At 33.2% G+C, this 512,002-nt stretch overlaps 11 protein-coding genes, 5 long non-coding RNA genes and 3 other non-coding genes across 23 annotated transcripts; 7 read left to right on the top strand and 12 right to left on the bottom strand.

Moving 5' to 3' along the window:
• The first annotated feature begins 22,802 nt into the window (after positions 1–22,802).
• On the top strand, positions 22,803–30,724 carry LOC142231322 (uncharacterized). The gene is made up of 2 exons (XM_075301935.1): positions 22,803–23,232; positions 30,027–30,724. The coding sequence occupies exon 2, from the start codon at positions 30,029–30,031 to the stop codon at positions 30,722–30,724; it is 696 nt and encodes a 231-aa protein (XP_075158050.1). The 5' UTR covers positions 22,803–23,232; positions 30,027–30,028.
• LOC142231323 (uncharacterized) lies at positions 24,764–29,929 on the top strand. The gene has a single exon (XM_075301936.1). The coding sequence runs from the start codon at positions 24,764–24,766 to the stop codon at positions 29,927–29,929; it is 5,166 nt and encodes a 1,721-aa protein (XP_075158051.1).
• A 29,215-nt stretch (positions 30,725–59,939) lies between the features above and the next one.
• Positions 59,940–60,486, bottom strand: LOC142231720 (uncharacterized). The gene is made up of 3 exons (XR_012720883.1): positions 60,295–60,486; positions 60,111–60,209; positions 59,940–60,028 (listed from the first exon to the last, which is right to left on the bottom strand). It is a non-coding gene; the product is annotated as an uncharacterized LOC142231720 (long non-coding RNA).
• A 48,173-nt stretch (positions 60,487–108,659) lies between these two features.
• On the bottom strand, positions 108,660–115,491 carry LOC142231504 (uncharacterized). 3 transcript variants are annotated; one of them, XM_075302109.1, is made up of 2 exons: positions 114,947–115,491; positions 108,660–109,591 (listed from the first exon to the last, which is right to left on the bottom strand). In XM_075302109.1, the coding sequence occupies exons 1-2, from the start codon at positions 114,955–114,957 to the stop codon at positions 108,685–108,687; spliced, it is 918 nt and encodes a 305-aa protein (XP_075158224.1). In that variant the 5' UTR covers positions 114,958–115,491; the 3' UTR covers positions 108,660–108,684. The 3 variants fall into 3 exon arrangements, with proteins under 3 accessions (XP_075158224.1, XP_075158225.1, XP_075158226.1); XM_075302110.1 differs by lacking the exon at positions 114,947–115,491 and adding an exon at positions 112,988–113,500; XM_075302111.1 differs by lacking the exon at positions 114,947–115,491 and adding an exon at positions 113,016–113,500.
• A 12,010-nt stretch (positions 115,492–127,501) lies between these two features.
• LOC142231320 (uncharacterized) lies at positions 127,502–132,844 on the bottom strand. Its single transcript, XM_075301934.1, has 2 exons — positions 130,326–132,844; positions 127,502–130,265 (listed from the first exon to the last, which is right to left on the bottom strand). The coding sequence occupies exons 1-2, from the start codon at positions 132,842–132,844 to the stop codon at positions 127,502–127,504; spliced, it is 5,283 nt and encodes a 1,760-aa protein (XP_075158049.1).
• Positions 132,845–177,752: 44,908 nt separating this feature from the next.
• LOC142229636 (mitochondrial import receptor subunit TOM40 homolog 1-like) lies at positions 177,753–184,130 on the bottom strand. The gene is made up of 4 exons (XM_075300214.1): positions 183,795–184,130; positions 183,370–183,632; positions 182,885–183,302; positions 177,753–177,966 (listed from the first exon to the last, which is right to left on the bottom strand). The coding sequence occupies exons 1-4, from the start codon at positions 183,985–183,987 to the stop codon at positions 177,827–177,829; spliced, it is 1,014 nt and encodes a 337-aa protein (XP_075156329.1). The 5' UTR covers positions 183,988–184,130; the 3' UTR covers positions 177,753–177,826.
• A 591-nt stretch (positions 184,131–184,721) lies between these two features.
• LOC142229482 (uncharacterized) lies at positions 184,722–186,401 on the top strand. The gene is made up of 4 exons (XR_012720414.1): positions 184,722–185,119; positions 185,189–185,399; positions 185,465–185,826; positions 185,891–186,401. It is a non-coding gene; the product is annotated as an uncharacterized LOC142229482 (long non-coding RNA).
• A 1,054-nt stretch (positions 186,402–187,455) lies between these two features.
• LOC142232186 (uncharacterized) lies at positions 187,456–187,959 on the bottom strand. Its single transcript, XR_012721053.1, has 2 exons — positions 187,731–187,959; positions 187,456–187,673 (listed from the first exon to the last, which is right to left on the bottom strand). It is a non-coding gene; the product is annotated as an uncharacterized LOC142232186 (long non-coding RNA).
• Positions 187,960–191,604: 3,645 nt separating this feature from the next.
• On the bottom strand, positions 191,605–193,294 carry LOC142229624 (uncharacterized). The gene is made up of 4 exons (XM_075300199.1): positions 193,060–193,294; positions 192,582–192,999; positions 192,393–192,514; positions 191,605–191,953 (listed from the first exon to the last, which is right to left on the bottom strand). The coding sequence occupies exons 1-4, from the start codon at positions 193,145–193,147 to the stop codon at positions 191,733–191,735; spliced, it is 849 nt and encodes a 282-aa protein (XP_075156314.1). The 5' UTR covers positions 193,148–193,294; the 3' UTR covers positions 191,605–191,732.
• Positions 193,295–194,616: 1,322 nt separating this feature from the next.
• Positions 194,617–195,120, bottom strand: LOC142232226 (uncharacterized). Its single transcript, XR_012721063.1, has 2 exons — positions 194,892–195,120; positions 194,617–194,834 (listed from the first exon to the last, which is right to left on the bottom strand). It is a non-coding gene; the product is annotated as an uncharacterized LOC142232226 (long non-coding RNA).
• Positions 195,121–196,224: 1,104 nt separating this feature from the next.
• LOC142229621 (selenoprotein BthD-like) lies at positions 196,225–197,189 on the top strand. The gene is made up of 2 exons (XM_075300197.1): positions 196,225–196,380; positions 196,436–197,189. Exons 1-2 carry the CDS (start codon positions 196,345–196,347, stop codon positions 196,964–196,966), a joined length of 567 nt encoding a protein of 188 aa, XP_075156312.1. The 5' UTR covers positions 196,225–196,344; the 3' UTR covers positions 196,967–197,189.
• Positions 197,190–198,449: 1,260 nt separating this feature from the next.
• Positions 198,450–199,468, bottom strand: Spase25 (Signal peptidase complex subunit Spase25). The gene is made up of 2 exons (XM_075300196.1): positions 199,302–199,468; positions 198,450–199,172 (listed from the first exon to the last, which is right to left on the bottom strand). Exons 1-2 carry the CDS (start codon positions 199,338–199,340, stop codon positions 198,633–198,635), a joined length of 579 nt encoding a protein of 192 aa, XP_075156311.1. The 5' UTR covers positions 199,341–199,468; the 3' UTR covers positions 198,450–198,632.
• Positions 199,469–201,645: 2,177 nt separating this feature from the next.
• On the top strand, positions 201,646–203,219 carry Uba5 (Ubiquitin-like activating enzyme 5). The gene is made up of 2 exons (XM_075300195.1): positions 201,646–202,986; positions 203,025–203,219. Exon 1 carries the CDS (start codon positions 201,787–201,789, stop codon positions 202,966–202,968), a length of 1,182 nt encoding a protein of 393 aa, XP_075156310.1. The 5' UTR covers positions 201,646–201,786; the 3' UTR covers positions 202,969–202,986; positions 203,025–203,219.
• A 4,094-nt stretch (positions 203,220–207,313) lies between these two features.
• Positions 207,314–239,018, bottom strand: Cyp4g15 (Cytochrome P450 4g15). The gene is made up of 5 exons (XM_075300190.1): positions 238,441–239,018; positions 234,668–234,865; positions 226,011–226,193; positions 209,110–210,060; positions 207,314–207,911 (listed from the first exon to the last, which is right to left on the bottom strand). The coding sequence occupies exons 1-5, from the start codon at positions 238,640–238,642 to the stop codon at positions 207,685–207,687; spliced, it is 1,761 nt and encodes a 586-aa protein (XP_075156305.1). The 5' UTR covers positions 238,643–239,018; the 3' UTR covers positions 207,314–207,684.
• A 12,007-nt stretch (positions 239,019–251,025) lies between these two features.
• Positions 251,026–495,480, bottom strand: LOC142230484 (TWiK family of potassium channels protein 7). Of its 3 annotated transcripts, none has more exons than XM_075301127.1 (8): positions 495,025–495,480; positions 478,103–478,533; positions 268,737–268,898; positions 262,169–262,442; positions 261,897–262,088; positions 259,812–259,927; positions 259,560–259,652; positions 251,029–251,269 (listed from the first exon to the last, which is right to left on the bottom strand). In XM_075301127.1, the coding sequence occupies exons 2-8, from the start codon at positions 478,301–478,303 to the stop codon at positions 251,111–251,113; spliced, it is 1,197 nt and encodes a 398-aa protein (XP_075157242.1). In that variant the 5' UTR covers positions 478,304–478,533; positions 495,025–495,480; the 3' UTR covers positions 251,029–251,110. The 3 variants fall into 3 exon arrangements, with proteins under 3 accessions (XP_075157241.1, XP_075157242.1, XP_075157243.1); XM_075301128.1 differs by having other exon boundaries at positions 495,263–495,480; XM_075301126.1 differs by lacking the exons at positions 478,103–478,533; positions 495,025–495,480 and adding an exon at positions 382,876–383,117 and having other exon boundaries at positions 251,026–251,269.
• Positions 267,993–268,064, top strand: TRNAG-UCC (transfer RNA glycine (anticodon UCC)). The gene has a single exon. It is a non-coding gene; the product is annotated as a tRNA-Gly (tRNA).
• Positions 283,637–284,181, bottom strand: LOC142228779 (uncharacterized). The gene is made up of 2 exons (XR_012720266.1): positions 284,082–284,181; positions 283,637–283,950 (listed from the first exon to the last, which is right to left on the bottom strand). It is a non-coding gene; the product is annotated as an uncharacterized LOC142228779 (long non-coding RNA).
• Positions 285,603–285,674, bottom strand: TRNAM-CAU (transfer RNA methionine (anticodon CAU)). Its single transcript has one exon. It is a non-coding gene; the product is annotated as a tRNA-Met (tRNA).
• A 15,412-nt stretch (positions 495,481–510,892) lies between the features above and the next one.
• On the top strand, positions 510,893–510,964 carry TRNAD-GUC (transfer RNA aspartic acid (anticodon GUC)). Its single transcript has one exon. It is a non-coding gene; the product is annotated as a tRNA-Asp (tRNA).
• The last annotated feature ends 1,038 nt before the right edge of the window (positions 510,965–512,002 follow it).

Here is a 512,002-nt window from a genome sequence, read left to right as displayed (position 1 = left end):
GTATAAAATGTTAATAATTTTATCTGTTTGTAAAGAGAATTTCTTTCTGGAATATGAGTGGGAACACAACGAAATCGATAAAGTTTTTGGAGAGACGCCAAAACTATGTTCTAAAAACTACGCAAGAGAACTACATTTCCAATGAAATATTAAGACACAACAAGATCCACCCCAATAAAGCCACAAAGCCTCCAATATGCTCATGTGGTCCAATAATACATCCTCAAGCTGATTGCTATCTCAGTTATCAACTAAGCACTTTCAACGAATTGTTCTACCATACAGAGTACTAACACAAGACACACTACCACGGTATGTGTGTTTGTGACAGTATGTGTGAAATTATAGCATGCATGTGCATAATTTACTTCATTCACTGGCCTATTGTATTAAAGAGTTCATAAACTATCACAGTGAAATACTCAACGCTTCATGTATGGTTTATGTTGGTATTGCTCTTAGTACAACACATACATACATAGCCATAGTCAACGCAAACACACACGCAACTATCTATATGAGAATATGTATAGACACATGGCCAAGTCTTTTAGCCATTTGACATGTTAATCGGGCATAAAATTAATTTGTGCCGCAGTGCCATATTAAACATTAATTACGCACATCACACTCAGTTGCTAACACACATACACATCTACATGACACGCATTTCTACTCACACCCCTCTAAGAATCACCATTTCTTGTCACACCATCCTTTTCCTCTCCCCCCATCCATTGCTAAGCCATGTTAGAAGAACTCATTCATGTGTGTTTGTTGCTCATTAGAATTGGTATAGGAATGTTATGCCATGAATGCGTATGTGTGTGTGTCTGTGAGTTTTGGTGTGCTCTTCTGTTTGTATTGTCTCTTCCAGATGCGAGTCTTAGAAACATCTTTAGTGGTTTAGTGTTAAGAGTGTTATAAAGTCCATTTGTTATTGGTCATTATGTGTTGTTGTACTTCTTGTATTGTCCGGTATGGGAGAAGCATTCCTTGTTTGTTTGTTGCCTTGCTTTGCTTTACACAAAAGGTCAAATGAATTCTAATGCATGTTATTCCACTGAGATCATTGACTGAGCACATATTGATTCAACCAACACAATATTTATTATCCTATATCCATTGTATGCCGGAGTATTGGAGTGAACATCATTTAACTTGACTTTATTTCCGTCAAGTTAGACTAGCCTAATAAAGCCACATGTGTCCATAAAGCAGACATAATTATCAATTAATTTACTATAGATGAAAATATAAACAAATAGCTCTATGTCTTGTACTATACATAGAAAAAACAATAATCGTCTAGTGTTACGATGTTGTCCCTAAAATTTCCACACAACATGGAGGGAGATTTTAAGATAATATAACCCGTCAAATGTCGTTCCGGAACGAAATATTTAGAAGTTCTTCTCATCACTTTAAAAGTACATCCAGTCATCACTTTAAAAGTACATCCAAAACTGACGAAAACTGAAGACCATTTCTAGAAGCTTAATTATCACTTCACAAGAAGTTCTTCTGAGGCGATATATAAAAATCCTTCGTTTAACGCAAATTTAAAAATAAATGAAATTTTTTCTGAATTATACTAGGGGTCACTTAAACACGAAAGACAAATAAAATAACAGAAATTTCCAAAAAAAAAATAAATAAAATATATGAATAGTGTACCACTCACGGTTACCGCAGTTGGTATAATTCTACCAAAAATGTTTAGATTGTTTACTGTTTGGTAAAAAATGAAACTTTGACAAAATTTTCTATAGGAATAAAATTTTGACAAAATTTTCTATAGGTATAAAATGTTGACAAAATTTTTTATAGAATCAAAATTTTCATAAAAGTTTCTGCAGAACAAAATTTAGACAAACTTTTCTATACAAATAAAATTTTAACAAAATTTTCTATAGGAATAAAATTTTGACAAAATTCTTTATAGAAATAAAATTTTGACACAATTTTTAGATTGTTTACTGTTTGGTAAAAAATGAAACTTTGACAAAATTTTCTATAGGAATAAAATTTTGACAAAATTTTCTATAGGTATAAAATGTTGACAAAATTTTTTATAGAATCAAAATTTTCATAAAAGTTTCTGCAGAACAAAATTTAGACAAACTTTTCTATACAAATAAAATTTTAACAAAATTTTCTATAGGAATAAAATTTTGACAAAATTCTTTATAGAAATAAAATTTTGACAAAATTTTACTATAGAAATAAAATTTTCACAAAAGTTTCTACAGAACAAAATTTAGACAAACTTTTCTATAAAAATAAAACTTTAACAAAATTTTCCATAGAAATAAAATTTTGACAAAATTTTCTATAAAAATTAAATTTTGACAAAATTTTTTACAAAGATAAAATTTTGACAAGTTTTTCTATAGAAATAAAATTTTCACAAAATTTCTTATAGAAATAAAATATTAAAAAAAAATTCTATAGACGATCGGTTGGTAAAAAAGTGCAACGTGACCCCATTTGTCGAAATCGGGCGATACATATATATGGGAGCTATATCTAAATTTGATCCGATTTCTTCCAAATTCAATAGCGTTCGTCCTTGTGCCCAAAAAACACCCTGTACCAAATTTCATCGAAATCGGTTAATAATTGCGACCGGAATCCTGTGAACAACAAATACATGGACAGACGGACGGACGGACACCAAGCGCTAGATCGACTCAGGAGGTGATTCTGAGTCGATCGGTATATATTTTATGGGGTCTAAAATCAATATATCTGGTAGGCACATTCTTTGGCCGATCAAACATATTATACCCTGACCACTATGTGGTTTAGGGTATAACAAGTGAGTAAAGTAGAAAGTCGGGCGGGGCCGACTATATCATACCCTAAACCACCCCCAGTGAATTAGTAAATATAAGTTTTTGGAGTTGAACCGCACTTCCTTATTTATGAAAATTAAGGAGTACATGTTTATTGCAATTTTATCACAATCTAAACAGAAATGTCTAATATTAGGAACTATAGTTGGTTTTAAACCTACAGAATTATGTTAAGTATAGTGACAGCCCGATATATCAGGCTCATTAGACTATTCAGTCCATTGTGATGCCACAGTGGTGAACTTCTCTCTTATCACTGAGCGCTGCCCTATTCCTTATATTAACCTCAATGTCAAGGGACCTCCTTTTTAATGCAGAGTCCGAACGGAGTTCCAAATTGCAGTGAAACACTCACAAATTTCAACAGCATTACTGAGGTGAGAAAATACACCACTGAAAAACTTTTTTGGCGTTTGGTAGAAACTGGGTTTGTACCCACGACCCGGTGTATGCAAGGTGGGCATGCTAACTATTGTACCACGTTGGCTCCCACCTGCAGAGTTAGTAGGCCAATAATGTTGAGTTCATTATTAAACAAGTAAGTAAAGTAGAAAGTCGGGCGGGGCCGACTATATCATACCCTAAACCACCCTTACTGAATTAGTAATCATAAGCATTTGTGGGGTAACATTAATATAGGTATGGGAGATGAACCGCAGTTGCATATTTAAGAAAATTATGTTTATGGGTGCTTTGTCTCAATCTGACTATAGCTTATAGTCAGTGCTGCCAGGGAAAATGTTCGGTTTACCCTACAACGACAAGAAAAGTTCCCTACTTTCCCATACATTCCCAAACAATTTTCCCTACAATATTCTTCGTTAAATTTAAACTAATTTTACAAAACAAAACTGGTTCTAAGTACTTTATTATCTTAAAACATGAATATGCATTATATATAACTTAGAATATAAATTTGTATCACCACCACGGTTGCCACAGTTGGTAGAATTCAACCAAAAATAGTAATTTTATTTGTTAAATCTCTATAGAAATAAAATTTTGGAAAAAGTTTCTATAAACAAAATTTTTTTGAGAAATTTTTCTATAACATAGAAATAAAATTTTGACAATAAATTCTATAGAAATAAAATTTTGAGAAAAAATTTCATAAAAATAAAATTTTGAGAACATTTTTATAGAAATAATATTTTGAAAAAAAAAATCTATAGAAATACAATTTTGACAAAATGTTACCACACATTGTTAAAGATCAAGCCTTGCCGGCTTCTAATTTCCTCCTCTAGAGCTACCAAAATGTAAAATTATTGCAAATTGTGTTGAGTGAAAATGTCCTATATTGTGTAGGTAATTTCCCCTACTTCTAGCAACACTGGCTGTGTTGATATTGCACCTATGGAGTTAATACGCCACTAATATTGAGCCCATTATTAAAAAAGAGAAAATGGTTAAATTAGTGTGGGTAATAATTACAAATTTGTAAAAATCGAGCAATATTCTTATGTAAGAGCTACAAGTACGTATAAGTACGATCGGCTAGTACATCAAAATTTGAAATTTGAGTAACGTTGGTTAATAAATAAGAGTACTATGGCCAAATTTGGGAAAATCGAGCGATGCATATATATGGAAGCTATATCTAAATCTGAACCAATTTGCATAATGTTTTGCGGTTTTGATAAATACCACAAAAGGTTACCTTGTGCAAGATTTGAGTAAAATCAGTTAAGAAATGAAGCCTGTATTGTCAAACATAAAGTTATTAGGGGCGAATTTTTCAAAATCGGGTGATACATGTATAGGAGCTGTATCTACATCTGAACCGATTTCGATGAAATTTTGCACATATAGTTAGTACTATAGAGGACTGGATCTAGCCAATTTTTAGTAAGATCGGTTAATAAATAAGGGTTCTATGGCCAAATTTGGGAAAATCGGGCTATACATATATATGAGATTTATATCTAAATCTGAACCGATTTCGATGATATTTCGCACATATAGTTAGTGCTATAGAAGATTACATTTAGCAAACTTTGAGTAAGATCGGTTCATAAATAAGGGTTTTATGGCCAAATTTAGAAAAATCGGGCGGTACACATATATGGGAGCTATAGCTAAATCTGGGAAAATCGGGCGATACATATATATGAGAGCTATATCTAAATCTGAACCGATTTGGATGAAATTTTGCAGACTTGAAGGGCCTTTTGCCAAATTTGGCGACGATCCGTTTGAAAAAAAGCACAGCGTGACCCCATTTGCCGAAATCGGGCGATACATATATATGGGAGCTATATCTAAATTTGATCCGATTTCTTCCAAATTCAATAGCGTTTGTCCTTGTGTCCATAAACCTCCCTGTACCAAATTCCATTAAAATCGGTTAATAATTGCGACCGGAATGGTGTGAACAACAAATACATAGACAGACGGACGGACGGAGGGACGGACGGACACCAAGAGCTAGATCGGCTCAGGAGATGATTCTGAGTCGATCGGTATATATTTGATGGGGTCAAAAATCAATATTTCTGGTAGGCACATTTTTTGGCCGATCAAACTTATTATACACTGACCACTATGTGGTTTAGGGTATAAAAACGATGTTTATTTAGTTTAAAAGATATTTTTTACATCAAATTTTGATGTACTAGCCGATCGTATTTATACGTACTTGTAGCTCTTACATAAGAATATTTGGATTTATTAACCACACTAATTGAGCGATTTTCTCTTTTTTTAATAATGGGCTCAATACGAGTATTTGTGGCCGACAAGGCTTGATCATTAACAATGTGTGGTAACAACAGTTACCACTCGTGCCAAAAAAAAAATCTAACAAAATTTGAAGATTACCACAAATTACCACAAATCTACTAAACAACTATTTGTATAGAAATTTGTGTCTAAACTTTATTCCTGTTGAAAATTTTGTCAACATTTTATTTCTATAGAAAATTTGGCAAAATTGTATTTTTTTTTTTCAAAATATTATTTCTATAAAAATGTTCTCAAAATTTTATTTTTATGAAATTTTTTCTCAAAATTTTATTTCTATAGAATTTATTGTCAAAATTTTATTTCTATGTTATAGAAAAATTTCTCAAAAAAATTTTGTTTATAGAAACTTTTTCCAAAATTTTATTTCTATAGAGATTTAACAAATAAAATTACTATTTTTGGTTGAATTCTACCAACTGTGGCAACCGTGGTGGTGATACAAATTTATATTCTAAGTTATATATAATGCATATTCATGTTTTAAGATAATAAAGTACTTAGAACCAGTTTTGTTTTGTAAAATTAGTTTAAATTTAACGAAGAATATTGTAGGGAAAATTGTTTGGGAATGTATGGGAAAGTAGGGAACTTTTCTTGTCGTTGTAGGGTAAACCGAACATTTTCCCTGGCAGCACTGACTATAAGCTATAGTCAGATTGAGACAAAGCACCCATAAACATAATTTTCTTAAATATGCAACTGCGGTTCATCTCCCATACCTATATTAATGTTACCCCACAAATGCTTATGATTACTAATTCAGTAAGGGTGGTTTAGGGTATGATATAGTCGGCCCCGCCCGACTTTCTACTTTACTTACTTGTTTAATAATGAACTCAACATTATTGGCCTACTAACTCTGCAGGTGGGAGCCAACGTGGTACAATAGTTAGCATGCCCACCTTGCATACACCGGGTCGTGGGTACAACCCCAGTTTCTACCAAACGCCAAAAAAGTTTTTCAGTGGTGTATTTTCTCACCTCAGTAATGCTGTTGAAATTTGTGAGTGTTTCACTGCAATTTGGAACTCCGTTCGGACTCTGCATTAAAAAGGAGGTCCCTTGACATTGAGGTTAATATAAGGAATAGGGCAGCGCTCAGTGATAAGAGAGAAGTTCACCACTGTGGCATCACAATGGACTGAATAGTCTAATGAGCCTGATATATCGGGCTGTCACTATACTTAACATAATTCTGTAGGTGTAAAACCAACTATAGTTCCTAATATTAGACATTTCTGTTCAGATTGTGATAAAATTGCAATAAACATGTACTCCTTAATTTTCATAAATAAGGAAGTGCGGTTCAACTCCAAAAACTTATGTTTACTAATTCACTGGGGGAGGTTTAGGGTATGATATAGTCGGCCCCGCCCGACTTTCTACTTTACTCACTTGTTATACCCTAAACCACATAGTGGTCAGGGTATAATATGTTTGATCGGCCAAAGAATGTGCCTACCAGATATATTGATTTTAGACCCCATAAAATATATACCGATCGACTCAGAATCACCTCCTGAGTCGATCTAGCGCTTGGTGTCCGTCCGTCCGTCTGTCCATGTATTTGTTGTTCACAGGATTCCGGTCGCAATTATTAACCGATTTCGATGAAATTTGGTACAGGGTGTTTTTTGGGCACAAGGACGAACGCTATTGAATTTGGAAGAAATCGGATCAAATTTAGATATAGCTCCCATATATATGTATCGCCCGATTTTGACAAATGGAGTCACGTTGCGCTTTTTTACAAAACCGATCGTCAACAAATTTTGCACAAAGTAAACTTTTTCATCATAAGTCTGCAAAATTTCATCGATATATCTATCGATTTAGATATAGCTCCCATATATATGTATCGCCCGATTTTCCCAAAATTTGGCCATAAAAACCTTATTTATCAACCGATAGTACTCAAAGTTGGCTAAGGATAATCTTCTATACTTCTAACTGTATGTGCGCAATTTCATCGAAATCGGTTCAGATTTAGATATAGCTCCCATATATATGTATCGCCCGATTAGGTCAAATTTGGCCGTAAAACCCTTATTTATTAACCGATCGTACTCAAAGTTGGCTAAATGTAATCTTCTATAGCTCTAACTGTATATGCGAAATTTCATCGAAATCGGTTCAGATTTAGATATAGCTCCCCTATATATATATCGCCCGATTTTGCCAAATTTGGCCGTAAAACCCTTATTTATCAACCGATCGTAACCAAGGTTGGCTAAATGTAATCTTCTATAGCACTAACTGTATGTGCAAAATTTCATCGAAATCGGTTCAAATTTAGATATAGCTCCCATATATATGTATCGCCCGATTTTGATAAAATTGCCCCTAATAACCTTATTTTTGACCATAGGGGCCTCATTTATTAACTGATCGTACTCAAATTTTACACAAAGTGACATAAACATGTGCCCACCTTTATGTTCTCCAAGACCTATACCAATGATACCCCACAAATGCTTATGTTTACTAATTCACTGGGGGTGGTTTAGGGTATGATATAGTCGGCCCCGCCCGACTTTCTACTTTACTCATTTTTATTGTATTTATTTCACAGCAAGTAAGAATATAAATACTTTGTGGGAACTTAGATAAATATTTCAATTTCGCTAGAAATAGAAAGACAGAGTAATTTAACCTCTAGCCTAGGGTGGACGGTATACAAATGAAATTAACATTTGGTATAAAATATAAGATTTCTTAAATTGAAAGTAATTTTAAATCTGATCACATGAAAATATTCTTACTAATATTGCTTCCCAAAAACTAATTAAATGTATTTTTGTTTTATGACATACCGTATTTGTCTCCAATTAGACCTTTTGCAATCCATAAAAATTCTCGCTAATATTAATAAGATTTTACAAGTTATACCTGCTGCGATGGAAATTTAATATTTCGCCAATATAAAATAACTGATTATACCATTCTTTGGCGCATATACATATATATTAGGCAATTCATTGTAAATCATATTCATTTGTATGTATGCCTACACACACACATATATTTGAGGAATGCAATTTTGATTTTCATTGAAGGCAAACGTGACTGAGTCCACCGGAACGTATACCTTACAGATTCCATATTCTTCATACGCCACCATGTACAGACAGACAATCATTCCACCCAGTCATGGCAACCAGTACATGCATTCATGCATACATGCTAATACACATAACATACTACGATTTTTCAATCGAAGAAGGAAATAAAGGACATACCAGATATCTGTAGACGAAAGTACTATAAGGCCTTTGAAATCATTTCATAATCAGCCATCAAAATTTATGGTAAATAAAGAAACTTCATATTATAAGCACAACATTTAATTTGATATCGACCACCATTTAAAATAGTGGTACAGAGGCCATTTTTCTGGTTTTCTTAAATTTTAAAATATTTATGTTTTTTTCATCTTCGTTATTATTATGTGCGTGACAGTAATAGACACAGTTCAGCTAAATTTGTGGCAATCATACAAAATAATGTATAGTAAAAACATTACACATTCGATGTGTAGGAACAATAGACGAAGGCTATATTTTATACTTCGGGATTGGGAAACCACCGATTCAGTGTTTATCGATGGTATGGTGAATTCACCGAGGTTTTAGGTCACTCCAAGACCAAGTTCGTGAACGTCGTCCATTTTCTGGAACCCATTACCTCAATCACAAGAGGGTGTAGTACACTGCCTAAAAAACTATTTGGTGTTATGTCGAATTTAAGATTGACCCCATGAATATTTCCTTGGAAGGTGGGTATGGTAAACTTTGCACTGCAGTAGCTCTGAACATGGTTGTCATAAAATTGCGTCAGAAAACTATACGAGTAAGCATTATTAGCAATCACAACGTTTTTCCATATTCTACTCTGTATTTAAATCTGAAACAAAACAAATTGCATATTTCAGCATTGAATCACAAGACCTTACAAACTTTATGTGTGCTTAAAATTTATTTACGTCATATTTGGTATTTGGCCCTTACATTTATACAAGGCCCCTAACATATAATATCCCCCTACCCAACTTTTTTAAAGAAATTTTTAAATATATATTCATAGACACAAAACTTTAGGGATGTTGCCTATATTTCCATTTATTTCCCGTTCATATATATCCATATATTACAGCTGTTACAACCACGGTTGCCACTAGTACCAAAAATAATCTATCAAAAATTGAAAAATATTTTACCACAAATCGACCAAATTAAACAAATTCTAAATAAATTTGACAAGCATTTTTTCCTCTATTGGTTAAGCTACTCCTGTAGCTAAGTCAGCGCATAGTTTTAAGATAAACTCAAAACAACAATAACAAATTTATTTCTAACACTAAATAACTAACACAAAGAAAATATTATCGAAATTTTATTTAACAAAAATTTATTTTTCAAAATTTTATTTCTATAGCACATTTTGCCAAAAATGTTATTTCTATTAAAATTATTTTCACAATTTTATTTCTATACAAAATTTTGTCACAATTTTATTTCTATAGAAAATGGTGTCTATATTTTATTTCTGTAGAAAATTTTGTCAAAATTTTATTTCTATAGAAAATTTTTTCAAAACTTTTTATATCTATAGAAAATTTTGTCACAATTTTATTTCTATAGAAAATTGTGTCTATATTTTATTTCTGTGGAAAATTTTATCAAAATATTTTTGCTATACAATATTTTGTCAGGATTTTATATCTATAGAAAATTTTGTCAAAATTTTAATCTGAGATCAAAACAACAAACATGATTGCAGAACAAACCAACAATAAAAAAAAAACAAAACAAAATTTTATTTCTATAGAAAATTGTGTCAAAATTTTATTTCTATAGCAAATTTTGTCAAAAATTTTTTTCACATTTTTTTATTGTATAGAAATATTGGTCAAAATTTTATTTTTATTTTTGCCAAACTTTTATTTCTATTGAAAATATTGTCAAAAAACTATAATTCTATTAAAATTTTTGCCAAAATATTATTTCTAAAAACAACTTTGTCAAAAAATCTATTTCTATAGAAATGTTTGTCGAAATTTTATTTCTATACAACATTTGATTCAAATTTTATTTCTATAGAAAATTTTATTAAAATTTTAATTCTATAGAAAAGTTTTTCAAAATTTTATTTCTATAGAACATTTTATTAAAATTTTAATTCTACAGAAAAGTTTTTCAAAATTTTATTCCTATAGAAAATGTTATCACAATTTTATTTCTTTAGAAAATATTGTCAAAATTATATTTCTATAGAAGATTTTATCAAAATTTTATTTTGTATAGAACATGTTGTCAGAATTTTATTTCTACAGGAAATTTTGTCATCATTTTATTTCTATAGCAAATTTTGTCAAAAAAATATAATTCTATAAAAAATTTTGCCAACATTTTATTTCTATAGAACATTTTGTCAAAATTTTATTCCTATAAAAAATTTTGTCAAAATCTTATTTGTCAAAATTTTATTTCTATAAAAAATTGTGTCAAAATTTTATTTCTATAGAAAATTTCATCACAATTTTATTTCTTTAGAAATTTTTATCACACTTTTATTTCTTTAGAAAATTTTATCACACTTTTATTTCTTTAGAAAATTGTGTCCAAATTTTATTTCTACACAAAATTTTGCCAAAATTTTATTTCTACAGAAAATTTTGTCAAAATTTTATTTCTATAGAAAATTTTGTCAAAATTTTATTTCTATAGCAAATTTTGTCAAAATTTTTTTTCTATAGAAAATTTTGTCAAAATTTCATTTCTATAGAAAAATCTGTCAAAATTTTATTTCTATAGAAAAATTAGTCAAAATTTTATTCCTATAGAAAATTTTGTCAAAATTTTATTTGTCAAAATTTTATTTCTATAAAAAATGTTGTCAAAATTTTATTTCTATACAAAATTTTGCAAAAATTTTATTTCTATAGAAAATTTTGTCAAAATTTTATTTCTACAGAAAATGTTGTCAAAATTTTATTCCTATAGAAAATTTCATCACAATTTTATTTCTTTAGAAAATTTTATCACACTTTTATTTCTTTAGAAAATTTTATCACACTTTTATTTCTTTAGAAAATTGTGTCCAAATTTTATTTCTACACAAAATTTTGCCAAAATTTTATTTCCACAGAAAATTTTGTCAAAATTTTATTTCTATAGAAAATTTTGTCAAAATTTTATTTCTATGTCCTTCGTTTTATTTCTTTTATTTCTATAGAAAATTTTGTCAAAATTTTATTTCTATAGAAAATTTTGTCAAAATTTTATTTCTATAGAAAATTTTGTCAAAATTTCATTTCTATAGAAAAATCTGTCAAAATTTTATTTCTATAGAAAAATTAGTCAAAATTTTATTTCTACAGAAAATTTTTTCAAAATTTTATTTCTACAGAAAGTTTTGTCAAAATTTTTTTTCTACAGGCAATTTTGTCAAAATTTTATTTCTATAGAAAATTTGGTCAAAATTTTATTTCTACAGAACATTTTGTCAAAATTTTATTTCTATAGAAAATTTTACTTCTTTAGAAATTTTTGTCAAAAAACTATAATTCTATAAAAAATATTGCCAAAATTTTAGTTCTATATAAAATTTTGTCAAAATTTTATTTCTATAGAAAATTTTGTCAAAATTTTATTCCTATTTTTCCAAAACGTTATTTTTATAAAAAATTTTGTCAAAATTTTATTTCTACAGAAAATTTTGTCAAAATTTTATTTCTATAGAAAATTATGTCAAAATTTTATTTCTATAGGAAATTTTGTCAAAATTTTATTTCTATAGAAAATTTTGTCAAAATTTTATTTCTATAGAAAATTTTGTCAAAATTTTATTTCTATAGAGAATTTTTTCAAAATTTTATTTCTATAGAAAATTTTGTCAACATTTTATTTCTATAGAAAATTTTGTCAAAAAACTGCAATGCTATACAAAATATTGCCAAAATTTTATTTCTATAGAAAATTTTCCCAAAATGTTCTTCCTATAGAAAATTTTGTCAAAATTTTGTTTCTATATATTATTTTGTCAAAATTTCATTTCTATAGAAAATTTGGTCAAAATTTTATTGCTGTTGGGCTTAACATGGAATCGGGCAGCACTCAGTGATAAGAGAGAAGTTCACCAATGTGGTATCACAATGGACTGAATAGTCTAAGTGAGCCTAATACATCGGGCTGCCACCTAATCTAACCTAACCTAACTTATTGCTGGTGACATTTCTGAGGGTTTCAAAGCTAAGTGGTTTCACTGCAATGTGGAACGCCGTTCGGACTCGGCTATAAAAAGGAGGTCTCTTGTCATTGAGGTTAACATGGAATTGGGCAGCACTCAGTGACAAGAGAGAAGTTCACCAATGTGGTATCACAACGTACTGAATAGACAGTGAGCTTGATACATCGGGCTGCCACCTAATCTAACCTATTCCTACAGAAAATGTTGTCAACAGTTTATTTCTATAGGCAATTTTGTCAAAATTTTATATCTATAGAAAATTTTATCAAAATTTTATTTCTATAGAAAATGAATGAAAAAAGAGGAAGCACGCTCGAAATAAACCCAACTAACTGCACTCAAATCGATGATTTGAGTGTGGCAAAGGAAAAGAGATATGTTTGTTCGAATTTATTTCGGCATAAGCCGGCTATCATGTAAAACCTTTTTTCGGAAGGTTCAAGTATGGTTCATTGTTGGGTTTAATGAACTGCCTGAATTTATTCTGATAATTGGTTGATAGTTTTGCTGCAAGTAGAGGATGCTGATGAGGAATGTGGTAATTCCGAAACGTGCGTCCATCCAACCATCTTGCAGTCTTTAGGACTTTGCCCAAATAAATTTGACAAACATTATTTTCCTCTGTTGGTTAAGGTACACTTGTAGTTTAGTCAATGCATGGTTTTAAGCTGAAATTAAAAACAACAAAAATTTTGTATATATTTGATTTCTGTGGAAAATTTCATCAAAATACTTTTTTCTATAGAATATGTTGTCAAAACTATATTTCTATAGAAAAATTTGTCAAAACTTTAAGATGAGATCAAAACAATAAATGTGGTTGAAGAACAAACTAATAATAAAAAAACAAAAGAAAATTTTGTCAAAATTTTATTTCTATAGAAAATTATGTCAAAATTTTATTTCTAAAGAAAATTTTGTCAAAATTTTATTTCTAAAGAAAATTTTGCCAAATTTTATTTCTATAGAAAATTTTGTTAAATTTTTTGCCAACTGTGGCAACCGTGGTTAAAACATTCAATATCCTCCTACATACAAACATACACACATACACAACATACAAACATACACACATACACAACAAAAATTCTGCCTCGGACGTATTCTTTCGAATGCAATGAATTTTCCCCAAGATATATCGTAAAGCGAAGGCGGATGTTGTAGCTGTTGCACACAATGCATCATCGTTACTTTTGCAGCAGACATTTTGATGAATTTATGTCTTATTGTTTACAGCAATTACTCAAAAACTGCAGGATGTTGGTTGACTAGATGGTTGCTTCTTCGTTGGTTGGTAGCAACAAAGGCCACAATCCCATTTGAAATTACGAAATTTATAATAATCATCAAGAAGAAATCTACCAAAAATGAAATGTATTTGTAGGCACTCGAGCGAGAGATTTTTCAATAGTTGTTAAGGTTATTTTATCATTAAAATATGAAAATAATTGGAAAGCAACAAAACTCGAAATCATTTGCAAGCAAACTAAAACAGAAATTTATTTTTATGTGGTCTATACTCTTTTGATTTTATAAAAAAAATGTGTTTATTTTTTAAACCAAGAAAAATATTTAAAATTCCATAAATTAGAAATAAATGTGGTTGGGAAGTATTTTTTTTTTAGAAAAAAACGCACACACACACATTTTATATAAAAAAATATGTAAACTGTGATGAGTTCGTTTGGGTGAAAGTCTATGTTTTCTTTTTTCAATCTACAATCAATATGCTGAGTAATAGAAAAACAATTTAACAATTTAAAGATTAAAACATGTACAATATATCATGGACGTTTTTCAGGTTTGTATAATATCAAAAGTTCAAGTAAACATTCATAACTATATTTTCTTTTATATAGTGTATTGCAATGATCAAAAATGCTAATCAATTAAACATTTAACTGATACAATTAAATTGTTAATCAAATAAAACAAAAATTAAGTCAGTTAAAAAAATGGTTGAACATTTTTCGGGTTTTAATTAAAATATACCAATTAACAGTTTACCTCCAATTACAAATAAACTTTTGAAAAATTTTGATCGGTGAATAATACTTGTTCCAGAATTTTAATTAACAAAAACTAGATCCCAAAGAAATAAAAAAAAATTGTATGAATTTCCTTGCAATGAATCTTGGGATGATTACTGTAGCAGTGTTGAGAATATGTCAGAGGCTTCCAGACTACGGAAGGTACTAGCATCCACTAACACCGCTCCAGGTTTCATTAAAACATCGGAGGGAAATTGGACAACGTCCAGTGAGGAGACGTTGGAGGTACTTTTGGACACACACTTCCCTGGAAATCAGATGGTTGAACCATGTTCCGGCGGTGTAACAGAGGCTCAGCGATCGTTTCCTATCGAGAAAATTGTATCGGAATCTAGAATAAGATGGGCTTTAAATAGCTTTGGACCATTCAAATCCCCCGGACCTGATGGAATTACTCCGGCGGAGTTACAGGCAGTGGCTGAAAGAATTATCCCCTGGTTGACGGTGATATATAAACAATGTGTAAACTTAGCATATATTCCAGAAAAGTGAAGAAAAGTGAAACAAAAGTCGTCTTCATACCTAAAGCAGGAAAAGCCTCTCACTCGAGTGCGAAGGATTTCCGACCAATCAGCTTATCCTCATTCCTACTTAAGACCCTGGAGAGGATGATAGACATGTATCTTAGAACTAGCGTGGATTCAAGTTTGCTCTCGAAACGACAGCATGCATACTCGAAGGGCAGGTCTACTGAGACCGCATTGAATGAACTGGTCAGCTTTATTGAAAGCTCACTATCTGTCAAAGAATACACAATCGTGGCGTTTCTAGACATCGAAGGGGCGTTCAATAATGTCCATCCGAGCTCGATATTAAATGGACTGACAACTCTGAATGTTGATCCAGGTATACTTAGGCTGTTAGACGAACTTCTAATAAAGAGAAGTATTTCAGCCACACTAGGGCAAGCAAACATACAAAGGTATGTGAACAGAGGCACTCCCCAAGGAGGAGTTCTATCACCTCTTCTTTGAAATGTTGCCATAAACAACCTTCTGGTTTCTCTAGAAAAAGAAAGGATAAAAGTGGTGGCATACGCAGATGATGTGGCGCTAGCAGTCAGGGGAAAATTCCCATCCACAATCAGAGATATTATACAGAGAGCTCTCCGGATGACTGAGGAATGGGCAAAAGATAATGGTCTTGGTGTAAATCCAGCAAAGACAGAAATAGTCATGTACTGCAAAGATCGCAAAACTCCCAAGGTTAGGCCCATTTCCTTAGGGGGTACTGAAATTCCCTTTGGTGAGTGTGCAAAATACCTTGGCGTTATTTTGGACAGGAAGCTGAATTTTAGGCTTAATATTAAAGAGAGGGCGAGAAAAGCCACGGTAGCTTTGTACTCGTGCAAAGAGGAAATAGGGAAAAAGTGGGGACTAAGACCAAAAATTGTGCATTGGCTATACACGCCAGTGGTTAGACCTATAATGCTATATGGTGTTGTAGTCTGGTGGCCGGCACTTCAGAAACCGACTTGTTTAGATAAAGTTCAGCGTATGGCGAGCTTATGTATTTCAGGCGCATTTAGTAAGACAGGAACAGACTCCCTTAATGTCATGCTACATCTATTGCCTTTAGACATTTTGGCTAAACAGTCAGCTGCAACAACGGCTGTACGGTTGCGCGAGCTATCGCTGTGGTCGGAAAAAATGTACGGTCATAGTTCGGTCCTCAAAGTAATGCCAGATGTGCCTAACGTAGTGGATTACACCCTGGCAAAACCACTTTTCGACAAAAAGTTTGAAACTCTAATTCCCAACAGTGAGGCGTGGTGTACACAGACCCCGGGGAATAAAAGATATATAGATTTCTATACTGATGGCTCCAAATTGAATGGACAAGTGGGGTTCGGAGTATATTCTAAAGATCTGGAAATTCGAATAGCGAAAAGATTACCTAATCACTGTAGTGTTTTTCAGGCTGAAATATTGGCAATAAGAGAGGTGGTGAATTGGCTGAGAAATAATGTTCCAACAAATATTGGCATTAATATATACTCAGACAGTCAACCTGCAATAAAATCCTTGGACTCTGTGTTCCTTAACTCAAAAACGGCCATAGACTGCCGCAAATCTCTCAACGAGATGGCTGAGCAGTACAATATTCACCTAATATGGGTGCCTGGCCATAGGAACATACCGGGGAACTATGAAGCAGATGTGTTAGCAAGGCTAGGAACTACCTTACATATTCCAGGGGAACTAGAATCTGTTGGTATGCCTCTGGCCACCTGCAAGCTCTTACTGCGTGAGAAGGCTGTTATGATGGCCAATATTCGATGGGAAAATTGCAAGGGTTGTAACGACACCAAGCAAATATGGCCCCATTTAAACTTAAACCGCACACAAGATATGCTAGTGTTCTCAAGGCGTCAGATAGCACTCCTAATATCTGCTATAACGGGTCGCTGCCTGATAGGCGAATTTGCAAAAACTATAGGTGCGAAGTATAATGACTATTGTATAAGCTGTCATGACGTGGAGGAAAAGGAATCAATTAAACACCTCTTGTGTGAGTGTCCTGCTTTTTGTGTAAGGCGTAAGCGAATTTTATGAGCATATAGCTTTAGATTACTGGCTGACCTGGAAAACTTAAGCAGTTTGTTAATGTTTTTGGAGCAATCTGGTTGGTTCCACAAAAGTAAATAATAGAGAAGGTTCAGTGGTTAAGACTAGAAGTGCCCATATGTAATAGGTACTTTTAGTTAAATGTGGTATCACAATGGACTGAATAGTCTAAGTGAGCCTGAAATTTAATCGGGCTGCCACTTAAACCTAACCTAACCTAACCTTGCAATGAATCATGCGAAGCTTTATACATTATGTCGAGATCTGTTGAGTGATTGTGCGTGAGTACAATAGTACTCACGTGTACACCTCTAATATAAACCCATCAAAAACTAAAGAGGCTTATATAGGTATTTAGTTTTTTTTTCTCGTAGAAGCGCCGTCTTGAAATGATCGACACTCTGCTAACTTTCCACTCTAAAATGCTCTAGAAAAATAAGGCAAGTGACATCCTTTTTATGTCATTCTTTGTTCACGCATGCTGGGTGTGGTGCTGCTGTGTCCTGTTGGAATTTCCATGGCCTGGAGCTGAAATGTTTGCCTGTCCAGGGCTTCAACATTTTCTTTAGGATATTTTCCCGATAATATTCCGAAGTTACGGCGATCCTCACCATTACAATAGTTGGCGCTTAAGTTCTGGTGCAAATTGGATTCCGAAATTTTATTCCTATATCAATTTTTTTCACAATTTTATTCCATTAGAAAATTTAGTCAAAATTTTATTTCATAAGAATATTCAGTCAAAATTTTATTTCTATAGAAAATTTTGTCACAACTTTATTTGTATAGAAAATTTTGTCAAAATTTTATTTCTATATAAAATTTTGTCAAAATTTTATTTCTATAGAAAATCTCTCCAAAATTTTATTCCTTTATAGAATTTATAGAAAATTTGGTCAAAATTTTATTTCTATAGAAAACTTTGTCAAAGTTGTATTTCAATAGAAAATTTTGTCAAAAATTTTATTTCTATAGAAAATTTTGTCAAAATTTTATTTTACAGCAAATTTGTCAAAATTTTATTTTTATAGAAAAATTTTATTTCTATATAAAATTTTATTTCTATAGAAAATCTCTTCAAAATTTTATTCCTTTTTTTAAATTTTATTCCTATGAAAATTTTTTCCACAATTTTATTTTTATAGAAAATTTGGTCAAAATTTTTTCTCTATAGAAAACTTTGTCAAAATTGTATTTCAATAGAAAATTTTTTCAAAAATTTTATTTCTATAGAAAATTTTGTCAAAACTTTATTTCTATAGAAAAGTTTGACAAAATTTTATTTCTATACAAAATTTTGTCAAAATTTTATTTCTGTAGAAAATTTTGTCAAAATTTTATTTCTATATAAAATCTCTCTAAAATTGTATTCCTATGGAAATTTTTTCACAATTTTATTTTTATAGAAAATTTGGTCAAAAAAAATTGGTCAAAATTTTATTTCTATAAAAAATTTTGTCAAAATTTTATTTCTATTGAAAATGTTGTCAAAACGTTATTTCTATTGAAAATCTTTCCAAAATTTTATTCATATGGAAATTTTTTCCACAATTTTATTTTTATAGAAAATTTGGTCAAAATTTTATTTCTATATAAAACATTGTCAAAATTGTATTTCAATAGAAAATTTTGTCAAAAATTTTATTTCTATAGAAAATTTTGTCAAAATTTTATTTTACAGCAAATTTGTCCAAATTTTATTTTATAGCAAATTTGTCAAAATTTTATTTCTATAGAAAAATTTTATTTCTATATAAAATTTTATTTCTATAGAAAATCTCTCCAAAATTTTATTCCTATTTTATTCCTTTTTTTTAAATTTTATACCTATGAAAATTTTTTCCACACTTTTATTTTTATAGCAAATTTGTCAAAATTTTATTGCTATAGAAAATTTTGTCAAAACTTTATTTCTATAGAAAAGTTTGTCAAAATTTTATTTCTATAGAAAATTTTGTCAAAATTTTATTTCTATCGAAAATTTTGTCAAAATTTTATTTCTATAGCAAATTTTGTCAAAATTTTATTTCTATAGAAAATCTCTCCAAAATTGTATTCCTATGGAAATTTTTCCCACAATTTTATTTTTATAGAAAATTTGGTAAAAAAAAAATTGGTCAAAATTTTATTTCTATAAAAAATTTTGTCTAAATTTTATTTCTATTGAAAATTTTGTCAAAACTTTATTTCTATAGAAAATCTCTCCAAAATTTTATTCCTATGGAAATTTTTTCCACAATTTTTTTTTTTTTATAGAAAATTTGGTCAAAATTTCATTTCTATAGAAAACTTTGTCAAAATTGTATTTCAATAAAAAATTTTGTCAAAAATTGTATTTCTATAGAAAAGTTTGTCAAAATTCAGTTCTGGTGGAAATTGGATTTGATGGTGCACATTTTCAGCAGACTTCTATGACAAGTAATACCGATCATTTTATTTGTTCATAAACTATTTAATTTGGAATGAATTTTCATTGGAGAAAACCGAATTTTATAAATGGCTATTGTCGTGCAAGCGTACACACAAAGAAAATGTCATTAAAAGTCAGCCAACGAAAACTTTTCATTGATATAACGAAACATTTTCATTAATACAATGAAAATATTCGTTAATAGTACGAAACGTTACGTTAATTATCAGAAAATTCGTTATAATAACGAAAAATTTCGTTGTATTAACGAATTTGTTTCGTTGGCTGACTTTTAACGACACATTTCGTTAATATAACGAAACTTTTTCTATTAGTGAAGCAACTCCTTGTCTCTTGTGCTTTTTGGAGCATAGTTGTCGTTAGTCCAGCTTAGTTTTCAATAGATGTTACATCCGTTCTCCCGTTATATACAGCTCACGAGCAAGTTTATTGCCACTGCCGAGTGGATTTCAATCAAATCTGGACTTAATTTTTCGGATCACTTCTGATGTTGTAACCATTTTGTTCGTCCATTTTTTAACGCGATACAACACTGTCACTATCACGGTAGCGAGCAATAGTAAGAAAACCTTAAGATTCGTTTGCTAGAGGCCTCAAAAATACCCAATTGGGGATTTCCACCCAAATATAAAGAAATCACACGAACAACTTTATTTCTAAGTGCAATAGATCTAAATGCTTTTGTAATTTTGTAAAAAAATAAACTGTTACTGAATGTGGAATGAGTTAGCTGTTAGAGGCACTTTAGAAATTATATCAACCTGAAGTTGGTTTCAATATATACCAGCCTCCTGTAGTTACGAAATAAAATTTTAACAAAATTTTCTATAAATTAAAATTTTGAAAAAATTTGTATAGAAAAGTAAATTTTATTACTATAGAAATTAAATTTGGGAAAATTTTTTATAAAAATAAAATTTTGATAATTTTTTTTATAAAAATAAAATTTTGATAATTTTTTTATAGAAATAAAATTTTGACAATATTTTCTATAGAAAAAAAATGTTCACAAAAATTTTTATAGAAAAAATGTTGAATATATTTTCTATGGAAACAAAATTTTGACAAAATTCACAAAATTTTTTATAGAAAAAATGTTGACAAAATTTTTTATAGAAATAAAATTTTGACAATATTTTCATTAGAAATAAAATTTTGACAAATATTCCTATAGCGCTCGTATGTCAAATTTTCTGAGTGTGTATAACCCCAAAAATGACAAAGTTTACGATATAGCTGTTAGTTAGCAAATTGCAATATTAGGGTTGCCCAGTCCCACTATGCTCATTTATATCCATCAAACTCCTACTCATCTTATGAAATTTCTTGATCTAACTATTTCTATTGATTTCATCTAATCACCCATAAATCTACATCAATCCTTTCTCATCCTTACAATTACAACTAGTTCTAATCATAATAATTCATCTAAGAAGTTTGCAAATTAACAGCTCTCAAAGGTGTATATCAGTATCATTAAATTCAACACAAACTTCCATTAGGGACAATAGGCAAACAAAAAAACCACTTTCCCTAATCAAAGTCTAAGTTGGCCACAAAGTCAAAAAGTTTCTTAATTAGCTGTTGATGATTACCTTTGCGGTCATAGAAAGGAAGTCACAAATTAAAACATGCCACATGACCAAATAACTCTTTTTTTCCTCCCATTCTCGGCCATTGTTATTGGAAAAACAAATAGGACCAGTCAAGAGAAGTTCATTCTCATTTCGTTGACTCAAGTCAAAAAGGCTATGAACTGAAAATTAGTTGGGATTTGTTTTTTTTTTCGAATTTGTCTAAGAGATGGTTATGTCGTGAATGGTGGTGGTAGTTGTCAATGGTACAATATTAAAGTTATTTATTTAGTTGCTCCGATTGTCATTTGGTAGAAACTAATTGCAATAGTTTCTACTTTCTGCACTCCTTGGATTAGAATGGTAAAGTTACGTATGTGTGTGTGTGTATGTGGAGTATGGGCGCTAGGACACTAGGATTTTCACACACAAAAAAAGAAGAGAACACATTTTGTTTCAAACGATACTCATTCACTGCACTTCAGTGATAATAATAATAGCAGTAAAGAACCCCCAACTCGCAATTGAACCAACCAACTAACCAAACTAATACCCATTTAAACACTCTCACTCTGACCACAACTGCCAAAGCCAAAGGAATGTGTAAACATCGAGTGGATAATTTTACGATGGATGCATGATAATTTTTATAAGGGATTTACTGCTACAAGCAGTGTTACCGTTGGAAATTTTGAAAAAGTCGCACAAAAAGTCGCATACTCAAAAAAAGGTCGCACAAAAAGTAGCATAATGATAAAAAAAGTCGCATACATTTGTGAAGTATTTTTATTACAAAAAATCTTCTATAAATCTACACAAAAACAATAAACACTCCCTTTAACATAAAGAGATATTTTAGCAACTTATTGTATCATAAAATCCAGTACACCGTGTAGGGTAGGTATCGTAGGTTAGGTGTCCATTGTGATACTATACGTGATTTACTTCTCTCTTAGTTATGAGTGCTTCTATGTTTAGCTCAATGACAACTTGTCATTGAAAAGTGAACTCTTTTTTATAGCCGAGTTCTGGCGTCTCACATTGTTGTGGAGAAGCTTTGAAACATTCAGCATCCACCGTAGAAATACATTTTGCTCTTTGGTCGAAACTGGGTTTGAATCCATGACCCTTTGTATAGAAGGCGGGCCATTGCGGTGGCTCCGCGTAAGGCGCACGGCGATGAATTCACACTTATAAAAATTGCTTAAAATTTAAGCACTTCCCTTTTGTGCCACTTTAGTCGCATGCGTGCGACTAAAGTCGCACATTTTGCATATTGTTCACGTAAGCATTTGACCCACTGTGTGGAGTGGTACTACGTGAACAGATCGCCTCCGCTCTCTGCCGTTTGCCTCTCTCATTTCGTTGAATTCTTTTTCGTCAAGTTTGACATTGAAGTAGCAAAAGGGACATTCAATCATTCCCATTTTTCTATGACACAGTTGGTTTTTACATACTCAAGAGGCAAGCGGCAGAAGCAACGTGAACTGTAAACCTAAGTTAAAAAAAGAAGAAAGACGAAAACTCAAAGTGTAAAATAAACCAAAATCGTTGAATTAAAGAAAGTTAATTTGTGTAAAAACAAAAGGAAAGAACTGAAGTGTAAACTTAACTGATTGAACTACAAGAAAACCCAATAAATATAAACAACTAAACAAACCAAAAAAGAAAAGTGTGTGTGTGTTGCGGAAAGTGTACAACAGGTTACAGGGTAACTAATCATTGGTCCTATCGATCCTCCAATTGGAATCAGCAAAGGTACGTACATTTGGATTTGTACATAATCACAATATTGGCTCGATGCAGATAAATAATTTTTTTATGGCTCGGCTTATATGTGAATGTCTCGATTATTGACAACATAACCACTCCACTGAGTTTTACATTTGGCTCCCTTTTTATTGTCTGCAATTTCTTAGTTGAAGAAATTGAGAGAGGAATACTCCGAAAATTCATTTGTCTCGGGTGTCCGTTAACTTTTTTTAAAATCTTTTTACACTGCTATTCTTGTGTTTGCAAATTTCTTACATTTGTTTTTCGGCACCATATACGAAAGTCGGCAGTAGTTGGCTGTCGTCGTTGTCATAATAGTTGATGTTGATGCGCTGTTCGACAGTAGTTGGCTGTCGTTATCGTCATAGTAGGTGACGTTGGAGCGCTGCTTTCGTACATTGGCTGTCATACGTTTGCCTCGTTGTTCGTTGCATCGTGTGTGTGTGCATGTTGGTACGCACAACTTAAAGAGAAAAGCATTAGCTGAAGTCGATCATATAGAGTGACGTCATAGATTTGTCACTTTGTAAATAAAATATTTTTGTTGTTGTACATCAAGTGCAAAGTAATATACGAATATTTTATTGTGGTTGCCACATAAGAGAGCGCATGAAAGCTTCTCTTAATTTATTGTCTCTTAAGCCAACTGATTCGTTTTTGTTTTCAACCCCCATTTGCAAATACTATTGAGTGTGGATTTTTTTTTGTCTCACCTCGCTCGCTGCTTTGGTTGCCCATATCAAGAAGAAGCATATTGTTGGAATTTTTGTTTTGATTAAAGTATTCTTATATGGTATGGAGTTTTATTGGCTCGACAAATTGTAAATATTTAAAATACATCGAAACAAACTTAAAACAATAATTTTGATAGTATATGAACAAAACAAAAATTTTACGAATATATTTGGCTCAAATATACGTATACATTACGAATTGGAAAATCTTGTGGGTATTATATTTTTTGTGCAACTTCATAGCAAAAAGGGAATTGTTAATATACACTATTTACACATTGAACTTGTCCCTGCAAATATTCTGAGTGGAAAACAGTTGACTTAATCTGTTTACGCGTATTGAAATTTTTATTTATATGGTTTTGGATATATGCATACTATTGAAAATTTTATTGCCTCTATTGAGTGATCGGATTTTGTAATAATTATTTCAAATTTATATCAAAGCTATATCTGATAATTATTTGGTGAATAAATTTGCATGATTTTTTGGCTCGTTGAGAAAATTATACTACAATCAGAAATCGAAACACAAGTTCCAAATAAAAGCCGATATATTTCGTGAATTCTGATAAATTTGAGTAATTTTCTGTTCGGTCTCGATTAATTTATTCTTAGAGCAGATAATATTCCATACACTGAGTATTTCATAAGAATAAAATTAAACGGATTTTATTGAAATTTTGGCCCGTTGCTGTCAGTAAATTTTCGTTACTGGTTTACAAACTTTTGGTTCAAAGCAAAATTCAACCTTGAATTTTCTGCCATCATTTGCGGTAAACATGGGTTTAGTCGAAGAATTTTTATGTCTTTGCGAAGACTTTGAGGCTCATGCTGAGCGAATGAAAGAAACCGATGCGAGTAGTTATAATGAATCGGCGATAGAGGCAGAGAAAAGTGAATTAAATGAGTTGTGGGCAGAGCTTAAAGAACAATATAAAAAATGCAATTCTGACCCAGAGTGTTTGAAAACGAATAAGGCCACTATTAGAAAGAGGAAAGGTGAAGTACATACGGTTTACATGAAATGCATGACAATTGTTGGGAATTGGAAAAATAAATCTGTTGTCTCGTCAGTGAGTCCGAAGACATCTTCATCTTCTGTTAGTGTTCCACCGTGTGACACAGAAGTGTTTTACGGTGATTATGTTTCATGGCCCAGCTTCCGCGATCTTTTCACGGCAATTTATATAAATAATAAGAAACTTAGCCCAGTAGAGAAATTGTACCACTTGTTTCAAAAAACAAGTGGAGAGGCTAGAGAAATTAATCGGGGAGTACAATTGACATCAGAAGGCTTCGATATAGCGTGGTCCAATTTAAAATCTCAGTATGAAAATAAGAGAATTTTAATAAACAATCAACTGAGAATTTTATTTAATTTGCCTCATTGCTCTCAGGAGTCATCTAGTTGTCTCAAAAAGTTGCATAGAGATATTTCAAACTGTATCTCAGTGCTGAAATTGTATAAAATTGATGTCGGGTCATGGGATCCAATTTTTGTGTTCCAATGCTCTTCAAAGTTACCCAAGCTCACGTTGTCGCTATGGGAACAATCGATTGGGGAGAAAACGGAACTCCCAAAATGGGAAGATTTGAGTAAATTTTTAATAGAAAGATTTCAAACCATAGAAAGCGTATCTGATATGATGAATACGCAAGAATCTGGCCCACGACATAAGAAGACTGGCAATTTTGATAATTCGAAGCAATCAAAGGTTCACCACACGAAGGTTAATACGGTGAAGTGTGTGTTGTGTAAGGAAGTGCATGAATTGAAATTTTGTCCCAAATTTCTTAATATGAACCCGAAGCAAAGAATAGCTGCAGTTAGAAGAGATAGAAGCTGCTTGAATTGTCTAGCCCGTGGTCATGGGGCAGCAAAATGTAATAGTAAGGCTACATGTACAAAATGTGGCGCTAAGCATCATACTATGTTGCATATAGTAAGAGACGAGCAACAAAGTAATCCTGGTGTAGGTAATATGTCAGGTGATTTACAGACAACACAGAATATACAGTCCGCTCCAACGCCATCCACATCTCACAATGTGAGGGCATACCATATGTCCGTCTGTAATAAAACAATGTTAGCTACGGCTTGGATTAATATTTTGAAAGATGGTTTGGCTCACAAAGTCAGAGCTTTAATTGACCCGTGTTCTGATGACACATTTATTTCAAAGAAAATACAAAGATTATTGAATTTGCCAACTAAGCCCATCTCGGCCGAAGTAACAGGTTTGGGGGGTGGTGCTGTAACGCGATGTTCTCATATAGCGTTTTTGACAATTGGCTCAATTCTTAATAACAATTTCACTGCGGAAATTGATGCACTAGTTGTGTGCGATGTTACAGGCGATGTGCCTACTCACTCATTTGATAATTCTCTGGTTGATCAACTTCCAAATTTGGAATATGCTGATCCAAATTTCTTCCATACTGGCCCGATAGATATCCTCATTGGAGGTAATTTATACCCGTTGATTTTACGAGAAGGAGTAAAACACGGAATTCTTGGCTCGTTGGTAGCTCAGCAAACAGTATTTGGCTGGATTGTTACTGGCCCAGCGAATGATAGAGATTCAGGACGTGTGGTTCGAGTCTCTCACTGTACTAGGGTATCAATTGATGAGCAATTGACTAAGTTTTGGGAAATAGAAGAAGTTGGTAAAGACATAACTATGTCTAAAGATGATTGGCTCTGTGAAAATATTTATAGAAATACCACAAAACGAATGGCCAATGGTAGATATATGGTAGATTTACCTTTTAAGGCAGAGAATCCATTGTGTGCTTCAAAAAATTCCAATCGATATATTGCACTTTGTCAATTTTTGAGGAATGAAAAATCTTTGTCTCGAAAGCCTCAGTTGAAAGAGATGTACGATGAAGTCATCAAAGAATATTTGTCACTAGGACATATGGAGAAAGTTGAAACTCCAAATATTGAAGCCTGCGATTATTTTTATTTGCCTCATCATGGCGTTTTTAAACCAGACAGTACCACGACCAAATTGCGTGTGGTATTTAACGCATCTTGCCCATCGGTAAATGGGAAAAGTCTTAATGACGCACTATATGTTGGCCCAGTGTTACAAAAAGACATCATTTCGTTGATATTAAATTGGCGCTTTTACAGATTCGTGTTTAACGCAGATATCACGAAGATGTATAGACAGATACTTGTCAATCCGAAACATGTCCCATACCAGCGAATTTTATATCGTGACTCTCCTGACGACGAGATTCAAGACTACCAACTTAAAACGGTAACGTTTGGCGTCAACTGCGCCCCGTTTTTGGCTCTTCGAACTTTGCTTCAGTTGGCTGAAGATGAGAAAGAAAGGTTTCCGATAGGGTCAAAAATTTTAAAAGAGAACATGTATGTTGATGATTCTTTAGTGGGAGCTCATTCCGTTTCGGAGGCATTAGAAGCTCGAAACCAATTAATTGCGATTTTGGAATCTGCAGGCTTCCAACTAAGAAAATGGACCTCTAATAGAAGAGAAATTTTAGAAGATTTGCCTCGGGACCATTTACTCAATGAACAATTTTTGGATTTTGATGACAAGAGTTCGGTTAAGACTCTTGGCATAAGGTGGGATGCTGTCTCAGACGAATTTTATTTCGTAACGGAAAAATTGGCCAATAAAGAGACATATACAAAAAGAGAGGTGCTCTCAGTCATAGCGAGACTTTTTGATCCATTAGGTTGGCTCTCACCGGTAGTGATAAATGCTAAAATACTAATGCAAATGATGTGGCTCGATGATATTGGATGGGATGATCCAATAAAACCATTAACATTGCTCAAATGGAAAGCGTTTGTTTCAAACTATAGAGAAATTGATCAGATTAGAATAGATCGATGGTTGAATTATTCTCCAGAGTGTCGGATAGAGTATCACGGGTTTTGTGACTCATCTGAGCTTGCATATGCCGCCGTATTGTACGTTCGGGTGGAGGTAGGAGACATGGCTCATTCTAAATTACTTGTAGCCAAGTCAAAGGTAGCACCTATAAAGAAAATGTCTGTCCCAAGGCTTGAGCTTTGCGGTGCTCTGCTTATGGCAAAATTGGCAGATTTTGTATTGCCTCAATTGCATGTGCAACCATACACTTTGTTTCTTTGGTCGGATTCTATGATAGTCTTATCTTGGCTCAAAAAACCATCACATAGTTGGACTACATTTGTAGCCAACAGGGTTGCAATTATTCATGAGAAGGTCGGGGATAATTGGAGACATGTAGGTACATCGGAAAATCCCGCAGACCTAGCAACCCGGGGGCTGACCCCTTTAGAACTAAAGGGGAGTGATTTATGGTGGCATGGGCCATCTTGGTTACGCAAAGATAGAAGATTTTGGCCCTCAACACCAAACATTGCGGATACATCTTTAGAATCAAAACCTATGCAAGCTCTTGTTGCTAGGTCGGAGAAAATGGAAGACATTTTAGATAGGTTTTCTTGTCTCTCAAGGGCACTACGCGTATTATCATACGTTTTACGTTTTGTGGCGCATACTCATCGTTCTTTGAAGCGAATTTGCGTTCATGGCTCTCTTGAATTATCGTCCGAAGAATTGACTCAAACGAAATTTAAACTTATTACTTTGTCGCAAAAGATGTATTTTCCTGCCGAATTCAATTGTCTCAGTCGTAAACAAAAACTGCCGTCGAACAGTCCTCTTCTCACTCTTACCCCGTTTTTAGATAAATACGATATTATTCGCGCTAATGGGCGCCTTGGATCTACATTGGCCCTTTCTTACGAAGAAAGGCACCCTTTTGTCCTCGCTTATAAAAGCAGATTGTCTCTACTTTATGTTGAGTTCATACACCGTCAAACTCTACACGGTGGCATCCAGTTAACTCTAGCGACTATAAGATTGGAGTGCTGGATAATTCGTGCGAAGAATCTAATTAAGGCCCGAATAAATCGATGCAAAGAGTGTACAATTTCGCGTCAGCAGCGACAGGGACAGATAATGGCTCCTCTGCCAGTAGAACGAACCACTTTTGGCAGACCCTTTGCTACTGCTGGGGTTGACTACGCTGGCCCGTTCGACATTAAGAATTTCCACGGTCGAGGTTGTCGAATAACTAAAGGTTATATTTGTCTCTTTATTTGTTTTGTTACTAAAGCGGTTCACTTGGAACCAGTTGGCGACCTTTCGACACCAGCTTTCCTAGCTGCCTTCTCTCGTTTTGTCTCACGAAGGGGATGTCCACGAAAAATGTATTCGGACAACGGGAGAAACTTTGTTGGCGCTGCCAGAGATCTAGATGCAAATCTCAAAAAAGTTATCTCTCAGCTGGGTGATGAAATTGTCTCACGATATGGTTTCCAGCAAGTAGAATGGCATTTTATTCCGGCCGCAGCTCCTCATATGGGAGGGCTGTGGGAGGCCGGGGTAAAAAGTTGTAAAACACATTTGAAAAAGGTTTCTGGTCAAATCCGACACACTTTCGAAGAGTTCGCAACTATACTTAGCTCAATCGAATGCTGCATGAATTCTAGGCCTTTGTCTCCGCTTTCTGATAAGCAAGATGATATTGCTGCACTTACACCAGCACATTTTTTGGTTGGCTCTTCACTTCTTTCGCCCGCACAAACTGAGGAAATTCCTACAAAAACTTCGCTTCTGAATAGATGGCGAAAAATCAAAATTATCCAACAAGAATTTTGTCGCCGTTGGAAGTCAGAGTATTTGACTGAGCTACATAAGCGATTTAGGTGGAAGTCGCCTAGAGAAAATTTGGCTCTAAATGATCTTGTTGTCTTGCGGAATGAAAATGTTTGTCCCACCGATTGGCGACTTGGCCGCATTGTTCAGCTGCATGCGGGGAAAGATGGTCAGGTGAGGGTAGTTGACGTACGAACACAAGCGGGTATCATAACTCGCCCTGTCCATAAACTCGTGCTTCTTCCCCAAGAAAAATAACTGAAATACTAAAATGTGTCTGCATTGGTCCAATATTGCTCAACCCACTATCAACATTTGGCTCTCTCATTGTTCAATTTGTCTCTTTATTCTACAGCTATGGAATTCAACGACGACTACTTGTGTCCCCTGTGCATTTCGAGGCATTCTCTACGCACATGTCGACGATTTCTGGCTCTTCCCCCGCTCGAGAAACGCGCATTTATCAGAGACAAGGACGGCTGCACCAATTGTCTCGCATTGTCTCACGGGTTCGCTCAGTGCACATGTAAGGCCGTTTGCTGGGAGTGCGCTAAGCACCATCACACATTTCTTCACCCAGTCGAATCAGACAGCGCATGGGTCCAAATGACCGCATGGGTTGTCATGTGGACGCCACGAGCGCCTCAGGAGCATTTGAACGTCAGAGCAATGCTCGATCCTAATGTAATGACGAGCTACTATACTCCTACGCCTACGTTTCCTTTGGCCTGGGAAAAATGCGACGATATTCTGCCAGTCCGTTTATGGGGAATGCACAACGACGTCCGTACTGTCTCGGTGGATCTTGTTCGCAGAGTGCAACCAGCTGTACGAATGCCTGCCATGCCATTGCTTCCATATCCGATTCGGGCCAAATACGGGACAAAGAACTTGGCAGACCACGGGTTTCATATCCCTTACCCTTGCTCGGTGGTATTAGGCGCTGACGTCGCTGCAGTAGCATATCTGGGTTTACCGCGGAGAGAAAAGGGCTTACCCTTTACACAAGATACCATCTTTGGAAGAGCGTTTTTTTGGATCAATGAAGATTGACGTCGATTTGGACAAACAAATTATTTAGACCTAAATTCGAACCTTACGCAGTGTGCAAGTTTTATCTTTTCTTTCCTTGATAAATTTATTATTTAAATTTCAATTATATTGTTTAAACGCTGGCTCACTGTAATTTGGATCTTTTTAAAATTAACATGAATTCTTAATTATGAATTATTCTCTTATTTTATATTCATTTATATCATTAGATCCCATTAGTATTTAGTTTAGTTTGCACAGTGGGTGCAAGGGGGGCGGTATGTTCACGTAAGCATTTGACCCACTGTGTGGAGTGGTACTACGTGAACAGATCGCCTCCGCTCTCTGCCGTTTGCCTCTCTCATTTCGTTGAATTCTTTTTCGTCAAGTTTGACATTGAAGTAGCAAAAGGGACATTCAATCATTCCCATTTTTCTATGACACAGTTGGTTTTTACATACTCAAGAGGCAAGCGGCAGAAGCAACGTGAACTGTAAACCTAAGTTAAAAAAAGAAGAAAGACGAAAACTCAAAGTGTAAAATAAACCAAAATCGTTGAATTAAAGAAAGTTAATTTGTGTAAAAACAAAAGGAAAGAACTGAAGTGTAAACTTAACTGATTGAACTACAAGAAAACCCAATAAATATAAACAACTAAACAAACCAAAAAAGAAAAGTGTGTGTGTGTTGCGGAAAGTGTACAACAGGTTACAGGGTAACTAACATTTGTGAAGTAACATTTGTGAAGTATTTTTATTACAAAAAATCTTCTATAAATCTACACAAAAACAATAAACACTCCCTTTAACATAAAGAGATATTTTAGCAACTTATTGTATCATAAAATCCAGTACACCGTGTAGGGTAGGTATCGTAGGTTAGGTGTCCATTGTGATACTATACGTGATTTACTTCTCTCTTAGTTATGAGTGCTTCTATGTTTAGCTCAATGACAACTTGTCATTGAAAAGTGAACTCTTTTTTATAGCCGAGTTCTGGCGTCTCACATTGTTGTGGAGAAGCTTTGAAACATTCAGCATCCACCGTAGAAATACATTTTGCTCTTTGGTCGAAACTGGGTTTGAATCCATGACCCTTTGTATAGAAGGCGGGCCATTGCGGTGGCTCCGCGTAAGGCGCACGGCGATGAATTCACACTTATAAAAATTGCTTAAAATTTAAGCACTTCCCTTTTGTGCCACTTTAGTCGCATGCGTGCGACTAAAGTCGCACATTTTGCATATTTTAAAAAAGTCGCACAAAAAGTCGCATGACGTCAAAAAGGTTGCAAAATGCGACTAAAGTCGCACAACGGTAACACTGGCTACAAGCTTTCGAACCTACGAAAGAAAGGGTTAGGTTAGGTTAGGTGGCAGCCCGATGTATCAGGCTCACTTAGACTATTCAGTCCATTGTGATACCACATTGGTCAACTTCTCTCTTATAACTGAGTGCTGCCCGATTCCATGTTAAGCTCAATGACAAGGGACCTCCTTTTTATAGCCGAGTCCGAACGGCGTTCCACATTGCAGTGAAACCACTTAGAGAAGCTTTGAAACCCTCAGAAATGTCACCGGCAGTATTGAGGTGGGATAATCCACCGCTAGAAAACTTTTTGGGGTTCGGTCGAAGCAGGAATCGAACCCACCATCTTGTGTATGCAAGGCGGGCATACTAACCATTGCACCACGGTGGCTCCCAAATGCATCCTAAGTGCAATTATCTACTTCTCTTGCTCTGAATAAGTACGCAATAAACGGCGTTTTTTAGTGTATCTCTGTGCTCAATCACAGACGGGACTCCACCCACATCTTTCGACGACCCACGATTGAACGTAATCACATGAATAATGGATTGACCACTTTTCTCGCGACAGTGTAGCATTCCTCCTTTGCGTAGTAAGAATATAATATTTTTGAGGAACTGTGTAAATTTCTCAAAATTAAGCTAAATTTCTCGACTGCATACCATCATCAAAGCATAGGCACAGTAGAGCGAAACCATCGCGTATTCAAAGATAATCTAACTGATTGGGATACATATTTGAAATATTTCACTTTCTATCATAACACTACACCTAACATCGTGTTTGATTGTAAATTCACACCATTTGAACTTGTTTTTGGTAAAACGGTACGTATGCCTTATGAAACAAAATCAAGTTTAGATCCACTTTACAACTTGGAAAATTACAGTAACGAAGTGAAATTTAGATTGCAAAAAACTCACTCTATTGCAAAAAGTTTAATTGAGGTACATAAAAACAGAAACAAACAATATCATGATAAACTGTCTAACCCTTTGAATGTAAATATTAATGACAATGTTTTATTACAAAAAGAACCATACGATAAACATGGAAATGTATATGAAGGACATTTCATTGTAAAACATATCGATGGAGTTAATGTAACAATTTATAATAACTTAACACGAAAAGAAAAATGTGTTCATAAAAATAGGATAAGAAAATTTTAACAATTTTTATAATTAATTATAATTAATAAATTATAAAGAACTTTTGAAATTTAAAATGTAAATATATATGAAGCTTTAGTACGAATCCTTAGTTTATTAAGTTTGATCACCTTAATTCTATATATTAAGTTTTCTTTGTAAATGGGAGGTATATATATAAGATATTATTTTATATATTACACACTAGTTTAACTTTAAAATATTTAGTTTTAAATTTCTTATATAAAAAGGAGGTATAGCGCCATCTCTAAATCATATCATTTTAACTGTCATTGATACCAATAGATATGTTCAATAATCACTCTCTTGTAAATTACCTACGTATAATGTTTCTTTAATAAATGAATTCAGTCTTCACTCATCATCGGACTCGTTCGTTTCATTTGACTACTCTAACTTAGTGAGTGACACTACATTACTCATGATGGCATTTTGGGTATCAGCTTTAGTTCGCGGTAAGCTCCAAGAAAATCTCCTGAGATATTGGACTTGTCCCTCCTAAAACTGGATACATCACGCCTTAAAGGTAGACATACTAAATCTTGATTTATATTGATGTAGTTTGGTGGAAAATTTTCCGAATTGATTTAGCTCAGATTTTGATAAAACTACATTGTCGGAACCAAGCGGTTTAAGACTTTTCGTAATTAATAAGAACAAGTAAGGAAAGTCTAAAGTCGGTCGGGGCCGACTATATTATACCCCGCACCACTTTGTAGATCTAAATTTTCGATACCATATCACATCCGTCAAATGTGTTGGGGGCTATATATAAAGGTTTGTCCCAAAAAAATACATTTAAATATCACTCGATCTGGACAGAATTTGATAGACTTCTACAAATCTATAGACTCAAAATTTAAGTTGGCTAATGCGCTAGGGTGGAACACAATGTTAGTAAAAAAAATATGGGAAACATTTAAATCTGAAACAATCTTAAGGAAACTTCGCAAAAGTTTATTTATGATTTATCGCTCGATATATATGTATTAGAAGTTTAAGAAAATTAGAGTAATTTTTTCAACTATTCGACTAAGCAGTGGCGATTTTACAAGGAAAATGTTGCTATTTTGACCATTTTTGTCGAAATCAGAAAAACATATATATGGGAGCTATATCTAAATCTGAACCGATTTCAACCAACGCATAGCAACAATGCTAATTCTACTCCCTGTGCAAAATTTCAACTAAATCGGAGCAAAAAATTAGCCTCTGTGGTCATATGAGTGTAAATCGGGCGAAAGCTATATATGGGAGCTATATCTAAATCTGAACCGATTTCAACCAAATTTGGCACACATAGCTACAATGCTCATTCTACTCGCTGTGCAAAATTTCAATTAAATCGGAGTAAAAGATTGGCCTCTGTGGTCATATGAGTGTAAATCGGGCGAAAACTATATATGGGAGCTATATCTAAATCTGAACCGATTTCCACCAAATTTGACACGCATAGCTACAATGCTAATTCTACTCCCTGTGCAAAATTTCAACAAAATCTGAGGAAAAAATTGGCCTCTATGGTCATATGAGTGTAAATCGAGCGAAAGCTATATATGGGAGCTATATCTAAATCTGAACCGATTTCAACCAAATTTGGCACGCATAGCTACAATACTAATTCTACTCCCTTTGCAAAATTTCAACTAAATCGCAGTTAAAAATTGGCCTCTGTGGTCATATGAGTGTAAATCGGGCGAAAACTATATATGGGAGCTATATCTAAATCTGAACCGATTTCCACCAAATTTGACACGCATAGCTACAATGCTAATTCTACTCCCTGTGCAAAATTTCAACTAAATCGGAGGAAAAAATTGGCCTCTATGGTCATATGAGTGTAAATCGAGCGAAAGCTATATATGGGAGCTATATCTAAATCTGAACCGATTTCAACCAAATTTGGCACGCATAGCTACAATACTAATTCTACTCCCTTTGCAAAATTTCAACTAAATCGCAGTTAAAAATTGGCCTCTGTGGTCATATGAGTGTAAATCGAGCGAAAGCTATATATGGGAGATATATCTAAATCTGAACCGATTTCAACCAAATTTGGCACGCATAGCTATAATGCTAATTCTACTCCCCGTGCAAAATTTCAATTAAATCGGAGCAAAAAATTGGCCTCTATGGTCATATGAGTGTAAATCGGCCGAAAGCTATATATGGGAGCTATATCTAAATCTGAACCGATTTCAACCAAATTAGGCACGCATAGCTACAATGCTAATTCTACTCCCTGTGCAAAATTTCAATTAAATCGGAGTAAAAGATTGGCCACTGTGGTCATATGAGTGTAAATCGGGCGAACGATAGGTATGGGACCTATATCTAAATCTGAACCGATTTCAATAAAATTTGGCACACTTGACTACACTACTAATTGTACTCCTAGTGCAAAATTTCAACCAAATTGGGGAAAACTCTGGCTTCTGGAACCGTATTAGTCCATATCGGGCGAAAGATATATATGGGAGCTATATCTAAATCTGAACCGATTTCAATAAAATTTGGCACACTTGACTATAGTACTAATTGTTCTTCTTGTGCAAAATTTTAAGCAAATTAAGGTAAAACTCTGGCTTCTGGGGCCATATAAGTCCATACCGGGCGAAATATATATATATATATATATATATATATATATATATATATATATATATATATATATATATATATATATATATATATATATATATATATATATATATATATATATATATATATATATATATATATATATATATATATATATATATATATATATATGGGAGCTATATCTAAATCTGAACCGATTTCTTCCAAAATCAATAGGGATCTATTCTGAGCCAAAACACATACTTGTGCCAAATTTGAAGTCGATTGGACTAAAACTGCGACCTAGACTTTGATTACAAAAATGTGTTCACAGACAGACGGACATCGCTATATCGACTCAAGAGAATGTGGTAACTCCGTTAAATTTTTTGTAGAAATAAAATTTTGGAAATTTTTTTTAGAAATGAAATTTTGACACATTTTTTTTAAAGAATTGAGGTTTTGACAAAATTTTCAAAAGAAACAACATTTTGAGAAATTTTTCTATAAATTCAATATTTGTAATAATTTTAATTTTCGTATTAGATCCTTCTATCAAAGTCCATTGTAAGTAAGTTCTCATTTTGTGGAATTAAACTTCGACACATTTGCAATTAAAGGTATACACCCGAATAATTGTAGCTAGTAGGAGAAATTATTATATATAATATTGCAAATTACAGGTGTGCGCACATTCACGAAGCAAACTGTCTATTCACACACGATACGTGTGGTAGTCACTCACGCACATTCACGAAATGAAAACCAGTACTCACGCACGATTCACGACAATTCACGTATCTCACGACAAATTCACGAGACTCACGACATTTTCCAACCGGGAATGAGCAAAGATAACAAAAATGCATAAATAGAATATAGTTCGACAGCTAAATTAATTTCAGTTAAAATACGAGTAAGAATTAAATCTTGAATTTTTTCGTGAGCGTGATTTTGCAGAAATTTTATTCACGCACATTCACGAACCAATTTTATTTCTCACACACGCTCACGCACGACACATTTGTTTCAGTCCCATTCACGCACATTCACGAGAGTTGCTTCAGATTTTGTTCAGACTCACGTGATTCACGCGCACACGTATATTGCAAATACTGAAACACACTTCTAAAATCAAATCTTAAACATTTCATCGGAAGAAAAAACATTTTTATACCCTCCACCATAGGATGGGGGTATATTAACTTTGTCATTCCGTTTGTAACACATCGAAATAATGCTCTACGACCCCATAAAGTATATATATTCTGGGTCGTGATGAAATCCTGAGTCGATTTGAGCATCTCCGTCCGTACGACCGTCTGTTGAAATCACGTTAACTTCCGAACGAAAGAAGCTGTCGACTTGAAACTTGGCACAAGTAGTTGTTATTGATGTAGGTCGGATGGTATTGCACATGGGCCATGTCGGTCCACTTTTACGTGTAGCCCCCATATAAACGGACCCTCAAATTTTGCTTGCGGATCCTCTAAGAGAAGCAAATTCCAACCGATCAGGCTGAAATTTGGTACATGGTGCAAAATCGGTCCATAATTATATATAGCCTCCATATAATCCGACCCCCCGATTTGGCTTGCGGTGCCTCTAAGAGAAGCAAATTCCATCCGATCCGGCTGAAATTTGGTACATGGTATTAGTATGTGGTCTCTAATGATCATGCAAAAATTGGTCGACATCGGTCCATAATTATATATAGAGCCCATATAAACCGATCACCAGATTTGACCTCCGGAGCCTCTTGGAAGACCAAAATTCACCTGATTCAGTTGAAATTTGGTACGTGGTGTTAATATATGATCTCAAACACCCATACAAAAATTGGTCGAAATAGGACCATAATTATATATAGGCCCCATATCAACCGATCCCCAGATTTGACCTCCGGAGCCCCTGTGAGGAGCAAAATTCATCCTATTCGGTTGAAATTTGGTACGTGATGTTAGTATATGGTATCCAACAATCATGCAGGAATTAGTTCATATCAGTCCATAATTATATATAGCTCCCATGTACACCGATCCCCAGATTTGATCTCCGGTGCCTTTTGGAGAAGCAAAATTCATCGGATCTGGTTGAAATTTGGTACGTGGTGGTAGTATATGATGTTTAACAACCATGCCAAAAGTGGTCCATATCAGACCATAATCATGTAGAGCCCCCATATAAACCGATCCCGAGATTTGGTTTTGGAGCCACTTGGAGGAGCAAATTTAATCCGAGTCAGTTGACATTTGGTACATTGTGCTAGTATATGGCCGTTAACAACCATGCCTAACTAGGTCCATATCGGTCTATAGTTATATATAGCCCTCAGATAAATCGATCCCCAATCGCACAAAAATTGGTCGATATCAAGTTCATAATTGTATATAGCCCACATATAAGCGACCTCCATATTTCAATTCTGGCTCTCTACGTATCGTGCAAAAAGTCCATATCGATTCCTAATTATTTGTAGACTTACCTATACATAACTTTTTGTCTAATATATACCACGTAAGGACTATGTTAACTCACAATTTAGAAAACGATGTTAAGAAGTTTTAAGATACCACAACCCAAGTAATTCGATTGTGGATGACAGTCTTTCGTAGAAGTTTCTACGCAATCCATGGTGAAGGGTACATAAGATTCGGCCTGGCCGAACTTACGGCCGTATATACTTGTTTTTATCTAATCCCAAAATTTTGATAAAAAACATTTAGATTTTTAGTAAAATTTTCTTAAAATTTTGGTAGTTTATTTTTGGTATGAGTGGAAACAGTGCATGGAAGATGCAATTTTTATCTGTTTTTCATCAAATTGGAAATATTGTGGTATTCTATGTTCATAAAGAATTGTCCAAAATTTTTTATATATCGGTCCATGTTTTGAGGAAACCCCCACATAGACCGATCCGTCGATTCGACTACTTGAGGGCATGGTCGAAGTTGAAATTTTTATCCGATTTGCTTGAAATTTTAAACCAAAAGGCATTTTTTATATAGTTCCCATACAAAGGGTGATTTTTTAGCAACTATCTTTTTGGCAACACTGGTTTAAAGGTTCAATATGGTGTAATTTGATCCACATTTTTATATAGCACATAAATAAGAGGTTGGCTGATAAGTACCCGGTCTGACACATAGATGGCGTCGCTAGTATTAAATGCATATTATTTTTATACAGTACCAACCTTCAAATGATTCGTGTCAAAATTTGACGTCTGTAATTCAATTAGTTTGTGAGATAGAGCGTCTTTTGTGAAGCAACTTTTGTTATTGTGAAAAAAATGGAAAAAAAGGAATTTCGTGTTTTGATAAAATACTTTTGAGGTCTGAGAACTAGAAAAAGTCGCTGGGGTCCAGATCTGGAGAATACGTTGGGTGGGGAAGCAATTCGAAGCCCAATTCATGAATTTTTGCCATCGTTCTCAATGACTTGTGGCACGGTGCGTTGTCTTGGTGGAACAACACTTTTTATACCCTGCTCCACACTGTGGAACAGGGTATTATAAGTTAGTGCATATGTTTGCAACACCCAGAAGGAGACGAGATAGACACATGGTGTCTTTGGCAAAAATGCTCAGGGTGGGTTCCTGAGTCGATATAGCGATGTCCGTCTGTCCGTCTGTCCGTCTGTCCGTCTGTCCGTGAACACATTTTTGTAATCAAAGTCTAGGTCGCAGTTTTAGTCCAATCGACTTCAAATTTGGCACAAGTATGTGTTTTGGCTCAGAATAGATCCCTATTGATTTTGGAAGAAATCGGTTCAGATTTAGATATAGCTCCCATATATATATTTCGCCCGATATGGACTTATATGGCCCCAGAAGCCAGATTTTTACCCTAATTTGCTTAAAATTTTGCACAAGAAGAACAATTAGTACTTTAGTCAAGTGTGCCAAATTTTATTGAAATCGGTTCAGATTTAGATATAGCTCCCATATATATCTTTCGCCCGATATGGACTAATATGGTCCTAAAAGCTAAAGTTTTGACCCAATTTGGTTGAAATTTTGCACAGGGAGTAGATTTAGCATTCTAGCTATGCGTGCCAAATTTCATTGAAATCGGTTCAGATTTATATATAGCTCCCATATATAGCTTTCGCCCGATTTACACTCATATGACCACAGAGGCCAATTTTTTGCTCCGATTTAGTTGAAATTTTGCACAAGGAGTAGATTTAGCATTGTAGCTATGTGTGCCAAATTTGGTTGAAATCGGTTCAGATTTAGATATAGCTCCCATATATATCTTTCGCCCGATATGCACTTATATGGACCCAGAAGACATAGTTTTATCCCGATTAGCTTGAAATTTTGCACAAGGAGCACAATTGGTAGTATAGTCATGTGTGCCAAATTTGATTGAAATCGGTTCAGATTTAGATATAGCTTCCATATATATTTTTCGCCCGATATGGACTTATATGGCCCAGAAGCCTGAGTTTTGGCCCAATTTGGTTGAAATTTTGCACAGGGAGTAGATTTAGCATTCTAGCTCTGCGTGCCAAATTTGGTTGAAATCGGTTAAGATTTAGATATAGCTCCCATATATATGTTTTTCTGATTTCGACAAAAATGGTCAAAATACCAACATTTTCCTTGTAAAATCGCCACTGCTTAGTCGAAAAGTTGTAAAACTCACTCTAATTTTCCTAAACTTGTAATACATATATATCGAGCGATAAATCATAAATAAACTTTTGCGAAGTTTCCTTAAAATTGCTTCAGATTTAAATGTTTCCCATATTTTTTTTACTAAAATTGTGTTCCACCCTAGTGCATTAGCCAACTTAAATTTTGAGTCTATAGATTTTGTAAAAGTCTATCAAATTCTGTCCAAATCAAGTGATATTTAAATGTATGTATTTGGGGCGAACCTTTATATAGCACCCAACACATTTGACGGATGTGATATGGTATCGAAAATTTAGATCTACAAAGTGGTTCAGGGTATAATATAGTCGGCACCGCCCGACTTTAGACTTTCTTACTTGTTTCTTCTTCATATTGGACCGTTTTGCCGCGATTTCGACCTTCAAACGCTCCAATAACGCCATATAATAGTCACTGTTGATGGTTTTTCCCTTCTCAAGATAATCGATAAAAATTATTCAATGCGCATCCCAAAAAACAGAGGCCACTACTTTGTCAGCGGACTTTTAAGTCTTTCCACGCTTCGGAGACGATTCACCGGTCGCTGTCCACTCAGCCGACTGTCGATTAGACACAGGAGTGTAGTGATGGAGCCATGTTTCATCCATTGTCACATATCGACGGAAAAACTCGGGTGTATTACGAGTTAACAGCTGCAAACACCGCACAGAATCATCAACACGTTGTTGTTTTTGGTCAAATGTGAGCTCGCGCGGCACCCATTTTGCACAGAGCTTCCGCATATCCAAATATTGATGTATGATATGACCAACATGTTCCTTTGATATCTTTAAGGCCTCTGCTATCTCGATCAACTTCATTTTACGGTCATTCAAAATCATTTTGTGGTTTTTTTTTGATATTTTCGTCGGTAACCACCTCTTTCGGGCGTCCACTGCGTTCACCGTCCTCCGAGCTCATTTCACCACGCTTGAATTTTGCATACCAGTCTATTATTGTTGATTTCTCTGGGGCAGAGTCCGCAAACTCATTATCAAGCCAAGTTTTTGCTTCCACCGTATTTTTCCCCTTCAGAAAACTGTATTTTATCAAAGCACGAAATTCCTTTTTTCCATTTTTTTTTCACAATAACAAAAGTTGCTTCACAAAATACGCTCTATCTCACAAACTAATTGACTTACAAACGTCAAATTTTGACACGAATCATTTGAAGGTTGGTACTATGTAAAAATAATATGCATTTAATACTAGCGATCTATGCGTCAGACCGGGGACTTATCAGCCAACCTGTTAAAAAAGTTTCGGCCAAACTGTCGACCGTATGTACTTGTTAATTAAATTAGTGAACTCTGGCTGATATCACTCAGAGGCTGATATCACTCGGGCTGATATCACTCTGTAAAATGAAATGTCAGTGATACAATTTACTAGAACTCTACTAACACACCCAAATTGTATACCGATCTGCATAGATCGCAATTTACCACAATTCTTTAACCACCAGTCTATCGTTCGTTTTGGTCTATATTGGTACAGTTTTTGTGTTAATGAAAAAGTTTTGTCAATTATTTGTAAGCTTTTAGTTTTTATATTTGTTTGCGAACGAGTATTAGTTTTTGTAGCAAATTTTGTTGGTGTTTTCATTGTTGTTGTTGTTTTTTTTTTTTTTTTTTTTTTTTCCTGTTGATGTCTCTTTGTTCCACTGAAAGAATTCCAATGAATGACATAGGGCTCTTGTTGCCAATGGTGTTGCTGTAATGTTGTGTACGATTCAGTTAGCAATCACTTGATGATGATGATGATGTTGGTCAAAAACTACAAAGTCCAACTTTTTCACCCAACTTTTTTAAGCATGTAACTGTATAGATAGATATACAATATAAAATACTATAGCTTTATCCTAGCAAGTTTATTTGTATGTGTGTGTACATTCGATATTGCGATAGTATAAGGCTATTGTAGTTATATTTGGTTGTTGGTATTGTTGTTTTAGTCATTATTTCGAAAATAAACGTGCAGCTGATGAATTTTTTCTCTTCTATAAAGGTACGAGAACAATCACACAACTGCACTGACACACACACACACAAATGCCAATATTGAACTGTAACCCAATATGTATTTGTGTGTATTTGTTTGTTTGTCGAATTAGTATTTTGAGTGATTGTGTATGCCTGTTAGTTTGTTTTATTAATTTGCACTTTACAAAAGTTTTGCTCAAATGTAACGAAAAAGAAACAAAAACTACCAACTGATTAATCGTTTTTGCCAATTCGGTCGCACACTAATTAAACCCGACTGTGACCTTAAAGCAATGATTTTTGCTAAGATTTAACGGCTACAGAGGAGAAATTCATTGCGAATATTAAATATAGATTTTGTGTTTCTGAATATTGGATTTTCGATGATTTGCAACTTTGTATTTATGAAATTCAATTGAGTAAAAATTTATAATAAACGTATTGGAAAGATGATGTCCCTTTTAATAACCCAGTAAAAAATTTTGGAAGTTCTTCCACAGCCCCAACTTTAAAAGCACTTCCAGAAGATGCACTCCAAATGATGTTCTTTATTTTAACTACCCAGGAAGTTCTTTTGATTCAATTTTTTATAACTTGGTTTTTTTTTCATACTTTTAATGGGTAATTTTAACTTTTTTTGTTTCAAATAGGTTAAAAACAGAGTAAGAATTCATAAAATGGTACAAATCATTAAAATTTTGTAGAAAAACATGCTAAATCCAATCTGAAAAAATTGTGAATTTTTGAAAATATTTGAGGTCAAACGTTTGCGACAAGCGTTAGAATCCATTAAAAAGAATAAAAAACTATAAAAATTATTTATTTGACAAAATATAACAGAATTTATTAATTTACATCCAAAACATTGAATTCGGATCACACCCAAAGAAATGATGCAAATTCAGTGCAACTGCTGTAGAAATGGAGGACTTCCATCCTATGACAAGCCCATGTTAAATTCATCGCTTCTGCGCCAATTTTCCACCACTTCCGGATCCAAAAAGAACATTTTCATTACTTTTTTGGCAACACTTTTTTTGCTGGGAAGCTTCTATTAGACGGAAATTGAAAATTTACTAAGAGCGAAATGCCTCATATTACTCCACAAAATAATTTATACGAAGCAGCCGTCTAATCTATACAGCTACATCCGATTTGCAAGATCGAACCGAGGCCTGAAAATAATTCAACCTAGGATTAAATACCTTGTATCTGAAAAACAATTTCTAGTACACAGTTACCGTCTTTGGAACTCATTACCACCTCGGATACAAACTATTAGCAATGCTAAAATATTTAAAAACGAAATTTTCACATTTCTATCTTAATATTATTTTGATATATGTCCTTGAATTAATTAATTATTTTTTTATTACATTATTAAAATACTTTGTATTAGAATATTATTTTCTGATGTTAATATTGAATTGATTTATCAAAATTAAGCTAGTACTATAAATTATAAGATATAAAATCTTGTTGTACTAGCGCCACAAAACAAGCAATAAATAAAATAAACTCCCAAATTAATCTTTCAACTGCACCAATTTCCTTTGTGGAAAATTTTTACTCACCCTCTTATCAACTAAAATGAAGAAATAATGAATTTAGTTCATAATTTGTCATTATTGTTTTTACGAAATAAATCCCCAAAATATTTGGGATATATTTCGTTTTGAGCTTTAGAGATTTATTTTAATTTTTGGGGTACACTGCAAAAAAAAAGCATGCCCGGTTCCAAAGATTTTGTCTTTACTTTAAAAATTTTGGTATTATTTCCAAGCCAAAGAAGCGGATAATACAAATAAGGATACTTTCAAGACACAATTCTCTTTTAAATTTGGGTTTTGTGTACTTGCTTCTAGGAAGCAAATTTTAATTTTTCGCTTTTTCAACTTTGTTTCTTCATATGCTATCAAAGTCCTTTAAAAACGAGTTAACTAAAACTTTATTTTCCAAATTAAGACTCGACTTCCAGTAGAAATTATTGTATGTTTCAAGTAAAAAACATCTTTAAAACAAGTATATACGGCCGTAAGTTCGGCCAGGCCGAATCTTATGTACCCTCCACCATGGATAACGTAGATACTTCTACGAAAGACTGTCATCCACAATTGAAGTACTTGGGTTGTGCTACTCCTTAAACTCCTTAACATAGTTTTCTAAATTGCTAGTTAGTCCACACGTTGTATATATTAGACAAAAAGGTATGTATAGGTAAGTCTACAAATAATTACGAATCGATATGGACTTTTGCACAGTACGTAGAGAGCCAGAATAGAAATATGGGGGTCGCTTATATGGGGGCTATATACAATTATGAACTTGATATGGACCAATTTTTTGTTATTGGGGATCGATTTATCTGAGGGCTATGTATAACTATAGACCGATATGGACCTAGTTAGGCATGGTTGTTAACGGCCATATATTAGCACAATGTCCCAAATTTCAACTGACTCGGATGAATTTTGCTTCTCCAAAAGGCACCGGAGGACAAATCTGGGGATCGCTTTATATGGGGGCTATATATAATTATGAACCGATGTGGACCAATTTTTGCATGGTTGTTAGAGATCATATGCTGACACCATGTAGCAAATTTCAGCCGGATCGGATGAAATTTTCTTCTCTTAGAGACTCCGCAAGCCAAATCTGGGGATCGGTTTATATGGGGGCTATATATAATTATGAACCGACGTATACCAATTTTTGCATGGTTGTTAGAGATCATATGATTACATCATGTATCAAATTTCAGCCGAATCGGATGAAATTTGCTTCTCTTAGAGGATCGGCAACCAAATTTGGGGGTCCGTTTATATGGGGGCTATACGTAAAAGTGGACCGATATGGCCCATTTTAAATACCATCCGACCTACATCAATAACAACTACTTGTGCCAAGTTTCAAGTCGACCGCTTGTTTCGTTCGGAAGTTAGCGTGATTTCAACAGACGGACGGACATGCTCAGATCGACTCAGAATTTCGCATGGTGTTAGTATATGGTCTATAACAACCATGCAAAAATTGGTCCACATCGGTCCATAATTATATATAGCCCCCATATAAACCGATCCCCAAATTTGAAAGCCAAATTGGGGGATCGGAACCTCTAAGAGAAACAAATTTCATCCGATCCGGCTGAAATTCGGTACATGATATTAGTATATGCAATTTAATAACCATACAAAAATTGGTCCACATCGGTCCATAATTATATATAGCCCCCATATATACCGATCCCCAGATTTGGCTTGCGGAGCCTCTAAGAGAATAAAATTTCACCAGATTTGACCTCCGGAGCCTCTTGGAAGACCAAAATTCATCTGATTCAGTTAATATTTGGTACGTGGTATTAATATATGGCCACAAACAAAAATTTTGAATACATTTTTTATAGCAGTGAGTATCAGTGAGCATCAGTAAGAAAACAAATTTTGAGAAAATTTGCTATATAAATAAAATTTGGCAATTTTTTCTTATAGAAATAAAATTTTGAAAAAATTATCAATAACAAGTATATACGGCCGTAAGTTCGGCCAGGCCGAAGCTTATTTACCCTCCATCATGGATTGCGTAGAAACTTCATCTAAACACTGCCATCCAAAATCGAATTACTTAAGTTGCGGTAACGCTTGCCGATGGCAAGTTATCTTAAAACCTCCTAGCACCATCTTCTAAATTGTATGTAAGTCCATACGTGGTATATATTAAATCAAAAAAGATCGATTAAATACGTATATAATTCAGTTGGACAAAGTAGACATAAAATTTTGACAAAATTTTCTACAGAAATAAAATTTTAACAAAATTTTCTATAGAAATGAACCGATATGGACCAATTTTTGTGTGATTGGGCCAATTTTGGTATGGTTGTTAGCGACCTTATACTAACACCACGTGCCTAATTTGAACCGGATTGGATGAATTGTGCTCCTCCAAGAGGCTCCGGAGATCAAATCTGGAGAATATTTTATATGGGGGCTATATATAATTATGGACCGATATGGACCAATTCTGGCACGGTTGTTAAAGATCATATACTAACACCATGTTCCAAATTACAACCGGATTGGATGAAATTTGCTTCTCTTTGAGGCTCCGCAACCCAAATCTGGGGATCGGTTTATATGGACGCCATATATAATTAAGGACCGATGTGGACCCATTTTTGCACGGTTGTTAGAGACCATATACCAATACCATGTACCAAATTTCAGCCGGATCGGATGCAATTTGCTCCTCTTTGAGGCTTCGCAAGTCAAATCTGGAGATCGGTTTATATGGGGTCTATATATAATTATGGACCGATGTGGACCAATTTTTGCATGGTTGTTAGAGACCATATACCAACATCATGTACCAAATTTCAGCCGGATCGGATGAAATTTGCTTCTCTTTGAGGCTCTGCAAGCCAAATCTGGGGATCGGTTTATATGGGGGCTATATATAAAATTGGACCGATGTGGACCAATTTGTGCATGATTGTTAGAGACCATATACCAACACCATATACCAAATTTCAGCCGGATCGGATGAAATATGCTTCTCTTAGAGGCTCCACAAGCCAAATCTGGGGATCGGTTTATATGGGAACTATATATAATTAAGGACCGATATGGACCAATTTCTGCATGGTTATTAGAGACCATATACCAACATCATGTACCAAATTTCAGCTGGATTGGATGAAATTTGCTTCTATAATGGAGGTTATAAAAATACAATTTTAGACAAATTTTTGTGTAGTAAATAAAATTCTGCAAAATATTCTACAGAAACACAATTTTGACTAAATTTTCTATAGAAATAAAATTTTGACAAAATTTTCTATAGAAGTAAAATTTTGACCAAATTTTCCTATTAAAAAAATCAATTACTATAAAATTTTGGCAAAAATTTTCTATAGAATTAAAAATTGACCAAATTTTCTAATAAACAAGTATATACAGCAGTATGTTCGGCCGGGCCGAATCTTAAATACCCACCACCATGAACCAAATATTACGGTTTCCTTTGAAATTTCAGGAGGGCTTGAGGACACTTCCCGAAGATAAATTTAAAGATTTCACCTATGAGGACTATATCAGATTCTGGATTTATAAGAACCATTTTTGTTTGAGTTGTAGAGGAATCATTCACATCTCTTGTAAGTGTGCAAGAAAATTATAAAATAACGTCTTGATTTGAAATCTTAAATCTGTAGAAGTAAAATCTGGAAATTTTACATTGAGTTTCAAGCAATTTTCATGATCAGTGCGCCTTCTATACCCTCAAGAAGTGAAGTCGGTCTATATGGAGGCATTACCAAATGGACCGATAAAAACTTAATCCGATACACATTTTTGTGAGTCTAAAATACCAGAATATTTACAATTTCAGGCAAATCGGATAAAAACTACGGTTTCTAGAAACCCAAGGAGTTAAATCGGGAGATCTTTCTTAGGTGGCTTTACTAAAATATGGACCGATACTCACCGTTTTCGGCACACTTCTTTATGGCCCGAAAATACCTCTAGATTTCCAATTTCCAAATTGGATAAAAACTTCAGATTCTAGAAGCCCAAGAAGTAAAATCGGGATATCGGTCTATATGGGGGTTATACCAAAACATGGACCGATACTCACCATTTGTGGCACACCTCTTTTTATAGTCCTAAAATACCTATAAATTTCCAATTTCAGGCAAATTGTATATAAACTACGGATTCTAGAAGCCCAAGAAGTAAAATCGGGAAATCGGTCTATATGGGGGCTATACCAAAATATGGACCGATAATCACCATTTTCGGCACACCTCTTTATGGTCATAAAATACTTCTAGATTTCAAATTTCAGGCAAATTGGAGAAAAACTACGATTTCGACATCGTTATATCGTCTTAGAATTTCTCCCTGATCAAGAATATATATACTTTATATAGTCGGAAATCGATATTTCGATGTGTTACAAACGGAATGACAAACTTATTATACCCCCGTCACCATTCTATGGTGGTGGGTATAAAAAAGTATTACTATAAAATTTTGGCAAAATTTTCTATAGAAATAAAATGGAAACTAATTTGCGTAAAAACTTGCTTAGTTACAAAAATGTGAAGTGTTTTAAAAACTTTGGGTTAGCCGGAGTCGGAGTCAAGTAAAATTTTTACCACTCCGACTCCAGCAAAATCTTCAGACTCCGACTCCAAGACTCCGGCTCCACAGCCCTGGTGGAGGGTACATAAAATTCGGCCTGGCCGAACTTACGGCCATATATACTTGTTTGCTTTGTAGACAACAAATTTAAAGACAATTTCATTAAATTTAAAAAATTTTTCTGAATTATTAAAGTCAAGTTGACCTTAGCCAAACATGTTTTCTTTCATGTTACGATACCCATTTTTAAATGAAATCACTTAATTATATGGACTATATGACGTCATTGAAAAACTTTATATTAGAGAAATGCGTTTTCTATGCTAAGCAAAATTTGCATTCGTTTTTTCAAGACACGAAATCTTTGACCTCACGACAATATTTTTTGTTTTTTTTTTTTTCAGTGCATAATTTCATAAAATATTGTGGGGATCTATTTCACAATGAAACAAGTCCCCAATTTTGGGAACTTATTTCATGAAGCCAAGAATTTGTACCCAATGTACGGTTGCCACACTTGGTATACAGACAAAAATTTCCATAGTTAAACTAACGCTAAATTTAACTTATTTTTATTGGAAAAAAATTATTTGCTTGTAGTTAAATTTTATTATTTTTATCGATTTTTTCCACAGCTTAATGAAATCTTACTTTGTTAAAGTATGTCTCATACATTTTATGAACTAAACGTGGATATAAAGTTCAATGACCGTACACATAAGTTCAATATGAACTAAAACAAATGAAAATTTTCGTACGATTCCCAAAAATAGTAAGAATGAACTACTGTATGGTTAAAATGGTAATGATTTGGCGCCAATGATTTTCTTCTTTACTTTTAGTTAATTTTTTCTTCTATGAGATGATGCAATTTCGTGAACTGCAGTGAAAGAGTACTACAGGGCATTAAAATTTCCTGGTTTTAACAACGCTTTGTGGAAATCTCAAAGTGTGGAGTAAAATTTAGTTCAATTTTCGTTCGTGGTAGTTCATTCTTCCTATAAAACAGTTCACTTTTTTTTCGGTGTAGAATTCTACCAAAAATGGCAAATTTCTTACTGTTTGATAGATTGGTAGAACTCTTGATGTTTTGGTAGATGTTGCAAAATATTCCTCTCCAACATTTTTCTATAGAAATAAAATTTTGAGAAAATTTTCAATAGAAATAAAATATTGAGAAAATTTTCTACAGAAATAAAATCTTGACAAAATTTCCGATAGAAATAAAATTTTGAGAAAATTTTCTATAGAAATAAAATTTTCTACAGAAATAAAATTTTGACAAAATTTCCGATAGAAATAAAATTTTGAGAAAATTTGGGATAGAAATAAAATTTTGACAAAATATCCGATAGAAATAAAATTTTGAGAAAATTTTCTATAGAAATAAATTTTTGAGACAATTTTCTATAGAAATAAAATTTTGAGAAAATTTTCTATAGAAATAAATTTTGAGAAAATTTTCGACAGAAATAAAATTTTGAAAAAATTTTCAATAGAAATAAAATTTTGAGAAAATTTTTTATAGAAATAAAATTTTGAGAAAATTTTCTATAGAAATAATATATTGAGAAAATTTGGGATAGAAATAAAATTTTGACAAAATTTTCGATAGAAATAAAATTTTGAGAAAATTTTCGACAGAAATAAAATTTTGAAAAAATTTTCTATAGAAATAACATTTTGAGAAAATTTTCTATAGAAATAAATTTTTGAGAAAATTTTCTATAGAAATAAAAATTTGACAAAATTTCCTATAGAAATAAAATTTTGACAAAATTTCCGATAAAAATAACATTTTGAGATAATTTTCTATAGAATAAAAGAAGAATATAAAAAAATTTTTTGTTTGGTGTTTTTTTTTTTTTTGCAGAATTTTCTCCACATTTTGGTAAATTATCATTGGCTTGATTGGCAACCATGATCCAATGTCAAAGGATATCAGGCTGATAGCATATCATAGGGATTGGACATATTGAGGATATATTTCAAATTGAATTTTAGACGTTTTCATTAATTTTTGGGATATAATTATATAAAATATTTTGGGGATTTATTTCATAATAATATAAGTCCTCAATTTTGAAATCTTATTTCATTTGTGGTTTTGCAGACTTCTTTCTTGGGCACCTTCTTTATAGAGCCGTACATATATACATTTTAATTTCAAGAAAAACTAAATTTCCGCAAATAAATACAATATCTGTTTTGATGGTTGAAATAAATGTGTTTCATATTTTATATAATCTTGTAATAAGCATCAATATTTAAAATTAATTTAAATTTCCATATTTTGTTTCTCCTTCCTCTCATTTTTTATCTTATTTTTTATATCTTCATAATGACTTTGTTGCTAACAGTTGTGTTGTTGGTGTTGCAATGTTTTACATTTACATTGAAGTCTCTACGTTGGTTCGTTCGTTGTTCTTCGTTTCCTTCTTAGATTTCTGCTAATATGTATTCTACGTGACTTTGGGTATCTTTGGTAGCATAATTCATGTTTTGCCACTTTCCCACGCTCCATCCTGCACCTGTCTTCAGGGTTTTTCTTCAGTGTTTTTTTTTTTTTGTTTGGCGATGGAACCAAAGGCAAATGGAGGAGGCTCATCTCGTGCTTCATCTTCTTCAATTTGCAAATATTTTCAAGCAACAAACAACTAATGTGTTCGAGTGTTGTTGTTGTTGTCTTATCATGTCGTTACGACATCCTCCTGCTCCCGAGTCAAATCACGTTTCCGTTAGCTATGTGTTTTTCTCTTTCAGTGTTTTTTTTTCCTCACTCACTGGTAACATCCTTCCGTGATATAAGATGTATACGAGATGCGAATGCACATGGCTAAAACCTACTTACACCTGACAGCGAAATTTTCACGTTTTAACAAAAACAAAAAAATATTCCAGAAGACAAGTGTCGAAGGTAGAGATAAAGTAGCATCAACTGAAATGGAGAAATTGTCCGAAAAGATGAATAATATGCACCCTACAACCGTGCTCAATAACTAAATAGCTATCGTGGTATCTACAATTATCGTACAACACCTCTCGTTAGGAATACAAAACTCCAACCGACTTATCCGGTTAACGGCTCAAAACGAATAACGAATTGTTTGAAATCATCTAAACGGTCATAAAGGGCCGTTAGACAAAATCGACATTTTATGTTGAACAACATAAAAATGATTCGGTTTTGTTTAATCGGGTTTGTCGTTGGCAATTCGTTGATATGGCGCTGACGACAGTTCCGTAGAGATGTTTCGGATTAGTCGTTGACTATTCAGCTTTGGTAATTTGAGTCATTGTTTTAGCTTGGTCGCCTTTGTAGATTCGTTAACTTAGCTGGTTCGGCTTAGGTTAGTTGACGTTAGGTTAGGTGGCAGTCCGATGTATCAGGCTCACTTAGACTATTCAGTCCATTGTGATACCACATTGGTGAACTTTTCTCTTATCACTGAGTGCTGTCCGATTCCATGTTAAGCTCAATGACAAGGGACCTCCTTTTTATAGCCGAGCCCGAACGGCGTTCCACATTGCAGTGAAACCACTTAGAGAAGCTTTGAAGCCCTCAGAAATGTCGAAGCAGGAATCGAACCCACGACCTTGTGTGTACAAGGCGGGCATGCTAACAATTACACCACGGTGGTTTGGCTTATTCACCTGGTTTGGGCTCGGTGGATTCGGGTGGGTTGGTAGGCCTTAACTAGATGCCGAAGTGGAAACAATTAGTACGGATGCAACCTTAAAACCGAAGCGATTAGAGCGGAAGAAGCTTATTGCCAAAACAATTAGTGCAGAAGCACATTAGTTGACGAAGCTACTAGTGCGGAAGCAAACTAAATTCCCGAACAAATAGTGCGAAACAAGCTAATTGCCAAAGTTACTAGGGCGGAAGCCACCTAAATGCCTAAACAATTAGTACGGAAGCAAGCTAAAGCCTGAAACAGTTAGTACGGAATCAAGGTTAGGTTAGGTTAGACTATTCAGTCCATTGTGATACCACTGTGGTGAACTTCTCTCTTATCACAGAATGCTGCCCGATTCCATGTTAAGCTCAATGTCAAGGGACCTCCTTTTTATAGCCGAGTCCGAACGGCGTTCCACATTCCAGTGAAACCACTTAGAGAAGCTTTGAAACCCTCAGAAATGTCACCAGCATTACTGAGGTGGGATAATCCACCGCTGAAAAACTTTTTGGTGTTTGGTCGTAGCAGGAATCGAACCCACAACCTTGTGTATGCAAGGTGGGCATGCTAACCATTGCACCACGGTGGCTCCCGGAATCAAGCTTATTGTCGAAACAATTAGTACGGTAGCAAGCCAAAAGTCGAAGTGATCAGTGCGGAACAAACTAATTACCGAAACAATTATTGCAAATGCAAGCTAGTTTCCGAAACAACTGCTGCGAAAGCAACCTAACTGCCGAAACAATAAGAGCGGAAACAAGCCTATTGCCGAAACAATTATTGCCGGAGCAAGTAAAATGCGGAAACAATTAGTGCGGAAGTAAGCCCATTACCGAAGCAATTAGTGCGGATGCTATCTAGTTGCCGAAGCTACTAGAGCGGATACAAGCTAATTGCCGAAACACTTAGTGCGGAAGCAAGCTATATGCAGAAACAATTACTGCGGAAACAAGTTAGTTTCCGAAGCTACTGGTGCGGAACTAAGCTAATTTACAAAACAACTAGTGCGGAAGGAACTTAACTGCCGCAGCTACTAGGGCGGAAGAAAGCTAAATGCCGAAACAATTAGTGCGGAAAGGAAGCTAATTGCTTTATCTAATAATGCGGATAAAACCTAACTGGCGGAGGCAAGCTAGTTACCGAAGCTACTAGTGCGGAAGGAAGCTAAATGCCGAAAGTATTAGTCCGGATGCAAGCTTATTTTCTAAAAACATATTGCGGATACAAGCTAAATACCAAAACACTTAGTGCGGATGCAAGATAAGTTTCGAAACAATTAGTGAGGAAGCAAGCTCGTTTCCGAAGCTACTACTTGAAGAAACAATAAGTGCGGAAGCAAGCTAGTTTCCGAAGCTACTACACGGTTGAAAAAGACTGTTTTTCATATGTTTGGCTATAAACATTATATGTTTGGAACACAAATTTTTAAACACAATATTTTTGAGTGCATAAACTAGCATAACATGTTTGGGACATATATGTTAATATGTTAGAACATATTATGTTTGGGACATAAAATGTTTGTAAATATAATATGCTTGGATGCAAACATATATAAACATATATGTGTTTAGTAGCTTGGAGCGCTATTTAACAGGGAGCGATATTGAATTAAGTTGGTGGTTGTGGCTTGTTATTACAAAATTAACATTTTATTTTTCTTTGGGCAATTGATCAGCTACTTCTTTGATCCTTACAAACTGTGTGGTCCGCTGTTCGAATCCCCGTCCGGCAAAAAGTAAAATTAAAAAAAATTATAAAATATAACAATTTCTTCTACAATGTTTGCATTACAGAAAAAGGTGCTAAGAACTAAAAAATCTCGTGGAAGTGAGAAAGATGTGGAGGAATATACAATTAGGCAGAAACAACATTTTGAGCATTCAGATCGAAAACCTATGTTGTTAGCACCTATATTACCTGTTTATTTTCATAATTCATTATGATTGTAAATATATTTATATATAAATAAATAAATAAATAAAATTTTGAGCACAATATTGTTTGGGAGAAATTTTTTAAGCATATAATATTTTTGGGTGCAAAATGCTACCAAACATATTATATGTTCACATAATAACATATTGTTTTTTGGAAGACAACATTATTGAATTTGGATGCAAAAATACAAAATGTTTGGAACTTAGACTACCCAAACATATACTGTTTAGACCAATATGCTTTCAAACATATTATATATTGGAAGAGATCAAACAAATAAATGTTTGGGCAATACCCAAAAATGTATATGCTTGAAGCAAAATATGTTTGGGAGTATATGTTACAGAAGCGATTTTTTGTGAGCGTGTAGTGCGGATACAAGCTAAATGCCAAAATACTTAGTGCGGAAGCAAGATAACTTTCAAAGTGTTACCGATGTGCCTCTTCAGTGACATCTTTGCGACTTTGTTCAAGCGGCGATTCTTTTGTGGGATTTTTGTTTCTTATGCCACTAAACCTGATACGTTTTACATTATTGTGCCACCTTTATAGAAAAAAATGAAATTATTATTGAATTTCAAGAAATGACTTTAAATGAAATGGAGATAAAACGATTGTTAGGCTAGGGAGGGTCTAAATTAAAAAAAAGTTATTTCAGAATTCTATATTAAATAATGATATAAATGCGTGAGCCATTTTTTTAAAATGAAATTCTCAACGCTGGTTAGGTCTCACCACTATGACTTCAAAAACTCGAATTTATATTAACATATGAATGAGAATTATATTCCTAATGCATAAATGTTATCAAAACTTCCATTGCTACTGCATGTGCTCATAACCACATTGCGTCGTTGCCCGATAGTGTGGTATGCATTGAGTGTTTAGTGAGTATAAATACAGTGGTCACACAAAGTACGCATGCGATGGCAATATTATTGAACGTATGCAATTCATATAAAAACAAGTAAGTAAAGTAGAAAGTCGGGCGGGGCCGACTATATCATACCCTAAACCACCATTACAGAATTAGTAATCATAAGCATTTGTGGGGTAACATATAGGTCTGGGAGATAAACCGCAGTTGCATATTTAAGAAAATTAAGGGGTACATGTCTATGGGTGCTTTGTGTCAATCTGACTATAGCTCATAGTCAATGTTGCCACGGAAAATGTTCGGTTTACCCTACATGGACAAAAAAGTTCCCTACTTTCCCATACATTTCCAAACAATTTTCCCTACAATCTTTTTCGTTAAATTTAAAAAATTTTACAAAACAAAAATGGTTCTAAGTACTTTATTATCTTAAAACATGAATATGCAACGTATATAACTTAGAATATAAATTTGTATTACCACCACGGTTGCCACAGTTGGTAGAATTCCACCAAAAATAGTAATTTTTTGTTAAATCTCTATAAAAATAAAATTTTGGAAAAAGTTTCTATAAACAAATTTTTGTGAGAAATATTTCTATAGAAATAAAATTTTGACAATAAATTCTATAGAAATAAAATTTTGAGAAAAAATTCCACAGAAATAAAATTTTGAGAAAATTTTTTATAGAAATAATATTTTGACAAAAATTTCTATAAAAATACAATTTTGACAACATGTTCTATAGAAATAAAATGTTGACAAAATTCTCTACAGGAATAAAGTTTACCACACATTGTTAAAGATCAAGCCTTGCCGGCTTCTAATTTCCTCCTCTAGAGCCACCAAAATGTAAAAATTATTACAAATTGTGTTGTGTGAAAATGTCCTACATTGTGGCCTCACGTCCCTACAAGACGCTAAATATTAAAAAAACCCTACATATAGGGAATTTCCCCTACTTCTAGCAACACTGGCTGTGTTGATATTGCGCCTACGGAGTTAGTATGCCACTAATATTGAGCCCATTATTAAAAAAGAGAAAATTGTTAAATTAGTGTGGGTAATAAATACAAATTTGTAAAAATCGAGCAATATTCTTATGTAAGAGCTACAAGTACGTATAAGTACATCAAAATTTGAAATTTGAGTAACATTGGTTAATAAATAAGAGTACTATGGCCAAATTTGGGAAAATCGAGCGATGCATATATATGGAAGCTATATCTAAATCTGAACCAATTTGCATAATATTTTGCGGGTTTGATTAATACCACAAAAGGTCACCTTGTGCAAGATTTGAGTAAGATCAGTTAAGAAATGAGGCCTCTATGGTCAAACATAAGGTTATTAGGGGCGAATTTTTCAAAATCGGGTGATACATATATGGGAGCTATATCTACATCTGAACCGATTTCGATGAAATTTTGCACATATAGTAAGTACTATAGAGAACTGGATCTAGCCAACTTTTATTAAGATCGGTTAATAAATAAGGGTTCTATGGCCAAATTTGGGAAAATCGGGCTATACATATATATGGAAGCTATATCTAAATCTGAATCGATTTCGATGATTTTTTGCACATATAGTTAGTGCTATAGAAGACTACATTTAGCCAAATTTGGGTAAGATCGGTTGATAAATAAGGGTTTTATGGCCAAATTTAGAAAAATCGGGCGGTACATATATATGGGAGCTATAACTAAATCTGAACCGATTTCAATGATTTTTTGCACATATAGTTAGTGCTATAGAAGATTATATTTAGCCAACTTTGAGTAAGATCGGTTGATAAATAAAGGTTTTGTGGCTAAAATTGGGAAAATCGGGCGATACATATATATGAGAGCTATATCTAAATCTGAACCGATTTGGATGAAATTTTGCAGACTTGAAGGGCGATGGAAAAGATTACCTTTTGCCAAATTTGGTGACGATCCGTTTGAAAAAACGCGCAACGTGACCCCATTTGTCGAAATCGGGCGATACATATATATGGGAGCTATATCTAAATTTGATCCGATTTCTTCCAAATTCAATAGCGTTCGTCCTTGTGCCCAAAAAACACCCTGTACCAAATTTCATCAAAATCGGTTAATAATTGCGACCGGAATCCTGTGAACAACAAATACATGGACAGACGGACGGACACCAAGCGCTAGATCGACTCAGGAGGTGATTCTGAGTCGATCGGTATATATTTTATGGGGTCTAAAATCAATATTTCTGGTAGGCACATTTTTTGGCCGATCAAACTTATTATACCCTGACCACACCCAGAGAAGGAATATGATCACCTCAAACATGTTTTAAGAGCAAAATGTTATTTTTGGGTGGTGACCATGTAACATGGTTTTCGCAACTATGTTATTTTCTCGGAAATCATGTATCTGATTTCGGCAAGCAGTTTATATTTGACGAGAAAATAACATTTTAGTGACAAACATGTTACATAGTCACCATACAAAAATAACATTTTGCTCTTGAAACATGTTTGAGGTGATCATATTCCTTCTCTGCGTGCACTATGTGGTTTAGGGTATAAAGAATTGAATGATTATGTGTAAGGACGAATACATTTTGTTCCACACTGGGGTAATTCAAAATAACACAGATTTTAACCCATGACTCTTTGTATGCAACCATTGCACCACGGTGGCTCCCTAACAACAGTTTAATAATGCATTGTGGAAATCTCAAAAAATGGAATACAAATTAGGTAAATTTTCGCAAAAGTATTTCATCCTTCCCATAAAACAGAGTAGTGATGAAAATTTGGGGAATTTATCTTAGAAATATATAAAACTATATTAAAACAAAATAAACTTTGTTTACAATAAAAATAAATTAATTTTAGCATCAGTTTAACAATGGCCCTTGTTTTCTGCGTATATTCCCATTGCGCATCCTTGACTTGATGTCATTCTTGATGCAAACTCTCTAGCTACTCATATCCACATTGTGTGGTAGTGACACGTAAAATTGTGTTAACATGCCCGCGGGATTAAAGTCAAAAAATACCAGCAAAGTGATTCTATGACAACTCAACATTTTTCCACTATGCAAACGACGCCCTCAAAGTCCAAAGGCCCCAAAAACAAACTGAAAGCAGGGCAGGCATCTCAAAACCTTAAAGCCTAGTTATCTGCCATGAAAACAAAAACAGCAGTAAAAGCAATGAGCTATCACTCAAATTTGGCCAAAAAAACTGAAATGAAACGAAAAAGTGCAAAAGACAAGAGGAGCAACTACATACATCTACATTCTCAGATCCATTCAAGCAGTTAAGTTCAATGTGGGAGGTTGTGTGGAGGCTGGCATGCGAAAAAAGCTGATTATACCTAACAGTCTAACATGTCAACATGTAATTATGCATCCGAGCAGTTTAGTTCACATTCTTGTTTTTCTGTTTGCTGCCGCGTCTTTCTTGGCCCCCTTTTTACGTGTTTGCTGTTTGCTCAAATAAATTCTTGTGTTTGTCAAGAACTTATTTTAGTTCGCCCCTAAAATATATGGATATGATGAAGGGCATAGCATTACAGTGATCTAAGATGAATCAATTTAAATCAAAAAAATATAGACACAAATTTATTTAATAAGCTTGAAAGTAACGAATTACGGGTGAGTCAAGTACTATGCAACTTATGGCCTTAATATCCTTATTAATTAAATCTAATTCAGATTTCGATATCTAAATCTAATTCAGATTTCGATATAGTCACTACACATGTGGGAGTCATTGTGGTACAGTGATTAGCATGTCCACCTCGCAAATATTGGATTGATCTTCACCGTCTAGAGGTGATATACAGCGTTGCAAAAAAGAGTCTCTAGAACTGCAACCCGACAGGCCTGAACAGGATTCGTGACTGAAGCGGTGAGACTCCGACTTCCGCCCATAGCACGGGACGTAAGAGGCCTCCCGCGGCAGATCCGAGTAGTATTGGCCAAACTAAGATCAGGAAAGTGCAGCCGCCTAAATTCTTACCTATAAGCGATTGATAGAAGCTTAGCTGACGTGTGTCCTATGTGTAACCACGCGCCATATGACACACGTCACATTTTTATATTCTCAGCTAAACCTACCCGATTCATCACTTAGAGAAGCATTTACATACTATGGTAGGTTAGGTAAGGTGTAGTGGTAGCCTCATATTTAAGTCTCACTTAAACTATTCAGTCCATTCTGATACCACAGTGGTGAACTTCTCCCTTATCATGTGATACCACAGTGGTGAACTTCTCTCTTATCATACGGGCAGCACACCCGATTCCATATTTATCTCAATTACAAGGGACCTCTTTTTTATACACCGAAAAAAAAGTTTACTATTTTTTATGAAAAATGAACTAACCCATAGTAAGAATGACCATGATTTGGCGCCAAAGATTTTTTTCATCTAGATAAGTTCATGATTTTCTTATAAATTAGTTCATGTATTACATCGTATTTTAGTTCATTATTACTATGCTGTGGGAAGAATATAGTTAAACTCATTCAAAATATTCCTGCTATACGGAAAAATTAACAATTTTTTGGGAAACCTGTATTAAGAAATTGGTTTGAAATAAACTATTTGTCGGTATAATTTTCAAAAAAGTAGAGAAATTGAGGAATCAAAGGTACAACAAGCCTGTATACAACTAAGAAATTTTTCGTACAAAACAAGTCAATTTTCTATAACCACCAGTATTTTATTTCAAAAAATTATTATTATATTACACAAAACTATGGCTTATGATATACAATAAAGGAAATATTTTTATTAGTACGTTGGACGCATTTACTTGTCGGTAGTTAGTAATTGCTTCTTCAAAAGAGTAATATTCTATGTTATTAGGACTAAACTAATTAATTTAAATTTCCATGTTTTCTATCCATATGAAATATATATGTGGCATAAGTTGCTATATTCAATTGAATTGTCCAATTTCATCGATTTTGGCTAACTTTTGTTGGGCGGATTTGGCTTATAAGCATCTGAAATTGCAAAGTTATACAAAATATAAGAAAAATATTATTAATTAATTAATTCTATCGTTCATATTGATCTTTAACTTACGGTTTTCAAGAGTATTTCCTAGAGCCAATAAGGATATCAGCTTAATTAGTATTAAACAGTAAGAATATTCAAAAAATTACCATTACGAGACCTGTCTACCTGCAAGGGAAAAAAATAATTTTTAATAAATTGAAATTTTGGTTTTATTAAAAACGGACAAAATACCGTTTATAGAAAAACTTACCACATTGAAAAATCCATCCAGTAGGTACATTATTGGAATCATATCCATGGACAAATGGGACGTTATTGAAATTATTCTCAGAATATATTTGAAATAAAAAATATTATAAAATTAGACATAATTTCCACTTGTCAGTATAGCATTTAGTATTTAAGATGGATATTAAGTTCGAGTTTAGCGGCTAAAATTGCAATTTCCATGATAAGTTTTCTTTAATAATCCATTATAAAAAATAATCTTTATAGAAAACTTGATTTGGGCTATTCTCCATCAAGTTATATTTAAATTTGTATCGAAGACGTATAATTTTATACTTTGCGGCTAAACTCGAACTTAGTACTCACCTGTAGGAATTGCTGTAACATAAAAAATATAGATTCAAAAAAATGGTTGCTTCTCAACCTGTGATCCAGATGTAGAATAAATATAAATCATTCTATTACCACTCATGTTGTATATTTTTTATGTAAATCAATTTAAAATCCGCACTAATTTTAAACTAACATATTAACAGAAATATACAGTTCCTTAATCTGTTATTTGTTTTTTATCAATAAAAAGCGTTTTTGATTCCTCTAACATCACATCATTCACTTCTCAGTTTCTAAAATGTTTCGAAATAAATGTATTTTCATTAATAAACACCAATAACGCACGTACAATTTTGCAAAATTAAATCCACGTGTGCACTTCATAAATGCATCAACATAACTGAATGCAACAATAAAACTCAAAGACACAAATAGTCATAAGGGATACATACCTGCCGTAAAGAAAAACAACTCCACACACACACACGATCCCTTTCTGATCTTGCTATTGCAAAAAAACAACTCTCACCACAAAAGATACCAACAACACACAAGGAACATTCCATTGTCTCTAGAATCAAAACAACCAACAACAGCATAAATGACGCAATAACAAACACAAACAATCATACGAGATATACACAAAATGTCTCTAAAAACTCCCTCACATGATGCACTCACATTTTCCAGTAGCACGTTTATTGATTAGTTGGAATTCTATCTATAAGTTAAGGTAAAATATATACCAAATCTATGAGGAATCTATAAGAAATTATATACACCTGTCAAGGATTATATTAACTAATTTTTATTCTATTTTAACTAAAATGTTCAATGTGAATAAAAACACTCCAACATATAATAAAAAGGGAAATAATCTGTAGGTAGCCATCGTACGAATCGGTAATGTCGTTAAGTTAATTTTTACTACAAAAATTTGTTTCCATACAAAATTTTTTCTTAGTAAATTGTCCACATTTCGTAGTAAGATTTTTATATTGCCCATGTATTTTTATAATAGAATCAACGATGCATTAACTACTGTGTTGGAAATTTATTTAAAGAAAAATCCTTCCCATTTCGTAGTTAGTGAACTAAAAAACATTTACTGAATTTTTATAAGTTTTGCTTTAGCTAAGTTAATTTTCGTTGTGGTTACGAAAAATGAACTATATTACAGTAAATTTGTTGAACTATGTGGAAGTCAAAATGGTCCTTAAATTTACAAGACACTTTTTTTTCTGTGTACCCGAGTCTGAACGGCGTTTCACATTGTAGTGAAACCACCTCGAAAAACACTCGGAAATGTTACCAGCATTACTGAGAGCGGATAATCCACCGCTGTTCAGTCGAAACTGCGGTTGACTCCACCACCACATATATGCAGGGCGAGTATGCTGACCATTACACCACGGTAGCTCCCAACAACACCAGAAATTATCCGAAAACTGAAGGCCAGATTTGATAGAAATGCACGCAGCAGTGGTAGAAAACTTCAGCTGAACATATTGCGAGAACGAATGCAAACCATATTGAAAAATGAGCTTGGACTTAAGCCAGTGAACTTCCAAAAAGTTCAAGAGCACACCAAGTTAAACTACAATGAGCGGAGGAGTTCATTTGCTTACACAAAAAGTGGCCAGAATTTTGTTTCTCCGATGAGAAGCCATTCAAAATTGAACAAACAAAATAAAACTCTATTAACTCTTGTCCAAAGAGGTAATCTGAAAAGTTGCACCTTTGATTGGCCACCAGAACTCAAACGCCATCGATGGTAATGCTGTGGGCCACCGTAACGGTCTATGGTCGCTTCCAGGCCGTAATCATCGACCTGACCCCAAATAAATACCGAATATTATCGGTAAAAGGCAGTATGGAAGCCCTAGGCAGCAAAAACATTCCGGCGTCAGAACATCGACATTCCGACAGAACTCAGCAGCATCGCACTCAGCATGCGTCAACCAGAACGGCTTAAAAAAGGGGTTCCTCGCTTCATTTCTACCAGACAATCTACGGATCTCAATCCGTTAGGCCTTTGCGTCTGAATTTTGGAGAGTAAGGTTGGTACTAAAAAATACCAAAATGTCAATCATTTCAAGACGGCTTTTCGCCGGGAATGGTCCAGAATACCGCTGAGCCACTTTCGTGCAGCGTGTGATGGCTTTATTGACTGTTTGAAGGCTATAATTTGTGCCACTTCGAGAAAAATCTAAAATTTTTTGACATTTCCGACATGTTTTTCTTTTGTTAAAAAAAGTTAAAAACAAGTATATACGGCCGTAAGTTCGGCCAGGCCGAATCTTATGTAACCTCCACCATGGATTGCGTAGAAACTTCTACGAAAGACTGTCATCTACAATCGAATTACTTGGGTTGTGGTAATACTTACCGATGGCAAGGTATCTTAAAACTTCTTAACATCGTTTTCTAAATTGTGAGTTAGTCCATACGTGGTATATATTAGACAAAGAGGTATATGGACGATATGGACTTTTGCACGGTACGTAGAGAGCCATAATTGAAATATGGGGGTCGCTTATATGGGGGCTATATGCAATTATGAACTTGATAGGGACCAATTTTTGTGTGATTGGGGATTATCTGAGGGCTATATTAACTATAGACCGATATGGACCTATTTAGGCATGGTTGTTAACGGTCATATACTAGCACAATGTACCGAATTTCAACTGACTCGAGGTCAAACCTGGGGATCAGTTTATATGGGGGTTATACATAATTATGGACTGATATGTACCAATTCCTGCATGGTTGTTGGATACCATATACTAATATCATGTACCAAATTTCAACCGAATCGGATGAATTTTGCTCCGGAGGTCAAATCTGGGGATCGGTTTATATGGGGCATATATATAATTATGGGCCGATTTCAACCAATTTTTGCATGGGTGTTTGATACCATATATTAACACCACGTACCAAATATCAACTGAATCAGATGAATTTTGGTCTTCCAAGAGGCTCCGGAAATCAAATCTGGTGATCGGTTTATATGGGGGCTATATATAATTATGTACCGATGTGGACCAATTTTTGCATGGTTATTAGAGACCATATACTAACACCATGTACCAAATTTCAGCCGGATCGGATGAATTTTGCTTCTCTTAGAGGCTCCGCAAGCCAAATCGGGGAATCGGTTTATATGGGGGCTATATATAATTATTGACTGATGTGGACCAATTTTTTCATAGTTTTTAGAGACCATATATTAACACCATGTACCAAATTTCAGCCGGATCGGATGAATTTTGCTTCTCTTAGAGGCTCCGCAAGCCAAATCTGGGGATAGGTTTATATGGGGGCTATATATAATTATGGACCGATGTGGACCAATTTTTGCATGGTTGTTAAAGACCATATATTAACACCATGTACCAAATTTCAGCCGGATCGGATGAAATTTCCTTCTCTTAGAGGCTCCGCAAGCCAAATCTGGGGATCGGTTTATATGGGGGCTATATATAATTATGGACCGATGTGGACCAATTTTTGCATGGTTGTTAAAGACCATATACTAACACCATGTACCAAATTTCAGACGGATCGGATGAAATTTGCTTGTCTTAGAGGGTCTGCAAGCCAAAATTGGGGGTCCGTTTATATGGGGGCTATACGTAAAAGTGGACCGATATGGCCCATTTGCAATAACATCCGACCTACATCAATAACAACTATTTGTGCCATGTTTCAAGTCGATAGTTTGTTTCGTTCGAAAGTTAGCTTGATTTCAACAGACGGACGGACATGCTCAGATCGACTCAGAATTTCACCACGACCCAGAATATATATACTTTATGGGGTCTTAGAGCAATATTTTGATGTGTTACAAACGGAATGGCAAAGTTAATATACCCCCATCCTATGGTGGAGGGTATAAAAAGGAAAGACTCAAATCGGGCTGGGCCGACTATTATACCCTACACCTCTTTATAGATCAAATTTGGCATGTATTGCTAGAATGTTAAATCGGGCAAAAGAAAGATATGGGCGTTATATCTAAATCTGAACCGATATCAATAAATGTTAAGCAAACCAAATTCTACTACAGTTGATAGAATTCTACCAAAAATGGTAGATGTTGTTACTGTTTGGCAGATTGGTAGAATTTATTATGTTTTGGTAGATTTTGTAAAATATTTCTCCCCAACTACGAGCTACTTAAATTTTCTATAGAAATAAAATTTTGACAAAATTTTCAATAGAAATAAAATTTTGACAACATTGTGTTGATGCAAATTGTCCCTAATAGGAGTGATCATAACATATATATTTTTGCAAATACTGAAACAAAATTTCTCAAATAAAATAATAAGACACTAAAACATATATTTGATCAAAAACTTCAAAATAAGATTTTTGTAAATTTGGTAAATTTTTGGTAAAACTTTCTTAAAATTTTCGTAGATTATTTTTTGGCAACCGTAGTTTTATTCCAACCCTAACAACATATCTGTGCAAAATCTGAATTTGAACCCAAACAGCGACCTAGACTTTGATTACCAAAATATGTTCACAGACAGACTGGCATGGTTAGATTGACTCAGGGGCCGGCCCTACGCAATATTTCTAAGGATACAATGTGTCTATTTCGTGTCCTTCAGGGTGTTGCAAATTTATGCACTAGCTTATAGTACCTTGTTCTAGACCTGATTTATTTACTGAGATTTTGGTCCCAAAAAACCATCAATTAAATAAAAATTTTACATCAAATTTCCAAGTCCCCAACTCAATGTTCTTCCCTCCCATCAAAAATATCCTAAATTTAGAGCAAAATTCCCAATACTGGCAACACTACCTTCAGGAAGGTACCTAGAGGACTGTATTGAAACATAAAACCAAATTTAAGCACGACTGCTTCATTATTGTGAAAGCTATAGCGTGTTTACAACAGACATACGGAGATTTTTATGTGGCCATAAAATTAAACATTTCAAATAAAAATGCTAAACTATTTAACCACTGTGCGACCAATATTATATATGAAATAAGGAAATGTTGTCTAACTACTTCAACTTCATATCCTGCAATTTTGATGATGCCTCCTGTATTTTGTTTGAAACACAAACTATCTTTGCAAAACACCCATATCTACACGTCTTTGTCATTGTGCCCACCCTGAGTTACCCCATTCTCACAGAATATGAAGATAACCCATGCAACATTGAAATTTACCAAACATCAATGAAAATCTAGCTTGCAGTAATTCGAATGGTTGCCGCTGCTCTTGCTACCGATTCCAGTTCAGCTCCTGCCAAAATATCAAAGTCTATTTGCTGCACAAAATCAATTTCCCATTTCGATTCATAGATGTGAATGCCATCAAGACATCCGCACTATTCTTATATACTTCTGCGAGTTAGACATGTGATTGCCAAATTCTCCCTCCCTCTCCCTCTTTCCAGTAGCAATGGTGTAGTGTATGTTGGAGTTCTTATACAGAGTGACTGATGTGCAATGCAACAAGGTATATTTTTCATTTTTTATTTCATGTTGTTCCACATTTTTAATTTTTCGTTGTTCAACAGCAAAAAATATGGGAAATACCATCATTTTTTGGAATCAGATTAAATTTGTTCGAATTGGCTTCCTTTAGGCACGAATTATGACCATCAAATGGCCGACAAAGACATCACACGCTGTACGAAAGAGACTCTGCGGTATTTTGGCTCATTCCTGGTCACGGCCGTCTTAAGATGATCGAGCTTTTGGTTAGTTCCATCCTTACTCTCTAAATTACCTCAATCGCAAAAGACCAACGGATTGAGATCGTGAGATTTTGGGGTGGATTGCTCGGGGGAAATCAAGTGAAGAACCTCCGTTTTTTCTCGGTGAACGACCGTCTTGATACGGTCATTCTTACTCTCCAAAATGACCCATGGAACAAAATTTCAACGGCTTGAGATCCGAAGATTTTTCAGGCCATTGTGAGGTAAAAATTAAGCAAGGTACATCCTTTTAAGCTCTTCTTGCTGGATATGATAGTGCTTCAGAATGTCTATAGTCTATTGGCTTCAGAACATTTTCCCCATAATCTTCGGAATTTCTATTTACCCCAAGGTCGATGGTCACTATTTTGAGTTCGTACATACTAAAAAAAATTATAATAAATATTATTTTAAGACCGAAAATAAGGGAATTTCTATCTCATACAGTTTTTGAGAAATTCCACAAAAAAAAACTTTGAACTTTTTTCCTGTAAAATTCACTTTTTATACCCTGCGCCACACTGTGGAACAGGGTATTATAAGTTAGTGCATATGTTTGTAACACCCAGAAGGAGACGAGATAGACGCAGGGTGTCTTTGGCAATAATGCTCAGGGTGGGGCCCTGAGTCGATATAACCATGTCCGTCTGTCCGTCCGTCTGTCTGTGAACACATTTTTGTGATCAAAGTCTAGGTCACAATTTAAGTCCAATCGCCTTCAAATTTGGCAGATGTTCCTATTTTGGGTCAGAAAGAAGCCTATTGATTTTGGAAGAAATCGGTTCAGATTTAGATATAGCTCCCATATATATCTTTCGCCCGATATGCACTAATATGGACCCAGCAGCCAGTGTTTTATACCGATTTTCTTGACGTTTTGTACGAACATAACACTTAGTCGTATAGTTAAGTGTGCAAAATTTGATTGAAATCGGTTCAGATTTAGATATAGCTCCCATATATATATTTCGCCCGATATGGACTAATATGGTACTAATAGCCAGAGTTTTGGCCCAATTTGGTTGAAATTTTGGACAGGGAGTAGATTTCGCATTGTAGCTATGCGTGCCAAATTTGATTGAAATCGGTTCAGATTTATATATAGCACCCATATATAGCTTTCGCTCGATTTACACTCATATGACCACAGAGGCCAATTTTTATACCCTTCGCCAAGAAGGAGTAATCATAGACCAAGCTTTTAGTATACGGATCGGCTTAGAATTAAATTCTGAGACGATTTAGCGATGTCCGTCTGTCTGTCTGTCTGTTGGTGTATTTTTGTGTACAAAGTACAGCTCGCAGTTTTAGTCCGATTGTCCTAAAATTTGGTATGGGGTCCTCTTTCGGCTCAAAGACGATCCCTATTGATTTTGGAAAAAATCGGTTCAAATTTAGATATAGCTGCCATATATATTTTTCACCGATCTTGTCATAATTGGCGTGTGTATCAACCGATCTTCCTCAAATTCCGTACATCCGAATATTTTATGAGTCTCGAAAAACTTGCAAAATATCAGCCAAATCAGTTCAGATTTAGATATAGCTCCCATATATAGCTTTCGCCCGATTTGCACTCATATGACCACAGAGGCCAATTTTTAACTCCGATTTAATTAAAATTTTGCACAGGGAGTAGAATTAGCATTATAACTATACGTGCCAAATTTGGTTGAAATCGGTTCAGATTTAGATATATCTCCCATATATAGATTTCGCCCGATTTACACTCATATGACAACTGATGCCAATTTTTTGCTCCGATTTAGTTGAAATTTTGCACAGGGAGTAGAATTAGCATTGTAGCTATGCGTGCCAAATTTGGTTGAAATCGGTTCAGATTTGGATATATCTCCCATATATAGCTTTCGCCCGATTTACACTCATATGACCACAGAGGCCAATTTTTAACTCCGATTTATTTGAAATTTTGCACAGGGAGTAAAATTAGCATTGTAGCTATGCGTGCCAAATTTGGTTGAAATCGGTTCAGATTTAGATATAGCTCCATATATATCTTTTTGTGATTTCGACAAAAATGGCCAAAATACCAACATTTTCCTTGTAAACTCGCCACTGCTTAGTCGAAAAGTTGTCAAAAATGACTCTAATTTTCCTAAACTTCTAATACATATGTATCGAGCGATAAATCATAAATAAACTTTTCCGAAGTTTCCTTAAAATTGCTTCAGATTTAAATGTTTCCCATATTTATACCCTTCACCACTACTGTGGTACAGGGTATAATAAGTTTGTGCATTTGTATGTAACGCCAAGAAGGAGTAATCATAGACCAACCTTTTAGTATACGGATCGGCTTAGAATTAAATTCTGAGTCGATTTAGCGATATCCGTCTGTCTGTCTGTCCGTCTGTCTGTCCGTCTGTCTGTCTGTCTGTTGATGTATTTTTGTGTGCAAAGTACAGCTCGCAGTTTTAGTCCGATTGTCCTAAAATTTGGTATAGGGTCCTGTTTCGGCTCAAAGACGATCCCTATTGATTTTGGAAAAAATCGGTTCAGATTTAGATATAGCTGCCATATATATTTGTCGCCGATCTGCTCATAATTGGCGTGTATATCAACCGATCTTCCTCAAATTCCGTACATCCGAATATTTTATGGGTCTCGAAAAACTTGCAAAATACCAGCCAAATCGGTCCAGATTTAGATATAGCTCTCATATATAGCTTTCGCCCGATTTACACTCATTTGGTTGAAATTTTGCACAGGGAGTAGAATTAGCATTGAAACTATGCGTGCCAAATTTGGTTGAAATCGGTTCAGATTTGGATATATCTCCCATATATAGCTTTCGCCCGATTTACACTCATATGACCACAGAGGCCAATTTTTAACTCCGATTTAGTTGAAATTTTGCACAGGGAGTAGAATTAGCATTGAAACTATGCGTGCCAAATTTGGTTGAAATCGGTTCAAATTTGGATATATCTCCCATATATAGCTTTCGCCCGATTTACACTCATATGACCACAGAGGCCAATTTTTTGCTCCGATTTAGTTGAAATTTTGCACAGGGAGTAGAATTAGCATTGTAGCTATGCGTGCCAAATTTGGTTGATATCGGTTCAGATTTAGATATATCTCCCATATATATGTTTTTCTGATTTCGACAAAAATGGTCAAAATACCAATAATTTCCTTGTAAAATCGCCACTGCTTAGTCGCAAAGTTGTAAAAATGACTCTAATTTTCCTAAACTTCTAATACATATATATCGAGCGATAAATCATAAATAAACTTTTGCAAAGTTTCCTTAAAATTGCTTCAGATTTAAATGTTTCCCATATTTTTTTACTAACATTGTGTTCCACCCTAGTGCATTAGCCGACTTAAATTTTGAGTCTATAGATTTTGTAGAAGTCTATCAAATTCTTCCAGATCGAGTGATATTTAAATGTATGTATTTGGGACAAACCTTTATATAGCCCCCAACACATTTGACGGATGTGATATGGTATCGAAAATTTAGATCTACAAAGTGGTGCAGGGTATAATATAGTCGGCCCCGCCCGACTTTAGACTTTCCTTACTGGTTTTTTACTAACATTGTGCTCCACCCTAGTGCATTAGCCGACATAAATTTTGAGTCTATAGATTTTGTAGAAGTCTATCAAATTCTGTCCAGATCGAGTGATATTTAAATGTATGTATTTGGGACAAACCTTTATATATAGCCCCCAACACATTTGATGGATGTGATATGGTATCGAAAATTTAGATCTACAAAGTGGTGCAGGGTATAATATAGTCGGCCCCGCCCTACTTTAGACTTTCTTACTTGTTAGACTTAGCGTACTTTGTAATGAAGACATCGATATGAAAATGCAACGTATATTACGTAAAAATAAATTTGTATTACCACCACGGTTACCACAGTTGGTAGAATTCTACCAAAAATAATAGATTTCTTCTGTTTGGTAGATTGGTAGAATTCTTGATGTTTTGGTAGATAAAATCTCTATAGAAATAAACTTTTGAGAAAATTTTCTATAGAAATAAAATTTTGACAAAATTTTCTATAGAAATACAATTGTGACAAAATTTTCCTTAGAAATAAAATTGTGACAAAATTTTCTTTAGAAAAAAAAATTTTGACAAAATTTTCTATAGAAATAAAATTGTTACCAAATTTTCTCTAGAAATAAAATTTTGACAAAATTTTCTATAGAAATACAATTTTGACAAAATTTTCTATAGAAATACAATTTTGACAAAATTTTCTATAGAAATCAAATTTTGATAAAATTTTCTATAGAAATAAAATTTTGATAAAATTTTCTATAGAAATAAAATTTTGACAATATGTTCTATAGAAATAAAATTTTGACAAAATTTTCTATAGAAATAAAATTTTGATAAAATTTTCTATAGAAATAGAATTTTGACAAAATTTTCTTTTAAAATAAAATTTTGATAAAATTTTCTATAGAAATAAAATTTTGACAAAATTTTCTATAGAAATAAAATTTTGACAAAATGTTATATAGAAATAAAATGTCGACAACATATTCTATAGAAATAAAATATTGAGAAAATTTTCTATAGAAATAACATTTTGACAACATTTTCTATAGAAATAACATTTTGACAAAATTTCCTATAGAAATAAAATTTTGATAAAATTTTCTATAGAAATAAAATTTTGAAAAAATTTTCTATAGAAATAAAATGTTGACAAAATTTTCTATAGAAATAAAATTTTGATAAAATTTTCTATAGAAATAAAATTTTGACAAAATTTTCTATATTGAATTTATTCTGATAACACTAGGCAACAAATAACAAACTTTTCTCTGTGAATTGTTTCTAGCATATTTTTTCTTATTGATTATGACCTACTAAACACGAAAATGATTTTTAAAAAATTTTCTGTCGATTGGTTTTCGAGACACAATTTTTTTTAAATTTTTGGAGGTACACTTCCAATTTTGAGCATATCTTTCGTTTTCTTTAACCTTTTTGATCTTAATACTACTCAAATTAAAGAAAATTGAGCCGCCTACAACTCATTCTCAGAAAATTTTCAAATCGGGTAAGTAGTTTGGATGTTGGCGGCTTAAAAAGGTTAAAAAACGGCGTTTTTTTAGTAAAAATGTGGCAGAAAAAACCATATAAAGATTCATATAAAATATTAACAGCAATTTTGGGTGAAATTTTTACAAAGAAAATAAGCCGTTACTAATTTCCTCTTCTAGAGCTAAAATTTGTAATACCAAATTTAAAAAGTATTAAAAATTGTGTTGAGTGAAAAGTCCCTACATTGTGCCTCTACGTCTCTACAAGACGCGAAATATTAGAAAAAAACTACATTTAGGGAATTTCCCCTACTTCTGGCAACACTGCAGTCCATGGAACGCCATCACACTTTGCGAAAGTGGCTCTTTGGTACTTTGGCTTGTTCCCGGCGAAAGCGCATTCTTGAAATAATCTACACTTTGGTTTTTTTTAGTGCAAATCGTATTCTCCAAAATTTCCCAGACACAACACATTGAGATCCGGAGCTTTGGAGGCCATTGTGTTTCGAAAATAATCGGCATTTATTTTGACTTCATGATCGATGAATATTAGCGGGGAGCGACAATTAGCCATTGCGGCAGTCCATATCATTACAATCGGCGGCGCTTGAGCTTGACTTCTGGTGGACAATGAAGGCGTAAATTTCCGGCTGACCTCTTTGGCAAGTAAACTCGGTCATTTTTTGTTCACCAAATATTCAATCTGATAGCTAATTAAAGGCCTAAATTTTCAGCTGACCTCTTTGGCAAGTAAACCACATTTTTTGTTTGTTCACAAACTGATCACTTTGGAATGACTTCTCATTAAGAAAACCAAATTCGATAACTGGACACTCTGCTGCAAACGAAACAATACATTGGCTCTTTCCAATCTAACGTTTTTTATGTATCGTTAAGTCCTTGCTTCAATTCAATCGTCAAGAACAATTTTCAATATTTCAATCAAATCTGGTCTTCACAGTTGCAATAATTTCTGGAGTAGTTATCGACTTTTTTGTCCACTTTTTGGACGTCATGCAACAATGTCAGTGTCACCATAGCGAGTAAAAACTAATAATTTATTCACAAGTAGGTCTAACAATAGCCACTTTGTGGTTCCCTGCCAAATATATAGGAAAACAATACTATCACGCTTGAACTTTATTTTTGCATGTAATAGATCAAAATACTCACTGGAATATATATGTCAAACGAGCATTTTGGAAGTGATAACAACCTGAAGTTGGTTACAATAAATATCAGCCACCCCGTATATGTAGAGATCTAAATATTTGGCTTGTCTTAGGCTTTTAGACTTTATTTTCTTCTCCTTTTCTCCATCAATGAATCGCAACGAATTGAATCGTTGTGAAATGTCTCGTCTTATCCTGGGGATAAAAGCGTTTATTTGATGATGGTGATGGGGCGTAGTTTCCATGAAGATGGCTTTAATATAAATTTGACTTAAGGCCATATGTATTCTAGAATCTGGGAAAATGCCTCCTATTTATACCCTTCACCACTACTGTGGTACAGGGTATAATAAGTTTGTGCATTTGTATGTAACGCCAAGAAGGAAAAGTCTGAGACCCATCGTTTAGTATACCGATCGTCTTAGAATTAAATTCTGAGTCGATTTAGCGATGTCCGTCTGTCTGTCTGTCTGTCTGTCTGTCTGTCTGTCTGTCTGTCTGTCTGTCCGTCTGTCTGTCTGTCTGTCTGTTGATGTATTTTTGTGTGCAAAGTACAGCTCGCAGTTTTGGTCCGATTGTCCTAAAATTTGGTACAGGGTCCTGTTTCGGCTCAAAGACGATCCCTATTGATTTTGGAAAAAATCGGTTCAGATTTAGATATAGCTGTCATATATATTTTTCACCGATCTGGTCATAATTGGCGTGTATATCAACCGATCTTCCTCAAATTCCGTACATCCGAATATTTTATGAGTCTCGAAAAACTTGCAAAATATCAGCCAAATCGGTTCAGATTTAGATATAGCTCCCATATATAGCTTTCGCCCGATTTACACTCATTTGCCCACAGAGGCCAATTTTTTGCTCCGATTTAGTTGAAATTTTGCACAGGGAGTAGAATTAGCATTGTAGCTATGCGTGTCAAATTTGGTTGAAATCGGTTCAGATTTAGATATAGCTCCCATATATAGCTTTCGCCCGATTTACACTCAATGACCACAGAGGCCAATTTTTGCTCCGATTTAGTTGAAATTTTGCACAGGGAGTAGAATTAGCATTGTAGCTATGTGTGCCAAATTTGGTTGAAATCGGTTCAGATTTAGATATAGCTCCCATATATAGCTTTCGCGCGATTTACACTCATATGACCACAGAGGCCAATTTTTTGCTCCGATTTAGTTGAAATTTTGCACAGGGAGTAGAATTAGCATTGTAGCTATGCGTGCCAAATTTGGTTGAAATCGGTTCAGATTTAGATATATCTCCCATATATAGCTTTCGCCCGATTTACACTCATATGACCACAGAGGCCAATTTTTTGCTCCGATTTAGTTGAAATTTTGCACAGGGAGTAGAATTAGCATTGTAGCTATGCGTGCCAAATTTGGTTAAAATCGGTTCAGATTTAGATATATCTCCCATATATAGCTTTCGCCCGATTTACACTCATATGACCGTAGAGGCCAATTTTTAACTCCGATTTAGTTGAAATTTTACATAGGGAGTAGAATTAGCATTGTAGCTATGCGTGCCAAATTTGGTTGAAATCGGTTCAGATTTACATATAGCTCCCATATATATGTTTTTCTGATTTCGACAAAAATGGTCAAAATACCAACATTTTCCTTGTAAAATCGCCACTGCTTAGTCGAAAAGTTGTAAAAATGACTCTAATTTTCCTAAACATATAATGCATATATATCGAGCGATAAATCATAAAAAAACTTTTGCGAAGTTTTCTTAAAATTGCTCCAGATTTAAATGTTTCCCATATTTTTTTACTAACATTGTGTTCCACCCTAGTGCATTAGCCGACTTAAAATTTTGAGTCTATAGATTTTGTAGAAGTCTATCAAATTCTTCCAGATCGAGTGATATTTAAATGTATGTATTTGGGACAAACCTTTATATATAGCCCCAAACACATTTGACGGATGTGATATGGTATCGAAAATTTAGATCTACAAAGTGGTGCAGGGTATAATATAGTCGGCCCCGCCCGACTTTAGACTTTCCTTACTGGTTTTTTTTTATATTTTTTGGATGCCAAAAACAGTGGAAATGCCATTCGTTTTATCCTTTCCCATGTTTGCATTTAAGGATTATATAAAAAAAAACTCTGGATAAATCTTAGAAGGATCCTCTTCCAGGTCTATGCCTCCTTGTAGAGTGGAATTGTGCCAAATACAAAAAAAAAAAAAACAAAAATAGATGCATTCAACAAATATTTGTTGTCTTGTACGCGATGAGCCAATGGCGGTAGTGGCAAAAGAAGTCCTCATAGTACTTTTCTTCATTTCCTGCCATTGTTTGTCTTCTTCCCCATGTGTATTGCTCTAACTTAGAGAATTATTTGGATGATGCATGCAACCACTGTATGAAAGAAAAACTTTTCTTGTATATGCAGCATTAGGGTGGAGTAAAGAAATAACATAATTATGTATATATCTCCCAATATCCCACGAAAGGGGTTTAATAAGAATTGTGTAATTCTGTTTATTGCAACATGAAAATATCGATTTCCAATCACGGTCAAAATTCGTTCTTCAAAATAATGCGAAATGTGCCAAGCGTAGTAGATCATGGACTTTTGTAACTTTTCGGCAAGAAATTTCAAACACTAAATCCCAACAGAGAGGTGTGGTGTACACAGACCCCAGGCAATAAAAGCTATGTTGATTCCTTTACCGATGATTCCAAATTGATAGACAAGTAGATACATTTAAAAATGGTTGAACTAAAAATCACAGAAATATTGCCCAAGCACTGTAGTAGTTTATGGCTGAAATATTAGCAATAAAAAAGGTGGCAAATTGGTATATACTCGTACAATCAACCTGCAATAAAATGAAAAAAATCTCTCTAACGAAATGGCTGAGCAGTACAATATTTACCTAATATGCACAGAAAAAAAAGTGTCTCGTAAATTTAAGAAGATTTTTACAATAATTTATTACAAGAATTTTCCAGAATTTTAGTTCATTTTTCGTATCTTCAACGAAAATTAACTACTCGAAAGGAAATTTTACAAATTCTAAGTAGCAATCGTTTAGTTCGTGGCCTACAAAATACGATGGAAATTTCCTTAAAAAATTTCTTAACTGGTAGTTAAAAATTCGTTTGTCATGCTATAAAACTACTTGTGAAATGTAAAGTATTTTCTAAATAATAAGTGCAATTTACTATAAGATTTTTTTGTATGAGAAAATATTTTTTTACGAAAAATGAACTTGAAAGTGGATAGGAATTTCTTACTGACAATTCCTATAGTTAATAATTGTTGGTAAAAAATTACCCAATGAAATATTTTTAGTTCACATGTAATTAAATTTATAGACATTTTCGTCAAAAATGGTAGATAACATTTCATGAAAATTTTGCAAATTTTAAGTTAAACGTTTCATCGTTCATAAACTGGTGTGCCTTTACGAATATTATTCTTAGAGTAAATTGTCAGCAGATGCGATGAACTAATGCATAGTACAGAGATCTTTATCGGAATAGTGGAATGTGATTAATGTAAAGATGATGTTACTTGAGTTTTGTTGTGTATACATGAGCGTGGGGTTGTTTTTATTTTTGTCCATTTAGTGGTTTGTGTGTGTGTGTTTGTTATTCGCGGATGGCTTATTTGGCTGGATGAGGTGTTGTTTTCAATAAAGGCACATGTGTTTTTGTTGTTGTAGGAATGTTTTGGCTTTGCTTGGTTTTGTTTGGCATGCTTCAGTTGTATAGTTGGCGTTGGCGTGGGCTGTTGCATCTTTTTAGCTGGTATGCAACAAGGGAATATAAAGACGTGGAATATTTTGGATTTTTGAGACATATATTTGTGTTTGATAATTAAACCTTTTAAATGAAAGTTATTAATATTTATTTAAAATATATATTAATATTTATTTAATATTTATTTAAAAGTTATTAAGAATATTTAGGAAAATATGTTGAAAGTGTATTGAAATTTTTATTATTCTATGTAAAAAAATAATATTCAATTCCAGATGAATTTGGAAAATTTTTGTTATATCTCAGCGTATAGTTTATTCATAAATTGGTAAGTATTTTTTTAAGACTTTCTTTTAAAAAGAATATTTTTTATGTATATTATTATTTGTTAATTAATTTTTTTGGAAATCAGTTTAATGTTTTTCTTTGTTGTAAAAACAATATTTAATTTCAGAGCAACTCCAGATGGATTCGTACAAATTTAAAAAATAGAGAATTGGTAAGTTTTCTTTTAAAAATTGCCTTTTTTCGACTAGAATATTTACGTTTTTATTACCTTTTTATCATCAAAATTACAGTTTTTTAATACCTTATTTTAGTATTTCTTTAATAAAATTTTTTGGAAACCAATGTAATATTTTTAATGTAAAAACAAATATTTAATTTCAGAATAACCCCTTAAAAATTTGGACAAATTTTTAGTACTCCTTTGCCTGTAATTTAATAGTGAATTGGTAAGTATTCTTTAACCCTGGACAGTCGTCCTTATTTTTTGTACATTAACGTCATCCTTCGTCATTTTGACTACGGCTGATTTCAAGACGCTATAATTTTCATCGTGAGCGAAAAGTGAACCAAACTTGAATTTATTTTCTTACTAAATTTGGTTTTAAGTAGTATAAAACAAAAATTCATATAACGGTCGAATTAGTATAACTTAAATTTACCATTTCCCAATAGACTAAAATGCATTTTAAATCGAAAATGAAATTACGTGTCGTCATTTTGACGAATGATGACTGTCTAGGGATATCAAGAATATTTGGTTTTTTATGCATATTATTATTTTTTTCATTAGATTTTTGAAAACCTATTTAATAATTTTATTTAATGTAAAAAATAAATATATAATTTCAGAGTAACCCAAATAAATTTGGACAACTTTTTATATTTCCCCTCAGCGTACAATTTAATACAGAATTGGTAAGTTTTATATTAAAACTTTGGCTTACTTTCAACTAGAATATTTATTTTATTATACATTTCACATCGATAACAACACAGTTTTATGAGTTTATTTAGAATACTTCATTATTTCTCTAATTGTTTCAGGTACAAATTTTATGAGATACGTTTTCCAAAGAAAAGTTACATGGTGTTAATTTTTAACAATTTTCATTAAAAATTACCTACGATGAATAAAAAAGGATAAGTCAAAATGTCCAAACAGCGAGTTCAAATGAACTACTCTCTGTTCCACGTGGTCATAATTTTTATTCACAAAAAACATTGTATTAAGAACTTTCATCATAAGTTTTTATAATAAAGTACTTTTGCTTAAAGAAAGTTTAATTTTAATGTATGAAAATTTTCATAATAGTAAAACGGTTTGTTGTTCCTTTAATTATTTAATTTCTCTGTACTGTGGAATGATTGATTTAAAAATAGTTTAGTCGTCGACATTTTAAAGAGACTGTTAACCAATTTTTATTATCGGGTTTCTCACAAAATAACCAAGTAAACCAAAATAATACTGACTTTTTAACTTGGTAGGGGTATATAAATCTTATGGTGTTGTAAAAATGAACTAAACTACAATGTTATAAATGAACTAAAATTCAAGAAAATTATAAACTAGACAAGTTGAAAAAAATCTTAAGGGCTAAATCATGGTCAATATTACTACAGTTTAGTTCATTTTGCAATGGAAAAGGGTTCACTGTTTTTTCAGTGTGGGTGCCTGAGCATAGGAACTGCGAAGGCTAGGAACTAACTCACATATTCCACAGTTTGGTTCAGGGTATAATGATCAGGCTCACTTACCAAAGGAATCATTTGAAAATTTACAATCGAAGGTCACCAGAACTCAATAGCCACCGACGATCGCTCGTGGGGTTGAAATAAATGCCGAATATTATAGAGAAAATGTCCAAAAGGCAGTATTAAAGCCCAGGGCAGACAAACATTTAGGCAGCAGATTATGGACATTCCAAAAGGATGTCTGTAAAGAATGACTGTAAACGGAGGTGCCTCAATTTGTGCGGTAGAATAATGGCCATCAAAATCTTCGTTTATGAATCCGTCGGACTTGGTCATTTTAAAGAGTAAGCTTTGCACTATAAAAAATATCAAAGGGCCGACCATCTCAAGCCGACGTTTCGCCGGGAATGGGACAACATACCACAGAGCCACTTTCTTACAGGCGTTATCGGTCTTTTCTATATAAGCTATGTTATATACCCCTACCAAGTTAAAAAGTCAGTATTATTTTGTTTTACTTGCTTATTTTGTGGGAAACCCGATAATAAAAATTGGTTAACATTCTCTTTAAAATGTCGACGATTAAACTATTTTTAAATCAATCATTCCACAGTACAGAGAAATTAAATAATTAAAGGAACAACAAACCGTTTTACTATTATGAAAATGTTCATACATTAAAATTAAACTTTCTTTAAGCAAAAGTACTTTATTATAAAAACTTATGATGAAAGTTCTTAATACAATGTTTTTTGTGAATAAAAATTATGGCCACGTGGAACAGAGAGTAGTTCATTTGAACCCGCTGTTTGGACATTTTGACTTATCCTTTTTTTATTCATCGCAGGTAATTTTTTCACATATCTTGCTGGAAAAAATGGAAACAATAATGAAAATTGTTAAAAATTAACACCATGTTATGAAATATACTTTTAATTCTTCATTTTAGCTTGTAACTTACCATATTTGGGGGCATTTTATCGAATGGTGTAAGGAATTCAACTTTTCTTTGGAAAACGTATCTTATAAAATTGGTACCTGAAACATATTGAGAAATAATGAAGTATTCTATATAAACTCATAAAACTGTGTTGTTATCGATGTGAAGGATATAATAAAATAAATATTCTAGTTGAAAGAAAGCCAGAGTTTTAATATAAAACTTACCAATTCTCTATTAAATTGTACGCTGAGGGGAAATATAAAAAGTTGTCCAAATTTATTTGGGCTATTCTGAAATTAAATATTTATTTTTTACATTAAATAAAATTATTAAATAGGTTTCCAAAAAATCTAATGAAAAAAATAATATTATGCATAAAAAAACATATATTCTGGTTAAAAGAAAGTTAAAGAATCCTTACCAATTCACTATTAAATTACAAGCAAAGGAGTACTAACATTTTTTTCAATTTCCAAAAAAATTAATTAAAGAAATACTAAAATAAGGTATTAAAAACCTGAGTTGTTGCTCTGAAATTAAATATGCTCTGAAATAAAATATGAGTGGAGTTGCTCTGAAATTAAATATTGCTTTTACAACAAAGAAAAACATTAAACTGGTTTCCAAAAAAAAAAAAAATAATTAACAAATAATAATATACATAAAAAATATTATTTTTAAAAGAAAGCCATATTAAAAAAACAATACTTACCAATTTATGGCTAAACTATACGCTGAGATATAACAAAAATTTTCCAAATTCATCTGGAATTGAATATTAATTTTTTACATTGAATAATAAAAATTTCAATACACTTTCAATTTCAACATATTTTCCTAAATATTCTTAATAACTTTTCTCGAAACTACCGATAAAATATTAATAACTTTCATTTAAAACGTTTAATAAACAAACACCAATATATGTCTCAAAATTCCAAAATATTCCATGCCTTTATATTCCCTTGTTGCATATTAAAAGATGCAACAGCCCACGCCAACGCCAACTATACAACTGAAGTAGAGGTGTGCACGTGAGTAATATTTTGCTCACGCTCACGCACACTCACGACGGAGAAATCTTATTCACGCACACTCACGCACGATATTTTTAGGTATGACTCACGCTCACGCACGTTCACGAAAAGAAAATTTGTACTCACGAACACGCACGCACGAAAATCTTTTAAATGTCGTGACTCACGAAAGATATCGTGACTCACGAAAAATGTCGAGACTCACGAAAAACCTCGTGACTCACGAATAATTTTATGAGTAATTTACCTATAGAACCTGACTAAAAACATGAGGATGATTAAAAACGAGAGCATTATAAAACTCTTAACACCTAGGATGTCACTAAAATTATAAATGAACTCAACTCGTAAGCACTTTATGTTCGTAAGCGGGATTATTTTCGTGAGCGTGTTTTTCCGAAATTTGGTACTCACGCACACTCACGACGATACCATTTTCGTGACTCACGCTCACGCACGACATTTGATTGGTTAATCACGCTCACGCACACTCACGCCGTTGCCTTCAGCGTGACTCACGACTCACGCGTGAGTCACGAAAATTTTCGTGAGTCACGACAATTTCGTGTCACGTGCACACCTCTAAACTGAAGCATGCCAAACAAATCCAAGCAAAGCCAAAACATTCCTACAACAACAAAAACACATGCGCCTTTATTGAAAACAACACCCCATCCAGCCAATAAACCATCCAAGAATAACAAACACACACACAAACCACTAAATGAACAAAAATAAAAACAACCCCACGCTCATGTATACACAACAAAACTCAAGTAACATCATCTTTACATTAATCACATTCCACTATGCCGATAAAGATCTCTGTACTATGCATTAGTTCATCGCATCTGCTGACAATTTACTCTAAGAATAATATTCGTAAAGGCACACCAGTTTACGAACAATGAAACGTTTAACTTAAAATTTGCAAAATTTTCAAGAAATGTTGTCTACCATTTTTGACGAAAATGTCTATAAATTTAATTACATGTGAACTAAAAATATTTCATTGGGTAATTTTTTACCAACAATTATTAACTATAGGAATTGTCAGTAAGAAATTGCTATCCACTTTCAAGTTCATTTTTCGTAAAAAAATATTTTCTCATACAAAAAAATCTTATAGTAAATTGCACTTATTATTTAGAAAATACTTTACATTTCACAAGTAGTTTTATAGCATGGCAAACGAATTTTTAACTACCAGTTAAGAAATTTTTTAAGGAAATTTCCATCGTATTTTTTTGGCCATGAACTAAACGATTGCTACTTAGAATTTGTAAAATTTCCTTTCCAGTAGTTAATTTTCGTTGAAGATACGAAAAATGAACTAAAATTCTGGAAAATTCTTGTAATAAATTATTGTAAAAATCTTCTTAAATTTACGAGACACTTTTTTTTCTGTGTATAGAGCTTAGGTTTCTCTGTTTCTCGTTCCGGTCTTAGGATATAGGGCCCAGAAAAATAAGGCCCAAAGGGCCCCGCAAGTGGGGCGACGCTTCATAATGAACACGTCCCCAACAAAATGTAACTGAAGCATAAAACCGACCCGCGAGCAGAACTAAAGCTCATTATCACTTTATATTTAAAAGACTGTGTTAATATGAACCGTAATTGATGCAAAATGAAAAAGGTTTTACTGAGTATGAAAACAATATTAATTTTTGTTACGTCATTGTATGTTGTATTCACTTAGCCTTATTAAAATGAAACCAAATATGTAAGTCAGTTTATATTCGCTATAGCCCACTTTGAATTCTGTCCAAAGGAGAAAGTTTTAAGCCCCGGACAAAGGCTAACCACTTTAGAATAGCGTTAACCCATTATAGACTGCGCCAAACAAACTACCAAAATTTGAAGAAAATTTTAGCAAAAATTTACCAAATTTAAACCAAAAATCTTGTTTTGAAGTTTTTTTTTTTTTTTTTTTTTTAATTTGTGGCAATATCCCATATTATGATCCCTCCTATTAGTGAAAATTTTTGGGGTGTATAAATATCCCTCGAATTGTAATTTCAAATGCTTCAACGATTTAGCAGCTTGCACTAACCAGGGAAAGTTATTTCTTCTTTAAAAAAGATAACATACTCACAATGGCCTTTGGCGAAATGAACCAACAAATTTAGAGATATTAAATATATTGAAAAATTTGTAAAAGTTTTATTTTTCTACAGCAATTTTTTTCAAAATTTTATTTCTATAGCAAATTTTTTTTCTACAAAAATTTTGTCAACATTTTATTTACATAGAAAATTTTGTCAAAATTTTACTTCTATAGAAAATTTTGTCAAAATTTTATTTCTGTACAAAATTTTGTTAAAATTTTATTTCTATAAAAAATGTTGTCAACATTTTATTTCTATAGAAAATTTTGTCAATATTTTATTTCTATAGAAAAAATAATTGTCAAATTTGTTTTCTATAGAAAATTTTCTCAAAATTGTTTTCTATAAAAAATTTTGTCACAATTTTATTTCTATAGAAAATTTTGTCAAAATTTTATTTCTATAGAAAATTTTGTCAAAATTTCATTTCTATAGAAAATTTTGTGAAAATTTTATTTCTATAAAAAATTTTGTCTAAATTTTATTTCTATCGAAAATTTTGTCAAAATTTTATTTCTATAGAAAATTTTGTCAAAATTTTATTACTATAGAAAAAATAATTGTCAAAATTTTATTTCTATAAAAAAATGTTGTCAAAATTTTATTTGTACAGAAAATTTTGTCACAATTTTATCTCTATACGAAATTTTGTCAAAAATTTATTTCTATAGAAAGTTTTGTCAAAATTTTATTTCTAGGGAAAATTTTGTCAAAATTTTATTCCTATAGACAATTTTGTCAAAATTTTATTTCTATAGAAAATTTTGTCAAAATTTTATTTCTATAGAAAATTTTGTCAAAATTTTATTTCTACAGAAAATTTTGTCAAAATTTATTTCTATAGAAAATTTTGTCAAAATTTTATTTCTATAGACAATTTTGTCAAATTTTTATTCCTATAGAAAATTTTGTTAAAATTTTATTTCTATAGAAAATTTTGTCAAAATTTTATTTCTATAGAAAAAATAATTGTCAAATTTTTATTTCTATAAAAAAAAAATTTGTCAAAATTTTATTTGTACAGAAAATTTTGTCACAATTTTATCTCTATACGAAATTTTGTCAAAAATTTATTTCTATAGAAAGTTTTGTCAAAATTTTATTTCTAGGGAAAATTTTGTCAAAATTTTATTTCTATAGAAAATTTTGTCAAAATTTTATTTCTATAGAAAATTTTGTCAAAATTTTATTTCTACAGAAAATTTTGTCAAAATTTATTTCTATAGAAAATTTTGTCAAAATTGTATTTCTATAGACAATTTTGTCAAAATTTTATTTCAATAGAAAATTTTGTCAAAATTTTATTTCTATAGAAAATTTTGTCAAAATTTTATTTCTACAGAAAATTTTGTCAAAATTTATTTCTATAGAAAATTTTGTCAAAATTTTATTTCTATAGAAAATTTTGTCAAAATTATGTTTCTTTAGAAAATTTTATAAAAGTTTTATTTCTATAGAAAATTTTGTCAAAATTGTATTACTATAGAAAATTTAAATACCTCTTAGTTGGAGAGGAATACTTTAAAAAAAAATCTACCAAAACATCAAGAATTGTACCAATGTATCAAACAATAAAAAATCTGTCACAGTAATCGTGATAGCCCACCTAGAACGAAAGTAGGCTCCACTTTAAAACCAAACAATAAAAAATCTTTCATTTTTGGTGGAATTCTACCATCTGTGGCAACAGTGATCGTGATAGCCCACCTTGAACGAAAATAGGCCCCACTTCAAAACGAAGTACAATCTCAAAGATGCATTTTATTGTCATAACGCAAATGGGTCCCAAAAATAAAGTGAAATTAGACCCCAAAACTGCATACAAATTTAGTGTTGTTCTTTTCCATATAATTTTGGGGATGCGACACCGTTTAGGTTTTGAGGTCCATATTCATAGCGCTAGTGTACTAAGAATGACCGATGTAGCATACCCGATATTGTTCATTCTCACTTGGTATTCAGGTTTATGAAAAATTTCGTATTTATGCGGAACCTTTTCTTCATTCAAGGTCCACCCTAATATACAATATGAGCACAACGTATACCATTATTTTCATTTTAGTTTTTATTATTGACTCACGTATTGTGATTTTAAATTCATTACGATTATTACGACAATTGTTTGTTGAGGGACGAGAAAAATAAACTCTGACACAAACTCGACGAACGAAACAACAAAAAAATAAAACAAAAAACCATGGAATCCAATAAGGGACTAATACAACGAATACAAATAACATTTTCAAAACATTATTCTTTACATTCATAGTTTTATGGAAATTAAATAAAATTTTCGCACAATTGAAAAAGCAAACAAGTTTCCGTTTTATATTTCCGGCAAACACCTGGCCGAAAGGCTAATCGACATTTGTTTTTACATTTATGACCATTAAATTTTATTAAACCATGTCGATAACAATATTAAATAAAAATAAATTTCAAAACATCTGTTTTTTATCAACAAAATACACCAACGGCAAAAAAAAGATTTGTTTAATGTCTTTAAAAATTAAAATAATTTTTCCCTACAGCAAATGATAGAAAAAAATATGGAAAAATAAGACCATCAAAATTGTGGAAATACAAACCAAGGAATTGGCACGCATACTACAATGCCCCCATACAAAAGCGAACAAGCATCCGTTGCCTGAGGCAAAAAATTCAAAATCAACCTGCGTATTCTGCACTTTGTATCTTTTTTCCTTTTTTTGAAACGTAGCCGAAAAAATGACATACCAACTTTTTTACTTTTACATCTGTCAAAGAGAACCCATACACCTACTTTTGGAACCTTCCCCCTTACTCAGCCTATTAAGCCATATTTTTTTATCCAATTTTATAATATTTATTGAAAAAGTTTTTTTTCCTGTTTCCTGCGGTTGTTGGGATTCACCCCTCGTAAAGGACTTATCCATTACCTCCTTTTTCCCCCTACAAAAAACCTGCACAGACAACACTTTTTGTTGTTGGCTGGTTTTTTTGGAGGTTTAACTTTATGATGTTCGTCTTTTTGTATTTTTTTGTTTGAAAGATATTTTGTTGAGGGGTTAATATAATTTATTGACATCAAAATAAATGCAAATTGATATTTTCATGAATAATTTGTCATTTTGGTTTCATGTCTATGTGTGCAGAGGGGAGAGGAAAACCAAGGTCGCTCTACCCAACTAAGGATTGTAGGTTTTTTTATGAATTTTCTCCCTCCTCTTCTTTAAGTTGGCAGAAATAAAACAAGTTTTGAATTTAAAATTAGCTGTGATAAACATAACCATAACAAATGAAAGATTATCTAAAAGAGAACATTTTTTATGGAAATCGAGATGTATCCAATAACACTGTGAGCTGACATTGAAGTGTCATGAATGCAAATTGAATTTAGGGGATATTTTTTAAATTTTATTTTAGTTTTGTTTCTTTTTATTTATGATATGAAAATATTGGTTCAATACTTTGTTTGAGGATTTTGACAAAAATGTTTATAGTAATAAAATGTTAACAATTCTATAGGAATAAAATTTTGACAAAAGATTTATAAAAATAAAATTTTAACAAACTCTCATAAAGGAATATGATTTTGGCAAATTTTTCTATACAATTAAATTTTGACAACATTTGCTATAGAAATAAAATCTTGACAACATAATCTATGGAAATAGAGTTTCGCCTAAATTATCTATTCAAATAGAATTTTGGCAAAATTTTCTAAAGAAGTAAAATGTTGACAAAATTTTCTATAGAAATAAAATCTTGACTATGTTCTATGGAAATAGAATTTCGACTAAATTATCTACTAAAATAGAATTTTGACAAAATTTTCTAAAGAAATAAAATGTTGACAAAATTTTCTATAGAAATAAAATTGTGACAAAATTTTCTACAGAAATAAAATTTTGACAACATTGTCTATAGAAATAAAACTTTGACAACATTGTCTATAGAAATAAAAATTTGACAAAATTTTCTATAGAATTAAAATTTTAACAAAATTTGCTATAGAAATAAAATTTTGACAAAATTTTCTATAGAAATAACATTTTGAAAAATTTTTCTATAGAAATAAAATTTTGACAAAATTTTCTATAGAAATAAAATGTTGGTAAAATTTTCTATAGAAATAACATTTTGAAAAATTTTCTATAGAAATAACATTTTGAAAAATTTTTCTATAGAAATAAAATTTTGACAAAATTTTCTATGTAAATAAAAGTTTTCTATATAAAAACAAATTTTAACTAAATTTTCTATAGAAATAAAATCTTGACAACATAATCTATGGAAATAGAATTTCGCCTAAATTATCTATTCAAATAGAATTTTGACAAAATTTTTTTAAAAAAGTAAAATGTTGACAAAATTTTCTATAGAAATAAAATCTTGACAACATAGTCTATGGAAATAGAATTTCGACTAAATTATCTACTAAAATAGAATTTTGACAAAATTTTCTAAAGAAATAAAATGTTTACCAAATTTTCTATAGAAATAAAATTGTGACAAAATTTTCTATAGAAATAAAATTTTGACAAAATTTTCTACAGAAATAAAATTTTGACAACATTGTCTATAGAAATAAAAATTTGACAAAATTTTCTATAGAAACAAAATTTTGACAAAATTTTCTATAGAATTAAAATTTTAACAAAATTTGCTATAGAAATAAAATTTTGACAAAATTTTCTATAGAAATAACATTTTGAAAAATTTTTCTATAGAAATAAAATTTTGACAAAATTTTCTATAGAAATAAAATGTTGGCAAAATTTTCTATAGAAATAAAATGTTGGCAACATTTTCTATAGAAATAAAATTTGGACAAAACTTTCTATAGAAATAAAATGTTGGCAAAATTTTCTATAGAAATAAAATGTTGGCAAAATTTTCTATAGAAATAAAATTTTGACAAAATTTTTTATAGAAATAAAATTTTGACAAAATTTTCTATAGAAATAACATTTTGAAAAAAAATTTTTTTTAAATAAAATTTTGACAAAATTTTCTATCTAAATTAAATTTTGACAAAATTTTCTATAGAAATACAATTTTGGCAAAACTTTTCATGGAAATAAAATTTTGACAAATTATCTTTTGAAATAAAATTTTGTCAAAATTTTCTATAGAATTAAAAATTTTTTTTCTATAGAAATAAAATTTTGACAACATTTTCTATAGAAATAAAAGTTTGACAAAATTTTCTATAGAAATTAAATTTTGACAACATTTTCTATAGAAATAAAAATTTGACAAAATTTTACTATAGAAATAAAATTTTGACAAAATTTTCTATAAAATAAAATTTTGAAAAATTTTTCTATAGAAATATAATTTTGACAAAATTTTCTATGTAAATAAAATTTTGACAAATTATCTGCTGAAATGAAATTTTGTCAAAATTTTCTATAGAATTAAATTTTTTTCTACAGAAATAAAATTTTGACAAAGTTTTCTATAGAAATAAAATTTTGGCAAAATTTTCTATAGAATTAAAATTTTAACAAAATTTTCTATAGAAATAAAATTTTGACAAACTTTTTTATAGAAATAAAATTTTGACAACATTTTCTATAGAATTAAAATTTTTTCTATAGAAATAAAATTTTGACAAAATTTTCTATAGAAATCAAATTTTGACAAAATTTTCTATAGAAATAAAAGTTTGACAAAATTTTCTATAGAAATAAAATTTTGACAAAATTTTCTATAGAAATAAAATTTTGGCAAATTATCTGATGAAATAAAATTTTGAAAATATTTTCTATAGAAATTGTTTATAGAAACTGTTTATATGAATTGTTTATAGAAATAAAACTTTTAGTAAAACTTTCAATAGGAATAAAATTTTGAAAAAAATTTTTATTGAAAAAAATTTGAACAATATTTTCAATAAAAATAAATTTTTAACAAAATATTTGTTAAAATAAAATTTTGACAACAATTTCTATAAAAATCAAATTTTGACAAATTTTGAAAAAAAATTGCTATAGAAATATAATGTTGACAAAATTTTCTATAAAAAAAAACAATTTTTTACCAATTTTTCTATAGAAATAAAATGTTTACCAAATTTTGTTATAGATATTCAATTTTGACAAAATTTTCTATAAAAAAAAATTTTGTCACACTTTTCTGTAGAAATAAATTTTTGACAACATTTTCTCTAGAAATAAAATTTTGACAAAATTTTCTCTAGAAATAAAATTTTGACAAAATTTTCTATAGAAATAAACTTTTGACAAAATTTTCTATAGAAATAAAATTTTGACAAAATTTTCTATAGAAATAAAATTTTGACAAAATTTTCTATAGAAATAAAATTTTGACAAAATTTTCTAGTAAATAAAATTTTGACAAAATTTTCTATAGAAATAAAATTTGTGCAAAATTTTTCATGGAAATAATATTTTGACAAATTATCTGTTGAAATAAAATTTTGTCAAAATTTTTAATATAGAATTAAAATTTGTTTTCTATAGAAATAAAATTTTGACAAAATTTTCTATAGAATTAAAGTTTGACAAAATTTTCTATAGAAATAAAATTTTGACAAAATTTTCTATAGAAATAAAATTTTGACAAAATTTTCTATAGAAATAAAATTTTGACAAAATTTTCTATAGAAATAAAATTTTGGCAAATTATCTGTTGAAATAAAATTTTGAAAATATTTTCTATAGAAATTGTTTATAGAAACTGTTTATATGAATTGTTTATAGAAATAAAACTTTTAGTAAAACTTTCAATAGGAATAAAATTTTCACAAAATTTTTTATTGAAAAAAAATTTGAACAACATTTTCAATAAAAAATAAATTTTTAACAAAATATCTGTTAAAATAAAATTTTGACAACAATTTCTATAAAAATCAAATTTCGACAAATTTTGAAAAAAATTGCTATAGAAATATAATGTTGACAAAATTTTCTATAAAAAACAAAAACAATTTTTTACCAAATTTTCTATAGAAATAAAATGTTTACCAAATTTTTTATAGAAATTAAATTTTGACAAAATTTTCTATAAAAAAAATTTTGTCACAATTTTCTTTAGAAATACAATTTTGACAAAATTTTCTATAGAAATAAATTTTTGACAAAATTGTTCATAAAATAAACTTTTTACCAAATATTCTATAGAAATAAAATTTTGAGAAAACTTTCCATAAAAATAAATTTGCTAGAGAAATAAAATTTGTACCAAATTTTCTATAGAAATAAAAGTTTAACAAAATTTTCTATAGAAATAAAATTTTGACAATATTTTGTATAGAAACACATTTTTGATAAAATTTTTTAAAAGAAGAGTTGTTAACATTTTCCTTTAGAAATGTTGACAAAATTTTTTATAGAATGTAGGAAATTAGCCAAATTCGAGGATAATTGGACTTAAAAAACGAACTCCATTGAACACAAATTACATGTACAGAGAGACGTTGCTAAATTTTCTTCTGCGACGATTGGTATGAAGACACAACTTTAAGAGCACTTCTAAAAATGTCCTCCCAAAGATGTTCTTTATTTTAACTACAAAGGAAATTCTTTTAAATCATTTTTTTTTTATAACTGGCTTGTTAAATTCATCTCTTCTGCGCAAATTTTACACGACTTCCGGATCCAAAAATAACATTTTCACTACTTTTTGGCGACTCTTTTTTTGCTGGGTGGTATGACGGGTTCGTTATAACAAATTTTTATTAAATTTAAATTCTTTTTTTCATCCTTCTGAATGTACGAGCTTAGTACTTTACTTTCCGCAATCTCTGTTAGCAAGCATGCATTAATCATACTCTAAATTCTTAAAATCCATGATTACCAAAATCTAAAAGAACATTCCAAACATATTCCTCATCAACAAAAGGACTTTTTAATAAATTACATTTGTAAAACAATCATTTATTTTCAGGTCTTACGAAAATCTGAAAAAAATAAAACTACTCACAACAAAAGAAATAGTCGAAAACAACTATTTAATCCGCTTTTATTTAAGCCATTTATTTCATCTATTTAATGGATAGCATCTTAGAGAGATGCAAAAAAAAAACAAGCAGCGCTTAAAATCCTAAAGCGTCCACCCTTATCTCAAACTCAAACCAAGTAAAAGAAAACACTTAACATGAAACTATCGCAAAAGTCCTAACAAAACCGCCGAAAACCCACTCATACGGCTAACATGTTCCCATTTCATCAACTCCATGGCAAAGATGGTGGATTGGAGTATGTGCTACAACTTTGGGAAGAAAACCCAAAAAAATTTGCCATGTCCGCAAAATGTAATTGAAAAAATTCTCTTGTAATCCTAGATGTTCAACGTTCTGTTTTTGTTTTCACGATTCATTTTTGTTACAAAACATTCGGGTTAATTTAAATGATATATTAACTTGGTTATATCATTTGTCACACTCTGCCATATTTACCGTGCACTAGGTGGAGTTAGTGGAAGTCCGTTATTTGAAAAATCTTTCTATAGAAATACAATTTTGAAAAAATTTTCTATAGAAATAAAATTTTGACAAAATTTTCTACAAAAAAAATTGACAAAATTTTCTATAGAAATAAAATTTTGACAAAATTTTCTATAGAAATAAAATTTTGACAAAATTTTCTATAGAAATAAAATTTTGACAAAATTTTCTATAGAAATAAAATTTTGACAAAATTTTCTACAGAAATAAAATTGCGACAAAATGTTCTAGAAAAATAAAATTTTGGCAAAATTTTCTATAGAAACAAAATTTTGACAAAATTTTCTAGAGAAATAAAATTTTGACAAAATTTTCTATAAAAATAAAATTTTGACAAAATTTTCTATAGAAATAAAATTTTGACAAAATTTTCTACAGAAATAAAATTTTGACCATATTTTCTATAGAAATAAAATTTTGACAAAATTTTCTACAGAAATAAAATTGCGACAAAATGTTCTAGAGAAATAAAATTTTGACAAAATTTTGCATAGAAATAAAATTTTGACAAAATTTTCTATAAAAATAAAATTTTGACAAAAATAAAATTTTAACAAAATTTTCTACAGAAATAAAATTTTGAAAAAAAGAAATAAAATAAATAAAAAAATTGACACAATTTTCTACAGAAATAAAATAAACATTTTATAACATTTTTTGTAGGAATAAAATTTGGCAACATTTTTTATAGGAATAAAATTTTGACAAAATGTTCTATAGAAATAAAATGTTAGCATTTATGTTAATGTTAAAATTTTGGGACAATTTTCTAAAAAAAAATTGGTAAAATTTTCTATAAAAAATAAAATTTTTATAAAATTTTCTATAGAAATAAAATAAACATTTTATAACATTTTGGTAGGAATAAAATTTGGCAACATTTTTTTATAGAAATAAAATTTTTACCAAAAATTTTCCAAAAAAATTTTTCGAAAGAAATACAATTTTAACAAAATTATCTATAGAAATAAAATTTTCACAAAATTTTCTATAGAAATAAAATTTTGCTACAATTTACTATAGAAATAAAATGTTGACAAAAATTGTATGGTTAGGTTAACTATAGTGGCAGCCCTTTATTCTGAGGCTCTCTTAAATACATACAATCCATTGTGATACAACAAGTGTTGAACTTTTCTCTTACTGGACCTTCTTTTTTATAACCGACCTCTTTTTATAACTTATAATGAATGAGAAAGGATAATCCACCGCTGAAAAAAGTTGTTGGTGATCGGTCGAAATTGAAACTGAATTGGATTGAACCCAGGATTCTTTGTCTGCAATTTTTTATTCATCGATTCCCTCTTTGTTTTACATATTATTTAGGGTACACAAACGAGTCGTCTTCAACGACATTTAAAACGTTATTGTGATTTTATTTGCTTTTGTTTTCCAATTGTCCCCGGGTTTCTGGAAGGATGATTGCTATATAGCAATTCTCCCATTCGCAGATATTACCCCCTTTTGTGTTCATACACCAATGAACAAACAAACGAATTGGATGAATGAATATCACGAACATACCCATGGATGGAAGAAGGAACATTGTCTTATTGTTGTTATTGTTTGAGATAACATGAAATTTGTGCTCATCTCCTTTTTTTCCGCTTCCGATTTCATGTTAGTTATGCATGTCAGTATGTAGCATGATGGTACACAGGATAGTGATAGCAATGCCATAGGAATGGAGCATGTATGTATGTGTTTACATATATGAAAAAGATACAAAAACTTATCATAAATGGAACAAGATTGTAATAAGATTTTTAAGCCCCTTTTATGTAATATCTAAAGTACAAAAGTATAGCATTGGAAGGAGAACAAAAAATACAAGAGAAGTAGAAAAGATAGCGACCAAACACATATATTGTAGTTATCCCAGAGAAGGAGTGTGTGTTGGTTTTGTTTTTGGACTCTGGTTGTTTATTCTCTTATCCTTATCGAGGATTTCTATAAAATAGCTGTTCGCATTGGTTGTCGAGCATGTGTTACCACGAATATCTACTGTTTTAGATGTATAATTTCAAATAACCGTCCAAACAAATCGCCATTCATTTTCAAGCATTTAATGGTTCCTTTTTTTAGAGTTTTTAAATTGCACATAAATTACTTGCATTGAATGGATATGCGAAATAAATGATGATTTTGTCTGAGTTTCTCTCTTTGTTTTCTCAATCACATTTATAATGTGGCTTAATGACTTTCGAAGACAGTTAGAAGCTTATACTAACAAAACGGCTATTGAGGCATTTTCAATTTTATCAGTTGAGCATTACAGAGCTTGCCTTAAAGCAATTACGTATTGGTTTTAACTATCCCAGCAAAAAAACAAGTAAGGAAAGTCTAAACTCGGGCGGGGCCGACTATATTATACCCTGCACCACCTTGTAGCTCTTAATAATATCACATCTGTCAAATGTGTTGCGTGTTATATATAAAGGTTTGTCCCAAATACATACATTTAAATACCACTCGATCTGGACAGAATTTGATAGACTTCTACAAAATCTATAGACTCAAAATTTAAGTCGGCTAATGCACTAGGGTGGAACACAATGTTAGTAAAAACAAGTAAGGAAAGTCTAAAGTCGGGCGGGGCCGACTATATTATACCCTGCACCACTTTGTAGATCAAAATTTTCGATACCATATCACATCCGTCAAATGTGTTGGGGGCCATATATAAAGGTTTGTCCCAAATACATACATTTAAATATCACTCGATCTGGACAGAATTTGATAGACTTCTACAAAATCTATAGACTCAAAATTTAAGCTAATGCACTAGGGTGGAACACAATATACCCTGTTCCACAGTGTGGCGCAGGGTATAAATATGGGAAATATTTAAATCTGAAACAATTTTAAGGAAACTTTGCAAAAGTTTATTTATGATTTATCGCTCGATATATATGTATTAGAAGTTTAGGAAAATTAGAGTCATTTTTACAACTTTTCGACTAAGCAGTTGCGATTTTACAAGGAAAATGTTTATATTTTGACCAGTTTTGTCGAAATCAGAAAAACATATATATGGGAGCTATATCTAAATCTGAACCGATTTCAATCAAATGTGGCACACATGACTATATTACTAATTGTACTCCTAGTGCAAAATTTCAACCAACTTGGGCCAAAACTCTGGCTTCTGGGGCCATATAAGTGCATATCGGGCGAAAGATATATATGGGAGCTATATATAAATCTGAATCGATTTCAACCAAATTTTGCACACATAGCTACAATACCAAATCTACTCCCTGTGCAAAATTTCAACCAAATTGGGCCAAAACTCTGGCTTTTAGGACCATATTAGTCCATATCGGGCGAAAGATATATATGGGAGCTATATCTAAATCTGAACCGATTTCAATCAAATTTTGCACACTTGACTATACTACTACTTGTACTCCTAGTGCAAAATTTCAACCAAATTCGGCCAAAAATGTGGCTTCTGGGGCCATATAAGTCAATATCGGGCGAAAGATATATATGGGAGCTATATCTAAATATGAACCGATTTCAATCAAATTTTGCACACTTGACTATACGACTAAGTGTTATGTTTGTACAAAATTTCAAGCAAATCGGTATAAAACTCTGGCTGCTGGGTCCATATTAGTCCATATCGGGCGAAAGATATATATGGGAGCTATATCTAAATCTGAACCGATTTCTTCCAAAATCAAAAGGGTTCTATTCTGACCCAAATTAGGAACATGTGCTAAATTTGAAGGCGATTAGACTTAAATTGCGACCTAGACTTTGATCACAAAAATGTGTTCACAGACAGACGGACATACGGACATACGGACAGACGGACATGGTTATATCTCTCGTCTCCTTCTGGGTGTTACAAACATATGCACTAACTTATAATACCCTGTTCCACAGTGTAGCGCAGGGTATAAAAATATGGGAAACATTTACATTTGAAGCAATTTTTAGAGTCATTTTTACAACTTTTCGACTAAGCAGTGGTGATTTTACAAGGAAAATGTTAGTATTTTTACCATTTTTGTCGAAATCAGAAAAACATATATATGGGAGCTATATCTAAATCTGGACCGATTTCAATCAAATTTGGCACACATGACTATACTATCAATTGTACTCCATGTGCAAAGTCTCAAGCTAATCGGGATAAAACTCTGGCTTCTAGGTACATATAAGTGCATATCGGGCGAAAGATATATATGGGAGCTATATGTAAATCTGAACCGATTTCTTCCAAAATCAATAGGGTTCTATTCTCACCCAAATTAGGAACATGTGCCAAATTTGAAGGTGATTGGACTTAAATTGCGACCTAGACTTTGATCACAAAAATGTGTTCACAGACAGACGGACGGACGGACAGACGGACATGGTTATATCGACTCAGGGAACCACCCTGAGCATTATTGCCAAAGACACCATATGTCTACCTCGTCTCATTCTGGGTGTTACAAACATATGCACTAACTTATAATACCCTGTTCCACAGTGGCGCAGAGTATAAAAATTGGAAGTCGTTCCAAAAACCCCTTACTTTACAGCGCTTCCCGGAATCTCCCATCAAGTTTTCCCACGGCCGATGCAGCCCTTTTGGACAAGTCCACAAATATTTCTTTTAAAGCTCATCCTGGAATCCCCCATTAAGTTTTTTCCACTTGCGATGGAGTCCTTTGGATGCTATACCCCATCGATTTTTTTTCACTCCCGATGCAATCCGTTTAGACAAGTCTTAGAAAGTACGGAATTATGCCATTTTAAGTGAAAATGTATGTTCTGGACAATTAAAATTCGCAAAAAGAATAGAATCAATAAAAAAGTAAAAAAAAAATAAAAAATAACAAGTATAAACGGCCGTAAGTTCGGCCAGGCCGAATCTTATGTACCCTCCACCATGGATTGCGTAGAAACTTCTACGAAAGACTGTCATCCACAATCGAATTACTTGGGTTGTGGTATCTTAACTCGTTTTCTAAATTGAGTTAGTCCATACGTGGTATATATTAGACAAAAAAGATATGTGTAGGTAAGTCTACAAATAATTACGAATCGATATGGACTTTTGCACGGTACGTAGAGAGCCAGAATTGAAATATGGGGGTCGCTTATATGGGGGCTATATATAATTATGGACTGATATGAATCAATTCCTGCATGGTTGTTGGATACCATATACTAACATCACGTACCAAATTTCAACCGAATCGGATGAATTTTGCTCTTCCAAGGGGCTCCGGAGGTCAAATCTGGGGATCGGTTTATATGGGGGCTATATATAATTATGGACCGATTTCGACCAATTTTTGCATGACCATTAGAGAACATATACTAACACCATGTACCAAATTTCAACCGGATGGGATGAAATTTGCTTCTCTTAGAGGCTCCGCAAGCCAAATCGGGGGATTGGTTTATATGGGGGCTATATATAATTATAGACCGATATGGACCAATTCCTGCATGATTGTTAGAGACCATATACTAACACCACGTACCAAATTTCAACCGAATCGGATGAATTTTGCTCTTCCAAGGCGCTCCGGAGGTCAAATCTATAGATCGATTTATATGGGGCTTATATAATTATGGACCGATTTCGACCAAATTTTATATGGGTGTTTAAGGCCATATATTAACACCACGTACCAAATTTCAACTGAATCAGATGCATTTTGCTCTTCCATGAGGCTCCGAAGGCCAAATCTGGGGATCGGTTTATATGGGGGCTATATATAATTATGGACCGATATGGACCAATTTTTGCATAGTTGTTAGAGACCGCATACTTACACCATGTACCAAATTTCAGCCGGATCGGATGAAATATGCTTCTCTTAGAGGCTCCGCAAGCCAAATCTGGGGATCGGTTTATATGGGGGCTTTATATAATTATGGACCGATGAGGACAAATTTCTGCATGGTTATTAGAGACCATATACCAACACCATGTACCAAATTTCAGCCAGATCGGATGAAATATGCTTCTCTTAGAGGCTCCGCAAGCCAAACCTGGGGGTCCGTTTATATGGGGTCTATACGTAAAAGTGGACCGATATAGCCCATTTGCAATACCATCCGACCTACATCAATAACAACTACTTGTGCAAAGTTTCAAGTCGATAGATTGTTTCGTTCGGAAGTTAGCGTGATTTCAACAGACGGACGGACGGACATGCTTAGATCGACTCAGAATTGCACCACGACCCAGAATATATATACTTTATGGGGTCTTATAGCAATATTTCGATGTGTTACATATGGAATGACAAAGTTAATATACCCCCCATGGTGGAGGGTATAAAAACGATGTATAACATAAAAACAAAAAATATTTTTTTAGAAAAATATTTAATAAAAAATGTGAGAGTTCTTTATGTTTTCATTCATAATAATAAAGAACATCTCCGGAAGTAGTTAGAATGTCATGCCGTGGTGTCATATTAGGTTCATGTCTCAAACATTTGAGTAGACCTTTTGATGCATCATGTTCAATTGCATTTGTGGCTGAGTGTGCTAAGGCGTTATGCTATTATGCCAACAGACCCAGGTTCAACCCACGATGGAAGCGAAGAAGTTTTTCAATTTGTAAAAGTTAGATAATAAGAAAATACAAAAAATTCTGATAAAAATGAAAAGTGAAAAGTGAAATTTTGTTTTCCTTTTTAGTATTTTAAATTTCTTCATCCAAATGAACTTCCAAAGCACAACTTCTAAAGCAATACAAAGGATCCAAAAAAAGGAGTACTTCCATCCTATGACAAGCCCATGTAAAATTCATTGGACCGGATCACAGATTGGGGATACAAACTACTTTTTGGAAGCTATTGTTTTGCTGGGTGGTGTATGTCCGTCCCACTATATATGTTATAACCTAACCTAACCTAACCTAGATTATTCAGCCCGTTGTGATAGATATATGCTAGAAAGCGACTTTTTAAACATCGAAATTTTATCACCTCATCTTGGGAAATGAAACTGAAAACAACGGTATATTTAATTCGAATTAAGAAGAAAATACATTAAACATTTAAAGTCCGTTATACAGAAATAGCATCTTCCGAATCGGTAGATCATAAAAGCTTTATCCAAACAAGTAAGTAAAGTCTAAAGTCGGGCGGGGCCGACTATATTATACCCTTCACCATTATATAGACCAAAATTTGTGTTAGCATCTCACCTCCTTCAAATTTGTTGGGAGTTATTATCAAGGTTTATATTCCCATATACAAATATTTATATCTGAAACGATTTGGAGAAAATTTTTTGTACTTCTACAAAATCGCTAGAATTAAAAATTAAATCGGCTAACACCCTGGGATGAAACACAATGTTAGTAAAAAAACAAGTAAGTAAAGTCTAAAGTCGGGCGGGGCCGACTATATTATACCCTTCACCTCTATATACACCAAAATGTGTGTTACCATCTCAACTACTTCACATTTGCTGAAAGCTATATAAAGGAAACAATTTTTTTACTTCTACAAAATCTCTAGAATTAAAATTTAAATCGGCTAACGCTATCCAGTTAATTGGAGGAAACTTCCATTGAAAATGGGTCTAAAATGTGTAACAGTCTACCATATTTCCCCAACTTTGGTGTACGTATATATGGGCGCTATATATAATCTGAACCGATTTTGACTAAATTTGACATATATAGTTAGAATAACAATTCTGCTATCTATGCAAAATTTCACGTAAATGGGAGAATAACTTTTGCCTGGTGCAAATCGGACGGAAGATATATGGGAGCTATATCTAAATCTGAACCGATATCAACCAAATTTGGCACAATTACCGATACTACTAAACGTACTCCTTGTGCGAAATTTGAAGCAAATCACGGCAAAACCCTGGATTTTGAGGCCATATAAGTTCAAATCGGACGAAAGATATATATGGGAGCTATATCTAAATCTGAATCGATTTTGACCATATTTGGCACATATACTGAAAAAAAGCATACTCGGTTCCAAAGATTTTGTCTTTACTTTAAAAAATTTGGTATTGATTACGAGCCAAAGAAGCGGAGAATACAAGTAAGGATACTTTTAAGACACAATTCTCTGTTAAATTTAGGTTTTGTGTACTTGCTTCTAGGAAGCAAATTTTAATTTTTCGCTTTCTCAGCTTTTTTTCTTCATATGCTATCAAAGTCCTTTAAAAACGAGTTAATGGCAACTTTATTTTCCAAATTAAGACTCGACTTCCATTAGAAATTATGCTATGTTTGAAGTAAAAAACTTCTTTAAAATAAAGTTTTGAAAAACATGTCCTATATTTGAACGATTTTTTGCTTTGTAGTCAAGATGCAAAAAGACAACAAATTTAAAGACAATTTCATTAAATTTAAAGAATTTTTCTGAATTATTAAAGTCAAGTTGACCTTAGCCTATAAATTTTTTCTTTCATGTTAAGATACCCATTTTTAAGTCAAATCACTTAATTATAAGGACAATACGACTTCATTGAAAAGTTTATCGACTTTTGGACAAGGAAAATAACTTTATTTTAGAGAAATGCGTCTTCTATGCTAAGCAAAATTTGTATTCGTATTTTAAAGACATGAAATCTTTGACCTCACGACAATATTTTTTTCAGTGTACAATAGTATCGTTAAAAGTACCGCTTGTGCAAAATTTGAAGTAAGTCAGTGCAAAACTTTGGCTTTTGAGACCATATAAGTCCAAATCGGGCGAAATATATATATATATATATATATATGTGAGCTATATCTAAATTTGAACCGATTTTAACAAAATTTGACACACTTAACGATACTATTAAACGTACCCCTTGTGCAAAATTTGAAGCAAATCACGGCAAAACTCAGGCTTTTGTGGCCATATAAGTTCAAATTGGACGAAAGATATATATAGTAGCTATATCTAAATTTGAACCGATTTCAATCAAATTTACCAAGCATTGGTAGAATGTCAATTCTGCCCTCTGTGCAAAATTTCATGAGTCTAAATCGGACGAAAGATATATATGGGAGCTATATCTAAATCTTAACCGATTTGGCTGATATTTTGCAAGATTTTCGAGATTCATAAAATATTTGGACGTACGGTATTTCAAGAAAATCGGTTGATAAACACGCGAACTATGACCAAATCGGGGATATTTTTATATGGCAGCTATATATAAATCTGAACCAAAACCAATAGCGATTGTCTCTGTCCCAAGAAATGGCCCTATGCCAAATTTGAGGACGATCGGACTTAAACTGCGAGCTGTACTTTGTGCACTAAATTACATATACAGACAGACGGACGGACAGGCAGACAGACAGACAGGCGGACATCGCTAAATCGACTCAGAATTTAATTCTAAGCCGATCGGTATACTAAAAGATGGGTCTATGACCACTATTTCTTGGCGTTACATACAAATGTACAAACTTATTATACCCTGTACCACAGTAGTGGTGAAGGGTATAAATATGGGAAATATAAAGCTAGAGCAATTTTGATGCAATTCTACAAAAGAGCATTTATGATTTATCGGGCGATACATATTTATGTATTCGAGATATAGGACAATTTGAGTAATATTTATAATTTTTGCTACTCAGCAGTGGCGATTTTACAACGATATTGGTTAAATCTCGCCAAGATATGTGCCAATTGTGGGTTGTGATATATTATTTTGGCCATATTAGATAAAGATGGCACACTTAAATAGCATATTAAATGTATTCTCTGTGGAAACTATCGAGTCAATTGGAGGAAACTCCCATTGGTCTAAAATATGAAACATTCTACTATATTTCCCCTACTCTGGCGTACATATATATGGGAGCTGTTTATGCCAAACAGGACAACTCTACAATTTTCCCCCCAGAATCAGATCCCTAAAATATTAATGAAAATATCCAGATACTCGCACTAAAAAAAGTACGATATGTTTGACATTTATTAACGAGAAGTTGTTTAATTCTCCACTAAACCATACCATGTCAAATAGCAATTTCCGCTAATCTGTCTCATTCAATTTGTTAGGTTCTTACTGGTAAGAATCAATCCGAAAATAAATCTTGAATTCCAAAACCAAATCTGACTCCCTTGTTTTTCCTTCTTATTTCTCGGTTCATATGTTTATTGGGAACATATTCTCCTCGAATTCTTTTGGAGGTGCAAAGCCTACCGTCATTTGTGACTTTCTGCTCTTTGCATCATCCACCACTTCCCCCGTGCATCAACATAAGCTATATGTTAATATGAACCGATTTTTACCAAATTTGACATGCATAGTTAGAATAATAATCCTGCTATCTCAGCAAAAAACGTGAATGGGAGAATATATACATAAATGGGAGCTATATCTATGGGATCAAAAGCTGAACCGATTTGAACCAAATTTGGCACGCTTAACGATACCATTAAACGTACTCCTTGTGCAAAATTTGAAGCAAATCAGGGCAAAACTATGGCTTTTTTGCCATATAAGTTCACATCGGACGAAAGATATATATGGGAGCTATATCAAAATTTGAACCGATTTGAACCAAATTTGGCACGCTTAACGATACTATTAAACGTACACCTTGTGCAAAATTTGAAGCAAATCAGGGCAAACCTCTGGCTTTGGAGGCCATATTAGTCGAAATCGGACGAAAGATATATGGGAGCTATATCTAAATCTGAACCGATTTGGCTGGTATTTTGCATATCTTACGAAAGCCCCAAAATATTTGGCTGCCCGAATTTTGAGAAAATACGTTAATAAATACGTCAATTATGACCAGATCGGTGATAAATATATTTATATGGCAGCTATATCTAAATCTGAACCGATTTTTCCAAAATCAATAGCGATTGTCTTTCAGCCAATGTAAAACTCTGTGCCAAATTTGAGGACGATCGGACTTAAACTGCGAGCTGTACTTTGAACACAAAATTACATATACAGACAGACGGACGGTATAATAAACGATGGGACTCAGACTTTTCCTTCTTGGCGTTACATACAAATGCACAAATTTATTATACCCTGTACCACAGTAGTGGTGAAGGGTATAAAAATGGACAAATAAAACCCATCATCGGCTTTCAAAAGTCACTTAACTTTAACAATTCAGGGCCTATATAATATCATGCCCATTGACATGACACAGATCTGATGGACATTTTATGTAAAGCTAAATTAACCAGATAGATAAGGAAATTAAATTAATTAATTTGTGTGAAAATATTTTTTTATTAAAGTGACAAAAATATGAGGAAATAATCTAAATTCTCTTTTCTCTTTTTTGGAAGCCACCGTGGTGCAATGGTTAGCATGCCCGCCTTGTATACACAAGGTCGTGGGTTCGATTTCTGCTTCGACCGAACACCAAAAATTTTTCAGCGGTGGATTATCCCACCTCAGTAATGTTGGTGACGGCGTTCTGCAATGTTGAACGCCGTTCGGTCTCGGCTATAAAAAGGAGGACCCGTATCATTGAGCTTAACATGGAATCGGGCAGCACTCAGTGATAAGAGAGAAGTTCACCAATGTGGTATCACAATGGACTGAATAGTCTAAGTGAGCCTGATACATCGGGCAGCCACCTAGCCTAACCTAACCCTAAATTCTATTTTGCTGATTATCCTTTGGATTAACTATTTATCTGAGGAGGCCAAAAAAATATAGACAAATGGACATCGCTAAATCGACTCAAAATTTTAATTTGAGACGAAAGGTATTCTAAACAATGAGTCTCAGTCTGCTCCTTCTGATTGTTATGTACAAATACATAAACGTATTCAACCTTTTAGAACACCATAGGGGAAGTGTAAAAAAACGTCAATTATCCTTGAAACTTTATCTTATATGTCATTACTATATATGTGAGCCTTATACAATATCACTAACCTTAATAACCTTAATCCTCATTTGATAGTAATTCTTTTCGTACTCGTTAAATGCAGACCAAGAAAATTTTTCTGACATCTCAAACATGTAATTATACCAATTACAAAGAATTCCTATGCACTTGAAAATAAATTATACTCCAAAAATTGCCTGCCACTAACAAAGAAACTCGCGATTGTAAGACATTAAGCAATTATGCTAACTGCCGCATATAGAATTAGTTACAATTTTATACCAACACTAAAAACATGTCCTAGTTTCTACCACAGCAGAGGGGTGGATGAAGAAATGCCCAAAATTATCAATGTAATTATGTGCATATGTTAACACAAGAACGGATGCATGCATCAGAATAACTATGAAATGCTATGTAGGAAAAATCCAAACTAAAATTATGGATGACAGAGGCAGAAATGTCCAAAAACTTTTAGTATAGTAGTATATCCATTGATGTGTAATAGTACATTAGGGTGTTCCGAAGATGAAGAAGTTATGTTTGAATGATAGGGTGTCCAAAACCGACACCGGTTAACCGATTAACCGGATTCAATTACACAAACCGAAACTGGATAATGAAAAAATTGGCATTTTCGGATAACCGCGAAAACCGGGGTTTGACTATCGCTTAACCGGTTTTCTGCATTTCAACGAAATTTCTTTATATTTTTCATATAGTTCTTGCAAAAGTGGAACTTTTTGCAGACATATACTAAATGTGAGAAACAAATGACTACCCTTAGTGCAAATTGCCACTAATGGACCCATTACAGGACTGGTACTAATGCTCCAGCCTATCAATATTTTTAATTGTCATATAATTTATTGATTTTTATACACACTTGATATTAAAATCTTTTTGAATCCACACTTTTACTACAATCAGAATTATGTATTGTTCAACATATTCCCTTCTGGTCATGCGCTACGGATGGAAACAGGGTCCTAAAAGTTTGTACCAGACGGTTTCAGTTGTCTATGGGGGTAGTCCTACTAAGTAGTTCCAGGACGTGTCCTTTGGGATGAGTCCAAGTCGTGTAATAAAGGGTGATACGGTAAAAATTTGGTCAATGGAAAACGCGTGTAAATCGGTGAAATCGTTTGTTTAAAAAATCAAATTGAATTTCTTTTTCAAGTTCAATTAGTATACAATTCCGGAAAAATATTCTGTTAGGCTTTCGCTTTTCCAAATCCGAATTGCCGGGCCTCACGCTTGACACCTGCCATCAGATTTTGTACAGCCACCTTGTCCACCTTCTTCGCCGCAGAAAGCCAGTTTGCCTTGAACTGCTTAGCAGTTTTTTTGGTCTTCTTTAGGTTCCGCTTGACAATAGCCCAGTATTTCTCAATTGGACGGAGCTCTGGCGTGTTGGGAGGGTTCTTGTCCTTGGGTAGTTTCAAGCGAAACCCTAACCTCTCTCTCCGAGATGCCGCAAATAAGCTGGGTGTATCGTCTACAACCGTTCATCGAGCCAAAAAACGAGCCGGACTATCGACTTACAAGAAGGTAGTGACTCTAAATTGCGATGATAAACAAAATACGACGGCCGAAGCGCGATCCCGGAGGCTGTACACGACGATGCTGACGAAGTTTGACTGCGTGGTAATGGACGAAATATTTGGTTTGGCAAGCCATATGTACCTGTGGCTTGAAAAGCAGCATTTTCATAGCTTCCGGGACTGTCAACCAAGAAATTTACGTGAAAGAGTGTTTGAATAAACGTCTGCTGCCTTTCCTGAAAAAACACGGTTGTTCCGTACTGTTTTGGCCGGATTTGGCATCTTGCCATTACGGTAAAAAGGCCATGGAGTGGTACGCCGCCAACAACGTGCAGGTGGTTCCCAAGGACAAGAACCCTCCCAACACGCCAGAGCTCCGCCCAATTGAAAAATACTGGGCTATTGTCAAGCGGAACCTAAAGAAGACCAAAAAAACTGCTAAGGACGAGCAGCAGTTCAAGGCAAACTGGCTTTCTGTGGCGAAGAAGGTGGACAAGGTGGCTGTACAAAATCTGATGGCAGGTGTCAAGCGTGAGGCCCGGCAATTCGAATTTGGAAAAGCGAAAGCCTAACTGAATATTTTTCCTGAATTTTATACTAATTGAACTTGAAAAAGAAATTTAATTTGATTTTTTAAATAAACGATTTCACCGATTTACACGCGATTTCCCTTGACTTTTTAATCGTATCACCCTTTAACTTTTTAATCAAATTCAAAAATAAAGCCAAACAAAAATAATTGAAAATTTTTTTTGTAATTTTTAATTAAAATATTATCCCAATTAACATTTTAATTTAATAAAAAAAATATTTTGAAAGAAAGAAAAAAAGTAAGCTTCTATTTGGTAATAATTTGTATCATTGGGTCAGAGTTTTTTTTCTGTATATGGACCACTCTTGGGTAAACAAACTGTGCACATGACACAAAATTGTCAGTCGGGATTCACGCTGATGACAAAACGGTGTGAGGGTGCGTGAGTCAGGAAAATAATTTCTTCGTGAGTGTGCGTGAGTAAAGAGTTTCGAAAAAATACACTCACGAAAATTAAGAGTTGAATTCGCTTACAATTTTAGTTACACCTACAGTGGTAAACTTCGTTAAAATTGTGCCAATGAAACAAATTCGTGATTATAAAGAATTTTTTTTGTTATTGTAATGAAATTTCCGTTCACCAACGAAAAGTTCCGTACCATTTACGAATATTTTTATTGTCTTAATAAAAATGTGCTGTTATATCAATGAAACATTTCCTTTGCTTAATTTTATTGACATTTTCGTTGTGTGAATGATGTTAAGAGTGTAACAACAATAAAATTTTGCCCAATGTGAGCAAATGTTCGTTATTTGAATAATTGTTTGCTTACTTTAATGACGTGATCTAAAAATAAGACAAAATGTATACAAACGACGTGCACAATTTTAGTAAAACATAAAATAGGTCATATTTTCCTAAAATGGGAGAATTTTGAAATTTAGTTCATAAGTCTCTCAAATGAGTGAATTTTACTAAACTTGTACCTGTCTTGTACTTTGTACAGCGCTAAAGACATTTTAACAATGTTTAAATACAATTCTTCAAAATATGAATTTTTCTTAAACAATAGAAAAAAATATTATTTTTAAAGAATTTTCTTCAATTTGACTAAAAGTATTAACTTATTTGTAACATGCTGCAACTACACGCAAAAAAATAATTCTTTCCTCCCAAACGAAATTTTAGACAAACAAAGTTCGTTTCTCATTTGCTTTTCGCTGTAAGGAAGTGTATTTGGAAGAAAAGTATATACTTTTTGTGATAAACGTTTATTCTTTTCCAGGATGTAAGAACAATTTCATAAAGACTAGCTCAAAAAAAAATTATTTTCTTGCTAATTGCATTCTCCCTCACATCTTTCTCACTTCCACGAGGATTTTTAGTTCTTAACACCTTTTCCTGTAATACCAACAATGTAGAAGAAATTATACGATTTTATAAATTTTTAAAATTTTTTTTACCTTTCGCCTGGACGGAGAATCGAACCGCGGACCATGCACATTGTAAGCCAACACACTAACCACTGAGCTATGTACCTGTTATGGTCATCAATAGATAAATATCCATATAAGTTATATTTATATAGCATAGCTTGCGGCGCCCACGAACCGAATAAACAAAGTTTATTTAACAGAAACAAACATTTAGTTTGGCACCGTGGAGCAGTGGTAGCTACGTCCGACTCTCATGCCAAGGGTCGTGGGTTCGATCCCTGCTTCGGCCAAAGTTTTTTTTCTTTTGTTTTTTTTTTTTTACATATATTCCAGATATATTCGGAATATTCCGAAAAAATGTTCAACATTACATTGTACTATATTAAATTTTGAACTGTAAAATGTGTCTTATTAAAGACCTAAAGTCAGAAAAGAACAATGTTTGATATAAACGAAATGGACTGTGTTGTTATTTCAAAAATAACTTTTTTTATTGAAAAAATAAAAATTTTGTAACAAACGAATTTTTTTGGTGATAAAAGTTTAAAATTTTCGAAGCAATTCAAAAAACTCTAACAAAAGAAAAACGTTTTCGGTACACGTTTTCCAAACGTTTTTTTTCTTTGCGTGTAGAAAACTGAGCCGGTTTTTTTACTGTTTCGCTGAAAAAAAGCATGCCCCGTTCCAAAGATTTTGTCTTTACTTTAAAAATGTTGGTATTGGTTCCGAGCCAAAGAAGCGCAGAATACAAGTAAGGATACTTTTAAGACACAATTCTCTTTTATAAATTTAAGTTTTGTGTACTTGCTTCTAGGAAGCAAATTAAAATTTTTCGTTTTTCAGCTTTTTTTCTTCATCCCTTTAAAAACGAGTTAACGACAACTTTATTTTCTAAATTAAGACTCGACTTCCAGTAGAAATTATGCTATGTTTTAAGTAAAAACGTCTTTAAAATAAAGTGTTGAAAACACGTCCTATATTTGAAGGATTTTTTGCTTTGTAGTCAAGGTGCAAAAAGACAACAAATTTAAAGACTTTCATTAAATTTAAAGAATTATCTGAATTATTAAAGTCAAGTTGACCTTAGCCCAAACATTTTTTCTTTCATGTTATGATACCCATTTTTAAATGAAATCACTTAATTATAAGGATAATACGACTTTATTGAAAAGTTTATCGACTTTTCGACAATGAAACAAACTTTATATTAGAGAAATGCGACTTCAATGCTAAGCAAAATTTGCATTCGTATTTTAAAGAAATGAAATCTTTGACTTCACGACAATATTTTTTCAGTGTTTGTAGATTGGTAGAATTCTTGATTTTCTTATAGAATTAAAATCGGATAAAATTCTGACAACATTTTCTATGGAAATGAAATTTTGACAAAATTTTCTATAGAAATAAAAATTTCCTATAGAAATAAATTGTTGATAAAATTTTCCATAAAAATAAATAATAGAAATAAAATTTTGACAAAATTTCTTATAGAATTAAATTTGGACAAATTTTTCTATAGAAATAAAATTTTTAAAAAATTCGCAGAATAAAAAATTTTTACAAATAACATTTTTATAAAATTTTCTATAGAAATAAAATTCCGACAAAATTTCCTATAGAAACACAATTTTGACAAAATTTTCTATAAAAATAAAATTTTTACAAAATGTTGACAAAATTTGCTACAGAAATACAATTTTCTTTAGAAATAAAACTTTGACAACATTTTCTATAGAAGTAAAATTTTAACAAAATTTTCTATAGAAATAAAAATTTCCTATAGAAATAAATTGTTGATAAAATTTTCCATAAAAATAAGTAATAGAAATAAAATTTTGACAAAATTTTTTATAGAATTAAAATTGGACAAAATTGTTGACAAAATTTTCTATAGAAATAAAATTTTTACAAATTTTGACAAAATTTGCTACAGCAATACAATTTTCTTTAGAAATAAAATTTTGACAAAATTTTTTATAGAAATAAAATTTTTACAAAATTTTCGATAGAAATAAAAATTTCCTATAGAAATAAATTTTTGATACAATTATCCATAAAAATAAATAATAGAAATAAAATGTTGACAAAATTTCTTATAGAATTTGTACAATTCCTGATCGACCGTCTGGAAGTGGACTGTATTTATTTTTAGTGCAGCTCAGGAATCGTAAAATTATGCCAAGTAAAAATAAAAGAAATAAGAAAAAGAACAGGTTTCAGATTTCAAATGTTGTAACAGTTTATTGGTGTGTTGAGCTTCTTACCGGCTGGAGGACAGAATTCAAAGTGACCGAGTATAATAATGTAAGCTGACAATTGACCATTAGAGAGAGTATTTAAAAAAAAGGAGTTAAAAAGAAAGTTGAAGCGAGACAACTAGGCTTATAGTACTAATAGATAAAAGCTTTTCTTTGCTTATAGCGTTGCCAATAATAATGAATTCAATGTTAATATTAATAGATACGTTAAGCTTAAAATTATTAATTCAGATTTATACAAGTGTATTTCAAATAATTAATTCATGAAATTCCAAATATATATATAAAAAAAAAAAACACAACTGTTAAACTAGGTTTAACATGCCGCCCGCCTTGCAGGATTGCAATGTTGGTAGCGACATGATCCGGAGACAGTCCAACCAAAAATACTACTTTGAAGAATTGGCATATGTGATGACGTTTGAATCATTCCAGCTCTTAATATCCCAGACAGCTGATCGTTTGCGACGATTAGTTCAATATTAGTTGGATTGAAAAAGTGAGGGTCAGCAAGATCGGTAATATGATCGAAAATTGTCCTCAATGAAGGCTCCGACGTGGGTTTTGGTAAAGTTGTGTTGAACTGAGGTTTAACCAAGGCGGTGATCTGGATTTTTACTTGCGGATCGTGGTAAGATTCCAAGTTGATCGTACAATACTCTCTATGATCTCGAACTGAAGTACTGAGATTTAAACGGTCAACAAATTTTTGCAAGACGACAGTCTGGGTCTCTCCGCTGCTCATAAGAAAACGAACTTTCGTTGGTCCTGTGGATGTTACCACGCGAGCGAGTGCCGTAGGTACAAATACATGAGAGGATAGACGGCGGCTCAGTCTTTCATTAAGGTACTTTTGACGTTGATGAGGTACACTGGAACTTCTACGTGGACGAGTCCTGTTATTAGTACATCTGCGACTCATAGTTCTGTTTTGAGCATTTCTCAAGGGCCGTGATCGGGAAACATTAGAAGAATTTTGAGAATTCGGTTGCTGAATATTATCCACATGAACCATAGTATGGTGATTTTTGTTGCAAACTAAACATTTGTTCCGGGATGGACAAAAGTTCCTTTGATGGGCTGTGCACAGACAGTTAAAACAGAAACCTTTTTCTCGAATAATATTCCGGCGTTCAACAGCAGACATCCTTTGAAAATGTGGGCAGTGTTTGATAAAGTGACGCTTCTTACAAATGCGGCACATTGGTGTACTAGAGTTTAAGCTGAAATGGTAAGATTTATTTAGATATGCGAACGGTTGTGTTGAAGATTAATCTTGAGCAATTGGGAGAATGCATAACTTCACTAAAGGGCGAACAAGTATTCCATTCTGGGTACGTATTTCAGCAACACGCACGTTCGAATCTTGGCCCTTGTAAACCTTCAGTATTCGTCCTAAACACCATTCGTGTGGAGGGAGATTATCCTCCTTAACGACAACAAAATCATTTACTTTCAGGTTTTGCTGTACAGATTTCCATTTGTATCTCCTTTGGAGATCATAAATGTACTCAGTTTTCCAGCGCTTTGCAAATTGGATTTGTAATGCTTTAAGTCTTTGCCATCGACTTATCAGACTTAGATTATCCGAATAGTCCTCCGGGATGGCGATTAACGGCGCTCCTCTTAGTAAATGGCCAGGAGTCAGTGGGACAATATCAGCAGGATTCTCACTCATTGGAGAAAGTGGTCTAGAATTCAGTATACTTTCAATCCGCACAAGCAGTGTTGAGAACTCCTCATATGTAAATTTGAGATTGGAGGCGACTTTGCGCAAATGAGTTTTCATACTCTTCACTGCTGCCTCCCAGATTCCACCCATGTGGGGAGCATGAGGTGGAATGAAATGCCACGAGAAACCATGCAGATTATACTTTTCGGATACAGATATTTGTGCGGTTTTCAAAAACGTTTTGTATTCTGACGCTAATACTCTGCTTGCGCCAACAAAATTGGTTCCGTTATCGGAAAAGACTTTTTTTGGAAAACCTCTACGTCCCACAAAACGATTAAAGGTGGATAGAAAGGCTTCAGTCGTAAGCTCCGAGCAGACCTCTAAATGAACAGCCCGAGTGGATAAACACACAAAAATGGCAACATATCCTTTTTGCAGTTTGGCATTTCTAAGTTTCGATGTCTTCAATTCGAATGGCCCCGCGAAGTCGATACCAGTATGGGTAAAAGGCAACGAAAAGGTACATCGCTCAGATGGAAGAGAAGACATTATTTGATTCCGAATACGATTTTTGTATATGGTACAGTTTACACAATTCCTTATACATTTTCTAATGGCACTTTTCAATCGTATAATGTAAAACTCTTGGCGTATCGCGCGTAACATCACTTGATGTTCAGAATGTAACAACATATTATGCGTGAATTCAATAAATAATTTACAGAATCGCGATTTCTCAGGTAGAATTATTGGGTGCCGTTCGTTATAACTAAGGTCCGAATTAGATAATCGGCCATTCACCCGTAACAGTTTATTCTCGTCAAGAGTAGGATTCAGTGGTAATAGTCGGCTCTTTGCGTCAATGGGTAATTTATTTTCTAGTGATCGATATTCAGACGAATAGTATTTCAGTTGCGCCATGCGTATAAGATTGTACTTAACCAGCAGTATTTCTTCGTTTGTAATAAATTCAGTTTGTATATTGGGATCAGTTTCTCCTTTGCATTTTCTGACAAAGCGATATACGAAACATAATACACGCAAAGCTCGGTTAAAGGACGAAAATCGATCTAATATATCATCAAGTTGTGTGTCAGTATGAAAGTTTAATAATTTTCGTTCCAATACTGGTTCTTTGAATGTTGGAGATTGTGTCCAGAATTTAGCGGATTTTGACAGCCATTCAGGGCCATACCACCAAAGTGAATTTGTACTCAATTCGGAAGCTGTACATCCCCGAGTACCCAGATCGGCAGGATTTTCACTTGTTGGGACATGCCTCCAAGTTGCATTCGCAATGTTATCCAGAATTTCGGAAATTTTATTGGCGACAAAAGTTTTCCAGTAAAATGGTGGCTTTTCTAACCATGCCAATGTAATAGTCGAGTCAGACCAGAGATATATGTCTGAATCACGTAAGCTCATATTTTGACAAACAGATTTAAGCAGTTTTGATAAAAGAGCAGCCGCGCATAATTCAAGCCTGGGTAAACTCACAGTTTTTAACGGGGCAACTTTGCTCTTCGAAGCCAGCAAATGAGTTGTTCTGGTATTTTCGGAAGAAATGGTACAGATATATAAGCAGGCACAGTATGCTTTCTCGGAAGCATCACAGAATCCGTGCATTTCAACTTGTCTGTCGGGTGAATAATTGAGCCATCGTGGAATTTTAATTGACTCAATGTCAGGAAAATTGAGAATAAAACAGTTCCATTTTTCGAACGAATGGGTTTTGATCTCCTCGTCCCAGTCAGTCCCGTCGATCCATAATTGTTGAAGCAACATTTTCGCTGTAACAATCATTGGTGATAACCAACCTGCCGGATCGAAAATTTTTGCGACTATTGACAATATCTTTCTTTTAGTTAGCGGACCAGGAGGAATAGTAATATTCGATACCTTATAGTAAAACGAATCAGTCATTGCATTCCATCGAATGCCCAATGTTTTGGTATCACTTGTGTCCTCTAGTTTTAGAAAATCTTCGTTTAGAAGATCCTCGGGGGCCATGTGTTGCAGAATATCAGGGCTATTTGCCGTAATCTTTTTGAGAGGAAACCCAGCTGAATTCAGTAAATCGATCAGTTGTAACAAGTAATATTTTGTTTCAGCGATTGAATGACCACCAGAAAGAACATCGTCGACATATATCTGGTGTTGCAATATGGATGAAGCAGTTGGATGAGTATCTTTAGCGTCTTCGCTCAATTGAAGGAGCGTTCTAATCGCTAAATATGGAGCACAGTTTACTCCAAAGGTTACAGTTTTCAAACAGTAATCGTTTATGGTTTCAGTCGACAAATTTCTAAACAATATTCGCTGAAATTGTCTATCATCAGGATGAACGTATATTTGGCGATACATCTTCTGGATGTCACCATTAAAAACGTATCTAAAAAAACGCCATCGTAAAACAACATTCATCAGATCGTTTTGAAGAATGGGTCCAGTATGCAGGATATCGTTCAAAGAAACTCCAGTAGTTGTTTTCTTTGACGCATTAAATACCACTCTAACTTTAGTGGACGCTCGCTCAGGTTTCACTACAGCATGGTGTGGTAAATAAAATGAAAAATACTTTGAATTCTGTCCTCCAGCCGGTAAGAAGCTCAACACACCAATAAACTGTTACAACATTTGAAATCTGAAACCTGTTCTTTTTCTTATTTCTTTTATTTTTACTTGGCATAATTTTACGATTCCTGAGCTGCACTAAAAATAAATACAGTCCACTTCCAGACGGTCGATCAGGAATTGTACATGGTATATCAAATTTAAACAATATATAATCCGTGTACAAATGTAAACAACAGTACTTATTAGATGTATAAATAATTATTCTGACAGAAAATATCAAAAAATAAGAGTTACAATTTAGCATTTTTTTCTCATGACTAGCGTAGGTAACACTCATGTATGACTACCACATATCTTCTCCACTCACCACTCTAAAATCAGTGAATATTCCTCACCTCCTACGACCACCTCTCCACCATCAAGCTCAATGTGTCCACGGAACGCAACCACCGTTATGTATGTATACTTCGACTCCACCAATTTGCGAAGATATGCCAAATTTAGTGACCAACAAGATTATATACAGCCGTAAATGAGTTTTGTACAAACAATGATTTTCCTTTCGTAATTTTTAATTTCTATGTTCAACTAAACAACTTGCTGTCCGTCTTCCAATTTTGATTTTGTTTACTTTTCCAATTACACAAAATTTTCAGTTCGTATTCCTTATTTACTTCTTAATATTTGCCTTTTTCAACTCTTCAATTCACTTCTACTTTCTGTAAGTTCATATTTCATTCTTCCGTCATTTGTTCTTTTTCATGTTCACAGCTTGAAATGTAAATTCAAATGAATTAGTTTGTTGATCAACAGACCTCTTTCAGCAATGCACATATATGTATGCCATGCTGCGGAGAGAGACATATGCCTTCTTGCATTTACGTGTCTAATGTTGCCATATCACTCGACATCACTCTGGGATCGACCATCGACATCACTCTGGGATCGACAATCGGTACCAAAGTAAAGTAACAATCGACGACTTCACTTTAGACTATGTATAGTTTGGTAGGTAACCAATGAATATGATGGAACAATGTGTAAATATCAGTTATCTTGCCTCTAAATAAGTCACTGATATGAATTTACTCGTGTATTGTTTGGCAAACCAGCCCGTTTTATGGCAAACGTATGGCAACGTACATAAAGTGCAAAAACGCACATACACCACCAAGAGTGAAACACAAGAGAATCGAATGAGTACGAAAGCCCTTGGGCTGCGCTGCTAGCTAACCACCCAGAGAGTCTGACAAGCTGCCAATTCAGCTTAGCAATTCGCGTAACATAGAGTGGTTTAACAGCTGAGATTGTGTAAAGAGAATAAAACTCTTATTTCCGAGTTAAGTTACGGGGCGAGAAGAGAAACTGAATACAGAATGGAAGCTGTTGAACATTTAGTTATACCAAGTTAAAACATATATGGATACAATTGACGGTGGTTGATGTAAGCTTTTAACATTATTTCTTTCTCTTCTTGAAATTTGGTCAATGTTAAGAAATATGTGGAGGGGTTGTGTGGTGATGGACAGATTGTACAAAGTGGTCAATGTAGACGTATGAGGAGAAGTATATGTGTAAGGCAGCAAACGCTAGGGGAAAAAATTAAATGTTTCTGATCATAGCATACATGCTAACAGTCATGTTCATCAAGGGCATACCAGATCTCATTTATGAGTCTGCATCAACTTGGCTGTTAGCAACAGGTATCTGTTTTTGAGGTGTTAATGACAACATAAATAAAAATTTTGTTCGATGTTTGTGTTAAGCAGAGGTTAGAAATATGTAATTAGTTTTCTCTGTAATTTGATTGAAGTTAACCAGGACCCAAGTTAATTATGGTTATGACGAAAATATAATCAAATATAAAATAAAGACCAGTTATGTCTTCTTAATTTATGAACACAGCTTGAGAATTTGTTGTGCGCGCTACAAAACGAAGTTTTGAAGCTAAGAGTTCTTTTATGCAATTATGTATAGCACGAAATGTGGCAACAAATTTAATCCGTTAGAAAAAAAAGAGAATTTAGGAAAGAGTAAAGAGCTTGCAAATGTCGCAAGAATGTAAAGAACAAAGCTATTTTTGGACTTTGTACTTGAGGTATAAATTGTATTTCGTAAAAATACAACAGAGCAATCTTTTACTTCGCTTTCGTAAAAAGCTGTCTGAAGCAAGAAATTTGATTTTGGGAGATTCTTTTTTTTTTCAGGAGATAAATTTGCACACTTTGACTTTCAATTCTCAACCAGTATTTGGAAATTTATAAGCATATTTTAGGCTTCAACACAACCTTTTTGACCATTCACATACAAAATAAATCTCACCTACCTTTGATCCATTTTCCTTGTAAATGATTGGAGTGATAGAAATTTTGTAACAGTGGACGTAATCCAAATAGTTGTTAACCTTTTTTCCCAGTTCTTTTGCCGGTTAAAGAAGGACCATGTACAATTCCTGATCGACCGTCTGGAAGTGGACTGTATTTATTTTTAGTGCAGCTCAGGAATCGTAAAATTATGCCAAGTAAAAATAAAAGAAATAAGAAAAAGAACAGGTTTCAGATTTCAAATGTTGTAACAGTTTATTGGTGTGTTGAGCTTCTTACCGGCTGGAGGACAGAATTCAAAGTGACCGAGTATAATAATGTAAGCTGACAATTGACCATTAGAGAGAGTATTTAAAAAAAAGGAGTTAAAAAGAAAGTTGAAGCGAGACAACTAGGCTTATAGTACTAATAGATAAAAGCTTTTCTTTGCTTATAGCGTTGCCAATAATAATGAATTCAATGTTAATATTAATAGATACGTTAAGCTTAAAATTATTAATTCAGATTTATACAAGTGTATTTCAAGTAATTAATTCATGAAATTCCAAATATATATATAAAAAAAAAACACAACTGTTAAACTAGGTTTAACAGAATTAAAACTGGACAAAATTGTTGACAAAATTTTCTACAGAAATAAAATTTTTACAAAATTCGCAGAATAAAAGATTTTTACAAATAACATGTTTATAAAATTTTCTATAGAAATAAAATGTTGACAAAATTTTCTATAGAAATAAAATTTTTACAAAATTTGCTACAGAAATAAAATTTTCTTTAGAAATACAATTTTGACAACATTTTTTATAGAAATAAAATTTTGACAAAATTTTGTATAGAAATAAAATTTTTACAAAATTTTCGATAGAAATAAAAATTTCCTATAGAAATAAATTGTTGATAAAATTTTCCATAAAAATAAATAATAGAAATAAAATTTTTACAAAATTTCTTATAGAATTAAAATTGGACAAAATTTTTGACAAAATTTTCTATAGAAATAAAATTTTTAAAAAATTCGCAGAATAAAAGATTTTTACAAATAACATTTTTATAAAATTTTCTATAGAAATAAAATTTTGACAAAATTTTATACAAAAATAAAATTTTAACAAACAAAAACAAATTTAACAAAAATAAAATTTTAACAAAATTTTCTATAGAAATAAAATTTTTACAAAATTTTGATAAAATTTGCTACAGAAATACAACTTTCTTTAGAAATAAAACTTGGACAACATTTTCTATAGAAGTAAAATTTTAACACAATTTTCTATAGAAAAAAATTGTTGATAAAATTTTCCATAAAAATGAGTAATAGAAATAAAATTTTGACAAAATTTCTTATAAAATTAAAATTGGACAAAATTGTTGACAAAATTTTCTATAGAAATAAAATTTTTACAAAATTCGCAGAATAAAAAATTTTTACAAATAACATTTTTATAAAATGTTCTATAGAAATAAAATTTTGACAAAATTTCCTATAGAAACACAATTTTGACAAAATTTCCTATAGAAACACAATTTTGACAAAATTTTCTACAGAAATAAAATTTTCTTTAGAAATAAAATTTTGACAAAATTTTTTATAGAAATAAAATTTTTACAAAATTTTCGATAGAAATAAAATTTTGACAAAATTTTCGATAGAAATAAAATTTTCTTTAGAAATAAAATTTTGACAAAATTTTCTATTGACAAAATTCTCTATAGAAATAAAATTTTGATAAAATTCTCGTTAGAAATAAAATTTTGACAAAATTTTCTATGGAAATAAAATTTTGATAACATTTTTTGTAGAAATAAAATTTTTACAAAATTTTCTGCAGAAATAAATATTTTACAATATTTTGATAAAATTTCCTATAGAAATAAAATTTTTAACAAATTTTTCTATAGAAATAAAATTTTTCCGGAAATAAGATTTTTACAAAATTTTCTGCAGAAATAAAATTTTGACGAAATTATCTATAGAAATAAAATTTTGCAAAATATTTTTTTTTTGGAAATTTTAAAAAATTTTCCAAATCGGTCTAGATTTAAATATAACATACGTATACTTTTACAATTGTCTTTAAATTTCTTGAAATTTTTCTGTGGTTAGTGCTCAAAATACCGCTTTGATATAGTGACGAGTAAGATGGACATTAAGACCAATATACAAAAAACGGGCGAGGAAAGTATTGTAGTTGGTCGGCGTTACTTCAGTAATCGATTACGCCAAGGATTTATGGTTATACATTCTCTTAAAACACTTTAAATTAAATAACCAAACCTTTTTTGTATAACTACGTAGATGCAATAACGTATTACTTTATATAAAGGGTGATTTGTTAAGAGCTTGATAACTTTTTTAAAAAAAAAAAAACGCATAAAATTTGCAAAATCTCATCGGTTCTTTATTTGAAACGTTAGATTGGTCCATGACATTTACTTTTTGAAGATAATTTCATTTAAATGTTGACCGCGGCTGCGTCTTAGGTGGTCCATTCGGAAAGTCCAATTTTGGGCAACTTTTTCGAGCATTTCGGCCGGAATAGCCCGAATTTCTTCGGAAATGTTGTCTTCCAAAGCTGGAATAGTTGCTGGCTTATTTCTGTAGACTTTAGACTTGACGTAGCCCCACAAAAAATAGTCTAAAGGCGTCAAATCGCATGATCTTGGTGGCCAACTTACCGGTCCATTTCTTGAGATGAATTGTTCTCCGAAGTTTTCCCTCAAAATGGCCATAGAATCGCGAGCTGTGTGGCATGTAGCGCCATCTTGTTGAAACCACATGTCAACCAAGTTCAGTTCTTCCATTTTTGGCAACAAAAAGTTTGTTAGCATCGAACGATAGCGATCGCCATTCACCGTAACGTTGCGTCCAACAGCATCTTTGAAAAAATACGGTCCAATGATTCCACCAGCGTACAAACCACACCAAACAGTGCATTTTTCGGGATGCATGGGCAGTTCTTGAACGGCTTCTGGTTGCTCTTCACTCCAAATGCGGCAATTTTGCTTATTTACGTAGCCATTCAACCAGAAATGAGCCTCATCGCTGAACAAAATTTGTCGATAAAAAAGCGGATTTTCTGCCAACTTTTCTAGGGCCCATTCACTGAAAATTCGACGTTGTGGCTCGTTAGTAAGTCTATTCATGATGAAATGTCAAAGCATACTGAGCATCTTTCTCTTTGACACCATGTCTGAAATCCCACGTGATCTGTCAAATACTAATGCATGAAAATCCTAACCTCAAAAGAATCACCCTTTATTAGACATTCCTATATGGTTTTTAATTAATAGTTAATAATTTCAAATGTATTTACAAAAAGATTTTCAATAAAATTCCAATACACCCTAACGTATGTGATATATAATGAAGGCTACATTTTAATATAACATTTTCTTTTTCCATTGCTCGATTTAAATAAAGAATTAAGAAAAAGCAATGCCTAGCACGGATATTATTCTACATGTACACTCGAAAAAAAATAAAATGAAAACTCGTAAATTATGAAAATAGTGGGTTAGGCTAATATTGTATGGAACATTTTACATAAACAGTCGACTTTCAACTGCAAAAATGCCAACTGAGACGATTGGCTACATTAGGTTAGGTTAGGTGGCAGTCCGATGTATCAGGCTCACTTAGTGATACCGCATTGGTGAACTTCTCTCTTATCACTGAGTGCTGCCCGATTCCATGTTAAGCTCAATGACAAGGGACCTCCTTTTTATAGCCGAGTCCGAACGGCGTTCCACATTACAGTGAAACCACATAGAGAAGCTTTGAAACCCTCAGAAATGTCACCAGCATTACTGAGGTGGGATAATCCACCGCTGAAAAACTTTTTGGTGTTCGGTCGAAGCAGGAATCGAACTCACGACCTTGTGTATGCAAGGCGGGCATGCTATCGCATTGGCTACATTGCTGCTTGTGTTGATATAACGTCCATATAAATCGACCCTCTCATTTGATTTGAAATTATAACACTAAAGTGGTTTAAGGTCCCCATATACGACTTCCGAATATGTTGTGTATAGAGGTCAGAGTTTTGGTATAGCACTTTAGAGATCGATTTCACATTTTGGCTTCTTGGACATTTTTATACGATTTACCTGAAATTAGAAGCCAAAAGATAGTTTAGGTCCAAAAAGGCCTGGGACAGATTTGATTTGTATAAGTTCATGGGCGTCCACTTCTGAGACGTTTCACTGTAATTTCTAAATTTTGTAATTTCTCTAAATATTATCCACATTTGGAAGGTGTTCATTTATAAGAGGTTAATTTTAGTATGTTAATATAGCAAACGTCTCCAGACAAAAGTCCACTTTAGGAAGGTGTCCATGTTTGAGAGGTTTCCATGGTGGTGGGTATTAAAGATTACGCCCGGTCGAACTTCTTGACGTATAGACTTGTTATCTTTTGTGTTTTGTTTTTTTTTTTTCGGTGTTCACTTACTTATAAGTCTGATTGCGAAGAGAATAAGGAGAAAAAATATTTGACATTTCATACGTCAACAACATTCTTATCTTGTTGTATGCCATAAAAGGATATGCGAACTGTTATGGTTTTTGTGTATATATATATATATATTTATCATACATTTCTTACATCTACACATCGAATTGCCCATGTACACACATATTAACAAAATACCATGAACTAACACATTCATAGCTTAGACTTACTTGCAGTCTATTTAAATGCACAGTAAACAGATTAATAGAATAAGCAGAAAAAATTAAAACAAATTTTAAGAATTGTAAAACAGATCATTCAAGCAAAAAAAATTGGAAGTTCTTCTCAAGGCACAACTTCCAAAGGCACAAAAAAAAACTTCAAAAAATGCCCTCCAAAAGATGTGCTTTATTTTAACTGCACAGGAAGTTCATTTGAGTCAATTTTTTTATAACTCGCTGTTTTCATATTTTTAATAGATTAAAAACAAATTAAGAATTAATAAAAAGTTACAAATTATTTAAATTTAGCCGAAAATTAGAAAAATTGCAAATTTTTCAAAATATTTGATGACAAACGTTCCAGACAAGCGTTATAATGCATTAAAAATCATAAGAAATTTTAAAAATTATTTATTTGTCAAAATAGTACATAATTTTTTAATTCAGATCCAAAAACACCGTCTTCACCTCACTCCTTAAGAAGTAATGCAAATACAGTGCAGCGGCTTTTGAATAGGTGGACATCCGTCCTATGACAAGCCCATGTTAAATTAATCGCTTCTGCGTAAATTTGGCACCACTTCTGGATCCAAAAAGAACATTTTCACTACCTTTTTGGCGATGTTTTTTTTTTGCTGGGATAACCATTAATTTGAAATATTTAGAACAATCGATTTCATTTTTTTAATTTTATTTTAAACCATATACCTACCTATCTATATACATATGTCAAATATTGGCAGAAATCTTTTTTCAAAAATTTGTTTCTATAGAAAATTTTGTCAAAATTGTATATCTATAAAAATTCTTGTCAAAATTTTATTTCTATAGACAATTTTGTAAAAAATTTATTTCTGTAGAGAATTTTGTCCAAATATTATTTCTGTAGAAAATTTTGTCAAAATTTTATTTCTATAGAGAATTTTGTCAAAATTTTATTTCTATAGAAAATTTTGTCAAAATTTTATTTCTACAGAAAATTTTGTAAAAATTTTATTTATATAGAAAATTTTGCCAAAATTTTATTTCTATAAAAAATTTTGTCAACATTTTATTTCTATAGAAAATTTTTTCAAAATTGTTTTTTATAGAAAATTTTGCAAAAATTTTTATTTCTTTGGGAAATTTTGCAAAATGTTTTTCTATAGAACATTTTTCAAAATTTTTATTCTATAGAAAATTTTGTAAAAATTTTATTTCTATAGAAAATTATGCAAAATTTTATGTCTATAGGAAATTTTACAAAATTGTATACCTATAGAAAATTTTGTCAAAATTTTATTTGTATAAAAAAATTTGTCAAAATTTTATTTCTATAGAAAATTTTGCAAAATTTTACGTCTTGCAAAATTTTACTTCTATAGAAAATTTTGTAAAAACTTTATTTCTATAAAAAACAAGTAAGTAAAGTCTAAAATCGGGCGGGGCCGACTATATTATACCCTCCACCCCTATGTAGGCCAAAATTTGAGTTACCATTTCAACTACTTCACATTTGCTGGAAGCTATATAAAGGAGACAATTTTTTACTTCTACAAAATCTCTAGAATAAAAATTTAAATCGGCTAGCGCTATCCAGTTAATTGGATAAAATTTCCATTGAAAATGGGTCTAAAATGTGTAACAGTCTACCATATTTCCCCAACTCTGTTGTACGTATATATGGGAGCTATATATAATCTGAACCGATTTTGACTAAATTTGACATGTATAGTTAGAATAATAATTCTTCTATCTATGCGAAATTTCATGTAAATGAGAGTATAACTTTGGCCCCCCTGGTCATATGAGTGCAAATCGGACGGAAGATATATATGGGAGCCATATCTAAATCTGAACCGATTTCAACCAAGCACAATTACCGATACTACTAAACGTACTCCTTGTGCGAAATTTGAAGCAAATCACGGCAAAACCCTGGATTTTGAGGCCATATAAGTTCAAATCTAAATCTGAATCGATTTTGACCATATTTGCACATACAATAGTATCGCTAAAAGTACCGCTTGTACAAAATTTGAAGTAAGTCAAGGCAAAACTCTGGCTTTTGAGACCATATAAGTCCAAATCGGGCGAAAGATATATATGTGAGCTATATCTAAATCTGAACCGATTTTAACAAAATTTGACACACTTAACGATACTAGTAAACGTACCCCTTAAGCAAAATTTGAAGCAAATCACGGCAAAACTCTGGCTTTTGTGGCCATATAAGTTCAAATCGGACGAATGATGTATATATATCTAAATTTTAACCGATTTCAATCAAATTTACCAAGCATTGGTAGAATGTCAATTCTACCCTCTGTGCAAAATTTCACGAAGATCGGTAGTAAACTTTGGCCTCTGTGGTCATATGAGTCTAAATCGGACGAAAAATATATATGGGAGCTATATCTAAATCAGAACCGATTTGGCTGATATTTTGCAAGATTCATAATTTTTCGAGATTCATAAAATATTTGGATGTACGATATTTCAAGAAAATCGGTTGATAAACACGCTAACTATGACTAAATCGGAGATAAATATATATGGCAACTATATCTAAATCTGAACCGATTTTTTCCAAAACCAATAGCGATTGTCTCTGTCCCAATAAACGGCCCTATGCCAAATTTGAGGACGATCGGACTTAAATTGTGAGCTGTACTTTGTGCACAAAATTACATATACAGACAGACGGACGGACAGACAGTCAGATAGACAGACGGACATCGCTAAATCGACTCAGAATTTAATTCTAAGCCGATCGGTATACTAAAAGATGGGTCCATGAACACTATTTCTTGGCGTTACATACAAATGCACAAACTTATTATACCCTGTACCACAGTAGTGGTGAAGGGTATAAAAATGTCAAAATTTTATTTATATAGAAAATGTTGCCAAAATTATATTTCTATAAAAAATTTTGTCAAAATTTTATTTCTATAAAAAATGTTGTCATAGAAAATTTTTTCAATAGAAAATTTTTTCAAAATTGTTTTCTATAGAAAACTTTGCAAAATTTTTATTTCTATGGAAAATTTTTCAAAATTGTATGTATATAGAAAATTTTGCAAAATTTTATTTCTATTCATAATTTTTTCAAAAATTTAATTCTATAGAAAATTTTGTCTAAATTGTATTTCTATAGAAAATTTTGTTCAAATATTATTTCTGTAAAAAATGTTGTCAACATTTTATTTCTATGGAAATTTTTTGTCAAAATTTTATTTGTATAAAAAAATTTGTCAAAATTTTATTTCTATAGAAAATTTGCAAAATTTTACGTCTTGCAAAATTTTATTTCTATAGAACATTTTGTGAAAACTTTATTTCTATAAAAAAATTCAAAATTTTATTTATATAGAAAATGTTGCCAAAATTATATTTCTATAAACAATGTTGTCAAAATTTTATTTCTTTAAAAAATGTTGTCATAGAAAATTTTTTCAATAGAAAATTTTTTCAAAATTGTTTTCTATAGAAAATTTTGCAAAATTTTTACTTCTATGGAAAATTTTTCAAAATTTTATGTCTATAGAAAATTTTGCAAAATTTTATGTCTATAGAAAATTTTGTCAAAATTTTATTTCTATAGAAAATTTTGTCAAAATTTTTTTTCTATTCATAATTTTTTCAAAAATTTAATTCTATAGAACATTTTGTCAAAATTTTATTTCTATAGAAAATTTTGTTCAAATATTATTTCTGTAAAAAATTTTGTCAACATTTTATTTCTATGGAAAATTTTTTCAAAATTGTATTTCTATAGAAAATTTTGCAAAATTTTATTTCTATAGAATATGCTGCAAAATTTTTATTTCCATAGAAAATTTTTCAAAATTTTATGTCTATAGGAAATTTTGCAAAATTTTATTGCTATTCATAATTTTTTCAAAAATTTATTTCTATTGAAAATATTGTCAAAATTTGATTGCTATAGAAAATTTTGTCAAAATTTTGTTTCTGTAAAATAATTTGTCAACATTTTATTTTATAGATATTTTGGTCAAAATTTTATTTCTATAGAAAATTCTCTCAAAATTGTATTTCTATAGCAAATTTTCTCAAAATTTGAAATATTTGAGATTTTATCGAAATGTAGATCTAAATGCACAGTTATGCAGAGTATATTATAGTCGGCCTGCCCGACTTCTGACTTTCCTTAGTTGTTTTTTACTAAAATTGTGTTTCGTCCCATAATGTTAGATTTTAATTTTAAGTACATAGATTTTGTAGAAGTGTATACAAGTTTGTCTAAATCGGTTCCGATTTAAATTCATGCAACAAATTTAAAGTATTAGAGATGGTATCATTAATTTTGGTCCACAGTGTGTTGAAAGGTAAAATACAAGCAGCCCCGCCCGAATTTTAACTTTCTTTACTTGTCTATAAATATATATACTGAATACTGTTGGTATCTGCCCATATTGTGATGGGTATTTTTATCATTATTTTATTTATTAAACATTGGACCGACATTGCCTTAAATTTTGAATATAAAGTTCAATTGGCATCAAATTTGAAATTAAGATATTTTTTGCACACATAAATAAATACGATAATTTATATCGATCCATTTACGGTACCCCCCACTATAGAACTACAAATTAGTGGTATTAAAATGAGATTTAATTATATTACCCGTAGTCGGAGTCGAGGCTGATGAAAAATGCTGGAGTCGGATTCGAGCAAAATTGGCTCGACTCCACAGCCCTGGTCGGGACTATATGATTCACGAATCTGAGACCTATATTTCTGAACGCAGAGAAGGACAATGATCACCCCAAACATGCATCAAGAGCAAAATTTTATTTTTGGACGGTGAACATCCCGACCCGACCACATAACATAGATGATATTGGGACACTGTTACATTCCCATCCAAGTCTATTACTCCCTTTATCATTTTCCAAGACGTTGCGATAGCATGCAAATGTGAATGCTACAAACGGCAAACAAAGAATGGAAAATGTGTACGCAAACTGTCTGTTTTTGTCTACTTACAATTTTTGCTTACTTATGTTAAGAATTTGTGGCATGTGCAACTTGTTTGAATTGCAAGTGTTATATATTTGGAGTTTGTTTCTCTAGAACAAGAAGGAAAAAGAAACCAAAATACCGAAGACGGCGAGCTACCAACTGGGCTGTAGCTATGGCAATGGTGACGTGAGAAAAATAAAAACAAACTAAAAGAAGACGACAAAAAAAAGAGCTTACTGTGAAAAGGAAACGACTTGAAGTAAAAATAACTTTTTGCAGAATTTTCCAAAGACTGAATTACATTTATATTTATTTTGTTTTGTGAAGGGTCACAAAAAAAAACTTCAACTTTACAATAGAAAAACCAGTGCAATTCACATGTACACTCGCAAGCACATATCACATATATACATATGTATGAGTGCATGCAATATTTTAATCCTGGCTATCCTTCATAAACAAAACTCAACTCAAATGTATTCATTGGCTGAACGTGAGTGAGTGAGTATGTTTTTCTCTGGCAAGATGAATTTTATTTTCTCTGCTGTTTTTTCGTCTTTAAGAAATGATGTAAATAAGGAGTTGTTGTTGATTTCTTTTATTTGAATAAATTCAATGTGTATAATATATATTTTTGGAAAAAGTTAACATTTGAATAGCCCAGTAAAAACAGGGTCGCAAAAAAAGTAGTGAAAATGTTCTTTTTGGATCCGGAAGTGGTGCAAAATTGTCGAAGAAGCGATGAGTTTAACATGGACTTGTCATGGGAAGGAATTTGCATCACATCTTAAAGTGTGATCTAAAATCAGTGTTTTGGTTGTGAATTAAAAAATTTAATAAAATTTTGTCATATAAATAAATTTTACAACTTTTTATGATTTTTATTTCATCCTAGCGCTTGTGTGAATGGTTTGACCTCTAATATTTTCAAAAATTCGAAAGTTTTTAGAACGGATTTACTTTAAATAATTTGTACCATTTTATTAATTCTTACTCTGTTTTTTACATATTCGAAACAAAACAAGTATATACGGCACTAAGTTCGGCCGGGCCGAAGTTTAAATACCCACCACCATGAACCAAATATTAGGGTTTCCTTTGAAATTTCAGGAGGGCTTGAGGACTTGAGGACACTTCCCGAAGATAAATTTAAAGATTTCACCTATGAGGACTGAATGCGTAGCACCGAGAAATAAAATAAATAAAACACAAGGATTTAGTTTTTCTTTTCAATAATGTTTCAATAAAACGTAATTTTATTGAATTTTTTGGGAGATTAATTTACCTTTTACAAAACAATCGTTGGACGGACGTAATCCAGTAACGAATAATAACAAAAGCTTAGATGCCGCAAGACAGTGATGGCGCGACTCGTTAGAAAAATGTAACGAATTGTGCTGAAAGCACAGAGCTGCATCCAGAGCTTAGGGTACATTTTCTAACGAGGGGGAAATTGTCATTTTACAATATTCTAAGTCCCCATCTAACGAATAAATTTTGACCTTACGAATTTGAACTTAAACATTCCGCCCGCCTTGCAACATCCAGCTATGTTGTAATTGAAATTCATTAATACATAGACATTACATACAATATTTTAATATCAAAATAAATATAAAATGCGATGTCAGTTTCATTTTCAAATTGAGCAATTTTTTTTTTTTTATTAGTTCATGTATTCATCTTTTCCAACTTCATTCTTTCTTAACTAAATGCTCGTAGAGCCGTTGACCCGGAGGGTCTGCAGTGTCTGGGTTATTGGCCAGGATGACCTACGACACTTATGGTTGGCATTGACCTGACACTATCCAGCCAAACATCGTTAGCTGCGCCAATGGGAATCCAGGACTCGAAAATATTTGTGTCTTTAGAACCCGTGCGTAGACATCGGGCCCTAGAACCAACCCCACCCCGGAAGGACGGTAAAACCTTGGGTCGGCCAGCTGGAGACACTCGAAATGTTCCCGTATCGTATCTGGAGCCGACGACGATGGGGTGACAACACGGGTCAGGTCTGTTACCCGGGCAGAAAAAACCAATTTACTTTCTGCATTGTGTCGGGAGACAGCAACAAACGGACAAAATGCGTCATGCGACGTCATCGCTGAGATAAGCCGTAGGCTGAGAGCTAAACTGCTACAAATCATACTGTACCCCGCACACGGGTCGAGGACAGCTCGGACAGGAATTCGACGATCGGACAAGACAAGCAAGAGGACTATAGTGGGACCAAGCGTGACGGTTGGTTGTAGAACCAACATCGGATCAGATAGGGGAGCGGTATTCGTGATACAGTACGCGGACGAGTTAACGGACGAACTTGACTTGGACTTTCTCTTCGACAAGGTTTGAGCGGAAGGACGTTGTTGCTGGTCAAATGAATGTAGCAGCGTATGGTGGCTATCTCCACATTCGCGGCACCTCTCGCGACTATTGCAGGTCGATCGCATGTGAGACCTGCCCAGACAGTTTGAACATACCCGATGCAACACTACAGTGCGCAATCGTTGCTCCAAACGCATGTTCAAAAATTTGCGACACGACCGTAGATTGTGACTTCGCATACACAACACACAGACATTCGAGTGCCCTCTTTTATTCACACCTGAATTCTTTTGGGCAGTCCCCGTAGGGGATGACGATGGTTTGGCTACGTTGGTTGCGGATACGTCAGCAGGAGCCGTATCAGCCCCCGACGGAGGGACAACTTTCTGCGTCGGTACTACCCCTTGTGAAGAGGCGACGACTGGGGTCATCCCGACGTCAGGGACCTGCTCGATGGCTGGTAACGGCTCGCGGAGAACCGGTGCAACATTATTTTCTAAAATCTCTTTTTCCTCATCGGACATCGGGACGTCATCGGGACGTACTGCGAAAAGAAAGATGACGCTTACTATATGAACGATCGAAAACTATTCGGTCAGTATGACCAATTTTACCACCGGTCGTCTTACAACACCGTTTGCCGTTCTCACGTCTGCAACTCTAACGCGACCGTCAGATCCTGGGTGGACGTCATCCACACGACCTAATTTCCACGATGTAGGAGGCAATTGCTCATCACGAATTACTACCAAGTCCCCTACTTCGATATCACGCTGCGGAAATTTCCATTTATACCTTTTCTGTAAGCCTTTCAAATATTCCTCTTTCCACCGTAAGCAGAACTGTTGCGACAGCGCCTTCATTTTCCTAAATCGATGCACCAAATGAAGTGGTGATTCCTCCTCTAACTGTTCAGGAGGCGCCAAGATCGGAGATCCTACCAAAAAATGGCCAGGCGTAAGTGCCACCAACTCTTGAGAACTTTCACTCATCGGGCACAACGGCCTAGAATTTAAACAAGCCTCAATTCTCGAAAGAACAGTCGAAAACTCTTCAAATGTATATTTGAATCCAGATGCATGTTTCCTAAAATGCGTCTTGAAGCTTTTGACAGCAGCTTCCCAGAGACCACCCATATGTGGCGCCCCGGCAGGGATAAACTGCCAGGAAAGCTGCTGAAACTGGTATGCGGAACACACCTTATCACGTCCTTCTTTAAAAACACATCTCAAATCCTTTTCCATTTCGCGTGAAGCGCCTACAAAATTTGTACCATTATCCGAAAAAATGGTCTTGGGACAACCGCGTCGAGATATAAATCTGTGAAAAGCGGCCAGAAACGTTGTCGTAGACAAGTCTGATGTGGCTTCCAAGTGTATGGCCTTCGTCGAAAAGCATACAAACACGCAAACATAACCCTTTGTTATCTTACATGCGCGCCCTATAAATGACTTAATTTCGAAAGGCCCCGCAAAATCAACGCCAGTCGTAGTAAACGGTCTGGTAAGTACAGTTCTCTCCGGTGGGAGAGCCGCCATGATCTGCGTACAAGACTTCTTCCTATCCAACAGACACCGTTTACACCGGTTAATAGTCGATCTAATCAAAGATGTTAAACGAGGAATCCAATACTCAATCCGAATAAGACGTAGAACTAACTGGTTCCCTCCGTGAATAGATATGTCGTGAACATATTTCACTAGTAACCTAGCGAATCTACTATTATACGGCACTATAATTGGATGTCGCTCACTATACGACAGGGTAGGACACCTACTCAAACGACCATTCAACCTCATAACCCCCTCCTCATCCAGGAATGGATTCAATGACAACAGCGAGCTCCAGGAACCTAACGGTTTCTTTTCCATCAAAAAACGGCACTCATCCGGATAATGAGCCCTTTGAGAAAGAACAGCTAGACGTAATCTCACTGCCTTTAATTCGGTTGCCGTCAACGTCGTGTCGTGATACACATTTCGACTAGCATGTGAATAATGGGTCCTGTGATAAAACCTAAATATATATGCGATGACTCGTAGAGCCCTATCTAACGAAGAAAATCTCTCTAAAATGTCCTCATAGTTCGTAAAAAACGATGCGTGAGTCTTGACCGCCCGTACCTCAACGTCAGTCTCAAGAGGGGTGAAATCATTTATATCCCACTGAGAACTATCTGAGCAGAGCCACTCTGGTCCATGCCACCAAAGCGACGAAACCGCCAACTCTGCAGGCGACACTCCGCGACTTCCCAAGTCGGCCGGATTGTCCTCAGAGCGAACATGGTACCAATTCTGTCCCCCAGTATTCTCCTGAATCCTACATACGCGATTCGCAACGAAAGTAGACCACGTAGATGGCGTCTTTCGAAGCCAAGAGCGGACGATCGTAGAATCCGTCCAACAATAAACACGTCGAAATTCAATATCTAACTCCCTGGCTATAGACTTGTAAAGTTCTGAGGCTAAAACTGCCCCACAAAGCTCCAAACGTGGCAAAGATATAGATTTGATGGGGGCTACCTTAGTCTTACAAGATAGCAAATGGGTGAAGATATGTCCCTGCGGCGTAACCACACGAACATATACTACCCCCGCGTATGCTTTTTCCGAGGCGTCGGAAAAAACATGCAATTCTACCTCACAGTCTGTGGAGTAATTGACCCATCGTCGAATACGAACGTGATTCACATCCTGATAGGTCTCGACAAACTTTCGCCATTGTCGCTCAGTTTGTAACAGAAGTGACTCGTCCCATCCTATCTTATCCAACCAAACCTGTTGCATAATTATCTTCGCCACTATAATAACTGGCCCCAGCCAGCCAACAGGGTCAAATAGCCTAGCTATAGCCGATAAAACCTCTCTCTTCGTAAACCGAGATTTTCGCTCAATCGGTTTCATCTCAAAATAAAATAAGTCCAACTGCGCATTCCACCTAATACCCAACGGCTTCGAACTACTAGCCTCAACAAACTCCAGTAATTTGGCGTCAACCAAATGGTCAGCCGAAAGCGATTCTAAAATGGCTAGCTCATTAGAAGTCCACTTCCTCAGTTCGAACTTTGCCGATGATAGTACTCTAATCAATTGGTCCCTAGATTCAACAGCAGTATCCACGTCATGGTACCCTGTCAAAACATCATCCACGTACATGCACCTTCGTAGAATATGTGCCGCGTGGGGATAGTCATCTTCGGAGTCATCGGCCAATTGCAATAACGTCCGTATGGCTAAATAGGGAGCACAATTCACTCCAAATGTCACGGTCTGCAGCTCATAGTCTTGTACATCTTTTTGTGGGGAGTCCCTAAAGACAATTCGCTGCAGAGAAGTATGGGCCGAATTTACCCTAATTTGGCGGTACATCTGTGTGATGTCGCAATTAAAAACATATTTGAAAAATCTCCACCTCAAAATCAAATGAACCAATTCCAATTGTAATGTGGGTCCCACATAAAGAATGTCGTTCAGACTTTTACCATTTGAGGTCTTATGCGAAGCATTAAAGACAACTCGAAGTTTGGACGTCAATTTGTCCGGATTGATTACCGGGTGGTGTGGCAAATAACACACAGTTTGATCTGCAGGAGAAGTCGACGACACTGGTCTCATATGTTGCAAGTCCAAATATTCTTTAATCACCCCGTCATACATTAATTTTGTTTCAGGCTTTCGTAAAAGCGAAGCCTCACCACGAATAAACTGCTTCAAACAACTTGTCCGCGAATGTCCAAGCAAGACTTGTCCCTTTAATTCGGGTTTTATCGGAAGAGTCACTACGTATCTTCCATCGGAATCCCTATATGTGGTATTCTTAAAATTTTCCTCACAAAATTTATCTGCGGGAGAACAAATTGCCCGTCTTGGTAAGTCCTCTAATTCCCAAAAGCGAAGAAGAGTCTTGTCAAGACCATCTTCCTCCATAAATTCTACAGTCGTTGAAAAAACTGTCACACTGGAAGTGGGAATTGAACCAGTAATGAGCCAACCGAAGACTGTCTGTTGAGCAATCAACGAACCTAAAATGCCGGAGCGAACCCCCTGTAATATAATTCTGGGATACACGTCTGCCCCCAACAATAAATCAACCGGACGGCTATCGAACAGATTAGGATCAGCCAAACGCAAATTTGGCAAACGTGACATATAATTCCGACTCACTTGGAAAGACGGTAAATTCCCAGAAATCTTAGGCAGGACCAACGCAGTCGCCTCTACCAAGACCGATCCATCTATGGGTGACCCTATACTCAGAGGGCAAATACCGCGAGAAGTTATCGAAACCGATTGATTCACGCCCGATATCGAAGACGTCGCACTCGTTATCGAAATCCTAAGCAACTTTTGCATTTTTTCGGTAATAAAGGAGGCTTCCGATGCTGGGTCAATAAGAGCCCGAGCTGGGTACGTCATACCCTGATGAACGATGTTCACCATAGCCGTCCCTAATAGTACCGACCTGTTCTGGGAAACATGAAACACTTGCCTGGCCGAAGTACCAGACACGATTCCAGACGAAGTGGAAGGCTGCGGGTCAATCAAACCGCTAGAATCCGTAGGACGAGCGGCCGAAACTGTCGAGGACATAGTCGCCACATTCGTAGAATGGCAAGAATCTCGATGAAGCAAAGTATGATGCCTTCCTTGACACTTCTCACAACTGCGAGATGTAGCACAGTTGTTAACGTCATGTCTACGAGATAGACAATTGAAACAACAGCGGTACCGTTTCACAGCAGTCAACCGATCACTCACAGAAAGATTCCTAAATTTCGGACAAACACGAAGATGATGGCTTTGTCGTGGACAAAGAACACACATCTTATCGACGGAATCTCTAGAAGAATGAGAAGTGCATTGCGAATTACGCGACCTAGATGGCGAAGATTTCGGAGCTGCATTCGTAAAATGCGTTCGCAGCTTCCTGCCATCAGTTTTCTTCGAAGCATCGATACCCTTCAAATTGCGGAGACACGTGAGTGTCTGAATCCTTTCCGTAAGAAAACGATCCATGTCCACCCAAGACGACAACGCAGACTTATCACTTATACCCTGTTCCCACAAAGTAACACTAATCTTCGGTAGACGTTGCACACATAAATATATCAAAATCGGATCCCAATCGTTCGTAGGAACGTTATTCACAGCCATCGCCGAAATACATGCGTTTATACCACGCTGCAAGTTCTTCAACCCAGAACTTGTCTCAGTGTCTAAGACCGGAAGGTCAAAAAGTAGTTTCAACTGATTGCTGACTAAAATTCTCAAGTTGTCATAAGTTTCCTTTAACGTCCTCCAAGCTAACTCGAAACTCCTATCAGTGAGAGGAAATCTTCTTACAACTTCACGGGCGTCGCCACTAGTCTTTTTGAGCAAATGACACAAGCGCTCAATATCACTCAGACGGGAATTTTTTACATAAACAGCAGTAAACAAATCCCTAAATGTTGGCCAAGACTGAAAGTCACCATCGAAAACCTCAATATCGCATGGTGGTAAAGCCAAACTATGGACCGCACCATGGTCAACACCTAACAAAAGAGAATTTCCCGATACATCCACATTACCAGAACGAGCAGAAATATCCGCCACATCGGCCTGCTGTATAGGAGTTGACGCCCTAGGAACGGCTTTTAGACCGTCTATCTTCCTTTCGATAGAGGAAACAATACGAATATAGGCATCATAAGTTGCCTCATACTTGCCGTCAGCAGATTCTACCTTTCCCTTATCTGAATCCTCCTGAAGATCGTCTAAACACTCCTCATACCTCTCTTTCACTCTCTCCCAGAGTGATTTCGCCTCTTCGACCTGAGCCCTTAGAGAATAAACATCTAAATTCTCCTCCTTCAAAGAGCTAACCCGTGTCCCAAACTTCACAACCGCATCAGCGGCTCTAATGAATCGCGCGAATGTATTAACTGGCATATTGAAAATAATTTAGCGTCACAAAAATTCACAAAAACTCGTAAAGTATGTGAACACGCACTTATCGACAGCGAAAACTGGCCGAAAAATCAATAAATTTGCACAAAATGCCCAAAAATGCAAAAACAAAAATTTACAAAATTTTTCTTTCAGTGTATCAAATTCTCACACTGCACCGAAATTACCACAAAATTTCTTGAAGTGTAAACAATTGTTCGTAAAACAACCACTTCAAAACTTAAAATCAAAAATTTCAAACAATTTGTAAACTATTGGACTATTTTTCTCTCAGTGTAGAAACAATTAATTTTCGTTCAGTGTACCGAATCACAACATATTTTCCCCTTGTACAAAAAATAGGCAAATTATTCAAGTTGAATTCAAAAAATCTCAAAATTCTACTAAAATCTTCGAACTAATTCTCTCAGTGTATGAATGAATTTACGAAAATTACGCTCAGTGTATCGAAGAATACTGCCGCTGTATCAAAACTTCACACACGAAATCCAGATGATCAAAAAATTCAACAAATTATAAGAAATTATAAAAAAATGTCTGTAAGACCAAATGTAGGGTGCACGGACTGTAAAATACACCTCTACACTTCCACGCCAGATAATCTCCCCAAAAAAAAATCAAAATCACAAATAATAAAAAATATAGAAATAAAAATATATATACGTAATATATACGATAAAATAAAAATTATACGATCGTACCGGACCGCCTGTAGGGTGCACAGTGACCAAAACGATAATTTTTACTAATGCGCGTAACGCTAATGGGTCATACAACACGATAACCCAAAAAACTCAATTTCAAAAATTTTTATAATTTTCTTCAAAATATTTACGACTCGCGGCCCCGTGAGGGTTAACAAATAAACCAAAGAAACACAGCTCAAAAAAAATATGTATGTATATACGTGTGTGTATCACTGATCATACGTAGGTATGTAATTCAAACGTTGACTGCAGTGACGATTGATGTTTGTTTACAATAGTAATACGACCAACAGAGCCTTTGGAGTCTGCGTGTATTTTGTTATTGTTTTATTTACTTCAAGTTAAAGGCAACGTAATTGCAAATAATGTTTTGAAGTAAATAAGCACTGTCAACGTTTAAATTCACCACACAACACCAATATATACAATAGATTTTTCACTTTTTATTTTGATTATTCTTTCACTTGAATATCATTTAACAAAACGAAATTAAACAAACGAAAGAAATGTACGTACGTATGTAGCAACGAATGTGTGTTTTTTGAAATGCAATTTGCCGTCGGCAAAACGAAATAATTGTATCGATGTTGTAAAACGACCGCGGTTTAAATTTAAAAACACTCGCGATTTGCTCAATTATTTTAATAAAACACTGACATACGCACCTGTGTGTTGATAAATAATTATTTAAATAATTTTTCAAATGAAATCTTCCACAAATATGGCTGCAAAGTGGCTGCTTTTTTGTTGTTGCTTCACAATATCAGCACTTTCCTTTGAAAAAAAGACAAAACAAAATCCTTTATTAATTGCTGTAAGCAAGTATCCGGTTCGAAGGACCAATGAATGCGTAGCACCGAGAAATAAAATAAATAAAACACAAGGATTTAGTTTTTCTTTTCAATAATGTTTCAATAAAACGTAATTTTATTGAATTTTTTGGGAGATTAATTTACCTTTTACAAAACAATCGTTGGACGGACGTAATCCAGTAACGAATAATAACAAAAGCTTAGATGCCGCAAGACAGTGATGGCGCGACTCGTTAGAAAAATGTAACGAATTGTGCTGAAAGCACAGAGCTGCATCCAGAGCTTAGGGTACATTTTCTAACGAGGGGGAAATTGTCATTTTACAATATTCTAAGTCCCCATCTAACGAATAAATTTTGACCTTACGAATTTGAACTTAAACAAGGACTATATCAGATTCTGGATTTATAAGAACTATTTTTGTTTGAGTTTTAGAGGAATTATTAACATCTCTTGTAAGTGTGCAAGAAAATTATAAAATAACGTCTTGATTTGAAATCTTAAATCTGTAGAAGTAAAATCTGGAAATTTTACATTGAGTTTCAAGCAATTTTCATGATCAGTGCGCCTTCTACGCCCTCAAGAAGTGAAGTCGGTCTATATGGAGGCATTACCAAATGGACCGATAAAAACTTAATTCGATACACGTTTTTGTGAGCCTAAAATACCCGAATATTTACAATTTCAGGCAAATCATATAAAAACTACGGTTTCTAGAAACCCAAGGAGTTAAATCGGGAGATCGTTCTTATGGGGGCTATACTAAAATATGGACCGATACTCACCGTTTTCGGCACACATCTTTATGACCCGAAAATACCTCTAGTTTTCCAATTTCAGGCAAATAGGATAAAAACTTCGGATTCTAGAAGCCCAAGAAGTAAATCGGGAAAGCGGGCTATACCAAAACATGGACCGATACTCCCATTTTTGGCACACCTCTTTATGGTCATAATATACCTCTAGATTTCAAATTTCAGGCAAATTGGATAAAAACTTCGATTTCTATAAGCCCAAGACCCCAAATCGGGAGGTCGGTTTATATGGGGACTATATCAAAACCTGGACCGATATAGCCCATCTTCGAATTTGACTTGCCTGCAGACAAAAGACAAGTTTGTGCAAAATTTCAGCACGATTGCTTTATTATTGAAGACTGTAGCGTGATTACAACAGACAGACAGACGTACAGACGGACATCGTTATATCGTCTTAGAATTTCTCCCTGATCAAGAATATATATACTTTATATAGTCGGAAATCGATATTTCGATGTGTTACAAACGGAATGACAAACTTATTATACCCCCGTCACCATTCTATGGTGGTAGGTATAAAAATTAAAATTACTCATCAAAAATATGAAAAAAGCGAGTCATAAAAAAATTAATTAATGAAAATTCCTGTGTAATTAAAATAAAAAACATCTTTGGGCGGACATTTTTGGAAGGGCTTTTAAAGTTGTGCTTTTAAAAGAACTTCCAATTTTTTTTGCTGGAAGGGTAGTGGTCTTACACATACCACTAAATACTATGTGGACAGGATATAATAATTTAGTCCTGTATAAAAATTCGCCTGTTGCAAACGGTTCAGATCAGATAGATTTTATTTTTTATAATATTTAAATGAAATCAATTCATTCATATTTATTTGACTTTAAATAAAATTATCGAAGGAGGGTCTTATCACATTATTAAAGAGTCTCTACACTCAAAAAAAGTTTACTTGAATCCATAGATTTTTACATTCCCTTAAGGATTTCGGTATTAATTCCGAACCAAAGATGCTGTTTCTTTAAGTTAAAATGTAGGCTCTATAAAATTTAAATTTATAGCATTTATCGAATTTTCATTCACTCTTTGCGATACATTAATAAATTATTTACAACAGATACTTCCAAGGAAAAAATGTTTTCTTAATTTCAAAAAACTTTTAACCAAAGATGCACAATCTTTAATATAAGTCTTAGCCTAAAGATAAAGGGTGATACGGTCAAAATTTGGTCAAGGAAAAACGCGTGTAAATCGGTGAAATCATTTATTTAAAAAATCAAATTAAATTTCTTTTTCAAGTTCAATTAGTATAAAATTCAGGAAAAATATTCAGTTAGGCTTTCGCTTTTCCAAATCCGAATTGCCGGGCCTCACGCTTGACACCTGCCATCAGATTTTGTACAGTCACCTTGTCCACCTTCTTCGCCACAGAAAGCCAGTTTGCCTTGAACTGCTGCTCGTCCTTAGCAGTTTTTTTGGTCTTCTTTAGGTTCCGCTCGACAATAGCCCAGTATTTCTCAATTGGGCGGAGCTCTGGCGTGTTGGGAGGGTTCTTGTCCTTGGGAACCAACTGCACGTTGTTGGCGGCGTACCACTCCATGGCCTTTTTACCGTAATGGCAAGATGCCAAATCCGGCCAAAACAGTACGGAACAACCGTGTTTCTTCAGGACACTCTTCACGTAAATTTCTTGGTTGACAGTCCCGGAAGCTATGCAAATGCTGCTTTTCAAGCCACAGGTACAGATGGCTTGCGAAACCAGATATTTCTTTGCGAACTTTGACAGTTTTATGTGCTTGAAAATATCTGCTACCTTTCCCCTTCCTTTTGCCGTATAAAACTCCTGTCCCGGAAGCTGCTTGTAGTCGGCTTTGACGTAGGTTTCGTCGTCCATTACCACGCAGTCAAACTTCGTCAGCATCGTCGTGTACAGCCTCCGGGATCGCGCTTTGGCCGTCGTATTTTGTTTATGATCGCGATTTGGAGTCACTACCTTCTTGTAAGTCGATAGTCCGGCTCGTTTTTTGGCTCTATGCACGGTTGTAGACGATGGTTAGGTTAGGTTAGGTTAGGTGGCAGCCCGATGTATCAGGCTCACTTAGACTATTAAGTCCATTGTGATACCACATTGGTGAACTTCTCTCTTATCACTGAGTGCTGGCCGATTCCATGTTAAGCTCAATGACAAGGGACCTACTTTTTATAGCCGAGTCCGAACGGCGTTCCACATTGCAGTGAAACCACTTAGAGAAGCTTTGAAACCCTTAGAAATGTCACCAGCATTACTGAGGTGGGATAATCCACCGCTGAAAAACTTTTTGGTGTTTGGTCGAAGCAGGAATCGAACCCATGACCTTGTGTATGCAAGGCGGGCATGCTAACCATTGCACCACGGTGGTTGTAGACGATACACCCAGCTTATTTACGGCATCTCGGAGAGAGAGGTTAAGGTTTCGCTTGAAACTACCGGCAACTCTCTTTGTCGTCTCAGCGGCTTCCGGTTTTCGATTTCCCCCCGATCCAGACTTCCTGGCTGTCGACAAACGTTCCCCAAACACTTTAATTACATTTGTAACGGTTGATTTGACAACTTTTAGCGATTTTGCCAGATTTGCGTGCGAGTAGCTCGGATTTTCGCGATGCGCGAGCAAACTTTTGATACGCTGCTCTTCTTGCTTGGACGGCATTTTGACAACTGAAGAGTGAATTCCAAAATCAAAATAGTAGCAACATTCTACACACACACACCTTCAAAATGAGGGCTGTTCAGGTTTTTTAAATGCAAAATTGAAAGAAATACGTTTATATTGACCAAATTTTAACCGTATCACCCTTTACTTTAAGCTTTTTATACCCACCACCAAAGGGTGGACCACTTTTACGTATAGCCCCCATATAAACCGACGATAAGATTTGGTTTGTGGAGCCTCTTGGAGGAGCAAAATTCATCCGATCCGGCTCAAATTTGGTACATGGTGTTAGTATATGGTCTGTAACAACCATGCAAAAATTTGTCCACATTGGTCCATAATTATATATAGTACGTGAGTACCTTTATTAATAAACCTCGAAAAGAGAATGAAAATTTGACAAATGAGATCTGTATCCTAATTTTAATTTTATTGGTCCTAAATTTAAAGTCAGATAGGTCGCTAAAAATGTCTTTATTTTAAAGACGCTGCATCTTTGGCTCAGAATCAACACCACAATCCTTAAAGGAAGGTCACAATCTTTGGATCCAAGTAAATTTTTTTTTGAGTGTACTTATACAAAAAGGAAGAAACAGGCAGACTTTGATAGTATGACCTAAAACAAAAATTTATTTTTTTAAAGATATTGACTTAATATAGGCTTTATATAAAATTTAACCAACATTTTATTTGTATAGACATTTTTATACCCTAAACCACATAGTGGTCAGGGTATAATAAGTTTGATCGGCCAAAAAATGTGCCTACCAGAAATATTGATTTTAGACCCCATAAAATATATACCGATCGACTAAGAATCACCTCCTGAGTCGATCTAGCGCTTGGTGTCCGTCCGTCCGTCTGTCCATGTATTTGTTGTTCACAGGATTCCGGTCGCAATTATTAACCGATTTTGATGAAATTTGGAACAGGGAGTTTTTTGGGCACAAGGACGAACGCTATTGAATTTGAAAGAAATCGGATCAAATTTAGATATAGCTCCCATATATATGTATCGCCCGATTTCGAAGAATGGGGTCACGTTGCGCGTTTTTTCAAACGGATCGTCAAGAAACTTGGCAAAAGGTAATCTTTTCCATCGCCCTTCAAGTCTGCAAAATTTCATCCAAATCGGTTCAGATTTAGATATAGCTCTCATATATATGTAACGCCCGATTTTCCCAAATTTGGCCACAAAACCTTTATTTATCAACCGATCTTACTCAAAGTTGGCTAAATATAATCTTCTATAGCACTAACTATATGTGCAAAAAATCATCGAAATCGGTTCAGATTTAGCTATAGCTCCCATATATATGTACCGCCCGATTTTTCTAAATTTGGCCATAAAACCCTTATTTATCAACCGATCTTACCCAAATTTGGCTAAATGTAGTCTTCTATAGCACTAACTATATGTGCAAAAAATCATCGAAATCGGTTCAGATTTAGATATACACTGAAAAAAATATTGTCGTGAGGTCAAAGATTTCATGTCTTTAAAATACGAATGCAATTTTTCTTAGCATAGAAGACGCATTTCTCTAATATAAAGTTTTTTTCCTTGTCCAAAAGTCGAAAAACTTTTCAATGAAGTCGTATTGTCCTTATAATTAAGTGATTTGACTTAAAAATGGGTATCATAACATGAAAGAAAAAATGTTTGGACTAAGGTCAACTTGACTTTAATAATTCAGAAAAATGAAATTGTCTTTAAATTTGTTGTCTTTTTGCATCTTGACTACAAAGCAAAAAATCGTTCAAATATAGGACATGTTTTTCAACACTTTATTTTAAAGACGTTTTTTACTTGAAACATAGCATAATTACTACTGGAAGTCAAGTCTTAATTTGGAAAATAAAGTTGTCGTTAACTCGTTTTTAAAGGACTTTGATAGCATATGAAGAAAAATAGCTGAAAAAGCGAAAAATTAAAATTTGCTTCCTAGAAGCAAGTACAAAAAACCCAAATTTAAAAGAGAATTGTGTCTTCAAAGTATCCTTACTTGTACTCTCCGCTTCTTTGGCTCGGAATCAATACCAAATTTTTTAAAGTAAAGACAAAATGCTTTTTTTTCAGTGTAGCTCATATATATATGTATAGCCTGATTATCGCAAATTTGGCCATAGAACCCTTATTTATTAACCGATCTTGGCTAGACCAGTCCTCTATAGTACTAATTATATGTGCAAAATTTCATCGAAATCGGTTCAGATGTAGATATAGCTCCCATATATGTATCACCCGATTTTGAAAAATTCGCCCCTAATAACCTTACGTTTGACCATACAGGCCTCATTTCTTAACTGATCTTACTCAAATCTTATGCAATTGGTTCAGATTTAGATATAGCTTCCATATATATGAATCGCTCCATTTTCCCAAAATTTGGTCACAGTACTCTTATTTATTAACCAATGTTACTCAAATTTCAAATTTTGATGTACTAGCCGATCGTACTTATACGTACTTGTATCTCTTACATAAGAATATTGCTCGATTTTTACAAATTTGTATTTATTACCCACACTAATTTAACGATTTTCTCTTTTTTAATAATGGGCTCAATATTAGTGGCATACTAACTCCGTAGGCGCAATATCAACACAGCCAGTGTTGCTAGAAGTAGGGGAAATTCCCTATATGTAGGGTTTTTCTAATATTTAGCGTCGTAGGGACGTAGGGCCACAATGTAGGACATTTTCACTCAACACAATTTGTAATAATTTTTACATTTTGGTGGGTCTAGAGGAGGAAATTAGAAGCCGGCAAGGCTTGATCTTCAACAATGTGTGGTAAACTTTATTCCAGTAGAGAATTTTGTCAACATTTTATTTCTATAGAACATTTTGTCAAAATTGTATTTCTATAGAAATTTTTTTCAAAATATTATTTCTATAAAAAATTTTCTCAAAATTTTATCTCTGTGGAATTTTTTCTCAAAATTTTATTTCTATAGAATTTATTGTCAAAATTTTATTTCTATAGAAAAATTTCTCACAAAAATTTGTTTATAGAAACTTTTTCCAAAATTTTATTTTTATAGAGATTTAACACAAAAGATTACTAATTTGGGTAGAATTCTACCAACTGTGGCAACCGTGGTGGTAATACAAATTTATATTCTATGTTATATACGTTGCATATTCATGTTTTAAGATAATAAAGTATTTAGAACCCTTTTTGTTTTGTAAAATTTTTTAAATTTAACGAAAAATATCGTATGGAAAATTGTTTGGGAATGTATGGGAAAGTAGGGAACTTTTTTTGTCCTTGTAGGGTAAACCGAATATTTTCCCTGGCAACATTGACTATGAGCTATAGCCAGATTGACACAAAGCACCCATAGACATGTACCCCTTAATTTTCTTAAATATGCAACTGCGGTTTATCTCCCAGACCTATATGTTACCCCACAAATGCTTATGATTACTAATTCTGTAATGGTGGTTTAGGGTATGATATAGTCGGCCCCGCCCGACTTTCTACGTTACTTACTTGTTTTTTTTTTTTTTTAATTTTATTTCTATAGAAATTTTTCTATTCTACAAAAAACTTTTCAAAACTTTCATAAATGTAAAAATTTTATGGAAGTTTTATTACTGTAGACAATTTTATCAAAATTTTATTTCTTTTGAAATTTTTTCGAAAATCTATTTCTAGAGGAAATTTGTGAAGTCCCTCTTAGTTGGAGAGGAACATTTTGCAAAATCTACCAAAACGGCGAAAAAACGTTACAACCGATATTCGTTAGTTTGGGAGAAAGCTTTTCTTTTGTATTTATCTATATAAAACCTATCCTAATTGAATTTTTGCATAATTGTAAAAAAAAATTAATCACCATTACAATCTCCAAACATCGGCATAATGTCATAAATGTAAATCTCATGAGAAAATTCTAAGGGCATTCATAACGGATTTCAACACAAACACATACATACATACACGCATCCTTCATACCCAGTAGTCGTTTCTACTTCATGTTGGATAACAAAATCTAACAGGGTTCAAATTGGGTTAACCATAAGATTGTCTTCCATAATGTTATGTGATGATGTTTTATATGATTTTAGCCCTTAGCAAAAAATTTTCTGGAATTACTATAGCAATTTTGTTAATTGGACGAAAAATTGTATCCAGAAACATGTAATGACCAGAAATCTATGTTTGTTTCGAATGGAATTGCTTTAATTTCATGTAAATTTTGTTTCTACACAAAAAGCGAACTAAATATGTATGTCGTACATGGTAAACATTTCTTATCCGATATGGAAAAAAATCCAATAAGATTGTGAAGTTCATTAAGTTAACAAGAACAAAATCAAATACCTAACAAAATTGTATTTGGAATACCATACTGCAGTAAGAATGAAAAAAATATATTAGGTTTGTTACATTCAAATATGTATAGTATGTCTATTATTTGAAAGCACTAACATCAGCATGTCCATCCTAAGGCTTTTATTAAATAACAAAATTTAAAAATTCTTAGTATAAAATATTTCAAAAATCTGAATATAAATAGGTTATAAACTGAAAAAAGTCTACACTAAGATTATTTGAAAAATAAGTATTTTTATACCCTCCATCATAGGATGGGGGTATATTAACTTTGTCATTCCGTTTGTAACACATCGAAATATTGCTCTAAGACCCCATAAAGTATATATATTCTGGGTCGTGGTGAAATTCTGAGTCGATCTAAGCATGTCCGTCCGTCCGTCCGTCCGTCTGTTGAAATCACGCTAACTTCCGAACGAAACAAGCTATCGACTTGAAACTTGGCACAAGTAGTTGCTATCGATGTAGGTCGGATGGTATTGAAAATGGGCCATATCGGTCCACTTTTACGTATAGCCCCCATATAAAGGGACCCTCAGATTTGGCTTGTGGAGCCTCTAACAGAAGCATATTTCATCCGATCCGGCTGAAATTTGGTACATGGTGTTGGTATATGGTCTCTAACAACCATGCCAAAATTGGTCCACATCGGTCCATAATTATATATAGCCCCCATATAAACCGATCCCCCGATTTGGCTTGCGGAGCCTAAAAGAGAAGCAAATTTCATCCGATCCGGCTGAAATTTGGTACATGGTGTTGGTATATGGTCTCTAATAACCATGCAAAAATTGGTCCACATCGGTCCGTAATTATATATAGCCCCCATATAAACCGATCCCCAGATTTGGCTTGCGGAGCCTCAAAGGGAAGAAAATTTCATCCGATCCGGCTGAAATTTAGTACATGATGTTGGTATATGGTGTCCAACAACCATGCAAAAATTGGTTAATATCGGTCCATAATTATATATAGCCCCTATATAAACCGATCCCCAGATTTGGCTTGTGGAGCCTCTAACAGAAGCATATTTCATCCGATCCGGCTGAAATTTGGTACATGGTATTGGTATATAATATCTAACAACCGTGCAAAAATTGGTCCACATCGGTCCATAATTATATATAGCCCCCATATAAACCGATCCCCAGATTTGGCTTGTGGAGCCTCTAACAGAAGCATATTTCATCCGATCCGGCTGAAATTTGGTAAATGGTGTTGGTATATGGTCTCTAATAACCATGCCAAAATTGGTCCACATCGGTCCATAATTATATATAGCCCCCATATAAACCGATCCCCAGATTTGGCTTGCGGAGCCTCAAGGGGAAGAACATTTTATCCGATCCGGCTGAAATTTGGTACATGATGTTGGTATATGGTCTCCAACAACCATGCAAAAATTGGTTAATATCGGTCCATAATTATATATAGCCCCTATATAAACCGATCCCCAGATTTGGCTTGTGGAGCCTCTAACAGAAGCATATTTCATCCGATCCGGCTGAAATTTGGTACATGGTATTGGTATATAGTATCTAACAACCGTGCAAAAATTGGTCCACATCGGTCCATAATTATATATAGCCCCCATATAAACCGATCCCCAGATTTGGCTTGTGGAGCCTCTAACAGAAGCATATTTCATCCGATCCGGCTGAAATTTGGTACATGGTGTTGGTATATGGTCTCTAATAACCATGCAAAAATTGGTCCACATCGGTCCATAATTATATATAGCCCCCATATAAACCGATCCCCAGATTTGGCTTGTGGAGCCTCTAACAGAAGCATATTTCATCCGATCCGGCTGAAATTTGGTACAGGGTATTGTTATATGGTCTCTAATAACCGTGCCACAATTGGTCCATATCGGTCCATAATTATATATAGCCCCCATATAAAACGTTCTCCAGATTTGACCTCCGGAGCCTCTTGGAGGAGCAAAATTCATCCGATCCGGTTAAAATTAGGAACGTGGTGTTAGTATATGGTCGCTAAAAACCATACCAAAATTGGTCCAATCACACGAAAATTGGTCCATATCGGTTCATAATCATGGTTGCCACTAGAGCCAAAAATAATCTACCAAAATTTTATTTGTATAGAAAATTTTGTCAAAATTTTATTTCTATAGAAAATTTTGTCAAAATTTTATTTCTAGAGAAAATTTTGTTAAAATTTTATTCGGTTCATAATAAAATTTTCATCATTGTCAAAATTTTATTTCTATAGAAAATTTTGTCAAAATTTTGTTTCTATAGAAAATTTTGTTCAAATTTTATTCGGTTCATAATCATGGTTGCCACTCGAGCCAAAAATAATCTACCAAGATTTTATTTCTATAGAAAATTTTGTCAAATGTTTATTTCTATAGAAAATTTTGTTAAAATTTTATTTCTGTAGAAATTTTTGTCAAAATTTTCTTTCTATAGAAAATTTTGTCAACATTTTTATTTCTATAGAAAATTTAGTGAAAATTTTATTTCTATAGAAAATTTTGTTAAAATTTTATTTCTGTAGAAAATTTTGTCAAAATTTTATGTCTACTTTGTCAAACTGAATTATATACGTATTGGATCGATCTTTTTTGATTTAATATATACCACGTATGGACTTACATACAATTTAGAAGATGGTGTTAGGAGGTTTTAAGATACCTTGCCATCGGCAAGCGTTACCGCAACTTAAGTAATTCGATTGTGGATGACAGTGTTTAGAAGAAGTTTCTACGCAATCCATGATGGAGGGTACATAAGCTTCGGCCTGGCCGAACTTACGGCCGTATATACTTGTTTACCCTAAATCACTACACACAAAAAAAATTTTCTGATTCAATCACGAAATTAATTGATCCAATTAATTTTTAATTGAAATGTCTTCAATCACAGAAATGATAGTATCAATTAAAAAATTAATTGAAGGTCAATTAAAAAGTTAATTGATCCAATTAAAAAATTAATTGATACTATTATTTTTGTGATTGATTTTTGTTTCAATTAAAAAAATTGTTGAATCAATTAAATTTTTAATTGAATATTTTTTAAAACTCAATTAAAATTTTAATTGGAAAAAATTTCGCGAAATTTTTTTGTGTGTATAGAGACAATGAATGTACAGAAAAAAAAACAAGTAAGGAAAGTCTAAAGTCAGGCGGGGCCGACTATATTATACCCTGCACCACTTTGTAGATCTAAATTTTCGATACCATGTCACATCCGTCAAATGTGTTGGGGGCTATATAAAGGTTGGTTAAATTGTAAGGGCCGATGATGAATGTGAACCACACCTAAACGCCAAGTTTTTTTCCGAATTTTATTGGACATTTCTCTATTTCAGACTTACTCAATTTGAACCATGGAGAGATACACAACCCAACAACGTGTTAAATGGTTCCAAGAAATGGCAACAATGGATGATCAATTTTCGAAGGAAATCATCTTCAGTGATGAGGCACATTTTCACCTCAGTGGATTCGTCAATAAACAGAATTGCCGCAGTTGGGCGAATGAGAATCCAAGAGTGATTGTCGAAAAACCAATGCACCCACAAAGAGTGACTGTTTGGTGCGGTTTATGGGCTGGCGGCATCATCGGGCCGTATTTTTTCCAAAATGAGGCCGATCTGGCAGTTACTGTGAATGGTGTTCGCTATCGTGAGATGATAACGAACTTTTTATGTCCCGAATTGAAAGATATGGATGTGGACGATATGTGGTTTCAGCAGGACGATGCCACTTGCCACACAGCTTACGAAACAATGGCTCTTTTGCACAACAAATTCAATGGCCGTGTTATCTCACGTAATGGCGATGTCAATTGGCCGCCAAGATCATGTGATTTGACACCGTTGGACTTTTTTCTTTGGGGTTATTTGAAAGAAAAGGTGTACGTCGATAATCCAGCAACAATTCAAGAGCTAAAGGATGAGATAATTCGGTACATTAACGGCATAGAACCTTCATTATGCCTCAGCGTCATCGAAAATTTGGACCATCGGATGAAGGTGTGCCATCGAGGTCGCGGCGCCCATTTGGCCGATGTTTCGTTCCATAAATAATTGAGTAATACCAATATATCATAATAAATTAAAATTACAATAATTTCCTAAATAGTTTGTGTTTTATTCAAAATCAACATCGGCCCTTGAAATTTTAACCACCCTTTATAAAGGTTTGTCCCAAATACATACATTTTAATATCACTCGATTTGGACATAATTTGATAGACTTCTACAAAATCTATAGACTCAAAATTTAAATCGGCTAATGCACTAGGGTGGAACACAATGTAAAAAAGTATGGGAAACATTTAAATCTGAAGTAATTTTAAGGAAACTTTGCAAAAGTTTATTTATGATTTATCGCTCAATATATATGTATTAGAAGTTTAGTAAAATTAGAGACATTTTTACAACTTTTCGACTAAGCAGTGGCGATTTTACAAGGAAAATGTTGGTATTTTGACCATTTTTGTCGATATCAGAAAAACATATATATGGGAGCTATATCTAAATCTGAACCGATTTCAACCAAATTTTGCACGCATAGCTACAATGCTAATTATACTCCCTGTGCAAAATTTCAACCAAATTGTGGTAAAACTCAGGCTTCTGGGACCGTATTAGTCCATATCGGGCGAAAGATATATATGGGAGCCATATCTAACTCTGAACCGATTCCAATAAAATTTGGCACACTTGACTATAGTACTAATCGTTCTTCTTGTGCAAATTTTTAAGCAAATTATGGTTAAACTCTGGCTTCTGAGGCCATATAAGTCCATATCGGGCGAAATATATATATATATATATATATATATATATATATATATATATATATATATATATATATATATATATATATATATATATATATATATATATATATATATATATATATATATATATATATATATATATATATATATATATATATATATATATATATATATATATATATGGGAGCTATATCTAAATCTGAACCGATTTCCTCCAAAATCATTAGGGTTCTATTCTGAACCAAAACACATACTTGTGCTAAATTTGAAGTCGATTGGACAAAAACTGCGACCTAGACTTTGATTACAAAAATGTGTTCACGGACAGACGGACATGGCTATATCGACTCAGGAGCCAACCCTGAGCATGTTTGCCAAAGACACTATGTGTCTTTCTCGTCTCCTTCTGGGTGTTGCAAACATATGCACTAACTTATAATACCCTGTTCCACAGTATGACGCAGGGTATTAAAAAAAACATTCATGTCATGTATTTTGTCCCTGTGTTTTCCATAATAACACCTCGAATGTCAGAGATAAGGGTCAACTTTAAGTTGAAAGCGGTCAGTCGTACCTTAATCCACTGGTAAATGTCAAAAACATAAACAAGTAAAGTTTTGGAATTTTCTTTTTTTTTTTTTTTGTCATAGATTTTTTTCACACGGCCTGAGTAATTTAGTATGGCTGAGTAATTTATTTGATTACCCAATTGCTTTCACAAAATTATATGGGTCGACATTTGATGGGGATGAACAATGTTGTTATTCAAATAAACTATAATGAAATCAAATTAAATGTCAATATAAAGTACAAGAAATATATCGATCTAAAATTGGTTGAATTCGATTAACAATTGCTACCCCGTCAATCACATTCTTCTTACATGACCCAGTGCCACGTCGTTTTGTATCCGTTTTGTATCAAATTAAAATAAAAACCAGTAAGGAAAGTCTAAAGTCGGGCGGGGCCGACTATATTATACCCTGCACCACTTTGTAGATCTAAATTTTCGATACCATATCACATCCGTCAAATGTGTTGGGGGCTATATATAAAGGTTTGTCCCAAATACATACAATTAAATATCACTCGATCTGGACAGAATTTGATAGACTTCTACAAAATCTATAGACTCAAAATTTAAGTCGGCTAATGCACTAGGGTGGAACACAATGTTATTAAAAAATATGGGAAACGTTTAAATCTGAAGCAATTTTAAGGAAACTTCGAAAAAGTTTATTTATGATTTATCGCTCGATATATATGTATTAGAAGTTTAGGAAAATTAGAGTCAGTTTTACAACTTTTGGACTAAGCAGTGGCGATTTTACAAGGAAAATGTTGGTATTTTGACCATTTTTGTCGAAATCAGAAAAACATATATATGGGAGCTATACCTAAATCTGAACCGATTTCAACCAAATTCGGCACGCATAGCTACAATGCTAATTCTACTCCCTGTGTAAAATTTCAACTAAATCGGAGTTACAAATTGGCCTCTGTGGTCATATGAGTGTAAATCGGGCGAAAGCTATATATGGGAGATATATCTAAATCTGAACCGATTTCAACCAAATTCGGCACGCATAGCTACAATGCTAATTCTACTCCCTGTGTAAAATTTCAACTAAATCGGAGTTAAAAATTGGCCTCTGTGGTCATATGAGTGTAAATCGGGCGAAAGCTATATATGGGAGATATATCTAAATCTGAACCGATTTCAACCAAATTTGGCGCGCATAGCTACAATGCTAATTCTACTCCCTGTGCAAAATTTCAACTAAATCGGAGCAAAATATTGGCCTCTGTGGGCAAATGAGTGTAAATCGGGCGAAAGCTATATATGGGAGCTATATCTAAATCTGAACCGATTTGGCTGATATTTTGCAAATTTTTCGAGACTCATAAAATATTCGGATGTACGGAATTTGAGGAAGATCGGTTAATATACACGCCAATTATGACCAGATCGGTGAAAAATATATATGACAGCTATATCTAAATCTGAACCGATTTTTCCAAAATCAATAGGGATCGTCTTTGAGCCGAAACAGGACCCTATACCAAATTTTAGGACAATCGGACTAAAACTGCGAGCTGTACTTTGCACACAAAAATACATCAACAGACAGACAGACGGACAGACAGACAGACAGACAGACAGGCAGACAGACAGACAGACGGACATCGCTAAATCGACTCAGAATTTAATTCTAAGACGATCGGTATACTAAACGATGGGTCTCAGACTTTTCCTTCTTGGCGTTACATACAAATGCACAAACTTATTATACCCTGTACCACAGTAGTGGTGAAGGGTATAAAGACACACACACACAAATATCAGGCTAATCGTCGCCACCATGGATATGTATTTTGGGGTCCTCGAACAAAAGTATTTTTTTATACCCAAAATCACTTAGTGGTCAGGATAAAATAACTTTGATCTGCAAAAAACTTTGCCTACGAGAAATATTGATTTTAGACCCCATAAAATATATAACGAACGACTCAGAATCACCTCCTGAGTTGTGTCCGTCCATCTGCCCATGTATTTGTTTGTTCGAAATATAAAAGCAACCCTCGTATCCTAACCTCACACAGTGCAGTTAATTATTTTATATTATTATCGTATAATAATATTAAAAATATTTATTATTAACTGGAATCAATTTTATTCAAAAGAAAGGACCTTCAAAAATTCAATTTTGATAAGTTTACAGTGTTCATTATTCGGTACTTGCACAATAACATATCACATTTTTATACCCATCACCATAAAATGGTGATGGGGGTATAATAAGTTTGTCATTCCGTTTGTAACACATCGATTTCCGACTATATAAAGTTTATATATTCTTGATCAGGGAGAAATTCTAAGACGATATAAGCATGTCCGTCTGTCTGTCTGTCTTTTGTAATCACGCTACAGCCTTCAATAATGGCGCTATCGTCCTGAAATTTGGCACAGATTCGTGTTTTGTTTGCAGGCAAGTCAAGTTCGAAGATGGGCCACATCGGTCCAAGTTTTGATATAGTCCCCATTCAAACCGATCTCCTGATTTAGGGTCTTGGGCTTTTAAACCCGTAGTTTTTATCCAATTGGAAATCTAGAGGTGTTTTAGGACGATCAAAGACTGTGCCGAAAATGGTGTCTATCGGTCCATGTTTTGGTATAGACCCCATATAGACCGATTTCCGGATTTTGCTTCTTGGGCGTCTAGAAACTGTATTTTTTATCCGATTTGCTTGCAATTGAAAGTCTAGAGGTAATTTAGGACCAAAAATTGGTGTGTCGAAAATGGTATGGTAGTAATGGTAGTTACAGTTTACTCACGCTCACGCACACTCACGACTGAAAAATCATACTCACGCACAATAACATATTTTTTGGTAGGCCTCACGCTCACGCACACTCACGAAAAGAAAATTTGTACTCACGCACACTCACGCACGAAAACGTCGTGACTCACGAATAATTTTATGATTAATTTGCCTTACCGAAGTGTCTGAAAACATGAGCGTTATTAAAATCGAGAGTGTTATTAAACTCTTAACATCTCAGGTGTCACTAAAATTGTAATTGAATTTAACTCTTAAGCGTTTTATGTTGGTGATCAGGAATATTTTCGTGAGTGTAATTCGTTACTCGTTCGTGACTCACGCACGACATTTTGGTTTGTTAATCACGCTTACGCACACTCACGTTGTTGTCATGAGCGTGACTCACGACAATTTCGTGTCACGTGCACACCTCTAGTATAGACCCCATATAGACCGATCTCCCGATTTTACTTCTTGGGCGCCTAGATACTGTATTTTCTATTCGATTTGTCTGAAATTGGAATTTCTAGAGGTATTTTGGGACCATAAAGAGGTGTGTCGAAAATGGTCCGTATTGGTCCATGTTTTCGTACAGCCCCCATATAGACCGATCTCCAGATTTTATTTCTTGGGCTTCTAGAAACTATATTTACTATCCGATTTGCCTGAAATTTGAAATTCAGAGGTATTTTATGGCCAGAAATATGTGTGCCGAAAATGGGATGTATCGGTCCATGTTTTGGTATAGCCCTCATATAGACCGATCTCCCGATTTTACTTCTTGGGCGTCTAGATACTGTATTTTCTATCCGATTTGTCTGAAATTGACAATATAGAAGTATTTTAGGACCACAAATATGTGTGTCGAAAGTAGTGTGTATCGATCCATGTTTTGGTATAACCCCCTTATAGACCGATCTCCCGATTTTATTTCTTGGGCTTCTAGAAACCTTAGTTTTTATCCGATTTGTGTATCGGGCCAAGTTTTGGTATAGCCCCCATATAGACCGATCTCCTAATTTGACTTCTTGCGCTTCTGGACACCGCAATTTTTATCCAATTTACCAGAAATTAAAAATCTAGAGGTATTTAGGGTGCATAAAAAGGTGTGCCAAATATGGTGTATATCGGTCCAAGGTTTAGTTTAGCCTCCATATAGCCCTATCTTGAGCGTCTAGAATAGAGCGTCTAGAATCGAGAGGTATTGTAGGTTCATAAATAAGTGTGCTGATTATGGTGTGTTTCGATCCACGGTTTGGTATAGCTCCCATATAACCGGCTCTCCCGATTTGACTTCTTGGGACACAGCAATTTTTTATGCGATTTACCTAAAATTCAAAATGTGGTTATATTTTGGGTCTACGCATAAGTACGGCGATTATGGTGTGTATCGGTTCATGTTTTCGTAGTTACCTCATATACACCGATCTCCAGATTTGACCTCTTAAGTGTGTAGACATCCCAATTTTTATGAGTTTCGCCGGAAATGTAGAGGTATTTTCGGTGTAGCGAATATGATGTGGATCGGTACATGCTTTGGTATAGCTGCCATGTATTAAGTCTCCCAATTTCTGTGTTGGTACATATGTTTGCTTGGCAGAGTATCTGCAATCAAATCCACCTGAAGTTCTATATAGGCAACATGTATTTTCAAGTAATCTGACGATGGGGAAACAATTATAATTTTTGATTCATGGTGGTGGGTATTTAAGATTCGGCCCGGCCGAACTTAAGTCCGTATATACTTGTTAGTTATCATTTGGCCTTTATAATGTGTCCTCTAAATCCAGTTTCCATTTCATGATTTCTGTTGCACATTACCTAGTTACTACACTCAAAATCATCTACCAATTCAGATACACATAATCAAAATCATGCAACAAATAAATTTTGACCTTTAAATATATCGATTGAATAAATTCATTAGTAATTGTTTAATACTAAGTAATTTATTATTTTTCCATAATCGTGCAAATATGTATTCTAAATTCTAATTTTACGAATTTCGTACTCTTGTTGGAGGGAAAAATTCCACAAATACATGCACATATTAAAATTTTCAAATTTCAACACCGCCCTCTGCCCAAGGCGAGGGCAAAAATTTAATTTTGCTCTCTGTGCGAGAATAATAGACCATCGAAGGCCAAATGCAATAAACAACAACAACAAAAGAATACAAACACTAACAACAACAACAACGAGGAACAGCAACAAAATCAACATTTTATTTGCTTAATTGAAAATTTATGTTGCACATGAAATTAAACACATTACATGCTTCCAATTGACTTGAATACACGCACACACATACTCGTATTTATAGAGCGACATCTATATACAACTTGCATAGAGTGTGGTATTCCATGATAAATCACGTGGGGTAGTGACGAAAAGTAAGTGCTCTACTACACACAAAAAATTTTTTTCTGATTCAATCACGAAATTAATTGATCCAATTAATTTTTAATTGAAATGTCTTCAATCACAGAAATGATAGTATCAATTAAAAAATTAATTGAAGGTCAATTAAAAAGTTAATTGATCCAATTAAAAAAATAATTGATACTATTATTTTTGTGATTGATTTTTGTTTCAATTAAAAAATTTGTTGAATCTATAAAATTTTTAATTGAATATTTTTAAAAACTCAATTAAAATTTTAATTGGAAAAATTTTCGTGAAATTTTTTTGTGTGTATGGAAGAAAATCAAATGGAAGGATAACAAGTAGGACAGTTAAATAAAATAATTCGTGATAGAGTTGTTCGGCAGGGAAGAGGGGCCTCCCCTTGCCCAGCTGTTTAAAAATTGGGCTTATAATTTGCTTGAGATTTTCTGGGACGTCTACACAATATACGCTACATCATTTTTCGATATTGGGACGGGGAGTGAGATCTCCTCTAATACTGAAAAAAAAAATTGAATTCTCGAGTTTACTTGAAATTTACAAAGACCGTAGGGGAAGGTTATGATTAATATGGTGTATTTGATTTTTGGGTATTTTGGATGGGAACCTTCACCTTGCCCCACACTATGAAACTTGAAGAAAAATTTACAGATTTTCTTGGAATTTGCAAAGAAAGTGACACGTCCCTTTACAAAAAATAGAGCAAAGTCTAATCTTCTCCGATTTACTTGAAATTGGGAGAAGATGATTAAATTTATACAGGGTACATGATTTTTCGATGTCTGGTGGGGGAAGGGGAATATTGAAGTTGGGTAGTTTGTGAAATTAATATAGGGTACGTGAATTTATGATATCTGGGCCGGGGAGGAGCGAAGGAGGGGTGTTTCCCTTTTACCCGACTTTTTTAAAATAGAAAGTAGGGGATTTTCGATAAATGGGAACTCGGTACATAATTTTATGATTTCTCCACAGGCTTCTGCAAGACTTTTTCAAGTAAAAACCTTTAGTAAAAATTTATATGAAGTTCAGAGGCATGTTGACCGTGTCAGCCATAAATGTTAATATGGTAAAGTTTTAAGTACTTTTACGTTTTCCGATTTATTGGAAGGTATGTTGAAGAGAAGTATACCTCCCCTTGAAAAACCACGCATAAAATTCACAGGAAATGTAGAAGATTGTCCAATGATTTGAATACAGAAGAATTAAAAAACAAAAAATTGGTTGAAAGGGAAAATCCCCTACCCGACGTTTGTTAAACCGGTCCGTTTTATATCTGCATAACCGCCGTATTTCTGTATATAAACGAAAAAGCACGTAGTCCGTTTTTATACCCTTCACCATAGGATGGGGGGTATATTAACTTTGTCATTCCGTTTGTAACACATCGAAATATTGCTCTAAGACCCCATAAAGTATATATACTGGGTCGTGGTGAAATTCTGAGTAGATCTGAGCATGTCCGTCCGTCGGTTGAAATCACGCTAACTTCCGAACGAAACGAGCTATCGTCTTGAAACTTGGTACAAGTAGTTGTTATTATTGTAGGTCGGATGGTATTGCAAATGGGCCATATCGGTCCACTTTTACGTATAGCCCCCATATAAACGGACCCGCAAATTTGGTACATGGTGTTAGTATATGGTCTCTAACAATCATGCAAAAATTGGTTTACATCGGTCCATAATTATATATAGCCCCCATCATAAGCGTAGGAAGGCCTCTGGGGAGGGGGCTTAGACCCCCCCAGAAAAATTTTAGCCCCCCCCCCAGAATTTGAAACTCTATTTATGATTTTCCATTTTTCAATAAATGTCAATAGTTTTTTTAATTTTGATAAAAATTAAACAAGTATATACAATCGCACAAATTTCAGCTAAAGACTTTCATGAACAATCGAATTACTTGGGTTGTGGTAGCAGTTGCCGATGGCAATGTTTGAAGTCAGATATTTATGAAATAAAGCTGTGGTTGAACTTATGATTGATTTAGTTTAGTCAATTTATGATTGATTTAGTTTAGTCAATTTAATTAAAAAAATAGTAATTGATATTAAAACTATTCTTTCATAAATTAATATCTTAATAATGCTGCGAAAAAGCGTTGCCAAAAAAGTAGTGAAAATGTTCTTTTTTGGTCTAGAAGTGGTGCAAAATTGGCGGAGAAGCAATGAATGTAATATGAGCTTGTCATAGGACAAATGTCCACCGTTTCAACAGCCGTTGCAATGAATTTGCATCACTTCTTAAGGTGAGATCCGAATTCAGTGTTTTGAATGTGAATTAATGATTTTTAATGCATTCTGACGCTTGTTTGAAACGTTTTTCCTGGAATAATTTCCAAAATTATCGATTTTTATTTCGATTTAGCAGTTTTGTTGCAAAATTTGAATAATTTGTACCAATTTATTTATTCTTACTCTTTTTTTAAACTATTTGAAAAAAAAGAAAACAAAAAATTACACTTCCTGTGTAGTTAAAATAATTGACGACATTTTTGGAAGTACTTTTAAAGTTGTTCCTTTAGAACAACTCACAATTTTTTTGCTGGGAAAAGTGTGGAACTACTTTTAGTTGCTTTATTATAAATTTTATTATAAATTTTTTATTCAATTTTATGAAATAAAACAATAATTGAACCTATAAGTTCAGTCTATAAATTTTAGCTAGGGGGGCTATAGCCCCCCCTAGGAAAATTGTCTAGCTACGCTAATGGTCCCCATATAAACCGATCCCCCGATTTAGCTTGCGGAGCCTCTAAGAGAAACAAATATCATCCGACCCGGCTGAAATTTGGTACATGGTGTTAGTCTATGGTCTCTAATGGCCATGCAAAAATTGGTCCACATCGGTTCATAATTATATATAGCCCCCATATAAACCGATCACCAGATTTGACCTCCGGAGCATCTTGAAAGAACAAAATTCATCTGATTCAGTTGAAATTTGCTACGTGGTGTTGATATATGGCCTCGAACACCCATGCAAAAATTGGTCGAAATCGGTCCATAATTATATAGGCCCCATATAAAGCGATCCCCAGATTTAACCTCCGGAGCCCCTTGGAAGAGCAAAATTCATTCGATTCGGTTGAAATTTGGTACGTGGTGTTAATATATGGCCTCAAACACCCATGCAGGAATTGGTTCATATCAGTCCATAATTATATATAGCCCCCATATAAACCGATCCCCTGATTTGACCTCCGGTGCTTTTTGGAGAAGCAAACTTCGTCCGATCTTGTTGAAATTTGGTACGTGGTGGTAGAATATGATATGCCAAAACTGGTCCATATCAGTCCATAATCATATATAGCTCCCATATAAACCGATTCCGAGATTTGGTTTTGGAGCCTTATGGAGGAACAAATTTCATTCGAGTCAGTTGAAATTTGGTACATTGTGCTAGTATATGGCCGTTAACAAACATGCCTAACTAGGTCCATATCGGCCTATAGTTATATATAGCCCTCAAATAAATCGATCCCCAATCACACAAAAATTGGTCCATATAAAGTTCATAATTGTATATAGCCCCGATTGTGGATGACAGTCTTTAGTAAAAGTTTCTATGCAATGCATGGTGGAGGGTGCATAAGATTACGGCCGTATATACTTGTTTTTTTTTTTAATGTACGACACATGTGTGTGGAAACCATGGAGTGATTAATCAGTACTTCAGTTTTTGTGCCAGACTTCCCCTAACCCTACTCTTTAAAAGAGTTCAAATCTTTTCGAATTTGTTTTGAGATCGGAGGATACTAAGTTAACGAAAATATGATTCGGGAGGCGCAGCAAAGCGGGCCGAGTTACGCTAGTATAGCTTATATTAAACCGATCCCCACATTTGACCTCCAGAGCCTGTTGGAGGAGCAAAATTTTTTCCGACCCATGTGGAAATTTTGTACATGGTGTTAGTTTGTGGTCTCTAATAGCCTTTTTAAAATTGGTCCAAATCGGTCCATAATTATATGGTGTATAGCCCCCAGTATATAACCGATCCTCAGGTTTTGGAGCCTCTTGGAGAAGCAAATTTCATCCGATTCGGTTGAAATTTGGTACATTGTGTTAGTATGTGGCCGCTAACAACCATGCCAAACTTAGTCCATATCGGTCTATAGTTATATATAACCCTCAGATAAACCGATCCCCAATCACATATCGCACATATCCATATCGGTTCATAAATGTATATAGCCCCCATATAAAGCGACCCCCATTTTTCAATTCTAGCTCACTAATTATTCACAGAAGTTCATATCGGCTCCCGATTTGGGGTCTTGGGCTTATGGAAACCGTAGTTTTTATCTAATTTACCTGAAATTGGAAATCTAGAGGTATTGTAGGACCATAAAGAGGTGTGCCGAAAATGGTGAGTATCGATCCATGTTTTGGTATAGCCCCCATATATACCGATCTCCCGATTTTACTTCTTGGGCTTCTAGAATCCGCAGTTTTTATCCAATTTACCTGAAATTGGAAATCTAGAGGTATTTTAGAACCATAAAGAGGAGTGCCAAAAATGGTGAGCATCGGTCCATGTTTTGGTGTAGCCCCCATGTAGACCGATTTCCCGATTTTACTTCTTGGCCTTCTAGAAACCGAAGTTTTTATCCAATTTACCTGAAATTGGAAATCTAGAGGTATTTTAGGACCATAAAGAGGTGTGCCGAAAATGGTGAGTATCGGTCCATGTTTTGGTGTAGCCCCCATATAGACCGATTTCCCGATTTTACTTCTTGGAAGTTTTTATCCAATTTATCTGAAATTGGAAATCTATAGGGTATCTAGAAACCGTAGTTTTTATCCGATTTGCTTGAAATTGTAAATATTCTGGTATTTTAGGCTCACAAAAACGTGTATCGGATTAAGTTTTATCGGTCCATTTGGTAATGTCTCTATATAGACCGATATCACTTCTTGAGGGTATAGATGGCGCACTGATCATAAAAATTGCTTGAAACTCAATTTTTTTACTTCTCGGGTGAAAATGTACAGATTTAAGATTTCAAATCAAGACGTTATTTTATAATTTTCTTGCACACTTACAAGAGATGTTAATGATTCTTCTAAAACTCAAACGAAAATGGTTCTTATAAATCCAGAATCGGATATAGTCTTCATAGGTAAAATCTTTAAATTTATCTTCTTGAAGTGTACTGGTTGAACTGGTCTGCTTGATCTGTCCTCAAACCCTCTAATATTTGATTCATGGTGGTGGTTATTTAAGATTCGGGCCGGCCAAACTTACTACTGTATATACTTGTTTTATTTAATAAATTTAACTTTAAAATGTCCCTATATACAATGGAGTAACCCATATGTGTGATGTATGTGATCAAACTGCATTTGTATACATCATGAAATCACAAACAACCTTACCATATATGGTAGTTTTCCAAATACGAATAGAAGCATAAGAAGTCCTTAGCAGTACGCAACACAACAAAATAAGTAACATTTTGTGTTTCCATCTTCGTAGATATGTGCATGTGTTGGTCATCATATCCGGATATTTAAAGAGTTCACTGTAGAACATTCGAAGACACACAGAAGCTTACGTATTACTTTGGTCCTTTGTGTGTTTATGCCTGTTTGAAAGCAAGGATGTAGAAGAATATTTTCGTAATCAATGACGATACAATTAGTTGCACCATTACACCGACAAGAGAACAACAAGACCATCATCGTCATCATCATGAACAACAGTAAGATCAGTGACAGCATTAGCAAATGTTGCAGACAAGACGTCATTACAGAATCCTTAGAAGAATGTAAATTTTGATGAAACATGAAAACAGCAAAAATTGGATAAATTGGTCAAATGCCAACTACATGAACTTTGTCAAATAATGAATGATTATTTATTATTATTATTTTATTTTTTTTTTTTTCAAAATATGATGGGGATTATGAATTTAAAATATTTGGACTCAAATAGAAATATAGTACTCAAAAAAACGTTTGAAAGAATTAAAATTTGTTAGCAGATTTTATGTAATATAGACATAGTGCATTCCACAAACCCATACGCAACATAATTAGAAAGTCAAAAGAAAATGTTTGCAATGTAGATTCTAATATAAAAATGGGTTACGTATTTTTGCAATGTGTGTGGGGAAGGGAAGTTGGAGAGTTTCTTCGCAACAAAACTGCAGTGTCTTAATATTATATTGCGAAGGCGAATGTGCAGGGTACACGCAACAAAATAATTCATTTACACACATGATTTATTTACTCAAATGCTCACAAAAATTTTTCAATTTTCTTGTATTGCACGGCTACGAATAAATACATAATATTTATAAAATATAAATAAATGAAATGTAATATGTACTTTTACATATATCTTACGAAAAGCATCATTGCATGAAACTTTCTTTTTATACCCTCCACCATAGGATGGGGGTATATTAACTTTGCCATTCCGTTTGTAACACATCGAAATATTGCTCTAAGACCCCATAAAGTATATATATTCTGGGTCGTGGTGAAATTCTGAGTCGATCTGAGCATGTCCGTCCGTCCGTCTGTTTAAATCACGCTAACTTCCGTACGAAACAAGCTATCGACTTGAAACTTGGCACAAGTAGTTGTTATTGAACATGGATGGTATTGTACATGGGCCATATCGGTCCATATAAAGGGACCCTCAGATTTGGCTTGTGGAGCCTCTAAGAGAAGCAAATTTCATCCGATCCGGCTTAAATTTGGTACATGGTATTAGTATATGGTCTCTGACAACCATGCAAAAATTGGTCCACATCGGTCCATAATTATATATAGCCCCCATATACACCGATCCCCAGATTTGGCTTGCGGAGCCTCTAAGAGAAGCAAATTTCATCCGATCCGGTTGAAAGTTGGTACATGATATCAGCATATGATCTCCAACAACCGAGAAAAAATTGGGCCACATCGGTCAATAATTATATATAGCCCCCATATAAACCGATCCCCCGATTTGGCTTTCGGAGCCTCTAAGAGAAGCAAATTTCAACCGATCCGGCTGAAATTTGGTACGTGGTGTTAGTATATGATATTTAACAACCATGTCAAAAGTGGTCCATATCAGTCCATAATCATATATAGCCCCCATATAAACAGATCCCGAGATTTGGTTTTGGAGCCTCTTGGAGGAGCAAATTTCATCCGAGTCAGTTGAAATTTGGTACATTGTGCTAGTATATGGCCGTTAACAACCATGCCTAACCAGGGCTGTGGAGTCGAGTCAATTTTGCTCGACTCCGGCTCCGACTCTAGCATTTCTTGTTATCCTCGACTCCGACTCCGGAGTCGACTCCAAGTGGTGTACCTAAATCTCATTTTAACAGTATTCCAATTGTAATTTTAAGGTGTAGTGTTCCAAAAATAGACCGATATTCTATTTTGCCATATGTGTTTATATGTCCAAAAGAACTCTACATTTTAATTTCAGGCCAAGAAATTAAAATACGACACAAGGCTATATACACTGAAAAAAATATTTACGTTGTATTAAAGATTACGTAACTTAAATTTTAGAATGCGAAATTTACAAAATATTAAGGACAAATTTCTTTAAAATAATAAAATTTCAATTAAAATAAAATTTATAATCTTTGCTTCAAAAATTTTTTTCATTAAATTTAGGACACAAATTTTGTAAATTTGCATCCCTCCGTTAAAATCACATGTCTTTGAACTAAGGCTAATTTTCTTTAAAGTAAAGAAACACATTTTTGATTTAAAGAAATTGTCCTTAATGAAAATTTGAGAATGAATGAACATTTGATAAGTGAGATCTGTATCCTAATTTTAATTTTATTGGTCCTAGACTTAAAGCCAGATAGGTCGCTAAAAATTTCTTTATTTTAAAGAAGCCGCATCTTTGGCTCGGAATCAATACCAAAATCCTTAAGGGAAGGTCAAAATCTTTGGATCCAAGTAATTTTTTTTTTTTGAGTGTAGAGACCACATTAAAATAGTGACCACGTCAAAAATCAAAATGTCGGGCTAATCAGATGGAAAGTTTAGATGTTAAACAAACTTTCTCCCAAAAGTCCGCCTCAGATGGCACGATGGCAGAGGTCTAATTTAAAATTACAGCTTCCAAGGACATCGGGTATATATGGAGATTTCTCAAATAATTATCTCCATATACAAAATCTGGGCCGACGGGAAATTTCCGCATTTTCAAAATAGCTGGCAAATCTTATGAAAATTTTAGACTGGTAAAAATTTCTTAAAACAAATCGGAGAAGTGTTTATATGTAGGTGCTATATCACAAAATTGTTCGGTATGACCCATCTTCGAACTCAACATGCCTGCCAAAAATTCAGAACGTTAGGTTCTACTGCTATATTGTCTTAAAATTGTACCTTTATCAAGAGTATATATAGGCTTAAAAATCGATAGTTTAATATGTTAAAAATGTACTATACAATTGATCAATTCAGCCCATATTCTAGTAAATCCTACTCTTTATATCACCGTGAAATTTCACCCATATAAACACACTTTGAGTGGTCTGAAATCCAGTACTTGGTTTTTCGCTGTTCGATTAAAAACCCCAATCGAATCTAATTTGTATAAATATTTCTTTTGTTAAAAGATTGTTTCGCCGGAGTCGGAGTCGAGCAAAATTTATACGACTCCGGCTCCGACAAAATCTTCAGACTCCGACTCCAAGACTCCGACTCCACAGCTCTGTGCCTAACTAGGTCCATATCGGTCTATAGTTATTTAAAGCCCTCAGATAAATCGATCCCCAATCACACAAAAATTGGTCCATATCACGTTCATAATTGTATATAGCCCCCATATAAGCGACCCCCATATTTCAATTCTGGCTCTCTACGTACCGTGCATATCGATTCGTAATTATTTGTAGACTTACCTATACATACCTTTTTTTTCTAATATATACCACGTATGGACTAACTCACAATTTAGAAAACGAGATTAGGAAGTCTGACAGTCTTTCGTAGAAGTTTCTACGCAATCCATGGTGGAGGGTACATAAGATTCGGCCTGGCCGAACTTACGGCCGTATATACTTGTTTTTTTTTTCTTTTCCGCTCTAATATTTAATTATGCATACATAAAAGTTCAACATTTTGTGAAGAGACCCAGTAAAAAAAGCGTCGCCAAAAAATTAGTGAAAATGTGTTTTTTGGATCCGGAAGTGGTGCCAAATTGGCGTAGAAGAGATGAATTTAACATGGGCTTGTCATAGTCCGGATGCCCACCGTTTCCACAGCCGTTGCACAGAATTTGCTTCATTTCTTAAGGTGAGATCCGAATTCAGTGTTTTGAATGTAAATTAAACAAATTTGTGATATTTTGAGAAATAAATATTTTTTTTTTATAATTTTTTATGATTTTAAAGCATTCTAACCTTTATTCGAAACTTTTGACCTCAAATTTTTCTAAAAATTCGTAATTTTTCTAGAATGGATTTAGCTTTTTTTGACTTAATTTAATTTTTTTGTACCATTTTATTAATCCTTACTTTGTTTTTAACCTATTTGAAACAAAAAAAGTTAAAATTACCCTTTGAAAATATGAAAAAAGCGAGTTATAAAAAATTGAATTAAAAGAACTTCCTGAGTAGTTAAAATAAGGAACATCTTTGGAGGAAATTTTTTGGAATTGCTTTTAAAGTTGTGGGCATAGAAGTACTTCCTTTTTTTTGCTGGGGATTTATTAAAAAAAAATGAAGTAAAATGTTATTGATTTATATACCCTTTTACCCGTCCGTCTGTGGAAATCACACTAACTTCCGAGCGAAACAAGCTATCGACTTAAAACCTGGCAAAACTAGTTGTTATTGATGTAGGTCGCATGGTAATGCAAATGGACCATATCGGACCACTTTTCCGTATAGGCCCATATAAACCGACCCCCAGATTTGGCTTGCGGAGCCTCTTAGAGAACAAATTTTATCCGATCTGGTTGACATTTTATACGTGGACAAATTGGTCCATATATGTGCATAATTACACGGTTGAAAAAGACTGTTTTTCATATGTTTGGCTATAAACATTATATGTTTGGAACACAAATTTTTAAACACAATATTTTTGAGTGCAAGCATATAATGTTCATAAACTAGCATAACATGTTTGGGACATATATGTTAATATGTTAGAACATATTATGTTTGGGACATAAAATGTTTGTAAATATAATATGCTTGAATGCAAACATATATTAATTTAGAAATAGCCTATAAACATATATATATGTTTAGTAGCTTGGAGCGCTATTTAACAGGGAGCGATATTGAATTAAGTTGGTGGTTGTTGCTTGTTATTACAAAATTAACATTTTATTTTTCCTTGGGCAATTGATCAGCTACTTCTTTGATCCTTACAAACTGTGTGGTCCGCTGTTCGAATCCCCGTCCGGCAAAAGGTAAAATTAAAATAAAAAAATCATAAAATTGAATAATTTCTTCTACAATGTTTGTATTACAGAAAAAGGTGCTAAGAACTAAAAAATCTCGTGGAAGTGAGAAAGATGTCGGGGAATATGCAATTGGGCAGAAACAAAATTTTGAGCATTCAGGTCGAAAACCTATGTTGTTAGCACCTATATTACCTGTTTATTTTCATAATTCATTATGATTGTAAATATATAAATAAATAAATAAAATGTTGAGCACAATATTGTTTGGGAGAATTTTTTTTAAGCATATAATATTTTTGGGTGCAAAATGCTTCCAAACATATTATATGGTCACATAATAACATATTGTTTTTTGGAAGACAACATTATTGAATTTGGATGCAAAAATACAAAATGTTTGGAACTTAGACTACCCAAACATATATTGTTTAGACCAATATGCTTTCAAACATATTATATATTGGTAGAGATCAAACATATAAATGTTTGGGCAATACCCAAAAATGTATATGCTTGAAGCAAAATATGTTTGGGAGTATATGTTACAGAAGCGATTTTTTGTGAGCGTGTATATATAGTCCCAATATAATCCGATCCTCAGATTTGACCTCCGAAGCCCAGATTCTGTTGAATTTGAGGAAGCGAAAGTAGTTTTTTCGTTGTGATATCCATATGTTGCCGGAATTATGCGAGAAAGTAGTGGCTTGCGATGAACTGCTTCGATTGATCATTATCAGTTTGTTACAATTTTCGTTGGAATTTTTGTAAAAATTCCATATTTATACCCTTCACCACTACTGTGGTACAGGGTATAATAAGTTTGTGCATTTGTATGTAACGCCAAGAAGGAGTAATCATAGACCAACCTTTTAGTATACGGATCGGCTTATAATTAAATTCTGAGTCGATTTAGCGATGTCCGTCTGTCTGTCTGTCCGTCTGTCTGTCTGTCTGTTGATGTATTTTTGTGTGGAAAGTACAGCTCGCAGTTTTAGTCCGATTGTCCTAAAATTTGGTATAGGGTCCTGTTTCGGCTCAAAGACGATCCCTATTGATTTTGGAAAAAATCGGTTCAGATTTAGATATAGCTGCCATATATATTTTTCTCCGATCTGGTCATAATTGGCGTGTATATCCACCGATCTTCCTCAAATTCCGTACATCCGAATATTTTATGGGTCTCAAAAAACTTGCAAAATACCAGCCAAATCGGTTCAGATTTAGATATAACTCTCATATATAGCTTTCGCCCGATTTACACTCATTTGCCCAAAGAGGCCAATTTTTAACTCCGATTTGGTTGAAATTTTGCACAGGGAGTAGAATTAGCATTGTAACTATGCGTGCCAAATTTGGTTGAAATCGGTTCAGATTTGGATATATCTCCCATATATAGCTTTCGCCCGATTTACACTCATATGACCACAGAGGTCAATTTTTAACTCCGATTTAGTTGAAATTTTGCACAGGGAGTAGAATTAGCATTGAAACTATGCGTGCCAAATTTGGTTGAAATCGGTTCAGATTTGGATATATCTCCCATATATAGCTTTCGCCCGATTTACACTCATATGACCACAGAGGCCAATTTTTAACTCCGATTTAGTTGAAATTTTGCACAGAGAGTAGAATTAGCATTGTTGCTATGCGTGCCAAATTTGGTTGAAATCGGTTCAGATTTAGATATAGCTCCCATATATATGTTTTTCTGATTTCGACAAAAATGGTCAAAATACCAACAATTTCCTTGTAAAATCACCGCTGTTTAGTCGAAAAGTTGTAAAAATGACTCTAATTTTCCTAAACTTCTAATACATATATATCGAGCGATAAATCATAAATAAACTTTTGCAAAGTTTCCTTAAAATTGCTTCAGATTTAAATGTTTCACATATTTTTTACTAACATTGTGCTCCACCCTAGTGCATTAGCCGACTTAAATTTTGAGTCTATAGATTTTGTAGAAGTCTATCTAATTCGGTCCAGATCGAGTGATATTTAAATGTATATATTTGGGACAAACCTTTATATATAGCCCCAACACATTTGACGGATGTGATATGGTATCGAAAATTTAGATCTACAAAGTGGTGCAGGGTATAATATAGTCGGCCCCGCCCGACTTTAGACTTTCCTTACTTGTTTTAATTTGTAGTATATATATAAAATTTATATACTTATAATAAAATAGGTTTCTAATAACAAATCAGTTTAACAATGAATTCGTTTTTCTGTGTGTACACACATAGTTCAATGTTATGCCATCATCACAAATGAGTCAAACATTTTATGGCAATATAATCACTTTGTATGCCTTGCAAAATAGATGACAAACTAAATAATTTTCTACATTTTACTTACTAGGAAAATGTAAACTATTTCCTTTTCCTTTGCCATACAAAAGCCACCGGAGTTGCAATAACTGTAGCAGCAGCAGTAGCAGTACAAACAAAGAGAACTTTTATGTAACGGAAACAGCTTACATTCTTACAAAAACCACAAATCCCTGAATACCTGCTTGTTGTAGAGTTGTAGAGGGACTTTTTAGTTCACACTCACATGGTTGTTGGAATACCTACACACCATCACTCATAAATGAACATAAACACATGTACTTTGTGTGTGTCCTTTTGTTGTCTCTTTTCTAAGTAGTAAGAACTGACAAATTTCTGTGATAGAATTTTTTGTTTGTTGGCTTGTGTGTGTGAGTATGTGTGATGAGTCATAACAAAGCGGAAAGTTACCTTAAAACAAAAGCGTTTATGTGGCTTTCAAGCCATTTATGTAAAACAGTTTGAACTTTTTCTCTTAAAGTTCAGCTCAAAAGAATATGAAGACGTTGGTGATGTACTCTATTGTACACATATGGGTAATATAATACTAACACACATATCTCTAAACACTTGCTCCAAGGCACTAACTACGATTTGTTGAATAAAGCATATGTATGCAGAAACAGCAGCAACAACAATAAATAGAATAACAAAAAACAATTCATAATCGAGAATGCATAAAATGCAGGAAACGGAAATAAAAGGAAAACGAATAGAATATAGAGTACATTTTATTCATAATATTACATTCATAATAACAAGAGAATATTTGACAAGGAAAACGCGATATTTTAAGTACATGCTACATCAAAAACCCGACAATTTCAGTTTACTTTAATTCGTTGAATATTGTATGTTAGAGTTTTTTCCGGACTTTTTCCATACCCGAGAAAGTGGGATTTTTTACGAATTTCCCAGGATGCCGGGATCTCGCTTAACCCTTAAATCTACAAGATCCCCTCATCTTACGAAAATATATATAAAATGCCGAATGGTAAATAAAGGTCATCTGCATACCACATTAACTTATATGTTTTTTTTGTTTTTTTTTTAATAATTGTTGTAACTTAAAAAAAGTTTTATTGACAAATCAACAATTTGATTTTAGCAACGAATAGAGATATTTTTACAGTACACTGAAAAAACAGTGAACGCACCAGGAAGAAAACTTTTGGTTAATTTTAGAAAATTTAGATTATTTTTAGAAAATTTTAACTGAACAGTACTTCAAACGCTGGCATCACGACGATTACACAAAAATAAGTAAATATTTTCGACAAATTCAAGAAAACTTATTAGACATAATTATTTTTTATACCCTCCACCATCGGGGAGGGTATTCCGTTTGTAACCCATCGAAACATTGCTCTAAGACCCCATAAAGTATATATATTCTGGGTCGTGGTGAAATTCTGAGTCGATCTAAGCATGTCCATCCGCCCGTCTGTTGAAATCACGCTAACTTCCGAACGAAACATGGCACACGTAGTTGTTATTGATGTAGGTCGGATGGTATTGCAATGGGCAATATCGGACCACTTTTACGTATAGCCCCCATATAAACCGACCCCAAGATTTGGCTTGCGGAGCCTCTTGGAGGAGCAAAATTGATTTGATCCGGTTGATTTGGTACGTGGTGTAAGTATATGGTATCTAATACCATGGAAAAATTGGTCCATATCGGTCCATAATTATATATAGCTCCCATATAAACCGATCCCCAGATTTCACTTCCGGACACTCTTAGAAGAGAAAAATTCATCTGATCCGGTTGAAATTTGGTACGTGGTGTTTGTATATGGTCTCTAACAACCATGCAAAAATTTGTCTACTTCGGTCCATTATTATAAATAGCCGATCGCCAGATTTGACCTCCAGAGCCTCTAAGAGAAGCAAATTTCACCTAATCCGGCTGAAATTTAGTACATGGTATTAGTATATGGTTTCTAACAACCATGCAAAAATTGGTCCACATCGGTCCATAATTATATATAGCCCTCATATAAGCCGATCCCCAGATTTGGCTTGAGGAGCCTCTAAGAGAAGCAAATTTCATCCGATTCGGTTGAAATTTGGTACGTGGTGTTAGTATATGGTCTCTAACAACCATACAGGAATTGGTCCATATCGGTCCATAATTATATATAGCCCCCATATAAACCGATCCTCACATTTGATTTCCGGAGCCTCTTAGAAGAGCAAAATTCATCCCATTCAGTTGAATTATCACAATGGACTGAATAGTCTAAGTGAGCCTGAATCTTAATCGGGCGGCCACTTTAACCTTTAAGGGGCTCCGGAGGTCAAATCTGGGGATCGGTTTATATGGGAGCTATATATAATTATAGACCGATTTCGACCAATTTTTGCATGGGTGTTTAAGGACATATATAAACACCACGTACCAAATTTCAACCGAATCGGTTGAATTTTGCTCTTCCACGAGGATCCGGAGGTCAAATCTGGGGATCGGTTTATATGGGGGCTATACATAATTATGGACCGACGTGGACCAATTTTTGCATGGTTGTTAGAGACCATATACTAACACCATGTACCAAATATCAGCCGAATCGGATGAAATTTGCTTCTCGTAGTGGATCGGCAAGCCAAATTTGATGGTCCGTTTATATGGGGGCTATACGTAAGAGTGGCCCATTTGGAATACCATCCGACCTACATCAATAACAACTACTTGTGCCAAGTTTCAAGTCGATAGCTTGTTTCGTTCGGAAGTTAGCGTGATTTCAACAGACGGACGGACGGACATGCTCAGATCGACTCAGAATTTCACCACGACCCAGAATATATATACTTTATGGGGTCTTCGAGCAATATTTCGATGTGTTACAAACGGAATGACAAAGTTAGTATACCCCCATCCTATGGTGCAGGGTATAAAAATGGAGTTCAAAATTGCAAGAATGTCTTTAGTGCCATACGAAGTTCAAGATTATCGCATTTGTAGTAAAATTTACAAATTTAAAGAAATAGTGAACAATTTTATGAGAAATACGAATTTAGTAAATCTTTATGCTTTATTTGTATATAATTTTTCCCGTTTTTTTTTTGTTTCTTTTGACAGACGTACACAAAAATTTATTAGAGTAAAGGAAATTTTTTCAAAACATAATAATTCCATGAACTAAAATAAATTTAAATTGGCTTTTGTGAAATAGAGGGGGTAATTTTTTCTGAGAGTACGCATTTTCCAAAGTGTTTTTCTTTGGTGGCTTAATACATATTGAACCAATGGATCTTCATCGCAGTAGCACATTTTATATCCTACTGCACGCAGAGAAGGAATTAGGTGAAAATATTGCTTTCACTCACGGATTCAACTCTAATCCTTAAATGGTTTTTGAACTACAACTCGATCAAGAATATTTATACTATTAACCCTTATACTACGTTGGGGTCATTTGATGACCCATATCATACTTTTCAACACCGCATATCTTACTGTTCGAATATAATTAATAATTTCTATCACTCAGTGTATTAATTGGTAACATATGCTGAATTCATGCTGAGTAGTAAGAACTTTTAATTATAATCCAAAATTAAGAAATTCGGTGATGAAAAATACGACCAAATATGTTGGGTAGTATAAGGGTTAATAAAATAGCCCAAAACCGATATTTCAATATGTTACAAAGTAAATGACTCACTTGTTATAACCCCTATCCTAATGGTAGAAGTTATAAGAGAGATAATGCTAAAACAAAATAAAAAGAAAATCTTTATTAAAAAAAGACGGAAAACCACAAGAATAGCATGACGCAACTAAGCAAAGTAATTAACATGTTAAGTAGCTAAAGTTAAGGATTTTATACTTAAGAAAAGTAATTACTAACTACCAGTGCTTTATGGATGAATGAGATAGAGGTTAGTTGGCGAAAGGCATTGCAGGCGGTGAAAGTGCGGCCGCCACTCTAAAACTCATTAAATTTAGAAGAACACACTAAAAGTCCATCTTCAAGTCGATGGGGTGTGGGAGCTTTATCCGTTTGTCTGTCTCTTGGCAGCGGTTTAAAATGGCGAATAAGTAGTGATTTTCTTCAAGTGGATAAATATTGCAGACTATTACGAAATACTAACGAGAGTGCTTAAGAAATGTGCTTGAGCAAAAAAAAAACAAAAAGAGAAACGATGATGTTTCTTTTCTATGAGAACATTAAAGCACTTAACACAACGCCTTCACTAATTGGTGAATTACAAATAAGTGGATAATATTTAAGGATAGCATAGATAATTATATTGATTACATCGACCAAATTCATTAAATACAAATGTCGGTGTGGTTCATGAAATCGAAAGGATGAAAGTAAAAACTGTAATAATTATTGACATTATCAATTTTTGCACCCAACAAACACAAGGATGAGAATTTTTCATAGATAACACCATATCAATTTGATAGTGAATCCCATCTTCAACATTAATTCAAATGGCCTTGCAAATTGCTTACCTTCAACAAATTTTCCAATAGGTTTGATGCATTAAAATGAAATTTAGTTTGAAATGTTGTTACTATGTTGAGAAATTGTTGCTAACGTGTTGAATTCTACTGTTGAGGGTAATGTCTGTTTTTTTGTTGAGAGCGCGATTTTCACAACAATTTTTCAAATTCAATTCTAAGCTAATTCTGTGAAAATGTGTTTGAAAGCGTATTGAATATAAGCATTTCTGAAATGCTTGTGTTTATTGGGCATGGTTGTTAGAGATCATATACTAACACCATGTACAAAAATTCAACCGTATCGGATGAAATTTGCTTCTCTAAGAGTCTCAGCAAGCCAAATCTAGGCGTCGGATATGGGGGTTATACGTAAAAGTGGTCCAATATGGCCTATTTGCAATACCATCCGACCTACATCAATAACAACTACTCATACCAAGTTTCAAGTCGATAGTTGTTTTCGAAGTTTGTGTGATTTAAACAGACGGACGGACGGGCATGCTTAGATCGACTCAGAACTTTACCACGACCCAGAATATATACATTTTATGGGGTCTTAGACCAATATTTCGATGTGTTACAAACGGAATGACAAAGTTAATATACCCCCATCCTATGGTGGAGGTAGAGTAGTTCTTTTTCCGAAATACTGTTGACACGAGTTTCTTTTATATCGCCAGACAAATTAAGCGTACAAAAATTAACGGACATTTACTTTGTAATAAAATTTTTTGAAAAGATTCAAATATTTTTGAGAAATATTTGACCTAACGCCCCTTAGAAGAAATTTAAAAATTTCTTAAACGTATCCTAATTAAGTGATATAAACGAAATACGATTATTTTCCCTTTTGAAATAGTTTTATTTACTTTTTGTTTGAGAAATTATTTTAAATCAATTCCAATCGTTCAATACAGGGTAGTTAATGTATTGAACAGGGTGTATATATAAACGTTTATCTAATACACAAACCTTAGGTATTCATAATCACCCTGTGTTAGAGACCAATCAAAGGAAATAAAATCTCTAATAGGATGACTAGATGAGAAATACCAAAAATCGTACCAAACTATGAATTTTGTGTTTTTAGTTCACTTAACTAAAATAATCAAAAATTATTAAATTATAGAGCCATAGTGCCAAAAATGGCTAGGGTGGGCGTGACTCGGTACTTTATCATAGAGAGTGAGAGTACTTTTTTTTGCTAATGATGCAATTCAGTTTTGATCTTCGCCAGGAAGTAGATGTTGATAACAGCTTGTGAATTCCAAAAAAAACGAAGACCCATCACCACGTCGCGCTGTGGGAAAGTCTTCTTTTGTATTTGCTCAAAAATCTCAATGTTTCTCAATTTAAGGTATAACATCAAACAAAATGTTTACTCATCATAATTAAGAGCTTTTGGGAGGACAGAAAAAAAAAACAAGTGAGTAAAATAGAAAGTCGGACGGGCCGACTAATACCCAAAACCATTCCTACTAAATTAGTATTACGGGGTATTATTAAAAAACTTTGGCAGATAACCCTATTTATTCATGGCAGTTTTATCTAAATCTGAGCCGATAAAACTGATATTTTTCAAATTCAAGATATGTTGCAAAATTGAACGATGGTGTCATATATAAATTCCGAGTTAAAATTTCAAATTTCATCGAAATCAGTTAATAATTGCGACCATAATCTTACGAACAACAAATAAATGGACAGACACCAAGGGCTAGATTGTGAGGAGGTGATTCTTAGTCCATCTGTATATATTTTATTGGGTCTAAAATCCATATTTAAGGTAGGCAATGTACACCACACAACACACATTCATAACACCTCTCAAACCTCTAGTTGTTCTGGCTCTCACGTGAGAACACTTTTTGGGACTTCTGATCCGAAAAATGTAAACAGCAGATTTTTTCTGCAAATGCATTTTATTTACAGACAAAAACTATAAATCTTTTCTACCTCTAAGCTTAGGTTAAAATGGCAGCCCGATTAAATTTCAGGCTCACTTAGACTATTCATTCCATTGTGATACATCGAAGCTTACTGTATAATAGAATAAACAGTAAAAACAATCCCTAAACATATACACCGGGAGCCACCGTGGTGCAATGGTTAGCATGCCCGCCTTGCATACACAATGTCGTGGGTTCGATTCCTGCTTCGACCGAACAACAAAAAGTTTTCCAGCGGTGGATTATCCCACCTCAGTAATGCTGATGACATTTCTGAGTGTTTCAAAGCTTCTCTAAGTGGTTTCACTGCAATGTGGAACGCCGTTCGGACTCGGCTATAAAAAGGAGGACCCTTGTCATTGAGCTTAACATGGAATCGGGCAGCACTTAGTGATAAGAGAGAAGTTCACCACTGTGGTATCACAATGGACTGAATAGTCTAAGTGAGCCTGATACATCGGGCTGCCACATAACCTAACCTAACCTAACCTACACCGGCTCAGAAGAAGATTTTGTTAACATTTTAGATGTTTATTTTAAAATAGTATTTTGTGGCATATGCAAATATTTTTGTTCAATAAAAGGTGCAAAAAATATTTAAACAAAAAAATATTAAAGTTTTGAAATCTTTTATTTATTTAGTTAAAAATCTTCTAACTTTGCTTGCATACGATATTCGAACACTTGGCCCACAGAGAAAAAATGTTCGTGTTCATTTTTCAGGCCTGTGAGGTCGGGAATACCTCTTTAGCGTGAACCTCACGAAAGCAATACATGTGTGTACAGAAACAGGCACTACCCCTTCAGTTTATTGGTGGAAATTGATCCCTATTTCCAAGCAATTAGATTTTTATACCGGTTGCCGGTTGGTAGCCACTTCATGCATTTGTCCTTAGAACACAATGAATCTATCCCCTAACCGGTTTAAATGTATCTATGTGTTCAATGGCGTTCGCTGAGTATGTTAAGGCATTCTGTTATGGTACCAGTAAACCCAAGTTCAACCCCTGGTCGGAGCGACAAAGTTTTTCAAATTGTAAAAATTAGATAATAAGAAAATAAAAATAAACAAGTATATACGGCCGTAAGTTCGGCCAGGCCAAATCTTATGTACCCTCCACCATGGATTGCGTAGAAACTTCTACGAAAGACTGTCATCCACAATCGAATTACTTGGGTTGTGGTTTCTTAAAACTTCTTAACATCGTTTTCTAAATTGTGAGTTAGTCCATACGTGGTATATATTAGACAAAAAAGTTATGTATAGGTAAGTCTACAAATAATTACGAATCGATATGGACTTTTTGCACGGTACGTAGAGAGCCAGAATTGAAATATGGGGGTCGCTTATATGGGGGCTATATACAATTATGAACTTGATATGGACCAATTTTTATGTGATTGGAAACCGATTTATCTGAGGGATATATATAACTATAGACCGATATGGACCTAGTTAGGCATGGTTGTTAACGACCACATACTAGCACAATGTACCAAATTTCAACTCACTCGGATGAAATTTGCTCCTCCAAGAGGCTCCGCAACGAAATCTCGGGATCGGTTTATATGGGGCTATATATGATTATGGACTGATATGGACCACTTTTGGCATGGTTGTTAAATATCATATACGATCACCACGTACCAAATTTCAAGCAGATCGGATGAATTTTGCTTCTACAAAAGGTACCCGAGGTCAAATCTGGGGATCGATTTATATGGGAGCTATATATAATTATGGGCTGATAGGAACCAATTCCTGCATGGTTGCTGGATACCATATACTAACATCACGTAACAAATATATACCGAATGGGAAGAATTTTGCTCTTCCAAGGGGCTCTGGAGGTCAAATCTGGGGATCGGTTTATATGTTTATATAATTATGGACCGATGTGGACCAATTTTTGCATGGTTGTTAGAGACCATATACTAACACCATGTACCAAATTTCAGCCGGATCGGATGAAATTTGCTTCTCTTAGAGGCCTCGCAAGCCAAATCAGGGGATCGGTTTATATGGGGGCTATATATAATTATGGACCGATGTGGACCAATTTTTGCATGGTTGTTAGAGACCATATACTAACACCATGTATTGGATTGGAGATTGGAGAAAATTTGCTTCTCTTAGAGGCCTCGCAAGCCAAATTTGGGGGTCCGTTTATATTGGGGCTATACGTAAAAGTGGACCGATATGGCCCATTTGTAATACCATCCGACCTGCATCAATAACAACTACTTGTGCCAAGTTTCAAGTCGATAGCTTGTTTCGTTCGGAAGTTAGCGTGATTTCAACAGACGGACGGACGGACGGACGGACATGCTCAGATCGACTCAGAATTTCACCACGACCCAGAATATATATACTTTATGGGGTCTTCGAGCAATATTTCGATGTGTTACAAACGGAATGACAAAGTTAATATACCCCTCATCCTATAGTGGAGGGTATAAAAACATTGATAACAATAAGAAGTAAAATTGGTGGAAAATTTGTTTTTTTTTAGATTTCTTCATTCAGAAGAAGAACTGTCTCTCTAACATGTCTATTTGAACTGGTTAATTGATGGGTTGAAAACAACCGGACAAAGGATTGGTTTGTAGGTATCTATGTAGGGGTCAATGACAACTCCATGTTAATTTCACCGGTGACCTAACCGATTAAATGACCTGTACCGGTTATAAAGGACAAGTGAAACGACCAATTTGGGACCAGTTCCACGAACTGAAGGGCATGTGAAAATACCTTTGGTACAATTTTAAAACTTTTACGAATTGTTGTTCACTGGACCATGAATTATAAAAATATAACAGCAGCAGACTGCGACTGCAAATTGAACAAGTGAAATTTTCGACTTTTTCAATTATTGATGAGCTGTAGCATAAAAGTCTAAAACACATCCTCTTTCAATACGATTTTTTTTGATTTTATTGTCTTCGGGTTTTTATTTGCAAGGACAATTAGACAAAAAATCAACTTTCTTTGTCTAACTACGAGGGCGGTTCGGAAACTTCTTAGCCTATCAATGAAAGAGAATAGTTAGTTTTTCAAAAATATTTTTATTTTTCAATATAATCTCCTGAAACTTCAATACACTTAGGTTAGGTGGCAGCCCGATATATCAGGCTCACTTAGACTATTCATTCCATTGTGATACCATAGTGGTGAACTTCTCTCTTATCACTGAGTGCTGCCCGATTCCATGTTAAGCTCAATGACAAGGGTCCTCCTTTTTATAGCCGAGTCCAAACGGCGTTGCACATTGCAGTGAAACCACTTAGAGAAGCTTTGAAACCCTCAGAAATGTCACCAGCATTACTGAGGTGGGATAATCCACCGCTGAAAAACTTTGTGGTGTTCGGTCGAAGCAGGAATCGAACCCACGACCTTGTGTATGCAAGGCGGGCATGCTAACCATTGCACCACGGTGGCTCCCTTCAATACACTTAGTCCAACGCTTTTCTAGCAATTCTATCCCTTGATTAAAATAGTTTTCCTCAAGGTCTTCAAAATAGTGGTTTACCACTGTAATTGCGTGTTCATTAGAGGTAAAACGCCATCAAGGAATTTTTTTAGATTTGGGAACAAGTAAGTCACTGGGAGCTAAATCAGGAGAATAAGTTGGGTGGTCAAGCAACTCGTACTTTATTTCGTTAATTTTAGTCATTGTTAAAACACTCTTGTGCGCTGGTGCTTTGTCTTGATGAAAAATTATTTTTTTTTTGTGTTGTAAGCCAGGACGTTTTTCTCGAATTTGTACATTTAATTGATCCAAAAGGTTGCAATAGTACTCTGAATTTATTGTTTTACCATTTTGCAGATAGTCAATCAATAAAATACCTTTGAAGTCCCAAAAAACCGTTGCCATAACCTTACCAGCCAATTGAATTGTTTTTGCCTTCTTTGGGACACTTCCTCCAGCTTCAGTCCATTGTTTGGATTGTTCTTTTGTCTCTGGTGTATAGTGGTGGATCCATGTCTCATCAGCAGTTATGAAACGTCACTTATCTTATGCGATACAAACAAGCTTGAGAAATGTTCATTCTTATGCGTTTTTCATCGACTGTTATCAAATGCGGCACCCATCTTGCAGAAAGCTTTTTCATCAGTAGTTCTTCATGCAAAATTAAATGGACTCGATCATTTGAGATGCCCATGATATTAGCAATTTCACGCACTTTTATTCGTCGATCATTTAATACCATATCTTGCACTTTGGCTACAATTTATGTTGGTGTCGCTGTTTTTGGACGTCCACTACGTGGTTCATCTTCAATGCTTGTACGACCACGTTTAAATTATAGGTTGCATATGAAGAAGCACTTTCACCTAACACATTCACCATATCATTATGAATTTCTTGTCCCAATAAACCTTTTTTATGTAAATATTTAATAACTGCACGCATTTCTAATTTTTCCATTGTAAAAAAATTGCGGATGCGTCTTTTTTGAACACCTGCTTCTATATGAAGGAATTGCCAGATCGAAACAAAATTGAACTTAACTTTTTTCTGTTTATACCGTGCTTTTTGTGCTAGACTAAGAAGCTTCCGAACTGCCCTCGTATATGCCTTATATATACCCCGAAAAATCTGATAATACACACAATTCCAAGAGGCTATAAAGACACGTAGGTTCGGTTCCTTTCAGTAATTTACTTTCTACTTTTTTTAACAATATAAAGTCAAAAGTCAACTTTGTATACGAAAAACTAATCGATTGTAAGAAAACAATTTCTTGGTCAACAAAACTCTTTATTTTGGGTTTTAAATGTTCATTTATAATTAATATTGAATTAAAACTACTTCCGATTGATGTAACTATGTTATAATAATAACTTAATAACTATAAATGAAATAATTAAAATTTCTGTAGTACAGCAGCAAACGATAAAGAAAACTTGAAATGTTTATATAGAAAACCTAAATTAAGAATTTTGTGATATTTAGTACCATAATTAAAAAAAAAATGGAACAGTTAATTCTGTGGAATCTATAAACAATTTTTAAAAAGTTCCTTTTTTCGATATCGAATCAATTCACTTTTAAAGGGTCAAAGTTAATTTATAATATTTATGAAATCAAATTTCAATTCTTTGTTTCTGTAATTAGGGTTTGGTGGTATGGTGAGAGTGTGGGAGTTTAAAATTATATTTTTAATTTGTTCTTGGCATGGAAACCTATATATGTATAAAGAACAAATATTCAGTAAACTAATAAAAACAAAAATTAAGGAACCATTAAAGCTTTTACGGATTAGTAATTCATTATAGAAAACCAACAATTAATAATGGATAACAAAATTTCCATAAAAAGCAAAAAAGAAGTTTCAATGATGAATAAATCATTGCAGAAAGCCTTTTGCAATGTTAAATAGATTTTATTCAGCGAAGGTTTTGCGGACCACCTAAAAAAACGTTAAACCTAAACAAATGCAATGTCATATATGCATAAAATATATATGTATATAACATTTACTTGACAGTTCTTATGAAATGGAACTCATAAGTTCCTCAAATATGATCCTACAATTTATAAAAGAAATAAAAAAATTAATAAAAAAAATATATTGGCGGTGTTGATGGCTGAACATAGTTAGATGCGTTATTTCGTTTTCCAAACAGCAAAAGTCATACATGGAAAGTATGTGGCTAGTATCTAAAGGAAACGGAATAGATGTAGCATTAGGTATACTAAGTGGAAAGAAAATGGCGAAATAATCCCTTTTTTTGTATGTGTATTTCTTTCCCATAAAGATTTCTGCCAAAATTATTATTTCTATTGATCTTAATTACGTTTGTTTTTTTTTTGTCAGATTTTGTTTACTTTTTGTGTTCTTTTGGGAAGCAATGTCATTTATTTGTTTTTGTTATCTAAATGTTTATGTTTCCTTTGAATTAATTACTGTTTCACATCAGTTTTTGTGTTGGTTTGTTTAGTTTTATTAAAATTTTAACCATAATCCCTATTGGTTTGTTTGTTCTCAGGTAGTTTAACCAATAATAAGTCCACAGCCTAATCTAAATTGATTTTTGGTATGATTCAAACGTCCACTTAATGCAAATGAAAATGGCAATGGTTGCAATCGCTTCTCTAATACACCACACACATTCCAATTGGTGTCAAACGAACCTGAAAATTAATAAAAATTAAAATTATATGTAATGTGTATACTGTTAAACAATTTGAAAATATTCTAAAATTAATCTAATCTAAAACAAGTAAGGAAAGTCTAAAGTCGGGCGGGGCCGACTATATTATACCCTTCACCACTATGTATATCAATATTTTTGGTATTATCTTAACACCTTCAAATTTGTTAGTAACTATATAAAGGTTTATATTCCCATATACAAATATTTAAATATGGACCGATTTGGACAACATTTTGTTTAAACTTTCACAAAATGTATAGACTCAAAATTTAAATTGGTTGATGACCGGGATCGACTACAATGTTAGTAAAAAAATATTGAAAATATTTAAATTGCCTAAAATTTCGCAAATCTTCGTTTTCGATTTATAGGTCGATAACAGGTTGGCTGATAAAGTCCCCGGTCTGACAAAGAAAAACACATTTTTTGTCAAAATTCCTTTTTATTATTCAACATAGTTCCCTTCAAGAGCGATACAACGATTATAACGACCTTCCAATTTTTTGATGCCATTTTGGAAGTCCTCCTTCCGTTTTGCCTCAAAATAGGCCTCAGTTTCGGCGATCCTTTTGAGGTCTGAGAACAAGAAAAGGTCGCTGGGGGCCAGATCTGGAGAATACGGTGGGTGGAGAAGCAATTCGAAGCCCAATTCATGAATTTTTGCCATCGTTCTCAATGACTTGTGGCACGGTGCGTTGTCTTGGTGGAACAACACTTTTTTCTTCTTCATATGGGGCCGTTTTGTCGCGATTTCGACCTTCAAACGCTCCAATAACGCCATATAATAGTCACTGTTGATGGTTTTTCCCTTCTCAAGATAATCGATAAAAATTATTCCAAGCGCATCCCAAAAAACAGAGGCCATTACTTTGCCAGCGGACTTTTGAGTCTTTCCACGCTTCGGAGACGGTTCACCGGTCGCTATCCACTCAGCCGATTGTCGATTGGACTTAGGATTGTAGTGATGGAGCCATGTTTCATCCATTGTCACATATCGACGGAAAAACTCGGGTGTATTACGAGTTAACAGCTGCAATCATCAACACGTTGTTTTTTCAAATGTGAGCTCGCGCGGCACCCATTTTACACAGAGCTGCCGCATATCCAAATATTGATGAATGATATGACCAACACGTTCCTTTGATATCTTTAAGGCCTCTGCTATCTCAATCAACTTCATTTTACGGTCTTTCAAAATCATTTTGTGAATTTTTTTGATGTTTTCGTCGGTAACCACCTCTTTCGGGCGTCCACTGCGTTCACCGTCCTCCGTGCTCATTTCACCACGCTTGAATTTTGCATACCAATCAATTATTGTTGATTTCCCTGGGGCAGAGTCCTGAAACTCATTATCAAGCCAAGTTTTTGCTTCCACCGTATTTTTTTTTCCTTCAGAAAACAGTATTTTATCAAAACACGAAATTCCTTTTTTCCATTTTTTTTCACAATAACAAAAGTTGCTTCACAAAAGACGCTCTATCTCACAAACTAATTGACTTACAGACGTCAAATTTTTACACGAATCATTTGAAGGTTGGCACTATATAAAAATAATATGCATTTAATACTAGCGACGCCATCCATGTGTCAGACCGGGGTCTTATCAGGCAACCTGTTATAGACTCAAAATTTAAATTGGTTGATGACCGGACCGACCACAAGTTAGTAAAAAAATATTGGAAATATTTAAATTGCATAAAATTTCGCAAATCTTCGTTTTCGATTTATAGGTCGATATATACGACTTAGAGTATGGGTATATTTGAATAATTTTTGCGACTTATCGACAAACAGGTAGGTATTTTGGCCATATTTGCTAAAATCGGAAAAACATATATGGAGGCTTTGTCTAATTCCGAGCCGATTTTGATAACATTTGGCACACATGGCTAAAATTGTAATTGAACTCTCAGTGCAACACATCAAAATTTTCGAAATGAAAATTTGGCCTTCATTGTCATATGAATCTAAATCGGGCGAAAGATATATATGGGAGTTATTTCTAAATTTGAACCGATTTTAACCAAATTTGGCATGTGCTGCATGAATGTTAGTCTACTCTGGGAGCCACCGTGGTTCAATGGTTAGCATGCCCGCCTTGCATACACAAGGTAGTGTATGCATCGATCGAACACCAAAAAAGTTTTTCAGCGGTGGATTATCACACCTCAGTAATGCTGGTGACATTTCTGAGGGTTTTCAAAACTTCTCTAAGTGGTTTCACTGCAATGTGGAACGCCGTTCGGACTCGTCTATAAAAAGGAGGACCCTTGTCATTGAGCTTAACATGGAATCGGGCAGCACTCAGTGATAAGAGAGAAGTTCACCAATGTGGTATCACAATGGACTGAATAGTCTAAGTGAGCCTGATACATCGGGCTGCCACCTAACCTAACCTAGTCCTACTCTCTGTGCAAAACTTTAAGTAAATCGGCGTGAAATTTTGACCTCTGGGGCCATATAAGTTCGTATCGGATGAAAGATATATATGGCATCAATATCTAAATCTGAACCAATCTCAACTAAATTTGGCATGCATAGTAAAAATGTTATTTCCATTTTCTGTGCACAATTTTAAGTAAATCGGAGGAAAATTTTTATCTACCGTGGTCATATCTGTAAATCGGACGACAGATATATATGAGAGCTATATTTGAATCTGAACCGATTGGACTAATATTTTGCAAAATTTACGAGATTCACAAAATATTCGATTATACTAAATTGGAAGAAGATCGGTTGATAAATACGTCATTTATGAACAGAATCGGTTATAATAAGCTATATCAAAATCTGAACCGAATCAATAGGGATCGTCTTTGAGCCGAAAAAGGACCCTATGCCAAATTTGAGGACGATCGGGCTAATGCCCAAGCCCGGCCTTCATTTTGTAAGGAAGCTTTGTAAAACACACCTTAAGACAAAAAAATGGGTAAAATAAAAAGAAAACTTAGTTGAAACTGTTCAAGAGGCTTTGCAGCATATACTGAATTTTACCGTATAAATGTTTCTTGTTTACTTTTCTTGCTTTCGTGTCGTTAACTTTGAAAATTTAATCAGCTGGCCAAAAATTGGGGCATTAGAGGGTTAATTATTTGTAATAATGTTATTGGCCTTGAAGGCTTTATATTACAATAAAGGAATAAATAAATATGAAATAAATAAATAAACTGCGAGCTGGCCTTTGCACACAAAAATACATCAACAGACAGACAGACGGACATCGCTAAATCGACTCAGAATTTAATTCTAAGCCGATCGGTATACTAAAAGATGGGTCTATGATTACTCCTTCTTGGCGTTACATACAAATGCATAAACTTATAATTAACATAGATTTATAAATTTTTCGAACGCCCCTTCCGACAGTTAGGGCCTCGTCCCCGTAACGTAGCGACAGCGTACACACCATGATCCGATTTACGATTTATTGTAAATTTTATTAAGGCATTTAAATAACTTTAGATATTAATTTGGTGATACAAGGCGTTGAAATTTGTTTAAAAAAAAAATAAAAATATTAAAAAAGAAAAAAATAAAAAACAAATCTTTTGTCATTTTTTGGTCAATATTTTCATTATTTACCTATTTTCCTTTTAATTTTAAGTCGTTATGTTATTCATAAAATATTTATATTATATTTTTTGTAGTTTTATTGTAATCTATCAGCCTTACGGCTTCAAATTACAAAATTGAGCAAATAAATGAAATGAAATCCGACCATTATTTAAATTGCTAATCTAAATATGGAATGTTCGTACTCTTAAATAACACATAAGTTTGGCTGTGGCTTTGTGGTTAACAGGAGGCTAAATTATTTTGAATCTAGGATCAATCCTATGGGCGGAAACGGAACATTTTCAAGGACCTTATATGTACACATACCCCAAAACCCTTGAAAAAATCATTACTGGAAAAATCAAGAATGAACCGACGGATCAACTTGAAAGGCATATCGATATTGAAGACATATCGGTTTTAAAAACGATTTCGATTAACTATTAATTATTAGGTATTAATAATTATTATGAAATTACTAGATATTAGTAATAAGGACTATTTTAATAAATTTATTTTAGATATTAAGTCGACACTTGATTTCCTGCGAACCAAGTAAATTCGGAGAGATATGAAGTCCTGCATGTTTGCATACAAAATAGTGTCATTATAATATAAGAGAAATAAATGAATAGAAATGAATGGAAAAATCCGGGTTGTGGACAGCGACGGAGAAAAGGACTCACCAGCCGGTTATAAAGATCTTTACTAGGCATTTGGATATGTTATTTTTCTACGTTTAATAACATAATAGGCAATAGAGTGGATTTGAGTTGTTTAATCTACTCACTAAGGTAAATTGAGCAAACAATTTCGTATTGAAATAACTAAAATTGAATTGTTTCTGATACTTACACATTTGGTACTGTAAGTTAAGATCAAAGACAATAAACTTTAGAAGATGGGAAATTGGATTGTGTCATACCAAATGTTGCATTGACGACACTAGGTCCATACACGTGTATGTACTTTACAAGTAGTTTTTAATCAAATTGTTCTCAGTAGTTCTATACAATATCTTTAGATTTTCGAAATTTCCATAGACATTAGGTTATACCACAATTGTCTAAATTTCTAGCCTAAAAGATTTGGCTTCTCTGCTCTGAAGTGTCGACTTTTGGAAAATTCAAAAGTCGATTTTCCAAAATTGTAAAGGCTCGATGGACAACGTTTCTGTTAACTAATCATTGTGATGTTCCTTCACACAATATTATTGATGTGAATATATCAGAAAATATCGTGATTTCAGATTACAAGGAATTATTTCAAAAGATATTCCATGATAGGCACACTTCTATTTAATAAACTTTGACAGTAAATTTTCTGCCTTAACTCACCTCTGAAAACGAGATCAGCTTTTGGTAAATCCACTTGATAACCTAATGTAGCAACAGACTCTTGCATTCTCAAACTTGTTTCGACTTCAACGCCAAGTTGTAATTGTTCACTAGCTTTTTGATAATAGCACAGGTGTACACCACCTGGACCTAGAGTACCAGACCATACCGAATCACCATCAGTATAACGACCCACAGCGGAGAGTACAGCAATTTGACCACCGGGAACATTTGGACCATACTGATACGCCAGTTCAGCACCCAAAGCGATGCTTTTGGTTACCGATTGCAAGTAATGACCCACAAAGACACCAGAATTATTGAAAATATTGGGATTGCCAACAGTTAAAGAGGCAGTGAAATCATCGCCACGATAATCTGTAGTCAACTGGGCGGCTGTAATTTTTGATTCTTGAACCTAGAGTAAAACAGCAAATATGAGGATTAGGGATATGTAAGGATTTAAGTAGCACAATCCAACCAACCTGTGAGGCAAATTTACAACGAACGCGAGGTGAGAATTGATGTATGACATTGGCATTTAAATTACCCGAAGGATCTATATCGCCCAGTAATACGGGAAAAGCTTCTGAGGGGCTGTATTGTTTGGTTCCCACATAAGTAGCACCAAAACGATAGCCACTTGGCTGTGTGCTGCATAGGTTGAGTGTGTGCGAAACCTGGAAGTGATTACTTAGACCCTTGTTTAACATTACCTTTGCCCCCTCAAAGGTCATTGCTTGGATATCTGCAAGATATTTGTGTTAAACCATAAAATTACATAAAACTCCAAATGTTTCATTCACTTTTCCTTTCACGAAATTCGTTTTCCGCACATGTTGTAGGTTATGTCATCAGCAGAATCAATAACCCCCATCGTGCGATTCTAATCGGCAGCATATTTACATACCTTTACATTTTTTATGCAACTCCTCCACAGTGCCGGGATTATCCAATTTAACATCTGCAAGTGGTGCAGGTGTGTCCACAGCGCCAAATCCAGCTGGAGCTGATGGTGGGGCAGGAATACCCGATTTAGCCGCTTTATCCAGAGCAGTTGCTGCGCTGCTCGGCGCCGACGATGCTGCCATAACATTACCCATTTCGATGTGCACGATTTCTTCGTTCTATGCTATATTTACACACACTCACAACACAACTGATGGCTTACTCCAATTATCAGTCACAAATATTTTCCGACGTGGAGTTTTATTTTCAATGTTTTGACTGAAAGGTATTTCTATTTCCTTTATTAGCTATTTACAGAAAATTTTTTCGTTATGTTGTTTTCTCTCCGATAGGGAAAATAGGAAACCTTTCATAAAAATGGTTCAGTTTGACAGGCGCAATGTGACATACATGGAATTGCCAATCGCATTTAAAAAGAAATTTTTATTAGGACGTTACCAAAAAGGGGACGTACAACTTCACACATGGCCCGCTCATATGATATTTTCATTTGTAAGATTTTTGCACAAGGCATATTAATTAAAGGTTTAATATGCCTTGATTTTTGCACAAGGCATATTAATTAAAGGTAAAGTCACGGGCAAACGTGTGTACACCCCATGATATTTAGAAAGTCAAACTAAAATGGCAGGTCACTTAAGTTGACATTTTGTGTATGTGTAGTTTTGTTGTATTGTAATATTTATGTACATAAAGAATGTAAACAAACCTACTAAACGTAAACAAAGCCTTCGACAAGATGAATGTCGATATTAGTCACTTGATTGCATGACTTTACCTCTTTAATATGCCTTGATTTTTGCATGGCTGAACAGGAAGGTTAAATCCATGGCTGAACAAGAAGGTTAAATCATGGGGCCATATGATTACAAGTTTTTTATTTCGACCAAATTTTAAGATGTCAAAATCATATGTTTATGGTGATTGCAGCTCTCCAAATGACACTGCATAGCAAATGCATCTCAAACAAACTCGCGCATTCATAGCTGGAGAATTGTTCAAAGATGACTTGAGTATCTTGATAACATATTCCAGACCCAAAATACCACGCACATCAGTTTTTAAACTGCATCATAAACTGTTTTTGTTAATAGATGGCGAATATCCATTTGACTGACTTCCATTATTAACTTTGGTCTCATATCGGCGTTCCTCGGATGAATTATCCACTTCACAATAACTCATAGTTGACGCAATTAAATTTGAACCTTTCCCAATAAACACAGGATTAGCGTTTTTCAAATGCAACAACTTTTCAGTTTGAGGGTAAATATAATTTTCAACATAAATTCAACTTGACTTGAAATAGCTCATCTTCAATACATCTTCAAATAGTTTGCGAATTACTTCCAATTTGCCAAAATGTTGACGAAATCTTTAAAAAGGTGTTGAAGATAATATGAGAAAACTTTGACAAAACACTACCCTGAAATGCAACGAAAAAACCACATGGTTTTCAATACTACTTTGGACAACTAAGTTCGTGGAAGAAATACAAAAATGTGGAAATTTTTTAATAATCAATTGAAATTGCTTATAATAATTGGTAAGTAAAATTAAAACACGAAATGAAAACTTTAAGGAAGTCACTAAAATCAAATCTCTTTACAGACAACTAAAATATTTGGATGCTGATTCTTGGACACATTAAGAGGCTGGCCGATGAAAAATGACAGTGGCTTATCGAGAAGAGAAAGTTTCCATAAATCAAAGTGCAACCAAAAAAACTTGGTATTTATGCTTTTCCATATCAACAACTACTGGATGATAATTCGCATCACATCGATAGTTTAATTTACATCGCATCATCGGTTTAATTTGTTATTTTGTGAATTGAAATTGCTGCAAATTTATTCCAATTATCTGGTCATCAAGTTCCTGAAAATTGCCAGTATTTTAATAACAACAATTTTGTAACACCAACGTTCTTGAGGAAATCACGAAGTACAGTCAGTTGGAAGAAATACAAATTGGTAAGTCAAAATAAAAAGTGAAATGAAAACATAATGGAAATCACAAAACTCGATTGTTTTGCAGAAAACTAAAATCATTGGATGGTATATTCTTGGAAGATGTTGGCCGATGAAAAACCGATGAAGGGAACAACAAAGAAAAGTTTTCAGAAAACTTACAAAGTGCAACCAATTAAAACAAAGTGCAACAATTCCTATATCAAGAACTTCTGGATGAAAATGTGCATTACATCAATTTACATCCCGTCATCAGTTTGATATTTTGTGATTTACTCTTGCTGGAATCTATTCTAACACACAAGCCAGCAAGTTCCTCGATAGTAATTATTTCAAATTGCCAGGATATTAATTAATAGTTATTTGACACCAACATTATGGAGGAAATGGAATTATACATGTAAAAATGTTTAAGATATTTAAAGTTGTATTCATAGTTTTATTTATTAATACGTTTAATAAGATAATTACATTTTGATTGGTATTATATTATTATTTTTATATATTATTAATGTTATTTTTAAGATTATTATATTTGTTAACGAAAAAAATAATAAAATTTACAAAATCTCTAGAAATTTAGTATTGACTTTCAGTTAGAAGTAGGATTGACTTTCATACAAATTGTGGTTTGAAAGTATTCGCAACAATGCTAATTTTTTATTTTTATCACATTGAAAACTGTTTGAGAAATTATTGAGTAGCGATGCATTTCAATTTGAGGATTACAATTGAGAAATTATTGCTATTGTGTTGAATTTTACTGTTGAGGGTAATGTCTGTTTTTTGTTGAGAACGCGATTTTCTCAACAATTTCTCAACTTGAATATTACCCTAATCCTTTGAAAAAATGTTTGAAAAATTATTGAATTTTAGTATTTTTCAAACGTTTGTGTTTATTGGGACAGTTCTTTTAAATAACGACAATCTACAATTTATTTACTATGACTTCTCACTTTACAATTCGTTCACACTGAAGTTATTCGTTTGACGCTTTAATTAAGACTGACTCGTTAGCAGCATGCGAGCGCTTTTATATATGGCGGTGTGGCAATACGAGAACATTCTGGTAGCACTACAATATTCTGGCAACGCTAGAACATTCTTAGACAATGCTAGAAGGATCTACGACCATTAAGTTGTTCATCTGGTGGCTGCCAAACACATACACACTCACATAGATATATGCTCGCATTACTACAACAACAACAATAATGACAATAGACAATGAGATGAAATGAAATGAAATGCAGAATAACAAAGCAAAGGGGTTGCTATTCTATGAGAGAGAGTAAGAACTAACATTACGGTAAGCAAACAAAAGAACATAAATGAAATTCAGGAAAATACTAGAAAATGAATAGATGATTCCAACAACCCTGCCAACATTTTTTGAATTTGGGGACTCTTTTGAGAATCCCCACTACGTCGAAAACAATCATATACGACATCAAAAACTCGTCGGAAAAGCGCCGTCACTATTGAGAAGTTGTACCACGCCAAGTTACTACAAAAATGTTTCGCATGAGTGCAATTATTAGGTGCCTTTATAGATCAATTTAGAACGACGCCAATAAGGGACCCTCCAAACAATCAGAAAAATTGCATTTTAAGATAGTTGTAAAAGAATCATTGTGGTCGAGTAAAACACGTTTGTTTAGATATTTATTAATTTGATTAAACATTTACAAATTCTTAAAAATATAACATTTATAAATACCACTATCACATTACATTTAACATAATTTTTGGCATTAATGATGATGTTGAGTTACAAGTAGCGAGTTACATGTTGCTGCGTCTATCAACCAGTGTTTTTATTCCATGGAGGCAGCGTGTCTGTAAAATATCTGAAAAACAATCACTTTATTCCATTTGGAAAATCACCAAATTGTTCACCAATATACCTTTCACAATTTTAAGCGTATAATCTATGTTTTCAGAACTTTATTTTCGTTTTTATTTAATTAAAATATAACAAGCTGGTTGCGCTTGGCGTTTCACAAAAAAATGGCTTTTTTAACAGTAGGGATGGCAAATTACTTGCATGTACTTTTTGATGTACCTTTTCATGATGGTTGAAGTGACATTTACGAGTCTGTGGTAACGATGAGGTTGAAATGGAACTTTGAAATGCTGGCAGGGAAGTGATAGCGAAATTTGATCGTTACAATTTGAAACTTTAAATTAACGGAAACTAATTTAAATAAACTTATATCTATAATTATCAAATTCGTAACAATATTTTTGAGAGGTTAATTAAAACGATGAATTATAAAAGAAAATTCTTAAAATCTTTTATTGGGTACGAATGCAATATGAAATAGTTTTTAATTTAGTTTTGTGTTTAGTTTTTGTTAAATAGCTATTTGAGGCAGCTTTTTAATTTACTGTTATGTTCTTTTCAAAATATTTAAAGAATCCCGAAAAAATTCCGGTATTTTCAAATCCTGAATCCCGAAATTTATAAAACTCGATCCAAAAATCGTCGCAAATGCGCCGTCACTATTGAGAAGTTGTACCACGCCAAGTTACTACATTAAAGCAACGCATGAGTGAAATTATTAGCTGCCTTTAGGCCGGTATGCACCTCTAGCGAAAAATTTCATTCCCATAAGAAATGCATTGCTATTTATGCTAACGAAATTTTCGGTAGCGTTCAATTTCGTAAGCTGGTACGCACCTCTAATGAAAATAACAGGGTTGTCAAAAGCATATTTTGGCAGCAAACATTTAATTTATTACAATCATTGTGTGCGTAAAAGTTTTAAAAGGTCTGTAAATAATAAACAATTTATTTGAGGAATATTTGGAACATATATTAACAATTTTTAAAAGCGATTAGCTGGTTTAAAATTTGTGTACACAGCCCTGTTTTTTTTTTTTTTTTGTTGTAGACTTAAATAAATTTTTGCTACCGAAAATTTCGCTAGAGGTGCATACCGGCCTTTTTTATATAAATTTAGAACGACACTATACAGTGATAAAATCGAACATTGAAATGGTGACATGGTCTACACCTTGACATTTGTTCTCTTATTTGTAGAACTTATTTTTAGACAGTATCTCATTAACTAGATTGTCTTTGTTAATTTTATGCAAACCATCGTTGCCAACGTTTAATATAAAATTCCCAAAAAGTCGACCAATAAAGAGTACAGTGTGAACGGTGCTTTAAAGCTGGATTTCGAGCCAAATGTGAACGTACGATAAAAAAAGGTATTATTGTTTATTGGGGCATCTTATATGAACAGCTGATGATTAATTCCGACACTGAAATCATGTTTGCGCGCGTAATTAGCTCCGTTCGAGAACCCCATAATTTTTGATAATTATCACAAATTTTTACTGGAAGTCGTTCGTTTACATCAAAAAGCCAGCAAAAGAGAGTCAGAGAGAGAAAAAAAATGACAGTTCTAGCTTAAATATTTTGCAAGTTTTTGCTAGAGATTTTTTCTCCAGTAAAATCTTGCAAAACCTACCATTTGTAAGAATCAGCTGTTCATTTTGTAAACAAGTTATTTAAAGATACACTCTTTTTGCTGTGGTCAATGTAAGTTTTAACAAAACTTGTAAGTACCAGTTATAAAACCCCGGACAAATGGAAATTACTACAGAACATTCGATTGGGGATGGTACCCACTCCATAGAAATGCAAGGTAAATACATTAGCTTTTTGAGTTATTACAAAGATAATTATACAAAATAATTAAAGGACCTGCAACTGCTGTGTTAGCCACCGTAATGCTTTTAATGGAATCATCATCATCGGAGAGTGAGGATGAGGAGAATGAAATTATTATACACATGTTAAGAAGGGAAAGCAACATCTTCCATAAAGGCATGGCTATATTCCAAGAAAAAAATAGGAGAAATTCAATCAAATCATATATAGAAGAAACAGTTCCAAAATATAATAACGTCGAATTTCGTTCCCACTTTCGAGTTTCACGAGAAATTTATGAATCGCTGACAAATCTCTTTTCCAAATGGCCCCACTATGAAATGCTTCGTTCCGATAAACGAATTCCAGCAAATGTTCAAGTTTTATGTTTTTTATGGTTTGAATCTTGCAGTTTTCGAGATCTGTCTGATCGATTCAATATGTCCCTTTCAACAATAAGCGCTATAATAAATAGGGTGTCTTTGTTTTTTAGCAGTTTGAGTCCAGAAATTATACGATGGCCGTCAGATGAAAAGAAGGAGGAATCATCTAAATACTTTGCAGAGAAATGTATGATACCAAAAGCTATAGGTAGAACTTTGTACAGTTTTGTTTTTAAATTATTAATCCAATGTTTCCAATTACAGGTTGTATTGATGGTACCCATGTAGTCATTGACCCACCAAAATCTGGAAAAGATGAATATATTGATAGAAAAGGGAACGTAACAGTTTGCTTACAGGGAATATGTGATGAACGCAATAATTTCATAAATGTATTTGTCGGATATCCTGGATCATGCCACGATAGTTGGGTTCTGAAGAATTCACCAATATATAACAAGTTACCGTCATATTGTGGAGGTTGGACATGTCTACAAGTTTAGACTTTCCTTAATTCTTTATTTTCAGATTATTATTTACTAGGTGATTCAGCATATCCTTGCAATAAATACATCGTTACACCTTACAAGGACAACGGGCATCTTAGAAAGGCTCAAAAAGAGTTCAATATGAAACTGAGTACTGGTAGAATTAAAATTGAACACTCATTTGGAATACTAAAGCAACGATTCCGGCAGTTATACTACTGCAAATTGCGAGGAATGAGAAAACTTTGCCATTTTATAAGAGCCTGCTGTGTTCTTCATAACATTGCTAACGAAGATGGTATGCATTTTGAGCCAACTGCATTCCAGGAAGAGGAAGAAGATTTTATGGATGATTATCCAGATAACGACAACATTTCGCGTGGAGATGACGTGCGAAACGCAATATCAAAATCAATACAAGATGTACTTACTACAAAGAATTAATTTTAATTTATTTAACTTTTAATTATAGTTCTACATTTAAAAATATAGTAAGGTAATCATATCGACTAGAGAATACAGCAATCCCTCGATTTACGTCGCCTCGGTTTACGTTGTTTCGATTTACGTCGTTAAATTTTTTGTTTTATCTACCTTATATGAATATTGTTTTTAAGAACTCTGAATCCAAATCTGCATTTGTTTTTTTTTCTATCAGCTCGATTTTTCGAGATATACCGTTATGTTCAAAATTAAGACACTTCCGCTATATAAATTGGAATAACTTGAAAACAGTTCAACATATTAAATTAAAAAAAATCAGAAAATCCCTAGCAATATTCTCTTTTAGCCGTCTTTACATTGTTTTTCAATTTTTCAAGTAGTTTTGGAGATATCGTTCAAGGAAAGACGGCTAAAAGAGAACATTGTTAGGGATTTTCTGATTTTTTAATTTAATATGTTGAACTGTTTTCAAGTTATTCCAATTTATGTAGCGAAAGTGCCTTAATTTTGGCCATAACGGTATATCTCGAAAAATCGAGCTGATAGAAAAAAATAAATGCAGATTTGGATTCAGGGACCTCAAATTACTAAAAATTCACTATAAATTTCAATAAAACGAGGGATTACTGTATTTATTTCACATAGAGTAATACTATTTATTTTTATAAAAAGAAACATTTTTTGCACTGTTAATTATTTTTTGTGAATATTTCTATTACAAAGACGAAATAGAAAAAAATAAAAAAATTCATTTACACTGAAAATTATTTTAAAACTATTTCATTTCACTAAATAAAACATATTTTGTAATTTTCATGTTGTATTTTAAATTTTAGAAATATGGTGAAAATACCAAATGTTCATTTTGGTTAACTAAACTGTAAGTTAGAAATTGATAAATTAAATATCTTGGAAGTATTGATAAACAAATTATTTTTTCAATATGTTCACTAGGGTTTCAAGCAAATCCACTTTCTTCTTCTCCAGAGCTTCTTTTCGTTCGGCACGTTCTTCTCTTTGTTTCATACTTTGTTCTAATGTTTGTTGTAGAATTGCATCACTCTCTTCTCTTTTTTTTGCATGTTCTTCAGACATGTCTATGAATTGTTGAAGGGCTGTTTTCCGTTTTCTTGATGATGAACTACATGGATCTTCGAAAAATATAAAAAATATTATAACATGAAAAACCTGGTTAAGTGGACCCAAGACTCAAGTCCGTATTGCTACGGGCTTGCTGGCATTGTGATCTATAAATCTACATCTAAATTGAGAAACAAATTAGTCCTGGACGGTATCGTTTTACTACCAATAAATATTACAATAGAATGATGACGCATGCAAAGAATATGTATCGACATTGAAATTTGTTATAGGATCACATTACACTCAAAATCTACATTTCAGATTTGAAATCTACTTTTTATAAGGCAAATGACAGTTGAATCTAGTAAAAGTGGATTTTGAAATTGTAATGTGAATGAGGTATTAGAATAAATAATAACAAAACGTCATTAACCGAATTATTTTCGAAATAGGACGATTTTTTCCGTGTAAGGCGTGCCCTTAAAATTCCAAACGAAATTTTTGTACCTGTTTCAGATAAATTTGGGCCTTCGATGAGTTTTAAATCCGCCGAAGACACTTCCGCTTCACTGTCGAGTACAAAATCTGGATTTATAGACTTTTTTTCCTGCAAAAGATCGTCCAATTCGCTGCAAAACGAAAGGACATAATGCTATTAGATTCTTAACAAACATGTGCATGCATTTTTTAATTTACCTTTGATAAGGGCACGTCTGCCTATTCCGACCAGTCTTAGAGTTGTAAAGTTGTGTGCGTTTGTATTTCCGTTCCAAACTGAAATACTTGGTTTCCACTTGTTGAGAATTGAAATTGTATCCAAGTGAACACAATTCTTCTGAAATCTTTATCCACATTTGTTTTTTATTTTTTAGGCTGGCCGATTTTCCCACTTTTGGCCGTAATTCTTTCACTTTGGATATCAAAAATTTTACTGCTGGCTCAATCCACACGGACTTCCCGGTTCCTTCATCGTCGTTGGTGCAAGTGATGACTTCATTTTCAACGTGGAACTCTTGGTGGGGGTAAAGAAAGTCATCTTCACTCTGGGTGAAAACTACTTCCTCAAAACTATCACCAGCAATTTCGTCCACCACATTTTGCTGGTATTCCTCATCTGTAAAATGTCCGAAAGTTACATTTTCTTGAATTTATTTATTTCTTGTATCATACTTACCGAAAGAAATTCTTTTGTATGTTCCCGGTGAGCAAATTACGTCCAATTTTCTTTTATTCATTTTTCTTGGTTTACGTATTTGAAACATAAAATACAATCATCTGATCTGTTTTATTTGCAAGTTTTTACTGGATGGCGTTCGCGTACTTTTTGTGGCAAGAGAGCAAAAACAAAGCAAAGAGAGTAAAAACGGTTTTTACTCTCTTGCTGGTTTTTACTGGATATTTTTTACTGGAAAAGTACGCGAACAAATTATTTCAAATTGCCAGGATATTAATTAATAGTTATTTGACACCAACATTATGGAGGAAATGGAATTATACATGTAAAAATGTTTAAGATATTTAAAGTTGTATTCATAGTTTTATTTATTAATACGTTTAATAAGATAATTACATTTTGATTGGTATTATATTATTATTTTTATATATTATTAATGTTATTTTTAAGATTATTATATTTGTTAACGAAAAAAATAATAAAATTTACAAAATCTCTAGAAATTTAGTATTGACTTTCAGTTAGAAGTAGGATTGACTTTCATACAAATTGTGGTTTGAAAGTATTCGCAACAATGCTAATTTTTTATTTTTATCACATTGAAAACTGTTTGAGAAATTATTGAGTAGCGATGCATTTCAATTTGAGGATTACAATTGAGAAATTATTGCTATTGTGTTGAATTTTACTGTTGAGGGTAATGTCTGTTTTTTGTTGAGAACGCGATTTTCTCAACAATTTCTCAACTTGAATATTACCCTAATCCTTTGAAAAAATGTTTGAAAAATTATTGAATTTTAGTATTTTTCAAACGTTTGTGTTTATTGGGACAGTTCTTTTAAATAACGACAATCTACAATTTATTTACTATGACTTCTCACTTTACAATTCGTTCACACTGAAGTTATTCGTTTGACGCTTTAATTAAGACTGACTCGTTAGCAGCATGCGAGCGCTTTTATATATGGCGGTGTGGCAATACGAGAACATTCTGGTAGCACTACAATATTCTGGCAACGCTAGAACATTCTTAGACAATGCTAGAAGGATCTACGACCATTAAGTTGTTCATCTGGTGGCTGCCAAACACATACACACTCACATAGATATATGCTCGCATTACTACAACAACAACAATAATGACAATAGACAATGAGATGAAATGAAATGAAATGCAGAATAACAAAGCAAAGGGGTTGCTATTCTATGAGAGAGAGTAAGAACTAACATTACGGTAAGCAAACAAAAGAACATAAATGAAATTCAGGAAAATACTAGAAAATGAATAGATGATTCCAACAACCCTGCCAACATTTTTTGAATTTGGGGACTCTTTTGAGAATCCCCACTACGTCGAAAACAATCATATACGACATCAAAAACTCGTCGGAAAAGCGCCGTCACTATTGAGAAGTTGTACCACGCCAAGTTACTACAAAAATGTTTCGCATGAGTGCAATTATTAGGTGCCTTTATAGATCAATTTAGAACGACGCCAATAAGGGACCCTCCAAACAATCAGAAAAATTGCATTTTAAGATAGTTGTAAAAGAATCATTGTGGTCGAGTAAAACACGTTTGTTTAGATATTTATTAATTTGATTAAACATTTACAAATTCTTAAAAATATAACATTTATAAATACCACTATCACATTACATTTAACATAATTTTTGGCATTAATGATGATGTTGAGTTACAAGTAGCGAGTTACATGTTGCTGCGTCTATCAACCAGTGTTTTTATTCCATGGAGGCAGCGTGTCTGTAAAATATCTGAAAAACAATCACTTTATTCCATTTGGAAAATCACCAAATTGTTCACCAATATACCTTTCACAATTTTAAGCGTATAATCTATGTTTTCAGAACTTTATTTTCGTTTTTATTTAATTAAAATATAACAAGCTGGTTGCGCTTGGCGTTTCACAAAAAAATGGCTTTTTTAACAGTAGGGATGGCAAATTACTTGCATGTACTTTTTGATGTACCTTTTCATGATGGTTGAAGTGACATTTACGAGTCTGTGGTAACGATGAGGTTGAAATGGAACTTTGAAATGCTGGCAGGGAAGTGATAGCGAAATTTGATCGTTACAATTTGAAACTTTAAATTAACGGAAACTAATTTAAATAAACTTATATCTATAATTATCAAATTCGTAACAATATTTTTGAGAGGTTAATTAAAACGATGAATTATAAAAGAAAATTCTTAAAATCTTTTATTGGGTACGAATGCAATATGAAATAGTTTTTAATTTAGTTTTGTGTTTAGTTTTTGTTAAATAGCTATTTGAGGCAGCTTTTTAATTTACTGTTATGTTCTTTTCAAAATATTTAAAGAATCCCGAAAAAATTCCGGTATTTTCAAATCCTGAATCCCGAAATTTATAAAACTCGATCCAAAAATCGTCGCAAATGCGCCGTCACTATTGAGAAGTTGTACCACGCCAAGTTACTACATTAAAGCAACGCATGAGTGAAATTATTAGCTGCCTTTAGGCCGGTATGCACCTCTAGCGAAAAATTTCATTCCCATAAGAAATGCATTGCTATTTATGCTAACGAAATTTTCGGTAGCGTTCAATTTCGTAAGCTGGTACGCACCTCTAATGAAAATAACAGGGTTGTCAAAAGCATATTTTGGCAGCAAACATTTAATTTATTACAATCATTGTGTGCGTAAAAGTTTTAAAAGGTCTGTAAATAATAAACAATTTATTTGAGGAATATTTGGAACATATATTAACAATTTTTAAAAGCGATTAGCTGGTTTAAAATTTGTGTACACAGCCCTGTTTTTTTTTTTTTTTTGTTGTAGACTTAAATAAATTTTTGCTACCGAAAATTTCGCTAGAGGTGCATACCGGCCTTTTTTATATAAATTTAGAACGACACTATACAGTGATAAAATCGAACATTGAAATGGTGACATGGTCTACACCTTGACATTTGTTCTCTTATTTGTAGAACTTATTTTTAGACAGTATCTCATTAACTAGATTGTCTTTGTTAATTTTATGCAAACCATCGTTGCCAACGTTTAATATAAAATTCCCAAAAAGTCGACCAATAAAGAGTACAGTGTGAACGGTGCTTTAAAGCTGGATTTCGAGCCAAATGTGAACGTACGATAAAAAAAGGTATTATTGTTTATTGGGGCATCTTATATGAACAGCTGATGATTAATTCCGACACTGAAATCATGTTTGCGCGCGTAATTGTTTCATTCAATAGCTTGTTTTTGAATTCTTCGTCATTCTATCTTTGGCAATTGATGTAGTATGCCTCCAAAAAGGAAGAGAGGTTCTTCAGCTGTTGTAAGTACTTATTTTGGTGAAATTTTTTATGCAAAAACTAAACTTATAATTACAGGACTCTTCGTCATCGGCCAAGAAAGCTAAGCCAAACGAGTCTGAGAAATTGAATGAGAATTGTCCCGTTCTTTATGTTGAATGTTGCCGTTCTTGATCCGTGTTTCGTAGACGGGCAGAAGCACTGCACCGTGAAATAAACAATTTGTTAACTCCTTTAAAACCTAACTTAGAATTACAATTAGCTATTAATGCCGATGGTCCTCCAAGAAGGGGTGCTTTTGAAGTAGCAATTGCTATGACACCTTCCGATAATGTTGATGAACGCAATCTTATTTGGACGGGTGTAAAACTCACCCCACGAGCACAAAAATTTCCAGGTGCAGAAGATATGGCTGAAGTAATAAAGAAATATCTTGATATAAAACCATCCGAAAAAGTCCTCAAGAAACAAGCCTCCTCAAGCGAAGAAAGCCCGTCTCAAGATAAGGCAGATGTTAAGCCCATTGCTAGTGATGAGGATGAGAAGCCACAAATATCTTCTAAATCTGAGTCCTCAAAAGGTAAGCGTGGAAGACGCAAGAAGAAATAATTACTTGCAAAGGAACGGACCATCTCCATCGTAGTACTTAGGCTCTCAGTCGTTTGTATTTTACTTTTTGTCATGTATTGCACTTATGACTTTGTTAGTGGTAAAACCTTTTGGAGCCCTTTCAAACGAAACTTTCGCAAGTGATGAATAGTGATGCAAAAACTGAGAAATTTGTATACGTTGGGAAAACTGTTCATTAATAAAATGTTATATCATATTACAAGTTTATATGTTTAATTGATAGGGACGTTGATAACAGTTTGTACAATTTTTCTCCATTCGGCTACACGTTTATCTGAGCTTTCTTATGGTCTTGGATTTGAATAAGATTCCAAACATTTTCCATTACGTATTAATGAGTGCACTCATTATTTCAATGATAATGGACTGTCCTAGGTCCAATGCTATCCCTCATTGAATGAGATAACATTAAAATAATAAAATTTTTAATAATTTAGTGGCGTCGAGGTTTTTCTCTATGGGCCTTATTGTGATTGCTTTTCTTCTTGATTTGATGATATTCACCCACTGTTTGATTTAGCCTCTCAGCGAATACTGCTAACATATTTGGCCAGTCCTTTTTACTTAAATTTTTTTGGGAGTCCTCTCAATATTCGACATTTGTGAAAGTGGAAAGCATTCATGAGATGTTTGATATCTTATTACATTAAAATTAGCCTCTTAAGTGCACAGAAAATGTGGAAAACTTTTAGTCGTCCAAATTTCATTTAAATATATGAATTAAAAACCATTTCAAACCCGATTTATACTATTGTACAATTTTTCTCCATTCGGCTACACATTTATAAGAGCTTTATTATGGTTTAGATTTGGAAATTGGGAATTCCAATCATATTTTCCATTACGTATTAATGAGTGCACTCATTATTTCATTGATAATGGACCATCCAATGCTATCCCTCATTTCTCTATGGGTCTTATTGGAAGCAATTGCTTTTAGTTCTTGATTTGATATTCAGCCACTGTTGGCTTTAGCCTCTCAGCGAATACCGCTAACATACTTGGCCACTGCCTTTAACTTAAAAGTTTCTTGGTGGTTCTCTCAATGTTCGACGTTTATAAAAGTGGAAAACATTCGTGATATATTAAACTTAAGTGCACAGAAAATGGGTAAAACTTTTAGGCGTCCAAATTTCAATTAAAAATATGAATAAAAAACCAACATTTCAAACCCAATTTATACTATTGTCAAATAGAAGCAAAATTTCACAAGAAAATACAAAAATATGTTCAGATTTTGACACAGCTCTCGTATGAAACTACATAGAAAAGTTTCGAGTTGAAAAAATTAAAGGTATGCGAGCCTTTTGGCGTTCGACTGACACTAGTATAAAACCTGCAAAATTTTAATGATACATTCACTATGAGCCAAATTTAATTTAAGTTGTCGACAATTATTATTAATTTGTATGCAAGGCCTGTATCTCACTGGAACTTTTGGCAGTCTAATAAGAAGTCGCCCTTACCCTCTGCTGTAAATTGAACTATATTTATTATTTTCTTTTTTAAATTGGAATTATTTTTCATATTTATTTATAGTGTCTCTGATCATTCAAACACGTAATATATCTGTACTTGTCTCCAACAGTATATGATTTTCATTACATTTGGAAATATTCTCTTCCACCTCATTTCCATCCACAAGCTATTTCTCCTTCTTCTCCGCCGATAAAGAATTAAATAAGCGATTAACTTCATTGGCCACCTGCTTGTCGACGACAAAACCATTAGCATCAATGAATTGTGCACAAGATTTTACACTAGTTGCTTCTCTCAATGATTTTGAATCTTTAACAGAAAGTACCAAGGTATATTTATCATCGTATTTTTGCATATCAGAGCTAGCTTCCCAAGTTCTCTGAGATCCATTGGAAGTTTTTTCAACGGCCACGGCAAATGTACCTTTTTCACGGAATGTTGTGTGCAATGTGAGAATTCCCATTAAGGCGAAATAGGCAATAACGCATAGCATTAGTACCGGTTTAGATTCTGGAAATGGATGTGTGAAATCCCAGCAGTGGGCCAAGACTGCAACGCCTACAGCTAATGTACAGAAAATCAAGCGAGTGTTGATCAAACCAAATTGTTCTTTCAATTGTGGACGGGTACAAAATAGGGCATTTTTAACAGCATCATCGAGGGCATGTTTCACGGCAGTGGCATCCCATTTGTTGATTTTAACCTCCTAAAAAAAAAACATTATTTTGTTTGACATTTGTGGTCATAAAAAGAATTTGCAAAACCCATGACGTGGTGTCTTAAACATTGTTTGTTTTGCGACCATCCACCGTTTACGATGCACTTTGCAGCATACCTCTTCAACAAACTGCACTTTTTCATTGGTTTTTGACATCGCTTCTTTTTATTTAATATCTATTTTAATATCTATTATAATGCCGATGAAAAATGACAACGCGACACTTGGATATTTTGACAATATTTTTGAAGTAATTGAAGAAGAAGAAGTAAAGAAGCATACTCCGCATACACTCATACAATATTGACAATATTTTTGAAGTTCAAAGCCAGTAGATGTAAACGGCGAGCAAGCCGTCTCACAATATATAGCATCTATCTTGAAGCCGATAATGCGGTGTTCTTGTGACTTCTATATTGCGTCTTACACACAATAAGCTTTTCCGGACGAAATGTCTGTGTTTGTAAAGAATCTTACAGTGTGTCCAATCGATACGACAATTCGTTGATGACTAAATAATCAGTAAATGTGTTATCGATCCCATAAACATGCAGCAGTATCGATTATGCCTTCACAATTTATTAAGTTTTTGTCTCTCTTGTTTCAAAAATTTCAAAAAATTTTTTCAAAAATTTGACTTAGCACTTTTACACATCAAGCTAACGATATGACATTTGTTTATATCTGAAGCACGGTATGCCAAAATTCCCGTTGAATGACATTAGTAGAATTTTGTCTTGTATTTTTTATGGTAGAAAAATGTAAACCATCAATAACAACGCCTCACAGAATGTCGGTAGCAAAACCACCAATGTACATCTTGATAAAATATTTCGTAATCAATACATTGGATCTTTTTCATCCATAATTTCACTAGAATTGATAAAAAACAACAACGCATTTCTTGGGGGTAGCACAAATGTCGATAAATTTCGGAGATGTCTGCCATCGCATTGGGAATGACAATATATTTCTTATTGGTCGATCGGTAAGCAGCTCTTACGAAAATTCATATTGCATGCCAATAATACAGTTTTGTCATGCATTTCTTATGGGAGTAAAATCCCTGCCAACATTTTTTGAATTTGACGGCGCTTCTGAGAATCCCCACCATATCGAAAACAATCGTATACGATATCCAAAACACGTCGGAAAAGCGCCGTCACTATTGAGAAGTTGTACCACGCCAAGTTACTACAAAAAAGGCATCGCATGAGTGCAATTATTAGGTGCCTTTATATATACATTTAAAACGACGCCAACAAGAGCCCCATCAAACTATTAGAAAAAGTGTATTTTAAGAAAGTTGTAAAAGAATCATTGTGTTCAAATAAAATACGATTGTTTAGATGTTTATTTATTTGATTAAATATTTATAAATTCTTATAAATATAACATTTATACGAATATCACTTCACATTTAACACAATTTTTTGCATTAATAAAAGAATGATGTTGAGTTTTAAGTAGCAAGTTACATATTGCAGCGTCTATCGGCCAGTTTGTTTATTTTCGATGGAGACAGCGTGCCTGGAAAAATATTTTAAAAACGATCACTTTATTCGATTTGGAAAGTCGAAAATTATTCACCATATACCTTTCACAATTTTAAGCGTAATATCTATGTTTTCAGAACTTGTTTTTCGTATTTATTTAAATAAAATATAACAAGCTGGTTGCGCTTGGCGTTTCACAAAAAATAAAATGGCTCTTCTAACAGTAGTGATAGCAAAATACTTTCATGTACATTTTGTACTTTTTGATATGCTTCCCCCATCACAGTTCGCGATGGTTGTGGTGACATTTACGAGTCTGTGGTAGCGATGAGGATGAAATGGAACTTTGAAATGCTGGCAGGGAAGTAGCAAGTTACATGTTGCAGCGTCTATCAGCCAGTTTGTTTATTCTCGATGGAGGCAGCGTGTCCGAAATTGTTTTCAGCACTTCATTTTCGTGTTTATTTAAATAAATTACAATAAGCTAGTTGCGCTTGGCGTTTCACAAAATATAAAATGGCTTTTGTAACAATAGTGATGGCGAAATACCTTCATGTACATTTTGTACTTTCTGATACGCTTCCCCCCATCACAGTTGGCGATTGTTTTAGTGTCACTTACGAGTCTGTGGTAGCGATGAGAATGAAACGGAACTTTGAAATGCTCGTAGGGATGTAAACAATGGATAACAACGGCTCACGAAATTTTCGGTAGCAAAAATACCATTTTATTTTGGGTAGCGGAAGTTTGGTTAGGGGTACATACCGGCCTGGTAGCGGAAACATCATTATTTCTTTTGTTGTGAGTTATTATCGATTGTGTACATTTTGCTGCCATAATAAATACATGAAAGACTGTGTTATTGGCACGAAAACGACATTTCCGCTAGACGTGCATAACGGGTTTTATTATCAGCTGTTTTTTTTCGGCTCTCCCTAAACTGTTTCCCATCACTGGTGCAAGAAGAAGATTTACACTTTGTTGTTTTGAAAGTGACACGAAGACAAATATTTTAGATTTTTATTTATTTAAATAAATATTGTTTAATAGTAAGACGTCGGAGTCTTCAAAAAAAAAAAAAAAAAACAAGAAAACAACTTTCCAAAATGTCAGCCATCGAAGAACTACAGGCTAAATTAGCCGAATTGAAACAAGAACTTGAACAACAACGTAGTGAAAACCAGAAGGCTCGTCAGAGAATTGAAAAAATGTCTGCAGAGGTTGTGGACTCGAATCCCTACAGCCGATTAATGGCACTTCAGCGTATGGGAATTGTCAAGGAATACGAAAGAATACGTGACAAAGCTGTAGCAGTGGTGGGTGTGGGTGGTGTTGGTAGTGTCACAGCCGATATGCTAACCCGTTGTGGTGTTGGCAAATTGATTTTGTTCGATTATGACAAAGTTGAATTGGCCAACATGAATCGTTTATTTTTCACACCTGATCAAGCTGGACTATCAAAGGTGGAAGCGGCTGCCAAGACCTTAACATTTATTAATCCTGATGTATCGATTGAGACGCACAACTACAATATAACAACCGTGGAATCATTCGATAAGTTCCTAGACACCATAGCTCATGGAGGTTTGCAGGCAGGACAACCTGTTGATTTGGTATTGAGTTGTGTTGATAACTTTGAGGCTAGAATGGCTATTAACACAGCCTGCAATGAGCTCGCTTTGAATTGGTTCGAATCAGGAGTCTCAGAAAATGCAGTTTCCGGTCATATACAGTTTATCCGTCCAGGTGAAACGGCGTGTTTTGCCTGTGCACCACCCCTCGTTGTTGCAGAAAATATTGATGAGAAAACATTGAAACGCGAAGGTGTATGTGCTGCCTCTTTACCCACAACAATGGGTATAACAGCGGGAATGTTGGTTCAAAATACCCTGAAATATTTACTTAACTTTGGCGAGGTATCAGATTATTTGGGTTATAATGCCATGAATGATTTCTTCCCTAAAATGACTTTAAAACCAAATCCCCAATGTGATGACAGACATTGCCTGGCAAGACAAAAAGAATTTGCAGCTAAGCCTAAACCTGTTAAGGAAGAAGTTGTGGAGGAATCCAATCAACAATTACACGATGACAATGAATGGGGTATTGAATTAGTTGATGATTCACAGCCTACAGAAGTTCCTGCCAAAAACCAATCATCAAATGTTTCGGAGGGTTTACGGTTAGCCTATGAAGCCCCGGTACAGGATTCGACAACAAATGAAAATACAGTTTCAGCTGCAGATGTCAGTTTGGATGAATTGATGGCTCAAATGAAATCGATGTGAAAACTGGTTGTTGTGTGCCTTTGTAAGAGAGAGAATGTATCTTTTCTATTTGCTACTATTCCATTTTTGTAAAAACATTCATTATTTATAGCTAATTGTTCAAAGTTTCGTATTTTTGTGGCGTTTCGTATTTTTTTTTACAAATAAAACATTTAAAGTTTATAGAAGAAAGACAAAAACCATCTCTCAATCTTCAATGCCAACCTTCTTATTAGTTGTGAATAAATACGAAAATGGTATATCATTTTAAATTTGCTTTATCTTTTTTACAAGGACTTGGCTGTTTTGTGATGTGGGAAACTTTCGACTTTTCAAAATTTGAAAAAGTCCACTTTTCGATTATTGCAAAAAATCGACTTTTCGACTTTTTCCAAATTTGAAAAACTGCATTTTTGAAAGTTTTTCTTTGTATGTTTCAATATACTCGACTCTGGTCGGTATTAAATAAATTGTTCCAAAAATCTTATACTATAGCAATTCTTATTTTATTAGAAACTAAGTATTTTACAAAGGTTTACGACGTTTGTAACGTATGGTAAAATTTTCGACATTTAAAAAACAGAAACATGAAAATTCGACATCTCAAGTTTTCAAAATTATTTTTTAAGCAATTCAAAGCCTTTAAAAGACCGAGTTAGGGAATTACTATGAACTACTCCAAATTAAACAAGTAAGAAAAGTCTAAAGTCGGGCGGGGCCGACTATATTATACCCTGCACCACTTTGTAGATCTACATTTTCGATACCATATCACATCCGTCAAATGTATTGGGGGCTATATATAAAGGTTTGTCTCAAATATCATTTAAATATCACTCGATCTGGACAGAATTTGATAGACTTCTACAAAATCTATAGACTCAAAATTTAAGTCGGCTAATGCACTAGGGTGGAACACAATGTTAGTAAAAAAATATGGGAAACATTGAAATCTGAAGCAATTTTAAGGAAAATTTGCAAAAGTTTATTTATGATTTATCGCTCGATATATATGTATTAGAAGTTTAGGAAAATTAGAGTCATTTTTACAAATTTTCGACTAAAGGTAGGTACTATGTTCGGTTTCCGCAGCGAAATCCCATACAAAACCAAAAATGCGAAAAACTACCGAAATATTTTTTCATTTGTGGTACTTTGTTTTTTTTCGAGTTGAAAAACTGACGTAAAGCGCACAGTCCCTAATTAGATCGTGTTAAATCATTCCATATGTTGAGATTAGTTAGTTTCAAAACATGGCGCCATTTGCAATGTGAATTAAGAAATAATTTATTTATTCAAATGATTTGTGTGAAATTACAATACAAATGTGGTTCGCATTGTTATTTAAAAATGCAATAATATCGATTGGCAAAATAAAAATAACTTGGAGTGGTGTTTTCGTAATAAAGCCACCATCTAGCGACTCCCTACTACATGATAGAATAGAAATAATGTACATAACATGAAATTTATAGAAAAGTGCTAACAAAATAAAGTTCTATTTAGTGAATTTCATTTTACAATCGTTTCTTTTTACTTGGTATAGGGATAATAAACACAAATGCTGGCCGTGCATCATAATTATAAAGAAGGCAGTGCGATTGATGTTGCAGTACTATAGTAGCTACGAATGGAATCACAAGAATAAATTGCTATGTTCCAAAAATAAAATGCAAAACTTAATTATGCATATATCTTGCATTTTATCGATTCAAAACAGTGGTTGAATTTTATAAGGTGACTGAAATAGTTATAAAATTATACATTGGGAGAGTATAACAAGAAACATTCTTCAGTAAACCAGCCACTTTGCATCTCAATGTATTAATTTCAGTCAACGAAGAGTTCCTGGTATTGAACACTAACACCCCTTTGTGACGAATTATCTTGCGAAATATAAGTCGGGAACAGTGACTTTTGCTTAGGAACTACCCTTGAACGTGAGTTATAGGCTTATGTTGATTGAACAAAAAGTTTCACTTTGACTATAGCTATTGTATGGTGTACGTGTTTTAACTGGTCACCCCATGGTGTTGTTCCCCCCGAGGTAACAACATTGGCAAATGAAATGGCGTTATTATCCTTTGTGGGAACCGTGGTGATGACCACTGGATTTGAAATTGCTAGTGAGGCGGCAACAGTATGGGCATAAGTACACTCATGTCCGCTGATATTGCAATGCGATTGTGTAGATATTGTGGACACCAACGAATTAAGTTTGTTGATGAATGAGTCCATTGCTGCGCATGATGTAAAAGTTAGCATAACACCGGAATTATATGTTTGTTAGATGGGCGTTACAAATTGACGGTATCCATTTGGAAAAGCTGAAAAAGACGACAATGTACCACATGTCGTTAAAGCTGTTGCCGAATGTGGTAAGACACCAGGAGTAGAGCGGCTGGCGTTTTATTCTTAACAATTATTAGTGTCCAGTGCTGTGTGAGGTTTGGTTGCAAAACAATTTAAAAACTGGTAGAATAAACTTTTCAAAACAATTATCATGAATGCGTGTGTGTAAACAATCTAATCAGCTGCTGCGTATACATATGTAATAATTTGATGACATTTGACGATGCTGTCAATTAAATTTCGGAGAAATAAACGCGAAATATTTCCAAAATGGCTGTTTTCTTCCTTCGAAATCTATTGTCAACACTCTCATTTTTCAACGCGAAAGAATGATTTAGGGACTTTTTTTCGTGCCAATAAACATAGTACCTACCTTAAGCAGTGGTGATTTTACAAGAAAAATGTTGGTATTTTGACCATTTTTGTCGAAATCAGAAAAACAGATATATGGGAGCTATATCTAAATCTGAACCGATTTCAACCAAATTTGGCACGCATAGCTACAATGCTAATTGTACTCCCTGTGTAAAAATTCAACTAAATCGGAGTTAAAAATTGGCCTCTGTGGTCATATGAGTGTAAGTCGGGCGAAAGCTATATATGGGAGATCTATATATCTAAATCTGAACCGATTTCAACCAAATTTGGCACGCATAGCTACAATGCTAATTCTACTCCCTGTGCAAAATTTCAATTAAATCGGAGTTAGAGATTGGCCACTGTGGTCATATGAGTGTAAATCGGGCGAACGATATATACGGGAGCTATATCTAAATCTGAACCGGTTTCAATAAAATTTGACTATAGTACTAATTGTACTCCTAGTGCAAAATTTTAAGCCAATTAGGGTAAAACTCTGGCTTCTGGGGCCATATAAATCCATATCGGGCGAAATATATATATGAGAGCTATATTTAAATCTGAACCGATTTCTTCCAAAATCAATAGGGTTCTATTCTGAGCCAAAACATACTTGTGCCAAATTTGAAGTCGATTGGACTAAAACTGGGACCTAGACTTTGATTACAAAAATGTGTTCACGGACAGACGGACATGGCTATATCGACTCAGGAGCCCACCCTGAGCATTTTTGCCAAAGACACCATGTGTCTATCTCGTTTCCTTCTGGGTGTTGCAAACATATGCACTAACTTATAATGCCCTGTTCCACAGTGTGGCGCTGGGTATAAAAATGGAAAAGTTAATTTTTGAAGTTGTTGCTACGCAGATGGCTACACTCATAGAAAAATGTTTGGACGTCTAGCGGACAACAATTCGTAAAATATTAAGATTCTAAAACGTTCCTCAAAATAGAAATACATGGCAAAATTTAATAATAATCATGAAAACGAAATATTCCCATAGCGAGATGTAAAGAATCGATAATAACGTATGCACTTCTAACGAAAATTTTTCCAATAAAGCCCGGAATGTAAATTTCGTTAGTACCATGTTATCAATTTGTCACACTTTAAGGCCGCTATGGAGCTCCAACGAAATTTCCGCTACAGCCCGGTATGTTATCGATTCTTTACATTTTACTCCAATAAGAAATACATGGCAAAACTGTGTTATTGGCCGGTCTTTAAGAAAAAAATATTCATAACATAACAGAAGAAGGCTCTTGAATGGAATTATCAAGCAACACGGAATTGAGAACAGTTGTATGCGACAGCTCTTGCGAAAAGGTCGGTCACTTGCCGACAATGCAGTTTTGTCATGTATTTCTTACGCGTCTTATGCGATAACAACATCTTCGAAATTTTCGTTAGCAAATATAGCAATGCATATCTTATAGGTAGCGGAAATTTCGTTAGGTGTAGCCTTTAGTGAAAATTCCCTGAGTTGTTGTAATAGCGTGGCAAAACTGCATTACGTACCTATTACGATATGTATAGGATTGATAATAGCGTATGTACTTGTACGAAATATCCGCAATATGCACATTGAACCTTAGGAGCTAAATTTAAGTTAAACAATAATATTTTTCATCAGTAAAGAAAACCTTAAAATATACCGTTTTAATACTTTATTTCATAAATTTCCGTTGGCTTATAACCTTTCAAAACAATATAATATTTTCTATTTATTCGTTCATATCTATTTACTGTTATGTGGTATTAGTTTCCAATCACAATTAAATTCGGTGAAATACATAAACTATAATGACATTTAAATATTTTTTACCCACACATCTTGAAAATGATTCGTTTGTTTTTTTTCTTAATTAAATGCATAACTACAAAATTGAAACAAAAAAAAGTAATTAAGTAAAACTAAAAAATATGTTTGTTTTAATAGTAATATTTATAAAAATACACAAGAAAGGAAGTTTTTTTTTATGTTATATTAAAAAGTCTAATTAACTGCAAATACTAATTCGCTTCAAGAAATAGTAGGTGTAGTAGTTGATGACTGCTGTTGTTGCTGGGTTGATTGCATTGATGATTGCGGCTTGCGGGGTTTGAGACGCACACGGAAACCTTCTTCCCGTTTTAGAATAATATCAGCCTGTAATCGGAAATCTTTTTCAGTAAGATCAGAGTATACTCGATAGTTGCGGAGAATTGTCGAGAGTAGAATTTTCAATTTCAACATGGCATATTTGCGACCTGAAAAGGAAGGCAGGGAGAGGTTATTAAGAGATTTTTTTTAATATTAAAAAATAATAATAATTATAATTTTAATATTAATTTTTTTAATGTTATAATTATTATTGCTGTACTAATTTGATTTGTTTAAAATTTCTGCTATTATTAAGTCTAATATTCACTACCGGCAAAACTGTTACGTCTTTATCGACTATTTAAATTTTCTTCCACCCATTTTCAACTTTAAAGCCCGCGGGCAATGCTGTTTGCTGGGTAGACTAATAATTAAAAAGCTATAGCCCGATGTGCACCTCTAGCATATCGGGCTATAGCTCGTCTGCGTGCCAATAACACAGTTTTGCAATGTATTTCTTATGGGAGAAAAATGTAAACAATCGATAATAATAAAATAATAATATTTAGCAATGTATTTCTTATGGGTAGCGGAAATTTCGGCTGGAGATGCATATCGGCCTTAAAATAAACATGAATTTTTATGGGTAGAGAAAATGCGCCTTCAAAAAGTTTTCTACTCATACAAAATGCATGGATATGTATGCACTTCCAACGAAATTTACGCTTCCAATAAGAAATACATTGCTGTATTTGATAAAGAAAATTCCGTGAGCATTGTTCTCGATCGTTTACAGTTTGCTTCCCTAATGCGTCGTCCAGGCTATAAGTTTATCCGGACAGAATGTCTGTGTTTGAAAAGAATCTTGCAGTGTGGCCAATTGATACAAATTGTCGGCGACGTCTAAATATTCGATACCATTAACCGAAATATTCGATACCATTAACAAGCAGCAATATCCCCCCTCGTTGCAGTCGGGTCTACGGCCCGGGGCGGACACAGGTTTTTCAACCCTGTCCAATGACTGACTGCAAACCCCCATTTGGAGTATGCTTATTTCCCGAAAAACTCGAAAATACCAACTCCAAAGGGCTAGAACAACAACAACAGCAGCAATATCGATTATGCCGTCAGACTTAACTTATGGTGTGGCCAATATCTGGGATATGTTCGAACACTGTCGTCCAGATAAAATTATAATCGGGACGGCGCCATTATCGACATGCAATAATAATTTTTCCCAGGGCTGTATACCGGCCTTTAAGAAATACAAGCTATCACTGCATTATCGATATGCAGAAAATTATACCTAACATTTCTTAGGAAAAAATTCTCTAGACACCCTCTATGAGCCAATCAACTTACCAACACAACTTCTTGGCCCTGCCGAGAAGGGAACAAAGGCATAATAATGACGATTTGCTTGACGTTCGGGTAAAAAGTTATCGGGATCAAAAACATTGGGATTCTTGTAGACCAAAGGATTACGATGTAATTTTATGGTTGTCACTGTAATGGTAGCACCCTTTGGTATCACATGATCTGTTGAGGCCAATTTCAAATCTTCTTGTAATTCTCTGGCGATCAATGGTACCGGTGGATACATTCTCAATGTTTCCATCAAACATCTTTCCAAATATTTCATTTCTAATGTATCCTGGAATGTACAATTTCTATCGGATCCTTGGAAAATTTCATCTAATTCCTCAATAACACGATCTTGTATATTCTGATGAATACCCATCAATGAGAGGAAGAACGAGGAACCAGCAGCCGTTGTATCGTGACCTTCAAACATTATGGTATCGACTTGCTCTTTAATTTCTGTATCGGTGATGGTTGCTCCATTTTGGGCACTTTCCAAAAGTAAATCCAAAAATGCCAAACGTTTCTTTTCACCCACATTATTGTCCTCAACATCCAAGTCATCTTTCAAACCCTCAGCTTGACCAAATGATAAACCCTCCACAGTAGTTACTTTCTCGTCTTTTTCCTCCTTTTGGGCATTGCCATTAGCACTAAGACTTTCCGTTATTAGTTCACCATTTTCAGTCCATTCGTATTTGGCCAATGAACCTCTCGTTCCCATTTTGAAGGCTTCTTTCTTGTATTTAATAACTTTCTTTGTAAGACCATGAATTATGTCTAGAAGTCTTCCTTGTTCCTGATAGTATTTCGAAAGGGTAAAGATAAATTCACTTCGTAGAAATAGACTGCGATGTCTCAAGTGAAGTATGTCACACATTTTCATTACAGCTAAAGCATATTCATAACCGGATTTGTCTTGGGTTTTTCTTGATACACCCATAGCGGTTTCTGTAATAGAAAGAAAAATGATATATGCATTAGTCAACCTTGATTTAGAATAAGCTTTTTAGATCTAGATCTCTTTGATGTACAAGTAGAAAAAAGGCGGCAAGGACAGACATTTGAAATTTGGGCAAGCTATTTTTTATACAGGATATATTACCTTCCCAACATCTCTATTTTATTTACAGTGTATTTTAAAATATTAAATAATTTAAGCATGCTTTGGATTTGATGAAAGTGTTGTCATTTTTTTAAATAAAAATTTTGTTTGGTTTTGAAATTGTGAGAAATTCGAAATACATTACTTTTATTTAAATTGTAGAAAATACCTACAATTTGGTGAAACGAAATTTCCGCTATTAGCTAAATGCAATATATTTGCTCACGGAAATTCCATGAGACGTTATTATCGATTGTTAAATTGTTAAATTATTATCGATTGTTAAATTTTTGCTCCCATAAAACATACATTGCAAAACTCTTCTTGACATGCAAACGAAATTTCCGCTAGAGGTGGATACTGTCGTTAAAGTTCGATATGCAGCTCCTTTCTTATGGCATGGGAGCAATGTAAACACTCGGTAACAACACCTCGCGGAATTTCCGATGGCAAAAATATCAATGCAATTTTTATGGGTACCTGAAATTTCTTTAATGGTGCATAAAGAATAAATGTACATGTTGTTTAAATCTTAAAGTAATTTTAAACATTTTTAACTCCTTCAAAATATAAAATTTTGTTATACCTCATTCACATTACACTTCCAAAATCTACGTTAACTAGATTTCAACTGTCATTTGCCTTTTAAAAAAGGGATTTCAAATCTACTTTTAGTAGATTTCGAGCCTAATGTGAATGAGCTATTAAACAACAGAACAAAATAACAAAATAAATAAAAATTTGACAAAAAGTTTAACTCATTTGTATCATGGTGTAATTTCCAAAATAATTCTGTTCGAAACCGAAACTTTCTTCCAAAACTTCATAGATGGTAAGAGTAGATTACAACAAAAAATTTTTTTCCTGGCTACCAGCCAGTTATTCGGTTCTATAGTCTAAGTAAATAATCGTTCATAAAACCGGTTTTGATGAACCGATTACTTTGAATGAAATACACATCCCTAGCAAGCTAATGATAACCCCTTTCAAATTACGCATAAATCGATCTATTCGATATATCCGTTCCGAATATACAGATGAAAATGTGTTTTTTGGATACCAGTTTTTTTTACAAAACATCTCAAAACTCAAAAACTACTCGACATAAAGGTGCTAATTAACTGATTCCATTTTGTAGCTTACATTTCTACCCATCCGTCATAGTTAAATTTAGGTGGATATTACCACTAAAACCGTAGATTTTAACCGGTAACAGGTTGGCTGATAAGTCCCCGGTCTAACAAAGAAAAACACATTTTTTTGTCAAAATTCTTTTTTATTATTCAAGAGCGATACAACGATTATAACGACCTTCCAATTTTTTGATACCATTTTGGTAGTACTCCTTCGGTTTTGCCTCAAAATATGCCTCAGTTTCGGCGATCACCTCTCATTGCCACCAAATTTTTTCCCTGTGAGCATCCTTTTGAGGTCTGAGAACAAGGGGCCAGATCTGGAGAGTAAGGTGGGTGGGGAAGCAATTCGAAGCCCAATTCATGAATTTTTGCCATCGTTCTCAATGACTTGTGGCACGGTGCGTTGTCTTGGTGGAACAACACTTTTTTCATCTTCATATGGGGCCGTTTTGCCACGATTTTGATCTTCAAACGCTCCAATAACGCCATATAATAGTCACTGTTGATGGTTTTTCCCTTCTCAAGATAATCGATAAAAATTATTCCATGCGCATCCCAAAAAACAGAGACTTTGCCAGCGGACTTTTGAGTCTTTCCACGCTTCGGAGACGGTTCACCGGTCGCTGTCCACTGAGCCGACTGTCGATTGAACTCAGGAGTGTAGTGATGGAGTCATGTTTCATCTATTGTAACATATCGACGGAAAAACTCGGGTGTATTTCGAGTTAACAGCTGCAAACACCGCTCAGAATCATCAACACGTTGTTGTTTTTGGTCAAATCTGAGCTCGCGCGGCAGCCATTTTGCACAGAGCTTCCGCATAACAGCTGAAAACACCGCTCAGAATCATCAGCACATTGTTGTTTTTGGTTAAATGTGAGCTCGCGCGGCACCCATTTTGCACAGAGCTTCCCCTTCCAAATATTGATGAATGATATGACCAACACGTTCCCTTGATATCTTTAAGGCCTCTGCTATCTCGATCAACTTCATTTTACGGTCATTCAAAATCATTTTGTGGATTTTTTTTATGTTTTCGTCGCTAACCACCTATTTCGGACGTCCACTGCGTTCACCATCCTCCGTGCTCATTTCACCACGCTTGAATTTTGCATACCAATCAATTATTGTTGAGTCCGGAAACTCATTATCAAGTGAAGTTTTTCCTTCCACCGTATTTGTTCCCTTCAGAAAACAGTATTTTATTAAAACACGAAATTCCTTTTTTTCCATTTTTTTCACAATAACAAAAGTTGCTTCACAAAAGACGCTCTATCTCACAAACTAATTGACTTACAGACGTCAAATTTTGACACGAATCATTTGAAGGTTGGTACTATATAAAAATAATATGCATTTAATACTAGCGACGCCATCTATGTGTCAGACCGGGGACTTATCAGCTAACCTGTTATATATTCATATCCGGTTTACAAAGAAAATTGACAATTTTTCGCCGGCGGCGCTTTTTACAGTCAAATCGTAGTTATAACTGCTTCTTTCATTTAATTACTTCATAAAACCGAAGATTATGAATATAATTAGGTTTGCAAAGAAAATGAAAATTTTTTTTTTCAAAAAAATCGCCCGATTTTGTCGACATTTTATTTCTATAGAACATTTTGTCAAAATTTTATTTCTATAGAACATTTTGTCAACATTTTATTTCTATAGAACATTTTGTCAACATTTTATTTCTATAGAAAATTTTGTCTACATTTCATTTCTATAGAAAATTTTGTTAAAATTTTATTTCTATAGAACATTTTGTCAACATTTTATTTCTATAGAAAAATTTGTCAACATTTTATTTCTATAGGAAATTTTGTCCAAATTTTATTTTATAGAAAATTTTGTTAAAATTTTATTTTATAGAAAATGTTTTCATAATTTTAATTCTATAGAAAATTGAAGTACCCCTTAGTTGGAGAGGGATATTTTGAAAAATCTACCAAAATATCAAGAATTCTACCAGTCTACCAAAAAGTACAAAATATAAAATTTGTTGTAGAATTCTACCAACTGTGGCAACCGTGGGCAAAACGCAAACAATCGATAATAACGCCCCACAGAGATTTTCGTTAACAAACGTTAGTTACATGTGATACGAATTTAGAAGAAACATATCAATTGCCAATAGGAAATACAATAACAATATTATCGTTGTTGACCTACTAATTTAATCAAAATATATAAGCGGAAATTAAAATATTTGCAAATATAAATTTTGGGCACGTAATAATTTTTGGCTCCAAAGTTTGAGAATTAATTCCTATTTCATTTATGTTTTAACAGTTATATCAATCTGTAATTTGATCTTATTGGAAATGATACACGCAAAGAAAAAAAAACGTTTGGAAAACGTGTGCCGAAAACGTTTTTCTTTCGTTAGAGTTTTTTGAATTGCTTCGAAAATTTTAAACTTTTATCACCAAAAAAAATTCGTTTGTTACAAAATTTTTATTTTTTCAATAAAAAAAGTTATTTTTGAAACAACAACACAGTCCATTTCGTTTATATCAAACACTGTTCTTTTCTGACTTTAGGTCTTTAATAAGACACATTTTACAGTTCAAAATTTAATATACTACAATGTAATGTTGAACATTTTTTCGGAATCTTCCGAACATATCTGGAATATATGTAAAAAAAAAAAAAAAACAAAAACAAAAAAAAATTTGGTCGAAGCAGGGATCGAACCCACGACCCTTGGCATGGAAGTCGGACGTAGCAACCACTGCTCCACGGTGCCAAACTAAATGTTTGTTTCTGTTAAATAAACTTTGTTTATTCGGTTCGTGGGCGCCGCAAGCTATGCTATATAAATATAACTTATATGGATATTTATCTATTGATGACCATAACAGGTACATAGCTCAGTGGTTAGTGTGTTGGTCCGCGGTTCGATTCTCCGTCCAGCCGAAAGGTAAAAAAAATTTAAAATTTATAAAATTGTATAATTTCTTCTACATTGTTGGTATTACAGGAAAAGGTGTAAAGAACTAAAAAATCTCGTGGATGTGAGAAAGATGTGAGGGAAAATGCAATTAGCAAGAAAACAATGTGTTTTTTTTTTTTGAGTTTGTCTTTATGAAATTGTTTTTACATCCTGGAAAAGAATAAACGTTTATCACAAAAAGTATATACTTTTCTTCCAAATACACTTCCTTACAGCGAAAAGCAAATGAGAAACGAACTTTGTTTGTCTAAAATTTCGTTTGAGAGGAAAGAATTATTTTTTTGCGTGTAGATTTTATTGTTTTATTACTAATAAAAATCGATGTTCATGACATTGTCCGAATGTTTTTTTTTGCAAGCTTTTTTCACTTTTATTCGATTTTCTTGGAACTATGCCATATTTAATATATGATATTTAAGTATGTTTTTGTGGTTATTCTTTAAGTTTATGGGTTTGAACAAGTAGAAAATGGAAACAATATGCATTTATCTACATCGATTAGTGTGAATTAACAATTAATTAATTATTTCTGATATGCATAAGAGGCCCATAGTAGTTATATAGCTGAAACTACATAAACAACAACAACACTATATTACAATAAAAATTCGGTTAAATATAGTGTTTTTATAACTTCCCAATAAACACAGGACAAGTCTATTCAAATGTACTACCTTCTAAAATTTGCTATAAAAAAAGACTTCCTGCTTGTGCTAGTTAAGCGAAAGCCTTTTTTTAGACAAAATGTCGATTAGCCGAAATGTCAGTTTTTGACTTTTGCATCCCTACACTGAAAAAAAGCATGCCCGGTTCCAAAGATTTTGTCTTTAATTTCAAAATTTTGGTATTGATTCCGAGCCAAAGAAGCGGAGAATACAAGTAAGGATACTTTTAAGACACAATTCTCTTTTAAAGTTGGGTTTCGTGTACTTGCTTCTAGGAAGCAAATTTTAATTTTTGGTTTTTCCATTTTTTATACCCACCACCATAGAATGGTGACGGGGGTATAATAAGTTTGTCATTCCGTTTGTAACACATCGAAATATCGATTTCCGACTATATAAAGTATATATATTCTTGATCAGGGAGAAATTCTAAGACGATATAACGATGTCCGTCTGTCCGTCTGTCTGTCTGTCTGTCTGTTGTAATCACGCTACAGCCTTCAATAATGAAGCAATCGTGCTGAAATTTTGCACAAACTCGTCTTTTGTCTGCAGGCAGGTCAAGTTCGAAGATGGGCTATATCGGTCCAGGTTTTTATATAGTTCCCATATAAACCGACCTCCCGATTTGGGGTCTTGGGCTTATAGAAATCGTAGTTTTTATCCAATTTGCCTGAAATTTGAAAATTTATAGGTATTTTATGACCATAAAGAGGTGTGCTGAAAATGGTGAGTATCGGTCCATGTTTTGGTATAGCCTTCATATAGACCGATCTCCCGATTTTACTTCTTTGGCTTATAGAAACCGCAGTTTTTATTCAATTTACCTGAAATTGGAAATCTAGAGGTATTGTAGGACCACAAATACGTGTACCAAAAATTATGAGTATCGGTCCATGTTTTGGTATGGCTCCCATATAAAACGACCTCCCGATTTGGGGTCTTGGGCTTATAGAAACCGTAGTTTTTATCCAATTTGTCTGAAATTGGAAATCTAGAGGTATTTTAGGACCATAAAGAGGTGTGCCGAAAATGGTGAGTATCGGTCCATATTTTGGTATAGCCTTCATATAGACCGATTTCCCGATTTTATTTCTTGGGCTTCTAGAATCCGAAGTTTTTATCCTATTTGCCTGAAATTGGAAATCTAGAGGTATTTTCGGGTCATAAAGAGGTGTGCCAAAAACGGTGAGTATCGTTCCATATTTTAGTACAGCCCCCACAAGAACGATCTCCCGATTTAACTCCTTGGGTTTCTAGAAACCGTAGCTTTTATCTGATTTGCCTGAAATTGTAAATATTCTGGTATTTTAGGCTCACAAAAACGTGTATCGGATTACGTTTTTATCGGTCCATTTGGTAATGCCTCCATATAGACCGACTTCACTTCTTGAGGGTGTAGAAGGCGCACTGATCTGAAAATTGCTTGAAACTCAATGTAAAATTTCCAGATTTTACTTCTACAGTTTTAAGATTTCGAATCAAGACGTTATTGTATAATTGTCTTGCACACTTACAAGAGATGTTAATGATTCCTCTAAAACTCAAACAAAAATGGTTCTTATAAATCCAGAATCTGATATAGTCCTCATAGGTGAAATCTTTAAATTTATCTTCGGAAAGTGTCCTCAAGTCCTCAAGCTCTCCTGAAATTTCAAAGGAAACCCTAATATTTGGTTCATGGTGGTGGGTATTTAAGATTCGGCCCGGCCGAACTTACTGCTGTATATACTTGTTTTTTCTTCATATGATATCAAAGTCCTTTACAAACGTGTTAACGACAACTTTATTTTCCAAATACAGACTCGAATTTCAGTAGAAATTGTGATATGTTTCAAATAAAAAACGTCTTTGAAATAAAGTGTTGAAAAACATGTCCTATATTTTAACGATTTTTTGCCTTGTAGTCAAGATGCAAAAAGACAACAAATTTAAAGACAATTTCATTAAATTTAAAGAATTTTTCAGAATTATTAAAGTCAAGTTGACCTTAGCCCAAAAATTTTTTTCTTTCATATTATGATACCCATTTTTAAGTGAAATCACTTAATTATAAGGGCAATACGACTTCATTGAAAAGTTTAGCGACTTTTGGACAAGGAAAAAAACTTTATATTAGAGAAATGCGTCTTCTATGCTAAGCAAAATTTGCATTCGTATTTTAAAGACATGAAATCTTTGACCTCACAACAATATTTTTTTCGGTGTACCACGGTTTCCACAGTTGGTAGAATTCTAACACAAATGGTAGATTTTTTACTGTTTGTTAGAATTCCTTATATTTTGGTAGATTTTGCAAAATATTCCTCATAAAAAAATTACAAAATTTTCTATAAATTTTTTTTTTTTTTACATTTTCTATAAAAATAAAATTTTGACAAAATTTTCTATAGAAATATAGCTACATGCGAATTTTTTCCTACATACATCTCTTTTGTGTTTTCTTAATGGATTCTCCAAGGAAAAAGCCTTACCACAATCATCACATACAAAATCGTTGGACAAATGTACCTTTTGATAATGTTGCCGTTGACAAAATTTTCTATAGAAATAAAATTTTGACAAAATTTTCTATAGAAATGAAATATTGACAAAATTTTCTATACAAACAAATTTTTGACAACATTTTCTATAGAAGTAAAATTTTGACAAAATTTTCTATAGAAATAAAATGTTGACAAAACTTTCTGTAGAAATAAAATTTTGACAAAGTTTTCTATAGAAATAAAATTTTGACATTTTCTATAGAAATTAATTTTTTGTTGTTTCGATCTCAGCTTTAAAACCATTGCGTTGACTAAACTACAAGAGTAACAGGTCGGCTGATAAGTCCTCTGTCTGACACATAGATGGCGTCGCAAGTATTAAATGCATACTATTTTTATATAGTACCAACCTTCAAATGATTCGTTTCAAAATTTGACGTCTGTGAGATAGAGCGTCTTTTGTGAAGCAACTTTTGTTATTGTAAAAAAAATGGAAAAAAGGAATTTCGTGTTTTGATAAAACACTGTGGAAGCAAAAATACGGTGGAAGCAAAAACTTGGCTTGATAATGAGTTTCCGGACTCTGCCCCAGGGAAATCAACAATAATTGATTGGTATGCAAAATTCAAGCGTGGTGAAATGAGCACGGAGGACGGTGAACGCAGTGGACGCCCGAAAGAGGTGGTTACCGACGAAAATATCACAAAAATCCACAAAATGATTTTGAATGACCGTAAAATGAAGTTGATCGAGATATCAGAGGCCTTAAAGATATCAAAGGAACGTGTTGGTCATATCATTCATCAATATTTGGATATGCGGAAGCTCTGTGCAAAATGGGTGCCGCGCGAGCTCACATTTGACCAAAAACAACAACGTGTTGATGATTCTGAGCGGTGTTTGCAGCTGTTAACTCGTAATACACCCGAGTTTTTCCGTCGATATGTGACAATGGATGAAACATGGCTCCATCACTACACGCCCGAGTCCAATCGACAGTCGGCTGAGTGGACAGCGACCGGTGAACCGTCTCCGCAGCGTGGAAAGACTCAAAAGTCCGCTGGCAAAGTAATGGCCTCTGTTTTTTGGGATGCGCATGGAATAATTTTTATCGATTATCTTGAGAAGGGAAAAACCATCAACAGTGACTATTATATGGCGTTATTGGAGCGTTTGAAGGTCGAAATCGCGGCAAAACGGCCCCATATGAAGAAGAAAAAAGTGTTGTTCCACCAAGACAACGCACCGTGCCACAAGTCATTGAGAACCATGACAAAAATTCATGAATTGGGCTTCGCATTGCTTCCCCACCCACCGTATTCTCCAAATCTGTCCCCCAGCGACTCTTTCTTGTTCTCAGACCTCAAAAGGATGCTCGCAGGGGAAAAAATTGGCTGCAATGAAGAGGTGATCGCCGAAACTGAGGCCTATTTTGAGGCAAAACCGAAGGAGTACTACCAAAATAGTTTAAAAAAATTGGAAGGTCGTTGTAATCGTTGTATTGCTCTTGAAGGGAACTTGAATAATAAAAACAAATTTTGACAAAAACAAGTATATACAGCACTAACAAGTATATACAGCACTAAGTTCGGCCGGGCCGAATCTTAAATAAATGAGGACTTGAGGACACTTCCCGAAGATAAATTTAAAGATTTCACCTATGAGGACTATATCAGATTCTGGATTTATAAGAACCATTTTTGTCTCAGTTTTAGAGGAATCATTAACATCTCTTGTAAGTGTGCAAGGAAATAACGTCTTGATTTGAAATCTTAAATCTGTAGAAGTAAAATCTGGAAATTTTACATTGAGTTTCAAGCAATTTTCATGATCAGTGCGCCTTCTACACCCTCAAGAAGTGAAGTCGGTCTATATGGAGGCATTACCAAATGGACCGATAAAAACTTAATCCGATACACGTTTTTGTGAACCTAACATACCAGAATATTTACAATTTCAGGCAAATCAGATAAAAACTACGGTTTCTAGAAACCCAAGGAGTTAAATCGGGAGATCGTTCTTATGGGGGCTACACTAAAATATGGACCGATACTCACAGTTTTCGGCACACCTCTTTATGACCCGAAAATACCTCTAGATTTCCAATTTCAGGCAAATAGGATAAAAACTTCGGATTCCAGAAGCCCAAGAAGTAAAATCGGGAAATCGGTCTATATGGGGGCTATACGAAAATATGGACCGATACTCACCATTTTCGGCACACCTCTTTATGGTTCTAAAATACCTCTAGATTTCCAATTTCAGGCAAATAGGATAAAAACTACGGTTTCTATAAGCCCAAGACCCCAAATCGGGAGGTCATTTTATATGGGGACCATACCAAAACATGGACCGATATTAACAATTTTTGGCACACGTATTTGTGGTCCTACAATACCTCTAGATTTCCAATTTCAGGTAAATTGAATAAAAGCTGCGGTTTCTATAAGCCCAAGAAGTAAAATCGGGAGATCGGTCTATATGGGGGCTATACCAAAACATGGACCGATGCTCACCATTTTTGGCACACCTCTTTATGGTCATAAAATACTTCTAGATTTCAAACTACGATGTCTATAAGCCCAAGACCCCAAATCGGGAGGTCGGTTTATATGGGGACTATATCAAAACCTGGACCGATATAGCCCATCTTCGAACTTGACCTGCCTGCAGACAAAAGACGAGTTTGTGCAAAATTTCAGCACGATTGCTTCATTATTGAAGACTGTAGCGTGATTACAACAGACAGACATACGGACATCGTTATACCGTCTTAGAATTTCTCCCTGATCAAGAATATATATACTTTATATAGTCGGAAATCAATATTTCGACGTGTTACAAACGGAATGACAAACTTATTATACCCACGTCACCATTCTATGGTGGTGGGTATAAAAAATGTGTTTTTCATTGTTAGACCGGGGACTTATCAGCCAACCTGTTATCTTAACCAACAGAGGAAAAGAATTTTTGCCAATTTTATTTGGTCAAAGCCCTATAGACTGCAAGATGGTTGGATGGACGCACGTTTCGGAATTACCACATTCCTCATCAGCATCCTCTACTTGCAGCAAACTATGAACCATTTATCAGAATAAATTCGTGTAGTTCACTAAAACCAAAGTGAAACACACTCGAACCCTCCTTTTTGGCAAAATTTTCTATAGAAATACAATTTTGACAACATTTTCTATAGAAATAAATTTTTGACAACATTTTCTATAGAAATAAAATATGGACAAAGTTTTGCTTTTAAAGAAACAACATTTTGACAAAATAAGATATTTTTATTTAGTAGTTTTTTTTGTAAATTGTGATCCAAATTTTGGTAGATTATTTTTATCCCGTCATCCCTACCCCTCTAAGATCGATCTTCGGATCTTACATCTTTTTCATAAAAGTTTCCGAAATGGAATTCTGTACACTCAAAATTTTACTAATTTTTTTAGAAAATATTTAAATATTTTTATGATATCGGCATTATAGTTAAAATTTTCTAAAATTAGTCTGAATTGTCTTGTGTTTTTTTATTGAACTCTTTTAGGACTCAAATTGATGATTTTATTGATAGGAGACATTCATACCGATTTCTCCATTTTATCTACAATTAATATTGAGTAATATTTGTGTATAGTTTCCATTGGAAATTATTTGAATACTTTAAATTATACCAAATTGGTAAATATAGTACAATTGTACTTTTGGCAGGCATCATCTACCAAATTTAGGACAATTGTACCAACTTTAGCATCCCTGAATTATATTAACAACCTCTCAATAGTGAACACATACGTGACAATTATCAAATGTCTCACGGACAAATGTCCTCTTTTCAGAGTGTCCATGATTGAGTGGTTGCGCCGCATTTATTGTATAGCATGTAACATTTTTTAGTCCTACAGGAAAAACGTGATTTTCCCAAGCACATTTCACAATCTAAATTTTTTTGTATACCTGTGCACAGACATGCGATTATTCAGGTTTTAACCCAAAAATTGCATTAACTTACATGTAAAGCGCACCTAACTAAAGTTGTGTCATTATAACACCAGAGACCAGCAATTGATCGTTTCTATTCCTCCTCTTCTTTTACCTAATGGCCCCATATGATCGTTACCCGATTTTGCCTATCGGTGAAGCTTTTCTTATGGCTCCGGCATATCAATGCGAAACAAGTGACCACAACTTTTATTGTCCGCCAATATTACACAATATGGGAGTATGGTTTAACCAAGCAGCTGGATTGAGGCTAGCTAGATGAAAAAAAAAAACACAAGACTCTCATTTTCATTCGCATTGATAGTTTTCCTAGGCTAGCGTAATAACAGAGGTTTGGTAAGAAAAAATATTTTCACTTCGCCTGGGTCGACGAACCAAAATATTTTCCATTTCTATTTGTATTGGACTTTGCTTTTGCAAGATTCGCATGGAAAATTCAAAGAAACTATTATTATCTGGACAGACAAGGAAGAGTCATAGAGACAGATAGTTGCTTGGTTGCACTTATGTCCCAATGACTGACTAAATAATTTGTTGGTTGGATCTACTTGTACCTGTGGCGAGGCGGTTGGATGTACGCCTTGAATGTAATCTTTGGATATTTGAAACTGGTAGGTTGTTTGGTTAGCCAGCCACTTTATTTATGTGTGCCAAAGAAATGAACGTCGATATAACCACCACACGTAACTGGGACATCAGGTTAAATAGATATTGCATGTGTTAATGCGATCGATGCACTATTATATAATATGCACTTGTGTCCATCGAGCATCGCGATGAAAATTTAAATATTATTTATCCCAAAAGTTTTGATATTATTGTAAGAAACATAATTTTGTTATTTACATTGTCGTGAGTACAAATATATATTGTACTTAAAATACAAATCTCGCATTTGGCTTAGTATAGAAAACACACTTTTCAAAGTTTTTATCCTTCATCAAAAGTCAATAAAATTCTGGATGAAGCCGTTTTGCCCTTAGAATTAAGAGATTCTATTTCATTGAATGTGAATTTACCTCAAAATTATTTGAAGATCATCTTTAAATTAGGTGTTTTTGTGTAACTTGACTTCAGCTATATAGTCAGAAAAATAGGGTTTTCATTCATTTTAAAGAATATTGACTTCAAACAAATTATAGTTTGTGTGAATTTGATAATTAAATGACCCTAGAAATAAGTTTAATGTAACTATTGCCCAAAATAGTACTACTGGAAGGCAAGTCTGGTCTTGATTTGGCGCCAATATTTGTTTTTGCTCTACCACTATGGAATTGTAATGGAGATACACTGAAAGAAAAAAAAATTACCTAATATGAATGATATGCAACCTTAATTTTAGGACACGCAATTTACACAACATTTATAGCAAATTTCTTAAAAAAAATAATTACATTATAGTTAAAAAAAAAGTTCATAATATTTGTTCCAAAAATTTATTCATTAAATATATAGAGAAAAAAATTACACGAAAAATTTTCCAATGAAACAATATTAAATTTTCAATGTTCAATATTCAATTCAATTTTAAACAATATTCAATTAAAAATTTAATTGATTCAACAAATGTTTTAATTGAAACAAAAATCTATCACAAAAATTAATAGTATCAATTAATGTTTTAATTCATACTATCATATCTGTGATTGAAGACATTTCAATTAAAAATTAATTGGATAATTTAATTTCGTCATTGAAGACAAAAACAAGTATATACGGCCGTAAGTTCGGCCAGGCCGAATCTTATGTACCCTCCACCATAGATTGCGTACACTGAAGTCGTATTGTCCTTATAATTAAGTGATTTCACTTAAAAATGGGTATCATAAAATGAAAGAAAAAATGTTTGGGCTAAGGTCAACTTGACTTTAATAATTCAGAAAAATTCTTTAAATTTAATGAAATTGTCTTTAAATTTGGTGTCGTTTTGCATCTTGACTACAAAGCAAAAAATCGTTCAAATATAGGACATGTTTTTCAACACTTTATTTTAAAGACGTTTTTTACTTGAAACATAGCATAATTTCTACTGAAAGTCGAGTCTTAATTTGGAAAATAAAGTTGTCGTCAACTCGTTTTTAAAGGACTTTGATAGCATAGATGAAAAACGAAAAATTAACATATGCTTCCTAGAAGCAAGAGCACGAAACCTAAATTTAAAAGAGAATTGTGTATCCTTACTTGCATTCTCCGCTTCTTTGGCTCGGAATCAATACCAAAATTTTTAAAGTAAAGACAAAAACTTTGGAACCGGGCATGCTTATTTTTTAGTGTAGAAACTTCTACGAAAGACTGTCATCCACAAATTTCAACTCACATGGTTGTTAAATATCATATACTACCACCACATACCAAATTTCAACCAGATCGGATGAATTTTGATTCTCGAAAAGGCACCGGAGGTCAAATCTGGGGATCGGTTTATATGAGAGCTGTATATAATTATGGACTGATAGGAACCAATTCCTGCATGGTTGTTGGATACCATATACTAACATCACGTACCAAATTTCAACCGAATGTGAAGAATTTTGCTCTTCCAAGGTGCTCCGGAGGTCAAATCTGGGGATCGGTTTATATGGGGCCTATATATAATTATGGACCGATATCGACCAATTTTTGCATGGGTGTTTGAGGCCATATTATAACATCACGTACCAACTTTCAACTGAATCAGATGAATTTTGGTCTTCCAAGTGGCTCCGGAGGTCAAATCTGGGGATCGGTTTATATGGGGCCTATATATAATTATGGACCGATATTGACCAATTTTTGCATTGTTGGTAGAGACCATATACTAACACCATGTACCAAATTTCAGCCGGATCGGATGAAAATTGTTTCTCTTATAGGCCTCGCAAGCCAAATTTGGGGGTCCGTTTATATGGGGGCTATACGTAAAAGTGGACCGATATGGCCCATTTGCAATACCGTCCGACCTACATCAATAACAACTACTTGTGCCAAGTTTGAAGTCGATAGCTTGTTTCGTTCGGAAGTTAGCGTGATTTCAACAGACGGACGGACGGACATGCTCAGATCGACTCAGAATTTCACCGCGACCCAGAATATATATATACTTTATGGGGTCTTAGAGCAATATTTCGATGCGTTACAAACGGAATGACAAAGTTAATATACCCCCCATCCTATGGTGGAGGGTATAAAAAATGTGTGTAGGACACGAATCATGGAAACTTGGGTCTCTCCGTTAAAGCCGTATGTCTTTGAACTAGGGACATTTTTCTTTAAAGTAAAGGAAACCATTTTTTTGGATGTGAAGATAAACTCACTCATCGATAAACTCAATATTAAGATTTTAGATCAAACCGCTTCAAATATATTCTAATATTTATTTTGGTCTTCAAAAAAAGCATTGGTTTAAAGGTTTTTTGGAATGAAGAAAATATTTTTTACTTTGAAATATCTGTTATAATGTGGATTTTTAAACTGGCAGGTGTTTGTACGTGAACAGCGTTATTAATGTATCGCAAAAAGGGAATGAAAATTCGATCATGTAAGATATGTATCCCAATTTTAATTTTATTGATTATAGATTTAAAGCCTAAAAATGTCTTTATTTTAAAGAAGCAATATCTTTGACTTCATCATCTTCTTTGAGATCAATACCAAAATCCTTAAGGGAAGGTTAAATTCTTTGAATCCAAGTAAACTTTTTTTTTGAGTGTATAGTAAGTTTGCCGTTCCGTTTGTAACACATGGAAATATTGATTTCCGAGTAGATATAGAGTTCTGGCGATATAACCATGTCCGACTATCCGTTTGTCTGTCTGTTGTAATAACTTTACAACCTTCGATAATGACACAATCGTGCTGAAATTGCGAGAGATTTGTTTTTGTCTGCAAGCAAGTCAAGTTCGTAGATGAACTATATCGCCTCCCTTTGGTATCTTGAGCATCTAGACACCCAGTTTTACCCGATTTGAAATCTAGAGATATTATAGGTCCATATATGTGCCGAATATGGTGTGAATTGGACCATGTTTTGATAAACCCCATATAGACCCATCTCCCGGCTTGACTTCTTGGGCTTCTAGAAACCGCAATTTTTATCCGATTTGGCTTATTTAAAACAGTGTAACAGGTTTTATTTTCTTTGTTTTAATAACGCATTGTGGAATTCTCAAAAAGAGTAAAATTTAGCTCAATTTTTCCACGTTCGCTTTTCCTTTAAAGGTCCCGTATACAAAAGAAACCAGTCGATAACGTAGTATTCAAGAAATCTACGATATCACATAAAACATTTTTCTTTACATGTCATGGATATACCATTTCGAATTTTATACAATTTTAGTTTTAAAATTTTTTCTTTGCAAATTGCTTCTCGGTCCACATAGTGTTAAAATGCAAATGACAGTTGGAAATAATTGTCGCAATAACCCATAAAATATGAGTTTTCTTTGTCCCATCAATAAAAACTATAACAATAGATATAATTTACCAAACGAACTATATAATTTCTACTATCTAGCTATCTATCTATCCATCCATTCAACCAAGAATATCGTGTGAGGTGGTACTACTTACCCAATAAAATCTCAACGGTGGCCTCACTCATATAATCGTGACAGTCGAACGTTTTGCCACCCTCTGACTGTAGTTTACGCACCACATTGCGGGAATTTTCATTGAATAGATCAATGAAACTCTTCAGAACATTTAAATGGAATGTGGGTGCAATCAACTTGCGATGTGAACGCCATTTATGACCTGTTATCAAATTAGATAAAAGATTGAAAATTATTAGTAAAAATACAAAAAAAAAGAAATAATCTCAAATTTTTATTTTATTAATAAATACATGTTAAATAGATATTTAAAATGGTGAAGTCATATGAAATTTTCAAAGTTTTAACAAAATTCTTCCTTAAAGTCCGGTATGTCGCGGAGGCTAATATTGTAATTCCATGAGGCATCGTTAACCGACAGTAAGGTTGAATTACACACCATGCGTCAATCCGTGCGTTGATGGAAGGGTTGATTTTTTTCTGTTTGCGACAGACTATTCGAGCTTTTGATTTCAAAGAGTAATTTCAACTCTTCAATCATCGGACGCATTGAACGTATGGTATGTAATTCTACCTTTAAAGATAGATTTTTACCTCAAGCTATATTTCAGTGAGCCGTAAAGGCTCGGTATGTATTTTTGGTGAAGCTCGATATGTGAAAATTTCGTTTGCGCGCCGATTATACAGTTTTGCCATGTATTATATGGGAGCAAAATGTACACAGTCAATAACAATGACTCACGAAGTTTTTGTTAGAAAAAACAAAGTATTTCTTATAGGTAACAAAAATTTCGTTCTAGGTGCATATCGGCCTTAGTGATGAATTAAAACAAGTATATACGACCGCAAGTTCGGCCAGGCCGAATCTTATGTACCCACCACCATGGATTGCGTAGAAACTTCTACGAAAGACTGTCATCCACAATCGAATTACTTGGGTTGTGGTATCTTAAAACTTCTTATTCCTGCATGGTTGTTGGATACCATATACTAACATCACGTACCAAATTTCAACCGAATGGGAAGTATTTTGCTCTTCCAAGGGGCTCTGGAGGTCAAATCTGGGGATCGGTTTATATGGGGCCTATATATAATTATGGACCGATATCGACCAATTTTTGCATGGGAGTTTGAGGCCATATATTAACACCACGTACCAAATTTCAACTGAATCAGATGAATTTTGGTCTTCCAAGAGGTTCCGGAGGTCAAATCTGGTGATCGGTTTATATGGGGGCTATATATAATTATGGACCGATGTGGACCAATTTTTGCATGGTTGTTAGAGACCATATACTTACACCATGTACCAAATTTCAGCCGGATCGGATGAAATTTGCTTCTCTTAGAGGCCTCGCAAGCCAAATCGGGGGATCGGTTTATATGGGAGCTATATATAATTATGGACCGATGTGGACCAATTTTTGCATGGTTGTTAGAGACCATATACTGACACCATGTACCAAATTTCAGCCGGATCGGATGAAATTTGCTTCTCTTAGGGGCCTCGCAAGCCAAATCGGGGGATCGGTTTCTATGGGGGCTATATATAATTATGGACCGATGTGGACCAATTTTTGCATGCTTGTTAGAGACCATATACTAACACCATGTACCAAGTTTCAGCCGGATCGGATGAAATTTGCTTCTCTTAGGGGCCTCGCAAGCCAAATTTGGGGGTCCGTATATATGGGGGCTATACGTAAAAGTGGACCGATATGGCCCATTTGCAATACCATCCGACCTACATCAATAACAACTACTTGTGCCAAGTTTCAAGTCGATAGCTTATTTCGTTCGGAAGTTAGCGTGATTTCAACAGACGGACATGCTCAGATCGGCTCAGAATTTCACCACGACCCAGAATATATATACTTTATGGGGTCTTAGAGCAATATTTCGATGTGTTACAAACGGAATGACAAAGTTAATATACCCCCCATCCTATGGTGGTGGGTATAAAAATTTGATAAGCAACACTATGTCAATTTTAGCCAAGGATATATAATAGTTACTAGTTCAGCGACACGCCGCTAGCCGTCACGATATTTCGTCGCGAATTTTGGTCTTCCCACAAGAAATACACGTTAACAGAAATGTTCGTTATAACGCTGTTATCGGCATTTTATATTATTTCTCATAAATGCCGGTATGCATTTCTTGAGAAACTGTCTGTTGCATGTTTGTTATACAGGTTGAGATGTATTTGTGATGAGAACAAAACATAAACCATCGATAATATCGCGGAATTTTCTTTAGCAATACTCTCTATGCCCATAAAAAAATACAAAGTACAAAATCGAAAGCATGTATCCCAATGTGAGAAAATTGGTTTAATTTCAATTATTTTTTTCTTGCTCCTACGACATAATTCAAAATAAGAAAAAGTTAAATATACAAAAAATTATATACAGAATTCTACTAAATTGTAATTTCTCACAAATTTCTAAAATGAGTAAATTTCACCTATATTGTGTCCGTCTTGCACTTTGTATGAAAATAAGGACATTTTTATGAATGTTAACTCCACTTATAACATTTCCATAAAGAAACCTACATTTTCTTTCATGATGGGTTCACTGCACCTAAAATACCTATAAATTTCCAATTTCAGGCAAATTGTATATAAACTACGAATTCTATAAACCCAAGATGTAAAATCGGGAGATCGGTCTATATGGGGGCTATACCAAAACATGGAACGATACGGACCATTTTCGGCACACCTTTTGATGGTCCTCAAGTACCTCTAGATTTTCAATTTCAGGCAAATTGGATACAAATTACGATTTCTATAAGCCCAATACCCCAAATCGGGAGGTCGGTTTATATGGGGACCATACCAAAACATGGACCGATGCTCACCATTTTTGGCACACCTCTTAACGGTTCTAAAGTACCTCTAGATTTCCAATCTCCGGCAAATTGGATAAAAACTGCGGTTTATATAAGCCCAAGAAGTAGAATCGGGAGATCGGTCTTTATGGGGAATATACCAAAATATGGACCGATACTCACAATTTTTGGTACACGTATTTGTGGTCCTACAATACCTCTAGATTTCCAATTTCAGGTAAATTGAATAAAAACTGCGGTTTCTAGAAGCCCAAGAAGTAAAATCGGGAGATCGGTCTATACGGGGGCTATACCAAAACATGGACCGATACTCACCATTTTTGGCACACGTATTTGTGGTCCTACAATACCTCTAGATTTCAAATTTCAGGCAAACTACGATTTCTATAAGCCCAAGACCCCAAATCGGGAGGTCAGTTTATATGGGGACTATATCAAAACCTGGACCGATATAGCCCATCTTCGAACTTGACCTGCCTGCAGGCAAAAGACGAGTTTGTGCAAAAATTCAACACGATTGCGTGATTACAACAGACAGCCAACGTGATTACAGGACGGACGGACATCGTTATATCGTCTTAGAATCTCTCCCTGATCGAGAATATATATATATATATATATATATATATATATATATATATATATATATATATATATATATATATATATATATATATATATATATATATATATATATATATATATATATATATATATATATATATATATATATACTTTATATAGTCGGAAATCGATATTTCGATGTGTTACAAACGGAATGACAAACTTATTATACCCCCGTCACCATTCTATGGTGGTGGGTATAAAAATCACTAGCAAATATGCATTTGCAATTCTGACCTATATATGGAAAATTGTTAGAGAAATTTTAAAGCTGGACCTTTTTTCCGTGCGTTTTTTTTCTATTAGAGAAATCCATGTGTTTCTTATAGGCAGCCGAAATAAGGTCATGTCGGGCTTAATCTAGTGCTGCATACCGGGCCTTCTGGTGAAAATTTTGCTGTTCATACGGCTATTTTGCTGTTCATGCATGGCTATTTAATAGACGAAAATTTTCGTAAGGACTAGTTATCGATTGTTTACATTTTTTCGGTCTTTAAGTTTGATATTAACTTATATATGTAAACAGTCGATAAGAACGCCCACCGAAATTTCCAACAATTTCCATAGATTTCTTATTAATAACAATGGATTGGTGTAGTGTAATACATAGTCGGCCCTACTATAGCTATTCCCCACTCGTTTTAAGTGAATCCACCCACACTGCAGTGGATTTGTTAATGGTGCATATCACAAATTTGAATCTTCGTGCTATTACATTTTCTTTCTTTTTTGGATTTTAACCACTGTGAATTATATAGAATTTCCTCTTATTAAAAGCCTTCCTTGATAGCTTGTGATCTCATTGAAATTTAGCAAAAAATAAATCCGTTGCGTCTTTCAATTCATTATGACTACAACTCATACTATGATTATCCATTTCTTAATTTGACTACGGCTAATGTTCAAATTTGTTTGTTTTTGGTTCTTGATTAGAGAAAGAATATTTCTTTGCATAACACTTGTACACTTATTTTATAATAAATATTAATTATTGTCATAAATGTCATAGAGTAAGGTCGATTGGAAACAACCTCTAACATTAATTAATGTGTATCTGTTTTAACTGTAGTACTTACACTACGACTGATGGCAATTTGAGACATGAATAATAATAAATTAGCTTTTATAAATAAATAAAAATTATTTGATTGTTTTTCTTCCGGCCGTCTGATCTTAAAAAAATTGCAAGAAAACATAGTATATCCCTGGGCTATTTTGTGGGAGGAAAAGGGAATTTTTCAAGTTAAGTTTTTCCATACCCTACATTCAGTTATTGTTTTCATTGGATTTTCATAAGAAAAAATTTGCAGGATTATTTTATGGTGAAAAATATAATTATGTTTGATATTTTTTAAAATTTAAATAATTTACAATCTAAGCCCGTTTGAATATCGTTTTGGTATTTTGGTCTGGAATTGAACACGGCTCTTCAGGGTGCAATATGACCATACCATACAATGCATCACAATGACTCAAACATTTTCTAACTGCTTAATAGGGTTGCCATTTTGGTCCGATCGGACCAAAAAAAATTTAATTTTTAAATTTGGTCCGATGGTCGGGCCAAATGGAATTTGGTTGATTTTGGTCCATTTTCGTCAAATCGATAACTTTTTCAAAATTTTCTATTGAAATAAAATTTTGTCAACATTTTGTACAGAAATAATCTTTAAAAAATAACTTTATATAGATACAAAATTATGCAAAAATGTTATATAGGAAGAAAATTTTGTAAAATTTTTATACACAAATAAAATTTTTTGGTAACTTTCTATAGAAATAAAAGTTTGACAAATTTACTATAGAAATAAAATTTTGACAAGATTTTCTATAGAAATAAAATTTTGGCTAAATTACATAAAGAAATACAATTTTGACAAAATTTTCTGTAGAAATAAAATTTTGACAAAATTTTCTATAGAAATAAAATTTTTACAAAATTTTCTATGGAAATAAAATTTTGACAAAAATTTGTATAGAAATAAAATTTTGCCAAAATTTTCTATAAAAATAAAATTTTGGCCAAATTTTCTATAGAAATAAAATTTTGACAAGATTTTCTATAGAAATAAAATTTTGACAATATTTTCTCTAGAAATAAAATTTTGACAAAATTTTCTATAGAAATAAAATTTTGACAAAATTTTCTATAGAAATAAAATTTTGACAAAATTTTCTATAGAAATAAAATTTTGACAAAATTTTCTATAGAAATAAAATGTTGACAAAATGTTCTATAGAAATAAAATTTTGACAAAATTTTCTCTAGAAATAAAATTTTGACAGAATTTTCTCTAGAAATAAAATTTTGACAAAATTTTCTATAGAAATAAAATTTTGACAAGATTTTCTATAGAAATAAAATTTTGACAAAATTTTCTATAGAAATAAAATTTTGACAAAATTTTCTATAGAAATAAAATTTTGACAAAATTTTCTATAGAAATAAAATTTTGACAAAATTTTCTATCAAAATAAAATTTTGACAAAATTTTCTGTAGAATAAAACTTTGTCAAAATTTTCCATAGAAATAAAATGTTGACGAAATCTTCTATAGAAATAAAATTTTAACAACATTTTCTGTAGAAATAAAATTTTGACAAAATTTTCTATAGAAATAAAATTTTGACAAAATTTTCTATAGAAATAAAATTTTGACAAAATTTTCTATAGAAATAAAATTTTGACAAAATTTTCTATAGAAATAAAATTTTGACAAAAATTTGTATAGAAATAAAATTTTGACAAAATTTTCTATAAAAATAAAATTTTGACAAAAATTTGTATAGAAATAAAATTTTGACAAGATTTTCTATAGAAATAAAATTTTGACAAAATTTTCTCTAGAAATAAAATTTTGACAAAATTTTCTATAGAAATAAAATTTTGACAAGATTTTCTATAGAAATAAAATTTTGACAAAATTTTCTATAGAAATAAAATTTTGACAAAATTTTCTATAGAAATAAAATTTTGACAAAATGTTCTATAGAAATAAAATTTTGACAAAATTTTCTCTAGAAATAAAATTTTGACAAAATTTTCTCTAGAAATAAAATTTTGACAAAATTTTCTATAGAAATAAAATTTTGACAAAATTTTCTATAGAAATAAAATTTTGACAAAATTTTCTATAGCCCTTTCCGACCGTGTACGCACAATTGTGCGGGTAACTTTAAGTCTCTATAATTTCTTTAATATATGATGTACTGCGATAAGAGCAGCAAAAAAATAATTGTGTATGCTCTCTCTTTGTCTAAGAATGTGAAGAACCGTTATAAATATTTGCTTTTCATATTAATTTTGTAGTTTCAGCAACGTACTTTCGGCATTTGTAAAAATGAGTGGAAGATGTAAGTTTGCAAATATATTAAAATTATTTAAATTGTGGAATATTTCATCAAATAAGTGTTTTCAATAAGAGAACATTTTAAATATTGTATGCAAACAGTAACTACGTGATTATTTTGTGTTTTTAGATATTTTTACGTCCGGACTTTTACCGGAATTTACCGGACCGCAACAATTGTACGTATCCTGAAAAAAACAGGATACAGGATCAAACTGAACAAACTTAATAATTTAAATTGTTCTATGTACACATAAATAACAGAATTCAAAAATTTAGGAAAATCTATCACGTGGATCGGCTATAGGTCGGAAAGGGATAGAAATAAAATTTTGACAAAATTTTCTATCAAAATAAAATTTTGACAAAATTTTCTGTAGAATAAAACTTTGTCAAAATTTTCTATAGAAATAAAATGTTGACGAAATCTTCTATAGAAATAAAATTTTAACAACATTTTCTGTAGAAATAAAATTTTGACAAAATTTTCTATAGAAATAAAATTTTGACAAAATTTTCTATAGAAATAAAATTTTGGTTAAATTTTCTATAGAAATAAAATTTTGGTTAAATTTTCTATAGAAATAAAATTTTGACAAAATTTTCTATAGAAATAAAATTTTGACAAAATTTTCTATAGAAATAAAATTTTGACAAAATTTTCTATCAAAATAAAATTTTGACAAAATTTTCTGTAGAATAAAACTTTGTCAAAATTTTCTATAGAAATAAAATGTTGACGAAATCTTCTATAGAAATAAAATTTTAACAACATTTTCTGTAGAAATAAAATTTTGACAAAATTTTCTATAGAAATAAAATTTTGACAAAATTTTCTATAGAAATAAAATTTTGGTTAAATTTTCTATAGAAATAAAATTTTGACAAAATTTTCTATAGAAATAAAATTTTGACAAAATTTTCTATAGAAATAAAATTTTGACAAAATTTTCTATAAAAATAAAATTTGGCCAAATTTTCTATACAAATAAAATGTTGACAAAATTTTCTATAAAAATAAAATTTGGCCAAATTTTCTATACAAATAAAATGTTGACAAAATGTTCTATAGAAATTAATTAATTAATTAATTTTTTTTTTGTTCGACGTTTTTAAAAAAATATAATGAAATGATTAATCAAGCTCGAGGTCGATTAATCATTTCATTAAATTTTTTTTAAAAAGGTCGAACAAAAAGAAAATTAATAAATTGAAATGAAATTTTGTCAAAATTTTCTACGAAAAAAAAATGTTTAATAGAAATAAAAATTTGATAAAATTTTTTATGGAAATAAAATTTTGGAAAAATTTAACTTTTAAATTATATTAATTTTAAATTAAATCCGCTGGCACGAATTTTGGAAAAATTTTGAACCAAAATAAAAATTCATTGTGGCAACGCGGCAGCTTAACCCTAGACTGCTTATATACGTCTGAGAGACGTATGCTTTTTTTAGTTTTTCGCTCTCCCTCTTGAAAAGGAGTACCTAAATGTGATTTTTTTGTTAGACAATAAATAAAAGTTTAGCTAAAAATGTGTTTAAATGATAAGGATTTGTAATAGAATCGGTGTAAGTACAAAAATTTAAAACAAAAATCCACAAATTTTGTCCACATGATACGTCCCACAGATGTATGTTTAGCTTATCCGTGATTTTCAGTAGATTAAGCTTTCTAGGGTTAATTCCTTCTCAAGACATTGGAATGACGGACATGCTCTGTTTTACTCAGAAATTTATGAATCAAATTTCGAATATCCTCGAGGTCACCCGACTTTTATTACAGGTTTTGAACTTAAAAATTTTGTAATTGATTTTTCATAGTGTAATTTTGAGAACCAACTTACCTGTACTTATAAGAAGACCATCGCCAAGCCAGGGTTTAAAGAATTTATATTCTGATGCTTTATCAATGTACACCTGACTGCTGAGTAATATTTCCACATCTTTGGGATCATAGATGAACACCAACAGTTTGGGACCAATCCACATTTTGCATACGTGTGGAAATTCGGCACTTTTACGAATAACCGTACTGAAAACAGCTATGTTAAAAATACTTGTGAATACGTATTTATTTTGTAAACTATTTTATGTTTTATGAGTGTGTATACGATACGCTTGATTTTGGGTAAATTGAAGAAGAATTGAAGAATAGACGTACTACGATAACAGTACATGATTATACCGATTTAGATTTAATTTAATAAAAATATCTCAGTACTTCCTGACGAACTCACGAAGAGCTGAGAAAAATATCCTGTACTCAAAATAAAAAATAAACAAGTATATACGGCCGCAAGTTCGGCCAGGCCGAATCTTATGTACCCACCACCATGGATTGCGTAGAAACTTCTACGAAAGACTGTCATCCACAATCGAATTACTTGGGTTGTGGTATCTTAAAACTTCTTATTCCTGCATGGTTGTTGGATACCATATATGTTAGTATACGTACACGTACCAAATTTCAACCGAATCGGAAATATTTTGCTCTTCCAAGGGGCTCTGGAGGTCAAATCTGGGGATCGGTTTATATGGGGCCTATATATAATTATGGACCGATATCGACCAATTTTTGCATGGGAGTTTGAGGCCATATATTAACACCACGTACCAAATTTCAACTGAATCAGATGAATTTTGGTCTTCCATGAGGTTCCGGAGGTCAAATCTGGTGATCGGTTTATATGGGGGCTATATATAATTATGAGCCGATGTGGACCAATTTTTGCATGGTTGTTAGAGACCATATACTAACATCACGTACCAAATTTCAGCCATATCGGATGAAATTTGCTTCTCTTAGAGGCCTCGCAAGCCAAATCGGGGGATCGGTTTATATGGGGGCTATATATAATTATGGACCGATGTGGACCAATTTTTGCATGGTTGTTCGAGACCATATACTGACACCATGTACCAAATTTCAGCCGGATCGGATGAAATTTGCTTCTCTTAGGGGCCTCGCAAGCCAAATCGGGGGATCGGTTTATATGGGGGCTATATATAATTATGGACCGATGTGGACCAATTTTTGCATGGTTGTTAGAGACCATATACTAACACCATGTACCAAATTTCAGCCGGATCGGATGAAATTTGCTTCTCTTAGGGGCCTCGCAAGCCAAGTCGGGGGATCGGTTTATATGGGGACTATATATAATTATGGACCGATGTGGACCAATTTTTGCATGGTTGTTAGAGGCCATATACTAACACCATGTACCAAATTTCAGCCGGATCGGATGAAATTTGCTTCTCTTAGAGGCCTCACAAGCCAAATTTTGGGGTCCGTTTATATGGGGGGCTATACGTAAAAGTGGACCGATATGGCCCATTTGCAATACCATCCGACCTACATCAATAACAACTACTTGTGCCAAGTTTCAAGTCGATAGCTTGTTTCGTTCGGAAGTTAGCGTGATTTCAACAGACGGACGGACGGACGGACGGACATGCTCAGATCGACTCAGAATTTCACCACGACCCATAATATATATACTTTATGGGGTCTTAGAGCAATATTTCGATGTGTTACAAACGGAATGACAAAGTTAATATACCCCCCATCCTATGGTGGTGGGTATAAAAATCAAAGATAAGATCAATTTGCTACTTCACACTTATAGTGGGACATATTAGAAAACTGTTTATGTTGCTTTAATATGCTTTGCTCCTGTTTTTCGACAGCCTGTAGATTGCTAAGAATACATTCGGAAAGTTTTTTCCACGTTTATTCCAATCATCCCAAAGTAAAAACGAAATTTTACACAAACCAAATTGCCCTTTCTTATAAAGTATTCTCTTTGAGAGCAATTAAATACGAGTTTACGATAAACTATTCAACGATAGCGTCAAAAGTCTAAAATGATGTTCTTCGGAAAAGAAAACTCTTTTTTCAGGGTGCAGAACATTTTTTACCTAGTGGTTCATCCCAATTAATCCCCTAAATGCTGATTTTTTTTTCAAATTTCTAAATAGTCCAAAAATTTATGTTTACTAAATTCGAAAATGGATTTGCAAAAAAATTAAAGTGTGCAAATTTCGACTTTTTGTTCTGCTTTAAATCTCTAGTTGAAATTAACTTCTCACCAGGGACTCGGAGCGGGCGATTGTTTTGCGCTCCTTCCCACCAGAAAAATGGAAGTAGCTTTACAAACACTTCATTTTAAGTACATCAAGGGATTCTCCATCACGATTGCCACAGTTAGTAGGTTAGATTAGTATAGTGGTAGCCCGATATTTCAGACTCACTTAGACTATTCAGTCCATTGTGATACCACAGTGGTGAACTACTCTCTTATCACTGAATGTTGCCCGATTCTATGTTTTGCTCAATGACAAGGTACCTCCTTTTTATAGCCGAGACCGAACGGCGTTACACATTGCGGTAACAAACGAATTTTTTTGGTGATAAAAGTTTAAAATTTTCGAAAAACAAAACAAAAAACTCTGACAAAAGAAAAACGTTTTCGGTTTTCTTTGCGTGTATGATCATAGGCACTATCAGAAATTTTGCTATTTTATTTTGTATGCTTTGAACATCATCCTTTTATAATCATCATCAATATCTTTCGTTTTATTTTTATAAAATTTTTATTTCAATTGGTGCAGTTTCCAAATCTGCTAGCTACCTTATATGGTAGTTCCCGATCTACATACAAAGTCCGTATCATTACATAAAATAAAAGAGATTTCGGGTAATGAGGTCAATGATTGATTGGGATTTACAGCGGTTTATTTATTTTATATAACCAACGCCTGATTTTAGTTTTTTATAAACCGTTCTTGCAAATTGTTTGAAATTTGGAATATGCAATTTATAATAACACATTCTACAATAATAAATTTAAATATTCAAGACAATTTTTAATATCAGGAACGAATATGCTGAGAGGATCACGACAGCCATTTAATGCTTAGTTTTAATACATTTTTGTGTGTTTATAATATATTTTTGTGTTCGTGAAAAAAGTTTACTGAGAAAAACTATGATCTCAATGTTTGTTTTGAATTGATGGCACTTTTTATCGTCCTTTGTACGGTGTAGATGTTTTTGGCACAAAATATATATACTTAATAATTTTTATAAAATTCTCTTTATAGCCACAATATAGTTAAATTAATTTTTCTTAATACATATTTACATAGGTTTCAAAGTCACCGGAATTTTTTAAAAATGTTTTTCAAATTTGATGATTTATTTTAAATCAATCGTGTTTATTTTTCATTTGTACATTGGACACAATTATGAAAACACGATTTCTTAGAAAACTCTTTAACTCTGTTTTATTTTCGCGTTAGTGTTTCATATGAAATTTTTAAAATTTATTTTTATGAATATTTCCATTTTGTAATGTTTTTATATTTTATTTCTTTTTGGGGTTTTAAAGACTTTCATTTCTTCTTTAATTCAGTTTAACATCCATACTTTTGTAACTTTGTTTAAATGAAAATGATTCGTTACTGATATCCTTTTGTTTATTTTTAATAATATTTTTCTTCCATTTTATGCCACATCAAAGTTTCAATTTATTATCCAATCTTATGTTTTGCTTCAAGGCATATCTCACACACACACATAAATGCACAAAAATATAAAGGAAACGACACATACATGATGCTGGTCCAAGCACATCAAATAAATGACCCACTATGGGTAATCCTTTGGGTCCAGGCAATTTATCAGCCAACTCGTAGAGATGTCGTCGAGACATACGCCAATAGATGTACCATAACGATAGCAGCGGAAGCAACAGGAAGTAAAAGACACTTGCCGGTGATATCAATTGGGGATCTTTTAAAACTTCCAAAGTCATTTTAATTTATGTTTGCACGGTTACCGTTGTAATAATGAAAAAAATTGATTCAATGTTTCACCAACAATTAGATAAGTGTCCGGGCACAGATTTAGTTAAAGTGGCAAAGGAAATGGATTTCGAAACGTTGTTTTATTTTAGTTTGTTGCTCAATTTTAAATTTTATTTCATTAATTAGAGTAGAAAATTAATTATGAAATAGATATGTTATTATCTACTCTCTCGGATAGTTATTTTTTCCACTTTGTCACTTTTTCATCATTTGTGTGTTCTTTGCGATTTTTTTTGTAGGGAATTTTTTCTTTTTGAAAATTCTCTCCCGTAACCGTCCGTTAAAGTTGAAAAAGCGCGTCCGCGGTAAACTATGAACATGCCGCAAAGTGCAGCTTACTTATATAGCCACTGCCTTGGTTAAGATATCTAATCACAGTTCGGTTCGTTTTGCCTACTCTAATCCATAGGCTCATATATACTCTTATAAAACACCATACATCCAGGTTTGTATTCGTCTGGCAATCGGGTTTTCAACGCATAGCTCAAAGCAGCACATTGGGTCAATTTTGTTTTTGTCGATATGTGATAAAGAAATTATATTGGTGATGATACAACTTGTCGATATATTGTATAAATGTCAGCTAATGCATAGATTCTAAAATTTATTTTGTGTGTACATACACTTAATTAATCACTAATTATTTAGATTAATTAAGTATGTGTTTATTTTGTACACTCGAAAAAAATTTACTTGGAGCCAAAAATGTTAACATTCCTTTAAAAATTCTGGAGTTAATTCCGAACCAAAGATACGATACGACTTCTTTAAACTAAAGACATTTTTAGCGACTTATCTGGCTTTTAAACTGGGTTCAATAAAATTAAAATTAGGATACAGGTCTCATTTATTGAAGTTTCATTCTCATTTCGCGGTATATTAATATTCACGTACAAAAAAAAAAATTATAATGGATACTTCAAAATAAAACAAGAATATACGGCCGTAAGTTCGGCCACGCCGAAGCTTATGTACCCTCCACCATGGATTGCGTAGAAACTTCTTCTCAACACTGCCATCCACAATCGAATTACTTGAGTTGTGGTAACGCTTGCCGATGGCAAGGTATCTTAGAACCTCCTAACACCGTCTTCTAAATTGTAAGGAAGTCCATACGTGGTGTATATTAAATCAAAAAGGACCGATTAAATACGTATATAATTCAGTTTGACAAAAATTTCTATAGAAATAAAGTTTTGACAAAACTTTCTATAGAAAAGAAATTTTAACAAAATTTTCTATAGAAATAAAATTTTGACAACATTTTCTATAGAAATAAAATTTTGATAAAATTTTCTATAGAAATAAAATTTTGACAAAATTTTCTATACAAATAAAATTTTGGTAGATTATTTTTTTTCCTCGAGTGGCAACCATGATTATGAACCGATATGGACCAATTTTTGTGTGATTGGAGATCGGCTAAATATAACTATAGACCGATGTGGACCAATTTTGGTATGGTTGTTAGTGGCCAAATACCAACACCATGGACCAAATTTCAGCAAGATCGGATGAAATTTGCTTCTCTTTGAGGCTCCTCAAGCCAAATCTGGGGATCGGTTTATATGGGGGCTATATATAATTATGGACCGATGTGGACCAATTTTTGCATGATTGGTAGATATCATATATCAACACCATGTACCAAATTTCAGCCGGATCGGATGAAATATGTTTCTGTTAGAGGCTCCGCAAGCCAAATCTGAGGGTCCGTTTATATGGGGGCTATGCGTAAAAGTGGACCGATATGGCCCATTTGCAATACCATCCGACCTACATCAATAACAACTACTTGTGCCAAGTTTCAAGACGGACGGACATGCTCAGATCGACTCAGAATTTCACCACGACTCAGAATATATATACTTTATGGGGTCTTAGAGCAATAACAGGTTGGCTGATAAGTCCACGGTCTAACAAAGAAAAACACATTTTTTTGTCAAAATTCGTTTTTATTATTCAACATAGTTCCCTTCAAGAGCGATACAACGATTATAATGACCTTCCAATTTTTTGATACCATTTTGGTAGTACTCCTTCGGTTTTGCCTCAAAATAGGCCTCAGTTTCGGCGATCACATCTTCATTGCAGCCAAATTTTTTCCCTGCGAGCATTCTTTTGAGCTTTGAGAACAAGAAAAAGTCGCTGGGGCCAGATCTGGAGAATACGATGGGTGGGGAAGCAATTTGAAGCCCAATTCATGAATTTTTGCCATCGTTCTCAATGACTTGTGGCACGGTGCGTTGTCTTGGTGGAGCAACTCTTTTTTCATCTTCATATGGGCCGTTTTGCCGCGATTTCGACCTTCAAACGCTCCAATAACGCCATATAATAGTCACTGTTGATGGTTTTTCCCTTCTCAAGATAATCGATAAAAATTATTCCATGCGCATCCCAAAAAACAAAGGCCATTACTTTGCCAGAGGACTTTTGAATCGGAGACGGTTCACCGGTCGCTGTCCACTCAGCCGACTGTCGCTTGGACTCAGGAGTGTTGTGATGGAGCCATGTTTCATCCATTGTCACATATCGACGGAAAAACTCGGGTGTATTACGAGTTAACAGCTGCAAACACCGCTCAGAATCATCAACACGTTGTTGTTTTTGGTCAAATGTTAGCTCGCGCGGCACCCATTTTGCACAGAGCTTCCGCATATCCAAATATTGATGAATGATATGACCAACACGTTCCTTTGATATCTTTAAGGCCTTTGATATCTCGATCAACTTCATTTTACGGTCATTCAAAATCATTTTGTGGATTTTTTTTTATGTTTTCGTCGGTAACCAACTCTTTCGGGCGTCCACTGCGTTCACCGTCCTCCGTGGTGCTCATTTCACCATTGGTATGAATTTTGCATACCAATCAATTATTGTTGATTTCCCTGGGCCAGAGTCCGGAAACTCATTAAGTTTTTGCTTCCACCGTATTTTTTACCTTCAGAAAACAGTATTTTATCAAAACACGAAATTCCTTTTTTTTCATGTTTTTCACAATAACAACAGTTGCTTCACAAAAGACGCTTTATCTCACAAACTAATTGACTTACAGACGTCAAATTTTGACACGAATCATTTGAAGGTTAGTACTATATAAAAATAATATGCACTTAATACTAGCGACGCCATCTATGTGTCAGACCGGGGACTTATAAGCCAACCTGTTAAGTGCCAACCTCGTTTTTTCTTTACCGAGCGTTGTTACCAAAAACAATAGATGATGAAGACGGGAGAATGGGCAACGTCATACCAAAAGTTGCATTTACGGTGTTCGATACATACACGTTCGTTCATTTTTAATTTGCAATATTTTTTGTTAAAAACTCACAAATGATGTTAAATTTTGTGTAAATAATAATGAGAAACTTTTGACCGATTGTTCTACGTCATTCCCTGATATAAATTTCTTTTTATTCTTAGTTTAATTTGTGGAACAAAAAATCATAAACGACACGTTTGCATCGAACGCCGTCAATGGTTTGATACCCTCTGCTGCCATTTTCCCATCTTCATCTTCCATTGTTTTTGGTTGTTACGATCAAAGACAATAAACTGTAGGAAGATAGGAAATTGGCTTTCGTCATACCAAATGTTGCATTTACCAAAGATTATAGAAGAGGAAGATGGGAGATTGGCTACTGAGCACATCAAACCATTTACCACATTAGTTTAATTTACCACATTAGTTTAATAGCATTAAATTGCAAATAAAATGAAATTAAGTGCACGAAATAAACTTCCTTAAACGAGAAAATGTAGTTTTTTTGTTGTTGCCTAAAATTTAACATTATTTCATTAAGAAAATTAAGTTTTTCATTTAAAAAATAAAAACGAAAAACAAATGAAAAAATTGCGAACATGTATGAAACTAACATGGTAAATGCAACATTTGGTATGACGCAAGCCAATTTCCTATCTTCCTCAGGTTTATTGTCTTTGGCATTTACCATGTTAGTTCCATACATGTTTGTAATTTTTTTTTATTTGCTTTTTTTCGTTTTTATTTTTTAAATGAAAAACCTAATGAAACAATGTTAAATTTTAGGCAACAACACCAAAATTACATTTTCCCCTTTATGGAAATTTATTTCGTGCACTTAATTTCTTTTTATTTGCATTTTAATGCTATGTCAATACTTGTCGTATACGCGTTTGGTTCGAGTATGAAACTAGCACGGTAAATGGTTTGATCTCCTCAGTAGCCAATTTCCTATCTTCGTAGTCGATTTGTTTAAGATTGCAAGACACTGCATACGAACAGTGTTATATACTATGGTAATTGGTGTCTTACTCACTGCCACCGACATTTTGTGGGTAAGATTGCAATACGAAAAAAAGCCACCGGTTGCAGTTCTCTGATAGGTATACTAAACGATGGATCTCAGATTTTTCCTCCTTGGCGTTACATACAAATGCACAAACTTATTATACCCTGTACCACAGTAGTGGTGAAGGGTATAAAAAATATTTGAAAAGTGTACCGAATCATTTCTCGTCAGTTGTGAAATTTGGGATAATATTATTCAAAACGTCTTTACATAGAAATAAAAATCGAAAAAATTAAGAAATTTTTATAAAGTTTTTTTTTTTAATGAAATCGGAAATAATGAAATAGCATAACATCTAGAGAACTGGTGTGAAAAATGAATGAATTGAATGCTTAAAAATATGACTTCTGTTCTATGACAAATCCATGTAAAATTAATCGCCTCTAAGCCAATTTTCCCTTTCGGATTTTGCACCACTTTTCCGCTGGGAAGTTATTACTTCTTTCTAATTTTCGGTTAAAATCTAAAAATATACGTTAGCCATATTGGTGTATGTTAAGATGTTTGGTTAGGATTTTGTTTTTATTTTCAAAAAAGGCATGCAGTACTTGTATTCGGACCCCACTGTGCGATATCCACTTTTCGAATATAATACATAACCATCTACCTATGTTGGTTATTACTATTTTATTTGTGTATTATATATTTTATTTGTTACTTGAATCTGCGTTTGCTGCACTTATGTACATATTCACCACGATGCTGTCAGTGCGTCTTGGAGAAATGTGTATGTGTTGGATGATAAATTCACGAGAACTTCTTAACCGTTTCCTGATAGAAAACACACCCCAAAATTTGTTTATTAATTTTAGAAAATGTTTTATGTTATATAAAATGTTGTCAATGTTTTTGGTCAAACATTGACGAGAAATTTCAATCACAACAAAAAAAATATTTGTATATTTGCCAAAAACAAAAAATAACTACAACATCAATGCATCTCTAGACAGGGTCTCTGATTTAGATTTATATCTCATCATTTTTGATTGTCACAATAATCAAACTTGTCATTGTTATGTGAGGCATGTTGGCAAACTATCAACGGCGCATAGAGCAGATGCGCGAGTATGATACGTTGTGAGTACAACGTATGTCTGTAGATAACGTAGTTGCGCTGTCTCGACCAATGGAGGACAGAATTTGAGATTTTTTTCATTTCCATTCATGTTGTTTTGATTTTCACCTTAGGGGTCATATGCTTGTTACAATTCAACACTTCCTTTTATGTCGTCTTAATTATTAATTAACTGAATGAATTAATTACCTAAATAATTTGTTATGGTTTATTAAAATATTTTTTGTTGTCGTTGTTTTTTTATTTCTAAATTCCAAGCACGTGAATGATGCACAACTGGAGGATGGTATTTTCCATAAGTTTAAATCTCAAGTGTCTATGGTGGAGAATTTTTATGGAATTTTGTAAAACATTTAGGCCGAATTCAGAGGAAAGTATTGTCATTATGGTTACAACAAACATGCTCATGGTCTTTAAGCACAACAAATATGTTCTATGTTTATATATCGACTATTTATATATCGAATAGATGGATACATAAAAACAAACTTATCTTCTCCGAAAGACTTTTATTCTAGAATTTCACCACTGTGACACCACAGTGGTGAACTTCTTTCTTGTCACTAAGTCCTGAACGATTTTATGTTTAGCTCAATGACAAGGGGCCTCCTTTCTATAGTCGATTCCGAATGGAGTTTTACATTTCATAATCCCACTGGCGAATACCGTAGGTTAGGTTAGGTTAGGTTAGTGGCAGCCCGATGTATCAGGCTCACTTAGACTATTCAGTCCATTGTGATACCACATTGGTGAACTTCTCTCTTATCACTGAGTGCTGCCCGATTCCATGTTAAGCTCAATGACAAGGGACCTCCTTTTTATAGCCGAGTCCGAACGGCGTTCCACATTGCAGTGAAACCACTTAGAGAAGCTTTGAAACCCACAGAAATGTCACCAGCATTACTGAGGTGGGATAATCCACCGCTGAAAAACTTTTTGATGCTCGGTCGAAGCAGGAATCGAACCCACGACCGTGTGTATGCAAGGCGGGCATGCTAACCATTGCACCACGGTGGCTCTCATGTTTCAATATAACCCCCATATAGACCGATCTCCCGATTTTACTTCTTGGGCTTCTAGAATCCGTAGTTTTTATCCAATTTGCCTGAAATTGGAAATGTAGAGGTATTTTAGGAAAATATTGAGATGTGCTGAAAATGGTGATTATCTGACCATGTTTCGATATAGCCCCCATATAGACCGATCTCCCGATTTTATTTCTGGGACTTCTAGAATCCGTAGTTTTTATTCAATTTGCCTGAAATTGAAAATTTAGAGGTATTCTAGGAAAATAAAAGGATGTGCCGAAAATGGTGATTATCGGACCATGTTTTGATATAGCTCCCACACGCAGAGAAGGCATATGATCACCTCAAACATGTTTCAAGAGCAAAATGTTATTTTTGTATGGTGACCATGTAACATGTTTGTCACTAAAATGTTATTTTCTCGTCAAATATAACCTGCTTGCCGAAATCAGATACATGATTTCCGAGAAAATAACATGGTTGCGAAAACCATGTTACATGGTCTCCACCCAAAAATAAAATTTTGCTCTTAAAACATGTTTGAGGTGATCATATTCCTTCTCTGGGTGCATATAAACCGATCTTCCGATTTTACTCTTGAGCTTCTAGAATCCGTAGTTTTTATCCAATTTGCCTGAAATTGGAAATGTAGAGGTATTGTAGGAAAATATTGAGATGTGCCGAATATATTGTGTATCGTTACAGTTTTTGATATAGCTCCTTTATAAACCGGCCTCCCGATTTGGGGTCTAGATTCTAGAACTACAATTAAATGTGTTGAATACTGCGTGTATCTTTCCATGTTTTGGTATAGCCTCCATTACACCGAACTCCCGATTTAACTTCTAGGGTTTCTAGAAATTGTAGTTCGATATAGCCCCCATATAGACCGATCTCCCGATTTTATTTCTGGGACTTCTAGAATCCGTAGTTTTTATCCAATTTGCCTGAAATTGGAAATCTAGAGGTATTCTAGGACCATAAAGATGTATGTCGAATATATTGTGTATCGTTACAGTTTTTGATATAGCTCCTTTATAAACCGGCCTCCCGATTTGGGGTCTAGATTCTAGAACTACAATTAAATGTGTTGAATACTGTGTGTATCTTTCCATGGTATAGCCTCCACCGAACTCCCGATTTAACTCCTAGAGTTTCTAGAAATTGTAGTTTTTATCCGATTTTCCACACGCAGAGAAGAAACATGATTGCCACAATCATTTTCGAAGAGCAAAATAATATGATAGCAGCTATTTTTGCGGCGACCATGTAACATTTTAACCTGCAACAATGTTGGCTCAGTGAACATGGTTCTAAGAAAAATACAATTGTCCTCATCTAAAATGTTATTATATTGATAAAAAGAATTTTGTTTCCATTAAAAGACAATGGTCACGATCTAAAATGTTATGTTATTCGTCAAAAATGTTTTTCTTCTAGTTAAAAGAACATGGTCACAACCTAAAATGTTTTGATTTTTATGAAAAAACTTTTTTCGTCGTCGAAAAAAGGACGCCACTTGAGAAAAGAAAACACAAAATCAACTTTATTTATTTGTTTTTATTTATTTATAAACTAATTCATTGTTTATTTGTATTTATAATGTCGTGCAAGCAAACACCACATATTTTTACACACTCTATTTTGGTTCAATTTCAACAATATGTAATCATTCCATATTTACGTTGTGCCGATCAAATGTACAAACGCAGGCATCATGTAACTGCAAATAAAAATAAATTATACCATAAGCAAAATGCATAACAAAAATCAGGTAAATTTTTTTTCAATTACACTTTCCTTTACATAAAACATAAAACCACGTGCCACTTCTGAATAAATAAATTAACACAACAAGTATACACGGCCGAAAGTTCGGCCCGGCCGAAGCTTATGTACCCTCCACCATGGATTGCGTAGAAACTTCTACTGAAGCCGATGGCAAGGTATCTTAAAACTTCCTAACACCGTAATATATACCACATAGTCCATACGTGGTATATATTAAACTAAAAAAGGCCGATTAAATACGTATATAATTAAATTTAAAGTTTCTATAGAAATAAAATTTTGACAAAACAAAAATTTGACAACATTTTCTATAGTAAGTAAAATTTTGAAAAAATTTTCTATAGAAATAAAATTTGGACAAAATTTTCTAAAGAAATAAAATTTTGACAAAATTTCTATAGAAATAACATTTTGACAAAATTTTCTAAAGAAATAAAATTTTGAGAAAATTTCTATAGAAATAACATTTTGACAATGTTTTCTATAAAAATAAATTTTTGGTAGATTATTTTTGGCTCGAATGGCAACCATGATTATGAACCGATATGGACCAATTTTTGTGTGATTGGGGATCGGCTATATATAACTACAGACCGATATGGACCAATTTTGGGATGGTTATTAGCGGCCTTATACTAACACCACGTTGCAAATTTCAACCGGATAGGATGAATTTTGCTCCTCCAAGAGGCTCCGGAGATCAAATCTGGGGAACGGTTTATATGGGGGCTATATATAATTATGGACCGATATGGACCAATTCTTGCGTGTTTGTTAGAGACCACATACTAACCAAATTTCAACCGGATCGGATGAATTTTGCTCCTCTAAGAGGCTCCGGAGGTCAAATCTGGTGATCGGTTTATATGGGGGCTATATATAATTATGGACCGGTGTGGACCAATTTTTGCATGGTTGTTAGAGACCATATACTAACACTATGTACCAAATTTCACCCGGATCGGATGAAATTTGCTTCTCTTAGAGGCCTCGCAAGCCAAAACGGGGGATCGGTTTATATGGGGGCTATATATAATTATGGACCGATGTGGACCAATTTTTGCATGGTTGTTAGAGACCATATACCAACACCATGTAGCAAATTTCAGCCGGATCGGATGAAATTTTCTTCTCTTAGAGGCCTCGAAAGCCAAATTTGGGGGTCCGTTTATATGGGGGCTATACGTAAAAGTGGACCGATATGGCCCATTTGCAATACCATCCGACCTACATCAATAACAACTACTTGTGCCAAGTTTCAAGTCGATAGCTTGTTTCGTTCGGAAGTTAGCGTGATTTCAACAGACGGACGGACGGACATGCTCAGATCGACTCAGAATTTCACCACGACCCAGAATATATATACTTTATGGGGTCTTAGAGCAATATTTCGATGTGCTACAAACGGAATGACAAAGTTAATATACCCTCCATCCTATGGTATATAGGGTATAATAATTCCGTATTCTCCGTCCATTCCAAGAAACAATCAACACACGACTGACGCGCAAAATGAAAATCGTGTGTATCTGCTCAATGTTTTTATAAAATTCTTGTCGCTGCAAAAAAATTAAACAATTAAATGGTCACGAAAACAATGTACATGGTCTTTATGGCCATGTAATGGTTGTAGACATGTCTATACGTAAACTATAAAAATACTTTTTTCTCTGCAAAAAAGTGAAAAAAATTTAATGGTCAGGTACATGATTTTCCTGACCATATAATGGTCTAAATAATAGATTTAAATAATAGAACATGTTTGCGGCATTTGAGAACCATTTAAATGCTTATTGCCAACATATATTTTTCTCCGCTCGAAAATTATTTTTACAAAGACAAAATACATGGTTTTCGCGACAATTACATACTCTAAATAAGCATTAAATGGATGCGGCAACCATGTCCAAACATGTTTTTTTCTGTGCGTGCACAAATTGAAAATATACTGGCATTTTAGACCCATAATAAAGTGTATATGATTTAGTTTTATCGGTGCATATAGACCGATTTCACTTATTGAGGATATAGAAGGCGCAGTGATCATGAAAATTAATTGAAACTGAATGCAAAATTTCCAGATTTTACTTCTCGTAATCATTTAAATAATTGGGATGAAAATCTACAGATTTTAGATTTCAAATCAAGGCGGTATTTAATCATTTTCTTGCACAATTACAAGAGATGTTTATGATTCCTCTAAAACTCAAACAAAAAATGATTCTTATAACTTCTGATTTAGTCTTCATAAGAAAAATCTTTACATTTATCTGTGGGAAGCGTACTGATTGAACTGATCTGCTTGGGAAAATATCTGTCATCAAACCCCCCTGAAATTTTCAAAGGAAACCATTATATTTGATTCATGGTGGTGGGTATTTAATATTCGGCCCGGCCGAACTTACTACTGTATATACTTGTTTTTTTCTTAATTTGATTACAAATTTAATTGTATCACATATTTTTTTAATAGGTTACGTTTTCAATTTTAATCAAATTTGGTATTGGAAATATTTTGGTGATAAAATGTCTTTCTCCGTATAGCTTGGTCATACTCAATCTTAGGTTGCTCAGTGTTTTCTTCATTATTTTCCTCACAGTCTAACAAACTTAATGAATGAATCCTTAAATTAATTTTTGTTTACTACAATGATGTTGAACATTGTATAAATACCCTGTGTAATATTACACTCATTATATGACAACACTTCCAGTCTTCTAAAATTATTCATGCAAATGCAAATTTGTCGTCATTTGCCATAGTTTTTAATGGAAAAGTTTGTCTTATAACTGGACAACAGTAAGTAATTGTAATTTAGTTTTCTAGCAACAAAAAATGCAATGAACATTCAGGAGAAGATGCTCAGTGATTTCGCGGAACCAAAAGAGGAGCTAAGATCGAGCGGTGAGGAAGGAATTTTTCAGATTTTCATGCTCATATGAATAAAGTAAAGAAACGAACCAACCAACCAACCAACGATCGTACTCAAGTCTTCAAATGCTTAGTTTGTGACCATCCTGGCAGTCATACTGTCATACTGAGTCGTACCACATTTGAATGAGAATAATAATCACAATTAAAACGCCATCAATTTCTGTCTCGTAAATTAACTTACAATAAGTCTTTTTATTTATACACATAATTTACAAAAATGAAAACGAATGAGAAAAAAGTACACAAACTAAATCAAATGAAAAGAATAGAATAGAGAAGAGATGAATAAATACAAAAAAAATGCAAATGGTAATATAAGAGAAATTTCTTATAATATATATAAAAATAACTACAAATAGAGAAAAATTATAATAATAATAGTAAATTGAGATACTCTACTTAGTGACTATTAGATTCATTTTTTTTTTTTGATTTTATAACAATAGAACTTGATGCAATATTTCCCCGTTCTTCTGCGGAATAGTATGGGGAAAAGTTAATATATGCGTGAGAAATTTTAGTCTAATTTTTTGTGGGATTTTTCTTCTTTAAATTATGATAACATTAGTAGTTTATCCACATTTTCCTTATGGGTATATATTGTTCTAATTTAATTTATATTTTTTATTTACTTCTGAAGACATTTTAGGTTGTTTTTATACAAATTCTAATGTCTTAAGATTTATATGCGAGTGAATGTTTTTGTTTAGCTTTTAATAAAAATTAGATAATTTAATATGTCTACTTACATAAAGGCAGGCTTTGTAGGCATTTTTTCGTTTATCATTTTTTTTAAATATTTCATGTGAAAGATATTTTTTTTATCAATTTTACATTTGCTTATTATTAAATTATTATGCAGTAATATCGATTCTTAATACATATATAATTGATTTTTTTAGGATATATTTCTTTGATATTTATTCTTAATTTAACTATTAATTTAATTAGATTAAATTGTATGTATACAAATAATTTATTTTTATTTTCTTATTTGGAACACTAAAGTGTGCGTTAACTATAACTCTTTATGTAAAAATAATAAAAATACAAAAATACATAAAAATAAATCCTATAACAAAATGTATTAAAAAAAAAACTATGTTAAAGAAAATAATTGTTATTAACTACCTAATATTTCATTTATTTTGGTTAATACAAAACTAATTAAATAGAAGACATTTCTAATGTTTAATTTATTTTCTTAATTTAATTTTTATAATTAATATTATTTATAGTAAATAAATTTTGTTAAACTACACTGATGATTCGTAGATAACAATTTGTAACACTTTTGGTTTATTACATTGTGCCTCTTTGACTTCCTTTAGAATGGCATTGGTTATAGCCTCCAAGGCAGCAATATCTGCATTATTATGATCTTTCCGTGACGTATTCCATTTAGGCATAGAAACCTTAAAGATAAAGAAAATAGTATATGTTTTAAATTTAAAATTAAAAATCAAAATGTAGTGAGAATATTTTGTATACAGAAAAAATTTTATATTTTTTAGTTTCAATCACGAAATTATCACGAAATGTTTTACAATAACTCTTTGCCGCCAGAAAAGTTTAAACCATTGAAAAGAAAAATTGTTTCTCTTCATGTTCGTAAAGATGATACTTTAACGTAAGAAGTAAGACCGACTAGAAGAAAATCGACCCGAAAATGACAAAATTATAAGCAATTGGGTGAATAAATCCGATGCCAAATTATACAAATATGAGCCACTCACCCATACAAAAATGCGTTATTGTGTGGCCGACTGGCATTTTTGTGTGGGGTAGTGGCTCATATTTGTTTGATTTGGCATCGGATTTATTCACTCTATTGCTTACAACTTTGTAATTTTTCGGTCGATTTTCTTTTTTCAATAGTTTGTAAAACACGATTTTTTTTTTGGAAAATATGCCTTATTTTCATCGATATATTTTGAACGACTTAACTTTACACAGATCCAAATATTTTGTTCGTCATCTCAATACCTTGTATTCAAGTATTCTACCTTGAGATATGATTTGTTTAATGAAAAAAAGGACGAAAAACTAAAAATAACAAGATATCTCATAAACAAATTTTAACTTTAATTTTAATTAAAGTCACAGTGTAAACTAGTGTAATTTAATGATTCATTGATTTTTTTCTCAAAATCAATAATTATTTTAATTGAAAAAATATTAGTGATATTTCCTGAGTCAAGAATAGATGTCTACGAAAGTGACAAGCACTTACTTTAAAAGAGACCCATTCTCCGATTTACTTGAAATTTTCAGGTAATAAATAATGTGGATACGTGGCGAAAATTCGGTACTTAATATTTTCATATTTGTCCGGAGAGATGGATCTCCTACTTGTCCAAGTTTTTTAGGTATGGAAAGCTAAAATACACCATCTATGCGTTCTTCCCAATTTACAGTGGTCATGTGACAGAAACTATGAGCTATGTTTAATGGGAGGAGGGGGTTTATGAAGTAAACGAGGATATAAAACTACAAAACTGAAATAGTTTTCTTCTAAACCAATCGTCTTGGATGGGTAACCTATCTGAAAATAAATTTACGTTTTATGGAGGCCTGTAAAAAAGGACTTCGCAGTATCTATAACCACCCCTCACTAAACGAGAATTTGAGCGAAATGCTCAGCTCGTGATATTTTTTTTGTAAATTAAAAGATGTCGCTCTACGGAAAATCATGAGAACACGGTAATGAAGGGCAGTAATTCATTGCCGTAATTCAGTCCACTATTTCCCCTGTCACTTGAACTATTCGTATCTCCACTTGGACTTAAACTTTGATGTCAAACGCAAAAAAATTGCCGAAACGTTCAAAGTTACACGCCCAGCCATTTCCCATAGGCTGAAACTATTGGGAACAGTGTTAACGTTGTGCCACTTTCAGGCAGATGTGATTGGTACCTACAAATAAAATCGAACTAATGCATCCGATACTATGTTTTTGAGCAATTGTGACGCCTGAAAATATGCAAACAAATTTTTCTGTTGTATGTACAGCAGGTGAACTGTTAATTGCAAGGATTGATTTTCGTTGAAAAAAGATGATTTTTGGGTTCATTAAGATCTATGTTTCAAATTTTATAAAAGAAATGTGTCACTTTTTGTGCCACTTTTTAAAATATAGTGTGTCACCTTATATTACAAGTGACAAATTTTTTGCAAATGTTTACAATTTCTCAACGGTAACGCTGATTGGGAATGATTGCAAAGCATGAAAATTGGGTACCCTACGAGTTGACGCTGAGAGACGTCGCACGGTTGCCACAGTTGGTAGAATTCTAACAAAAATGGTATATTTTTTATTATTTGGTAGAATTCTGGATGGTATGGTAGATTTTGCAAAATGTCCCTTTCCAATTCAATTTTTTAAAAAAATAAAATTTCGACAAAATTTTCTATAAAAATAAAATTATGACAAAATTTTCTATAGAAATAAAATTTTGACAAAATTTTCTATAGAAATAAAATTTTGATAAATTTTCTATAGAATTAAAATTTTGACAAAATTTTCTATAGAAATAAAATTTTGACAGCATTTTCTATAGAAATAAAGTTTTGACAAAATTTTCTATATGAATAAAGTTTTGACAAAATTTTTTATAGAAATAAAATTTTGACAAAATTTTGTATAGGAATAACATTTTGACAAAATTCTGTATAGAAATAAAATCTTGACAAAATTTTCTATAGAAACAAAATTTAGACAAAATTTTCTATAGAAATAAAATTTAGACAAAATTTTCTATAGAAATAAAATTTTGACAAAATTTTGTATAGAAATAAAATTTTGACAAAGTTTTCTGTAGAAATAAAATTTTGACAAAATTTTCTATAGAAATAAAATTTTGCAAAAAATTCGTATAGAAATAAAATTTTGCAAAAATTTTCTATATGAATAAAGTTTTGACAAAATTTTGTATAGGAATAAAATTTTGACAAAATTCTGTATAGAAATAAAATCTTGACAAAATTTTCTATAGAAACAAAATTTAGACAAAATTTTCTATAGAAATAAAATTTATACAAAATTTTCTATAGAAATAAAATTTTGACAAAATTTTCTATAGAAATAAAATATTGACAAAATTTTCTATAGAAATAAAATTTTGACAAAATTTTCTATAGAAATAAAATTTTGATAAAATTTTCTATAGAAATAAAATTTTGATAAATTTTCTATAGAATTCAAATTTTGACAAAATTTTCTATAGAAATAAAATTTTGACAACATTTTCTATAGAAATAAAGTTTTGACAAAATTTTCTATAGCAATAAAATTTTGACAAAATTTTCTATAGAAATAAAATTTTGACAAAATTTTCTATAGATATAAAATTTTGAAAAAAAAAATCTATAGAAATAAAATTTTGCAAAAATTCCTATTCTTCTATATAAATAAAAGTTTGTATAAAAATAAAATTTTGAAACAAATTTCTATAGAAATAAAATTTTGCAAACATTTTTACATAAATAAAGTTTTGCAAAACTTTTTTATAGAAATAAAATTTTGACAAAACTTTGTATAGAAATAAAATTTTGACAAAGTTTTCTGTAGAAATAAAATTTTTGAAAAAATTTTCTATAGAAATAAAATTTTGCAAAAAATTCGTATAGAAATAAAATTTTGCAAAAATTTTCTATATGAATAAAGTTTTGACAAAATTTTTTATAGAAATAAAATTTTGACAAAATTTTGTATAGGAATAAAATTTTGACAAACTTCTGTATAAAAATAAAATCTTGACAAAATTTTCTATAGAAACAAAATTTAGACAAAATTTTCTATAGAAATAAAATTTAGACAAAATTTTCTATAGAAATAAAATTTTGACAAAATTTTCTATAGAATAAAATTTTGACAAAATTTTCTATAGAAATATGATATTGACAAAATTTTCTATAGAAATAAAATTTTGCAAAAATTTTTTATATAAATAAAGTTTTGTAATTTTTTTTTTATAAACAAAGTTTTTTATAAAAATAAATTTTTGACAAAATTTTGTATAGAAATAAAATTTTGACAAAATATTCCATAGAATTAAATTTTGATAAAATTTTCTTGACAAAGTTTTCTGTAGAAATAAAATTTTGACAAAATTTTCTATAGAAATAAAATTTTAACAACATTTTCTATAGAGATTAATTTTTGACAAAATTTTCTATAGAAATAAAATGTTGACAAAATTTTTTATGAAATAAAATTTTGACAAAATTTTCTATAGAAATAAAATTTTGACAAAATTTTCTATAGAAATGAAATTTTGACAAAATTTTCTATAGAAATGAAATTTTGATAAAATATTCTATAGAAATGAAATTTTGATAAAATTTTCTATAGAAATAAAATTTTGACAAAATTTTCTATAGAAATAAAATTTTGACAAAATTTTCTATAGAAATAAAATTTTGATAAAATTTTCTATAGAAATAAAATTTTGATAAATTTTCTATAGAATTCAAATTTTGACAAAATTTTCTATAGAAATAAAATTTTGACAACATTTTATTTATTTATTTATTTATTTATTTATTTATTCATTTCGTCTATGGAATAGTACATCCTTTCAGACTACTGGCTAAAAATAAATAACATCTAAAATATTTTTAAATCTTTGTAAATTATAACTAAAATCGAGATCACAGATCAAATTAATTCTATTAAATTCTCTTAAGGCCTTTAAAATTGGTTCATTCATACAATAATTGTTTCTATGCATCGGTATGTTAAACATTTCAACTCTTCTTAAACGTCTACATGGTACATTGAAACTTATTAGATTAAGAATATAAGAACAATCTATAATTCCACAAATAACTTTATAAACAAATAACATAGCCTGAATATGCCTGCGATTAATGAGTGTAGGTAGATGAATAAGCTTACATCTCGATTCGTATGACGGCAAAGGTAAACAGAAGTTCAAAGAAATAAGAGCAAATTTTACGAATTTACGCTGTAATTTCTCAATTCTATTCACTTGTGAGCACATAGAAGGATTCCAAATCAAGTGCGCATATTCTAACTTTGATCTAACGAAGCAAGATTATAATATTTTTCGCACGTAAGGGTCACTAAATTCCCGGCTGTTACGCTTAACAAAAGCTAGTGATGAATACGCTTGAGGCATTATATAATCTATATGTCTATTGAATGACAATTTGGAGTCAAAAAATACGCCTAGATCCAATTTCTCATCAACTTCTTTAACCAGTTTATTATTAATATAATACTCCATAAATATAGGACATCTCAGTCTAGAAAAACATAAGTAATAACTCTTTTCTGAGCTCAAATGTAAATCATTCAACGAGCACCAACGTTCAATAGATTTGAGATCTAACTGCAATAAAGTTGCATCTAAATGAGATCTCACGCTCTTAAAAATTTTCATATCATCTGCATATAGCAGGCAATGGGAGTATGAGATAAACGAAGAAATGTCATTAATAAACAAATTAAAGAGAAGCGGACCAAGAATACTGCCCTGTGGCATACCCGATATAGCTGTATATGGCATTGACTTACAACCATTAATCGATACAACACACTTTCTTCCATAAAGATACGAAATAATCCACTTCAAGAAATTTGAGTGAAAACCCATCTTTAACAATTTTTTGGCCAATATAATGTGTGATACCTTATCAAAAGCTTTCACAAAGTCTAAATAAATCGTATTTACTTGATTTCCAGCTTCAAATGAAGAAATACAAAAATTAGAAAAAATTAATAAATTCGTCAACGTAGACCGTCCATGAATAAAACCATGCTGATTATCCGATATAAACGATTTAAAAGCGAAATACATCTTTTTATAAATTATATGTTCGAATAGTTTTGCAATATTACATAGTTTGGCAATTGGCCTATAATTTCGAATATTAGATTTGCTACCAGATTTGAATAAGAGCAAACTTCCACTGGTCTAAAAACACACCCTCATCTAGGGATTTATTGAAAATAATTCTCAAAGGTACACAAAGAGAATCAGACAGATTACACAAAATCTTCCCGGACAGCCCATCAAGATCCAATCGTTCAGAAAGTTTCATTTCATTAATACTTTCAAGTACATCATCATTTGAAAGTTCTATAGATCCAAAATTAACGCACTCTTTAACACTAATTAAAAATTCATTCGATGAATTTGAGCTTGGACTAACAAAATTCGATTGAAAAAATTCTGCAAATAAGGACACTATATCAGATGTAGATGTTGCCGTTACATCATCATAGTGCATAGAAGATGGGTAATCACTGGACTGTTTTTTAGACTTTATATAATGCCAAAAGGATTTTGGATTGACCTTTATTTTATCTTGATATTCAAGAAGATATTGTTTATACAAAAACTTATTTAAAAATGAAAACTCACGTGAATAGTGCTCATATAAACGATTGATATTATCATCATCAGAGAATTTGCTCTTTTTATAGAACTTGTTTCTTAGATTTTTCAACTTTTTTAAGCCAGGTGTGTACCATGGTAATCTATGAATCTTTGAGCTAGCAGTATGTTTATGAGGTTTATTTCTATAGAAATAAAGTTTTGACAAAATTTTCTATAGCAATAAAATTTTGACAAAATTTTCTATAGAAATAAAATTTTGACAAAATTTTCTATAGATATAAAATTTTGAAAAAAAAAATCTATAGAAATAAAATTTTGCAAAAATTCCTATTCTTCTATATAAATAAAAGTTTGTATAAAAATAAAATTTTGAAACAAATTTCTATAGAAATAAAATTTTGCAAACATTTTTACATAAATAAAGTTTTGCAAAAATTTTTTATAGAAATAAAATTTTGACAAAACTTTGTATAGAAATAAAATTTTGACAAAGTTTTCTGTAGAAATAAAATTTTTGAAAAAATTTTCTATAGAAATAAAATTTTGCAAAAAATTCGTATAGAAATAAAATTTTGCAAACATTTTCTATATGAATAAAGTTTTGACAAAATTTTTTATAGAAATAAAATTTTGACAAAATTTTGTATAGGAATAAAATTTTGACAAACTTCTGTATAGAAATAAAATCTTGACAAAATTTTCTATAGAAACAAAATTTAGACAAAATTTTCTATAGAAATAAAATTTAGACAAAATTTTCTATAGAAATAAAATTTTGACAAAATTTTCTATAGAATAAAATTTTGACAAAATTTTCTATAGAAATATGATATTGACAAAATTTTCTATAGAAATAAAATTTTGCAAAAATTTTTTATATAAATAAAGTTTTGTAATTTTTTTTTTATAAACAAAGTTTTTTATAAAAAAAAATTTTTGACAAAATTTTGTATAGAAATAAAATTTTGACAAAATATTCCATAGAATTAAATTTTGATAAAATTTTCTTGACAAAGTTTTCTGTAGAAATAAAATTTTGACAAAATTTTCTATAGAAATAAAATTTTAACAACATTTTCTATAGAGATTAATTTTTGACAAAATTTTCTATAGAAATAAAATGTTGACAAAATTTTTTATGAAATAAAATTTTGACAAAATTTTCTATAGAAATAAAATTTTGACAAAATTTTCTATAGAAATGAAATTTTGACAAAATTTTCTATAGAAATGAAATTTTGATAAAATATTCTATAGAAATGAAATTTTGATAAAATTTTCTATAGAAATAAAATTTTGCGAAAAATTTTTTATATAAATAAAGTTTTGCAAAAAATTTTTTATATAAATAAAGTTTTTTATAGAAATAAAATTTTTAAAAAATTTTGTATAGATATAAAATTTTTACAAAATATTCCATAGAATTAAATTTTGACAAAATTTTTTTGAAATAAAATTTTGACAAAGTTTTCTGTAGAAATATAATTTTGCAAAAAAATTCTATATGTATAAAGTTTTGACAAAATTTTTTGTAGAAATAAAATTTTCTATAGAAATAAAATTTTTAAAAAATTTTGTATAGAAATAAAATTTCGACAAAATATTCCATAGAATTAAATTTTGACAAAATTTTTTATAGAAATAAAATTTTAACAAATTTTTCAAATCATTTCAAAACACTCAAATGGGAAGTACTACCCCAAGAGTCGTGCAGCCCATACTTTGGACCTTCTGGTTACCACTTGTACCGATCTATCACACATGACCTGGCTGATCAGTATTTTCGTTCTTATGAGAAAGCCGTAAATTAAGTCAATTCGTGGATGAAGTCAAAGGACGATTCTTTTTTGTCATGGGTCATTTTGTTTTCATGCCGACTTTCTCAAAGTTTAAAGCTATCACGGCAAATATTGTTGCTTACAAGTTTCAATAGCCTTGAAAGATAACTGTTATGTACGATTGTCACAAATTTCGTTTCGGTCCAGAAATATTTTAATGGCCTCATCCTTAAATCCAAACTATTGCATTCAATTATTAGCAAATGGTCGCCAGATAGACTACATGCAAGTACCCCTTATAAATCCTGTACTTTAGCCAAATGCCAATTACCCTATTTCCTTACTTTGCATTTGAGTAAACGAAACTGTGACTACAAAATTTAAATTCATGTCAACAAAATTTACGTGGTTCATGGACAACAAGTTGGTCCTCAATAACAAAAGTGGCCTAGTTGTGTTTCCAATGAATGGCACAGAAAACATTCATCCTCCTCATTCTTCCTTCCTTCCTTGAATGCAATAAAAACTGTTTTTATGGCATTCAATTCTTTCATACATACCGTCAACACTCTTTGTAACGCTGTATAATCCAGGCCAGTGCCAGCAGTCTCGCCTAAACGTCTCAGCGTTTCAGCCATAGGTCCGGAAAGTTCCTGTTTTGTTTGTAAAGTGAAAAGTGTGAAGGAAATAAAAAAATTGGAACATAAGGTTAACAAGGCGAAAAAGTTTATTAATATCCATTAGAAGTGTCTTTAGCTAAGATAGGGAAAAACTCAAAAGGCGAAAGGGAAAAAATAGGAAAGGATACTTACTTGCAGTTTGGCCCAACTAGTGGCATACTGACGTCTTACCAACTCAATGATGGTAGAGGTTAAAGCCAAACCTATTAAGATATAGAGAGTACACAGCAGCATATAATTGGGTTTCTCTGTGGGATAGAGAGTAGAAAAATTGTAGTAAAAGTGAAACTAAACGGCAAACGTATTCTGGAAACGTACACAGAAAGAAATTTTGTATTAAATAGATAGTTAAATGAGCTGGTCATTGCAAAAGTTCTCTATATCATTTCAATCCTAGAGTGGAGGTTGTAATGAGATTAAAAAATGCCACTTTTCGAGTTTTTCAAAAATTAAAAAGGGTGACTTTGACTGTACGACTCTAGGAATACAAAAGTCGAAAATCTACTGAAAACATCAAAGTAACCATCGACTAATAGACTTTTGATTTTTTTAATCGAGTCAAATATATAGAAAAAGTAGAAAAATGCGCTTATGAATATTTGCAAAAGTAGAAAAGTAGTAGACATTTTCAAGTATTTAAAAAAAGTATTTTAAAACAAGTATATATGGCCGTAAGTTCGGCCAGGCCGAATCTTATGTACCCTCCATGGACCATGGATTGCGTAGAAACTTCTACGAAAGACTGTCATCCACAATCGAATTACTTGGGTTGTGGTATCTTAAAACTTCTTAACATCGTTTTCTAAATTGTGAGTTAGTCCATACGTGGTATATATTAGACAAAAAAGGTATGTGTAGGTAAGTGTACAAATAATTACGAATCGATATGGACTTTTGGACGGTACGTAGGGAGCCAGAATTGAAATATGGGTGTCGCTTATATGGGGGCTATATAGAATTATGAACTTGATATGGACCAATTTTTGTATGATTGGGGATCGATTTATCTGAGGGCTATATATAACTATAGATCGATATGGACCTAGTTAGGTTAACGGCCATATACTAGCACAATGTACCAAATTTCAACTGACTCGGATGAAATTTGCTCCTCCAAGAGGCTCCAAAACCAAATCTCGGGATCGGTTTATATGGGGGCTATATATAATTATGGACCGATTTCGACCAATTTTAGCATGGGTGTTTGAGGCCATATATTAACACCACGTACCAAATATCACCTGAATCAGATGAATTTTGGTCTTCCAAGAGGCTCCGGAGGTCAAATATCGGTTTATATGGGGGATATATATAGTTATGCACCGATGTGGACCAATTTTTGCATGGTCATTAGAGACCATATACTAACACCATGTACCAAATTTCAGCCGGATCGGATGAACGTTGCTTCTCTTAGAGCGTCTGCAAGCCAAATTTGGAGGTCTGTTTATATGGGGGCTATAGGTAAAAGTGGACCGATATGGCTCTTTTGCAATACCATCTTACCTACATCAATAACAACTACTTGTACCAAGTTTCAAGTCGATAGCTTGTTTCGTTCGGAAGTTAGCGTGATTTCAACAGACGGACGAACATGCTCAGATCGACTCAGAATTTCACCACGACCCAGAATATGTATACTTTATGGGGTCTTAGAGCAATATTTCGATGTGTTACAAACGGAATGACAAAGTTAATATACCCCCATCCTATGGTGGAGGGTATAAAAAGTCGAATTTTCAAGTTTTTAAAAAATTTGGAAAGTTGATTTTATCAAATTTAAAACAGTCGATTTTTGACGAAAATTCGACATCTGACGCCTTGACTTTAAATTTTTAATTGAAGTGTAAAAAAGATAATATTTCTTGATTAGTCGATTTTTGCCTTTTCTTAGGAACGTAATTTTAGTCAAAGAAGTTTTGTTTCGAAATTGCTGTAAAAACAAATAAAAAAATATTAGTGACAATCGTTCAATAAATTCGGTTTTTTTTTTCATAAATTTGATTTATTGGATTTGTCATAAATTCGGATTTATTTGTTCTTAAAGAAAATACTTTAAAGATGAAGGCGAATTTCGTTTGTCTAAAATTTCGTTCCGGAGGAAAATATTTTTTCTTTGGGTGTACATTTTCAATTCACAATGCATATATTTCAATGCACTTTTCTTTCTGTGTAATAAATATATATGCATGTTAAATTTCTTCGTTGCTCACTTACTTGGAACTAAATCGCCAAAACCGATGGTGGTCATTGTAATAAAGCAAAAATAAAATCCATCAAAAAATGTCCAATCATCCTCCCAAAGTAGTAAAAGGCCTGCTCCTATAGCCAAATATACACAAAGGAATAGGACCGCTGACAGAGCATAAAACCATGTTTTACCAATGAAATTGGTAACTTTGGGTGTTTCTAGAATAAACAAAGAAAAAATCGAATATGTAATGATTTAATTTTTGGTTGTTTGCAATTTTCCAAGACTTTCCACTTACTTGGCATATGCTTTCCCAGTACTGATACTGCTGTCGCAAATAAACGTCCCCAATCCGCTATAACTGTCAGCGTAAAAGGAATGCCTATTAATGCGAAGCATATACAAAATGCTCTGCCCCCGATTGTTACAGGCACAATGTTACCATAACCAATTGTAGTGAGTACTGTGGATGAGAAAAATACCGCCTGTAATATACTCCATCGTTCATAAGGTTCTGGAAAGTCTTTTTCTGCCTCGATGAGAAGGCCACCTTCGGCTGCTTCCTGCACTGCCTGGAAGAAAAGGAAGAGTACAAGGAAATGTTAGTATCCTGCTATGCGATAAGAAAATTCGATTTCATAGAGAAAATGCAGAAAACAATCAAACTATGTAAAGTAACAGGTTGGCTGACAAGTCCCCGGTCTAACAAAGAAAAATACATTCTTTTGTCAAAATTCGTTTTTATTATTCAACATAGTTCCCTTCAAGAGCGTTACAACGATTATAACGACCTTCCAATTTTTTGATACCATTTTGGTAGTACTCCTTCGGTTTTGCCTCAAAATAAGCCTCAGTTTCGGCGATCAACTCTTCATTGCAGCCAAATTTTTTCCTGCGAGCATCCTTTTGAGGTCTGAGAACAAGAAAAAGTCGCTGGGGGCCAGATCTGGAGAATACGGTGGGTGGGGAAGCAATTCGAAGCCCAATTCATGAATTTTTGCCATCGTTCTCAATGACTTGTGGCACGATGCTTTGTCTTGGTGGAACAACACTTTTTTCTTCTTCATATGGGGCCGTTTTGCCGCGATTTCGACCTTCAAACGCTCCAATAACGCCATATAATAGTCACTGTTGATGGTTTTTCCCTTCTCAAGATAATCGAAAAAAATTATTCCAAGCGCATCCCAAAAAACAGAGGCCATTACTTTGCCAGCGGACTTTTGAGTCTTTCCACGCTTCGGAGACGGTTCACCGGTCGCTGTCGATTGGACTCAGGAGTGTAGTGATGGAGCCATGTTTCATCTATTGTCACATATCGACGGAAAAAATCGGGTGTATTACGAGTTAACAGCTGCAAACACCGCTCAGAATCATCAACACGTTGTTGTTTTTGGTCAAATATGAGCTCGCGCGGCAGAGCTTCCGCATATCCAAATATTGATGAATGATATGACCAACACGTTCCTTTGATATCTTTAAGGCCTCTGCTATCTCGATCAACTTCATTCAAAATCATTTTGTGGATTTTTTGATGTTTTCGTCGGTAACCACCTCTTTCGGGCGTTCACCGTCCTCCGTGCTCATTTTACCACGCTTGAATTTTGCATACCAATCAATTATTGTTGATTTCCCTGGGGCAGAGTCCGGAAACTCATTATGAAGCCAAGTTTTTGCTTCCACCTTCAGAAAACATTATTTTATCAAAACACGAAATTCCTTTTTTTCCATTTTTTTCACAATAACAAAAGTTGCTTCACAAAAGACGCTCTATCTCACAAACTAATTGACTTACAGACGTCAAATTTTGACACGAATCATTTGAAGGTTGGTAATATATAAAAATAATATGCATTATATCGTCTTAGAATTTCTCCCTGATCAAGAATATATATACTTTATATAGTCGGAAATCGATATTTCGATGTGTTACAAACGGAATGACAAACTTATTATACCCCTGTCACCATTCTATGGTGGTGGGTATAATAACATCCTTGCTTTGGTCCTTAAGATATCAAATTGACCAAAAAATTCTTTGGTTGCTATGAATTGCAAAACAATTGAAACATGACACAAACACCACATCCTTATCAACTTCCTCGGTTAGAGTTTAAGGCAATATCATAAATTCATTGTGAAATGTTTTAATTCCAAAGAAAATTATGGGGGACAATGTGGTGAATGCTTCGATGTTTAATAAATAACTTTTCAGGGTGATCATGATGGGTGTTGGTCTAAATAATAAGGCTTTCGCCCGGAAGTAAATACACAACCATTAACTACCAATCTCTCAAAGTTTATGTTATAGTGGCATAATTATAACAATCATAAACTTTAAAGTTTATTGAGTGTAATATCAATATTAAAAGTTCAGAATATGATAAACACAATGGGATAAAATTTAATGTAATAATGACGATGGCGAGCCGGCTTGAATTAGAGGTATGCAGGTGAGTGATATTTTACTCACGCACACTTACGACGGAAAAATCCTACTCACGCACGATATTGTTTGATAGGACTCACGCACACTCACACACGAAAATGTCGTGACTCACGAATAATTTTATGAGTAATTTACCTGAGTAATTTATAGAGCTTTATTAAACTCTTAACATCCTAGGGGTCAATAAAATTGTAAATGAATTCAACTCGTCGCGTTTTATATTCGTGAGCGTATTTTTCCGAAATTCGTAGCAAATAGAATTTAGTTATATTAAAACCAAGTGAAATAACGTAATATTAAATGAAACTAAATGAATATATTTATTTAAAGAAAACTTATTAATTTAAATTATATTTAAACAAATTAAATTATATTAGACTAAGGTAAATAAAATTAATAATTATAATGTTCCTCGATTAGGCTACTAACACCACCGTCTAAACTTCTGTCTATTCCTTTTGTTGACTTTATAAAGCACACATTCGAGTGGTATTTATTTTATTTTTCCCATTGTGCGATGGTTATGGTGATTAGGATGATGACGGCGGCGATGATAATGATGATGACAACACAATGCAAACAGCAACATCTGGCCGACTTTTATTAAGTGAAAAATTAAAATTTACTTCTGTCACATGGTTGTTGGCGCGCAAATGAGGCAACATCAGCAGAGGGCATGCTGTGTGTGAGCGCGCTATTGAATACAGGCATAGAGAGCAAGCAGTCAAACGTAGAGACAGAGGAGCAGTGCCTAGCAGATGTTAGTGTTGCAGGGATGGAAAATGCAGTACTATAGTACTTTTTTCAATACTTTTTCACCCTGATCAGTACCGTAGTACCCCCGCGAATGATTTAGTACCTTTTGTATAGACATATTTTTGACCCGATATCGGATTTATGGTACAATAGTTTTGACAAAATATTTTAATATTTTGAGAAAGTCTTTTGCTTATTTGCTAATAGTCTTTTACAAATTTGGCAAAACAGACAAGTTCATATGGGAAGAAAACCTTGATTTTGTAAAAGCCATAGTCAAAAACACGATTTTATTGAATTTCAAGCAGCGTACGAAAACAAACAAAACAAAACGTTTCCAATTGTTTCGTTTCGTACAATCCACATGTCCAAAACGAAACAAAACGAAAACCTGACATAACGGCACTTGCCTTTCGTTTTGTATTGTTTTTGTTCGTGAGTGGAAACCAAACCTAAACTGAAAAGTACTGTGGTGCTTAGTAAAATATAGGAAACAAAACGGTACACATTAAATGCAAACGTTTCGCAAACGTTTGCTCATTCGTTAAGTCCTTACAAGAAGAAAAATCTTGAATTTTATTTTTATACCCCTCACCACTACTGTGGCATAGGGTACAATAAGTTTGTGCATTTGTATGTAACGCTTTGGTAACGATTGGTCTCAGAAAAGTCTGAAACCAATCGTTTAGTATACCGATCGTCTTAGAATGAAATTCTGAGTCGATTTAGCGATGTTCGTCTGTATATCCGTCCGTCTGACTGTATATGTAATTTTGTGTGCAAAGTACAGCTCGCAATTTAAGTCGGGTCGTTCTCAAATTTGGCACAGAATTTCACTTTGGCTCAAAAACAATCGCTATTGATTTTAAAAAAAAAATCGGTTCATATTTAGATATAGCTGCCATATATATTTTTCACCGATGTGGTCATAATTGACGTACTTATCATCGTCTTTTCTTAAAATTTCGGACAGCCAATTGGTTTGCGGCTCTCGTAAAATATGCAAAATATCAGCTAAATCGATTCCGATTTAGATATAGCTCCCATATATATCTTTCGTCCGATTTGCACTTATGTAGCATCAAAAGCCAGAGTCTTGCCCAGATTTGCTTCAAATTTTACTCAGGGCGTACGGTTAATAGTTCCGATTTAGATATAGCTCCCATATATATCTTTCGCCCGATATGGACTTATATGGCCCCAGAAGCCAAAGTGTTATTCTAATTTGCTTGAACTAGGAATACAATTAGTAGTGTAGTCAAGTGTGGTAAATTTTACTTAAATCGGTTCAGATTTAGATATAACTCCCATATATCGAATTCGCCCGATTTGGATTAGTATGACTACAGAGGCAAAAGTTTTACTCTGATTTACGTGAAATTTTGCAGAGGGAGTAAAATTAACATTCTAACTACGCTTGCTAAGTTTTGTTTAAGTCGGTTCAGATTTTGATATATCTCCCGAATATATCTTTCGACCGGTTTAGACGTTTTACCCCTATTTACTTGAAACTTTGTATAGGGAGTAAAATTAAGGTTCTGGATATGCATGCTTATTTTGGTTGAAATCGGTTCAGATTTTGATGTAGCTCCCATACATGATGTTGATATAGCTCCCGTACATGTAACTTTTAAAGAATTTCTGTTCACATTCTTCTTCTGTTTACATTCTTATCAGGGTGCGTATTTTTAAGATGACGCTCCAAATTACCGGCATGCCCACATAAAGTTTTATGGCAGTCTTCATTGTTACATATAAATGTTTTATTTTGATTGTCATACTCAAATAGTTGTCGTAATATATCATTTTTTGGACGCGGCATGATCGTACGAAGACACGGAGTACACTGATTTCACGTATTGGTTATGTCCCGTTGTTGTCATCGTTTCGCTCAGCAAACGTTTGCAAACGTTTTATTGCCGTTTCGTTACCGAACGAAACAACAAAACGACACAAATCCAAAGAGCACTAAAGCAATCGTTCCGTTTCGTCTCTTTTGCTTTTGAAATGTTTGTTGTTTTGTTTGTGACTACGTACAAAACGATTGACGAAAATTGAAAAGTTTGTGACTTTAAATGATACGTACCTCAATCGTTTCGTTTGTTTTCGTACACTGATTTCAAGAATGTTTTAGTCGAAAAAGCAGCTTCCCCACGAACACTTTCTAGATGAGAAGTTATCGATCGCATACTAAAATAATGCGAACCATTCGTCAGTCGCGGTCGAAAGTTGAGACAAAAATAATCTACCAACATTTCTTACCAAAAACTTCGAAAAAATATTATTTTGCAAAAATTTTTTTTTCAGAAAATTTCGTCAAAATTTTATGGAAAATTTTCTATAGAAAATGTTATCAAAATTTTATTTCTATAAAAAATTTTGTTAAAATTTTATTTCATTAGAAAATTTTGTCAAAATTTTATTTCATTAGAAACTTTTGTCAGAAATTAATTTAATTTATCTACAGAAAATGTATGATGTACCATGAAGTACAACTGTGGCAACCGTGATTATAATACTACGGATATAAAACTAAAAAAATATTTAAAATTGAGGAGTTGACAAACAAAATTTTATTGTCTTTAAAATTCAGTCTAAAGGAGCTTTTGACAATAATCTTCCAATGGAAGTTTAGTTGAAATTTAGTGAAAAGTACTTTTTTGCTTAAAAAATACCTTTTTTGAACTTTTTTAAAAATTGTATTTTCCATCCCTGTAGTGTTGTACAATGTGTTGGCCTCATGTTTTGATATCTAGGGGGAGGAGGGCTTTTGTATAATGGTGAGCTTTACACCCATATGGTGCTTTACTATGAAACAACTCTGTGTTGTGTGTCTAAATGGAAAAATTAAGCTTTTTTCCAATGTTGTGCTTTTGTTCAGTGAGGTACTAAGGTAAGATTTTGCTTAGCATGAATCAGGGCGTTGGTGGTGTAATGGTCAGCATAGTTGCCTTCCAAGCAGTTGATCCGGGTTCGATTCCCGGCCAACGCACATTATTTTTTATTATTCTTTTTATTTTATTATTTTTATTTTTTTATTTTTTATTGTTCTTTTTATTTTATTTTATTAATTTGGGATTGGGATATATTTTGCATAGTAGTAGAGTTAAGAAAGTTGAGAAAAAAGATATTGATCTAATATAAGAACATTTTTTTAATAAAAAATATAATTAAGAGAAAGTTTATACACTGAAAAACAGCCAACCCACCAGGATTTGGATTATTTAAGACAATTTAGATTATTAAAAAAAAAACTAAACAGTATTACAAACGCTGACATCACGCCGATACAACAAAAATTAAAAGATAATTTATTAGACATAATTAATTTTTTTCACTTATGAAAGACAATTTTGTAGTTTGAAGGGAAAAATTGGAGTTCAAAATTGCAAGAATGTCTTTAGTGCCATACGAAGAAGTAATGAACTATTTTGTGGAAAATACGAATTTAGTAAATCTTTATGATCCATTTGTGTATATTTTTTCCCCGTGTTTTACTTAATTTAACTAAAGTACGCAAAAAATTATTAAAGTAAAGGAAATTTTCTCCAAACATAATATTTCCATGAACCAAAATAAAGTTAAATTGGCTTTCGTTTCAATTTGGTATTGCGGTTTTTTTAGGACAAAATAAAGGTACTTCTCTATAAATTCAAATTCTTACCTCTTCATATTTTGCTAATTCAAATTTTAAAAGTTCATCTAAATTGTTGACATCTGTATTATTTACTATCACATTTATGAAATTTTCACGTTTCGTCTTGACCACCGTTTTAAGATGATGTAAACGCTCCACTTCAGCGGGTCGTTCTAATTGTCGAAATATCTGGAAAAAATCAAAAATAACAAAAATTATATATATTGCAAATCATTTCAAATATACATAAATCATTGAAAATTATATATAAACCAAAATTACACTCTCTGAATTCCAAAGATTGCTTTCAGTCTGTGTTTTCAATATCAAAAAAAAAATCAAAATCTCTTGTAATATGAATCATTACATAATTTCAAATTGAGAATTGATTGATTACATTCCCAAAAGTACGTCGTTTCTCTCGCCTAATAAAGATAAACAAAAATATTGTTTACATTTTCTATAGCAGAAAAATAAAAAAGAACTTAAGCAATTGTTTGCATTATCTTTCGCCTTGGTAATCAAGAAAGTGGACAATACAATGGTATGAGGCAATTGCATTTAATATTTTTATACCCTGCGCCACACTGTGGAACAGGGTATTATAATTTAGTGAATATGTTTGCAACACCCAGGAGGAGACAAGATAAGCACATGGTGTCTTTGGCAAAAATGCTGAATCATAAATAAACTTTTGCGAAGTTTCCTTAAAATTTCTTCAGATTTAAATGTTTCCCATATTTTTACTAGCATTGTGTTCCACCCTAGTGCATTAGCCGACTTAAATTTTGAGTCTATAGATTTTGTAGAAGTCTATCAAATTCTGTCCAGATCGAGTGATATTTAAATGTATGTATTTGGGACAAACCTTTATAAATAGCCCCCAACACATTTGACGGATGTGATATGATATCGAAAATTTGGATCTACAACATGGTGCAAGGTATAATATAGTCGGCCCCGCCCGACTTTAGACTTTCCTTACTTGTTTTCACTGAAAAAAATATTGACCTTATGTGAAAGATTATGAAACTTATATTTTAGGACATGCAAGTTTCATAATTTTAAGACCAAAATTTATTTAATGAAAAGAAATTGTACACAAATGAAAGTTCAAAATCTCTGATTAAAATTGTTTTCCTTACTATTAAGAAATAATATGTGAAATTTGCGATCTTTCGTTAATGTTGTACTTCTTTGAAGCAAAGAAAATTTTGTTAAAGTAAAGAAAAATATTTTTTGTTTAAAGAAATAATCTTTAAAATAGCAGATATTGAGTACTTGAATTAAAGATAAAAAACATTTAAAATTTGAGGAATTTGGATATGGTGTTTAAATGTTTGTTTTAAAGTTTAAATTATTTTTACTTAAGTTACACCCTCAAAAAAAATCGCTTCTGTTACATATACCCCAAACATATTTTGCTTCATGCATATATATTTTCAGGATTGGTCCAAACAAAATATTGTTTGTATTGTTCAAACATACAACAACATAAAAAAATTTAATGATATTTTCTTTGTGTGGATATATTTTTAAGGCGCCAAGGTCTCTCTTTCTAAACATATATATGTTTATAGGCTATTTCTAAATTAATATATGCTTGCATCCAAGCATATTATATTTACAAACGTTTTATGTCCCAAACATGTTATGCTAGTTTATGCACATTATATGCTTACACATAAAAATAATGTGTTAAAAAAATTGGAGTTACAAACATATAATTTTTACATCCAACCATATGAAAAACAGTCGTTTTCTTATTTATATTATTTTCTTATTATCTAGATATTTAACATGTCATGACATGTATTTGTATGATATATCTCGAGGGATACACTGAAAAAAATATTGTTGTGTGGCGAATTTTGCTTAGCATACACAAAAAATTTTGACGATATTTTCTATAGAAATTAAATTTTGACAAATTTAATGAAATGAAATTTTGACAAAATTTTCTATAGAAATAAAATTTGGACAAATTTTTCTATAGAAATAAAATTTTGACAAATTTTTCTATAGAAATAAAATTTTGGCAAATTTTTCTATAGAAATAAAATGTTCACAAATTTTTAGAAAATTTTCAATAGAAATAAAATTTTGACAAAATTTTCTATAGAAATTAACTTTTGACAAAATTTTCTATAGAAATAAAATGTTGACAAAATTTTCTATAGAAATTAAATTTTGACAAAATTTTCTATAGAAATAAAATGTTGACAAAATTTTCTATAGAAATAAAATGTTGACAAAATTTTCTATAGAAACTTTCACCACACATAATAATTCCGTGAACTAACATAAAGTTAAATTGGCCTTTTCTATAGAAATAAAATTTAGACAAAATTTTCTATAGAAACAAAATTTTGACAAATGTTACTATAGATATAAAATTTTGACAAAATTTTCTACAGAAATAAAATTTTGACAAAATTTTCTACAGAAATAAAATTTTGAAAAAAATTTGTATAGAAATAAAATTTTGACAAAATTTTCTATAGAAATAAAATTTTGAAAAATTTTTCTATAGAAATAAAATTTTGACAAAATTTTCTATAGAAATAAAATTTTGACAATATTTTCAATAGAAATACAGTTTTGACAAAATTTTCAATAGAAACAAAATTTTTACAAGATTGTCTATAGAAATAAAATTTTGACAAATTTTTCTATAGAAATAAAATTTTGACAAAATTTTCTATAGAAATAAAATTTTTACAAAATGTTCAATAGAAATAAATTTTTGACAAGATATAGAAATAAAATTTTGACAAATAAAATAAAAAATAAAAATAAATAAAATTTTGACAAATAGAAGTACAATTTTGACAAAATTTCTATAGAAATAATATTTTATCAAAATATGATTTGTTTGTGGTAGATTATTTTTGGCTCCTGTGGCAACCGTGGTGAGGACTCGGGTATTAAAAAGAGGAATTTTTTGCATAACTTAGAATGCCAATTAATTCTTAATTGAAACAATTCCAATCAGTAAAATTGTAATCGAATACCAACGTGGACGTATTTTCCTATTTTAGTCCAAATCAATTCAACGCAATTAAGTGCAATTTAAACCTTAAATGCGCACTGTATCTTTTAAAAGAAAAAAATTCTTATGTCTTAAAATTTGGACCGAATTCTATTAAATCAAGTTTATTGTATTTAATACATCATAACGTTATTTCTAAAATTATTTTTTTTCTGGAAAATTTATTGTACTTCTGAGTAACATCATCTGCAATCAGAATTTAAAAAAAAAATTTTTTTTGATCACAAATTCACACGCAGAGAAGGAATATGATCACCTCAAACATATTTCTAGAGCAAAATGTTATTTTTGTATGGTGACCATGTAACATGTTTGTCACTAAAATGTTATTTTCTCGTCAAATAAAACCTGCTTGCCGAAATCAGATACATGATTTCCGAGAAAATAACATGGTTGCGAAAACCATGTTATATTCCTTCTCTGGGTGCAGATACAATTTGGAAGTTAAATAATATTTACCAGATATGAAAGTAATGTTGGTAAAAAAAAAATTTAGTGTAAAAATATCTCTATTCTCTAATAAAATCAAAATGTTTATTTCTAAATAAAAACTTTGTTTAATGACTACTGTATTTTTTAAGAAAAAAAAAACACATACATTTTTTGTTGTTGCAAAAAATGTGGTATGCAAATTTTTTTGGAGGAATCGGTGATCTTGTGCATTTAAGGTTTAATACATTTCTACCAATTCAATTAAGTTCAATTTATATACATTCAGTTTAAATAAATTAAATATTCAATCAATGACAATCAATTTAATCACATTTCAGTTCAATTAATTTCAAACGTTCTAATTTGTTTCATTTCCATCGCTTAAATATTAAAAAAAATATTGAATATATTCTTTTTTTCTTCACAAATGCGATCTTGAGCTATAATAACAGTGGCGTAATTTTACCTGTTCACAAACGAAACAATTTTTTTGCGCCCACTAAGCAAACAATTTGACCAAAAAACTATCACTAAAACTGTCAACATTCAAGAGCACCATAAAAAAGTACATAAATTTGGAAGACATTTTTTAGCTTCAACATAAAAATTAATTTCCGAAATTTATTAAATGAATAATCAAGGAAAAACCACAAAATTACCAAATAAATCACATAAGAGATGGCCATGTTTTAGACAGCAATAAACACCAAAAGCCACAACGGGGTTGACATTTTCAATTAAATGAATCTACACATTATGTGATGTTCTATGTCAATCAATCCTTCGATTCCACCCACAAAACAAAAGAATTTGATGTGGTTGATATCTTTGTGTCGTGTTTTTTTTTTTTTTGGTTAATAAATAAACATGTGTTTATTTATATATGCGATGGTCAATATTGATTTCGAATTAATGTTATTTGATTTTAAGTGCTATAACTTGCCACGAAAGATCAAATTTTTATCTTGAATTCGTTCAGTTCATATCAAAAAAAAAATGTTTTTAATTCAAAACATCCCAGCGAAATTGAAGTTGAAAATTTGAAAACCAAAAAAAAAGAGCTTTACCTGGATCAATACCTATGCTGGGGTATAATGGCTTACCATCAACGGACTTTATTTTGTCTAGATATAGAGAATGACCATAAATTTGACTTGTGATATCCATCTCTTTAGATGATGTCCTATGTTTCGTCGATTGTGATTGACAATCGACCACTGCATAGTGTTTTTATTTTTTTATTTTTGTGATTTTGATTTCTATCCAAACATTGGAACATTGTTTTTGTTGTTTTTTTTTTTTTGCTGTGACAATTCGTTTTCCAAAACAAACATTCCAATAATCCACCTTAGATTTTTTTTCTTATTCCGAATACTTTTGGGAGATTTGTATTTCGGATCTTCCACTAATTTGGATGCGAGCCAAAATAATTAAACTAAAAATTAGTATTTAGCTAGGAGACGACATAACAATTAACCATTGGGGGATCTGTTGGTGACTTATGTTTGGAATACCTTTTGACAAGGCACAAAAGCACTGTGAAATATTCTTTTTGTCATAACAAAGAAAGTCGAGGGGAAAAGTGTTTAGAGCATAATATTTTTGTTGACAGATTGGTAGACAGTGCGTGCTGAAAATTTTGACATATCTTAGATTATCCAAAACAATTCGCTGAGAGCACCGTCTAAATTACCACGGACAGGGGGGCAATAAACTCATTTAAATGAAATTTAAAGTGATTGCTGGCACCATGTTTGTCTGATGTTGCATTCTCTGAGAATTAACTTAAGGACACACATGTGAGTTCGCTGTAAATTCAGTTTATATCATTTACACAATCATATGAAATATTGTCTGTGGGCAGGTCCGTTTCAAAGATGGACTAGGTTAGTTTTTTTAAGCCTACTCAGCCCCTGGAGAAATGCATCTAGTCGGTCCCATTGCACTACAGGTAGGGTTGCTAGATTCAAATGGCCTATTATCTGGAATTTTGGAAAAAGTTGGCTGGATTTAAAAAAAATCTGGATTTCGTAAATCCCCAAATATAAGGAATAAAACTATTAAAATATTTAAATAAATAATAAAAATACAACAAAACATTTATAATTCAGTCTTTTCATAAACATAAATAAAATAAAGTAAATTTAATAAGATTAAAAAAATGAGAACATATTTGTAATTCAATCTTTTCTTACAAACTAAATTTACAGAAAAGGCTAAATAGGTTTAATGAAGTTCTTATAGATAATACATATCTCACCTATTAACCCTTTCACTACCGAAATAAGCCTAATGATAAAAACTTTTATTTTTCTTCTGTTATTATTTGTACTAACAGCATCTAGAACAAAAATTGTCATTTTGAAAATCTACCTCAATTACTTCAAGAGCTATATGAGTTTGTTTTGAAAACTTGATTCTTGAATTGTGACCAAATGGCCTTACGAAAATAAGCGCTATTTGGCCTATAATATCTTTCAAAGTATGAAAAAAAATACAAAAAAGAACCCGTAAAAGTATCAGCTATAGGTTTTGTATAAATGTCCATTTACTAGAAATATACAGCAAAAAAATTGTCTCAAATTTTCGCATTTTTCGTTTATTGTTAAAGAAGTTTATAAAAATGTATTTTAGACCTCACCAATATGGACACTATTATTGGCTTATGTAGATTCAAGCCTCTACTTTAAAATAACATCGAGAAATAAATCGAAACTAAGTGGGAAAGTAGAATTAGGTGTCTCTTTCGAATGTCCCTCCAAGTGGACATTGGTAGTGCAAGGGTTAAACAAAAGGGTAGTAATTCAAATTTTTTTATTTTTCAGTAGAGACAAAAAACTGTAATAAAAAAGTATTAACTCTGAAGACAAGAAAACAGACGTAACGGCATTTTTTGATGAAAGAATAGTAAAAAATGGGAGAATTTTACAGTGTGTATCGTTTTTTAATTAAAAGTAAAAATTTAAAAATGTTGAGTTACTACGCTTTAAACACTCAAAAATCGCCTTATTGAGAATGAAAAAGATAAATAACTAAACGTATAGTCTTTTCTATTGAAATATTATTTCAAAAGTATATTTAGCTGCAAATATTATCGAATATCTTGTACCTGGACATGACAAGAAAATCGGGAAATTCCAGTCAGTCCAGTCCATCTGGCAACCCTAACTACTGGTAATTTGATCTATTTTTGTGACAAAAAGTAATTTTTTATACCCTCCACCATAGGATGGGGGCATATAAACTTTTCACTGCATGTGTAATATATATATATATATATATATATATATATATATATATATATATATATATATATATATATATATATATATATATATATATATATATATATATATATATATATATATATATATATATATATATATATATATATATATATATATATATATATATATATACATATACATATATATTTTATGGGGTCTTAGAGCAATATTTCCATGTGTTACAAATGCTGTGAAAAGTTAATATGCCCCCATCCTATGGTGGAGGGTATAAAAAATGACTTTTTGTCACAAAAATAGATCAAATTACCAGTTGTTAGGGTTGCCAGATGGACTGGACTGACTGGAATCACGCTAACTTCCGAACGAAACAAGCTTTCGATTTGAAACTTGGCATAAGTAGTTGTTATTGATGTTGGTCTGATGGTATTGCAAATGGGCCATATCGGACCACTTTTACGTATAGCCCCCATATAAAAAGGACCCAAAGATTTGGCTTGCGGAACCTCTAAGAGAAGCAAATTTCATCCGATCCGGCTGAAATATGGTACGTGGTGTTGGTATATGGTCTCTAACACCCATGCAAAAATTGGTCCACATCGGTTTATAATTATATATAGCCCCCTTATAAACCGATCCACCGATTTGGCTTGCGGAGCCTCTAAGAAATGAAAATTTTTTCCGATCCGGTTGAAATTTGTTACGTGGTGTTAGTATATGGTATTGAAGAACCATGCAAAAATTGGTCCATATCGGTCTATAATTATATATAGCCCCCATATAAACCGATCCCCAGATATGACCTCCGGAGACTCTTGGAGGAGCAAAATTCATCCGATCCGGTTGAAATTTGTTACGTGGTGTTAGTATATGGTTTTTAAGAACCATGCAAAAATTGGTCCATATCGGTTCATAATTATATATAGCCCTCATATAAATCGATCCCCAGATTTGACCTCCGGAACCTCTTGAACGAGCAAAATTCATCCGATCCGGTTGAAATTTGTTACGTGATGTTAGTATATGGTTTCTAACAACCATGCAAAAATTGGTCCATATCGGTTCATAATTATATATAGCCCTCATATAAATCGATCCCCAGATTTGACCTCCGGAACTTCTTGGAGGACCAAAATTCATCCGATCCGGTTGAAATTTGGTACGTGGTGTTAGTATATGGTTTCTAACAACCAAACAAAAATTGGTCCATATCTGTCCATAATTATATATAGCCCTCATATAAAACGATCCCCAGATTTGATCTCCGTAACCTTTTGGAGGATCAAAATTCATCCCATCCGGTTGAAATTTGATACGTGGTGTTAGTATATGGTTTCTAACAACCATGCAAAAATTGGTCCACATTGGTCCATAATTATACACAGCCCCTATATAAACCGATTCCCAGATTTGACCTCATCCCATTCGGTTGAAATTTGATACATTGCGCTAGTATATGGCCGCTAAGAGCCATGCAAAAATTGGTCCATATCGGTCTTTAGTTATATATGTTAGCCGATCGCCAATCACACAAAAATTGGTCCATATCGCCAAAAATAATCTACGAATATTTTATTTCTATAGTAAATTTTGTCAAAATTTTATTACTATAGAAAAGTTTGTCAAATTTTTATTTTGTCAAACTGAATTATATGCCTATTTAATTGGCCTTTTTTGGTTTAATATATACTCCGTATGGACTAACTTACAATTTAGAAGACGGTGTTAAGAAGTTTTAAGATACCTTGCCATCGACAAGTGTTACCGCAACCCAAGTAATTCGATTGTGGATGACAGCCTTTAGTAGAAGTTTCTACGCAATCCATGGTGGAGAGTACATAAGATTCGACCTGGCCGAACTTACGGCCGTATATACTTGTTGCAGTATTAAAAAAAATATTTTTTGGTACAATTTGATAAAAATTAATTTGATAAATAATTATTAACTAAATTGGTTAATAAATGTGACCGGAATCCTGCGAACACCAAAAACACGGACGGACGGTCACAAAAGTGGGTTAAAAATTTATAAATTGCAAAACCGTTTTAATTTAAAATTTTCTCATAGCCTATCTTTACATAACCACCCCCCCCCCCAAACAAAAAAAAAAAAATACTTTTAGTTTAGTTGTTATTAATTTTTCTCACAAAAATGGGTCAAATTACCTATAGCGCATTGTTAAAAATTCTTCTAAAGACTGGTAAGTTTTTATGAAAAGCTTAAGGCATAGCATAGAAAAATATTTTAGTTCACTAGTACAAAAAGTACTCAATCCTTTCAAAACTTAAGTTCACCCATACTTTTTAAAATATTGTAAAATTTTTTTATATTCGTCTACCTGAAACCATGTGCTTTTCAGTTGGAATAGTGTTGTTATGATATTGCAAAAAAATCTAACGATTGTGCATAGGCCACGTTTTAATTACATGGTAAATAACACTAGTTTACGAAAAAAAAAATCATGTACACTTGATGAGAGGCAACTTTTCTTATGTATTTTGATCTGCTGAATTCGAATTTTTTTTTTAATTTTTTTATGGAAGTTTTTGAGATATCCCGTTATTTTTAGTTTTTCGCTCTTTTTTCTCGATTATATCGTTGTAGGTACTTAAATGAAAGATATTAGGATGACGAATAATCGTTTAGAATTGTATCTGTGATAAGTTAAGTGGTTCAAAAAATATCGATGCGAAAAGGCCAAATAATCTTATTTTACAATAGACCTTTTCCGCTAGAATAGTGTGGACCCTTTAAAGAAGAAAATTTTCTCTCCATGGTCGTATAGATGATACTCTAACGTAAGTAATAAGACCAACTAGAAGAAAAACGGCGGAAAAAATACAAACTTATTAGCAATTGAGTGAACAAATCCAATGTCAAATCATGCAAATATGAGCAACTCACCCACACACAAATGCCTCTCAGCCACAGAGAAATGCATTTTTGTATGGGTGAGTGGCTCATATTTGCATGATTTGACATCATTCAATTGTTTATAACTTTGTCATTTTTCGGTCGTTTTTCTTCTAGTTGCTCTTATTACTTACTTTAGAGTATCATCTATACGACCATGAAGGTCCATTGAAAAATACGATTTTTTTTTGAAAATTTGGCTTTTTCGCATCGATATTTTTTTGAACCACTTAACTTATCACAAGGAGCCACCGTGGTGCAATGGTTAGCATGCCCATCTTGCATACACAAGGTCGTGGGTTCGATTCCTGTTTCGACCGAACACCACAAAAGTTTTTCAGCGGTGGATTATCCAACCCCAGTAATGCTGGTGACATTTCTGAGTGTTTCAAAGCTTCTCTAAGTGGTTTCAATGTAATGTGGAATGCCCTTCGGACTCGGCCATAAAAAGGAGGTCCCTTGTCATTGAGCTTAACATGGAGAGAAGTTCACCACTGTGGTGTTACAATGGACTGAATAGTCTAAGTGAGCCTGATATATCGGGCTACCACCTAACCTAAACTTATCACAGATCCAATTATACACGATTATTCGTCATCTTAATACCTTTCATTTAAGTACCAACAACGATATAATCGGACATTTCTAACTCGAGATATAATTTGTTTAATGAAAATTTTTATTGGAGAAATTTTGGTTATATTTTTTTGTGTGTACCTGGCGGTTGATGACATATGACCCGTATATGGTTCTATCGTCGGTATTCCGGGAACGTGTTGTCTGAATATTTTCCTATAGAATGCATTTACTATACAATAGATAATAAAATTTGGAAGAATTTATTTCATTTTTTTTGTTGGTTATCATTTCATTATATGCCAAAGTAATAAAAAAGTAATTTTATTACTAAAAATAAAATGAAAAAAATTAAATTCTCATTTTATTTGTTTTTTTCATATATCTTGGATTGTTCTTGTTTTTTTTTATTATTATAAATGTTGTTTTTGGTATTTTCCATGATACATGGAAAATCGCATTTAATAAAAATAAAATGAAAAACTTCATGCCGCAACGCTTTGTGCTAAAGATGCTATTTTGGTCCACTTAGCCCCATTTCCAGAACAACAGCGATCTGTCTGTCGCATTATGTTAACAATCTGGAATGGACTTAAGATTTGGATGATATTTTCATATGAATTGTTTTTAAATGGAAAGTCAAAGTGGCTCATTTAGAAAAGTGGAAATCATAAATGCTGTTTACAATAAAATTACAATCACACACATCCACCCACCCAATTTCTGAAGACGAAATCTTTTGTCTCGCATGCAAAATATAAAAGGAAATATGGAAAGTGTCAGACCTGTTGAAATGGTTGTGCATAATTTTTCTGAATAATTTTATGGACTGTTTATGATTCAGTGGAGTGTTAAATGGCGCCATGTTGTCAAGATCTTTTGAAATGTTTAAGATGGAATCAAGTATATACTATATGGACGAAAGTTCTAGTGGACCGAATCTATAGTACTCTCTTAATATAAGAAAATGTGTAGGCGGCTCGTAATGAGCTGAAGATTTATGAAATGATATTTGCGGAAGAAATTAAATAATAGAAAATCGATAAATATGAACATCGAGTTTTCTATCAGATTATACATTTATTTGGATAATTTTTATGCTTTACGCTACTATACACAGAAAAAAATATTTACGTACTATTAAAGATTATGCAACCTAAATTTTAAGACAAGTAATTTCCTCAATATTGTCCTTAATATTGCATTTTTTAAAATAATAAAATTTTATTGGAAATAAAGTTTCTAACCTTTGTTCTAATTTGTTGTTTTTATCAATTCATTCATTAATTTTAAAAATGATTCGAATTGTTAATAATTTGTCAAATCTGGGGATCGCTTTATATGGGGGCTATATGTAATTATGGACCGATTTCGACCAATTTTTGCATGGGTGTTTGAGGTCATATATTAACATCACGTACCAAATTTCAACTGAATCAGATGAATTTTGGTCTTCCAAGAGGCTCCGGAGGTCAAATCTGGTGATCGGATTATATGGGGTCTATATATAATTATGGACCGATGTGGACCAATTTTTGCATGGTCATTAGAGACCATATACTAGTATCATGTACCAAATTTCAGCCGGATCGGATGAAATTTGCTTGTCTTAGAGGCGCCGCAAGCCAAATCGGGGGATCGGTTTATATGGGGGCTATATATAATTATGGACCTCTGTGGACCAATTTTTGCATGTTTGTTAGAGACCATATACTAACACCATGAATCAAATTTCTGGCGGATCGGATGAAATTTGTTTCTCTTGGAGGAATCGCAAGCCAAATTTGGGGGTCCGTTTATATGGGGGCTATACGTAAAAGTGGACCGATATGGCCCATTTGCAAAACCAACCGACCTACATCAATAACAACTATTTGTGCCAAGTTTCAAGTCGATAGCTTGTTTCGTTCGGAAGTTAGCGTGATTTCAACAGACGGACGGACGGACATGCTCAGATCTACTCGGAATTTCAACATTTTTTGAGAAAATTTCCTATATAGAAAAAAATTTGAGAAAAATCTTCTATATAAATAAAATTTTGACAAAAATTTGCTATAGAAATAAACTTTTGAAAATTTTTTTACAGAAATAAAATTTTGACAGAATTTTCAAAGTTGTTTTATCGAAATGTGGAAGTCATTCGGACTCGGCTAAAAGAGGAAAGTCCCTTGTTGTTCAGCTAAATATAGAAGCAAGCAGCACTCAGTGATAAAAGGTAAGTTATCCACTGTGGTATTACAATGTACTGAATAGTTTAAACCTGAAATATCTGGTTTATATGGGGGCTATATATAATTATGGACCTCTGTGGACCAATTTTTGCATGTTTGTTAGAGACCATATACTAACACCATGTATCAAATTTCTGGCGGATCGGATGAAATTTGTTTCTCTTGGAGGAATCGCAAGCCAAATTTGGGGGTCCGTTTATATGGGGGCTATACATAAAAGTGTACCGATATGGCCCATTTGCAATACCAACCGACCTACATCAATAACAACTACTTGTGCCAAGTTTCAAGTCGATAGCTTGTTTCGTTCGGAAGTTAGCGTGATTTCAACAGACGGACGGACGGACATGCTCAGATCTACTCGGAATTTCACCATTTTTTGAGAAAATTTCCTATATAGAAAAAAATTTGAGAAAAATCTTCTATATAAATAAAATTTTGACAAAAATTTGCTATAGAAATAAACTTTTGAAAATTTTTTTACAGAAATAAAATTTTGACAGAATTTTCAAAGTTGTTTTATCGAAATGTGGAAGTCATTCGGACTCGGCTAAAAGAGGAAAGTCCCTTGTTGTTCAGCTAAATATAGAAGCAAGCAGCACTCAGTGATAAAAGGTAAGTTATCCACTGTGGTATTACAATGTACTGAATAGTTTAAACCTGAAATATCTGGTTTATATGGGGCTATATATAATTATGGACCTCTGTGGACCAATTTTTGCATGTTTGTTAGAGACCATATACTAACACCATGTATCAAATTTCTGGCGGATCGGATGAAATTTGTTTCTCTTGGAGGAATCGCAAGCCAAATTTGGGGGTCCGTTTATATGGGGGCTATACATAAAAGTGTACCGATATGGCCCATTTGCAATACCAACCGACCTACATCAATAACAACTACTTGTGCCAAGTTTCAAGTCGATAGCTTGTTTCGTTCGGAAGTTAGCGTGATTTCAACAGACGGACGGACGGACATGCTCAGATCTACTCAGAATTTCACCACGACCCAGAATATATATACTTTATGGGGTCTTAGAGCAATATTTCGATGTGTTACAAACGGAATGACAAAATTAATATACCCCCATCCTATGGTGGAGAGTATAAAAAATGTTTTACTACCAACACTCATACTGACAACCACCAACAGTCGTCGGCAGTGTTGCCAGTATTTTTTTGGCTCTTGTCCCCAAATTATGATGTTTTCGTCCCCAAAAATCCCCAATTAATTTTTGACAAGTTTTTTTTTTTGAAAAAAAGAGCAAAAGGCTCTTCTGTAGAAAATTAGTAAAAATTTAAAAATTTAAATTTTGTCAAATCCAGCAAACTTCAATGAGATGAAGATTTCGAACCACAACACAAGAGACGAGTGATCGTCTTCTAAATGCTGGAGTTATGAAAATGGGAGATCGGACGTCTTGTATTTATGATAGATAATTTACTTCTAAATATTCATGTAGCAAAATTGGGTGATAGACACGTTGCCGAAGTTGGTAGATTTCTACTAGAAATGATAGATTTTTTTATTGTTTGGTAGATTGGTAGAATTTTGGATGTTTAGTCTTCTGATATAAAAATAAAATCTTGATAAAATGTTCTATATAGAAATAAAATTTTGAGAAAATTTCCTATATAGAAAAAAATTTGAGAAAAATCTTCTATATAAATAAAATTTTGACAAAAATTTTCTATAGAAATAAACTTTTGAAAATTTTTATTACAGAAATAAAATTTTGATAGAATTTTCAAAGTTGTTTTATCGCAATGTGGAAGTCATTCGGACTCGGCTAAAAGAGGAAGGTCCCTTGTTATTCAGCTAAATATAGAAACGAGCAGCACTCAGTGATAAAAGGGAAGTTATCCACTGTGGTATTACAATGTACTGAATAGTTTAAGCCTTAAATATCTGTATATATAGCGAACCTAACCTAACCTACCGTGGAAAATTGTAACTGAATTTAACTCTTAAGCGTTTTATGTTGGTGAGCAGGAATATTTTCGTGAGTGTAATTCGTTACTCACTCACACTCACGAAGATATTATTTTCGCGACTCACGACTCACGCACGAATCACGAAAATTTTCGTGAGTCACGACAATTTTGTGTCACGTGCACACCTCTAAAGTAAACCCGATCATTTTCTGTTGACAAACTGCTCAATTAGGGATGGCTTCTCATCGGAGAAAACCAAATTCTATATCTGGTGAGTCGAAGCCGAGAGACTTCGAAATTTGATTCTTCACTTGGGAATATACACAGAGAATACAGATTGGTTGTGACAACCGAATTTATTGCCAACCTACTTTTGGCAGTTGCAGCTACTATCAGTTGGCAGTTGTGTCACCCGAATGATTCGGTCGACACAACTAATACCACATATGGTTTTGGTTATGACTACCTTCATCATTCTGTTGTGTTGCCCAACATAAATAATACTCATGACCGAATTAAAAATATATTTAAAAATCAATTACTTCACCGTTAAATATTATATTTTATTTTATTTACATATAGGTATAGTGGTACAAATAATTCTAAATACGCTAAATGTATGTAATTAGTAGATAAAAATTTTTGTCTAGAATCTCTATTTATTGCATCAAAATGTATCCACAACCAGATTCTTAGAGCAAAAAAAAATTTTAACAGTCTAATTTAGTAAGATTTTCCACATCCAACTGCTTTCGTCTCTGAAATGTAGCTTCTTAAACACCAGAACCAAATTACTGGTTACTCCGAGTTGATTGCTCTGCCCAAAGTTGTCTCCAGAGTACATAATGTTACATACCTTAAAAATAGGCCACTATTATATGGATATTAACAAATAAAATTAGAAAGTTCTGGGGTACATGTATCCATGTTGGAGTTAATAAAACTAATTCCAGGACATATCCACAAATGTATCATATCTTCGATTACCTGATACAAAACGGGAGGTGCCATAAGCAGTTAAAATCCACAGTTCATATCGTCATCCTACGTACTATGTATATGCTTTTCGTTTTGAAGTCAACATGTAGCATGAAATTCCGCTGTTTTTAGTTTTAATTTGAAACAAATAAAAATGTCTTATTTGAATAATAAATAATTTGTTCAAATAGAAATGACATTTGAGAAATGCATCAAAAAGGCATTCGGCTGAGACTACCATATATCACTGAGGACTACTAAATGAGAGTTACGAAATTTATTTAAGGTAGGTCATATCAATCGAATTCAAATAAAATTTTTCAAAAGAGAGACATATAGTTGCTACAATCATTTATTTTCAATTACAATCGAGAATCTATTGAAATTATAGCCAAATGGTATTAAGGACAAAAAAATGCTTGGGATCCAAGTAAATAGATTGGTAGAACTGATATATAACTCTGAATGTAGAATTTTCGTTAGTACAACAGATTTCCAACCAATCTGTTTTCTGTGTGTAGGAAAGGGTTTTTGCATCGCATCGTTACTGGTGATGAAAAATTGCTCCCTGACAACAAAGGAAAACAAATCATATGTTATTATTATGATGCCTCAACTCAACGACGGCAAAGACGAATATTCTTGGAAAGAAGCTTATGGTGTGTATTTGGTGGCTGAGAATGGAGTACTATGAGCTGCTGCACGAATTATTCTGATAATTAGTTGACAATTTTGGTGCAAGTAGAGGAGACTGATGAGGAATGTGGTAGTTCCGACCATTTTGCAGTCTGTAAAAAAATGTGACAAACATTCTTCTCCTCTGTTGGTTAAGCTACTCTTGTAGTTTAGTCAACACAATGGTTTTAAAGCTGAGATCAAAACAACAAATAGGATTGAAGTACAAACCAACAATAAAAAACAAAACAAATAAAAGCAACGAATTTGCACAAAATTTTCTATAGAAATAAAAATTTTACAACATTTTCTATAGAAATAAAGCTTTGACAAAAATTTCTATAGAAATAAAATTTTGACAAAAATTTCTATAGAAATAAAATTTTGACAAAATTTTCTATAGAAATAAAATTTTGGTAGATTATTTATGGCTCGAGTTGCAACCACGATTATGAACCGACATGGACCATTGTGTGATTGGGGATCGGCTATATATAACTATAGACGGATATGGACCAATTTTGGCATGGTTGGTAGCGGCCATACACTCCACGTTCAACTGGATCGGATGAATTTTGCTCCTCCAAGAGGATCCAGTCTAAAGGACTCAATATAACAATAATTATTGAAGAAGAAACCAACAACAACAGCAAAACCACAATAAATAAATAAAATGAAACTTCGTTATTATAATGATTTCTTCATTGCAAGAAAACACATTCCATTCCTATTGGTTTTGTCCTTGGTTTGAAAACAATATAGCCTTGTTTTATTTTTAAATAAAAATAATTAAAAAAATACGAAAAAGGAGAAGTAGGGATATTGTACTAACGTTCATATCCATCCTACGTGTGATAGCAGAGCAAGGTTTCGATCCTCGGACCTCTGGGTTATGGGCCCAGCACGCTTCCACTGCGCCACTCTGCTTGTTGGGCCGCATATAGCTAAGAAGTGAAAAAGAAACACACAAGCAATGACTACGACTGATAGGTCTGACCCATATTTTGGGTTTGGGTGTAAAATACACACGCACAATATTTGTAATTTTTGGGGGGGCATAGTGGGTGGAAATTATCATTTCGCCAATTTCTTCAAACATAATAATCGAACATGTTGTGTTGGGCTTAAAACATGTTGTGTTTTGTGGAGGGAAATCCCATATCAACATGTGAACGATTTTGTTTTGCAAAATGTTTATAAACATGAGTTTGTATCGGAAACATTTCATGGGCCATAAAAAATCATAAATCGTTTGTTTTGATAGGAATAAATAATGTATGCCGCTTCGTTAGAATCGGACAATATAAATAAAACATTTTGATTTTCCGTTACGGTAAAAATGAAAAATTGTTTCGTAGTCGTGGTATTGCGTAGGTGTTAATTTATGGATTTTTAATAAGTAATACGATCAAATGAATTATAATATTGATGATATCAAAATGTAATGTCGATGTTATTTATGTTCTTGGAAAAAAATAAAGATTGTATGGGATACCAAACACGGTTGCCACTCGAGCCAAAAATTTGGAGAAGACTCTACCAAACAAAATTTTATTTCTGTAGAAATTTTTGTCAAAATGTTATTTCTAAATAACATTTGTTATTTCTAAATAATTTTGTCAAAATTTTATTATAGAAAATTTTGTCAACATTTTATTTCTATAGAAAATTTTGCCAACTTTTTTTTCTATAGAAAAATTTGTCAATATTTTATTTCTATAGAAAATTTTGTTAAATTTTTATTTCTATAGATAGTTTTGTCAAAATTTTATTTCTATAGAAAATTTTGTCAAAATTTTTTTTCTATAGCAAAATTTTGTCAAAGTTTTAATTCTATAGAAAATGTTGTCAAAATTTTATTTCAATTGAAAATTTTGTCAAAATTGTATAGAGATACAGATTTTCTATAGAGATAGGAAATTTTGTCAAAACACGGTTGTACCAAACACGGTTGCCACTCGAGCCAAACATTTGGAAAAGAAACTACCAAACAAAAAAAGGTTATTTTTATCAAAATTTTATCTCTGTAGAAAATTTTATTTCTATAGAAAATTTTGTCAAAATTTTATATCTATAGAAAATTTTCTCAAAATATTATTTCTATAGAACATTTTGTCAAAATTTTATTTCAATTGAAAATTTTGTCAAAATTTTATTTCTATAGAAAATTTGTCAAAATTTTATTTCTATAGAAAATTTTGTCAAAATTTTATTTCTATAAAAAATTTTGTCAAAATTTTTTTTCTATAGAAAAATTTGTCAATATTTGATTTCTATAGAAAATTTTGTCAAATTTTTATTTCTATAGATAATTTTGTCAAATTTTTATTTCTATAGAAAATTTATCAAAATTTTATTTCTATAGAAAATTTTGTCAAAATTTTATTTCTATAGAAAATTGTGTCAAAGTTTTAATTCTATAGAAAATTTTGTCAAAATTTTATTTCAATTGAAAATTTTGTCAAAATTGTATAGAGATACAGATTTTCTATAGAGATAGAAAATTTTGTTAACATTTTATTTTTATAGAAAATTTTGCCAAAATTTTATTTCTATAGAAATTTTGTCAAAATTTTATTTCTATAGAAATTTTGTCAAAATTTTATTTCTATAGAAAATTTTGTCAAAACACCAAACAAAAAAAGGTTATTTTATCAAAATTTTGTTTCTATAGAAATTTTATTTCTATAGAAAATTTTGTCAAAATTTTATTATAGAAAATTTTGTCAACATTTTATTTCTATAGAAAATATGTCAAAATTTTATTATAGAAAATTTTGTCAACATTTTATTTCTATAGAAAATTTTGTCAATTTTTTACCCTCCACCATAGGATGGGGGGTATATTAACTTGGTCATTCTGTTTGTAACACATCGAAATATTGCTCTAAGACCCCATAAAGTATATATATTCTGGGTCGTGGTGAAATTCTGAGTCGATCTGAGCATGTCCGTCCGTCCCACCGTCTGTTGAAATCACGCTAACTTCCGAACGAAACAAGCTATCGACTTGAAACTTGGCACAAGTAGTTGTTATTGATGTAGGTCGGATGGTATTGCAAATGGGCCATATCGGTCCACTTTTACGTATAGCCCCCATATAAAGGGACCCCCAAATTTGGCTTGCGAGGCCTCTAAGAGATTTCAAACAAATTTCATCCGATCCGGCTGAAATTTGGTACATGGTGTTACTATATGGTCTCTAACAACCATGCAAAAATTGGTTCACATTGGTCCATAATTATATATAGCCCCCATATAAACCGATCCCCCGATTTGGCTTGCGAGGCCTCTAAGAGAAGCAAATTTCATCCGATCCGGCTGAAATTTGGTACATGGTGTTAGTATATGGTCGCTAACAACCATGCAAAAATTGGTCCACATCGGTCCATAATTATATATAGTCCCCATATAAACCGATCATCAGATTTGACCTCCGGAGCCTCTTGGAAGACCAAAATTCATCTGATTCAGTTGAAATTTGGTACGTGGTGTTAATATATGGCCTCAAACTCCCATGGAAAAATTGGTCGAAATCGGTCCCTAATTATATATAGGCCCCATATAAGCCGATCCCCAGATTTGACCTCCAGAGGCCCTTGGAATTCTTCCCATTCGGTTGAAATTCGGTACGTGATGTTAGTATATGGTATCCAACAACCATGCAGGTATTGGTTCCTATCAGCCCATAATTATATATAGCTCCCATATAAACCGGTCCCCACATGTGACCTAGGGTGTGTTTTGGAGAAGCAAAATTCATCCGATCTGCTTGAAATTTGATACGTGGTGATCGTATATGATATTTAACGATCATGCCAAAAGTGGTACATATCAGTCCATAATCATATATAGCCCCATATAAACCGATCCCAAGCGTTGGTTTTGGAGCCTCTTGGAGGACCAAATTTCATCCGAGTGAGTTGAAATTTGGTACATTGTGCTAGTAAGTGGTCGTTAACAACCATGTCTAACTAGGTCCATATCGGTCTATAGTTATATATATCCCACAGATAAATCGATTGTATTTCTATAGAAAATTTTGTCAAAATTTTATTTCAATTGAAAATTTTGTCAAAATTTTATTTTTATAGAAAATATTGCCAAGATTTTATTTCTATAGGAAATTTTCTCAAAATTTTATTTCTATAGAAATTTTGTCAAAATTTTATTTCTTTAGAAAATTTTGTCAACATTTTGTTTCTATAGAAAATTTTGTAAAAATTTTATTTCTATAGAAAATTTTGTCAAAATTTTATTTCTACAGGAAATTTTGTAAAAATTTCTGTAGAAAGTTTGTCAAAATTTTATTTCTATAGAAAATTTTCATCAAAATTGTATTTCATGAAATGATTAATCAAGCTTGAGGTCTCGAGCTTGATTAATCATTTCATTATATATTTATAAAGGTCGAACAAAAAGAAAATTAATAAATTAAAATTGTATTTCTATAGGATTTTTTTTTCAAAATTTTATTGCTATAAGAAAATTTGTCAAAGTTTTATTTCTATAGAAAATTTGTTAAATTTTTTTTGCTATAGAAGATTGTGTAAAAATTTTATTTCATAGAAAATGTTCTCAAAATTTTATTTATATAGAAAATTTTGTCAAAGTTTTAATTCTATAGAAAATTTTGTCAAAATTTTATTTCAGTTGAAAACTTTGTCAAAATTGTAAAGAGATACAGATTTTCTATAGAGATAGAAAATTTTGTCAAAATTTTGTTTCTATAGAAAATTTTGTTAAAATTTTATTTTTATAGAAAATTTTGTCAAAATTTTATTTCTATAGAAAATTTTGTCAACATTTTACTTCTATAGAAAATTGTGTCAAAATTTTATTTCTATAGAATTTTTTTTTTTCAAAATTTTATTGCTATAGGAAATTTTGTCAAAGTTTTATTTCTATAGAAAATTTTATTAAAATTTTATTTCTATAGAAAATGTTCTCAAAATTTTATTTCTATAGAAAATGTTCTCAAAATTTTATTTCTATAGAAAATTTTCTCAAATTTTTATTTCTATAGAAAACTTTGTCAAAATTTTATTTCTTTAGAAACTTTTGTCAAAATTTTAATTCTATAGAAGATTTTCTCAAAATTTTATTTCTATAGAAAATTTTCTCAAAATTTTATTTCTATAGGTAATTTTGTCAAAAATTTTGTTTCTATAGAAAATTTTGTTAAAATTTTATTTTTATAGAAAATTTTGTCAAAATTTTATTTCTATAGAAAATTTTGTCAACATTTTACTTCTATAGAAAATTGTGTCAAAATTTTATTTCTATAGATTTTTTTTACAAAATTTTATTGCTATAGGAAATTTTGTCAAAGTTTTATTTCTATAGAAAATTTTATTAAAATTTTATTTCTATAGAAAATTTTGTCAAAAATTTATTTCTATAGAAAATGTTCTCAAAATTTTATTTCTATAGAAAATTTTCTCAAAATGTTATTTCTATAGAAAATTTTCTCAAATTTTTATTTCTATAGAAAACTTTGTCAAAATTTTATTTCTATAGAAACTTTTGTCAAAATTTTAATTCTATAGAAGATTTTCTCAAAATTTTATTTCTATAGAAAATTTTCTCAAAATTTTATTTCTATAGAAAATTTGTGAAATACCCCCTAGTTTGAGAGGAATATTTTGGACAATGTACCAATATATTAAGAATTCGATCGATCTACCAAACAATAAAAAATCTACCATTTTCGGTATAATTCTACCAACCGTGGTACCAAATGTTACTTATGGGAATTTATTTCATTATTATCCAAAGGATAATATTATTATTAAAATGATAACAAGTTATGGTTAAAATAAAAATGTGTCCATCTTGCCCATTTATGCACCTATCATAGGCAATTTAAGATACGAGTATTCACATTAAACTACGAAAGAAGAAATATTTGCCAAAGTCATAGGCCTACAATGGTTTCTTATAAATCTGGTCAATTTGTTCAATAAAATTTTATCCTTTATTGGACTACTGGTCTATTTTTGGCAAGTTAGACTCAAAACAAAGACTAAAAAAAATACAGTGAGATATGTACAAGTGTGTATAGAATAACTCCCATAACAAACATTTGCTTAATAAACTTGGGGAATTTCTTTCATTCGAATATTATGAAAATAAAGTTTCCTTTGTTGCTTTTTTTGGCTTTTGCCAAATCATAATCGTAAATATCTTCCTTCAACGAGCAAAGTGATGGAAGAGAGAGAGAGAGAGAGTGGAGTAACGTCTGTATTGTGTAATAATCATAAATATTAACAAATGAGGGGTGGCAACATTTTGGGGGGCGTTATATGGACAGAGAAGCGGAAACGGAAATAGTAATGTTGTTGCATGAAACTGAAGGACATTTATTATACGATTCTTTTGTGTAACATTATGATGATAAATATTAACAATAATAGTAATAATACAAAATGCATTGCGAATAATTCTTAATTATGACAATTGTTTGGTGCTAAGGATGACATATTCAAGGTGTAAATTATACATTTGTTATAGCTAGATTGAATCAAGGGAGCACTTGTTATAGGCTATATCATAATGGGTTGGTTATACTTTCTTTAAGTCTGTAAAGTAAAAACGAAAATTATTAATTTTCGGAAAAAAAAACATCACAAAATATGTTCAGGAAACCAGTTTAGAAAAATCTAGTGATTGTATTTAAGAAGAACCTTTAATCGTGGTAGGATTTGAATAAATTGCCGATAACAGTGTTGGTTTTTAGTTTCTGTCCATAAAACATCGCATCAAAACCATAACAGCTAACAGGTTGGCTGATAAGTCCCCGGTCTGACACATAGATGGCGTCGCTAGTATTAAATGCATATTATTTTTATATACCAACCTTCAAATTATTCGTGTCAAAATTTGACGTCTGTAAGTCAATTAGTTTGTGAGTTAGAGCGTCTTTTGTGAAGCAACTTTTGTTATTGTAAAAAAAATGGAAAAAAGGAATTTCGTGTTTTGATAAAATACTGTTTTCTGAAGGGAAAAAATACGGTGGAAGCAAAAACTTGGCTTCCACCGTATTTTTTCCCTTCAGAAAACAGTATTTTATCAAAACACGAAATTCCTTTTTTCCATTTTTTTTACAATAACAAAAGTTGCTTCACAAAAGACGCTCTAACTCACAAACTAATTGACTTACAGACGTCAAATTTTGACACGAATAATGAGTTTCCGGACTCTGCCCCAGGGAAATCAACAATAATTGACTGGTATACAAAATTCAAGCGTGGTGAAATCGAGTACAATCGACAGTCGGCTGTGTGGACAGCGACCGGTGAGCCGTCTCCGAAGCATGGAAAGACTCAAAAGTCCGCTGGCAAAGTAATGGCCTCCGTTTTTTGGGATGCGCATGGAATAATTTTTATCGATTATCTTGAGAAGGGAAAAACCATCAACAGTTACTATTATATGGCGTTATTGGAGCGTTTGAAGGTCGAAATCGCGGCAAAACGGCCCCATATGAAGAAGAACAAGTATATAAAGCAGTAAATTCGGCCGCGCCGAATCTTAAATACCCACCACCAAGAATCAAATATAATAGTTTACTTTGAAAACTCTTCGTCGTAGTGGGTTACTTGATAATATATAGAATTGTAGGGGGTTTGATGACAAATCTTCTCCCAAGCAAGTCAGTTCCCGACGACAAACTTTAAAGATTTTATCTATGAAGACCAGATCAGATTCTGGATTTATGAGAACCAAATATGTTTGAGTTTTAGAGATTTATAAACATATCGTGTATATGATGAAATTACGCCTTGATTTGAAATCTTAAATCTGTAGATTTTTTCCGCCATTATTTAAACAAATACGATGAGTTAAATCTGGAAATTCTACTTTCAGTTTCAAGCAATTTTCATGACCATGAAATAAGTGTTTTCTTTTTTGAGAAACGTAATTTTAGACAAGCAAAGTTTTTTTTGACACACATTTTAGAGACAATCGTTGAATAAACGAAAATACTTTATAAGAAAAGGAAATTTCGTTTGTCTAAAATTTCATTATAGATTACTAATTTCCAGCAAATCGTATAAAAACTACGGATTCTAGAAGCCCAAGAAATAAAGCCGGGAATCGATCTATATTGGGGCTATACCAAAACATGGATCGAGAGGCATCATTTGCTAATCACATATTTGTGATCTTAAAATACCTCCAGATTTTCAATTTCAAACAAATCGGCTAAAAAATATAGTCTCTAGACGTCCAAGAATCGAGAGATCAGTCTATATGGGGGTTGTACCAAAAAATGAACCTCGATATACCTGAATTTCGGCACACTTATTAGTGGTGTAAAAATACATATCGACTTCGAATTTCAGGCAAATCGGGTAATAAATAAAGTTTATAGGAGCTCAAGAATTTCAGGCAAATCGGATGGTAAATATAGTTTCTAGAAGCCCAAGAAGCAAAATCGGGAGATCGGTCTATAGGGGGGCTATACCAAAACATGGACCGATGGGCACCATTTTCGACACACCTTTTTATGGTCCCAAAACAACTCTAGATTTTCAATTTCAGGAAAATCGGATAGAAAATATAGTTTCTAGAAGCCCAAGAAGCAAAATCGGGAGATCGGTCTATAGGGGGCTATACCAAAACATGGACCGATGAGCACCATTTTCGTCACACCTTGTTATGGTCCTCAAATACCTCTAGATTTCCAATTTCAGGCAAATCGGATGGTAAATATAGTTTCTAGAAGACCTAGAAGCAAAATCGGGAGATCGGTCTATATGGGGGCTATACCAAAACATGAACCGATGGGCACCATTTTCGGCATACATGTACCGATACGGACCATTTTCGACACACCTCTTTATGGTCCCAAAATACCTCTAGATTTTCAATTTCATACAAATCGGATAGAAAATACTGTTTCTAGACGCATAAGAAGCAAAATCGGGAGATCGGTCTATATGGGGGCTATACCAAAACATGGATCGATACGGACCATTTTCGACACACCTCTTTATGGCTCCAAAATACCTCTAGGTTTCCAATTTCAGGCAAATCGGATGGTAAATATAGTTTCTAGACGCCCAAGAAGAAAAATCGGGAGATCTGTCAATATGGGGGCTATACCAAAACATGGACCGATACGGACTATTTTCAACACACCTCTTTACTGTTCCAAAATACCTCTAGATTTCCAATTTCAGGCAAATCTGATAAAAAATACGGTTTTTATAGGTCCAAGACCCCAAATAGGGAGGTCGGTTTATATGGGGACTATATCAAAACTTGGACCGATATAGCCCATCTTCGAACTTGACCTGCCTGCAAACCAAAAACGAATCTGTGCCAAATTTCGGGACGATATCGCCATTATTGAAGGCTGTAGCGTGATTACAACAGACAGACAGACAGACAGACAGACAGACAGACAGACAGACAGACGGACAGACGGACATGCTTATATCGTCTTAGAATTTCTCCCTGATCAAGAATATATATACTTTATATAGTCGGAAATCGATATTTCGATGTGTTACAAACGGAATGACAAACTTATTATACCCCCGTCACCATTTTATGGTGGTGGGTATAAAAAAGTGTTTTTCCACCAAGACAACGCACCGTGCTACAAGTCATTGAAAACGATTGCAAAAATTCATGAATTGGGCTTCGAATTGCTTCCCCACCCACCGTATTCTCCAAATCTGGCCCCCAGCAACTTTTTCTTGTTCTCAGACCTCAAAAGGATGCTCGCAGGGAAAAATTTTGGCTGCAATGAAGAGGTGATCGCCGAAACTGAGGCCTATTTTGAGGCAAAACCGAAGGAGTACTACCAAGATGGTATCAACAAATTGGAAGGTCGTTATAATCGTTGTATCGCTATTGAAGGGAACTATGTTGAATAATAAAAACGAAAATGAGAAATGTATTTTTCTTTGTTAGACCGGGGACTTATCAGCCAACCTGTTATATCTTGATAGATTCGGAGGGTAATTCTCAGTCTAACAGTGTATATTATTCCCCGACTAGGATATCCAAAACCGAAACCAATTAACTGGTCAGTCGAATTCTATTACAAACATCGAAACCAGATTGTGGCAAAATTGGAATTTTCGGTTGCTCCGAAATTAGGTTTTTGAACATCGGTTAACGGGTTTTCATTATAATTAAGTGATTCGACTTTAAATATGGTATCCTAACATGAAAGAAAATTTCGTTTTACTAAGGTCAACGTGGCTTTAATTCTACTGAAAAAATCTTCAAAATTAATGAAATCGTCTTTAAATTTGTTGCCTTGTAGATTCTTGAATACAACACAAAAATTCGTTCAAAATTAGGACATGTTTTTCAAATTTTTATTTTCAAAATTAAAATTTAAAATTTAAATTGTCGTTAATACCTTTTTAAAGGAAAAAAACTAAATATACTAATAAATTTCAATTTGTTTCCTAAAATCAACTACGCCAAACTCAAATTCAAAAGAGAATTGTGTCCTAAAAATATCTTTAGGTTAAAGTTACAGTGGCAGCCTGATTAAGTTTCAGGCTCACTTAGACTATTCAGTCCATTGTGATTAAAAAGTAGCTTTACTTTAATTCTCCGCTTCTTTGGCTCGGAATCAATACCACCATTCATTAGTCTAAAGACAAAATCTTTGGAACAACTTTTACCATATCAGAAAAAAACAAAAATTGTCCACATATATTTTATATTTTATTAAAGCGATCTATATTCGAATTAATTGACATCGTGGATAATGTTGTTTTAATGTGTGCTTAAATAATTTGTTAGATTGGGGCAAAAATATTTTCCCCTTTCATTTTATTTAATTATATCTGAATGCGTATTCTTAAGATAATTACACTCTGTCTTTTGATTTTCTTGTATTTGTGAAATTACCTGCAATTGAAATTAAAACCGAGTCATTGCAATAATGGAGGATGATGACTTTGTTTAACAATTTCATTAAAATGAAATCAAGGCAAATTGTAATTAGCTCTATTTAAAATGATACTCTAAATAAAGCAGAGCATCATTCAAATTAGTCCCTTCAAGGCAATACCAGCATTTAATCTCATTTCGACATTCTTCCTCATACCAGTGTCGAAGATCTGTGATGATATCACTAATTAGTTCATATCCTCAGGATTTTAGTTGGCATATAAATGGAGGATATGTATACAAAGGAAAATTTATTAGGGTGTAATAGAGACGAGAAATCAATTATCAAGATGCACAGAAAAAGATTTCACGAAAATTTTTCCAATTAAAATTTTAATTAAGTTTTAAAAAATATTCAATTAAAAATTTATTTGATTCAACAATTTTTTAATTGAAACAAAAATCATTCAAAAAAATTGGTAGTATCAATTAATTTTTTAATTGCATCAATTAATTTTTCTGTGATTAAAGACATTTCAATTAAAAAATTAATTGGATCAATTAATTTCGTGATTGAATCAGAAAAAAAACTTTTTGTGTGTGCGATTGGTACATCCAAGGAAAAAATACTTTTCTCCGGCTTTTTTTTTAATTTATATTCAACTACGGAAGATTTAGCATAATTTATGTACGCTTTCGTTGTTTAGTGGAACTATCTTTTTATATCAATGAAACTATCTTTCTCTATGGAGATTTTTTAATTTAATTTAAAGGGTGATACGGTCAAAATTTGGTCAAGGGAAAACGCGTGTAAATCGGTGAAATCGTTTATTTAAAAAATCAAATTAAATTTCTTTTTCAAGTTCAATTAGTATAAAATTCAGGAAAAATATTCAGTTAGGCTTTCGCTTTTCCAAATCCGAATTGCCAGGCCTCACGCTTGACACCTGCCATCAGATTTTGTACAGCCACCTTGTCCACCTTCTTCGCCGCAGAAAGCCAGTTTGCCTTGAACTGCTGCTCGTCCTTAGCAGTTTTTTTGGTCTTCTTTAGGTTCCGCTTGACAATAGCCCAGTATTTCTCAATTGGGAGGAGCTCTGGCGTGTTGGGAGGGTTCTTGTCCTTGGGAACCACCTGCACGTTGTTGGCGGCGTACCACTCCATGGCCTTTTTACCGTAATGGCAAGATGCCAAATCCGGCCAAAACAGTACGGAACAACCATGTTTCTTCAGGAAAGGCAGCAGACGTTTATTCAAACACTCTTTCACGTAAATTTCTTGGTTGACAGTCCCGGAAGCTATGAAAATGCTGCTTTTCAAGCCACAGGTACAGATGGCTTGCCAAACCAGATATTTCTTTGCGAACTTTGACAGTTTTATGTGCTTGAAAATATCTGCTACCTTTCCCCTTCCTTTTGCCGTATAAAAATCCTGTCCCGGAAGCTGCTTGTAGTCGGCTTTGACATAGGTTTCGTCGTCCATTACCACGCAGTCAAACTTCGTCATCATCGTCGTGTACAGTCTCCGGGATCGCGCTTTGGCCGTCGTATTTTGTTTATCATCGCGATTTGGAGTCACTACCTTCTTGTAAGTCGATAGTCCGGCTCGTTTTTTGGCTCGATGCACGATTGTAGACGATACACCCAGCTTATTTGCGGCATCTCGGAGAGAGAGGTTAGGGTTTCGCTTGAAACTACCGGCAACTCTCTTTGTCGTCTCAGCGGCTTCCGGTTTTCGATTTCCCCCCGATCCAGACTTCCTGGCTGTCGACAAACGTTCCCCAAACACTTTAATTACATTTGTAACGGTTGATTTGGCAACTTTTAGCGATTTTGCAAGCTTTGCGTGCGAGTAGCTCGGATTTTCGCGCGAGCAAAATTTTGATACGCTGCTCTTCTTGCTTGGACGGCATTTTGACAACTGACGAATGAATTCCAAAATCAAAATAGGAGCAATATTCTACACACACACCTTCAAAATGAGGGGTGTTCAGGTTTTTTAAATGCAAAATTGAAAGAAATACGTCAAGTTTATATTGACCAAATTTTGACCGTATCACCCTTTATTTTAATTTCGCGACTTTTAATTTGTCAACTTCGTTACACCCTAGTGTTCCTATATTTGTAATGAATTCATGTAAATACTATGTCTGCAATTGTGTTTCTGTTTTGTGTTTTTTGTTGTGGGACTACCACTAAAGATTACTTATCATCACATCACGATGCGAAAATACACTAGCGCATTTAATCTGACTTCAAAGCAAAAGGACGTGTCGCAGAAAACCGCCATTTGCAGTAGTCACCGTTACGGTGCCAAGCACAGTCAAACAGTCAGTTCGTTTATCTACATACAAATATGATTGCCTTGTCGTTGGTTCTTCATGTATATGTTACTACATAGCGCAAATATCCTGTAATGTATTTAGCGCAGAATTATTCCTGACACGCAACATGTTGTCAGAGTATTTAAAACAATGCCAACCACATCCTGAGTGAATGCACAGACTATCATTGTGGTTTAGACGATTCTTGTTGGTGTCGTCGTTGTACCTGTCTAACTCACACTTTAAGACAAGGGTATAACACATACTCTTCCATGGCCCTGAGGACTTATTAAAGAAGCCAATTAGTATGTCATAGCTTTACAAGGAATACAAATTTCTGATAAAACGAAATCGTGTGAATATACTAAGCTCACTTTTTCTATTTCATTTCAAATGAATAACATGAAGCATTTGCTCACATGTTCATATGCTGATATTCTGTTGTTTGCTTACTGGTTAGTTAGTTCTCCTTAGCAACTATGCCAGAAATTGTAGTAATTTATAAATACGTATGGAACGACTAGCTAGGGTACTACATTATCTATTAGTATACCCTATTCAAACTACTACACTCAATATATTAATATTCCCTATTTGAAACTACTACACTCAAATAAAATTTGGATCCAAAGATTTGGACTGGCATGGATTCCGAGGCAAAAATGCAGCTCCTGTAAAGTTGAGACATTTTTAGGGAGCTTTCAAGCTTTAAATCTAGACTTAAAAAAATTAAAACTAGGATACAGATTTCACTTATCGAATTTTCATTATATTTTTGCGATATATTAACAATGCTTATTAATCTTACACTCAAAAAAAAGATTTTGACCTTCACTTAAGGATTTCGGTATTGATTCCGAGCCAAAGATGCGGCTTCTTTGAAATAAAGAATAAAGAATTTTTTAGCGACCCATCTGGCTTTAAATCTAAGACTAATAAAATTAAAATAAGGATACAAATCTATTTATCAAATTTTCATTCTCTGTTCGCGGTTTATTAAAAAAGCTATTCACGTACATACAAATGACAGTTTAAAAATTCAAATTATAACGGAAACTTCAAAGTGAAAAATGTTTTCTTAATTGTAAAAAAAAAATAAACCAAAGACGTTAAATCCTCAAAATAAGTCTTAGCCTATATTTGAAGCGTTTTTATCTTAAATCTAAAGTTTCAATATTTCGGTTAATTTCATGACAATTTCTTTAAATCTAAAATTTGTTTCTTTACTTTAAGGAAAATTAGCCTTAGTTCAATGACACGCGACTTTAACGGAGGGACGCAAATTTACAAAATGTGTGTCCTAAATTTAATGAAAAAATTTTTGAATCATAGATTATAAAATTTATTTTAATTAAAATTTCATTATTTTAAAGAAATTTGTCATTAATATTTTGTAAATTTCGCATCTTTAAATTTAGGTTGCAGTGTAGGCTATATATGATGCGTTTTTATTTTTGATCCAAATAGTTCATATCTCTGTTAATTTATAGATTATTTCCTTAAATAAGAAAAAAAACTGTTCTTAAATTTAAGGAAATTTTGTCTTGCTTCAAAAACATACGATTTTAACAAAGGATGTACATTTCAAAGATTTGTGTTCTATATTTAATGAAAAAAAAATTTAAAGCAAAGAATTTCTTTTAATTAACATTTCTTGATTTTGATGAAATGTATCCTCAATATTAATATTGTGTAAATTGCGTTTCCCAAAGTTAGGTTGCATAATATATCATATAAGGTCAAAATGTTTCCATCAATATGGACCGTCGTCTGTGCTTTTATATCAGGCTATAAAGAATTCTCAAACTTGATATTCCAAATCCACTTATTTTCAAGAAACCTTTAACGAATGATGAAAAATCCTAAGAACTAGTCTAAGCCGACAGTGTGGCTGATATATATTGTAATCAACTTCAGGTTGCTATAATTTCTAAACCGTTCGACTATACCAGTGACAGTTCATTTTATTGTTTACAAGCTTCCAAAATCATTTTGACCTATTGCGTTCAGAAATAAAGTTATTCGTGATGGAATTCAAGCGTGATAGTGTGATTGTTTTATATTTGGCAGAAAATTTTATATTTGCTCCGAAGGCAGTATTGAAGCCTTGGACAAGCAAACATTTGAGTGGCAGGCCATAGATAGGTAGGTTTTACCAAGAATGGCATAAAAATGAAGATCGTAGCTTCACTGAAAAAATACAACCTCAATTATAATAATCGGATAGCAGTCATCGGTGATCACAGCTACCAATTCCATAAAATCAAAATTAAATTCACTTCGGATAAGGATGTGCAAAACCGACAACGCTTAACTGGTTAATCAGATTTAGTTACACAAACCAAAAACGGATAGAGAAAAATGTGGCATTTTCGTTTAAACGCGAAATCGTGGGTTTGACCATCGGTTAACTGGTTTTCTGTATTTCAATGCCATTTCTATCTACTTTGTCATGTTTCTTCCGAAAGTCGAAGTTTTTGTAAAGAGGTACTGAAGATGAACAAGTATATACGGCCGTAAGTTCGGCCAGGCCAAATCTTATGTACCCTCCACCATGGGTTGCGTAGAAACTTCTACGAAAGACTGTCATCTTAACATCGTTTTCTAAATTGTGAGTTAGTCCATACGTGGTAGAGAGCCAAAATTGAAATATGGGGGTCGCTTATATGGGGGCTATATACAATTATGAACTTGATATGGACCAATTTTTGTGTGATTGTGGATCGATTTATCTGAGGGCTATATATAACTATAGACCGATATGGACCTAGTTAGGCATGGTTGTTAACTGCCACACACTAGCATAATGTACCAAATTTCGACTGACTCGGATGAAATTTGCTCCTCCAAGAGGCTCCAAAACCAAATCTCGGGGTCGGTTTATATGGGGGCTGTATATGATTATGGGCTGATATGGACCACTTTTGGCATAGTTGTTAAATATCATATACTACCATCACGTACCAAATTTCAACCAGATCGGATGAATTTTGCTTCTCCAAAAGGTACCGCAGGTCAAATCTGGGGATCGGTTTATATGGGGGCTATATATAATTATGGACTGATATGAACCAATTCCTGCAAGGTTGTTGGATATAATATACTAACATCACGTACCAAATTTCAGCCGAATGAGAAGAATTTTGCTCTTCCAAGGGGCTTTGGAGGTCAAATCTGGGGATCGGTTTATATGGGGCCTATATAAAATTACGGACCGATATCGACCATTTTTTGCATGGGAGTTTGAGGCCATATGTTAACACCACGTACCAAATTTCAACTAAATCAGATGAATTTTGGTCTTCCAACAGGCTCCGGAGGTCAAATCTGGTGATCGGTTTATATGAGGGCTATATATAATTATGGACCGATGTGGACCAATTTTTGCACGGTTGTTAGAGACCATATACTAACACCATGTACCAAATTTCAGCCGGATCGGATGAAATTTGCTTCTCTTAGTGGCCTCGCAGGCCAAATCGGGGGATCGGTTTATATGGGGGCTATATATAATTATGGACCGATGTGGACCAATTTTTGCATGGTTGTTAGAGACCATATACTAACAGCATGTACCACATTTCAGCCGGATCGGATGAAATTTGCTTTTCGTAGAGGCCTTGCAAGCCAAATCGGGGGATCGGTTTATATGGGGGCTATATATAATTATTGACCGATGTGGACCACTTTTTGCATGGTTGTTAAAGACCATATACTAACACCATGTACCAAATTTCAGCCGGATCGGATGAACTTTGCTTCTCTTAGAGGCCTCGCAAGCCAAATTTGATGGTCCGTTTATATGGGGGCTATACGTAAAAGTGGACCGATATGGCCCATTTGCAATACCATCCGACCTACACCAATAACAACTACTTGTGCCAAGTTTCAAGTCGATAGCATGTTTCGTTCGGAAGTTAGCGTGATTTCAACAGACGGACGGACGGACGGAGCATGTCCAGATCGACTCAGAATTTCACCACGACCCAGAATATATATACTTTATGGGGTCTTAGAGCAATATTTCGATGTGTTACAAACGGAATGACAAAGTTTATATACCCCCATCCTATGGTGGTGGGTATAAAAACAACTGACACAACACGTTTTCACTACACTCAAAAAAAAGTTTACTCGGATCCAAAAATTTTGACCTTCCTTTAAGGATTTTGGTATTGATTTCGAGCCAAAGATACGGGTTCTTTAAAATAAGGATTTTTTTGCGACCTATCTGGCTTTAAATATAGGATCTATAAAATTAAAATTAGGATACAGATCTTATTTATCGAATTTTCATTCTATTTTTCCGGTATATTAATAGAGGTATTTACGTACAAACAACTGCCATTTTAAAAATTTTACTTCGAAGTAAAAATATTTTCTTAATTCCAAAACAACTTTAAACCAAAGATGCTAAATCCTAAAAATAAGTATTAGCCTATATTTGAAGCGTTTTTATCTTAAAGCTAAAGTTTCAATATTTCAGTTAATTTAAGGACAATTTCTTTAAATCAAAAATATGTTCCTTTACTTTAAGGAAAATTAGCCTTACTTCAAAGACATGCGACTTTAACGGAGGGACGCGAATTTTCAAAATTTGTGTCCCAAATTTAATGAAAAAAATTTTTGAAGCAAAGATTATAAACTTTATTTTAATTAAAATTTCATTATTTTAAAGAAATTTGTTTTTAATATTTTGTAAATTTCGCATCATAAAATTTAGGTTGCGTAATCCTTAATATCACGTAAATATTTTTTTCAGTGTATGTAGCATAAAATTATCTTTTTGCGACCTATCTGGCTTTACATCAAGGATCTATAAAATTAAAATTAGGATACAGATCTTATTTATCGAATTTTCATTCTATTTTTCCGGTATATTCATAGAGGTATTTACGTACAAACAAATGCCAGTATAAAAATCCAAATTATGATGGATACTTCGAAGTAAAAAATATTTTCTTAATTCCGAAACAACTTTAAACCAAAGATGCTAAATCCTTAAAATAAGTATTAGCCTATATTTGAAGCGTTTTTATCTTAAATCTAAAGTTTCAATATTTCAGTTAATTTAAGGACAATTTCTTTAAATCAAATATGTTCCTTTACTTTAAGGAAAATTAGCCTTAGTTCAAAGACATGCGACTTTAAAATTTGTGTCCCAAATTTAATGAAAAAAAAAAATTTTTTTTGAAGCAAAGACTATAAACTTTATTTTAATTAAAATGTCATTATTTTAAAGAAATTTGTTTTTAATATTTTGTAAATTTCGCATCCTAAAATTTAAGTTGCGTAATCTTTAATATCACGTAAAAATTTTTTCAGTGTATGTAGCATAAAATTATCTTTTACCATACCACTTTCTCTTGACGATTTCGCATTCTTCGATAGAACTGAAGAGATAAGTTATATGTCTTGCAGCCAAAAAAAAAAAAGAATTTTCCTACGAAAATTTTTGTCACACGGAATTCCGCCTTATTGTGGAGTCTTTTCACAGAGAACAAATAAATACTATTTTATTACAAGTACTGTGACGATTGTCTCAAATCTTTTTATTTGCTTTTAAAAAGTCTAAATAAAATATCGATTTTCTAAAATTTCGGTCCTCAAAAAACAAAAATAAATAAATAAATAACAGGGGAATTTTCAAAAAAAACATTTCAAAACAAACAGTAAAGCTTGTGGGTATCTTAATGGGTTTTCAGAGACTAAGGCCTATGAGATAAATTCTCAAACAAATTCTCCTTAATGTAATCTAATTTTGACAAAAGTATTGCCACTATTATCACCAAGTTTCCTTCATTAATAGAAGTCATATGCCACTGTTCGTCTTTAAATAGCCATTGTTTTATTCCTCTCGTTAAATACCCACCTGTGGAACTGGAAATCGTTTTCATCCAGCCATTTAAGATAACACCCTAACACTTTAACTTAATTTTAAGTACTCTCCATAATCTTCCATGTACAGAATGGGGTGAAAAAACAACATGGATATCGATTTCGAAGTTCTTATTAAATCCTTGTAGTTGGTCATTAGCTCAGCAAGGATTTTATTTCTCCCATTGCCTGAGTATGGTGACTACTAGGATAATGCTCTAAGGATGTGGGGGGTGGCCCAAAATCAATGTTGTTTTTATGTTAATAGTTAACCTAAATATTTCTGTTAACGGGAACTTTCATTTTACCCAGGATATTTCCTCAAAACTCAAAAATATTGGGAGGTGGTGCAGAATAATTCTTAAGGAAGGGTGTGGTATGGTTATTGTATTCTACTTAGTCTATGAAATAAAACAGCGACAAAGTTTCTTAATTTGATTAGAATGAGATTATAGTGGTTCACACTAGAACATTGCATTCAGTCTATGGCAATAGTATGGAGAAAAGGACTGTAAAAGGGAGGAAGGATAAAAGGTAGATTTTTCAAGCAGACGGTTTTCTATAGAGGGGATTACTTTGTGTTTGTGTTTGACTTAAGTGTAAGTGTTCTTGATTTAATAAACAAGTACAACCAGCACAACACTGAACAAAATATTGGCGTAGTATGGGTGGTAATATCGAGCAATAATGAAGAGTCTGCTTCAATTTAGATTACTTCCAATTTTTTTTTATTATTTCATGAAATAGAAAATATTTTCAATTAAAACAAGTATATAGGGCCGTAAGTTCGGCCCGGCCGAAGCTTATGTACCCTCCACCATGGATTGCGTAGAAACTTCTTCTAAACACTGCCATCCACAATCGAATTACTTGGGTTGCGGTAACGCTTGCCGATGGCAAGGTGTCTTAAAACCTCCTAACACCGTCTTCTAAATTGTAAGTAAATCCATACGTGGTATATATTAAATTAACAAATTTTTCTATAGAAATAAAATTTTAACAAAATTTTCCATAGAAATAAAATTTTGACAAAATTTTCTAAAGAAATAAAATTTTGACAAAATTGTCTGTAGAAATAAAGTTTTGACAAAATTTTCTATAGAAATGAAATTTTAACAAAATTTTCTATAGAAATAACATTTTGACAAAATTTTCTATAGAAATAAAATGTTGGTAGATTATTTTTGGCTCGAGTGGCAACCATGATTATGAACCGATATGGACCAATTTTTGTGTGATTGGGGATCGGCTATATATAACTATAGACCGATGTGTACCAATTTTGGTATGGTTGTTAGCGGCCATATACTAACACCACGTTCCAAATTTAAACCGGATCGGATGAATTTTGCTCCTCCAAGAGGCTCTGGAGGGCAAATCTGGAGAACGGTTTATATGGGGGCTATATATAATGATGGACAGATATGGGCCAATTCTGTCACGGTTGTTAGAGACCATATACTAACACCATGTTCCAAATTTCAACCGGATCGGATGAAATTTGTTTCTCTTTGAGCCTCCGAAAGCCAAATCTGGGGATCTTTTTATATGGGGCTATATATAATTATGGACCGATGTGGACCAATTTTGGAATGGTTGTTAGAGACCATATACCAACACCATGTACCAAATTTCAGCTGGATTCGATGAAATTTGCTTCTCTTTGAGGTTCCGCAAGCCAAATCTGGGGATCGGTTTATATAGGGGCTATATATAATTATGGCTATACGTAAAAGTGGACCGATATGGCCCATTTGCAATACCACCCGACCTACATCAATAGCAACTACTTGTGCCAAGTTTCAAGTCAATAGCTTGTTTCGTTCGGAAGTTAGCGTTATTTCAACAGACGGACGGAAGGACGGACATGCTGAGATCGACTCAGAATTTCACCACGACCCAGAATATATATGGGGATCGGTTTATATGGGGGCTATATATAATTATGGACCGATGTGGACCAATTTTTGTATGGTTGTTGGAGACCATATACCAACACCATGTACCAAATTTCAGCTGGATCCGATGAAATTTGCTTCTCTTTGAGGCTCCGCAAGCCAAATCTGGGGATCGGTTTATATAGGGGCTATATATAATTATGGACCGATTTGGACCAATTTTAGCATGGTAGTTAGAGACCAAATACCAACACCATGCACCAAATTTCAGCTGGATCCGATGAAATTTGCTTCTCTTTGAGGCTCCGCAAGCCAAATCTGGGGATCGGTTTATATGGGGGCTATATATAATTATGGCCGATGTGGACCAATTTTTGCATGGTTGTTGGAGACCATATACCAACACCATGTACCAAATTTCAGCTGGATCCGATGAAATTTGCTTCTCTTTGAGGCTTCGCAAGCCAAATCGGGGATCGGTTTATATGGGGGCTATATATAATTATGGACCGATGTGGAAAAATTATTGCATGGTTGTTAGAGATCATATACAAAAACCATGTACCTAGTTTCAGCCGGATCCAATGAAATTTGCTTCTCTTTGAGGCTCCGCAAGCCAAATCTGGGGATCGGTTTATATGGGGGCTATATATAATTATGGACCGATGTGGACCAATTTTTGCATGGTAGTGGACCGATGTGGACCAATTTTTGTATGGTTGTTGGAGACCATATACCAACACCATGTACCAAATTTCAGCCGCATCGGATGAAAAATGCTTCTCTTAGAGGCTCCGCAAGCCAAACCTGAGGGTCCGTTTATATGGGGGCTATACGTAAAAGTGGACCGATGTGGCCCATTTGCAATACTATTCGATCTACATCAATAAGAACTACTTGTTCTTACAAGTAGTTGCTACATCAATAGCAACTACTTGTGCCAAGTTTCAAGTCAATATCTTGTTTCGTTCGGAAGTTAGCGTTATTTCAACAGACGGACGGACGGACGGACATGGTTAGATCGACTCAGAATTTCACCACGACCAAGAATATATATACTTTATGGGGTCTTAGAGCAGTATTTCGATGTGTTACAAACGGAATGACAAAGTTAATATACCCCCCATCCTATGGTGGAGGGCGATAGCTTGTTTTGAAAGTGTGAATTGATAACACTTCTTGTCAAACCTAAAACACTTGCATGAGGCAGTGAATCTAAGAACTTATCGGACATTCTAACTCTCTGTGCAATAGTAATGATACATGGTAAATCAACTTCAAAACAAAACCAAGCACCACAAACATGAGCGCAAAACATTTTGTTCCAATTTAGGATGATTGAATGTAAATGTTTTCTCCACCCCAATACAGTCGATTCTTTTGTATTTCAAATCCAGACTATTTGGTTCTCTTTCATATGAGCTATGATTAAATAGCATTTGGGGGATTGTTTTCAAATGGTGTCAAACAAAATTGATTTAGTTCCACGGTATCACTAAAAAAGAAAATGCTAATTTATGACTTTTTCAAATGCTATGCAAAATTCGAATACTAGTGAATAGCTTTTGATTGGCAGGTGTGACAAAATATAATAAAAAATAGAAGAAATCGTAAGGACTACACGATGACATCGTTCTCCGGAGGGTGGAACGATAAATGTGTTTGAACTAAATCAACATCAATAAAAAAAAATAAAAGTTTTGCAACATTGTCTAGGTAACATTTCGGGGGTTTTTTATTTATTTTTGAATATCTCTTAAGCATGCAATTTATCATGAATTATAGAGGTGTTGAGAGAAATGTTCCATTAATTTTTTACAATTTATGGGGAAAATGGGCTCCAATAAAGCGATAGGAAACTTTGTGATTTATGAATGGGACTATAAAAAATTGTTACATTTTTAGTTTTTTCATATAGATAACTTTTTCGCTATAAGCAGTTTTTTCGCTATAAACGTCCGCATTTAGATCATAAGTATAGTTTTTCACTTTAAGTCCTTTTAAAATATTAGGATCGCCGATCCTATGTCAAATTTAATGAATTTCTCTGTATCAGCAAAAGGATAAGTCTGGAATGTATATGAGCAATGAGGCTGGTTTATTCACAATGCCAGAATTTGGTAGTAAAATTATGCAAAATGTACAAAATATCAACGCTAGCACAAAAAGTACAAGATAGTACCACTGAGTAGAGAGGATGTTACAAAAGAAACAAAAACGTTTGTATAAGATGTACAGGTATGACACATTGGGTTGTTTGAATTAATACGGAAATGTACTATATGGTACTATACGGAACATACGAGTATAGAGTTATAATATGAAATATGGCATTTTGTTAGGTATTGATATGTTTAAGAAGTACCGAGAAGTACAATTATTAAATAAAAATGTACTTTAGTACAAGTAAAATTCATGATAAGTAAAATTGTTCTCTTCAACTTTCCTTTGGAATATTTGGATTGCCAAACTTTAGGCTTACACAAAAGTGTATGTCTGTAATCTAAAAGAGCAGTGGCGATTTTACAAGAAAAATTGTCGAAATCAGAAAAATCATATATATGGGAGCTATATCTAAATCTAAACCGATTTCAACCAAATATGGCATGCAAATTTACAAATTTGACCTCTGTAGTTATATGAGTGTAATTCGGACGAAAGATATATATGGGAGCTACATCTAAATTTGAACCGATTCCAAACAAATTGGCATGTAACAGGTTGGCTGATAAGTCCCCGGTCTGACACATAGATGGCGTCGCTAGTATTAAATGCATATTATTTTTGTATAGTACCAACCTTCAAATGATTCGTGTCAATATTTGACGTCTGTAAGTCAATTAGTTTGTGAGATAGAGCGTCTTTTGTGAAGCAACTTTTGTTATTGTGAAAAAAATGGAAAAAAAAGAATTTCGTGTTTTGATAAAATACTGTTTTATGAAGGGAAAAAATACGGTGGAAGCAAAAACTTGGCTTGATAATGAGTTTCCGGACTCTGCCCCAGGGAAATCATCAATAATTGACTGGTATGCAAAATTCAAGCGTGGTGAAATGAGCACGGAGGACGGTGAACGCAGTGGACTCCCGAAAGAGGTGGTTACCGACGAAAACATCAAAAAAATCCACAATATGATTTTGAATGACCGTAAAATGAAGTTGATCGAGATAGCAGAGGCTTTAAAGATATCAAAGGAACGTGTTGGTCATATCATTCATCAATATTTGGATATGCGGAAGCTCTGTGCAAAATGGGTGCCTCGCGAGTTCACATTTGACCAAAAACAACAACGTGTTGATGATTCTGAGCGGTGTCTGCAGCTGTTAACTCGTAATACACCCGAGTTTTTCCGTCGATATGTGACAATGGATGAAACATGGCTCCATCACTACACTCCTGAGTCCAATCGACAGTCGGCTGAGTGGACAGCGGTCGGTGAACCGTCTTCGAAGCGTGGAAATACTCAAAAGTCCGCTGGCAAAGTAATGGCCTCTGTTTTTTGGGATGCGCATGGAATAATTTTTATCGATTATGTTGAGTAGAGATAAAACATCAACAGTGACTATTATATGGGGTGATTGGAGCGTTTGAAGGTCGAAATCGCGGCAAAAAGTTCCCATATGAAGAAGAAAAAAGAGTTGTTCCACCAAGACAACGCACCGTGCCACAAGTCATTGAGAACGATGGCAAAAATTCATGAATTGGGCTTCGAATTGCTTCCCCATTCACCGTATTCTCCAGATCTGGCCCCAGCGACCTTTTCTTGTTCTCAGACCTCAAAAGGATGCTCGGTGATCGCCGAAACTGAGGCCTATTCTGGGGCAAACCGAACGAGTACTACCAAAATGGCATCAAAAAATTGGAAGGTCGTTATAATCGTTGTATCGCTCTTGAAGGGAACTATATTGACTAATAAAAACGAATTTTGACAAAAAAAATGTGTTTTTCTATGTTAGACCGGGGACTTATCAGCCAACCTGTTATATCGAGAAAATTAATTCTACTCCCTGTATAAATTTTAAAGCAAATCAGGGTAAAACTCTGGTTTTGAGGGCATATCGGGTGAAATATAATATCTAAATCTGAACCGATTTCAACCAAATTCGGCACACTTTACGACACTATCAAGTTCACTCCTTGTGGAAAATTTAAAACAAATTCAGAAAGAAATTCTGGATTCTGGACCATATTAGTAGATATCGGGCGAAAGATATATACGGGAGCTATATCTAAAACTGAACCGATTTCTTCCAAAATCAATAGGGTTCTATTATGACCCAAAACACATACTTGTACCAAATTTGAAGTCGATTGGACTTAAATTGCGACCTAGACTTTGATCACAAAAATATGTTTACAGACAGACGGACGGACATGGCTAGATCGACTCAGGGACCGGCCCAAGCAATATTGCCAAAGACACCATATGTCTTTTGTGATGTTTTGGTAGATTTTGCAAAACATTCCTCTCCAACTAAGAATAACTTTATTTTGTTATATAAGTAATATTTTTACAAACTTTTCTACACAAATAAAACCTTGATAAAATTTTCTATAGAAATAAAATTTTTGTTTTTTTTGTTATTGTTGGTTTCTCTTCAATCATTATTGTTGTTTTTGATTTAAGCTTAAAACCATGCATTGACTAAACTACAAGTGTAGCTTAACCAACAGAGGAAAAGTATGCTTGTCAAATTTATTTGGGCAAAGCCCTCATCAGCATCCTCTACTTGCATCAAAACTATCAACCAATTATCAGAATAAATTCGGGTAATTAATTAAACCGAAAGTGAACTATACTTGAACCTTCCGAAAAAAGGTTTGATAGTCGGCTACTGCCTAAACAAACTTGCAAGCATATCTTTTTTCCTTTGCCAAACTCAAATCATCGATTTGAATGTAGTTGGCAGGGTTTTGTTTTTGGGCGTGCTTCCTCTATCTTTATTCGGTTTGTTTTCTATTGTTGGTGTTTTCGTTTTGCAAAAAATATGTTGCCCTGGTGTTACACTACTTTTTCCCTCATTGTATTTTCGCTCAAATAATAGTGTCATTCCAAAGTTATTGTTAATTCATAATATTGTGAGGGATACAGGATCCAAAATCTATGACAGTGTCCTTTATATTTGGCAATTAATTTCGAGAATGTTGCACCTTTTTTCCAATCGAAATCGCCATAACATACAAGTGTAGCTTTACCAACAGAGGAAAAGTGTGGTAATTCCGAAACAGCTGTACATTCAACCATCTTGCAGTCTATAGGGCTTTGCCCAAAAAAATTTGACAAGCATACTTTTCCTCTGTTGGTTAAGCTACACTTGTAATTTAATTAATGCATGGTTTTAAGCTGAAATAAAAAAAGAAATAAAATTTGGACAACATTTTCAAGAGAATCAAAATTTGGACAACATTTTCTATAGAATCAAAATTTTGACAAAATTTTCTATAGAAATAAAATTTTGACAAAATTTTCTATAGGAATAACATTTTGTCGAAATTTCCTTTAGAAATAAAATTTTGACAAAATTTTCTATAGAAATAAAATTTTGACAAATTTTTTATAGGAATAACATTTTGTCGAAATTTCCTATAGAAACAATATTTTGAAAAATATTCTATAGAAATAAAATTTTTACAAGATTGTCTATAGAAAAAAAAAATTTGACAAATTTTTCTATAAAAATAAAATTTTGACAAAATTTTCTATAGAAATAAAATTTTGACAAAATTTTCAATAGAAATAAAATTTTTACAAGATTGTCTATAGAAATAAAATTTTGACAAATTTTTCTATAGAAATAAAATTTTGACAAATTTCTCTATAGAAATGAAATTTTGACAAAATGTTTTATAGAATCAAAATTTTGACAACATTTTCTATAGAAATGAAATTTTGACAAAATTTTCTATAGAAATAAAATTTTGACAAATTTTTTTATAGGAATAACATTTTGTCGAAATTTCCTATAGAAACAAAATTTTGAAAAATATTCTATAGAAATAAAATTTTTACAACATTGTCTATAGAAATAAAATTTTGACAAATTTTTCTATAAAAATAAAATTTTGACAAAATTTTCTACAGAAATAAAATTTTTACAAAATGTTCAATAGAAATAAAATTTTTACAAGATTGTCTATAGAAATAAAATTTTGACAAATTTTTCTATAGAAATAAAATTTTGACAAATTTTTCTAGAGAAATAAAATTTTGACAAAAATTTTTATAGAAATAAAATGTTGACAAAATTTTCTATAGAAATAAAATTTTGGAAAAATTTTCTATAGAAATAAAATTTGGAAAAAATTTTATATAAAATAAAATTTTGAAAATATTTTCTATAGAAAGAATCAAAATTTGACAAAATTTTCTATAGAATCAAAATTTTGAGAAAGGACAAGTCTGGAATGTATACGACAAATGAGGCGGGATTATTTAATGTAATAATTTGGTAGTAAAATTGTGCAAAAAGTACAAAATACCACCACTAGCACAAAAAAAAACATGATAGTACCACTGAGTAGAGAGGATGTTATAAAAGAAACAAAAACGTTTGTATAGAAACAAAATTTAGACAAAATTTTCTATAGAAATAAAATTGTTACAAAATTTTCTATAGGATCAAAATTTTTCCAAAAATTTCTAAAGAATCAAAATTTGGACAAAATTTTCTGTAGAATCAAAATTTTGAGAAAATTTTCTACAGAAATAAAATTTTGAGAAAATTTTCTATACACCCTCACAAAAAATCGCTTCTGTAACATATACTCCCAAACATATTTTGCTTCAAGCATATACATTTTTGGGTATTGCCCAAACATTTATATGTTTGATCTCTTCCAATATATAATATGTTTGAAAGCATATTGGTCTAAACAATATATGTTTGGGTAGTCTAAGTTCCAAACATTTTGTATTTTTGCATCCAAATTCAATAATGTTGTCTTCCAAAAAAACAATATGTTATTATATGAACATATAATATGTTTGGAAGCATTTTGCACCCAAAATTATTATATGCTTAAAAAAATTCTCAAAATTTTATTTATTTATTTATATATTTACAATCATAATGAATTATGAAAATAAACAGGTAATATAGGTGCTAACAACATAGGTTTTCGACCTGAATGCTCAAAATTTTGTTTCTGCCCAATTGTATATTCCCCCACATCTTTCTCACTTCCACGAGATTTTTTAGTTCTTAGCACCTTTTTCTGTAATACAAACATTGTAGAAGAAATTATTCAATTGTATGATTTTTTTTTATTTTAATTTTACCTTTTGCCGGACGGGTATTCGAACAGCGGACCACACAGTTTGTAAGGATCAAAGAAGTAGCTGATCAATTGCCCAAGGAAAAATAAAATGTTAATTTTGTAATAACAAGCAACAACCACCAACTTAATTCAATATCGCTCCCTGTTAAATAGCGCTCCAAGCTACTAAACACATATATGTTTATAGGCTATTTCTAAATTAATATATGTTTGCATCCAAGCATATTATATTTACAAACATTTTATGTCCCAAACATAATATGTTCTAACATATTAACATATATGTCCCAAACATGTTATGCTAGTTTATGAACATTATATGCTTGCACTCAAAAATATTGTGTTTAAAAATTTGTGTTCCAAACATATAATGTTTATAGCCAAACATATGAAAAACAGTCTTTTTCAACCGTGTAGAAATAAAATTTTGCCAAAATTTTCTATAGGAATAACATTTTGTCGAAATTTCCTATAGAAATGAAATTTAGACAAAATTTTCTATAGAATCAAAATTTTGACAAAATTTTCTATAGAATCAAAATTTTGAGAAAGGATAAGTCTGTATACGGCAAATGAGGCAGGATTATTCAATGTAATAATTTGGAAGTAAAATTGTGCAAAAAGTACAAAATACCACCACTAGCACAAAAAGTACATGATAGTACTACTGAGTAGAGAGGATGTTATAAAACAAACAAAAACTTTTGTGTAGAAACAAAATTTTCTATAGAAATAAAATTTTTAGAACATTTTCTATAAAATCAAAATTTGGACAACATTTTGTATAGAAATGAAATTTTGACAAAATTTTGTATAGAAATAAAATTTTGACAAAATTTTCTATAGAAATAAAATTTTGGAAAAATTTTCTATAGAAATAAAATTTGGAAAAAATTTTATATAAAATAAAATTTTGAAAATATTTTCTATAGAAAGAATCAAAATTTGACAAAATTTTCTATAGAATCAAAATTTTGAGAAAGGACAAGTCTGGAATGTATACGACAAATGAGGCGGGATTATTTAATGTAATAATTTGGTAGTAAAATTGTGCAAAAAGTACAAAATACCACCATTAGCACAAAAAGTACATGATAGTAACACTGAGTAGAGAGGATGTTATAAAACAAACAAAAACGTTTGTATAGAAACAAAATTTAGACAAAATTTTCTATAGAAATAAAATTTTGACAAAATTTTCTATAGAAATAAAATTTTGACAACATTTTCTATAGAAATAAAATTTTGACAAAATTTTCTATAGAAATAAAATTTTGACAAAATTTTCTATAGAAATAAAATTTTGACAAAATTTTCTGTAGAAATAAAATTTAAACAAAATTTTCTATAGAATCAAAATTTTGAGAAAATTTTCTATAGAAAGTTATAAAAGTTTGCCAAAATTTTCTAAAGAAATAAAAGTTTGCCAGAATTTTCTATGGAAATAAAATTTTGACAAAATTTGATATAGAAATAAAATGTTGACAAAATTTTCTATAGAGCCTTGGTTTAAAGCAAAACTGTTTTCTTCAAATATCTTCATTTTAAATAAATCCCATTTTTGAGCCGTAATCTATACCTAAATCCTTAACGGGCCAAATCTGATATAATATTTAATCATCTGGTATTTCATATTTTATTGTTAAACAGTTCGCAACTCATAATCATAATATGCAATATACTCATGACCATTATAAATTACTTTTGCACGTTTCGATTATATGCTCATGGTGCACACAATAGAGCTTCACTTCATACAATATATTCGATTGAATAGTGCATTATATATTGCTATAATAAAGATTATATTGAGAGAAGCAATCTAAAACATGTTGCACGTGTCCATCGATACTCACAAAATGAGAATACATAATTTAAAAAAAAAAAAAAATAATAAAAATGTATTACGTTTAGAAAAAACAGAACTTATTTTTTATATATTAAGAAAAACGAAAAACAATGAAATCGCATGAATAATGACCTTTAATATGATATTAATATGGAAAACTCAAAAACAATAACGGTTGCAACAAAATCGAAATTAATTTTAAAATTTCTTTGCGCCCTGCGAAATGTTTTATGTCTGTTAACATGAGATAGCAACTCATTGTCCAACTACTTCACAGCTGCTAAATCATTACGTGAATACAAATTTTATTATTTTCATACAAAAATTTTATGAAAACAAATAAATCAAAGATAATAAAATAATTTATGAGCTCAATAATGAGTATGGAGAACATACGGCCGTCAGCATTATTCTCAGCATAGACATTATGAACGTCATAGCCACCAGTAAGTATTCAAAATTACTCCCTTGACTCTTCACAAAATTGGCATTGAAGGTCTTTTAGTGGCCATAATAAAGATCAAGAGCAAGTGTAGTAGTGGTCCATAGATCATGATCATAAGAACCAGATATATGGCCACTCATCCTTCGCCTGCAACAAAGTGGGTGCTTACATTTTCAATTGTTTTCCATCAAAATATTTTTACAATTTCAATCATTTCGAAATGGGGTGATACGTGGGATTCTGATGGTGATTTGGTGAATGTTTGTATAGATTTGGATCTCTAATCGTAGAATTTTATTTGTTTTCTTTTTGATCTAAACATGTCGGAAATCTAATTAAACCACCCTCTCTCTCTGCCTCATTGGCATCACAACACAACAACGATTTTCATGTCCATATAGTGTTTATTATTATTATTTTTGTAAATTGTTCGTTTTGTCTAAAAATGATATTTGGAAGGACAAGGCAGTGGCGAAGGAGATGGGTGAAAGTTATTTATTTGTTTGTTGTTCTTTTGTTTTGTTTCATTATTATTGTACGGCTTTGAATTACCAAGTAATTGCGTCAATTAAATTTTTAATTATTCAAATTACGTGAAAATTATTGCCAAATTTTTATTATCAGGTGAAAAGATATTTTTGCATTGAAAACTACTTTCATGGAAAATTGAATTATATAAGATTAGATGGTAGTGAAAGTTGATGTTATGGAAATCAAAAAGAGTACTATATATATAGATATATATAGACAAATGTTTTTAAGGTAGTGCTAATAATAACTTATGTTTATTGCAACAAAATTAGTTTATTTTTAATTTTGGTTATGAATTCTCCCGCAGTCCAATGAAATCTCAGCAAAAAAGCACTTCCAGGAGATGCACACCCAATGATGTTCTTTATTATAACTACCCAGGAAGTTCTTTTATTTCAGTTTTTTATAACTTGGTTTTGTTCATACTTTTAATGGGTAATTTTAACTTTTTATACCCTTCACCACTACTGTGGTACAGGGTATAATAAGTTTGTGCATTTGTATGTAACGCCAAGAAATAGTGGTTAGAATTAAATTCTGAGTCGATTTAGCGATGTCCGTCTGTCTGTCTGTCTGTCTGTCTGTCCGTCTGTCTGTATATGTAATTTTGTGCACAAAGTACAGCTCGCAATTTAAGTCCGATCGTCCTCAAATTTGGCATAGAGCCGTTTCTTGGAACTATTGGTTTTGGAAAAAATCGGTTCAGATTTAGATATAGCTGCCATATATATTTATCCCCGATGTGGTCATAGTTAGCGTGTTTATCAACCGATTTTCTTGAAATACCGTACATCCAAATATTTTAAGAATCTCGAAAATCTTGCAAAATATCAGCCAAATCGGTTCAGTTTTAGATATAGCTCCCATATATATCTTTCGTCCGATTTAGACTCATATGACCACAGAGGCCACAGAGTTTACTACCGATCTTCGTGAAATTTTGCACAGAGGGTAGAATTGACATTCTACCAATGCTTGGTAAATTTGATTGAAATCGGTTCAAATTTAGATATAGCTCACATATATATCTTTCGCCCGATTTGAAATTATATGGCGTAAAAATCCAGGGTTTGCCGTGATTTGCTTCAAATTTCGCACAAGGAGTACGTTTAGTAGTATAGGTAATTGTGGAAAATTTGGTTGAAATCGGTTCAGATTTAGATATGGCTCCCATATATATCTCCCGTCCGATTTGCGCTCATGTGACCAGGGGGGCCAAAGTTATACTCCCACTTAAGTGAAATTTCGCATAGATAGCAGAATTATTATTCTAACTATGCATGTCAAATTTAGTCAATATTGGTTCAGATTGTATATAGCTCCCATATATACGTACAGCAGAGTTGGGGAAATATGGTAGACTGTTTCATATTTTAGACCCATTTTCAATGGGATTTTCCTCCAATTGACTGGATAGTTTCCTCAGAGAATACAAATATGGCCAAAATTCTCACACTTTACACTAAATTCTGTGATGATTTCCCCATATCTTAGCCATATCCAACACACTGCAATGTCAAAATTTCCACAAAACAGATTAGTTTTAAATAAAGCTCCAAGTCGCCCGACTAGACCAAATAATATATCACAACCCACACTTGACCACATATCTTGGCGAGATCTAACCAATATCCTTGTAAAATCGCCACTGGTGAGTAGCAAAAATTGTAAATATTACTCTAATTGTCCTATATCTCGAATACATATGTATCGCCTGAAAAATCATAAATCTTTTTTGTACAATTGCATTGAATTTCTCTCGCTTCCCATATTTTTTTACTAACATTGTGTTTCATCCCAGGGCGTTAGCCGATATAAATTTTAATTCTAGAGTTTTTGTAGATGTACAAAAAATTGTTTCCATTAAAAGTATTTGTATTGCATTTAAAAAACCTGAACACCCCTCAAGGTGTGTGTGTGTAGAATGTTGCTCCTATTTTGATTTTGGAATTCACTCTTCAGTTGTCAAAATGCCGTCCAAGCAAGAAGAGCAGCGTATCAAAATTTTGCTCGCGCATCGCTAAAATCCGAGCTACTCGCACGCAAAGCTGGCAAAATCGCTAAAAGTTGCCAAATCTACCGTTACAAATGTAATTAAAGTGTTTGGGGAACGTTTGTCGACAGCCAGGAAGTCTGGATCGGGGGAAAATCGAAAACCGGAAGCCGCTGAGACGACAAAGAGAGTTGCCGGTAGTTTCAAGCGAAACCCTAACCTCTCTCTCCGAGATGCCGCAAATAAGCTGGGTGTATCGTCTACAACCGTGCATCGATCCAAAAAGCGAGCCGGACTATCGACTTACAAGAAGGTAGTGACTCCAAATCGCGATGATAAACAAAATACGACAGTCAAAGCGCGATCCCGGAGGCTGTACACGACGATGCTGACGAAGTTTGACTGCGTGGTAATGGACGACGAAACCTACGCCAAAGCCGACTACAAGCAGTTTCGGGGACAGAAGTTTATACGGCAAAAGGAAGGGGAAAGGTAGCAGATATTTTCAAGCACATAAAACTGTCAAAGTTCGCAAAGAAATATCTGGTTTGGCAAGCCATCTGTACCTGTGGCTTGAAAAGCATAATTTTCATAGCTTCCGGGACTGTCAACCAAGAAATTTACGTGAAAGAGTGTTTGAATAAACGTCTGCTGCCTTTCCTCAAGAAACACGGTTGTTCCGTACTGTTTTGGCCGGATTTGGCATCTTGCCATTACGGTAAAAAGGCCATGGAGTGGTACGCCGCCAACAACGTGCAGGTGGTTCCCAAGGACAAGAACCCTCCTAACACGCCAGAGCTCCGCCCAATTGAGAAATACTGGGCTATTGTCAAGCGGAACCTAAAGAAGACCAAAAAAACTGCTAAGGACGAGCAGCAGTTCAAGGCAAACTGGCTTTCTGCGGCGAAGAAGGTGGACAAGGTGGCTGTACAAAATCTGATGACAGGTGTCAAGCGTGAGGCCCGGCAATTCGGATTTGGAAAAGCGAAAGCCTAACTGAATATTTTTCCTGAATTTTATACTAATTGAACTGGAAAAAGAAATTTAATTTGATTTTTTAAATAAACGATTTCACCGATTTACACGCGTTTTCCCTTGACCAAATTTTGACCGTATCACCCTTTAGCTGCCAGCAAATTTTAAGTAGTTGAGATGGTAACACAAATGTTGGTCTATATAGTGGTGAAGGGTATAATATAGTCGGCTCCGACCGACTTTAGACTTTACTTACTTGTTTTGTTTCCAATAGGTTAAAAACAGAGTAAGAATTCATAAAATGTTACAAATCATTAACATTTTGCCGACAAAAATGCTAAATCCAATCTGAAAAAATTGCGAGTTTTTGAAAATATTTGAGGTCAAACGTTTCCGACAAGCGTTAGAATCCATTAAAAATTATAAAAATTATTTATTTGACAAAAAATCACAGAATTTTTTAATTTACATCCAAAACTTTGAATTCGGATCAAACATAAAGAAGTGATGCAAATTCAGTACAACGGCTGTTGAAATGGAGGACTTACATCCTATGACAAACCCATTTTAAATTCATCGCTCCTGCGTCAATTTTGCACCACTTCCGGATCCAAAAAGAACATTTTCATTACTTTTTTGGCGACGCTTTTTTTGCTGGGAGGTTATTCTGATAATCGTATTTCACTAAATGTATATTCAATAAGATTTTAATTTCAAGTGAGTATGAAATATGGAAATTTCCCGTAGGGGATTGTCAAATCAGTCTCTAGGCTGTTAGCATAAAGGGTGATACGGTCAAAATTTGGTCAAGGGAAAACGCGTGTAAATCGGTGAAATCGTTTATTTAAAAAATCAAATTAAATTTCTTTTTCAAGTTCAAATAGTATAAAATTCAGGAAAAATATTCAGTTAGGCTTTCGCTTTTCCAAATCCGAATTGCCGGGCCTCACGCTTGACACCTGCCATCAGATTTTGTACAGCCACCTTCTTCGCCGCAGAAAGCCAGTTTGCCGTGAACTGCTGCTCGTCCTTAGCAGTTTTTTTGGTCTTCTTTAGGTTCCGCTTGACGATAGCCCAGTATTTCTCAACTGGGCGGAGCTCTGGCGTGTTGGGAGGGTTCTCGTCATTGGGAACCACCTGCACGTTGTTGGCGGCGTACCACTCCATGGCCTTTTTACCGTAATGGCAAGATGCCAAATCCGGCCAAAACAGTACGGAACAACCGTGTTTCTTCAGGAAAGGCAGCAGACGTTTATTCAAACACTCTTTCACGTAAATTTCTTGGTTGACAGTCCCGGAAGCTATGAAAATGCTGCTTTTCAAGCCACAGGTACAGATTGCTTGCCAAACCAGATATTTCTTTGCGAACTTTGACAGTTTTATGTGCTTGAAAATATCTGCTACCTTTCCCCTTCCTTTTGCCGTATAAAACTCCTGTCCCGGAAGCTGCTTGTAGTCGGCTTTGACGTAGGTTTCGCCGTCCATTACCACGCAGTCAAGCTTCGTCAGCATCGTCGTGTACAGCCTCCGGGATCGCGCTTTGGCCGTCGTATTTTGTTTATCATCGCGATTTGGAGTCACTACCTTCTTATAAGTCGATAGTCCGGCTCGTTTTTTTGGCTCGATGCACGGTTGTAAACGATACACCCAGCTTATTTGCGGCATCTCGGAGAGAGAGGTTAGGGTTTCGCTTAAAACTACCGGCAACTCTCTTTGTCGTCTCAGCGGCTTCCGGTTTTCGATTTGCCCCCGATCCAGACTTCCTGGCTGTCGACAAACGTTCCCCAAACACTTTAATTACATTTGTAACGGTTGATTTAGCAACTTTTAGCGATTTTGCCAGCTTTGCGTGCGTGTAGCTCGGATTTTCGCGATGCGCGAGCAAAATTTTGATACGCTGCTCTTCTTGCTTGGACGGCATTTTGACAACTGAAGAGTGGATTCCAAAATCAAAATAGGAGCAACATTCTACACACACACTCCTTCAAAATGAGGGGTGTTCAGGTTTTTTAAATGCAAAATTGAAAGAAATACGTCAAGTTTATATTGACCAAATTTTGACCGTATCACCCTTTATGTAAGGAATTGGACATGTACGATTGTCCATATTGCCGTACTGCAGTCGAAGATTCTTTACAAATATACACCCAAATAAATATGCTACTACTTCTGATACAAGTTGAAATTGTTCTGAACTAAAATGAATAAATATTGAATTTAATTCATAAATTATTTATTATTGCTTTTACGAAATAAGTTATCAAACTAATGGGAATATATTTTATTTTGCCTTTTGGGGATTTATTTCATATTAAAATAAATTTTAAATTTTAGGAACTTATTTCATTTTTTATTTTGGGGATTTTTGTCATGGAGCCCGATTTTATACTGTTGGTTGTTCTAATTTTGTTTTTATTTACGGCAAAAAATTGTAACAAAGAATTTTGTTTGACGTTGAAAGTTTGAAATCTTCGAAGAGACACAAAAAACTGTAACGAACAAATAACTTGAAGGACACCCATTTTCAATTATTGCGACACAATGGTTTTCCAGTTTTCCCAAATTGGAAGCTGTGTCCTGCGAACAACATATAGGTGGACAGATGGATATAGGGATTACAAATGAATTTATCTCCCGATTTTAGATTTTAAGTGCACTGAAAAAAAGCATGCCCGATTCCAAAGATTTTGTCTTTAACAGTTTTGGTATTGATTCCGAGCCAAAGAAGCGGAGAGTACAAGTAAGAATACTTTTAAGACGCAATTCTCTTTTAAATTTGGGTTTTGTGTACTTGCTTCTAGGAAGCAAATTTGAGTTTTTCGTTTTTTCAGCGTTTTATACCCTGCGCCACACTGTGGAACAAGGTTTTATAAGTAGTGCATATGTTTGTAACACCCAGAAGGAGACGAGATAGATACATGGTGTATTTGGCAATAATGCTCAGGGTGGGTCCCTGAGTCGATATAACAATGTCCGTCTGTCCGTCCGTCCGTCTGTCTGTGAACACATTTTTGTGATCAAAGTCTAGGTCGCAATTTAAGTCCAATCGCCTTCAAATTTGGCATATGTTCCTAATTTGGGTCAGAATAGAACCCTATTGATTTTGGAAGAAATCGGTTCAGATTTAGATATAGGTTAGGTTAGGTTAAGTTAGGTGGTAGCCCGATGTATCAGGCTCACTTAGAATATTCAGTCCATTGTGATACCACATTGGTGAACTTCTCTCTTATCACTGAGTGCTGCCCGATTCCATGGTAAGCACAAGGGACCTCATTTTTATAGCCGAGTCCGAACGGCGTTCCACATTGCAGTGAAACCACTTAGAAAAGCTTTGAAACCCTCAGAAATGTCACCAACATTACTGAGGTGGGATAATCCACCGCTGATAAACTTGTTGGTGTTCGGTCGAAGCAGGAATCGAACCCACGACCTTGTGTATGCAAGGCGGGCATGCTAACCATTGCACCTCGGTGGCTCCCTTAGATTTAGATATAGCTCCCATATATATCTTTCGCCCGATATGCACTAATATGGACCCAGCAGCCAGAGTTTTATGCCGATTTGCTTGAAATCGGTTCAGATTTAGATATAGCTCCCATATATATCTTTCGCCCGATATGGACTTATATGGCCCCAGAAGCCAGATTTTTGGCCGAATTTGGTTGAGATTTTGCACTAGGAGTACAATTAGTAGTGCAGTTAAGTGTGCAAAATTTGATTGAAATCAGTTCAGATTTAGATATAGCTCACATATATATCTTTCGCCCGATATGGACTAATATGGTTCTAATAGCCAGAGTTTTGGCCCAATTTGGTTGAAATTTTGCACAGGGAGTAGATTTAGAATTGTAGCTATGCGTGCCAAATTTGATTGAAATCGGTTCAGATTTATATATAGCTCCCATATATAGCTTTCGCCCGATTTACACTCATATGACCACAGAGGCCAAGTTTTTACTCCGATTTAGTAAATATGACATGACAATATTTTTTCAGTGTGGTGAAAACATGAATTCTGAATTAAAGTTTTGCTCTTATAAAGTCTGATATCTCATAATTTTTAAAAATGTTACTCACACTTAGTTCTACATCAGATCCTACTGATTCAAGACCATGGGGTATAATATATGATATTTGTTTTCCGAATTGACTATTTGCAAAAAACTTGTGGTTCACATCAGTTAACTTCTTCCTCAAGTTAAAAATAAGGTATAATGAGAAAAATATGTTTATTTCATCCTCTTGTAGATGGCCCATAGATATTATAAACATAATCATAAATTGACATAGAATTGGCATAGCGAACACTATCGAAAATAGAACACAAGTACACAACATAAAAACCTATTGTTGAAATTTTTCCAATAACCATGAATTAGTTACGCAAACAAAAAAATAATAATGGCCAAAAAATTACAAATGAGATTACATTTTGCCAAAAGGCAAACAGAATATCTGTAACAAACCAAACCAATACACAAAATCTCAAATAATTTCCAAAGAAAAATTAAACTGTTCTTGGTAATCATCATAAAAGATAATAACTGCCAAGGAAACTCTACAACAAATTACTATTGAAAATAAAAAAAAAATACTTAAGTCTTTAAAAAAATTGAAATATAATGGAAATAGAATGGAATATTCCTTTTTATCAAAACGGGGAATAGAAATTTGATATCTTTCTGCTTATGCATAATAATGAATTTGCCTATGTATTGTATTGCCCTGAAATGATGAAAGGAATTTGTGTTTTTTTTTGGTAAAGAGAGTAAAAAAACTGTATATGTGGTGGGAGGACCTCTCGCCTAATGCATGGAGTCTAATTTCCATTTTCACCAAAAAAAAAGAATCCCCAAAATTTCTACATGTATGTTAGTTGTTCTCTTTTTTTGTTGTCGTTGCCTTTTTTTAATAGGATTTTGTATAAAAGATAAAGTTAGGCACTTCACACAATCACAAATATCGCAAATACTCATACACACCCATATACTTATTCCCTCACATTTACTCATTTGCTCATAGATATTCATGCAGTTAGTTACGATATCACCTTTACCTCTGGGGGCAAAGGGATTTGGGCCAATGTGATAGCTAACATTTGGCCAAGGCAAGGGGAGAGAAATAGAGAATCATGTCTGGCTAAATATGTTATTGGTGGAACATTGTAAAAAGTCACGCCGTTTTCCCATTTTGACATTCACGTGTTTTTCCTTTATTGCTTCACTTCCTTTTGAATTAAATTTTTCGTGTTTCGTGATGTCGTAGTCCATTTGTTTTTTTTTTTTTTCTAATGGACTGTTTATGTACATACATATATGAGATAGGATCGAGCGTAAAAATTCATGGGAGAACCATTGACCAGTGAATTTACAAGTACATTCCCAAATTAACAGAGACCAAGTCACGTTGTGCAAATGCTGATGTAGGTCAAAATGGTTTTTAATATGTGTCAAATTAAATTTTATTTTATTATCCTAATGATTAAGGTTGAAAATTGGGTATTATGCCAAAGGCATTTGATCCCTGATATTAAGATGAATACTGATTAGGAAAAAGAAAACGATGATCACCGAAGAAAATGTCGTATAATAGTGGTAAAGAATATATTATGGTTGGGACCTACAATTTTCTTCAATTTAATATATACGAGGGCAGTTCGGAAACTAGCACAAAAAGCGCGGTATGAACAGAAAAAAGTTAAGTGTTTTGGAAACTTCCATATCTGTTATGAACACATGTTAAATTTTGTTTCGATCTGGCAATTTCTTCATATAAAAACAGGTGTTCAAAAAAGACGCATCCGCAATTTTTTTACAATGGAAAAATTAGAAATGCGTACTGTCATTAAATATTTACAAAAAAAAAAAGGTTTATCGGGACAAGAAATTCATAATGATATGGTGAATGTGTTAGGTGAAAGTGCTTCTTCCTATGTAACAGTAAACAACAGGGTTGCTGAATTTAAACGTGGTCGTACAAGCATTGAAGATGAACCACGTGGTGGACGTCCAAAAACAGCAACAACAACAGAAATTGTAGCCAAAGTGCATGGATATGGTATTAAATGATCGATGAATAAAAGTGCGTGAAATTGCTAATATCATGGGCATCTCAAATGATCGAGTCCATTTAATATTGCATGAAGAACTACAGATGAAAAAGCTTTCTGCAAGATGGGTGCCGCATTTGTTAACAGTCGCTCAAAAATTCATAAGAATGAACATTTCTCAAGCTTGTTTGGATCGTTTTAAGCGAAATAAAATGGATTTTAAGCGTCGTTTCATAACTGTTGATAAGACATGGATCCACCACTATACTCCAGAGACAAAAGAACAATCCAAACAATGGACTGAAGCTGGAGGAAGTGCCCCAAAGAAGGCAAAAACAATTCAATCGGCTGGTAAGGTTATGGCAACGGTGTTTTGGGGCTTCAAAGGTATTTTATTGATTGACTATCTGTAAAAGGGTATAATAATAAATTCAGAGTACTATTGCAACCTTTTGGATCAATTAAATTTACATTCGAGAAAAACGTCCTGGCTTACAACACAAAAAAAATGTTCATCAAGACAACGCACCAGCGCACAAGAGTGTTTTAACAATGGCTAAAATCAACGAATTAAAGTACGAGTTGCTTGACCACCTACCTTATTCTCCTGATTTAGCTCCCAGTGACTTTTACTTGTTCCCAAATCTAAAAAAAAAATCCTTGCTGGCAAGCGTTTTACCTCAAATGAAGATGTAATGACAGTTGTAAACCACTATTTCGAAGACCTTGAGAAAAACTATTTTAATCAAGGGATAGAATTGCTAGAAAAGCGTTGGACTAAGTGTATTGAAGTTTCAGGAGATTATATTGAAAAATAAAAAAAATTTTGAAAAACTAACTATTCTCTTTCATTGATAGGCTAAGAAGTTTCCGAACCGCCCTCGTATGTATATTAAAATATTATTTAGAAATTTCGTATAAACGTATGTATAGAGAGATAGATAGGGAAAAAGGGAATATAGAACCAGAACCAGGCACGTAGAATGCAGTACTTTGATACTTTTCCAATATAATAACATCCCCGCGATTTTGTTAACACCTGTTTACAACATTATAATAAGTTTATCACCAGAAAATATTATATCAGGAAGGATTAATAACATTGAAAAAAATATTGAGGTCAAAGATTTCATGTCTTTAAAATACGAATGCAAATTTTGCTTAGCATAGAAGACGCATTTCTCTAATATAATTTTTTTTCCTTGTCCAAAAGTCGATCAACTTTTCAATGAAGTCGTATTGTCCTTATAATTAAGTGATTTGATTTAAAAATGGGTATCATAACATGAAAGAAAAAATGTTTGGGCTAAGGTCAACTTGACTTTAATAATTTAGAAAAAATCTTTAAATTTAATGAAATTGTCTTTAAATTTGTTGACTTTTTGCATCTTGACCACAAGGCAAAAAATCGTCGAAATATAGGACATGTTTTTCAACACATTATTTTAAAGACATTTTTTACTTGAAACATAGCATAATTACTACTGCAAGTCGGGTCTGAATTTGGAAAATAAAGTTGTCTTTAACTCGTTTTTAAAGGACTTTGATGGCATATGAAGGAAAAAACTGAAAAAACGAAAAATTAAAATTTGCTTCCCAGAAGCAAGTACACAAACCCAAAATTTAAAAGAGAATTGTGTCTTAAAAGTGTCCTTACTTGTATTCTCCGCTTCTTTGGCTCGGAATCAATACCAACATTTTTAGAGTAAAGACAAAATCTGTGGGCATGCTTTTTTTTCAGTGAACATAATGTTTCTATTAACGAATCGTTTAGCCTTAAACAAATGTTTTGAAAATATTAATAAATTGTCCCCTTTTTGAAGAACAGTTTCATCAGTTATAGTTAAAATTTGGTACAAGATGTTAGAATATGCCCTCTAACAACAATGCAACGACTGGTCGATTCGGTCCGGTTGAAGTTTGTTACATGGTATGCGATGCTAGTAAACGACCCCCAGATTTTTGTAGGTTGGTAGAATTTTTGATGTTGTGGTAGATTTTGATAAAATTTTCGGAACAAATTTTTTTATAAAATTTTCCATAGAAATAAAATGTTGACAAAATTTTCTATAGAAATAAAATTTTGACAAAATTTTCTATAGAAATAAAATTTTGACAAAATTTTCTATAGAAATAAAATTGTGACAAAATTTTGTATAGATATAAATTGTTGACAAAATTTTCTACAGAAATACAATTTTAACAAAATTTTGTATAGAAATAAAATGTTGATAAAATTTTCTATAGAAATAAGATTTTGACAAAATTTTCTATAGAAATAAAATTTTAACAAAATATTTTTAGATATAAATTTCTGAAAAAAAAATCTATAGAAATACAATTTTGATAATATTTCTATAGAACTAACATTTTGGCATAATTTTCTGTAGAAATACAATTTCTACAATTTTTTATAAAATTTTCTATAGAAATAAAATTTTGGCATAATTTTCTGTAGAAATACAATTTTGACAAAATTTTCTATAGAAATAAAATTTTGACAAAATTTTCTATAGAAACACAATTCTGACAAAATTTTCTATAGAAATAAAATGTTGATAATATTTTCTATAGAAATAAAATTTTGACAAAATTTTCTATAGGAATAAAATTTTAACAAAATATTTTTAGATATAAATTTTTCAAAAAATTTTTCATAGAAATACTATGTTGACAAATAATTTTCCGTAGAAATACAACTTTGGCATAATTTTCTATAGAAATAAAATTTTAACAAAATTTTTCATAGAAATAAAATGTTGACAAAATTTTCTATGGAAATAAAATTTTGCCAAAGTTTCTATAGAAATTACATTTTGGCATAATTTTCTGTACAAATACAATTGTGGCATAATTTTCTATAGAAATTAAATTTTGACAAAATTGTCGATAGAAATAAAATTTTGACAAAATTTTCTATAGAAATAAAATGTTAACAAAATTTTCTATGGAAATAAAATTTTGACAAAATTTTCTATAGAAATAAAATTTTGACAAAATTTTCTATAGAAATACAATTTTGACAAAATTTTCTTTAGAAATAAAATTTTGACAAAATCTCTAAGTAAAACTATAGAAAATTACAAACGCACACGATCTAACGTTAAGGCAAAAAGAGTTGGTTTTTTTTTTTGTTTTGGTTTTTTTCGGAACAATAGTCAAGTCTAAAATTTGGTTGGTACACTAAAAAATAGTTTACTTGGATCCAAAGATTTTGACCTTCCCTTAAGGATTTTGGTATTGATACCGAGCCAAAGATGTGGCTTCTTTAAAATAGACATAGTTTATAAACTTTATTTTAATTAAATTTTCATTACTTCAGAGAATATTGTCCTTAATATTTTGTAAATTGTGCATTCTAAAATTTAAGTAGCGTAATCTTAAATATCACGTAAATATTTTTTTCAGTCAAGGTGAAAAACAGCTTACCAAGATAATTTTTACCATTACTGAGGGAATACCGTGTGCTTCAAAATATTACTTACCATAACAGGACAAGTTTTCGGTTAATATACAACAGATTTTCATGAGTACTATCACGAAGCTCACACATAAGAAATTGTATAAACTTATTTAAACACATAAGAACAATTTACTTAAAGTTTAATGGATATTTCATTGGTATCCCAACGCCTAAAATTTAATTTCTTGATTGAATGTAAGCAACCGTAGATGTCTGACACCCCGAAGTTAATAAAAGTAAATATGACATAACGTAACTTTTGTTGTTATAATATTAGAAAATTAGTAGCATAGGTGGAAAGCTCAAGGTGCATCACATTACACAAATATCACGTGCAGACATAAAAATTCGTTTTCTATTCTCTCAGTTCTTTAGCAAATGTTCATACATACATATGAGTGCATTGATACTGAAGTGAGTTAACACGACATATATTTGAGACTGTAGTATGATTTCAATATATGGACATTATGGGCAAGCGTACGGGTTCAAGGTAATCACGGTCGCCACAGATGGTAGAATTCTACCAAAAATAGTAGATGTTACAGTGTTTGGTAGATTGGTAGAATTCTTGATGTTTTGGTAGATTTTGCAAAACATTCATCTCCACCGTAGAAGTAGTACTAATTTTCTATATAAATAAAATTTTGACAACATTTTCAATAGAAATATAATTTCGAAAAATTTTTCTACACAAATAAAATGTTGCCCAAATTTTCTAAAGAAATAAAATGTTAACAAAATATTTTTAGATATAAATTTTTGAAAAATATTTTTATCGAAATAATTTTTGAAAAAATTTTCTAGAGAAACAAAATTTTGTAAAAAAAATAATTTTGGCAAAATAAAATTTGAACAAAATTTTCTATAGAAATAAAATTTGAACAAAATATTCTATAGAAATTAAATTTGAACAAAATATTTTTAGATATAAATTTTTGAAAAAAAAATTATCTATAAAAATAAAACTTCGACAATATTTTCTACACAAATAAAATGTTGCCCAAATTATATAAATAAATATAAAATAAAATTGTGACCAAATTTTCTACAGAAACAAAATTTTGACAAAATTTTCTAAAGAAAAATTATTTTGGCAAAATTTCCTATAGAAATAAAATTTTGACATTTTCTATACGCACAGAGAAGGAATATGATCACCTCAAACATGTTTCAAGAGCAAAATGCTATTTTTGTATGGTGACCATGTAACATGTTTTTCACTAAAATGTTATTTTCTCGTCAAATATAACCTGCTTGCCGAAATCAGATTCATGATTTCCGAGAAAATAACATGGATGCGAAAACCATGTTATATGGTCACCACCCAAAAATAACATTTTGCTCTTAAAACATGTTTGAGGTGATCATATTCCTTCTCTGGGTGTAAAAATAAAATTTTTCTATAGAAATAAAATTTTGACCAAATTTTCTGTAGAAATAAAATTTCGACAAAATTTTCTGTAGAAATAAAATTTGGCAAAATTTTCTATAGAAATAAAATTTGAACAAAATATTTTTAGATATAAATTTTTGAAAAAAATTTTATCTATAAAAATAAAATTTCGACAATATTTTCTACACAAATAAAATGTTGTCCAAATTATCTATAAAAATAAAATGTTGACCAAATTTTCTATTGGAAAAATTTTTTGACAAAATTTTCTAAAGAACAATTATTTTGGCAAAATTTCCTATAGAAATAAAATTTTGACAACATTTTCTATAGAAATAAAATTTTGACAACATTTTCTATAGAAATAAAATTTTGACAAAATTTTCTATAAAAATAAAATTTTGACAATATTTTTTATAGAAACAAAATTTTGACAAAATTTTCTAAAAAAATGATTTTGACAAAATTTTCTATAGAAATAACATTTTGATAAAATTTTCTATATAAATAAAATTTTGATATATTTTTCTATAGAAATAAAAAATTGACAAAATGGTCTATAGAAATGAAATTGTGACAAAATGTTCCATAGAAATAAAATTTTAACAACAGTTACTTACTCATTGAAAAATGATTTTGGCTTTACCAATGTTTCTCGATTAAATTACACAGTTAGATATTTTGATTTTCATTTGACTTAGCTCAATCCTAAATTACTGCACCAACACATGGTAATACCAAATATGCGTGTGGGTATTTTTATGAAGGTATATTAGACCCCAAACGTTTTAGTTTTTTGTTTTCTTTTATTTACTCTATTTTACGTCACAATGTGCCAGGATTAATAAATTATGGATTTCTAACACGCATTTGTTTAAGACTTAAATATTTGTGGACTTATTTAATGCCAATATTAAATAACAAGATAAATACTTGTAAAATTTCGTTGAAATATGATATAGAAAAAATTAATGTATGCATAAGTTTTATGATAATTTTTGGACAAAAAATCAGGATATAGAGTTTACGAGCACATATTTGAGTTGGTAAGGCGTTCACCAAAAAGTCTTTATTTTTATTATGTATGACATTTTTTTGTATAATAAATAAGTATATTAAAGTTTCATAATAATGGAAGTAAAATGCATGAATGTGTACTATGTGGCCTATAGGGCCAAGAGGAAAATATGTTAAATGGTTCTTTTTACGATGCCATGGTTGAGTGAATGTCCTTTCAATTTTATGTGTGTTTTAATAGATGCTGAAAAAAGGGCAAGAAAAGATTTTTTTTTTTAATTTTTATTGCACCCGTAAATTAACTAAATTTGAGAAAATTCTTAAAAAATATTTCTTGTTGGAAAAACTTATGAGAAACACTTTTAAGTTTTTACACGCAAAAAAAATATAACACTGAAAAAACAGTGAACCCACCAGGAAGAAAACTTTTGATTAATTTTAGAAAATTTTGGATATTTTTAGAAATTTTTAACTAAACAGTATTACAAGCGCTGGCATTGCGCCGATATCACAAAAATAAGTAACAATTTTTCGACACATTCAAGAAAATTTATTAGACATAAATAATTTTTTTCACTTTTTAAAGAAAATTTTGTAGTTTGAAGGAAAAAATTGGAGTTCAAAATTGCAAGAATGTCTTTAGTCACATACGGAGTTCATGATGGACGCTTTTGTAGTAAAATTTACAAATTTTAAGAAATAATGAACTATTTTATGAGAAATACGAGTTTAGTAAATCTCTATATTTAATTTGTGTATATTTTTCCCCGTCTTTTAGTTCATTTAACTAACGTACGCAAAAAATTATTAGAGTACATGAAACTTTCACCAAATATTTATAAGTTCATGAACAAAAATATAGTTAAATTGGCTTTAGTGAAATAGTGAGTTCAATTTTTTTTTTGAGTGAACGTTTGGATAACGACAAATACCAGTCCCAGTGAATAATGTGTGGATTTACAAAATGAATGGTCCGTGGATCGATTCTCAGTCTGTGCATTTTATAGGTATTAATAAAATCTGATATTTGCTCAACCCGCGAATCGACCCAATTTTTGGCCTCCCCAAAAAAAATCCTGATCAGCCAGGTCATGCGTCAAATATCGGAGCAAGTGGTAATTAGAAGGAGAAATGGGACTAGTTGTGCCACTTTAGTGGCTTATTTGCCACTTTTTTCACGCTTTTGTGCCATCTTTTTGTTATGCCACTAAATGTGATACTATGTACTATTTTGCAGCACTTTTTTTGTCATACTGTGCCACTTTCTAATTACATTCATTTATACCACGGTTGATAAAGTTGAGACTTTTGCGTTTTTTGAGCCTGTTGCCACAGTTGGTAGAATTCTACAAAAAATTATATTTTTTTTCTGTTTTGTAGATTGGTAGAATTCTTGATTTTGGTAGAATTTTCTATAGAAATAAAATGTTGACAAAACTTTTTCCTATAGAAATAAAGTTTTGATAAAATATCCTATAGAATAAAAATTTAAAAAAAATTTTTTGGAAATAAATAGTTGACAAAATTTTCTATAGAAATACAATTTTTACAAAATTTGCTATAGAAATAAAATTTTTACAAAATTTGCTTAGAAATAAAATTTTGAAAAAATTTTCTATAGAAATAAAATGTTGACAAAATTTTCTATAGAAATAAAATGTTGACAATATTTTCTATATAAATAAAAATTTCGCAAAATTTACGCAGAAATAAAATTTTTACAAAATTTTCGTAGAAATAAAATTGGTAGAATTCTTGATTTTGGTAGATTTTGCAAAGAGGTACTTCTTAAAATTTTCTATAGAAATAAAATTTCGACAAAATATCCTATAGAATAAAAATTTGACAGAATTTTTTTGGAAATAAATAGTTGACAAAATTTTCTATAGAAATACAAATTTGATATAATTTGCTATAGAAATAAAATGTTGACAAAATTTTCTATAGAAATAAAATTTTGACACAATATCCTATGGAATAAAAATTTGACAGAATTTTTTTTGGAAATAAATAGTTGACAAAATTTTCTATAGAAATACAATTTTGACAAAATTTGCTATAGAAATAAAATTTTGACAAAATTTTCTATAGATTAAAAATTGGACAAAATTTCCTTTGGAAATAAATTGTTGACAAAATTTTCTATAGAAATACAATTTTTACAAAATTTGCTATAGAAATAAAATTTTGAAAAACTTAGCTTAGAAATAAAATGTTGACAAAATTTTCTATAGAAATAAAATGTTGACAAAATTTTCACAGAAATAAAACTTTGACCAAATTTATTCAGAAATAAAATTTTTGACAAAATTTTCGCAGAAATAAAATTTTTGACAAAATTTTCAATAGAAATAAAATTTTGACAAAATTTTCAATAGAAATAAAATTTTGACAAAATTAAATTTTTTAAAAATTTTCCATAGAAATAAAATGTTTACAAAATTTTCTATAGAAATAAAATGTTTACAAAATTTTCTGCAGAAATAAAATTTTCCAAAATGAGATCTTTACAATAGTCTTTAAATTTGGAGAGTTTAATGATCTGGTGTACTTTTTAACTACAACTCACGATATTACACCCTCTGATAGAAGAAAAAATTAACTAAAAGTAAAGAAAAGATCATTGGCGCTAAATTGTGACCATTTTAACCGCACTGAAAAAAATATTTACATGATATTAAAGATTACGCAACCTCAATTTTAGGATACGCAATTTACACACTATTAACCCTTTCGACCCTAAAGTTGCCTGTGGGCAACTTTTTGTGTTTTGAGACTCACTGTCAGCGTTGTTTTTGTTCATAAAACTGTAACGGTATCGAAAGCTACAAGTGTTTTCTTCAAGTTGAATGAAAAATCAGCTAATTTGGTTGTCAATTAGCAAAAAAAAAATGTCATTAATATGCACGTATCTCAAGAAAAAAATATTTGCGAATTTAAAAAGAGGTTTTTATACATGTGACTTTTTTCAAAAATTACAACTAAAATGTTGAAAGTTTTTATTAAATCTATTGTAGTACATGTCAAATAAAATATTTCTGGAAGTCAAATCTTAGAATTGCAAAAAAACAACAGATGAGAAATTTTTAAAATTGAAAAGTTGCCTGTGGGCAACTTTGGGCAATTGTGGTAGTAAAATTACATATTTTTGAACATAAGGCCTGGAGAAAAAAGGTTTGAAAAACAATGATTTTGAAAAAATTTTGAACTTCAATTGGGATGTCCCAGTGACGAGAAATGCGGCGATGATGTGGAAAACATATCTGCAGTGCAGTGCGGAATTTGGAAGGAATCGTAAAAAGGGAGGAAGCCACTTCTTGGCAACATACTAGTGGATTAGCACGAATATTGACGCTTTATAATACTTTGGTTTTTTACACCGCCAGTTAAATTGACATGGGTTAAAAACAAAAAAAAAAAAACATTTTCGTGAGTCACGCGTGATTCACGCGAAGCCGTGAATGAAATTTAAACGAAATCTCGTGAATATGCGTGAACGGGATTAAAGAAAAATGTGTGGCGCGTGAGCGTGAGTAAAAATTAAATTGTGTTCGTGATTGTGAGTGAGTAAACTTTCTCCGAAATCACGCTCCCGATAAAAATTTACTTTCACGATCCAACCCACCCTCACGATCCAACTCACGCTCAAGATAAAATTCACGTTAACGATAAAATTCATGTTCAAGATAAAATTCACACTCACGGTAAAACAGACACAAAAAGTCACAATCACGAACAAATTCACGTTCACGATTAAATTCAAGCTCACCGATTTTAATCACCCTTACTTATTTAATCACGCTTAAGATTTCAATAGCGTGAATCACGAGAAATTTCATTAATTACCGGAATTTTATTGAGCCACGAAAATTGTCGTGTTCCGAAAATATTCGTGACTCACGAGATTTGTCGTGAATTATGACAATTGTCGTGAATCGTGCGAAAGCGTAAGACATAAACGTTGTTCATGTGTGATCGTGCGCGAGTATGACTTTTCATTTCGTGAATTCATTTCGTGACCGTGAATTCCTACCCACATGGCGTGCGTGAGTACAAATATTTCTTCGTGAATGTGTTTGAGCGTGTTTGAAATTCCATCACGCGCGCATCTAAGTATATATTTACTGTAAAATAACAAAAAACTTAACAAAAATCCAATAAAACGTAATACGTCTATCATTACAAAACAAACTATTTTGTAGTCACAATTGCCCAAAGTTGCCCACAGGCAACATTATCTACCGCCTAAACGAATGGGCGTGGCGACCCGAAATTTTGGCTAGACGCTTCTTAAATGACTTCAACATGATTAAAAGTAAAAAAAAAAATTTAGCGATACCTATAAAAATTCGGGGTCGAAAGGGTTAAGAACAAATTTCTTTAAAATAATGAAATTTTATTTAAAAGAAAGTTTATAATCTTTGTTTCAAAAATTTGAAGTAAGGCTAATTTTCCTTAAAGTAAAGAAACACATTTTTGATTTAAAGAAATCGTCCTTAAATTAACTGAAATATTGAATCTTTAGATTTAAGATTGAAAAGTTTCAAATATAGGCTAAGACGTATTTTGAGGATTTAGCATCTTTGGTTTAAAGGTTTTTTTTTTGGAATTAAGAAGATATTTTTTACTTCGAGGTATTCGTCATAATTTGGATTATTAAACAGGCATTTGTTTTTAGGTGTAGTACCTTTATTACTAAACCGCGAAAAGAGAATGAAAATTTGATAAATGAGATCTGTAAAGGGTGATACGGTCAAAATTTGGTCAAGGGAAAACGCGTGTAAATTGCTGAAATCGTTTATTTAAAAAATCAAATTAAATTTCTTTTTCAAGTTCAATTAGTATAGAATTCAGGAAAAATAATCAGTTAGGCTTTCGCTTTTCCAAATCCGAATTGCCGGGCCTCACGCTTGACACCTGCCATCAGATTTTGTACAGCCACCTTGTCCACCTTCTTCGCCGCAGAAAGCCAGTTTGCCTTGAACTGCTGCTCGTCCTTAGCAGTTTTTTTGTCTTCTTTAGGTTCCGCTTGACAATAGCCCAGTATTTCTCAATTGGGCGGAGCTCTGGCGTGTTGGGAGGGTTCTTGTCTTTGGGAACCACCTGCAAAATTTTGATACGCTGCTCTTCTTGCTTGGACGGCATTTTGACAACTGAAGAGTGAATTCCAAAATCAAAATAGGAGCAACATTCTACACACACACATCTTCAAAATGAAGGGTGTTCAGGTTTTTTAAATGCAAAATTGAAAGAAATACGTCAAGTTTATATTGATTAAATTTTGACCGTATCACCGTTTAACCTAATTTTAATTTTATTGGTCCTACATTTAAAGCCAGATAGATCGCTCTACAACAAACAAATATTTTTTTGCAATAAGAATAAGTTAAATTAAGCGTTAGTTTAACTACGAAATTTTTTCAGTGTATAGAGTGGCAGCCCATTACTTAAGTCTCACTTGGAGTATTCCGGCCATTGTGAATTTCCCGCCTATCAATGAGTGCTGTCCGATTCTATGTTTAGCTCAGTACTAAGGCTAATGAGGGTTCTTTCTGGGTCATAAGTTCTTTTGTCAAGGTCTTACTTTCGCAAGCCCTCCCACAGTATCTTTCCAATATAACAAGTATACCATTTGAGAATTACTTCCATGGCGCCATATCATTCATTGATTTACACAATTTTTGTTGCACACAACACAAATTTAGATGCGAGTATGAAAATATACCAAACTTTATGATGTTTCACAATACAAGAGTTATAAATTTGAACAAACCCCTCATTTGACATATGGCTATGAGGGTATGTATGTGTTTATTGTATAAAACTATCGTATACATCATTACCCATAATTCAATAAAGCATACATATACACACAAACATATCAACAAAATACTCCTACAAATGCCTTCAACTATCCTTGCGTGAGTTGTGTACATGTAATATAATCCATCGAATTGCACTATGAGTAAAATCTTTTTCCTTAACAAAGTTTTTCTTTCCTTTTCAGGACGCAAAACAAAAAACAGTCATCAAACACTCACAAGTACTCAAACAAATGTGTGGGTATGTTTTTGGTTATTAACCTTGGCCCACATAAAGAATTTTAAGACAAATGTGGGAATACTGTCCTTTCATATTTTCTTTTCTTTGTTTGAAGATGTCTTTTGTTTAACTTGACACCCATTATACGCTTTTCTAACTTCTACCATGAGCTATATTTACTCAAACTCATACATTGAGATAAGGTCGGTGGAAGGAAGTTTAATGCTGCACTGTTCCGCAAATCGAAGTACTCTCAAGTACGCTATGTAACATTTGAGATGGGATTCAATTTCTATTTGGGTGTATTATTCTCGACAAACTATACTCTGGTAAGTAGTAAATCTTTAATCCTTCCATGGTGAGATGCTTTCCCTTCCTTTTTTTCCTTTTGTACCATCTAGTAGTTGTGTTGCAATAACTTTTAATCCTATTTGTGTGTGCGCGTGTGTGTGTGTGTGGGAATTTTTACTTATACATCAATGTGTTGCCAAACTAATGCACTCAGTATGACTACAAGTACTATTGTCTTCTATCTATATCCCTATAATGATGTATGCCAGGCATGTTTATTTGTATTTCAATGAATAAATACAGTGGTGTAAATGAATTTTAATTTTTTTGTTCTACTTAAAACTCGAATATTTCATAATAACAAATAAAACACGAATATTTTATAATTTCCAAAAATATGTAAGGAATGTTTAAAGTCTGGCTTGCATATTATACCTTTTTAGAGACGCGCATTTTCACCTTCGACCGAAGCAAAGATATCACAAAAATTAGTAAATAGTTTTGACAGACATAATTATTTTTTTCATTTGAAGTTCAAGAATAGCGCATTTGTGGTAAACTTTAAAAATTTAATTCCCAACTAACGTACGCTAAAAATTATTCATAATTTTCAAAACATAATGAAGAATTTAACAAGTATATACGGCCGTAAGTTCGGCCAGGCCGAATCTTATGTACCCTCCACCATGGATTGCGTAGAAACTTCTACGAAAGACTGTCATCCACAAATTTCAACTCACTCGGATGAAATTTGCTCTTCCAAGAGGCTCCAAAACCAAATCTCGGGATCGGTTTATATGGGGGCTATAAATGATTATGGACTGTTATGGACCACTTTTGGCATGGTTGTTAAATATAATATGAAAGAAATTTGTTTCTCTTAGAGCTCTGAAAGCCAAATCGGGGGATCAGTTTATATGGGGGCTATATATAATTATGGACCGATATGAACCAATTCTTGCGTGTTTGTTAGAGACGACATTCTAACACCATGTTCCAAATTTCAATCGGATCGGATGAATTTTGCTTCTCCACGAGGCTCCGGAGGACAAATCTGGGAATCGATTTATATGGGGGCTATATATAATTATGGACCGACATGGACCAATTTTTGTATGGTCATTAGAGAACATATACCAACACCATGTACCAAATTTCAGCCAGATCGGATGAAATTTTCGTTTCTTAGAGGCTCCGCAAGCCAAATCGGGGGATCGGTTTAAATGGGGGCTATATATAATTATGGACCGATGTGGACCAATTTTTGCATGGTTGTTAGAGACCATATACTAACACCATGTACCAAATTTCACCCGGTTCGGATGAAATTTGCTTCTCTTAGAGCAATCGCAAGCCAAATTTGGGGGTCCGTTTATATGGGGGCTATACGTAAAAGTGGACCGATATGGCCCATTTGCAATACCATCCGACCTACATCAATAACAACTACTTGTGCCAAGTTTCAAGTCGATAGCTTGTTTCGTTCGGAAGTTAGCGTGATTTCAACAGACGGACGGGCGGACGGACATGCTCAGATCGACTCAGAACTTCACCACGACCCAGAATATATATACTTTATGGGGTCGTAGAGCAATATTTCGATGTGTTACAAACGGAATGACAAAGTTAATATACCCCCATCCTATGGAGGAGAGTATAAAAATGTGTAAAAAAAGTCGAAAGTCGTGCGCTCATAACAGGTTGGCTGATAAGTCCCCGGTCTAACAAAGAAAAACACATTTTTTTTGTCAAAATTCGTTTTTATTATTCAACATAGTTCAAGAGCGATACAACGATTATAACGACCTTCCAATTTTTTGATACCATTTTGGTAGTACTCCTTCGGTTTGCCTCAAAATAGGCCTCAGTTTCGGCGATCACCTCTTCATTGCAGCTAAATTTTTTCCCTGCGAGCATCCTTTTGAGGTCTGAGAACAAGAAAAAGTCGCTGGGGGCCAGATCTGGAGAATACGGTGGGTGGGGAAGCAATTCGAAGCCCAATTCATGCATTTTTGCCATCGTTCTCAATGACTTGTGGCATGGTGCGTTTACTTGGTGGAACAACACTTTTTTCTTCGTCATATGGGACCGTTTTGCGGCGATTTCGACCTTCAAACGCTCCAATAATATAATAGTCACTGTTGATGGTTTTTCCCTTCTCAAGATAATCGATAAAAATTATTCCAAGCGCATCCCAAAAAACAGAGGCCATTACTTTGCCAGCGGACTTTTGGGTCTTTCCAAGCTTCGGAGATGGTTCACCGGCCGATGTCCACTCAGCCGACTGTCGATTGGACTCAGGAGTGTAGTGATGGAGCCATGTTTCATCCATTGTCACATATCGACGGAAAAACTCGGGTGTATTACGAGTTAACAGCTGCAAACACCGCTCAGAATCATCAACACGTTGTTGGTTTTGGTCAAATGTGAGCTCGCGCGGCACCCATTTTGCACAGAGCTTCCGCATATCCAAAAACTGATGAATGATATGACCAACACGCTCTTTAAGGCCTCTGCTATCTCGATCAACTTCAATCATTTTGTGGATTTTTTTGATGTTTTCAGGCGTCCGCTGCGTTCACCGTCCTCCGTGCTCATTTCACCACGCTTGAATTTTGCATACCATTATTATTGATTTCCCTGCGGCAGAGTCCGGAAACCAAGTTTTTGCTTCCACCGTATTTGTTCCCTTCAGAAAACAGTATTTTATCAAAACACGAAATTCCTTTTTTTCCATTTTTTCACAATAACAAAAGTTGCTTCACAAAAGACGGATCCACACATATTGAAAAATCAGTTTGCACTAAATCCATTGAGTTCGGGGTTACTTCCCAATAGGTCAGCTAAAAAGCTACCTCTTCGATTAACCACCAGAACTCAAGCGCCGCTGAAAGTAATGCTGTTGCTCGGCGTAATGAATATGGACTCCATGAAAATGAGCCTCAAAGCCTAAATGAATTGGGACGCCAAAAAATTATATGGAGAACAATAACGCCAAATTTTTATGATTTTTTTTTATTTTCATAGTCTCATAGTCGGGCTTCAAGGTTTTGTACAAGGAACAGAGCCCAAAGTGGGCTACCGTGATGCCAAAGTGGTATAAGTTGCCGGCGTTAAAGGTTTTGTCTTACAACCAGAGAAAATGTTTATTACAACCATGTTATCTTTTCGAAATTTATGTATCTTATTTCGACATCGTTATCAAAAATGCAACATTTTGCAAAGAAAATAACTTGTTCCATGTTGGCCGTCGAAAAATAACATTTTGCTTTTGAAAGATGTTTATGGCGGGTAATTCAAAAGCGACATAAGTGGCCGGTCTTTTGCCGGACTTTAGGTCTTTTTCTTATGGACAGAATCCAAAGTGGTACAAGTTGCCGGCGTTCGACCGGGGTTTGCGTCCTATAGAGAGAATCTAAATCATGGACCCCAAAAATCAAAATGAAGCAGAGCCACAAATGTGGGGCGAATATGAGCCCCGTGAAAATTGACCCCCAAAATAAAATAAGGACTAATTTTCTCGTTTTTTCTTATATATAGGAGAAAGTCCTATGCTTTTTCGGAACTACAAAATGGTGTACAATTGTCATCTAAAAACGAAAATCCCAAACAGCGGAAAAACGCCCCATTTGAAAACGAAGCCCATTCCCAAAAATAAACTTAAAGGTTTATTTTCATATGAAATATTGTCACAATTCAAACTGCCTCAAAACTAAAATGAAGTTACTCATGGGCCTCAAAAATCTAAATGAAATAGAGCCACAAATGTGGGGCCAATATGAGCCCCGTGAAAATTGACCCCCAAAATAAAATAGGGAATAATTTTCTTGTTTTTTTCTATACATAGGAGAAAGTCCTATGCTTTTTCGGAACTACAAAATGGTGTACAATTGTCATCCAAAAACGAAAATCCCAAACAGCGGAAAAACGCCCCATTTGAAAACGAACCCCATTCCCAAAAAGAAACTTAAGGGTTTATTTTCATATGAAATATTGTCACCATTCAAACTGCCTCAAAAATAAAATACATATTTTTTTCCATACATTGAGTTCCTACTTCATTTACACACAAAAATTTTTTTTTCTGATTCAATCACGAAATTAGTTGATCCAATTAATTTTTAATTGAAATGTCTTCAATCACAGAAATGATAGTATCAATTAAAAAATTAATTTAAGGTCAATTAAAAAGTTAATTGATCCAATTAAAAAATTAATTGATACTATTATTTTTGTGATTGATTTTTTTTTCAATTAAAAAATTTGTTGAATCATTTAAATTTTTAATTGAACATTTTTTAAAACTCAATTAAAATTTTAATTGGAAAATTTTTCGTGAAATTTTTTTGTGTGTAGGTTTGGGGCAATTGTTCATGTTCATGGGACCCATATTCATAGCGCCTATAAACTGACTTATGTGATTACAAGTGAATACACACACAAAAAGATATTTGTTGTCTTCAATCTCAAAATTTTTAATTGAAATGTCTTCAATCACAGAAATGATGGTATCATCAGTCATCAAAGTCAATTAAAAAATTTGTTGAATCAATTAAAATTTTAATTGAATATTTTTTTTTTAAATTCAATTAAAATTTTAATTGGAAAAATTTTAGGGATATTTTTTTCTGTGCAATATATAATAGGCAATTTTGCGGACGAAACAAACATTTACCGTTTCCACTTGGAGTCCACTTTCACACAGACGCTTAAATTAAAATTGAAAATTAGACCTATTTTTGTTTTGGGGCCGATTTTCATGCTTCATTTACAATTTGGCGCCCTGTATCATTTAGGTTTTGGGACCATTTCCGCCATAATAACCGATGGTGACTACCGCTCGCATTCTTCAACCGTGTCGTCAAAATAAACGCCGAATATCATCGGGGAAATGTTCAAAAGACCGTAAAGAATCCCTGGCGAGACAAAAATTTCGACCGCAGAGCATGGACATTTCAACAAAACTCAGCACCATCACACACAGCACATGTCAACCAAGAATGGCTTAAAAGTAGGATCTTCGCTTAATTTTTACCACGCAATGTCCACCAAAATCCCCGCATCATAATCCGTTGGACTTTTGCACCTGGGGAATTTTGAAGAGTAAGGTTGGCACTAAAAATACCAAGGTGCAAATTTTCTCAATACCGCACTTCGCGTGAATGAGCCAAATTCTTTCCTCCCAAACGACATTTTAGACAAATGACCATCGTTTTTTGCATTTGCTTTTCGCTTTAAGAAATTTTGTTTGGAAGAAGTGTATAGACGTTTTGTAATAAACGTGCGCTCTTTATACAGGATGTGGAAAAAATTTAGCATATCCAAAAATTGTTTATAATTTTATTCATTACTTTTATCTACACAGAAAAAAATTCCGTAGTTAAACTAACGCTAAATTTAACTTATTTTTATTAAAAAAAATATGTGTTAGTAGTTAAATTTTATTATTTTTTGCGAGATTTTCCACAGACCTATGAAATTTTCGTTTTTTTAAGTATGTCACAAATATTTTATGAACTAGACGTGAGTATAAAGTTCGATGACCGTACACATAAGTTCAATATGAACTAAAGCAAATGAAAATTTTCGTACGATTCCCAAAAATAGTAAGAATGAACTACTGTATGGTTAAAATGGTCATGATTTGGCGTCAATGATTTTCTTTTCTTAAATTTTAGTTCATTTCTTCTTCTAACAAGTTGGCTGATAAGTCCCTGGTCTAACAAAGAAAAACACATTTTTTTGTCAAAATTCGTTTTTATTATTCAAAATAGTTCCCTTTAAGAGCGATACAACGATTATAACCACTTTCCAATTTTTTGATAACATTTTGGTAGTACTCCTTCGGTTTTGCCTCAAAATAGGCCTCAGTTTCGGCGATCACCTCGTCATTGCAGCCAAATTTTTTCCCTGCAAGCATCCTTTTGAGGTCTGAGAACAAGAAAAAGTCGCTGGGGGCCAGATCTGGAGAATACGGTGTGTGGGGGAACAATTCGAAGCCCAATTCATGAATTTTCGCCATCGTTCTCAATGACTTGTGGCACGGTGCGTTGTCTTGGTGGAACAACACTTTTTTCTTCTTCATATGGGGCCGTTTTGCCGCGATTTCGACCTTCAAACGCTCCAATAACGCCATATAATAGTCACTGTTGATGGCTTTTCCCTTCTCAAGATAATCGATAAAAATTATTCCATGCGCATCCCAAAAAACAGAGGCCATTACTTTGCCAGCGGACTTTTGAGTCTTTCCACGCTTCGGAGACGGTTCACCGGTCGCTGTCCACTCACCCGACTGTCGATTGGACTCAGGAGTGTAGTGATGGAGCCATGTTTTGTTTTAGTTCAATTTTCGTACGGTTTAAAGGGTGATACGGTCAAACTTTTGTCAATATAAACTTGACGTATTTCCTTCAATTTTGCATTTAAAAAACCTGAACACCCCTCATTTTGAAGGTGTGTGTGTGTAGAATGTTGCTGCTATTTTGATTTTGAAATTCACTCTTCAGTTGTCAAAATGCCGTCCAAGCAAGAAGAGCAGCGTATCAAAATTTTGCTCGCGCATCGCGAAAATCCGAACTACTCGCACGCAAAGCTGGCAAAATCGCTAAAAGTTGCCAAATCAACCGTTACAAATGTAATTAAAGTGTTTGGGGAACGTTTGTCGACAGCCAGGAAGTCTGGATAGGGGGGAAATCGTAAACCGGAAGCCGCTGAGACGACAAAGAGAGTTGCCGGTAGATTCAAGCGAAACCCTAACCTCTCTCTCCGAGATGCCGCAAATAAGCTGGGTGTATCGTCTACAATCGTGCATCGAGCCAAAAAACGAGCCGGACTATCGACTTACAAGAAGGTAGTGACTCCAAATCGCGATGATAAACAAAATACGACGGCCAAAGCGCGATCCCGGAGGCTGTACACGACGATGCTGACGAAGTTTGACTGCGTGGTAATGGACGACGAAACCTACGTCAAAGCCGACTACAAGCAGCTTCCGGGACAGGAGTTTTATACGGCAAAAGGAAGGGGAAAGGTAGCAGATATTTTCAAGCACATAAAACTGTCAAAGTTCGCAAAGAAATATCTGGTTTGGCAAGCCATCTGTACTTGTGGCTTGAAAAGCAGCATTTTCATAGCTTCCGGGACTGTCAACCAAGAAATTTACGTGAAAGCGTGTTTGAATAAACGTCTGCTGCCTTTCCTGAAGAAACACGGTTGTTCCGTACTGTTTTGGCCGGATTTGGCATCTTGCCATTACGGTAAAAAGGCCATGGAGTGGTACGCCGCCAACAATGTGCAGGTGGTTCCCAAGGACAAGAACCTTCCCAACACGCCAGAGTTCCGCCCAATTGAGAAATACTGGGCTATTGCCAAGCGGAACCTAAAGAAGACCAAAAAACTGCTAAGGACGAGCAGCAGTTCAATGCAAACTGGCTTTCTGCGGCGAAGAAGGTGGACAAGGTGGCTGTACAAAATCTGATGGCAGGTGTCAAGCGTGAGGCCCGGCAATTCGGATTTGGAAAAGCGAAGGCCTAACTGAATATTTTTCCTAAATTTTATGCTAATTGAACTTGAAAAAGAAATTTAATTTGATTTTTTAAATAAACGATTTCACCGATTTACACGTGTTTTCCCTTAACCAAATTTTGACCGTATCACCCTTTAGTTTATTCTTCCTATAAAACAATTTACTTTTTTTCGTTGTTTAATAACATACAAACAATATAGAAGCCAATATTGGATTTTATGAATTTTTCAAATTTTAATTCTTACTTTCGTTTATTCCTAATGCGTACACCTTCATCAAAATCTTAAAAAAGTAAAAGAACCACAGTGCGGAGGATAATGTAAAGTGTTGACTTTGTTATATTATTTACTCTCTCTCTGTGAATAAATGTTAGATGTGTTATTTTGATGTCATTATGGTTGATGACTTTCTTGATGTAACTTAAGGTTTTTTGTTGTCGTTATTGATGTCGGTTAGACTTAAGATTTGTTTACGTGATATCCTTACAAATGTATGTTACTAAGCATTTGTGTTGTTTTGAAGGCATAGCCATCCTTTTTTTTTTTGCTTTGATGAAGACATCCGAAAAATTATCATAGATAAAATCTAGATCTTGGCAAGAAGAATCATGTCGGATTCTTTAATTTGGGTGTTTTTTATTTTTCTTCCACAAAAACTATTGAAGCAGAAAATAGAAAGGGTTGTTTTGCCGTCAAAATAGAGTAACAAGTTTGTATACCCTTCAGCATTACAAAATTATAAAATACTAGCTCAAACCGGCCTGGGTCGCTGCGCCTTCCTGACATTTTAAAACTGAGAAGGTATTTGTTAAAACTATCGCATTGCTGATGATAATTTTGCTAACGCAAAATGTTCCATGCGTTAGCAAAATTATCATATGTCCTTCATAGAATATTTCGAAGATAAGATGATAAGGGAATTCTTCATACAAAAATCCAAAGGATTCGAATTGATACAGTTTTTGTTTCTTGAAGTCAAGTAAATATTTATCCGCCAGCTGTGGTTTTTATTTGGGTGTCACCCAAACACTCCAAAAAAAAAAAAAAGAGCAAAGAGGACCCTATATGGTACTAAAGCCAATTTAATTATATTTTAGTTCAAAATATTATTATGCGCTAAAAAATTTTCCTTGACATCAATTTTTTCCTTCAAACTACGAAACTTTCTTTAACAAGTGAAAAAATTTAATTATGTCAAATGAATTTTCTTGAATTTGTCGAAAAATATATCGTTTGAAATAGACTTAGAAAAAGTTTTCTATAATTAACCTGAATTTTCTAACAATCATAATTTTCCATTCCTTCCATTCCTTTTTTTTTTTGAGTGTAGCATTATTAGTTGTTAAGCAGAATCCGTCGTTAAGCAGAATCGTTAAGCAGTACTTATTTTTTGGAACGAGTTCACTCATGTATTGTCCATTTCAATTTCTCCGATCGATATTTCATACAATTTTTTTATCAAATTTTGACAAAAATTTGTTAAAATGTGTATCCGAAAATTTGAAGTAAATTTGTTCCGACAATGCGTTACCCAGTTTTCATCGTTTCAGTTACCCTTCAATTGAAAATTTATTCACTCTAACAGTAAAAGATATGTAGAATTATTAACACGGATCGCTCGTAAAGCTATCAAATCAAAAAACTCCTAGGGCCAGGTGACGTCCCCTTACTGGCACAAAGCCTGAAGTACTTCTTTTTCACCTTTGTATTTTCGTTTCTTTAGGGATGTGTAGAGAATATGCAGGTGTAAACTGATCCGTTTTAACCACAGCAATAAACATTGATAGTTTTGTTTATATTATTAACAAATATTTCGGGAGAGGGTGGTCGCTCCAGCAATTTTTTTTTAATTTACTCTTATGTATTTTTTGTTAATAAAATTGAAATAAACTAAATTGGTTTAATGTACAAACATTTTTTGGCCCTGTAGATTGTCCGTCGACAATATGAAAAGATCGCGTTTATCTGATAAAATTTGGATGCTTTATTTTTAAGAAGTTACTTAAAACGATGAAGTACAAAAGGATTAACACAAGTGTACAAAAATACGAAATCCTTAAAATGTTTTGTTGAGTATGATAGGAATATGAAATTGTTTTTAAATTTATTTTTGTCATAATTTTTGTTTTTCTTTTCTTCATATTGTTGCACTAAGTGTTCTTTTAGCATCATAGCAATTTGAAATTACTTTTTAATTTACTTTTCTGTTTTTTTGTTAATAAAATAGAATTAAACTAAATTGGTTTAATTTACAACAATTTTTAGGCCCTGTAGATTGTTATAACTTAAAATATATAAAGAATTCCGAAAAAAAGCAAAACATTTTAAGGATTTCATATTTTTGTACACTTGTGTTAATTATATATTTTTGTACACTTCTGTTAATCCTTTTATACTTTATCGTTTTAAGTAACTTCTTAAAAATATCAAAGCATCCAAATTTTTTATCAGATAAACGCGATGTTTTCATATTGTCGACGGACCTTTAATCTCTTGCTTTTAATTTTATGTGGCACGAATTTCATTTCACATGAACTCATTGTTCAAAGAAGGACCTTATCGTTTAATTTGATTTTTGATGAAATTGTGCTTTTTATACGCAGAAAAAAATCTGTTGTAAACCTAATGCTAAAATGAACTAATATTTATTGCAAAAATTTTATTTTGTTTTAGTTTATTTTTTAAGATTTGTAAGAAATTTTCCCCATCCCAAAGATTTTTTTCTTTATTCTAAGTATGTCTCAAAAATTTTTAATTCAAATGGCGGTAAAATTTCAAGACATACAAATTAGTTCAATTCTAACTAAAACAGAAGAAGTTTTTCGTACACTTTCCAAATAAAATAAGAATGAACTTCAGCGTGCTTAAAATGGGAATGATCTAGCTCCAAAGTTTTTTTTGCTTTATTTTTAGTTACCTTTTTGCTATTCGAGAAAGACGTATTTCGTAAATGAAAAAAAAGATGCAAAATTTTTTTAATGAATCTCAAAATTTGGAATACAATTTAGATCAATTTTTCCCATAATGTAGTTTATTTTTTTTTCTGTGTAGTATTTCTCATATATAATAAATTCTTACTCAAAGTGTACCATAAATGTTTATTAATTCAATATGTCTGGTATGAAATCTAAGGACCGAATGAAGACTCCAATTTATTAATAAATAATGGTAAAAAGCCACAAATTTAACAAATTGGATTTAGTTTTTCGGAATCCCGAAAAATCTTGGAATTCAAAAAAAAAATCCGGGATTCGGGATTAATCCCGTCCCGAAAATCCTGGGATTATCCCGGGTGACAGCCCTTGTTCAATCTCAGTTTCGACCAGACATCAAGAAGTTTTCCAACGGTAGATTATCTACTCTCAGTAATGCTGGTTATATATCTTGGTGTTTCAAAGCTTATCTAAGTGATTTCGCCGCAATTTGAGACGCCATTGGTTGCCGAGAAAAGAAATTAATATGTTAGGTTGCGTGTACATTCACTCCAAAACTTATCCTTTATCCTTAATAAATAGCCTACTTTAAACATTTCATGATTGTCGATTAATTTGCTGTGTTGATTGTAATGTTATGCATGTAATGACATCCTTTTCCATGTCATACATGTGCTAATTTTAAATCATGAAATTATATTCGGGTCATGAAATCTGCGATTATTTACATTAATCCTGTCTACATGAACATGAAGTGATATAAAGGTGGAAACTTGTAATTCATTGCGAACCATTAACAAGAACTTAACCAAAAAAATAATGTTTGACATACATATTGCAGACAGGTGCACGTGAGAGCCATATAAATCTATTGCAATGTCAAAATACGGATTTTATGAAGTCAACAAGAAGAATTTTTGCAAAAAATGTTACCTACCATACACTCAAAAAAGACTTTACTTGGATCCACAAATGTTGAATTTCCCTTAAGGATTTTGGTACACCCAGAAAAAAGTGCCTTCGTAACTAAAGGAAAAAATGTTCATCATCAATTTAGTTAAGCCATTTTATTTCCATTGAGATAATTTTTTGTATGAAATAATAAAATTTACTTGATTCAGTAAAAAAAATCCTAAACTGAAAGCAGTTAGGAATAGTTCATTAACTAGAATAAGGCATGGAATTTTACTAATACTGTTTTCTTTGCTGGGTATAAGAATTTACTACTGAAAAAGAAAATTTTATTCACTGATAACAAAACATACGTAAACATATACAACAAGTATATACGGCCGTAAGTTCGGACAGGCCGAATCTTATGTACCCTCCACCATGGATTGCGTAGAAACTTCTATGAAAGACTGTCATCCACAATCGAATTACTTGGGTTGTGGTATCTTAAAACTTCTTAACATCGTTTTCTAAATTGTGAGTTAGTCCATACGTGGTATATATCAGACAAAAAAGTTATGTATAGGTAAGTCTACAAATAATTACGAATCGATATGGACTTTTTGCACGGTACGTAGAGAGCCAGAATTGAAATATGGGGGTCGCTTATATGGGGGCTATATACAATTATGAACTTGACCAATTTTTGTGTGATTGGAAATCGATTTATCTGAGGGATATATATAACTATAGACCCATATGGACCTACACGGATGAAAAAGACTGTTTTTCATATGTTTGGCTATAAACATTATATGTTTGGAACACAAATTTTTAAACACAATATTTTTGAGTGCAAGTATATAATGTTCATAAACTATCATAACATATGTTAATATGTTAGAACATATTATGTTTGGGACATAAAATGTTTGTAAATATAATATGCTTGGATGCAAACATATATTAATTTAGAAATAGCCTATAAACATATATGTGTTTAGTAGCTTGGAGCGCTATTTAATAGGGAGCGATATTGAATTAAGTTGGTGGTTGTTGCTTATTATTACAAAATTAACATTTTATTTTTCCTTGGGCAATTGATCAGATACTTCTTTGATCCTTACAAACTGTGGGGTCCGCTGTTCGAATCCCCGTCCGGCAAAAGATAAAATTAAAATAAAAAAAATCATAAAATTGAATAATTTCTTCTACAATGTTTGTATTACAAAAAAAGGTGCTAAGAACTAAAAAAATCTCATGGAAGTGAGAAAGATGTCGGGGAATATACAAACAAAAAAAATTTTTGAGCAGAAACAAAATTTTGAGCATTCAGGTCGAAAACCTATGTTGTTAGCACCTATATTACCTGTTTATTTTCATAATTCATTATGATTGTAAATATATAAATAAATAAATAAAATTTTGAGCACAATATTGTTTGGGAGAATTTTTTTTTAAGCATATAATATTTTTGGGTGCAAAATGCTTCCAAACATATTATATGGTCACATAATAACATATTGTTTTTTGGAAGACAACATTATTGAATTTGGATGCAAAAATACAAAATGTTTGGAACTTAGACTACCTAAACATATATTGTTTAGACCAATATGCTTTCAAACATATTATATATTGTAGAGATCAAACATATAAATGTTTGGGCAATACCCAAAAATGTATATGCTTGAAGCAAAATATGTTTGGGAGTATATGTTACAGAAGCGATTTTTTGTGAGGGTGTAGTTACGCATGGTTGTTAACGACCATATACTAGCACAATGTACCAAATTTCAACTCACTCGGATGAAATTTGCTCTTCCAAGAGGCTCCAAAACCAAATCTCGGGATCGGTTTATATGGGGCTATATATGATTATGGACTGATATGGACATGGTTGTTAAATATCATATACGATCACCACGTACCAAATTTCAAGCAGATCGGATGAATTTTGCTTCTCCAAAAGGCACCGGAGGTCAAATCTGGGCATCGGTTTATATGGGAGCTATATATAATTATTGACCGATGTGGACCAATTTTTGCATGGGTGTTAGAGACCATATACTAACACCATGTACCAAATTTCAGCCGGATCGGATGAAATTTGCTTCTCTTAGAGGCCTCGCAAGCCAATTCGGGGGATCGGTTAATATGGGGGCTATATATAATTATGGACCGATGTGGACCAATTTTTGCATGGTTGTTAGAGACCATATACTAACACCATGTACCAAATTTCAGCCAGATCGGATGAAATTTGCTTCTCTTAGAGGCCTCGCAAGCCAAATCGGGGGATCGGTTTATATGGGTGCTATATATAATTATGGACCGATGTGGACCAATTTTTGCATGGTTGTTAGAGACTATATACTAACACCATGTACCAAATTTCAGCCGGATCGGATGACATTTGCTTCTCCTAGAGGCCTCGCAAGCCAAATTTGGGGGTCCGTTTATATGGGGGCTACACGTAAAAGTGGACCGATATGGCCCATTTGCAATACCATCCGACCTACATCAATAACAACTACTTGTGCCAAGTTTCAAGTCGATAGCTTGTTTCATTCGGAAGTTAGCGTGATTTCAACAGACGGACGGACGGACGGACATGCTCAGATCGACTCAGAATTTCACCACGACCCAGAATATATATACGATGTGTTACAAACGGAATGACAAAGTTAATATACCCCCCATTCTATGGTGGAGGGTATAAAAACTGAACTAACAGGTTGGCTGACCGGTCTGACACATAGATGGCGTCGCTAGTATTAAATGCATATTATTTTTATATAGTACCAACCTCCAAATGATTCGTTTCAAAATTTGACGTCTGTAAGTCAATTAGTTTGTGAGATAGAGCGTCATTTGTGAAGCAACTTTTGTAATTGTGAAAAAATGGAAAAAAAGAATTTCGTGTTTTGATAAAATACTGTTTTCTGAAGGGAAAAAATACGGTGGAAGCAAAAACATGGCTTGATAATGAGTTTCCGGACTCTGTCCCAGGGAAATCAACAATAATTGATTGGTATACAAAATTCAAGCGTGGTGAAATGAGCACGGAGGACGGTGAACGCAGTGGACGCCCGAAAGAGGTGATTACCGACGAAAACATCAAAAAAATCCACAAAATGATTTCGAATGACCGTAAAATGAAGTTGATCGAGATAGCAGAGGCCTTAAAATATCAAAAGAACGTGTTGGTCATATCATTCATCAATATTTGGATATGCGGAAGCTCTGTGCAAAATGGGTGCCGCACATTTGACCAAAAACAACAACGTGTTGATGATTCTGAGCGGTGTTTGCAGCTGTTGGATGAAACATGGCTCCATTACTACACTACTGAGTCCAATCGAGAGTCGGCTGAGTGGACAGCGACCGGTGAACCGTCTCCGAAGCGTGGAAGAAGTCCGCTGGCAAAGTAATGGCCTCTGTTTTTTGGGATGCGCATGGAATAATTTTTATCGATTATCTTGAGAAGGGAAAAACCATCAACAGTGACCTTAATATGGCGTTATTGGAGTGTTTGAAAGTCGAAATCGCGTCAACACGGCCGCATTTTAAGAAGAAAAACGTGTTGTTCCACCAAGACAACGCACCGTGCCACAAGTCATTGAATTGGACTACGAATTGCTTCCCCACCCACCGTATTCTCCAGATCTGACGACTTTTTCTTGTTCTCAGACCTCAAAAGGATGCTCGCAGGGAAAAAACTTGGCTGCAATGAAGAGGTGATCGCCGAAACTGAGGCCTATTTTGCGGCAAAACCGAAGGTGTACTACCAAAATGGTATCAAAAAATTGGAAGGTCGTTATAATCGTTGTATCGCTCTTAAAGGGAACTATGTTGAATAATAAAAACTTATTTTCACAAAAAAATGTGTTTTTCTTTGTTAGACCGGGGACCGGGGAGATTGGCTGATAACCTGTTATAAGAGCTAAGTGGCCCAGTGGATGGTGTGTTTGGTTAGAAAACTGATGGTACGCGGTTCGATCCTCCGTCCGGACAAAAGGTAAAATTTTATAAAATGATCGAAATAAAATCGATTAAATGATTCTAAAGGATTTGTACTACAGAAGAGTAAGTGGTTTGTACTAAATATAATATGACATGTAGAAATGGGGATGTAATAACTAACTCAAATCCTCCCCTTGAGGTCTCCTTGCTCCAAGTCACCAGGTGGTCTAGGAAATCCAGAACATTAATTTTTTGCATTTAAAAAAAAAATAATATTTAGTTAATTTTTTGCTTGTTAAATTTGAACTTGACAAAAGTTAAAACAAATTACTAACCCATAGGAAAATGTTGAACTTACTATGGGTACATGCTTCTTTAGCGACATACGAAGTTATATATTAACACTGGTTAGTTAAAAATAACTCGCTAATGGGTTCACTCTTCTCTGAGTGTAATAAAGGTACTCACGTACAAACAAATGCCAGTTTATAAATCCAAATTATAACGGAAACTTCAAAGTAAAAAATGTTTTCTTAATTCCAAAAAAGCTTTGAACCAAAGACGCTCAAACCTCAAAATAAATCATAGCCTATATTTGAAGCGATTTTATCTTAAATCTTAAATTTCAATATTTCAGTTAATTTAAGGACAATTTCTTTAAACCAAAAATGTATTCCTTTACTTTAAGGAAAATTTGCTTTAGTTCAAAGACATGTGACGAAAATTTACAACATTTGTGTCCTAAATTTAATAAAAAATTTTATTGAATCAAAGATTGTAAACTTTTTTTAATTAAAATTTCATTATTTTCAAGAAATGTGTCCTTAATATTTTGTCAATTTCGCATCGTAAAATTTAGGTAGCGTAATCTTTAATATCACGTAAATACTTTTTTTTTCAGTGTACGAAAATCACATCGTTCAAACAAATAAAAATGTCTTAGGCGCTATACGAAGTTCAAATTTCTTCACAATGAGTTCATTTTAACTTAAAGAAGGGGTCACTTTTTTCAGGGTGTATTAAGCTATTCAGGTACAAATATATGCCAGTTTAAAAATACAAATTGTAACGCATACTTCAAAGTGAAAAGCTTTTTTTAATTAAAAAAAAAAAACTTTAAACTAATGATTCTAAATCCTCAAAATAAGTCTTAGCCTATATTTGAACAGTTTTTATCTTAAAGCTAAAGAATCAGTATTTCAGTTCATTTAAGAACGATTTCTTTAAATTAAAAATGCGTTGCTTTACTTTAAGGAAAATATAGTTAACCCTTTCACTACCAAATTAAACCCGTTAAAACCTTTTATTTTTCTTCTGTTTTTACTTGTACTAACCAGGGCTGTGGAGTCGAGCAAATTTTGCTCGACTCCGACTGCAGCATTTTTCATCAGCTCGACTCCGACTCCGGAGTCGACTCCGGGTAATATAACTAAATCTCATTTTAATACCACTAATTTGTAGTTCTATTGTGGGGATACCGTAAGTGGATCGATATAAAGTATCGTATTTATTTATGTGTGCAAAAAAGGTCTTCATTTCACATTAGATGCCAATTGAACTCTATATTTCAAATTTAGGGCAATGTTAAATAAATAAAATAATGATATAAATACCCATCATAATATGAGAAGATACCAACAGTATACGTATTTGTGGACCAAAATTATTGATACTATCTCAAATTCTTTAAATTTGTTGCGAAGTTTATATTTCCATGTGCATGAATTTGAATCTGAATCGATTTAGAAAAAAAAAAAAAATTTTTATAGAAATAAAATTTGGCAAAATATTTTATAGAAATAGAAGATTGAAAAAATTAATACGATTAAAAAATTAATACAATTAAAAAAAATGTGTTGCAAACAAAATTTTGCAAAATTTTCTATAGAAATAAAATTTTGCAAAATATTCTATAGAAACAAAATTTTGACTAAATTTTCTATAGAAATAAAATTTGGTCTAAATTTTATATAGAAAAAATATTTCTATAGTAATAAAATTTTGAATACATTTTTTATAGCAGTGAGTATCAGTAAGAAAAAAATTTTGAGAAAATTTGCTATAGAAATAAAATTAGACAATTTTTTCTTATAGAAACAAAATTTGAAAAAATTATCAAAAAAATTACAATTTTAGAAAAATTTTTGTGTAGTAAATAAAATTCTGCAAAATATTCTATAGAAACAAGACTTTGACTAAATTTTCTATAGAAATAAAATTTTGATCAAATTTTCTAATAAAAAAATCTATTACTATAAAATTTTGGCAAACTTTTCTATAGAAATAAAATTTTGCAGAATTTTCTATAGAAATAAAATTTTGTAAAATATTCTATAGAAACAAAATTTTGACTCAATTTTCTATAGAAAAAAATATGTCTATAGTAATAAATTTTCTTATAGAAATAAAATTTTGAGAAAATTTGCTATAGAAATAACATTCAAAATAAAATTTAAAAAAAAAATAATTTCGATTTGTTCGAAATATTTCAAATTTATTGAAATGGACATTAAAATGGATCGATCCAGCCCATCTGCTAGTCTAACATTCCAGGAAACATAAAAAGATAGCCGTAATTGGAAGTTGATTTTCATTTACAATCATGCTGTACATTGATCAAATGAATAACGCAATGGAAATTGCGTAATTTGCGTAAAAACTTGCTTAGTTACAAAAATGTGAAGTGTTTTAAAAAATTTGGTGTAGCCGGAGTCGAGGAAAATTTTTACGACTCCGACTCCAGCAAAATCTTCAGACTCCGACTCCAAGACTCCGACTCCGGCTCCATAGCCCTGGTACTAACAGCATGTAGAACAAAAATTGTAATTTTGAAAACTTACCTCAATTTCTTCAAGAGCTATATAAGCTTGTTCTGAAAACTTGATTCTTGAACTGTGACCAAATGGCCTTACAACAATAAGCGCTATTTGGCCTATAATATTTTTCAAAGTGTGAGAAAAAATACAAAAATGAACCCGAACAAGTATATACGGCCGTAAGTTCGGCCAGGCCGAATCTTATGTACCCTCCACCATGGATTGCGTAGGAACTTCTACTAAAGGCTGTCATCCACAATCGAATTACTTGAGTTGCGATAACACTTGCCGATGGCAAGGTATCGTAAAACTTTTTAACACTGTCTTCTAAATTGTAAGTTAGCCCGTACGGAGTATATATTAAACAAAAAAAGGCCGATTAAATTCGTATATAATCTAGTTTGACAAAATTTGCTATAGAAATAAAATTTTGACAAAATTTTCTATAGAAATGAAACCTTGACAAAATTTTCTATAGAAATAAAATTTTGACAAAATTTTCTATAGAAATAAAAATTTGACAAAATTTTCTATGGAAGTAAAATGTTGACAAAATTTTCTATAGCAATACAATTTTGACAAAAATTTCTATAGAAATAAAATGTTGACAAAATTTTGTATAGAAGTGAAATTTTGACAAAACTTTCTATAGTAATAAAATTTGACAAAATTTTCTATGGAAATAAAGTTTTGGTAGATTGTTTTTGGCGATATGGACCAATTTTTGTGTAATAAGTCATCGGCTATATATAACTAAAGACCGATATGGACCAATTTTTACATGGCTGTTAGAGGCCATATATTGACAAAATGTACCAAATTTCAATCGTATCGGATGACTTTTGCTCCTCCAAGAGGTTCCGGACGTCAAATCTGGGGACGGTTTATATGGGAACTATATATAATTATGGACCGATATGGACCAATTTTTGCATGGTTATTAGAGGCCGTAAACTAACATCAGGTACCAAATTTCAACCGGATCGGATGAATTTTGCCCCTCCAAGAGGCTCCGGAGGTCAAATCTGGGGATCGGTTTATATGGGGGCTATATATAATTATGGCCCGATATGGACCAATTTTTGAATGGTTGTTAAAAACCGTATACTAAGACCACGTACTAAATTTCAACCGGATCGGATGAATTTTGCTCCTCCAAGAGGCTCCGGTGGTCAAATCTGGGGATCGGTTTATATGGGAGCTATATATAATTATGGACCGATATGGACCAATTTTTGCATGGTTGTTAGAGGCCGTATACTGACATCAGGTACCAAATTTCAACCGGATCGGATGAATTTTGCCCCTCCAAAAGTCTCCGGAGGTCAAATCTGGGGATCGGTTTATATGGGGGCTATATATATTTATGGACCGATATGGACCAATTTTTGCATGGTTATTAGAGACCGTATAGTAAGACCACGTACCAAATTTCAACCGGATCGGATGAATTTTGCTGCTCCGGGAGGCTCCCCAAGCCAAATTTGGGGATCGGTTTATATGGGGGCTATACGTAAACGTGGTCCGATATGGCCCATTTTCAATACCATCCGACCTACATCAATAACAACTACTTGTGCCAAGTTTCAAGTCGATAGCTTGTTTCGTTCGGAAGTTAGCGTGATTTCCACAGACGGACGGACAGCCGGACAGACGGACAGACGGACGGACGGACAGACGGACAGACGGACGGACGGACAGACGGACGGACGGACAGACGGACAGACGGACGGACGGACGGACATGCTTAGATCGACCCAGAATATATATACTTTATGGGGTCTTAGAGCAATATTTCGATGTGTTACAAACGGAATGACAAAGTTAATATACCCCCATCCTATGGTGGAGGGTATAAAAAGTATCAGCTATAGGGTTTTTATAAATGTCAATTTACTAGAAACTTACTGTAGAAAAATTGTCTCAAATTTTCGTATTTTTCGTTTATTTTTAAATAAGTTTATAAAAATGGACAATATTTATAACTTATTTAAATTAAAGCCTCTACTTTAAAATAACATCGAGAAGTAAATCGAAACTAAGTGGGAAAATAGAATTTGGTGTCTTTTTCGAGTGTCCTTCTAAGTGGACATCGGTAGTGAAAGGGTTAAAAAACATACAACTTTCCAAAATGTGTGTCCTAAATTTAATAAAAAAAATTTTTAAAGCAAAGACTATAAACTTTATTTTTTAAATTAAAATGTAATTATTTTAAAGAAACTTGTCCATAATATTTTGTAAATTGTCCATCCGTAAATATTTATATTTATTTTAGTGTAAATAAATATTAACAGAACAAGTGATTATTTTCGAACGTTGTTTTTTATTAATAAACCAAAAAAAAACTTTTCTCCGGAACGAAATTGTAGACAAATGAAATTTCGCTTTGTTAATATGTATTTTCTTTAAGATCAACTTAAGCCGAATACATGAAAAGTATTGCAACGATTTTCGTTTTTATTTGCTTTTAAAGAAAACTGTTAGCCTGAAAAGAAAACTTTTTGTCTTGTCTAAACTTACGGTGCTCAAACTCTTTTTCTCATGAATCTCATTCCTTATCACTAAATATTCATAATTTTATTTTTACTTAAAGAGGATCTGCAATTTCTTTTCTTCCAACTATCGAAAAACTATCCTCTTAAAATATGCGCAGTAAAAACCAGCTGAAGGTTAAGATCCCTCCAATCCTCTGTTGTCTTACAAAGAATATTGAATTAATATTTCTTTGGAAATGGCAACATATGTTTACCATCATTTTTGCATCTGTTACCACAAGAGTATAAATTCTTCGTCTCATAAAAATCTAGAGCTGGTGGAGGAACCTTTGCAATTTTGTTGCCATGGTTGTGCGGTGGGAATGCAGCATAATTTCAAGATAAAAATGCAAATGCTGTCATCTCCAATGTAATTTCCGAAATGGAGTGCTAGTTGAATGTTACAAATATTTTTGCAAGGACTCTCATGAGGATAAAAATGATAATAAGAATTGATTGTTTTATTTATGTGCGACAAAGCAAAATCCATGGCGTTGCTTATTTGTGCAACTATGGATGTAGGGATCGAATAAATTTATTTTGAAGTGTTACAGATTTTCATAAAAGGACGACAATAAACACTTTTGGGTGGGAAATGAATTTGAAATATATAGTAAAATTACATGATTATTGTGACAACATGACCTACAAATATGTTTTTGATTAATGATACTAATGAAACATGTTAAATGTTGGAGTGAAAATAAAATTGCAAATTGATAAATAAAATAACACTAAAAGAAACCCAAAACAAAACAAGTAAGGAAAGTCTAAAGTCGGGCGGGGCCGACTATATCATACCCTGCACCACTTTGTAGATCTATATTTTCGATACCATATCACATCTGTCAAATGTGTTGGCTATATAAAGGTTTGTCCCAAATACATACATTAAAATATTACTCGAATTGGACAGAATTTGATAGACTTATACAAAATCTAGAGACTCAAACTTTAAGTCGACTAATGCACTACACCGAAAAAAAGTGAACTGTTTTATAGAAAGAATGAACTACCTCGCACGAAAATTGAACTAAATTTTGCTCCACATTTTGAGATTTCCACAAAGCTTTGTTAAAACCAGGAAATTTTAATGTCCTGTTGTACTTTTTAACTGCAGTTCACGAAATTACATCATCTCATAGAAGAAAAAATTAACTAAAAAAAAAGAAGAAAATCATTGGCGCCAAATCATGACCACTTTAACTATACAGTAGTTCATTCTTACTATTTTTGGGAATCGTACGAAAATCTTCTTGTGCTTTAGTTCATATTGAACTTATGTGTACGGTCATTGAACTTTATACTCATTAAGCTGTGGAAAATTTCGATTAAAGTCAATTAAAGGGTGATACGGTCAAAATTTGGTCAAGGGAAAACGCGTGTAAATCGGTGAAATCGTTTATTTAAAAAATCAAATTAAATTTCTTTTTCAAGTTCAATTAGTATAAAATTCAGGAAAAATATTCAGTTAGGCTTTCGTTTTTCCAAATCCGAATTGCCAGGCCTCACGCTTGACACCTGCCATCAGATTTTGTATAGCCACCTTGTCCACCTTCTTCGCCGCAGAAAGCCAGTTTGCCTTGAACTGCTGCTCGTCCTTAGCAGTTTTTTTGGTCTTCTTTAGGTTCCGCCTGACAATAGCCCAGTATTTCTCAATTGGGCGGAGCTCTGGCATGTTGGGAGGGTTCTTGTCCTTGGGAACCACCTGCACGTAGTTGGCGGCGTACCACTCCATGGCCTTTTTACCGTAATGGCAAGATGCCAAATCCGGCCAAAACAGTACGGAACAACCGTGTTTCTTCAGAAAGGCAGCAGAGGTTTATTCAAACACTCTTTCATGTAAATTTCTGGGTTGACAGCCCCGGAAGCTATGAAATTGCTGGTTTTCAAGCCACAGGTAGAGATGGCTTGCCAAACCAGAAATTTCTTTGCGAACTTTGACAGTTTTATGTGCTTCAAAATATCTGCTACGTGTCCCCTTCCTCTTGCCGTATAAAACTCCTGTCCCGGAAGCTGCTTGTAGTCGGCTTTGACGTAGGTTTCGTCGTCCATTACCACGCAGTCAAACTTCGTCAGCATCGTCGTATTTTGTTTATCATCGCGATTTGGAGTCACTACCTTCTTGTAAGTCGATAGTCCGGCTCGTTTTTTGGCTCGATGCACGGTTGTAGACGATACACCCAGCTTATTTGCAGCATATCGGAGAGAGAGGTTAGGGTTTCGCTTGAAACTACCGGCAACTCTCTTTGTCGTCTCCGCGGCTTCCGGTTTTCGATTTCCCCCCGATCCAAACTTCCTGGCTGTCGACAAACGTTCCCCAAACACTTTAATTACATTTGTAACGGTTGATTTGCCAGCTTTGCGTGCGAGTAGCTCGGATTTTCGCGATGCGCGAGCAAAATTTTGATACGCTGCTCTTCTTGCTTGGACGGCATTTTGACAACTGAAGAGTGAATTCCAAAATCAAAATAGGAGCAACATTCTACACACACACCTTCAAAATGAGGGGTGTTCAGGTTTTTTAAATGCAAAATTGAAAGAAATACGTCAAGTTTATATTGACCAAATTTTGACCGTATCACCATTTAGTTTGTGAGATAGAGCGTGAAGCAACTTTTGTAATTGTGAAAAAAATGGAAAAAAGGAATTTCGTGTTTTGATAAAATACTGTTTTCTGAAGGGGAAAAATACGGTGGAAGCAAAAACTTCGCTTGATAATGAGTTTCCGGACTCTGCCCCAGGGAAATCAACAATAATTGATTGGTATGCAAAATTCAAGCGTGGTGAAATGAGCACGGAGGACGGTGAACGCAGTGGACGCCAGAAAGAGGTGATTACCGATGAAAACATCAAAAAAATCCACAAAATGAAGTTGATCGAGATAGCAGGGGCCTTAAAGATATCAAAGGAACGTGTTGGTCATATCATTCATCAATATTTGGATATGCGGAAGCTCTGTGCAAAATGGGTGCCGCGCGAGGTCTCATTTGACCAAAAACAACAACGTGTTAATGATTCTGAGCGGTGTTTGCAGCTGTTAACTCGTAATACACCCGAGTTTTTCCGTCGATATGTGACAATGGATGAAACATGGCTCCATCACTACACTCCTGAGTCCAATCGACAGTCGGCTGAGTGGACAGCGACCGGTGAACCGTCTTCGAAGCGTGGAAAAACTCAAAAGTCCGCTGGCAAAGTAACGGCCTCTGTTTTTTGGGATGCGCATGGAATAATTTTTATCGATTATCTTGAGAAGGGAAAAACCATCAACAGTGACTATTATATGGCGTTATTGGAGCGTTTGAAGGTCGAAATCGCGGCAAAACGGCCACATATGAAGAAGAAAAAAGTGTTGTTCCACCAAGACAACGCACCGTGCCACAAGTCATTGAGAACGATGGCAAAAAATCATGAATTGGGCTTCGAATTGCTTCCCCACCTACCGCATTCTCCAGATCTGGCCCCCAGCGACTTTTTCTCCTCAAAAGGATGCTCGCAGGGAAAAAATTTGGCTGCAATGAAGAGGTGATCGCCGAAACCGAAGGAGTACTACCAAAATGGTATCAAAAAATTAGAAGGCCGTTATAATCGTTGTATCGCTCTTGAAGGGAACTATGTTGAATAATAAAAACGAATTTTGACAAAAAATGTGTTGTTCTTTGTTAGACCGGGGACTTATTAGCCAACCTGTTGTACTCATGAAATCCATCTCATAAGAGAAACAAGTATATACGGCCGTAAGTTCGGCCAGGCCGAATCTTATGTACCCTCCACCATGGATTGCGTAGAAACTTCTACGAAAGACTGTCATCCACAATCGAATTACTTGGGTTGTAGTATCTTAAAACTTCTTAACATCGTTTTCTAAATTGTGAGTTAGTCCATACGTTGTATATATTAGACAAAAAAGGACAGATTGGTCCATATAGCTCGAATAATAATTAATTGTAAATTAAGATAAAAAAAGGTATGTATAGTTAAGTCTACAAATAATTACGAATCGATATGGCATTTGTACGGTACGTAGAGAGCCAGAATTGAAGTATGGGGGTCGCTTTTATGGGGGCAATATACAATTATTAACTTGATATGGACCAATTTTTGTGTGATTGGAGATGGATTTATCTGAGGGCTATATATAACTATAGACCGATATGGACCTAGTTAGACATGGTTGTTAACAGCTATATACTAGCACAATGTTCCAAATTTCAACTGACTCGGATGAAATTTGCTCCTTCAAGAGGCTCCAAAACCAAATCTCGGGATCGGTTTATATGGGGGCTATATATGATTATGGACTGATTTGGACCACTTTTGGCATGTTTGTTTAATATCATATACTACCACCACGTACCAAATTTCAACCATATGGGATGAATTTTGCTTCTCCAAAAGGCACCAGAGGTCAAGTCTGGGGATCGGTTTATATGGGGGCTATATATAATTATGAACCCATTTCGACCAATTTTTGCATGGGTGTTTGAGGCCATATATTAACACCACGTACCAAATTTCAACTGCATCAGATGAATTTTGGTCTTCCAAGAGGCTCCGTAGGTCAAATCTGGTGATCGGTGTGTATGGGGGCTATATATAATTATGGACCAATGTGGACCAATCTATGCATGGTCATTACAGACCATATACTAACACCATGTACCACATTTCAGCCGGATCGGATGAAATTTGCTTCTCTTAGAGGCTCCGCAAGCCAAATCGGTGGATCGGTTTATATGGGGGCTATATATAATTATTGACAGCTGTGAACCAAGTTTTGCATAGTTGTTAGAGACCATATACTTACACCAAGTACCAAATTTCAGCTGGATCGGATGAAATTTGCTTCTCTTAGAGGCTTCGCAAGCCAAATCAGGGGATCGGTTTATATGGGAGCTATATATAATTATTGACAGCTGTGAACCAATTTTTGCATAGTTGTTAGAGACCAAATACTTACACCATGTACCAAATTTCAGCCGGATCGGATGAAATTTGCTTCTCTTATAGGCTCCGCAAGCCAAATCTGGGGATGGATATATATGGGGACTATATATAATTATGGACCGATGTGGACCAATTTTTGCATAGTTGTTAGAGACCATATACTTACACCATTTACCAAATTTCAGCCGGATCGGATGAAATTTGCTTCTCTTAGAGGATTCGCAAGCCAAATTTCGGGGTCCGTTTATATGGGGGCTATACGTAAAAGTGGACCGATATGGCCCATTTGCAATACCATCTGACCTACATCAATAACAACCACTTTTGCCAAGTTTCAAGTCGATAGCTTGTTTCGTTCGGAAGTTAGCGTGATTTCAACAGACGGACGGACGGAAATGCTCATATCGACTCAGAATTTCACCACGACCCAGAATATATATACTTTATGGGGTCTTAGAGCAATAGTTGGATGTGTTACAAACGGAATGACAAAGTTAATATACCCCCATCCTATGGTGGAGGGTTTAATATGAACTTTAAGTAAAGAAAAAATCATTGGCACCAAATCATGACCATTTTAATCATACTGTAGTTCATTCATTACTATTTTTGGTAATCGTAGGGAAATTTTCTTATGATTAGTTCCTATTGAACTTAGATGTACGGTCATTAAATTTTGACCCACGTGTAGTTCATAAAATGTTTGAGACATACTTAAAAAGAGGAAAATTTCATTAGGCTGTGAAAATTTTCGAAAAAGAAAATAACATTTAACTACAAACAAATAATTTCTTTGTAATAAAACTATGTTAAATTTAGCATTAGTTTAACTAGGGAATTTTTATTTCTCGGTGTATGTATAGCTATTCGTAAGTGGATATGCAAAATAATTGACATCAAAAAAGCTCTTTGTTATGTTAAAATATACTCTGAACTGAACTTATTTCCAAAGGATCATCTATGTTTGCAAAACTGCTTGAATTATTTATGGACTTTAGTGTTGGTTACTCCAATTACGGACAATTTCATATCTACAAATAATGATACATCCGCTAGACTGAGAAACAATAAATCGAGGGAAATTAACTTTTTTGCAGTAAACCATGAACAAAGATATTTTAGCTTTTGTGATTTATGGTATGTTCGTATAGTAGAGATGTGAATATGAGTATAATTTTTGTCACTTTCCCGATTGAAAAATTCTTATTCTTCACCAAACTAAAGTCAGATAATGTTGTTGGAATTTTCATTTGGCCTTTGAAATGTTTATATTCGACGGTACGCCAATATACAGGGCGGCTCATATGTATTTTAATGCAATAAAATAAAGCCCTATATTTTTGAATTTTATTGTTCAATAGCAAAAATGCTGGAAATAACATCAAATTTTAGAATCCAATTATGCTCTTCAATCGGCCGAAAAAAAACCATCACACGTTGCCCGAAAATTGCTCTGCCATATTTTGTCCCATTCCATTCCAAAATACCCCTGGAGAAAAAGTCCAATGGATTGATATGCGTAGATTTTGATGACCATTTTGCGGTAGAAATTAAGAGAGGAACATCCGTGCTGAGTCCTGTTGGTATGTTCATGTTTGTCTGACCACAACCTCAAAAACAAAAAATCGCTTCTGTAACATACACTCATAGAAAAAATCGTGCACGGCGTGCTCATTTCAAAACCATTCGTTCATGATAGTGAATCAACACACATGTGGTGTCAAAGTGAGAACAGGTGGTGTCATCTGACAACGACAAAATAACACCAGCGTTCATGATCTGAAAACGTTATGGTTACGACTTTATAAACAAAATTAAAAAAAAAGATTACCGCTAGCGTGACTCGAACCTGTGTTTTCTGCACCATACGCGTTAACAGTCGCCTTAGCACATTGCACCACCGAGGGAGTTGCCATAATAACGTCTATTGATTATGTTAAGACTTTTCAAGGCCCAAGAAAAACGGATGCCGTTTATGAAATCGTGAACGCCCGTGGACGAAATTGTGAACATCCCGTTTTGATTTTTTGTGAACGTTTCCATTTCATTTTGTTATCGTCCGTTCACGACTATGGAAGCTAATTTTTTCTGTTAGTGTATACTCCCAAACACATAATGCTTCAAGCATATATATTTTTAGGATTGGTCCAAACAAAATATTGTTTGTATTGTTCAAACATATTATGTTTCACCTGAGGCATACACTGGTAGAAAAACTTTTAATGTAGTTTTAAAGCGCCAATAGGCTACTTAAATTTTTTTACTTTGCAGCATATTCTTTCGGTCTCCCTTGCTAAACACACATATGTTTACTGACAATTTCTAATTAAATATATGTTTGCATCCACACATATTATATATGTTGGAAACATGTTATGCTACTTTATGAACATTATACACAGAAAAAAATATCACCAAAATATTTCAAATTCAAAAGTTAATTGAAGTTGAAAATTTTTTCAATTAAAAAATTAATTGATACAACTCAATCGAGATAGAAAAATTAAGTTAATTAAATCAATGATTGGAAATACAATTAACTTTTTAATCAAACTCAGAAGACTAAGTCAATTAAAAGAAAGCGATGATAATTTTTTTTAATTATACCCTGCGCCACACTGTGGAATACGGTATTATAAGTCAGTGCCCAGAAGGAGACGAGATAGACACATGGTGTCTTTGGCAAAAATGCTCAGGGTGGACTCCTGAGCCGATATAGCCATGTCCGTCTTTCCGTGAACACATTTTTGTAATCAAAGTCTAGGTCGCAGTTTTAGTCCAATAGACTTCAAATTTGGCACAAGTATGTGTTTTGGCTCAGAATAGAACCCTATTGATTTTGGAAGAAATCAGTTCAGATTTAGATATAGCTCCCATATATATATTTCGCCCGATATGGACTTATATGGCCCAGAAGCCAGAGTTTTACCCTAATTTGCTTAAAATTTTGCACAAGAAGAACAATTAGTACTATAGTCAAGTGTGCCAAATTTTATTGAAATCGGTTCAGATTTAGATATAGCTCCCATATGTATCTATCGCCCGATATGGACTAATATGGTCCCAGAAGCCAGAGTTTTACCCCAATTTGGTTGAAATTTTGCACTAGGAGTACAATTAGTAGTGTAGTCATGTGTGCCAAATTTTATTGAAATCGGTTCAGATTTAGATATAGCTCCCATATATATCGTTCGCTCGATTTATACTCATATGACCACAGTGACCAATCTTTTACTCCGATTAAATTGAAATTTTGCACAGGGAGTAGAATTAGCATTGTAGCTATGTGTGCCAAATTTGGTTGAAATCGGTTCAGTTTAGATATAGCTCACATATATATGTTTTTCTGATTTCGAAAAAAATGGTCAAAATACCAACATTTTCCTTGTAAAAACGCCACTGCGTAGTCGAAAAGTTGTAAAAATTACTCAAATTTTCCTAAACTTCTAGTTAATACATATATATCGAGAGATAAATCATAAATAAACTTTTGCGAAGTTTTCTTAAAATTGCTTCAGATTTAAATGTTTCCCATATTTATACCTAAACCACATAGTGGTCAGGGTATAATAAGTTTGATCTGCTAAAAAATGTGCCTACCAGAAATATTGATTTTAGACCCCATAAAATATATACCGATCGACTCAGAATCACCTCCTGAGTCGATCTAGCGCTTGGTGTCCATCCGTCCGTCTGTCCATGTATTTGTTGTTCACAGGATTCCGGTCGCAATTATTAACCGATTTTGATGAAATTTGGTACAGGGAGTTTTTTGGGCACAAGGACGAACGCTATTGAATTTGGAAGAAATCGGATCAAATTTAGATATAGCTATACCTCAGTAATGCTGGTGACATTCCTGAGGGTTTCAAAGCTTCTCTAAGTGGTTTCACTGGAATGTGGAACGCCGTTCGGACTCGGCTATAAAAAGGAGGTCCCTTGTCATTGAGCTTAACATGGAATCAGCACTCAGCAGCAGCACTCAGTGATAAGAGAGAAGTTCACCACTGTGGTATCACAATGGACTGAATAGTCTAAGTGAGCCTGATATATCGGGCTGCCACATAACCTAACCTAACCTAACCTAGATATAGCTCCCATATATACACCCTCAAAAAAAATCGCTTCTTTAACATATGTTCCAAACATATTTTGCAGGAAGCACATATATTATTGGATACTGCCGAAACATTAATATGTTTGTTTTATGTGAACATATTATATGTTTGGAAGCATTTTGAGCCAAAAATATTATATGCTTGAAAGAATTTTTCCCAAACACGATTGTGCTCATTCCCTAACATACTCGTAATTTTCACTTCCACGAAATTTTTTAGTTATTGGCACCTTTTTCTGTAATACAAATAATGTTGAAGAAATTATTCACTTTTATAAATTGTTTAAATTTTACCTTTCGCCTGCACGGAGAATCGAACCGAGGACCATACAGTTTGTAAGCCAACACACTATCCACTGGGCTACGTAGCTGTTATAGTCACCAGTAGATAATTATCGTTTTAAGTTACATTTATATAGCATAGTTTGCAGCGCCCACGAGCCCATGCAAACATAACATTATTTAGCAGAAACATACATTTGTTTGCCACGTGGAGCAGTGGTTAGCATGTCTGCCTTGCATACAAAGGGTCGTGGGTTCAATCCCTGTTCCGACAGAACATTTTTTTTGTTTTTTTTTTTTTTTAATTTACACATTTATATTTATACTATATTAATTTTTTTTAAATGAAACTTCGAAATGTGTGTTATTAAAGATTTATAGTCAGTAACAGTGCTTGATATAAACGAAATTTACTGATTTTTGGATAAAATATTATTTTTTATTGGAAATATAACAATTTTTTAATAAAAAACTGTTTTTGTACAAAACTTTAAAATTTGGAAGGAATTCAAAAACTAACAAAAGAAGAATGTGGAGTCGAGTATAAACATTTATACATAATTTTATAATATAAACATAAATTTATTTAGGAGTGAACAGTTTTTTACTAGCATTTAACACCATTGCTCTAAAATTCCTTTTATTTTTCTTTAATAATTCATTTTAAAGAAAATAAACTTTTTAAATTGTTTTAGCTGTAAAACTCGAACTTAATGCCCGCTTTTATATTTGATGGTGTCCGTCAACTCCTCGTGGACTACTTTTTAATAAAGAGGAACTAAAGTTTGTTTTTTTACATTTTACTGTGTAATTTTTCACTATTTCCTCCTTATTTCATTTTACTGTCCCAACTCTAAAAAGAGTATAGTGCCCTTTCGTTATTTTTATGAAGACCCCTGATTTATTTTAACGAAAAATTGTGCCCATAATGCCAAAATGATAAACAAAACACATGTTCACACATGCATAAAATGCTGCTCTCAAGGCAGTTTGTTTTTCAAATGTCTATTCTCTTGGTTCCGAATGTCTATTCTCTTTATTCAAATTAAATAATATTTAGACTTAAGCATATCAAAATTTTTAGCCTTATCATAAAACAGTTTTCCGAAACAACATACAAGCGGTTTCACAGAAATTGTTCTTTTTTCATTCTCTCGCTTTGTTATGTTGATATCTTTCGTCAACCCTCCCGGTTTCCATCTCTATTTCTTTCTCTATACTCTCTTTTTGGTATTAATCAAACCCGCAAAACATTATGCAAATTGGTTCAGATTTACATATAGCTTCCATATATATGCTTCGCTCGATTTTCCCTAATTTTACCATAATACTTTTATTTATTAACCAATGCTACTCAAATTTCAAATTTTGATGACTAGTCGATCGTATTTATAAGTACTTGTAGCTCTTACATAAGAACATTGCTCGATTTGTACAAATTTGGATTTATTACCCACACTAATTGAGCGATTTTCTCTTTTTTAATGGGCTTAATATTAGTGGTATACTAACTCCGTAGATGCAATATCAACTACAGCCAGTGTTGCTAGAAGTAGTGGAAATTCCCTATATGTAGGTTTTTTTTCTAATATTTAGCGTCTTGTAGGGACGTAGGGCCACAATGTAGGGAAATTTTCACTCAACACAATTTGTAATCATTTTTACATTTTGGTGGCTCTAGAGGAGGAAATTAGAAGCCGGCAAGGCTTGATCTTTAATAAGGTGTGGTAACAACAGTTACCACTCGTGTCAAAAAAAAAAAAAAAATGTAACAACATGTGAAGATTACCACAAATCTACCAAACAAATATTTCAATAGAAATTTTTTCAAAACTTTATACCTGTACAAAATTTTGTCAACCTTGTATTTCTATAGACATTTTTTTTCAAAATATTATTTCTATAAAATTTTTTTTCATAATGTTATTTCTATAGAATTTATTATGAAAATTTTATTTCTACAGAAAAATTTCTCAAAAAAATTTTTTTATAGAAACTTTTTCCAAAATGTTATTTCTATAGAGATTTAACACACGAAAAAATACAATTTTTGGCAGAATTCTACCAACTGTGGCAACAGTGGTGGTAATACAAATTTATTTTCGAGGTTGTATACGTGGCATTTTCATGTTTTATGATAATAAAGTACTTAGAACCATTTTTGTTTCGTAAAATTTTTTTTAAATTTAACGAAAATATTGTAGGGAAAATTGTTTGGGAATGTAGGGAACATTTTTTGTCATTCTAGGGTAAACCGAACATTTTCCTTTGCAACACTGACTATGAGCTATAGTCAGATTGAGACAAAGCACCCATAAACATGTACCCCTTAATTTTTTTAAATATGAAACTGCAGTTTATCTCCCAGACCAATATGAATGTTACCCCACAAATGCTTATGATTACTAATTCAGTAAGGGTGGTTTAGGGTATGATATAGTCGGCCCCGCCCGACTTTCTACTTTACTACTTGTTCTTTTACTAAAATTGTGCTCCACCCTAGTGCATTAGCCGACTTAAATTTTGAGTCTATAGATTTTGTAGAAATCTATCAAATTCTGTGCAGAGTGATCGAGTGATATTTAAATGTATGTATTTGGGACAAACCTTTATATAAAGACCCCAACACATTTGACGGATGTGATATGGTATCGAAAATTTAGATCTACAAAGTGGTGCAGGGTATAATATAGTCGGCTCCGCCCGACTATATTTGTATTCCCTCTTATCTTTCATTGAATTTTCTCATGATAGTCAATTGGTTCAATTTACTTCTAGCGTACCTTATGTCTGATGCGTGACTCCATTTCCAATTTCGTATCACTTTCATATCTCCGACGAATAGTTAGCTGGCCATTAGGTGTATGTAACTGTCGAGTTAGTTTTTGCAAAGGGGTGTTTTTTTTTATCACTTCTTTTTCTTCTTACTCCATTTGCACTCTAGTGCCATTGTGGCTACCTCTAACGCCTTTGGGATTCATTCATTTTAATGGAAAGCCATTACAACCATACCGAAATGGCACATACGTAAGTGTGCAGACCTTTGGCATAGCATTGACAGAAACTACAAATTCCAGTATTCATTTGAGTTTTGTGAAATGCATATTCACACATATGCATCATTCACAGGACTCTCAAACGTAAGTCAGCAATTTTGAATGCAATTACAAGGATTTTTTTGTTAACCTAAAATAGGTTTGTGGGTGGAAGACTTAATTCAAAAATCGATGCGGAAATGATTACTGGCAGAAATGAGGACATTGAAAAATTATCTTCTTCCTGATGTGAGAAAAGAATCATTTGTAGAAATTCTAAATGTACGGAAGTCATTTTGTAAACGAGTATCTGAGTCGGTATGGAAATACGTGTTGCAAATTGCAGTTGAGTTGAATTGAAATATTGGAGTAGTAACATCATTTCGAAATGGCAAATAAATGGAAATAAATGCAAAAGAATATTGCTTTTCTCCGAAATGAACCATTAAATAGACACTTTTATTTCATCGAGAAAAATAGCGATTACCCTTAATTTTTAGAAACTATTGAGGTAACAGCAACAAAAAAGTATCTACAAATATAAGTATGAAATTCGTTTCATGGCTTCCTTGAGTGGAATGTAGTGTGGCCACATCTAAAAATTGATTGCAGCTAAATCAATTATAAACTATGCTAATAAAATAATGATAAAAAATTAAAATGCTAGATATTTTTTTCTTTAATTTTGTGACGAAATATTTTTATATTATGTTTGAAATTAAAATTTTTATACCCTTCACCATAGGAGGGGGGGTATATTAACTTTGTCATTCCGTTTGTAACACATCGAAATATTGCTCTAAGACCCCATAAAGTATATATATTCTGGGTCGTGGTGAAATTCTGAGTCGATCTGAGCATGTCCGTCCGTCCGTCCGTCTGTTGAAATCACGCTAACTTCCGAACGAAATAAGCTATCGACTTGAAACTTGGCAAAAGTAGTTGTTATTGATGTAGGTCGGATGGTATGGTATGGAATGGGCCATTTCGGTCCACTTTTACGTATAGCTCCCATATAAACGGATTCCCACATTTGGCTTGCGAGGCCTCTAAGAGAAGCAAATTTCATCCGATCCGGCTGAAATTTGGTACATGGTATTAGTATAGGGTCTCTAACAACCACGCCCCCATATAAACCGATCCCCCGATTTGGCTTGCGGAGCCTCTAAGAGAAGCAAATTTCATCCGATTTGGCTGAAATTTGGCACATGGTGTTAGTATATGGTATCTAACAACCGTGCAAAAATTAGTCCACATCGGTCAATAATTATATATAGCCCCCATATAAACCGATCCCCCGATTTGGCTTGCAGAGCCTCTAAGAGAAGCAAATTTCATCCGATTTGGCTGAAATTTGGCACATGGTGTTAGTATATGGTCTCTAACAACCATGCAAAAATTGGTCCATATCGGTCCATAATTATATATAGCACCCATATAAACCGATCACCAGATTTGACCTCCGGAGCCTCTTGGAAGACCAAAATTCATCTGACTCAGTTGAAATTTGGTACGTGACGTTAATATATGGCCTCAAACACCCATGCAAAAAGTGGTCGATGTCGGTCTATAATTATATATAGGTCCCATATAAACCGATCCCCAGATTTGACCTCCGGAGCACCTTGGAAGAGCAAAATTCTTCCCATTCGGTTGAAATTTGGTACGTGATGTTAGTATAGGATATCCAACAACCATGCAGGAATTGGTTCCTATCAGTCCATAATTATATATAGCTCCCATATAAACCGATCCCCAGATTTGACCTCCGGAGCACCTTGGAAGAGCAAAATTCTTCCCATTCTGTTGAAATTTGGTACATGATATTAGTACGTGATATTAGTATAGGGTATCTAACAACCATGTGAGTTGAAATTTGTGGATGACAGTCTTTCGTAGAAGTTTCTACGCAATCCATGGTGGAGGGTATATACGGCCGAACTTACGGCCGTATATACTTCTTATAGTTTATATGATGCATATATATAACAAAACTATAGTATGTGCCTTCAATAAAAAGTTTTTATATCCTCCATGAAACAGGTGTAATATGCATTCACCATGAAAATATTAATAAAATATGAATTTATATCCCCTTGCCAATGTTTTAATATTCTTGTGAAATATTTCGTAACCACCATAGACAGGGCGTTTTTTTTTATTCATGAATTCCCCAAACGTGAATAACCCTATTAGAAGCTCAACTATTACGATGATAATGATGATGATGCTAATTTTATTGCATGATATCGCTAGTGATTATGATGCTTGTGATGATTTTTTGATGAATTCCAAATGGTTGTTTCTTGTCTACAATCCAGCCAAGGCAACCACCGATGAAAAATTCCCCAAAAGATAGAATGTAAAATTTTCATTTCAGATCTATGTTGAATGATATGCACACGCGTTTCTTCTTTTTTTTGCCATAAACTTCTACATGCTTTCTGTAGACAAATACACCAACACACAAAAATAATATCAACTAAACACACAAAACTAAAATATTTATGGCAACTTAGAAAATATAGCATTATTTCAAAGCAATAAACTATTTTCAACTTTTTTAACGGGGAACATTTAATTAATCCATGCTCCCCATGTTGTGGATTAAGGAAGAACAGTAGTTTTAAAGGCGAATTATCAAGATTTCTATTTTTTTTATAAAATATTTTGTAATGTCATCGTGACAGAAAAGATCGTGGATTGACGCGTATGAACCAGAAATTGAACAGAAGTCGTCTGTTCGAAGTCTGAAGAAGCGGTTGATGTCTTCAGAATACATATTTTGGCGCTACCTCACTCAAATCCTAATCTAATCCTGGAATATAAAAGGCAACACCACCTTATTTGAGAGTCTCTCCATATAAAATTGTGACCATTTAATTCCATTAATGGGTTGTCGAGTTCATAAGTACGGTGAATGGTTTGCGCCAGGGATCCGGAGCGGTCCATTTTTTTCGCTCCGCTCCGCTCCCGCTCCGGAGAAAAAAAAACCGCTCCGCTCCTCGCTCCGCTCCGAGAAAAAAAAAATCGCTCCGCTCCGCTCCTCTTCGAGAAAATTATAGTACAAAAATTGTATTATTTGTTCAATTGAGTTTTATTTTATTTAGAAAAATCGGGCGGTACATATATGGGAGCTATAGCTAAATCTGAACCGATTTCGATGATTTTTTGCACATATAGTTAGTGCCAACTTTGAGTAAGATCGGTTGATAAATAAGGGTTTTATGACCTAATTTGACAAAATCGGGCGATACATATATATGGGACCTATATCTAAATCTGAACCGATTTCGATGAAATTTTCAGACTTAAAGGGTGATACAGAAGATTATTTTGTGCTAAATTTGACGACGATCGGTTAGTAAAAAAAGTGCAACGTGACCCCATTTGTCGAAATCGGGCAATACATATATATGGGAGCTATATCTAAATTTGATCCGATTTCTTCCAAATTCAATAACGTTCGTCCTTGTGCCCAAAAAAACTCCCTGTACCAAATTTCATCAAAATCGGTTAATAATTGCGACCGAAATCCTGTGAACAACAAATACATGGACAGACGGACGGACGCCAAGCACTAGATCGACTCAGGAGGTGATTCTGAGTCGATCGGTATATATTTTATGGGGTCTAAAATCAATATTTCTTGTAGGCACATTTTTTGGCAGATCAAACTTGTTATACCCTAACCACTATGTGGTTTAGGGTATAATGACTTTAAAACAATGTGTTGAAATATTTTATTAATTTTGAAGATTTTTTCAGAAATATTAAATCCATTTTGACTTCATTAAAGGAAGCATTCTAGGAAGCATATGTTAATTTTTCATTTTTTTAGATTTTTTCGTCAGTTGTTATCAAAATCGTTTAAAAACGAGTTAACGAGTTATTTTTTTTTCCATATTAAGACTCGACTTCCAGTAGAAATTATGCTATGTTTCAAGTAAAAAGCGTCTTTAAAATAAAGTGTTGAAAAACATGTCTTATTTTTTAACGATTTTTTGCTTTGTAGGCAAGATGCAAAAAGGAAACAAATTTAAAGACAATTTTATTAATTTTAAAGAATTTTTCTTAATTATTAAAGTCACGTTGACCTTACCTCAAAAATTTTATCTTTCATGTTATGATACACATTTTTAAGTAAAATCACTTAATTATAAGGACATTACAACTTCATTCAAAAGTTTATTGCCTTTTGGACAAGAAAACAAGTATATAAAGCACTAAGTTCGGCCGGGCCGAACCTTAAATACCCACCCCCATGAACCAAATATTAGGGTTTCCTTTAAAATTTTAGGAGGGCGTGAGGACTTGAGGACACTTCCCGAAGATAAATTTAAAGATTTCACCTATGAGGACTATATCAGATTCTGGATTTATAAGAACCATTTTTGTTTGAGTTTTAGAGGAATCATTAACATCTTTTGTAAGTGTGCAAGAAAATTATAAAATATCTTAAATATGTAGAAGTAAAATCTGGAAATTTTACATTGAGTTTCAAGCAGTTCAAGTGAAGTCGGTCTATATGGAGGCATTACCAAATGGACCGAGCCTAAAATACCTGAATATTTACAATTTCAGGCAAATCAGATAAAAATTACGGTTTCTAGAAACCCAAGGAGTTAAATCGGGAGATCATTCTTATGGGGGATATACTAAAACATGGACCGCTACTCACCGTTTTCGGCACACCTCTTTATGACCCGAAAATACCTCTAGATTTCCAATTTCAGGCAAATAGGATAAAAACTTCGGATTCTAGAAGCCCAAGAAATAAAATCGGGAAATCGGTCTATATGGGGGCTATACCAAAATATGGACCGATACTCACCATTTTCAGCACACCTCTTTATGGTCCGAAAATACCCCTAGATTTCCAATTTCAGACAAATTGGATAAAAAATACGCTTTCTATAAGCCCAAGGCCCCAAATCGGGAGGTCGTTTTATATGGGGACCATACCAAAACATGGACCGATACTCAAATTTTTGGCACACGTATTTGTGGTCCTACAATACCTCTAGATTTCCAATTTCAGGTAAATTGAATAAAAACTGCGGTTTCTATAAGCCCAAGAAGTAAATTCGGGAGATCGGTCTATATGGGGGCTATACCAAAATATGGACCGATACTTACAATTTTTGGCACACGTATTTGTGGTCCTACAATACCTCTAGATTTCCAATTTCAGGTAAATTGAATAAAAACTGCGGTTTCTATAAGCCCAAGAAGTAAAATCGGGAGTTCGGTCTATATGGGGGCTATACCAAAATATGGACCGATACTCACCATTTTCAGCACACCTCTTTATGGTCCGAAAATACCCCTAGATTTCCAATTTCAGACAAATTGGATAAAAAATACGCTTTCTATAAGCCCAAGACCCCAAATCGGGAGGTCGTTTTATATGGGGGCCATACCAAAACATGGACCGATACTCAAATTTTTGGCACACGTATTTGTGGTCCTACAATACCTCTAGATTTCCAATTTCAGGTAAATTGAATAAAAACTGCGGTTTCTATAAGCCCAAGAAGTAAAATCGGGAGATCGGTCTATATGGGGGCTATACCAAAACATGGACCGATACTCACACTTTTTGGCACACCTCTTTACGGTCATAAAATACCTCCAGATTTCAAATTTCAGGCAAATTGGATAAAAAATACGATTTATATAAGCCCAAGACCCCAAATCGGGAGGTCGGTTTATATGGGGACTATATCAAAACCTGGACCGATATAACCCATCTTCGAACTTGACCCGCATGCAGACAAAAGATGAGGTTGTGCAAAATTTCAGCACTATTGCTTCATTATTGAAGACTGTAGCGTGATTACAACAGACAGACAGACAGACGGACAGACAGACGGACATCGTTATATCGTCTTAGAATTTCTCCCTGATCAAGAATATATATACTTTATATAGTCGGAAATCGATATTTCGATGTGTTACAAACGGAATGACAAACTTATTATACCCCTGTCACCATTCTATGGTGATGGGTATAAAAAACTTTATTTTAGAGAAATGCGTCTTCCATGTTAAGCAAAATTTGCATTCTTATTCTAAGGACATGGAATCTTTGACTTCACGACAATATTTTTTGTAGTAGAAAACTAAAAAATTAAATATAAATAAGATCGTTTAATTGCATTTATTTGACGTTCATTACAAACATCTTTGTAGTAATACGGAATGAAATTGATCGAAAGTACTGTTGTTACTTTTACAACACATACTAGAGATATATTTTGACATTTGCCGTTTTTGAAAACAATTACTAAAAAACACGTTGTGTTTTCCCCAATGTACGTACGTACAAAAATACATATCGTACATTTTAAACGCTTACTCACACTACGCTAAGTACTAGCTAAATTTGAAATTACCTACACAGTGTAATTTCAAAGTTACACATTTCATTCAAGTAATATTTTATTCGGAGCGGAGCGGTTTTTCATTTGGAAACCGCTCCGCTCCCGCTCCGCTCCGGATTTTAGAAATGCCGCTCCCGCTCCGCTCCCGCTCCGGCAAAAAAAGGGCTTGCTCCGCTCCGCTCCACGCTCCGCTCCGCTCCGCTCCGCTCCGCTCCGGATCCCTGGTTTGCGCTATCGAAAAATGATTAATAATATTTTAAGGGAAACGTTCCCATCTGTGTTATATCTAATAGTGGTGATCAAGCAATCAATTGGTATCAGATCTGTTGATTTAACACATTGCGTCTTGTATATTTTTGTCTATTTTTGGGATGCACTTTTGGTACTTTTAGTAGATGTTTAACCCTTTCGACCCCGAATTTTTTTTTTGGTATCGCTAAATTTTTTTTTTACTTTTAATCATGTTGAAGCCATTTAAGAAGCGTCTAGCCAAAATTTCGGGTCGCCACACCCATTCGTTAAGGCGGTAGAGAATGTTGCCTGTGGGCAACTTTGGGCAATTGTGACTACAAAATAGTTTGTTTTGTAATGATTTTACAGTAAATATATACTTAGATTGTGGAATTTCACTCACGCTCAAACACATTCACGAAGAAATATTTGTACTCACGCACGCCATGTGGGTAGAAATTCACGCTCACGGCAATTCACGAAATGAAAAGTCATACTCGCGCACGCTCACACATAAACAACGTTTATGCCTCACGCTTTCGCACGATTCACGACAATTTTCGTAATTCACGACAAATCTCGTGATTCACGAATATTTTCGGAAAACGACAATTTTCGTGGCTCATTAAAAATTCTCGTAAAGGTGATTGAAATCGTTGAGCTTGAATTTAATCGTGAATGTGAATTTGTTCGTGATTGTGACTTTTTGTGCCTCTGTTTTACCGTGAGTGTGCATTTTATCGTGAACATGAATTTTATCGCCAACGCGAATTTTATCTTGAGCGTGAGTTGGATCGTGAGCGTGAGTTGGGTCGTGAAAGGGAATTTTTATCGGGAGCGTGATTTCGGAGAAATTTTACTAACTCACAATCACGAACACAATTTGATTTGTACTCGCGCTCATGCGCCACACATTTTTGTTTAGTCCCGTGCACGCACACTCACGAGATTTCGTTTAAATTTCATTCACGGCTTCGCGTGAAAATGTTTTTTTTTTGTTTTTAACCCATGCCAATTTAACTGGCGGTGTAAAAAACCAAAGTATAGTAATGCGCCAATATTCGTACTAATCCAGTAGTATGTTGCCAAGAAGGGCGATATCTATGGCTTCCTCCCTTTTTAAATTCCCCCCTGCACTGCAGATATATTTTCCACATCATCATCATCGTCACTGGGACATCCCAATCGAAGTTCAACATTTTTTCCAAATCATTATTTTTCAAACCTTTTTTCTCTAGGTCTTATGTCCAAAAATATGTTATTTTACTACCACAATTGCCCAAAGTTTCCCACAGGCAACTTTTCAATTTTAAAAATTTCTCATCTGTTTTTTTTGCAATTCTAAGATTTTACTTCCAGAAATATTTTATTTGACATGTACTACAACAGATTTAATAAAAACTTTCAACATTTTAGTTGTAATTTTTGAAAAAAGTCACATGTATAAAAACCTCTTTTTAAATTCGCAAATATTTTTTTTCTTCAGACACGTGCGTATTAATGAAAAAATTTTTGCTAATTGACAACCAAATTAGTTGATTTTTCATTCAACTTGAAGAAAATACTTGTAGCTTTTGATACTGTTACAATTTTATGAACAAAAACCAAAACTACGCTGACAATGAGTCTCAAAACACAAAAAGTTGTCCACAGGCAACTTTAGGGTCGAAAGGGTTAACCGATATCAGATGACATTAAGAGGGGGCCCGGACGCCATGTGCAATCATGGGGCCGACTTTCTGTTTCTATATTCCATGTACAACTAGCGCACGCACAGATACTTAAGAACCCAACGTTCCTTCCGCTAGGGATGAACTTTCGATAACGTCGAACAGTTTGGCATGGCTGACCATATCGAATGCCTTCGATAGAGCAAGCGCCACAAGCACTGTACTGTAGTCGATCCCATTGGTCAAAAATAAAAAAATCGAAGTTAGACGTTTGTCAAAACGGGTGGCAACACTGTTTCTTATGTAAACAAGGTTTGTTTTTGTTTTATTCCATCTGTATTCTTTAAGAATGGCTTCAAAAGAGAGAGAGAGCAGGTACTCATTTCAATTTTGCAGTGTGAAAAAGTATAAAATTTAGTGCAAATTTAAATAAATAAAACAAAAGAAGAAAAACTTCTATCGAAATAAATCGAAATGAATATTGAATTAAATGGTGTTAACTATATTTTAAAATAATAACCATTTGTAAAACTTGTTTTAAATTTGTTGTAAAATTAATCATTTTCAGTCTCATTGTTACGTGTTCGTTTGTTCTTATATAAATATGTAAATATTAACTAAAGTTGTAGTTGTGTTTCCCCGAAGTATCCAATGAGATTTTTTTTTTTTTGGATTATTAGTTAATATTCCACTATTCTAAATTGATAATATCAGCTGCTTTCTTTTGCCCGTCTTTGTGTTATCTCCCTCAGATCGAAGCGGTCTTATTGTTTTTATATCCAAATATGAATACGTTTTCTAGAAGCCCAAAAACAATCGGAAGATTGGTCTATATGGGGCCTTTACCAACACATGGGCCGATACACTAATAGAAAAAATTACGTTCCATAGTCGTGAACGGACGGTGACAAAATGAAACGGAAACGTTCACAAAAAATCAAAACGGAATGTTAACAATTTCGTCCACGGGCGTTCACGATTTCATGAACGGCGTTCGTTTTTCTTTGGCAACGAAAAGTTTTAAAATAATCGTTAGACGTTATTATGGCAACTCCCTCGGTGGTGCAATATGCTAAGGCGTCTGTTAATGCGTATGGTGCAGAAAACACAGGTTCGAGTCACGGTAGCGGAAATATTTTTTTTAAATTTTGTTTGTAAAATCGTAACAATAACGTCTTCAGATCATGAACGCTGGTTTTTCTTTTGACAACGCATGGTGTCATTTTATCGTTGTCAGATTGACACCGCCCGTTCTCCGTTTGACACCACATGTGTGTTGATTCACTTTCGTTTTGAAATGAGCACGCCGTGCATGATTTTTTCTATGAGTGTAGCCATAATTTTCTTCCTATTTGAGGTATCCTAAAATACCTCTACATTTCAATTTTAAGGCAAATCGGATAGAAACTACGGTTTCTAGAAGCCCATGAAGTAAAATCGGGATATCAGTCCATATAGGGACAATGGACCGATAGGCTCCATTTTCGACACACCAATTTGTGGTCCTAAATTACCTCTAGATTTCAATTTTCAGCCAAATCGGATAGAAAGTACAGTTTCTAGAAACCCAAGAACATCGGTCTACACGATCGAAAAAGACTGTTTTTCATATGTTTGGGTGTAAATATTATATGTTTGGAACTCACATTTTTTAACACAATAGTTTTAAGTGCAAGCATATAATGTTCATAAACTAGCATAAAATGTTTGGGACATATATGTTAATATGTTAGAACATATTATTGGACCAATCCTGAAAATATATATGCTTGAAGCAAAATGTGTTTGGGGCATATGTTACAGAAGCGATTTTTTTTTTGAGGGTGTATATAGGGGACTATACCAAAACGTCATCAATCAATTCAATTTTATCAATAAATAGTTCTGACATGTGACCGATGTTTCACGATGATACCTATACTGGAAGTATTTTTGGCCGCTAACTCCAAACAGCACCGACCACTGTGCAGCTGGTTGATTCTATTTAGGCTGTAATGGCATGTAAAAGTGCAATGCACTTCACGGAATCCACGTTGATGGTTGGCAGCTGGAAAATTCTCCACAAGACTGGGAAAGAGTTGTGTCTCAAATAGAGCATGTGCATGTGAGTAATATTTTACTCACGCACACTCACGACGGAAAAATCTTACTCACGCACACTCACGAAAAGGAAATTTGTACTCACGCACGAAATGTCGTGACTCACGAAAAATACTGTGACTCACGAAAAATATCGTGAGTCACGAAAAATGTCGTGAATCACGAATAATTTTATAACTAATTTACCTTAGGGGCATGTTTGAAAACATGAGCGTGATTAAAATCGAGAGCGTTATTAAACTCTTAACATCCCAGGTGTCACTAAAATTGTAAATGAATTTATCTCGTAAGCGTTTTATGTCAGTGGGCGGTATTTTTTTCGTGAGCGTATTTTTTCGAAATTCGTTGCTCACACACACTCGCGAAGAAATTATTTTGGTGACTCACGTTCACGCACGTTTTTTGGTTTGTTAATCACGCTCACACACATTCACGCCGTTGCCACCAGCGTGACTCACGCGTGAGTGACGAAATTTTTCGTGTCACGTACACACCTCAAGACTCAAGTCTATAATAATTACAATTTTAAGTAAATATAAAATTAATTCACCTAATTACAAAAGTAATCAAAACAAGTATATACAGCACTGAGTTCGGCCGGGCCGAATCTTAAATACCCACCACCATGAACCAAATATTAGATTTTCCTTTGAAATTTCAGGAGGGCTTGAGGACTTGAGGACACTTCCCGAAGATAAATTTAAAGATTTCACCTATGAGGATTATATCAGATTCCGGATTTATAAGAACCATTTTTGTTTGAGTTTTAGAGGAATGATTAGCATCTCTTGTAAATGTGCAAGAAAATTATAAAATAACGTCTTGATTTGAAATCCTAAATCTGTAGAAGTAAAATCTGGAAATTTTACATTGAGTTTCAAGCAATTTTCATGATCAGTGCGCCTTCTACACCCTCAAGAAGTGAAGTCGGTCTGTATGGAGGCATTACCAAATGGACCGATAAAAACTTAATTCGATACACGTTTTTATGAGCCTAAAATACCAGAATATTTACAATTTCAGGCAAATCCGATAAAAACTACAGTTTCTAGAAACCCAAGGAGTTAAATCGGGAGATCGTTCTTATGGGGGCTATACTAAAATATGGTCCGATACTCACCGTTTTCGGCACACCACTTTATGACCCGAAAATACCTCTAGATTTCCAATTTCAGGCAAATAGGATAAAAACTTCGGATTCTAGAAGCCCAAGAAGTAAAATCGAGAAATCGGTCTATATGGGGCCATACCAAAATATGGACCGATACTCACCATTTTCAGTACACCTCTTTATGGTCCTAAAATACCTCTAGATTTCCAATTTCAGACAAATTGGATAAAAACTACGGTTTCTATAAGCGCAAGACCCCAAATCGGGAGGTCGTTTTATATGGGGACCATACCAAAACATGGACCGATACTCACAATTTTTAGCACACGTATTTGTGGTCCTACAATACCTCTAGATTTCCAATTTCAGGTAAATTGAATAAAAACTGCGGTTTCTATAAGCCCAAGAAGTAAAATCGGGAGATCGGTCTATATGGGGGCTATACCAAAATAGGGACCGATACTCACAATTTTTGGCACACGTATTTGTGGTCATACAATACCTCTAGATTTCCAATTTCAGGTAAATTGAATAAAAAACTGCGGTTTCTATAAGCCCAAGAAGTAAAATCGGGAGATCGTTCTATATGGGGGCTATACCAAAACATGGACCGATACTCATACGATATATCGTCTTAGGAATTCTCCCTGATCAAGAATATATACACTTTATATAGTCGGAAATCGATATTTCGATGTGTTACAAACGGAATGACAAACTTATTATACCCCCGTCACCATTCTATGGTGGTGGGTATAAAAAAGTCACAAAAATTACTGGAACCAATTCAATTTTTAATTTTATGAATTAATTTTTAATTATTGTCTGTGATTGATTTTTTCTTGTTGTCTTCTAAAAAAAAAAATATTTAACATATAAGTACTTCAAGCAATGTGATTGTTCCGTGGCATTAATATAAATTTCTTTAGTATAATTTATTTTAAATCATTTTAATTTAACCCGAATTATTTCAAACCTTCAGCATGAGGCCACTGTGCTACATTCAAAAATATCCATTGTGAGCTATTAATAGTTCCAATGCAATATTCTATTCTTTCCATCATCCGACAATATCTTACACCCATTTTGAGATTTAAATCAGCCATGGATAAAACAAGACGAACAGCGATCTATAAAATATGAAATTTAATTTATTGCTACTATTCCCCGAAGCAAAAAAACACAATTTAGGAAAAAAGGGGGCAGTGGTACAATAAGGCAATGATATTCATTTGAAATATAAAAAAAATGTTTAGTCCAAAAATAAAACCAAAAAATATATTTAATCACTTACCAATCCGCCTACACCACAATAGATGGACAGCGACACTAATAGTCCGATATGATTTAGGGTGGCTTTCCATTTGAGAGATTTCCAACAGTCAGTTTTAAAAAGGCCAACATCTTTTCTCTCGGCACTTTCGACGCGAACATCTAAGTGTTTAAGTTTTTGTAAGAGTTCCGTATTTGCCTCATCGGCAGAATCAAACTCTACCATTTTTTTAGTTTTCGCCAATTTGTTGGAATTTTGCACTATTTCACATGAGAAAATTCTCTAGTTTTTTGTCTTAAGAGTTTTTCAAAAATTCAAAGGCTAATTAGTTGCACTTCTTTTTAAGATTTCTTTGAAGCTATTTGTAAGTGAAACTAATTGCTAAGATATTTGATTTGGTTATTTTTTTACTTTGAAATGAAGAATGCAAACTTTTCTTTTATTATGATAGTGCTTATATCGATGTCTACATTCCTAAATGCGTCAAAAAAGTGAATTTTACAGGAAACAAGAAACAAGTTTTGTTTTTTGAATTTTCTCAAAGCCCTTATAAGATAGAAATTTCCTTATTTTCGGTCTCAAAATCATATTTTTTTATAAATTTTTTTAGTATGTACGAACTCAAAATAGTGATAATAGAACATGGCTAAAAATGACTTAGACCACTTTAGATCGATTGGAAATTTTTTTAAACTTTAGACACAGGCTAAGTACAATATTAACCATAACTTTTGATAGAAATGTCCAATAAATTCGAACTTTTGACAGGATGCAATTCACGTCAATCCGAATAAAAACAGCAAACTCCATCAAAACATGCTTAGTCGACTGGAATGAGGGCATCGATATACAACCAAGCATTCAATTGTAATAAATAGGGTAAAATTTTCAAAAATTTTTTCAATTTTCATTGTATTAAGAATCCTTCGCAATGTTGTAGTAAAACGTAGTAGACCCTAGGGCAACTCATTTTGCATATATAAAATCGCCCTTAAGTAGCTTATCTCTCGTGTTCTGATATTCGGTATTGAAATTCGTTTGACGACGTTTTATTAACCCTCGTACATACGAGTATAAACATAAAATTTTGCCAATATAGTTCTCTTTAATGAGAAGTGCAAATTGCAATTAGTTTGGAGTCCAAGCATATTTTTTTTGTTAAAAAACAATTACGTTCTTGTGAGTGGGCAATGTCTATTTTTAGTTACGAATTGGTATGGTAAAATTACCTAAATGGATCAAAATATTTTATGATTAAAATCTAGACTGTAATGAGTGATATCCAAATATTACATATTAAAAAACCCAAGCAATGCATACAGTCACGGTGTTATATTTATAGAGCATAGTTTTGGGCGCCCACGAGCCGATGTAAAGAAACTTAATTTAACAGAAACATACCTTTAGTTGGCCACTTATATAAATACAATTTTTTGAAAATGGAATTAACGTAACGTAAATGATTATCATATATTCCAAAAATATTCGCAAGATTTCGAAGCGGATCGGCTTGCCGTATGTATGCCTCACGAGTTAACTTAAAATATTTCATGGAATTTCAAATCTGAAAATTTCTTCTGAAAGTCTAAGCGAATGGTGAACGTCAAGCGAAAACAATCGTGCTCAAAAACACGGTGAGTCGGTTGAAATGGTTGCCTAAATAGCCACTATTGACGGCAATTAAGGGTTTGCCTTGTTTTTAATAAGATTAGAAGGGCATTATTATGAACTGCTCCCATACGGCACAACTCTTCTCTCGGAACTGCTTTGCCAACAATTGAATTGTCTGAAGAAAGTAATCACCCAGAAGCGTACAGCTTTTGCCAGCAGAAGAGGAATTTTGGTACATCAGGAAAACACCAGATCGCACACATCGATATTGAATTAACTTGAGACTTTCGAAAAAGTGGCACAAAAAGTGTAAACCTCAACAAAAGGTGACTAGACTAGATAGACACATGGTGTCTTTGGCAAAAATGCTCAGGGTGGGCTCCTGAGTCGATATAGCCATGTCCGTCTGTCCGTGAACACATTTTTGTAATCAAAGTCTAGGTCGCAGTTTTATTCCAATCGACTTCAAATTGTTCAATGTGTTTTCGCTCAGAATAGATCCCTATTGATTTTGGAACAAATCGGTTCAGATTTAGATATAGCTCCCAGATATATATTTCGCTCGATATGGACTTATATTGCCCCAGAAGCCAGCGTTTTACCCTAATGTACTTAAAATTTTGCAGAAGAAGAACAATTAGTACTATAGTCAAGTGTGCCAAATTTTATTGAAATCGGTTCAGATTTAGATATAGCTCCCATATATATCTTTCGCCCGATATGGACTAATACGGTCCCAGAAGCCAGAGTTTTACCCCAATTTGGTTGAAATTTTGCACAGGGAGTAGAATTAGCATTGCAGCTATGCGTGCTAAATTAGGTTGAAATCGGTTCAGATTTAGATATAGCTCCCATATATAGCTTTCGCCCGATTTACACTCATAAGACCACAGAGGCCAATTTTTAACTCCGATTTAGTTTAAATTTTGCACAGGGAGGAGAATAAGCGTTGATGCTATGCGTGCCAAATTTCGGTTCAGATTTAGATATAGCTCCCATATATATGTTTTTCTGATTTCGACAAAAATGGTCAAAATACCAACATTTTCCTTGTAAAATCGCCACTGCTTAGTCGAAAGGTTGTAAAAATGACTCAAATTTTCCTAAACTTCTAATACATATATATCGAGCGATAAATCATAAATAAACTTTTTCGAAGTTTTCTTAAAATTGCTGCAGATTTAAACGTTTCCCATATTTTTTTACTAACATTGTGTTCCACCCTAGTGCATTAGCCGACTTAAATTTTGAGTCTATAGATTTTGTAGAAGTCTAGCAAATTCTGTCCAAATCGAGTGATATTTAAATGTACCCAACACATTTGACGGATGTGATATGGTATCGAAAATTTAGATCTACAAAGTGGTGCAGGGTATAATATAGTCGGCCCCGCCCGACTTTAGACTTTCCTTACTTGTTTTAACCATACAGTATTTCATTCTTACTAATTTTGGGAATCGTATGAAAAGCTTATTTTGGGTTAGTAAATTTTGAACCTTATACTCACGTATAAAAAATCGAGAAAAAAAAATTTTGTTCATGTTTGTAATCTGAACTGAATAAGATTTAGTGTATGTATCATTTGACTCTATTTGATTTTAAAATTGTAGGGAATCTGCAAATGCGTTCTGTAAAAGGTAGGTCAGTAAAGTTTTATCAGTCTCCCTAAATTATCTCTCTTTGATTCCAAGTATTTCATTGCTAAATATATCTTCCAATAACATAATATATAAGGTCCTACATCTCTATGCCTTTAAAAAATTCTTTTTAATATTTCACTTCAATTCTAGGTTAAATATTTGCCCGGCACATTTTTGTATCACCCATAGATCTGCCTTTATGTTGTTCATGTCATAAACAAACTTCTTTGTTCTACTATCATGTCCTTTAATAGAAAACACTTTTCAACACTTTAACACCTCACCACCCCCTAAAGTTATGATGAAATAATGAAACTTTTATATTTAATAAATTAATGGAAACTAATTGCTGCGAATGGGGAAAAGTTTATAACAATTACTTGAACTATGGTTTCAGCATAATAAACAAAAATTCTTCTCGTAGACTATACATGGGGTTCTTGGTGGCATATAAGTAATATTAATTTATTTTATGATTGACGCATTTAGTGTTACGCCTCATGTGCCACTCGTCAAGATAAGCAATTTACCAAAAATATATATATGAAATATTGATCGTTTTACATTATTGTGCGCAAGATGTATGCCAAATTTTAGCAATTATTTCAATGAAAACTTGTAGTATATATAGAGTACTTGTAGACATTAATTAATTTTATGATTGACACATTGCGTATACACCTTATATAAACGATTTTTCCATTCTATTTTCTGATAAAATGGGAAATCTTTCCTACATTTAACTTAGCTTAGTTTATTGCTTTCATTATTCCATAATAAATTGCCATTATGTGGTACAAAGTTTTTCGGTAGTCAAATTTAAGCAAATTATTGCAATAATGACCTTGCAATTCGGTTTTGCTTGTGCAAATTAGGTCAATAACCTGTCAGCATGCGAATTTGTCACGAACACATTAAAATGGTATTTAATTTCCAAAAGAGACATAGAAGGTACATTAAAGCCTACCATAATTTTAATTGCACTCACGTGTCCAACAATGGCTTTTACAACCACCAATTAAAAAAGTAAACCGTTTAGTGAATAGCAAATAAAAAACGAAAATATTTTTAAAGCTAAGAGAATAATTGCAAATATGTATAAAAGAAAACTATATGGGGAATGCGATGTCATCGAGTTGCTAATTAGATTTCTATCTGTTAACTTAATTTAGTTTAATCTAATTTAGGACTATTTTCAAGTTGCTCTGTTAGTCCTTTAATTAAAACAAGTAAGTTCGGCCAGGCCGAATCTTATGTACTAGAGGTCTGCACAATTCCATTTGTAAATGTAGAGTACACGTGTACTTGCTACATGAGTACATCTATTTGAGAGAATCGCAAAACAATTGGTACACATTTTGATGAACACCAAAAGCCACGAGTAACTTCTTGTTGCTACTCTTATGTCTTCACTACCAACAAACACATATTCCTCTTTCTCTCTTATTGAAGTGTACTCAGAGTGATCACGTCGAGTATGTTGCGAGAACAAAACTTCATAGAGTACTCCATGTACCACGTGCAGTTTCAGAAATAAAAGAATACAGTTACTCTTCATAATATATGTTTTCGGATTGATATAAAGAACGGCAAACGTTAAGGTAAGTGTGTGACATACATAAATATATGAAATATGTGATATACATACATATCTATGATTAATAATAATGGAAAGTTTTGCTTCGCACATAACTGAGAAATATTTGTGGTACCACGTGAAGTGAAGAGAATCCATGTTGTACTTTTTCTCAAGTACCTGCATTTTTATTGTTCCTATTTTTCGGAACACATATTGTTTCGGATAAGTACTTGGTGGTATTTGACAAGCAAGTGTTCTCTTCACTTCACTACTTGCGCTCTGAGAGAAAGACAGTGTATGTACTATATTCGACAGCGAATTGCATACATGTAGTGAAAAGTTATTCGATGCAGACCTCTATTATGTACCATGGATTGCGTAGAAACTTCTACTAAAGACTATCATCCTCAATCGAATTACTTGGATTGCGGTAACACTTGCCGATGGCAAGGTATCTTAAAAAATCCTTAACACCGTCTTCTAAATTGTAAGTTAGTCCATACGGGGGATATATTAAACAAAAAAAAAGCCCGATTAAATACGTATATAATTCAGTTCGACAAAGTTTTCTATAGAAATAAAATGTTAACATAATTTTCTAAAGAAATAAAATTTTGACAAAATTTTCTATAGAAATAAAATTTTGACAAAATTTTCTATAGAAATAAAATTTTGACAACATTTTCTACAGAAATAAATTTTTGACAAAATTATCTACAGAAATAAAATTTTGACAAAATTTTCTATAGAAATAACATTTTGACAAAATTTTCTATAGAAATAAAATTTTGGTATTTAGATTAGTTTTGGCGATATGGTAGGTGTGTGATTGGCCATTGGCTATATAGAACTATAGACCGATATGGACCAATTTTTGCATGGCTGTTAGCGGCCATATACTAGCGCAATGTACCAAATTTCAACTCACTCGGATGAAATTTGCTCCTCCAAGAGGCTCCAAAACCAAATCTCGGGATCGGTTTATATGGGGCTATATATGATTATGGACTGATATGGACCACTTTTGGCATGGTTGTTAAAGACCATATACTAACACCATGTACCAAATTTCAAGCAGATTGGATGAATTTTGCTTCTCCAAAAGGCACCGGAGGTCAAATCTGGGGATCGGTTTATATGGGAGCTATATATAATTATGGACTGGTAGGAACCAATTCCTGCATGGTTGTTGGATACCATATACTAACATCACGTACCAAATTTCAACCGAATGGGAAGAATTTTGCTCTTCCAAGGGGCTCTGAGGGTCAAATCTAGGGATCGGTTTATATGGGGCCTATATATAATTATGGACCGATACCGACCAATTTTTGCATTGGAGTTTGAGGCCATATATTAACACCACGTACCAAATTTCAACAGAATCAGATGAATTTTGGTCTTCCAAGAGGCTTCGGAGGTCAAATCTGGTGATCGGTTTATATGGGGGCTATATATAATTATGGACCGATGTGGATCAATTTTTGAATGGTTGTTAGAGACCATATACTAACACCATGTACCAAATTTCAGCTGGATCGGATGAAATTTGCTTCTCTTAGAGGCCTCGCAAGCCTAATCGGGGGATCGGTTTATATATGGGGCTATATATAATTAAGGACCGATGTGGACCAATTTTTGCATGGTTGTTATAGACCATATACTAACACCACATACCAAATTTCAACCGGATCGGATGAATTTTGCTCCTCCAAGAGGCTCTGCAAGCCAAATCTGGGGGTCGGTTTATACGGGGGCTATACGTAAAAGTAGTCCGATATGGCCCATTTGCAATACCTTCCGACCTACATCAATAACAACTACTTATGCCAAGTTTCAAGTCAATAGCTTGTTTCGTTCGGAAGTTAGCGTGATTTCAACAGACGGATGAACGGACGGACATGCTCAAATCGACCCAGAATTTCACCACGACCCACAATATATATACTTTATGGGGTCTTAGAGCAATATTTCGATGTGTTACAAACGGAATGACAAAGTTAATATACCCAACATCCTATGGTGGAGGGTATAAAAATTATTTCAACTGACAATCCAGAAAAAATTTAAGTTTTTCTAAAGTCAATACTTTTAATGTGTATCCAAAATTGCTCTTCTACAGATGGACTTACATTTCACTCCACAAGAACTCGTTTTGAGGAGATATAGGGTTGCCTTATATATTTCAGGATTGGGCAATCCTAGTCCAACTAACAGCGATATCATAAAGCTTGTCATTTTTGAGGTTGTACGTACGAGCACTATTTTCGTTGTTTACAGCAACTTCAAAGATTCATTTCGTAAAAAAATGGAATTAAATCGTGAACATTTTCGTGTGGTTATGTTTTAAAACTATCGACATGAATTAATTCAAGTTCAGTGAATTGATGAACTTTATTCAAAGACCAGTGTTTACTGACGGTATGGTGAATTCAACCGAGATTGTAGTTCACTCCAAGACGAATTTCGTGAAGGTCTTCCCAAATCAGTTGTTGTTCCAGAAACCATTGATGCTGTACATCAACTGTTATTCTGAAATTGTCATGTGACCTACGCTGAGATTAAGACAAGGCAATAGTGGGACGAGCATACATTCAATATTGAATGTAATTTGACCGTCAAAAATGTTCCTGAATTTGTCAAACGCTCAAAAAAAAGGCTCGTGTTGATTGGTCGAAGAAATTGCTCCAAAATACGATGGCGTGCTTTGAAAAACGCCTATGACATGTGATGAATTACTCATATAAGCCCGAAAGGAGACAGCAGTTGACTGTTCGACATCTGAAGAAGCGATTAATACGTTCAGAATGCATGTTTTGGAGATACCTCAAACAGAGTGGCGAAAGTTCTTTCAAAATTGGTTCAAACACATAAAAAAGTATATAAATCTTAATGGGAAATATAATAAAGCAATTTTCGATGATTCATATTCGTATTCGTATTTGTTCTCTAATCCCGGAATATAAAACGCAACCCTCGTAGGAAAATGACTGCACGGTCGAAAAAGACTGTTTTTCATATGTTTGGGTGTAAAAATTATATGTTTGGAACTCAAATTTGTTAACACAATATTTTTAAGTGCAAGCATATAACGTTCATAAACTAGCATAACATGTTTGGGACATATATGTTAATATTTTAGAATATATTATGTTTGGGATATAAACTGTTGTAAATATAATATGCCTAGATGTAAACATATATTAATTTAGAAATAGCCCATTTATGTGTGTAAAATAATGGAAGTAACCAATTGGTGCCTTAAAAATATATCCACACAAAGAAAATTTCATTAAAATTTTTTTCTACCAGTGTATGCCCTAAGATGAAATATAATATATTTGTACAATACAAACAATATTTTGTTTGGATCAACCCTGAATATATATATATGCTTGAAGCAAAATGTGTTTGGGGTATATATTACAGAACCGATTTATTTTTTTGTCGAAATCAGATAAACATATATATGGGAGCTATATCTAAATCGGAACCGATTTCAACCAAATATGGCACGCATAGCTACAATGCTAATTCTACTCCCTGTGCAAAATTTCAACTCAATCGGAGTTAAAAATTAGCCTCTGTGGTCATATGAGTGTAAATCGGGCGAAAGCTATATATGGGAGCTATATCTAAATCTGAACCGATTTCAACCAAATTTGGCACACATAGCTCCAATGCTAATTCTACTCCCTGTGCAAAATTTCAATTAAATCGGAATAAAATATTGGCCACTGTGGTCATATGAGTGTAAATCGGGCGAACGATATATATGGGAGCTATATCTAAATCTGAACCGATTTCAATAAAATTTGGCACTCTTGACTACACTACTAATTGTACTCCTAGTGCAAAATTTCAACCAAATTGCGGTAAAACTCTGGCTTCTGGGACCGTATTAGTCCATATCGGGCGAAAGATACATATGGGAGCTATATCTAAATCTGAACCGATTTCAATAAAATTTGGCACACTTGACTACACTACTAATTGTACTCCTAGTGCAAAATTTCAACCAAATTGGGGTAAAACTCTGGCTTCTGGACCGTATCGGGCGAAAGATATATATGGGAGCTATATCTAAATCTGAACCGATTTCTTTCAAAATCAATAGGGTTCTATTCTGAGCCAAAACACATACTTGTGGAAAATTTGAAGTCGACTGGACTAAAACTGCGACCTAGACTTTGATTACAAAAATGCGTTCACTGACAGACGGACATGGCTATATCGACTCAGGAGCCCACCCTGAGCATTTTTGTCAAAGACACCATGTGTCTATCTCGTCTCCTTCTGGGTGTTGCAGACATATGCACTAACTTATAATACCCTGTTCCACAGTGTGGCGCAGGGTATAAAAATTAATTGATTTTTGCAATCAACATTAATTAAAATTTTAATTGAATCGATTAAAAATTAATTGAATTTTTCAAATTAAATCAATTAATCTTTTAATCAAATATTTTTTATACGCAAATAAAACTGTGATTTATACTATTATATTCGTGATTGAAGACATTTTAATTAAAAAAATTATTTGAATCAATATATTTCGTGATTGAATCCAAAAAATTTTTTTTGTGTGTATCACCAATAGCCTAACATTAAATTAAGGAGCATAAATCCAAGTTCGTAGAAAGTGATTTCGAAAGGCTCCCAAACGTAATATCGAGGAATCAAGTACACCATTTATAACCTCAACGTTCTCTAATAAAAATTTCAAGCAAATGAGTTCAGTCGTTTTTGGAATTGAACCGTTTAATCGCGGTCAATTCTTTGATATATGTATAACATATAGACGGGCGGACGGTCGAACGCATTACACTCGGCTCAGTATATAAATTGAAATTTAATTTTGGTTTCGTATCCATGTTTAAGGGTGTTACTCATTTTTGCCCAACGTTAGATCATAAAAATTTCCTAATATTCGAATTGGTTGCTGTTTCCAAATTTTACCCTATATAGCCCTACCCTATATAGTTTAGTTTGATAAACTAAATTTCTCTAATAGCAGAAATCGATCTAGCTTGTTAAACATTTTTAATACATTTAATATGGTTTATTAATTTTTTATGTCTATATGTTTATTTAATATTTTTTTTATTTTTTTTCACATTAATTTTTAAGAATGAAAATATTTTTTTTTTCTCTATTGGCATTTCATTTTTAATAATTCAAGTTATTGTATTTTTTGCCGAATATTTATTTTTATTATTCGATTACATGAGTTTTAATTAACACATTTCAATATTTAAGACACATTTTAATTGCAATTGTCACTTTTATCAAAAATAAAAGTGTCACTTAATTCAAAAATTCACTTTTAGTATATGCGTATGAAAAATATTAATTCATCGATTTATGTTACTCATACGCTATTAGACTCTTATAGCTAGTTATATTTAATTTTAAGTTAATTTGCATTTTTGTAGACATCATAGCCATTTTTTCCCGACTACACTTTTTTATTTTATTAAATCACTCATATGTAATATCTTGAGAATTTTATAAAAATTATAAATACACAAAAAATACTTTTCTCCACAATGAAGTTTTAATTTATGACAAGCATTGTAACTAGTTCACCAATTTGTTGTATTTGCTCTTTTAAGCCACAAAAAAAGACTTCGCTTTTTAAAAATTTTATTACTCCAAAAATAAAACTCTTTTTTTTTTAGTGTACTTGCATTTCATGTTATCTTTACCAGTTCAGTGTATGCGTATGAAAAATATTAATTCATACATTCATGTTACTCATACGCTCTTTGGCCCCTTACACTGAGTTATTTTGGGTCAAACCGAATTTTTAAAAATTACGTATATGCTTTATTTCTTCTTCTTTTTCGCGGAATTGTCTTCGCACTCACGCACTATCGCAACAAATTTTGTTAGCTAGCTTGCTTTTTAAATCAACTAACCGCTACGTAGTCAACGCATCAACTAAAAACCGAAATTTTGCCATTCGTCTTTGGAAGCTCCAAAATATGTGTTTGTCGCTTGTCGACTTTTCCCTCCATTCTATACAATAAGGAAACGAACACTCATACTCACATAAAATCAAGAGAAAAACAAAAGCTGCAAACACAAGGGCAAAACCTCCCAGCGAAAAAAAAGAAAACAAACCGCAGTGAAATCATGTAAACAATTTTCCGCACAACCAACAACAACAAACACACGCACACACGTTAATAAAGTCTAGGGCCTACACTGGCAAACCAACGAAGAACGATGACGTCGCCAAAAGAACCATCATCATCATCATGATCCCTATTGCCGTTGTTGCTGTGTGTTAAAATGGAAATGTTCGTAGGATTGTTGTTCCATATTAAATAGCAAAAACAAGCTGCTTAAACACCTCAAACAAAAAAAGTGGCGAGCCTTTCATTGTTTACACATCGCCTGGGAGTACGTATGTGTGGGTGTATGTATGTTTGTTTGTATCTTGCCAACATTTGATTTCTCCAATAACAGCTGTTCCATTCTGCCTTTAGTTATTTGGCTAAAGATGTCGAACATAAACACAACACGTTCGATGTTGTCTCCACGTGTAAAATTTAGTATGAAAGGAAGATAAGTTGGATGTTTGGATGGAAAACAAATGTTAGCCAACTTTACTATTGACGGTAGATGAATGCCCTGAAAACATGAAAACACAACCGCATAAATGATGGTTTTTCATATTTTTTTTTTGTAAACTTAAATTCTTCTTTGTCTTGTTTTGTTTTCAAAACCATTTTATTTTGAATAATTGCCTATATTCATAACAATGACTAGTTCAAATAAATTATGACTGGTCACATTTCCGAAGCAATTTTTCATTCAAAAATAAGCTTATAGCTATTAATTTAAAAATTTTGAACATATTTTGTAATGCCACAAGCATAGTTGAAAGTTTTATATAGGCTTGTAGGGGAAGTAGGATGAAAAATCTGTTAGATAGGAGACATTTCAATAAATATAAATTGAAGTTGTTACTTAAAATAATAACAAAATAAATGATGTTTTGATTTTCAAAATTGGAGAATAGCGATTATTTTTTGAATTGTATTTTTCTATTCATGTTTCACATACAATTAGATTTACACTCCGAACACCATTTTTTAATGGTTCAACCATGTAGAAACACCGCCTAGAAATCCAAGTCAAGCCCTGGCGGAATGCAACTTTTTTAAATTTTATTTTATTTTGTACCATCCACCATAGGATATTAACTTTGTAATACTGTTTGTAACATATCGATATATGCTCTAAAACCCTCAGTATATATATTCTGGGTCGTGGTGAAATTCTGAATCGATCTAAGCATGTCCGTACGTCTCACAGTGTCGTGAGGGCGGCCAAAAATCAAAAATATCACTGTACTAGTTTTTAAAAAAATTTGATTTCGTTTTACAAGCAACACTTCATTTGTATTAAATCAAAAGAAATTTTTTAAAAATGTTATATTTCCAAAAAGTTATGAGCATTCAAAGTTAATAGTTCTAGTGATAAAAATATCGGTATATACAAATTATAAAAATTACCCAAATTTAATTCGGTAAGTTAAAATAAAAATTGTCGGTAAAATAGTATAATTTAGGATTGGATGAACTTGTTAGAATATAATGATATGGCAACTCGCTATTTTGGCTCGTTTGGTGGATCATATGGGGTTTACCGTTACACCGAATGTAAACAAAAAGCGAAAATCTAAGTTTGTTAAAAACATTCAAGTTCAATGGAGTGTTAGAAAAAAAAACACCAAAAAACACTTTTTTAATATTTTAATATAATATTTGGGCAAGTGTGTAGAGTATAAAAAATTTAGTTTCGCGTCCCCGTTCATCCCCCTTTCATTTATTCTTTAAATTTTCAGTGTCGAGACAGGTGAAAATTCGACAAACTACGCTTGGTATTACATGCCAGCCACAGTTCATAAAATTCTTGTTCATGGTGTAGAATTCATAAAACATTAAAAAATGCCTGTTGGAATGCTGTCGCAGGAAGCTATAGAAGCAACTCATAAAGTTTTTAGAAAGACCCGATTAAATCATACCAGAAAAAATAGTCGTGAGTCAACCAACAAGGATTTAATTGAAAGAATGATTTTGCAGTCTGAACCAAATATTACTATTCATAGAAAAGCAAATAACAAGAAGGCTACACTCAAAAAAAAGTGAACCCTATATTTCACTAAAGCTGATTTAATTTAATTTAAGTTCATGGAATTTTTACATTTTAAGAAAGTTTCCATGACGTTAATAATTTTTTGCGTACGTTAGTTAAAATAACTAAAATAAAGGAAAAAATTATGCACAAATGAAGCATAAAGATCAACTAAATTCGGGTCTCCCACAAAATAGTTCAGAATTTCTTAAAATTTGTAAATTTTACCAGTAATGAGCCCATCATGAACTTCATATGGTACTAAAGACGTTTTTGCAATTTTTAACTCCAAATTTTTCCTTCAAACTTCGAAATTTTCTTTAACAAGTGAAAAAAATGAATTCTGTCTAATAAATTTTCTTGAATTTATCGAAAATTATTTACTTAGTTTTGTGAAATCGGCGTGACATCTGCGTTTCTAATACAGTTTAGTTAAAATTTTCTAAAATTAATATATTTTTTCTAAAACTAACTAAAATTTTCTTTCCTGGTGGGTTCACTGTTTTTTCAGTGTAAGAATTATAATGAAATAACTCAATTTCTTATCCAAAGTGAATCCAATACTGAGGAATGTTCTGAAACTATAATTGCAGAAAATTTTTGGAGTCAGTACGAATCGAGTGATACAGATTATGACAGCTTTAGTGAATAAGGAAAAATATTTAGTTTTATTTATTTAATAATTTCCTTAATATTTTGTTAATCAATAATTATGAATTTGAAAAATATCTGTTTCCTATCTCTTATTAAATATAATAATAGTAATTGGAAAATGAAAAAAATATATTTATAATATAGAAAATGATTTTCTTATTTGGTATCAAGGACATATGGGATGTAGACGTATTTTGTAAGATAATTAAATGAAATTAAATATACTAATAAAAAATTCATCAAGGACAAATCAAGCCAACTTTCATTCAATTCCAACAACAATTTTGGAAAATATAATTTTTTGTTGATTTCAGGATATATGGGAGGTAGGCGAGTCCTTTGAGATAATTTCATATAACTCACCACAGTTATCAGCAATATATCAGAGATAAATCGAGCCAAATTTGGTTCAATTCCAAGAACAATTTTGGAAAATATAAGGTTTTTTCATTTCAGGATATATGGGAGGTGGGCGTGTCCTTTGAGATAAATTCATATAACTCACCACAGTTATCAGCAATATATCACAGATAAATCGAGCCAAATTTGGTTCAATTCCAAGAACAATTTTGGAAAATATAAGGTTTTTTCATTTCAGGATATATGGGAGGTGGGCGAGTCCTTGGGCCGATTTTCGCAAAACTTCGTTTTTTTCCTTTCCTACTTATAGTAATAATGTGTACCAATTTTCATACTTCTACGATAACTCCTTCTATTTTTGGCCTCCGTTTATATGAAAACACGACACTGTGCGTCTGTCTGTTGAAATGACGCTAACTTTCGAACGAAACAAGCTATTGACTTGAAACTTGGCACAAATAGTTGTTATTAATGTAGGTCGGATGGTATTGCAAATGGGCCATATCGGTCCACTTTTACGTATAGCCCCCATATAAACGGACCCCCGATATTTGGCTCTTAGAGACGCAAATTTCATCCGATCCGGTTGAAATTAGGTACGTGCTGTTAGAGTATGGTCTTTAACAACCATGCAAAAATTGGTCCATATTGGTCCATAATTATATATAACCCCCATATAAACCGACCTCAAGATTTGCCTCTTAGAGGAGCAAAATCCATACGATCCGGTTGAAATTTGATACGTGGTGTTAGCATATGGACTCTAACAACCATGCAAAAATTGGTCCATATCGGTTTATAATTATATATAGCCCCCATATAAACCGACCCCCGGATTTGGCTTGCGGAGCCTCTTAGAGGAGCAAAATTCATACGATCCGGTTGAAATTTGATACGTGGTGTTAGTATATAGTCTTTAACAACCATGCAAAAATTGGTCCATATCGGTCCATAATTATATATAGCCCCAATATAAACCGATCCCCAGATTTGGCTTCCGTAGCCTCTTAGAGGAGCAAAATTCATCCGATCTGGTTGAAACTTGATACGTAGTGTTAGTATATGGTCTCTAATAACCATGCAAAAATTGGTCCATATAGGTTTATAATCATATATAGCCCCCATATAAACCGATCCCCAGATTTGGTTTTGGAGCCTCTTGGAGGAGTAAATTTCGCCCAATTCAGTTGAAATTTGGTACATTGTGCTAGTTATGTCCGCTAACGACCATGCCAAACTTGGTCCATATTGATATATAGTTATTTATAACCCTCAGCTAAACCGATTCCCAATCACACAAAAATTGGTCCATATCTGTTCATAATTGTATAAACCCCCAATATAAAGCGACCTCCATATTTCAATTCTGGCTCTCTAATTACCGCGAAAAATCCATATCGGTTCGTAATTATTTGTAGACTTACCTATACATAGAAAAAAAAATTCACATAATTTTTTCCAATTAAAATATTAATTAAGTTTTAAAAAATATTCAATTAAACATTTAATTGATTCAACAATTTTTTTTAATTGAAACAAAAATTAATCACACAAATTAATAGTACCAATTAATTTTTTAATTGGATCAAATACTTTTTAATTGATACTATCATTTCTGTGATTGAAGACATTTGAATTAAACAAAAATTAATTGGATCAATTAAATTCGTGATTGAATCAGAAAAAAAATTTTGTGTGTATACACACAAAATATACCAGGTATGAACTAACTTACAATTTAGAAGACGATGTTAAGAAGTTTTAAGATACGTTGCCACAACCCAAATAATTCGATTGTGGATGACAGTCTTTCGCAGAAGTTTCTATGATATTCATGGTGGAGGGTACATAAGATTCCGCCTGGCCCAACTTACGGCCGTATATACTTGTTTATACTTACCACGTTAGAATGGTGATGGGGGTATAATATGTTAGTCAGTGGGAAATATTTCCGATTATAAAATATTTCCGATTATAAAGTGAAACCTCTCAAACGTTGACACTCTGAAAACCGGACACCTCCCAAATGTGGACAATTGTCTGGGGACGCTTGCTATATTAACACATTAAAATTAACCTCTCCTACGTGGACACCTCTCAAACGTGGACAAAATTTAGGCGACCGTGGGTGTCCACCTTTCAGAGGTTTCACTGTATATATTATGTCTGTCTGTTGTAATCACACCACTGCCGTCAATAATGGGATAAACGTGATAAAAATTTGACACAACTTGTTTTGTCTGCATGCAGGTCAAGTTTGAAGATTGGGTTTTATCGGTCTACGTTTTAATAGAGCTCCCATAAAAAGCGACCCCCACCCGATTTGGGGTTTTGAGCATCTAAACACAACAATTCTTATCCGATTCGCTGAAATTAAAAATCCAGAGATATTTAAAGACCTTAATCCTTTGACTACCGACTTCCACGACAGAGGACATACGAAAACGTCACCAAAGTCTAACTCCAAACTCAGTTTCGATTTATTTCTCCCAAATGTGGACAATTGTCTGGGGACGCTTGCTATATTAACACATTAAAATTAACCTCTCCTACGTGGACACCTCTCAAACGTGGACAAAATTTAGGCGACCGTGGATGTCCACCTTTCAGAGGTTTCACTGCCGTCAATAATGGGATAAACGTGATAAAAATTTGACACAACTTGTTTTGTCTGCATGCAGGTCAAGTTTGAAGATTGGGTTTTATCGGTCTACGTTTTGATAGAGCTCCCATAAAAAGCGACCCCCACCCGATTTGGGGTTTTGAGCATCTAAACACAACAATTCTTATCCGATTCGCTGAAATTAAAAATTCAGAGATATTTATATTTGTAGTAAATGGACGTTCATACAATAACTATAGTCGATATTATTTCAGATTATTTTTTTTGTATTTTTGCTCACACTTCAACAGATATTATAGGTCAAATATCGTGTGTTTGCGTAAGATCTTTTGGTCACAATTTAAGAGTTTTCAGAACAAACTCTTATAGCTTTTTTGATGTAACAAGTATATACGGCCGTAAGTGCGGCCAGGACGAATCTTATGTACCCTCCACCTTGAAATGCGTAGACACGTCTACGAAATACTGTTATCCACAATCGAATTACTTGGGTTGTGGTATCTTAAAACTTCTTAGTATCGTTTTCTAAATTGTGAGTTAGTCCATACGTGGTAGAGAGCCAGAATTGAAATATGGGGGCTATATACAATTATGAACTTGATATGGACCAATTTTTTGTGATTGGGGATCGATTTATCTGAGGGCTATATATAACTATAGACCGATATGGACCTAGTTAGGCATGGATGTTAACGGCCATATACTAGCACAATGTACCAAATTTCAACTGACTCGGATGAAATTTGCTCCTCCAAGAGGCTTCAAAACTAAATCTCGGGATCGGTTTATATGGGGGCTATATATGATTATGGACTGATATGGACCACTTTTGGCATGGCTGTTAAATATCATATACTACCACCACGTACCAATTTTCAACCAGATCGGATGAATTTTGCTCTTCCAAAAGGCACCGGAGGTCAAATCTGGGGATCGGTTTATATGGGGCTATATATAATTATGGACTGATATGAACCAATTTCTGCATGGTTGTTGGATAACATATACTAACATCACGTACCAAATTTCAATCGAATCGGATGAATTTTGCTCTTCCAAGGGGCTCCGGAGGTCAAATCTGGGGATCGGTTTATATGGGGGCTATATATAATTGTGGACCGATTTCGACCAATTTTTGCATGGATGTTTGAGGCCATATATTAACACCACGTACCAAATTTCAACTGAATCAGATGAATTTTGGTCTTCCAAGAGGCTCCGGAGGTCAAATCTGGTGATCGGTTTATATGGGGGCTATATATAATTATGGACCGATATGGACCATTTTTTGCATGGTCATTAGAGACCATATACTAACACCATGTACCAAATTTCAGCCGGATCGGATGAAATTTGCTTCTCCGCAAACCAAATCGGGGGATCGGTTTATATGGGGGCTATATATAATTATGGACCAATGTGGACCAATTTTTGCATGTTCATTAGAGACCATATACTAACACCATGTACAAAATTTCAGCCGGATCGTATGAAATTTGCTTCTCTTAGAGTCCCTGCAAGCCAAATTTGGGGGTCCATTTATATGGGGACTATACGTAAAAGTGGAGCGATATGGCCTATTTGCAATACCATCCGACCTACATCAATAACTACTACTTGTGCCAAGTTTCAAGTTGATAGCTTGTCTCGTTCGGAAGTTAGCGTGATTTCAACAGACGGACGGACGGACATGCTCAGATCGACTCAGAATTTCACCACGACCCAAAATATATATACTTTATGGGGTCTTAGAGCAATATTTCGATGTGTTACAAACGGAATGACAAAGTTAATATACCCCCATCCTATGGTGGAGGGTATAAAAATAAGAATAATTAAAATTTGCAACTTTAGGTTTAATTTGGTTATGAAAGGGTTAAATAGGCCCATGTTTTGGTATATCCCCCAATATAGACCGATCACCCGATTGGTATTCAAAATCTTTTTTAGGTACACAAAAAGGTGCGATATGAGCAAAAGATGTTTTTGGAGGTGGTCACGAATAAACCTCCGTTTCGATACGCTTAGTGTAGGCTGATAGTAGCCTAAAGTTTGTTGCAATACATATGAACCACACTGTAGATCAGAAGGTCATAAACAGTGCAAAAATTTACTTTTATTGCAAAATAATTCGATTTATTTAATCCAACACATAGCGCCTCAGAACACTCGGACAAAGGTCTAAAATTTATACCATATCTAAGAAAAATTATCTTGGAACGAGATCTAGCGAAACTTGAAAAAAATCCGCTTTCCCTGTAATGCAAAAACTCAAAGAAATGAACCTACTCCCAAGAAAGAAAGAAATGAACAAACAACCATAGCTAACATACATCAACAATTTTTTTACATCTTTCACACGTACTTATGTGGGATATAATGTCTACCTTTTATTTCTTTATGTAGAATGAATGAATTCCTTTTTCTATAAAATAAACTTACCACTGAGTTTAATAAATACAATTTGATAAATAAACACATTCTTTCCGAATGCCTTGAGCAAATTAATTGCCTTCCCATAACAGTAATGAGTAATAAAAGCAATAACCAAAATTGTTGTGACATTTTTGCCTAAATTGTGGCAATAGAATATTTCGTTTTTTCAGTCCCTAAATATTTGGGATCCTTGATAGAGGGTCTGTGTAGGCGAAAACAAAACTTTAAGTTTCAGTTTAATGTAACGCTTTCATACACGCGATCTAACAATGTGTGACACATTTGATGTAGCCATTTGGCCACCCTAACCCAACCTAGTCACCCATGCAGCGAGGTCATCTACCCAAAAGCATATCAAGTCCTTCCAAAATGATGTATATAGCAAAGCATAAAAAATAGACATTTAAAATGGTTTCGTCTTCTTTAGTTTTCCCTCAAGAAAACTGAATCATTTGATATCTTCAAAAAGATAATGGCTATAAGAAGGCACATGGATTTTAAGTTGAGTTGAGTTGGCATTGACAAAGAGACCACATGAAAAACGGAAGTAGGTTAGACATCCGTTCAATCAAACCACCTACTCAAATTTATTATATGTGGCGCCTAGATTTTGTTTTGGCCAAATACATGACTTGTCCTTACAAGTCATAAATATAGGAGAAAGCGGTAAGAGTGCTTTGCCAAGGCCCCCATTCACCCCCCCCCCTCCCCCTCTTTCTATTCCTATTAGCCCAATAAGAAAGGCGTATAGACTTGTGTTAATGATATCTCGAATGCGCCAGACCTAATTATGCCACTGTTTTACGTTTATTGATAATCAGCCATCATTGTTTACGGCTTATTGAAATACACGCAATTTTTTCCTAGACTAAGTGCTAAAAATTTTGGTGTGGCTTTCCTCTGCCAAGAAACCGGAAGGAAATCTGTAATAACAAAGAAACTTTATGCTCAACAAACTCACGCATTTTACACACACGCACAAGATCTCATTAGGCTAAGAAAATATAAGCCTCGCCAAATGTAAAAAGGGTTGATGGTTAATAATTATTCCGTTTTCTTGGTTATCTAAAAAGTTCTATGGAAATATTATATTAACGTATTTCTATATGTATAGACCCCTGAAACTTTACTTTGGTCGAAATAATCTTTCACTTTTAAATGTTGGAATATAAATTATGAGTATAAAATTAAAAGATGGATTAAAAAATTCAAATGAAGTAGGACGTAGTAGACCATATAAAACTCTACGCCATCCAGTATAATATCCATAATAAAAACATTCCTATAAATTAAATTAAAGGACTGAGAACAAATATGAATAAGTGGCGCTATGAATATGGGCCCCATGAAAATTCGCCCCAAAACCCAAATGAAATAGGATCCCAAAAAGTATATGGAAAACAACAACACCATTTTTTTGGGGGGGGAGTAACATCTATTTTGTTTTTAAGGCACGTTTGCATTACTAATATTTTAGATGAAAATAAACCCCAATTTTCTTTTTTCCTTTGTTGTTCGTTTTCAAGTGGAGCCTATTTTCGCATTCTGGTATTTGATAAAGGTGGCGACTATACTCAGTTTTGTTGTTCTGAATAGCATTGGTTTTTGGGTGAGCTAATTGCGTTATGACAATAAACCCCACTATTTCAAATGAAAATAAACCCCAAATTTCTTTTCTGGGACAGTGTTTCAATTTCAATTGGGGCTTATTTTCGCATTCTGGGATTTAACAGTGGTGGCAACTATACACACTTTTATTGCTCTGAATAGCATTGGTTTTTGCGTGGCCCGTTTGCTTTGGGAATATAAACCCCAAATTTCCTTTTTGGGACTGTGCTTCGTTTTCAAATGGGACCTATTTTCGCATTCTGGGCATTGTATCACACTAGATTTGGTTTTTGCGTGGACGGCCTTCGGCCAAGGTGTAACTCTTTGACCTATGAAGACACACATTTAACTTTTTTTTCTTAAAATTTCATATTTTTTCAGTTAGTGTTCATTTTCACAACGTTTTTTAAAACAAAAGAGAAAATGAACTCTACGTTTTTGGGGGGTGTTGATTTTTATGCTTTAGTTAAATTTTGTTGGAATTCATTTTCATGGAGCTCATATTCATTATGAAGTGTAGCTGCTTATCTTGGAGGAAATAATCCCGCCAAGAAATAAAGCCCAAAATTTACAATGAATAAATCCCCATGGGGCCCTATTTCATGATATTTGGGCCATATTTTTATTTTTGTGGGGTTTTATTGCATATCATATAACAAAATTTATAATGATTGTCAAATATGTCTGCAAAATGATGGTACATCGATGTGATTGTGGGCGATATGCAAATGGGTCCCAGGAAAATGAACCCCAACAAAATGTAACTAGAAACATGAAAATCGAACTCAAAACAAAATTAGATCTCACTTTTGATTTAAAAGAAATGAACCCTAACTATTGAAAATTAAACCTAGCTGACGAAAATCAACCCTAACTGATGAAAGTTAACACTAAATGAAAAATATGAAGTTTTAAGAAAAACAATTAAATATATAATCCCCGGCAGAAAGCCCGCCACGCGAAAAGCAAATCTGATGCGTTACAATGCTTTTCGAAACAACAAAAGTGTGTATAGTGGTTACCATTGTTAAATCCCTGAATGCGAAAATAGGCCCCACTTAAAAACGAAGCACAAAAAAGCAAATTGGGGTTAATTTTTATTTGAAATATTGGGATTTTTTTCATAATGCAAACCTGTCCCAAAAATATAATAACTCCATCAAAAAATAAAAATGCTCTGTTTTTGTTTTCTATATAATTTTTTGGTGTCTTATTTCATTTAGTTTTTGCAGCTAATTTTCAAGGGGCCCATATTCAAAGCTCCGTGGTTGTAGCTATCATTGTTGAAATTGTCGTGGTTCAGTTTCAGATAAATCTTTGTAAAGAAATTAGAAATTCCATTTTTTACAAAATAGTTCCCCAAAATATGGGGGGGTATTTTTCATTTGGCTTTTTCGGGGATATTGGGGATTTATTTGATAATGAAATAAATCCTCAAATTTGGAAACTTATTTCAATTCTGATTATAGGGATTTATTTCCTGGTTAATTGTTTCGGCCACGTATTTGGCTATGCTATGGGAAATAAAACCGTAAAGAAATAACGCCCAAAATGAAAATGAAATAATACCCCAAGTTTTGGAGTTTTGTTTCGTAAAGAAATAAACACAATAATGAAAAAAATCACAGTATAACATACTATATTATATTTTGTATAAACATAAACCAGAGAGAAGAATCATTACCCAGCAAAAAAAGAGCATCCAAAAAAGTTGTTTGGATCCCCAAACTTGTGATCCGAAATTAGTGAAAACTTAGATCATCTCCAAAAAATTTGATATGGGCTAATCATAGGACGGAAGTACTTTGTTTTCGGCTCATTTTTATTGCTTTAGAAGTTGTGCCTTGGAAGTTCATTTGAATGAAGTAATTTAAAAATCTAAAAAAAAAAACAAGTATATACGGCCGCAAGTTCGGCCAGGCCGAATCTTATGTACCCTCCACCATGGATTGCATACACCTTCAAAAAAAATCGCTTCTTTAACATATGTTCCAAACATATTTTACAGGAAGCACATATATTATTGGATACTGCCGAAACTTTAACACGAAACTTTAACACGAAAGAGTGTCATCCACAAATTTCAACTAACTCGGATGAAATTTGCTCCTCCAAGAGGTTCCAAAACCAAATCTCGGGATCGGTTTATATGGGGGCTATAAATGATTATGGACTGATATCGACCACTTTTGGCATGGTTGTTAAATATCATATACTACCACCACGTACCAAATTTCAACGAGATCGGATGAATTTTGCTTCTCCAAAAGGCACCGGAGGTCAAATCTGGCGATCGGTTTATATGGGAGCTATATATAATTATGGACTGATAGGAACCAATTCATGCATGGTTGTTGAATACCATATACTAACATCACGTACCAAATTTCAATCGAATGGGAAGAATTTTGCTCTTCCAAGGTGCTCCGGAGTTCAAATCTAGGGATCGGTTTATATGGGGCCTATATATAATTATGGACCGATATCGACCAATTTTTGCATGGGTGTTTGAGGCCATATATTAACATCACGTACCAAATTTCAACTGAATCAGATGAATTTCGGTCTTCCAAGAGGCTCCGGAGGTCAAATCTGGTGATCGGTTTATATGGGGACTATATATATAATTATGGACCGATATGGACCAATTTTTGCATGGTGATTAGAGACCATATACTAACACCATGTACCAAATTTCAGCCGGATGAAAGTTGTTTCTCTTAGAGGCTCCGCAATCCAAATTTGGGGGTCCGTTTATATGGGGGCTATACGTCAAAGTGGACCGATATGGCCCATTTGCAATACCATCCGACATACATCAATAACAACTACTTGTGCCAAGTTTCAAGTCGATAGCTTGTTTCGTTCGGAAGTTAGCGTGATTTCAACAGACGGACGGACGGACATGCTCAGATCGACTCAGAATTTCACCACGACCCAGAATATATATACTTTATGGGGTCTTAGAGCAATATTTCGATGTGTTACAAACGGAATGACAAAGTTAATATACCCCCCATCCTATGGGGTATATTAAAGGGTGATACGGTCAAAATTTGGTCAAGGGAAAACGCGTGTAAATCGGTGAAATCCTTTATTTAAAAAATCAAATTAAATTTCTTTTTCAAGTTCAATTAGTATAAAATTCAGGAAAAATATTCAGTTAGGCTTTCGCTTTTCCAAATCCGAATTGCCGGGCCTCACGTTTGACACCTGCCATCAGATTTTGTACAGCCACCTTGTCCACCTTCTTCGCCGCAGAAAACCAGTTTGCCTTGAACTGCTGCTCGTCATTAGCAGTTTTTTTGGGTCTTTTTTAGGTTCCGCTTGACAATAGCCCAGTATTTCTCAATTGGGCGGAGCTCTGACGTGTTGGGAGTGTTCTTGTCCTTGGGAACCACCTGCACGTTGTTGGCATACCACTCCATGGCCTTTTTACCGTAATGGCAAGATGCCAAATCCGGCCAAAACAGTACGGAACAACAGTGTTTCTTCAGGAAAGGCAGCAGACGTTTATTCAAACACTCTTTCACGTGAATTTCTTGGTTGACAGTCCCGGAAGCTATGAAAATGTACAGCCTCCGGGATCGCGCTTTGGCCGTCGTATTTTGTTTATCATCGCGATTTGGAGTCACTACCTTCTTGTAAGTCGATAGTCCGGCTCGTTTTTTGGCTCGATGCACGGTTGTAGACGATACACCCAGCTTATTTGCGGCATCTCGGAGAGAAACTACCGGCAACTCTCTTTGTCGTCTCAGCGGCTTCCGGTTTTCGATTTCCCCCCTATCCAGACTTCCTGGCTGTCGACAAACGTTCCCCAAACACTTTAATTACATTTGTTACGGTTGATTTGGCAACTTTTAGCGATTTTGCCAGCTTTGCGTGCGAGTAGCTCGGATTTTCGCGATGCGTGAGCAAAATTTTGATACGCTGTTCTTCTTGCTTGGACGGCATTTTGACAACTGAAGAGTGAATTCCCAAATCAAAATAGGAGCAACATTCTACACACACACCTTCAAAATGAGGGGTGTTTAAATGCAAAATTGAAGAAATACGTCAAGTTTATATTGACCAAATTTTGACCGTATCACCCTTTAACTATTCCTTTTTACGACATTTTATTTTCCAATTTAAAAATTTTGACTTTAATCGGCCAAATGGCGCATTTTCTAAGAATGATCCAAAATAACTTCATCGGAAGTGAAAACAATAAAATAACTCTCCAAAATTTGTTATTAATTTTCTCTGTAGACCACATTGGGGGCGCCACGAAATATATAAGTCCCCATGAAATAACTCCCATAAATTGATAATCAAATAATTCCTAAAAAAATCAGAGAAAATTAACAACGACTTTTGGGGAGTTATTTCATACTTTGGGGATTTATTTCATTTTTAATTTTTATTATAATGCAATAATTCCGTAATTTGGATTTTGAGGAATTTCGAATTCCTCTTGCTCTTACGCTCTTCAAAATCTTGGTAATATTTTTCATTTGGGTTTTTGGAGAGTTTCAGAAACGATTTTGAGTATTTATTTCATAATTAAATCAGGCCCCATGCTATGGGGATTTATTTCGACCACCTCTATAATATACAGACACTATCCTCTGAAAACTACCCAATTAATTGGTGTAAGGGTTATTATACCCGCCTTGCCTACAAAAGGCCATGGATTAAATCCTAGTTTCTACCCAACACCAAAATGAGCATTTAGCAGCGTTTTATCTCTCCTCAGAAATGGTTTATCCATTTCTGAGGAGTGCCATTTCTAGGTGTTTCGAAATACTTTAAGAAGTATTCATTGAAGTGCTCCACGTCATTAATACATTACGGCCGGGATAGGTCGCTTTCGCCTGATATTTTTAATTGTGGTATTCTTATGTGAAACATGAGGAACACAAGCCAATATGTAAACATATATATTTGATGATTAAGACATGTATGTTATGATCTATGTTTTATTTATTTTTGTTTTGGTTTGTTTGTATTAATTTTTGTTTGGGTTATATACGATTTGCATATAATAATTACGTTTAAACAAATTCCAGAATAACCTCTAGCTATTTTCAGCGCATTGCAAATACGCCGTAATAGAAAAATATTTTAATGATATACAAAAAAATACTCCAGGGATGTGCGCCTTATCTAAAAAGGGTTAGATATAAATCTAAAAAGAATTATAGAATAATTAAAGCTGAGGTGCTAAACAGATGATTTGCAGGCAAAGATCTTATATACAAATGATAGCAATTTTTGAAAGCAAAGGAATCCACCAAATATGGCGAAAAAAGGCAAGATGCATTGGGAATATAACAACACAAGAATAAATAAGTTTGCCAAAAATTAGCAACATAACCATCATAAGTATGTTGTGTGCTTATATGAAGTCCTTTTTTGTCTTCCTTACTCCAAAGTGCTAATGTGCTATTTCTTTTTCTACAGGCTTACCATTTTTTTGATGAGTCAGTGACTATTGATATTTGCTTTATTAATATAAATGATTTGCCTTCATTTTTTCCCAAGAAGCTAAAATAAAACCCCATGGAAGCAAAAAAACAGCACGTAAATATTAGAAATGGTGAGAAGATCTAAAAAGAATATTCCCCAGTAATTTTATGATTCAATATTTTTTATGATTTTGTTTTGGGTAGACTGCATGAGATTGAACAGAATAAGCAATCAAAATATTTTAGGCTTTGTTTATCTAAGCAAAAACTTCAAAGGCATAACAAAAACAAAAAATCCAAACTAAATAAATATATGACAACTAAATGCATAATAACTAAATTTGCCGAAATGAAGAAAATTATAGAAATTTCTTTAAATGTGTAAAACTATTTATAATATTTATACAAATATTTCATTGAAAAGAAATTTAATTTTTGTATAGTAACCTCTGTATATGCGAATTAATATTTGGAACTATCCATTATTCAGAGACGAATTTTTTCACTTAAAAAAAAAATATATATTGCAAAAAGAGAATAAAAATCTCTACCTACACCCTCAAAAAAAATCGCTTCTTTAACATATGTTCCAAACATATTTTGCAGGAAGCACATATATTATTGGATACTGCCGAAACATTAATATGTTTGTTTTATGTGAACATATTATATGTTTGGAAGCATTTTGAGCCCAAAAATATTATATGCTTGGAAGAATTTTTCCAAAAGATGATTGTGCTCATTTCCTAACATACTCGCAATTTTCACTTCCACGAAATTTTTTAGTTCTTGGCACCTTTTTCTGTAATACAAATAATGTTGAAGAAATTATTCACTTTTATAATTTTTTTAAATTTTACCTTTCGCTGCATGGAGAATCGAACCGAGGACCATACAGTTTGTAAGCCAACACACTATCCACTGGGCTACGTAGCTGTTATAGTCACCAGTAGATAATTATCGTTATAAGATACATTTATATAGCATAGTTTGCAGCGCCCACGAGCCCATGCAAACATAACGTTATTTAACAGAAACATACATTTGTTTGCCACGTGGAGCAGTGTTTAGCATGGGGTCGTGGGTTCAATCCCTGCTCCGACCGAACACTTTTTTTTGTTTTTGTTTTTTAATTTAACTTTAAAACTTTAAAATTTTGAAGGCATTCAAAAACTCTAACAAAAGAAGAACGTGGAGTCGAGTATAAACATACATAAATAATTTTATAATATAAACATAAATTTATTTAGGCGTGAACAGTTTTTTACAAGCATTTAACACCATCGCTCTAAAATGCCTTTTATTTGTCTTTAATAATTCATTTTAAAGAAAATAAACTTTTTAAATTGTTTTAGCTGCAAAACTCGAACTTAATGCCCGCTTTTATATTTGAAGGTGTCCGTCAACTCCTCGTGGATTACTTATTAATAAAAATGAACTAAACTTTGTTTTTATTCATTTTACTGTATAATTTTTCACCATTTCCTCCTTATTTCATTTTACTGACCCAACTCTAAAAAGAGTATAGTGACCTTTCGTTATTTTTATGAAGACCCCTGATTTCTTTTAACGATCCAAGAAACAAGTTGTGCCCATAATGCCAAAATGATAAACAAAACACATGTCCACAACTACATAAAATGCTGCTCTCAATGCGAAATTCTCTTGGTTCTGAATGTCTATTCTCTTGGTTCCGATTGTCTATTCTCTTTATTCAAATTAAATAATATTTAGACTTAAGCATATCAAATTTTTGGCCTTATCATAAAACAGTTCTCCGAAACAAGATACAAGCGGTTTCACAGAAATTGTTCTCTTTGATTCTTTTGCTGTGTTATGTTGATATCTTTCGTCAACTCTCCCGGTTTCCATCTCTATTTCTTTCTCTATACTCTCTCTGTCGCTTTGAATAAAATATCACAACATATGTATGTTTAGTCGAAATTTGTAAATTTATATATGTTTGCATTCACACATATGATTTTTATGAAACATTCATGCCCCAAACATAATATATTCTAACATATTAATATAGATGTCCCAAACATTTAGTGTTAGTTTAAGAACATTACATGTTTGCACTTAAATATATTGTATTTTAAAATTGCGCACGAAACACATTTTGTTTATATCGGAACATATGAAAAACATATTTTTCTAACAGTGTAGATTCAGAAAGAAAGATCAAATTAAGATGTATAACTTTATATAGTAAGGTTGGCTGATAAATCCCCGGTTTGTTACAAAATTTTTATTTTTTCAATAAAAAAAGTCATTTTTGAAACAACAACACAGTCCATTTTGTTTATATCAAACACTGTTCTTTTCTGACTTTAGGTCTTTAATACGACACATTTTATAGTTCAAAATTTAATATACTACAATGTAATGTTGAACATGTTTTCGGAATCTTCCTAACATATCTGGAATATATGTTAAAAAAAAAAAACAAAAAAAACTTTGGTCGAAGAAGGGATCGAACCCACGACCCTTGGCATGCAAGTCGGACGTAGCAACCACTGCTCCACGGTGCCAAACTAAATGTTTGTTTCTGGTAAATAAACTTTGTTTATTCGGTTCGTGGGCGCCGCAAGCTATGCTATATAAATATAACTTATATGGATATTTATCTATTGATGACCATAACAGGTACATAGCTCAGTGGTTAGTGTATTGGCTTACAAAGTGCATGGTCCGCGGTTCGATTCTCCGTCCAGGCGAAAGGTAAAAAAAATTTTAAAATTTATAAAATCGTATAATTTCTTCTACATTGTTGGTATTACAGGAAAAGGTGTTAAGAACTAAAAAACCTCGTGGATGTGAGAAAGATGTGAGGGAAAATGCAATTAGCAAGAAAACAATGTGTTTTTTAGTTAGTCTTTATGAAATTGTTTTTACATCCTGGAAAATAATAAACGTTTATCAAAAAGTATATACTTTTCTTCCAAATACACTTCCTTACAGCGAAAAGCAAATAAGAAACGAACTTTGTTTGTCTAAAATTTCGTTTGGGGGGAAAGAATTATCTGTTTGCGTGTGAGAACAAGAAAAAGTCGCTGGAGGCCAGATCTGGAGAATACGGTGGGTGGGGAAGCAATTCGAAACCCAATTCATGAATTTTTGCCATCGTTCTCAATGACTTGTGGCACGGTGCGTTGTCTTGGTGGAACAACACTTTTTTCTTCTTCATATGGGGCCGTTTTGCCGCGATTTCGACCTTCAAACGCTCCAATAAGCCATATAATAGTCACTGTTGACGGGTTTTCCCTTCTCATGATAATCGATAAAAATTATTCCATGCGCATCCCAAAAAACAGGGGCCATTACTTTGCCAGCGGACTTTTGAGTCTTTCCACGCTTCGGAGACGATTCACCGGACGCTGTCCACTCAGCCGACTGTCGATTGGACTCAGGAGTATAGTGATGGAGCCATGTTTCATCCATTGTCACATATCGACGGAAAAACTCGGGTGTATTACGAGTTAACAGCTGCAAACATCGCTCAGAATCATCAACACGTTGTTGTTTATGGTCAAATGTGAGCTCGCGCGGCACCCATTTTGCACAGAGCTTCCGCATATCCAAAATTTTGATGAAAGATATGACCAACACGTTACTTTGATGTCTTTAAGGCCTCTGCTATCTCGATCAACTTCATTTTACGGTAATTCAAAATCATTTTGTGGATTTTTTTGATGTTTTCGTCGGTAACCACCTCTTTCGGGCGTCCACTGCGTTCACCGTCCTCCGTGCTCATTTCACCACGCTTGAATTTTGTATACCAATCAATTATTGTTGATTTCCCTGGGGCAGAGTCCCGAAACTCATTATCAATCCAAGTTTTTGCTTCCACCGTATTTTTTCCCTTCAGAAAACAGTATTTTATCAAAACACGAAATTCCTTTTTTTCCAGTTTTTTCACAATAACAAAAGTTGCTTCACAAAAGACGCTCTATCTCAAAAAGTAATTGGCTTACAGACGTCAAATTTTGACACGAATCATTTGAAGGTTGGTACTATATAAAAATAATATGCATTTAATAATAGCGACGCCATCTATGTGTCAGACCGGGGACTTATCAGCCAACCTGTTATAGTTAGAACCATCCAACATTTAAATGTGAATAAATCTTTTGTCAGTGTTGCATGGAAATGTGAAGGCCAGATTTTATCGAAAACCATGCCGCGGTGGTAGAAAACTTACTCTTGAGCTAAACACATTGAAAAATGTCCTTGGACTAAAGTCATTGAAGTTCCAAGGAGTGCAAGAGGTCGCCGATGAAACAATCGCTTTTCCTTAAGACAATATTGAAGCCCTGGGAAGGCAAACATTTGGGCCGCATACCATGGACATTCCAAAAGGACTCAGTACCATCGCACATAGCAAGCACCAACCAAGAATAGCTAAAAAAAAGAAGTTCCTCGCTTCATTAATACCGCACAATGGCCGCCAACATATCCATGTTTTGCTTTTGAACAATAAAGGCCGTAAGTACGGTCAGGTCGAATCTCCATGGATTGCGTAGAAACTCCTAGTAAAGGCTGTAATCCACAATCGAATTACCTATTAAAAGTACCTATTAATTACCTATTAAAAGTATGAAAAAAGCATGTTATAAAAAATTTAATTAAAAGAACTTCCTGGGTAGTTAAAATAAAGAACATCATTGGGAGTGCATCTTCTGGAAGTGTTTTTAAAGTTGTGCCTTTGGAAGAACTTCCAATTTTTTTTTGCTGGGTAACTCTGAAAAATTAATTTTTAAATTTTTTTTATGATTTTTAATGCATTATAACGCTTGTCTGGAACGTTTGACATCAAATATTTTCAAAAAGTCTCAATTTTTGTAGAATTGATTTAGTATTTTTTTCAGCAAAATTTAAATAATTCGTACCATTTTATTAATTTTTAATCTGTTTTTAATATATTTGAAACAAAAACAAGTATATACGGCCGTAAGTTTGGCCAAGCCGAAGCTTATGTACCCTCCACCATGGATTGCGTAGAAACTGCTACTGAAGACTGTCATCCGCAATCGAATTACTTGGGTTGCGGTAACACTTGCCGATGGCAAGGTATCTTAACCCTAGACAGTCATCATTCGTCAAAATGACGACACGTAATTTCATTTTCGATTTCAAATGCATTTTAGTCTATTGGGAAATGGTAAATTTAAGTTATACTAATTCGACCGTTTTATGTATTTTTGTTTTATACTACTTAAAACCAAATTGAATAAGAAAATAAATCAAGTTTGGTTCACTATTTTGCTCACGATGCAAATTATAGCGTCTTGAAATCAGCCGTAGTCAAAATGACGAAGGATGACGTTAATGTACAAAAAATAAGGATGACTGTCCAGGGTTAAAACTTCCTAACACCGTCTTCTAAATTACAAGATATTCCATACGTAGAATATATATTAAACTAAAAAAGGCCGATTAAATACGTATATAATTAAGTTTAAAGTTTCTATAGAAATAAAATTTTGACAAAATAAAATTTTGAAAACATTTTCTATAGAAGTAAAATTTGGAAAAAATTTTCTATAGAAATAAAATTTGGAAAAAATTTTCTATGGAAATAAAATTTTTACAAAATTTTCTATAGAAATAAAATTTTGACAATGTTTTCCATAAAAATAAAATTTTGGTAGATTATTTTTGGCTCGAGTGGCAACCATGAATATGAACCGATATGGACCAATTTTTGTGTGATTGGGGATCGGCTATATATAACTATAGACCGATATGAACCAATTTTGGCATGGATATTAGCGGCCTTATACTTACACCACGTTGCAAATTACAACCGGATCGGATGAATTTTGCTCCTCCAAGAGGCTCCGGAGGGCAAATCTGGGAATCGATTTATATGGGGCTATATATAATTATGGACCGATATGGACCAATTTTTGCATGGTAATTAGAGAACATATACCAACACCATGTACCAAATTTCAGCCGGATCGGATGAAATTTTCGTTTCTTAGAGGCTCCGCAAGCCATATGGACCGATGTGGACCAATTTTTGCATGGTTGTTAGAGACCATATACTAACACCATGTACCAAATTTCAGACGGATCGGATGAAATTTGGTTCTCTAAGAGGCTCCGCAAACCAAATCGGGGGATCGGTTTATATGGGGGCTATATATAATTATGGACCGATGTGGACCAATTGTTGCATGGTCATTAGAGAACATATACCAATACCATGTACCGAATTTCAGCCGCATCGGATGAAATTTGCTTCTCTTAGAGGCTCCGCAAGCCAAATCGGGGGATCGGTTTATATGGGGGCTATATATACGTATGAACCGATATGGACCAATTTTTGCATGGTCATCAGAGAACATATACTAACACCATGTACCAAATTTCAGCCGGATCGGATGAAATTTGCTTCTCTTAGGGCAATCGCAAGCCAAATTTGGGGGTCCGTTTTTATGGGGGCTATATGTAAAAGTGGACCGATATGGCCCATTTGCAATACCATCCGACCTACATCAATAATAACTACTTGTGCCAAGTTTCAAGTCGCTTGTTTCGTTCGGAAGTTAGCGTGATTTCAACAGACGGATGAGCGGGCGGACGGACATGCTCAGATCGACTCAGAATTTCACCACAACCCAGAATATATATACTTTATGGGGTCTTAGAGCAATATTTCGATGTGTTACAAACGGAATGACAAATTTAATATACCCCTATCCTATAACAATAAATTTCCCATTAAAAATATGAAAAAAGCGAGTTATAACAAAATTGACTCAAATGAACTTCCTTGCGGTTAAACTAAAGAACATCTTTCGGAGGGCATTTTTGGAAGTTCTTTTAAAGTTGTGCCTTGAGAAGAACTTCCAAATTATTTTTTCTGGCTAGGAGATATATTTCGGAATTTTATTTGAAAGACGATTTTGATGCTACTTGAAGTCGCATCAAAATCGTCCAAAATGTCGCATGGGATGAAATAGCATGACAGCGATGAATTGTCTCAATGGCATGAGTCAGTGAGTGTAGAACATAATGACGGAACTTTCTTGAAATTTTGAAAATTTTACATACCCCCAAACTAGATGCCTTTTACCCTTTAATAGTATTGTAAATTGTTTGCTTTTCACTTTGCCCTGTATAGATTTCAAAGCAATTTCTTCATACTTTCCTTTCTTTATTCCAACCCCTTTTAATATAAATGAATTCAGGTTTATTCTTCAATTATCATGGTCATGTCAACTTCACACTTTCGGTTTATTTAACAACAACAGTGATTGGATTTTCTTTTTTTTTTTTTTGCACTAATGAAGACTATGACCAAAAGTTATATGTCAGTCATAGGAAAACTTTTGATATGTCCCAGAACATCTGTAAACATCATGACATATACTTTTTTCCCACCTAATACCCAAAACATTGGTCCATTTGCAAAGAACATTTGGCGACAAATTGAGAACGAAAGGAAATTGGAAATGACAATTTTTTTTTTCAAATATCGGCATGTAATGATTTTGGGTTTCCTTGTGACCGTACAATTATTCCATGAAATAGAGAGAAAGACACGAAAAAATTTACAAAAAGAAACTCATGTTAAACAAATTATTTGGCACCTTTTTCAAATCCAACCTAATGACCAAATGACCTTTATACTATGGTAAAATATTGATAATGGTGAGATATCAGACCCACACATACGACCATAACATCTATGGTAAGTGTAAAATAAATTATGGGCGAATGTTAAAGCAAATTGATTTCATGCATGAATAAGATGTCCTTTAGTAAATTGTTTTTGTACAAGAATATGAAGAAGATAAAAGTTTGTATTAAGAATTACGGGGTAAAAGAGGAATTTGTAACTACTCCCGAGCTATGGAATTGCATTCGAATTTATTGATTGATTTCAAGTTCTTATCATTGAATGCCCAGCTTTCAAACAACACTAGGTCATCTTTATGTATCAGGATGACTTTTTGGTGGGAGGGGTACTCTCACACATATTTCTTGAAATCAATTTTGTGCATTGGGACCTCTATTCAGAAGGAAACCTACTACGAGTAGCTAGCTTGTTTATACACAGCTAATTTTTTTTTTTGTTATATGTTAACAAAGATAGAAAACCCACATTTGGACATGTTTGCCACAAATTTTAATGTTTATTTAGATGATATTCTTGTCGCAAAAACCATATATTTTTATACCCACCACCATAGAATGGGGATGGGGGTATAATAAGTTTGTCATTCCGTGTGTAATGATTATATATAGCCCCCAAAACAACCGATCCCCAAACACAGAAAAATCACGATTGCCACTCGGGCCAAAAATAATCTACCAAAATTTTATTGCCATAGAAAAGTTTGTCAACATTTTATTTCTATAGAAAATTTTGTCAACATTTTATGTCTTTACGAAATTTTGTCAAAATATAATTTCTATACAAAATTTTGTCAGAATTTTATTTCTGTAGAAAATTTTGTCAGAATTTTATTTCTGTAGAAAATTTTGTCAAAATATTATTTCTATAGAAAATTTCCACAATATCAAGAATTCTACCAATCTACCAATTAGTAAAAAAATCTGCCATTTTTGGTAGACTCGTGTTCATAATTGTATATAGCCCCCATATTTCAATTCTGACTCTATAATTACCGCACAAAAGTTCATATCGGTTCGTAATTTTTTCTTCGGTATATATACCGGTCAAGAACTGAATATATGCGTATTTAATCGACCTTTTTATACCCTCCACCATAGGATGGGGGTATATTAACTTTGTCATTCCGTTTGTAACACATCGAAATATTGCTCTAAGATCCCATAAGGTATATATATTCGGGGTCGTGGTGAAATTCTGAGTCGATCTCAGCATGTCCGTCCGTCTGTCCGTCTGTTGAAATCACGCTAACTTCCGAACGAAATAAGCTATCGACTTGAAACTTGGCACAAGTAGTTGTTATTGATGTAGGTCGAATGGAATTGCAAATGGGCCATATCGGTCCACTTTTACGTATAGCCCCCATATAAACGGACCCCCAAATTTGGCTTGAGAGAGAAGCAAATTTTATCCGATCCGGCTGAAATTTGGTACATGGTGTTAGTATATGGTCTCTAACAACCATGCACAAATTGGTCCATATCGGTCCACTTTTACGTATAGTCCCCATATAAACGGTCCCCCAAATTTGGCTTGCGATTGCTCTAAGAAAAGCAAATTTCATACGATCCGGCTGAAATTTGGTACATGGTGTAAGTATATGGTCTCTAACAACCATGCAAAAACTGGTCCATATCAGTCCACTTTTACGTATAGCCCCCATATTAACGGACCCCCCAAGTTTGGCTTGCGATTGCTCTAAGAGAAGCAAATTTTCGTCCGGTTGAAATTTGTACGTGGTGTTAGTATATGGTCTCTAACAACCATGCAAGAATTGGTCCATATCGGTCCATCCCCAGATTTGAACTCCGGAGCCTCTTAGAGGAGCAAAATTCATCCGATCCGGTTGAAATTTGGTACGTGGTGTTAGTATATGGTCTCTAACAACCATGCAAAAATTGGTCCATATCGGTCCATAATTATATATATCCCCTATATAAACCGATCCCCAGATTTGAACACCGGAGCCACTTGGACGAGCAAAATTCATCCGATCCGGTTGAAATTTGCAACGTGGTGTTAATATACGGCCGCTAATAACCATGCCAAAATTGGTTATATATAGCCGATCCCCAATCACACAAAAATTGGTCCATATCGGTTCATAATCATGTTTGCCACTCGAGCAAAAATAATCTAGAAAAATTTTATTTCTATAGAAAATTTTGTCAAAGTTTAATTTTTATAGAAAATTTTGCCAAAATTTTATTGCTATAGAAAGTTTTGTCAAATTTTATTTCTATAGAAAATATTGTCAAATTTTATTCCTATAGAAAATTTTGGCAAAATTTTATTTCTGTAGAAAATGTTGTCAAAATTTTAATTCTATAAGAATGTTGTCAAAATTTTATATCTTTTGAAAATTTAGTAAATATTTTATTTCTATAGAAAATTTTGTCAAAATGTTATTTCTATAGAAAATTTTGTTAAAATCGTATTTCTATAGAAAATTTTGTCCAAATTTTACTTCTATAGAAAATGTTGTCAAAATTTTATTTCTATAGAAAATTTTGTCAAACTTAATCGGCCATTTTAAGTTTAATATATACCACGTATGGACTACGGTATTAGGAAGTTTTAAGATACCTTGTCATCGGCAAAAGTTACCGCAACCCAAGTAATTCGATTGTGGATGACAGTCTTCAGTAGAAGTTTCTACGCAATCCATGGTGGAGGGCACATAAGCTTCGGCCTGGCCGAACTTACGGCCGTATATACTTGTTATGTCTACTATATATATCCCGAATGGACTAACTTACAATTTAGAATATGATGTTAGGTAGTTTTAAGATGCCTTGCCATCGGCCGAAACCCCAAGTAATTTAATTGTGGATGACAGTCTTTAGTAGAAGTTTCTACGCAATCCAATCGGCCTGGCCGAACTTACGGTTGTATATACTTGTTTCTATATAGTCCCCACAAGTTTAAATGACTTAGATTCACTTCTATATCACTCCAGTTCATTTTGAATTTTAAACAAATCAACCTTTTTTGCGCCTCTTTTTGATAGTTTGTTTATTAGTTTGCCGATCATATGCTACGTTTTTTCAATTAGGCTAATCGCCAAAAAATCATACGTTGCCGTTACGCTACGGCTACGCTACATTTTTAGATGCATAACCAATCGTAAAAGCAATGCGTCTCACTTATTTCGTACTATATAATACAACATGGGTTTAAAATTAAATATTTACTAAAGTTATAATTGAAATCCCCATGAGGACTTATTTCATAATACTTGGGTAATTTTTCGTTGTTGTGTGGGTTTATTGCTTACTTAAAACCAGGCTTTATTTCGTTACAAGACAAAACCCGAAAACTTGGTACATTATTTTATTTGTATTTTAGGACCTTATTTCGTTGCTGATTATTTCCCGGAATTGAGCAATAAAATTAAAAAAAAACTATAGCGCTTTATTTTGTTGCATTATTTACATATCATACCCAAAATAAAGTGAACCCACCGTGGAAGAAAATGTAGGTTTATTTTAGAAAATTTTAACAAAAATAGTTTTCTAATTGCAACATGTTACAAATACTACTTTTTGTCAAATTGAAGAAAATTTTTTAAAAATAATTATTTTTTCTGTTGTTTAAGAAAATTTTGTATGTTGAAAAAAAAAATTGGATTTAAAAATTGTTAAAATGTCTTTAGCGCTGTACGAAGTTCGAGACAGGTACAATTTTAGTAAAATTTACTCATTTGAGAGACTTATGAACTCAATTTAAGCAAACTTCTATCATTTTAGGAAAATATTTTTAGTAAAATTGTGCACTATATTTGTATACAACTTTTTTCTTATTTTTAGTTACAGTCATTAAAGTTAGCAACAAATTATTCAAATAAGGAACATTTACCCATATTGTGCAAAATTTAACTAAAATCAACTAATCTTCATGAACTAAAATAATGTTCAGTTGGCATTAGAGCCCCTTTTTTCTGGATGCAACTACCCTGTATATATTATACACATTTTTCTCCCTATATACCTTCCCTATGTTTGCATATTTGTTGCTCAATAATATCCATCATTATTGTCTATATTTTGGAAAATAATTTTGATCATAACACGGGTGATGGCACACATGTTTAATATTACTCAAAAAATTCCTATCATTTGAAGTTTGATGGGAAAATTGTTTATTGGTATCAAGAGCATTTCTCCACGTTGTTTTTTTTTTATTTAATAAAATAATTTTTATGAAACCATTAAGGCGTCGTTAATACTGAACACTTTAGCAAAAGTGTTCCAGCAAAGCTAAAAGGCCATAAAATTTTGGGAAAAACAAATAAACAATGGAATCGTATTAAATGAAAAGAACGGTAGGATTTAATTTTAATTATGCTTATTATTGTTGTACGCTTTCTAAAGTTGGAAAACTTTTTTGCATCTATAGTTTGTATAAAATTGTTTGTAGTCCCTCATCTCCTCAAACTAGCTCTGGAAGTAGGAGCAATGAGTGATTGATTGATTAGTTTCCATCATAATGAAGGTGAATGAACTGTTAAAATACCTACAAAAAACGGGGGAAACACATAATAAAATGCAAGGTAATCTGAATATTGAATATTTTTTAAGATATGCAAGGTCACATATTGAAGAGTGATGTTATATATTGGAAAAAAAATTGGGGAGAAAAACCAAAAATTGTGAAATAATGCTAAAATAATACTACATTCTGACTACACTGAAAAAAAGCATGCACGGTTCCAAAAATGTTGTCATGTCCGTCCGTCCGATGCCCAGATTTGGCTTCCGGAGCCTCTAAGAGAAGCAAATTTCATCCGATCCGGCTGAAATTTGGTACGTGATATTAGTATATGGTCTCTAACAACCATGCCAAAATTGGTCCATATCGGTCCGTAATTATATATAGGCCCCATATAAACCGATCCCCAGATTTGACCTCCGGAGCCTCTTAGAGGAACAAAATTCATCCGATTCGGTTGAAATTTGGTACCTGGTGTTAGTATATGGTCTCTAACAACCATGCACGAATTGGTCCATATCGGTTCATAATTATATATAACCTCTTGGAGGATCAAAATTCATCCGATTCGGTTGAAATTTGGTACCTGGTGTTAGTATATGGTCTCTAACAACCATGCAAAAATTGGTCCATATCGGTCTATAGTTATATATAGCCGATCCCCAATCACACAAAAATTGGTCCATATCGATTCATAATCATGGTTGCCACTCGAGCCAAAAATAATCTATCAAAATTTTATTTCTATAGAAAATGTTGTCAAAATTTAATTTTTATAGAAAACTTTGCCAAAATTTTATTCCTATAGAAAATTTTGTCAAATTTTATTTCTATAGAAAATTTTGCCAAAATTTTATTTCTATAGAAAATGTTGTCTTAATTTTTATTCTATAGAGAATGTTGTCACCATTTTAATTCTATTGAAAATTTTGTCAAAATTTTATTTCTATCGAAAATTTTGGCAAAATTTTATTTCTATAGAAAAGTTTGTAAATATTTTATTTCTATAGAAAATTTTGTTAAAATGTTATTTCTATAGAAAATTTTTTTCAAAATTTTATTTCTATAGAAAATTTTGTCAAAATTTTATTTCTATCGAAAATTTTGGCAAAATTTTATTTCTATAGAAAAGTTTGTAAACATTTTATTTCTATAAAAAATTTTGTTAAAATTTTATTTCTATAGAAAACGTTGTCAAGATTTTATTTTGTCAAAATTTTATTTCTATAGAAAATTTTGTCAAACTTAATTATATACGTATTTAATCGGCCTTTTTTAGTTTAATATGTATCCCGTATGGACTACCTTGCAATTTAGAAGACGGTGTTAGGAAGTTTTAAGATACCTTGCTATCGGCAAGTGTTACCCCAACCCAAGTAATTCGATTGTGGATGACAGTCTTCAGTAGAAGTTTCTTCGCAATCCATGGTGGAGGGTACATAAGCTTCGGCCTGGCCGAACTTACGGCCGTATATACTTGTTCCCTTTGTAGTTTTTTTATACCCTCCACCATAGGATGGGGGGTATATTAACTTTGTCATTCCGTTTGTAACACATCGAAATATTGCTCTAAGACCCCATAAAGTATATATATTCTGGGTCGTGGTGAAATTCTGAGTCGATCTGAGCATGTCCGTCCGTCCGTCTGTTGAAATCACGCTAACTTCCGAACGAAACAAGCTATCGACTTGAAACTTGGTACAAGTAGTTGTTATTGATGTAGGACGGATGGTATTGCAAATGGGCCATATCGGTCCACTTTTACGTATAGCCCCCATATAAACGGACCCCCAAATTTGGCTTGCGAGGCCTCTAAGAGAAGCAAATTTCATCCCATCCGGCTGAAATTTGGTACATGGTGTTAGTATATGGCCTCCAACAACCATGCAAAAATTGGTCCATATCGGTCCATAATTATATATAGCCCCTATATAAACCGATCCCCCGATTTGGCTTGCGAGGACTCTAAGAGAGGCAAATTTCATCCGATCCGGCTGAAATTTGGTACATGGTGTTAGTATATGGTCTCTAAAAACCATGCAAAAATTGGTCCATATCGGTCCATAATTATATATAGCCCCCATATAAACCGATCCCCCGAGTTGGTTTGCGAGGCCTCTAAGAGAAGCAAATTTCATCCGATCCGGCTGAAATTTGGTACATGGTGTTAGTACATGGTCTCCAACAACCGTGCAAAAATTAGTCCATATCGGTCCATAATTATATATAGCCCCCATATAAACCGATCCCCAGATTTGGCTTGCGGAGCCTCTAAGAGAAGAAAATTTCACATGATCTGGCTGAAATTTGGTACATGGTGTGTATATGGTCTCCAACCACTATGCAAAAATTGGTCGAAATCGGTCCATAATTATATATAGCCCCCATATAAAATGATCCCCAGATTTGACCTCCGGAGCCCCTTGGAAGAGCAAAATTCATCGGATTCGGTACAAGTTTCAAAGCAATCCATGGTACATAAGATTCGGCCTGGCCGAACTTACGGCCGTTTATACTTGTTTTTGTTTACAACTTTGGAGCAAACAATTGAGTTCCATTTTGGCCAACATAAAAACTTCTCACGGCAGTATAGGGAATTTTGAAAGAGATTTTTTTGAAATCCTCTATGTGCCAGCTGATATTTCCCCATTGAAAATCTATGGGGATTTTAATCCAAAATCCTCTTCTACGAGGATTTTGTACCTAACATAGGATAAACGTAGTATAAGAAATATAAATCATTTTAATTTACTATATTAGTTAATTATATTATTTTAGATATTTGTTTTCAAAATTTTCATTAGGCCAAGCAAATCTTACCACCAAGTAGGTTTTTTTCTAAGAAAATAATTCACCATTTTACTCTACCATTGAAACCTAAAAATCTCCACATAAAAATAAATATATTTAATGATAATGAGACTCATAAAAAATTTTATTTTTTTCTAAAATATTTACGGAGAATTCAGTATATATGTGTTTTGAAAATGAAATGAGCCATACCGTTTTTTTATGATTTAAGAGACTATAAAAAAATTTCACACAAATAGTTTTGAAAATATTAAAAGGCCACAAATCAAGCACTTGGCCCCCATCAGCAGACCAATAAATAGAGTAAATCAAACATTAACAAGTGGGATTTTGGTTCTTCAAATATCATGCGATTTTATGGCAAAATTAAATGTTCATAATTTGATATTAAAGAAAAAAAAAGAAAATTAAAAAATTGAATATATTAAGATCAATTTACTATCGTGTAGTACATTCACAGGTCGAAGTGTGGATTCTGGAAAAAAATCAACCAAACCAATATTGAGAAACCGATTCCGAGCGAAATCTACACAGAAAAAAATATCACCAAAATATTCCCAATTAAAAAGTTGATTGAAGTTGAAACCTTTTTCAATTAAAAAATTAATTGATACTATTAATCTTTTAATCAAACTAGAAACATTAAGTCAATGATTGATTTTTTTTTAATTTTCAATTAAAAAATTAATTGATACAATTAACTTTTTATCTAACTCGGAAGAATAAGACAGTTAAAAAAATTATGGATATTTTTTTGTTAATGTTTACATAAAATTTTTTGAAACTAAAAATTTTTGAATCAAACTAAAAAAGATTAAAAATAGTTATAGAAAGTGATTGAAATATAGTATAGCAATTACAAATAGTTTCGTTTCTAGTTAAAAAAGTAATTGAATTTTGTAATCAACATCAATTGAAAATTTAATTGAATGAATTAAAAAATTAATTGAAATTTGCTAATGAAATAAATTAAATTTTTAATCAAGTATTTTTTATGATGCTCAACTAAAACTGTGATTGATACCATCATTTTCGTGATTGAAGACATTTCAATTAAAAAATTAATTGTATCAATTATTTTTTGTGATTTGTTTTGTTTAGAGGTGCTATGAATATGGGCCCTATGAAAATGAGTCCCACTATGTCTAATGAAAATGAACCCCAATTATTATATGCGGTATAACAACACGATATTCCGATAATTTTAGGGGTCGTATTTCATTTATTTTTTGAAGTTTTACTGCATAATGAAAATGACCCTTAAAATTTGCTAATGTAAATGGAACCTACAATTTATTTGGCATCTGTTGTAGGGCCAATTTTCAATTCATGAACTTCACAGATATATATCACATAGTTTTTAATTCTAAAGCTTGAAACTTGAAACAGTTTTGAAATCGAAATAATCTGAGTTTGATCAGGTTTTATCATTTTTTATGATAAGTACAATTATAATAATCAAAAATAAATTCATTAATAAAACAACTTGCATCTACATGGATGTCTGACAAATAAAATAAAAAATGTCATTTTTAAATGCTGTATTTAAAAATACTGGTAGATGTATAAAATCGTTAATAATTATTTTGATAATTTATCTATACCCTCCACCATAGTATGGGGGTATATTAACTTTGTCTTTCCGTTTGTAACACATCGAAATATTGCTCTAAGACCCCATAAGGTATATATATTATGGGTCGTGGTGAAATTCTGAGACGAGCATGTCCGTCCGCCCGTCTGTTGAAGTCACGCCAACTTCCGAACGAAACAAGCTATCGACTTGAAACTTGGCTCAAATAGTTGTTATTGATGTAGGTCGGATGGTATTGCAAATGGGCCATATCAGTCCACTTTTACGTATAGCCCCCATATAAACGGACCCCCAGATTTGGCTTTCCGATCCGGCTGAAATTTGATACATGGTGTTAGCATATGATCTCTAACAATCATGCAAAAATTGGTCTACATCGGTCCATAATTATATATAGCCCCCATATAAACCGATCCTCAGATTTGGCTTGCGGAACCTCTAAGAGAAGCAAATTTCATCCGATCCGGCTGAAATTTGGTACATGATGTAAGTATATGGTCTCTAGTAACCGTGCAAAAATTGGTCCATATCGGTCCATAATTATATATAGCCCCCATATAAACCGATCCTCAGATTTGGCTTGCGGAGCCTCTAAGAGAAGCAAATTTCATCCGATCCGGCTGAAATTTGGTACATGATGTAAGTATATGGTCTCTAATAACCATGCAAAAATTGGTCCACATCGGTCCATATTTATATATAGCCCCCATATAAACTGATCCTCAGATTTGACCTCCGGAGCCTCTAGGAAGACCAAAATTCATCTGATTCAGTTGAAATTTGATACGTGGTGTTAATATATGGCCTCAAATACGAAATCGGTACATAATTATATATAGCCCCCATATAAATCGATCCCCAGATTTGACCCCCGGAACCCCTTGGAAGAGCAAAATTCATCCGATTCGGTTGAAATTTGGTACGTTATGTTAGTATATGGTATCCAATAATAAATTTAATTTTAACCATACAGGAATTGGTTCATATCAGTCCATAATTATATATAGCCCCATATAAACCCATGCCGAGATTTGGTTTTGGAGCCTCTTGGAGGAGCAAATTTCATCCGAGTCAGTTGAAATTTGGTACATTGTGCTAGTATATGGCCGTTAGCAACCATGCATAACTACCCAGCAAAAACAGAGTCGTCAAAAAAGTAGTGAAAATGTTATTTTTGGATCCGGAAGTGATGCAAGATTGGCGCAGAAGCGATGAATTTAACATGGGCTTGTCATAGGACGGATGCCCACCATTTCAGTAGCCGTTGCCGTAAATTTGCATCACTTCATAAGGAGTGATGCGAATTCAGTGTTTTGGACGTGAATTAAGAAAATATGTGATATTTTGACAAATAAATAACTTTAAAATTTTTTACGATTTTTTGTACAAAATATTTGACATCAAATATTTTCAAAACCCCAAGATTTCTAGAATGGATTTAAAAATTTTTTCGGCATAATTTAAATAATTTGTGTTATTTTATTAATTATTAATCTGTTTTTAACCTATTTGAAACAAAAATATTTAAATTTCCCATTAAATATATGAAAAAAGCAAGTAATAAAAAATTGACTCAAATGAACTTCCTGTGCAGTTAAAATAAAGAACATCTTTGGGAGAACATTTTTTGAAGTGCTTTTAAAGTTGTGCCTTTAGAAGAACTTCCAATTTGTTTGCTGAGTAGGTCCATATCGGTCTATAGTTATATATAGTCCTCAGATAAATCGATTCCCAAACATACAAAAATTGGTCCATATCAAGTTCATAATTGTAGCCCCCATATAAGCGACCTCCATATTTCAATTCTGGCTCTCCACGTACCGTGCAAAAGTCCGTATCTATTCGTAATTATTTGTAGACTTACCTATACATAACTTTTTTGTCTGATATATACCACGTATGGACTAACTCACAATTTAGGAAACGATATTAAGAAGTTTTAAGATACCTTGCCATCGGTAAGTATTACCACAACGCAAGTAATTCGATTGTGGATGACAGTATTTCGCAGAAGTTTCTACGCAATCCATGATGGAGGGTACATAAGATTCGCTTTGTTTAATTTTGAGGCACACTTTTATAATTTTGGGACTTATCTTCGGTCACTCAAAATTATTTTATGAAAATGGGCCCAATTTTTGTTGGAGGTCCATCTTCATTTTCATAATTCATAAAATTGGGGTTCATGTTTATGGGGTTTATTTTCATAACGAAAAAGGGCCCAACTTTGGGGTCATACTTCATTTCCAATTTGGGGCCTATTTTTCTGGGTCCGTAGTTCATAGTGCCGATTTGTTTGGACATGTTTGCCACTGCCATATAATGCTTATTTAGAGAGAATTGTCGCAACAACCATGTATTTAGTCCTTGAGAATATATTTTTGAGGCAGAGAAAAAATATGATGTCAGGAAGTGTTTTAAAGACAAGAAAAGCAAAGAGTATTTTTGTAGATTATTGTATTACGATACCATTCAAACCGAAAAATCCCCACGTGAGAACAAAATTATGATTTATGATAATGAGACTCATAAAAAATATTTTTTTTTGTTGCTAAAATATTTACACAGAAGTGAGTGTCTATGTTTTGAAAATTAAATGAGCCATACCATTTTTTTTGTGATTTAAGAGACTAAAAAATTCGAAAATTCTTAAAAGGCCACATATCAAGCACTTGGCCCCCATCATCAGACCAATAAATAGAGTAAATCAAACATTAACAAGTGGGCTTTTGATTCTTCAAATTATCATGGGATTTTATGGCGAAATTAAATGTTCATAATTTGAAATAAAAGGAAAATAAAAAATAAATGCCCCAGTTTCTGTTCATTGATGTTGATGGCTGTCAGACAGACCCTTTTGGCCCCCCCTCCATAAGATCATTGTATCAACCAAAGAAGGGGGTGTTGATCCACATGATATATATATCATGTTAAAATAAATATATATTTTGTTTTATTATTAACTCAGTCATTCGTAGAAGCAACCCCCATCTCGTAATACAATGGAGGGGCGGCAACAATAGCGAATGACATATTCCATTTTCCAATTCAATGGGGATAATTGTGTCAGGGTGTTGATGTTACTCTACGTTACGTTGGTGTTTTTTCACTTTTTGTAATGTTTGGATTCTGTTGTGGAGGAGTATTATGTCCATGACCATGTCAATGTGCTGTCATTGTGTTGTGGAAGTATTTATTATGTGGCCATAAATCTCAACACCCTTTCTTTAGTTTGATGGCGTATTCACAGCATATGTACAGTGTGTCAAAGCAAACCTTTTTGGAATGAAGTGACTCTGCAGAATTTTAATGCAATCCTGGTGAAGCGTCGAGATAATCGACAATTTGTATTTTTTAGTGCGAACAGTACGAGAGTTGCTTTTTATATTTCGGGGAAATGAGAATAAAAACAAACATTAATAATCCAAAATTACTTAGGTGAATTTAAAATATTCCCCATTAAGATCTATACAATTTTGCTTGCCTGGTTATCTCCTAGCTAGAATATCAATTCTAGCTATGTGAAAAAGTTCATTCGCCCGAACAGAAACATGTACAGTCAGGCGTGCACAGATTTGTATCTGGCGCTTTCTTTTCACTGACTTTGTTAACCAAGTTCCTTAATCCACTTTGTCCGTAAAGCTCGAATAATAATTAATTGTAAATTAAAATCATGCATTTGGACGTTAATCGCCTTTTTCGGTATCAGGCTAACATAAAAAGTCTGACTGAAAATTTAGTCTCAGGTGGTCATAAGAGTGTAAATCGGGCGATAGACATGTATGGGAGCTATCTAAATATGAACCGATTTCCACCACATTTTGCACACTTGACTATACTACTCTAGCTTCTGGGGCCATATAAAATAATGTCTTTATCAGGTGTTCCTTTATTATGGCCTCAGAAGCCAGAGTTTTACATAGATTGGCTTCAAATATTGCACGAGGAGTCTATTTAGTAGTATAGCCAAGTGTGCTAAATTTGGTGGAAATGATTGATGGTTTTTGGGGCAAGGAACAATTTTTGTTAAAAAATACCATTTTTTGGTAATTATAAATATGAAATAAAACCTTTATAACTTTTGAACCAATTACGTTATAATTATGGTTTTTATTAAGCTTTGCAGGGAAAATTATTTTAAGAAATATTGCTGAATATATCATTCCCAAAATTTTTAGCAAAAATCCCCAAATTGAGAACATATGTTAAAAAGCGCTTTTTGTTATATTGAAACCTTTTACAGTTATTTAGTGGACACATGGGGCTTTTTGAAAAAAAAAACAATCTGTTGTTTGCCGTCTGAGATTTTTTTTAAACAATTTTTTTTAATTGCCGCTTTCCCCATGAGAAGATTTAATACGCTACTTGACCATAATGACCGATGAAAACTTAAAACGTATCCCTAATTGATGTTCTCTAAGAACCAAGCAAAAATGAGAAAAAGTGTAGAAATAAACAAGTATATACGGCCGTAAGTTCGGCCAGGCCGAATCTTATGTACCCTCCACCATGGATTGCGTAGAAACTTCTACGAAAGACTGTCATCCACAATCGAATTAATTGCGTTGTGGTATCTTAAAACTTCTTAACATCGTTTTCTAAATTGTTAGTTAGTCCATACGTGGTATATATTAGACACAAAAGCTATGTATAGGTAAGTCTACATATAATTACGAATTGATATGGACTTTTGCACAGTACGTAGAGAGCAAGAATTTAAATATGGGGTCGCTTATATGTGGGCTATATACAATTATGAACTTGATATGGACCAATTTTTATGTGATTGGGGATCGATTTATCTGAGGGCTATATATAACTATAGACCGATATGGACCTAGTTAGGCATGCTTGTTAACGGCCATATACTAGCACAATGTACCAAATTTCAACTGACTCGGATGAAATTTGCTCTTCCAAGTGGCTCCAAAACCAAATCTCGGGATCGGTTTATATGGGGGCTATATATGATTATGGACTGATATGGACCACTTTTGGCATGGTTGTTAAATATCATATACTAATATCACGTACCAAATTTCAACCAGATCGGATGAATTTTGCTTCTCCGAAAGGCACCCGGGGTTAAATCTGGGGATCGGTTTATATGGGGGCTATATATAATTATAGACCGATGGGGACCAATTTTTGCATGTTCATTAGATACCATATACTAACACCATGTACCAAATTTCTGCCGGATCGGATGTAATTTGCTTCTCTTAGAAGCTCCGCAAGCCAAATCGGGGGATCGGTTTATATGGGGGCTATATATAATTATGGACCGATGGGGACCAATTTTTGCGTGGTTATTAGAGACTATATACCAACACCATGTACCAAATTTCAGCCGGATCGGATGAAATTTGTTTCTCTTAGAGGCTCCGAAAGCCAAATCGGGGGATCGGTTTATATGGGGGCTATATATAATTATGGACCGATGTGGACCAATTTTTGCATGGTTGTTAGAGACCATATACGAACACCATGTACCAAATTTCAGCCGGATCGGATGAAATTTGCTTCTCTTAGAGGATCGGCAAGCCAAATTTGGGGGTCCGTTTATATGGGGGCTATACGAAAAAGTGAACCGATATGGCCCATTTGCAATACCATCCGATCTACATCAATAACAACTACTTGTGCCAAGTTTCTAGTCGATAGCTTGTTTCGTTCGAAAGTTAGCGTGATTTCAACAGACGAACGGACGGACATGCTCAGATCAACTCAGAATTTCACCACGACCAAGAATATATATGCTTTATAGGGTCTTCGAGCAATATTTCGATGTGTTACAAACGGAATGACAAAGTTAATATACCCCCATCCTTTGGTGGAGGGTATAAAAAGTCGTGACAGAAAGAATGAGGTACGAAAAAATTGGTCAACATTTTTTCGAAAATCCAAATTGTGGAGTCTGCAACTTTTAAACTAAATCACATAGGGGCACAAATTTTTCTTCTTAAATGCGCAGAATGCTGTTACACGCAGAGAAGAGACATGATTGTCACAATCATATTCGAAGAGCAAAATAATATGATAGGAGCTGTTTTTGCGGCGACCATGTAACATTTTAACCTGCAACCATGTTGGCACACACCCTCACAAAAAATCGCTTCTGTAACATATACTCCCAAACATATTTTGCTTCAAGCATATACATTTTTGGGTATTGCCCAAACATTTATATGTTTGATCTCTTCCAATATATAATATGTTTGAAAGCATATTGGTCTAAACAATATATGTTTGGGTAGTCTAAGTTCCAAACATTTTGTATTTTTGCATCCAAATTCAATAATGTTGTCTTCTAAAAAACAATATGTTATTATGTGAACATATAATATGTTTGGAAGCATTTTGCACCCAAAAATATTATATGCTTAAAAAAATTCTCCCAAACAATATTGTGCTCAAAATTTTATTTATTTATTTATATATTTACAATCATAATGAATTATGAAAATAAACAGGTAATATAGGTGCATCATAGGTTTTCGACCTGAATGCTCAACATTTTGTTTCTGCCTAATTGTATATTCCCCCACATCTTTCTCACTTCAACGAGATTTTTTAGTTCTTAGCACCTTTTTCTGTAATACAAACATTGTAGAAGAAATTATTCAATTTTATGATTTTTATTTTATTTTAATTTTACCTTTTGCCGGACGGGGATTCGAACAGCGGACCACACAGTTTGTAAGGATCAAAGAAGTAGCTGATCAATTGCCCAAGGAAAAATAAAATGTTAATTTTGTAATAACAAGCAACAACCACCAACTTAATTCAATATCGCTCCCTGTTAAATAGCGCTCCAAGCTACTAAACACATATATGTTTATAGGCTATTTCTAAATTAATATATGTTTGCATTCAAGCATATTATATTTACAAACATTTTATGTCCCAAACATAATATGTTCTAACATATTAACATATATGTCCCAAACATGTTATGCTAGTTTATGAACATTATATGCTTGCACTCAAAAATATTGTGTTTAAAAATTTGTGTTCCAAACATATAATGTTTATAGCCAAACATATGAAAAACAGTCTTTTTCAACCGTGCAGTGAACATGGTTCTAAGAAAACTATAATTGTCCTCATCTAAAATGTTATTATATTGATAAAAATAATTTTGTTTGTATGAAAAGACAATGGTCACGATTTAAAAAATTTATGGTATTCATTAAAAATGTTTTTCTTCTAGTTAAAAGAACATGGTCACAATCTAAAATGTTTTGATCTTTATGAAAAAACTTTTTTCATCGTCGAAAAAAGGACGCCACTTGAGAAAAGAAAACACAAAATTAACTTTATTTATTTGCTTTTATTTATTTATAAACTAAGTCATTGTTTATTTGTATTTATAATGCCGTTCTAGAAAACATCATATATTTTTACACACTCTATTTTACTTCAATTTCAAAAATAAGTAATTATTCCATATTTACATCGTGCCCATCAAATGTACAAACACAGACATCATGTAACTGCAAATAAAAATCAATGATTCATATAGCAAAATGCAGAACAAAAAACAGGTACATTTTTTCAATTCGCTTTCCTTTTTGTGTTCACATAAAACCGCGTGCCACTTCTGAATAAATAAATTAACACAAAATTCCGTATTCTCCGTCCATTCCAAGAAACAATCAACACACGACTGACGCGCAAAATGAAAATCGTGTGTACCTGCTCAATGTTTTTATAAAATTATTTTCGCTGCAAAAAAATAAATGGTCACGAAAATAATCTACATGGTCTTTATGGCCATGTAAAGGTTCTAGACATGTCTATAATTAACCTATAAAAATACTTTTTTCCCTGTAAAAAAGTCAAAAAATTGAATGGTCAGGTACATGATTTTCCCGACCATTTAATGGTCTCAAATTCTATAATTTAAATGATAGAACATGTTTGTGGTATTTGAGAACCATTCAAATGCTTATTGCCACCATACATTTTTCTACGCTCGAAAACTATTTTTACAAAGACAAAATACATGGTTGTCGCGGCAATTACATGCTCTAGATAAGCATTAAATGAATGTGGCAACCCTGCCCAAAAATGGTTTTTCTGTGCGTGTAAAAAAATAAAACAAGGATCCTCCCTAGAACGTACCTTGTAGGTCCGAAATACTGACCCTACTTTGTTATAATTTTGCAAAAAAAAATAAATTGTGGGGCCTATATCGCGAGATGCTTACGCATGGGACCTTTTTTGTAGGGTTTTATAAGTTCTTTAAATAAAGAAAAAATCATCGAAATCGGACCACAATTCCGATTTTGCAGCTAAAACAAAATGTCATACTTCCGAGTTGACCAACGCCTACAGGTCAGCAAGTAGACCTACAAGGAACCCACAAACTTCCAAGTTTCCACAGCTTTCACACAAAGAAAAAATTATGTTGATATCTTTATCCGTTAAAAATTTGCAGATTTATTAAAAACCACTCGATTTGGAATCACTGTGTGGCGTCACAAAAGTTGAAAAATGCGACTAAAGTCGTACCACGATAACACTCAGAATTATGTTCGTTTTGCACACCCTAGTAAACGTCATTTGTTCCCGTTCGATTCTCATTTATACCCACTGTTTCCTTCAAAACCTGCCATATGGATCCTTCTGAATTTGACTTTAAACAAACTTCTACATAGTTAAAGTGTGTGTGAAAATTCGAGGGTTGCAAACTCTACGTATCTCTTGAATATTTTACAACGCAAAGCTCTAAACAATTTTTCTTGCTTAAATTTTTATAGCCACGAACATATCCTGACATAAATTCAGACTCCCACACATAAAGCACTCAATCACACTCGCAAAAATACTCTCTCACAGTCATAGACATGTAGGTGATGTATGTGTATCGAGCACGTACATATTTGTGAAATACTTTAGAGTTATTATGGGTAATCGTGACATGAAAGCCAAATTGGCCTAACCAAGAAAATTATTCAAGAAAATACTTTAAATAGGCTGCAATGAAACTATTTTATACTACCATAGACTATTTAATAATAACGATTAGGACAATCGTCATTGTTGTTTTTAATAATTTAATAAAATCTCTCACATTTGGACATGGCTGTACAATTTCTAAAACGAAATGCTCTTAGATCATTTTGTATTTGAGATAACAATTTGTGGTTAGATTTGTATGCATTTGTATGGTATATTAGTTTCATACAACTTGGTATTCAAAAAGAGAATGTGTGATAGAATGGAGTATAGAAGAGAACTATAATTGAATAGAAATTGTGTTAATAGAATATACACCTTGTGCTGGAGAGCATTGATAAGATATTATAGCTTGACAGATGATGTAAGTTCAAAAGGGTTTTCATAACACCTTAAGATTAATCACAATAAAAAATTGTTGCATTAATGTGAGCGGATGGCTCGAAAAATATTTAGCCCTACTAAAAAATAACAAATATTATATATTCAAATTATTTGCAACCTAGAGTGATCAAAACCGGTCGGTGAAAACCGGTGGACCGGTTTTTCTTTTTACACCGATTGTCGGTTTTGTAGAAAATCCCATTTTCGGTGGCCCGGTAGAACCGTTGTTTTTAGTATCACAAAAACCGGTTTTCGGTTTTTATTTACAATGTAAACTAGAACAGGAAAACTACCTTAATGTGTTTTCAGCGCACTTCCATTTATTTTCTGAACACTTCCAGTAATGTGTTTGTACCAGCTGTCAAAATAAATTGAATTATAAACAATTCTTGCTTGTTCAGTTGGAAGCGTATATTTTGCTAACAAAATGTAAGATATTATTTACGTTATTTTTATTCGACTTAATTTAATGTACTATCCTGTAGAAAATGAGCTATGTTTGGGAATACTTTGAAAACAACAAAATGATTCTTCGAAAGCCAAATGCAGTATATGCAAGAAAATTTTAAGTTGTCGAGGCTCTTCAACATCGTCGTTAATACAACATTTAAGAAATATTCACAAAAAGGAAATGGAACCAAAAACTAAAAGACAAGTAGATTCTCCAGAAGTTGTTATGGATGAAGAACCAGATACATCTAAGAGGAAAAAGTATGGCCCCTTGGACCAATATACAGTAAAAAAAAAGTAACACTTTGAGTGATATATTGGCTAGATGTGTAGCAGAAGATGGCATGTCCGTGAGAGCATTAAAAAAAACTGTTAATGATTATATAGCAATTAAAGGGTTTAAGATGCCAGCGAGTGAAGCAACTATTTGGTCTCTCATTCATGAAGTATACGAAGAAAAGAAGAAGGAGTATATGAATATATTTTCTAAAGTAAAAAACAACGACGGCCGATTTTCAATAACTGTTGATGAATGGAGTGACATATCGGGTACAAAATATGTCAATGTTTCAGTTAGATCATATGAATGTGGAACTTTCCAAACATATAACTTGGGGTTGGAGAAAATAAAAGAGGCTGCTTCTGCGGTTAATATACAAAGCATTGTAGAGAACAAGCTAATAGACTTCGGTCTTAACTTTGAAAATGATGTTGTTGCATCCACACACGATGGTGCTTCCGTAATGAAAAAATACGGCAACATTATTTCTCCAATTTCACAGCTATGTATGAATCACGCCATACACCTAAGCGTCGTAGAGACTTTGTATTCGAAAGTAACCTTGGAACAAAGAAATTATAGCAGTTGCAGCGATTCTAGTGATGAAGAATTTGTTAATGACAACAGATTGGAAGTTGATGCTTCTATGGAACTTATTCCAGATGTGGCGGAGACTGTAAGGAAGGTTCGCAAGACAGTTGTATCGTTTCGAAAATCTTCTTTAAAACAACGCAAGTTATAAGAATTCGTTTCCAAAAATGAAGGAAAAGAAATACGTCTGATTTGCGATGTCAAGCATAGATGGAATTCCTTGTCTAATATGTTAGAAACATTCTTACGTATCCATCAATCTGTTAATCACGCCTTATTAGATCTCCGTTTAAATCCATTCACGTCGGAAGAAATAAAGTGTATTAAAAACTTAAATACTATACTTCAACCTCTTGTGCTTGCTATTAATCAATTATCAAGCAACTCCGCAACATTATTGGAATCCGAAGCAACTTATAAGTTTTTGTATAAGAATTTAAGTAAGAATGCCGACCCTACTTCACAGAAGTTGTGCACGAGTCTAATGCGCAGATTGGAAGAACGAAGAATAAAAGTTGTTAACAGTTTAATTTTGTACTTAAGTTCTGGCCGATAATATAAGCTTGGAAGGAGGAAATGATAATTTAATAAGAGATTAATCGAACACTATAAGAAATCTTCAGAAACCAATATTAACTAATAACATAAGTCAAAATACTTTATTTGAAGATTTGCTTATTTTAGAAAAATGTAAAAAACGAACTGATAAACTTGATAAGCTATATAACGCACTGCTTACTATTAGTCCAACATCCACTTACTGTGAACGGGTTTTCTCATCATCAAGTTTTATAAAAACGAAACAGAAAAATAGGTTGAAATCCAAACATTTTAATTATATTGTTTTTCTTCGGCATTATTACCGCAATCACAGCCAATGAATTTACTTTTTTTTTTGTATTATTACTACAATCACAGCCACTGAATTTAAGTGTTCTCTTTTAATAAAACGTTGAAGTATTTTTTTTTTTGGTCACTTATACTAAATAATCGTTTTTTTTCTACTTTTAAGAAAAACCGGTTGGACCGGTTATGCCGTTTATTTATTTTTCAAAACACCGTCCACCGGTTTCAATAAATTGTCCGGTTTTTTAGAACCGAGAAAAACCGACATTCAAAACACCGGTTTTTTGATCACTCTATTTGCAACCACATCACCTGTTGAAAATGAATGAAAATGAAAATAAAAATATTGAAACCGAGGATTTAATGTTTGTGCCAGTTTTAAAAAATTTAGAGAAGGAAACTAAAGACAAAGAATTTTTGATAATTTTATAAAAATAAGAGTTTTACCCTGTTAAAAACTTTTGCAACTAATACTAAGTGTTCCATGTATTTGAAAAAAATAAGTCTTTATACTTTTAACGATAAATCCTAATAGTGCTATAGTGATACCGTTTGCAAATATGAGCAACTCACCCATACAAAAATGCCACTCGGCCACGCAAAAATGCATTTGTGTGTGGGTGAGTGGCTCGTATTTGCATGATTTGACATCGGATTTGTTCACTTAATTGCTTATAACTTTGTCATTTTTCGGTCGTTTTTCTTCTAGTTTGTCTCATTACTTACGTTGGAGTATCATATATACGACCATGAAGAGAAACCACTTGATTAAGTGGTTCAAGAGGTTTCTCTTCATGGTCTTCATGGCTTATCACAGATCCAATTATACACGATTATTCTTCATCTCAATACCTTTCATTTAAGTATTAACAACAATATAATGGGACATTTCTAACTCGAAATATAATTTGTTTAGTGAAAAAAGAGCGAAAAACTAAAAATAACGGGACACCTCACAAACTGTTCCATAAGAAATTTGTTTAGAGTTTTTTCGAATTCAGCAGGTCAAAATACATAAAATTCCTACAAATACTCGTACATAAATACAAAAGTCACCTCTCATGAAATATACTTCCCACCAAGTTAGCTTCACAAAATTTGGTGAGTAGAATTGTAGTTATAAAACAAGTATATACGGCCGTTAGTTCGGCCATGCCGAATCTTATGTACCCTCCACCATGGATTGCGTAGAAACTTCTACGAAAGACTGTCATCGACAATCGAATTACTTGGGTTATGGTATCTTAAAACTTCTTAACATCGTTTTCTAAATTGTGAGTTATTCCATACGTGGTATGTATTAGACAATACGTAGAGAGCCAGAATTGAAATATGGGGGTCGCTTATATGGGGGCTATATACAATTATGAACTTGATATGGACCAATTTTTGTGTGATTGGGGATAGATTTATCTGATGGCTATATATAACTATAGACCTATATGGACCTAGTAAGACATGGTTGTTAACGGCCATATACTAGCACAATGTACCAAATTTCAATTGACTCGTATGAAATTTGCTCCTCCAAGAGGCTCCAAAACCAAATCTCGGGATCGGTTTATATGGGGGCTATATATGATTATGGACTGATATGGACCACTTTTGGCATAGTTGTTAAATATCATATACTATCACCACGTACCAAATTTCAACCAGATCGGATGAATTTTGCTTCTCCAAAAGGCACCGGAGGTCAAATCTGGGGATCTGTTTATATTGGGGGCTATATATAATTATGGACCGATGTGGACCAATTTTTTCATGGTTATTAGAGACCATATACTAACACCATGTACCAAATTTCAGCCGGATCGGATGAAATTTGCTTCTCTTAGAGGCTCCGCACGCCAAATCGGGGGATCGGTTTATATGGGGGCTATATATATTTATTGACCGATGTGGACCAATTTTCGCATGGTTGTTAGAGACCATATACTAACAGCATGTACCAAATTTCAGCCGGATCGGATGAAATTTTCTTCTCTTAGAGGCTCCGCAAGCCAAATCTGGGGATCGGTTTATATGGAGGCTATATATAATTATGGACCGATGTGGACCAATTTTTGCATGGTTGTTACAGACCATATACTAACATCATGTACCAAATTTCAGCTGGATCGGATGAAATTTGCTTCTCTTAGAGGGTCTGCAAGCCAAATTTGGGGGTCCGTTTATATGGGGGCTATATGTAAAAGTGGACCGATGTGGACCAATTTTTGCATGGTTGTTAGAGACTATATACTCACACCATGTACCAAATTTTAGCCGGATCGGATGAAATTTGCTTCGGATTCGCAAACCAAATTTGCGGGTCCGTTTATATGGGGGCTATACGTAAAAGTGGACCGAAATGGCCCATTTGCAACACCATCCGACCTACATCAATAACAACTACTTGTGCAAGCTTGTTTCGTTCGGAAGTTAGCGTGATTTCAACAGACGGACGGACGGACGGACATGCTCAGATCGACTCCGAATTTCACCACGTCCCAGAATATATACTTTATGGGGTCTTAGAGCAATATTTCGATGTGTTACAAACGGAATGACAAAGTTAATATACCCCCCATCCTATGGTGGAGGGTATAAAAAAGAGTGGTTAGAAATTTTCTATAAAATATTAAATTTAATAATTTATTTCTATGTCTGCATTTATTCATTTCACAAATAGACTATTAAAATACACAATATATTCTATATATATTCTTTATATAAAAAAATCACATTTTATTTTTACGACCCTACTTTATTTCTATTTTCTGGGTTTCTTTTTTATTTTAGCATAAAAATCAAACACTTAACGATTTCCTATTTTACAGCCTGAATAATTCTGAGAAACCACAGCAGAAAAATTATTTCGGCTTTTATCGTCTAAAAACGATAAATGTTTCCGTTAAGAGTGGAAAATGTGCCAAAATAGTCTAATAGTTTAATGAAAAAAATAATTGACTTTAATGTGAGGATTTAAAAAACTATTAAGTGTTTCCACCAGCATTGTATTCCAATTTATTTGTAATAATTTTGACATAGAAAATGTTGGAATAAATCCTTTGCCACCCTATAAAACTAAATGTATACATGTTAATACGAAAGAGTACATCACTCAGCACAATTGTAATTCTATTGGCAAGGAGTCATTGGAAATTATTTGAGAAACTGGAACAACAACAAAAAATAAGATAGACTAAAATTTGCAATATAATTTCAAGAAGAATATGCTACATGCCAAAATAGAATTGGAAGATAATTAAGCGCAAACAAAAGAAGGTCAATTCTATTCTCCATTATTTAGACAATTTCTACAACCCACCATTGGCAAACTCTAAACAACAATAAAAAAATCGATAAATTAAATGCTTATTGTACTTACAACTATTTGAAATGATTGTACAAAAAACAAGTACAAGAAAGAAATAGTCGGACTTGGGTTAGGTTAGGTTAGGTGGCAGCCCGATTTATCAGGCTCACTTAGACTATTCAGTCCATTGTGATACCACATTGGTGAACTTCTCTCTTATCACTGAGTGCTGCCCGATTCCATGTTAAGCTCAATGACAAGCGACCTCCTTTTTATAGCCGAGTTCGAACGGCGTTCCACATTGCAGTGAAACCACTTAGAGACATTAGCGTAGCTAGACAATTTTCCTAGGGGGGGCTATAGCCCCCCTAGAAAAAAATTAATAGACTGAACTTCAGTTCGATTCATGTTTTATTTTATAAAAATTAATAAAAAATCAGACTTCAATATAACTCGACAATTAATTTATAAAAAAGTAACAAAAAGTAGTTCCACACTTTTTCCCAGCAAAAAAAATTTTGTGTTGTGTTTCTAAAAGCACAACTGTAAAATCACTTCGAAAAATGTCTTCACAAAGAAGTTAATTGTTTTAAATACGCAGGAAGTAGTTTTGATTCAATTTTTTATAACTCATTTTTTCTTTAATGGGTTTTATTTTTTTGTTTTTAATGGGTTGTCGTTGTTGTAACAGTTTATTGTGATTTCATCCATTTTTATGTTATACGCTTTGGTATTCAGCTTATGGCCAGATCGAGGAACTCTGCGACGTGTTGTGTTTTTAATGGGTAATTTTTTTGTAATGAATTAAAAAAGAGTAAAAGTTTATAAAATGGTACAAATTTTTCAAATTTTGCCGCAAAAATGCTAATCCATTCTAGAAAATTTTAATATTTTAATAATTTTTGAAAATATTCGATAAACAAGCTTTATAATGCATTAAAAATCATAAAAACTTTTATTCGGGAAAATATCACAAAATTCACCTTATAGTAAAGAAACCAACTTACAATTTAGAAGACAATGTTAAGAAATAAAATTGGCAACTGGTACCACAATGCAAAGTCGTAAATAGGTTTTCAAATTCGGGGGGGGGGTCTAAGCCCCCTCCCCAGAGGCCTTCCTATGCTTACGCTTAGAGAAGCTTTGAAACCCTAAGAAATGTCACCAGCATTACTGAGGTGGGATAATCCACCGCTGAAAAACGTTTTGGTGTTCGGTCGAAGCAGGAAAGTCGGACATAAGGATCAACATTTATAAAAAGGATTGCAATATAAAAGAAAATAATCGGGAGAGCGATACATGTATGGGGCTATATAAATTAAGCACTGTTCTTAACTGACTTAATAACATATTTGTACCTCTGGATTTTGAATTTGAAGCTAATCGGGTGAAAATTGAAATCATTACAACGATTTATAGTAGATACATACATATTTAAACGGACCCTCAGATTTTGCCTTGCGGAGCCTCTAACAGACGCATATTTCATCCGATTCGGCTGAAATTTAGTATATGGTGTTGGTCTCTAACATCCATGCAAAAGTTGGTCCATAATTATATATAGCCCCCATATAAACGGACCCTCAGATTTGGCTTGCGGAGTCTCTAAGAGAAGCGTATTTCATCCGATCCGGTTGAAATTTGGAACATGGTGTTAGTATATTGTCTCTAACAACCGTGCCAGAATTGGTCCATAACGGTCCATAATTATATATAGCCCCCATATAAACCGATTCCCAGATTTGGCTTAGGGAGTCTCTAAGAGAAGCGTATTTCATCCGATCCGGTTCAAATTTGGTAGGTGGTGTTAGTATATGGCCGCTAACAACCATACCAAAATTGTTCCATATTGGTCTATAGTTATATATAGCCGATCTTCAATCACACAAAAATTGGTCCATATCGGTTCATAACATGGTTTCCACTCGAGCCAAAAATAATCTACCAAAATTTTATTTCTATTGAAAATTTTGTGAAAATTTTATTTCTATAGAAAATTTTGTGAAAAATTTATTTCTATAGAAAATTTTGTCAAAATTTTATTTCTATAGAAAATTTTGTGAAAATTTTATTTTTATAGAAAATTTTGTTAAAATTTTATTTCTATAGAAAATTTTGTCAAACTGAATTATATACGTATTTAATCGATCTTTTTTGATTTAATATATACCACGTATGGACTTACATACAAGTTAGAAGACGGTGTTAGAAGGTTTTAGGATACCTTTCCATCGGCAAGCGTTACCGCAACTTAAGTAATTCGATTGTGGATGGCAGTGTTTAGAAGAAGTTTCTACGCAATCCATGGTAAAGGGTACATAGGCTTCGGCCTCGCCGAACTTACGGCTGTATATACTTGTTTATATAGATGGTTTCAATCCTACATTCAAAAAAAGCCACCGTGGTGCAAGGTCGCCTTGCATACACAAGGTCGTGGGTTCGATTCCTGCTACGACCGAACACCAAAAAGTTTTTCAGCGATGGATTATCCCACCTCAGTAATGCTGGTGACATTTCTGAGGGTTTCAAAGCTTCTCTAAGTGGTTTCACTGGAATGTGGAACGCCGTTCGGCCTCGGCTATAAAAAGGAGGTCCCTTGCCATTGAGCTAAACATGGAAACGGGCAGCACTCAGTGATAAGAGAGAAGTTCACCACTGTGGTATCACAATGGACTGAATGGTCTAAGTGAGCCTGATACATCGGGCTGCCACATAACCTAACCCAAATTCAAAAAAAAAAGTTTACTTGGATCCAAAGATTTTGACCTTGCCTAAAGGATTTTGGTATTGATTTCGAGCCAAAGATGCGGCTTCTTTAAAATAAAGATATTTTTAGCGACCTATCTGGCTTTAAATCTAGGACCAATAAAATTAAAATTAGGATACAGATCTCATTTATCAAATTCTCATTCTCTTTTCGTGGTTTATTAATAAAGGTACGCACGTAAAAACAAATGTCAGTTTAAAAATCCAAGTTATAAAGGATACTTCGAAGTAAAAAATGTTTTCTTAATTCCAAAAAAAACTTTATACCAAAGACGCAAAATTCTCAAAATAATTCTTAGCCTATATTTGAAGCGTTTTTATCTTAAATCTAAAGTTTCAATATTTCAGTTAATTTAAGAACAATTTCTTTAAATCAAAAATGTGTTTCTTTACTTTTAGGAAAATTAGCCTTAGTTCAAAGACATGCGACTTTAACGGAGGGACGAAAATTTACAAAATTTTGTGTCCTATATTTTATAAAAAACAAGTAAGAAAAGTCCAAAGTCGGGCGGGGCCGACTATATTATACCCTGCACCACTTTGTAGATCTAAATTTTCGATACCATATCACATCCGTCAAATGTGTTGGGTGCTATATATAAAGGTTTGTCCCAAATACATACATTTAAATATCACTCGATCTGAACAGAATTTGATAGACTTCTACAAAATCTATAGACTCAAAATTTAAGTTGGCTAATGCATTAGGGTGGAACACAATGTTAGTAAAAAAAATATGGGAAACGTTTAAGTCTGAAGCAATTTTAAGGAAACTTCAAAAAAGTTTATTTATGATTTATCGCTCGATATATATGTATTAGAAGTTTAGGAAAATTAGAGTCATTTTTACAACCTTTCGATTAAGCAGTGGCGATTTTACAAGGAAAATGTTGGTATTTTGACCATTTTTGTCGAAATCAGAAAAACATATATATGGGAGCTATATCTAAATCTGAACCGATTTCAACCAAATTTGGCACGCATAGCTACAATGCTAATTCTACTCCCTGTGCAAAATTTCAACTAAATCGGAGTTAAAAATTGGCCTCTGTGGTCATATGAGTGTAAATCGGGCGAAAGCTATATATGGGAGCTATATCTAAATCTGAACCGATTTGGCTGATATTTTGCAAGTTTTTCGAGACTCATAAAATATTCGGATGTACGGAATTTGAGGAAGATCGGTTGATATACACGCCAATTATGACCAGATCGGTGAAAAATATATATGGCAGCTATATCTAAATCTGAACCGATTTTTTCCAAAATCAATAGGGATCGTCTTTGAGCCGAAACAGGATCCTATACCAAATTTTAGGACAATCGGACTAAAACTGCGAGCTGTACTTTGCACACAAAAATACATCAACAGACAGACAGACAGACAGACGGACAGACAGACGGACAGACAGACGGACAGACAGACGGACAGACAGACAGACGGACATCGCTAAATCGACTCAGAATTTAATTCTAAGCCGATCCGTATACTAAAAGGTTGGTCTATGATTACTCCTTCTTGGCGTTACATACAAATGCACAAACTTATTATACCCTGTACCACAGTAGTGGTGAAGGGTATAAATATGGGAAACATTTAAATCTGAAGCAATTTTAAGGAAACTTCGCAAAAGTTTATTTATGATTTATCGCTCGATATATATGTATTAGAAGCTTAGGAAATTTGGAGTAATTTTTACAACTTTTCGACTAAGCAGTGACGAAATAACAAGGAAACTGTTGGTATTTTGACCATTTTTGTCGAAATCAGAAAAACATATATATGGGAGCTATATCTAAATCTGAACCGATTTCAATCAAATTTGGCACACATGACTATATTACTAATTGTACTCCTAGTGCAAAATTTCAACCAAATTGAGCGAAAACTCTGGCTTCTGGGGCCATATAAGTCCATATCGGGCGAAAAATATATATGGAAGCTATATCTAAATCTGAACCGATTTCAATCAAATTTGGCACACATGACTATACTACCAATTGTACTCCTTGTGCAAAATTTCAAGCTAATCGGGATAAAACTCTGGCTTTTGGGTCCATATAAGTGCATATCGGGCGAAAGATATATATGGGAGCTATATCTAAATCTGAATCGATTTCAACCAAATTTGGCACGCATAGCTACAATGCTGAATCTACTCCCTATGCAAAATTTCAACCAAATTGGGCCAAAACTCTGGCTTTTAGGACCATATTAGTTCATATCGGGCGAAAGATATATATGGGAGCTATATCTAAATCTGAACCGATTTCTATCAAATTTTGCACACTTGACTATACTACTAATTGTACTCCTAGTGCAAAATTTCAATCAAATTCGGCAAAAAATCTGGCTTCTGGGGCCATATAAGCCCATATCGGGCGAAAGATATATATGAGAGCTATATCTAAATCTGAACCGATTTCAATCAAATATTGCACACTTGACTATACGACTAAGTGTTATGTTTGTACCAAATTTCAAGCACATCGGTGTAAAACTCTGGCTGCTGGGCCCATATTAGTGCATATCGGGCGAAAGATATATGGGAGCTATATCTAAATCTGAACCGATTTCTTCTAAAATCAATAGGGTTCTATTCTGACCCAAATTAGGAACATGTGCCAAATTTGAAGGCGATTGGACTTAAATTGCGACCTAGACTTTGATCACAAAAATGTGTTCACAGACAGACGGACGGACGGACAGATGGACATGGTTATATCGACTCAGGGACCCACCCTGAGCATTATTGCCAAAGACACTATGTGTCTATCTCGTCTCCTTCTGGGTGTTACAAACATATGCACTAACTTATAATACCCTGTTCCACAGTGTGGCGCAGGATATAAAAATTGAAGCAAAGATTATAAACTTTATTTTAATTAAAATTTCATTATTTTAAAGAAATTTGTCCTTAATATTTTCTAAATTTCGCATCCTAATTATATATTATACTCAAATTGAGCACAAAAGTTTACTAAATTCGTATTTTCCATAAAATCATAGTTGCTTAAAATGTCTAAATTTAAATGCTCGAATCTTGAACTTCGTATGGCCCTAAAAACATTTTTGAAATTTTAAACTCCCTTTTACTTCAAAGTACGAAAATTTCTGTAAATGAAAGTAATGGGTATTAAGTTTAGCGGCTAAACTCAAACTTAGTACCCATTTTAACAAGTGAAAATAAAATAATTATATCCAATAAATTTTCTTTAATTTGTCGGAAAATGTTTACTTACTATTTTTGTGATATGGACGCCGTTCGTAATACAGTTTGGTTAAAATTTTCTACAATTAATCTAAATTATTCTTCTTGGTGAGTTCAGCGTTTGAGCGCATGTATACTTTCTAACCAATTAAAGGTAAAAAATTTTGAATGAAATGTGAATTTTATTTTAATTAATTTTAGATCTGTCAAATTTTTCTCGGTATTTAGTTTTTTCGCAATTGAAAAATAATGTATGAATCCTACATATATTGAATGGGATACATGTTGAAATTAAACGGAAACTCTATTTGCCATTACCACTTTTTTCCGGCATTATAGGGACAAGCATGAAAAATAACATACATGGCATTTGTGGATATTTCACAAACCCTTCCATATTCACATACTTTTAACAAAGTTGTTACTCCATTGAAGGAAATAATCGCCTGATGTCAAAAATCATAACGTGACATTTGAGATGGATCTAGAAATTTCCATTTCCGGTTCACGCACATTTCCTGTGAAAAAATTTTTTCCCACTGCTAATAAGCATGTAAAACTTCGCAATAGGGGTAGATTAAATAGAAGAAACAAAATGATTGCAATAAAATGGAATTTCTAAAATACAAAACTACAAAAAATGATGTAAAACTTCTAGAAAAGCAAGTAAACTTTAATTCCTTTGGAAAACTTGTATAAATATAAATATGATTTAATTTGTGCTATTTTTACTTATTTACCAAAATTATTTTCAGATTAATTTGCTTCAGAAAAGAATTCTCCACTTTCAAATTTGGTTTTCAACACTTTTTTCGATTTTTTCCTAAACATTTATCGATGATATGCAAAATTGATTATAGAAAAGCCAAAACGAAACAAAAATATTTTTGGCAAAATCCAATCAGAAAATTAATGTACTTCAATTTATATCACATAGAAGGTGTGAAAGTTTCTTTTGTTTTTATTTCTCCAAAAAATATTTTGGTTGTTAATGAACAAAATGTACCGACAATGACTAAAATATCTTTATAATCCTTACCATGGAAGGTATACCAACTACACTGAAAAAAAAACTTGCCCGATCTCAAAGATTTTATCTTAACACTAACGGATTTGGTATCGACTTGTGGTTACAAAGCTTTTGTTAGAAAATTTAAGAAATTTCGAAATGCATTCAAATTTCATTTCAATTCATTCATTGGCAAGGCGCACGGTAGCCACAGTTTGTAGAATTCTACCCAAAATGTTAGATTTTTTATTGTTTGGTAGATTGGTAGAATTCTTGATTTATAGGTAAAATTTTTACAAATTTTCCATAGAAATAAAATTTTGACAAAATTTTTTCTATAGATATAAAATTTTGACAAAATTTTCTATAGATATAAAATTTTGACAAAATTTTCTATAGATGTACATTTTTAATAAAATTTTGACAAAATTTTCTATAGATATACATTTTTGTTGTCGTTTTTTATTTCAGCTTAAAACCATACATTGACTAAACTACAAGAGTAGCTTAACCAACAGAGGAAAAGAATGTTTGTCAAATTTATTTGGGCAAAGCCCTATAGACTGCAAGATGGTTGGATGGACGCACGTTTCGGAATTACCACATTCCTCATCAGCATCCTCTACTTGCAGCAAAACTATCAACCAATTATCAGAGTAAATTCAGGCAGTTTATTAAACCCAACAAAAACCACACTTGAACCCTCCGAAAAAAGGTTTTACATTGATAGCCGGCTTATGCCGAAATAAATTCGAAACAAACATATCTCTTTTCCTATGCCACTGTCAAATCATCGATTTGAATTCACATGGCTGGGTTTATTTTGAGCGTGCCTCCTCTTCTTTTTCCATTTGTTTTGTTTTGTTATTGTTGGTTTTGTTCTTTAAGCATTGTTGTCGTTTTTTATTTCAGCTTAAAACCATACATTGACTAAACTACAAGAGTAGCTTAACCAACAGAGGAAAAGAATGTTTGTCAAATTTATTTGGGCAAAGCCCTATAGACTGCAAGATGGTTGGATGGACGCACGTTTCGGAATTACCACATTCCTCATCAGCATCCTCTACTTGCAGCAAAACTATCAACCAATTATCAGAGTAAATTCAGGCAGTTTATTAAACCCAACAAAAACCACACTTGAACCCTCCGAAAAAAGGTTTTACATTGATAGCCGGCTTATGCCGAAATAAATTCGAAACAAACATATCTCTTTTCCTATGCCACTGTCAAATCATCGATTTGAATTCACATGGCTGGGTTTATTTTGAGCGTGCCTCCTCTTCTTTTTCCATTTGTTTTGTTTTGTTATTGTTGGTTTTGTTCTTTAAGCATTGTTGTCGTTTTTTATTTCAGCTTAAAACCATACATTGACTAAACTACAAGAGTAGCTTAACCAACAGAGGAAAAGAATGTTTGTCAAATTTATTTGGGCAAAGCCCTATAGACTGCAAGATGGTTGGATGGACGCACGTTTCGGAATTACCACATTCCTCATCAGCATCCTCTACTTGCAGCAAGTAGAGGATCCTTTTTTCGGAGGGTTCAAGTGTGGTTTTTGTTGGGTTTAATAAACTGCCTGAATTTACTCTGATAATTGGTTGATAGTTTTGCTGCAAGTAGAGGATGCTGATGAGGAATGTGGTAATTCCGAAACGTGCGTCCATCCAACCATCTTGCAGTCTATAGGGCTTTGCCCAAATAAATTTGACAAACATTCTTTTCCTCTGTTGGTTAAGCTACTCTTGTAGTTTAGTCAATGTATGGTTTTAAGCTGAAATAAAAAACGACAACAATGCTTAAAGAACAAAACCAACAATAACAAAACAAAATATACATTTTTAATAAAATTTTGACAAAATTTTCTGTAAAAATAAAATTTTGACAAACTTTTTTATAAAAATAAAATTTTGAGAAAATTTTCTAAAGAAATATAATTTTGACAAAATTTTCAAAAACCTAAAAAAAATTTATAAAAAAATAACCTTTTGACAAAATTTTCTATAAAAAAATTTTTGACAAAATTTTCTATAGAAATAAAATTTTGACAAAAGTTTCTATAGAAATACAAATTTGACAAAATTATTTTATTTCTTCTTCGATCTTTTTATACCCACCACCATAGAATGGTGACGGGGGTATAATAAGTTTGTCATTCCGTTTGTAACACATCGAAATATCGATTTTCGACTATATAAAGTATATATATTCTTGATCAGGGAGAAATTTCAAGACGATATAACGATGTCCGTCTGTCTGTCTGTCTGTTGTAATCACGCTACAGTCTTCAATAATGAAGCAATCGTGGTGAAATTTTGCACAAACTCGTCTTTTGTCTGCAGGCAGGTCAAGTTCGAAGATGGACTATATCGGTCCAGGTTTTGATATAGTCCCCATATAGATCGATTTCCCAATTTTACTTGTTGAGCTTCTAGAATCCGAAGTTTTTATCCTATTTGCCTGAAATTGTAAATATTCTGGTATTTTAGGCCTACAAAAACGTGTATCGGATTAAGTTTTTATCGGTCCATTTGGTAATGCCTCCATATAGATCGACTTCACTTCTTGAGGGTGTAGAAGGCGCACCGATCATGAAAATTGCTTGAAACTCAATGTAAAATTTCCAGATTTTACTTCTACAGATTTAAGATTTCAAATCAAGACGTTATTTTATAATTTTCTTGCACACTTAATGATTCCTCTAAAACTCAAACAAAAATGGTTCTTATAAATCCAGAATCTGATAAAGTCCTCATAGATGAAATCTTTAAATTTATCTTCGGGAAGTGTCCTCAAGTCCTCAAGCCCTCCTGAAATTTCAAAGGAAACCCTAATATTTGGTTCATGGTGGTGGGTATTTAAGATTCGGCCCGGCCGAATTTAGTGCTGTATATACTTGTTTTTAAATAATATTCTATTCTCAAACGAAAAATATTTACGTAATATTAAAGATTACGCAACCTAAATTTTAGATGCGAAATTTACAAAATATTAAGGACAAATTTCTTTAAAATAATGAAATTTCAATAAACTTTATAATCTTTGCTTCAAAAATTTCTTTCATTAAATTTATGACACAAATTTTGTAAATTTGCGTCCCTCCGTTAAAGTCGCATGTCTTTGGACTAAGGCTAATTTCCCTTAAAGTAAAGAAACACACTTTTAAAGAAATTGTCCTTAAATTAACTGAAATATTGATTCTTTAGATTTACGATAAAAACACTTCAAATATAGGCTAAGAATTATTGTGAGGATTTAGCGTCTTTGGTTTAAAGTTTTTTTGGAAATAAGAAAACATTTTTTACTTTGATGTCACCGTTACAATTTGGATTTTTAAACTGGCATTTGTTTGTACGTGAGTACCTTTATTAATAAACCGCGAAAAGAGAATTAAAATTTGATGAATGAGATCTGTATCCAAATTTTAATTTTATTGGTCCTAAATTTAAAATCAGATAGGTCGTTAAAATATTTCTTTATTTTAAAGAAGCCGCATCTTTGGCTCGGAATCAATACCAACATCCTTAAGGGAAGGATCCAAGTAAACTTTCTTTTTTGAGTGTAGAAATAAAATTTTGAGAAAATTTTCTAAAGAAATAAAATGTTGACAAAAATTTCTATAGAAATAAATTTTGACAAAATTTTCTGAGAAATATAATTTTGACAAAATGTTCGTTAGATTTGTCAAAACTTTTGACAAAACTTTCTATAGAAACAAAATTTTGAGAAAATTATCTTATAAATAAAATTCTGACAAAATTTTCTATAGAAATACAGTTTTGACAAAATTTTCTATAGAAATAAAATTGTGACAAAATTTTTTACAGAAATAAATTTTTGAAAAAATTTTCGATAGAAGTAAAATTTTGACAAGATTTTCTGAGAAATATAATTTTTACAAAATTTTCTGAGAAATATAATTTTGACAAAATGTTCGTTAGATGTACAATTTTGACAAAACTTTCTATAGAAATAAAATTTTGACAAAATTTTTAGAGAAATATAATTTTGACAAAATTTTCTATAGAAATAAAATGTTGACAAAATTTTCTATAGAAATAAAATTTTGAGAACATTTTCTTATAAATAAAATTTTGACAAAATTCCCCTTAGGTATAAAATTTGGTCAACTTTTTCGTTAGATATAAAATTTTTACAAAATTTTCTATAGAAATAAAATTTTGGCAAAATTTTCTGAGAAATATAATTTTGACAAAATTTTCTGAGAAATATAATTTTTTCTGTAGAAATAAAATTTTGACAACATTTTCTATAGAAATAAAATTTTGATAAAATTTTCTATAGAAATAAAATTTTGGCATGATTTTCTGAGAAATACAATTTTTACAAAATTTTCTGAGAAATATAATTTTGACAAAATTTTCTGTATATATAAGATTTTGACAAAACTTTCTATAGAAATAAAATTTTCTATAGAAATAAAATTTTGAGAAAATTTTCTTATACATAAAATTTTGACAAAATCCCCCTTAAGATATAAAATGTTTACAAAATTTTCTATAGAAATAAAATTTTGACAAAATTTTCTATAGAAATAAATTTTTCACAAAATTTTCTCTAAGATAACATTTTGACAAAAAATAGAATTTGACAAAATTTTCTCTAGAAATAAAATTTTTATGAAATTTCCTATTAAAAAAATGTTTCTATAGAATTAAAATATAAAAATTGGTTGGTTATGGTACTCTTTTAGTTTAGTCAACGCATGGTTTTAAACTGAAATCAAAACAACAAAAATTATTGAAGAACAAACCAACAATAAAAAACAAAATGAAATGATCGAAAACCTTTTTTCGGGAAGTTCGAGTATAATTTATTTTGGATTTAGTAAATTACCAGAAGTTATTCTGCTTATTGGTTGATAGTTTCGCTGCAAGTAGAGAATGCTGATGAGGAATGTGGTAATTCCGAAACGGCCGTCCATCCAATCATCTTGCAGTCTATAGGGCTTTGGCCAAATAAATTTTACAAATATACGTTTCCTGTGTTGATTAAGATATTCCTGTAGTTTAGTCAAGACATAGTTTTAAGCTGAAATCAAAACATCAAAAATTCTAAAAAATAAAATTTTAACTATATTTTTTATAAAGTCATTTAATCATTTCTTTTGAAGAAACATGTTTTTGATAACCAAAAAAAAATTTATAAAAAATTGAAAATAAGATTTTTTGTATTTGGTAAAATTTTCGTAAAATTTTGGTAGAATATTTTTGGCTGGAATGACATCAGTAGTAAGGCGTTGTCGTTACTTTCAATTTCCTCGACATTTTATGAGATTTTATTAAAATTTTTATCAAAATTCTATCAAATGCCTATCGCAGAAATTTATGAAACTCTTTCATGAGTGAAATCTCTCTTATAAATAAGTACTGCCGGAGTGTGTTTAACGAATATTAATGCTATGGGTGACACCACTTGAAGAGAAAAAAACACAGCTGAATGAAAACTATTGTGTTTGCCCGGTACCATTGTTTGTTACGAGAGTTTTATTCTTAACCTGTAAAACACCGTGATCAATTCCACCTATAAATTGAAATCCGTATTCACATGAATTTCGAAAATAACATGAAGTTCTTTGATATTTTTTTCAAAAAGGATTATATTATCTGCGAAATATTCTGTGAAGGTTATGGTTGACTCTGTTAACCCACAATGTTCCTTAAAAATTCGAAATAGTCTCTTCACGTTTGAAAAAAAAAATCAGAAAGGCGCAGTGGAGCAGATCGGTGAATAAATAAGTCAACACAATGTGATTGATAGCACTGTATGTTAGATAGACGACTCAAACTATAAGGTACGAAAACATTTTTTCGACGACAATATTTTCTCACTTGAAACTGCAATCTATGTTGCTCTTCTCGAAAGTAGTTCTATTATTTTACTGTGATGTAAAACAAATTCCTCCTTCCATCATTAATTTGAGTCTAACTCCTTTTGCTGTGAACAATCATGGTAAAGTACATGGAAAAATAACCATAATTATATACGAAAATACCGCAACGTTATTGTAATTACATTAGACATGCTTTTATCATCATTTTAGCAATTACAATGTTTGTTTTCGTGTTTATATATAGCATATAGTAAGCAACACATCAAGAGAAGTTATTGTGGTTGTAATTCTCTCACTCTCTTATTTAGGGATATATGAAACCCACTCATAGTGCATGGAGAATGGGAGAATATTTGTGGGTTAATTTAATATCATAGTTTCCATCATCATCGACATAGAGTATGTGAAGCCTTCACATACACCCGATAACATTCGTCAGTTGCTCTCATTACACATTGAAACTGAAAGCATTGCATATGGTTGAGGTTGAGGCACAATGGCAGGCAGAAACGGAGAGAGTATGGTATTTTTATCCATTATTTTTCATTTGATATTGCTCCGTTTTCTTTAATGCCCTCCCAGTGATCAATGCTGTTATTGTGGCTATTATTATGGGATTTGTTTTCTTTGTTTTTTTTTTTTTTTCATTTATTACCTATTCCTGCTGGTGGTGCTACTGCCACTGTGATGGCCTTGACCACATACAGTTCATAGAAAGTAATGGGAACTAAATATTTTGTACTTTTGTTTCCGTTCAATGAATAATGTATGCCATGTATGATGATGCACCGCTGGGGAGGTGTTTCCTCCTTCGCTATTCCGCTCATTCTTTGTTGATTTGTATGATCTATGATTGCTGTTGAACTTTGCTTGTTGTACTTGTTTAGTGTGATGTTATGTACGATACGATGTTTGCTATTATTAGCCTCGATGTTTTATTTTTAAAAATGCTATTGCAATGTTATTTTGAATTTGATTAAATGTTTTGGTATAATTATAGAAAATGTATAAACAATTTTCTACATGGTATTATGAATTGAAGAAGAAAGTGTGATGTGTCCATATATACGGTAGCAAAAAATAAGGTGGTTTGGTTTGTGGAAACACATTGTTGGTGTACTTGTAGTCGAAAAAAGTATTATTATTATCGTGTTTATATTCGACGAACAAAATTCTATGACTGATTCATTTTATTTATTACAGTTTCGGCCGACTTATGCCAGTATCGGCCGACTTATGCCCGTCCAGTGAGCATAATGGGAATCAAAACAAAATCTACGTTAAATGTATTAAGCTCCAAATTAAACGAACACAGCCACAATTTTAATTGTTAGCTAGGTGATCAATATTTTTCCCAGTTAAAATTTTTTAACCAAATGTTATTGTCCAATATGTCTAAATAAAAAAATTTAGTCTCAAAGATCTCACATATATAATGAAACCGGCCCGCTTCGCTGCGCCTTCCTGATTTTTATACCCTGCGCCACACTGTGGAACAGGGTATTATAAGTTAGTGCATATGTTTGCAACACCCAGAAGGAGACGAGATAGACACATGGTGTCTTTGGCAAAAATGCTAAGGGTAGGCTCCTGACTCGATGTAGCCATGTCCGACTGTCCGTGTACAAATTTTTGTAATCAAATTCTAGGTCGCAGTTTTAGTCCAATCGACTTAAAATTTGGCACAAGTATGTGTCTTAGTTCAGAATAGAACCCTATTGATTTTGGAAGAAATCGGTTCAGATTTAGATATAGCTCCCATATATATATATCGCCCGATATGGACTTATATGGCCACAGAAGCCAGAGTTTTACCCCAATTTGGTTGAAATTTTGCACTAGAAGGACAATTAGTACTATAGTAGAGTGTACCAAATTTTATTGAAATCGGTTTAGAATTAGATATAGCTCCCATATATATCGTTCGCGCGATTTACACTGATATGACCACAGTGGTCAATCTTTTACTCCGATTTAATTGAAATTTTGCTCAGGGAGTAGAATTAGCATTGTAGCTATGCGTGTCAAATAAATCTGAACCGATTTTAGATATAGCTCCCATATATAGCTTTCGCCCGATTTACACTCATTTGCCCACAGAGGCCAATTTTTAACTCCGATTTAGTTGAAATTTTGCACAGGGAGTAGAATTAGCATTGTAGCTATGCGTGCCAAATTTGGTTGAAATCGGTTCAGATTTAGATATAGCTCCCATATATATGTTTTTCTGATTTCGACAAAAATGGTCAAAATACCAACAATTTCCTTGTAAAATCGCCACTGCTTAGTCGAAAAGTTGTAAAAATGACTCTAATTTTCCTAAACTTCTAATACATATATATCGAGCGATAAATCATAAATAAACTTTTTCGAAGTTTCCTTAAAATTGCTTCAGATTTAAACGTTTCCCATATTTATACCCACCACCATAGAATGGTGACGGGGGTATAATAAGTTTGTCATTCCGTTTGTAACACATCGAAATATCGATTTCCGACTATATAAAGTATATATATTCTTGATCAGGGAGAAATTCTAAGACGATATAACGATGTCCGTCTGTCCGTCTGTCTGTCTGTTGTAATCACGCTACAGTCTTCAATAATGAAGCAATCGTGCTGAAATTTTGCGCAAGCTCGTCTTTTGTCTGCAGGCAGGTCAAGTTCGAAGATGGGCTATATCGGTCCAGGTTTTGATATAGTCCCCATATAAACCGACCTCCCGATTTGGGGTCTTGGGCTCATAGAAATCGTAGTTTTTATCCAATTTGCCTGAAATTTGAAATCTGGAGGTATTTTATGACCATAAAGAGGTGTGCCAAAAATGGTGAGTATCGGTCCACGTATATATAGCCCTCCATATAGACCGATCTCCCGATTTTACTTCTTGGGCTTATAGAAACCGCAGTTTTTATTCAATTTACCTGAAATTGGAAATCTAGAGGTATTGTAGGACCACAAATATGTGTGCCAAAAATTGTGAGTATCGGTCCATATTTTGGTATAGCCCCCATATAGACCGATCTCCCGATTTTACTTCTTGGGCTTATAGTAATCGCAGTTTTTATTCAATTTACCTGAAATTGGAAATATAGAGGTATTGTAGGACAACAAATACGTGTGCCAAAAATTGTGATTATCGGTCCATATTTTGGTATAGCCCCCATATAGACCGATCTCCCGATTTGGGGTCTTGGGCTTATAGAAACCGTAGTTTTTATCCAATTTGTCTGAAATTGGAAATCTAGAGGTATTTTAGGACCATAAAGAGGTGTGCCGAAAATGGTGAGTATCGGTCCATATTTTGGTATAGCCCCCATATAGATCGATTTCCCAATTTTACTTCTTGGGCTTCTAGAATCCGAAGTTTTTATCCTATTTGCCTGAAATTGTAAATATTCTGGTATTTTAGGCTCACAAAAACGTGTATCGGATTAAGTTTTTATCGGTCCATTTGGTAATGCCTCCATATAGACCGACTTCACTTCTTGAGGGTGTAGAAGGCGCACTGATAATGAAAATTGCTTGAAACTCAATGTAAAATTTCCAGATTTTACTTCTACAGATTTAAGATTTCACATCAAGACGTTATTTTATAATTTTCTTGCACACTTACAAGAGATGTTAATGATTCCTCTAAACCTCAAACAAAAATGGTTCTTATAAATCCAGAATCTGATATAGTCCTCATAGGTGAAATCTTTAAATTTATCTTCGGGAAGTGTCCTCAAGTCTTCAAACCCTCCTGCAATTTCAAAGGAAACCCTAATATTTGGTTCATGGTGGTGGGTATTTAAGATTCGGCCTGGCCGAACTTACTGCTGTATATATTTGTTTTTTACTAACATTGTGTTCCACCCTAGTGCATTAGCCGACTTAAATTTTGAGTCTATAGATTTTGTAGAAGTCTATCAAATTCTTCCAGATCGAGTGATATTTAAATGTATGTATTTGGGACAAAACTTTAGATATAGCCCCCAACACATTTGACGGATGTGATATGGTATCGAAAATTTAGATCTACAAAGTGGTGCAGGGTATAATATAGTCGGCCCCGCCCGACTTTAGACTTTCCTTACTGGTTTTTTACTAACATTGTGTTCCACCCTAGTGCATTAGCCGACTTAAATTTTGAGTCTATAGATTTTGTAGAAGTCTATCAAATTCTGTCCAGATCGAGTGATATTTAAATGTATGTATTTGGGACAAACCTTTATATATAGCCCCCAACACATTTGACGGATGTGATATGATATCGAAAATTTTGATCTACAAAGTGGTCGACTATATTCGGTCCCGCCCGACTTTAGACTTTCCCTACTTGTTTTTACTATACTTTCACTTACCTCTGAACGCTACCCGATTCCATATTTAGCTAAATTGCAAGGGACCTCCTTTTTATACCTGAGTCCAAACTAGAGGTCTGCACAATTCCATTTGTAAATTCAGAGTACACGTGTACTTGCTACATGAGTACATCTATATGTCGCAAAACAATTGGTACACATTTTGATGAACACCAAAAGCCACGAGTAACTTCTTGTTGCTACTCTGATTTCTTCACTACACAGAAAAAAAATTCACGAACATTTTTCCAATTAAAATTTTAATTGAGTTTTAAAAAATATTTAATTAAAAATTTAATTGATTCAACAAATTTTTTAATTGAAACAAAAATCAATCACAAAAATTAATAGTATCAATTAATTTTTTAACTGGATCAATTAATTTTTTAATTGACCTTCAATTAATTTTTTAATTTATACTATCATTTATGTGATTGAGGACATTTCAATTAAAAAATTAATTGGATCAATTAATTTCGTGATTGAACCAGAAAAAATTTTTTTTTGTTTGTACCAACAAACACATATTCCCCTTTCTCTCTCTCTCTCTCAGAGTGATCACGTTGAGTATGTTGCGAGAAAAAAACTTCATAGAGTACTCCATGTACCACGTGCAGTTTCAGAAATACAAAAAAAGTTATTCTCCATAATATATATTTTCGGTTTGTTTTAAAGAACGGCAAACGTTAAGGTAAGTGTGTGACATACATAAATATATGAAATATGTGACATACATACATATCTATGATTAATAATAATAGAAAGTTTTGCTTCGCACATAACTGAGAAATACTTGTGGTACCACATGAAATGAAGAAAATCCATGTTGTATTTTTTCTCAGGTACATACATTTTTATTGTTCCTTTTTCTCGGAACACATATTGTTTCGGATAAGTACTTGGTGATATTTGACAAGCAAGTGTTCTCTTCACTTCACTACTTGCGCTCTGAGATAAAGACAGTGTATGTACTATATTCGACAGCGAATTTCATACATGTAGTGAAAAGTTATTCGATGCAGACCTCTAGTCCAAACGGCGTTTGACGGTACTGTGAATCCACTTAGAGAAACTTTGAAACATGCAATTTTCTTGATTTACGGTTGAAACTGGGTTGAACCCACGATGCGGGGTTTTTATATGTTGGTACATATGGAGATATCGAATTGCAAAGGCAACATTTTCGCACAATTGAAAGGATTCAGAGGAAATTTATTAAGTTTGCACTCTACCCGCTTAACTTTTCTGTACCGTGGGATACGGCAAAATGTCGTTTAATTCATATGAAAACTTATTTCTGGTGACATCGATTGCCCGGGATTACTTGAAAATATCCACTTCAGGGTTCCTCTTAGGACATTGCGTAGTAGTGAGTTATTTCATATACCCCGCCATAGGACTAATTATGCTCCCAATGAACCAATGGGTCGTGCAATGGCTGACTGTTGGAGGACTAGAAATTTTGCCAGAATAAATGCGCCGAATTATAAGAGAATGGGCCAAATACTTGCAGATATTTTCACACCCAAAGCAAACAAGATAGTTTGAATAGAAAACACTTCGTGTCACCCACCCTGTGTATAAATACTTTATTTAACTTTTCCAAAGAATCTTCTTACATCTGTATTTTCATCACACAAATAATGCCGAAATTTTATATTCATTCACCAACCCTATTCCACAACTTCGACCAAAATAATTATCTATCACATAATAAAGGATATTGCGTTGCGTATGATAACTTAATACTCTAGCGTAACAATTAAAAATGCTTTAAATCCCTAACCTCACGAAAGAGCAGACAGCAATTTGTTGCCACCAAATCTTTTAATCACACCCAAAAAATTAAGACACCAAGAATAGAAAATGTTCGTGTCCTTTGTTTCAATCAGTGGCAAGAAGAAAGTGTTCTATGTAATAGTGCTTGTGTATGTGTATGTGTGACTGAGGGGATTGTGTTTGCTCACTATCATTTCTACATATTTGTTTGTCCTATGACCTTTGATTTAATTACATCTTTGCGTGAGTTCCTTTTTCAGTTCAAAGTTTCCATTATTTCTACAACATAGAATTTATCAATTTTTCTTCATATCTTAAGATCCTATAGTGCTTAAAGGCAATTTGTCTCTTAGAATTTTTTTTTTGCTTCTACAAATTTCATTGTTGTACTTTCTTGTCATTCAATGCTTGTGTTTATAGTTTCCGTTTCCTTTGGTGCCATTTTCTATTCATTTGTCTTTGTTTTTGTATTTAATAGATAGGAATCACAAAAAGGTCTACTAGCTTTTTGTGATTCCTATCTGTATGAAACCATTTTCCCACACAATTTTACTGTGAACTGTTGAAGGGCTTATTTATTATAATTTACTTGCCATTAATAGCTTCACCTTAAAATATTAAAAAATTGTGATTTTATACTTTTTTTAAATAGTGAGGAAAAATATTTTGAAAAAAGCTTTTGGGAATATTTTCATGCAACTTAAGATATCGTCGTTGTATGACGAACATATGTCTAAACAAATTTCCGGCTAAACAATTCAAACCCGAACGTATGTATAAGACTAAATAGTGGCTAAGTAAAAAAAATTTATTTTATTTTCCTAAACGCAAAACAAAATAATTTCTTTTCTCGGAAACAATATTTTAGACACAAAAGTTTTTTTTTATACCTACCACCATAGAATGGTGACGGGGGTATAATAAATTTGTCATTCCGTTTGTAACGCATCGAAAAATCGATTTCCGACTATATAAAGTATTATATAAAGTATATTCTACAGCCTTCAATAATGTCTCTATCGTCCTGAAATTTGGCACAGATTCAACTTTTGTATGCAGGTAGGTCAAGTTCGAAGATGGGCTATATCGGCCCAAATTTTGATATAGTCCCCATATAAACCGACCTCCCGATTTGGGGTCTTGGGCCTATAAAAGCCGTAATTTTTACCCAATTTGCCTCAAATCGGAAATCTAGAGGTATTTTAGGACCATAAAGAGGTATGCCGAAAATAATGAGTATCGGTCCATGTTTTGATATAGCCCCTCCATATAGACCGATCTCCCGATTTTACTTCTTGGGCTTCTAGAATCCGTAGTTTTTATCCAATTTGCCTGAAATTGGAAATGTAGATGTATTCTAGGATCATAAAGACGTGTGTCGAAAATGGTGAGTATCGGTCCATGTTTCGATATAGCCCCCATATAAACCGATCTCCCGATTTTACTTCTTGGTCATCTAGAATCCATAGTTTTTATCCAATTTGCCTGAAATTGGAAATGTAGGGGTATTCTAGGAAAATATTGAGATGTGCTGAAAATGGTGATTATCTGACCATGTTTCGATATAGCCACCATACAAACCGATCTCCCGATTTTACTTCTTGGGCATCTAGAATCCGTAGTTTTTATCCAATTTGCCTGAAATTGGAAATGTAGACGTATTCTAGGAAAATATTGAGATGTGCTGAAAATGGTGATTATCTGACTCTGTTTCGATATAGCCCCCATATAGACCGATCTCCCGATTTAATTTCTGGGATTCAAGAATCCGTAGTTTTTATCCAATTTGCCTGAAATTGGAAATCTAGAGGTATTATAGGACCATAAAGAGGTGTGCCGAATATATTGTGTATCGGTACAGTTTGTGATATAGCTCCCTTATAAACCGGCCCTCCGATTTGGGGTCTAGATTCTAGAACTTTGGTATAAGCCCCATTACACCGAACTCCCGATTTAATTCCTAGGGTTTCTAGAAATTGTAGTTTTTATCCGATTTCCTGGCATTTTAAGGTAAGGCCTTCATATAGACCGATTTCACTTACTAAGGGTATAGAAGGCGCAGTGATCATGAAAATTGAGGGAGCCACCGTGGTGCAATAGTTAGCATGCCCGCCTTGCATACACAAGGTCGTGGGTTCGATTCCTGCTACGACCGAACACCAAAAATTGTTTTTCAGCGGTGGATTATCCCACCTCAGTAATGCTGGTGACATTTCTGAGGGTTACAAAGCTTCTCTAAGTGGTTTCACTGGAATGTGGAACGTCGTTCGGACTCGGCTATAAAAAGGTGGTCCCTTGTCATTGAGCTTAACATGGAATCGTGCAGCCCTCTGTGATAAGAGAGAAGTTCACCACTGTGGTATCACAATGGACTGAATAGTCCAAGTGAGCCTGATACATCGGGCTGCCACATAACCTAACCTAACCTATGAAAATTGATTGAAACTGAATGCAAAATTTCCAGATTTTACTTCTCGTAATCATTTAAATAATTGGGATGAAAATCTACAGATTTTAGATTTCAAATCAATGCGTTATTTCATCATTTTCTTGCACACTTACAAGAGATGTTTATGATTCCTCTAAAACTCAAACAAAAAATGGTTCTTATAAATTCAGAATCTGATCTAGTCTTCATAGGTAAAATCTTTACATTTATCTGTGGGAAGCGTACTGATCGAACTGATCTGCTTGGGCAAATATCTGTCATCAAACCCCCCTGAAATTTTCAAAGGAAACTATTATATTTGATTCATGGTGGTGGGTATTTAAGATTCGGCCCGGCCGAACTTACTACTGTCCATACTTGTTTTAATTAAAATGTCTTCAATCACGAAAATGATAGAATAAAAAAATTAATTGATTTGAAAATTTCAATTAATTTCCGAATTGATTCAATTAAAAATTTAATTGATGTTGATTGCAAAAAATAATAAAGTTTTTAATTGATTCAATTAAAAATGTAATTGATAAATTAATATAGATTAGGTTAGGTTAGGTGGCAGCCCGATGTATCAGGCTCACTTAGACTATTCAGTCCATTGTGATACCACATTGGTGAACTTCTCTTATCACTGAGTGCTGCCCGATTCCATGTTAAGCTCAATGACAAGGGACCTCCTTTTTATAGCCGAGTCCGAACGGCGTTCCACATTACAGTGAAACCACTTAGAGAAGCTTTGAAACCCTCAGAAATGTCACCAACTTTACTGAGGTGGGATACCACCGCTGAAAAACTTTTTGGTGTATGGTCGAAGCAAGAATCGAACCCACGACCTTGTGTATGCAGGCGGGCATGCTAACCATTGTACCACGGTGGCTCCCTATATAGATTGAAAAACTCATTCAGTTTTTGAATTTATTCAATTGATTATTTAGTTAAACTTCAATCCAATTTTCCAATTAATCATTAGAACATTAAATTTAATCGACATAGATTAAATTTTTTAATTGGAACAATTAATTGTTTAATAAAAACCTAATTTTCATAACTAACTTTGTGTTCTTAGTTTGATTTTAAAAAATGATAGTAACAATTATTTTTATACCCACCACCATAGAATGGTGACGGGGGTATAATAAGTTTGTCATTCCGTTTGTAACACATCGAAATATCGATTTCCGACTATATAAAGTATATATATTCTTGATCAGGGAGAAATTCTAAGACGATATAACGATGTCCGTCTGTCCGTCTGTCTGTCTGTCTGTTGTAATCACGCTACAGTCTTCAATAATGAAGCAATCGTGCTGAAATTTTGCACAAGCTCGTCTTTTGTCTGCAGGCAGGTCAAGTTCGAAGATTGGCTATATCGGTCCAGGTTTTGATATAGTCCCCATATAAACCGACCTCCCGATTTGGGGTCTTGGGCTTATAGAAATCGTAGTTTTTATCCAATTTGCCTGAAATTTGAAATCTGGAGGTATTTTATGACCATAAAGAGGTGTGCCAAAAATGGTGAGTATCGGTCCACGTTTTGGTATAGCCCCCATATAGACCGATCTCCCGATTTTACTTCTTGGGCTTATAGAAACCGCAGTTTTTATTCAATTTACCTGCAATTGGAAATCTAGACGTATTGTAGGACCACAAATATGTGTGCCAAAAATTGTGAGTATCGGTCCATATTTTGGTATAGCCCCCATATAGACCGATCTCCCGATTTTACTTCTTGGGCTTATAGAAATCGCAGTTTTTATTCAATTTACCTGAAATTGGAAATATAGAGGTATTGTAGGACAACAAATACGTGTGCCAAAAATTGTGATTATCGGTCCATATTTTGGTATAGCCCCCATATAGACCGATCTCCCGATTTGGGGTCTTGGGCTTATAGAAACCGTAGTTTTTATCCAATTTGTCTGAAATTAGAAATCTAGAGGTATTTTATTTTAGGTGAGTATCGGTCCATATTTTGGTATAGCCCCCATATAGATCGATTTCCCAATTTTACTTCTTGGGCTTCTAGAATCCGAAGTTTTTATCCTATTTGCCTGAAATTGGAAATCTATAGGTATTTTCGGGTCATAAAGAGGTGTGCCGAAAACGGTGAGTATCGGTCCATATTTTAGTATAGGCCCCATAAAAACGATCTCCCGATTTAACTCCTTGGGTTTCTAGAAACCGCAGTTTTTATTCAATTTACCTGAAATTGGAAATCTAGAGGTATTGTAGTACCACAAATACGTGTGCCAAAAATTGTGAGTATCGGTCCATATTTTGGTATAGGCCCCATATAGACCGATCTCCCCATATGGGGTCTTGGGCTTATAGAAACCGTAGTTTTTATCCAATTTATCTGAAATTGGAAATCTAGAGGTATTTTAGGACCATAAAGAGGTGTGCCGAAAATGGTGAGTATCGGTCCATATTTTGGTATAGCCCCCATATAGATCGATTTCCCAATTTTACTTCTTGGGCTTCTAGAATGCTTGAAACTCAATGTAAAATTTCCAGATTTTACTTCTACAGATTTAAGATTTCAAATCAAGACGTTATTTTATAATTTTCTTGCACACTTACAAGAGATGTTAATGATTCCTCTAAACCTCAAACAAAAATGGTTCTTATAAATCCAGAATCTGATATAGTCCTCATAGGTGAAATTTTGAAATTTATCTTCGGGAAGTGTCCTCAAGTCCTCAAGCCCTCCTGCAATTTCAAAGGAAACCCTAATATTTGGTTCATGGTGGTGGGTATTTAAGATTCGGCCTGGCCGAACTTACTGCTGTATATACTTGTTTTAATTAAAGACGTAACTATCACTTTCTTAATTGATTTTGTGTTATTATTTATTTTATTTTTTAATTTAAAAATTCTATCATTTTTAAGTGACTTACTCTTCCGAGTTTGATAAAAAGTTAACTGTGCAATTGATTTAATTAAATTAATTAAATTAATTAAAAATTTAAAAATCTTCAATCATTGGCCTAATTAACTTAATGTTTTTAGTTTTAAAAGTTAATTTTTTCAATTAATTTTATTTATTAAAAATTTTCAATCTTTGTATTGTATTAATTAATTTTTTTATTAAAAATTTTCAATCATTGACCTAATTGACTTAATGTTTCGAGTTTGACTAGAATGTTGATTGATCAATTAATTTTCGAATTAAAAAAGTTTTCAGAATTTCTTTTCTGTGAAGTAACTAGTACGCAAAACTCAAATGTAAATGAGAATTGTGTCCTACACAGAAAAAATTTTCACAAAAATTTTCCCAATTAAAATTTTAATTGAGTTTTAAAAAATATTAATTAACAAGTAAGTAAAGTAGAAAGTCGGGTGGGGCCGACTATATCATACCCTAAACCACCCTTAATGAGTTAGTAATCATAAGCATTTGTGGGGTAACATTAAGGGGTACATGTTTATGGGTGCTTTGTCTCAATCTAACTATAGCTTATAGTCAGTGTTGCCAGGGAAAATGTTCGGTTTACCCTACAATGACAAAAAAAGTTCCCTACTTTCCCATACATTCCCAAAAAATTTTCCCTACAATATTTTTCGTTAAATTTAAACAAATTTTACAAAACAAAAATGGTTCTAAGTACTTTTTTATCTTAAAACATGAAAATGCAACGTATATAACCTAGAAGATAAATTTGTATTACCACCACGGTTGCCACAATTGGTAGAATTCTACTAAAAATAGTAATTTTTTTGTTAAATCTCTATAGAAATAACATTTTGGAAAAAGTTTCTAGAAACAAATTTTTTGCGAAAATTTTCTATAGAAATAAAATTTGAAATTTTGATAATAAATTCTATAGAAATAAAATTTTGAGAAAAAATTCCATAGAAATAACATTATGAAAAAATTTTTTATAGAAATAATATTAAAAAAAAAATCTATAGGAATACAATTTTGACAAAATTTTCTATAGAAATAAAATGTTGACAAAATTTTCTACAGGAATAAAGTTTTGACAAAAATTTCTATAGAAATATTTGTTTGGTAGATTTGTGGTAATCTTTAAATTTTGATAGATTTTTTTTTTGTTACCACACATTGTTAAAGATCAAGCCTTGCCGGCTTCTAATTTCCTCCTCTAGAGCCACCACAATGTAAAAATTATTACAAATTTGTTGAGTGAATATTTCCCTACATTGTGGCCCTACGTCCCTACAAGACGCTAAGTATTAGAAAAACACCTACATATAGGGAATTTCTCCTACTTCTAGCAACACTGGCTGTAGCTGATATTGCACCTACGGAGTTAGTATGCCACTAATATTGATCCCATTATTAAAACAAGTATATACGGCCGTAAGTTCGGCCAGGCCGAAGCTTATGTACCCTCCATCATGGATTGCGTAGAAACTTCTTCTAAACACTGCCATCCACAATCGAATTACTTAAGTTGCGGTAACGCTTGCCGATGGCAAGGTATCTTAAACCTCCTAACACCATCCTCTAAATTGTATGTAAGTCCATACGTGGTATATATTAAATCAAAAAAGATCGATCCAACGATCAGTTTGACAAAGTAGACATAAAATTTTGGCAAAATTTTCTACAGAAATAAAATTTTAACAAAATTTTCTATAGAAATAAAATTTTCACAAAATTTTCTATAGAAATAAACATTTGACAAAATTTTCTATAGAAATAAAATCTTGGTAGATTATTTTTGGCTCGAGTGGCAACCATAATTATGAACCGAATAAAATTTGAACAAAATTTTCTATAGAAATAAAATTTTGACAATGATGAAAATTTTATTATGAACCGAATAAAATTTTAACAAAATTTTCTCTAGAAATAAAATTTTGACAAAATTTTCTATAGAAATAAATTTTTGGCAAAATTTTCTATAGAAATAAAATTTTGGTAGACTATTTTTGGCTCTAGTGGCAACCATGATTATGAACCGATATGGACCAATTTTTGTGTGATTGGACCAATTTTGGTATGGTTGTTAGCGACCATATACTAACACCACGTTCCTAATTTGAACAGGATCGGATGAATTTTGCTCCTTCAAGAGGCTCCGGAGGTCAAATCTGGAGAACGTTTTATATGTGGGCTATATATAATTATGGACCGATAAGGACCAGTTCTGGCACGCTTGTTAAAGATCATATACTAACACCATGTTCCAAATTACAACCAGATTGGATGAAATTTGCTTTTCTTGGAGACTTCGTAAGCCAAATCTGGGGATCGGTTTATATGGGGGCTATATATAATTATGAACCGATGTGTACCAATTTTTGCATGGTTGTTAGAGACGATATACTAACACCATGTACCAAATTTCAGCCGGATCGGATGAAATTTGCTTCTCTTTTAGGCTCCGCAAGCCAAATCTGGGGATCGGTTTATATGGGGGCTATATATAATTATGGACCGATGTGGACCAATTTTTGCATGGTTGTTAGAGACCATATACCAACACCATGTACCAAATTTTAGCCGGATCGGATGAAATATGCTTCTGTTAGAGGCTCTACAAGCCAAAACTGAGGGTCCCTTTATATGGGGGCTATACGTAAAAGTGGACCGATATGGCCCATTTGCAATACCATCCGACCTACATCGGATGGTATTGCAACTACTTGTGCCAAGTTTCAAGTCGATAGCTTGTTTCGTTCGGAAGTTAGCGTGATTTCAACAGACGGACGGACGGACATGCTTAGATCGACTCAGAATTTCACCACGACCCAGAATATATATACTTTATGGGGTCTTAGAGCAATATTTCGATGTGTTACAAACGGAATGACAAAGTTAATATACCCCCATCCTATGATGGAGGGTATAAAAAGTGGAGATCGCTCAATTAGTGTGGGTAATAAATCCAAATTTGTAAAAATCGACCAATAATCTTATGTAAGAGCTACAACTACGTATAAATACGATCGGCTAGTACATCAAAATTTGAAATTTGAGTAACATTGGTTAATAAATAAGAGTATTATGGCCAAATTTGGGAAAATCGAGCGATGCATATATATGGAAGCTATATGTAAATCTGAACCAATTTGCATAATATTTTGCGGGTTTGATTAATACCACAAAAGGTTACCTTGTTGAAAATTTGAGTAAGATCAGTTAAGAAATGAGGCCTCTATGGTCAAACATAAGCTTATTAGAGGCAAATTTTTCAAAATCGGGCGATACATATATGGGAGCTATATCTAAATCTGAACCGATTTCGATGAAATTTTGCACATACCGTTAGTACTATAGAGGACTGGATCTAGTCAACTTTGAGTAAGATCGGATAATAAATAAGGGTTCTATGGCCAAATTGGGGAAAATCGGGATATCCATATATATAGGAGCAATATCTCAATCTGAATCGAATTCGACGGTTTTTTGCACATATAGTTATGTGCAAAAAATCCTTATTTATCGGTTGATAAATAAGGGTTTTATGGCCAAATTTAGAAAAATCGGGCGGTACATATATATGGGAGCTATAGCTAAATATGAACCGATTTCGATGATTTTTTGCACATATAGTTAGTGCTATAGAAGATTACATTTAGCCAACTTTGAGTAAGATCGGTTGATAAATAAAGGTTTTGTGGCTAAATTTGGAAAATCGGGCGATACATATTTTTGAGAGCTATATCTAAATCTGAACCGATTTGGACGAAATTTTGTAAACTTGAAGGGCGATGAAAAAGATTACCTTTTGCCAATTTTGGTGACGATCCGTTTGAAAAAAAAGCGCAACGTGACCCCATTTGTCGAAATCGGGCGATACATATATATGGGAGCTATATCTAAATTTGATCCGATTTCTTCCAATAGCGTTCGTCCTTGCGCCCAAATAACTCCCTGTACTAAATTTCATCAAAATCGGTTAATAATTGCGACCGGAATCCTGTGAACAACAAATACATGGACAGACGGACGGACGGACGGACGGACGTACGGACGGACGGACGGACACCAAGCGCTAGATCGACTCAGGAGGTGATTCTGAGTCGATCGGTATATATTTTATGGGGTCTAAAATCAATATTTCTGGTAGGCACATTTTTTGGCCGATCAAAATTATTATACCCTAACCACTATGTGGTTTAGGGTATAATAATTGATTCAACAAATTTGAAACAAAAATCAATCACAACAATTAATAGTATCAATTAATTTTTTAATTGATACTATCATTTCTGTGATTGAAGACATTTCAATTAAAATATTAATTGGATCAATTAATTTCGTGATTGAATCAGAAAAAAATGTGTACCAATTAATTCTCCGCTTCATTGGCTCAGAATCAATACCAAAATCATTACCGTGAAGAAAAAATCTTTGGAACCGGGCATGATTTATTTTTGTCAGTGTTCTTGGTTTTTGTTTGTGTACTCCTAAAGCCCTGTGTATAGAGTAACTCAACTCCTTTAAAGGAAAACCTTATAAGCCTACTGCATAGCAGTAGCCACAATAATCAAACTTTAAATCTCACAAAAATACCACCTAATATAAAATTTAACTTTGGTATTAAAGGGAAGCATGCATCAACACAGCCACTAAAATCTACCGGTAAGAGGACATAAATTGAGCTAACAAAAAAAAAAACGAACTTCACCAATGGCTCTATTTCCCCCACCCATCACCGTTTTTTTTTTTTATATTGGTACGAACTTTATTACCTTAGACTCCAGCGTTTGACACGTGAAACACGCAAACTTTAACCCAACGAAGTGAAACGAATTGAAATAAATTTCTCTGATTGACTTCTAAACCCAAGAATATAGAAATGAGAGCCAACAAAAAATACTTTCCTGGTTAATAAATCCTTAAACAAAGTTAACGAACGCGGGCATGAGGAATAGTAAAAAAAACACAGTACGTTTTAAAAATTTTATAAGTTGTACGATGCCAGCAGATTTGCTGTTTTTGCCCCCTTACTGGTGACATAGTAACAAACAACAAAAAAAAACTTGGCAGTTCATTTGGGATAGTTGGGGTTGCATTAAAGGCTTTCCTGTGGTTTTTTTAGTCTGTTGATAGCGCTGCATAAATTTGATTTTTTTATTTTCGTTTTGTGTTTTGTGGCTTTCATGCAAAGGCACCATTTAATTGTTTTTCAAAATTAAAAACAATTTTGCCGCGTCATTGTCGTTTGGTGTTCAGTTTTTTGGGCACCTTCCAAAGGAATGCAATTTACTTAAAAGTCACGCAACATTTCTTCTGCATAGGGGCCCTACAATGGGGTTTTATGGTCTAGGACAGGATTTATTGCAATCACAACAATATGTAGAAATATAATTTATTAGCCAACGAAAATTCTATATTTCATAAGAAAACAAAAATTAATTCATAAGGAAGAGAACGAAGACCATACCTATATTGAACAAGTAAGGAAAGTCTAAAGTCGGACGGGGCCGACTACATTATACCCTGCACCACTCTGTAGATCTAAATTTTCAATACCATATCACATCCGTCAAATGTGTTGGGTGCTATATATAAAGATTTGTCTCAAATACATACATTTAAATATCACTCGATTTGGACAGAATTTGATAGACTTCTACAAAATCTATAGACTCAAAATTTAAGTCGGCTAATGTACTAGGGTGGAACACAATGTTAGTAAAAAAAATATGGGAAACATTTAAATCTGAAGCAATTTTAAGGAAACTTCGCAAAAATTTATTTATGATTTATCGCTCAATATATATGTAAAAGAAGTTTAGGAAAATTAGAGTCATTTTTACAGCTTTTCGACTAAGCAGTGGGGATTTTACAAGGGAAATTTTGGTATTTTGACCATTTTTGTCGAAATCAGAAAAACATATATATGGGAGCTATATCTAAATCTCAACCGATTTCAACCAAATTTGGCACGCATAGCTACAATGCTAATTCTACTCCCTGTGCAAAATTTCAACTAAATCGGAGTTAAAAAATGGTCTCTGTGGTCATATGAGTGTAAATCGGGCGAAAGCTATATATGGGAGATATATCTAAATCTGAACCGATTTCAACCAAATTTGGCACGCATATTTACAATGCTAATTCTACTCCCTGTGCAAAATTTCAACTAAATCGGAGCAAAAAATTGGCCTCTGTGGTCATATGAGTGTAAATCGGGCGAAAGCTATATATGGGAGCTATATCTAAATCCGAAGCGATTTCAACCAACTTTGGCACGCATAGCTACAATGCTAATTCTACTCCCTGTGCAAAATTTCAACTAAATCGGAGCAAAAAATTGGCCTCTGTGGTCATATGAGTGTAAATCGGGCGAAAGCTATATATGGGATCTATATCTAAATCTGAACCGATTTCAACCAAATTTGGCACGCATAGCTACAATGCTAATTCTACTCCCTGTGCAAAATTTCAACCAAATTGGATTAAAACTCTGGCTTCTGGGACCGTATTAGTCCATATTGGGCGAAAGATATATATGGGAGCTATATCTAAATCTGAACCGATTTCAAAAAAGTTTTGCACATGTGACTATACTACTAATTGTACTCCTAGTGCAAAATTTCAACCAAATTGGGGTAATACTCAGGCTTCTAGGGCCGTATAAGAGCATATCGGGCGAAAGATATATATGGGAGCTATATCTAAATCTGACCCGATTTCTTCCAAAATCAATAGGGTTCTATTTTGACCCAAAACACATACTTGTGCCAAATTCGAAGTCGATTGGGCTTAAGTTACTACCTAATCCCTTGGTTACAAAAATGTGTTCACGGACAGACGGACATGGCTATATCGACTCAGGAGCCCACCCTAAGCATTTTTGTCAAAGACACCATGTGTCTATCTCGTTTCCTTCTGGGTGTTGCAAACATATGCACTAACTTATAATACCCTGTTCCACAGTGTGTCGCAGGGTATAATGAGAATAATCCTCGTTCCGTAACTACTATTGACAAATGTGACATTTTGGGTAGAAATTTTTGTGAAAAACAAAAGATCCCTCATAATTCAGACTTCTCTGTAAATAATTTTGTCAGAGAGGAAAACACTCTATTCAATCTCTGCCTGGATCAGACATTTACGGCTACTACAGAAGCGGGAGCCACCATAGTGCAATGGTTAGCATGCCCGCCTTGCATACACAAGGTCGTGGGTTCGATTCCTGCTTCGACCGAACACCAAAAAGTTTTTCAGCGGTGGATTATCACACGTCAGTAATGCTGGTGACATTTCTGAGGGTTTCAAAGCTTCTCTAAGTGGTTTCACTGCAATGTGGAACGCCGTTCGGACTCGGCTATAAAAAGGAGGTCCCTTGTCATTGAGCTTAACATGGAATCGGGCAGCACTCAGTGATAAGAGAGAAGTTCACCAATGTGGTATCACAATGGACTGAATAGTCTAAATGAGCCTGATACATCGGGCTGCCACATAATCTAACCTACTACAGAAGCCGAAATCGCGTGCATAATTAAGAACCTTAAACGCAAGAAATCTCCCGGCCTTGATGGTATCAATAACATATGTCTGAAATCGCTTCCAAAAAAGGGAATATCGTTTTTAAACGTTATCGTCAACAGTTGTCTGAAAATTGGGTATTTCCCTCCAATGAATTCAAGGAGGCTAAAATTATAGCTATTATGAAGCCAAACAAACCAATGAATTCACTAGTTTCATACCGCCCAAGCAGTCTGCTATCATCCGTTAGCAAAGTGCTAGAAAAGGTAATTAAAAATCGAATGTGTGGCCACAATTCGGCTTTCGTAGCGAACATAGTACGGTGCATCCCCTCGTGAGGATAAGAGAATTGGTTAAATCCAATTTCGAAAGACAAATGTCGACCGGAATGGTTTTAATTGACATTAAAGCTGTATTTCACTCGGTGTAGCATGAAGGCTTAATTTATAAACTTATTCGCTGGAAATTCCCAGTCTATTTAGTTAGTATCATTCAGAACTTCAAGGTCGTTCAGGGTACATATTGGATCATCTCATTCCGAGAGATTTAATATTGACATTGGTTGCCCACAGGGCTCTTGTTTGTCTCCAGTTCTTTATAACATATATATGTTACTTCAGATATTCCCATTATGGAGAATTGCGTTATTTCGATATTCGCGGACGACACTGCGATTCTTTGCTCTGGGGTATTATCTACCGATATCATCACACACACAGGGGCTTGGAATATTATCCGAATATTAGAAGATATTAGTATTAGCGGTGGTGTTATTAAGTAGGAAGATAAGGTTAAATACTTAGGCGTTTATTTAGACCATAAACTTAGTTTTAAGGAACATATAACATACATTGTAACATATTAATTAGAACTTTCTATGAACATTGACAATAAAATGTTAATATTTAAAGTAATTTTTCAGGCTGTTATATATTATGCAGCTCCTATGTGGGGTAAAACGGTCATGACTCACATTAAGAGGATTCAAGTAATACAAAATAAAATCTTAAAACTTATTAATAATTTGTATACATATTAACAGGTTGACTGATAAGTCCCCGGTCTAACAAAGAAAAACACATTTTTTGTCAAAATTCGTTTTTATTATTCAACATAGTTCCCTTCAACAGCGATACAACGATTATAACGACCTTCAAATTTTTTGATACCATTTTGGTAGTACTCCTTCGGTTTTGCCTAAAAATATACCTCAGTTTCGGCAATCACCTCTTCATTGCAACCAAATTTTTTCCCTGCGAGCATCCTTTTGAGGTCTGAGAACAAGGAAAAGTCGCTGGGGGCCAGATCTGGAGAATACGGTGGGTGGGGAAGCAATTCGAAGCCCAATTCATGAATTTTTGCCATCGTTCTCAATGACTTGTGGCACGGTGCGTTGTTTTGGTGGAAAAACACTTTTTCCTTCTTCATATGGGGCCGTTTTGCCGCGATTTCGATCTTCAAACGTTCCAATAGCACCATATAATAGTCACTGTTGATGGTTTTTCCCTTCTCAAGATAATCGATAAAAATTATTCCATGCGTATCCCAAAAAACAGAGGCCGTTACTTTGCCAGCGGACTTTTGAGTCTTTCCACGCTTCGGAGACGGTTCACCGGTCGCTGTCCACACCCTCACAAAAAATCGCTTCTGTAACATATACTCCCAAACATATTTTGCTTCAAGCATATACATTTTTGGGTATTGCCCAAACATTTAAATGTTTGATCTCTACCAATATATAATATGTTTGAAAGCATATTGGTCTAAACAATATATGTTTGGGTAGTCTAAGTTCCAAACATTTTGTATTTTTGCATCCAAATTCAATAATGTTGTCTTCCAAAAAACAATATGTTATTATGTGACCATATAATATGTTTGGAAGCATTTTGCACCCAAAAATATTATATGCTTAAAAAAAATTCTCCCAAACAATATTGTGCTCAAAATTTTATTTATTTATTTATATATTTACAATCATAATGAATTATGAAAATAAACAGGTAATATAGATGCTAACAACATAGGTTTTCGACCTGAATGCTCAAAATTTTGTTTCTGCCCAATTGTATATTCCCCGACATCTTTCTCACTTCCACGAGATTTTTTAGTTCTTAGCACCTTTTTCTGTAATACAAATATTGTAGACGAAATTATTCAATTTTATGATTTTTTTTATTTTAATTTTACCTTTTGCCGGACGGGGATTCGAACAGCGGACCACACAGTTTGTAAGGATCAAAGAAGTAGCTGATCAATTGCCCAAGGAAAAATAAAATGTTAATTTTGTAATAACAAGCAACAACCACCAACTTAATTCAATATCGCTCCCTGTTAAATAGCGCTCCAAGCTACTAAACACATATATGTTTATAGGCTATTTCTAAATTAATATATGTTTGCATCCAAGCATATTATATTTACAAACATTTTATGTCCCAAACATAATATGTTCTAACATATTAACATATATGTCCCAAACATGTTATGCTAGTTTATGAACATTATATGCTTGCACTCAAAAATATTGTGTTTAAAAATTTGTGTTCCAAACATATAATGTTTATAGCCAAACATATGAAAAACAGTCTTTTTCATCCGTGCACTCAGCCGACTGTCGATTGGACTCAGAAGTGTAGTGATGGAGCCATGTTTCATCCATTGTCACATATCGACGGAAAAACTCGGGTGTATTACGAGTCAACAGCTGCAAACACCGCTCAGAATCATCAACACGTTGTTGTTTTTGGTCAAATGTGAGCTCGCGCGGCACACATTTTGCACAGAGCTTCCGCATATCCAAATATTGATGAATGATATGACCTACACGTTCCTTTGATATCTTTAAGGCCTCTGCTATCTCGATCAACTTCATTTTACGGTCATTCAAAATTATTTTGTGGATTTTTTTTTATGTTTTCGTCGGTAACCACCCCTTTCGGGCGTCCACTGCGTTCACCGTCCTCCGTGCTCATTTCACCACGCTTGAATTTTGCATACCAATCAGTTATTGTTGATTTCCCTGGGTCAATGCTAATTCTACTCCCTGTGCAATATTTCAAATAAATCGGAGTTTAAAATTGGCCTCTGTGGTCATATGAGTGGAAATCGGGCGAACAATATATATGGGAGCTATATCAGAATCTGAACCGATTTCATCCCAATTTGGTACATACAGTTGGAATGTTAATTCTACTTCCTGTGCAAAATTTCAAGTAAATCGGAGTAAAAGGTTGGCCACTGTGGTCATATGAGTGTAAATCGGGCGAACGATATATATGGGAGCTATATCTAAATCTTAACCGATTTCAATAAAATTTGGCATACTTGACTACAGTACTAATTGTACTCCTAGTCAAATTTTCAACCAAATTGGGCTAAAACTATAGCTTCTGGGACCATATTAGTCCATATCGGGCGAAAGATATATATGGGAGCTATATTTAAATCTGAACCGATTTCAATAAAATTTGGCACACTTGACTCTAGTACTAATTGTTCTTCTTGTGCAAAATTTTAAGCAAATTAGGGTAAAACTTTGGCTTCTGGAGTCATATAAGTCCATATCAGGCGATTTCTTCCAAAACCAATAGGGTTCTATTCTGAGCCAAAACACATACTTGTGCCAAATTTGAAGTCGATTGGACTAAAACTGCGACCTAGATTTTGATTACAAAAATGTGTTCACAGACAGACGGACATGGCTATATCGACTTAGGAGTAGAGGTGTGCACGTGACACGAAATTGTCGTGACTCACGAAAATTTTCGTGACTCACGCGTGAGACATGAGTCCCGCTGATGGTAACGGCGTGAGTGTACCTGAGCGTGCTTAACCAAACAAATGTCGTGCGTGAGCGTGTGTCACGAAAATAATATATTGGTGAGTGTGCGTGAGTAACGAATTTCGGAAAAACACGCTCACGAAAATAAGCCCGCTTACGAACATAAAATGCTTACGAGTTTAATTCATATATAATTTTAGTGACCGTGGTGCAATGGTTAGCATGCCCGCCTTGCATACACAAGGTCGTGGGTTCGATTCCTGCTTCGACCGAACACCAAAAAGTTTTTCAGCGGTGGATTATCCCACCTCAGTAATGCTGGTGACATTTCTGAGGGTTTTAAAGCTTCTCTAAGTGGTTTCACTGCAATGTGGAACGCCGTTCGGACTCGGCTATAAAAAGGAGGTCCATTGTCATTGAGCTTAACATGGAATCGGGCAGCACTCAGTGATAAGAGAGAAGTTCACCAATGTGGTATCACAATAGATTGAATAGTCTAAGTGAGCGTGATACATCGGGCTGCCACCTAACCTAACCTAGTGACATCCTAAGTGTTAAAAGTTTTATAACGCTCTCGATTTTAATCATATTCATATTTTCAGTCAGGTTCTATAGATAAATTATTCATAACATTATTCGTGAGTCACGAGGTTTCTCGTGAGTCACGACATTTAAAAGATTTTCGTGCGTGAGTACAAATTTTCTTTTCGTGAGCGTGCGTGAGCGTGAGTCCTACCAAAAAATATCGTGCGTGAGTGTGCGGGAATAAGATTTCTCCGTCGTGAGTGTGCGTGAGCGTGAATAAAATATTAATCACGTGCACATCTCTACTTAGGAGCCCACCCTGAGCATTTTTGCCAAAGACACCATGTGTCTATCTCGTCTCCTTCTGGGTGTTGCAAACATATGCACTAACTTATAAAAACAGTCCTACACCCAGAAAAAAGTGAACAAAAGAGCCTAAAAAGATAATAATCTGGGCAAAGTGCGAAAAAAACACCCTCATGGCATGGTTATCCAGCACTAAAAGAAAGTTTGCGTAGTGTTGCCAAAGTAAATACAGAATTGTTTTCTTCCTCACTTGTCGAACTTAAGGGGTTATTTATACACAAGTTCCAAACTAACCCATGACAACTTGCAAAAAAAAAAAAACAAACATTTTTACTGGATAATAATAATTTTAAAAACTGTATGTGTATAAGTGATCATTGGAAGAATGAATTTTTTGTATGACAGGCATGTATGGTCCATTTTCTCTATAACGAATTGATCATTTATAAAAAATACTCCATGCTATTCTAGTTCTCTCTCTCCCCCTATTTATGTAAATTTGTGATGCCAACTTATCGTTTCATTGCTACGTGTTTTGTGTTTAACATTGAATATCGTAGTTATGAATGTTTCAATGAGCATCGAGTGTGAATGTAAGTGCTTAATTAGTAAGGAGATGTCGTGATGATGATTTATTTAAGAAAAATTATTTCTCTCGAAAAACATATGGGAACTTTTGAATTTAAAACTTCTTACAAATGTATGAACTAGTAAATTCTAACCGCTTGTAGTTCTCTGATACCCCCATTCTATAGCAAAAGGATATTGTTAGATTACGTTAGGAGAGATGGTTGTCTCTTATAAACATTTCTCTTATCGATGAGTGTTGTCCAATTCTATTATGAAGGGGATATAACAAGTCGATATGAATTGAGAGAATTAGTTTAAATTATTTTTTGTAAAAACGCAACAACTACATTTTTTTTTTAATCCTGAGAATCGCATATTTACATAAGCAACAATTTAACATTTTTGATATGCATGTCCATGTTTATCGATAAACCAAGAAAATAAGTAAACTCAGGGTTTACGTGCTTCCATTCGTGTACTTTAATCGTTCACAAATGTATGTATGTTCGTTGTTTATTGAGTTCATGTCAATGTCCATTTAAATTTTCCACTTTCTCTTTTACTGCTATTCTTCCTTTGTTTTCCAAGTGCCTGCCTGAGGTGCTTTAGAATAAATGCAATTATTTAGATTTTTATTCTCCTTAAAGGCATGAATAGTGTTTTATTAGTTAGTTTTTTTTTTTTTTTTTGCACCAAAAGAGTCAAATAAATTAAATTTGAATTTTATATTAAAAATGTTAAATAAATGAAATGCATATATAAATCTACTTACCATGCCACCAACTCCACAGTAGATGGATAAACCCACCAGTAAGCCAATATGATTAAATGCCGATCTTAATTTTAAAGACTTCCAAAAACTTTTCTTGCAGATTCCTTTATTGGTCTCTACAGTCTCGACACGCACATCCAAATGTTTCAGTTTATTTAGCAGCTCCGCATTGGCATCATCGGTGGCATCGAATTCAACCATTTTTGGAGATGCTCTGGAATGTTAGTCCTTCATACAAACAGCGGAGCAAGATGAATATGGCTCGTTTTTGTTTTTGTTTTCGTTTTTTTGTTATGTCTGCCTTATGTTTGTGAAGTTTTGAAGAACTGATGGTCAAATGATATTAGGTATAATTTTTAACTTCATTTTCATTTCGAGGCAAATGAGATTTTCTTCATTTCGAAAGTAATCATTTTATTTTATGCATAAAACTGTTTTGTATAAGAATTTTTTTATTTACATAATATAGGCAAATAATTTTCAGAATATTGTTAGTCGTTTTCTTAATATAAATTATGGAATAAATTAATTCAGCCCGCTTCTCATCATATTTTGGAAGGTTGTCTAGCGTAAGATCGATGCATAGTTCAAATGGCTGAAGCTAGAATTTACCAGTTTATTAGAATCGGACAAAAGACATTTTAAGGCTAGAGTTCTCTCATGGAAGAGTTTGTCTTTTTAAATTTCTTCGGCCAAAATTTTATTAAACGTACTGGTAGAAAAAAGGCGGTACGTGGCCATTACCTTTTGGTATTAATAGATTGGTTCACGTTACCTTTCACTTTTGATACCACTTTATATCAAATCATTTATATTCGGTATTATTATGGTATTAACTATCACATCCCCATAACATATGATATCCCAGCAAAAAAAAGAGCACTATTTCAGCAGGATTGTAAGGGAGAGATGTAGTAACAACTGCTTACAAAACAACCGAATCAGCGCTGATTTTTGTGGGCAATGTCCGATTTAGAGCAGCTTCTACATAGCGCTCATATAATTGCTCATTTTAATAGAAATATTGCTCAGAAGTGATAATAATCTTGATTATAGCATTGTTGGGGTGAAGGAAAACAGCACTACATTTCATGGATTCATACTGCATGAATTGGTTGCAATAACGTAAACGGATGATCATAAAATAGTTTGATTACTCGTTTACGTTATTGCCACCGATTCATGCAGCGTGGATGCACTGCCTACTTTATTGCATACCAAAAAACGCAACTAAAGTCTTACTGATGAAGTATTTTTTCTGGGATGTCGCCGTTGCTAAAAACTAATTGGTCGCCTTGGTAGTTTATTTTCTTCACATAAAGTAAGTAGGCGAGTAAATTACAATATTTCTTGGAAAACGTGACGACCAAAAAACTAAATTTGTAAAGCATTGGTAAGTATACTATGTTTTAGCATTATTAATTTTTGTTAATTAGGCATTATTCTCTCATTAAATGCGTAAGATACATATAACAACTTTCCAAATCTCACAGCAAACAACTTGATGCATTCCTGCGATGGGACATAGAATTTAGGCAATAACTTGGGAATAACTTTTAGAAAATAAAAAGATGAAAAAATTAGGTACACTAATAGAAAGAACCCGTTCCACAATCGTGAACGGACGGTGACAAAATAAAACGGAAACGTTCACAAAAAATCAAACGGGATGTTCACGATTTCATGAACGATATTCGTTTTTTTTTGGCCATGAAAAGTCTTAAAATAATCGTTAGACGTTGTTATGGCAGCTCCGCCGGTGGTGCAATGCGTATGGTGCAGACAACACATGTTCGAGTCACGGCATCAGAAATAGGTTTTTTATTTTTTATTTTTATAAATTGGTAACCATTTCGTTTTCAGATCATGAACGCTGGTTGTTGTTTTGTCAACGAATGGTGTCACTTAATCGTTGTCAGATTGACACCATCACTTTCATGAACGGATCGTTCTGAAATTAGCACGCCGTTCATGATTTTTTTCTATGAGTGTATATGTATGTATTTTACATATTAAATACATTAAAGAAAAAAGTCTTTGTTGCGTATGTTTTATTAAACTAACATGTATTAATAAATACCGGGTTTGTATTAAACCCAATGCCGTTTTGGTACTATTTGGTAATACCACACTGTTTATATATCAATACCTTTATGGTATAAATATTAATACAGCTTAGGTATTATTTTCAACACCATATTGGTATTTTCATAATACCATATGGTACTTTCATGCTTTGCGTACCGCTTGTACCGTTAGCTATTGATATTGTAGCATACGTGGTTGGCTAACTATCAATAACGTACGGTATCGATTTGAGCCCGTGTGGTAATAATTTTTCCATGGGTGCGTTAATAAAAATTTTAATAAAATTTCATAAAATATGTATTCGGATATTCGAAGTAAATTGTTCCCACAATGCGACTGACTTCATGAAACTGAAGAGCCTGGACTTGCTCCGAAACGCGGAACTTGTTGTTTCAGTCGGTTAGATATTAGGACCGACTTTATGGCGACTAAGCATCTATTTATATGAGGACAAGTTGAATTCGATTATACCAAGTATAGAGGATAGGGAAGAAGGACGTATACATTTTGCAGACCTGAACATTCATACGTATGGTTGAAGGCACTGGCCGTGGTATTTTCTGCAAAGAGTTGGGGAATAGAGATTCATATAAAATGGGTGGCGAATGTAGAATTTTTAGGCGAAGGCATTTACCATTGCAAAAGCTGCAGAACTACTGCTGATGAGGCCGATATTCAGAAGCTATATCAACTTTTTCTTACAGATGTTTTCCCCCGCTCTCTTTATATACTTACAGAATCAATGTTAAATACTAGTACAATGATTAATGGAAAGAACATTGAGCTTCCGCCTCGGACTGCGAGCAAACCAAATTTATATGGGACAACAAGAGTAGTACGAACTCTGATTTTCTGATTATGGCGTCACATATAGAAGATTTGAGACAATAACAGGACAGAGCACACTTTGAAACCACATGGTATAGAATAGCTTAATGGCTGATGATATTATTAGATGATGTTTGGACCTGGAGGCAACGGAAGACTCGTATCAAGAAGTTATCAACAAGAAGTTATCAAACAAAACAAGTGTATACGGCCGTAAGTTGGGCGTTATTCATTCGATCAATGTACAGCATGATTGTAAATGAAAATCAAATTCCAATTACGGCTATCTTTTATGTTTCCTAAAATGTTAGACTAGCAGATGGGCTGGATCGATCCATTTTAATGCCCATATCAATTTATTTGAAATATTTCAAACAATTTTATTTTAAGGTCATATACATATGTGGAATATTGACAGAAAATTTTTTCAAAGCTGTTTTTTATAGAAAATTTTGTCAAAATGTTATTTCTATAAAAAGTTTTGTCAAAATTTTATTTACTCAAAATTTTATTACTATAGAAATATTTTTTTCTAAGAAAATTGAGTCAAAATTTTGTTTCTATAGAATATTTTGCAAAATTTTATTTCTATAGAAAATTTTGGAAAATTTTGTTTGTCACATATTTTTTTTTTTAATTTATTTCTATTGATAATTTTATTTCTATAAAAATTTAAGTCAAAATTTTATTTCTATAGAAAAATTTGCCAAAATTTTATAGTAATAGATTTTCTTACTTGAAAATTTAGTCAAAATTTTATTTCTATAGGAAATTTTGCCAAAATTTTATAGTAATAGATGTTTCTATTAGAAAATTTGGTCAAAATTTTATTTCTATAGGAAATTTTGTCAAAATTTTATTTCTATAGAAAACTTAGTCAAAATTTTGTTTCTGTAGAATATTTTGCAGAATTTTATTTTTTCTAAAATTGTATTTATATTGATAATTTTTTCAAAATTTTATTCCTATAAGAAAAAATTGTATTCTATATTTCTATAGCAAATTTTCTCAAAAATGTTTTTCTTACTGATGCTCACTGATACTCACTGCTATAAAAAATGTATTCAAAATTTTATTACTATAGAAATATTATTTTCTATATAAAATTTTGCAAAATTTTATTTACTAGACAAAATTTTTTCCAAAATTGCATGCTCACTGATACTCAATGCTAAGTCGAAAACTTGTAGAAATGACTCAAATTTTCAAATTTTTCAATGAATGAATCATAAATGCATTTTTGCGAAATTGTCTAAACAATTATAAATATTTCCCAAATATTGCCCGATATTTTGTAGAAGTCTGATTTGATCTAAATACAAAGTTGTGCAGAGTATATTATAATCGGCCCGCCCGACTTTAGACTTTCCTTGCATTTTTATTTTTTGTTAAAACTGTGTTTCGTCACATTACCTTAGATTTAAATTTTAAGTACATAGGTTTGATAGAAGTATATACAATTTTGTCTAAATCGATTCAGATTCAAATTCATGCATATGGGAATATAAACCTTTATATAGCTCGCAACAAATTTAAAGGATTTGAGATAGTATCAATAAGTTTGGTCCACAAATACATTTACAGTTGGTATCTTCTCATATTAAGATGGGCATTTATATCATTATTTTATTTATTAAACATTGTCCTAAATTTGAAATATAGAGTTCAATTGGCATCTAATGTGAAATAAAGACTTTTTTTGCACACATAAATAAATACCATACTTTATATTGATCCACTTACGGTACCCCCACCATAGAACTACAAATTAGTGGTATTAAAATGAGATTTAGTTATATTACCCGGAGTCGACTCTGGAGTCGGAGTCGGAGCCGAGCTGATGAAAAATGCTAGAGTCGGAGTCGAGCAAAATTGGCTCGACTCCACAGCTCTGGCGCAGTGTATAAAAATTGAAAAGGTTTTGCTAATATTCTTTAGAAAAAAGGGCTTCCTTTTCGTGCAAATATCAAAATATTAAGTACAGAGTTCCCAAAAAATTTTCAAACTTCAAAAAATCAGACAGGGAGGACGTACCCATCTCCGACCAGGTATTGGAAAATCATCATTCATTTCACATCCTCCCCCACATTGGAAGTAATTCGCAGAATTTTTCACTATTCCAAAATGGGTTCCCCTTCCCCGACCAAATATCAAAAAATCGTGTACACTGAATTAAAATAAATCATTTTGTCAGACTAAAGGGTGGACCGTCCAATTACCAAAAAAAAAAGAGGTACACCATATAATTTCATAATTATATGGTGTACCTCTTTCCTTCTCAAAAACTTAAAACTTTTTCATGTTTATTTTGTCTTTAAATTTTTACTTATTTATATATTACGTTACACCTTATTGTATATTTATATATTTCTAAATTAATTATTTATAAATCTTTGGAAAAAAATTCCATAGTAAAAATTTTATTTTATATATAAATTTTATAAAAAAAAAAAAAACAAAAACATTAAAAAACATTTTTCTTAAGTAAACAGTTTTACAAATTAAAAAAGTAAATATTTTTCTATAATTTTAATACATATTCATTTTTGATAAATGTTTTTTTGCTATATATAGGACACAATTTTTTGCTGCTATTACAGTTGTTGTTGTTATCATAGTAGTCATCGTCTTTCCACTTCGATTGATTGACACATTTCATCATTCTCTCTAGCAATCGACGACAATCATCGCTTCCGAACGCCAGCTGGTTCTTCAGGTTGGCTCTCAGCTAAATATTTAATCCCATATGTGACCAAAACGAAAGTGCTTGGGTACTTTCGATGCGTTAACATTACGTTTTCGCAATATAACACCATCTTCGTATTGGACCCTGGCTAGAGCAGATCTAGATGTTGAAGGCTCATCCTCTTCTGGTTTCTCTGGAACAGTACTCCATTGGGTGTCATCATTCCACTTCTCCATTAATTCTTCCTCAATCCATGAATCCATGTTCCAGGAATCTTCGAAGTTTTCCATGATATCTGCCAATCTTCGACGACAACCATTCACTAATTCGGTTAGGTCCCTCTTCATTATGGGTTGAGGTCAATGGACTGGATATTAATCTGGAAATACTGTGATATTGACTACAAACCTTTTGTAAACTGCAGGTAGTATTTATACTTAGTTACAAATTTTTAATCGACAGTTTGTTATTATGGACACATTAGTTTAATTTTGTTTTTATCAATAAGAATAACATTCCAGCCCTTTGTTCAATTAACGCAATGCAACCATGGTTGCAACAGTTTGTAGAATTCTACCAAAAATTGTAGATTTTTTACTGTTTGGTAGACTGGTAGAATTCTTGGGGTTTTCTTACATTTTTCAAAAGCATCCTCAACTAAGAGATGCTTAAATTTCCCACATATAGAAATACAATTTTGACAAAATTTTCTATAGAAATAAAGCGTTGAAAATTTTTTCTATAGAAATAAAGTTTTGACAAATTTTCTTTAAAAATAAAAAAAAATCTATAGAAATAAAATTTTCACAAAATTATCTATAAAAATAAAATTTTTACAAAATTTTCTATAGAAATAAAATTTTTACATAATCTTCTATATAAATAACATTTTTACAAAAAATGTCTAGAGACATAAAATTTTGAAGAAATTTTCTATAGAAATAAAATTTTGAGCAAATTTTCTATAGAAATAAAATTTTGAGCAAATTTTCTATAGAAATAAAATTTTGAGCAAATTTTCTATAGAAATAAAATTTTGAAAAAAAATTTCTAAAGACAAAATTTTCTAAAGAAATAAAATTTTGAGAAAATTTTATATAGAAATGAAATGTTGACAAAATTTTCTTTAGAAATAACATTTTTAAAAAAAAAATCTATTTAAGTAAAATTTTTACAAAATTTTCTATAGATATAAAATTTTTCATAATTTTCTGTAGAAATAAAACTTTTATAAACAAATCTATAGAAATAAAATTTTTACATAATTTTCTATAAAAATAAAATTTTTACAAAAATTTCTATAAATATAATATTTTGACAAAATTTTCTATAGAAATAAAATTTTGAAAAAAAAATCTATGGACAAAATTTTCTAAAGAAATAAAATTTTGAGAAAATTTTATATAGAAATGAAATGTTGACTAAATTTTCTTTAGAAATAAATTTTTTAAAAAAATGTTCTATTTAAGTAAAATTTTTACATAATTTTCTATAGAAATAAAATTTTTACAAAATTTTCTATAGATATAAAATTTTTCATAATTTTCTGTAGAAATAAAACTTTTATACACATTTCAATAGAAATAAAATTTTTACATAATTTTCTATAGAAATAAAATTTTTACAAAATTTTCTATAAAATTAATATTTTGACAAAATTTTCTATAGAAATATTTTGAGAAAATTTTCTAAATTTTTTATACACTCAAAAAAAGTGAACTCAATATTTCACTAAAGCCAATTTGACTATATTTTGGTCATGCAATGGTCAGCATGCCCGCCTTGCATACACAATGTCGTGGGTTCGATTCCTGCTTCTACCGAACACCAAAAAGTTTTTCACCTCAATAATAAAATTTTTAGAAATTTGTCTATAGAAATAAAATTTTGATATATTCTAGAAAAATAAAATTTTGAGCAAATTTTCTATAGAAATAAAATTTTGGAAACAAATTCTATAGACAAAATTTTCTAAAGAAATAAAATTTTGAGAAAATTTGATATAGAAATGAAATGTTGACAAAATTTTCTTTAGAAATAAAATTTTTAAAAAAATTTATATTTAAGTAAAATGTTTACATAGTTTTCTATGGATATAATTTTTTTCATAATTTTCTATAGATATAAAATTTTTCATAATTTTCTGTAGAAATAAAACTTTTATATACATTTCTATAGAAATAAAATTTTAACATAATTTTCTATAAAAATAAAATTTTTGCAAAAATTTCTATAAAATTAAAATTTTGGACATGTTGGATTGGCTTAAGCTCGTTCTTTGCAATATAAGAATGACTTACCAACATAGTCTAATAATTGAGATCAGTAGATCGTCCTATAAAGGGAACTGATGAGGATGTGGAAATCCGAAACAGCTGTCTTCCCAACCATTTTGACCAACATTTTCACGTTTCCATACACCATAAAAATAACTGGTAATGATAGGCTAATAAATAATGCCATTATATCATTACATGTACTACGGTACACTATGTGTACTTCGTACAGACAATCAGTCTAAATGCGCATCACAGATGATATACGCATTCAAAATTTTCTATAGAAATAATATTTTGAGAAAATTTTCTAAATTTTTTTATACGCTCAAAAAAAAGTCAACTCACTAAAGCCAATTTGACTATATTTTAGTAATGCAATGGTCAGCATGCCCGCCTTGCATACACAATGTCGTGGGTTCGATTCCTGCTTCTACCGAACACCAAAAAGTTTTTCAGCGGTGGATTATCCCACCTCAATAATAAAATTTTTAGAAATTTGTCTATAGAAATAAAATTTTGACATATTCTAGAAAAATAAAATTTTGAGCAAATTTTCTATAGAAATAAAATTTTGGAAACAAATTCTATAGACAAAATTTTCTAAAGAAATAAAATTTTGAGAACATTTTATATAGAAATGAAATGTTGACAAAATTTTCTTTAGAAATAAAATTTTAAAAAAAAATTCTATTTAAGTAAAATATTTACATAATTTTCTATAGAAATAAAATTTTTACAAAATTTTCTATAGATATAAAATTTTTCATAATTTTCTGTAGAAATAAAACTTTTATAAACATTTCTATAGAAATAAAATTTTTACATAATTTTCTATAAAAATAAAATTTTTACAAAAATTTCTATAAAATTAATATTTTGACAAAATTTTCTGTTGAAATAATATTTTGAGAAAATTTTCTAAATTTTTTATACAAGTTTTTTATACAAGTGAAAGTGAACTCACTATTTCACTAAAGCCAATTTGACTATATTTTAGTCATGCAATGGTCAGCATGCCCGCCTTGCATACACAAGGTCGTGGGTTCGATTCCTGCTTCTACCGAACACCAAAAAGTTTTTCAGCGGTGGATTATCCCACCTCAGTAATGCTGGTGACATTTCTGATGATTTCAAAACTTCTCTAAGTGGTTTCACTGTAATGTGGAATGCCGTTCGGACTCGTCTACAAAAAGGAGGTCCGTTGTCATAGAGCTGTGATAAGAGAGAAGTTCACCAATGTGGTATCACAATGGACTGAATAGACTAACTGAACCTGTCACGACATTTAAAAGATTTTCGTGCGTGAGTACAAATTTTCTTTTCGTGAGCGTGCGTGAGCATGAGTCCACCAAAAAATATCGTACGTGAGTGTGTGTGAATAAGATTTCTCCATCGCGAGTGTGCGTGAGCATGAGTAAAATATTACTCACGTGCACACCTCTAGTGGAGGGTACATTAGATTCGGCCTGGCCGAACTTAGGGCTATACATACTTGTTTGTGATAATTTATCGAACCTTGCCTCAGTCAATGATCAATAAACTCTACACACAAAAATTTTTTTTCTGATTCAATCACGAAATTAATTGATCCAATTAATTTTTTAATTGGAATGTCTTCAATCACAGAAATGATAGTATCAATTAAAAAATTAATTGACGGTCAATTAAAAATTAATTAATCCAATTAAAAAACTAATTGATACTATTAATTGTTGTGATTGATTTTTGTTTCAATTTAAAAATTGTTTGATTCAATTCAACTTTTAATTGAATATTTTTTAAAACTCAATTAAAATTTTAATTGGAAAAATTTTCGTGAATATTTTTTCTGTATACATATGCAAGTGAACATTTAACTAAAAATATTCTTCATTCAAAATTGTTTACACTTTTGTAGACTTGTGTAATTGTTTCACAAGACATCCATATTCACATATGGCAAAAAACCTATGAATTCCTTGTGAATTTTTTTGGTAACATAAAGCAGATATTACTATGGCAAAGGCAATCTGGTTAATTAATTTGCAAATATTTACCATGTAAAATTATTTATAAATAAACAATGAAATATTTAAGTATCTATTTGCATTGCACTTGTAAAGGTTTTCATTATTTTGCAGATTATTTTCTTCTTGCTTGTTTTTTTTTTCTTTTAGTTCGATGTGTTAATGAACCAACTAAGCCATCAACAGGTCACGTATGAGTGATATTAATTTCAATTCCTAACGATTGCTGCTAAAGGCAGACAACAGCACCGGGGAGCGTATGAGTATTGAAGTGAAAATTATTTTAATGGACCATATTATGTGCTCTCGTAATTGTAGAGGAATATTCACACTGCGTACATTTCGTTTTTTTGTGTGTGTTTGTTGCATTTTAATTACAAAAATATTTATTATTGTCCATTTTAATTACAAAACCACATAATTAGAATTTTGAGACCAATGTAAGGCAGTCCATGATGCATCATCATGTTGAGCTTAGCTATGGCGTAGGGGTTTCTATGCAATGCCATGCATCTAAATGACACTTGAATGAATATTTTGGCCACTGGACATTTGCTGAAGTGACGATAGACGTTGATGTATATTTTTTCGAATAACTATGAAAAACAAAAACATTAAAATAAGTGTAATTATTTGCAACTAAATAATATTTGGATAATAAAAATAAGATTTAAATATATTTTGAGTGGGTTGAACTAGAAGAAATAACATATAAATAAATTTTAAATAAACCAAAAGTTTTGGAAAATTTTTAGTTTCCTGTTCATCAAAATAAGAAAAGAAACAAATGATTTTATATAACCGCTAAGGAAAGTTTCAGCTCAAGTTGGGCCTACCACACCACCCTACTACATAGGAAAAAAAATCATGCAGGGTTTCAGAGATTTTGTCTTTAAAATCTTGGATTTTGTCTTTAAGATCTTGGTATTTATTACAAGCCAAAGAAGCGGATAGTTGAAGGAAGGAGGAAAGAATTTGATTTTTCTCGTGTACATTTCGTTACCATGTTATTATCTTTTTGAAAATAATATTCTTACATTTTGCACAAATTCCGCTTTGGAACGCCCATTTCCATATTGATATTGATATCGCAATATTAAGAAATTCCAATTGTAATCTACTGTAGTAAGATTTTCATTTTGCAAAAATCTTCTTAAGTTTTAAGCTCATTTAGGTAAGGATAATAAAGTTCATACTCTTTGTTTATTCAGATATTTTCTTCTTTTCCAAAGGTAGTAACAAATCCTACAAATATTAGGGCAATATTGATTTGGGTCATGACTATAAAATTGTTGTTTGTATTCAATGTGATTCACTCTACAAAAAAGGTTGATGAAAAACGTCCATATATATTTTTTTCTTGCGTTGAGAATATCCCATGTGAGAAACTAGCATCTTCTCAACCATGGGAGACACAAAGGAAATCACTAAAGTAGTAACTGCAGCCATTATGGGCTTTTACCGTGGACAATTTTTAGCGTACGGTTGGTGTCTTTTGTTTCCAATATTATTTATTTTTGACAAAATTTTCTACAAAAATAAAATGTTGGCAAAATTTTCTATAGATATAAAATTTTGACAAAATTTTCTATAGAAATAAAATTTTGACAATATTTTCTATAGAAATAAAATTTTGACAATATATTCTAAAGAAATAAAATTTTGACAAAATTTTGTATAGAATTAACATTTTGAAAAAATTTTCTATAGAAATAAAATTTTCAGAAAATTATCTATAGAAATAAAATTTTGACAAAATTTTCTATAGAAATAAAATTTTGACAACATTTTCTATAGAAATAAAATGTTGACAAAATTTTCTAGGGAAATAAAATTTTGGCAAATTTTTCTATAGAAATAAAATTTTGACAAAATTTTCTATAGAAATAGAATGTTGACAAAATTTTCTATAGAAATAAAATTTTGAGAAAATTATATATAGAAATAAAATTTTGACAAAATTTTCTACAGAAATTAAATTTTGACAAAATTTTCTGTAAAAATAAAAGTTTGACATTTTCTATAGAAATCAAATTTTGACAAAATTTTTATAGAAATAAAATTTTGAAAAAAAATTTCTATACAAAATAAAATTTTGACAGTGTTTTGTATAGAATTAAAATTTTGACAAAATTTTGTATAGAAATAAAATTTTGACAAAATGTTCTATAGAAATAAAATTTTGACAAAATTTTCTATAGAGATAATATTTTGACAAAATTTTCTAAAGAAATAAAATTTTGACAAAATTTTCTATAGAAATAACATTTGAAAAAATTTTCTATAGAAATAAAAATTTTCTATAGAAATAACATTTTGACAAAATTTTGTAAAGAAATAAAATGTTGACAAAATATTCTATAGACATACAATTTTGACAAAATTTTCTATAGAAATAAAATTTTGACAAAATTTTCTACAGAAATACAATTTTGACAAAATTTTTGTAGAAATAAAATGTTGACAATAAAATTTTGACGAAATTTTCTATTGAAATAAAATTTTGACAAAATATTCTGTAGAAATAAAACTTTGTCAAAAATTTTTGACATACAATTTTGAGAAAATTTTCTATAGAAATCAAATTTTGATAAAATTTTCTATAGAAATAATATGTTGACAAAATTTTCTATAGAAATAAAATTTTGAGAAAATTTTCTATAGAAATAACATTTGAAAAAGATTTCTATAGAAATAAAAATTTTATAAAATTTTCTTTAGAAATAAAATTGTGACAAAATTTTCTATAGAAATAACATTTTGACAAAATTTTCTATAGAAATAAAATTTTGACAAAATTTTCTACAGAAATACAATTTTGACAAAATTTTTGTAGAAATGAAATTTTGACAAAATTTTCTGTAGAAATAAAAGTTTGACAAAATTTTCTACAGAAATCAAATTTTGACAAAATTTTTATAGAAATGAAATTTTGAAAAAAAATTTCTATAGAAATAAAATTTTGACAGTATTTTGTATAGAAATAAAATTTTGACAAAATTTTGTATAGAAATAAAATTTTACAAAATGTTCTATAGAAATAAAATTTTGACAAAATGTTCTATAGAAATAAAATTTTTACATAAAATTTTGACAAATGTTTCTATAAAAATAAAATTTTAACAACATTTTCTATAGAAATAAAACGTTGACAAAATATTCTATAGAAATAAAATTTTGACAAAATTTTGCATAGAATTAAAATTTTGAAAAAATTTTCCATAAAAATAAAATATTTACGAAATTTTCTATAGAAATAATATTTTGAGAAAATTATCTATAGAAATAAAATTTTGACAAAATTTTCTATAGAAATAACATTTTGACAAAATTTTCTATAGAAATAAAATTTTGACAAAATTTTCTATAGAAATAACATTTTGACAAAATTTTCTACAAAAATAAAATGTTGGCAAAATTTTCTATAGATATAAAATTTTGACAAAATTTTCTATAGAAATAAAATTTTGACAATATTTTCTATAGAAATAAAAAAAAAATTTTGACATAAAGTTTTGACAAATTTTTCTATAGAAATAAAATTTTGACAACATTTTCTATAGAAATAAAACTTTGACAAAATATTCTATAGAAATAAAATTTTGACAAAATTTTGCATAGAATTAAAATTTTGAAAAAAAAATCTATAAAAATAAAATTTTTACGAAATTTTCTAAAGAAATAATATTTTGAGAAAATTATCTATAGAAATAAAATTTTGACAAAATTTTCTATAGAAATAAACAACAGTTTCCATAGAAATAAAATTTTGACAAATTTTCTATAGAAATAACATTTCCACAAAATTTTGTATAGAAATACAATTTTGACAAAATATTCTATAGACGTAAAATTTGGGAACATTTTCTATAGAAATAAAATTTTGACAAAATGTTCTACAGAAATACAATTTTAACAATATTTTTGTGGAAATAAAAAGTTGACAACATTTTCTATAGAAATAAAATTTTGACGAATTTTGCTATAGAAATAAAATTTTGACGAAATTTTCTATTGAACAAAATTTGTTGTTGTTTTTTATTGCAGCTTACTACACTTGTAGTTTAGTCAATGTATGGTTTATACATTTACTAAACTACAAATGTAGCTTAACCAACAGGGGAAAAGAATGTTTGTCAAATTTATTTGGGCAAAGCCCTATAGACTGCAAGATGGTTGGATGGACGCACGTTTCGGAATTACCACATTCCTCATCAGCATCCTCTACTTGCAGCAAAACTATCAACCAATTATCAGAATAAATTCAGGCAGTTCATTAAACCCAACAATGAACCACACTTGAACCCTCTGAAAAAAGGTTTTGTATGATAGCCGGCTTATGCCGAAATAAATTCAAAACAAACATATCTCTTTTCCTATAGTTTAGTCAATGTATGGTTTTAAGCTGCAATAAAAAACAACAAAAATACAATTTTGACAATATTTTTGTAGAAATAAAAAGTTGACAAAATTTTCTATAGAAATCAAATTTTGATAAAATTTTCTATAGAAATAAAATTTTGAGAAAATTTTCTATAAAATAAAATTTGGAGAAAATTTTCTATGGAAATAAAATCTTGACAAAATTTTTTAGGGAAATAAAATTTTGACAAATTTTTCTATAGAAATAAAATTTTGACAACATTTTCTATAGAAATAAAATTTTGAAAGAATTTTCTATATAAATAAAATTTTGATAAATTTTTCTATAAAAATAAAATTTTGACAAAATTGTCTATAGAAATGAAATTTTGAGAAACTTTCTATCTTTTGATAAAAGTGGCAAATTTGCAACTAAATTGGCGGAACAGTAACAAGACTACCGATCGTAACACAAATCACATGTAAACCAAGGATTGCTAACAAATCCAATTCAGAAGCCATTCTTCCAATGGGAATTTCTTTGTTGGGCAACTTTTTAATATGGTTGCGCTGAAAAACTCCCCTTCACACAAAATAAAAATTCTGATTTAATCACGGAATTTATTCATCCAATTAATTTTTTAAATGAAATGTCTTCAATCACAGAAACGATAGTATCAATTATAAATTAAAAAATTAATTGAAAATCAATTAATTGAAAGTCAATTAAATTAATCAATTAATGGAAAATCAATTAAAAAATTAACTGATACTATTAATTTTTGTGATTGATTTTTGCTTCAATTAAAAAATTTGTGGAATTAATTAAATTTTTAATTGCATATTTTTTAAAGCTCAATTAAGACTTTAATTGGAAAAATTTTCGTGAATTTTTTTTTCTGTGTTGTATAGGACCATTGAACGGGGCAAAATATTTTCGTCATTTGAGTCAACAAAATAAAAAAACAAGTATATACAGCAGTAAGTTCGGCCAGGCCGAATCTTAAATACCCACCACCATGAACCAAATATTAGGGTTTCCTTTGAAATTGCAGGAGGGCTTGAGGACTTGAGGACACTTCCCGAAGATAAATTTAAAGATTTCACCTATGAGGACTATATCAGATTCTGGATTTATAAGAACCATTTTTGTTTGAGGTTTAGAGGAATCATTAACATCTCTTGTAAGTGTGCAAGAAAATTATAAAATAACGTCTTGATTTGAAATCTTAAATCTGTAGAAGTAAAATCTGGAAATTTTACATTGAGTTTCAAGCAATTTTCATTATCAGTGCGCCTTCTACACCCTCAAGAAGTGAAGTCGGTCTATATGGAGGCATTACCAAATGGACCGATAAAAACTTAATCCGATACACGTTTTTGTGAGCCTAAAATACCAGAATATTTACAATTTCAGGCAAATAGGATAAAAACTTCGGATTCTAGAAGCCCAAGAAGTAAAATTGGGAAATCGATCTATATGGGGGCTATACCAAAATATGGACCGATACTCACCATTTTCGGCACACCTCTTTATGGTCCTAAAATACCTCTAGATTTCCAATTTCAGACAAATTGGATAAAAACTACGGTTTCTATAAGCCCAAGACCCCAAATCGGGAGATCGGTCTATATGGGGGCTATACCAAAATATGGACCGATAATCACAATTTTTGGCACACGTATTTGTTGTCCTACTATACCTCTATATTTCCAATTTCAGGTAAATTGAATAAAAACTGCGATTTCTATAAGCCCAAGAAGTAAAATCGGGAGATCGGTCTATATGGGGGCTATACCAAAATATGGACCGATACTCACAATTTTTGGCACACATATTTGTGGTCCTACAATACCTCTAGATTTCCAATTTCAGGTAAATTGAATAAAAACTGCGGTTTCTATAAGCCCAAGAAGTAAAATCGGGAGCTATACCAAAACGTGGACCGATACTCACCATTTTTGGCACACCTCTTTATGATCATAAAATACCTCCAGATTTCAAATTTCAGGCAAATTGGATAAAAACTACGATTTCTATAAGCCCAAGACCCCAAATCGGGAGGTCGGTTTATATGGGGACTATATCAAAACCTGGACCGATATAGCCCATCTTCGAACTTGACCTGCCTGCAGACAAAAGACGAGCTTGTGCAAAATTTCAGCACGATTGCTTCATTATTGAAGACTGTAGCGTGATTACAACAGACAGACAGACAGACAGACAGACGGACAGACGGACATCGTTATATCGTCTTAGAATTTCTCCCTGATCAAGAATATATATACTTTATATAGTCGGAAATCGATATTTCGATGTGTTACAAACGAAATGACAAACTTATTATACCCCCGTCACCATTCTATGGTGGTGGGTATAATTACACAATAAATATAAAGTCGTTAAAATTAGTAACACTTCGTGTCAGCAACATTACAAATATTAGTCACTTGACAAATAAATGTATATGAAAGGCCTTTCATAAAACTTTTCTCATTAAATTATCTGAAAATTATTTGCCATATAAATGTTGTTAACTAAATAGTTGGTTATAAAGACAATCACTAAAATTAGTAACAAAATGAGATATAGGTCTTTAATTCACCAGAACGTATGATTAATATCGACCTTGAATTCTCCACAACATATGATTATGATATTATTTTATTCACCTTTCACAAAAATACAAAAATTTCACAAAACTATTCGTATAATATTTAATTAACATACAATTCGACAACAACTACAATATACACTGAAACATTTTTTTTATTTTGGTTATATTACACTGAATGATTTTTTCTAACTTATTTTGGTTATTTATTTTTAATTATTTATTTTTTATTATTAGTAATTGAATTTATTTTTTCTTTTTCAATTCATTTTTTTAATTTTCTTCTAACACCATACCACTTTCACGTTAAATTTAGAATTTCTCTCTCGATTTTTATTAATTTTCTTAAATTCCTTTAACCGTCTTCGCTTTTAGTTCCTTACGCCACGATTTCCAAACACCAACTAAGACTGCAGCCGCTTTAGATGCTGGAAAATAATTCGCAATTGTGCGATTACTTGCCACAGTTATTCATTCACCCCGCCCGTTTGCTTGCCAACGAGTCAGAGCAGCCTCCAAACATGTTCCCACCAGTTCGTATGAGAGAATGAATGTTTCATCAAATGTGCTCTAACATTTTTGCTTCATTTAAACTGCTTGGGTGTATTACGATTCTAGTTTTATCTGTTCCTGTAGTTCGGCAATACCAACATCATAATCATCATCAGTTACTTCATTAGAGAGGGGGAAAATAAACTTTGAAATGCTTGAGATGCTAGAATGACAACAGGCATCTTTGTCATCACCTATTATGTGAAACTTGCTTCACTTGAGAAAAGTTTGTATTGGCCCATTAGATAAAACCAGATGATATTGGTTTACAATTTTCAATAAAAATGGAACTATAATTGTAATAGCTTTAAATGAATTTTGACATCAGCAATTGTTGTATATGCGATTATCGACACTCTTTGGTGGGAATAAAAAAATTTTGCTTGCCAAATTTAAATCCAGTGATAAACGCCAACCCTGGTGCAATGTTAGGCATATTCTTGTATTGTGAAACCCTTACAAATTTTTCAAAAATAAGTAAACCTCTCTATCTTTGTCTCTAATGCAAACGACATTTCTAAGAATTGAAACCTTTTAAAGCTTTTAGAAGTGCCCATCGCTGGGGGTACGCCATTCTAAATCGTCTATATAAAGTCGATGCACTCATTGCTATAAATGATTTTACCTGGTCTCTTGTTGTTGTTGTAAGGTAGTTTCATCCATTTCGTTCTTTGCTTAGGTAATTCAATTAGTAGCCAGATCAAGGAACTCTGCGACAAGGATGGGGTGTGTCTGGAGTGATTTAGTGGTAAGACGGGTGACGAGTGTCATGTGGCCCTTGATTACAGATGGGACACACGTCAGCTACACTGCTATCAATCACTGATAAGTAGAAAATGAGGCGGCTGCACTTGCCTGATCTTAGTTGGGCCAAAACTACCCTGAACTGCCTTGGAAGGTCTCTCTCCTCCAGTGCTATGTGCGGTGATCGGACTCCGAGAACAGGATTAACCTTGTAGCTTCTCACCACTTCAGCTACAGTATCCTCATGAATCATGTTCAGACCTGTCTGGTATGCTGCCTGATCTAGAGGCTCTCTCTTATAGCGCTGGATCTGGCGCTCTAGAATGTGAAGATCAACCCTTACATTCCTGTCTATCCACAAGATGGTGATTTGGATAACTGCTTCGATAGCAACCCAAGAGGTACTGCTTTGACAACATGTAATTGTGTCGACGCATTGGGATGATCTTGGACTCCGCATAACATAAAGGTGATCCAGGGGTGTACTGCGGAGACATCCTATTGCAGTTCTAAGGGCAGCGTTCTGACAGGTCTTTATTAGAGGTGTGCACGTGACATGAAAATGTCGTGACTCACGCGTGAGTCACGCTGATGGTAACGACGTGAGTGTGCGTGAGCGTGATTGACCAAACAAATGTCGTGCGTGAGTCACGAAAATAGTATATTCGTGAGTGTGCGTGAGTAACGAATTTCGGAAAAACACGCTCACGAAAATAATCCCGCTTACGAACATAAAATTCTTACGAGTTCAATTCATATATAATTTTAGTGACATCCCAAGTGTTAAAAGTTTTATAACGCTCTCGATTTTAATCATACTCATATTTTCAGTCAGGTTCTATAGGTAAATTACTCATAAAATTATTCGTGAGTCACGACATTTTTCGTGAGTCACGACATTTAAAAGATTTTCGTGCGTGAGTACAAATTTTCTTTTCGTGAGCGTGAGTCCTACCAAAAATATCGTGTGTGAGTGTGCGTGAATAAGATTTCTCCGTCGTGAGCGTGAGTAAAATATTACTCACGTGCAAACCTCTAGTATGTATGCTATTCCACTGCGTGTCGCTCGTTTGAGATGTTCACACTGGCACTGCACAGTTTACCACTGACCGGCCAATTGCCTTATATGTAGTCAACAAGGTTACTTTGTCCGTACCCCAAGTGGTGCCGGCAAGCGACTTGAGGACCTTGTTTCTACCGCGGAGCTTATCACAAATTGGAGTGACATGGGCGGACGACTTAAGAAGGCTGTCGAATTTGACCCCGAGAATCTTGGGGGTAATTTGTGGACGGAATTATTTTGCCGTCGACTCTGACATTCAACTGCTTGAGTGCTTCCGCCGTCTATGTAACAGGTTGGCTGATAAGTCCCCGGTCTAACAAAGAAAAACACATTTTTTTTGTCAAAATTAGTTTTTATTATTCAACATAGTTCCCTTCAAGAGCGATACAACGATTATAACGACCTTCCAATTTGCTGATACCATTTTGGTAGTACTCCTTCGGTTTTGCCTCAAAATAGGCCTCAGTTTCGGCGATCACCTCTTTATTGCAGCCAAATTTTTTCCCTGCGAGCATCCTTTTGAGGTCTGAGAACAAGAAAAAGTCGCTGGGGGCCAGTTCTGGAGAATACGGTGGGTGGGGAAGCAATTCGAAGCCCAATTCATGAATTTTTGCCATCGTTCTCAATGACTTGTGGCACGGTGCGTTGTCTTGGTGGAACAACACTTTTGTCTTCTTCATATGGGGCCGTTTTGCCGCGATTTCGACCTTCAAACGCTCCAATAACGGCATATAATAGTCACTGTTGATGGTTTTTCCCTTCTCAAGATAATCGATAAAAATTATTCCATGCGCATCCCAAAAAACAGAGGGCATTACTTTGCCAGCGGATTTTTGAGTCTTTCCACGCTTCGGAGACGGTTCACCGGTCGCTGTCCACTCAGCCGACTGTCGATTGGACTCAGGAGTGTAGTGATGGGGCCATGTTTCATCCATTGTCACATATCGATGGAAAAAATCGGGAGTATTACGAGTCAACAGCTGCAAACACCGCTCAGAATCATCAACACGTTGTTGTTTTTGGTCAAATGTGAGCTCGCGCGGCACCCATTTTGCACAGAGCTTCCGCATATCCAAATATTGATGAATGATAGACCAATACGTTCCTTTGATATCTTGAAGGCCTCTGCTATCTCGATCAACTTCATTTTACAGTCATTCAAAATCATTTTGTAGATTTTTTTATGTTTTCGTCGGTAACGACCTCTTTCGGGCGTCCACTGCGTTCACCGTCCTCCGTGCTCATTTCACCACGCTTGAATTTTGCATACCAATCAATTATTGCTGATTTCCCTGAGGCAGAGTCCGGAAACTCATTATCAAGCCAAGTTTTTGCTTCCACCGTATTTTTCCCCTCAGAAAACAGTATTTTATCAAAACACGAAATTCCTTTTTTCCATTTTTTTTTCACAATAACAAAAGTTGCTTCACAAAAGACGCTCTATCTCACAAACTAATTGACTTACAGACGTCAAATTTTGACACGAATCATTTGAAGGTTGGTACTATATAAAAATAATATGCATTTAATACTAGCGACGCCATCTATGTGTCAGACAACCTGTTAGTGTATAGTGTGGCGAGGATTTGGTGGGAGATATCCTCAAATTTCTTGCAGTGAAATAACTGGTAAGATCAGCGAGGTAGACATGCAATCGATCGCATATGTCATACGTGTTGTTAACCTTGTCCCTCACGCATGTTAGTGGGTCTGTTACGAAAGTCTTAACGTTAGTCCGAATTCTAATCAATCCCATCGCAACTTTTGTTGCCAACCGCGTTCGTGTCCTCCGATTCTAAAAATTCACCAACTACGCAACATAGTAAGGCATTCCAAAAATTCACGTAGATCATATCCTACATGAAATTTGGCCACGGGAAGTTTGTCGGCGCTAGAGTGTTTTTTAAAGCTGTTTTTGGTTTATATGACACAATTCACAAGATTTTGTACAGCCACCTTGTCCACATTCTTCGCCGCAGAAAGCCAGTTTGCCTTGAACTGCTGCTCGTCCTTAGCAGTTTTTTGGTCTTCTTTAGGTTCCGCTTGACAATAGCCCAGTATTTCTCAATTGGGCGGAGCTCTGGCGTGTTGGGAGGGTTCTTGTCCTTGGGAACCACCTGCACGTTGTTGGCGGCTTACCACTCCATGGCCTTTTTACCGTAATGGTAAGATGCCAAATCCGGCCAACACAGTACGGAACAACCGTGTTTCTTCAGGAAAGGCAGTAGACGTTTATTCAAACACTCTTTCACGTAAATTTCTTGGTTGACAGTCCCGGAAGCTATGCAAATGCTGCTTTTCAAGCCACAGGTACAGATGGCTTGCCAAACCAGATATTTCTTTGCGAACTTTGACAGTTTTATGTGCTTGAAAATATCTGCTACCTTTCCCCTTCCTTTTGCCGTATAAAAGTCCTGTCCCGGAAGCTGCTTGTAGTCGGCTTTGACGTAGGTTTCGTCGTCCATTACCACGCAGTCAAACTTCGTCAGCATCGTCGGGGATCGCGCTTTGGCCGTCATATTTTGTTTACCATCGCGATTTGGAGTCACTACCTTCTTGTAAGTCGATAGTCCGGCTCGTTTTTTTGGCTTATTTGCGGCATCTCGGAGAGAGAGGTTAGGGTTTCGCTTGAAACTACCGGCAACTCTCTTTGTCGTCTCAGTGGCGTCCGGTTTTCGATTTCCCCCCGATCCAGACTTCCTGGCTGCCGACAAATGTTCCCCAAACACTTTAATTACATTTGTAACGGTTGATTTGGCAACTTTTAGCGATTTTGACAGCTTTGCGTGCGAGTAGCTCAGATTTTCGCGATGCGCGAGCAAAATTTTGATACGCTGCTCTTCTTGCTTGGACGGCATTTTGACAACTGAAGAGTGAATTCCAAAATCAAATTAGGAGCAACATTCTACACACACACCTTCAAAATGAGGGGTGTTCAGGTTTTTTAAATGCAAAATTGAAAGAAATACGTCAAGTTTATATTGACCAAATTTTGACCGTATCACCCTTTAGGTACGCAACAGAATACCGTTACGGCAAATGGCGTGTCGCCAAAATAAAATCTAGTCACAGTTCGGTCCTCAAAATAATGCCAGATGTGCCTAACGTAGTAAATTACACTCTGACGAATCCACTTTTCGACAAAAAAGTTTGAAACTATAATTCCCAACAGTTAGGCGTGCTTTACACAGACCCCGGGGAATAAAAGATATATAGATTTCTACATTGATGGCTCCAAATTGGATGAACAAGTGGTTTCGGAGTATATTCTAAGGATCTGGAAGTTCGAATAGCGAAAAGATTGCCTAATCACTGTACGAGTAGTGTTTTTCAAGCTGAAATATTAGCAATAAGAGAGGTGGCGAATTGGCAGAGAAGTAATGTTCCAAAAAATGTTGGCATTAATATATACTCAGACAGTCAACCTGCAATAAAATCCTTGGACTTTGTGTTCCTTAACTCGAAAATGGCCATCGACTGCCGCAAATCTCTCAACGAGATGGCTGAGCAGTACAATAGTCACCTAATATGGATGCCTGGCCATAGGAACATACCGGGGAACTGCGAAGCAGATGATTTAGCAAGGCTAGGAACTACCTTACATATTCCAGGGGAACTAGAATCTGTTGGTATGTCTTTGCAGGCAGCCAAGCTGTACTGCGTAAGAAGACTGTCATGATGGCAAACGTTTGATGGGATAATTCCAAGGGTTGTAACGACACCAAGCAAATACAGCCCCATTTAAACTTGAACCGCACACTAGATATGCGTCAGATATAACTCCTGTCAGATATCACTCCTGATATCTGCTATAACGGGTCGCTGCCTGATAGGCGATTTTGCAAAAAACTATTGGTTTGAAGTATAATGACTACTGTATGAGCTTTCAAGATGGGGGGGGGGAGGGGAAAGGAATCAATTAAACACCTCTTGTGTGAGTGTCCTGCATTTTGTGTAAGGCGTAAGCGAATTTTAGGGGCATATAGATTTAGATTACTGGCGGACCTGGAAAACGTTAACTTAAGCAGTCTGTTAATGTTTTTGGAACAATCTGGTTGGTTCAACAAAAGAAAATAATGGAGAAGGTTCAGTGGTTAAAACTATAAGTGCCCATATGTAATAGGTACTTTTAGTTAAATGTTGTATCACAATGTACTGAATAGTCTAAGTGAGCCTGAAACTTAATCGGGCTGTCACTTTTACCTAACCTAACCTAGTCTAATACTTTGACGGAAAATGAAATATTGTTGCCATGGAGCCGATACAGGTCTTTATTGACGTAAATTGCATGTAGTTTTCCATTTTCAGACGAATCGGGTAAAAATTGCTGTGTCAGAAGCCAAACTAATCTTGTCGAGATACATATGGGGGCTATACCAAAACACGGACCGATACTCCATATTTGGCACCCGTATTTATGGACCTAAAATATTTATAGATTTTTAATTTCTGGCAAAACTGTTCAAAATCACCCAGTCCAGATGATTAAGTTTCTGAATAACTTTTAGTTTGGTTGTTTCATTTTTATTTATAGCATGCTGTAACCCAAATGAGAAGTACCATAGACATGCGTTAAAAATTGAATAAAGGAATACACTCAAGCACATTGTCAAAGACAATTTTATTACGCGAACGGAAATTTTACAACTTCAATGAAACTTCTTCAAAGAAAATGTTTCGTACTTTTTATGAATAAATTTTAACGCAGAATGTGTCGTAAAATATTCGTAAAATCGTAAAAACTTCTTCACAAAAGTCATGAAATTTTAAAGAAAGTTTCGTTAAAAGTACGAACTTTTTACGAAGAAAAGTTAATGCAGAAATGTTCTTCGCAAAATTTACGAAAACGAATGAAAATTTCGTTGGTTTAATAAAGAATTCACGAAGAATAGTTAATGAAGAATTCTTTGTAAAATTAACGAAGAGAATTCTTTCGGTGTATCAAACCTAGTTCATTATAGTTCATCTTCGAACCTCTTTTAAAAGTAAATGGGACCAAGACCTATATTCTTTTCACTAAGATGATCTTTTGAACTTTTGGCTTACTCCTTCGAAGACGGTTTAGTATAATGTCAACTTTTCTATTTATCATCCCTGTTGTTGGCATTTTTATTCATTACATTTTCCTATTAGCGGTAATTATTACACCAAAACCACTGTTCTATATAAATATTTTCTTTTGGGTGTATGTGAACTAAAGGGTGATTTGTTAAGAGCTTGATAACTTTTTAAAAAAAAAAAACGCATAAAATTTGCAAAATCTCATCGGTTCTTTATTTGAAACGTTAGATTGGTCCATGACATTTACTTTTTGAAGATAATTTCATTTAAATGTTGACCGCGGCTGCGTCTTAGGTGGTCCATTCGGAAAGTCCAATTTTGGGCAACTTTTTCGAGCATTTCGGCCGGAATAGCCCGAATTTCTTCGGAAATGTTGTCTTCCAAAGCTGGAATAGTTGCTGGCTTATTTCTGTAGACTTTAGACTTGACGTAGCCCCACAAAAAATAGTCTAAAGGCGTCAAATCGCATGATCTTGGTGGCCAACTTACCGGTCCATTTCTTGAGATGAATTGTTCTCCGAAGTTTTCCCTCAAAATGGCCATAGAATCGCGAGCTGTGTGGCATGTAGCGCCATCTTGTTGAAACCACATGTCAACCAAGTTCAGTTCTTCCATTTTTGGCAACAAAAATTTTGTTAGCATCGAACGATAGCGATCGCCATTCACCGTAACGTTGCGTCCAACAGCATCTTTGAAAAAATACGGTCCAATGATTCCACCAGCGTACAAACCACACCAAACAGTGCATTTTTCGGGATGCATGGGCAGTTCTTGAACGGCTTCTGGTTGCTCTTCACTCCAAATGCGGCAATTTTGCTTATTTACGTAGCCATTCAACCAGAAATGAGCCTCATCGCTGAACAAAATTTGTCGATAAAAAAGCGGATTTTCTGCCAACTTTTCTAGGGCCCATTCACTGAAAATTCGACGTTGTGGCAGATCGTTCGGCTATTCATGATGAAATGTCAAAGCATACTGAGCATCTTTCTCTTTGACACCATGTCTGAAATCCCACGTGATCTGTCAAATACTAATGCATGAAAATCCTAACCTCAAAAGAATCACCCTTTATTTTGGTTTTCTTCTCGCAGACTTTCTAATTGTGGGTGTGTAAACATTTACTTTCTTCACAATATTCGATTTGATAAGTTTTGCTTGAGTTTAGTGGCTTGGTCATACATTTTGTTCGTATTGGCTGGTCTAGCAAACATAAACACAACTTGTTTGATGACTTTGCTATGATAAGTAAACAGAAGATGATGATGATGTTATTCTTACAAATTAACTCCCAATACAGACTAAATGCTGTAAAAAAGGAAGCCCTGATAAAATGTATTGTCCTTGAAATCATTTGATGGCGAACGTATGAGTCAACTGTTGAGAAAGTTATTGGATGATGTTTCTCTTCCTCTATAATCTTTGTATCATAAGTGTGGGCTACTTTTAGTTGATATCAGTAAATTATACAACATCGAACTTTAAATTATACCAGAAAAGGATATACAAGTGAAAATGAGGTACATATAAATAATTTGTGGTTTGAAAAAAAAACAGTTGAGGTACACAGGGTGGCTGATGCACAGAAAAACATTTTTCTGATTAAATCACGAAATTAAATTGACCCAATAAATTTTTTAATTGAAATAGCTTCAATCACGAATATGATAGTATCAATCACAGAATTAATTAGAAATAAAATATTTACTAGATTAAACTACCAATTGATATTTTACCTGATTGAATGATTTTTAAATAAATATTTTTGTGAATTGAAAGCATTTTTCCATGAAGTTATAAAATCTAGTTCCACGACGAAAATTCAAAGGTTTTCTTTATTTGGCTTCAGGTTTTGTAACTGAAGCCAGTTAATCGGTTAAACGGTATCGATTTTGGATACCCTACATATGTCACTAACATTTCTATCCGTACGATTCATTATATTTATAATTAACAAAGTATTTAATGACTGAATTGTGTGTTCTATATAATAAGTTTGTGCATTTGTATGTAACGCCAAGAAGGAAAAGTCTGAGACCCATCGTTTAGTATACCGATCATCTTAGAATTGAATTCTGAGTCGATTTAGCGATGTCCGTCTGTCTGTCTGTCTGTCTGTCTGTCTGTCCGTCTGTCTGTTGGTGTATTTTTGTGTGCTCGCAGTTTTAGTCCGTTTGTCCTAAAATTTGGTATAGGGTTCTGTTTCGGCTGAAAGACGATCCCTATTGATTTTGGAAAAAATCGGTTCAGATTTAGATATAACTGCCATATATATTTTTCACCGATTTGGTTATAATTGGCGTGTAAATCAACCGATATTCCTCAAAATTCCGTACATCCGAATATTTTATGAGTCTCGAAAAACTTAAAAAATATCAGCCAAATCGGTTCAGATTTAGATATAGCTGCCATATATAGCTTTCGCCCGATTTACACTCATTTGCCCACAGAGGCCAATTTTTTGTTCCGATGTAGTTGAAATTTTGCACAGGGAGTAGAATTAGCATTATAGCTATGCGTGCCAAATTTGGTTGAAATCGGTTCAGATTTAGATATATCTCCCATATATAGCTTTCGCCCGATTTACACTCATGTGACCACAGAGGCCAATTTTTAACTCCGATTTAGTTGAAATTTTGCACAGGCAGTAGAATAAGCATTGTAGCTATGCGTGCCAAATTTGGTTGACATCGGTTCAGATTTAGATATAGCTCCCATATATAGCTTTCGCCCCATTTACACTCATATGGCCACAGAGGCCAAATTTTTGTTACGATTTAATTGAAATTTTGCACAGGGAGTAGAATTAGCATTGTAGCTATGCGTGCCAAATTTGGTTGAAATCGGTTCAGATTTAGATATATCTCCAATATATACCGATTTACTCTCATATGACCACAGAGGCCAATTTTTAACTCCGATTTAGTTGAAATTTTGCACAGGCAGTAGAATTAGCATTGTAGCTATGCGTGCCAAATTTGGTTGACATCGGTTCAGATTTAGATATAGCTCCCATATATATGTTTTTCTGATTTCGACAAAAATGGTCAAAATACCAACATTTTCCTTATTAAATCGCCACTGCTTAGTCGAAAAGTTGTAAATATAACTCTAATTTCCCTAAACTTCTAATACATATATATCGAGCGATAAATCATAAATTAACTTTTGCGAAGTTTCCTTAAAATTGCTTCAGATTTCTACTAACATTGTGTTCCACCCTAGTGCATTAGCCGACTTAATTTTTGAGTCTATAGATTTTGTAGAAGTCTATCAAATTCTGTCCAGATCGAGTGATATTTAAATCTATGTATTTGGGACAAACCTTTATATATAGCCCCCAACAAATTTGACGGATGTGATATGGTATCGAAAAATTATATATACAAAGTGGTGCAGGGTATAATATAGTCGGCCCCGCCCGACTTTAGACTTTCCTTACTTGTTTTTATATTCTGACATCTTTCTTTAAGATTTTTCACCTCGTCATAAAATATAAAATTAGTAAAACAATGATAAAGAAAGAATATAGATATTATAAATAACATATTATAATAATATTTCAGGACCACAAAAACATAATCCAAAAATAAAACAATGACAACCACAATATTTGCCGCAAAATTACAAAACTACTATTATTAATGTGTTCATATTTTATTGAATATTATTTTTATGTAATTAAATAATATAAGTACATAAAAATAATTTTTACTACAATTACAAATTTTTACTATTCCAGTAAAGGCAAACATGTTAGAAAATTGTCTCAAATAAGGCTATTTTCGTGAGTACACAGAAAAAAATATCACCAAAATATTTCCAATTAAAAAGTTAATTGAAGTTGAAAATTTTTTCAATTAATAAATTAATTGATACAATTAACTTTTTAATCATGATAGAAACATTAAGTTAATTAAGTCAATGATTGAAATTTTTAAAATGTTTAATTAAAATATGAATTGATACAATTAACTTTTTAATCAAATTCGGAAGACTAATTCAATTAAAAAAGTGCTGATTTTTTTTTACTTTTTTAATTAAAAATGTATTTCAAACAATCATTTGTTAATCCAAATAAAAACTCTAAGCCAATCTAACTAAGTAATTAAAAATAGTTACCTTTTTAAAAATAGTTACCTTAATAAATTAATTGCGTTTTGCAATCAACATCAATTAAATTTTTAATTGAATCAATTAAAAAATTAATTGAATTTTGCTGAAAAAATCAATTAATTTTTTAATCAAGAAATTTTTCTAAGCCCAATTAAAACTGTGATTGATACTATCATTTTCGTGATTGAAGACATTTCAATTAAAAAATTAATTGGATCAATTAATTTGGTGATTGAATCAGAGAAAAAATTTTTTGTGTGTATAGAGATACAATGTTTTCCTCCTTAACCATAAGTCAATTAAATTGTCAATTAAGCCTTTTTGTCCCTAGATTTAGTAGATTCGAATTAATAATGGGTATAAAAGATAATACTGTCGATCTGAGGTCAGCTTGTCGATTGGAAATAAATTAAAATAAAATAAGGAAATTGTCCTTAAAAATTAAAAATCGAAATTTGGGGTCTATCTATAAATATGGACCAATTTTTCATGGTAGTTAGAGAACAAATGCATCACATCGCATGTACGGTAGCTACTCCATCAAAATCTAAGGAAAATTTTACCAAAAATCTACCGAATTTAAAAAAGTCTTATTTAAAAGTTTTTGATCCAATTTTTGAGGCATGAACAAATAGTTATTTCTCCAAAAAAAAATTTTTTGTATGTTACTTTAGAAGTTTATTTCAACATTTGCAATATTGTACAGTGAAACCTCTGAAAGGTGGACACCTACGGTCGCCTAAATTTTCACCACCTTTGAGAGGTGTCCAGGTATGAGAGGTTAATTTGAATGTGTTATCATAACAAACGTCCCCACACCCAGAGAAAGAATATGATCACCTCAAACATGTTTTAAGAGCAAAATGTTATTTTTGGGTGGTGACCATGTAACATAAAGGGTGATTTGTTAAGAGCTTGATAACTTTTAAAAAAAAAAACGCATAAAATTTGCAAAATCTCATCGGTTCTTTATTTGAAACGTTAGATTGGTCCATGACATTTACTTTTTGAAGATAATTTCATTTAAATGTTGACCGCGGCTGCGTCTTAGGTGGTCCATTCGGAAAGTCCAATTTTGGGCAACTTTTTCGAGCATTTCGGCCGGAATAGCCCGAATTTCTTCGGAAATGTTGTCTTCCAAAGCTGGAATAGTTGCTGGCTTATTTCTGTAGACTTTAGACTTGACGTAGCCCCACAAAAAATAGTCTAAAGGCGTCAAATCGCATGATCTTGGTGGCCAACTTACCGGTCCATTTCTTGAGATGAATTGTTCTCCGAAGTTTTCCCTCAAAATGGCCATAGAATCGCGAGCTGTGTGGCATGTAGCGCCATCTTGTTGAAACCACATGTCAACCAAGTTCAGTTCTTCCATTTTTGGCAACAAAAAGTTTGTTAGCATCGAACGATAGCGATCGCCATTCACCGTAACGTTGCGTCCAACAGCATCTTTGAAAAAATACGGTCCAATGATTCCACCAGCGTACAAATCACACCAAACAGTGCATTTTTCGGGATGCATGGGCAGTTCTTGAACGGCTTCTGGTTGCTCTTCACTCCAAATGCGGCAATTTTGCTTATTTACGTAGCCATTCAACCAGAAATGAGCCTCATCGCTGAACAAAATTTGTCGATAAAAAAGCGGATTTTCTGCCAACTGTTCTAGGGCCCATTCACTGAAAATTCGACGTTGTGGCAGATCGTTCGTCTATTCATGATGAAATGTCAAAGCATACTGAGCATCTTTCTCTTTGACACCATGTCTGAAATCCCACGTGATCTGTCAAATACTAATGCATGAAAATCCTAACCTCAAAAGAATCACCCTTTAGTTTTCGCAACCATGTTATTTTCTCGGAAATCATGTATCTGTTTTCGGCAAGCAGGTTATATTTGACGAGAAAGTAACATTTTAGTGACAAACATGTTACATGGTCACCATACAAAAATAACATTTTGCTCTTAAAACATGTTTGAGGTGATCATATTCCTTCTCTGCGTGCAGACAACTGTCCATGTTTGGGAGGTGTCCGGGTTTCGGAGTGTCCAAGTTGGAGAGGTTTCACTGTATATTGATGTGTGTGATCTCTGTAATCTCTCCTATTATAGAAATTTTTTTTAAATTAAATGTTATAGATTTTTTTTTCAAAATTTTATTTCTATAGAAAAATTTGTAAAATTTTTATATCTATAGAAAATTTTGTCAAAATTTTATTTATATAGAATTTTTTTTTCAAAATTTTATTTCTATAGAAAATGTTCTCAAAATTTTCATTACCTAGAAAATTTTCTCAAAATTTTAATTCTCTAGAAAATTTTCTTAGAATTTTATTTCTATAGAAAATTTTGTCAAAATTTTATTTCTATTTTCTATAGAACTACAATTTTGACAAAATTTTATTTATTTTGTGAAGATTTTATTTCTATAAATAATTTTGCCAAAATTTTTTTTGTATAGAAAATTTTGCCAAAATTTTATTTCTATAGAAAATGTTGTCAACTTTTATTTCTATAGAAAATTTTGCCAAGATTTTATTTCTATAGAAAATTTTGTCAAGGTTTTATTTCTATTGAAAATTTTGTCAAGATTTTATTTCTATAGAAAATTTTGTAAAGATTTCATTTCTATAGAAAATGTTGTCAACATTTTATTTCTATAGAAAATTTTGTTAAAATTTTATTTCTATAAAATATTTTGTCAAAATTTATTTCTATAGAAAATTTTGTCAAAATTTTATTTCTATAGACAATTTTGTCAAAATTTTATTTATTTTGTGAAGATTTTATTTCTATAAATAATTTTGTCAACATTTTTTTGTATAGAAAATTTTGCCAAAATTTTATTTTTATAGAAAATTTTGTCAACATTTTATTTCTATAGAAAATTTTGTGAAGATTTCATTTCTATAGAAAATTTTGTCAAAAATTTATTTCCGTAGAAAATTTTGTGAAGATTTTATTTCTATAAATTTTGTTTATATAGAAATTTTGCCAAAATTTTATTTCTATAGTAAATTTTGTCAACATTTTATTTCTATAGAATATTTTGTCAAGATTTTATTTCTATAGTAAATTTTGTCAAGGTTTTATTTCTATAGAAAATTTGTTAAAATTTTATTTCTATAAAATATTTTGTCAAAATTTATTTCTATAGAAAATTTGTCAAAATTTTATTTCTACAGAAAATTTTGTCAAAATTTATTTCTATAGAAAATTTTGTCAAAATTTTATTTATTTTGTGAAGATTTTATTTCTATAAATAATTTTGTCAAAATTTGTTTGTATAGAAAATTTTGCCAAAATTTTATATTTATAGAATATTTTGTCAACATTTTATTTCTATAGAAAATTTTGTCAAGATTTTATTTCTATAGAAAATTTTGTGAAGATTTTATTTCTATTGAAAATTTTGTGAAGATTTTATTTCTATAGAAAATGTTGTCAAGATTTCATTTCTATAGAAAATTTTGTCAACATTTTATTTCTATAGAAAATTTTGTTAAAATTTTATTTCTATAAAATATTTTGTCAAAATTTATTTCTATAGAAAATTTTGTCAAAATTTTATTTCTATAGAAAATTTTGTCAAAATTTTATTTATTTTGTGAAGATTTTATTTGTATAAATAATTTTGTCAACATTTTTTTATATAGAAAGTTTTGACAAAATTTTATTTTTATAGAAAATTTTGTCAACATTTTATTTCTATAGAAAATTTTGTGAAGATTTTATTTCTTTAAATAATTTGTAAAAATTTTGTTTATATAGAAAATGTTGCCAAAATGTTATTTCTATAGAAAATTTTGTCAACATTTTATTTCTATAGAAAATTTTGCCAAAATTTTATTTCTATAGAAAATTTTGTCAAAAATTTATTTCCGTAGAAAATTTTGACAAAATTTTACTTCTATAAAATATTTTGTCAACATTTATTTCTATAGAAAATTTTGTCAAAATTTTATTTCTATAGAACATTTTGTAAAATTTTTATTTCTATAGAAAATTTTGTCACAATTTTATTTCTATAAAAAATTTTGTCACAATTTTATTTCTATAGAAAATTTTGTCACAATTTTATTTCTATAGAATATTTTGTCAATATATGGGTTCTGTAACCAATATTTCGATGCGTATCAATGGAATGAACAAGTTGCAATACCCCCCATAATATAATGGAGGGTATACAAATCTTAAAGTAATATAATCACATTTGTGTACATTTGCGATAATCGAACGACAAAAAACATGCAAAATATTTGTTATTGTATATAAATCTCACATTATTTTATGTGCATAAATAAATATTTATTATTTGGTTTTGTTTGCTACTCTCTATTTGTCAGTATTCTTTATGCGTAGTGAATATATTTGTCTTTGCGAAAACAGAACTTCAAGATCCTCGATAGTATAGTGGTTAGTATCCCCGCCTGTCACGCGGGAGACCGGGGTTCAATTCCCCGTCGGGGAGACCGATAACACTTTTTTTTTAATTTTACAATTAATTTACTAAAGAAAATAAATTAATTTTTTGTTATAAAATTTAACAAAATATTTTCCTAAAAACGGCGCTCTTCTGCAAAAATTTCGTTGTACAATTATGGTTCTATGTGATTTTGATACTAGAGTATCATTAAAGCAAATTATTATAGTGTCGTAAATTCTGGCAGATATTTGCTTTTGAAAAAAATATTAACTAAAAGTAAAAGAAAAATCAATAGCACCAAATTATGACCATATACAGGGTGAATGATATGTTATACAACAGAGTAGGTTAGGTGGCAGCCCGATGTATCAGGCTCACTTAGACTATTCAGTCTATTGTGATACCACATTGGTGAACTACAACATAGTAAAGCTTAATATTTTTTGTTTGGTTTTTGAATTTTATTGTTCAAAATATACATTTCAGAAATAACATCAACATTTAGAGTCAGTTTAGATTTGATTATATTGGCAACCTTTGGCACGATTTATGACGGCCGACAATTAAATCGAGGTGGTCATATAAGTCTGAGTGGTATCAATATCTAAATCTGAACTGATTTTAATCAAATTTGAAGTCGATTGGACTAAAACTGCGACTTAGACTTTGATTACAAAAATGTGTTCGCAGACAGTAGGATAGACGGAAATCGATAAATCGACTAAAGGGCGGCCCTGAGTATTATTGACAAAGACACCCTGTCTCTATCTCGTCTTCTTCCGGGGATACAAACATATAAACTAACATATTAAAAAAAAAATTGCAATAAAAATAAGTTTGATTTAGTATAGGTTATGATAGTGTTTTTCTGTGTAAAACTCTCCATAATATCAAGTAACTAATTAATAAGATTCTAAAAAAATAAGGGTATAAATATATCATTCCAAGAACGAATTTAACCAACATTGACGCATTTAATTATTTTTGAATACAATAATTTGTAATATACTATATATTGCCGACGTATTTGTTGTTATTATAAATTTGGGTTTTTTTCTTTATTGCTAGTTTATTTACAAGAAA

This window comes from Haematobia irritans, chromosome 3, assembly GCF_050003625.1.
Source record: "Haematobia irritans isolate KBUSLIRL chromosome 3, ASM5000362v1, whole genome shotgun sequence".
In the NCBI taxonomy this organism is placed as follows: domain Eukaryota; kingdom Metazoa; phylum Arthropoda; class Insecta; order Diptera; family Muscidae; genus Haematobia; species Haematobia irritans.
Note: the sequence above shows the minus strand (reverse complement) of the source record. Positions and strands in the feature narration are given on the sequence as shown.

Bases quoted from the DNA above. Each gene is read 5' to 3' on its own strand.
- LOC142229624 (XM_075300199.1), bottom strand. From the start codon at position 193,147: ATGTTTCAAATACGTAAACCAAGAAAAATGAATAAAAGAAAATTGGAC. The intron at 192,515-192,581 runs GTAAATTAAAAA...TTCGTTTTGCAG, and splicing joins CAGACGTGCCCTTATCAAAG to CGAATTGGACGATCTTTTGC. The intron at 191,954-192,392 runs GTACAAAAATTT...TATTTTTCGAAG, and splicing joins CCCAAATTTATCTGAAACAG to ATCCATGTAGTTCATCATCA.
- LOC142231322 (XM_075301935.1), top strand. From the start codon at position 30,029: ATGGAATTCAACGACGACTACTTGTGTCCCCTGTGCATTTCGAGGCAT.
- LOC142229636 (XM_075300214.1), bottom strand. From the start codon at position 183,987: ATGGGTAATGTTATGGCAGCATCGTCGGCGCCGAGCAGCGCAGCAACT. The intron at 183,633-183,794 runs GTATGTAAATAT...AATATCTTGCAG, and splicing joins GTTGCATAAAAAATGTAAAG to ATATCCAAGCAATGACCTTT. The intron at 183,303-183,369 runs GTTGGTTGGATT...GTTTTACTCTAG, and splicing joins GTTGTAAATTTGCCTCACAG to GTTCAAGAATCAAAAATTAC.
- LOC142230484 (XM_075301126.1), bottom strand. From the start codon at position 383,079: ATGGTAGAGTTTGATTCTGCCGATGAGGCAAATACGGAACTCTTACAA. The intron at 268,899-382,875 runs GTAAGTGATTAA...GATTTTTTCCAG, and splicing joins ATTGTGGTGTAGGCGGATTG to ATATTTCGACAATTAGAACG. The intron at 259,928-261,896 runs GTAAGTGAGCAA...TCTATCCCACAG, and splicing joins TTTTGGCGATTTAGTTCCAA to AGAAACCCAATTATATGCTG.
- LOC142231320 (XM_075301934.1), bottom strand. From the start codon at position 132,844: ATGCCAGTTAATACATTCGCGCGATTCATTAGAGCCGCTGATGCGGTT. The intron at 130,266-130,325 runs GTGGAGATTTTT...CCGCCAAATTAG, and splicing joins TTGGTTCATTTGATTTTGAG to GGTAAATTCGGCCCATACTT.
- Cyp4g15 (XM_075300190.1), bottom strand. From the start codon at position 238,642: ATGACTTTGGAAGTTTTAAAAGATCCCCAATTGATATCACCGGCAAGT. The intron at 234,866-238,440 runs GTATGTGTCGTT...TTTTTAACATAG, and splicing joins TGTGCTTGGACCAGCATCAT to CTGTTTTCAGTACGGTTATT. The intron at 207,912-209,109 runs GTAAGTTGATTG...CTTCCTTTTCAG, and splicing joins AGGGCCAAGAAGTTGTGTTG to GTCGCAAATATGCCATGTTG.
- Uba5 (XM_075300195.1), top strand. From the start codon at position 201,787: ATGTCAGCCATCGAAGAACTACAGGCTAAATTAGCCGAATTGAAACAA.
- Spase25 (XM_075300196.1), bottom strand. From the start codon at position 199,340: ATGTCAAAAACCAATGAAAAAGTGCAGTTTGTTGAAGAG. The intron at 199,173-199,301 runs GTATGCTGCAAA...TTTTTTTTTTAG, and splicing joins AAGTGCAGTTTGTTGAAGAG to GAGGTTAAAATCAACAAATG.
- LOC142231323 (XM_075301936.1), top strand. From the start codon at position 24,764: ATGGGTTTAGTCGAAGAATTTTTATGTCTTTGCGAAGACTTTGAGGCT.